Source organism: Equus asinus, chromosome 21, assembly GCF_041296235.1.
Source record: "Equus asinus isolate D_3611 breed Donkey chromosome 21, EquAss-T2T_v2, whole genome shotgun sequence".
Classification (NCBI taxonomy): Eukaryota; Metazoa; Chordata; class Mammalia; order Perissodactyla; family Equidae; genus Equus; species Equus asinus.
The window spans coordinates 54,828,375-55,399,216 of record NC_091810.1 but is presented as its reverse complement, the minus strand read 5'-3'; the positions used below and the strand labels follow the sequence as shown (position 1 = coordinate 55,399,216).

At 46.3% G+C, this 570,842-nt stretch overlaps 15 protein-coding genes and 3 long non-coding RNA genes across 62 annotated transcripts in view; 10 read left to right on the top strand and 8 right to left on the bottom strand.

The window, feature by feature from the left end:
• Nucleotides 1-9,254: 9,254 nt before the first annotated feature.
• Nucleotides 9,255-32,273, bottom strand: LYZL4 (lysozyme like 4). Its single transcript, XM_070493832.1, has 5 exons — nucleotides 32,220-32,273; nucleotides 19,870-20,104; nucleotides 19,610-19,759; nucleotides 16,049-16,127; nucleotides 9,255-10,211 (listed from the first exon to the last, which is right to left on the bottom strand). The coding sequence occupies exons 2-5, from the start codon at nucleotides 20,006-20,008 to the stop codon at nucleotides 10,142-10,144; spliced, it is 438 nt and encodes a 145-aa protein (XP_070349933.1). The 5' UTR covers nucleotides 20,009-20,104; nucleotides 32,220-32,273; the 3' UTR covers nucleotides 9,255-10,141.
• A 59,823-nt stretch (nucleotides 32,274-92,096) lies between these two features.
• On the top strand, nucleotides 92,097-125,443 carry VIPR1 (vasoactive intestinal peptide receptor 1). Of its 6 annotated transcripts, none has more exons than XM_014860120.3 (13): nucleotides 92,097-92,459; nucleotides 103,627-103,735; nucleotides 108,695-108,802; nucleotides 114,371-114,474; nucleotides 115,922-116,028; nucleotides 116,502-116,634; nucleotides 119,031-119,184; nucleotides 119,732-119,792; nucleotides 119,999-120,065; nucleotides 120,432-120,523; nucleotides 123,066-123,195; nucleotides 123,430-123,471; nucleotides 124,137-125,443. In XM_014860120.3, exons 2-13 carry the CDS (start codon nucleotides 103,675-103,677, stop codon nucleotides 124,326-124,328), a joined length of 1,251 nt encoding a protein of 416 aa, XP_014715606.2. In that variant the 5' UTR covers nucleotides 92,097-92,459; nucleotides 103,627-103,674; the 3' UTR covers nucleotides 124,329-125,443. The 6 variants fall into 6 exon arrangements, with proteins under 6 accessions (XP_014715606.2, XP_044610545.2, XP_014715604.2 ...); XM_014860118.3 differs by lacking the exon at nucleotides 92,097-92,459 and adding an exon at nucleotides 92,851-93,053; XM_014860119.3 differs by lacking the exon at nucleotides 92,097-92,459 and adding an exon at nucleotides 92,852-93,053 and having other exon boundaries at nucleotides 115,925-116,028.
• Nucleotides 125,444-136,332: 10,889 nt separating this feature from the next.
• SEC22C (SEC22 homolog C, vesicle trafficking protein) lies at nucleotides 136,333-166,388 on the bottom strand. Of its 4 annotated transcripts, XM_044754440.2 has the most exons (8): nucleotides 165,938-166,063; nucleotides 164,461-164,583; nucleotides 152,654-152,862; nucleotides 148,761-148,924; nucleotides 146,591-146,770; nucleotides 144,259-144,377; nucleotides 142,962-143,027; nucleotides 136,333-141,299 (listed from the first exon to the last, which is right to left on the bottom strand). In XM_044754440.2, exons 3-8 carry the CDS (start codon nucleotides 152,833-152,835, stop codon nucleotides 141,099-141,101), a joined length of 912 nt encoding a protein of 303 aa, XP_044610375.1. In that variant the 5' UTR covers nucleotides 152,836-152,862; nucleotides 164,461-164,583; nucleotides 165,938-166,063; the 3' UTR covers nucleotides 136,333-141,098. The 4 variants fall into 4 exon arrangements, with proteins under 4 accessions (XP_044610375.1, XP_070348411.1, XP_014715603.1 ...); XM_070492310.1 differs by lacking the exons at nucleotides 164,461-164,583; nucleotides 165,938-166,063 and adding an exon at nucleotides 166,273-166,388; XM_014860117.3 differs by lacking the exon at nucleotides 164,461-164,583 and having other exon boundaries at nucleotides 165,938-166,074.
• SS18L2 (SS18 like 2) lies at nucleotides 165,927-177,075 on the top strand. Of its 5 annotated transcripts, none has more exons than XM_070492312.1 (4): nucleotides 165,927-166,062; nucleotides 171,536-172,094; nucleotides 172,356-172,432; nucleotides 174,256-177,075. In XM_070492312.1, exons 2-4 carry the CDS (start codon nucleotides 172,026-172,028, stop codon nucleotides 174,341-174,343), a joined length of 234 nt encoding a protein of 77 aa, XP_070348413.1. In that variant the 5' UTR covers nucleotides 165,927-166,062; nucleotides 171,536-172,025; the 3' UTR covers nucleotides 174,344-177,075. The 5 variants fall into 5 exon arrangements, 4 of the variants coding, with proteins under 4 accessions (XP_070348413.1, XP_014715601.1, XP_044610378.1 ...); XM_014860115.3 differs by lacking the exon at nucleotides 165,927-166,062 and having other exon boundaries at nucleotides 171,754-172,094; nucleotides 174,256-174,367; nucleotides 174,584-177,075; XR_011496244.1 differs by lacking the exon at nucleotides 165,927-166,062 and having other exon boundaries at nucleotides 171,900-172,094; nucleotides 174,256-174,474; nucleotides 174,584-177,075.
• Nucleotides 177,076-186,540: 9,465 nt separating this feature from the next.
• On the top strand, nucleotides 186,541-239,029 carry NKTR (natural killer cell triggering receptor). Of its 8 annotated transcripts, XM_070492297.1 has the most exons (19): nucleotides 186,557-186,700; nucleotides 186,880-186,960; nucleotides 205,044-205,118; nucleotides 205,901-206,008; nucleotides 206,527-206,571; nucleotides 206,879-206,906; nucleotides 208,312-208,399; nucleotides 214,500-214,527; nucleotides 217,481-217,510; nucleotides 217,971-218,116; nucleotides 219,086-219,308; nucleotides 219,751-219,906; nucleotides 224,959-225,046; nucleotides 225,555-225,700; nucleotides 227,756-230,647; nucleotides 233,041-233,136; nucleotides 233,887-233,943; nucleotides 234,960-235,064; nucleotides 236,181-239,029. In XM_070492297.1, exons 11-19 carry the CDS (start codon nucleotides 219,295-219,297, stop codon nucleotides 236,266-236,268), a joined length of 3,642 nt encoding a protein of 1,213 aa, XP_070348398.1. In that variant the 5' UTR covers nucleotides 186,557-186,700; nucleotides 186,880-186,960; nucleotides 205,044-205,118; nucleotides 205,901-206,008; nucleotides 206,527-206,571; nucleotides 206,879-206,906; nucleotides 208,312-208,399; nucleotides 214,500-214,527; nucleotides 217,481-217,510; nucleotides 217,971-218,116; nucleotides 219,086-219,294; the 3' UTR covers nucleotides 236,269-239,029. The 8 variants fall into 8 exon arrangements, with proteins under 8 accessions (XP_014715585.1, XP_014715583.1, XP_070348396.1 ...); XM_070492296.1 differs by lacking the exon at nucleotides 214,500-214,527 and having other exon boundaries at nucleotides 186,564-186,700; XM_070492298.1 differs by lacking the exon at nucleotides 206,879-206,906 and having other exon boundaries at nucleotides 186,566-186,700.
• On the bottom strand, nucleotides 187,831-244,271 carry LOC139041320 (uncharacterized). The gene is made up of 4 exons (XR_011496245.1): nucleotides 243,897-244,271; nucleotides 200,225-200,303; nucleotides 189,255-189,322; nucleotides 187,831-188,329 (listed from the first exon to the last, which is right to left on the bottom strand). It is a non-coding gene; the product is annotated as an uncharacterized lncRNA (long non-coding RNA).
• ZBTB47 (zinc finger and BTB domain containing 47) lies at nucleotides 243,557-257,613 on the top strand. Of its 3 annotated transcripts, XM_070492300.1 has the most exons (7): nucleotides 244,442-244,578; nucleotides 247,933-247,996; nucleotides 248,190-249,752; nucleotides 251,403-251,550; nucleotides 252,909-253,024; nucleotides 253,662-253,806; nucleotides 254,137-257,613. In XM_070492300.1, the coding sequence occupies exons 3-7, from the start codon at nucleotides 248,271-248,273 to the stop codon at nucleotides 254,496-254,498; spliced, it is 2,253 nt and encodes a 750-aa protein (XP_070348401.1). In that variant the 5' UTR covers nucleotides 244,442-244,578; nucleotides 247,933-247,996; nucleotides 248,190-248,270; the 3' UTR covers nucleotides 254,499-257,613. The 3 variants fall into 3 exon arrangements, with proteins under 3 accessions (XP_014715589.2, XP_070348402.1, XP_070348401.1); XM_014860103.3 differs by lacking the exons at nucleotides 244,442-244,578; nucleotides 247,933-247,996 and adding an exon at nucleotides 243,557-243,902; XM_070492301.1 differs by lacking the exon at nucleotides 247,933-247,996 and having other exon boundaries at nucleotides 244,350-244,578.
• A 66-nt stretch (nucleotides 257,614-257,679) lies between these two features.
• On the top strand, nucleotides 257,680-280,244 carry KLHL40 (kelch like family member 40). Its single transcript, XM_044754373.2, has 8 exons — nucleotides 257,680-257,795; nucleotides 258,088-258,233; nucleotides 270,703-271,959; nucleotides 273,271-273,431; nucleotides 273,711-273,818; nucleotides 273,944-274,129; nucleotides 276,011-276,157; nucleotides 277,082-280,244. Exons 3-8 carry the CDS (start codon nucleotides 270,802-270,804, stop codon nucleotides 277,191-277,193), a joined length of 1,872 nt encoding a protein of 623 aa, XP_044610308.1. The 5' UTR covers nucleotides 257,680-257,795; nucleotides 258,088-258,233; nucleotides 270,703-270,801; the 3' UTR covers nucleotides 277,194-280,244.
• Nucleotides 277,965-296,884, bottom strand: HHATL (hedgehog acyltransferase like). 5 transcript variants are annotated; one of them, XM_070492308.1, is made up of 12 exons: nucleotides 296,863-296,884; nucleotides 285,408-285,526; nucleotides 284,950-285,017; nucleotides 284,290-284,403; nucleotides 283,965-284,159; nucleotides 283,390-283,599; nucleotides 282,765-282,936; nucleotides 282,154-282,298; nucleotides 282,014-282,049; nucleotides 278,841-279,042; nucleotides 278,298-278,439; nucleotides 277,965-278,100 (listed from the first exon to the last, which is right to left on the bottom strand). In XM_070492308.1, exons 2-12 carry the CDS (start codon nucleotides 285,511-285,513, stop codon nucleotides 277,976-277,978), a joined length of 1,515 nt encoding a protein of 504 aa, XP_070348409.1. In that variant the 5' UTR covers nucleotides 285,514-285,526; nucleotides 296,863-296,884; the 3' UTR covers nucleotides 277,965-277,975. The 5 variants fall into 5 exon arrangements, with proteins under 5 accessions (XP_070348409.1, XP_014715598.1, XP_070348407.1 ...); XM_014860112.3 differs by lacking the exon at nucleotides 296,863-296,884 and adding an exon at nucleotides 287,239-287,498; XM_070492306.1 differs by lacking the exon at nucleotides 296,863-296,884 and adding an exon at nucleotides 287,277-287,465.
• On the top strand, nucleotides 287,253-298,702 carry LOC139041321 (uncharacterized). Its single transcript, XR_011496246.1, has 3 exons — nucleotides 287,253-287,390; nucleotides 294,028-294,171; nucleotides 297,559-298,702. It is a non-coding gene; the product is annotated as an uncharacterized lncRNA (long non-coding RNA).
• On the bottom strand, nucleotides 288,612-341,501 carry CCDC13 (coiled-coil domain containing 13). 4 transcript variants are annotated; one of them, XM_070492302.1, is made up of 16 exons: nucleotides 341,364-341,501; nucleotides 329,460-329,686; nucleotides 327,430-327,578; nucleotides 323,689-323,831; nucleotides 321,991-322,080; nucleotides 317,991-318,107; nucleotides 316,667-316,771; nucleotides 314,533-314,694; nucleotides 311,896-312,072; nucleotides 310,143-310,349; nucleotides 307,820-307,959; nucleotides 307,221-307,304; nucleotides 304,795-304,917; nucleotides 296,863-297,017; nucleotides 294,166-294,280; nucleotides 288,612-293,556 (listed from the first exon to the last, which is right to left on the bottom strand). In XM_070492302.1, the coding sequence occupies exons 2-16, from the start codon at nucleotides 329,678-329,680 to the stop codon at nucleotides 293,397-293,399; spliced, it is 2,148 nt and encodes a 715-aa protein (XP_070348403.1). In that variant the 5' UTR covers nucleotides 329,681-329,686; nucleotides 341,364-341,501; the 3' UTR covers nucleotides 288,612-293,396. The 4 variants fall into 4 exon arrangements, with proteins under 4 accessions (XP_070348403.1, XP_070348406.1, XP_044610446.2 ...); XM_070492305.1 differs by lacking the exon at nucleotides 341,364-341,501 and adding an exon at nucleotides 341,146-341,357; XM_044754511.2 differs by lacking the exon at nucleotides 341,364-341,501 and adding an exon at nucleotides 341,163-341,300.
• An 11,426-nt stretch (nucleotides 341,502-352,927) lies between these two features.
• Nucleotides 352,928-361,059, bottom strand: HIGD1A (HIG1 hypoxia inducible domain family member 1A). 5 transcript variants are annotated; one of them, XM_070493580.1, is made up of 5 exons: nucleotides 360,912-361,050; nucleotides 355,460-355,574; nucleotides 354,676-354,810; nucleotides 353,876-353,968; nucleotides 352,928-353,776 (listed from the first exon to the last, which is right to left on the bottom strand). In XM_070493580.1, the coding sequence occupies exons 2-4, from the start codon at nucleotides 355,554-355,556 to the stop codon at nucleotides 353,919-353,921; spliced, it is 282 nt and encodes a 93-aa protein (XP_070349681.1). In that variant the 5' UTR covers nucleotides 355,557-355,574; nucleotides 360,912-361,050; the 3' UTR covers nucleotides 352,928-353,776; nucleotides 353,876-353,918. The 5 variants fall into 5 exon arrangements, with proteins under 5 accessions (XP_070349681.1, XP_014715580.1, XP_070349678.1 ...); XM_070493578.1 differs by having other exon boundaries at nucleotides 353,636-353,776; nucleotides 355,460-355,570; nucleotides 360,912-360,947; XM_014860094.3 differs by having other exon boundaries at nucleotides 352,928-353,968; nucleotides 360,912-361,059.
• Nucleotides 361,060-361,109: 50 nt separating this feature from the next.
• On the top strand, nucleotides 361,110-405,676 carry ACKR2 (atypical chemokine receptor 2). 5 transcript variants are annotated; one of them, XM_070493574.1, is made up of 3 exons: nucleotides 361,110-361,172; nucleotides 367,801-367,876; nucleotides 403,271-405,676. In XM_070493574.1, exon 3 carries the CDS (start codon nucleotides 403,294-403,296, stop codon nucleotides 404,446-404,448), a length of 1,155 nt encoding a protein of 384 aa, XP_070349675.1. In that variant the 5' UTR covers nucleotides 361,110-361,172; nucleotides 367,801-367,876; nucleotides 403,271-403,293; the 3' UTR covers nucleotides 404,449-405,676. The 5 variants fall into 5 exon arrangements, with proteins under 5 accessions (XP_070349675.1, XP_070349673.1, XP_070349672.1 ...); XM_070493572.1 differs by lacking the exons at nucleotides 361,110-361,172; nucleotides 367,801-367,876 and adding an exon at nucleotides 394,484-394,622; XM_070493571.1 differs by lacking the exons at nucleotides 361,110-361,172; nucleotides 367,801-367,876 and adding an exon at nucleotides 398,298-398,433.
• ZNF662 (zinc finger protein 662) lies at nucleotides 394,476-430,972 on the top strand. Of its 7 annotated transcripts, none has more exons than XM_070493567.1 (6): nucleotides 394,513-394,622; nucleotides 421,562-421,694; nucleotides 423,557-423,683; nucleotides 424,331-424,444; nucleotides 426,507-426,608; nucleotides 427,601-430,121. In XM_070493567.1, exons 1-6 carry the CDS (start codon nucleotides 394,513-394,515, stop codon nucleotides 428,626-428,628), a joined length of 1,614 nt encoding a protein of 537 aa, XP_070349668.1. In that variant the 3' UTR covers nucleotides 428,629-430,121. The 7 variants fall into 7 exon arrangements, with proteins under 7 accessions (XP_070349665.1, XP_070349668.1, XP_070349667.1 ...); XM_070493566.1 differs by having other exon boundaries at nucleotides 424,328-424,444; XM_070493570.1 differs by lacking the exon at nucleotides 394,513-394,622 and having other exon boundaries at nucleotides 421,607-422,244; nucleotides 427,601-430,123.
• On the bottom strand, nucleotides 408,701-411,890 carry CYP8B1 (cytochrome P450 family 8 subfamily B member 1). Its single transcript, XM_014860085.3, has one exon. The coding sequence runs from the start codon at nucleotides 411,727-411,729 to the stop codon at nucleotides 410,224-410,226; it is 1,506 nt and encodes a 501-aa protein (XP_014715571.1). The 5' UTR covers nucleotides 411,730-411,890; the 3' UTR covers nucleotides 408,701-410,223.
• Nucleotides 430,973-453,577: 22,605 nt separating the features above from the next.
• On the top strand, nucleotides 453,578-466,345 carry LOC123279540 (uncharacterized). Of its 2 annotated transcripts, none has more exons than XR_006517648.2 (3): nucleotides 453,578-459,566; nucleotides 461,801-461,884; nucleotides 462,597-466,345. It is a non-coding gene; the product is annotated as an uncharacterized lncRNA (long non-coding RNA). The 2 variants fall into 2 exon arrangements; XR_011496453.1 differs by having other exon boundaries at nucleotides 453,579-458,859; nucleotides 459,453-459,566; nucleotides 461,801-466,345.
• A 33,507-nt stretch (nucleotides 466,346-499,852) lies between these two features.
• Nucleotides 499,853-557,779, top strand: GASK1A (golgi associated kinase 1A). Of its 2 annotated transcripts, XM_044754570.2 has the most exons (6): nucleotides 499,853-500,346; nucleotides 540,612-541,907; nucleotides 554,694-554,816; nucleotides 556,643-556,746; nucleotides 557,273-557,520; nucleotides 557,730-557,779. In XM_044754570.2, exons 1-5 carry the CDS (start codon nucleotides 500,344-500,346, stop codon nucleotides 557,481-557,483), a joined length of 1,737 nt encoding a protein of 578 aa, XP_044610505.2. In that variant the 5' UTR covers nucleotides 499,853-500,343; the 3' UTR covers nucleotides 557,484-557,520; nucleotides 557,730-557,779. The 2 variants fall into 2 exon arrangements, with proteins under 2 accessions (XP_044610505.2, XP_014715565.3); XM_014860079.3 differs by having other exon boundaries at nucleotides 557,273-557,779.
• A 7,900-nt stretch (nucleotides 557,780-565,679) lies between these two features.
• The window catches only part of POMGNT2 (protein O-linked mannose N-acetylglucosaminyltransferase 2 (beta 1,4-)), a 21,937-nt gene continuing 16,774 nt past the window's right edge, over nucleotides 565,680-570,842 (bottom strand). The window contains exon 2 of the mRNA XM_014860075.3: nucleotides 565,680-567,995. Within this exon, the coding sequence (XP_014715561.1) occupies nucleotides 566,148-567,890 (1,743 nt within the window). The 5' untranslated portion in view covers nucleotides 567,891-567,995 and the 3' untranslated portion in view covers nucleotides 565,680-566,147. The remainder of the gene's footprint in view (nucleotides 567,996-570,842) is intronic.

Genomic DNA, 570,842 nt, shown 5'->3' with positions numbered 1-570,842 from the left:
TTTTTAATACATAAACTTTCAAGGACAACCAGAAGAGATAATTTGACAGCATTTTGGATGTGTGGTAACTGACATAGAGGACCCCGGAAAGCTCACCCTTCGGCCAGCTGTTTGAGCAAATGCAGCCTGAGCTGCCCCTCAGAGCCCTTGAGGCTCAGGAATGACTAGCACCAGTTGTGTCTGGGAGTGTGCATAGAGGAGGGGCTAAATGGCTCAAAGTCTGCCCAAGAATTAAGTTAGACCCCAACTCTCCTTTCCCACTCCACACGGCCAGGTGCCTGTCTCTCACTACTCTAGCAGAAAATTGTCATTCTGTTATCTAGAAAGGACAAAGTAAGAGTTTTCTGGACCAAGGACATCAGGCACAGTTTAGAGTGGAAGTCCCATATTGCAAACAGGAAGTTTCAAGACACATTTATATACTTGAAAGCTGAGACCCAGACCACTCATCAACCTTCTTGCCAAACTGGCTCCCAGAATGGGCCAGCCAAGCCTGTACACTCCAGGTAGGAGGCTATAGGAGCCTTTTTCTAGGGAATATGACCAGCCTAAGAGGGCATACTTAAAGACCTGACACCAGTGATGCCTGCAAGGAAACTGCCCAGCCAGACTACCCTATGATGAAGCCCACTGTCTCCAAGAACAATCACCCACAACCCAGGAGCTCCCCATCAGCTGCTTGCTGTCCCACTCTTAAATATAAACCAGCAAGCAGAGATCAATAGACATCTGAGAAAAGACTTTAAATAAAATAAATAACTAAAAAGAAAAAGAAATTTTAAGAGACAGTCCGCTGCAAGAAGAAACTAAGAACAAAAACCTATCATGAAAAGAAAACATATTGCATATTCAAAACAAGAACGGGGGCTGGAAAAAAGAAAGGAAGGAAGGAAGGGAGGAAGGGAGGGAGGGAAGAAAAGAAAGGAAGGAAAGAAGGAAGGAAGGAAGAAAAGGAGGGAAGGAAAGAAGGAAGGAAGGAAGGAAGAAAGGAAAGGATGTGTGGTAACTGACTTAGAGGAAGAAGGAAGCAAGGAAGAAGAAAGAAAGAAGGAAGGAAGGAAGGAAAGAAAGGAGTAAAGGAAGAAGGAAAGAAAGAGCAAGAGGGAGAAAGGAAAGAAGGGAAAGAAAGAGAAAAAAAGAGAAAGAGATAAGAGAAGAAAGGAAGAAGAAAGAACATTCAGAGAACAAATAAAGCCCTTAGAAGTTAAAAAGTATGAAAACAGAAATGAAAAATCAGTGGAAGGTCTGGAAGAAGAAGGTGACGAAATTTCCCAAAAAGTAGAGGAAAAAATCAAAGAGGAAGAAATGGAGAGAAAATATTAAATGAATGAATGACAAATACAAGATGCACAGCACCCAAATAATAGGATTCCAGAAAGAGAGAACAGAGAAATCAGAGAAGAAGTTGTTATCTGCACAGGACAATTGCCCAGAACTGAAGAACATAGGTCTCCAGATTGAAAATTCCCATTACATTGGACTTTAAGCACATTAAGACATGTCATTGTGAAATTCAGAATCTGGGGAGGGACTATCCTACAACCTTCCAGAAAGAAAAGACATGTCACATACAAAGAACCAGAATTAGAATGATTTCAGACTAACCAAGAACAATATAATCAACATTCTAAAGGAAAATTATTTTTGATCTAGAATTCTACACCCAACCAAAGTATCCGCCAAATGTCAGGGTGGAATAAAGATATTTTCAGACATGCAAGGTTTAAAAAAACTTTGAAAAAGTCCCATGTACCCTTTCTAAGAAAGCTTGTGAAGGATGTGCTCCAATAAAACAAGGGAGTAAACTGAGAAAGAAGAACGCATGCTTTTAGGAAACAAGAGATCTAATTCAGGAGAGAAGCAAAAGTGATGGAGGTGAAGGAAGATTCTAGAACAACAGGTATGCATAAGGCAAAAGACCAGTGAAGACTGAGGCAGTCAGAAGGCATCAGGAGAGAGATTTCTTTAAGAACACCAAACTAAAAGAAAACGTAAAGAATCTGAACATTCTGAGAGGAGAATTGGACAATTGGAGAAAAGATGGGACTGAATGAGTGATAAGTACGTAAGAAACTAAGCAAGCGAAAAAGCAAAAACAGACAATAATTCACTAAAGAGGAAAACATGTTGTTCAGGAGAGAGAATCATAGAGTATGCCCTGTGGCTCATCTGTGAAGAGCGTTTTCATAGCCATGGTGGAGACCAAATACTGCTAGAACCCAAATCACAGCTGGACTATAGCGGTAGGATGGGGGCCTTGGGGGGTCTGTGTGCACGGTGGGGATACAAGAGTGACAGAGAGCTGAATCTCCTTGTTTTATTGTAAGGCAACCCCCAACTTTACACAAACCAAGAAGTAGCTGAAGAGCATATTCTTCAGAGTAGGAGAGAGAAATACCAAAAGCATCAGCTGAAAAAGTTGAACATGCTTTTTCTAAGGAGAGGAAAGTGAGAGAAAGATGAGAGAGTGTTGATTTTCACAACAAAACGTATTTTGCTCTTCATTTTATGAGCTTATATAATGATGTAGAAATTAATAATTAAAAGTAACAAACTGCATTAACTTGAGTGTTTTCACTGCAATAAGTTCTTAGCAAATTGACCTAATTAGATCAGATCTCTCCGAGGATTTGTAATCTTTTGTTTCTTTTCAAGGAAATGAATCTCTCATGGAGGAAGAGCTAGAGTAATGAGCAACATGCCTGCTTCCGTGTTCTCCCCTGGGTTGTAGGCGCTGGGGATCTGGGAGGTACCTGTGCCAACAGGGCTCCAGATCCAGTCTAGGCTTCACCACAGAGCTACAGTCACAGAGATGTAGACGGCAGACGGAGGGTAACAGACATTCCCCTCCTTCATCTGAGACCGGTGCATGTGGAGACTCCACAGGCCAGAGTCCTCGCAGCAGCTACATCCCCCTGCGGTCACCTCACTCAAGGCTGCAGGCTTGCTGGGAAGTTGGCAGCAGTTCCTGCGAGTTTCACACATCCCGGCAGCAGCCACTTTCTGACTCCTCGCACCACGGCTGCAGCAGTAAACCTGCAAGTGGCTGACTTGTGCTCCTTTAGCTCTTCTAACAGTTTCGCCAGCAGCTAATTCCATGGAGCCTCTGGAAAGTCTTGATAAAGTACAGCATAGTGCCCTAAGGTTTGGAAGTAAAGCCGTGCCCTATTCCAGAAATAACTATTTTCCTTTTGAGAGGCAGTTCCTACCCGGCTACCAGGGCTGGCTGTAGCAGACCAAGGGCCTGCATGATCTGAACTGCTCATTTGAGAACTAGATGTTTTCTGATGGTCCAAGCCAACAGGTGGCTTTGTGTGTGCAGCAGCATGCACCATCCAATAAAAGTGATGGATAGAATATTGGACTCAATCAGGTCCAAAGGCACAAGTAAGTTGTGTAAGAGGTGCCTACAGTCCCTCTACCCCCTCAGTCATCACCTATGACTTCATGGGGAGTTCTTTACCACCAGCTGACAGGGGAAGAAAAACCTCAGACCTGGTTCATGGATGGATCTACACCAGGTGCTGCACCCACTGGATGTAGACTACGCCAGCATTATACAGAGGGAAATCCTCCCTGTGTGCAGACTTTAAGCAACACAGTGGGTTGTCTGTTTTGCCTGGAAAGAAAGATGGTCAGAGGTAGAAATCTATGCTGATTTATGGGGAGTGGCTAAGAGTTTGGTAAGGGATTTACAAGGAACAAGACTGGCAGACTGGCAACAAAGAAGTCTGGGGAAAAGATCTGCAGATGGATCTCTTGGAATGGGAACACAGTGTGAGGATATCTGTGTCCTGTGTGAATGCTCACTCCAGGGCACCCATGGCAGAGGAGGCTTCCAATAACCTGGCAGACAAGACGAGTTGTGAATGTCAGCAGTCTCCTTTCCTAACCACAACTGATGAGCAAAATAAAGGGCTATGGTAGCAGGGATGGAGTTCATGCATGTCCTCAACAACATGGATTTCTCTTCGCCAAGACTGAGCTGCTCAACCTACCAGTAGCAGAGACTATTGTTGATGCCCCGGATATAGCACCCTTCCCCAGAGGACCCAGTTAGCCACTTGGTGAATGGTTGATTACATTGGACCCCTATAATCATGGCAGGAGCAGCTATTTATATACTCACTGGAATATTTTCCTGCCCTGCCTGTAATGCTTCTGTCAGGTCCACTATCCGTAGGCTTACAAAATGCCTTATTCATTGTGGCAGTACCTGCATAGCATGAGTTAATACCAAATGGTCTAGATTTCACGTCTCTCTCTAAAGCAAATGACCCTTGGCCAATGGTATGGAGTGTATTAACGAAAGAAAGTGATGTCCTGTACCCTTGGGTCAATGAGCTCCTTTGGAACAAGATGAATCAGCCTGTCAGCATTATTTAGGAAAATAATTGGGCTGATAGTTTGCACCCAGTTTTGATGGCGGGGGGATTTGAACAGCTAAGGCTGATCACATAGCTAGAGCATGCTTACATGACCAACTCACCATAAGATACCCCCAGTATGAGCAGGCTTCCTGGTGCTGAGGTGCTCCACACACTTGGAGACAATGTCTAACCTGTGGGTCCCAGAAATTCAAGGACAAAGAAGTTTGTACCTGAGATTTCTGGGCCCCTTTCAATTCATATCCATTTTCTGCTGCTGCTGTACTGTATAGAGAATGTCTATTAGACAGTCAAGTGGAGAAGTAGAATTTGGATTTTTATATGTGAATTTGGACTTTGAGGGAAATATCGGGAAGGAAATATACATATTTGGAAGTCCTAAGCATACTGATGTTATTTAAAGCCCTGGAAGTAGATGAAAACAGAGAAGAGGCCTGAGGACAGAGCCTGGGTCCCTCTAACATTGACCAGGAAGAGGAAGAGACACCAACAAAGGAGGTGAAGAAGTAGTGACCAGTGAGATGGGAGAAGCACCAGGAATGTATGGTGCCTCAACAGAGGGCAGATTAAGTGTTTTAAGAAGGAAAGAAGGATCAAGAATGTCAAATGCTGCTGAGAGCAAGATGTGACCTGAGAATTGGTCATTGGATTTGGCAATATGGAGATCACTGGGAACCACAATAGACATGAATCCAATGAGTTGGATTAAAAAAAGAATGGAAGGTTAGGCAGAGAAGAGGGCCAACCGGACAATTCTTTTGAGGAATTTTTGAGGAAATGGCAGGAAATGAGAGGGCACAAGAGGGATTTTTTAAAATGGGAGATATTACAATATGTTTTTATGATGATGTAAGCAATTAAGTAGGGAAGAAAAAGTGATCGCGCGTTATCACTTGTCTCTTGTAAAGTCTGAGAGTAAGCAAGAGTGGATGGGATCCAGGACACAAGCAGAGAGGTCAGCCTTATCTGGGAACATCACCAGTTCATCCATAACCACAGAGGGAAGGAGGGGTGTGTGGGAGGGCAGATGTGGTGATGGGAGCCTGCAGATGGTCTTATCTGATGGCTTCTATTTCTCCAGTGAAAGAGGAAGCAATATCATCAATTAAGAGGGTGGTTGAGGGAGGAGGTGTTGCAGATTTATAGAGAGAGGAGAAAGTGTGAAATTGATTGGAAATGTAAAGGCCCACTTGATAATGGTTGTCAAGAATTTAAAGTGACATCAGTCAACATGGCGTTGTGGGTTTTTTTTCCTCTTCTCTAAATTGTACTTGGGTGCAAATGCAGAGTAGGTGGAGAGTTGGTTTAACTGGGGTTGAATAGCTGGGTGGGTATGTCGGAGAGAGGAAAGATGGGCAAGAGAGATGAGAATGCATGCACGACATCATGATGGCAGCTCTGGAATCTAAGCCAGGGTAAGAGAGAAGTGAGGACGTGGGGAAGGTGAGGGGCAGAGCAAGGGTGATAGAGCCAATCCTTAGAGATCCCAGTGGAGACAGAATTGTTGGAGTTAGAGAACTCTTAGAGGGAATGCCATGGAAAGATATAAGGTGGTGTTCAAAGAGTGAGGTGCTTAGAACTGAGATTTTGGAGGTGGTGATGTTGTTAGTAATGACAAGGCTAAGTTATGGCCATGGGAGTGGTAGGTGAAGTGAGATGGAGGACAAGATCTTTGCAGGCAATGACCTTGAGGAACTGAGAAGTAAGGATGCTAGTGGATTGTCCACATAAATACTGAGACCACTGAGAATGATGACTCCAGCAGTGGTGGAAAAACAGTGAGTCAGGAGCCCAAACCTTCAGTGAATGAAGGGCAGGGAGAAGAGAATGGAGGAGCAGCACTCACTTCAAAGGAGCTGGAGAAGTCTAGGGAGGAAGAGGAAGCAGCAATGAGGAGCAGCGGCTCCCTGGCTCACCCCTAGCCCCAGAAGTAATGTAGGATTTGAGATTCAAAACAAAAAGCAGGGGGCCAGCCTGATAGTGTAGTGGTTAAGTTCATGCACTCCACTTCGTTGGCCTGGGGTTTGCAGATTTGGATTCCGGGTGCAGACCTATGCACTGCTTATCAAGCCATGCTGTGGCAGTGACCCACATACAAAACAGAGGGAGACTGGCACAGATGTTAAGCTCAGCAAAAATCTTCCTCAAGCAAAAAGAAGAAGATTGGCAACAGATGTTAGCTCAGGGCCAATCTTCCTCACAAAAACAAAACAAAACCAGCCACCATTTAAGGGAAATTCTAGAAAGCAGTGTCTTGAGGATAAGATTCAACGTTTATACTCCAGTAACCGACTTGGCCAAGCTACCCTTCAGGAACACATGACACCAAACAGTGAGGGTCACACACATGCCCCATCCCAACCCTCTTGATAGCAGATCTTTAGCAGCCTCTTTACTGATAAAGTCAACAAGGTTCTGGGAAGCAGGTAAAGGGCCCAGGAGTCAGAAGACCCCATCACCTCACTGCCACCCCCTCAACACCACACTGTGTGGTCAACCCAGTCAGGGACATTCACTTTGGTCTACAGGTAGGAAAAATGAGGCTCAGAAAATTAGACGGCTCAACAATCAGTGGCAGAGCCAAGAATGATCCCTATGTCTTCTGACTCTTCCCAACCCATACGCTTTCTACTAACCAATTTCTCCCAACTTTCCCAAAGATCAGATTTATCCAGAGACACTTTTAAAAACGCAGACTCCTGGGCCCCATCCCTGGAGATGGGGACTCAGTAGCTATGGGGCATGGCCCAGGAATCAGCATGTTAACAGCCAACCCAGGTGAGTTTTATCGTGATAGAAGTTTGGAAATGTTGCAGGTCACCACACTGCCTTCTCTATTGACTTATTTTGCATAGTTGAGAAAGTTACTTCACCTCTTAGGGCCTTAATTTCCCAGCCTTTGAATTGGGCACTATGACAATGACCCATTGTCCTGCGCTAGTTGCCTAAAACATCTTCAATGCAAATTCTTAAAAAAAGCCAGAGACCCAATTTTCCAGCTAATAGGTGGAATAGAAAATTAACACCAATATAGTACCAGGGTTTGGAGGGGCGACTGTGTACAGGAGCTATAGGTTTCGGGGAGATACCTCTTCCCTCTCCATCACTTACCAGGCTGGAGTAAAGCCAAGTTTTTAGCCCCTCCAAGCCTCAGCTTCTCCACCTGTAATGTGGTTATAATTCACACCTACCTTGTAAGGTTTTGCAGGGTATGAAAATATTGTCTGTAAAGGCTCATGTGTAATATTTGTGAAATTGGAGTTAGTATGGTAGCTGCTGGTGATAGAAGTAATAATAACAGGAGTTGTTATTGAGATTTTTTAATCTAGTTTTGATCACTCTGTAAACCAGACAGGGAGATGTGGCTCCGGAATGAGTGCTAGATTGTGATGTGCATTACCAGTGGGACAGGAGCCAAGCTCGGAGCGATGCTGGGAAACCCTAGAGAGGCTTTCCAATCAATACACTAACATTTGCTTTGTCCTCAAGCCTCCCGCCCCTGTTGACACAAGTGGCCATTAGAGGACGATGATGAGCCGGGCGGAAGCAACGGGCTGGAAGGAGGCGGCAGTGCGCTGGATGTGGTACTTGAGGAGATAGTGTTTGAATCAATTGCAGGCTGTCATTAATGTCTGCATTAAGCTTGGGTTGAGGTCGGGTGTGTTGTCACGCTTGGGCTCACCCTCGGAAACAGTGTGGGGCTCCCAGCTCAATAAGAAAGTTGCGCTCAAGTTCTCAAAATCTTCTCGTTGCTCTCAACAGCAAGTGCGTCGCCAACTGCCTCTTCTCGAGAGAGCGGGGAAAGCCACATAAAACCAATTGATTAAACTGATCAGTCATTACTAAACTTGAGTCAAAGTTCTGCCCCTGAAATTCTGACTTAGAGCTCTTTCTTCCCCTTTCTGAAAGTAACCAAGATGCAAACAAAAAGGAGGGCTGGCTTGCTTTCGGTCCCACTGCCTTTAAGGGGGTCATGATTCACTTATGTCATTTCCTTTTTGTCTAAATTGAACAGAGTAACAAAGGATGGTTATACACATTATAGTTTGTCCACATAGGGGGATACTGTGCAGTTATTAAAAACAGTGCTGGGACCCCTATCATAGACCTGGAAATATGAGACCACAAAACATTAAATGAAAAAAGCAAGACACAAAACTGTATATACAGTGGCAGTCCATGTATGTAAGGAAAAAAATGTGCCGACACCCTGAGGTAGGGAAGGGCACACGTGAAAAGATTGACACTAACCATCCCTACGTCAGGGTTCTCTCAAGTGCGGCTACAGAGCAGTGATGAAAACTTCTGTTTCAGTGGGAGGGTGATGGGTTTTTAACTTCCTTCTTTATGACAATCTGTAAAAATAAAGTTTTCTTTATTAAATATGTGTTGTTTGTGTTATTTTAAAAGTGTAAAAGTGAAAAGAGAGGCAGCCACAAACGGCCACAATAGTATTCTTTGTAATTGTTTCTAAAATGGCAATATCTAAAAATCTGACAGTAGAGGAAAAGTGAAAATAAATATGGTGCATTCATACAACGAACACTGTCGCTAAAATTTCATTTTGAAGAATCTCTAACACCATGGTGAGGTAGATGCTATAGATGGGCTCTCTCGATGCCACTCCAGTGCTTTCCTCCGGTATAAGGGCTGAACAGTTAAGGACTGTATTCTCCAAACCCCGTCATAGCTTAGGTTCCCTCAGGTGACCTGGCTTCTGGCAGCAGAAACCTTGGCTGCTACTTCTGCTCCCATGTCTTGGGTGGGTGGGTCCTTGAAGCCCAGGCTGACATTTGCTGCTCCGTCCCATGCAAGGATTCTGTAAGCCACTAAGCTTTAGAAATAAACACCTTTCTACTTAAAATTGAAATATACAAGGAGGAAAGGTTTATTACTATGTTTTTTCTTTCTAAAAGGTGAGGTACAAAACTCTATCTACAGCATTATCACAGCAATGTTGAAAAAAAGAAAAAGCCCTACACAGAAAAAAGACCAAAAGGGAGTACAATGAAGGCATGATAGAGATTGTCTTTGGGCACTAAGATTATAGGAGGATTCTTCTTTTTTCCATTTCTGTATTTTTCACGATTTCTCTAGTGCAAGTATGCATTACTGATAATTTTTTAGAACTTAACTTTTTTTTTTTTGAGGAAAATTGGCGCTGAGCTAACATCTGCTCCCAATTCTCCTCTTTTTTGCTAAGGAAGATTGGCCCTGAGCTAACATCCATGCCCATCTTCCTCTATTTTACACGTGGGATGCCTGCCACAGCATGGCTTGACAAGCGGCACGTAGGTCCACACCCAGGATCCAAACCAGTGAACCCCTGGCTGCCAGAGCAGAGCACGTGAACTTAACCACTACGCCACTGGGCTGGCCCCCAGAACTTAACTTTTTATAAGAAAGTGCAACCGTCACTGAATCCTCTCTATAGAAGTGCAAAGAGGATTTTGTGGTCTCCTCACTTTCACCTGTGTGTCCCAGCATGAGACATAAATCATGATAATGGTAAATAATGGTTAACATAGTAACAACCACAGTGTATTAATATAAGTGGAGACTTTGACCCGGGCTGAATAATTAGCTGGTTTATTCTGCATCCTGCATCCGTGGATAAAGCAAACTTTTGTCCTTCTCCATCTGGAGCTGTCAAGCGGTGAGTTATGCAACAAGGTTGAGGGAAGGTAGCAAACAGAAAAGCATCTTCATGCAGAAGATGCACATGGTGAGGATTGCGAGGGCCGCCCCGGTGGCTACAGCTTGCATCCGTCCAACCACCGTGCCAGAGTGTCCGAGTTCTGACAGTTCAGGGACCAGGAGGGCCTGCGGAGGGGAAAGCCAGGGAGAGTGAACAGGAGGGAGAGCGAAGAGCGGGGACGCTGTCAGAGCTCGGGATCTCCAGGCCTCCGCAGCTCCCACTGGCCCATTTACACCCCCGGCCTGGTCCCCGGAGCATTTGAGCTTGCTACCCCTGCTGTGGGCACATTTCTGAAAGCTTTTGTGTACCTCGAGTATGTCTCTCTTGCTGTCTCCACCACATCCTAATATGATTGCTGGTGCTCCCTACGTGCTCATGCCCACAACCTCCCTCCCTCTTTCTATAAATCCACACTGTGAGATGGGGAAGCTGAACAGCAAACTGTGAAATCTTCCCCCAACGCTGCAAGGTCAGGATTTTTAACTTCTCTGAAGTGAGCATCAGAGAAGTTCTGTGACTTGCCCAGGGTCATATGGTGAGTACGTGGCAGACCCTAGATCTGAAATGGGAGCCCTCATCTCCTGGGCCAGAGCCTCCTTCAAATTTCTCCGCACCTGCTTCACCTTCCAAGATTCCCTCCGTCTCCCCAACCCCGCCTTGCTCAGCAGGACCGAGTTTCTCTAAGCTTTTCTCCTGGTGCCCCTAAAAGTGACCCTCCTATTCCCAGGCCCTATGCCAGCACCCAGGGCCCAGGTCCTCCTATCTCAACCTAGAAGCTGTTGGAGTCACCAGGCCCGCTGCAGGCCGTTAGAAATCCTGTTTAGTTAGTCCCATCCCTCAGCCGGGCAGGCCCCCAGGAGTCTTCACAGGTAGGGGTTCCCACAGCTGAAGAAGGGGGCTGTGGGCCCCTGGCCCCTCACGGCTATAAGGCAGCAGGGAAAACACACGCGTACATATTTTCAGAAATCGCAAGGATCTCCGCAGCCCTGGGCAGGCGTTGCAGAAGTGCGAGGGCATGCAGGGCCTTGGTTGTCTCCCTTCCTGTCTGCCCTGACTCTGCAAAGCCGCTTGATCTGAGCTTTGGGAAAGACGTGGCTGCTTACTAGCTTAATAAGAGCTCACTTCCCTGGGAATCCTGAGCAAGTCAGAAGGCCTTGATCAGCCGGCCTGGCATAGCCCTGCTCAGCGCTGTACTACAATAAAGATGAGTTTAGCTCATTAGTGCCTATGCTGGAGGGCCAGCCAAGCTTCCAAATTAACGGGAAAGTTGAGACTAGGTACGAAAGATATTTTGAACACTCAGAAGACAGTTAACATTAATAAGGCAACTCCCAGTTTAAAATGCAATGTATTAAATTAGTGAGGAAAATGGATTAATAAATAAGTAGTGTTGAGACCACTGACTAGACCTTTGAAAAATATAAAGCTGGATCCCTATCTCACTTTTTATACGAAAATAAATTATAAGAAGGCCAAAAATTTAGTAGAAAAACATGAAACCATGCAAATTCTATTTTCTAATTTATTTAACAGAAACTTACTATAGGGCTTATTTTGTGCCAGGCACTGTCCTAATACAGAGGAAAACATGGCTGATTTCTTTATAATCTTGGAGTATGAAAAGTCTTTAACAAGAGATTTCATAAAAACTCAGAACCACCAACAAAAGATTGAGGACTTTGATTCTGTGAACATGTAAAACTCCTGCATGATGAAAATACCATAAACGAAGTCAAAATACAAATAACAAACCTGGAAAAATAGTGCACATGGATATGATGGACAGAGGTCTACTAACCCTAGTTTATAAAGGACTCATATAAAATCAATAAAAACAAAAGAAAACATTATCATACCCATACAAAAATGGGCTAAGAATTTGAACAAGCAGTTCACAGAAAAATGGCCAACAAACCCATGAAAAGATGCTCAACTTTTTTATAGTTTAAAAATGCAAAATAAAACAGAATGGTATGGTTTCACAAGTCTCAATTTCCAAAAACCACACAAGTTTTAATGCTCCAGGCTAGTGAGCTGGGGCAATACAGGCCCCTCACGCACTGTAGTGCAGACACCCCTCCCTGAATGCCAATTTGGCGATCTCCCTCCAACTTTTAAATGCACTGAACGGTCCCAGCAAATCTTCTGCAAAGGATTTCCCTAAGGATACACTTGAAAGAAAGTACAAATTCTAAGAGCAAGATGCTCACTGTAGAACTGGTTGAAACAGCAGTGGCAACAAAAATGGAAAGAACTTAAATGTTCATCAACAGGGGACTGGCAGATAATCCCCTGCAGCGTCCACACAGCAGGGTACTAAGTAGTTGTCACAGTGATGGCAGAGACCTCTGGGTGGTAATGTGCCAGGAGTCACAAGCTCTATTAATAAGTGAAAAAAAAGCTAAGTGCATGTCAGTGTATACGTTGGGATTCCATGCGTGTTTTAAGATATTTGTGCCTATGTTTTTCTCTGATTTGTAAGACATAGTAACAGGAGCCTGCTGATAAGTTTTTTATTATTAATTTTAAAGTATGTATTATTTTTATTTTTATAAATGATAAATTAAAAAGTAAAAGTTTTAAAAATGGCTTCTGGCTAATGGCCCCAAATGCAGCCTTGGTCTTTTAATGAACATTCAAGAGACATCTGTTACATGCCAGGCATAGAGCTAGATGTTGGAGATACAGAGGTAAGAGAAACAGCCCAGAATCTCTGGCTGAACTTTGCTCCCAAAGACACAGAAAAAGATAAAAAAGCAACCACAAAAGCCTGGACCTCTGAGACGGACACATCTGCTGTTGCCAGATTCTGGACAAGATCTCCACTGCCTACACGGCCTGTGGGTTACAGTAAGGAATGCCACTCAGGCTTCCACTAGTGAAATGAGGCTACCTGTAGTCCTCCCCTCCCCCATTGACCAACCCTGCTCTGAAATCCTGAGTCTGTGCGCAAAAGAGAACTGGACAGCATCCTTTTGTTGCCTTCTACATGACCAGAGCACAGATATCCTGTGCAAACCATTCCCATCTCTTTGAGTTGCCTGGTGAAAGCTGAGGCTTGGAATAGCACAGATCCAGGATCAATTTCAGTGCTGCGGCCATGGGTAAGTTACTCTACCTCTCTATGCCTCAGTTTCCTCATTTTTAATGGATAAAAATACTCACTGCAGAGATATCTGTGAGGATTAAACGATGACATTTATATAAACCTACAAGGCCTACACACTAAAGCAGCCAAGAAATTGTAGCTATCATTAGAGGATTTCCTCTAAGATAGCTTCTGTTGTAAGATGCAAGAATGATTTATTAACAACTTTAGGGGGAGGACACATCAACTGCAAGATAAACCCTAATTCAGATATATTTAGATGTATAATCTGGAGCTGAGGAGATACGACATTGTTTCTAGATCTCACTGGAGACTACAATGCCCAGAATAAACCAGGCAGTCAATTATGAAATGTGGGATGGAGGAGAGGGTTGAAAGACAGGAGAAGGTGGAAATTGGTAGTGACACAGTGTCTACGGGATAATATAGGTCCACCATGATAAATGGTATAGACGGAGGTGGTAGCAATGCATGCTGGAAATGGAGGGTTTTCATGTACTCCACTGGTTCAGCCTATGAGAAAGAAACAGACACATATATCATAAAAATCTCCAAATTGGAAGTTGGGCCATGGGATGTACATTACATACCAATCTAAGCCAAGATGGATATCTGAGAAGGAGGTCTGACTATCACCCAAGTAACTGAGCAGAGACAAGAAGAAGTCACAAACCTATCTATTTGGCAAATACTGAATATAAGTAAGTCTGTCCTATTCAAGGAAGGGAAAAACTAACATGGGACCCATGGGAAAATATCACAAGAAGAAAAGAGGGCATTGTAGTGAAATTCAGAGGAATGTCCTTCTGAAGATAGCATATTGCAGGATCCAGAAATAAATTTGTTAAAAGTGGCATCCTCAGTAAGATGTAACCAGACACAATCTCTGGAGAAAGCCATGGAAGAGAAGAGAAACAAAAAAGACAACAGTTTGAATTTCAAAAGGAAGATGGATAGGCTAACACGGAAGTACAAAGAAACTAAAAACATAATAACCAAATTCAATACTGATTCATGATTAAAGAAAAAAAAAACAAGCTTTAACAAACTAGAAATGGAAAGGACTATGCTTAATCTGATTAAGAGTATCTCAGAAATCGTAAAGAAAACACCACACTTGATAAAATATTGAACTTCCTACCTGTGAGATTGGGAATAGAAAGGATGCCACTGTCATCCCTTCTATTCAATATTTACTGGTGATCTTAGCCAATGTGATAAGGCAAGAAAAAGAAAGGAAAGGCATTGTAGAGCCAAATGTGAAAGGTAAAACAATAAAGCCTTCAAAAAAATTAAGGAGAATATCCTCATGACCTAGGAATAGGCAAATGTTTCCTTAAAATAACCAAAAATAACCAGAAAGGGAAAGTAATGATAAATTAGACTAAATTAAGAGTAAGAACTTCTGTTTATCAACACTCCATTAAGAAGGTGAAAAGGTAACCCACAGAATGAAAGAAGATATTTGCAATCCTTGTTTCCAACAAAAAACCTCTATCAAGACTATGTAAATAACTCCTGACAAATTAATAAGAAAAAGACAGAAAACGCAATAGAAAAATTAGCAAAAGATTTTGAACAGGCACTTCACAAAAAAAGGATATCTAAATGGCCATGAAACATTTGAAAAGGTGTTTAGTCTCATTAGTCACCAGGGAAATGGAAAGGAAACCCACAATGCAATACCACTACACAGTCACAAGAATAAACTAAAAAACACCAAGCATTGGCAAGAATTTGGAGTAACTGAAACCCATAACTGCTGATGGGAGTGTAAGCTGACAAAATCTTTCTAGAAAACTGTTTGGCAGAATACACCAAATCTGAAAATATGCATATCCTATGACAAGCAATTTTATTCCTTGTATAATCAATGGAAAAATCCATTTATATGTTCACCAAAAGACAGGTATAGAATGTTCATGGCATCACTAAAAAAAGTGAAAACTACCCAAATGCCACCATCAAAAGAATGGATAAGTAATTATGATGTATCTATATGATGGATAGATAGATTACATTTACAGCAATGAGAATGGACAAATCACAACTGCACACAACCATGTGAACAAATATAATATGGAGTGAAAGAAGTCAAACACAGGCCCAACCACGTGTAAATTTTAAAGGCTTTCCTTTAAATGTCTGGTTAAAGAAGAAATCAGAGTTGCAGCTATTTTTGACAACAAATATATAACAATCAGTTGCTAAACCTAATATATAAAGAGTTCTTTCAAACCAACATGATGACCTGAATTAAAATAAATGGGCAAAGGACAGGGACGGTGAAAAACATCACAAAAGAATGTAAATATATAACAAACATAATGGGAAAACACCCTAATGTATATCATAAAATGTAAAAGAGGATAAGACAAATTTGTTATTCATCTTTCAAATGGCAAAGGTTTTGTAATTAGTGAGAGTGCAGTAAATAGGCATTTTATTAAACTATTATTAGTATAAACTTGTACAAGTCTGCTGGAGAGTCGTTTCACAATGTACGTCAAGAACCCTAAAAGTTTTCAAAAACCTTTGTAGGAATTAATATGAAAGAAATAATCAGAGATACACCCAGAGATTTATTTCAAAGATGCTCATCCTGGCATCCTGTATAATCCTAAACAAGATTTGAGAGGGGAAAAACATGTTCAACTTACGGCAATTTGCTGATAATTATTTCCTTCCTCCTGCAGCCTTGGGGTGCAGTGGTGTTCCACTGCTTAACTTGGTGGCTAGGAGCCTACTAGTTTGGGATTGCAGAGGTGCAGCAACCAAGATTAGGCCAAGATTAAGATTAAAGACAATGTATGAAAGTCATTAATACAGGCTATTTAAAGATGTACCACTCACCATGCTCTCATCCCTTCTTTTTCCTTTACAATTTTCTTGGCACATTCAATTGTCTTCTGTAAATTCGGATTCAGTAAAGCTGTGGAGAAAATAAAGTGGAATGATACCACACCACCACGTGGCAGATAGGTCAGAGTGACGTTAGAGAAGGTACACGGTGCTCACGTTGGAGAGGCTTCCATGTGATTCCAAGAATAAATCTACCCCTGGATTTTTCTCAGACAAGACTGGGAGGTGCAGGATGTGGTCATCTTTTACTAAATGTATTAATTTTTTTTTCTTGTAATTCTTATAATAATATTTTCATAAAAAAATATATATAGTGAATATTTTGCACTAGGCAACATAAGAGGCTGTGGAGATAGAACGACAGACACCGCTGCCCTCCAAGAGCCTGCAGGCTGGGAGGGGGTAGACAAAGATGGTCGACATTATAGTACAAAGGATACCTGGAGTGATGGGGAAGGCAGCTTGATGTGGGGGCACCTAATGCAGACTTGAAGGGTCAGGGAAGGGTTATTGGGCCAAGTGACATCTAAAAGAGGAGGTAAGGAAAGGGGGTTGAGGGAATCACGGCAGGAAAATTGTTCCAGGCAGAGGGCCCAGAGGTACCTCTGAAGAACCAACGTGTCTATGCATTCATCCTCCATTCCCACCTTGGAGGGTGGAAGCCAAGACCTCCCGCCTGACTACTGCAATCCCCTCCTTCTGCCTACACTGCAGTCTCCCGCCTTCCGTCATCTAGTCTGATCGCTTGCTTTTCCTTAAAACATTACTTCAGTGCCCCCTAATTGCCTGTGAAACAGAACCCCAAATCCTTGCCTTAGTCCAACTTGGCCCAACATGCCTTTCCACTTCTACAACCTCGCCTTCCACTGCTTTCCTCCACCACTGCACCATTCAAGACACATCAAGGGGCAGGAGGCAAAGACGGTGCCCACCCAATGGTGGGTGCTCCACCCCAGTACCCACAGCTTGAGGATCACATGCAGTTCCTCTGCCCAGACTTTGTTCAAGCTCGTCTCCCAACCTGGATCTGCTCATCCCAACAGTACAGTCCTTAAAAGTCTGTCACTGACCACCTAGCCCACTGAGCCCTCTCCCTTCTTCTGTGTAAAATGCCACTTTGATTCAGCACTTATCTGTTATACACACCCATACACACATAACCACATGCATACATGCACACCCATGTGTAATACATACATCCTAACCCCCAACTGCCTCGTAAATCCTCTGAATGAAAGAGAGTTGTATTCATCAAGCACTAGACGGCGTACGGTGCTCAGCCCCTTACATGCACCGTACGTAGCGCTCTACGAACGCATAAAAGCCTTACGGGCTAGGCACTATTATTATCTCCATTTCACAGATAAGAAAACTGAGGCTCAAATCACAGAACCAGTAGGAGGTGGAGCCAAGACTCTGACCTCAAAGCCTGTGCTCTTTCTACTCCCCACCCTGCCAGACAGGGAAAGCACCCGATTCCTCGGCACTGCCCCCGGCGCTTAGCACAGGGTAGCGCCTCCCGATGGTGCCTTGTGAGGTCTATGGGCTGGGCTTCCACATCCTCAGGGAAGACGGTTTCCCCTCTTTCTGGAATGTCCTCACTTTCGGGAGTTTCCAGCTCACCTCTTTCAGCTGACAAGGCAGCTCTCTGGGGCTCTTGGCTTTCTATGGAGGTCTCCAACACACCTCCTCACCTTGCTCAGGCCCAGTCTACATGGTGACCACAAACCTGTGCATCACGCTACAGTGAATCAGCAGGTGCCCCAGGGTCCTCATTGGCTTCCATCCTCACTCACCTATCTGGATTCTTGCGCCTCTTTTTAGCCTCAAGGGATTTCTCTTACTTTCTTGCCAGCTCACCCAGGTACTTTAAAAGATTTTTTTCTGTTTTATATTTTATCTAGTGGGCGGATTTTCCAGGATGTCTAGTCCACCATGTTTTCATTACAGCACCCAGTACCGCCACCTCTATTACAGATAACTGTATGTTTCTCCCATGGATTCTGGCTCTGTGTGTGTATTCACACACATATACCTATATATTTTTTAATATATACATACATATATATATATTTCTTCTTATGAGATATAAATTATAGGTTTACTGTGTTTCTCTTTTTGCTTTGGCTACCAGGAAGCTCAAGATGACACTGAAGGTTCCATCACAGTAATTAAGTCACCTTCTTAATGTGTATGTCTTCCCTAGACTGTGATTTTTGTAATTCACTATGGGTCCTCCACAGTGTTTCACATACATGACTCCATTTAATGCTGACAGCAACTATAAGAGGTAGGTAATGTCGTCCTCACTTCACAGACAAGGAAGCTCTAGGAAGTGACTTGCACAAGTGCATGTAGCACATCGTGGGAGCAGCTGGGATTCCCACGAAGTTCCTGCATGGCTCTTGCGCCTTTCCCTCTTACTTTGCAGTTCTGCTTCTCCTTGAATCTGGAAACTATCTTACTCCTCTCTGGAGCTCCAAGGCTGAGCATGGGACCCAACACAAGGCAGGTTCCTCCAGTACCACACTGTAAGGCTGTAAGCCTGTGCCATGACCTCTCCACTCTGCCTCCTAAAGACCCAGCTCAGAAGCCACCGGCTCTGGGACATTTCTCACCCATCACGGGGAGGGAAGTTACTCATTAGGAAGACCCTAGGATGCTGGCACCCTTAGAGCCTCATGCCGCACAGTGACAGCCTCAGGCATCAGGAGGAGCTCTGGCCGTGAAGCCTCATAGTTGCCCTGAGGCAGGAGTCACACTGCTTGGATTTGCTCCCAGTTCTACCACCTACCAGCTGTGTGGCCTTGGGCACGTACTTACTCTCTCTGGGCCTCAATTTCCACACTTATGGAATGGGGATAGTAACAGTGCGCACATCCTGGGGGTCATTGTGAAGATTAGACGAATTAATACCTGTGAAGAGCTTAGAAGAGTACCTGGCAGTTAGCAAGCACTCGAATGTCAACTCCAGGAGGCCTGGCACTTAGTGGGGGCTCAGTAAATGTTCACAGGATGAGTGAATCTTGGGCAACCACCTCCTCCTGACCACAGTGTTTGGGAGCCCCAAAAAGCAGCAGGGCAAGCTCCCCTTGGGACGGCCCACTCCTGTCTCCCCCCAGTGACCACTTCTGCCTGTCAAAGTGGCAGCATCTGTTCCCCTTAAAGAAGAGTGTGGTGGCCAAGTGTGGTAAAATCAGGCCCACTGTGCCCTCTGCTCTCACCCTTCAGGGTCGGATGGGCTCTGACTTCGGCCGCCGCCTCCTCGCCTCCTCTCAATATCCGGATGCCTTCTCTGCCCACCTGGACGTGGGTCTCCATCGCTCAATCCCAGGCCGCATGCCTGACTCCTCAGCTCTTTCTCCCTGATCCCCTGGCAGTGGGGCCTTCAGCCTCTCCAGGGCCCCACCTGGGACTCGGCTCAGCCCAGCCCCCCTGGCCCTCCTGCTCCCTGCTCCAAACTTGTAAACTCCGGCCTTCGGGAAGGCAGACCTCTGAGCTCAATGCTGCGGTCCCTGGTGCCCCGGTGCGCAATGGAGGGCGGGGACCTACCAGAGCAGGACACGTGGCAGCGGTTCTTGCCTCTGTCGCACCAGACATTGTTGCGGATCTGAAAGAGGCCGAAGCCGGTGTAGCCATCACGCGTGTTCTCATAGACAGCCATGGGGTTGAACTTGCTCTCAAAGTAAGCCAGGCACACCCCTAAGATGGAACAGGAGGTGTGTGGCTCAGAGAAGCCTGGAGTTGGGGATGCCTGGGCAGAGGACAGAAGGGAAGGAGGTGAGGAGAGGGGGCTGAGAGGGCATACTCACAGTTTTCAAGGCTGTAGCCCTCAAAATTACTCAGGCCTCCTTCATGGAGCTTCTTAGCCACCACACAGCGCCCCAAGACAGCAGTGCCACTTGGAACCACCAGGTACCCAATGAGGGACAGAACCACGAAAGCCTTCATCTTCTCCAGGCTCCTAGCAGCTCAGGGCGATAGCTGCCAGATGAGCGGGCAGAGTCACAGATAAGTCCTACCAGGATCACAGGGACACTGGTTTCTCTGAAGGACAAGAAGGGGACTGTGAGGGTAGGGGTGTGCAATTCAGTGCGTTCAGAAAAATGGGAGTCCTGCCTGGCTCAACCGTGGTGCTTCTTCCCATCCCAATTCTTGGTTCCGTGTCACTGCAAACCCAGACACTTGAGCCCTGCCTCCCCTCCTCCCCCTGACCTCCTGCTTCCCAGGGAGGCTGCTCTCCTGAGGGCCTCCTCCACCCACCCCCATCTCTTCCCTCCAGCAAAACACAGTGGCTTCTTCTTGGTCTTTTTCTCACTCATTTCTCTTTAGTAGTAGATACAGATGCTCAAATGCTCTCTTCCCCTTTATTGTGAAAGTAGAATTGTTCATTAAATACATTTCCGAAAACAGAAAAAGGGAAAGAAGAAAAAAGTCCATCATGGCCCACCCACTCAAGCGCAACCACTACTGCCGTCTTCAGTTACTTCCACCATTGCCTTTTCTCCTGGAATATACTCGGAATCGGGGTCTTACCCTTTACACAGTCTTGGCCCTAGATTCTCTACAAACCAAGCTCCACGGAGGTTTTCTCTTGCCGTCCACACAAGTGGACAAAGCCCAGTCCAGCCCAGGCCTGCCACTTATTAGCTGGTCGCAACAGCAGGCAAGTCACTTAGCCTCACAGTGTCTCTGACTTCTCATCTGTGAATGGGGGAGTAACTTGGGTGCTCAGAGAACTGACTGTTGAGTTTATCCTTCTCCATTTCTGCGGTCACCACCTAAACCAGCCTCATCACCATCACCTAAACCCACTTCATCACCCAACCTAAACCTGTCTCATCTCCATCACCTAAACCTACCCCATCATCACCTAAACCCACCTCATCACTGCAAGCTGAGTCGCAGCCCAGCCTTCTGGCCTCCACCCCTCCAGACCAGCTCCTCCAGGTAGCATTTTCTACCATGACTGAGAAATGCCCCCAAGGCATGTACAAAATCTCACTTTGAGAGTGCTCTTAGTTCCCTAGTCCTTCCACTAGCAAACCCATGCTTGGTTTTCTCAGCCCTCCATAATCTGGCCTTACCCTGCCCTCCTTCCATCAGGAGAAACTGATTCAGTCAACTCCAAATTCCTATATCCTTCCCTTTCTGTGCCTCTCTGCACCTCCCCACTCTACTCCCCCAGCGCCCGTGCTCCTGCTAATTCTTACCTCGGTGTCTTCACGAATGGTTCTTCCCAAGGCAAAGGGCCCTACCAGGGCTTCCCCACCCAAATGATGCTCCATCTTCAGGTCGCCATCCCAGGCACCACCTCTTTGAAGCCTGATGCAATCCTCCATCAACGTTCCCTCTCTGAGACCCTTTTGCCCTCAGAATCACTTCTAGGTCGCCTCGCCAGTGATTATCTTGTTTTGTGCTATGTCCCATCTCTCAGACTAGAATGTGCGATTACAAATTACAACACATCATCTTCCTGTCCCCTAGAGAGAAACCCCTAACACTGCATAAATATATATCGATTGGACAATTAATTGCACGCTCCTGTCTGTCATCATTCACGGGTGCAGGCATATCCTCCAGCCTATGTTCACCTACAAGAGGAGTTCTCAGCCTTGGCACTGGGGCTGGAACATTGTCTGTTCGGGGGTTCTCCTGTGCACTGGAGATGGTTTAGGAGTGCGCCTGGCCTCTAGATGCCAGTAACTCTGCCCTCTCAGTTGTGACAAACAAGTGTGTCCAGACATCACCAAATGTCTCCTGGGGGACAAAATTGCCCGCTGTTGAGAACCAATGACCTAAATGTCTAACTTGGGCAAATGTTAGAAAAAAATAAGTATATTCATGAATTAGAAGAATTACGCTTTCTAACATTTGTTTAAGCTCCCAGTGCATCATTAGTTACAGACATGACCAGTACACCTAATCCTTGTCGAGGAGAACGTAGCATGTAAGTGCTCAGATGGGGAGTTAGATTGCCTGGATCCAAGTCCCTGCTCTAGGGCCCAGCCTGGTGGTGTAGTCATTAAGTTCTCATGCTCCACTTCAGTGGCCCAGGGTTCGCGGGTTCAGATCCTGGGCACAGACATGCACACTGCTCATCAAGCAGTGTACATACAAGCGCCACATACAAAATAGAGGAAGATTGGCACAGATGTTAGCTCAGGGCCAGTCTTCCTCAAGCAAAAAGAGGAAATTTGCCAACAGATGTTAGCTCAGGGCCAATCTTCCTCACAAAAAAACCAAAAAACCCCTCTCAGTAGCTGGGCTGTTGGTGACCCCGTGAGAGATCTAAGACAGTTACCCAGCCTCTCTGTGCCTCTGTTTCCTCATCTATAATAGAACTTAAAATAGTACTCACCTAATTGTATTGATTTAAAAAGTAAATGAGTTAAATATGCAAAGCACTGGATCCCCTGTGGATTCTCGTTTTTCTGAGCTCTGGTTGCACTCCATGCCCCTAGCTTAATAACTGAATTCCAGTGCACATGAGAGAAGTCCATGTTTACATTTCCCAACAGAGCAAACAATGTTTTCAGGCAGTGTCTGTCTCCCAAAGGGCAGGCCCAATCTCACTCATAAAAGACACGCTCTCTCCTTTGCTCTTCCCAGCAGCCAGTTCATCAGGAGCTGCATCCCCTGTTCTTTCAAAATCCAGCCACGTCTCACCATCTCCTCTACCACCATCCTGGTCCAGATCACCATCATCTCTGGCTTCTGTAGAGGTTTCCTAACGTACTCCAATACTCCATACTCCTCTTATTCCCCTCGCCCCATTCTCCACACAGCAGCTAGAAAGGCCTTTTTAAAAACACACGTCCAGTCACATCACCACCTCCAATGAATTCCCCTTGCACTATAAATAAGATCCCACCTCCTGAACCTGGCCGACAAGACCCTTCCTGATCTAGCCCTTGAACACTTCTCCAGTCTGATTGCACACCTCTCTCCCTTGTGCACTTTCACATTGCCACAGTCACCTTGTACATTTCTTTTCTTCAAACGTGCCAATCTCATTCCCACCACAGGTCCTTTGTACCTGCTGTTCCTTCTGCTTGGAGCATGATTTCCCCAACCACCACATAGCTTGCTCTTTCTTGTCATGGACTCAGCTCAGAGGAGCTCACCACCTCAAATAGAATTCCCTGACCACTGCCCCATCACAGAAAGTGGTTTTTATTTTCTTCATACTATGTCAATTTCAGAAATCACCTTGTTTGTTTCCTTGTTCATGTGTCTACCTCCTATACCAGAGTATAAGTACCAGGAATGCAGAAACCTGGTCTGTTTTGTGCTCTGCTTTATCTCCAGTACTTAGAACAGGGCTTGGTGCACAGCAGGTGCTCAGTGACTCTGTTGAATGAATGAATGAAGAAAACCTACTTTTCCAACAGAACTGTCTTTGGATGAGCAAGAAGTGAACTTGCTGATGAGTGCCTCCTGCAGCTGGGTATCCTCACACTTGTCCTGGTTCCTGCCCACCGTATACCCACTTACTGTCCGCTAGTTCTGTGGGCCTTGGTGCCTCCTTGGGGGAGGGGAGGAGCAGCTACTGTGAGAGCTTCGAACACGTTGCAGGAAAGTTGCTCTATCTACACTCAGTTCCTTGGATCTTTCAGATGCCACTTCCTTGATAACCTATTGGCCTTCACCCAAGAGCTTCTAAACCATAAATCCTTCTCTATGACTTGCTCTTCTAGAATCTTTTCTATGACATCAATTGCTATGCGTCAGAATATTCTGAAACAAGGAGAGGACTGTCACTATCGCATTTGTATTAGTTTTCTATTGCTGCTGTAACAAGTTACCTCAAACTTAGCAGCATAAACACCACAAATTTATTATCTTAACGTTCTGTAGATCAGAAGTCCAACATGGGTCTCACCAGACTGAAAACAAGGTGTTGATGGGGCCGTGCTCCTTTCCGAGAGCTGTAGAGGAGGATCCGTTTCCTTGCTCATTCAGGTTGTTGGCCGAACAAAGTTCCTGTGGCTGTAGGACTGAGATCCCCGTTTCCTTGCTGGCTGTCAGCTAAGGCCATTCTCCATTGCTAGGGCTGAATGTCTTGGCTCTATCTCACGTCCTCTATCTTCAAAGCCGGCAAGGGTGGGTCAGAATCCTCTCTTTCTGTGACCCTCTTCTGCTTCTTCTTTCATTATTGTATCTCTCTGACTCACCTTCTGCCTCCTCTCCCATTTTTAAGAACACATGCGATCAGACTGGTTCACTCAGACAATCCAGGATAATCCCTCCATCTCAAGGTCCTTTACCTTAACCACATCTGCAAAGTCCCTCTGGCCTTGTCAATAACATATTCAGAGGTTCCAGGGGTAAGGGTATGGACTTCTGTGGGGGACCATTATCCTGCCTGCCACAGCATTCTCCTGGCTCCCACACAACTGCCTTCAGTGTAGAGCAGTGGGAGAGGTGCTTATTTTGCTCCTCTACTCACAGTGGGGCCGTGGTCAAGGACATCCTCTCTTGGAGCCTGAGCAACATCATTTGTGACAAGAGAGCATCAGATTGGGTTATCCTTAAGATCCCTTCTAGCTCCAAAACATTAAGAGATGTTGAGATGATTGAGGATGATGTTAGCCTTTTGAAAACTTTGAAGTCTTTCTGGCTAACTCAATTATGACTGGCAATGAGTTGATTAATTAAAAGTGATAAAGTGGAGAATCATAAAAGGAAAAGAAAACATCAGGCCACAAACACTGAAACTTAAACCCATAAATGTGCATTTTCTTAACGATCTTTAGTGATGGCCTTTTCTTAGAAATGAGTTATGAACTGGAGCACTAATGTTGTTGAGTAAGTCATACGGTGCTGTGCTCCATTTCTGGTTCCTGTAACATTAAAGCAAAGCAAGAACTTAAAGACACAGGCAAAGCAACGTCTTCTAGATTTCTCTGCTAGATTTGCAGGATTTTTCTAAACTTCCTTAGTTATATTGCTTTATCTCTTTAGCAAAATGTTTTCTAATAATTTGCCTTTATCAAGTCTTTCAAAGCGCTCAACTTGCTTTTGATTATTACCTTAAGCTAGAGTGATCAACTTGTCCCAGTTTGTCTAGGATGGTTGGCCACTCTGTCTTAAGCCTTATACTCACATTATTTACAGATTAGTACTGATGGTGCATCTCTACTTCCTTTTAACCCTTCAACTGAATTTGTAAAGGTCACCACTACTACTCATCACAATACAGCATTTTACAACTTTATGTACGTTTAAGTAACTTTTCAAAGATAATCCTGAATTCTTATTCTTCCCAACACACTTCCAGTCAAGAGGGACTATGTCTCTTCTCCTAGAATCAGGAGAGTGGATCAGAGGCCTTTTAGGGTAGGTCTGGTTATTAGCTGTCCTCTGTTCCCCACCCTCCACTGCTGTTTGTCCAGACTTCCATTCCTGTGCAGAGACTTCAGTGCATCTGCTGGAGTGCCATGGAAAGCCTCGCTTGCTCTCACGAGGCTGAGGTCCCTCAATTTGCCCCAGCCCCTGGTCCTAGTTGGACTTCTCCTGTGCCTTCCCCAGCAGATGGATCTGCACCTGCTCTGAAGACAACATCAGACAAGAAAATCTATAATTACATTTGTGTCTGTGTCAACATCTGCATCTCTATCTGTGCATGTCTGCAAAAAATGCCTGGAGACAAGCAAAGATGCTGCCCAGTCAACCCTGCCAACACTCAGAAACATCTGAGGTAGCAGTTGCCTTTGAAATGATCTTGTCTACCAGTTTTCAAATTTGTTTCTTGCCATGGAGCCACTGAGGAAAGCAATCTCATGCAGAAACCTCACTGCCTAGCTCACGTTCCTTGGCTTAGGATGATGCATCCAGTTCATCATGTTATTCACCCCTGAGCAAGGCAGAAATAGGACCAGGACCAGGACAGGAACTCAGGCTTCTGCGTCCCAGAGAAAGAGGGCTGGGAATACGCTTTTTGTCCTCCAGCCAAAGCCATCCCTCCCTAAAAGAACCTCAATAGTGTTTAGGCATTGGGAAGAGACTTGGATTGTAAAGAAGGTGAAATCTGCCCCTTGTCAATGGGTGGGTGTATGACCCAGTTCTGGACAGTGGGATGTAAGGGGAAGTGTGCTGGTGGGAGGGGCCTTCTGGGAATGATTTCTACTTCAGCAAGGAAGGAGAGTCCCCGTTCTAGGCTCCCCTGCTTCCTCTTTGAACTCAGCTGCACAAGGAATGATGTTTGGAGTTGCTGCTGCCATCTTTTGACGTGAAGGGACCCAGAGAATGGAACTGATACCAAATCAGAGCCTGACATCACTGATCTCTGAGTCGATATCAGCAGCTGCCGCCTCCAGACTTCTTCTTATGCAAGAAACATAAAGCTCGGGTGTGTGAGCCCCCTCAGTCACGCACTGTACTTGCTGCTGAAAGTGTCTCTAACTGATTCAGGGGATTTGTGTAAATCTGCCACACGTTTATTTTCAAATCCAAGCATTTTCAGCTGTGGTGTTGCTTGCCTAGTTTAAAAATATTCAACTTCATCTGAAACGGCTTCAGAAAGAAGACAGCCCCACTTCCGTGTACTCACTGAGTGCTTGTCTGCGGCAACGTGTGTCGCAGCCTTGAGAAAGGGGGAGGGAAGTGGAGGTGTTTTCTTTTACGGACGCTCTTCTTATTGCCAGTGTCAGGACAGAGCCTCCCTCGGCCACCCACAAGGCACTGAAACGGAGGGAGGAAGACATCAGGCTGTGCCGAGAGAAATGCTGAGCCGGGACCAGACGGGGGACCCCTCACAACCCACCAGCCCAGGCATGGTGGGAGGCAGCAACTGTTCCCAGCCCCAGGGACTCGTGGGTCCACACCACAAAGGGGATGAGAAAAACCAGCAGGAACCACCTCACGCCAAAGAGCCCTCTACAAAGAAGGAAGGCTGAAAGGCACGGAGTCGTCAGGTTGGTGAAAGGAAAGGACGTGGCCCCAGATGTGTGTGGTTGCGGTGGGGTGACCAACCATCCCCATTTGTCTGGGACTGAGGGGTTTCCATGGATGTGAGACTGTCAGTGTTCAAAGTGGGGAAGTCCTGGGTGTGCAGCCTCTAACGTAGTCACCTGAATACATGAGAGACACACAAGGTGGAGTCCCCACCTCCTCAGCCCTCCACCCCTACCACGGGGGAAGTAGGCAGCAGATCAGCCTGGCCTGTGGCTGGGGGATTCAGGCTGAGTTGTCCTCAGTCATTTCATAGGATCTGAGTAAACAGAAGGCAATGAATGAATGACTCTAACAAGGTAATTACTTATATTTATATGACAGTTCTGTTTCCAACACGATTATTTTTCCATTGACTAACATAAATTCCATCAATTGACAAACACTGCTGAATTTACTACCTGCCACTGCTGGGCCCCACAGGACAAAGGGCACCCATTGGAGACCATGAATCAAACAAATCACCTTCAAACGCATTTCATACTTGTACCTTTCCGCCTTGAAGGAATTGGCTTTCCACTGAAGAGTTGATGTGAGCACAGAAAAGATGAGTTACAATCCAGAAGCCTGTGCCCAGTGCCAAATAAGAGGGGCCCAGAGGAAGTGCTGTGGAGGCAGCACATGGTGTTGAGAGGGTGACAACCCTTCCTGTGGTCCAGGCTCTGGGGCCATGGCTTATATGGGTCATCTCTTTTATGCTCCCAATAGCCCTGAGAAGTGGGTACTCTTAGCACCCCATTTTACAGAAGGGAGACCTAATGCTTGTAGGATCTAAGTAACCTGCCCAAGATCACACCCATGGTAAGCAGTGGGTCCCATGTCTCTGTGACTCCAGAGGCCATCCTCTTAAACCCACTCTCTGTGCTGCTTTTGTGCTCCAAGGACAGAAGACCTGGGTGGGTCACGATGCTCCTTCTTAGCTGTGTGACCTAGAACAAGATACTTCACTCTCCAAATCTCAGGTTGTCTATGTGCAAAATGGAGATAGAAGTAGTGCTGACCTTGTCAGGTTATATGGAAAGTTCTAGTCCACAATAAACTCTCCATGAATGCCAAGGACCAGGGAGAGGAATATCCAGGAATACAGCAGAGGCAGTGTGAGTAGACCAGACAGGCAGTGAGGAGGAGCTAGAAGGCAGAGGCTGAGGGCTGAGGGAATCTGCCTGGTGCTTCTGAAGCCTGGGAGTCACATCCCAGACCAGGTAAGTCTGAACATCTGAGAGTGGAACCCGGGCAGCAGTATTTCTACAACTCCCCGTGTGACTCCTATGTGCAGCCAGGGTTGAAAGCCATTGACCTAGCCCTTTGCTCTTTGAAGTGTGGACCTTGAAGGAGCATTAGTAAAACTGAGAAGTTGTTAGAAATGCAGAATCTCAGGCCCCACCTCAAATCTGCTGAATCGGAACCTGCATTTCAACAAGATCCTTGGTGATTCATGTGCACATTAAAGTCTCAGCATCCTTAGGTGGCTCGTGGGTCATACAGATGGGAAATAACCAAAATGCCAAGCAGGCTTTGAACCTGATTAAAATCCAAAGTGCAAGTTGGAGGGGGAAATGAGGGGCGGCTATTTACAACACTCACTCGAGGATAACCTCATCTCTTGGCAAACGCAAAGGGCAAGGACGGGAGGTCTCTGTGTGTTTAAACGTCAATGAATCTGCGATGTGGACACTCAGGAAGTCGGGGATTCTGACAGCCACCCAATGTTTGCTCATCCGCCACTGTATCAGCCAGAGGACTAACATTATCTGCTGTCAACAACACACATGCGAGGCCCTGGCCTGGGATTAGCAGAAAAATATCAGCCTGCGGGAAGCCTTGGAATCATTATGGGGAGATAATTCCCAAAGGGGTTGTCCTCACCCAGAATGAGCAGCTCTCCATCCCTGGGCAAACAGGGGCTGCTGAGGCAGGCTCTGAGGAGAGCAAGGGGCTGCTGGGCCCCCAGCAGGGCCATGAGCTTGCCCTCTGTGACAGAACTTGGGGCAACCTCTCTTGGGGCCCCAGACATAGGACTTTCTTGGGAGGGGAAATGGGGTCTACAACTTCTAATACCTGAAGAAATGCTATAAACTAAATTCTGGTTAGTATTTACCATCTCTGGTAATCCCAGTGGGTTCACCATCATTTGATAAAAGGCAGCTAAAGAGCAGATTCTTCATCTTATATTGAAAGTACTCAAAAAGACAGTACAAATATGAAGTCTCAGTTTAAAAACAGCAATTCAGTCTGATTCAATGTCCACCACTATCTCAGAGTAGCCAACTTTTTGGGTTGGCCCTTGACAATCTAATCAAAGTTATAGACCCTCTCCCTGAAAAATGGACGTAAACACAGACTTGTACTTAGAACTTCAGGGAATTCACAGACCCCTGAATCACTTCCTTGAACCCATCTCAGAGTTTCCTAGATAAGACTAAAATGGAATTCTTCTGGTTTTGCTTCTCATCATTCATTCACACTTCTCCTGAAGTGCGCCACATCTATTTCTTTCAGTGTTTTACGTACTGTCAGCCTCTGGACCCAAGGTTGGAGCCCATGACCTGGGGCTGAACCCAGCAGTGTATCCCGTTCCCCTGGCTACAGTGATAGGTTCAGGGATAGACACATGGACCCACTCAGGACCAATGAGACTCAATAAAAATTAAAAGAAGGCCCGTTCCTCTTTCCTATTGGTGGGAAAGAGGAAGGCTATAGCCACAGCAGTAAGAAGCTGGCAGCTGCTATCTTGGGACCACAGGGGACAGTCTTTGTGAGAATGGACTCAACACAAAGTAAGCAGAGCCCAGAAATGAAGAAAGAAACCAGGTCCTGAACATAGCATTTGAACCCTGAAGTCCTGTCAGATCTAACCCTGGAGGGTTTAGCAAATGAATCCTGTGAGCCCATGCTTGAACCAGTTTGAGCCACATACAACAGAAAACACTCTGATGGATAATTTTTAATTCTTTGGATATTTTCATGGTTCTTCATGCAGCTACCAATTCAACAAATAATGTCACTACAACAAATGTTCCTTGTGACCTAATGTTGGCCTTCCAGTTTCAGTAGCTCTCTTCATTCCTCCAGTTAATCCTCAGCTTCCCCAGACTCCTTTACAAATACACCTCTTTTGATACAAAGTTCCTTCAATTACATGTACCAATGATGTTTATCACATACCACAGAATTGCAAATTGTGATATCATATTGATGTGGATTAAGGCTGCCCCAGGTAGAGAAGACCAAGGTGACCTGGCCTACATGCCGATCTATATGACCTGGTGGATTTTTATGGTGTGAATTAGGGCTGCCCCAGGGAGAGAAGCCCAGGGGATCCTCACCTACATGCCGATCTATATGACCAGATTCGTACCTAAAGTTATACGACCACACAATAACCAGACCCCATCTGCACTGAAATCATCTAATGACTTTTTACATCATCTTTTCTTTTTCCAGTGAAAATAAGTCACGTAACCATGCCTTATAAATTTAGCCCTAACCCTCAACTCAGAGCAGCAGCTCTTTACTGCCCATGAGTCCTGTCCCTATGCTATTCCGTACTATTCTCTAAATAAAAGAGCACTACTGCCAGACCTTGAGAGTCCAAGAAGTCTTTCTTCGACTCTTCGGCTCGCCGTCCCCGCATCAATATCATACTGCAATGTGAATTACATAAATCTGACTAAGCAGCCTAGCCTGAGGTCCAACCTTTGGCAAACTACTGAAGTATTCAGAAATCAAACAATTCGATGCTATCATTGTGATTAAATGCAACTTTAAGAAAGATTATTCTTAGGGCCCAAGAATACCCATGTCATTTTTTCAGACTACAGAATGTTGATTTCTAGCAAGCCAGAGTGGGCAGAGGCATCTGCCAGCCAGATCCTGGGTGTTAGTGAATTCCCTGCAGCCCAAGAATAGGCTGTGCCATGCAATAAACAGTTTGGTCTCTGCAGCCAGGCAGACCTCAGGTAAAATCCTGGCTCCTCCACTGACTAGCTCATGCCACCTCTGAGTCTCCAGTTCCCCATCTATAAAAATGGGTGTATTAACACGTCTTATGCAAAGCTACTAAGAGAATTTGAGGGTTCCACCCTCCCCCTGCAGAGGTGAGGTTCAACTCTTTGTCATCTACAAAGATAACTCCCAAAGTACTAGGGCACCTATTGATTGTTTTGAAAATCGATAAAAAGAAAGAATCGAGCACGCATCATGCTTCTCCTGTACACACTGTAACTCAGGGGAATGAAAAAGTTAAGAAGGAGTTCCCCTTTACAGAAGAATTTTACTTAATAACTGAAGAAGGGATGAAGGAATTAAAACATCACCAGTTTGCAGCCCCTAATAAACTAAGCGATTTGTGCACTGATGGTCAATGGCTGATCACATCTCAAAAATAGAGGGCTCCATACTGTGGGTGTCAACTGAAAGAAAACAGCACCACCCGCGAAGTGGTCTTGCCAGAAACGTTGAACTAGAATCTGGTCAAGCCTCTATCAAATCACCAATTTTCAATAAATACTGGAGACAGAGGGCCTTGTCACATGTTACCATGGAGATACAATCAACAAAATCCAGGCTAACAACCCAGTTTCTTCAATATATAAATTGCAAGAAATAAAAGACAGCGATTGAAGGGGAACCTACTGGTTAATAGACATATCAACCAGTTGGAGTGCATGGACCTTATCTGGATCTTGACTGAAATGAACCAACTCTAAAATAAATCTGAGGCAATCTGAGAAATCTGAATGCTGACTGCAGATAATAAGAAATTATTAACTTCAAGATGCAACAATGGTATTGGTGGTTGTCTTTTTAAAGAAAAATCTTTATCTTCTTTAGATAAACACTGAAAAATGTATGGGTAAATAACTAAAATTTCTGGAATTTGCACCAAAAAAATCTGGGAGTAGGGGGGAGGGGTATTGATATTGACCATTGTTGAACAGAGTCAACATGTGGTATATGTGGGTTCATGGTATTTATTCTCCCGATTTTGTATATGTTTGAAATATTCTATAATCAAAAGTTGAACAGTCTCCCAAGCACGGTGAGTAAGGTAGATTTTATGACTATTTGGGAACAGGATGGAGAGTTGGGTTGATAACAAAACTTATTTAACGGCTCCCTCCAGAGACCTTTGCCTTGCTTAAGTCTATGCCTCTCTTCTCCGTTTGCCATGTCTGTCCTCCCTCTACCCTCTCCCCAAACCTACCTCCTCACTCTCCCTCTGTGGCCCAGTGTATCCACTCCTCCTCTCAGCTTCTCTACCCTACTCAGCAAACCAGAGCCTTCTGTGCAGCCCAACGACAACCCCCTAGTGTTTCTCCCACTTGTCCTCAGGGGCCTGTACTCATCCTGCCACCGTATCAAAGGGCTGGCCCACAGTGGCTATTCAGTAAATGGTGGCTATTCTCCCTGAGGTCTAGTCCTGCAGCTGCAGAATCATCTGGGAGCTTTTTAAACACAAAGATCCCACTGCACATGCTTTCTCTCTCTCCTCCCCCTCACTCGTCTTCCCCCATCTGGAGCTCATGCACCCCCGCCAACTGCTGGAACGCAAGAGTGGTGAAACCCACCGCTCTGGAGAGCGAGAGAGCAGGACATTGCACGTGTGGTGATGTCTTATAGGTCAAGGATCAGAATAAACAACAGGGAATGTTCCTCTTTTCCAAAATATTTTTAATCCATTTCAAGTAAAGAACAAACACTTTCTCAGACTCTGTGGCAAAACAGCTCCCCGGAATTGCCCCCTACTGAACTTAAAGCATTTCACAGTTTTTTAGAGAATTCATTTGTGTTTAGCTTTTTCCTCATCTGTAAAATAGTGATAGTAATAGTACCTACTTCTTAGGCCTCCCTCGCTCCTCGCTCCTCAGTCTCTGTCTTCACGCCCACCGTCACTTTCCCCTGTAGCACTTATCAGTACCTAATGTGCTACGTATTTGTCTTGTATTTGATTCTGCTTTCCCTCAGAGCCGGCCCTAGAATGCAGTCTCCAGAGGGCAGTGAGTTTTCTCTGTGTTGCTCACTGTTGCATCTCCAGCACTCAGTACAGTGCCCAAGACATGACAGAAACTTGCAATTACCGAGTAACCGAGCGCCTGTCAACTTGGACTGCTGTGAGGATAAAATGGGTCAGCATGGGTACTGAGAAAAACATCTCCCCCAAGAGAAGCATTCAGTTAAGATTCACTGTTATTAATGTTACTTTGACCAATTAGCTTTCAAGGACTGGTCATTCCATGCACCAATTTCCAGTGACTTTGCCTTCAATCCCCCCTCGCTTGTTTTTCCCTGAAATGAACACCCCTGGTCCCTAATGAAGGTTTGAATGGTTCTCCACTGAAGGGGCTTGTGTGCCTATTCCAGAGCCAACTGGGTACTTTGTCCCTAGACATCATTCTCTTACACCACACAGGGGTTGAGGCCTCACCGCTCAGACCTCCTAGGGTTTCCCATATAGGTATTTCCAAGGCCTTTGGGACCTCATGGACCTCCCCGTTGAGTAGCTGCCCCTTTCCCCATCCATTTCTTCCATCTGATTAATCTCTTCCTGAACCCTTTCCCTTCTCCATTCCGTTCCACCAGTCCTCCCCACAGAAATATTCAGTTCTCATGACACTGAGCCCAAAACCACAGAAGTCAGCTCCAGAATGGAAAGGGCTCTAGTTAATGTCTTCTCCTTAATTTTCCGGTTCACTCCACTTCTCCTCTCTTCCTGTGAACGCTAGTAATTGATTCCCCCTCCACTGGGCTCCCATAGCCTAGTTGACACCTCTGTTTGGCAGCCCAGGAGATACTGTAATTGTTTGCGAGCTTCTGGAATCCAGACTGTGGTCCAGCCCTCTTTGTGGCCCCCACCAGGAGCACAAGGACTGCATGTTGAGCAAGTGAATGTATACTTACTGAACAGACGGGATGGTATTTGATGTCTTTTCTAAAGCCCATGTTGAGTAGCTCTGCACTGGACGCTTTGGGGCACTCAGCTGGTGCCATCTGTGATTTCCCCTGTTCCCAGCAACCAGCTTGGGCAGCGAAAAACCTTGCTATTTTGCTAAGGGAGAAATCCTGGAGAAATGAGACGCGGTCATGAGCTTCTCTTCGAAAATATATGGCAGAATGCAGTGACGCTGAGCATTTCTTCTGGATCCAATAGCTCTTACAGATAACTAACAGGAACGTAGGGAAAGTACAAATGACTGACACATGGAGAGAGCAACCACCATAAATCCCCAAGGGAAAGAACAAAAGTGAGAAAAGCTTGTTTAAAAAGACAGACATCAAACCTAGTGGGGAAGTGGGGGAGGAAGGACAGAAATCACAGTAACTTTTGGTTTTCTCAAAAAATTGATGGATCAACTGAAACAAATAGGAATAGGTTGAAATAACAGCCTTGTCAACTAGAACTCAAGTAGAAATAAGGAAGAGGGGTGAAAAAAAGAAAAGAAAGCATCTGAGACCCAAAAGATAAAATAAAAGGTATTTGATCCAGAAGAAGAGCACAAAAGATATTTTCCAATCAGTTGGAAGGATTCTGAATTTGGTGACATGGGAGGATGGGGGGATTTTCAGGCAGTCCCCAGCCATCTAAAATGCCTGGGGGCTGGGGATTACCCAGGAGGATTCTGATCAGAGCCTCCTGTGCTGCAGAGCAAGTTGCACGGGTCTTCTGGTAGATTCTTGGCTGTCCTCCTGGATGCTGTCAGCAAAGTCTCCACAGGGGGTGGTTCTCATCCTGGCCCCTTCACAGAACATTGCCCCTCACAACTGCCCTGTTGAGAAGCTCGGCCTGTGTCTAATTCAGCTCTTTCATTCTGAAGCCCAGGATCTTGCCGTTCTTTTCCAACCTTCTGTTCACTCACCTCCATATTGAGTCATAGGATGATGAATGGGAAGCTTTGGGGGGTAAGGGGTCCTTTAAAATTCATCTTCAGTGGACACACAGACCCCCTGAGAATCTTACCAAAATGCAGATTCTGGGTCATGATCTGGAGTGGGACCTGAAGGTCTTCATTCTTTCTCAAGCTCCCAGGAGATGCTGGTGGTGCCACTCCCCAGACCATGATTTTAAGAGCAAGACTTTGGACCTAACTCTCCAGGGCAGTCTCCACTAACCAAATCAAATACAATTTGAAATTCACTTTCTCAGTCCCACCAGTCAAGTTTCAAGTGCCCAAGAGTCACCGCATTCACAGAGCAGAGCGGAATATTCTCATCATCACAGAAAGTTCTACGGAGCGGCGCTGATAGACTAGTGGCCTCCTTAGGAAGAAATTCTTTCTCTTCCTTGGTGGATAGAGATCCCCAAAGTTTCTGCCGGTGGGACCTGCGAGTTTTCATTTCCATAGTATGTTGCTGACTGGGTTCAGCGGGTCCAACCTTCAGGCCCAGCTCACTTTCTGTCTTGGCTGCACACATGCAGCCACCCCCATTTTGAGGATGTAAAGGGGTCCAAGACATAGCATATTATTCAATTCCAAAAAGCCTCTAGCATAAGGTAAACATCTCACATGTCAGCACCAGCGTGGCAAAGGGCTCGTTCACTGCCCAAGGCCAAGGTTGTCAAGGGCTCTGCCCCTTCCCTTTTGGTTCATGGTTCTGGGAAAACCAAGAAATAGGAGTTCTTGTCTTAAAGGCCTCACTAGCCTTTACTGGGGAAAGTAAGAATAACCCCTGGCTTGCACGTGACATTTGGCAGTTTACAGGCAAACGCCTATGTGGGTCCTGGTTTTATGTTCTTGTCTGTGGGGAAGGAAGATGAGGGCCTTCCCTCTTTCTGAAAGACACATAGAAGACCATCAGTCTTATCGTATCAGAGTAACTCCTCAGATGGTCCTTGTTCTTGAAGTCATAGAATTCACATGTTAAGGGCACGAACCACACAAATTCAAGTGGGAAGAAATGCAATTTTCTTCATCATTTTTTGACTCATTAGATATTATATATATATTTTTTTTTTTTGAGGAAAATTGGCCCTGAGCTAACATCTGTTGCCAATCCTGATCTTTTTGCTGAGGAAAATTGGCCCTGAGCTAACATCTGTGCTCATCTTCCTATACTTTATATGTGGGATGCCGCCATAGCACAGCTTGATAAGCAGTGTGTAGGATCCAAACCAGTAAATTCAGGGCCGCCAAAGTGGAGCACACAAACTTAACCACTATGCCACTGGGCCCAGGGAAGGGGACAGGGCACAGAGCACATCTGTGGCAGATTACAGGTGGCTACAAATTCTTTGACATTTCTCCCCTTAAGAGGTAGGATTTACCTCCTGTTTTTTGTTTTTCTTTTTTTTTGCAGAGGAAGATTCGCCCTGAGCTTACATCCATGCCAATCTTCCTCTATTTTTTAGTATGTAGGCCACCAGAACAGCATGGCCGCTAACAGAGCGGTGTAGGTCCGCACCTGGGAACCGACCTTAGGCCGCTAAAGTGGAGCACGCTGAAGTTAACCATTAGGCCACTGGGGTTGGCCTGACGTCTACTCCTCTTGAATATGGGTGAGCTTTGTGACTGCTTTCAACAATAGAACACAGCAGAAGTAACACTGCCACCTTTTCTCTATTGCTGGGCCCAGGCCTTAAGAATCTAACAGTTTCCAGCCTCTTGAAACACTTTCTGGAAGCCCTGAGCCACCATGGAAGAAGCCCAACCTCCCTGAGTCCCCCTTACTGGAGAGGCCATGGAGGATGCCAGTCATCATCAGTCCTGGCTGAGCCCAGCCAGCCAGCCATGCAGCCATCTAAGTGAAGCCATCTTGGACCCTCCAGACCAGCCATCCACTAGCTGAATCCTACTGAGTGACCCCAGTTAGTACCACATGGAGCAGCAAAGTCACCCAGCTGAGCCCTGCCTGAGTTCCTAGCCCACAAAACTGAGATGTAACAAAATGCTTGCTGTTGTTTTAAGCTGCTGCTGCCCTTTCTCAGTGATGTCACTGACTCCTTTCTTCCTCTCCATCTCTATTTGGGCCCTGTCCAATGACTCTTTTCTGGTTGAGGGGCAAGGCTGTACAGAACAGGGAACTGGAACCTTTACTTTTGCTTGTCACCTAGAGCTTCAAATCACTCAGGCCTGAGTGCATCCTACTTCCTGCCAAAGGCCAGAAGCCTCAAAAGCCAGAAGCCCATCTTACCTACTTTCTGCCGTGTCTTCCATTCCCCGAGGCAAGGAATGATGAGGGCCTTGCTAGCGAAACAGGCAGTGGGGTGGGAGGGAAATATGAAATATAATATAATATGAATACGAAATATGAAATATAATATGAAATATTATACCACCACTCACAGAACTCTACTGACTTTAGTGATCGAGATCCGAACCGCTTCTCTCACAGACAAAGAAGCTAAGACGAGAAAATGAGGTGATCAGCGCAACACACAGGGCTGGATGGCAGGGCCGAAACTTTAGACCCAGGGACTCTGATTTCCAGCCCTATAGCCATTTACAAGTCTTCCAAAAATGTGAGTGTCCAGGCATACTTATTTTAAGCTGAATCATTCATCTTGAAAAAGGAATTGACTCTCATCCGTTGCTGGTGGAAATGTAAACTGGTACAATAACTTTAGACTGCCACTCCACAACTAGACACATACCTAAGAGAAATGAGTGCCCGTCCAAAAGAATGTACAAAAATGTTCCTAGCAAATTTATTCACAATAGCCAAAAAACAGGAGAATGGAGAAACAGACTATGGTATACTCATACAGTGGAATACTACTCCACAATAAAAAAGAACAAACACTGAGTATGCAGCAAGGTAAATGAACTTCACAAGCATTGTATGGAGCAAAAGAAACAAGACACAAAGGAGCACATACTGGATGACTCCAGTTATATGAAGTTCAAGGACGGGCAAAAGTAATCCATGGGGGTAGAAGTCAGGAGAGTGGTTACCTCTGGACTGGGAGGATGGACTGGTAAGACACACGAGGGAACGGTCTCACATGATGGAAATGCTGAGTGTCTCCGTGTGCACACGTGCAAGAATTCATTATGCTTAGGATTTTTACATTTTACTGTATGTAACTTATACCTCACTTAAACAAACACAACTTATATATGTATATGTGTACATATACACACACAACGTACACACTATATATACACATATATACTATATACGTATGCATTTTGCATATATACAATGTATATGAAGTCTGTATATAGTTTATAAATATATATTATATTTTACATACACATTACCATTTCCAAATCTAATTCAAGAAATTATTCTTTTGGCTACTTTTCTTTCATCTCCTGGCACAGTTGTGGGTTTTGTTTTGTTTTGTTTTATTAAAGATTGGCACCTGAGCTAACAACTGTTGCCAATCTTTTTTTTCTGCTTTTTCTCCCCAAATCCCCCCAGTCTATATAGCTGTATATTGTTTTTAGTTGTGGGTCCTTCTAGTTGTGGCATGGGGGATGCCGCTTCAGCATGGCCTGATGAGCAGTGCATTGTCCGCGCCCAGGGTCCGAACTGGTGAAACCCTGGGCTGCCCATGCAGAGCACGCAAACTTAACCACTCAGCCACGGGGCAGGCCCCTCCTGGCACAGTTTTGATTTTTGTTTTCCTCAAAATCAGTCTCCTTTTATTCTCTTTAAATTTTGATTTTTTAAATATGATTTTATTAATATGATTCCATTATTGGCCAAAATACATTTTAAGCTTTTCATCTTTTCTAAATAGCTGACTCCTCAGGGGTCGTATAGCTCTACTCTCAAACACCAGGGAACAAGCCCATTCTGCCCAGACGCACTACACACCTTCCTCCTTTCCAGATCTTGCTGCCTCCCTGGGATCCACCAAAAGCGAGAAAGGCCCTCTGCTCTCAGACTTCCGTGCCTTCCTTCACACATGCTGTTCCCTACACCTGGAAGAACCTTTCCTTTTTTATCTGTCTGACTTCTGTACATCCTTCAAAACCTAGCCCCCTTTCTTGGTATCCTCCCTTATCCTGTATCTGCTTTTCATGGCCTCTGTGACCACATTCTTCCTACTAAACTCTAATTGCCTGTTTTCACCTCCGTGCATTCCTCCAGCTCATGTCCAGGGACATATCTGCGTGGGCTTTGCATCCCCTTCCTAGCACAGTGCCCAGCCAACAGTGGGGATGCAATTTGTTAGGAGATGACCCCAAAATGGATGGATAAATCCTTAGGTTCAGTTGCAGCACAGCTGTTTTACAGGGTTTTCACAAATAAAAAATCTCCAACATTGCAAAAATTAATCTGGAGATTGAGGAAATGAAGTGTTCAAAAAATAAAAGTGCTGTGAAAGCAACTGTGTAAACGGGCAGCCTCTCTTTTCTATGGAAACTAATTGCCCCCAATGGGCCAACGGCAAATAACGAGCAATGAAGGATGCCAGAATTATTTATAAAGCCTTGGCTCCTGTGGCTTTGATAAATTTATCATGAAATGCCCTGCAGAACCTCAGCCCCAGTGGGAACCTATTGCTTCTGTGATCACAACTTGAGATGTGTTTAAGGTTCTGCCTTGGGCTGGGTTTCAGAAACATCAAACGCCTGAATTTTTTTTTTTTTTTTTTTTTTTGTGGCTAAGAGAAGTCGTAAAAGCTTTGGAAAACTAGAGAACTGACTATTTGGAAATATATCTTATCAGGGACTGCAAGTCTTTGAAACATTTCTTCCAAATCCCCACTCATTTTATCCTTCCTACAACTCCTGGGTAGAAAGACACAGGATGACATGCTTTTGTGAATTTAAATACAGACTTTCAACATAAAAATCAGGTGGACATTAGTGGTTCTTGAGGATAAACAGATAAAATCTCTGAGTAAAAACCTCATTTCCACCCAAGGTTCGTGATCCCAGAGATCTCTCCAACCCACATGCCCTCTGACACCTTGCCACCACCTCCAGCCCTCGGGGCTTTCCTTAAATGTACGAAGTATTTTTAGTAAATAAGTTGAGGAAGAGGTTGAAGGAGAAAAGTTCTACAGATTAGACAGAACCTTCCACGGACTTTGGAGTGAGGGACTTTGCAAACCTTAATAACACACGTAACATTCTCTCTGTCCTGTGCTCGCCTGAATGTGCACGTTAGTAAAAAAGGAAAGTGAGCTGGGTATGAGGAGAGAAGTCAGGCCTGTTCAACCTGAATATTTTGAGAAAAATAAAAGCAGTCAAATCCAAGAGCAGATATTAATTTGTGCCTGGCTTTGTCCCTGGGTGTGTGAAGAAGGACTCTGGAGAGATGGAGAGGTATCTTGATAGATGGAGAGCCATGCTGGGGAGGGAGCAGGGGAGTACAGGCTGTGACCATCTTCTGTCCACCCTCTGAAATAAGCAAGAAATGTAAAACTAGAAGAAGCTTGCTAGGAGCCAACCAGAGGTCAGAAATGCGGAACGATGTCTGCAACAAACATGCAGAGGAAACCAAATTGGAGAAGGGCACAGGTGGACCTGTAACCAACCTGCTCAGAAAGTACTGACCTCATGAGAAGAACATCGGGGAGATTCAGGGTGACATGAACCCCTCATTCCCCACCATTGGAAACAGAAGGGCTAGAAGCAGAACAAATTAAGAAGACAGGGACTCCTGGGTTCCCTTTGTTGGTTCTCAAACTTTAGGAGCATGACGTAGCTCTTTAAAATGCTGCTTCCCAGGTTCCATGCCAAAAGATGCTGATGCAGCAGATCTAGGAAGAGGCCCAGGAACCAGCATTTGTCAAGCACTGCGATGCCTCAACTACACTTTAAGAAACACTTCTTCAGCTAATACAATAGACCTGTCACCCACATGCCTGATTCAGTAATGCCTCACATCCTCCCCTCCATCACCACACACACACATGAAACAAAAAGAAAAATCCTTCACAAGACCTTCCTGAGCAGTGAAGATTTAGTTAAGATGTCACAAGGAATGTTCAGAAGGAGGTTACATTGCAGGACACACAGCATTTCATCCCAAACTTCCCCTCTGGACATCTCCTCCCCGGTCTTTCCTCTTAGGCACCAGCCATGCCCAATCTCTCTCTCCTGAACCTTCCTCAACAGCTCTAAGTTTCTCCTGGTCCCCTCTTTCCCTCAGATGCTGCGATGTTTTGCCAAATTTAACCCACCTCAGCTCTACCAACTGTGAATACTCATACTGTGCAAACAAGATGCCCTGCAGCTACAAGGATCCACACTCCACCCTTTAAAAGGCAGGTTACAGGTAACAGCCTTTTTCCAGTAGCCATAGCAAGGATGAGGCTCTTCTCTGGATGGGGCATCAATGGGGAAGAAGCCAGGCAGAACTGACAGGCAGCCATGCCAGGAGGCCCAAAGACACAGTGATTACGTGGGTGCAAGAACGCCAGTGGACCATCAGGAAAATGCAAATCGAAACCACATTGAGGGCCGGCCCGGTGGCACAGCAGTTAAGTTCGCACGTTCCACTTCTCGAAGGCACGGAGTTCGCCAGTTTGGATCCCGGGAGCGGATATGGCACCGCTTGGCACACCATGCTGTGGTAGGCGTCTCACGTATAAAGTAGAGGAAGATGGGCACGTATGTTAGCTCAGGGCTAGGCTTCCTCAGCAAAAAGAGGAGGACTGGCAGTAGTTAGCTCAGGGCTAATCTTCCTCAAAAAAAAAAAAAAACCCATAATGAGATGCTGCTTCATACTCACTAGGATGACTAGAATCAAAAAGTCAGATAGTAACAAGTGTTGACCAAAATGTAGAGAAATTGGACCCTTGTATTTGCTATCGACAAGAATGTAAAAAGGTACAACTACTTTGGAAAATAGTCTGGCAGTTCCTCAAAAAGCTAAACACAGAGTTATCGTATGACCCAGCAATTTCACTCCTGAGTATATATCCCGGAGAAAGAAACCGTATATCCACACAAAATCTTGTACATGAATGTTCATAGCAGCACAATTCAAAACAGCCAAAAAGTAGAAAACCCCAAATGTCCATCAAGTGGTGAATGGATAGACAAAATGTGGTATGTCCATATATACTGAATGGAATGCAACGAAATATTACTCAGCAACACAAAGGAAGGAAGTGCTGATACAGGCTACAGCATGGACCAAGCTTGAAAACAGCATGCTAAGTGAAAGAAGCAGTCACAAAAGGCCTCATGTTCTATGATTCCATTTATATGAAATGTCCAGAATAGACAAATCTGCAGAAGACGGAAAACATAGTTTTGTGACTGCCTAGGGCTGGGGGGATTTGGGGGGAAATGGGGAGTGATTTCTCATGGGCACAAGGTTTCTTTTTGGAATGAAGAAAATGTTTTAAATTGATTGTGGTGATATTTGAACAACTCTGTGACTATACTAAAAACCATTGAATTGTATATTTTAAATAAATGACTTATATCTGGATAAAGCTGTTATTTAACAAAAAGAGAGAGAGGCCAGTGGGCTACTCCACAGTCTTTGAGCCAAGCAGGCCTGTGTTGGACACCAGCTGCACCACTTATTGACCATGGGGCTTTGGGTAAGTTATTTAACCTCTCAAAGCCTCGATTTGCTTATCTGTAAAATAGGGACATAAATATGCACTATGTGGGCTTATTGTGACGGTTGAATAAGGCCATGTATATGAACAACTGCTTAATATGCTATTGGAACACAGAGCAGAGCCCACTCAATAAGCGGATGCTAATAGTAATATTAACAACGGTAATAAATGATGTGTCTCGCGGGGCCTCGGAAATTTTTCATTCATTCAGTGAATACATATCAAGGGCTACGGTGTATCTGACAATATTCAAGGCACAGGGGATACAGCAGTGAACAAGTCAGAATAAACTCTGCTTGTGTGGAGCTCATACTCTAGTGAGGGGAGAAATAATAGACAGACAGACAGACATGGCAATATTAGATAGGGACAGTTAGGCCTCCAGGCCTTCTCGGAGCAGCGCGCTTCCAGGTTTTGCCTATTGGCCTTTTAAAGGAGGTTTTCTTTTATCCTACAATCCTCAAGTGGGCAAAACTTCTGCTCGCTTTATTGCCAAGATGTTCTGAGCTCCATCTTGGGGCAGACACGGCATCTGCGGCATAAATGTTCTTTCCAAATTTGATCCTCATGACATGACTTAAAGCAGGCCATCTTCCCAAGCCGTACAAAGTCAAATTTCCCATCATTTTCCGTGAAGCCTATGCTTCCTAGCAAATGCAATTCCAACTAGTCATCAAGATTCATGCTGCTAATAGGACCTCATGTCTTTCTGATTCAGTTTGGATCTTTTGAAAATGCCTTGATTAAATTTGGCTCTTCCGAAAATGTCAGTGGCTTTGATTCAGGAAGTGTGAATTGTCAGCAAGTTTGCCAAGTGTAGGACGCCTCTCTGTCACATGTTCACTTTCTTCAGTGACTAAGGCCTGTGTCTCACACGAATGGGTACATTTTTAGCCTGACGGCTGAGGAAAAACACTTGTCAGAATTAAATTCCCATTTCCCTTTGTCTCACAGGCTCACTGTGCCGTGAAGGTAGCATCACGCCCAGGTTCCTTCAGTCTCCTGAACATGTTGGTGCGCAGACACCGTGCCCCGCTCATTCCAAGCTTGTTCCACAGCAGTGCTCGGTTAGGAGGACGTGAGGACCTTGCAGCAATATCTGCCAGGAGGTGTGCTTTGCTGCAATAAAGCACTTATCTGTTTTCAAAAGTCCCTGCAGCCTCCTGTGTCTTCTCGTCTCCATCCTGAGCACACAGCGGAGAGATGAGCTGGGATTCTCTCAAGCGATGCAGCTGGCATTGGCTGACAGAACAGACACAATGATGGTCCCCTCCGGGAAGCAGCACCAAGAGCTGATTGCTGTACTTTCTGCCAGATGACAGGGGAGGAAGGTGTGGATGGATCCGGTCCCCCCGTCCTTTAACAGCCTGATAACTGTAACAAGGACTGCCCCAGTGGCCACGGAAACAAAGAACAGGGTTCTTTTCTGCTTCTTTCCCAGCCCCAACAGCTACAACCCCCACAGGGAGGGGTTGGGAGAACCAGAGAGGCAAGACCTTGGCCTGGCTTTTAAAGGTCAAAAATCAACTTTGAGTTGTAAAAAACTGAAGGGCTCAGGGCTTGATATTTACAGATAATCTAGAAACTTTGTGGACCTGTGATAGGTCAGGGCCAGTTTTCCCTGCCCCACAGGAGAGGAAGTTCCCAGGACAGAGGAAGGCAGAGCCTCTGGGAAGTCACGCAGGCAGCAAGGGAGGTGGACACTGGGGGTTTCCCTGGAAACAGCCCTGCTCCTCCACTCACCCACCAGATGCTACCTGCAGGGGGATGTAGAATATGACAGAGACCTCAGACAGGTACGGGGGTCCCAGTGGAGAGGGTCCCAAGCCTAAAGTTGCCAGATAAAATACAATACTTGGGACATATTTATACTAACGAATCACTCACTGTTTGCCCAAAATTCAGATTTAACTAGGTGACTTGTATTTTTATTTGCTAAATCTGGCAGCCCTACTTGTGCCTCCCTTTGTTGGGGGAACCTAAAATGCCTCCTCACTGTGACTATGATGAGGAAGACCAAGGCAAGGAAGAGCCGCCAGGCACAGGGGGCCTGGGACAGCTGCGGCAAAGAAGAAAAATTCTTGCTGTTCATCCGGAGCCCCAGAGCCAGCCTCTGGGTAAGATTTCAGAAGTCGAGTGAGGAGGACACAGCTGCCACCTGCAGGGAGCATCCTCCTCAGAAGGCACCAGTGTGGATCGATGGTGTCACCCAGACCAGACTTCACACACGCGCACACACACACACACACACACACCATGTGCCTCTGCACAAAAACAATAAAAGCCCACACTTATGGAGCATTTGATGTGTCCCAGGGGCTGTTCACATAACTTTAAGCTTAACACTTTCTAAATGCATTATGCTTTCCTTTGTCAGCTCCTCTAATCCTTGCAACAACCCCACGAGGTGGGTGCTCTGATCTCCATTTGCCTGGAGAGGGAACAGAGAGGAAAAAGTCAGGTGAGTATCTCTAGTCACCTGACTGGCAGGCGGCAGAATGCAGGTGTGAGGCCGGCTGTTTGGGTCCAGAACCCACGCTCTTAACCTCCATGCTCTACAACCCACATCATTTGGGGTTGGGTGCCACTGCAAGTTACAGAAAACCCCAACTAGTAGTGGCTGAAACACACAGAACTTTATTTTATTGTGTTTAAAAAAAAAATTCCAGGAGTAGGCAGCCCAGGACTGGTGTGACAGCGCCAGAAAGCTCCTCCCAGACTTCCCTCTGCCATCGGTAGGTGACTTTCAAACTTGTGGTCCAAGAGGGCTGCTGGAACCTCAGTCATCACATCTGTGTTGTAAATAGCAGAAAGGAGGAAGGAGGAAAAAGAGTGGGCTCCCGTCCTTCCAAACTCTTCCAGGAAGTCACATATACCACCTCTTGGTCATGTGGACTCATCTTGCTGCAAGAGAAGCTGGCACAAGTAATCTCTTGGCTGGTTGGCAATATGTCCAGCTACAATTAGGAGTAAAGAGAGAAAACGACTGTTGAGAAGCAATAGCAGTCTCTGTTACACTACCTCTGAACCTTTAAAGTCCCTGGAACTATCGGCCTCTATAGGCCCTGCTGCTCAAATCTCCGCCTGGACTTGGCCAGCTCCATCACGGATGGAGCCAACAAAGCAGTTAGTACAGCATCCACGAAGAGCTGCCGAGGCTGGCAGCTGAGGTCTAGAAGGGTTCCCAGGGACTCTCCTCCATCCCCTCCACGCCCACTTTGAAGCAACCACTGTTCTGATTCCTATCACCATAGGTTAGGTTTGCGTTTTCTAGAACATCATATGAACGGAATCACAGAGCGTGGATCTGTTGTGCCTAGGTTCTTCCACCCAGCATTACGTCTGTGAGAATCGTCCCTGTGGTGTGTTTATCGGTAGTTCGTTCCTTCTTGCTGCTGTGTGGGGCTCCATTATGTGAATGTACCACAATTTGTTTATCCCTTCACCTGTTGAGGGACACCTGATCTGTCTCCAGTTTTGGGCTATTATCAATAAACCTCTTATGAATATTCTTGCACAAGGCTTTTTGTGGTTATTGCTTTTATTGCTCTTGGTTAAACACCTAGGAGTAAAACTATAGGACAGATAGACCTGAGTTTTGAACAGGTAGACATTTAACCTTTTACGTAAGTGCCAAGCAATTTTCCAAGTGGTTGTAGCGCTTTACACTCCCCCAGGCAACGTATGAGTGTTCCAGCTGCTCCCCATGGCGAGTTCCAGGGAGGAGCCCCAAGGCGGGCACGAGGTCCTCACCTGGACCTCAAGGCTTGGCAAGATCACCACGTGGAGCTCCAGCCTGGGAAGTGGTGACAGGGGTTCCTCTATAGGATAACCACAGCGAGACTTGGGCTGAGGAATTCCAGAGTCACAGGCCCTGCGAAGAGAGGGCAGCATGGATAAAGACATGCCTGAGATCACGGAGATGGTGAGCCATACGCAGAAGATGCTCAGGGGTCTCCTGCCATCCTTCACGTCAGCACTGGCCCACCCAGAATGCGAGGATACACCAGGACATATGAAGGGGGATTAGGAGATGCGTTTTAGACACTCAGATGGGCACCAAAAGAGAGTAATCTTTCCCGAAGAGAGCCAGCGATGCCTCTTTCAAAAAATCCCCACGTCCTCTCAGAAGTCAGGATGCGAGGACCCCTCTGATCCGGAGTAGAAGGAATTTGCAGAGGTGGGAGCCGTTTCTCTCAGGTGCAAAAGACATTAATGTCTTGTGAAAGACTCTCCTAAAAGAGTCTTAGGTCCACAGGTCATGAACTCTGTAAAACTGACAAGGATTTTGGGTGACCTGATCAAGAAGCATCTCTCTCTTTGTATTTGCTCTGATTTTACTGTCTTCCCACCACTTAGTCTCTGCCATGGGCTGTGGCCAGTGACAGTAACTTGGGAGGAGATTGTAACACGCATTCATGGTAGAGGTAGTTTGCCTAGTAGTTAGGTGAGAGGGGCTCTGAAGCTAGCCTAGCTGCGATCGAATCCTAGCTCTGCTGTGTGACATTGGACAAGCTACTGAACCTCTCTGTGCCTCAGTTTACCCAGCTGGAAAAGAGGATGATAATAACAAGTGCTTCACAGGCTTTTCTGAGGAGTAAACATGTTAATTTATGTAAAGATCTTAGAGCAGACTTGAAACATAAAAAGCTGTTGATAAATTATGATTCTGAAAGATTGGGGCTTTGCTTAAAAGCTGTTGCAGTGACACACCTAGTTCTGACTCTCAGGGCGGAAACTGAGGCACAAATCCAGCCCCTTGCCTAAGGCCTGGAGCCGCTAAGTGGCAGAGCAGTAATTCTCATTTTATCTGGGTGGCTCCAAAGCTGGGGTTCCATTCCTTACACCCCTTCTTTTTATTTACATCTCATAAACTGCCTGGGCTGAGCGGTGTTCTGAGGCCTGAGGAACATGGTACCACTGCCACCTGGTGGTAATGCTGCCACATGGCCCGTGGCTGGGGCTCTCACAGAAGACGACAGGACAGAGATGAAGAAGGTGTCCTCAGAACAGAGGAACACCCCAGGGCAGCCTGACCAAAGGAACATGATCAGTTCCCAAAGCTTTTCTGGAAACCTTGTCCCCAGAGGGCTCAGGATCTCGTGATTAGGATCTTTCCCTCTAGAAAAGGTACTTTGAGGTAAACACTCGCCAAGGTTTCCACGTGTTATCCATACATCAATGTGTTCATTGTTTACCAGGTTAGCCAGCTCTTGGGAAGGAGACAGAAGGGTCAAGGGGATGGGACACGGGACAGGTAAGTTTTGATGGGGAAGATGCAATTCAGAAAGGCTTGAAGCGTGGGCCTCACCCCAAGAGGTCAGATTTGGGTGGGGGCATCAAAGTGAAAGACCCCTTGATAATTCTGTCCCCATTTGGCTTTTCTTTGCTGACTCCCCAACTTGGGTGGAAGAATGTGGGTAAAAATCCTTGATGAGGGGTTCAAAGCCCTCTGTGTTCTGGATGCTGTGACGTGCCCAACTTCCACCCTCAAAACGTGAAATTGATGTGAGATACCAAACTCAGATTGATTGGGATGTCACAGAAAGGAAGTGTAGAGGGCAGCCCTAAACTGCATGTTATGGTGCCCTGGCCAGATCCCCTTTGCCAGGGTGGGTGCACCCATTCCCTGGGTGCTGTGTCAGCTGTTAACATTCCAAAGCTACCCCTTCTCTGGAAAATCACCTGCCACAGAGAGCCCACCTACTCACCCCCCAGCCAATAGGCACAGAGGTACAAAAGGCCAGAGTGGTTTTATACCGTCTTGGAAGAAAGAGCATACATCACATATGACAGGAATGTCCCTTTTACAATTGTCATGAGATTGCTTTGCCGGCACAGCAATTCACTGAACACACCAGGTCCATGGGCTCGAGGTGGGTAGTCACAAGGTGATCACAAGGTGAACATAGCAAGTCAGCAATTAATCTTTAGTTTTGGGAGAGATGCTTATCCTTAAGGAAGTGTCAATGTGGGGAAAGTTACATCCTTATCTTTAAGGGCATTGTTCTTGTCTTCGGGACATAGTGAATAGTTAAAGCAGATATACAATGCGTGCTCAACAGCCACATCCTGACCTTTTGTAAAAACAAGTTCAGGCCAAGTCAGTTTTCCACCAAATGTCTTCCTCAGATCCTCCAACATAGCCTATTGCTTGTCATTTACTTATCAAACCCTTGCTTGAAGCCTGCCCTGATGACCCACTCTGCAGCTCCTGCTGTGTGCCTCCGTCAGACCCGGAGCCCCTTGAATACTGCTTTGCACTTTTTGGTTTACAATTACAGAAGTTCTTTGAGTTTATATGGGAAACTCTCTTGGCCAATAGAACTAAAAAATGTGTGCTTCAATGGAAAGCTATGCATTATTTAGAGCATACCGGTTCCGGGTATCCAATCCTGATTTCATGGGAGCTAATTAGCAACTCTGTAAATTGCAGATAACTGATAGCAGCATAAAATCATTCTTGCATAGAGACATGTACATAAATTCTGTGCAGGGGAGGGATGACCCTCGCCTCTATGGAAAAACCAGTTTTGCATCCATTTGTACATTCGTTTCAATATTCCTAATCTATCTATAAATGTATCTTTTCTTTGGATTCTCCTTTGATCTGGTTGTGAAAGTTTTGCCAGTTTTCTCATTAATGAGCTAAATAAAATCTTTATTGTGTGTTCGTTTTTACATCTGTATCAGAGTCATGCTTTTACCAGTTTTTGAAAATTATCCTTAAATGGAACATTGGGGTCTCTGCTTTTAATTCTTCTGATAATTGAGACTGTGAACCGGGTGCTATGTGATGGATTTTACTTCCGTTGTCTCATCTGTATCGGAGATGTCATCAGTTTCATTCACTACTATATCCCTCAGCCCCTAGAAGAGTCCCCGGCATGCAGCAAGTGCTCAAAAAATTAATTGTAATTAAGTGAATAAATCTTAACAATGCCGGGCAAAACTGTTGTTGTCATCCCCATTTTAAACATGAGGAAGCTGAGGCACGCGGCTGAGAGATAACAGAGTGACAACTTGAATGGTTTAGGTCCTCAGATGAAACTGAGACAGAAAAGAAATCCCATTAAATTTCCTTTTACAGAGGATGGAAATTGTTCCAAGAGGAACTCGCAACAGATTTCTCCTTATTTCTCATTGGCCCAAATTGTGTCACATGTCCTTTTGTGAACCAATCACCAATGAGGAAATGAGATAACACTTAGACCATCAGGGCCACGCCTGGAGTTGGTGATGGGTCAAATCCATGGGGAGTGGGCTGAACAAAACACGTGGATTCACACCCAATAGTGTCCACATCAGCCACTCTTGCAGTCGCCTGTGCCCAGGTCCCACTGAGTTCACTAGCTTAGAATCGATTTTATTTTCATCTCATCAAATTAACTTTTTATTTTGTCATAATTTTTTATAAACATATCATTTACATCAATGAAATGCATGCATTTTAAATGTATAATTCAATGAGTTTTGATGCATGTATCCACCCATGCAACCACCACCAGTCAAGATATGGAACATTTCATCACCCCAGAAAGTGCCTCTGTGCAACTTTCCAGTCAATCCACACCCCCACCAAGAGGCAGTCACTGTTCCGATTTGTATCACTAAAGACCAGGTTTGCCTGTTCTAGAACTTCACACAAGTGAAATCATATAGTATGTACTTTTTAATGTCTGGATTCTTTTGCTCAATATAACTTTTCTGGGATTCGTCTATGTTTTTATCACTGGGCAGAAACCCATTCACACAATGGGAATATACCACAAATTGTTTATCCGTTTTTCACTTACAAATATTTGGATTGTTTCCAGGTTGGGGCTTATGAATAAAGATGCTAACAACATTCACATACAAGTCTTCTCAGAACCCATTTTTAAAGTATTTTCATGGCTGAAGGATCCCAGACCGTGGGTGAAATTAGTAATCTCAGCCCCATACACACAAGCAGCACTGGCCCACTGACCCATGAAAGACTCCGTTTCCACCCAGAGACCATTTCTGCCCAGGATCCCGGGCTGGCAGGCTGAGATTCCATCCCCGGTTAGGGATCTCAGACAAGACAGCTCCATCTCAGCTCTACACTGAGCTCCCTGACATACCCAGGGAGGGCCTCAGCTCCTTCCCCCCGCCAAACCACCCCCCACCCCCGGCAGCAGGGATTACACCCTCCAGTGCCTGAGGTGTGTATCTAGTTCACATCCACCCACCTCCTGGGGGATCACACAGCTCCAAATCCACCTCACCACTGTGGCCATGGGCATGAGGACCTGGAGATTTCTTTCTTTCTTTCTTCTTTTCTTTAAGCTCAACTGAAAAACCTCAGTCTGCTCAGTCATTCATTCATTAAATATTTATTAAGCACTTACTATGTGCCAAGAATAGATGATAGAGCAGTAAACAAAAAACAAAATAAAAACATAATAAACAAAAACCCAGTCCCGGTGTTCAGGATGGACTGGAAAGCTACCCTCAGTGGCGTGCAAGGAGGTAGATAATGTCTAGCGAAGAACACAATTCTCAGCCTCCTTGTAATCGTTTTTGGGGTCACATGACTAGTTCTAACCAATGAAATGTAAACAGTAGTGACACGTAACATTCCTGGGCTGAGGCAATGAAAATCCCACACACGAATCTCCAGTCTCTCCCTTCCCTTGGCCACCAGCTACCAGTCCCAGGTGCAGCAACTACAAAAGGTGGTGCCTCGGTTAGCCTCAGACCCTGAGCGACTCTGTAGCAGTCTCCCACCCTCCCCCTCCGACCACCAATATGTAACAGACTTGTGTTGTGTTAAATCACTGAGCTTTGGGGGATTTTTGTTATCACAGCATAACCCAGTTGATCCTGACCAATGCAAAAACTCAGCACCAGAAAGAAGTGCTGCTGTAACAAAAACCTAAGAAATGGCTTAATGGTCAGACAGTAGTTGGCATGGAAACTGACACACAAGGCTGGAAAGACAACATTCTAAGTTATGTAGGGACAAAACATTTGGGAGAACTATACCTTGCAATAATTTGGGAGGTAGATCACGTGACTAATAAACTTGCAGCTCCAGGGGAAGGTTGGAAAACACGGTAGGAATTTCTGGTGATATTGACCTCATTAGTAAGATAATACAGGAAAGAGAAGCACTTAGGAAATCATTTGCCATCAGAAATAAAACTGACTAGAGAGAATTCATAAATTTGGGCTTTCACATTACTGAAAAAGCCAACTGCTTGGAGATCCTAATTACTGGAGGATGAAATTGAAAAAGTCTCTGAAAACTCAGACTTTTGGCAAAGATCAAACCAAGAGTAGAGCTTTCCCAAAGAACTCTGACAGTCTCAAAGTATCCCTCTTCAGAGTGAGAAGGGACAGGGGAAGAAAGCAGAGAAATATGGTGAATCTGAGAACTAGATCTTGGGAAGATCTGCACTTATGGTTACAGAGACGTGGAATTGACTGCAGTCAAACAGACAATAAATCTACCAGGTTTTGAACTGCCAAAGAAATGATCCTGAGCTAAAAGAAACCTGTGATTCTTCAAGATTTAAACTGACACCCCCTCCCCTGCCAAATGCCTCAACTTTCCTTTGTGTAGCAGGAAGTGGGCTGAGAAATATATGCAGCCCCCAAAGAGAATATATTCCCAACTCCCACCTGAGATTTTCCAAGAATAATGGAGAAGAAAGAACCTCCTAATGAGCAGAACCAAGGCATGATCAAAGAGAATTCCTCACCCCTGCAGCTGGGACACTCACAATATCTACCCAGTGGAATTTCAGAATCGCTTTTGAGACACATTGGGAAATGATGGAAGAGCCTAGGCCGGAGATATAAATTTGGGAGTCACAGAAGCATGAGGCTGTAAGTCTGGAGAAGATTAACAAGAGTGAGTATAGATAGAGAAGAGAAGTGGTCCAAATACTGAGACCAGGGGCACGGTAAGGTTTAGAAGTCGGCAAGATGAGAAGGAACTAACAAAGGAGCCTGAGAAAGAGGATCCAAAGAGGTAGGTGAAAACCAAAAGAGCATAGAGGCTTAAAAACCAAATGAATTTAGTGTGCCAAAGAGTAACTTAGAGACATTTAGTCTGCACAGCTGAAAATGTATTCATATACGCGAGAGCGCAACCACATATAAATTGTCACTCTAAACAAAGGCAAAGACAGAATTTATAAAGCAAAACTCACTGAAAGAATGTGGAACGGAGCCTTGAATTTTGTCCTTGGATAGGATGGTTGGCTGCAGATGCTCAGGGAGGGCAGCGTGCCCTGGAGAAGGCTGACGGTCAGGGAAGGCAGTTTAGCGCCTTGTGGGCATGTGTAGAAGACATGCCTGCCTCTATCATGCTGGCCACTTTCTTTTGGCTGGTGTCTCCACCAAGGTAAGCACATAGTCTCTCCCTGTCCCTCATTACGACTTCCCAGTCTCTCATTGGCTCAACCAGAGCCCGCTGAGTAGCTGAGAAGACCACAAGAACCCCAGTTCCTTTTGGATGTGGTACCATCAGCTGGGGATAACAGCCATACACTAGTACCATTTAAGTGGCAGGAGATTAGACAGCAGAGTAAGGCAAGAAGGAGGATGTTTGCTATTACCATGGGAAAAAAGTAACATTCGCTTCAAGTTTAGTTTCCTTGTCAGCTTCCCCCTCACCAAGAGAGGACAAATCTCGCAGATCAGTTAGCCAACACAAGATAACCAAGTGTCCTTTTCTCTCAATTTATGGATTAACTACTTTACTTCCCCTTTAGTGATCACCTAGGAATTGTGAGCTGCATTGGCTATTGTACAAACTGCCTTTGGCTGGCTAGAGAATAGTCGAAGGAGGTTTCACTGTCAGGACTCCTTTCGCCAATGAATATATATAGTCTGTTGAGCCCCTGCAGCTTGAGTGATTCGTTTGTTGTTTGGGCTATAGTCAGGAATAAATGATGGATTTATGTTAGATTTAGAGAATCACATTAGTTTCTATAAACTTTTTCAATTTAAGAGACCTAATAGTCTAACTCACTGATCCTCTCTCGAGGGAGAGAAAGGTATACTAATTCATTTGCTCAGAGAAGTTTTCACATTGAAGAGAAAAGAGAGAGAGCAATGTTACGTATTTAAGATTAAGGCTTAAGATAAAGCTTAAGATGTGTGGGGAAGGGAGGGCAACCATGAAGTTCTAGACAAGCCAAATGCAATGAGCCTCCTTTTCTGCATTGCTTTTTCATCTGAGATTTGTACTTTTAAATACATATTTAGGCTTATTTAAACAGTTCTTATACAAAACAAGTAATCTTCCTTAGAAGTTGTGGTTGCCAGTCCTCTCCACCACCTGAAACCAATTTCAGTTCTTTAACTCTTTGTATACGTTATCTCCCTTTGACGGTAGGTGGCTGTAGGAATTAGGTATCCCAATGGTGCACACGAAGGAGAAATTCCTGTTTTAGAATCTCTAAAATTCTCTCCAGGAAAGAGAGGTGGCCCCAGATACCATAGGGCTATACTCACAACAGAGGAAGGGGGAGAATTCTTATTTACAGACAAAGAGACTGGAAGTCTCACTTTTGAAACATCAGTCAAAAGCAGCTATTGATACCTGTAAGCCAATTACCCTACTTGCCTCATTGGAGCTTCTGTAGATCTTCATACACAAACAGTGGCCCCACAGCCAGGGCCACATTCCAGGCCTTCAGGCTCCTAACTGAGAGATGAATGTCCCTTCAGTCCTGCCAGGCTCTCACCCAGGAGACACCTTTCAGCGCCCAGACCAGACGGTTTTAGACTCTCACCCTCCACGTACGAGTCCTGCCAGCCTTCTGCTGGCAGAAAATCATGACCTACAGGACTAAGATGTTTCCATTTCTAAAATTTGAAAGACAAAGACGTCTAACTATATTTAACAGACAAGCAAATGTCCATCAGATCTGAAAATGGTCTTGTGCTCTGAAAATAAGCACAACTTTTTGAGTCTCAGCCTAAACTCACCAGTAAGTTAAGCAGCACCACAAAGGAAAGGGAAGGAGACACCAAAGATCTCAAAGGTGCATTTGCTCTGATATTACTTGATCCAGGGCTGTTTTCCATTTCAGGATGTTTGCTTTGCACAAATTCTATTTGTTAGTGATGTGAGCTTATACAGCTGAATAGAAAGCAAATAATACAGAGGGCACTATCGACAGTTGGAAAATAAAGGATGAACTTGGCCCAAAGAAGAGTTTGGCCCTTTGCCTCTGGTTCCTGGAAGGTAACCTCTGAACTTTTGAAATGTCCTTCCCGACAAGAGTATCTTGTTTACCTAGAGGCAGATCATCTATGTTAACAATGTGATCTACGGCAGGAACCTTGAACTACATGGTCTCAGCTAGATCTCTGGAAGGGCCGGAGACGAAGGTCAGCACCCCACACAGTTAGTTATATCTATGTGACAAACCTCCAATAGAAACTCTGGACCCCAAGGCTCAGTGAGCTTCCCTGCTTGGCAATACTTTGTATATATTATCACACATTGTTGTTGGGAGAAGTAAGCGCTCTCCACATGATTCCACCTAGGAGAGGACAACTGCAGGCTTCATGCATGGTCTCTCCTGAATTTTGCCCTATGTACCTGTTCCATTGCTGATTTTAGTGTGTATTCTTTCACTGTAACAAACCATATCCATGAGTATAATGGCTTTGCCTAGTTCTGCACGTCCCTCTTGTGATTTATTGAACCTGAGCATGGTCTTGGAGAACCCCAAGCTGCAACAGATAGAAAGATAAATAGTTTAAAATGTACAAGTGCATGAGTGACTTCTCAACATCGTGGTTGAGACCAGTTAACAGTCTGATTAAATCAAAGTTTTGTAACCCAACAATAGATGAATGCCCCTGATGCAGAAGATATTATGATCCTGAAGACAAAGAGTCAAAAAATACAACAACAAAACACTTTGCTGCCACTAATGGAGAGAATAGAATGGCCATGTGCAAAACAGAATCAAAATACAACCAGATGTGGCCAAGAGCCATATTCAGTATTCAACAGCCAAAGTATTTGATTGCCAGACTTACCAGAGAAAACTTACCAGAGAAGCTAAAGAAGGATGAGCCAGGACTCATTGACTAAAAGCGATCTAGAAGGGCAATTTTCCTTTAAGAAGAATAATGGAGTTGTCAGAGAAGGTGGTTTTAATTTTCTATGGATTTTTTTCTTTGGGATATTAGCTGTGGAATGTTCTTGGATCTGACCTCAGATCTCAGCCTTAGTCATGGACTTGATCCTTGGAACTGGATCTGTCCAGAACCTTTGAAGTGGACCTTGGTATTGGACCTGATTGTGGACATGGACCTTGGATCTGGACTTTGGACCAGGACCTAGATATAGTCCTAAATCTTGGAACTGAAACATGAAACTTGACTCTGGTCTTCAGACGTGGAACTGGACCTTTGTACTTGGAACTGAGCCTGAATGTTTTACCTTGGCCTGGGATCAGGATTTGGCAAGGGCCTTGGACCTGATGTTATATCCAGTCCTTGGACCTGCATCTGGACCCAGATGTGAGCCTTAGAATAGAACTCTGAAACTAGGACCTCTACCCTGGTTGTGGACTATGAATTTCACACCTGGACTTCAGATTGAAACTCTGAACCTGAATCTTGAGTCTAAGAGTAAAATTCAGACTTTGACCTGGAAATTAAGCTATAGCCTTGTACCTGGATCTAGACTTGACCTTACCTGACCTATGCCTGTATCTAGACCTGGAAACTGGATTTGGACCAGACCTAGGACCTGGATCTTGAAACTAGATCTAGACCCATACTTTGGATCTTGAAATGACATTATGAAACTAAGACCTAGACCTTTGCCCTGGGCTTTGAATCTCAGACATGGACCTTGGATCATAGACCAAGGGTAAACTATGGACCTTTGACCTAGAAATTGGACTATGACAGCAGACCTGGACCTTGAATATGGATATAGATCTGACCTTGGAACTGGACCTAAAACCTCTAACCACCATGAAACTTGACTTGGAGCTTGGACCTAAACCGTGGACCTCAAGTTGTACTTGGATTAGACCTGGACTGAGGACTTGGTCCTTGAACCTGAGCCATGGATCTTGACCTGAGCCCTGGACATGGACTTGGATTTTATATATGGACCTTAGATCTTCACCTTAGACTGGTATTTGATCAAGTCTTTGGACCTGACCATGCACTTATACTTTGAAAACTGAAGCTTAAACCTGGATATGGATCTTTGACCTGGACCTTGGATCTTGCTTGAAACTTCACGTAGGATTTGATCTCATGCATGGAACTTTGTTCTGGACTTGGACCATGAAACTCAATTTTGGACGTTGGCATAGACTTTGGCATTGGACCTAGACATTGCACCTAGATCTCAGACCTAGATTTCAGACTTGAATATGGATTTTGGACTTGGATCTTGGACCTTGCTTTGAACTCACATTAGACCTGAACTTAGGCCAGGAACTTGAGCTTGAACCTTGGATATGGACCTGGATCATTGAATAGGGTATTTCCTAGGTTTAGGACTTTGGAAATGGAATTTGGACCTTGGACCTAGACTTCAGATATGGACCTTTCTATTGCTTTGTACAACACACCATAATGAATGTGGTAAGCATTATCTAACCAAAAATCTAAAAAACATGCATTTCTTTCAATTACACTGATGAATCCAGCAGCATTCGTGAAAGTGGGATAACAATTTGGAATTCTGAAAAGTTCCATTGTGAGTTAGAGTGAGTGAAAGTTCATCTGAGCAATATTTATGAAAAGAGCACATTACAACACACTGTTAGAAAAAATACTTTCTTATTGCAAGTTAGAGCCAATTAAGATAAATCAAATCAGTGTTTAGGAAGACAAATAGTTTTCCAAAATGTGTAAACAAGCTCAGTCTCATACATTGTTCCCAAGAGTTCTCACTGCAAGTTAAATTAAAATAAGTGTACTTGCACAAAGAGAAAGAAAACAAGCTCAGAACCAAACCTTAGTTCCAACATCAAAGTCCAGGTTCAAGGTCAAAGTCAAAGGTCTAGGTCCATGTCTAATTTCTATGTCTAAAGTCTGGCCCAATGCCCAAGGTAAAGCAAGATCCAAGATCCAGCTGCAAGGTCTAGGTATAGTACAAGATCCAAAGGTTGAAGTCCAGGTCTGAGATTAGAGTTCCTGATCCTGGGATTGAGGTCCAGGTCCAGTGCAGAAGTCCACACTGTAGGTCCCAGGGCCAAGGCCAGACACAGGGCCAAGGTATAAGACCAATGTCCAGTTCCAAGTCCAAGTTCCAGGTCTAAGGCAGGATCTAATGAACCAGACAAAGACTAGTCCAAAGATTAGGTCCAAGGTCCATGACAGAGATATAAGCCTGAGGTCAACATCTGAGGTTAGAGGTCCAGGTCCAAGGTCCATATTCAAGGTATAGGTTAACATCCAAATTCCAGCTCTACAATCATATCTACATAGTAAGGAAAGCACAGGGTTAATATTCAGGTCCAATATCCATGTCTAGATCAGAGGTCCAAGTTCCAGGTTTAATGTTGAGGAAGAGTTTGAGGTCAATGACATAGATTTAAGGTCGAAGTCTAAGTCTAAGTTCCATGTTCTGACCAAGAACCAGGCCTACATTCAGGTTCAAGGTCCCGAAAAAGCCCATATCCAAGGTCAAAGTCCAATTCCAGGTTTAAGGTCCAAGTCAAAGTCCAAGGTCCAGTTTATATTTCAAAATCTGAGGTCTGGGTCCAGGTCCAGGATACAAGACAGGTCCAGGGTCCAAGGTCAGGTTCTGATTCCTATCAGGGTCCAAGTCCAAGTCCAACATCCAGGTCAAGTTCCCAGGTTTAAAGTCCAGCTTGAATTCTAAGTCAAGGTCCAATATCCAGATCCATCCAGATCCATGGACAAGATTAAAATTCAAGCTCTTGGTTTAAGGTCCAGGTCCAAGTTCAAGTTCTAAGTGTGAGGTCCAGGTCCAAGTCCAAGTGCTTACAGCCACATTCAGGACTATGTCCAGGTTCTGGTCAAGGTCTTGTTCTAGGGTCCAGGACTGGATTTAGGTCTAAGATCCAAGGTTGACTTTAAAGGCCCAAGTCTAGTTCCAGGTTGAAGGTCCAGATCCAAATGCAAGTCCACTACAGTGATCTAAGATCTAGGTCCTGGTCTAAGGTCCAGATCCTGTCAAGATCCAAGCACCAAGTCATAGGTCCGTGTTCAAGTCTAATGTCCATGGTCAAGAATCTTGTCCAAGTTCAGGTCTGAGCTCCAACATCAGGGTCAAATGTCAAGGTCCAAGATTCAAGTCCAAAATTCAGGTCCATGACCAAGGACAAGATCCAAGATCAAGTCCTAGATTCTGAAAAAATACAAATCCAAGATTGAAATCTCATGTCTCATCTGAGCCCTAATCCATATCCAAGGTCCATGTCAAGATCTAAGATTCAGGATCCAGTTCAAAGTCTGAAGTCCAGGTACAAGGCTAAGATCCAAGGATCCAGATCTAGATCCTAGTCCAGGATCCAGGTTCAGGATCCTGGTTCAAGACCAAGATCTATGTATGAGGTCTAGGTCCATGGTTCAGGTACAAAATTCAGGTCCAGGTCTGAGTTACTGACCCAAGATCATGGTCCATTACAGAAGTCCAGAGTTCAGGTCCAATATCCACATCCATGTTCACAGTCCATGTCAAAGTTTAGAGGTCCAGGTCAAAGCTCCATTGTCCAGGTGCTGGTTCTCATCTAAGGTACAGGTCCTAGAACCAATTCTAAGGTACATTGTTTACATTTGAGGTTCAGGTCCAGGTTCAAGGCCTAGGTCCGAGGAACATGTCCAAGTCTGAGGTCCAGGAACAAAGTCATAATTCCATTACCACGTCCAGGAGCAAGGTCCAAAGTCTATATCCAAGGCTGATGTTAAAGTCAAAAGTTCTTGTCCAACATCCATATCCATCATCATGTCTAGGTTCAAGTCTGATATCCAGGTCTGAGGTCCAATTTCAACTATAGAGGTAAAGTCCAAGGACTGGTCCAAATTCCATACCCAGGCTCAAGGTACAAGGCCAAAGTCCATATCAGAGTTCATATCAGGGTTCAGATCAAAAGTCTGGGTCTAAGTTTTAGTTCCAAGTTTAGAGATGCTGATCCAAGACCCAAGCCCTCAACAAAGGAAAGGTCTAAATCCAGGCCCAAAGTCCATAAGAACCAGGTTGATGCCCAAGGTACAGATCCAGTTCTGAGGTCCAGGTTCAAGATCCAGATACCAAAACCTGCTTAGAGTCATCTTAATTTGGACTTGTTTCCACAAATACTGGTTGGATTTGTTTTAACCTGTTTTAACTTATAACAGAAACTTTTGAGAACATTGTGTGGCTTGGGCCTAGTTTTCACAAATGCTGCATGGATTTATCTTGCTTGTTCTAACTCAAAATAAGAGGTTCCTTTTTAGAGTAATGTGTGACTCTGAGCTTGTTTTCACGTATACTGCTGAGATTCATCAGTGTAGTTGAGAGGAATGTGTGTTTTTCCACTTTTGCTCAAGTAATGCTTATGTCCCTCACATATTATTTTACTAAGCAATAAATTACTTTGGAGAAGGGTGTCTGAGACTGAGCTTCTTTGCACTAATATTGTTTCATTTCAAAACAACCATGCAGTTTTCCATTTTCACCAATATGGAGTAGTCTCATTCTCCCTGGTCCTCCCTCTTACACCTAAAAATCCCTGGACATAAAACAGCAAACAAGCTTAAGAAAACTCTGAAAGGTGGAGAGAAGAGCACAGACTGCCCAGAGACCTCTGGACTTGAGAAACAACACTATGGTGAGCCCCCTGGATTTCCTCCTTGCCTCCCACTTATCATGGACGGGGTATTGCAGAAGCTCCCAACCCAGAACTATGAACAGACACAGAAATAAAAGCTCCAAGAAAAGCCTGTTCTCTGTAAGCAAAGGACTGAAAAAAGAGTGGTCTAACAACAGACAACTTTGGCAATATTTGCCCTACTCTAGCTAAACACCAATGGAAAAACCATCCCGTACCCCTGGCAATTTGAGCAGAGCCGTGTGGTGTGGGTGGGGGGAATTGATCTTCCACCCACTTTCTCACTCCATAGAAGTAAGTAGCACACTCTTATTTTTCTGCCAGTAGGTTGGTGAGTCTAATCAGGGAGCTAATATTCCATTCTCTGCCTGGCAGAAGCAGACAGTGCTCAGATTCCCCCCCAGAAAGTCCAGCAGTGAGCTCAGCCTTCACCCCAGGCAGGCATCAATGAAACCCAACAAGGCGCTGGAAGTTGGGTCTAGTCATCTCTCCACTTTCCCTCCATCTCAGATGTCAATGAGGCCCGGTTGCAAGCTGAACTGCCACCCACACCAAGCAGCAATGAGACTGGATGAGGCAGTGCAAAGCAGGGTTAGTCAGCACTCCTGCACCACCTTTCCAACTGCCATCAGGGTTCAGTGGGGCCTAAGCCTCCATACCCACTCAATGGCAATAAAGGAGTGTGGGTCAGCTCACTTCTTTCCCTCTCCCTGGTAGCAGTGAGGCCCAGTGGGGAGCTGAGCTTAAACCTTCACTCAGAGGCAACAGGACAGTGTGAGTTGATGCACTACTTTTGCTGAGAAAGTGTCAGCGGAGCTGAGGGGAAACTGAACTTCCACCCCATCTATCTGCAACAAGTCAGTGCCCCACTTCTGCCAGGATGGTGTTGTCCAGGCTCAGTAGAAAGCTCACCTAGCCCTTGTGCTACACCTCAACAGAGGGGCCGCAGCTTAGAAAAAGATTAAACAAGATCCAGAGTCTCATGGCACAATAACCAAAACACCCAGGATAAAACTGAAAATCAATCATCATACCAAGAAGGAAGAAAATCACAACAGGAAGGAGAAAACACGATATACGGATGCCAACATTGAGGAGAATCAGATATCGAAATTATCTGATGAACATTTTAAAGTAGCCATCATACAAAATGCTTCAACATGCAACTGTGAATTCTCTTGAAACAAAAGAAAATGCAAAAATCTCAGTAAAGGAATCAAAGTTATTTTTTTAAAGAGCCAAATGAGAATTTTAAAACTGAAAAATACAGTAAGTGGAAAAAATTGCTGGAGGGACTTAATAGTGGAGTGGGGATGAAAGAAAACAGAATCAGTGAAACTGAGGCCAGATCAATAGAATTCACTCAATCTTAACAAAAGAGAGAAGAGACCGGGGGCACAAAGTTACCTGTGGGACAATAACAAAAAACATAACATCATACTATTGGAGTCCCAGATGGAGAGAAGGGAGAGAGAAGGACTGAAAAAGTATTTGAATAAATAATGGCTGGAAATTTCCCAAATTTAGTAAAAGACATAAACCTACAGATTCAACATGCTCCAACTAGGATGAACCCAAATAAACCTATTCCAAGACACATCATAATTAAACTTCTGAAAGCTGAAGACAAAGAAAAAAATCTTAAAAGCAGCCAGAGAGAAATAATATTTACTTATGGAGGGCCACCAATTCAAATGGCAGCAGACTTCTCATTTGAAACTACAGAGACAATGTAGAAGTGGCACAACATTTCTCAAGTACCAAAAGAAAATTATACCTAGAGCGACCACTAAGAAAACTATACAAAGCAATGTACTCAAAAACGCTATCAATAAATCAAGATGGGATCCTAAAAAATGTTCATATAACCCATGAGAAGCTAAGAAAAGAAAAATAAAGGAATGAGAAATAGAGAAAACATATAATAAAATAGCAAATCACCAATTAATGTAAATATACCAAGAAAAAGAAAGATATTGGCAGAGTAGATTGAAAGATGATACAACAGTATGTTATCTACAAGAACTCACTTCAAACACAAAGACACAGGTAGGTTGAAAGTATAAGGGAAGAAAAAGATATACAATGCAAACATTGATCCAAAAAACAAAATCAGGAGTGGCTACATTAATGTCAGATAAGGTAGACTTCAAGGCAAAGAAAATCATGAAAGATAAGGAGGGACATTACACAATGATAAAAGGATCCATCCACCAGGAATACGTAACAATCCTAAACGTATACACACCAAATGACAGAGCCTCAAAAGACATGAAGGAAAACCTGAGAGAGCTGAAAAGAGAAATGGAAAAATCCACAAAGTTAGGAACTTCAGCAGCCCACTCCCAGCAACTGATAGAACTACTAGACGGAAAATCAGTAAGGATATAAAAGAACTGAACAACGCAAACTGCCAACAGAATCTAATTGGCCTATATAGAACACTTCACCTAACAACAGCAGAATATACATTATTTGTAAGTACTCATGGTACATTTACCAAGACAGACTATACCTTGCACCATAGAACAAACCTCAACAAATTTAAAAGAATTAAAATCATAACAAATATGATCTCTGATCATAACGGAATCAAGCTAGAAATCAATAGCAGAAAGATAACAGGAAAATCTCCAAACACTTAGAAAGTAAACAACACACTTCTAAATAATCCATGGGTCAAATAGAAAGTCTCAAGGGAAAGTTTTAAAATATATATATACAGAATTAAACTGAAAATGCAACATATCAAAATATGTAGGATTCAGCTAAAACAGAAATGGGAGGGAATTTATAATATTAAATGCTTATACTAGAAAAAGGAAAAAAGTCTTAAATCAATAATTTAAGCAGTCCTCTGAAGAAATTAAAAAAAGAAGAGCAAAATAAACCCAAAGTAAGTAAAAGGAAAGAAATGATAAAGATAGCAGAAATAAATTGAAAAAAGAAAAATAGGAAAAAATCAATGAAGCAAAAAGCCGGTTGTTTGAAAAAAAATTTTTAAGATAAACTTCTAACAAGACTGACAAAGATAAAAAGAGAAGATACAAAACATCAGTATCAGAAACGAAATACTAAAAGCAATTTTATGCTCATAAATTCAAGTACTTAGAAGAAATGGACCAATTCCTTGAAAAACACAAACTACCAAAACTCAACCAAGGTGAAATGGATAATCCAAATAGTCCTATAATCATTAAAGAAATAGGCTTTGTAATTTGAAAGCTCCTGAATAAGAAATATCCAGGTGTAGGTGGTTTCATTGGAGAACTCTATCAACTTTTTTTAATTAACACAAATTTTACACGATCTTTTCCAGAATACAGAAGAGGAGGGAGTACTTCCCAATTCATTTTATGAAGTGGTACTATGCTGATATAAAAACCAAAGACATCGCAAGAGAAGAAAACTACAGACCAATATCTCTCATGAGAACGAAAGTCCTCAACAAAATATTAGCAAACTGAATTCAGCAATGTACAAAAATAATTATGCACCAAGACCAAGTGTGATTTATTCCAAGTATGAAAAGTTGGTTCAACATTCAAAAATCAATCAGTGTAATCCACCACATCAATCAGCTAAGAAAAAAATACGCTTATAATAACTGATACAGAAAAAAAGTTTAACAAAATCCCACACCCGTTCGTGATAAAACTCTCAGAAAACTAGGAATAAAGGAGAACTTCCTCAACTTGATAAGAACATCTACAAAAAGCCTGTAACTAACATCGTGCTTAATGGTAAGAGACTAATGCTTTCCCTCTAAGGTCAGGAGCAAGATAAGGATGTCTGCCCTCACCAATGCTATTTAATACAGTACTGGAATTTCTAGCCACTGCAATAAGGGAAGAAAAAGAAATAAAAGCCTATAGATTGGAAAGGAAAAAATAAAACTGTCCCTATTTGCAATGACATGATTGTCTATGTAGAAAATCCCAAGCAATCTACAAAAAAAGAAAAAATTCTTTGATCTAATAAGTGAGTTAAGAAGGATCACAGGACATCAGATCAATAAAGGCATATCTCATTTTACTATGCTTTGCTTTATTGTGCTTCACAAATATTGCATTTTTTGCAAGACCCTCTACCAGCAAAAAGATTGCAACTCACTGAAGGCACAGATGATAGCTAGCATTTTTTAGCAATAAAATATTTTTAATTAAGGTATGTACATTGTCTTCTTAGACATAATGCTATTACACACTTAATAGACTACAATATAGTGTAAACAGAACTTTTATATGCACTGGGAAACCAAAAAATTCATGTGACTCACTTTATTGCAATATTTACTTTATTGCGGTGGTATGGAACTGAACCCACAGTATCTCCAAAGTATGCCCATAAACAAAATCAATTGCATTTCTATATCCTAACAATGAACATGTAGAAACTAAAATTAAAAATACAATACCATTTATAATCATTCCAAAGAAAACATAATACGTATGTATAGCTCTAACAGAACATGTGCAGAATGTATCCTGAAAATTTTAAAGTGCTGATGAAAGAAATTAAAGAAGACTTAAATAAATGAAGAGACATACTATGTTCAGAAACAGAAAATTCAACATATAAAGATAGCTTTAATGTAATTCCTACCAAAATTCCCAGTAAGTGTTTTGTAGACAAGTTTATTCTAAAATTTATGTAGAAAGACACAGGACCTAGGATAGCTAAAATAATTTTGAAAAACAAGAATAATGTGGGAGGAATCACTCTACCCAAGGGCAAGGCTTACTGCAGTAATCAAGACAGCGTGGTATTAGAGACGGAAGAGAATAGAGAATCCAGAAATAGACCCACACACATATGCCCAACTGATTTTTAAGAAAGTTGCAAAAGCAACTGGAGAAAGGAACACGCAAACTATTTCAACAAATGATGCTGGAGCAACTGGACATCCACAGGCAAAAAAGTGACTACAATTAAAAGTGATAACACCAAATGCAGAGAAACGGGATCACCCATACTTTTGGCAGGAATGTAAAATGTACAGCCACACTGGCAAACAGCTTGGCAGTTTCTTATGACCCTAAACATGCAACTACCAAAAGACCCGGCAATTGCAATGTTGGGCGTTTATCCTAGAGAAATGAAATTTTATGTTCACAGAAAGACTTGTATGCAAATGTTCAGACAGCTTTAATCATAGCTGCCCCAAACTGAAAACAACCCTAATATCCTTTGATGAATGAATAAACAAACAAACCGTGGTGTAAACATGCCTTCAAATACTGCTCAATAACGAAAAGGAATGAACTTTTGTTATACTCAACTACTTGAATAGATCTCCAGGGAATTATTCCAAGTAGCGGGGGGAAGGAAATTCCAAAAGGTCACGTACTGCTTGATTCCATTTATATAACGTTCTTGAAATGACAAAATTGTAGAAATGGAAAACGGATTCGTGGTTGCCAGGGACAGGGATCAGGAATGGGATAGGGAGAGGGAGAAACGTGGATGTAGCTATAAAAGGGCAACTGGAGAGATTGTTGTGGTGATGGAGCCGTTCTCTATCTTGACTGTATCAATGCCAATATCCTGACTGTGATATTGCACTAGAGTACTGCAAGATGTTACCTTTGAAGGAAACTGGGTAAAGGGTACACTGGATATCTCTGAATTATTTCTTACAACTGCCTGTGAATCCACATTATCTCAAAATAAAACATTCAATTAAAAATTATTTCAAATACCAAAAAAAAGCCGCTATGGAGTTTCATCTTAACTGGCTCTAACTCACGATGTTTTTAAAAAAAAAAAAAGCTCAGTTAACAATGTTTCTTAGCTTTTTTCGCCCAGATAAAGCTTACATTCATATCTGCATTTTAACAAACCATAAGCAGCCACTTTTGAGAAGAATTTCTAAGACTGAGCTCGTCCACTTATACTGCTTGTTTCCTCAAATACACTTTGATTCATCTTACTTTGTCTGTGTCACAAGTAGGTGGAGTTAGGAAGAAAATGTGTTTCTGAGTGTCTATCTTCACATTTATATCTAGTAATTCTAAAAAGCAATCATAAATTACTTTCGAGTAGGACATCTGAGCCTGAACTGCTTCCTTCTAATATTGCTTCTTTCCACAAATGCTACCTTGTCTACAAAACTGTCCAAATACTGTCTTTTCGAGCATTTTCTTCCCCAACTCTAGGGTCCGGTTTAGGATCATCCCCTGCATTTGTTTAGCGGTCATGTCTATTTAGTCTCCTTTAGAGTCCTCACTCTTTGTTTTTTTAACATTGACATTTTTGAAGAGCATGAGTCTACCGTTTTGTAGAATGTTCTTCTGTTTGGATTTGGCTGATTGTTTCCTCATGGTTCAGGTAATGCATTTATTGGCAGGAGTACTACATAAATGATATGTTACCGAATAGCACATCAGGAGGCAAATGATGTCCATTTGTCTCATTACTGGTGATGTTAACTCTGATCACTTGGCTAAGGCATATCTGCCAGATTTTCCACTTCAGAGGTATCTCTTTTCTCGTTGTCATTGTGGTTTGTGTTTGTGTGTGTGTTTGATAATCATGTCTCTTGATATTTGGAATATCCATGTCGTCTGTAGAAAGGCAAATATCTTCATATTTTTGCCTGTTAAAATGTCAATTCCAAAAGGTGAACCTTGGTGTGAACACTTTCTAGTTCTGGAAGCTGACATCCCCACTATTTTGCATGGTCGTCCTTTGAGCACCAGGAAGCTGTTTTCGCTCAGGGTTGAACACTGCGGAGGGTAAGTGCTGGAAGGACCAGCATCTCCAGTGCTGAAATCCATTTCATCCACCATGGTGGGATGAGGAGATGGGTGCTTTTCCGAGGGAATTTCCAGCAGAAAAAACACATCTTTCACCTGGGCACTCACTCCAGCCCCCGCAGCTGCAGCAGAGGGGGTGACAACTCAGGTGTTCCTGCGTATGCTATTTTTAATGGTCAAACAATCGATATAAAGTTTTTGTTTTGATGCACATGGACATATGTTGCTTTTGCTTTTTAGAAATAACTTTATATTTGAGATTAATTTGTGAGTGAAAATATTTCATAGGTCAACCAATAAAATATAATCAGTCTGTTGGTTAATATATAAATGATTTTTAAATAAGTCATCATTTAAAGCATCCCTTTTCACTCTCAAAAGTGTCCCAGTTTACTTAAATGTAAGACCTAAAATCACACAAGTCTTAGAAGAAAACATAGGAGAAGAGCTGCACAACATTGTATTAGGCAAAGATTTCTTGGATATGACACCAAAGGCATAGGCAACAAAAAGAAAAAACAGACAGATTAGACTTCACAAAAATTTTTAAATTTTATACATCAAAAGACACTATCCACAGAGTAAAAAGGTAACCCACAGAATGGGAGAAAATATTTGCAAATCATATATCTGATAAGGGATTAATATCCAGAATATATAGAGAACTCATAAAACTCAACCAAAAAAAAACCAATTCAAAAATGGACAAAGGATTTGAATAGATATTTTTCCACAGAAGATATACAAATGGCCAATAAACACATGAAAATATACTCAACATCGCTGATCATTAGGGAAATGCAAATCAAAATCACAATGAGATACCACCTCACACTGGTCAGTCAGAATGGCCACTATCAAAAAAACAGAAATAGCAAATGTTGGCAAGGATGTGGAGAAATTGGAACCCTTGTACACTGTTGGTGGAATGTAAAATGGGACAGCCACTATGGAAAACAGTATGGAGGTTGCTTAAAAAATTAAAAATAGAATTGCCATAGGATTCAGCAATTCCACTTCTGGGTATATATCCAAAAGAATTGACAGCAAGGCCTTGAAGAAATATTTGTACACCCATGTTCATAGCAGGGTTATTCATAATTGCTAAAACGTGGGAGCAACACAAGTGTCCATCAGTAGATGACTGGATAAGCAATATGTGGTATAGCCATACAAAGGAATATTATTCAGCCTTAAAAAGGAAGGAAATTCTGACATATGCTACAACATGGATGAACCTTGAGGATATTATGTTAAGTGCAATAAGCCAGTTATAAAAAATAAAAATACTGTATAGATATCACTTATATGAGTCACTTAGAGTAGCCAAAATCATAGAGACAGAAAGTAGAATAGTAGTTGCCAGGGGCAAAGTGGGCAGGGGTAATAGGGGAAGATTATTGTTTAATGGGTACAGAGTTTCAGTTTTGCAAGACAAAAAGAGTTATGGAGACGGATGAGTGATGATGATTGTACAATATTATGAATGCATTTACTACCACTGAACTGTACACTTACAAATGGTTAAGATGATAGATTTTATTTATCTGTATTTTATCACAATAAAAAAATGTTTTCAATTGTCCCAGTTTGGAAACTTTAGCCGACATGCCTGAGAATTCAATGCAAAATCAGACTTGAGATAACTGAGTTCAAACATTCAGGTGGAGATGGTAGGGATGGCTCCAGAGTAGCCTTCAGCACTGACTTCAGTCACCCTCCACACATCGGCCCTTCCTCCATACACTCAACATTAGAGCACTGAGCCCCAAACCAGCTACGCCCGGTTGATGAGCAAGGGGTTACCAGATATGCCCCAAACTGCCATAGGTCAAAGACTCAAGCCAACAAATAGCTGGAGGGATTTGGGTTCTTCTGAGCAGATCCATCACCGTCCTACTTCTCTCCTTCCCCCTCCCCTTTTCTCCTTCCCCCTCCCCTTTTCTCCTTCCCTTAAATGCCTTCATTTCACAAGCGAAGACGCTGAGGTGCAGAAGAGGCAGAGGCTGAACCAATGGCATTGACGAGATATACCAGAGAGCCAGGACTCAACGTATCCTTCCAGTTTCAGGAGAGTCCCTGCATTGGGATAGGAGGCAGGAATCTCAGCTCAGGATTCGCCTGCCCTGGCTTTTGCCAGGCTGCTCACTCCCACTGAAGGAGAGCCATTGTGGCCACCAGGAATGCAGTCAACACAGCACCATACCCGGCCCCCAGGGAGGGCTATGGCCTCTTGCAGCCTGCAGTGCACCACTCTGTGCTCTCAAACACTGGAAACCCTCCTTTTTAAGGACATCAGCTCCTTCTGTCACTTCACCTGCAGTTGGAGCCATAAATCGTTCCGTGACATGCTGAGTAGTGGTAATTTCATTGTTCTTTATATTTTTTTAATTCATGCTCACTAGTTATCTGACTCAGCCTCTAAGATGGGTGAGAAGTTTTATATTGGTCAGTGTCGGGTCAGATTCCCCAGAAGCAGAGCCTGAGCCAGGGTTTATGGAGGGAGGGACTCAGGAGAAGGGGGACGGGGAAGGAGCATGGAGCAGGGGAGGAGCTGAGCAAGGATGGTTTGGGAACTGGAAGCTCAGCCTGACCCCTTGCGAGCTCTGGAGCAAGAATTGCACCAGAGTCACTCCCACTGTGAGGCAAGAAGCCAGACCTCTTTTTGACCCCACTAGAGGTTGGTCTTGGGACCTGAACAGTCCCTGGGGATGGGAGGTATAACCCCCTGAGTGAGGTGGCTCCCATTGGAGGAAGGCAATTCTCCACAGAAGGGGGAAACTGTGAGCCATCATTTACAGCACCTGGGATGGGTGTTCCACCTGGTTAAGGGGAGCTGGGTGGGTACCACGTCATGCACTGCAGTTCATCCAAGGTCTCTGCCCCTTGGATCACCAAATCCCTGAGACCTCCAAGTCACATGGATGCAGGAAAAGTTTAACCCTGAGGGTGTTCACTTCTGGTCTTCACATATGCCCACTGGCCTCGCCGCCCAGGGCCAACCCATCACCTCAACCTCTTCTCAGACCCCAGGAATTCATCACTTTCCTGGGGTCTGGTCGCCAACACTTACCAAGACCCTCAAAGCAAAGTCTCTACCCTCTCTGTTTCTAGACAATTCAGTTTCCTCCTGTTTCCACAGAGGGCCTGTTAGAGGAGTCTGAAAGGCAGCTCAGCCCACCCTTCCCAGGCAGCCCTCCCCTACAGATTACAAAGGGGCTGCTGACTCCTCCCTGGCAGTAAGGAGCACTCAGACCTTGGAACGAGGCTCCTGGGAGGGTGGGTTTGCTTCTCATCCCTTCCGGATGGCTCTTTGACAGCAAAAAACAACAACTTATCCTGTGACACACCTAAATCACCTATGCTGCTTCCAGCCGGTTCCCTCTGGCTCCAAGGAGAAGCAGTTATGCAACTTTAGGCGTTGTGTGGCTATGTGGATGCCAGCACACCCACCCTTCCAGGTGGAATGTGTGCCCTTTGTCCAGTGCAGATACTCCAGGCCTCAGCCCATAGCTTGAGAGGAGGACAGGCCTGGTTACTGTCCAACATGTCACCGTGCTGTCTTACCACATGCTGAGGGGCCTGGCCACCTCCATAGAGAGGGTTTAGTCATCCTCCAAGGCAGTAAGATTCTGGGGGGCTCTAAACCCATCTATAGTTAAGCAGTAGCTCTCCATTAATCAGAACATTCAATTACTAAGAACTTCAGCAGCCAGCAGAGAAAGGCTTCCTGTGGGAGTCAGGGGCTGGTGGGTGTGTCCTAGGCCTCTATGTCTCTGCAGAGACCATCAGAAGCGGGAAAAGAACCCCAAGTTCTAGCCCAGCCCCATTCCGTGTACTGTGTAGCTTGGGGATCTTCTGTGTCCTCACTGGGTTTCAGCTTCCTTAGAGGTGAGCAGACAATCTCTTGGGCTGTCCATTTGGTGACTGCCTCTTGGCTCTAACAGATCTGTCATCTGTTGGCTCCCTGAGCATTCCCTGCTCTGTCCTCTGCCATCACAGAATGGTGGCCAGGAAGCTAAACCCTCCTCCCAACTGGCAGGTGGCTTCCTGGTGCCTGAAGCCCCCAGCCCTCCCCCAAGCAGAGATACCTTACAACTTCCAGAAGGTAACTGTGCTCCTCGGTTCTCTCAGCCACATCTCACTTCCCCAGGATAGTGCAAAAAGGCAACGTACACATAGAGGGTGTAAGGACCATGACATCACAGAGCAGGAGTGAGGGCAGGGGCTGTGGGGACACTCAGCCCTGATTCACTATGTGGCCTCCCCCAGAACGCTTCTCCTCCCTGGAGTCAATTTCCTCATCAATATAATGGACACATACAAGCACACACAGAGCTCAGGGCCTGGCCCAGTCTCCCCTTAACACCTATTCAGTTCTGCTCTCTGCCCCAGCAGATCACTGCTCTGCCCACACTCTCCTCATTCTCATGCCACAGAGAAAACGGAATTTCTGGAATTCTGAAAACGGAATAACGTCTTAAGGGGTGACGAGCAAGCCCAGAAACAGCCTCACCTAGGAAGGCCTGGTCCAGCTGGAATCGTGTACTCCTTTATCTGAGCCAAAAAGAGGAATGGGATTGAGGGACCCCTAAATAGCCTGCAATTCCCCTAGATAAGCAGAGAGATTTTGCTGAGTATGAAAAATAAACCCTGCTGTCAGCCGTCACCTCCAGCCCCCAGTGCAGTTAGCAGTCACCTTATTTCATGGAGAGAACCCGGAGTCTCAATAGCTTTAGACTCACAACTGTTTCTGAAAAGATCTAGGCTATTTCTGAAAACGTTGACTGGTTCTCATTCATCGACCTAAAAAAAGCCCAGCCCTTTTCTGGCGTGTCCTTAGAGCTCTATTCTCACGCCTAGCCTGAAACCACGCCCCAACCCTGACCCAGACTCAGCCCTGACCTTGTGGAGGCCCAAAAGAAATCTGAACCCATCAAGACAGAAGTGTTTGCACAAATAACGTGTGGTTATGATATTACATGTAACAATGGAACAAGTATCACATTAAACATGTGAGCCGAGAATTATGGGTGATGAAGGAGAACTTCTTGGAAGGAAAACTCGATGGGCTGGACTGTCTTAGTCATTTTGGTACCCCCAGAACCCAGCCCCAAGGCTCAGGAAACATTGAGAGGGAGGGAGCAATTTGGACCTTGAAATACAGAAAGAGAGCCTTCCAGACAAAAGCAGCAGCATGAGCAGAGATAGGCATCTGTGGTGGATAGGTGGTCCCCAGGATCCCCACCTCCTGGTGTTGACATCTTGTGTGATCCCCTCCCCTTGAGTGTGGGTGGGATCTGTGACTTGTCTCTAACCAGGAGAACACAGGAAGAGAGATGGGAGTGTGTGGTTATGTAATCTAAGATTGTAGTGCCCATCATGCTATTGTCCCTCTCCCTTCCTGGCTTTGAAGGAGCAAGCAGCCATGATGGGGAACCCCACACAGCAAGGAAGCCAGGCAGCATCTTAGGAATTGAGGAGAGCCTTTAGCTAGCAGCCTGCAAGGGCTTCCAGCAGCAAGCACAAAAATGAGGCTCTTAGTCCTACAGCCACAAGGAACTTAACTCTGTCAACGACTACGTGAGCTTGGAAGTAAATCCTTACCCACTTGAGGCTCAGATAAGACCACAGCCTTGGCCAACACCTTGATGCAGGTTTTATGAGACCCTGAAGTGATACCAACCCTGATATCAGTTTCCCCACATTAAACCCAGCATATATAGGGTTAAAACCAAAACACGCATTCCCTGCTTACTCTCTGGCTTCCTGGCTCCAAAATCCACTATCCTCCATGGAGACAGACACCGTCAAGGACAAGCACCTGGACTATCTCCTCCCGCAAAGAGATAGAGGCTGGTGGGAAAGCTGCTGACCAGCAAGGTCACGGGCTGCCTCCTCTCTGCAAGTGTCTCAAGGCCAAAGACAGGCTGGTGGGAAAGCTCCGACCAGCAAGGCCGTATGCTCCCCCTCCCCTACCTAAAACCCCAAATAAAAACCCTTCCTTTTAGCTTTTTGGGGAGTTTGGGATTTCAGTGTTAGCTGCCCTCTCTCCTTGCTCAGTGCTGTGCAAAAATAAAATTCCTACTTTCTTCCACCACCCCCGGTGTCAGAGATTGGCTTGCTGCACAATGGGTGGGTGAACTCACTTCAGGTTCGGTAACAGAAGTACAGCTCCTAGCTGAACTGTGCTCAGACTCCTGACCCACAGAAACTGTGAGATAACAAACGATCATTGTTTTAAGCTGCTAAGTTTGTAGTCATTTGTTACACAACAATAGATAACTAACAGAGGGCTGTACTGGGAAGTCTTGACAGGACTTTCGGTCATTGGGATGGTTGAGGGCAGCTGTCAGTGACAAAATATTGCACAACAGTGGGAGTGGGGGGTCGTGTGAAGCAGATGATACTGGCTACTGTTTACTGAGTACAAACTATAAGCACTATGCTAAAGGCTTACATGTGCTAACTCAATCCCCACAAACTCTAGGATGTGGAGACTAGTGTTACTTCCATTTCACAGATGAGGAAATTGAGGTTCAGAGAAGTTAAGCACCTTGCCCTAAGTCACACAGATGATAAGTGGTAGAGCTGGGACTCAAGCCAAGAAGCCTAACAGCATTGCCCCCATTTTAAAGTGCTTTGCCATGCCCCCTCAAGAGCAAGGGAGCTGGCATGTCAGTCTGAGGAACTGTGTTCTTCAGGCAGTGGGAGCCCTGGATGGTGGGGGACAGGGGAGTGGCACAATTCATTGTGTGTTTTGGAAAGCCGTCACCAACAGAGCAGTAGGGAGGGTGGGGAGCCAGGCTGTGGGGAGATGTAGGGGCTGGGGGAGTTTGTGGAGGATGGGGGAGTCAGGCACCCTGGGAATGGGCTAGGGAGTGAAGGACCAAGGGGTAGAGCAGAGATGCTGGTAAAAAGCCACCTAGGCCAGCAAGCATCTCTGTGGTCAGGGCTGGATGGAAGTGATCCAATCCAGCCCCAGAGCCTTCCTACCTCCCCACTCATGCTCTGCAGTCCTGTAGGCTGTTCTGCCTCCTGCCATGGTACACTGGGGCTGAGAGAGGCCAAGGCTCCAGTTCACAGCCCCCAGCCAGTCCCTCAGCACGGTCTTCCTTCCTCTTGCAAAGTTTCCTGGGAAGTGCACTTGAGGGTGAGTGTTACTGCCCAGCACACAGAGGCGAGGCAGGAATAGCCAAAGCCACTGGGGCACAGACTCCCCATCCCATGAGACTCAGGTTTGCCCTGGGTCCCATTGAGCCATCCCTGCAGCTTCCACAACCCCCACCAGAAATGAGACAAAACCGGGCATTGACAGGGATGAGCCAGACTTATGGTGAACACTGCAATTAGTTTTTTAATCTGGTGGTTTACAAACCTCTAAGACATCTGGGCAGCTGAGCCTCAAAGCAGCTGACCCCACACTAGCTAATGAGGGCAGTGGCTTCCAGCTGGAATGCCTGGCAGCTGGCACTTCTGAGTAGAGCTGCCCCAAAGCCAAGATGAGCACTGGTGGCTGGACCAACTCTCAGGGTGGCCTCCATAGGAGGAAATGCCCGAGGGCTCAGTGTTGTGCAGTTGGGACCCAGCCTGCCTGCCTGCTTAAGTCTCTCTCTTGTGCCTGGCGGTACCTACCTCCTCACAGTCCTGCTTTACCTGACTCTCCAGCCACGGCCCCACAGAAGGTTTCTGTCTCTCCTTCTGGGGACACTCTTGCTGTCCTCCACCAGCCTGCAAATCCCACTTGACTTTCACAGGCCAGCATCTCCATGACACTTTCCTGAATCCCATCAGAGATGCTTTCTCTTTCTCTAAGGCTCCCCAGGACTCTCCCCAGCGGCCCTGACAATGTTTTGTCTCACATACTGGTCCTATCTGCATATTCCCTTTCCTCCTGGACTGAGCTGCCCACTGCTGGGGCTGAGTCTGGTTCAGCTTTGCCCTCCCCTGGAAGCCATGGGGCTCCTGATGGCTTGATGTTGCAGCTCCCCTCTTGTCCCAGGGTCTAGATGCACACATGATGGCATTTCCCTTGACCTCATTGGCTCAACAGCAACCAGCCCAGGCAGGGAAAGAATCTCCAATTGAGGCCATGTGGCCTGAGAAAGCAACAGATCTTGATTAAGGCTCCCCATGGAACAGGGCTTCTTAGCCCTGGGTCAACTGACTCCCAAAGAACACAGGAATAGAGGCTTGATGTATTGGGGTGGGAGAAAATGACAGCTTTATTCCCATTAACTTTTAACTGAAGTTTAACATTTTCTTCTATTATGTAAGTAAGCGTCAAAACATAGTGGTATCAGCAGGAGCTGGGACTTTGTCACCAATAGAAATCCCAGATATTTTCATCTCACATTCGAATCGCTGGAGATGTCTCAAAATGTCATCCACTCTCATCGCTGCTTTTAAATCACCATAGTTATTCAGCCTGCCAGTAGATCTTGTTATTTGATATACAAATTAAGGAAGACATGTATCATTATGACACAAATTTGTTTTTAATATTTTGATGGCTGTATTTCAATTGATCGCCTTTGTAATCCTTTGTTTTATTTTTTAAGGATACAAAAACATCATCCTAACCAGAGTCCACAAGTTTCACCAGAAGGTCCATGACAGTGAAAAGGTTCAAATACCTGCTTTGGAGACACCCTCAGGGGAGAGGAAACCGGTGGCCTCCAGTCCGGAGGAATCCTCACTTAACCCTTGGAGAAGTGGGCCCGCAAGTCTTAGAAATGAGTGTTCTGGGGCAGAGGCTGGGCAGCCAGACTAGCAAAGGGCTTTATTCATCTCTTCTTCCTTCTACTTATTTTAACTTGTATGTATGGCTTCAACTTCTGGACATTTCCATTGTGCCCAGCGTGGAGCATAGCCAAAGGGGGTTCCTGTCAGGATAGAGTGGAAACTGACACACTGAGGGGCACCAGTCTGTAGCCCCTGGATTGGGGTTTTACGTGGTGGCCAGGAGCCCACAGGGCAGCCCTCAGTTTCCTAGACAGGGGTCTGGGAGTGATAGAGGCCAAGTTCCAGGGGCTTCCTGGTGATGGCCTGTGTTGGCTGTCACTCAGGGCTGGTGAGACAGGGCCGAGAAGTGAGCTCCAAGGCAGGAACTAGAGTGAGCCCACAGCACCTGCCCTGGGTAGTCAGTGACTGATAGGAGGCCTTCAAATTTCACAGCCTGGACCCCTGTCCTTAGGCTCTTTGGGTAGGGGGTAGGCAAAATTGGCAAGCTATGTCAGAGGTGCCAGAGTGGTTCCCAAATCTGTCCTCAACTTCTTCTACAGCATAGCAGCTGCTTTGGGGGTCCCTTCTCTGATTACAGCCACAGCTGTGGTGGACAGTTCCATGAAGGCTCTCAGCATCCCACTTCAAGGGCACATGGATCTGTCCCTTGGCCTGTCTCAAGGTTATCTCTAAAACCACAGAGCAGGGGGTGGGTTTGGGGTCGAGGGGTACAGTCAAGAAGTGCAGGGAAGTTCATTTCCTAGGGTGGGACCCATAGATAAGTGCCCTAGCTTCCCACCCCCAGGATGGACCACTCTGGGAGGCTTCTGAGGTGCTTGCTGAGTTGAGTTCCCATCTCCTAAAGCAGAGACCTCGATAGCAAGCTTCTTGCCCCCTTCCTCCAGCCCCATAGGATCACCTCGCAAATAAACTATCTGCACCCGAGTTCCTGCCTGTGATATTGTGATTTACAATAAGAAATACATATTTGGTCTTCATGCCCAGTTCCTGGCACAGAGCTCCTAAAACCCTCGTAATTTCCTAGGTGATAAGAACACTAGGAGCATCTTTTGTTCTAATATTTGGTCTTTGACTCCAGTTTCTAACACAGGGTACTAAATCCCTTGGAATTCTTGGGTGATTGGAGTGTCTTTTTTTCTAATGAGGCAACTCTGTCTGGGCTCCTGCATGGCTCCTAGATGGGGACTAGTCACCAGAAAGACCAAGCCACGATTAGAAGCTTGGAATTTTCACCTCCATCCCCTTTCTCTTGAGAAGGGAAAAGGGCTGAAAATGGAGCTAACGATCTATCATGCCCATGTGATGAAGCCTCCATAAAAATCCCAAAAGTATGGGGTTCAGACAGCTTCCAGGCTGGTGAACACGTTCTTGTACTGGGAGGGTGACGCACACCAACTCCACGGGGACAGAAGCTCCTGCACTCGGGACCCTCCCAGACCTCACTCTACATATCTCTTCATCTGGCTGTTCATCTGTATCCACTATCATGTCCTTTAATAAACTGGTAAGTGTAAGTGGGTGTTTCCCTGAGTTCTGTGAGCTGCTCTAGCAAATCAATTGAACGCAAGTTGGGGGGTACGGGAACCTCAGATTTATAGCAGGTCAGTCAGAAGCTCAGGTGACAACACGGACTTGGCAATTGATATCTGAAGTGAGGTGGGAGCAGTCTCATGGAACAGAGCCCTTAACTAAGGGAGCTGATGCTCTCACCAGGTAAACAGTGTCAGAATTGAGTTAAATTGAATTAAATTGTAGGACTTCCATCTGGTGTCACAGAATTGCTTGGTGGGGGAAAACCCCCCACACATTTAGTGACCAGAAGTGTTAGAAGTGAAGTGTTCTGGGAGAGTAGTAAAAGAGACACACAGGAGGTGAAGAATTGAGTTTTTCCCTGCTCAGGTGGGAAAGACTGGGTTTTCCTATTCACTGTCCCACGTCCTGCTTTCAGGGAGATCCAAACTAAGACATATAGTCATAGAATGTTTAAGCTGAGTACATGATTGTCCCTGAGAAAGGATACATTTCCAAGCTGTGTTTTAGCTCTGTGTGGCCATGTAACTACGTTTGGGCAAGTGGGATATGAAAAAACGTGACTTTGCAACTTCCAGGTCACTTTGTGACCAGGAAGGAATGTGCCCCCTCCTTCCTCTTCACCCTTTCTCACTGACCGGAAAGCAGAAGTGGTGCTGAGACAACGTGGGCTGTGTGGACAAGGATCTTCACTTCCTGGTATTCACACCATTGTGTAGCCTCCTCCCACATCAAATCAGGAGCAGGCTGTGTGACCAATAGAATGTGGCAAAAGTGACAGTGTGTGACTCCCAAGACTAGTCACAGAAGCATTACAGCTTCCATCTTGGTCTCTTGGATCCCTCCTGGCTGGGAAGCCAGCCACCATGCCATAAGGACACTCAGCAGTCCTGTGGAGCCATCTAGGTGGAGAGGAACTGAAGCCTCCTGCCAATAGGCCCTCATTTTCAAGTGGGTCACCTTGAAAATGGATCCTCCAGCCCCAGTCAAGCCTTCAGATGACTGCAGCCCTGGCTGATATCCAACTGCACACTTATGAGAGATCTCAAGCCAAAACTGTCCAACCAAGTTGCTCCCAAATTCCTGACCTGCAAAAACCATGAGCAATAACAATTTATTTAAGCCACTAAATTTAAGGGTAATTTGTTATGCAATATTAGATAATTGTTATGGGTTGAATTGTGTCCCCCAAAATTCATACGTTAAAGTCCTAACTGCCAATATCTCAGAATCTAACATTATTCAGAGATAGGGTCTTTACGGAAGTAATCAAGTTAAATGAGGTTGTTAGGGTAGGCCCTAAGCCAATATGATTGGTCTGCTTATAAAAAGGGGCCATTTGGAGACAGACATGCACAAGAGAGAACATGTGAGGGTGAAAGCAGAGATTGGAGTGATGCTTCTACCAGCCAAGGAATCCCAAAGATTGCCAGCAAACCACCAGAAGCTGGGTGAGAGGATGCAACAGATTCCCTCTCGCCATCTTGGAAGGAAGCAGTCCTCTGACACCTTGATCTCAGACTTCCAGCCTCCAGAACTGGGAGATGATAAATATTTATTGCTTAAGCCATCCTGTTTGCTGTACTTTGTTTCTGCAGCCCAAGCACACTAATACCATAACTGATACAGCTAACATCTGAAGGAGAGTAGAACAACAAGATAGACGGATCCTGGGCCCTTAACAGCACAGTGAGAGCCCCCATACTGACTCTGGTTCTATGTGCAAAAGAAAGAAACTTCTATCTTATTTAAGCCACCGTTCTTTTGGTCTCTGTCACATGCAGCCAAAACTATATCCTAACTAATACAGCATCTAAAACTTCCTCCCCAAGTGTCCTCTCCTGACAGCATTCACAGGGAAGTGATTTCCCCCAAAATGAATAAATGGAAATCTACATTATCAACCATGCGGTGAAGACTCCTTCCCTCCACGGACACTTACGTTTCTTTCATGTGGCAAGCAGGCAGGGCTAGGTCAGAGGAGATGCAGAAAGCCAGCTCCAAGTTCTCCTCGCTGTGAAAGAGCAACACATCCTGGAAGGATGAAGGGAGAGGCCTGGGGGACCACACGGACTATACTTGTTACAGGGATGGAGCAGAGCAACTTACTATAGAAAAAGAAAAAGCGCCAGATCCAAGAGAGAATCTACAGGTCGGGAGCAGAAGCCAACATGAAGATCCAAAGGAAATGCCTCTTTCTGTCACAGAGCTGAAACAAGCCACAGGCAATATCCCACTGCCTCACCCCGCCAAGGTGAACTCTTGCACTCCGCTCTCCCTGGACAATTTGGGGACTGCAGGGAGGGGAGCTGCAGTATTAGAACTTTTTCTGTTTCGTGTGACAGAAAGCCAGCACACATTGGCTTAAGCAAAGAAGGGATTTATATCTCAGAAACTGAAAAATCCATGGATAGACTGGCTTTAGGTGCAGCTAGATCCAGAGATCAAACAATGTCCTCAGAAATCTGTCACATCTCCACATCTCTTGGATCTGATTTCCTGTTGGCTCAAATCTCAAGCAGGCAAATATGGCCACAACAGCAACAGACATATTTTCCCAGTATAATAGCAGAATTCCCATAATTCCAGCAAAATTTCCAGGGCTGAGTCTCATTGGCTCAGCTTGGGGCATCAGCATGGCTCTCCTTGGCCAGGCCAGATAAGTACCCATGACTAGAGCCAGAGGGAAGGATGAGCTCCACTCAACCACTGAACCACAAAGACCAAGAGTAGGGGAGCTGTGGTTTCCATCCCAACAATCAAGGTAGTATTGCCAGAAGGGCACTGGATGACAGGTATGTTCTGCATGGATGTGTTCTTCACACTGACATCAAGAGGACTAAAGAAGTGACTCCACAGCTGAATGGCCAGCATGTGCCAGGCTAGAGCAGCCCTGCCATGCCAGTGCCTCCATGCGGAGGGGAGGCCAAGACCCCAACCCTCCTCTGGCTCAAGAGTAAGGGATCCTTGAGCCCAAGCTTTCCCATGAGTTGGCGCATCCCCTAGACCAAGGGTGGGACATTTCTTTAATGCGTATAGTTCTATACTTTCCTGAGACAGAACCCCTTCTCATGGTCTTCTGGTGGTGCCCCATTGCCCTCAAATGTGGCCTTGGCTCCAGCCTACAAGGCCTCTGCCCTCTACCCTGACTGTAGGTCAAACACACATACACACACACACATTTCTCCTCTACAACCAGTCCAGGACCTCCCCTCCATGCTCCTCCATTCCCTTCAGAGCATAGTTCCCACTGAGCCCTCCTCTGGTCTGCGTCACCCAGAGAAGCTAGCCCAGCCTGCAGCAAATTCATCCCTAAGGGGATTCTGGTCTCCCTAGTCAGCCTGGGGGCCCCCAGGGCAGGAGCCGGGCTTCCTCCTTGCTCCCTCTCACCACCTCACCAGCCCTCCCTCTGCAAGACAGAAGAAAGACAGGTCTACACATCTAATGGGGATAATCTCATATCTGGAGCCACCATGAGGCAAGAGAGCCAAGAGCCAACCCAGGGTGGCTTCCAGGGAGGCAATAGCAGGTGTCAGGATTCACTTGGGCTGCAGCAGAGACACTGAAGTTGTCAGGGCCTCTGCCACCATCTTTCTGGGCCCTGTCCCATCCCAGGCAAGAAGAGGCCTAGAGACAGGAGCAGCTGGCAAGTAACTCAGGCCTGGGTAGGATCCAGGACAGGGAGGAAGTGACAGAGGCTTGCGTAGCTGAGGCTATTTTTACCCAGACCTATGCAAACAGAGGCAGGGGCTCGTCCAGCCAGTTCTTCCCCTCCACTGGTGCCTGGCCTCAAAGTCTCTTGCCAGGTTGGCAGCACCCACTGGGTTGGGAGCCAGAGGGGAGGGATGGGTAGAGGAAGGGCAGAAGTGAGAATCACCCCCAGACGCCCCAGAGACTCCCAGCCTTGAGGCCCTGACTTCCCTCCAGAGGCTGTGGGCTCAGAGATTCGGAGCCTGCCTGCTGGGAGCCAGCCACACACGCTCACTCTCCATGTCAGGCAGTGTGGATTAGGGCTGGAATCAGGGCCAGGGATCAGCCTGGGGTCAGAAGTCAGGCTGGGCTGAGGCCTGGGATCAGAGTTAGGTATCACCCTGGGGACATGGGTCACTCTGAGCTGAGGCCTGTGATCAGGATCAAAAGTTAGTCTGGATTAAGACCCAAGATAAGGGTTATGGGTCAGACTGGGGTAAGGGTTCAGTCTAGGGTCAGGGGAACTCTGGAGAGAGGCCTGGGATCATGGTTAAGGATCAGCCTGTGTTCAAAGGTTAGACTTGGCCTAGAGTCAGAGATAGATCTAAGCAGGAAAAGCCTCCTGGAGGAACTCCCATTTCTCTTGCTTATCCAGCCATCACTGACACACTCTGGGCTTTTCATCCCCAGCAGAGGACCCCAGGAGTCTTCCCAGAAGGGGGAACTGACGTGGATTCAAGCCCTGAGGCATGACAAAGTCTCCCCTGAGAGATAAGTGGAGGAAGGCGTTCCTGGCAGAAGGAACAGCCCAGGCAAAGGCATGGAGCATGAAAGAGCACAGTGTTCTGCAAGGCAGAGCTAGGCTTGGGTGGGGGTGGGGAAGAGCCTCCAAGGCCGGGCTGAGAGGGGAGGAGAGGTTTCCCTCAGAGCCTGTGAGAGGGCGGCATTAAAAACCTGGGACAGAGGGAGGGCCGCATCAGCTCTGGGTTTTAGGAAGAATCATTCACTCGTTTGTTTGTTCATTCAATAAATACGAATAGAGGACTTACCATGAGCCCAGGACTTGAGATGTGCTGGAAACAAAACACCTAAAATCCCTGCCCTCACGGAGCTTCTGTTCCAGCAGGGAGAGACAGACAACAAATTTAATGGAGTGAATTCAGAAATAATCAAAGGGCATGGAAACTGAGAAGGCAGTAAGTGCAGCGCAGAGGGGTTGGGGTGGGGGGATGTAGACAGGGTGCGGAGGTTCAGGAGTTGGAGAGGAGGGAGCAGTTTGCAGTATTAAGTAGAGGAGTCAGCATGGAGGAGAGGTCAGGAGCCGTGGGGATCCCTGTTCAAGAGTATTCCAAGCAGAGGGAACAGCCAGTACAAAGACCTAAAGCAAGAAGGGGCTAGGAATGAATTCTTGGAATAGCGGGGAGGCCAGTGTGGCTGGAGGCAAGAGTGGGAGAAGTCAAGAGGAGAGGGGAAGGGGAGGTGATGGGGGACTCGCTCAGAGTCTGGAGGCACTTTGCACTAAGGAGCCACAGGATCTCACTTATGTTTTAAAATAATCAATCTTAGAGAAAGAGGTTAAATAACACAGGGACACAATCAGCAAACTCCAACTGTGGGAAGCTAGTGCGCAGGACCAACCCAGTTACTTCAAAAGAGAACGTGCAAGGAAAAGAGATCCCTGGGCAGAGAGATGGAAGGGCTCTATATTAAACTGTAATGTGTGAACATTATTTAAACAAATAATTAGTAAAAAAAATAAAAGCATTTATAAGGCAAAGAATGAAAATTAAATAATAACCAAATAGTTAATGCTATTAAGGAATTTGGCAGGGTTAGGTGTAAAAATGGTATTGTGTGATGATGGTATTGTGGTCATTTTTTTTTTTTTTTTTTGAGTCTTTATCCTTTAGCGATACATACTGAGATCTTTACAGATAAAATGATAGATCTGTGATTGGATTCAAAATGATCATGGTTGGGATGTGGTCACAGAGGAAACAAATTAAGTGATGATGGATACATGGGAGTTCATTGTATTATTTTCTCCATTTTGTATATTTTGAAGCTCTTCTTAATAAATTAAAAAGCAAGAGATTGGAAATTGCTGAGATTGGAGAGTGAGGGACCAGGGAGAAGCCAGAGATGATGAGGAAGCTACTACGGTGAGCAGGTGAACAGGTAAGGGATGAGATGAAGGTAACCTGAGACAGGAAGAGGGGGGGTTGCGGACGCACAGGCATGGGCTTTCAAGAGAAGACTTCCCTTTGCAAGACTTCCCCCTTGCTCCAGCATTGGGTTTCTTCCTCGTCCCCTCCCCCTCCTGCCTTGCTCATTCCTTTCCTCCCTCCCAAATTTCCTTCCTCTCCCATCCTCCTCACCCTCCCTTCCTTCCTCATCCCTCCTCCTTCATCTCTCCTTCTTCCCTTCCCCTTCCTCATCTCTCCTCCTCCGGCCTCTCTTCTCCAGCTAGCATCCTCCTGGCCTGGTTCCCAGGCCTGCACTGGTGATCCCACCTGGCTGGTTGTTCTCCGCACCTGGGTTGCCTGGCAGCTCCAGTTTGATTTCTCTGGTCACCACCTACCAACCCCTAGCCTCATAGGCCTGCTTTCTCTTGCTGAGGGTGACCCCCTCTAAGCTTCCTCCAAAGGAGGAAAAAGGGTGTTGCAGGAGCTACCCCACCCGCCCCCTCAGAGCAGGCACCACCTCAGCCTAAGGCAGCTCTGGGCCAGCCTGTGAGAAGTGAGAGTGGGGCCGTGTGGTGGCAGGTAGGGGCCCAAGGTGGCAATGAGAGCGAGAGATGGTCTTGGCTGTTCTTCTCCCTGGAAATGATTCCTTTCTTGGGTGGATGATCTCTCTCACCACAGAAGAGGGAGGGTTGAAGCTAGGAGGGAAGTAGAAGTGTCTTGGGGCCACTTTGTCCAGACCTTTGTTTTCCAGTGTCAGGCCTGGGAGCTGACCCTGCAGAGGGAGGAGAAGGGAGGACTTCCTTGGCATTCCCTGAGACTGCCTTCCTGGAGCAGCACTAGGCTCCCTGCCTGCTCCCACCTGCTCCCCACCTCACAAAGGGATTATAGTGTACACCTGGACACGAGGCCCCCCGCCCACCAAGATTCTCAGGCCCCAAAGCCTTAGCACTGTGCAGGCTGGGCTAATGGGGGCTTGGCACCAACCAATATGGCCCAGTGACCAAGGGGAGGATAGAAGGAAACGGCTCCCTAACACTTGCCCATCACAAACCGCCCAGAAACCCAAGAAAGGCTGAAGTTGTATTTTCTGCCAATCTGGTGTAATGAGGTGTAAAGTCAATATTAATTTTAATTCTAGAAGGTAAAGACAAGCCTCATTTCTTGGACCTGAGAATTTGTGGACTGAGATTCCCACCAAGGGAAAGGGAAGCCTTGGAAGAGAACTGAGGGCTCTGGCCCCAGTGAGGCCCAAGGCTGGCTGTGCCAGACCCCAGAGTGCAGACCACGGTCCCTGCCCAGTGGCGGTGCACCAGCCCACTTCGCAGGGTATAGGCTGCCATCAGGGTCTGTGCCACTCTCATGAGGGCCTCGGGACCCTGAAACAGCTTGCCTCCATAGGGAGTGTGGACACAGTCCCAGGGAGATGAGAGGGCAGAGCCTGGGGCTGGGGCTCTGATAGCAATCACAGTACTAAAATGATAATAAGAAGCATTTGAGGAGTATGGCTGGCTGTATGCCTGTGGGCACAGTCAGGCTGTAAGGAGCCCAGAGGCCTCTTTGCTAGACATCTGTGGCTGGGGTAGGGGACAGAAAAAGGATCAGAGATAGGCTGTTCCAGTGTAGCCCACGTCTCTTGCTATCTGCCCAACTTCAAGCCACAAGCCCCGCCCCAGTCATGGAGCCAACCCTTCAGTCTGGAAAGTCACACTGTGGCCACTGCAAAGGCCCTGGGTCAGATCTTAGGTCCTGCTGATAGGGAAAAGGAAGTCATTTGGATGCTGTCGCCCCTGCCCTGCAAAGACCAGCCTAATGGCTGTGCCTGGCATTTCCCAGGCCTGGGCTGTACTCCACCTTCTCCGTCCTTGGCAGCCCAGACTTTGGGCCCCTCCTCTTCTGGGAACACCTGGTTTATCAAGAGCAGCCTCCGTGTTACCAACCAGGGTCCCCTCCTCCATTCTCAATTCCCATCTGGCAGGTGAGACCTACCTCTGCAGACACACCTCCTGGGCCCAAGTGCCCTCATCCCACCAGGCAATGGCTGGCAGCACCCTATCTGAGGTACATCAGCTGATAACAGACCTGTCCCACCCCTTCTGCACGGCAGCAGCCATGGTTTGTCTCCCTTGCTCCCTTGTCTCAATTTTTGCTTCTAGGTTTATGCATGAAAATGAATTAAACATTAAATGTTAAATTCTGTATTAAATTGATTCATATAATTATTTACTAATATCCATTAAATTATAAAAATGGAATTACGATTTTCCCTAATGTGCTATCCTTGCCTTGTTTTATTATCAACATTATGAGACTGCATAGAATATCTTGGAAAACAGTCTATTGTCATTGCTGCTCTCCAGCAGTTTGATTACACAGGGATCATCTGTTCCTTAAAGATTATACAATTCTCCTGTAAAACTCTCTGGGCCTGGTATCTTTTTTTAGGGGTAAATATAATAATTTATATATCTCTGGAAAAGCATCCATTTCACCTAGATCTTCAAATATTTTGGCATAAAGATAGGACTCTCTTACCGTTTTTAATATTCTCTACCCCTGGAACTATGTCCTTTTTCTTATATGTTTCCACTTTAATTCTTGATCAGGCTTGCTAAACCTTTGTCTATTTACTGTTCAAGGGGCAAATTTATTTCATTCATTAATTCAATATTTTATTTCTATTTATTATTTTCTGTTTTTTTATTTACTAATTCCTTCCTTCTTTCTTTAGATTTATTTTTTTTCTTTTCTAGTATATTTGTTGTTAGCTTATTTCCCATCTTTCTTGTCCATAATATATGTAATTAAGGCTGAAAGTTTTCATCTAATTACTCTAATGTTTATATCTCTCAGGTTTTAATATTTATTTAATATTCATTTCTAAATAATTTATAACTTCAATTGTGATGTCTTTAATACCAGAGTTACTTAGAAGGGTGATTTTTGGTGGATTTTTTTATTATTATTAATTGTATATGTGCATGTGAAATATTTACATATATAGGAGAAAAGAAAAAGAAAATCAAACTCAATCTATCAGCCACCTAATTTTATTAGACCTTAACATAATACCATATTTGCTGCAGATGTTCAGTGCAATTGAGGACTCCCTGTGTACCCCTCCAGCAGGTGGCAGAATTCTAAAACGGCACCCAAGATTCCTGGCCCCTTGTGGGCACAGCCTGTTAACAACCCCCTTGAGTGTGGTGAGCCTAACCTAATCAGATGAGCCCTTTTTGAAAGAGGATCTATAGTTCAGAGACAGAAGAAGTCAAAGAAGTTCAAAGCTACAGCAGATGGTCTCTGGATGGCCTGGTAAAAAAGCAAATGTCCATGCTGTGAACTGCCTTTGGAGAGGTTCATGTGGCTAGAACCTGAGGAGAGCCTCTAGGAACTGAGAGTGACCTCCTCAGCCACCTGCCAGCAAAAAAATAGGGGCTTCAGTCCTACAGCTGCAAAGAATTGAATCCTGCCAACAATTTGAGTCAACTTGGAGGAGACTACAGCCCTGGCCACAGCAGAGGACCCGGCTAACCTATATCTAGACTTCTGACCTACAGAAAATGTGAAATAATGAATGGATATTGTTTTAAGGTGCTAAATTCATGGTAATTTGTTACAGCAGCAATAGAAAGCTAACACTGTTCCCTTATTCCATTCCCCTCCCTCTTTCTGCAGAGATAAAACATGACTTGGGTGTTTCTCCTTCCTGGACATTTTTTAGATTTTTGCTACATATTTATGTATCCATAAAAGGTACATAGTGTTGTTTGCAGGTTTTAAGTTCTATATAAGTAACACTGTACTGTATATGTTATTCTGCAACCTACTTTGGGTGCTCAACACCATACTTGGAGGCACACAGCCCTGCTGGGAGATGGAGCTCCAGCTCATTTGTTTTGATGGCTGAATGGAATTTCTGAAGGAAGCGTCCTCCACTGTGACTGTAGATTTGACAATTCCGCCTTTTTTTCTGTGTTCTTTTTATATGTCTTGAGGCTATATCATTAAATGCATGGATGTTTGGGATTATTATATCTTCTCAATAGACTGAATGTTCTGATAATATGAACTATTCCTCTTAAGTTTCCCATCTTAAATTCTCCTTCATTCACATTGACTATAATGGTTAATATTTGTAATTATTCCCAATATCTGATTTTATGTTTCTACTTATTATATATTCTTGTCTCTAATCCCCCAATACATACAATCTTTTGTTGGATTGGTGAAGTTTTCTTTAGTCTTATTTTCCTTCTTCTAGTTGTTTGGGAGTTACGTAGAGACTTGCATTATTTTCAGTTGAAAGCCTTAAATTTTTCATATACACACTAATCCCTGATGGGATTGATTATGTTACTTAAACCCCCTGTCTATTTTGTCCCACCAACATTATCTTCCTTTTCCAGAATCTCTGCCCAAAGTCAGTTACACACCTTACACACCGATTCACAGAATCTCTGGAAATGGATTCCAGAGAATGGAATTCCCCCCAGGGCTGGAAGTGGGGGAGGGGAGCTTTCAAACTTAGGCCTCCTGTAGGGTTAGTCTGAGCTCTCCCTGGGATGAGAAGGACTCCACAACCCCCAAGGGAGTTCACTGCTCTAAGAGACAGCCTGGTGCTGTCTGAGATCCTAGGCACCCTCTCTGAGACTCAACCTCTTTCTGCCCTTAGTTATCTGGAACCTTGTTGCTGACTCCACCTCCTCCCAATACACATTGGCCAAACCCTGCTCTCAGTCCCCAGCTGGGAGCAGATGTGTCTGTACTGCCTCACACCCATACACAAGGAGACACTCACCTGCCCTTATACATGGACCCATACACACTCATGCACACACACACACACACACAGATGCTGCAGTAAGCACTTGACCGAGAGACTGTGGCTGCTGTTGGAGCATAAATAGGGAGGAAAAGTCCTCCCCTCTAGAGTTTGCAGGCTCGCTGAACCACGACCCCCATGCCAAGCTGCACAATGACAGACTTCTGACCCCCTGGACCAAACAGAGTCCTGGGATTTTGAGGAAAGGAGTTCCTGCTTGAGTCCTCCCTCTCTGTGCCCAGAATAGGCTCTCCCCAAGGGTAGGACCCAAGTGTCCTCTTCCTCTGTCTCCTGGAGCAGGATGTCTCCCACTCCCTTCATTTTCCATGCCTCAGTTTCCCCTCTGTGGTAGCCACAGATATGCATCACTTGGATTTCCCCTCAATAAAGAACGTGCCATTCCGCTGTGAGGAATGCAGTCCTCTAACAGCTTCTAGCGGTAGTGCCTTCAGGATCCACCACAGCATCAGAGCTGAGGCCCTGCTTTTCCCAGACAGCCCTCAGCCACTCACTGAGCACAGCCCAGTGATGAAGGTGCCATCTTTCTTCTGGAGCTCATTGCCAGGTTGGCAGAGGCTCTGTCAGAGCTGTATCACAGTCTGAGTTTCTCCCTGCCAGATCCTGCTTTCTCTTCCTTTATCTTTCACAGGGTCCCCCTGCCATCCAAAAAACTTCCACAGTCCTAACTCCATCTTAGCATCTGCTCACTGGAGGACCTGAGCTGACACACCTAGAGTTGGCACTGTCCCCTCCTCCACTCTCTCCCTCCTGAGCTCTAAGGGCCAAGGGATAGTGAAGCCATTTCAGAACGCAACTCTAGGCTTCACTTTCCCATCTGTCAAGTCAGGACAATTCTCCATCACCTGCACTCCTACGAATTTTGTTTTCCTCATAGGTGCAGCTGTAGCAACACCAGAAGATCCCCCCAGTACCCCGCTGAAGCAGTGTGAGGTCCCCCTGGAGGGCAGCCCATGTCTAAGTCACTGTGACATCCCCAGTGCCATCACAGGGCCAGGCCAGTGTAGGTGGTGATACATGAGGGACGAAGGAATGATATTCACTGTGTGCCATTACAGAGGGACAAAGGGAACGTTTCTTCTTTAGATGCCTGCCTGAGCCTCTCCTGGCCTCCACCAAACCACAGCTTACAGTTAAGATGCATCTTCTCACAGGAAGAACTGGTCCTGAAGAAGGGATGGCCTGGGGAGGTGGTGAGCACTTCACATGCGTGGAGCTGCCCGCCCTACTCGATGGATAAAGACCTAAGTTGTAGGTCCCTTCAACTCAGAAGCCCAGAGAGGGCAAAACTTGCCTTCATCCACACAGCAATGTGGATGACTCTGGAAGGGGAATCCTGGAGCAGTGACTCTTCAGGCCAGATCCCTGCCTGGCCCCCACCATGCAGGCCAAGACTACACTGTGGTCCCCAGGTGTCCTACCCACTCCACCACAGAGCCTTGCCACCACTGAGTTCCTGAGCTGGGAGCCTTGAAGCAGTGAGTACATGACACAGGGAGGCAGGTGAAGGACTGGAGACAGGGGCGGCACCTGCTCAGGGATGAGGCAGGCAGCCAGGAAGCTAGGCAGGCTCCAAATGAGTAACTGCAGATTCTTTCCTGCTGTGCCTGTCGTCACGGGGGATAGCAAGTGACTCTGCCTCTCTCTCTCTTTCCCCCCACTTTCTGCACCCCTGTGATTCCCAGCATCTGGGAGGGAGGTGACGCTTAGGCCAGAGACTGAGGACAGGCTCCAGGGATCCAGGAAGGGAGACTTCAGGACAGAATACGCCAAGGAGGAATCCACACAAGAGGACATGGGGAACAGAGAGCAGGGGGTGGCTGTGGCCCCCTCCCCAAGCCTGGAGTGGTGAGGCAAAGGCTGACTCCAGAGGAACTGAGCCTTTGGACAGGGTGGGGTCTGGGGAACAGAGATCTAGGTCACTGCTTCCCACCCCCTCAGGTAGCCTGCCCCCCTACACCTTCTGCTTCTGATATCCCTCCCCCACCCCAGACGGCTTCCCAGATCATCAGACAGGTCAAAGGATGGCTTCCTTATCAGATCCCAGAGGACTCCCCAGGAGTGGGCCCACAAGTGACCCCCCCCCCACCCCCGGTTCCTCAGAATACAAGACTGGACATGCAGGAACAATTAGTTGAAACATGATCAAATTTAACCTTGGTTGAATTTTTTAGGTTTTTGTTTGTTTTTGCTATTTTCTTTTTTCTGTTCCTTCTTTCACTTCTGAATATGTTTTGTGCCTTTTGATAGCTAAGGAAGGGTGGGTCCCCCAGGAGAATAATTCTGAAAGAACAAAGCAATTTTCATTTTAAAGAATCTGCAGGGAAACTATTCTCCCTTAGTCACCCACTTCCTTCCTGGGAGCCTGGGGACTGCAAGGGCATCAAGAATCCCTGCCAGTCACTCTCACTGCCCCCAGCATGCCCATGCAGCCATGGAGCTAAGAAGGGGGTTTCTTGTGGACCGCTCTCCAGAACAAGAGAAGAGGCAGCACATCCCCAGCTGGGAGCCTTAAGATTCCCTCCTCCCCTTCCCATTGGCCACCTGCTGAGCCTGGCCCCAGGGTCACGTGGCAAAGTGGGGTCTGGCTCCCTTTTATTCCCCAATCCTCACCCCCCTCAATGCACTCTCAAGTACCCAAGATTCCTATCATCAGAGCTAGCAGAACTTCAACAGGCCGGGAGGACAAGCATTAATGGTGAGATTTCAGCTTCTGCAGCTGACTAGGTAGTGGGGGGGCGGGGGGGGGAGAACGGGCAAGGGTTTATGAGAGCCAAAGCCCATGGGTTTGCCATTCACATTTAGGATTCAGGACACTGTACCAGCAGAGGTGACTCCCCAGAATGAGGACATGATTCCACTGCCCTGCTGGAGAACTGAGAAGAGGTATTGTCAGGGTCACAAGGGGAGGCAAGGGCCCCTGGCTCCTGAGCCTAACTTGGCCCCCAGAAGTGGGGATGGCTGAGAAAATGGTTGGTGATTCTTCAAACACTTCCTCCACTGAGGGATTGGGTCCAAATCCCAGAATGGCCAGAGCAGAGGCATTGCCACAGTTTGCATATCTAGAAAAGAGCCTATGTCCAGGTTCACTGATTATATCTGGAAGGAGGTGGAAATTGTGGGGAGTACGATAGCTGGTGTCTTGTCTACCTCTGTGCTCCAGTGCACAGCACAGAGCCCGGCACACAGCAAGTTATTAACAAATGTGTGAGGAAGGAACGGAGAGACAACAGCGGGATAGGAAGGAGGAGGGAAGGACTGAAGGGGGGAAGGAAAAGGAGGAGGGAAGAAGAGTAGGAAGGAAATGTCAGCACCCCAAATAAGCCGAAATGGAGGGAGGCTGGGCCCTCATCCCTTCGTGGCTTTTCCCGGACTCTCCATAATCCCACTCCACTCCAGAAGGTCAGCAGCCTGAGTTTCCCCTCGCGATAGGGCAGGAAGCCTGGGTGAGTCCGCAGGGAACTCTGATGCACCTGCTGGTCAGCCAGTGTCTGGAGTTGGACCTCCTTCCAACAGCTGCACATCCCGCTAGGCGCCCGGGGACGCGCAGCCCTCTCCGCCTTTCCGCTGAACACGGCCCTCCCCCATCCGCCTATCACATTCACCCACCACCATCCTATCCCCGCCGCCACCACCGACACTCGTCTCAATTGCACGGTCTCAAGCCCCCGGAAAGAGGGCAAGGCAACCACCTGCGCTTGGTCCGCAAGAAGACGCGCTGCTGCGGTGCGGCGCCGATGAACAGCCGCCTCATTCTAGAGACCAATAAACTGAGCCCTGAGGACGCGCGGTGGAGGCAGGCTTGCCCGATGTCACCCAGCGGCCGACCCGCCAGCCAAAGGTTGTAAGCGAGACACCAAAGGCAGGCGGCCCGGGTCCAGCCTTTCTCTGGACCTCAATTTTCCGGGCTGCAAAATAGGCAAGGCGGGAGGAGGAGGAAGTCTCCGGTTCCTTTTAGGTCGGATGCGCAGACTGGGCCCGCGCGCAGAGAACACTCCTTGCCTACCCGCGTGGGGGCGCTGGAACCTCGGTCCAGCCTCCCTCGGGAGGTGCCCAGGCCGAGACGAGCGAGGGTGCGGACGCGCCATCCTTTCCTCAGCACTACCCCCCAGGTCGTGAAGGACCGGGGAGCCCAGCCGGCGCAGAGTGCGCCCTGCCAGGTCGCCAGAGCTCAGGGGAGGCACGAGGAACCTAGAGTCGGGCCTCGCTCGCGCCCTTGCTTCCCCTCGCTCGACCTCTCTGGCCTCGAGGGACGAGTTGGGGCGATTGAAAATGGATCAGATAACGCGCCCCGACTACTCCGGGTCGCCTACAGCCCAGGACCCTGCGCGAGCTGCAGCCCGCAGCCTGGGGGATAAGAAGTGACATTTCGTGTCTCGTAGTCCGGCCCGCCCGCACCAGCCCTCTGAAGCGCAAAAGTAGGAAATGGGGAGCCTGGCGGGGAGGTCTCCTGCAGGCGGTGGCTCTGAAGGTGGACGTGAAGAGCGCCCTGGGGTGGGGCTGAGGGGGCGTGCGGGAGCGGGGGATCGCAGCCAAGCGCTTGTAAACGTTGCGAGCCCAGCAGGGAAGGATGGGGCGTACTGGGGTCTCGAGACTCCGGGGGATGCGGTCCTAGGGGGCGAAGGCCAGGCAATGCCCAGCGACTGAGGACTGACGTGTGGGATTGGCAGAGGGAGCGCAGGGACCCCCCCCCCACCCTGGGGCGCCCCCAGCCCCGCCCCACACCTGCTCGGCGGCCCCGCCTCTGTCGATCCATTGGCTAGGCCCGCCGCCCATCAGACGAGCCCCCGGGGCCCGCCCCAAGCGGCGCCTCTTAGTGCCGGGGCCACCGCGGCAGTGCCACTCAGCCAGGATCCCCGCCGTCGACTGCGCGGTGCGCTGCCCGTCCGCCCTTTACAGGCGCGGGGCCGCCCGCCGCGGGCTCGGGGCGGACTATGCGCTCACCGAGTCCGCCGCCGGCCCGCTGGCTCTGCGTGTTGGCCAGCGCCCTCGCCTGCGCCCTTGGCCCCACGGTGAGTGTCCGCCGGGCCACCCAGCGTCCCGGCAGCTGGAGGTGGTGTGGGGACGGCGGGAACCCGGCCGTCTGTGCGCACGTCTGTGTGAGGGGAGTAAGGGGCGCGGAGCACCCTGTCTCGGCTCCCGGCTCCACCTTAGACCGGATCTAGACCCGAGGGGTGGGGTCTCGGTCGCGCCTAGTCCCTCCCAGCGCAGCGCGGAGCCCGCTCCGCTGGGCGATTTTGGACACCGGTGGAGGGGCGGCGGGAAAGCGGGCTCCAAACTTGCCTTTCGTGTAGTGGCTGCTGGTGTGCGTGGCGTGGGGACTGTGGTCGGATGAAATGGAAGGTCTAGCAGACAGTGGATGGGAGGGAGGCTGTGGGGGTCGTCGTTGTGTGCTGGGGTCGTCGTTGTATGCTGTGCCCGTCTGCAGGTGTCTGTGGGGCCTTGTGTGTTACGTGTAAGAGTGACGTCTCAGCAGCAGACCCAGCGCTGGGGACCCCGGGACCTGGGTTGGAATCAGGCAGACCCTTCCTGTGCCCTTTCACTGAGCAGAGCTGAAATGTAGGGAGCCCAAAGTGGAATGTGGTGGGCCGTGAGGGGTTGGGGATGGCGCTTATAAGGGCCAGACATGCGCATGGGGAAAGCTGAATAGGGAGCAAACAGCCAAAAAGCAGCGACCTCCTTCTTCCTCCCACTTCTGCTTCATCCTCGCATGGGTATGTGTATGCCCCTGACGCATGTGTGCTAGCATGCCCCATGTGTGGGTGTGCCCAGGTGTGTGTCTGTGGCTGCTTCACCTGGGCTGCCGGGCAGATCTTGGTTGAGGCAGGAGACAGATGGATCATCTCCCTCTAAGATTAGAGAAGGCCTCAAGACTCACTAAGTCTACCCAAGCCCATTTTATAGATGGGCAAAGTGAGTCCCAAAGACACCAGAGCCACACCTGTCCCCCACCAGTCAGACCTGGGCTGAGGTTGATTTTCTCTCTACCCCTACTCTAGGACTTGAGGAATCTGGGGTTGCTGCTGGTGGGTGGGTGGAGTATATTGATGATTTAGTCTCTTCTATCCCATGATTACCTCTCTTACCATCACCTCCACCTGGCCAGGAATCTCTGTGTTTCTGTCTGGCTAATGTCTTGCACACCCTGGGGATGGGGAGCTCGTTGCCTACCCTGAAAGCAGACCTTTTGATAATTGGCAGGAGCTCCCCCTCCTCCCACTGATAGCCATGAGACCCCCCTCCTGAGCACTCAGAGCTTCACTGAGTTCTGGCCCTGAGGCCACAGCTCTGGCACCACTTACAGCTCCTCAGTCACGAGCCTTCAGGCCTCACCAACTACCCTTGGGCTCTCCCAACCCTAGGTCCCAACCCCTCAGATTCTCCTTGGATGAGCCAGTGACCTTGGGACCACTACTGCCACCCCAACCCCCCTCCCTGGAGGCTCCCCAGCCCAGGAGCAGAGTGGTTTCAGGGGGGCCTCCTCACGTGCTAAGTCACATCTGCCCCCTACCTCCTGAGGCCTGGCTTCTCCAAAGCCTCCCCTACCCTGTCCTCCCACATCTTATTCATTCAATTCCCAGCTCCAGCTCCTCCTCCAGACAGCCTTTTCTGATTGCTCCAGCCCCTCAGCCCTCCCCCTTCTGACCCTACCCTTCAACCCCACTCACTTCCCAGCCTGGGCTCTTCTGACCATCCCATGGAATCAAGGGCTGAGATCTGTCACCCTTATGTCCCTCAAAGCCCAGTGCTGGGCTGGGCCCACAGAAGCAGGAGACTCACCCAGGCCTGGGTGAGGGCAGGCTAAGATGAGGCCCCCATTTCCCTCTCTCGTTCTCTCTCTTCCCCACCAGCCACCATTTGCTCCCACAGTGAATGGACACCAGGCAATCCTGCTCCAGCCGGACTCAGGGGGGTGGGGGGTGCCTGATGTTATCAGAGTCATAAAATGGCAGCTGCAAAGTTCAGTTTGAAGGCCCAAGGCCTTATCACTGCAGTTTATGGTGCCCTGACCTCAGCCTGGGAAGGGGAAATCTCTGAACAGGGAAGCAAAAAAAGGAAAGAAAACCTCCAGTGTCTCAGAAGAGGAAGTCTGCCCAAGGCCACCTGTCAGGCCTTCTACTGCCCCTACCCCCTGGACAGCGGGCACAGGGGCCACTCATTGGTAGCGGGACTGCTCTGGGCAATGCCCAACCCCTGGGTGGAGGGAGGGGTGTCACAGGGGAGGAGCAGACCCGGGCTCTGCCCTAGAAAGATTCTCAGGCTCGTTGGAGGAGAGCAGAGCCAGTGACTCAACAGCCCATGTCGCTGTGGGGCACAGCCCCCCAAGACTGGGGCAAGAGTCGCAGAGAGGAGCAGTCAGGGAAGGCTCCCTGAAGGAGGCTGGACAATGCCCTGAAGAGTTCTGCCAAATGGGCCAACTTTCCACCTGAGACCATAGACACCATCTGTTGGCAGGACGAATGGGCCTGATCCCTAAAGGAGGAGGAAGCCCCCAGCTGCCCCCAGAGGCTGGGACGGCTTAGGGCTTGGGTAAGGCTTGGCTCCTCTGACTCCTCTCTGAGACGGGCTGCTGGCCACCTGCTCCTGAAGGCCTCACTTTGCTGTAGGCGCCCCGCCCTTGCCATCTGCCTTCAGCCTCTCCAGAGGCTGTCCACAGCTGCCCAGGCCACCCTGTGGGCTGGGGGCAATACAGCTGCACCGGGGTCAGACCTCCTTCCCTGGTGAAGAGACAGCCTCAGTTAGGCCTGCCCAGGGCTCCCAGGGGCCTGTGCTAGAAGGACTAGCTCCCAGAGGTTTCCACCCTCCCTTCCTGGTGCCCTGAGTCTCACCCATCCCTGACTTTTCTGGAGTTTTCTTGAGAAGCCTGAGCTGGGGGACTCCGTGGCAGTGGCCAGTTGACCTTGAGAACATGTTTAATCTCCGTGGAAGGGCCTGAGTTTCCTCATCACAGAAGGGAGGGAGAGAACCCTTGTCCCAACGTGCAGGAGAAATGGGAAGAGAGGGCTGGCTGGAGGCCAGCTCCACCCCCTGACTGGGCGTAATCTTCCCCCTCAGCCTCACAACTCTGCGAAACAGGCTTGGTCTTCCAGTCAGGACATCTACGAGACGGGAAGGAGGTGAAAGTGTTGTGTGAACTATGTGACAGGTCATTCCTTCCTCTTGATCCCCAGCTTGGGAGCCCTGTGGACCCTTATTCAGCCCTCTCTTGTCCCCAACTGCCCAGGGGTCCCCAGGGCAGGCAGGCATCCTGGGGATGGGGCAGTGTCTTCATGAGGTGGCCAGACAATTTGAAGGGTGAGGCTCCAGACGCAGGTCGGTGACGGGCCTCTGCACACAATGGGCAGCCTCAGTGGCAGTCCAACCTGGGCCCAGCCTGCCACTTGCTTGGGCCCCTCACTGTGGCCCCTCTGGCTATGGATGCGGGAATGGGGCCAGGACACTAAGGCGAAGCCCCATCCCTTTCTCCCTCCCGTTCTGCTCAACCTCCCAGACTCTGCCCTCCGGTGTGACTTCCCAACACAGAGCAGTTCTCACTGCACCCAGGAAAATAACCAGGATGTGCAAACTCTCGTGCCTTAGGCACATTTCAGGAGAAGAAAAAGAAACACAGTTTAATCTGTCCACCACATTGTGAGGTTTTTATTTTTTACTTTTATTTTGAAAATTTTTTCAAACATATAAAAAAAGTAGCGAATAGTAAAACAAACATGGAAATACCCATTTCTAGGAGTAACATCAGCAAAATGGCAGTATAGGAATTTCTCATACTCATTCTTTCCCAATTGCTAGGTTTGAGGGTTATTAACCTTAACAATTAATATTTGCATCGGTTGCTTTTATGGCTAAAGTATTTTAAAATAAATTATAGACATCATGACCTTTTACACCAAGCTATTTTAAGATTCATCTCTAACACCAAAGGACATTTTCCTTTATAACTATGATACCATCATCACAATTAGCAGGGGTTCCTTAATGTCTAATATTCAGATATCTCCAAGCAGCATTTAGTCAAGCACCACAAGATGAGTGGTGATATTATCAGGACTTTTGGTCTTATTGCAAGGAGCTTTCCTGCCTGTGTTGTGATGGGACAGCACAGCTGTGGGAGAAGAGAGCAGGGGCCTCGAGCAGGGTGAGTAAGCCTCGTGCTGAGCTTCACAGGACACGGCCCAGTCTGTACATGCACCTCCTCCCATGTGGCTCGTGATGTGAGGTCCATATCTCTCAGGAAGTACCTCACACTATCTTAAAAGCAAGTACTTCCTATACATCCGGTCATCAGAGGAGAGGAAGAGGTCACCAACCGACCCTTGTGTATCAAGGACTCACAGCTTTGTAGCTCCTTGTGCTGGTGTCCAACCCTCTGCCAGTGACCCCGACACCAACACCACCCACAGACACCGTGTGTGTAAACTGAGTCCTCTTCCACTCGGGGTGCCCATGGTGACTTTCGAGGGACAGAGGATTGAAACCTGAGTCCCTGCTGCCCCTGCTTTGCTGACCGTCCCCACGGTGATCCTCCACAAAGAAATCCTGAAAGCCTTCGTGACCCTAAGTAAACCTTCCAAGAAGGGCGCTTAGTGGCATCAGGCTTAAGCCCAGGCTGACCATCGTTGCTTGCCTTCTCCTAATAAGAGCCCTTGCCTGGGTACCACCCTGAGCTGTGGAAAGTTCTTTCTTACCCTAAGCCCAAACCTGCATTTCTAGGTCTTCCCCTTTTTCCCCCTCCACACACCAGCTCTTATTCTACCCTCCTACTACCCAGAGCTCAGCCTTCCCCAAGGGGAGGTGTGGTTGGCAAAATTTGGATTTGCAGAGAGGGGAGGTTTCACACTATTGGCAAAAGGATGTAAAAATACAGGAGAAGGAAGAGAAATCAGACAACAGTAGGGGGTGAGAGGAACTGCCAGACTCGAGACCTCTCTTCTGGTGGGCACCGCTGCCGCTTGTCCGGGGGTAGGACCTTCAGGCTGCCCGGGTCTATGCAGGGCATTAAGGCTGTGTCTCTGCTGAGGTCTGGCATGGACGGCAATGAGCCTGGCCTGAGGGGCTGGGCCGGGGCTTTGGCAATTACTGCTAACTCTTGTTGGCAGTCCCTTAGTGTCCTTTACATATGGCCCTCGACACAACCCTGGAAGTAGGTGGTGCTGTCATTGTCCCCATTTTACAGATGAGGTGGGGTCACTTGCCCAAGGTCACCAGTCAGGAAGTGGCAGACAATCTGATTCCGGAACCTGTGGACTTAAGTAGCCTCTGCCGTCTCACTAAGAGGAGCTGCGTCTTCCAAGGGGGCTATGGCACGCCACATGCCGCCCTGGGACTTTGGAGATAGCTCTTAATTAGTAAAATCTGAAGCAACAGCTCAGGGAATTGTCACTCCTAAATTGTACATCTCTGTAGTTCCTACACTGATCAAGCTATTACACGTCGTTGTCACCTGGCAGGCTCCCACATGCCCCTGCCCCATGAGATGAGGTCTGATTTCAACTTCTCTAGTGCCCTCTGCAGAGCTGGGAGCATGTTTCTCTTCTTTTCCGTGACTTCTGGATCCCATGAGCTACCCTACCTCCCTATGCCTCCACCCCTCCCCCTGCCCTTTTCTCCTCCTGCTCCTTCTCACCTCCCCCCTCTGCCCTGGACTACATGATCCATCTCCTTACCAATTCAAAGACAAAAGCCAAAATGAAGGGGGCAGCTGGGAAGCTGGGTTGTGGTCCTGTGTGACTTTTATCACGCTGCTTTCTCTCTGGATCCTGTTTCCCCCTGTGTCTTTTAGTTGCCCTGTTTTTGTTTTTTGGGGGAGCAGGGGGGATGCTTAAATAAACCATGGACTATGAGATGGTAATGAAGGGAATGGTAAGTGGGACCACTCCTGAGCTGCCTGTCCTCTATCCCCATTCCCTAGCCTCCTCCAGCCATCCAGGGCAGGAAAAAAGAGCCCTCCCTTGACAAACCTCAGAAGCATAAATCATTCACAGTGGCTCCCAGTGCTCAGTAATCTGCAGACAGGAAGTACTTTCTCCTGTCTCACCTAATCCAGCCTGCTGCACTTTAGACCCCTCTCAGAGACAAGCTGCTCCTTAGAGGGACTCACGCTCCCCCACCGCGCTGCTTCTGTCTCCCTCCGCTCCTCCTGCCATAGTTCTCTGGCCCCCATTGAGGCTGGGGGTTCTGATTTGAGGCCCAGAGCTGTGGTCTCAAACTTCTCTTGAGGGGGTGGCATATGGCCCACAACACCTGAGCCGGGCCCACCTTGCCTTTCAGAGCCTCTAGCATCTAGGAGCTGTAACTCTCAGCATCTTCCCCCTTCCCCCCACAACCCTAGCCTTTGCCCCAGACCTTGGGAGCCGCACGTGGAGAGGAGAACACAGGGCTCTTCCCAGCCCCTCAGTAGAGACAGAGAGGAGGGGGCCGAGCTGAGCAGGTGGAATTAACAAGACTTGGTTAATCCCTGCCCCAACCAGAGACCCAGGATTCTCCTGCCAACTCTCAGCCAGTCACCTCCCACGTCCAGCCAACACCATGGCAAGGGACACAGAGGACCAGGACTGAAGGGATGCTCTTGCCAGGTCCCTTCTTCCAGGCTCAGGAACTCCTGACTGAAAGCTCACTTGGGGCTCAGCCCAGCACAAGAATTGGTGAGGGTTTGGGAGAAAACCCTGTTTTCTTTTCTCCATGTGGGGCATCAGGAGACAAGTTCGGAGACGCAGGCAGTGGTCAGATTAGGAAGGGCCTTGAATGCTGGTTTTGAAGTATGGCTTTCATTCCTAGGCCATGGGGACCATCAGAGATTTGAAGAAAGAGAATGAGGATAGGGCTACACACCTTACAAAGATCCCTCAGGTTGCAGGTAGTGGGGCGGAAAGCTACTGTACCAGTCCAGGCAGGAACTGATGAGGCCTGGCCCCTGACTACATCTCCCAGCCTGTCTCCTGATGCCTCCAGGGATCTTTGCTGCAGCCACACCAGGCTTCTTGCAACCTTGAATGTATTAGGCATTTTCATGCCTCCATGAAACACACCGCTCCTACTTTCTGGAATGCTCTTACTCCACCTCTAGTTGCCAAACTCTTACACATCCCCAAAGGCCCACCTCTATTACCATTCTCTATGAAGCACACACCCCAGCTATATCCTACCCTGGGACCCTTCCCTGGATCATTAGACTCAGCTATATCTGGCTGGGAATTTTCCAACTTTGTGTCTCTGGAGTCCAGAGAGATAACGAGGATGTTTAGAATGGAGAAATAAGTGGAAGAGGAAGTCCAAAGTCTGTCTGAATTCCTCAGTGATAAGGGCTAGAGGGAGCTGCCCTGGTCCCATCCCCCAGAGGGCAATGGTTGACCTGATGGCCCAAGGCAAGGCTGTGGAGAGGGACTGATGCAGTCCAGACTTCTGGTCAGAGACTTAGGTCCCTTCTGGGAATGTGCTTTTCTGGGTGACTGCAGGTCCCACTTTGGGTCTCTATTCCCTCCCCTCTCCAGATGGGGCCCAGCACTCAACTCAATTGTGGTGAAGACAGAGCTCATCTTCCAGACCACCCTCACTCTATTCAGAGATGCTCCAGCCTCCCGCATTACCCAGAGGGCTCCTGCCCATCCTCTGCAAACTGCCTATCAGAAAAGGCTTTGTGGCTGTGCTGCTAGAGGAGCAAAGATGTCTAGAGAGGTTGACCCAACACCCTTCCATCCTCAGACAGTGGCACGCAGAAGCTGCCAGGAACCCTATGATGCTCTTGTTGATTAGAAATGAGATATCTCTTGGCATACAGCATGGCCACAGCCCTGGCTTAAGAGGACCCAGCAAGTGAGGGGATCTATTGTCCTGTTCTCAGAGCACAAGTATGAACTCTTTTAGTTAGAGAGACAGAAAACTCAACTGGCTCAAGCCACAAAGAAAAGTATTGACTCATGTTGCTGGAAGCAGAGCTGGTTTCAGGCATGGCTGCATTCAGGGGCTCAGATAATGTCAAGACAAGCCAGTTTTTCTCCATCTCTCTATTCTGCCTTTGGCTGTGTGGCCTTCATCGTTGTCTTCCACTTGGCAGCAAGACAGGTGGCAGTAGCTCCAGCCCTTGCATACCTTGAGGTTTCCAGTCCATTGGGGAAGAACAAATCTACTTGCCTAATTGCTTAATCCTAAATCCCCAGAATGAGCCTCTGAGCTCTGAGTCACCTGACTTGGGCCATGTGCCAGACACTATGGCCAGGAATGCTCTTACTGGCTCAAGTCTGGTCACATATTGATCCCCTGGAAGAGGGTTCATCAGAAGGCCATGAACCAGGAGTGGGGAAGGAGGTGGTTTCCCAGATAGAGAGGAAGACATGTCACCAGAGGAAGGTAAAGCATAGCAGAAGGCAGCAACAACACATGTCCACTACCATCCATCCTACTTTCATGAAGTGGGGTGAGAAGAGATGAGAAGAGCCAGGAGAGCCAGGCAAGGCTGGAAGGGGCCGGAAAGCAGAATGAGCTCTGTTGCTGGAGGACAATGGGGCTGAGGAGGTACTTTGGAGAGAAGCATGCTCCAAATAAGCAAGATAGGCCATTGGCAGGGCATAAGCTGGGGTGACCAGTCCCCAGGTTCCTCTTTCAGAGGCCACCTCTGAGATCCTCCTGGCCACCCCTCTTTCCATTCCTGAGCCAGGCTCAGATCCCTTAAGACAGGGCATCTTGAGTGTTTCAGTCTGGATAACCTTAACAAGCAAGAGGGAAGCATGTGACCCCAAAGAGAGACCACAGCACTACATTTCCTTTAAGTCTCACATCCTTTCTTCTAAACAGTTACATAGATAACTGCATCCTGCTCCATGATAGATCCATGTTACTTTCAATATGCTGAGTTTTAAATAACTTACCAGCTAATGTCTTTACCCAAATTGGCTGGTAAGGTTTATGGTCCAAGATGGAACCCATGTTCACTGTGTGGCTTCCAGGCCTGTGGCATGTGGGTGAGTGAGGTCTGGGTGCTGGGGAGCCTGAAAGACACACTGGACGAGGAGGCCTTCCCTTGAACCTGGGCTAGGTCAGCTGTGATGCTTAGCTGCAGATGGGAATGTTGGACTATGGGGACCTCTGTGACAATGAGCCTCCACCAAAACCTTCAACAAAGGATGAGAGAGATGTTGAGATGGAAGAGACTCAGCTGTGTGGCCTCTTGGGCACTGAATTGTCCAGCTTCAGCTTGGACTCCCCTCCCTCTACAGCAGTGGAGAGCTCACTGGCACTTCAAGGGGGTTGACTCACTTACAACACTGGCCAAAATCACACCCTTAGTGACTGCAGGCCAGATGGGGACCCCCTTAAAGGACCTCCACTTATGCTCTCCCCACAGCCCCATTGCAAGAACCTTTGAGTCAGCGGAGGAGGTGGTTGAGGCCCATTTTGCCTATGGGGGAAACTGAGGCTCAGAGAGGCAAGGACCTTGTCCCAGGGTGGGAAGGACAAGTTGGAAGGGACACTGAGATTCTGTGACGCAGGAGCAGTCTTGCTGGACTCTCCACCATGACCGTGACATTCTCTTTCCTAGGCAGAGATGAGGAAATGATGTGGGGTTGCCAGGAGCAGCAGCCACTTTCCTAAAGCTAAAGAGACAGGCAGAAGCTGCCACCAGCCCAGTGGTTCCTCCATGGAGACTTCATCAGTCCTTCCCCACCCAGTGGCTTCCAAGATCTGTTTTTTTCTGGCTGTTCCTGGGCAGCCATCACCCCTACCCACATGTCAGCCCCAGTGCCAACATCCCCCTGGCACACAGGTCTGGCCCCATCCCTGATCCCTGGCCAGGGTGAAAGGGGAGAAACCGGGGCTTTCCCATCCTCTCTCATCACCTTCCAGAGGCACAGGGGGACTGGTGGGATCACGAGCCACTCTAGAGGGGCTTCTACCTCCTTACACTTCCCCTGCTCATTACAGCCGATATAGCTTGAATTATTCAAACGCTAAGAAGGAGGCAGGTGAGGTCTAGGCAAGGGGAGCCAAAGTCCCCTTCCCAGCTAGTGACCCAGGGGACTGAGCACAGGCTGCTAGAATGGAGACAGAGGCTGGAAGATGCAGCCAGACTCAGGGATTCCTCCCAAGCCTGGCCCCAGGAACTGGAGGCCAGGGTCCAACTCCCATGATGTGGTTGCACAGCTGGGCCCCACCTATCCTGGAGACTGAGGCAGGAACAGACGGCTCCCAACCCTCCCATCAAGCTGGAGAATGGCAGAGTCCAGTGGGCCAACTCTGGGCTCTAAGGAGAGGCCCCCTCACCTCTGTCCAGGGTCATACCACCCACAAAGAGATAAAGTTGTTACAGACTCAGCACTTCTGGGGGAGCCCCCAAGAAGCTGTGACAGGGTCCTCAAGGCAGACCAAGCTTTGGGGGATAATGGACAAGTTTTGGGTCAGATCCAAGTCAGGGTCAAGCTCCAATCGGAGCTAGGATTGGGATTCAGTCTGGGGCTGGGGTTGGGATTCAGTCTGGAAGTTGGATCAGTCCAGGGGCCGGGGCAAGCAAGGGCCCCATGCTCCTGGAGCCTGTGGATGAGATGTGAACCATGGAGAAGGCTAACGGGTCCCCTCCTTGTCTCTGTCCCCCAGGGCAGCTGGGCAGCTGGGCTGCAGCGGGAGGAGTGTGACTATCTGCAGATGATCGAGGTGCAGCACAAGCAGTGCCTGGAGGAGGCCCAGCTGGAGAATGAAACAGCAGGTGAGGCCCCCGGGGGGAAGAGAGGTGCTGCAGACCCCCAGGGAGCCCCATTTTTCCTCACATCATGAGATCAGACCCAGGCCACATTCATTCCACATTTCTTGGCTGGGGATAGCGCTAAGGAACTGCTGGCTGGTGAGGAGAGGATGCTGGGAGAAGGTGGGGAGCCAGATGGAAGAAAGAAGGAGCTAACAGGCCTCCACATTCCCATCACCCACCCCAGGTCTGGGGAGCTCCCAGCTGTTAGCTGAGGAGAACATACTAAACTGGGGTTGTGAAAAGTGAGTGGAGCCAACTCTGTCTTTGGGGATCCCTACCCTTCTTCTCCAGGAAGAGTGGACACGATGTCCATGGCTGCCAGCCCACCCAAGATGGGAGACCCAAAGCACTACATGGTGAGGGCCTGTGACAGTGAGGGCCCCTGGCCCAGTCCAAAGAAGGGTTGGGGTAGCTTACTGGTGGGAGCACTTCTGGATCAGATTCCTCAGCCCCTGACTCAGTTGTAGCTGAGGTGGGGAGAACTGACCCCAGCACACCACACTCCAGGAATAGGCCATTGTAGTGTGTTAGCATCTCAGAGGGAGAGTAGAGGACACTCGGTGAAGTATGTGACCCCCATAGGGACCACATGGAAGCTCAAAGCCATCATGACTGTCTAGATCGAGAAGGGGCACCAGGCTAGTCTGCATGGGTCTGGAATACTCACCACAGGAGGGGGAAACTGAGGCCTAGCTCCTTCCTCCCAACCCTGGGTTCTGCCTGTCATCACAACACCCAGAAGTGACACTACACACACTGGCCCCTAGGCACACACACTGACTTCTCCATCCCAACCTGCCCTCAGCAGGCCAGATGAACCATCAGCTCATCATCCTGCTGATTAGACAAGTCAAGGTCAGACTCAGAGGCTGAGCATATGGGGGCCCAGCTCATCCTCTGAGGGTCTGAGGGAGCTCCGGCGTGGCAGTGTGAAGGATGGTGCCAGGGGCCCCCTTAGGTGACCTGGCCGGGCCATCAGATCAGACGACAGCACCCTCTCCTCTTCACTCCCCGACCTCGTGTGCCCGCACCTGGCTCAGCAGCCCTGGGGTGAGAATGGGAGGACTTACAGAGGGCTTCCTTCCAAAGGCGCCACTTGAGCAGACTCGGAAGGGTGGGGAGGGTTTGGAGAAGCGGAGAGGCTGGGAGGGTGGGAGGCCCCGAGGCAGACTGTGCTATGGTGAGCGGGAGTGGGGGGGGGGGGGGGGAGGGATGGGGCTAGAGGCGCACTGAGAGGGAGGGGGAGGGCTGGAGGCAGTGAGGTGGCTGTGCCTGCTCTGGGCCTCCCTCCCAGCTCACCTCCCTGAGGCCGAGCTTACAGTTGTGTAACAGCCTCACTCAGGAGCAAGGAGCATCTTTACGTCCTCCTGGCTCCCCAGTCCCCCGCCACCTCCCTGAGGCAGACAGTTACATAACCCCTATCAGGTCCCTCCTTCTTGGCTCTGGTGCCCAGGCGCTCTGCCTCCTGCACCACGAGTGAGCATGTGTAGCCTCACAGATGGGCCTCACCAGCCCCAGCTCTCAAGGAGGGACGGCCCCCTGTCTCCTGGGGTCCTGAGACTGAGGCCTGGGTCCAGGGGTGGCCAAACCTGCCTGCTGTTCATATGCCCCACCTCAGCCCACCAGGGCAGGGAGGCAGGGCCAGGCTGCAGATAGGCCTTGGCAGGCCCTAATGGCAGGATCGTGGGCAGCCCAGAGAGGCCCAGACCCCAGACTCTAGACCCCACTGCAGCACCTCCCAGGCCCCGAGGGCAGGCCACCTCGTGATCCTGATGAGGTCATTACTGGCACAGGATACCTGTCAGGTGCCAACACCCTGTCACCAGGCAGCCGGCCTGGGATCCAGAGGAGGGCAGGTATGGGTCTGTGGACTGTGACCTTGTGTGGGGCTCTGTGCATGTTCACACACATCCAGGTGTGTGTTCCTGGCCCATGTCTGTCTAGGGCTATGTCTGTGCATCTGGGGTCTCTAACTCCGTGTCTGACTCTGAGTGTCTTTGTGTATCAGAAGCATGTGTCTGTGTAAGTCTGGACATGCCTGGAGGTGTCTGCCTGCTGTGTCTCTGCGCGTTGGTTTGTATGTGCGTGTATCTATGAGTGTGAATCTCTGTGGTATGCCCAGTCATGTCTACGCGTGTATGTCTGTGAGTTGTGTGCAGCTCTCTGTACCTGTGTTTGCTTGTGTCTGGCCTTTCCATGTCTGAGTAAGCCTATATGTATGTGTGTTTGCATGTGTGTCTGTGGTTCTGTGTGCCTGGGAGTGCTTATCAGTGTGTATGTCTCTCTGTGCACACATGCCTATAAAATGACACAGCAGAGGCCCCGCCCTGCCTCGCCATTCCCCATCCCAGGCTCTAGGTTGGACTTTCTTTCCTGTTGAGGTGGCAGCCCCCCATGGGCACACACAGCCAGCCTGGGCCCTGTGTCTCTGTGGGCCTGGTGACACATGTGGTGAGACCTGTGGGGTCTCCGTGGGCTGGGCACACAGAGAATACTCCCGGGGCCCAGCCCAGGACAACAGACCTTCCAGATGACTAGCATTTTCTTGGCTGTCACCCGCTTTACGGCTTCCTAACCCTGCTGCCTCCTGCAGGAAGCTCCCCTGACCACCTGGCCCTCCTGGCCCCTCCTCCCTGGCTCCCCTGCCCTGCTCACCAGCTTGTGCCCCAGCACCAGTTCTCAGCCCAGCCCAGCCCTAGCGGTGCTGAGATTCCTTGAGGCCAAGTGTGGCCTCCCCAAAGGCAAGGCCTAGTCTTTCTCTTGTCTGTGCCACCTCTGGTGAAGCAGAACTCAGGGCCAAACACCCAATGCTGAAGTCACTCCCCAACTTGTGCTGCAGTTAGAGAGCCAGAGAGCTCAAAGTCTGGTGAGGACCCAGACACAATAGCTGGACTACAAAACAGGGTGTGCCCAGTGCTGTCAGAGAGGGGTAAACAAAGTCCAGCAGAGCCAAATTCCCAGAGAAACAGCATCAGGCCCAGACTCCAGCATCAAGGAGTACGAAAGATTTGCTGGAAAGGGAGCATGTGAACAGGCTGCACCCCTCGCCAGCAATGTGTCCTTGGGCTCATTATCTAATCGCTCTATGCCTCAGTTTCTCATCTGTAAAATGGGAGGGTTAAAGAAGTTGTTTATTTAAAGAGAGTCGAACAGAGCCTACCACATACAAAGGTTATGTAAGTGTTCTCTGATATTATTAACAGGGTCTCCAATGGCTAACAGGAATTGACTGTCCTGAAGGGCCTCTACCTGGCCTCCAGAGAGGCTGGCACAGGAATGGAGGAGGGGAGGGACTGGGAGCCAGAGTGAGGCCACCAAAGCCTCAGGACAGGGTGGGGCAGAAGCCTTGGGGTCCCTGAGGAAGGGAGGCTGTGCTCTCTGACCAGACCCTGGGGATCCAGTTGTTCTCAGCCTTCCACTGCAGGTGCCACCTGGCTGCTGCAGCCCCATAAGGTACCCCTCCCTGCAGCTGGCCCACTTCAGCACTCAGAGTCCGCGGGCTCTTCCCCAAATGGGGCCATCCTTTCACCTGTTCTTCCCAGGCCCCCCTCTTGGGAACTCAAGAACCTTCGGACCTGGGCTGGGCTGGGCTTGGCCCAGATGCCGTTGACTTTGGCTCAGGGGTTGGGTTTCCTGAGCAAATCTGTGGGACTGGCAGGGTTGCAAAGAGACAATTAAACTTCCCTCAGGGAAGGGGATCTGGAGGAGTCCCAGTCACTCGGGGACACCCAGCCCATGAACAGGCAAAACCATGGCGTTTGCATTTGCCTATTAAAGCAGACCCCTAGAGACCCCATTATTCCCCCTTCACCAGTCAGGCCCTCAAGACTAATAAGTACACAGTGGAGAACAGAGCCTGCAAGACAAAGTTTTCTCTGAACTGCCCCCTGACCACCACTCCCATCACAATTCACAATTCGACTGAGTTGGGGGCCTCTGGGTTGCTTTGTGAGTTTTGAGAAGACTCCTCAAGAACTAGCTGAACCCCAATATACCCATCACCCCACCATACCCAACACTTCCTTTTTATAACAAATATTTCCTAATGCTTCCTTTACCATGATAAAAAGAGATTCAGGATACACACATTCATTTTTTTTTTAAATGCTGTTCTAGTTGTAAGAGAAAAAAAGGAAAGTAACTTATAATAAAATGCTCTGTATATATTTAGGCACAATTACTCTCAAAGATAAGAAGACATAGTCTGAAGGTTGTACCTATAAATATAAACCCTGGGAAGGTGAGAGCTATAAAGGTAGATTGATATACACCGTGGTTTCATCACTGACTCAGGTGTCACGAGCAGCATTGCTGTAGGTAAAGTGATTTTCCAAAACATTCAACAACTCTTAGTAAAGTTCAGAACACAACAAGCCCAGCCTTCTCTCCCCGTACTCAGTAGTTGCATTCCTGGGAAACTGTGTATGTTAAACCTGTGCAATTAGGGCCTTGTGTTTATCTGTAAAACAGAGTAAGAGTCTAGGCTCTGGTCATTACAAAAAGTTTCCACCTACACACATACCCAGTGGCTCATTCGAAAGCCTTGCAATTCATCATTGTGCAGGACCATGCAGCCTGTCTGCCTGGCATCCCTGTGCCTGCCCATCAAATGCAGGGTGAGGCCCCCAATCCTTGCAACAGACAAACCCCTCCCCCAACTGTTTGACACCCCCTCAGGAGTGCTCTGTCCCTCACTAAGGACCATGGAGCTGTAGTCATGCTTCCCACTCCCCCCTCCCTGTCGGGACAGGCCCTGCACAGCCAGGCTGGGTAGTTGGTGCCCGCCCCCCAGACTGGAGACTCCTGGAAGTGGGGTCCTGGAGGAAAAGGAAATGAGTGGGTGCCTGTGGGCTCAAGCCCCAAGGCTGGAGGCATCTGGTAGCCATGCTGACCCATTTGTCTTCTGCCTTCACCCCACAGGCTGCAGCAAGATGTGGGACAACCTCACCTGCTGGCCGGCCACCCCTCGGGGCCAGGTGGTCGTCTTGGCCTGCCCCCCCATCTTTAGGCTCTTCTCCTCCACTCAAGGTAAGAGCTCTGGGTTGAAGCAAGGGACGTGGGTGGCCCAAGTGGTGCCGGCTGGAGTGGGAACTCACCTCTCAAGAAAGTGAGACGACAAAGGAAAGTGGTCAAAGGGGCTGGAGCAATCAAGGAGGCCTCCTGGAAGAGGATGCACTGGCACGAGGTCTTTGAAGCACTCATGGGATTTGACCAGCTCTTCACATTAAGATAAGCAAGTGGGAAGGGCTCACTAAATATTTGCTCAGCAATTGATAACTGATTGACTGACAGACATTTGATTAAATTATGGCTCCCGTGTTCCCATTGTCTTGGGCTGGTCATGATTCAGTCTTTCGCTGTCTGGAGCTGATGGCCTTTCTGGCTCCGTGAAACCACTGCACAGCTTTGCTTATGTAAACACCTTATCGTGTTCTGCCTAAACGAATGTTCACATGGAAGGCAGAAAACAGGGAGCCTCTTTAGGAAGTGGGCTTTCTCGCTACTGAGTCAAGAGGCTCGCAGTGTAATTTATGCAGCCATTCTTTCATTCCATGAATGTTCATTACACACCTACTAGTACGACAGGCACTGAGCCAGACAAACCCACGGTCGGGCACGGGATAGAACAGCCATGCTGTCTGCCCTCACAGAGCTACCATTCTAGTTGGAGAGACGTTTAGCAAGAAAACAGACACACATATAAATGGTAAGCAGGGCAGGGAGGGAGAAGATGTGGGGGTGACGTAAGGCAAGTGCTTAGGGATGTTCTCTCTGAGGAGACCTGGGGGTGGGAAAGAGCCACCACGGACAGATCCTGGGTGGGCGGATCATTGAGAGAGAATCTCCTGCCCCTGGGATGAGAACTAAGGAAACTCAAAGGAGGTCAGTGAGGCTGAAGCAGAGAGAGCTCAGGAGGGAGGAGACAGGTGGGCGGAGGCCAGACCCTGCAGGCCTTGATGGCTGACTGGGGACTGGGCTTTTCCTAAATTCGCTGAGAAGCCCCTGGGGCTTTAAGCAGAGGACTGACATAGTCCACTTTAGGTTTTTCACTGATAACTGGTTTCTGTGAGAAGAAAGGATTGTAGGAGTGCAAATGGGAAGACCCAACCACACAGCAGGTGAGAGATGATGGTGATTTGAACTTGGGAGAGAGCATGGCAGAGGAGAGAAGGGGGAGACTTGCCTGTGGAGGTCATGGCGGAGCCCAAGGGGGAGGGAGGGATCACACATGCCCCCCCCCCAGGTCTAGGTTTGATGAGCTGGGGAAAAGAGAAAGCTGGATGGGGTGGGGAGGACCTAGGGAGGAGCAGGCTGGGGTGGGGAAGATAGAGGGAGGAGCAGGCTGGGGTGGGGAGGATTGAGGGAGGAGCAGGCTGGGGTGGGGAAGATGGAGAGGGGAGCAGGCTGGAGTGGGGAGGACTGAGGGAGGAGCAGGCTGGAGTGGGAGGGACTGAGGGAACAGCAGGACCTAGATAAGGATTCAGAGGGCAAGTAGAAAGACTCTTGGGTATCAGTCCAGGTGGCTTTTTCTTCTCTGGACCTCAGTTTCCCTGTTTGTAAAGTGGGCACAGGAGGTGGACCAAATGGTGTCTTTGGGATAGGCCAGTTTTGCCCCCAGTGCTCGATATTGCAACCTCAGCAGTGAAGGAGAGACCTCTATGCCCTCCCCGTGGGATCTGGGAGCAGTCACAGGCCGGCGCCCACCTAGCCCAGCCCTCCTCCAGGGGAACCCAGCACCTGAGCGGGCAGGAGATGAGTTCCTCTAGCAGGTCTCATAGTGCATCCCGTCAGCAGAGGCTGGCAACCAGCCTTCTCTCGGATCCCTGGAAGCGCCTGCTAATTGCATTCCTCCCTGACACTCTGCTAATTGCATTCCTCCTGACGGCTCTTCCTTCTGGCCCTGCTGGAATTGTCAAGGCAGCTCCTTCACTTGAGAGCCTGGACTCCAGCCCACCATCTGGCTAACCCTGAGGCTGCCAGCCTCAATGGGCCCCACATGGTGCCTTTGTACAGATGAGAAAAGGCAGCCCTTCCTCAAGTGGAGTTGACCTCTCACCAGAACCCACCTAGTGGCCAGCTGAATATGAAGTAAATATCAGCCCCTATCGTCCATCAGCCAGCCACCCTTGTGCCGTGAACAACCTGCATGGCAATACTTGACAGCCCTAGTTTCTGAAAATGATGGAGACAAATAGGAGACTGGGTTAGGGGCGCACAATGTAAGAGAAAGAGGATGTGTTTTCTTGGGCAACTAGATGAAGAAAGTGTGAGCAACTGGCCTTAAATTTCAAAGAGGGAAATTTGCAAGTAAAGCAGTGCAGGGTAGGGGTGATGCCAATGCCAACTCCTTGAGTAACAGGACTGGGGAAAGGAGTGTCCCCCCGGAAGGGTTGGAAGGGACCTAGGGGGACAGCTGAAGAACCTTTGTAGAAGATAAAGATTGTGGAGAGTTGGAAGTTATCTACCCAGACAGAGGACTGCTTATCAAGGTGCCAAAATGTTTGTGGGGCCCAGTCCTTTAACTCCTGGTCTGCGTGTCTTTCATCTGTGGTGTTTTTACCTTCAAATATCTGAAGAGACTTTTTTCAGAATAAAAAATAGGATAGCTATTTTGGTTGAGAAAACTCAACGTACAGTCTATGTTAACTGTGTCTATGGGGTCTATGGGACACCTCCCCCACCCCACACCCCACCACCTGCATCGCGGAGCCATAAGTAAGGAAGTCTTGATGCCAGCCTAAGACGTTGGCCCTGGCTGGCTGGGACGGGGAGCCATTGACAGGATTTCAGGAGGAGGGCACCATGGCCACATCTAGGTTTTAGAACAATCCCTCCCGCTATCTCAGGGTGGGGAGTGGCTTGGAGGGGGCGGGAAAGCAAGGAGACCCATCAGGAGGTTCCTACCTAGTTCAGGGGAGATGAGGTGGTGGTGGAGAGGAAAGAGAGGCTGGGACAGGACTGGCAACTGATGAGGGAGAGGAGAGAGGAGTAGGGGAGAAAATGGTACCCTGATTTCTGCCTCCAGTCTCCGAGTGGTGCTTTTCACATGGAGAACCGAGGGAGGAGTGGTGGGCCTTGACTTCTTTCTGAGACATGGTGAGCGGGAGGAGACTGGCAGAACAGGGCATCCCTCCTCACATGGGGTTAAAGTGCCCTGCCCCTCCCTCCCAGTCCCCCTCTACACACATAAGGTCTGCCAGTTCCTGGGCCCAGACTGGGGAGAGGCTCTTGGCTGCTTCTTAGGGTCCCATGGTGACTGCCTTTGAGATCTCCTCAAGAACGGTTCCCTTCCAGGGTGGCCAGGGCTCCAGGGGACAAGATGCCCCTTCAGCCACTGCTGGGAGCCCAGAAAGATCCGGGCTGACCTACATCTGCATCCCAGGCCTGCTACTTCCTTGCTGTGTGACCATGGGCAAGTCACTCAACCTCTCTCAGCCTTGACATCCCCATCTTTTAGTGGGACTAAAGTAACTCCTGATCACTAGCCTTAACGCATTAATGTTTGCTCCCTCCTGCTCCCACAGAAGGCATGTGATGCTGCTGGATCACTCAGGTTCACTAGCTTAATTCATGATGATACCAGGTACCCGCTGTGTCATGGGCATAACCTCAGGGAGCCTTGGTCTCTCTGGCAAGTGGGGAGCCCAAAGCCTGAGGTGTTAGTGTCCTAGCTTCAAGGCTAGCTGATCTGGCCTTGTCCCCTTTTCTAATTTGCCCCAGCCTGGTGGGGGCAGTCCCCACAAGAATCAGATCCTGGGAGGGGACAGGGCGCCAGGGCCCACAGTGAGCTCCTTAGATCTTAGGCTGAGGCGGGCCTGCAGTTTGATAAGGGGCTCCTTGAAGCCTCGAGGTCCACCCGCCCCCAGCCACATTGGGGGAAAGCTAAGGGGCTGAGCGGGGGCTGCGTGAGGGCTTTTCTCCCGTCCTGGGAACCCCTTGCAGCAGTGTGGTTGAGAGGCCTGTGCAGGAAAGGCCCAGTGTCCCTTCCTGAGCAAAGTCCCTCCTGCCCTCCTCCAGGACCTTACAGTGGAAAGAGACCCAGCCCCAGCTGCTCCTTCCTGGCTGTCCCCCACCACCCCCCAGCTGTCCCTCAGTTCCCCATCCATAAAACAGTGATAAGAACCCTTTCAAAGGGTGGCCAGGAGGATTTAGAGATACTGAGTGTGGGATCACTTGGTACTTTCTGAGCACGTGGCAAAGTTTGGAAGTATTAAACACACATGCACTGTGACCCTCCGTGAGTTCACAGGGCAGCCTGACTCCTCCTACAGCTCTGCACCTGGACACCCAAAACAAATCACCTCAGTGCAGGTGAGAGCAAGCTTACCTGGGAACACTCTGGGGACCACACCTGCTCTACCCTGTCCTCTCTGTGTGGCCTTGGGCAAATGACCAACCTCTTGGAGCCTCACTTCTCAACTGTGAAATGGGATTACCTTCCTCGATGGATAGTTGAGGGAACTCAATAAGATACTGCGCCTGAAGCGCTCCGTACAGCATTGACATGTGAAAAGTTCTCAAAACTTGCTGTTGTGATGAAGCCAATGATGGTGATGATGGTGATGATAGCGATGATGCTGGTGGTGATGATGGTGATGCCGGTGGTGATGGTGCTGGTGGTGATGGTGCTGGTGAGAAAGGAGCTAGAGGGCAAGGATGTTGGGATCCATCTCCTTGGATGGGGGTCTTCTCTGGCTCACCCATTTTCTCTTAAACTCCCCCCTCCCTCTCAGGGAAGAGGACACCTCCCCAGGGCTGGCGAGTGGGGACCCTCGGAGGTACCCCTCACGTCACATGGCCCTTTAGTGGTCCTGTCCCTTTGCTGGAGCTTTGGGCCTCCAAGGACAGTGAAGAGTGACATGCCCTGGAGCCCTAGCCTCAATGTGGTTCAGCCCCCAGATCCTGCAATGCTGTGCTGCCTGATTCCCCTTGCACGTGCCTTTGCCTGGGCAGGTTCCCCTTCCAGGAGCTCCCTGCTTCTCTCCATTGATGAGGATTGTGCCCTCATCAGGTGTCCTCCAACCCCCACTCACCTCCTGCCTCACCTTTGGTCCCTCTCCAGCAGCACATCTGAGCCCCACTGGGTGTGGAAGGCAACCCAAGCCTGTAGGCCCAGGCAGGCTGACTGAGGAGGACTGGGCAGGCCTGGGCCCTCACCCCAGCCAGAGGGATGCTGTCTGTACCTGCATAACAAAGAGACCATCTGCCACACCAGTTCTGGTGGCCCTGTGACAGGGTCAGCATTTAGCTCATGGCAAGGGCCAAGGATCATTCGGTGCCAAGGATCCAGGCTGTCTGTGACAAGGATCACTTTCTGTTGTATCTGGGGCCAGGTTCAAACATGACAAGGGACAGGGCTGTGCCCAGAAATGTCTGCTCTGACTGTCATCTGTGTCAGAGGGTCCCCTGGCAGCCCTAGAGGGGCTTCCCCCTGCCCCAGGTTCCCCCATGATGCCCTGGGTGTTTAGGTCAGGGCAGCGGGAGCCTGATACAGCAGGGGATGATGGGAGTAGGGCTGAGCCCCATGCCTACTCCACGGACCTGCCCTGCTCCCAGCCTCAACTTCTCTCCTCTCCACCCCTGCCCTCCACCCAGGCAACGTGAGCCGCAGCTGCACCAGTGAGGGCTGGACGCACCTGGAGCCTGGCCCCTACAACATTGCCTGTGGCTTGGATGACAAGACATCAGGTTTGGACGAGGTGGGCCTCAGTGCATGTCCCCCTTGACCTGCTAGGCTCCTTCCACTCGCTCTCACTCAGGGCTGAGGTTGCCATCTGTGTGGGAATCAGGACTCCTGGGGTCTACCCTCCCCTAGCCTCCTCCCTCTCCAGGCCTGCATTTCTCAGGCTCATCTCCTGGCTTCCTGTGACAGGGTACAGAAGGGAGCTATCATGAGGATGCTCACAGCAGAAAAGCTAAAGCAGCAGCCCCTGGCCAGGCCACCGCACTGCCTGGTGGGAGCCCTGCTCCAGCCCTGGAGATGGCACGGCTGGCAGATATTATCCCCTGTGTCGCATGCAGAGGGAAACTGAGGTGCAGATCTTGGAAGGAACCAGCTGCAGATAGCCAACAGCCAGTCAGGGACAAGGATAGGGACAGGAAAAGGACCTGTCCACAGTCCCAGGACAAGGATCTACCCTGAAGCAGGTGAAGTATAGGTGGTCACTGTAAGGATGTGAGGCCAGGAGCCAGGTTGGGATATTGATGGGGAAGCAGGAGTATAATTGGAGTCCTCGGCTGGAGCCCCTCTCTGCTTTGGTGTGCGAATGCATGTGTGCGTGTGTCTGTCTGTCTGTCTGGATGACTTCTGTCCCACCCTCAGACACCCCTCTCAGACAGGTCTTTCACTCCTCTCAAGAGGGCAGCAATTGCCTCAGAGGCCTTCACAGCCCACCAGATCCTCAGGCTGGATCTAAATCCCTTAAATCCCACTTAACCACTTGCCTTCTCTGCAGTGTGGCATGGGAGGTGGAGAGGAAGGAGGGGCCTGCCCAGGGACGGTTGCTCTGAGTGTGTGTTCATGGGGAAAGCATCGGGAGGTGGCCAGCAGGAAGCTCTTGGGTTCCAGCTTTGTCCTGCCTCCCCAGAAAGGCCAGATTGCCCTCATCCTGCTGACAAGAGCCCCAAATGGGAAATTATCCCACAGTGACTTCTTTCCCATTCTCCATTCCCTGTGTGCCCGTGAAGACATGGCGAGGGGGCCTCATGACAAGAGGGCCTCATGTTGGGGTTTGAAGGGCAAACAGTCTTGGTCCCCTAGGATGCTGAGCCCAGAGTCGGCACAGAAGGGGTGCCAGACACATGCGTGAAGAATGGACAAATGGACGAATAAAACTTGTGAGGTCTTCACTCATTCCCTCACTGACATTTCCCTCATGAAGGAGCAGAGAGAAGGGGTTGAATTCAATCCCCTCCTCCACCTTGGGAAGCAGTCCTGTCCTGTATGAGGAAACTGGGTCAAGGGGTCAAGGGGTCTGGGGACTGAAGGGGGCTGCTTAGCTGCTCTTGGGAGCCCTGGGCCTCAGCTTCCTCATCTGCCAAGGCAGGGATGGAAGGCAGGGTATGTAGGGCATCCCGCTCCTGCCAGCACCCCCTCGGTGAGCCCACCTCATCCCCCGCCCAAGATCCTTACCCACCTCCCTCTAGCAGCAGCAGACAGTGTTCTACAGTTCCGTGAAGACTGGCTACACCATCGGCTACAGCCTGTCCCTCGCTGCCCTTCTGGTCGCCACAGCCATCTTGAGCCTGTTCAGGTGAGGTCCAGCCCTAGCAACAGGCCTCAAAGCAGACCTGGCCAGGTCCCTCCAATGCTCGAGCCCAGCCTGGCCCAGCACGCTCTGCCTCCCTCCTCTGTTGCTCCCTGGGCGGCACACAGCCCCTGCCCCAGCCCCCCTGCCAAGCCAGCCTCCCTTAGAGACAGCAGGCTGCTCAAAGTGTCCCACCTGTTGCAGCCTAGGCCCCCACAGGATAGCCCTGCACCTAGGGATAAGGCACCAGAGGGTGGGGCCTGTGCTCTGGAATGAGGCACCTGGAGGCTGAGGCTCTCAGAGGCCAGGCTGCACACGGGGATGGGATACCTGGGGGCAGGAACCCCCTTAGGGGCAGGGCCTGCACTCTGAAGCCACATGCTCCCCCTGCCCTACCCTTTCTCAGAGCACTGGACAGTGTTGGTTGGGGTGGGGGTGGGAGGCCCCTTCCACCTCCCAGATCTGGCCGCCTCACACAGGAAGCTCCACTGCACGCGGAACTACATCCACATGCACCTCTTCATATCCTTCATCCTGAGGGCTGCCGCCGTCTTCATCAAAGACTTGGCCCTCTTCCATGGCGGAGAGACGGATCACTGCTCTGAGGGCTCGGTGAGGACCCCGCCCAGGCCCACCTCCCTCCGTCTCTCCTTCATCTTCTCTTACCTGAATCTCCTTCTCCCCCCTCTCTCCACGCTTTCTCTTTCCCCTTCCTCTCCTCTCTCTGTCTCTCTGTCTCTCTCTCTCTCCTTTTCTCTCTCTCTCTCTCTCCTAGGATGGCCAAACCCCATCCGACCCCATCTGGCAGCTCCTTGAATCCCACTCCCCTCCCAGCAACAGGAGATGGTGCTCAGCCACCTGGGAGTTCACAGACCTGCTCCTGCCAATGAGAAATGCCTCTCCTTGGTAGGAAATGGGACACTTCATGGCCAGAGACCACAGCCCCCATCCCACCTTTCTTGCTAATTTCCCGTGTGACCTTTGGGAACTCCCTGCCTCAGTTTCCCCATCTGTGCAAGGACTTCCAAGCTTCCTTCCAACTCTACCCTCTGCCATCTGCATACCCAGGCTTGGCTCACCTTGTCACCCTTCCTACTCTCCCCTCTTCCCATCTGGAGCCAGTCCAAACACACACAGCCCTCCTCTTCTGTTCTTACCCTGCCCTTGGTCAGTTCTGGGCCTCCTTAGGGAAGGGTGGCTAAGACAGTAGTTAAAGAATTCATTGCCTGGCACTAAGCGGTTCCTCTCCAGCTGATTCTGAGCTCAGGGCCCCCTCCCTGAGTTCCTCTTGAGCTAGGACAGAAAGCTCGAGACCAGCCCTGGCTCCTACCCATTCCAGTGACTCATTGCTTCATGAGTGACCACAGAGGCAGTGCATTATTTCAGGGGTCAGCAGTACCTTCTCCCCAAAGAGTGAACCTATAGTGGTGGAATCTCAGGCATCTTGACAAGCGGGAGGGAAAACCCAGAGGAGCCACTCTGGCCATTCCCAGAGGTCCTCAGAGGATCCAGCCTGGGAGCTGGGGCTGAGTCAGACCTGTGCGTGTAAGCCGCAGAGCCTGGGGAGCAGCCTGCAGCCTCTAGCACGCTTGTTAAAGATAACGATGGAGATTCATTAGTAGCTCTGTGAAGCTTTCCTAAGGCAAGGAGAAGCACAGATAATTGTCCTGTTACAGAGCTGAGTTATTCTTGTTGTAAAGCAAATGGGGGAGGGTAGGGGAAACAGGCACACCTGCAGCTAGAGGGTCTGACGGGGGACCTGAGGAAGGACTTCCCAGCCATAGGGAGAGGAGGATAGGCTACTCTCCGAGGATGTCTCAAAGTCAAGGGCACAGGAAGGAAGGGTGGAAATACCTGTGTTCTGGGTACAGGGAGGAGTGGAAGCTAGGGCTTCCTGGAGGAGGGTGACTTTAAGCTCTGCTCACAAGTATCTGGGTTTGATCTGAAATGGGAGAGGACAGAGGGCCCAAATGACGTAATCATGCCAGGGGGCCCACCCAGAGCCCCTGATTGCCCTACTCAGGGGTCTCCCTGACTCCTCCCTTGTCTTCCCCTGCCTGGGGAACCCATTATCCCACTAGCTCCTCTGGCCCCCAGGACGAATAGCCATCTCTTCCCTCTCCTTTTTTCCTAATTTCTACTTCCCCCTCCTCTTCCCTCTTCTCAGTGCCCATCTCTCCTCAACACTTCCGTCTGGGCCACACTCCACAGTCCACAGCCCACATCCCCACACATTCAAGGGACTCTTGCAAACACTAGCAAGAATTCTCCCTCATACCTCTTCCAGCTGCCTTCAATCCTAATTGGAATAAGATGAATGGGGAGAGGGGGTTAAGTGGATGGGTAGGTAGATGGATGGCTGAGTAAACAGGTGCATGGATAGCTGAGCAGGCAGAAGGATAGATGGATAAAGTGAGAAAAATTGGATAGATGATGGATAGAGGCGTGGGTGGGTAGATAGGTGGAAGGATGGATGAGCAGACTGATGGACAGATGGATAGAGGAATGGATGGATAGATGGCTAGGTGTGTGGGTTGGTAGTGGATGTCTAGAAGGTGGATAGGTAGATGAATGGAGAGATAGATAGGTGAGTGTGTGGATGGATTGATAGATAGAAGAAGAATAGATGACGGATGGTAGATGGATGCATGGGTGAGTTGGTAGTGGATGTCTAGGGAGTAGGTGGGTAAATAAATGGATAAATGGATAGGTGGGTAGGTGGATGATCAGATGGGTAGGTGGGTGGATAGATATATAGATAGGAAAATGAAGAGATGGTAAATTGATGGATGAATAATTAAAATTGCAAGCTTATTCCAAAGCATCAGATGACCTAAAATCAGGGAAAATGGGAAAGCCACTGAGTACATTTTTAAGGGGATAATGCAAAAATAACAGAGATTACGTTGTCTGTACCACAACCTTGTTTGTTGTCCCAGACAGAGATGTGGGCAGGCAGGGACCCCTGCTAACCCCAGTGAGCCCCCTCTCTGCTCGTCCTCCTGCAGGTGGGCTGTAAGGCAGCCGTGGTCTTATTCCAGTACTGTGTCATGGCCAACTTCTTCTGGCTGCTGGTGGAGGGCCTCTACCTGCACACCCTGCTTGCCGTCTCCTTCTTCTCCGAGCGGAAGTACTTCTGGGGGTACATACTCATCGGCTGGGGTATGGTACCAGGGAGGGCTGCCAGGCTGGGGTTAGAGGGGGCAAGGCCTGGGGAGCTCACTAGGGGCGGGTGCCACCCCAGCCTGCAGTCTTAGGTCTTGCTGGGCTGCAGGTCCTGCCTATAAGGCTCTCGGCCAAGGGTTGATAAAAGCTGCCCAAATGTCTGACCCCAGGGCAGGTGCCCTCAGGCTGCAGCTGCACCTAGGGCTTATCTGGTGCGACAGACAGGTTCTACGAACATCCTTCCATTTCCCCTTCAGCCCTTGAAATGCTGCTAATCTATGAAGTACCTCTGCCGAAATTAGAAAAAGACTCTCCCTTTAGGTGGACACAGGCCCTCAGGCATGCAGTTTCAGCCCCTCAGTGGAGCATCTTTCCACAATGAACAACCTATGCAACCATAGGTGGCAGCACTGAAAACCCACCCTTTTCTCTCTCCCTCCCCGTCTCTGGTTCCTTCTCCTCAATCTCTCCCTCATGCCTGCCATGGCATCTATCCCTGCCTCCCGTGCCCTCTCCTTTCTTTCTCTCTCTTTGGCCCTGACAGGAGTGCCTAGCACATTCATCATGGTGTGGACCATCATCAGGATCCATTTTGAGGATTATGGGTGAGCTGTCACCCCGCCCTCTCCTCCTGGCTGTCATCACTTGGGGCAGATCCCCTGGGTGGAATGAGGGGGACCTGGGAGCAACAGACTCCGGGCCTGTGATCTCTAAAGGGTTTGAGGGCAGAGCCGGGGACAACTGGGAGGACTGCTGACTCCCTCTGGCTGAGGACAACCTCTCTCATTCTCCCCCACCATACCCTGCCCAGATGCTGGGACACCATCAACTCCTCATTGTGGTGGATCATAAAGGCCCCCATCCTCACCTCCATCTTGGTAAGGCCTCCTCCCACCACTCAGAGATGGGGAAACTGAGGCCCAGATAGGGTAGACAACTTACCTTAGGTGCCACAAGAAATTTGTGTCTAGGTCAGAACTGAAAGCTAGGCTTCCAGTGCAGGATCATCCCCATCCCTTCCTCCACCAGTTCTTCCTCTAGAATAGAGAAAACAGAGTGAGAGGCCTAGTCCTCAGGGATGTGAAGTAGAGTTCCCAGATGACCTGCCCAAAGGGGAACAGCTAAGGGAAAGGTAAGCTGAAAGGGCAGCAGGTCCCTGGGGATGAAGGCAGGCCATCAGCCCAGGGGGCTGGACACCCCTGCCTCCCCTCTCTGACCACTTGACCTTGACCCCCACCCACCAGGTGAACTTCATCCTATTTATTCGCATCATCCGAATCCTGGTTCAGAAACTGCGGACCCCAGATGTTGGGAAGAATGACAGCAGCCCATACTCGTGAGTGTGGGCCCAGTACACTGGCCCTCCCAGTATCCCCATCCCCAGTCCTCAAATCACCCCACATCCCCTTGAAGTCCCCCTCCAGAGTCACCAAAAAGCCACCTTGCTCTTGCCTACCTCAAGCCCAATGGCTGGGCTCAGGCCATGAGTGTCCCCTGCCCCAGCCCCACCTGCACCAGGCTCATGAGCCCCATATCTGTTTCTCCTGCAGTCACTCACCTAGCAGATGATCTGCCCCACGTATGTATCTGCTGCTAAGCCAGATTGCTCGAGAAGACAGTAGATAACCTGTATCTTGTGTACACCATGTGCCTGGCATAGAAAAAGGGCACAATAAATGCACAGTAAATGAATGCCCTGGGGCAGCCCCCAGTCTGCCAATAAGACAGCCATATTCAGGGCTCAGTACGCCCCAGTAATAATAACATCTGCAGTTTCTATGCCAGGCATATGCTAAAGGGTTTCCATGTGTCATCTCATTTCATCCACACAGTCCCCACAAAATTGTCCCTGTTTTACAGATGAGGAAACTGACACGCACCCCTCCTCCTCAAGGGTTTGGGAGCACATTGCCATGGCAGGGGGAGGGCACAGCATCCATGGGACAGTGGTTATGAGGTCTGTTCCCTGTGGGAGGATTGGAGAAACAGGCAGGTTTTCATGAGAACAACAAAGGTTGAAGACAGAACTAGAGAAACCTGAAAAGGGTGGCTGTGAGGTCAGTAGGGGTCTGCATGCCCACCGAAGGGAACAGGAGAGTGATTATCAGTGCTGCGCAGACAAGACAAGCCTGGGGCATCCCACAAGGGTCTTCTAGTCCTGGGATTCTAGAATGTTCTTCCTGACCTGGCTTCTCTCTGGGGAGTCTTTGCTGTGATTCTAAGATTCCTGGCTAGAATGTCACGAGCTGCTGGATTTAGGATTCTATTCTGGAATCCTGTGATTCTCTCTGATGAAACTAAGACTCACGTTCCTGGGATGACAGCATTCTCTCCTGCTGGGTGTGTAGGTGGAGCTTCCCTTCCAGTTTGAGACGGGAAGGCCCTGCGGGGGTCTGCAGTCTGCCAAGGGGCAGCAAGCACATCAGGCCTGCGCACCCTGATTCTCCATTTTGCCTGTGGGGCCTTCTTTCCTCCAATGTACAACTGCTCAAAAGGGCTTGAATCTGAGGCAAAGAGAGCTGGTCATCGCCAGGTCCACGTGGGTGAGATGGAAACTGAACAGCTGTCAGCAGGCAGAAGGGGTGGGGGGAGTAGGAGACGGAGCTCCCTGCGGAGGGGCTGTCAGCTCCCACTCTCCACCTCCCCATAAGCCTTCAATTTAAAGAAAGCCTCCATCTGTCAGCCTTGGGCGCGTGGGACGGGTTTGCAGCCAAGGAGAGGTGGGCAGTGCTCAGGATTTTGGCATGGCTGGGAACCAGGTCCAGGAAAGAGTGGGAGGGGCAAGGTCAGCTTCTCTGACCTGTTTGCTGTGGGACTTTAGGTTCAGGCCTAGGCTCCCCTGGGCTCACTGCCAAGGCAGGAGAGATAGAGGCAGAGGCCCACCCCCCCCCCACCCCCCACGCCCACCCCTCAGACTTCTCCCAGCCAGGGAACCATGGGCTCACACTGCCTGGATCAGCTATAAATAAGGTCAGGTGGCTGGGAGGCCTGAACCAGGATAAGCCTTGTTCCATGGGAGAAGGGTGAGTCCTTTCAAGTGAATGTGGGCCCTGCCAAGCACACAAGGCTGGTGAAGGAGGAGCTGGTCCTTCAGGTTGTGCTGGGAGTGTGTGTAGTGCTGTGGGGAAGCAGGGGGAGAGGGGTGCAATCCCAGAAAAGGTGACAACTCCTGGAGAAGTGGACACAGCAGAGATGCCAAAGCCAGAGGGCTATACTACTAGTTGACCCTGGGTCATCCTTGGTGACCAGGCACAAACTTGAGCACCCACCATCCTCCCCAGTGGCCTTGGGCATATGTGGTCAGCACCCCAATTACAAAGACTTCCTTCCCAAAAGCCCTCATTCCTAGTGGAGAATTGGTCTCTCATAGATATACTGCACTTTATAGCGCCCAAAGCACTTCTGAGTTTACAGTGGGCCCCGTTTCTGTAATTTGACCATGTTGAGCATACATTTACCCCATTGTAAAGATTTGGGAAACTGAGACCAGGAGAAGGAGAGCTAGGATCTCCTATAGCCCACGAACATCTCCCCATTAGCTGCCGCAGAGCCTGAAATACCCCTATTATGCATGACCCTCAGGGTTCAGCACTGGCCCTCCTTTATACTCTCTCCTCCAGAAGGGTGAGAATACAGGGCTTCTTTCTCCCTCATGCTGCCCTCCACGCTAGGAGGGCTGGGGGACGTGAGGGCATAGGCACTGCAGATATGGAACAGGAACAGATGTGGACCTAATATTACGGGAGCCAACAGTCCATCCTCACACATCCTGGTTGTTTTCCCCATCTTCTGTGCCCCAGCTGCCTCTACACCAGACCCTATCGAGTCCACATGTGTGGACACACACACCCACTGCTTCCTCCCATCCCCGCCCCCAGGAGGCTGGCCAAGTCCACCCTTCTGCTGATCCCCTTGTTTGGAGTGCACTACATCATGTTCGCCTTCTTCCCCGACAACTTTAAGGCTGAAGTGAAAATGGTCTTTGAGCTCGTCATGGGGTCTTTCCAGGTATGAGCTGTTGACTTAAGGCTGCATTCTTCTCTGGGTTTTAAGGGAATTCAGCCTGGGGCCTTGGTCTCTTGCCACTGGATTCCAATTTTTTATTGTAATAAATATTGATTAGGCACCTACTGTGTGCTTTGCCCTTTGTTTAACCAGGGGAACACTGGGGCCAGGGGTGGGGCAGGGCTGGGGGCTCCCTGGGTCTGTCTTCCTCATCTCTCCTACCCCCTTCTTCCCCAGGGTTTTGTGGTGGCCATCCTCTACTGCTTCCTCAATGGCGAGGTAAGCCCCTCTCAGACCTTGGGGACCAGGGGAACAGAAACACTGATGAGTTATGTGCAGAGCAAGGACGGGTTAAACCTTGCTACTCCAAGTGTGGTCCTCAGACTAGCAAATCTGGTGGCACCCAGGACATTTTTTTAAATGCTGATTTCTGGGCCCATCCCAGACCTACTGACTTAGGATCTGCATTTTAAGAACCGCCCCCCCCCCCAGGAGATTCATGTGCATCTCAGAGTTTGAGAAGTGGCTATGTTAGTGGCTGTGTGTAGAGTGAGTGGGGATGGGTGGGGGCGGCAGGTGAAGGCTGAGTTACCGTGCCGCCCTGGTTACAGAGCACAGAAATCCACTTGGATGAGCTCAAGTGAGCTGGAGGGCACGGATCAGAAGAATGGGGACACAGCCACCCAAGCAGCACCCCTCTCCCTCCCTGGACTGCATTCTCTGATCCTCTCTGCCTCCCACCTTTCCGTGCTCCAAGGCTTAGATTTGACCCTGGCCCCTACAGGGTCACGACTGTGTACTGCCCAAGGTAGCATCCGCATCTCTCAATTTAGACTCCCCAAGAGGATATGACTGGCTGGCTCAGCACCCTAAATCGAGAGCAGCCCAATCAGCAGTGGAGGAGGCTTCGTGGGGGCGGGCCTGACCACTTTCCCTTCTTCCAGGTGCAGGCGGAGCTGCGGCGGAAGTGGCGGCGCTGGCACCTGCAGGGAGTCTTGGGCTCGGACCCCAAATACCGCCACCCGTCAGCAGGCAGCAACGGGGCCACCTGCAGCACGCAGGTCTCCATGCTGACCCGCGTCAGCCCGGGCGCGCGCCGCTCGTCCAGCTTCCAGGCCGAAGTCTCCCTGGTGTGACCGCTACGCGCCAGGGGCCCAGGGCGGCCCCTCCCGCCGGCACACATCCACCCCGGGCGGCACCGGGGGCGGAGGCCTGCCCGGGCGAGGCCAGCCCCAGCCCTGGGCTCGGAGGCTGCCCCGGCCCCAGGTCACTGTCCAGACGCCCCTGGAGAACGCTATCTTTGCGCCTGCCTGGGGAAAGGAGGGTACATAGATCGCTGGTTCTCTGCAAGTTGGAGCGCTCGGAGCTCTCACCCTGGAAGATGTGGGGTGGAGCTCAGTCATCAGACTCCTCCCCAAAAGGCCCCCTCCGCCAATCGAGGGCAAGAAGTCAGCTGACTCCGCCCCCTGGTAGCTCTCTTGACCCAGCTGAGGATGGCAACCGCCGATCCCCAAACAATGCATGTGGGAACATGGTGTGATCTGAGGGGACAAAGGTCTTGCCCAGAGAAGTCACCCGCCGCCGCCACCTCGACAGTGCCTGAAGTACCATCATTGCTGTCAAGTTTCTTTGGGTTAAGCATTGCCATTCAGGCATCTCTCCGAAGATACTGTCCCCTCCCCCAGTGTCCTAGCTGCCAGCTCCTCAAGGTGGATGAGTCTCTCTGCCTCAGGCAGATGCGATTGTGATAGGGAGTTTTAGTTTGGAGAGCACAGCTATTTTCAGGTAGAATGGTCCCAGGATGGCCAGAACAATTCAAGGAGGCTGCTACCAGCCCTAACCATCCCTATGGGCTGTGGGAGCTGCCCTTGGCTGCCCACCTGTGTGCCAACTATTAGAGCCAGGCTCAGAGATGTGCCCCTTATTCCTCACATCAACCCAGAAGGTGGGAACTACTGTCCCTATTTCACAGATCAGGAAACTGAGTCTCCAAGAGAGCAGATACCATGCCGTGTCCAGGATTTGAACTCAGGTCTGGCTGATGAGAAAGTGAAAGCTCAGACTCTTAACTGCTGCCTTTTATATGTTATAACAAGCTCGATCCTCTCAGTTGTTTGTACCGCTGCTGATATTACAGAAGTCCAGCCTTACTCACAGTTTCACTTTCTGCCGTTTCAGTTATCCTTGGTCAACCACTACCTGAAAATATTAAAGGGAAAATCCCATAAATAAATAATCTCTAAGTTTTAAACTGCCTGCTGTTCTGAGTAGTGTGATGAAATCTCACGCCCTCCCCCTCTGTCCTGCCTGGCACGCTATGTCACAATGCCTACGTCATTCACCTCACTTCATCTCATCATGTAGGCATTTTATCACCTCACATCATCATCATCAGAAGAAGGATGGGTGGACTACAACAGGATATTTTAAGAGAGAGAGACCACGTTCACATAACTTTTTTACAGTATATTGTTATAATTGTTCTATTTTATTATTAGTCATTGTTGTTAATCTCTTAGTGTGCCTAATTTATAAATTAAACTTTATCAGAGGTATGTACTTATAGGAAAAAACGTAGTATAGTTAGGGTTCGGTACTATCCGTGGTTTCAGGCATTCCCTGGGGGTCTTGGGACGTATGCTCCATGGATAAAGAGGAACTACTGTATTACCACCATCCCTGCAACCCCATTCCCACCCGGCCCTCCGTGGAGTGTGGCTGAGAAGTCCTCTGGCCCATGTACCATCTGGACAAGAGCCTGGTTGCTGTAGCGTCCTGCACCTGCCCTGCACCCCTGTGGCCACATGGCTTCCAGCCCACGCCCCAGCCAGAACATCCCCCAGGACTGCAAACAGCCTTGGACAACAATGAGTGTTGGGTTGGACTGGCTTGGTTTCCCTGGTGGTTGATGTTCCATGTGGCCTAAAATGGAGACCAGCTTCCAACTTGTGGCCGTCTCCCCCCCAGTTTGGAGGAGGGGTGGTCTAAACATCACCAAAGCCAGATGCCACCACCCCTCTGGTTTTGGAGGGGAATCCTACATTTCCATGTGAAGAGCACACAGTTCTAAGGGCCTTCAACTCACATGTCATTGAGTGGTATCCTCTCTCTTCTGAGTGTGATGACGTTATACCAGGTCCTCATTGTGTCCCTGCACTCCCTAAATCCAGCCAAAAGGAGACAGTTCTATTCTTGGATCAATATAAAACAGCTGCTAGAGCTGCCTGCGGTCCCAGAAATGGTTAAGTATGAGTGTTTCACAGGCCACAGTCATTCCTACAGACAAGGAGCGCATGGGGTATGAGATGACTGTGTTGCCATTGCCCAGGGTTCAGTTAGGAGGAGGCAGATAGAGGACAGAATAAATGTCACCAAAACAAGTGAGTTGCCAGATCCAATATGACTAATAGAAAGGTTGAGACACAGAGGTGGTAGGGTGCAGTAGGGGATGTCACTCAGCAGGCAATGTCTCCAAAGCGGTTGCCTGAGCTGGCCTCCATGACTTACACTTCCCACAAACTTGCAAGGAGGTTGTCTTGCTGCAGGAGCAGGAGAGGGATGCCAGGCTGATAAAAAGGCCAGAATAGGCTGGCAAATCGAATCTGCCTACAAGGCTCCTTCAAAGCCTTGTCCTACTCAGTACCATCCCAGGACCCATCACCCAATGAATGACAGCTCTAACCCAGCAGCCTGTAGAGGCCTGAGTCAGGAGTGGTGATTCCAGGATAAGAGTGACTGTTAACCTAGGTCGGGGCAGCCCCAGGCAAACACCCTTCAGTCAGTGGTCCAGCATACCAAGGAGAGGCAGACTCTCTCTGTCTAGATTCACACTCCATGCCTGCCCTGTGCATGGTCAGCTGTTAGACAGAAAGGGAGGCAGCTGTGACTTCAGACACTCCTGGCTTGCTGGCAAGAGCATTCTCAGCACGCTCCCTTCCTACCCCCTGCCCAAGCTAACAATGGTGACCACCAATGATGCGCTCATGGTGGAGAGCTGGGCTGGGGCATCTGGGCACCTTGAACTTATTTCATTCTTCCCCGAAGTCTAGTAAACCTACTACTCCAACACATGGAGGATGAGAGATAGGGAAAAGGCTGGTTTCCCTCCTCCCTTTCCCTACTCGGTGCCTCCCTGAACTGGTTCCAGAGACCTGGTCCACGAGTAAGGTCCAGAAGACTTCAGGAAGGTCCAGAAAATCCAGCCCTAGACTTTTCCAATTTTGATTCAGATATTCTCGGAGATCATGAGTAGGTCCCTGTCTCTCTCTGGGCCTCAGTTTCTCTACCTGAACAATAGGGGATGGTGGTAGATGGCTTAGTTTAGCTCTTGGCTAAGGTGTGAGTGGCTAATGAGGAGGGGGCTGCCCAGAGCCTTCTGCCACCTGCTCTTGTCCTCTGGGCTCAGGAGGAGGATAGCAACTGGAGGGGGAGCCCCAAGTAATCTGGGGGCCAAGGGATGCACAGAGATGGAGGCTGTGCAGAGAACAAGGTCAGAGAACTGAGGAATGAGCCCAGTCTGGTAGAAGAGCGGGCGAGGAGGCAGGGTAACAGAAATGGGAGGAGCCAATAACTCCTAGAAGCCAGGTGTTTGCAGAGGAAAGGGCAGCATGCTGCTTTCCAGATCAGGGGACCCATGGGCTACCTGAATGGTGTGAAGGCTTGGAGGGACCCCCATACCAAGCTGGACCTGACCCATCCACCACAGTGCCTGAAATCCCACTGTTAGTGAGTCACGGCTTTGGGGTAAGAAGAGAGCCCTGGGGAGAGGATCAGAGCTATCAGTCAGCAGGGTGGAAAGTGAATGGAACACAGAGAGAGAACCAAGACATGGGCAAGAAAAGGGAGGACATAGATGGGGACCTGCTCTGAGAAGTGGCAGGAGATGAAAAGCCCTGTGGTGGGCATTCAGGAATGGGGAGAAGCTGAAACACTACCTCGGGCCAGCAGAGGCCAGGGGCAGACATCTCAGGCTGCCCAGGGAGTTGGGGTGGAATAGGAGTGACCACAAGCAGAATTTCTCCTGCACCCCACTTCCCTCCGGCTCCCAAGTCCCTATCCTGCACCTTAGGGCCCTTGTCTGGCCAGACCAGCTTATCTCTATCGCCACCTGGTGGGCATCTCAAGGACTTCACCAAGGTTGGCCTTAGGGCCCCAAGGAGGCTCTTTCCCAGGAGGCTAAGTGACACTGAAGGCAGGCTTCTCTCCTCAGCTCCATTTCAGAGCAAGATACAAAATGAAGGAGGTGGTGAGGCCACAGGACTGGTGACCCCAGGCATCCTGGGATTAAGACTCAGACCCAGGCCCCTGATCTCTGCGGCTCATAATGATGCTTGCCCTGGACCCAGCTGAGACCCAAGGTAGAGCTAGCCCTCTGGTTGGCCACAAGCTAGGCCATGCCCCTCAGCTGAGCCCTGACCCCAGTCTCTGAGGGCAAAGCCCACTTAACTCAGGTGGGCACTTCCTGGAAAGACAAGGGCAATGAGCCCTCTACCATCCTGGCACAGAGGACCACCATCAAGTCAATGGCAGAGGCCACCATGTGGATGATTCCTACCACTCCAGGGCACAGGCTGCCCAAGAAGGGCAACCAATCTTCCAGCAGAATGGATAGGGGACAGATGCAAGTGAGGAGACATTGGGTAGTCTCTGAAGACTAGCTAGGGGTCTACCGGGCACAAGGGAGTGTAATGGGTACCAGGGACACCTGAATCCAGGTAAGCAGATGCCTGGGGCCCTTTCCAGCAGGAAACCAGGAAAGGTTTCTTAAATGAGGCCAAGGGGATGAGGGTGGGTTTGGGGCAGGCCACTCTGGCTGCTGAGAAGGGCCCCAGGGGCAGGCCTAGGAAAAGCTGCCAGTCCATCATCCAGGTAGGGAGGAGGAGGAGAGGGCTTGGGGAGATGATGACCTGGTTTGGGACATGCTGAATGTAATGTTTGCGGGACATCTGGGGAGAAGCCCAAGGCTATTGAAATCAAGATCTCAAGTAACAAGGCCAGGGCCCAGGCAGAGGGTAGGGAGACCAGGGCAGCCCCTGCTGGGGAGGAGTGCACAGGAAGTCTGTATCTCCAGGCACCTCCATCTGGTGTACTGTGCCAGAGTCAGGCAAGGAGTCAGTGTCAGCTCCTCCATTCCCACCACTCACCCAGGGCCTGTTTTAATGAGCAATGACCCTGCCTCCCCCCAACTCCCCGCATGTGGGAACAGGAACTGCTCTTATCTCTCCTGGGGAAGGGGGCTGGAGCCACAGCTGGCAGTCATTAAACACCCTGATTAGGCCAGGGATGGCTGAGATATTAATAGCTGTGAGTCGATGGCCCTGGAGACACAGCCTCCCAGGAAGAGGGACAGTAACCTCAGCAGGCCATGAGGATGAGGAGGACGGGTCAGGAGGCCATCCTGGCAATGCCCCAGCCCCCATGCAGGACAGAGGGGTAAGCAAAGTCTAGAGAAGGGAAGGGACTTGCTTGGGATCACCAGAAAATCATTGGTAGAGCTCGGCCTTGAACCCAGTTCTCAAAATCTTGGAGCCCTGTTTCATTATATGGATGGCCATGGGTGAGATTCACTGGGCGTGCCCTGTGTGGAAACAAGTAGAGCAGACCTAGTTGGTGAAACTGATTGTGTAGTCTCTTTATTTAAAAATCTTGATTTTTTAAAAATTATGTATTTTTGCATTCATTTCTATTTTTTCAAATATTGCTTTAAAATATTATTTAACCTGATTCCTGAATTTTTTGCCACCTCCTTAAATTTTGCACCCAAGGTAAGTACCTCACTTGCTTCATCCTAGTCCCAGCGCAGCTCCCAGAGGTCCCAGGACCCCTGAGTCCCAGCGTATTGGCCTGAAAAAACCTTTGAAGAGCTCTGAACCAGCCTCTATGTGGCTCAGAGGGAAAGAGTCCTGCCAGAATGATGCCTACTAGAAGCAGGCAGCTCCAAGACTAATGCAGCAGCTCCACAACGTCATCATAAACACAGGTATTTTCTATCTGTCCACTCTACCATCCTCAGTATGTTGACTTTCATCTGCAAACTTACCCCCTCGTGATTGCAAGACAGCCGTCACCGCCCCAAGCATCATGTTCTCACAGAAGCCTGTCCACTGGCAGGGAGAAGAATGTTTCCTGTGTGTGTCTTTTTGTCAGGGAAAATAAGCTATCCCAGAACCCACCTGCACACTCCCTTCAGGCTCCTTGGCGGGACTAGGTCTCATACCCAAGCCCTGGCTGCAAGAGAGACCAGGCTTCCAGAAGGAAAGCTGATCTGATAAGGAAGAAGAGGGGATGGAGGTTGAGAAGGCAACCAACAGAGTCTATCAGTCTCTTTTTGGATGTGTATTTGGGTAAATGTGTGGTCTTTCAGATTCCATCCACCTGAGCCTGGTGGTGTAGTTTGTGGTAGAGGTGAGGAAGCCAAATCAGTCATGGTTCAGTGCAGGAAATGGAAAACGCTCTAGGTATTTTGTGCAGAAAGAGATCTAATGGGGAAATTACATGTAGAAAGATTTGGAAGAACGGAAGCTAGGGCACACTTCTGTCCTTTATGGTCATACCACCCAAGCTGCCACCTTGCAGGAAATTATTGCCAGTGTCCTACTTGCACGTCCATTTAGCTGGGGACAGCAAAGTGGAAGGAACACAGTGTCCTGCTGCTGCAAAAACTCGTGTCTGCCAGATCCCAGCCGTCAGCCACAGCACTGCAGGAAGAATGGCCTCCTCCTCCCTTCTGCCTTCCAGGTCTCGGCTGCAGTGCTTCCCTCTGGCAGAGCCAAAGTTTTGTCCAGATCCTTAGCAGCAAGGGGTGCTGGGAAAGGTAATCTTTAGCCTTCCAGCCCCTGCAACACAGGGGACTATGGAAGGGGCCAGAGAGGGATGCCGAGTGCCAATAGACAATTTCTAGCACAGAGGCTCAAGTGACCCTGTAACCCGAATCCCAGAAAGCAGAAACCCTAAAGCCTGAGACAAGGGCCCGTGACCAGGAAACAGGAATGGGGAACAGATAAGCGTGAAACAAGGAAGTGGGAAAAGGTGGGTTATTGGGCTGGTCACTGCTGTGCTAACAGGGACTCCTTTCCACTGGGCCCCTCTGCGGAGCAGGCAGAACACCCTTCAGAACCGTCCCCCTGAGGGACAGGAGAGCATTAACCGCTGGCTCCCACCAACTATTGCTCAAGGTCTGCCCATGTCAACACCCTCATACTTCCACATTTGGCATGCATGAGTGTCAAGCTGGTTCTTGCAGGTGTCCCACACCACGGCTTCAGAGGAACTCTGGGGCAGAATGTGACAGCTGTGTGGTACAGCTGAGGTGAAGAACTATCCGGTTATTCCTGTAGGAGCTGGCAAATGTAGGTTAGTAGGATATGAGGCAGAGAGTCCCATACGGGTGGCCTCCTGATGGCAGAGAAAAGGAGCCTCACACAAAGGTCCCTGTGCTGCCCTCTGCACTAGGGTCTTTGTAGACACTCACTGGTCCCTGCGGCTGAAGTCCGTGGCTGGGATACTCCTAACCTGTTCTCTTGGTGAGACCTCAGGGCCTGCCCTGGAAGATCCAGCCCCAACTCGGCTCACTCTGTCCGCTCAGACCTCTCGGGTCTCGCCACGCCTCCATCCAGTCTTGGGGTGTGAGCTGCCCTCACCATGGCCTCTGCAGTGGCCTCACCTTACCACTGACCACAGCAGCGCCATGACAGGCCCACTAGTTCCAACTCAGCCACCTTCCTCATGCCCTGTGGAGCATGCAGGAACTTTTGCATCCCTTCCAGGCCACTGGGAGCTGAGGGATGCTTGGTGGTGCTCACTCAGACTTTCTTGTCATCAAATCCATAGCTCCACCATTTTTACCCAGCAGGACCACCGAAGGGGTACAGGCTGCCTGGGAGCCTGTCTTCCAAATGTAGAATGGGACACACACCCCCTCTATTTTCAGCATTCAGTTATTTTCCCCTAAAGATTTCATCCCAGAGGATGAGACCAGGACACACGTCTGGCAGATTCTCCCCCTTCTCCTTCCCGCCACTCACCAGCTGTGGGTGGGCTTTCCTCCCTTGCCTCCATCCTCCCTGCCTTCTGCCTGGGAGTGTACTCACCTGCCCCCACCCTCAAGGGCATAATGGTGGAGTGACTTTAAAGAAATGCAGTTTCAGGGGTTAGGGGATGACAATTCTATTGGTTTAACATTTTCAAATCGTTAACATCATTCTATCCATTCAGCAAACGGTTACTGAGCACATCCTGTGTGCACAGTTCTAGGACACAGCAGTGACCGAGGCAGAAGCCCTACCCTCAGGCAGCTGACCCTCTAATGGAGGAGTCAGATAACAAACGAGAGAAATTATAGAAAAGGAAAGCAGGATGAGGGGCTAGAGTAAGGGGGTGCTCTGTTAGTTGGGGTGGTCAGAAGAGGCCTCCCCAAAGGGGTGACAGTGGAGCCGGAGTAGGTCATTCCCTGTTCCCGATAATCAGAGGATTTTAAACAATACACGTCAGAGCTGGGGCCCAGAGACCTTGAGGTCCAGGTCAAAACACTCAGCCCCCTGCCTCTGCAGCAGCATCCTGGACAGTGTGTGAGAAGAATCACATCCTGGGGATTTGGGGCCTCAGTGCTGTCCGAATGTCCCTGGGTGGGGGCTCAGGGGCTCGTGGGCTCAGGTGACTGGGAGGGGATGCCTCCCCAGACACAGTGAGGCTGGTTTCTTGGGCCTTCCCCTGCAGCAGTGACCCGGGACCATAGACTGCATCTGGTCATGGGGACCAAGAGGTCCCCCCACCCCAGCTCAGTGTCCTCAGTGCCGAGTGACAGAGAACAGGCAGCTCTTGAAAAGACTAATATTTACTCTTCAAATGGGAGCTGGCACAAGCTGTTTCCTGCGATTGGAGTCTGGCTTGCCCTGTGGGACGGACACAACAGGAGGCACTCTGGGAGATAGGCAGATGTCCCCGCGGACATCAGCACGCAGGACAAGACAATGTCTTAGAGACAGGGACAGCGAGTTCCAAGGTCCCATCCAACACATCTCATCTCTGCTTGTACACCTTCACGGTGAGCACTCACTACCTCCCCGAGCCCTGTTGGCCAGCTCTGTGAGAAAGTTCATCCCCATGTTGGCCCTGTGTTCCCTGCCCCTGGCCTTTGCTCTGATCCCTGGGGCCTCAGAAAATGTGCCTAAAACAAGCCCTCTGGGCAATGGTGGTCCTGGTCACCTTTGACCCTCCCGCCCCCATCCCCTGTGGTTTCACTTCCCCAGGCTCACACTGTCACCTCTGGGGCCAGAACAGCCTATTTCTGGGGTGGGAGGAAGGCCTTGCCTTGGCAGCACCTCTGTCCCCCCACAGCTGTGTTCCTTGTCCCTGTGAGAGCCCGTCAGCTGAATGCCTCATGTGGGAAAGAGTCTCCGCCAGGAAACTACTGGTCAGAGCCTGAATCTGGGAAGGAGAGAGTCCCGGGTGGCCAGAGCCAGCTCCCACCCACCTGCTTTCCCCATGGAGTTTCCTCCTCTCTGCTTTCTCCCCCTCCCCCTCCGGCATGGGTTCCAGAAGCCCTCCATGGCCATTTCAGCCCCTTGCCTCAGCATCAGTGCCCAACCCTCTCGCCCACTGGGGAAGCCCTGGAGGCTCAGACACTCTGGCAGCATGGGGGGCTTTAGAGGCCCCCAGAGGGAGACCTTCTCAGCCTCGCTGAGTCCAGTCAGGGCTGGGCACACCCGGGCCAGATCTCCAGGGGCAATGCAGGGCCCCTGGTTCTCCCAGGGCGCTCAGACCTGACTGCTAACTCCGGCAAATCCTCTTTTTTTTTAATTCCTTATGATCTCTATACCTAACTCCCATGCTCCTGGCCCCTTGCAGGCAACCATTCAAATGTATTTAACACGTATCTTCTTTTTAATATATTGTTACAAAATAGTTTATCATTTTGTGTGCATATATTTCTAATCATATAAATTGTTATTTTTCACTCAGTTCTATGGAAGATCCATCCATGCTGCTACATTACATGTAAATCTGGAACTTCTGCCTGCTGCATGGTGCTCCATGCGAGCCTGCAGACTCTATCCACGACAGACACACAGATTGCTTTCTGCCAACACAAATAATGCTTCAGTAAACACTTATCTTCATACATGTCACCTTAAGCAGCTGTGTAAGAATTTCCCAGGGACATAGAACCAGGAGTCAAGCGTCCGCATCATGAGGTGTGTACACCCTAAATTTGGGTAGGTCGCTGTGTTAGTTTGCTGGGGCCACCCTAACAAAGTACCGCAGACTGGGTGGATGAAAGAAGAGAAATTTATTTTCTCACATTTCTGGAGGCTGGAAGTCAGAGATCAAGGTGTCGGCAGAGTTGGTTTCTTCCGAAGCCTCTCTCCTCGGCTTGCAGACGACCACTTCCCTGTGCTTTCCCAGTCTTCTCTCTCTACATGTCTGTGTCCTAATCCCTTCTTATAAGGACATCAGCTATATTGGACTGAGCCCACCCATATGACCTCGTTTTACCTCTTTAGGGACCCCATCTCCAAATGTAGTCACATTCTGAGATACTGGGGGTTAGGACTTCAACATATGGATTTGGGGAGGACACACTTCAGCTCATAACATAGCCTTGCTCTTCAGACTGGCTGTACACAAAGTCCTATATGCCCACACTCCCTCCACCACTAGGTGCCATCTAGCTTTCTAAGTTTTGCCAAACTAATAGGCATAACGTAATATTTTAGTGTTGTTTTAATACGTATTTCTCTAGATTTTAAACATCTTCACATGCTTATTAGCTTTGGGGGTTTTCTTTTCTGCAAACTGCTCATTTTTCTATTGAGGTTGTGGTCTTTCTTGCTGATTTACAGGAACTGCTTGTACATTAATCCTTCATTGGTTTCAGACATTGTAATATCTTCTCCCAGTCTTTTACCTTTGCCCATGAAATCTTTACTTGTGTGTAATCGAATTCATCAATCACTTTGCCTTAAGGTTGTGCCAGTGACATTTTTATTTAAGAAGCACTTTTCTATCCCAGGATACAAAGATACGCTCCTTCATGTTCTTTGATGAACTTTATAGGTTTTGCCTTGCATATCCGATGCAGTGACGTCTTATAGCTGATTTAGCAGAGCCAGGTAGCATCTTCCCAGCAGATGCAGTCTCTTTCTCTCTGAGCCTCATTGTGACCTCCACTGGCACTGCTCAGGGATGCTTGGCAGCTGTCAGGCAGCACTTCTGCTACCTGGCCCCATCAAGGGGTAGAGCTCAAGAAAAAGGAAAGTGATTCATCAGCCTGAGCTGGCATCCAGCCCTCCTGGCACAGAAAGGGCACCCCTCATGGGCCAAGATCCCCCTTTATTCTTTGTGGGTGCTGCCAAGTGGTAGCACCTAGTTCCCAGTCCAGTGGACAGAGGTCTAGGCTACATTGTCACTGGCTCCATAGGACAGGCCTCAAGGTCCCCACCTGAGCAACAAGAGGTTTGAACCACATGACATCTAAAGGCTCTTGCCAACTCCCAAATCCCAGAACTCAACAACTCAGGTGTTTATTTTGGAGGTCTTTGCCCTCCTCCAAAAGATTTTCACTCAGGACAGATGGTGGAGAGAAGCTTGGAGCGTGCACTCCTCAACGTGCTTAGAGTGTGGTCAGGAGAGGCTGGTGCATTTGTTTCCTTTCTGGGAATTTTATCAGCTGCTACAGGAACCATCTCGACAAAAGGGCGCAGTCCCCTGGGCTGGGAACCTGACAATGTGGCTGGCAGCTGCGCCTCCTGGTGGCCATTGCATGACAGCGCTGGTCCTAGGAGACGAAAACTTCCTCACCCTGAGTATAGACAGGAGCCCAGAGCAGGGAAAGTGCCTGCCTAGGGGCATACAGCCTGGCTAGGGGTAGAAGCTGCACAGAAGGCAGCCCTCCCAGACCCCAAGATGGCGCTGCAACTGCTATTTTGGTTTTTCCAAGGTCTTTCCTGGACCCCTGATTGCATTCCAGTGTCTGGGGATTAGTGCTGAAGACTATTGGAGCCCTGTTGACCTTTTTGGACAAGGGGACCTGAATTTCAATCCACCCACACCCCCTACTCCATTATGCCAGGCCCATATTACACCATCTAGGAAAATGGACCCATAACAGAGAATTTTCACACAAATACAAACACACAAGTTAATAAGCACCTTAGATTTATTCTCCTCACACTGCTGAAGCCACCTCATTCAATTTATATATACATAGTATATAAATGGCTATACAACATTCTTTACATACATTAACACAAGTTTAGGCTTTACTACTGTGTGAAAGTTTATTAAAATGTACCCATCATTTACTCAAAATAGATCTTTGTTATTACATGAAACAGTAAGACGCTTGTATAACACAGACAGCAAGCATTCAGAATGAATACATGAGGGAAATGGTTTTGCCCTGGCTAAAGCAGCCTCAATCTTTTATGCTCTTAGCAGAAAAGTCCATTAAACAAAATAGAATCCTGTGGATCGAGTCATATGAATAATTCATTAAATATCACTTCTGAAGCAACCCCTGAATGTTACAAGGGTTAAAGAAGGTCATATGTACCAAGCATAGGTTAGAGGAACAGAATGGATTTGGTTTTACCCTAAATAAAAGGCGCCTGTGGGTAACTGCTCTGCCATGGGTACACACAGGCAGATGTTTCCATATCCGGCCATTCCCAGATTTTACTGACAAGCCCTTTTCCACACGTTCCCTGCCAAAGACGTTTCCCCAGCAACAGAAGTTTGACATCACTGCTCCCAGATGGGAGAATCAGAGCTCTCCTCATTTAGGTCAGGGAGGCACTGCGAGGTTTGGTCCAACCAGCAAAACGGGCCTTGCCGGTCCTGGAGGACCCAACACCAACGGTACCAGGGGCTCTGTGCCGGGAAGGCAGGAGGCAGGTCCAGGGGAAGAAGGGAGGCCACTATCTTTCTGGGGTGAAAGAATGAGGCCATTTACGCTGCAGCATCGTAAAATGCCCTCTTTTGTAAAGGCCAGATGACATGGCTGTGCTGTGCTGCCTGAAGCATACAGAAAACCCTCCACAGACTGGGTGAACTCCAAGCCTTTCTCCTCCTGCACATGAACACGGGATTCATCCAGTATTCCCCTCCAATTCCACTCTTATCCTCACGACAGCATGCCAGGGGAGCAGGTTGATGTCATCACCATTTCGCAGATGACAACACTGGTGCTGACGGGCAGTGACTTGTTCACTGTGGCGCAGGACCAAGAGGAAGAGCCGAGGCGATCTCCAGGCCTTCTGGCCAGCTGACCGCTGCGCTCCCTCCCTTGCCTCACCTCCCAAGCGTGCATCCACTCTCTTCCTCCACCATTACTAACACACCGTGCACAGGTAGAGCGTGCCTGTACCTGGGCAGGAGTCCATGTAGGAATATTTGGACTGTGAGCAATGTCAGAGCAGGGGTTTGCCACGTACATCTGGTCACCATAAACACTGCCATCCCTGCCGGTCCTCACCTGCGCTGCACCGTGCAAGCAGCAGGTTGTCCTAGGGCTACCTGTCCTGCATGTTACAAGGAGCGGTCGACTCCTTGAGGGAACAGCAAACGGCAGCCCTGGATGAAGATGTAGCATGCAGCCCCCACAGGCCCAGGGGCAGCTGCTGTCTTCCAGCAGACAGAGCGCCCCCAGCCCTGCTCCCCACCTATCCCCTGCTTCCCACACCCCAAACAGCCAGCCTTACTGGCTGTTGTCTTCGATTCTGAGCAGTGCCAACCACCGAAGTGCTACTCCCCCGCTCTGAGCCCCGACCCCCAGGTGTGTGCTGAAGCTCCTAGGGGTTGCACAGGGGAGGGGATGGGCCTCAGTGCAAGCTGCTCCCTCTCTGAAGCTCCTGTATCCATCCTATCGATTACAATTAAAGGGGCTTTCCCATCCCTCTAGAGATCCCCAACTTCAGCCTCTGTCCTCAGGACTAGAGTGTGTGGGGCAGAGTTGGAAAGAGGCAGGGGAGACCTGGAGAACGGAGGCACCTAGGAAAAGAACCATGAGCTCAAGGTGAGGTCGATAGAAATGATGATTAAATGTCTTAACTTCAGCTCTCCTCCCAACACCCTTTTCCTCACTCCTTAAAGAACTTTAGAATGTTGGGTCTTGATTCACAGATAACAGGGATGCAAGACTGAAAAACAAAACTGGGAGCCTGTGGTCACATTCCTCCCACTGCGGGCAGTGAGGCCTCTAGTACCAAGAGGGAATATCACCCCAAATATACCCCAAGTGTCTCCACCAAAGAAAAAAACCCAGAAATGATCCTCGTCACAGTAAGGCTAGCCTGGGGGAAAGAAAATCAGTCTCTGTGTTTCCTTCACTAGCATACTTGGAGAAGGCAAAACCCTGCACTGAGCCCCATTCCCGCCCGGATGCAGTAGATGGGACATAACACACTCTGAGGCTCAAGATCTTGAAGCATCTGATACCAGAAGGCACTTTTAAGGTTTTGTTGTCAATGTTATTTCATCTATTCCTGTGATCTGTCCCTGTGAGTTCGGTTGGGCAGGTAATATTTAACCACTGGGAAACACAGGATCTAGAACAGCCCTGAGTCCATGGTGGGGTGAGGATAACTCCTGCAGTGAGCAGCCAGCTTTCTGGCGTCAAGGATGACACAGGGCGCTACAACACACCGGGCCTGAACCAAGTCAAGCCTGAGCCTGGGATTTCCCTTGGATGAAATCTCCAGAACTTCTTTCCTATCATTAGTATCTTCCTCCAGTGAGCAGAGGCTTCTTTTAGCTGGATTTCAGTTAAACAATATTTATGTGGACCTTATTCGGTACTGTTTGTCTAGAACATCTTTTTCCTTTTGTTTGCAAAAGCAAATCTCAAATCCATGGAGATGTTAATTGATTAAGACCACATTTAACCAGGTGTGGATAACATCTCCACCAGTGCAGGAAGCATTCACCAGGAGGGACTTCTCTTCAAGAATTGTTCTCTACTACTCACCGACTGCAGACCCCAGGCTCAGATCCCCAGAGCATCTGGGGTACAGGGCTACACAGCAACGCCAATAACACATGGGCTCGAAAAGAAAACAATACATCTGTAAGCTGTTCTTACCAACTTTTAAAGCCTTTTTTTTTTTTGTGCTTCTAACATAACAGGATTTCTCTCCCGTTCTTGGCTTCCCAAGGTATTTTACCATCTCTTCAAACTTATCTCCCAGAAAGCGTGAAAATTCACCTGCCGGGTGTGCAGAAAATTATGCAGATGCAAAACTGATGGAGAGACAATTTGAAGTTTACATCTGAGGATACTGCCAATATAACTTTCATATCCACATATTTTGTTTGATTAAAAATAGAAAATTCTATTATAAGAAAATAAAATTACCATGGCAACATTTTCCCAGCACAGTTCCCAGTCACATCGATTTGTTTTTTTTAAAGTGTTACCAAGGTGGCTCAGGCACAACACACAGCCAGGAATCACCAAGTACAACTGAGTCCCCAAAACATTCTTGCTTTCCCCATTATTCAATAACTCTTGCAATGACTTTCAACTTTTAACAACTATCAAAACAGGATTTTTTTAATTTACCAAGACCACATAATTCAACCCAAAGTATTCTATGCAATTGTGGTTGAGCTATTCAGACTCCAGACTTCTATTAAGAACACTGCAAAGGGGCAAACTCCTCCAATGGCTTCCTGAATGGTACAGGACAACCCAGGCTGAAATTTTGGGACACCAAGGGATCTTATTCTTATTCAGATCCACATTTTGGAAAACTATGATTAGTCAATATTTTGACAATGAGAGAAAGAAAAGTAACTTTCCAGAGCAGAGGGTTAATTATATTTTTATAAAGCTTTAAAAAAGTTAATAGCTATTTAACTCTTGTTCATAACAAATGAGGCCCTTGCTCTAATTAAGATGACCGAGAAAGGTGTAGAGGAGTAATTAATTTGTGAGGTCTTCTGGGAACGAGTACACAGGGTCAGGTATTCATCATCATTAAAATGACAGGCACTCAGCTGCCACATACAGGCTGATGACAGGAGCTTCTCCCACCTGCGTCTGCAAAGTGCCACTGTGTGAATCCCTGTGATTCACCTACTCCAGTTAGTGGCCCACTGCAAGGAATTCTAAAATCCTCATGTCTGCTTATGCTTCTAAGCTTATGATCCAGTAGCATTGATTACTCAATTAATTTCTTAAATATTCAGATATACCCTGCAAATAAATACAAACATTTCTGTACCCACACAGTCCCACCACCATAAAAGGTTATATGTAAATTAAATAAACTCAGCTTTCTTAACCATTTTCTCAGCTTAAGTTTGTCCTTATCCTAAATGAAGCTAAGTTCAATTTATATCCAAAATATATTTGAATATTCTAAAGGTATCATATTGGACCTAAGTTATCAAAAAATGTAAACAAAATTTATCTAGTATTTATGAACCATATTTTTAAATTTTTAATTCATCCTGTGTTGACCTTCTAAAAAAAAACTAACCAAGTCACATTTAGACTGAAAAGCTGATCTGGATTTTAAAGTGGTTCCTCAGACACAACTGCCAATGACTAAAGCTAGTGCTATTGAACCTAGTGGTTTATTGCATCATTCACCCTAAAAGACCAAAATAATTCCATTCTGGTTTTCCAGTAACGCTCCTTCCAAATGAGGCCCCAGATTCTGCCAACCTAAGTAAACGAGCTGAATTGGAGACTCTGCAGTGACGCTCAGCATAAAACCAGGACTGGATACCAAGAAACCTCATGCCTTCAGCTGCACCTGTTCAAAATCCCCAGTTCTCATTAATCAGTTCTTTTGGTTCAAAGGAACTTCAAGGATGGAAACTTGAGGTCAAGTTGAGAAGTAAACAGGGAAGCACAGATGACCCTCAGAAGAAAATCACAGGATCCATTCATGTCACGACGTTCACACTCCACAGTCAGACTGCTTCTCCTGAAGCTGCCTTGTCAGTATCTGATAGGAAGACAGAAAAGCCACTCCTATGTGGAAAAGGATTTGCCAGAGGTTCCTCAGCCCATGCAGGTACATATTGCCCAGGCAAATAAAGAGCAGCATCAGCACCACCTTCACAGTCCTCGCTGGACTGTAGAACAGGTACAAATAACACTGAAACGACAGCATAAGAGGAAGTCCAATCAGAGATAACAAAATGGCCACAACGTCAGATGCAATGCTCACTTCTTGCACCTGCCCTGCCCAGTGTCATTTCACACACATTAGCTTATTAAACTGAATTCATTACAATGAAGCTTGGATTCACTGGATAAGTTGCTATTAATCATTGGATGAGAGTAGAGATTTGGAAACGTGGAAGAGATGTCACAGGAGGAATTAGAACATGGCACTCTTGAAAGAATTTAAGAAATATACAGAAATGCCCAGGCTGAGGACTGTAGAGAAACAAGAGATGCGGATAAGGGGCAGATAGCCAGGCCAGGATACCCTAACCAGATTGCCTGGCCTCCAAATGTCTTTTTTCCCTTAAGGGGAGTCATGACAGGTGAGGAAGATGGTGAGAGAAGCTGTGCTTTTACTATTTTAGTTTTTCTTGAGTTACCACTACATAGGGGACCACTATTCCCTAGACATCCTCCTTATTCTGTCTTCAAAAGCATCTGAGATGGGAAAAGCTCTCACAGCAGAGAGCGTGGTACAGCAGGGAGGGTGGTACACAGAAAAGAGGCTGTTCTTGTTCTGCGAAAGGTGGAAATAGCTTCTTGGTTCAATAGTAAAAAAAAAAAAAAGCACATTCTCAAAACACAGAGCAATCCAACAAAGGCTCCAGCTACAGGGGAAGGAGAGTGCTCCTCACTGAAAGAGCTATCCATCCGAGAAAGAAGGCAGTTGACGGGACAAAGGTGAAACTGCAGGATCCCTGCAGCCCTGAAACATAGGCTCCAGGAAACGCCCACTGGCAACACCCAAGGTTTTGGAGATTTGTTTTCTAAAAAATGAGTGCATTTTCAATCTTGCATTGAAAATTTCTTTTGCACGATTATGTAATTCTTAAAAATAGACCATTCGAGAATGTATGTGGAAAAGAGAGGAAGTGCCCTAAGAACAGAAATTTTAATTAAAAAAAAGAAGCTTAAGCATGCAGAGAAAGTACTAAAATCCTAGCCCACGTGGAGGATGAAGAAAGAGAATTAGCGTCAGGTTTTTACTAGAATTAACCCTGCCCATAGGGAATTCAAAAGCTCTTTTTTACTCTATCCTTTAAGTATGCAGCTTATTTGAAAATAACTAAATAATAATCAATGCCCTCTAGTTAATGTTATAATTTTTGTTTCATTTCCTGAGGACAGATTTGAGTCAGTTTTAATTACCATTTAAAAAAAAATGTTTTTTACCTAGTCCTGCATTTTAAAAGACACATATCCCGAGACGGTACTTCTGCAGAAGGACATTTCCGTACCTGGACTGCCCTGACAATAAGCACGAGGCAAGACCCTGCTCACACCAATCCTCATAGCATGTCATACCCCGCTTTTTGGGAGTCAAGTCCGAATTCCTGGTTTCTGTTCTGCCGTTGTTCAAAGCCCTGTGGCCTGGGGGCAAGTGGCTTTCCTTTACTGAGCCCAAAGTTCTTTCTGTGTAAAACGAGAGGATGCAGCAGGACAAGTCTAGGGACCTCCCACTAAGGGCTTGGTATTGTCCACGCTTTGAACCAAAGCGTTGGTTCAAAAATAAGATCTAGAAACTTGTCAATAGAAGCAGAACAAAATAAGGCCATGGGTTTAAGCTACTCATCAAAATAGGAACACCCACCTGAAAAATGCAGGCTATAAAAGGAATAAAAAAAGCCAGAATATTTCCAATTTCCTCGTGGGCAACCTAAAACAAACATGAGGAAAACAAGAAAAGGAATACTTAGATGAAAACACCATGACATGAAGCACTTGATTCCTCATTCAGTCTGGTTTGGTCAGCAGTACACAATCCCTGGCTGAGTGAGACACAAGTCCCTGTTTATGTACCAGATCAGGGGTGGAGACAACCGTTTTCAATGGCCTGGACATGCCATGTGCACTCCTCTCCCTGTGTATCCATGCTAAGCCCTCAACCTGGAATGCCCCCACCAACCCGGCCACTTCTCAAAATTCTACTCAGCAGTCAACACTAAGCTTTCCTTAATTCCTCCCACCTCCAGGTACGGCTACCTCCTTAGGGATGTCACCACACTCCGCTTTCTGCTCCCAAAGCAGGGACTATGTCTTAACCATCTTGTTGGCCAGGCACCTGTTCCAGTGCATAGAGACACTTGGTAAGTATCTGGTTCTGAGAAATCCTAAACAACAAGAGTGGGAACCACACCACACAGTGGCCACAGACAGGCTGTGGTAACAAGTGGTCACCCTCTTACAGCACAGGCCTGCTGCCATTCTCCAAACAGGCCAGTCTATGTTAGTCTCCTGAGATTCAACAGCAGCCATGCTTCAGACTGTAGCCATCACACACACGGGGGTGAGCATTATGGCTCTATTTTTAAAAATAACATCCATCTGTTTATGCTCATAATGGTTCTACACTTGTTAAAAGTGTTTGAAATACTTAAAAACTAAAATATTTAAAAAGCATTGAAATAATTGCTTTGAGATGAGCAGGCTGGTAAATCAACTTCCTAGTGATACAACTTTTTGACAAAGACACAGGGAAAGTGGCATCTGCATGATATAAATCAGACCATGAGACAACTTTCCCAGGGAAAAAAACAGCCTGAACCTTCAAGTCTGAGAATCTAATTTTTGCCCTGGGTGAACAATCCAGTCCCTGGAGGGACTCCTGGGGTCCCAAGGGTCGTGGGTGGTCTGACGTCCTTGCAGCAACTTGTCTGTTTCTCACCAATATCCCAGCTGGCCCCTCTGGCTTCTTAGGACAACAGATATAAAAGACCAAGTTTTATATTTGTTCAACTTACTACAAAGAATAAAATTAGAAATAAAAATTTTATTTAAATTTTTTAAATTTTAGAGCTTTAGTGCATAATAACCTTATAAACAAAATATATTCCCATCAGTTTCTTCTATCATGTGTCCTTCCACTTAAACTGTAAAGAAAAGGTCACCTGTAAAGAATGTTCTGCGAGGTGAATTCCACGAATGAGATTCAGAGCAGCACACATGATGTTGAGAACAAGGGAGAGGACACCCAGGGCCGTCACAGGTTCCATTCGGAAATTAGGAGCTTCACAATGAAAATAACAAACACAAGGGTCTAATGAAAATCATTTCTATATGAAATAAAAATAAACAAAGACATTAACTAGATCTCCACTAATGAGAGGTTCATTATGCTAAACACACAATTTTAAGCATATTAATTTAAAAAGCAGCTGTAGTTAGAGGAGAAAAGGGCAAAAAATGAAGGACAGGATGGATCTGGGAATCCAAGGGAGAGGCACGCCTCTGAGCAAGCACAGGTTTTTCAAGTGCTTAATTTCCTTTCTGTTTAAAGTCGGGGTTCTCAGTCAGGAGTGATAGGGCCCCTCCACGGATATTTGGCAATGTCTAGAGATATTTTGGGCTGCTACAACTGGGACAGGGTGCTCCTGGCTTCTAGTGGGTAGAGCCCATGAATGCTTCTAAAAATCCTACAATGCACAAGACAGGTCCCACAACAAAGAATTATCCAGTACAAAATGTCAATGGGACTTAGGCTGAAAAATCATGAGTTAAAGCAATTTATAGCTTTATTTGTAAATTGGTTGTCAAATTCTGAAAGTACTTCTATTATACACCTCAACCTTCAGCTTGTAAAACGCTCCACTCTTTCTCTGACAAGGACAATATTAAGTATCACGTGTGCTTCTAGAGTAATTCACAGTAAATGCAATTTTTTAAGTTATAAAATAACTGAGAAGAGGAGGGAAACATTGATTATTTAAGCTGCAAGCCGTTTCTGGGACTCTCATTAGAACAAATGATCATTCTCTCTTTAAAGATAACTACTGAAATTGATTCTGGTTCACACAATTAAATGGTAATACTACCCATTCTTTTGCTATGCTCTTTTTAAATCATCCTCTCCTGTCCTTACATTTCACATACACACACATGCGCACACACAAATATCTAGCTGCAACCCAACTGAAGCCTACTGTTAGTGTGTTAGTGTTTCCACCGAGTAATTCAAAGCTCCTGTTAGAACAGAACATGCTACCTGTAAAGATTCTAGCCTCAGGACAATAGGGTGAGTCAAACCACAGTAAAATGTCCTAGAAAGATAGGCAAGTTGACACTTTCTGGATTTGCTTCTCTCGTCTAAGAGGTTAAAACACAAAACATATATTAAAAAGTTACCCCATCTTCAGATATGGCAAAGGAGAAGCTTGTAGTTCAACTACCCAGTCTTCCTTCCACAAAAATTAAACTCATTCCCAATATAAATTACAAAATTTATTGAGTGGCATGGGAGCCAATCCAGGAATTTATTGGTTGAAACAGATTAAATCAAAACACAAAGTTTAAGCCAAAAACTTGAACATTTTTAATACATCACTTTTAAAATTCAAGCAATGAGTTTAGTATAAAAGTTAAAATAATTAGACTGTTATAGTGTAGACAGCTCTGTCTTTCAGAAAAGGTTTCAGCTCTGACACCACTACAGAATTCTTAGAATGTAAATATCCACTTCAATTAAAAATTGATTTAATTGTGTGTAATTGCAAACAAGGAACGCAAAAAGTCACGCTTCATTACGTGCTAGGCATTGAGTGGCTAATGGTGTTAATGCAAGACTAAGTCACGGAAGGCAGGGCACTGTGATCATGTTCATTAACACCTCATTCTTCAGATAACGACTCCACAGGATAAGGAAATCCACAGGGATAGAGGGATGTCCCCAGGTCTCACGAGAACCAAACAGTGAGAGCACTAGAAGCCCTGGCTCTGGCCCCTGCCCATTTTCATCCTCATAGCCCTCCCCTCCATCCATCAAGGAGGGCAAGGGTTTCTCAACAAACGGAGATATGCAATGTTTCACTGTGATAAGATGAGGTAAGGATTCATTGTCAAAGGAAAAAAAATTATATTAGAGATTTATAGGAGGTAGAGAGAGAGAATATATAATCTGTACAGTTCAATAAATTACTGCCAGCAAAAGAGAATGAAATCTCCTTTACAACATTTAAACTTGTAGACTTCACCGTGGTTAAGAAAACAACCCGCTAAGGGACTCTTCTCCTGAATGTCATCTCCCCTCAGATCAACTCACAATAGTCAAGTTTTTTCTAACTGCCACCTGGAAACAAGATCAGTCCATATTTTTCCCCACATACTTTATACACCCCTTCTAACCACCTTCCTTCCTAGTAAACACCTTCCTAGTAAAAAAAATCAGTGTCCATTTGAAATATGTAACATCACCTCATCAACGTCAGAGAACAGCAGGCCACGTACCAGGCTCCAAGTGCATCTGTGTGTGACCATTCATCACTCCATTTGCCACATCTGTGTCCTCCAGAGTGAGAACCACCGGAGGCTGGAAGTCGAGCTCCTCCTGAATTTTTTGTAAGCTGCTCTCCATCTGAGTGGAATTTACGTAGTTAAAATGCCACTTCGCTTTCTGAATGATGCTGTCTGCAAAAAGAGAGCAAACCAAGGCGAGCATTTTCATCACAAAGGATGTGATAATATGTACAAAATGAAGTTTACGTTTCTAAGCAAGCTAATAAGTCAACCAGATTCTGAAGAGTGTCAAGACATACACAGAAGTCAAATAATTACTACATATCGTTACTAGTCTCATCAATCTCTTCAAAACAGGATAATTAAAATGTGATAGCCTGTCTACAGAGAAGGCAAGGATGCCTTCCAGAACCTCAGTGAGGAGGGAGTCAGGGGACAGGGGCTTGAGCCTTAGCTCAGCCACTACTGATAATACCATCCTGGACAACTCACAGAATATTTATAAGCTTGAAAAATAGGGATATTTATTCTTGACCTGATTATCTTAAGAAAAGGTGTGTGAGAAAAAATTACAAATGAATGTGAATATGTTGTACAAACTAGGATTATACATTTGAAAGGTACTGGTTTTACTTCTTTCATTTGTTAGTATTAATTCATTATCAAGTTCTAATAAGCGTGTGAAGTGACGTTTCATACATATCGGCAAAGCAAAATCCCGTATAATTCTAACATCAGTGCGCTTTTACTCATATTCTACGCGCAGTCAATCATGAGCAAACTCAATGCTAGGGAAGGCTCTCCTGTCAGATCAGGCACACCGCCTTACAAGGAAGGAACACGCAGAGAGGAGGGCAGAGACGAACACAGGCCCACCAGCTGCAAATCACGGACAGCCCAGGGAGGCACAGCTGTGATCTGCTGGGGACACCATGCCCTCTTTGTAGGAAAAAGTGCGGCTGAGAGCAGCAGTTGGACAAGGGCCTCCCAGGGAGACTCAGGGGCAGAACTCAGATACACACAACTCTCTCTGTCAGGTCTACCAGGCTGCGGCCTGCATACCAGGGAGATCCCAAGCACCTTTGACTGACATCAAAAGAGGGTGCTGGCCCATCTCTGATGAGCTGGTCAGTAGACCACACAAGGGAATGTGAGGGCTGCGGCAGGAATTGCCAGAAAGCATAAGCGGCAACACTTCCAGGGGCTGGCCCTGCACCTGACCTTTAGCACCAAATGCTGCCAGCCCCTTGTTCAAGAGCATCACAGAGACAGTGGCTATTTACATAGAGACCACCGAGCGTCCCAGCTCCCACCTCTACTCCCGTTCTCCCAAGAGCTCGAAATGACTTGAATCACGCCTGACTAAAACAGTGCATTCACTATAATTATCATGCTGGGCCAAAGCCCCCAAGCCTCTACAAGCCCTCTCTGGCAGCTTCTAGAAAAGCATCCTCTTCCAGAGCAGCACTTTGCAAACCTCTGAATGAAGGACCAGCTTTTTCTTATTTCCAAACTGTTGCTGACTGATACAGTAAACAAATGTACAATGTGATACAGCACAATAAACAATACTGCAGGAATGTCAAATTACCAGGAGAACTTCTCATCACTTCTCACTTTCTGTACTTACCTCCTGATGGAGGAACAAGCTCGCATACCACCCTGTGAGTAGCACTGCTCTAGAGCAGGGGTCGGCAAAATTTTCTTCAAGTGCCAGAGAGTAAATATTTCAGGCTGACAGGCCCCATATGGTCTCTGTCACAACCACTCAGCTCTGCTGGTGAAGAGCACAAGCAGCCACACAACTCGTGAAAGAATCAGCATGGCTGTGTTCCACTTTATTTACAAAAACAGGCGGCAGGCCCTTGGGCCACAGTTTGCTAACCCCTGCTTGAGGGCTGCGGTGAAGGATCTACAAAGGCTTCACCGTTCCTCCACCCTCCCTCAGCTCTGGAGAGGTGAAAAGCCAGAGGGTGAAACCTCGAAGCTTTCCAGACCACTTCAATTGCTGTGAAATCTCATGGTACAAGGCTGTTCCCCGGTGACATGTTATTGCACCTCCAATGGTCTTCCCTGATGGTCAAAGCCAAATCTAAACTGTAAATTCTACACATACAATGACCGTAAAAGAGAACAATAAATACAAAAGAGGGTTACAAACCAAATTCAAGAAAGGCGTATGGCCTGGAGGCCAGGCCGATACAGGTGATGTCATAGGAAGCTGTGAATTCCCACCACAAGGTCTCCAGAAAGCAGAAGGCCATGGCTGCTGGACACTGGCGGGAACAGATAGCCATGCAGGCCACATCCCCCAAGGAAGAAAAACTGAAACAAAAGGGTGACATCTACATTACCAGGGAACAAACCTGTCTATTCCCATCCCACACCCAGACACACCTCGCCTCACCTCTGTACCTGCTTGGCCTTGAACAGTCCTGGAGCTGTTTGTTGCATATATATTGTCTCTTCGGCTAGACCTACCTGGGACTGTGCATTTCTTATACTTGCTCTAAAATGTATAGCAGTATTTGCCACTAACAGTGTGTGATCACTCTTACTTATTCATGCATGAGGGATGCATGTTCCATTAGGGGGAAGCAGCCTCAAGCTTCTCTGCATCTATTGAGGAAAACGTTTTTCTTCTTTAATCTACATCAATATATTTTCTAACGTTAAATCATCCTGGCATCCCGAAATAAAACCTCCTTGGTTGTGAGTTTCTATATATTCATGTACATGCGACTGCTGGATTTAGTTTGCTAATGTTTTATTTAGTACTTTTGTGGCTATGCAAAGGAAGACTGGCCTATAACTTTCCTTTCTTGTACTGTCTTCATCCGGTTGTGGTAGTTACTGGTTGAGTAGTTACGGTAGTAACCGTAGTTACTCTGGTCTCATAAAATAAATGCAGGGTTTTCTTCTTTTTCTGCTCCTTTTCAGACTATCATGCTATCATTTTAAGTCCTGGGCACTTTTGTTCTCCTGTCTGTGGTGTCTACTGACTCCCACTCATTGTGGAGTATCTCCTCTAGTGTTTTGTCATTTTTTTGCTGAGAGCTCACCACTGTGGAGCTTCTTTTTTTCTCAGTAAGAATCCCTGAAGGCCTGAGTTGTGGCACACTTCTTCCAGAGTGGTCCTGCATCTGCTTTGGCCAGCTACTCCAGGAGTGTCATCAGTCTGGAACCAATACTGATACCTGAACAGTGGCTTGGGAATTCCTAGACTATAGGGAGTACAAACCCAAACTCCAACCCTACACGAGGCACAGGGGCAGGGTGTCAATTTCTTAGATAAGATTTTATTTTTCCTTCCCATCCAAAGTCAAGTAGAGATGAGTTACCCCTCTATTCGTGGACAGACTATTTCTCACCTATCATCATTCCACTAGGGGTGAGGCCTGACAAGAATCCTTCCTTTATATGGGTCTTGTTCCGACACCTCACCCTACCTAAGTCCAAAGGCCTCTCCCTTCAAGCCCTGGGTTTACTATGATTGATGACCCAGGAGCGTCAGTGTCGGCTCACACACTTACCACCTGATATTCTGTTCCCCCTTCATTTCTGGCACCTTGCAATTTCTTTCTTTCAAGCTCAGCAACACATTTCAAATCATTTTTTATATATTTACCCATATTTCTGGGTGTTTCTGGCAAGAGGGTTTTTAGGTTATATTGATCTACCATCTTTTTGTAATTAGAAGTTTCTATATAAAAACTTTTACAATTTTTTTAAAAGGGCAAATAAAATAAAATAATGACTTCCTCCTTATATAAGGAATTTCCCAGAAGGCTCCAAAGGATGGGCCTCCTCTAGGATGGGGGTGTTTCTATTTGAAAGAGGATCCCTATTTGTGGCTTGAACTGTGTCCTCTAGAAAGATCTCCCAGTACCTGTGAATATGACCTTGTTTGGAAACCGTCTTTGCAGATGTAATTGAGAAAAAGTGAGGTCAGAATGGATCAGGGTGGGCCTTCATCCATGACTGATGTGAAATTTGGTCACAGAGACAGAGAGAAAAAGGCCATGGAACCAAGGAGCAGAGACTGGAGTAATGCTTCTACAAGCCGTGGAATGACAAGGACTGTCGGCACCCACCAGAAGGTAGTAGAGAGGCACGGGAAGGATCCTTCCTCAGAGCCCCAGAGGGAGCATGGCCCTACAACACCTTGACTTCAGACTTCTGGCCTTCAGAAATGGGAGAGAAAAAACTTCTGCTGTTTTAGGGCAGTCTGTGGTAATTTGCTATGGGAGCCCTAGAAAAATAATTCAACAACTTAATGATAAGGTGAGCTATGGTACTGATCACCTGTAAGAAAAAAAAGCCTCAGTTTCCTCTGTGAAAATAATGGTGAATATTTAATTCAAAATACAAATGAGTAGAACATTTTATATTCCACTTTTCAAAAAAAATACTGAAGCACCCCGACTTTCATTTGAAGTCACAGACTTTTTCTTTCTTTACAGAGAAAAGATTCCCTATTTGAGGCACAGCACACGGTTTGCATAGAGGTTTAGATAATCACAGCATACAAGCAGGGGTCATCATGGAAGGTGGTTTCAAGCACCCAGAAAAAGGAGTGGCAGGTTGGGCAGATGCAACTCAGTTTCCGCTCCTGAGCACAAACAGCCCACACCACAGGGTGACAGCTCCATGTGCCTGCCATCTGGCACCCCCTTCAGGCCATGTTCCTTCTTGCCTGACAACCACACCGAGTTGTGGAGTCAGGCCCGGACTTGTCCTTTTGTTTTTCTGATTCTGAGACTGAATTCCCCTGAAACGACCCCACCTTATCAGGTCAACTAAAAATTTACTGTTCAAGGGGGAGGAAAAGGGACTGGGTAAGTGAAGGCCTAATTACCAGAACGCAATGATATAAAATCTCTAACAAGCCATTGTGATATTTCAAAACCTGCCTTGCCCCTGATCCCTCCATAGCATGGCTTCTTGCTCTAGGCCCTAGAAGAAGAAACAATAGAACACAGGAGGAGCGGACGTGGTGCCTGGTTGCCTGCATTCAAATCCTGGCTCTACCACTTGCTAACAGTACAACCTTGGGTAAGTCGCTTAACCTCAGCTTGCTCTTCTGTATAACAGGTAGGACACTATTATCTACGTCCTAAGCCACAAAAAGCACTTAGAATAGTACCTGCCATACAGCAACACTCAGTAATATTAGCTATTCTTACTGTGATTATTGTAACCACTTGATGCCTACTTCCGTTTTCCCCACTGTCTTACATTCAGTTAAATATTCCTCTTGTTCCCTCATTAGACCTTAAGTTCCTTGAGAAGAGGGACCTACTTGTGCTCATTTTTTACTCCTTTGCTCCTGTCACATAACAAAAATTTTTTTAAAAAGTGAAAAAATTTAAAAAGCAAAAACTAAAGGCAAGAACTATGTCTTTTTTTAATTTTCTTAGCTTTCTCACTCTCATTCTTTTGCTTCCCCCAAATTTCAATCTAGCATCTTCTCCCTCCTCACCTTTTTTCCACCTCTGCATTTAATGCAAAAAACACTACCAAACTAAAGGCAAGAAAATTGGTAGAACCAGGGTCTGCCAATGCTCACAGGCACAGCACTAACAGAAAGGCAGGGGCTGGAGCAGCAATGCTTGAGGCCCCATGAATTCTACCTTCGCAAATACCCACAACCTCAGACTTCTGAGATCAGATCTGCCTTTTTGTTTGTTTTGGCTTTGTTTGTTTGTGAGGAAGATTAGCCCTGAGCTAACATCTGCCACCAATTCTCCTCTTTTTGCTGAGGAAGACTGGCCCTGAGCTAAAGTCCGTGCCCACCCTCCTCTACTTTATATGTGTGACACCTGCCACAGCATGGCTGGGTAAGCAGTGCATAGGTCTGCACCCAGGATCTGAACCAGCGAACCTCGGCCCACCAAAGGGGAACGTGTGAACTTAACCACTGTACCACTGGGCCAGCCGTAGGTCAGATCTGCTTTTAACACACAGTGTGATCAGCATAATGCTACCTCAATATATAGCTAAAAGTAACCCAAATTTAGCCAATGTTCTGGCAAAGTGAACATGCTTGCTTACTGTATATTGAAGTCACGTCCTTCTGCAGAACCTCGGCCTGGATACTGAGCCAGTCGCAAGGCTAAAGTCTTGAGCCGTCTCCTGCATTCCAGAAAATCTTGGGTGTGGTAAAAGTCAGTGGACGCTGAGAGAGGCAGTCCATCCCTTACCCTTACCACACAGGCAAAAAGGATCATGGACATGGTCCGCAAGAGAAGTCATGAGGACACCTGAGGAAAGCAAGGTCACCTTGTTACTGAGGGCCTGATGATGGTGCCAGAGACACCCTTGCCCTCAAAACGTCCATTCTGGGTTGTTTCACCCTCAACCTCACTATAATTGCAAATGTTGTTTTTACTATTATTTCCCTGCCCTCTACTGCCATGTCACTCCCAATTCTCTTCCCTTTATTATCCTCTCTAACTCTCTCTTCTTCATTCATAATCCTTCTTTTCCTTCTCTCTGATGAATCTCTCACTTTTCAAAATTAAACCAACTGGGATGAGATAGAAAGGAATAGAGAAGTAAGGAAGTAGGACCAGAAGGCCTCAGGAGCAACAGCAATGACAGTTGGTAGCAGGATACAGGTAGCAAGATGGGCAAAAAAAGGGACAGGAAGCGCCTGACACTGAAGCAGGAAGGAAGGGGTCCAGTGACCTGTGCATTTCAGGTCACCCAAGGAGGTAGGTGCTGAGCAGTTTAGTCGCCATATCCTCACCTGCAGTAGAGAGATTCTGAGCACCTAACCTAAAGCTGGTGGCAAGGACAGCAGAAGGCTAAAATGGAACTGAGATATTTTAGTACGTCCTCCTGAATTGCTACAAATGCTTGATACAGAGCCAGTCTTCAAAATGATGACTGAGCTTCTACAGATGGCCAAAGGAAGTCATTTAGCAAATTATATTACAGTAAGATACTAAATATTTGGCCATGATATGTAAGCACTATTAAGAAACAAAAGGAAACAGATTCTGAGCCTTCCTGGTGCCTTTGGCAAATTAGAACAAGGTGCTTCTGAGGGTAGAAATGGCCCTGGACCAGTTCTGGTGGCAGAGCCTGGCTGGGTTTTAGCCGCATCTGTTAACTCTGCAGGTGTTTGTACAAGCATAACCTACACATCTGCATGTGGCAGCCCTGCAACCAGGGATGAGTGAGGCGGCTCTTACAGCTTCAGTGGATCCTCCCATGTGCCCACACACCCTGTTTCACAGATCCTGTCTGTCAGGTCTTCCGTTTGAGAGGATGTTAACAGGGATGTACACTGGTGGACTCTTCTTCCAAAGAAGTCTAGGGATATAACCCTATTAGGTATCTCAGTTCCTGTGGGTGGTCGGAAAGGGGAGCCCCCAGGATGCACACCATGCTCTTCACCTCTGTGCCTCTGTGTATTCTTCACCTAGGTCTGGATTCTTCTGATATCCCCATATCCAAATCCACATCAAAGACTGTCTTAAACTCACCCTTTCCATGAAACCTTCCCCCTTCTCTAAATTCCCAGAGAACCTACCTCTTTGTTCTCTATTTTACTGATTTATCATTTCACAACCTAAGTGTAAGTTCTAAGAATAAAGACCATCTCTGGAATGGATGAATGGATGAATGTTTATTCCCATTTTACACATGTAGAAATTGTAGTAGTATAAAAACCCAGAGAAGGCAAAAAGAAAAATTAGTCTACCAGCCAACAGACCCTATACAGTCCATTTGTTCCAACTCCCCACATTTTCCATTACGGAGCAAAAATGTGAAAAGCCCCAGGAAAGATACATCCACACACAAAACTGCTAAGCTCCCAGCACCATTGGCAGGGCCAGGCCAACTGCCAGAAGGCCTTGTGGACTGTATATACCCCAGCTGATTGGCCAATGCTGAGACCTCTAGCACCAAAAAAAGCATCAGAGGATAGGTATATGGAGGGTAGCTGCATTATCTTATATACTTTCATGAATGTTTGAAATATTTAACTTAGAAATAATTTTTTTTTTAACTATAGGGCACAAAGCCCTGATAAAGATAAGGGAAGACTACAAGATCAACTTGATACCAGGGCTTACAGTCTAAACAAGAACTTCAACTTCCATGCTATCTTGATAACAGTGTTATTATCAGTGAAGGAAGTTATAGCCATCTGCAATGCACATAGAGAAGTTTTTAAGAACACTGGTAATAAAGGTGTTTCTAAGAAGGCCACTTGAGGGGCTGGCCCCGTGGCCGAGTGGTTAAGTTCGCGAGCTCCGCTGCAGGCGGCCCAGTGTCTCGTTGGTTCGAATCCTGGGCACGGACATGGCACTGTTCATCAAACCACGCTGAGGCAGCATCCCACATGCCACAACTAGAAGGACCCACAACAAAGAATATACAATTATGTACCAGGGGGCTTTGGGGAGAAAAAGGAAAAAAATAAAATCTTTAAAAAAAGAAAAAATTATAAGAAGGCCACTTGATAAAAAAAAAAAAAAAAAAAGAACTTCAACAAGAGCCCTAAGCCGAGATATAAAGACACTGAGCCCCCCCACGTCCCATCCCCCCACAAAAAACAACGAATCAATGAGATACCAAGAGAGTTAGAGACAGGACAGAAACACTCCCAAGGCAAAATAAGAAAGATACTTTTTAGAGGCCTGAGTAAATTGTACGCTCTTCTAAGGGAAAGCAATATGCCTTTATTCCAGTCAACTCCCAAATACCCTCTCTAGTGCTGTCTTTATAGAGCATCTCCTATGTGCCAGGCACCATATTTAACCAGTAAAAACGGAAAAACTGAGCTTTCCAAGTGACAGAATCATAAGAACCAGTTCTACCACTCTCTAAAGGACCCAAAAATTCCCTCCAGGCTGTCTATTTCATCCCTTTTACCCTTTTAGTGATCAAACCTGCTTCTCCTCAAACAATAACATGCAAGATAAAAACTGTTTTTCAGTTTTATCAAGTTCCTAACACTGCAAACCAGTGAACCCACATCCATTTTTTAAAATATTTAAAACTGTTTACAGTGCTTAAATGAAGGTGACACTGTGATATTAACTGTTACTTGTATGTGAGTATATGTGAGTAGGTCAGTGTACAGATGGTAACTGCCCCAGGGGTGGCGGTATTTTACAAGCTGCTGTGGAAGAGTCCAAGAACAGACACAATGCCTGCAAGATTTTTTTCCTTTGTGAAAATGCACTTTGTATTCCAAAAGATGAAAAAAAACTGATACAAATAGGGAGAGGATCATCTTTGTGTTCTTCACAGTGCCTGGTAAGGGCTTTGAATACTGGAGGGATCTGATGTTGGTGAATTCAGGTTATGGGCTATAATGAAACAATCTGTACTCGAATAAGAAATCTGACCACTGCTCAGAGAAGAATGAACTGGGGACTTCTGCTTCTGAAAGTTGGAAAACCAACTCCCACTAAATACAACTAAAACCCATGGACATTATAATTAAAACATAACGAGATTCCAAAAGGTGGAAAGAAGAAGGCAGACTGGCTAGAGACCTTGGGACCTGAAGAATGACACAGCTGTGGGTTCACTTGGTTTTCTTTTTCCCTCATATATCCCAGTCTTGGTGCTGGAGAAGCTGGAAATCCAGAAACACCAATGGGAGTAAACTGAAAAAAAAAAGCCCCCAAAACAACAACAAAGAGGCTGCTCTCTTGAGTCAAAGAACCAGGAAAGCTGCAGCCTAGCAAAACAGAAAACTTTTAGAAAAAACATTCTACTCCAGGCAAACACCACAGAAAATACTACAACCATCATATAGCTACAAGCAAAGGCCAAATGAAGAGCCTAGACTTCTACTCTTGCCTGGTGGTAATGAGGTGGTACCCCAGCTCCCCACCCTGCCAGGGTAGTGTCAGAGAAGACCAACTAGGAAGCTACAGGCAGCAATGAGCCAACCTCTCCCACTGTGTCACTGGAGAGACAGGATTCCCATTCCTGCCCAGCAACAATGAACAGCCCTCTCCCTTCAGGGAGTCAAAAGAAACCAAATGGAGAACGTGGACTTTTACTCCCATCTGGCAGTAATGAGATAGCACCCTCACTTCTCCTGCTAGCACAGTGTCAACAAAGGCCAACTAAAACAGAAGACTTAAATAAGATCTAGAGTCTCATAACATAAGGCCCAAAATGTCCAGGCTTCAAGAGAAAATCACTGGTCATATTAAGAACCAGGAAAATCTCAACATGAATAAGAAGAGACAATCAACTGACGCCAATATCAAGATGACACAGATGATAGAATTATCTGACAGACTTTAAAGCAGGCATCACAAAAATGTTTCAATGAGCAATTATAAACACACTTGAAACAAATGAAAAGTAAAAAGTCTCAGCAAAGAAAGAGAAGATATAAAGAACCAAATGGAAGTTTTAGAATTAAAAAAATACAATAACTGAAGTAAAACTCAACAAATGAGCTCAACAGTAAAATGGAGGGGACAGAAAAATGAATCAATGAACATGAAGACAGATCACAGAAATTACCTAATTTGAACAATCAGAGAAACTAGATTGAGAAATATCATACAGAGCCTCAGGGATTGTGGCTAATAACAAATGCTCTAACATTCATGTCACTGGAGTCCTGGAGGAGAGAAGAAAGTGGGCAGGACTGAAAAAGTATTCAAAGAAACAATGTCTGAAAAATTGGCAAATTTGGCAAAAGACATAAGCCAACAGATTCAAAAAGAAGAATAAATACCAGAAAGGATAAACCCAAAGAAATCCATGCCAACAGACATAGTAGTCAAACTTAAGAAAACTAAAGACAGAAAAAGTCTTGAAAGCAGCAAGAAACAATACCTTACCTACAGGGAGAAAACAATTCGAATGACAGCAAATTTCTCATAGAAACCACAGAGACCAAAAGGAAGCACATTTTTCAAGTGCTAAAAGAAAAGAACTGCCAACCCAGAATTCTGTACTTTCAGCAAAAATATCCTTCAAGAATGTAGGGAAAATGAAAACATACTCAGATGAAGGAACACTAAAAGAATCTGTTGCCAGCACATCTGCTCTAAGAGAATGCTAAAGGAAGTTCTCTAAACAGAAAGGAAATGATAAAAGAAGGAATCTTGGAATATCAGGAAAGAAGATAAAAACAACAGAAAGAGTAAAAACATGGGAAAATACAATAGATCATCCTTCTCCTCATGAGTTTTCTAAGTTATATTTGATGATTGAAGCAATAATTATAACATGTCTGATGTGGTTCTTGATGTACGTAAAGAAAATATTTAAGACAATTATAAAAGGGAAGTAAAGTTTCTATGCTTCACTTGAAATGGTAAAATGCCGACACCAGGAGACTATGATAAGTGACACACACACAATTATACGTATACATATATGTATACACCTATATACTAGAGCAACCACAAAAAAAGATATACAAAGAGACACACTTAAAAACACTATACATAAATAAAAATGGAATTCTAAAAAATGTTTGAATTACAGGAAAGCAGGAAAAATAAAACATAATAAAAAACAATAAACAGAAAACACAAAATAAAAGAGCAGACTTAAGCCCTAATATATCAATGATTACATTAAACGTAAATGGTCTAAACATACAATCAAAGACAGAGATTGACAGAGTGGATAAAAGATATGACCCAATTATATACTTTCTATAAGAAATTCACTTCAAATTTAACAATGTAGGTAGGGTGAAAGTAAATGAATAGAAAAAACATACCATGGAAATATTAGTCAAAATAAAGAGTGAGTTGTATTAATATCAGATAAAACAGACTTCAGAGCAAAGAAAATTTCCAAGGATAGAGCAGAACATCACACAATGACAAAAAAAATTAAATCTACAAAGAAGACATAAAACTCAATGTATATGCACCAAACAATGGAGATGCAAAATATGTAAAGCAAAACCGATAAAGTGATAGGAGAAATAGACAAATCCACAGTTAGAGTTGAAGACTTCAACATCCCTCTCTCAACAATTGATAGAACTAGAGAGAAAATCAGCAAAGATATAGAGGATCTCAATAACACTACCAACCAAAGTATGTAATCAACACTTATAGAATACTCTGTCCAACAACAGAATTTCTTTCAAGCACCCACAGAATATATAGCAAGACAGACGATATCTTGGAGCATAAAACAAACCTCAACAAATTTAAAAGAATTCATACAGAGTGTGTTCTGTGACCACAATGTAATCAAACTAGAAATTAATAATAGGTAATGAAAATCTCCAGAAACTGAACAACATACTTTAAAATAATCCATGGGTCAAAAGTGGAAATTAAAAAAATACACTGAGGGGCTGGCCCCGTGGCTGAGTGGTTAAGTTCGCGCACTCCGCAGCAGGCGGCCCAGTGTTTCGTTGGTTCAAATCCTGGGCGCGGACATGGCACTGCTCATCAGACCATGCTGAGGCAGCGTCCCACATGCCACAACTAGAAGAACCCACAACGAAGAATACACAACTATGTACCAGGGGGCTTTGGGAGAAAAAGGAAAAAATAAAATCTTTAAAAAAAAAAAAAATACACTGAACTGAATGAAAAGGAAAATGTATCAAAACTTGTGGGAAACAGTTAAAGCAGTACTAGTACTGAGAGAAACTTATAGCATTAAACGCTAACATTAGAAAAGAAGAAAACTCTGAAAACAATAATTTAAGCTCACATGTCAAGAAACTAGAAAAAGAAGAGGAAAAAAAGCAGGAAGGAGGAAGGAAATAATAGAGTAGAAATGAATTAAATTGAAAACAGAAAAGCAATAGAGAAAATCAATGAAATAAAATGTTGGTCTTTTGAAAAGATCAATAAAATTGACAAAACTCTATCAAAACATACAAAGAAAAAACAAGAGACAAATTACCGATATCAAGACTCAAACAAGGGATATCACTACAGACAATACAGACATCAAAACAACCCTAAGGGAGGGACCAGCCCCGTGGCCAAGTGGTTAAAGTTCCATGTGCTCTGTGTCAGCAGCCCAGGTTCAGAGGTTCAGATCCTGGGCACGGATCTACTCCAATCATCAAGCCATGCTGTGGAGGCATCCCACATACAAAAGAGAGGAAGACTGACACAGATATTAGCTCAGGGCTAATCTTCCTCAACCAAAAAAGAGGAAGATTGGCAATGGATGTTAGCTCAGGACAAATCTTCCTCCCCAAAAAAAAAGAATAAGGGAATACTACCAACAACTCTACACATATAAATCTGACAAAGTCAATGAAATGGATCAATTCCTCAAAAAGCAAAATTACAATTCACCCTGTATGAAACAAGTAATTTAAACAATCCTATAACTACATTTCCTATTAGGAAAATTTCACTTGTAATTTTAAAACTTCTGAAAAGGAAATCTCTAGGCTCTGATGATTTCACTGGCAAATTCTACTAAACATTTATTTTTTTTTTTTTTAAGATTGGCACCTAGGCTAACAACTGTTGCCAATCTTCCTTTTTTTTTTTTTTTTTTTTAAGGATTGGCACCTGGGCTAATAACTGTTGCCAATCTTTTTTTTTTTTCCTGTTTTATTTCCCAAACCCCCCTGATACATAGTTGTATATCTTAGTTGCAGGTCCTTCTAGTTGTGGGATGTGGGACGCCGCCTCAACGTGGCCTGACGAGCGGTGCCATGTCTGCACCCAGGATCCGAACCCTGGGCCGCCACAGCGGAGCACACAAACTTAACCACTTGGCCATGGAGCCGGCCCCTCTACTAAACATTTAAAAAAGAATTAACACTAATTCTGTACAATCTCTTCCAAAGAACAGAAGAGGAGGAAACAACCAATTCATTTTATGAAGCTATTATTACCCTGATATCAAAATCAGATAAAGACGGCAGAAAAACAGAAAACTAGAAACCAATACTCCTCAAGAACTTACATGCAAAAATCCTTAACAAAATATTAGCAACTAGAATTAAGCAACATAATAAAAAGAATTAGACACTATAGCAAAGAAGGATTTATTCCAGGATACAAGGCTGGCTTAATATTCTAAAATCAATCAATATAATCCATCATCTTAACAGGCTAAAAAAGAAAAGTCACATAATGGTATCAATTAATACAAAAAATGCATTTGACAAAATTCAACACCCCCTGATGATAAAACTCTCAGCAAAATAGGAATAGAGGAGAACTTCCTCAAGTTGATAAAGAGCATCTACAAAAAGCCTACAGCTAACATCATGCTTAATGGTGAAAGACTGAATGCTTTCCCTCTAAAATCAGGAACAAGGATGTCTGCTCTGACCACTACTATTAAACACAGTACTGGAAATTCCACCCAGTGCAACAAAGCAAGAAACAGAAATAAAAGGCATATAAATAGAAAAGGAAGAAACAAAACCACTCCTATTTGCAGATGACATAATTGTCTACATGGAAAACTCCAAGGAGTCTACAAAAACAAAAAACAAAAAAACCCTCCAATGGCTAATGAATTCAACAAGGTTGCAGGATATAATACCAACTTTCAAAACTCAATTGTATTTCTATATACAGGTTTTCCTCACTATCCAAAAGTTGAGGGTTCCATGAAACCTTTTGTAAGCCAAAATGGCATAAAGCAAAGGGCATCTTCTGCTTTCCAAAAGTTCACATTAAGCCACTTTGCTTTTACAAAAGACCTACATTAGCACCTGTATTCGATAATTAAAAGAAATCCAAAGATGATTTTTGCTTTTATGAAAAAAGCCATTACCACACTAATATAGGTCTTTCATAAAAGTAAAGTGGCATAACTCAAACTTTCAGAAAGTGGAGGATACCTGTACGAGCAATGAACATGTAGAAACCAAAATTAAAATACCATCTACAATCATTCCAAAAAATTATATCAACAAAGCTAGAATTCTTTTAAATAAAATACTTAGTTATATACCTAACAAAACATGTACAGGACTTGTATGCTGAAAACTATAAAATATTACTGAAAGAAATCAAAAAAGTCCTAAATAAATGAGGAGACAGACCACGTTCACGGATTGGAAGACTCAACATAGCAAAGGCGTCAATTGTCCCCCAAACTGATTTACAGGTTTAATTCAATTCCTGTAAAAATATCAGCAAGGTTCTTTGTAGATATAGATAAAATTAATCTAAAATTTATATAGAAAGGCATAGAAACTAAAAGAGCTAAAACAATTCTGAAAAAGAATAACGTGGAAGGAACCACATTACCCTATTTCAAGACTTATCATACAGCTACAATAATCAAGACTGTGTGGTATTGGCAGAGGAACAGACAAATAGATCAATGGAACAGAATAGAGAGCCCAGCAATAGACCTACACAAGTACAGCCAAATGATTTTTGACAATGGTGCAAAAACAATTCAATGGAGGATGGAGGAAAATAGTCTTTTCAAGAAATGGAGCTGGAGCAATGAATATCCATAGGCAAAAAAAAAAAAAAAAAAAACCCTTGGCCTAAACCTCACACCTTACATAAAAATCAACTCAAAGTATATCATAAATTTAATATACAAAGTAAAACTATAAAAGTGAAGAAACCGTAGAAGAAAATCTTTAGGACTTGGGGAAGAGTTCTTAGGCATGACACCAAAAGCACAACCCATAAAAGAAAAACGAGTAAATAGGATTTCATCAAAATTAAAAACTTTTACTCTGCAAAAGTCCATGTGAAGAGGATGAAAAGACAAACTAAAGACTGGGAGAAAATATTCGTAAACCACATGTGTGATAAGGGACTCTAGAATTTAAAAAAACTATCAAAACTCAACAGCAAAAAAAACAATCCAGCTAGAAAACGGGCAAAGTACGTGAACAGACATTTCACCAAAGAGGATACACAGATGGCAAATGAGCACACAAAACGATGTTCAGCACCACTGAGTGTTAAGGGAAATGCAACTTAACATTACAATGAGATAATACTACACACCTATCAGAACACCTAAAATTTTAAAAAGTAACAATACCAAATGATGGCAAGCATGCAGAGGAACTGGATCTCTCATACATTACTGGTGGGACTATAAAATGGTACAGTCACTCTGGAAAACAGTTTGGCAGTTTCTTTTAAAACTAAACATGCAATTACCATATGATCTTTCAATCACATTCCTGGACATTTATCCCAGAGAGATGAAAATTTATGTCTACATAAAAGCGTGTGTACAATTGTGCATAGCAGCTTTATTTGTAAGAGCCAAAAACTGGAAACAACCAAAATGTCCTACAAATAGTGAATGCTCAATCAAAACATAGTACATTAATACCATGGAATACTACTCAGCAGTAAAAATGAACTACTGAAACACAGAACAACTGGATGGATCTCAAGCGCATTGTGTTGAGTGAAAAAAGCCAATCTCCAAAGGTCACGTACTATATGAATCCTTTTATAGAACATTCTCAAAATGACAAAATTAGAGATGGAGAACTGATTAGTGGTTGCAAAAGGTTAGGGATAGCGGGGAGGAGGGGAATGGGTGTGACTATAAAGGGATAGCAAGAAGTCTTTGTGGTGATGGAATAAGCCTGTATCTTGATTGCGGTGGTAGCTATAGGAATCTACTCATTTCATAAAATGACAAGTAACTATACACATGTTATACCAATGTTAATTTCTTACAATTGATATTGTACTATAGTTATGTAAGATGTAACCAACAGGGGAAACTAGGTGAAGGGTATACAGGACCTCTCTGTACTATCTTTGCACACCCTGCAACTACAATTATTTTAAAATTCAAGCTGAAAAAAAGTATTAACTTAAGGTCTTTATATCACTTACTTAAATTATGCTCACACTTGCTTCTTATGTTTAAATGTCATTTTTAAATATCTCCACTAGTAGAACAATAATCTTTTCTGCTAATTAACCGTGGTTCTGATGATTTATGCATGAATGTTGAGGGCGATGTTTTATAGTGAGCAGCTCCATAACACATGACATTTCCAAACTGTAAAGTACTATATAATCTCAGGATTCATTAAAATAAAAGCTGCTTGCAGATAACTAGTATTCAGTTTAAAACAGGAAAGCTGTGGTATAAATCTGGAATATCATGCATCAATTATTAAAAAAATGTATTACCAATTACATAGGGAGCCCTCGGAGGGCTCACACAGAGACACATCTGTCTTCTAGGTCTTACCAGCTCCTTCTAAAGGGCAGTAGACCTTGGAACCTGGCACCATGCCTGGCACATAAAGGAAGCCCTTAATAAAATCTGCCAAGTAAATGAATGAATGACCTAAGGGCTGCCTTAGTTTTGTTCACTAAAACAAGAAATGTGGGTTTGCAGATATTGCCATATGCTAATCTCTATTTTGAACACTTTTTCACAAAAAATCTCTCCTTGGAGAGAAAAAGAGAAAGAAGTTTATATAGATGGAATTTCTTAAAAGCACAAACAGAAGTAGCAATCAAACATACAGCATCCAAGTTACTACTAGGTTTTACAAAAACTCTATTTTAATCTGCCTCCCCTATTTCCTAAATCCTCTTCTCAGCTCTATTTATAAACTGCTCATGTCATAGATTATCCCTATTCTACCAGCAAACACTTTGTGTCTAGGTGGAGGCCACCCTTGTTCCCACTGGTTTTTTCTCTCCTCTTTACCCTTAACCCTCTCCCAAATCCCTACCACATACACTACCCCTCCTCCTTCTGAAAGAGAGAGAGAAAGGGGGAAAGAAAAACAGCATTAAATGACCAGCCTTGCAAAATGTTAATTTATATAAGCAAAACAAGTTTCATTTGGCACACAAATATTGAAACACAAGTGTTCACCATAAGGCATATTGCCCATTCCTCAAATACACAGTACAGAAGACAAAATTGAGTTATGTCACCCTTATTGAATTCACCTTCAGCCATAGGACTTGAAAACTGGTTATGTAATTTGTAAGTCACGCAGGCTCCTTTGTTCCATGTTGCTTGGGGATGAAGTGGGGAGGAGGATGAAGATCAACTCTGTTACTTCTTAGGAGCTAAGAAGAGTAGGAGACTGAACTTGATAGCAACTAATATTATATGGCAGGCACTGTGCTAGGAACTTTTCCACTGATAATGTTATTTAATGCTCATAACTATCTATAAGGTCGGCATAATCCACACTCCACAGGTGGGAAAACTGTAGCTCCAAGGCTCAAGTGGTAGAGCCAGGATTCAAACCCAAACTTCCTTACCTGAAATATTCAAAAGCCTATGATCTTTCCACTACACTCCGCTTCTCTAAATCCAATCTTTGCGATTACAGCTACTCTATTTCCCTCAAACAAATCTTTCTCTTAGAGCACTAACACTCAAAACTAACCAGAGACCTGTCAACAGAAAGAGCCAAGCCTTAGACTTAAGCTTGTTACAAGCGCTTCTTACTCACTGTATTACTTTGAATAAGTCAGTTTTCCTCTCTGACCATCAATCACATTTTGGATGCAGTTGATCTCTGAGGCTCCTTCCAGGAATAAAAAACTTTGCTACTCCAACATGTCCTCTGTGTTGTAAAGACAAACACTTAGAGGTATAACAACATCGTCTATAAAGTATTTTCCAGAGCAAACTCTATTATGTCAATTTAATTCTATTTAGCAATATTAAACCACTTTCAATTACCTAGATTTTCATTTTACTCAAACTATCCTTATCAACATTAATTCCTTGCTTCATAAAATTTAATGAAGATTTACCCTATCTGTCGGTCTGAGCTTTATTTTTCCTCTGACCATGTCACAAATCTCACCAATTACTCTCCACCACTGGAAATATGCTTTTATGGCTTTGATTTCTACAAACCCAGTTTTTCACGGAGGGCTTTATCCTTCCGGTTCTAGAAGTCTAGATGTAAGCCTATAACGGACACAAATGTACATCACCTCTTACGCCTGATGTTCAGAAAAGCTAGTCCAGTGCACCCTGCATGTGGTAAACCAAGTCTTATAATATCTGCATGCTAAGGGAAGTTTACTATTAAAATTAAACAATACTCTAACGTTAGCTTCGTGGATAATTAAGGAAACAATCGCCCCCCTCTCTCTTTTGGACACACCCCGACTCCTCCCACTGGGGGCAGAGCTCGACTCGCGTCTGTCAACTGAGGGTTCCCGCAGGCGCGCGCCTCGGGCCGTCAGTCCCGGAGTCTGCAGAGTAGCCGGCGTAAGAAAGGGAAACAGACGACTCCAGGAAGCCCCACAAAGCCCGTGAGGCTAAACCGGGCCTGAGGGCGGGGCGGGGCGAGGCGGGCCCGGGGCCGCCTCCATCTCCAGGCCCGCCCTGCGCTACACCGAACCCCGCCTGCGCTCAGCTAGCGGGCCGTGGCGCCCGCCTCCGCCCGCCAGCCCTCACCTCGCCCCGAACGCAGCCTCTGGGAGTCAGCGTCCTCCTGCCGCGCCGCCGCGCCCCCCGCAGCCTCCTCCGCAACCTTAGCCCACCGGGTGGACCGGCCCCAGTAGCCGGCGGCCCAGGCGCAGGTAGGCGACGGTGCGCATGCGCAATTCGTGAACTTCCATTCGCTGCTGCTAAGCGACAGCCGCAGAACCGGCCAATCCTGGAGCGCCTCCACCTCCCGTTCCTGACGGAGTCGTGAATGAAATGGTTCTTAAAGGGCTGCGACCCAAAAGTAGAGGGGGCGTGGTTGGGGCGCGCAGGTTCCAGCTTCTTTCCCATCTCCCAGCTCTCACCCGCGTGGGTTTGCAGTCCAAGCCTGAAATTTCCACGTCCGGAGATGCGAGGAGGCTTCGTAGTCTAAGCTCGTGTCCTGCTGGGATAGTGGATAGCACTGACAAGCGGAGGCGGGGAGGTTCCGCGGGACGGCGCGACACGCCCGGGGCGTGGATCCAGCTGTCTGCTCGTTTAGGCGTGAGATCTGAGATAGGCAAACCAAAGAGCAGAGCCTCCTGCCACCCTGGATGAGGTGCCAAAGTCCGACTCCAGCGGGACACACTCCAGCCTAGAGGCGGAAGCCCTCGCAGATGGATGGCCGGCTGAAGGGAGATTGGGGAACAGAGTTTGTCCCTTTATCCATTCAACAAACTTTGAGCACCTGCTCTGTGCCAGACACAATGCCAGGCACTAGGGACACAGCGAGGAACCCCTGACACTAAGAACTATGTTAAGAGAGGAGGGCAGAGTGAGAGCACACATCAAACAATTTCACAACACATATTTAAATACCAACTGAGATACGTGCTCTTCAGAGAGGAGCAAGGTTTTTGAGAGAATTTACAGGAGATTCTGGCCTGGACTCGCGGTCCAAGGAGGCTGCCCTGAGAACATGACACTGGCTGAGCGGTAGCTAACTAGGCAAAGGCAAGAAGAGTCTTTCGAACAGAGAGAACAGTATGCATAAAGAACTGTATGTAGAAGACAGCGGGTCTCCTTTGAGGGGTGAAAAGAAGCTCAGAGAGGGGGATGGGGAGTTAGTGTTTAATAGGCACAGAATTTCAGTTGGGGAAGATGAAAAAGTTGTGCAAATGGATGGTGGTGATGGTTGCACAACAATGTAAATGTCCTAACTGTCACAGAACTATACATTTTAAAATGGGGCCGGGCGCAGTGGCATAGTGGTTAAGTTCCAGCACTCCACTTCAGCGGCCTGGGTTCCCAGGTCCGGACCTAGCACCGCTAGTCAAACCATGCTGTGGCAGTGTCCCACATAAAAGAGAGGAAGATTGGCACAGATGTGAGCTCAGCCACAATCTTCCTCAAGCAAAAAGAGGAAGATTGGCAACAGATGTTAGCTCGGGGCCAATCTTCCTCACAAAAACAAAAACAAAAAAACAAAAAAATGAAATAAAGTGTACAGTTGAATATATATTTTTTAAATGGTTAAAATGGTAAATTTCATGTTATGTATATTTTGCCATAAAAAAAGGAAAGAAAGAAGAGAAACTCAGTGTTTAGAGAGTAAAGGAGTAAAGTGAGAGCCACTAGAGAGACTAGAAGAGGTAAAACCATGTAGGATCTTGCAGCTATGGTAGAAAGTTTAGGATAGTAGAAAAATGATGAAATTTGCATTTTGTAAAAATCTCTTTGGCTGCTGAAGTTAAGATCAAAATGGAGAAGGCTCATGAAGTTGTGGTGGGCCCAGCTGGGAAGCCAGTGCAGTGGTCTAGGGAAAAGAAGATGGAGCTGGCGTTTACTGAAGTGCTGGTGAAGAGGCAGAGAACTGGGCAGTCTGCAGAGAAATGTAGGAACAAAATCAACAAGCCTCGGTGATGAATTGAATGTGAAAGAGGGACAAAATAGCTTCAAGGATGATGCCATTGTTCAGCCTTGAGTGAAAGGAGGGATTCATAGGTATGGAGAACACTGGAAGAGGATTTGATTTTGCAGAGAAGATAGATCACTAGGTCCATCTTAGACAACGTGAATTTGAGGCACCTTTGAGACTTCTGGTTGGGATGTCGGCGTACACAGTTGAATGTACGGGTTGAAGTTCAATGTAGAGGTCCGGGCTGGACATAGACTTTTGAAAGTCATCACCACATGGGTGAAAACTGAAGCAGGACTTATATAGACAGAGAAAAATTACAAAATGAAAATGGAAGAGAGTTATGATAGAGTCCAAAATGGCCTCCAGGGATCCCCACATCCTGGTATTCACACCCTTGTGTAGTCCTCTCCCACAATTGAGTCAGGGTTGGCCTGTGTGACAAGTGATCATGAGGCTAGGTCATCAAAGGCACAAAGGAGAAAAATCATGAGATTTGGTTGGTAAAAGAGGTTGAAACCCCTGCAGTATGTACCAGGAAAGAGGCTAGAATGCCCTCTCAAAAGTGCCTTCACACAGGTGAATGAAGACCTGTCCTTCACTCCACAGGTCACGAAATACAAGGTTTTGGCCTAGATGGAGAGAAAAAATTGGAGCTAGACCCACAAAAACTTAGAGCTTTCACACGTGAGCCCTCGCGCTCTCAGAACCTGCAGTGTGAGTGCTTTAGAATAGGGCCTTGCACCCTCTGATGGTGCAGTTGGTGTGGCTCAGGCACCACAGTGGATTGGGAAACTGGTGAGATGTGGAAGCTGAAGTCCTAGCCCTCTTCTCCAGTTTTTGGTCATTTTGGCTCCAAGCTCCAGAGGCTTTCTCTTCTAGGCCTCTTCATCCCTTCCAGGGTCACACCCTAGACTGCTGCATCACCACAGAAGAGCTCCACCTCTGAAGTTGGCAATGCAGATATCTGAGCTCTGACCTGTCCTTCAGCTGTTCTCTGAATTCCTCCCACTGTTCTCTGGCCTGCAGAAGCCTCCAGTCCACTTGTCCTACCCGGTCTTCATTTCCTTCCCCATCAGCTGAAAGTCCAGAGTCCATCACTTCCATCCCATTCTTCTCAATATGCTTACCTCTATTGTGCAGTTATCCTTCTGTCACACCTGCCTGGCAGCACTCCAACACTGGAGAAATCCAACCTCTGCCTTCTCTGAATCTGCTCCTGGGCTGTAAGTGCTGCTGGACAAAATCTCATGACCACACAGATCAGTACTATATATGTACGTTGCCAGCCTCAACCAGGTTCTCCACACTGCCCAGCAGTCCTGTGTTTGCCAGGTCAGCTCTCTCTCCAATTCTCCCCAACACTAACTTCAAAATCTCCTGCATGTTCCCCAGATCTTCCACTCTTCAGCCCTGCCCCTTTCTCTCCCATGCCTCCTTCAACCAGGAAAGAGCAGCCATTAAAGTGATGTCCCTCAGCTCCTGCCAACGTCTCTCCCTCCAACTACCAACTTCTTTCGCTTTTCCCCTTTACAGCCAAACTTCTTGGAAAAACTGGCCTACATTTGAAGACTCCATTGCTTCATCTTTCCCTGAATTTCTCAGTCTCCTGCAATTCTGACTTCTGCCTCACCACATCACTGAAATTTCCCTCATTAAGGACATTAAAGATCTAGTCTCCGGGCTGGCCCTGTGGCCAAGTGGTTAAGTTCGCGCACGCACTTTCGGCAGCCTAGGGTTGTGCTGGCCCGGATCCCGGGCGCAGACATGGTGCCACTCATCAAACCATGCTGAGGCAACATCCCACACAGCACAACTAGAAGGACCTACAACTAGAATATACAACTATGTACTAGGGGGCTTTGGGGAGAAAGAAAAGAAAAAAAACCCCAGAAGATTGGCAATAGATGTTAGCTCAGGTGCCAATGTTTAAAAAAAAAAAAAAAGATCTAGTCTTTATCTTGCTTGACCTTTCAACAGCGTGTGTCGTTGCTGTCTTATCTTGCTGTCTCAGTCCCTCTTTTTTCTTAAGCTACATGACCCCTTCACTCTCCTGGATTTCCTCTTATATTTCTGGTCTCTTTCTCCCCTCGTTCTCCTTTGTAGCTTCTTTTCCTCTGCCATGAGGGAAACCAACACACTCTCCTTGAGCAGTCTTACCCACTGCATGGTTCCAGTCATTTTCTATAAGTGATGCTTCTCAAAGCTTATACTGCCAGCCCAGCTGTTGGTCCTGAGTTCCAGACCCAAATAGCCAGTCACAAGCTTCAACATCTCCATTTGACATCACCTCAAACTGCACAAGTCTACAGCTGAATTTATCACTCTCACTTCCAGTCCAGCTTCTTTGCTGCTGTTCCCTACCTCCATAAATGGCATCACCAGTCTCTCGGTTGCTCAAGCCAGAACCCTGGAAGTCACCCCTCATTCCTTCTTCTCCCTCTCCCTCTCCCCCATGAAGTCATTAAGGCCTGTCAAGCCTACTCCTAATGTCTTTCAAATGCACACACTTCTTTGTTCATTGTTCCCACCATTTCTGGCCTGCACCCCTGCAGCAGCCCTCCCACTGATCTTTTTACTTCTCATCTGGCTTCCCTACATGCCTTTCACCATATTACAGCCAGGAAAACTCTATAATGCATCTCTGACTTTATCACACTTCTGCCTAAAATCATCCATTGCTCCCATTGCCCCTGGGAGAGAGTCCAGACTCCGAGCATCTGCCACCTGCTTTACCTCCACTTCCTCTTCACACTGAGACATTTTTCTCTCCTGGAGGGCTTTCTCTGTATGCTGGACCAGGTTGACCCCCTGCACCTGCTCCACCTTAATACCATCTCATGTTATTGTCATTTGTCTAAACAGGAATAGGACTGAGGAGGACTAAGCAAGCCCTGCACCCTGCTCCTAATGGTGCCTCCTCTGCTCACTCTGTTTTCTGCAGAACCTCTGTGGGCTTTTCCTGGGGAGGGACCCTGGTATAGGGTTAAAGTACAGGTTTGGGGAACAGGAAGCCCCAAGTCCTGGCCCAGCTCAGGCATGTTGCCCCACTTCGCTTACTGGGTTTACCCCTCTGTGAAATGGGATGAAAGCTGTCTCCTCACAGAGTTAAATAAGAGGATTGTGGAGGGAGACCCCAGCAAAGCAAATGTGCCTGCTCTGGATCAGGGCAACTGCTCAGGGAAATGAAGCTCTAGGAGGCAGAATTGCCCCCAGACCCCTTTTGAGGAGTTAAGGCTTCCAAGATCTCCCTCCTAAATGAAGTGGCTGCTGCTCACTCTTGTGCTGCAGGGAAAACCAGCCTGTGCCCATATCCAACATGGATGGGCTGGAGCAGAGAGAAGACAACTACTTCAGAGTTTTAGTAACCAGCAGTAACTTTGTGGCCCAGGAGGTTAGGCCCAGCTTCCTCCTTGTATCTTGTGGCTAACTCCCTCTAGTGCACAGGCAGTATGGAGTAGTGGTTAAGAGCAAGGGTTCTAAAGCCAAACTGCCTGTGTTCAGATAGTGGCTTTGCCCTCAATAGCGATGAGACCTTGGGCATGTTACTTAACCTCTGTTTTCTCATCTGTAAAGTGGAGAAAATAATAGTACTTTTTAGTGTTGAAAAATAAGTATTATTATTACTACTAATAAGTATTATTATTGTCCAAATTAAAAATAGTTATATATGCAAGTTTCTCCCTCAGCAAAGAGTAGAGCTGACACCAGTGTTTTCATTGGCCCTGCAGGATTTGGCTTGGCGGGAGGCAACGTCCAGGGTCAAGCTCCAGACGCAGGCCTGGAGACACCAGAGTGATGTTGAAAGAGGAGTGTACTTGGAAACAGATATCTGGGTTCCAGCCACGATTCCCACGTGACCCCAGGCAAGGTGCTCCTGCAGATAGAGCGCACAGAGCCTAAGAGGCGAGGCGGTGACGTCGGGCCCCGCCCCCCAGGTTAACTTCCCAGACAGCGCAAACGCAAAGGATGGGCAAACAGCTCCTGAGCCGCAGGCGCGGGGGCCCGAGGAGGACGCTCTTGCGCGCCCAATCGCAAGTGACGTTCCTCCTGTTCCCCGCCCTCCAGGCGGAAGGACCCAATCAACGTTGAGAGCGTAGGCCCCCACCTATCGTGGGGTCCTGCTGCGGCCCCATTGCTTTGGCAGCTGCTGGTTGGCTTCGGTCTGGATGCGCGGGGGTCACCGGGGTCCGAGGCAGGGTTCCAATCTGGCTTCAAGGGATGTCGGTGGCCTTTGTACCGGACTGGCTGAGAGGCAAGGCGGAAGTCAATCAGGAGACCATCCAGCGGGTGAGCGCTAACGCAGACAGAGACAAAGAGTTCCTTAAACTGAGATCCCCAAGGGCTACGGGTGCGGGGAGCTGCTTGGAGTGAGCGGCATCCGCGCTGAGTCTTGGGGTGTGCTTAAGCTGTTGACTTGCAGGGGTTTGGAGTGAGATGGGGACGAAATCAACAAAGCCGGAGGGCTGGACAGTCCAGCAGTGGGGGGAGGGTCAGTGCAGCCCGCTGTCCCCATGTCGCCCTGCACTGACCCTTTCTATGATCTTTCAGCTCCTGGAGGAGAATGACCAGCTGATCCGCTGTATCGTGGAGTATCAGAATAAGGGCCGGGCGAATGAGTGTGTCCAGTAAGTCCCCCCCTCCTCCCCCGACTTTTGAGTGAAGAAGCCAGTGAGGTGATAAAGCAGCTGTTCTGAACTTGGAGTCTTGGGTGATTATCGCCGATGGGGCTCAGAGAGGTTACTTAGCTGCCCAAGACCATACGGACAGGACATTGTGAAGCCTGGAGTCAGACGCAGCTCCCTCCTCAAAACTTGAATTATGTTTATTGCAAAGCTTTCTTTACGTGAAGCCATGTCAGCCTATGACAACAGGGATAGGGAGGGGAGCACACGGAAAACTAGTCTCAGGAGATGAGAGCAGTGGCTGCTTGCTCATCATGGATCCCTGGCTCATCCTTTTTCTGTTAAGGGAGGGGGTCAGACCATTTGCCTGCTAAGTTCCCTCCCATTTCTAACTTGGAGTCAGTCTATAACACACACAAAGACCAATAAAAGATTTCCAAGTTGAGCCAAAGGTGAATCTTGCATACTAATTTAATGTGCCCTCTTGCCATATACCAAAATGAGAGGAAATGGTCTGTCTCTTTTCTAAATGAAGTCCAAGAGTTATGCCACATTTATTATAGAAATGTTTATTATTTCATTTTTACTGAAGACATGTTTAAGAAAGCCATGCTTTTCACACTCCCTAAAAAAATCACCCACAATCTTTCATTGAATAGGTCAGTGGAATAGTAGAGATAGCCATCTCTGGCTAAGTCTCTACATTTGACTCTGGCATTTGATAATTTACTTATTACAGTTTATATTCAACAGTTTCTCATTTTCCTATATGGAAAATAGTTGCAAAACATTCCATTTGGTTTAGTGCTTCTCAACCTCTGGATAAGAAAGTTACCAAAATCTCCTAGTGGGCTTTTTCAGTCACACAGGCCTATGCTTCCTGCCCCCTGTCTGATTTGTCTTCCTGAGTGGGGAGCTGTACCCTGTGATTGAGAATCGCTACAACAATTCTGGAAATGTCTCATCCCCTCTTTAAGTTTGTTCAACAGGTATTTTATAAGGACTACTGAGTACTAGGCACTGTGTCAGCTACTGGGGAATCAGTATCAAAACAGCTCTGCTCTCATGGAGCTTACATTCTAGACTCTAGAATCTAGAGGGGGAAATCATATAATCAGGCAGATACCAATATGTGATTCAAATAAGAATAAAGCAGGATAAGGGGGGGCACTATTTTATACAGCGTATCTGATGTGACATTTCAGAAAACAGCTGAACTGAGGGAGCCAGCTATGCAGATATGTGAAGCAGAGGGAGCACCAGGGGGAAAGTTCCCAGGCTGAAGCCTGATGGAGATCTTCAAGTCACTGTAAGGAGGCCAGTGTGGCCAGAACTCAGTGAGCAAAGGGAAAGTGGTAGGAGATGAGATCAGAGAGGTAGCTAGAGGCCCTGATCATGGAGGGCCTTGCAGGCCCTGAGAAGGGCTCAGCTTTACCCAGAATGAAATGGGAGCCTTTGGAGGGTTTTAAACAGAGCTATGGCATGATCTTGACTTAGTACAGTGATCACTCAGGCTGCTATGTGCGGAATAGAGTAGGGGTGCAAAGGCAGAGCAGGGACACCAGTTAGGAGACTGATCCAGTACAAGAGTCAAAGCAAGAAGTGTTAGTGGCTTGGCCTAGAGAGGTGGCTGTGGAAGTGATAGGTGAGAACAAGTAAGATTCTGGATAAATTTTCCTTGAATGTGTTAAACAAGAAGGTTGATAACAGTGAGTCATTCAATCAGTGGATGAGCCATTCCACTAGAGTGGGTAAATTCTTTTCCGGTTTTTTGTTCATGTTCAGTAAAATTAAGCCTCTAATTTTTGCCTGTTTTTCACCCATAGGTACCAGCATGTATTACATAGAAACCTCATTTATTTGGCCACCATCGCAGATGCCAACCCAACCAGTGCTTCAAAAACAATGGAATAATCTTCCAGTTGACTGTTGTGAGAAGTAATTGAATGTAATCCATTTCCTATGAAACGGAGACAGGATCTTTACCAAGTGAACTGCTTAAAACATGAATGAAACCTCTATGGCTCTTTTTAAAATGTGAAAATGTGAAGAAAGCTACTAAATTAACTTTATTCTCAATGTAAATATTTATTTTAATAATTAAGCAGATTCCCATAATTAAGTTGACTCCAGGTGTCCTCTTTCCTGAAACAGGCATGTCTGGATAACAAAGACATCATGAGCTCTTCAAGTCTACCTTTTTACTTTCAACCTGAAGAGGAAACTGAGCAGATGTTGGGCAATTGGCAGGAATTGGCAAGACTCCCGACTGAGACCCTGCCAAATGGATATGCTGCTCCCTCCTACCAGTTTATAGCCATGGACTCCCTGACTGCTCTTTTCAGGTTGCTTTGAAATAAAGCTTGCCTTTGCACAAGAGAATGATAGTGAGGTATAGAAATTTTCATGTAGTAATTATTCCATTTGGTTTTCCAGAAAAACTGTAAGGACTTAAAAATATATGTAACAATACCATTATCATTGCTAACAAAATTAATAGTAATTCTTAATTATTATCTAATATCATCTAATAATAGCTGATGTTATGGGGAAGAAAAGTATCTTTTCCTTCAATCCTTTTAACGTTCTCAGCTGGGGCTCTATAACAAGACATTAACAAAAGAAAAGCGTGCAAATTTATTTAATATAAGTTTTATGACATGGAGGCTTTCAAAGAAACAGTTAAACCTGAGTGTTTTTATACTAGGCTTGATGAAGAGTGGAAAATTGTGGGAAAATGTGATAGGACAAAAGGCTATGAGCTAGGTGTAGTAAACTGGGGGAAACTGTTCCTTCCAATTCCCAGCGTCCCTCGGTCTTCAGAGATGAGCATGCTCCTTTCCTTTGGTATAGGAATGGCAGCTCTAATATGAGGGTCCTATGACCAGCTTCATGGGAGAGTCCTTCCAGCATCGGCCATTTCTCAGATTCCTTCAGCTTAAAATATTCAATTTGCCATATTTTGGGGTAGCATATCCTAAACCCTGTCAATGTTCAGTTTCCTTCACTTATCACAGAATGTGTTTGTTGATTTGTCTGAATCAGGTTCAAAACAAGATTCACACGCTGCATTTTGTTGATGTCCCTTAAGTCTCTCCAAAAATACTTAACAGGCCGGCTTGGTGGTGCAGCAGTTAAGTTCATGCACTCTGCTTTGGCGGCCCGGAGTTTGCCGGTTCAGACTCCAGGCCTGGACCTGTGTACTGCTGATCAAGCCATGCTTTGGCAGGAAGATGGACACGGATGTTAGCTCAGGGTCAGTCTTCCTCAGCAAAAACAGGAGGATTGGCAGCAGATGTTACCTCAGGGCTAATCTTCCTCAAAAAAAATAAATAACAGTTCCCCCTCTTTTTTTCTTTGCCATTTGTTGAAAAACTTAGATCATTTGCCCTAAAATTTCTCACGTTCTGCATTCGCCTAGTTGTATCCCTGTGGTGTCATTAAATATGTCCCACTCTTGCCCATTTTTCCTGTAAACTGGTAGATCGAGAGGCTCATTCATACTCAGGTTCTATTATTTTTGGTGTGAATACATCATAGACAGTGATAAGTACTTGCTTTGCATCGCATCAGGAAGTGACCCGTTTGACTTCTCAAGTTCCCAATAACCTTTCACTTAAATTATGATCTACCCAGCTTTGATCTATGATTTCATTAGGAATCGCATACTGGTGATTTTCTATTTTATCATTCTTTCTGCCTTTATTAGCTTTGTTCTGTAAAGAACTTTCCCTCTGTGAGACTTATCTGTAAATTGAGGCAAAGAGATTCCTGTAAGTGAACCCAAAATTAGACCCTCACGTTCTTGGCTGCTTCTGTTGGAGTCAAGGGTTGTGATCCAGGGAGGCTGTAATGTGTAAATGGTGAAGAAAGACCTTATTTTGAATCCTAGATCTATCACAACCTCCGAAAGCTCTGTTTTCTCACTTCTAAAATGGGGAAAATGGAAGTGGTATTTGCCTCCTGAGGTTGTCAGATTGAGATAATGCGGTTGAGAGCTGGGTAAATAGTCAAGTGTGTTAGCTCTGATGTGTTATCTGAAGTTTCTGGCCCTTTCTAGGCCTTCCCAATTCTGGGAAGGAGCTAGTTTTTTGCTCCCTCACCCATTCTGCCATCCTTAGGATTCTAGCCCATTATTGGTCCCTCTCTCCTCCACTGTTCATGGGGTTGGTGCCCATACCATGTGCCATGTGGGCTGCTCATGGAGCTATTCCAGTCAGCAAATAGGGTGGATGCTATGGAATGTTTTTAGTTTTGAATTAGTTGCTAACATTTAAAGATAAAAAGATTTCCCATTAGAAATGCAAGTCAAAACTACAGTAAGATATCACCTTACACCCGTTAGAATGGCTAAAATAACCAAAACAAAAAATAACATGTTGGAGAGGTTGTGGAGAAAAAGGGACCCTCAAACACTGCTGGTGGGAATGCAAACTGGTGCAGCCACTATGGAAAACAGTATGGAGATTTCTCAAAAAATTAACAATAGGAATACCATATGACCCAGCCATCCCACTACTGGGTATCTATCCAAAGAACTTGAAATCAGCAATTCAGAGACCCATGCATCCCTATGTTCATTGCAGCATTATTCACAATAGCCCAGATGTCGAAGCAACCTAAGTGCCCACTGACTGATGATTGGATAAAGAAGATATGGTGTGTGTATATATATATATATACAATGGAATACTACTCAGCCACAAAAAGGATAAAATCGTCCCATGACAACAACATGGATGGACCTTCAGGTATTATTTTAAGCAAAATAAGCCAGATAGAGAAAGACAATCTCTGTATGACTCCACTCATATATGGAAGATAAACACATGGACAAAGAGAACAGATTAGTGGTTACCAGGGAAAAAGGGGGAGTAAGGGGTGGGCACAAAGGGTGAAGTGGTGCATCTATAATATGACTGACAAATAATGTACAACTGAAATTTCACAAGGTTGTAAACTGTCATAACCTCAATAAAAATAAAATAGGAAAAAAAGATTTCTCATTAAATCCTGGATTTCTGGCAATGCTAGGCTTACAGATCCACATGGCAACCATCAGCTGGAGTGGGCTGGCAGCTGCTTCTCTTTACTAGGCAGCTTGACTTGTTTACACAGGGCCTGGCACTGGCCGGAATGTGCACGCTGGCTGATGTTCCAATTTGGGCCTCCCCAAAAGCAGAGACTGAGACAAGGCCCTGGGTGCAGGAGATTTATTTAGGACATGGTCTCAAGAAGCAGGAGTAAGGCAGGGAGGAGAGTGAGACAGGGATGAGGAAAAGCCACTAAAAGGGTGTGTTACTGAGGTCACTGCTATAGGCAATAGGGGCTCAGTTCTGCAGGGACATCTGAGAAACATGCAGAATGATCCGGAAGTGTCCACATGAGAGACACTAGTTGGGATGGTCTGCAGCAGAGTTAGCTCCCCTACACTAACAAGGAGCCTTTGTGGGCCCCTAGACATCGGAGCAGGCAGGAGGAAGTAGAAGGCTGCAGGGCAGCCCCTGTGGTGGGCTTCTGCCAGCACCAAGTGAGTCTTGCCTTGTCAGAACTGTCTGCTATTGGCTGCAGCCCATATTAGAGGTGGGCAAGGGTCTGTGACAGAGCAGCAGAGGCTCCAGTGCCGGGGAGTACGGGCTCTGCACCAGCCAGTGTGGCCTACAGCAGTTAAATCCAGCCTCCTGCATGGCAGGGGAGCAGCCTTGAGGACAAAGCCCAGCTCTCCTCCAGAGGGAAGGGGTCTGTGACCTGCAGTGTTCCCCTCCCTTTGTTTCTTGGAAGGATATTTCCACATGCAGGGGACTGAATGAGGGCAAATCAGAAGCCACTGAGAACAGCTGAGGCTACTTTAGCCACAGTTTACCCTACACTCCAAAGGTCCCGTATCTGGGGAGACACTGGAGAAGCTGGCGCAGGCCAGCCAGCTGTCATCGTATGTACCCCAGCCCATCTCTACCTGTCTGCTTCAGAGACAGCCTGAAGCATAAGCATCTGCCATTCCTCTTGAAGGATCTAGAACTCAATATAGTTGTAAAGATGATTTAAAAAGGCAAAGACCAAACCTGACCAGACTTTATTAGCCACTCTCTCTTCTGAGGACCTCCTGCTTCAAGAACTAAACCTTCACTCAGCCTGTCAGCCCTTTTCCAACTCTCAGGGTCAAGCTCATCTCCCAACAGCCTACACAGTGTCTGAGCCTGTTCTCTTGGGGGTCCAAGCATGCTTCTCAGGATTTGCAACTGTGGTGACTTCTGTCGTTATCACTCTTTCCTGGGAGAGGATATGGCAGCTAAAACAGCAGATAACTTTAGATAAGATTTATTTCACAAAATGTTATTTTTCCAATTCCTCCTGAGGCTTCTTGACACCCCAGTGTAACCTCTGGGGACTTCAAGTAACAATATGGCTAGGGAGGAAATGTTCAGTGGGATCTCATGTGCCCATGAACCTTTGCAATAAACTTCCATTACTGAAGATGATCTGAGTATATTTCTTAAGCCGGCTACATAGTATCTTCATTTTATTGTTACTCCAACACTAACATATATATTGTTTTGATTCATTTCCATTTTAATAAAAGCAATTTTAAGAAGTTAGTTAATCTGTCACTTCTGTTCCCAATTAAAATCCCACAGATTCCTCTGGAATCTAGATGTTCTCTTCACTCACTAGGACCTTCTCTTTTCTTCCTAAATGTTTAATAAGAGTCTAGGATCCAAGGGCAGGTTGTTTGCATTTCTGCTTGTGATTAATTCACTCATTCACTCAAAAAATATTGATCAACTATTGTGCTGAAGGTACTGCAGTGAGGAAACCAGATAATGTCCCTGCTCTCATGGAACCTTTATCCTTGTATAAAGAAGACGATACAGTATAAATAATCTGTATTTATGGGGGAGACACACAAAAGGAATATACATAATTAAGGAAAGCTCCACATGGCAATAAGTGCTCTGCAGAGAATTACAACAGGGTAATGTGCTGGAGAGTGTTTGGGTGGCTACTTTAAATTGTGGACTCAGGGACGAGCTGAGCAGGTAACACTGCAGCTCAGATATGAATGACAAGGAACCTGACATGTGACCATCAGGGCAGGCAGGCAGGCAGAAATAAGACCCTTCATTCTAACTGTTTTTTCCTCTCTTGGGTCCACTTATAGAGCAGTATTCACGTATGTGCTCATCAATTCAATTATAACGAGTCCTCATTTGACTAGGCCTTCAGAGGAAAGAAGAGGAGGAAGGGCACTGGGCCCTGCTTTCAGGGATCTCCCAATAACCCTGGCAAGATAAAAGAGACCCACACCCAGGCATGGTCTGGGGCACCATGCAGGACAAGAGATGCCTGAGAAATTCTCCAGATGTTGAGGCTGCAGGGATTCCATGTAGAAATTATCAAGCACTTCTTACATGTCAGAGAGAGCCTATACTTTTCAATTCTTGAATACATCTTTGTCTGCAAACAAAAAATTGCCAGTTGTAGCAGAAGCAATCAGCATCCCACTCTCATTTCTTGAACTTTACTCCAACTTCACTGAACTTTATTCCTTTAATTGTGCTCCAATTGCTTCCCAAACGTCCATATCTGTATCTCTATTCCTGAGGACTTTTCCTAAAACTGGAAGGCACTTTGCCCAGGTGTAGCAGGCCAGAAGAATCTGGGGACTATCACCCCCGGGAGCAGCTCTCAACTAATGACTCTCAGGAAATGGAGTATTAATATCCCAGCTCCCTCACCCCTCCATGGGGATAATTCTGAGATGTTTCTTCTGTACTGGTTGCCAGAGTTCCTCAGCAGGATTCAGCTCTAGTCACCTGCTGTGATAGCTAGCTCAATAGCCCACACTTTACTGGCTACCTTCCTTGTTTCACTTCCCCACTCCCTGAATGGAGTTTCCTGGAATCATTTTCCAAGTAAGCAACTTGCATTCAAAACATTGTCTCAGAATCTTCTGAGGGAAACCACCAAGATACCAGTTGTCTAATGCCTTGCCCTTGGTGGGTAGACCCAGAAGGACTTGCTCAGCAAATGTAGCTGCCAAAAGCACCAGGGCAGATGAAAAATTTTTACTAAAACTCAATCTACTTGCAAAAACTAGTGTCTAGAAAAAGTGTCAGAGCCACAGACTCAAAGCAGAATTTAGAGGATGAAATGAGTAGACAAACAGGATCAACATAAAATGAGTAAGGAACCTGATGAGAAGTGTTTGTTATAGTGGATTTTTCATTTGAATGTGATGGAATCCAAGCTTCTGCCTAAAGAGAGTGAAGCAGCAGACATTTGTGAAAACACAGCTATCCTTTAAAACAAGTCAGTGGCAAAAAAACCACTTCCCTAAAAGGTCAAAAGATGGCTGTGGTATCCACAATTAAGGTGACTTCCTAGTTCGCAGCCATTGCCTCAGTGGCCATCTCTGTGCTGCTACACCCCCATGCCTTTCTCCTGGTTACTGGCTGACCCTAAGCTGATCAATCATGATATCTGCCCACTGTCATGGCCATCAAGACTGATCCAGGGATGGGCACATGAACGTCATCAAGCCAATCAGAATCTTTCCCCAGGATTTTTCTCACTGGTGCTAGCTGGAAAAATGCTTTCGCCTCAAATTGCCCAGGCTATAAGGATGTATGCTGGAAGCCACCATGGCCATGTCCCCTGCCCCCCATGGAGAAAGCCCACCTGATTTTGAGTAATGTCATGATGATGTCATTCTATCAAAATACACATTTTTCTATACTCCATGAAATAATCTACTCCTTGTTTTCCACAAAAAAAAAAAACAAAAAACCCTTAGAATTTCAAGAAATTTGTTTTCAAATTCTCAATATAGATAGATTTTGTTACCAAATTCTGGTAATATTTCTGTTTCTGTCTTGTGGGTCCCAAGATTACTCCAGGTTTGATGATTGGCTAAGAGGACTCACAGCTATGATTTATTATAGCAAAAGAATACAAAGCAAAATCAGGAAAGAGAAAAGGCACGTGGGGTGAAGCCCAGGTGAATCCAGGTTCAAGCTTCCCTTTCCCAGTGGCGTCATACAGGACAAGCTTACTTCCTCCAGGGATGAATTGTGACAACAATGTGAGAAATGTTGTCTACCAGGGAAGTTCATTAGAGACTCAGAGCCCAAAGTTTTATTAGGGGCTGGTCAGTATGCATCCTCTGCCCTAGCACATACCAAAATTTCAGATTCCCAAAAAGAAAGCAGGTGCTCAACATAAATCATATTATTTGCACAAGTAGTTTAGCCATAGCAAGGCATTTTTATCATTTAATGAAAGTTTTCTAGAAGTATAGGAAACTGATTATCATTCAAGTTCCCAGATTCCACCCAAAGGCCTACCTTAGAAGCAGGCCTTTCTGAAGATAGTCTCAGGCCTATTATACTAATTCTTTTCTGCACAATTTCCCATTTAAGATCAATAATATCCTTGTATTTAAAAAAATAGTATAAGTAAATAAGGTAGAATTGTATATATATCTTCTCATTGGGTTCCTTTTTTCTCCTTTCTTTTACCTCTTTTCTCTCTTCCCTAAGTTATAAAAAATGTAAAATCTACATTGTGTCTGTGTGTGTTGGGGGGGCAGGGTTTGGAGCAGGGATCCCTGCCTGAGGCTGAATTGTGTATTACAGAGGATATACTGAAGGAGCTGAGAGGCAATAAATTGACAACCAATACACCATACATTGGGATAATCGCATGCCTTTTCTTTAATCTGTTAATATGGTGAATTATAGGACTAGATTTTCTAAAGTTAAACCATCTTTGCATTCTTGAGTTAAAGCCAATTAGTTCATGAGCATTTTGGGGTTTAAATAATGCTAAACTCCATTCCTTAATATTTTATTTGGATCTTTAAATCCGTTTATAATGGAATTGGTCTCTTTCTTTCCCTGTCTTTGTCTTGTCTTGGCATCACTAGATAAATTAGGTAGCTCACTCTTTCTTCTTCTATTTTCTGATTTTTTTTTTTTTGGTTGAGGAAGATTGGTCCTGAGCTAACATCTGTTGCCAATCTTCCTCTTTTTGCTTGAGGAAGACTGGCCCTGAACTAACATCTGTGCCAGTCTTCCTCTATTTTGAATATGGGATGCTGCCACAGCATGGCTTGATGAGCGGTGTGTAGGTCAATGCCTGGGATCCAAACCTTCAAACCTCAGGCTGCTAAAGTGGAGCATACGATATTAACCACTACACCACTGGGCTGGCCCCTATTTTCTGAAATATTTTGATTGAGAAAAGGATTACTGATCCTTGAGGGTTTGGTAAAATTTACCTATGAAACAATTTGGACCTTTTGTTATTTTGGAAAGGAAGACTATGTTCTTAATGGTTTTATTATGAATAATTTCAAAGATATTTAAAGGTAGAGGACATAGCTCAAAAATCTCCATATCTCCCTATCATCTAGATGCAACAACTAACATGACTTTGCCACATTTGTTTTACTCATTATCAATTTAAAATTTTATTTTCTTTCATAAAATATTTTAAAGCAAATTCCAGGCAGACATCATGTGTTTTCATCCCTACATACTTCAGTATGCATCTCTAAAAAACCAAGGATACTTTCTTACATAACCAAAATTTCCTTATCACATCTAACAAAATTAAATATATTTCCTTGGTGTCATCCAATATCTAGACTATAATCAAATTTCCCATTTGGCTGTGTCACAATGTCTTTCACAAATGTTTGGAGGGCAATTAGGGATTACTAATTCAATTTCTTCAATGGTTACTCGTTTATTCAGGCCTTCTATCTCTTTTGAGTCAATTTTGGTAATTTCTATTTTCTAGGAAATTATCTATTTTATCTAAGTTTCCCCAGTAGCACTTCTGATTAGTTTTGCCAGAGTCCTACCCACTGAAGTTCCAACTGTTGGTGTGATCCCACTCTAAAAGGCTGAACATTCAGAATCATTACCTGAAATTTCATACTACCGGGGTTCTTCTTCATAGTAATCAAGACCAAATTAAGCTTGAGTTTGTAAAGTGCTTGGATATCAATTTTCTACCATTCTTGAGGACAAAGGAGGAGGTATCAGTCCTTTAGGTGTACGCTAGGCCCAGCAGTTGTTTTACTTTAACCACAGACCAAATAGCGTACCTTATCTTCAAATCATCTGAAATATAATTTCAACTCACAGGACAGAATAAAAGAATTTTGAGCAAGGAGGAAACTTAGGTCTTTCATCCTGCTGATTTCACAGATAAAGGATTTGAACTCTAGAGATCAGTGATTTGCCCAGGCCACATAACTAGCGGCAGGAAGGAGACTTTGGAGTGTCAAGATAAGAATGAACCTCCAGAGATTTCAGTACACCCCAAATTAAGTATTTCATTCCTGAGCTCTAAAGCCTACTTACATGGAAGCCAGCTGCTCCAAACCACAGCAGTTACAGAGTTGGGCAATGCTCCCATCCTTTCCTTTCACAAATCTTTGTAGGAAAGTTAGCTTTACCAATGCATTTCATCTCCAAATAGGCATGCACATTTCATCTTTTTTGAGAATAACTGGTTAACTGTAACACTGTAAGAAAAATCAGACCCAGCATCACTAGCTTCTCCATTCAGCCTAGGTTACAAATGGGAAACCCGAGAGGCTGTTGCTCTGATAGAGATACTGTACGATCAAGGAGGTAGAACTCGCAACCTCTGACAGGGATAGCACTTCTGTGATGGCGTGGAAGTGCCAAAGCTCTGACTGCCCTTTATACAGGCAGCACAGGCGCAGAAACAGTTTAGAAAGTACCTAAGTAACCCTGATTTTGAAATTTACTATAAAGCTACAGTAATCAAAACAGTGTGCCACTTCACACCCATTAGATTGGCAATTATTAAAAAAATGGAAAATAACAAGTGCTGGCAAGAATGTGGTGAAACTGGAACCCTGATGGACTGCTAGTGGGAATGTAAAATAGAGCAGTCACTATGGGAAACAGTGTAACAGTTCCTCAAAAATTAAAAATAGAATTAATTGGCTTATGACCCAGTAATTCTACTTCCTGGGTATATACCCAAAAGAACTGGAAGCAGGATCTCGAAAATGTATTTGTACATCCATCTTCATAGCAGCATTATTCACAATAGCCAAAAGGTGGAAACAACCCAAGTGTCCATTGACTGATGAATGTATAAATAAAATTGGTATATACATACAATTAAATATTATTCAGCCTTAAAAAAAGAAGGAAATCTTGCAATATATGACCACATGGATGAACCCTGAGGACCTTATGCCAAGTGAAATAAGCCACTCACAGAAGGACACATACTGCATGATTGCACTTAAAAGGTATCTAAAATTGTCAAACTCATAGAAGCGCAGAATAAAACGGTGGTTTCCGGGGGATAGGGGAGGAGGAAAGGTGGAGTTGCTAATCAATGGGTATAAAACTTCATTTATGCAAGATGAATAAATTCTAGAAATCTGCTGTAAACATTGTGACTACAGATAACAATACCAGGGGCCGGCCCTGTGGCCCAGTGGTTAAGTTCACGGGCTGTGCTTTGGCAGCCCAAGGTTCCCCAGTTCGGATCCCAAGCACAGCCTACACACCACTCATCAAGCCATGTTGTGGCAGTGTCCCACAAAGAACTAGAATAATTTACAACTATCTACTAGGGCTTTGGGGAGGAAAAAAAAAGAAGACTGGCAACAGATGTTAGCTCAGGGCCAATCTTCCTCAAGCAAAAAGCATACTTTAATAAAAAAGGCAATACCATATTGTACACTTAAAAATCTGTTAAGAGGGTAGATCTCATGTTAAGTGTTCTTACCACAATAAAGTAAAACTAAAAAAAAACGAAAGTAGAGAGTGGTTGCCAGAAGCTGGGTAGAGGAGAGAATGGGGAGTTATTGTTTAATGGATACAGTTTCAGTTTCGCAAGATGAAAAATGTTGTGTGGATAGATGGTGGTGATCATTGCGCAAGAATGTGAATGTACTTAATACCTGTGAAATGTACACTTAAATGATAATTTTATGTAATGTATATTTTACAATTTTAAGAAAATAACTAAAAGCAAACAGTGCGGCCCTGGCGTAAAGAGAAATACATAGATCAATGTAACAAAACGGACTCCAGAAATAGAACCACACATGTGTGGTCACAAAGCCAAAGTAATTCAATGGATAAAGACAGCCTTTTCAGCAAATGGTGGTGGAGCTACTGTATATCACTATAGGAAAAAAAAAAAAAGAACCTCAACCTCTACCTGACACCATAAGGGAAATTTCTAACAGATTGTAGACTTACACATAAAACGTAAGACTATAAAACTTCTAGCAGAACACACAGGAAGAAATCTTCACGAGCTTGGGGGTAGGCAGAGATGTCCTAGCACAGAAAAAGCACAAACCATAAAAGAAAAAACTGATCAAATGATTTCACCAAAATTAACGACTGCTTTGCATAAGCTACTGTCAAAACCATAAAAAGACAAGGCCCAGACTGGGAGAAGATATTTGCAGTTATGTACATCTAACAAAAGACTTGCACTCAAAACATACACATATCATCTCTTTAACAAAACATTGGTATCCAAAATTCTTGCACTCAATAAAACGAAGAACGCGATTAAAAAATAGGCAAAGTTCTTCCAGTGACTCTTCACAAAAGATGTAGAATGGCCATGAACAGAAACAGAACAGAACGGAAACAGTGACGCTGGCGCCAAAGAGGGAACGAACCCACACCTCAGCCCAAAAGGCCTTTGAAGTGAGACAACCAGTCTAACAGGAGGATAGCGTCATAACTGCTCCTTGCGAAAAAGAAAACAAGCCAAAAGATCGATCGGTTTACTAAGCCTCAACACTTATCCTCAAAACTCTCTCGCATCTGTCGACAACAAGAAGCCTGGCGATATCAGGAAATACGTGGCCACTCACGGCTACTGAGAAGGGACGAGAGCAACTAGAGAGCGCAGGCGCGCCAAGGCTCTAAGATGGAGCGACTGACTCCAGCGGTAAACGGGGAAAGGGGCGGGGCCAAAAAGGACAGGCGTAGGTATAGGAGCGCCAGGCCTGAGGCTCCTCCAGAGCTACCAGACACGCCCACGTGGCGCGCCCACTTCGGTTAACCACCCCCTTCGAGGCTGTGATCTCGCGGTATTTGTCCCAACTCTCGCGGGGTTTAGCGTGGCACTGGGAGGCCAGGCCTGCGGGAGCCGGGTGGTGGTCCGTTAGTGGCGTTGGGCTCCGGCCCCGGCGGTTGCGCTTTCTGTTTAGCTCACCGGGAGCTACTCAGGCTGGAGGCCAGCCAGGTGAAGAGCTCGCTCGCATGTGTGCGCGCGCTACACGGGAGCCGGGAGACTCGGGGCGGGGGGTGGGGGGGCCCCTGTCTCGGCCTCCCGCCCTGTCGCGACAGGCCGGCTCGAGGCGACCGTGGCACGGGCTCCGCCCCAGCCCCCGCCCTGATCGCTTTCCTCCCCCTCTCTCCCAGCTCTTGCCGCCGCCTCGGTCGCGATGGGGGCGCAGGACCGGCCGCAGTGCCACTTCGACATCGAGATCAACCGGGAACCGGGTGAGCCGGAGGCTGGGGAGCCCTGCCGGGGCCTGGGCTGGCCTTGGGGAAGGGGAGGGGTTCTACCCTCGTCACCCCTCCCCCAAGCCTTTTTGGGAGCGAGTGGGCACAGTCAGCGCTCCCTTTTCTCCTGAGCGAAAGTCTGGAGAGGAGGGTGGCCCGGGCACACCACTCCCACCCTCCTGGGAACGGGCCTCGCCCTCCCAAATCCCAAATCCCAAGGCCACTGCACCCCCAGACTGAGTGTTCGTACCATGCCTGGCCCCAAGAAAAGTGCAGTCCTTTCGGACTTTTTCTCTCTCAGTGTCTCTAGGGGGCAAACACTCCCAATTCCGATTTCTGGCATCTTGCTCTGTACTGTGAGGTTTGGACGCGTACATTCTCTATTTCCTAATCCTTGTATATCATTAATAGGTTAACTCCAGTTCTGTTTTTCCTTAAGTATCTTTAGCCAGAATTTCTTGATTCGTGGGAAAATGACTTAGCGAAAGTCTTGTGTGATAAACCAAAGCATTCTGTACCAACGGCCTTGCAGCATGTGTGCGCTTAGCGTTGTTTTGTTTTTAGGGAATCCAGCCATTCTTAAGGGTATTTTGTTGAAAATAAAATATTTTCTCCTAAAAGGTAGTTGCTTTATTCTGAATAGCAGTGCGTGCAGGGTTCCAAACTGTTTTCATGACTTTTTAAAATATCTGTGCCAGAAGTTTTAATTGGAGCATATATGCAGTCTTTGTGCAGATTCTTATTGAGAGCCTGCTACTGTTCTAGACTCCGGGGATATAGCAAAGAGTAAAACAAAGGCCTCTCTTGTAGTTTATATTCTACTGGGGAGAGACAGACAATAAACCAGGAAAAAAAAATACTGTGGCTTGTAGTAGGGATACTATTTTAATAGGTTGGTCAGAAAACACCGTTTTGAGAAGATGACATTTAAGCGGATATCTGAAGGAAATGAGGAGGTGAGGTCTGGTTCCTGGTAGAGGGAATAGTTAATAAAAAGGTCCTGAGGGAGGAGTGTAGTTGTGTGTTTGAGGAACAGCAGGAAGCCCAGGCTGGCTGGAATAGAGGGAAGAGAGTAGCAGGAAATGGCTCTGGGCTTTAGTCAAAGGACTTTGACTCAGTGAGATAAGATATTGAAGGATTTTTTTTTTTAAGATTTTTTTATTTTTTTCCTTTTTCTCCCCAAAGCCCCCCAGTACATAGCTATATATTCTTAGTTCTGGGTCCTTCTAGTTGTGGCATGTGGGACGCTGCCTCAGCGTGGCTCAGTGAGTGGTGCCATGTCCGCATCCAGGATTTGAACTGCTGACACACTGGGCCGCCTGCAGCGGAGCGCGCAAACTTAACCACTCGGCCATGGGGCTGGCCCCTGAAAGATTTTGAGTAAAAGAATGATGTGATTTTAGAAATTTTGTTGCGTTCTCTCTTTTTAATATTTTGACCCTTAATGGATCTTAATCCTTATTCTGTAGTGAATCCATGCTTATAGTGAAAACAGGGCTTATGTTATTTTAAGAATTAAAAATAGCAGACTCCTGAAAAGTAGAAGTAAACCAAACACAGGTTCTGTAGTCATGTGAAGTGCTGCTTTCCTGGTACATGTTTATATTCTAGATTTGCAGATAATCTTTGTTGTGAGAAATCTCCAGAATATGTTTGGTAAATGTTGAATAAACTTCAGTCCCCAACATCTAAGGTAATTTGTTGTAATACCATTCTGACAGAAATGATTAGCACTCTTGAGACAGTAAATCATATATAAAACAAGGAATGATTACATTGTTCTAGGTTGAACCACTTGATAATTGGCAATTTTATATGGTTCAGTCTCATATATAATACTTCTCTAGCACTTTTTCAGTATATTATCTAAGTAGATAACTTGGTTTTTACACAACTTTTTTTTTCCCTCTGAGGAGGATCCACCCGAGCTAACATCTGTTGCATCTTCCTCTATGTTGTATGTGGGCCACCGCCACAGCATGGCCACTGACATACAAGTGGTGTAGGTCCGCGACCGGAAACCAAACCCAGGCGGCCAAAGTGGAGTGCTCCAAAGTTAACCACTAGACCACCAGGCTGGGCCAATTTTTATACAACTTTTAAGGATCACTTCAGTTGTTTGAAGTGAGGTGTCTTGCTTTGTAGGATTTGACCATTAGTATGTATGTCATTGACTGCTTATTCAAGTAATACTCTTGACTTCTTATATAGTTAGTAATTCACTTGATGTAAATACAAAGTAATATCTTTGATTTACCTTGATAAGCAGAGATCCTTTAAGAGTGACTCACCTGGAGAGATCAAGATGTATTGATAACAATTTAGTTGAATACAGCACAGTATGTATTCTGTTCCATTCCTGTCGGTGGAAATTTGTATATTTTATAGCAAACAAGTTAACTAGAATTATAAAGCCACCAAATGAATGCACATATATATTAAAAGAGGAAAAGTCTTTAAATTGTATATGAGTTTTTCTCTATGAATCCAATAAGATGGTTCCTATTTGAAATAATTCCATGACTGTTCCTTAGAATTTTTTTTCAGAAGATTTTTAACTAAGATTTTAATTTCTTTGATGGTTATAGAACTATTCATGTTGTTATTTCTCGTTGAATGAGTTTTGATAGTTTGTGGCTTTTAAGAAATTGGTCCATTTTATCTAAGTTGTCAAATTTATGTGCATAGAATTGTTCAACATTGTCTCTTAATGTACTGTATGTGGGATCTGTGGTGATACCTCCTTCGTTCCTAGTGTATAAATAAATAGTAATTTATGCCTTTTGTCTTGTCTCCTTGGTGAGTTTGGCTAGAGATTTATCAATCTTATCATTTCAAAGAACCAGATTTTTATTTCATTGATTTTTTTTCCCCTATTGTGTTCTGTTTTCAGTTTCTTTGATTTCTGCTCTTGTCTTTATTTCCTTTCTAATGCTTGCTTTGGCTTTATTTTGCTCTTCTTTTTCTAGTTTCGTTTCGTTTTGTTTCTTTTTTTTTTGCTGGGGTTAATTTACCCTGAGCTAACATCTGTGATAGTCTTCCTCTGTTTTGTATTTGGGTCACCACCACAGCATGGCGCCACTGAGTGGTTCATGTCTGTGGCCAGGAACCAAACCCAGGCTCCTGAAGTGGAGCACACCAAGCTTAACCACTAGGCCACAGGCCTCCTTCTTCTAGTTTCTTAAAGTAGAAACTTGGATTATTGACTTGAGACCTCTCTTTTCTAATATAAGCATTTAATACTATAAATTTCTCTCTTTATGAAAGACCCCACAAGTTTTTGGGTCTGTTAGATCTACTTGGCCAACAGATTTGTTCATTTCTTCTGTATCCTGGCTGATTTTCTGGCTACTTGTTCTACTGATTATCATGAGAGGAGAGTTGAAGTCTTCAACTATAATTGTGGATTTGTTTATTTCTCCTTTCAGTTCTATCAGTTTTTGTTGCATTTACTTTGAGGCTCTTTTGTTAGGTGGATACGTTTATGTACTGACCTTTTTTATTCCTGGTAATTTTCTCGCTCCAAAGTTTTCTTTGTCTCATATGAATACAGCTACTTCAACTTTCTTTTTATTATTGTTTACATGATATGTCGTTTTCTATCCTTTTACTTTTAATCTACTTACATTATTATATTTAAAGTGAGCTCCTTGTAGATAGCAAATAGATGGGTCTTTTGATCCATTCTCACAATCTCTATATTTTAATCAGTATATTTAGATAATTTATGGTTAATATAATTATTGTTATGTTTGGATTTGTCTATTTAATTTTGTTTTTGTTTTTTCTCTTTTTATTCTGTTCTCTTTTCTTGCCTTCTGGATTATTTGAACATTTTTTAGTATTCCATTTAAATTTTTCTCTTGAGTTTTTGATGATATCTCTATATAGTTTTTTTAGTGGTTACTTTAGAGATTACAGTATATATACTTGGCTTTTCACAACGTACTTAGAATAAATATTTTACCACTTCGAGTGAAATGTTGAAACCATCCCGCCGTATAACACCCCTTTACCTCTCACTGTATGTTGTATTTGTCATATGTATTACATCTACAAACTTTGAAAACTTTTGCTTTCAAACGTCACACATACTTTAAAGAGCTTAAGAAGAGAAAAAAATACTCTTATATTTACCATTTCAGTTGCTGTTTGTTCATTCTTGAAGTTCCAGGTTCCCTCTGGTATCATTTCCCTTGCACCTGAAGAATTTGCTTTAAGCATTTCTTTTACAGATGATCTTCTGACAGCAAATTCTCTTTGTTTTCCTTCACCTGAGAATTTTATTTTGCCTTTATTCTTAAAAGATATTTTCACTAGGTATAGAATTCTGGGTTGACAGTTATTTTCTTTTAGCACTTGAAAAATGTTTCACTGCCTTCTGGTCTGTATGGTTTCTGATAAGAATCCGTAGTCATTCGAATTGTTGTTCTCTCATAATATGTTCTTGTCTGGCTGTTTTCAAGGTTTTTACTTTTGATTTCAGCAGTTTAATTGTGATGTGTCTGGGTGTGAATTTCTTTGTGTTTATTCTCTCTGGGGTTTGCTGATTCTCTTAAATCTGTGTCTGTCTTGCCAAATTTAGGAAGTTTTCAGCCGTTATTTCTTCAGATATGTTTTCTGTCCAACACTCTTTTTCTTCTCTTTCTGGAACTTTGATGATATGAATATTAGACCTTTAGGTATTACCCCCACGGGTACCTGGGGGTCTGTTCATTTTTTTTTCCCTCAATCTTTTTTTCTCTTTGTTTTTCAGATTGGATAACTTTTATTAATTGGTCTTCAAGTTCACTGACTTTTTTTTCCTCTCATCTCCATTCTGCTTTTGAGCCCACTCAGTGAATTTTTAATTTCAGTTATTGCATTTTTCTGTTTTAAAGTTTCCTTTTGGTTTTGCTTGAGGCTTTCTATTTTTCCATTCTTTTTTAGGAAGATCAGCCCTGAGCTAACATCTGCTGCCAATCCTCCTCCTTTTGCTGAGGAAGACTGGCCCTGAGCTAACATCCATGCCCATCTTCCTCTACTTTATATGTGGGACACGTACCACAGCATGGCTTGCCAAGCGGTGCCGTGTCTGCACCCAGGATCCGACCTCGCAAACCCTGGGCCACCAAAGCAGAATGTGCGCACTTAACTGCTGAGCCATTGGGGCCGCCCCTCCATTCATTTTAAGAATGTTTGTCCTTACTTAGTGGAGTATGGTTGTAATAACTGCTTTAAAGTCTTTAATAATTCCAACATCTGTATCATGAAGTTGCTTTCTTTGATTGTCTTTTCCCTTACGAGATATGAGATTTTCCTGATTTTTTAAATGTCAGTAAATGTTGAATTACATCTTGGACATTTGTATATTTTGTTATATGACCCTAGGTCTAGTTTAAATCCTGTGGAGAATGTTGACTTTTGTTGTTGTTGTTGATGATATTATTATAGCATGCAGTCAGCTGGCTTAGGTTCAGCCTGCAAGTTCCTACGCACCTTCTGTTTAGGATCAGATTCACATATACATAGTTCATGGATGAGCCCAGGAGGTCATATACAACTTTATGAGATTATTTTCCTGAGCTCCCTCTTCTTTGAAATCTCCCCAACACATTCTGGCCCTTAGGGCCTCCATTTTTTGGTCATCTGGCTTAAAAGCCAGGGTTTTACTATCCCTGCTCTGCCAAGTACTTCCCATGACTGTGTTATCTGTCTGTGAGGCTAACTAGCAAGAGGATCGAGAGTGAAAAAGCATCAAGGATTCTTCCTATTTTCTTGGAACCACAGTTTGTCTAGTCAAAGAGAAGGGTTCCCATCCCTTGGAGTTTTATGTGCTTGCCCAGTCACCAGTGCTCTCACTGCCACCCCACTGTGGAATTGCCTAGGAGCTGGGACAGGAGAGAATGGAAAAAACAGACCAAAAAAAAATGAGATTTTCCCCTTTCATTCTGATCTGTAGGGGTCTCTTTTGCTGCTCCCAAAAGTAAAATAGAGGACTTCTCTTACAACACTTTCTCTCTGTACCCAGTGTGCAGTTCCAGGTTTCAGGTTGATTTGATTCCAGGCCAAGAGATATGGGAGGGAAAACAAAAACAAAATTCATAACAGGACTACATAGAGGAATATAGCCCCTTTCCCTCCATTTTAAGTAGAACATTACTTATTTTGTATTTGTCAAAGGCTTAAAGTTGGTTTTTGAAAGTGGTATCCAGGGTATTTCTTCACAGGAATGCTTGCCTTTGGAATTTTTCTTTACGTGGACCTGAGAGCAGTGTCATAAAACCCTAGCAGTTTATCAAAATAGATAAAAATGGGGATATAGTTGAAATCAATGTTTTTACTTTACTGCGTAAGATTCACTTGGATCCACGAAACTGAACTGAAAATGTATCCTGAGTCAGCCCTGATGGGCCTGCTGGTTAAAGATCAGTGTTCTCACTGCTTTGGCAGCCTGGGTTTGGTTCCCAGTGGCAGAACCAAACCACTTGGCTGTCAGTAGCCATGCTGTGGTGGAGGCTCACATAGAAGAACTAGAAGGATTTACAACTAGAATATACAACTTTGTACTGGGGCTTTAGGGAGGGGGGATAAAAAAAAGAATGTGTTCTTATTAAATATCATAAATGTATTTGGAAGTGTTACCAAGAAATTAGTTTTAAATAAAGAGGTAGTCAAATGTTTGAGTACTGCTTGTGACATTGGGCAAGCCAGTTGACGTCTTTGTAAAATGGAAATACTACGCAGTTTTGTCCTAATGTGGTTCTGAAGATAGCAGTATGGCATTCAAAATTACCTGTTAAACCTTAGACTCAAACTCAAGATAGCTTATGTTTAGACAGAGTGAGGCACATGGGATCTGATTTGTATTGAAGGAAGAGGAGAAATGCATCCCTCATCTCAAGCTCACCCTGGGTCATAAACTCATGAATAGAATAACTGGATGCAGTGGTCTGCACTGTTTAAATGATTTCTCCCCTTTTTATATACTCATAAATTAAATAGGACTCCAGTGTAATAATGCCTACCTAATAAGGTTGTTGGGAAGAGTAATTAAATAATACAACCATTTGTTTTACAGATTGTGTTTTTGTAACATGAATTTATTCTAATGGGATGGATTAATTAAAGAGCACAATTTTAATTAGGCAGACTACTGTTTGTGTTAATAACACAGTCAGATAACAAGATGGAGAAGTAGTGGTGTGGGAGGGAAGGGCATTTGAGCAGCACTGATGTTTTGAGTTGTTCTTGTCTGTCCTAACAGTAATTTGAAAGAACGTAGAAAGGATTATGTTAATGAGAGTGCTGAGAAGAGAGGCCAAAGTGAGGTGTGATCAATTGTGGGATTTCCTCAATGATGTTTAAGTTTTGTAATTTACACTTATAGTTAAAAGCATGCCTTTATTATTGATACTCCTAAAGAAAAAATCATTCCTACTGCAACCTGAAATTCCCTTTTCCCCCAACTCTCATTTTCCCATGGAAACAGTTGTTTTTATTTGTGATTTTTTTTTTCTTTTGGTGAAGAAGATTCACCCTGAGCCAACATCCATTGCCAATCTTCCTCTTTTTTTTGCTTGAGGAAGATTAGTCCTGAGCTAACGTGTGTGCCAGTCTTCCTCTATTTTGTATGTGGGATGCCTTCACAGCATGGCTGATAAGCAGAGTGGGTCGATGGCCAGGGTACGAACCCACAAACCCAGGCCGCCAAAGCAGAGTGCACGGAACTTTAACCGCTTGACCATGGGGCAGGACCCTATATGTGATTTTTGATAATGCAATGTTTCTTAAAGTTCTGTCATGTTATTGCAGAGCCGACAAAGCACCTAATACAGTACCTGACACACTTTTTTTGAAAAGTCGTTTTGATTATTGCATGTGCATGAACATGAGCATGGGCACTGAGTTAAGTGGGGGGCTTTCATATTAAGGTATTGTGCAGACAGAGCTTTGTAGATTAAGCCGTTTTGTTCACACTTTAGAAAAAAGGCTTGTTTCAGGTTTTTGTAATCAACAAAGTTTGGGATTTTTTCCCGCCTTTTTTCCTTCATTTTTTAGAAACTAGGCCTGGAGAATCCCAGTAACAACGGGCCTGATTGGATGGTCTTGAAGACATTTGGGTTTTTGTGGGGACCTTGAGGAGGGAAAGTTCACTTCTTAGCACCTTCCTTTCTCTCCTCTTTCTCTGCCTCAAAACACCAAGTGAAGTATACAAAGATTTTTCTTCTTTTCTACTTTAACAATAAGGTGGCTCTTCCTTGTCTAACTCCCATCTCCTACCCTGGCTTGAGTCCCTGTGCTTTTCTGTTATTTTTCTACCTTTGTTGGTATTCATCTGTCAGTGTTGTTGCAAAGGGAATTCTGACCTTGGTGGTATGAACTAGCTGTCCAGTATGATTCCTTACAGTTCTGATTTGTACATCATGTACTTGGGATCTTTGGCTCTGGAGAGTCTTAAAGCTTTCCAGAGTGTATGTGCTTCAGCCTGATTCTTGGTAGAACATAGCACTTACACAGGTGGTCACAGGTTTATCAAACACTTATCTTACTAGGAATAAAAGCAGATAGGAACTAAAAAGATTTCTTTAGATAGGGAGAAAAGGCTCAGGGTGGAAAGGGCCAGACTTGGGTGATTGGCAAAGTTATCTAAAACTGAGGAATGCTTTCAAGATTATCTCAAAAATTACATTCAAAACCCCTAGTTTTGAATTCCTTACTGTGTAGGCCTTCCTACAGGTAGTCCCTGATTTTAGTCACATTGTGTTCCAAGAGACTGTCTTAAGTAGGTTACCATATAGTGAAGTACTGAATTCCTGCTTCTCATCTTTACACTTGAGCAAACCATTGAAGCCTGTTTTCTAATTAGGTAATGTGTAAGTAGAGGGGTAAAAAGAGTAGATTCTCTGTACTTAGGTTGGGTACTCAATATAAAGGGAAAAAGGCAAGAGTTTTGTCCCTAAATTAAGCTACAGGAAGGGATCCTCGTAAGTACTGTAGTTAATGTAAAGACTGCCATTTTTATCACAGAACTGCAGTGATACTAGCAGTTTGGAAATGGTCCAAACAGACAAACCAGGAGTAGTATGAACTGCTACCCCTGCTCTGTCTCTGCCTCCCTTGTCTTGCATGGCTGTAGTCACTGCCAGAAAAACTTGGTGCTTTTTTAGAAATCTGATGCCAGGAGAAGGAGGAGATGGTAAAAGGCAGGAGTAGCTATAGGGTAGCAAGCTTCTGCCCCCAAATAATCATGTTTCCCATAGAGCCTGAAAGTTTCTACTTCACTGTTACATACTAATCTGAAGTTGATAAGATTAATTTGGGCTAATAAGTGTCCTTTTTTTAGGAATGCTCTCACCTTTGGGAAAGTTCATTTTCGTACATGACCTAAACTCATGCAGCAAGATGGCTTTCTTAATTGCTTGATGAGAGAGCCACCTGGGAGTTGTGTTTGGGGCAAGGGAAAGTCAGTAACATTAGAATCTGGGAAGGCAGCAAGTATATTGCAAAAAGCACTGAATGAGGACTTGAAGACTGGGCTCTGGTTCTGGCTCTGCTCATTTCTGCATAGGTTGCCTTTGATAAGTTCCATTATTAATAGCTGAGTGTACTTGAAACCAGAGTCATAATCTTGGCTATGATAATAACACCATATGTTGGCAAGGTGTCTTAGTCCATATAACATTGTGATGTCAGATTTAAACCTATTTAACAGACGAGAAGGCTCAGGGCGGGTAATTGATTAGTCCAAGGTCACATAGCTAGTAATTGTCAAAGCCAGAGCTCTAGCCTAGGATTTCTCTCTTATGCATTATACGATGGCTGCTGTGCAAATCCTACGGTTTAGTATTGTAAAGTTCCTTGGAGAGTAAGTAGGTCAGGTTTGAGGGGAGTGCTGAGTAGGGCAGCATTAGGATACTTGATGGCCAGAGAGTAGAGCACCTAAGATAGGTAAGCGGATAGATAATAGCAGTAGAGAATTCTTAAACAAAAAACCAAAAACTTATTTTTCAAATGTGTCTTCCACTATCGTTGTGTACAGGAGGGAATGAAAAACTCCTCTATTACTTTTTCCTCCCTAGAATTTAGGCTAATACTATTAGTTATTTGCTTAATTACATCGGTATTGTGGATCAGGCAGGCTTTTTTGGCTGTCCTCAGAAGTTGATCACGATTTATAACATTGTTTCTGTTAGAAAATGCTTTCCAAATTCCAGACCACCAATTTAAAGATTTTTTACACATGTAAGATTTAAGATGGAGACTGCCACTGATTATGAATGACACATTTAGAGAAAGAAAGGAATATATCACAATCAGTAAAGTTAATTTGCAAGTTCTAAGCTGTGTGACCTGAACTCTTGCTGCATCTCTTTGGCTCATTTTAAGCTGAAAAGGGCTTCGTTGTTTTTTCTGTTAGTAAAAATAGTACATGCTCGTTTTAAAAATTCCACTCAAATTTTTTAAAAAGTAAACCTGCTTTAAAATCCTGTCATGCAGAGATAATCATAACTAACCTTTTCTGAACATCTTACCTGAATTTTATGTACAAGAATATACACATTTTTTAAAAATATCATGTGCTACATCCTTTTTTGTGGCTTGCCTTTTTCTCTTAAACAGCATGTTCTGAACCTTTTTCCATTTCAGTAAGTTAAGCTTTATATAATCACTGTTAGTGTCTATAGTTTACCATCATATAAAAGTATCTATATTAGTTAGAATATATGATAGTGTTGGTTGCTAATAACATAAAGCTGAATAACGTGATGTGCACATAGTTTCAAAGTATCATCCCACAGATTATTAATTCTCAAAGGGGGAAAGTAATTTTACAATTGAGAGAGTTGGCTAATACTTTAGCATCACCAGTAATGGGTCAAACTGATATGAGATACAAAAAAAAGGGATAGAGATGGGGACTGTTTTAGATTGAAAGAGACCAAGGCCTGACAGCCAAAGTAATTTATAATCCTTGATTAGATTCCTGGATTTAAAAAATAGATTTAAAGGGCATTGTCGAGACAGTAGGGTAAATTTGAGTATGGACTATGTATTAGGCTATATTATTCATCACTATTAACATTTCTTGGGTGTGACAATGGTATTGGGGTTAAGTAGAGGAATATCCTTGTTCTTTAATAGTTTATACTGAAATAATTAGGGTGAAGCGTCACAGTGTCTTTGACTTTCTCTTTGTTCCAGAAAAAAATTGTGTGTGTAGAGAGGGAAGGATAAAGTTAATATGGGAAAACATCTCTATAGATTTAAAAATTTCAAAGTAAGTTCATGGGGTGGAGGGAATTGCGTGTTCATTCAGATAAACCTTCAGGATCATTTTGTCATGTTCTTCTAGTACTTTTAGGGGGTAGCATTTAAATGAATATAGGTTACTTTAGGGAAAATTTGACACATTTGCAATTTTGAGACTTCCTGTTTAAGAACAAGGTATGTCTCCCCTTTTATTCAGGTTACCTTTATGCCTTTCAGAGTTGTAGTTTTTTTTTATAGGTCCTGCACTCTTGGGGCTAAGTAGCTAAAATGTTTTTGTTGTTGTTGAGAATGTGAGTTTTATTCTGTTACTTTTTCTACTGGTTCTTGTTGATGGTAAGACAAATATCAACAGTTTCACTGTCTCCGTTTCTAGGTGTACAGTTATGTCTTTCAAATAATGATAAATTTGTTCTTTTTATTGATACACATACCTCTCATAGGGTTCTTCTGTGTACTGCATGGGCTACAGTTTCCAGGACAGCATTAAACAATAGCAATACTAACAAGCACTTTTGACTTGTTCCTTACTTTGATGGACTTACTGAACTCTTTCTCAGGCTTTGGTTTCAATTTAATTTGCTTCATAAAATTTGTTAAGCTTTTCATCTGTTGCTGTGCCCTGAAACAGTTGAGATGATAATTATACTTTAATGTTACTCAAACATTAGAAGTAATTTACCCATATCTGAAGAGTTATTTAACACCATTCTTTTGGATAGTTACTTAACATTTTCGTTTCTTTCTTGAGTTTGTTTTTCAGTCTGCATCAGCCTGGAGTTGTAGTCCATACTTATAATTCCTTTTCCTAAGTTTTGGTATTCCTCTTTTATTTTTCCCCCAGAAGAGCTAGCTTTGGGATTTATTTATCAAGTCTAACATCTTTTTGGTTTCTTACTTATTGATTTCTGCTTTTACTTTTATTAAAACCTTTTTTGTATTTTCCTTAGGTTTGTTTATTGCTTTTTTATCTTCCTGAGTTGAGTGATTAATTTGTGTTATTCATTAATGAAAATATTGAGGGCTGTCTACATTGATAGGGACAAAGAAGTATTCAGCACTTTTTTGCCTTGTGAGACCTGGCAGCCTTAAGATCTGGCCTCATTCCCTGACATCCTGGTTCCTACAGCTCTTTGATTCTCTCATCTACACCCCAGTATCCTTGTCAACTAACTACATGAGCCGATAAATAAATTCTCTTCTGAGTTTTTGCTTGTACTGTCTGCAGGACACTTTTATCTGGGTGTTGATTGACATATCGTGAAAAAAACTTTATGTACCTAAAGAATTATACACCTGTTTTGGTCTTCTCTTACCTTATCCTATATCGTATTTATGTGTTTTTGCTATTTCCTTTCTTTGGTTTTATATCTTTTTACTGTGGGTTGTTCTACCAGTAATTTGAAAGACGTTTAATATATTTTTACTTCTACTGGTGATTACATATTTAAGTATGCCTAAACCCGTATTTCCTCTTTTATCTACGTCAGCAAAGTCTACCTGTTGAATCCTACTATGAAATATGAGAAAATGTGCTTTCTATCACTAAGTCAACCCCCTCTTGTTGGTTTTTATTAATACAGTATGTACTGTGATTTCCTACGGCCTCCCTCCAGTTTAAATTAGTTTTACACTGTGGAAATGAAAAGCTCTTGATAATATATTTATTAAGTTAATAAAGCATCATGTGCATAATATGCTACCTTTTTTATTTAACCAAGGAATTGCTCATTTTATTTTAAAATTGAGATATAATTGACATATTAGTTTCAGGTGTATAGGATAATGGTTTGATATATATATGTTGTGAAATGGTCACCACAATAAGTCTTATTAACATCCATCACCATACAGGTACAAATTTTTTTTCTTGTGATGAGAACTTTGGAGATCTACTCTCTTAGCAACCATGCTACCGCCTCAAAAAAAGAAAAAGAAGAATATATCGATATTTGCTTATGTGTACAAAAAGAAAGTGGAAAATACACGTGAAATTAATGAAAGTAATTACCTGTTGACAGAGGTGGCAACAAGACTTCTTACTCTTTAGTTTTTTCCAGTGTTTGGTTTTTGAATCATGAAAACATTACCTATTAAAAAGAAAAAGAAGATTTTTAGAAAGTATCTAAAAATAGCAAAAAGAATTCACCATTATCTATTTTGTTTCCCAATAACTATAACATTTATATTTTATTTTATAACCATAATTACCACAGTTATTTAGATTTAATTCTGTGTTGTAATGGATTCAGTGCTCAATGCCACTCTTTTCTCTCTTTTTTTGAGGAAGATTAACCCTGAGCTAATATCCATTGCCACTCTTCCTCTTTTTGCTGAGAAAGATTGGCCCTGAGCTAATGTCTGTGCCCATCTTCCTCTACTTTATATGTGGGATGCCTGCCACAGCATGGCTTGATAAGTGGTGTGTAGGTCTGCGCCCAGGATCCGAACCAGCGAACCCCATGCTGCTGAAGCAGTGTGTGCAAACTTGACTGCTGTGCCACCAGGCCTGCCCCAGTGCCACTCTTTTCTTACTAGCTTTTTCTCATTAATCCTTTGAGTCATATCTTAGGGTCATATTTCAAATAGAGTTTTCAAGATAAAGTCTAATTATTATATTTCCTTTGCTAGGTTTAGAGTTTTTTGTTCACACCATATTAGTCCCTTTAAGATGGTAGACGGTGTTGTGTTATCTCCAGTTTCTAATGTGAGGTGTCTGAAGCCAGCCTAATTTCTTTTTCTTTGTGGGTGACATTATTCTACTACCTGTATGATAAAAGGATTCTTTTCCTTTATATCTCTGAAAATAAATAGCTTTTATTAGGCTATGTCTTGATGTTTTTCCACTTGTAATAACTTTTCCTGGTATGTAATGAATACTTCTGATATCTATATTTAGATATTCCTTCATTTGTATTTCATTAATCACTATCTTGGAATAATTCTGTTTCAAGTGTTTTTATTGTTGTTATTCAAATATTGAGCACTTTTCCTGTACCAGGTACTGTACAGATGAATGAGGATAGAGTGGTGAGTAAATCAGACACAGTCCATATCTGTCTGCCCTTCCATCAGTCAGGCCTAGGGGTGGATATAAGTGCGCTTGGTTCATACCACTGATGGTTTATCACATTATGCAGCAATTTGTATCTGTCCTTCCCAGCTAAGATATAAGCTCCCCAAAATGGCACTGTATCTTACATACTGTTGGACAACCTGACGCATGAGGAAGATCTCAGTAAATAATGTTTGAGTAAATGGCCTGATTTTGTTGAAATGCTGCACCCGTCCCTTAATTTTCTCCTAGATTTTGCTCTCTGTCTACCCAGTGTGATCTCTTTCTATCTTTGCTCTTTTCTTCATCCCTTTCTTGTAATTGTAAATGAGATTTTCTTTGCCTTCTGTACTGTGACTCCCACAATATTTTTTCAACCAGTGCTCACTTTTCCAACTACCATATCTTTTATGTCCATGATATATGTCTCCTTTTTTACCACTGCACCTGCAATTCCAGCACAGATGTCTCTGAGAACAAGGAACAATAGTATTACTGAAAGGTGACGTTCAATTTTATCCAGATTCAATGTACTTGCTGATTTTATTCCTGCCACCTAGTGGCCAATTGGGATTACAACATGACATGGGCATGTCTTGGCTTTTCCTGTCTGTAGCTAACATTTAAAATGTGTTGATATTACCTGATTAATCTCAGTATCGATCCCCTGTCTTAGTTATTTTTAAGGATCTGCATGTTGGTATACTGGAGTTAAGTTCAGAAGCCATTCTTGCTCTGTCATTTTTGTCTTTAGCCATGTATTTTTTACTCTAAGAACATCATACTAATGCTTATACGAACCAGTTTCAGATTTTAGTCTTACCATTATAGAACAGTGTATTTATTGGAATAGCAGTAATTCCTTGGAATAAATCTTAGTATATATAAAAGATAGTATTACTGATGGTAATGACTGACTCTGAGAGATTACTAAATCCCACTAAAATATAAGTAGTGTTGAGTAACAAATATTTCTGAGATCTTATTCATTCATTCAGGAGCAGCATTAGTTTTCAAAGAGAGATCAGCAGAGTTTGTTAACTCATTACAGGAGACAGTAAACCTCAGGCATTTAGTATTGGGAAATGGTATTACTGTTACACTCATTTTTTTCATCAGTTTCGGAGCCAGAGGATCTTCTTTTCTGCAAAGTCACTCCCAGTCTTTTCCTTATGTAACTGTAGTTTACATTTTTCTTTTCAATAGATTTTATGATCATAGTTTATGTGTGCCATCACTGAAAATAACCGGACTACTGAACCACACTGACTTATTTTTTTCTTTGAAGACTGTATCTTCAGAATATTTTTTAAATTTTTCTTAAAAAGTATCTTTTCTATAAAATAATGCAATTCAATTGAAAGACATTTATGAAAACCTATTATTTGTCTTGCTGATGAGCTTTATTAGTTCAAGTTAATATTTACTGGTCTGCATAGTGTTCAGTTTAAGTATTCTCGATTCAATCTGGTGGGATTTAATACCAGTATACCTCTTTGTAGGAAATCATAGTCATTTTGTTTATTCGGATAGAAAACTTTGACTTTGCTTTTTGTTTTTAATCTCTTCAAATTGCACATATACAGACATTTTAAATTAAGAAAGCAGTCTCAGGGGCCGGCCCCATGGCCGAGTGGTCAAGTTCATGTGCTCCACTTCAGCAGCCCAGGGTTTCACTGGCTCAAATCCTGGGCGTGGACACGGCACCACTCGTCAAGCCATGCTGGGGCGGCATCCCACATGCCACAACTAGAAAAACCCACAACTAAAAATACACAACTATGTACTGGGGAGCTTTGGGAGAAAAAGGAAAAAAAAAATTAAATTTTAAAAAAATTTTAAAAAAGATTGAGAGGTCAATAGAAATTTTTTTCTTCATCAAGTTAGAGGATAAGATACTAGATGTGAGCATTTTTAAAAAAAATAATTGTGGTTAGCTATCTCTCTCTGAATATTAGACCCAGAAATGTAGTAATCATATTTGACTGTGTTCAAATGTGTTGTACCACTAGAGGGTTCATAACTCCTAATTATCTGTAAAGGAGAAACTAAAAACATTGGAAACTTACACCAGTTTTCATTTGGAGGCATTAAAGGTTTTGAAAAAATGCTTGATGTTGAAGTTACTATAGTCCTAAAAGAAAAGTCTGAGTTTTGACTGCTTTGATTATATCTTTTATCCTGAAAAGTAACCATCTTACAGGGATTCCAAAGTAAATATGTTCTAGTCTACAAAGCTAGATGATTTTGAACTTGATACCCACCTAACCAGCCATTTCCCAGGGATTTATAAGAACCGATGAAAATACTTTGATCATACTAGTAAAATATTTCCGTGTAAATACAAAGAGTGGTATTTAATATTACTGATAATAATGATTTTTAAAAATTCTGAAATGACTTTAGATACATTGCTATTTTCCTTTTTGCCTTCTTTCCTTATCTTTTTATTCATTCCCTTAGATATCAAAATCAGCAAGAAGGTTTTGAAATTGTTTTAAAATCTGGCTCCATTAAAGCTATAGGCAGAGTGTTGACACAAGAAAATCTTCTTATATGATGCCATTATCCCACTTTTTATCCTTTAAGGATGTCTATTATGCAGTAGCTTTGTTTTGTCCTCAAAGGAACTGATATGGCCAGGAGTAAATTAAAATCTTAGTGATACAGAGTAAATCAAGTCATTTTGTGTCTGTACTGAAAATCACTTACTCTTGGTCCACAGTTAATTGTGATTTATTCTCCAAGGCCCTTTGAAAATAAAAATGTTCATAACGGAAGAGATTTTGTAGAATAAGGGGAAAGGGGCTCAGGAAAGTAATTATAAATCAGAATCCTATTTCTTATTTCATAGAGCCCCTTTCAGGAGGTCTGCAAAGTCAAAACTATTTTTATAATATGAGTTGTCTTTTGCACTCTCATTTGCAAGTCGAGTTTTCCAGAGATTACATGATATGTAATGATGTCACTGCTCTGACAGCTGATGGAACGTGTGCTTGTGTATTCTTGTTTTAAAAATTTGTTTTAGTTTATAATATGATATATAGAAGTAGATATAACCCACATTTTTAAAGGTCAGTAATTTTTAAGAGTTTATTGGAGTCCTGAGACCAAAAAATTTGTGAAGGACTTGTCTATGGCATAGTTAAATCAAATTTGCATTGCTGCTTCTCCTTTCCTGTTTGTTATGTAGGTGGTGGTGGTTTTCAGGAACCATAACCTGTCTCTTTCTGCTCTCTCAGGGAATAGAATGTGAGTTTTAGTTGTAGGTGGCAGTTCAGGAAGTTGGCTGTAAACGGTTCTTGCATAAAGGTAGAAAGCTGAATACAGAAGATAAAAGAACTTTCTTCTAACAGTACTGGCCAGAATGACTGTTTTATGATATGACGTGCTCTCATCACTGGAGAGGTTCAAGCATAGATTAGGCAACTATTATCAAGAGTATTTTTAAAGAAGATTAATAGTTCAGGTAGGGGTCTGTACTAAAAGGGGTCTAATAACATATGGCCCCTTTAAAAGACACTTAAAATCCTACAGTTTTAGGGCTGAAACCACTTTGGCTGCATCTGAATTCTAACACTAACAAATAGAGTAGAGTTCTTGTTAGTTGGCATTGCCCAGTTAAATTCTTTCCTGTTAAATCTTTTAAAAAATTAAAATGAATTACAAAAATAGACCTTTCAATTTGTTAATTCTGTTTATTTTATTCCTTCCCATATAAGATGTGGTATATTTAATTAACTTGCTTACCTTTTTTTCATGTGTTTTATTTCAGTTGGTCGTATTATGTTTCAGCTCTTCTCAGACATATGTCCAAAAACATGCAAAAACTTCCTTTGCCTATGCTCAGGTAAATGAATTATTAAATTATTTCTAATGAGAAGTCATGTCATAACTTATAGTTTTACTTTGCTTAACAGACTAGGTATTTTCCTTAAAAAGTAATGGGCTGATATGAAATCAGGGAAGCATTTCTTAAGAGGAAGAGAGGAGAGAGAACTGATCTCAAAAGTGAAAAAGAAAGTATGACTGTATGTAGTGAAATCTCTTCTGTACATTGTAGTTTATAAAATAATAGCATATTCAAAATTGGTTTGTTTTGGTATAATTTTACAAATTTCAGTACTTTGTACCAGATTTAGTATTCCAGCTTTCACAGGAAATTTAGGGTTAGAAAATAGCAGGGCAAAACATAATGAAGTTGTTCTTTGTTATATATAATTGGATTTATATTTTTCAAAAGTAGAAAAAACGGGGAGGAAAAACATCTACAATGTTACTTTCAAAATAGGAATAGCAAGTTGAATTTTTAAAGTCCTTACTTGGATACATGTACATACATATCCAGTCTTTGCACCAACTCCTTGATTACATTCTCTTACTGGAGTAATAACCATTTCTAATCTTTCTTTTCTCTGGTAGTGTGTAAAGTCTGTACCATACAATTTAACATTTATATGCTACTTTGTGGTGTTTATTTTGGTTTGTCTGTGTGTTAAATTGCCACACTATCTATTTCTTGTATCTCTTACGGTTCCCAGCACACAGGAGGGATTGACAAAGGACTAATTGAATAATACTTTCCTTGGAAGGATATGTTTGTAGCTAAACTTCATTTCTTTTTTTTTCTAGGGGAGAAAGGCCTTGGGAAAACAACTGGGAAGAAGTTATGTTATAAAGGTTCTACATTCCATCGTGTGGTTAAAAACTTTATGATTCAGGGTGGGGACTTCAGTGAAGGTAGAGCTAAAAGTTGTGCTCCTAGTAACTCCATCTATCAGTTTCTAAAGTATCTTATTATTACTTTTAATTGTAAATACTTTGTCACTTATAGTATGATGTAAATATTAGGAGATCAGTGAATAGTTCTAGGATGAGTGAATATTGTAGACCAAGAATGTATGAAAAGCAAAATACTAAGGCATTTTATTTTGTTTTTGTGCAGTTTTAGTAATATTATAATTACTTGCTCAATTTCCTTACAATGAATGCCAAACTATCCAATTTTTTCTATTCTTCTAGAATTTTGTTGGTGTGATTACTGTTTGAAATAAACGGGTTATGGAGATAACTTTTTTAATAGTATTTATTGTAATAAGATTGGACTTGTAGTTTAAAGACAAGGTTGAGAATTCTTAGAATTTTGATTATCTGCAGCAATTAAAACATGTTAGCAAATTGAAACCATAAAAAGTAATTTATATATATTAGTATATTTTTCATTGTCATTATAATTTCATGTAGCTCATTATTTGCAGGTAATGGAAAAGGTGGAGAATCAATTTATGGTGGATATTTTAAAGGTAAGACTTAATATTTTATAGTCTTTTGTTTCAGTTCTGATATTAAAGCAGGTCTGATCATGTACTTTTAATGAGAAGAGGTTTACTTATAGTTCACTTTTTGCATGAAACTAATGCTGCATGAAAATACTTTATTTGCATGAACTTGGGGATAAATTATATTGTAAGATATAACTTTTAATTGACAAGATTAATTAAGGCTAACTTTATGGTTAAACATGACTTTCAGCATGGAGGTTAGGCAACTATATACATGAAAACTCCTATCTTCCTGCCTAAAACTGTCAACATATTCTTTTGTTTATAGAGAATGTGGTCTTTTGCAAAATGAAAAGGTAAGAGAACGAAGCTCAGTAACACAAACTCCAATTCTGTTCCCTTGCACCCTTCCTAATAAATTTATGGACAGTCTGGGTCAGGTTGTGGCTGGATTTCTTAATTTTCTTGAAGACTTGGAAAATTCTGTATACTATTTCATATATGAATCTGTATCTTTTTTCTTTTCCCAATGGGTTGTTAGTTCCACATCAGGGAAAAGAATCTAGCTGTTTTTTTTTTTCCTAAACCAAGCAATTTCTTTCGTAGAAAAAGTTGGTATTTTCTCAAAGGTTTGTATGTTTTCTTTTGTATACTAGAACTATATGATTGTGTTTTATTCCTACAGTAGTAACATTTGTATAATCTAACTATTGCACTTGCCCCAAAAAGCCTTAGAAAAGTCAGTTGCAGAGATTTATAATGGGAACCAATATTACTAGGTTTTAATGCTATGATAGCTTCAGTGTTATAATAGTCTTTTATATTTCTTTTGGGGGAAAATGGATTACTACTCTTTTTCAGAAGCCTGTTCCCAAGGTAATCATTTTTTTAAAGTTTTCTATGTTTTTGTTTGTTCTAAAGAAAGGTTTGTTTGTATGAATGTTAAAAGGAAATTGAAATTAGTTTTCAGTATATTTCTGCTGGAATTAAAAGCATCTCTAAGTGATCTTTATGACAGAGTTTTTTCATTGAACTAGAAGGAAACAGCTCTTTAGCTGGTTCTGTTATCATGTAGCAATTGGAAACTTATGCTGTAGGCCACTTTAATGTGGTTGTTCCCTGTGGCTGATACTTGTGTATCTTAAAATTGTATTGTGCCATTTAAGTTTTTGTTTCTACAGGACTTTCTTTCTTAGATAATTTTCGATCCTATTGATTAGAAGGAATCCACATACTTAATTTAATTTAGGCATGTCCTTAACTTAATTTATGTAATATTTTGGATTTTGCTCTCATAGCCTAGCTTTAATTCTGTTGAGTAATAAATTTACCGTATATAAAATGAGAGGATTATTAAACTTCTCCATGTATAGTGCTTTAGGCAGGATAATAGGAAATTTGAAGGAAATGAGCTTTACTATAGAGATTTCTCTAAAATTTCTTTACGTGTTTTCCCTGAAAGCTAATAATTTAAATACAATTTAGCCGAAGTATGTTACTACTAAAAGTGACTGTTCTAAGGCTGTTTGTATGAAGTATTAAATATATGTTCTTTTCTTCAAGGCTTTAAGTAGTATTTTTTGGTCATTTTATGCTTTTGCTCCTTGAGTAGTTAAAAATTTTTTTCTAAATATTCAGTCAAGTATCTGTACTGACCAGAAGAGGAATTTCATCCTTTGCTTTCTGTTTATTACTGTGAACATTACACTTTAAAAGTGACTTATAATTGGAGACTGACAAATTTGTGTTTTCTTCAAACAGATGAAAACTTTATTCTCAAACATGACAGAGCGTTCCTTTTGTCAATGGCAAATCGAGGGAAACATACCAATGGTTCCCAGTTTTTCATGTGAGTAGGCATAATTCAGAGATGAGCTTTTCTTAAACAGAGAAGCGCTGTTCATGAGAAAGATGGTATAGTTAAACCAAGTTTAATGCTGGAATTCTGTCAACTTGGGTTTTATTATTAATTGCTAATGTTATAGTAACTGGTAAGCTCTTAACAACCACCTCAGCATTCAACATATATCCTGGATTTGAAGAATAGTACTTAAAAGATGTAACTTGAAGATGTACATGATTTTCAAAATATGTTGTCATTTTCAGGAAAGAAATTGGCTTTGACTCTTAACAAATTTGGGGGCTCAGTTTACCAAAGCTAGATTGAAACATAAACTATTGATGAACATTTAAAAATTGTTCATAGGCTAGGACTAGATGTACCCTTGGCATGGAAAGCAGTTCGTTTGAGTAAACCATTGTGTGGTTGCTTTTTCTTTTACTGTTTCTCTTTGAGCCAATTTGAGAGAGGGACCATTGTTTTCTGATATTGTGTAGAGATAAGTGATTTGCTGCTGAGCAGCATTGTGAAAATAACTCAAACCTTGTGAGGTCTCTATGCATAATTGAGTTAACCCAATATTGCTGTCATTTCAACCAAAATTTATGAGATTATCACTGAGGAAACTTCAGAATGCTAATTTGCTTTTTAAAAAACATACTCCTTCACAATGTACATGCATGCACAACCAATACCATACTTATTTCTCATCTGTAAGAGCTTTGGCATACTTTTAGTTACATTCTTATCTAAAGTTACTTCAAAACCTATTTTTATTATAATCCTATTATATGAAATATGAAAGATAATTGGTTAGCATGAAGTTTAATGCTTTTGACTGGAAGTAAATCTCCATAGTTGTGCTATGTATGTTGGAGAAATATTTTATTCGTGGTTTACCAGAAAAAGTCAGTCATCTTTCTGAATGGATGAGTATGAATGGCGCTTCCCTGTCTTTAAAGGAGTAAATTATTCATATACAATAAATCTCACATTTTAAGTTTTTCTGAAAAAATAGATTTCCAACATGATCTGATAAAGTTCAGATAAGGGACATTCTGTTCCTAAGAATGTCCTAAAAATGGAAAGCTGCTAGATGATGATAATGCTTGGAGTTGTGCAGGAAAAAAAGAAGACCTAAAAACAGTTGTTCCTATATCTTGTTTTGATTCCGTAGAGTATTAGTTACTCCACTTCTTTACTAGAGTATTTTTCTGTTCTTAACTTTCTAAAAGGCCAAAAAAAAGTAGTGGGAAATATTTTGAAAGTCTTCTTTTATAGTAATTTAATATAGAAGCTGTTTACTCTTTGATTGAGGTTTTCCATTTCCATTTTTAAGCTTATCTGAACTGTGAACATGATAAACTAATGATTCCTTGGTCAAGAAGCTATCATTTGAGGGCTCTAAAGTTTCTTTTAGATTTCCTTTTTTATGTCAGTACATTTAAAGTTTGATTTATCAGGTAGCAGCAGCTTCTTCCCATTGTACCTGATTATCTTGTTTATAAAATGTTAGAGTTAAAACCAGTGCACCTACGTATATTAATTAAAATCTAATGTATGAGATTCTCCCTTCAAAAAATTTAAAGAGTATCTTGTTTGTATGTTATTTAGTACTTGCTTAACTCTTTTCCAGGAATGTTTACTATCAAAAAAAATTAAGGTTATTGCTGTTTCCTACATAGCTTAATTTTACGTTGGACTACTATTTTTGACGAGAAGTGCCAAAAGAAAATTTTAACATCAGTGAATTAGGATTAAAATTTTTAAATGTGTTTTCTTAATTAACTAACTGTAGATGGCACTAAAATCACTGTGAACATGTGATTGAAAGAAAGTTTTCTTCGTTTAGTTTGAAATTTACATCTGGAAATAAGTTTGGAGTTAAAAGCAGTCTTGAAAGTAATTGAGCATTTTTGCACACACAAATCCTTGTCTCTTTTTTTTAAAGAAGTTTTTGTGTATGTGCTTTTTTTTGCTGGCTAGAAGTACCAGTTATCCGTGGGTTGCAGGATAAACTAATGTTCACCTTTCTAAACAAAATATTTCCTTGCTTTTATGGAAAGGATAGGTAAAATGCAGATGGTGGCCCATAAAAGAAAAATCTTTGAAAATCTATGTCTTGCAAGCCCGAATATTTTGGAGCTGGAAGTAGTAAAAAAAAAAACGTATAATGTTCTATCAAGTTGTGTATATGATGGTAGATAATCACTGTAAAAGTTGAGGTTAATGGGGTCGATGGTTGCAGAGCTATCTGATGGCTTCCCAACGGTGGCTCCTGCATTTTACCCTCTTACCGCAGCTATTCTTACGGCACCTTGAGCAGCAGTACTGCAATCTGAAAAAGAAAGGATGCTGTAAGAGTGGATGGTAAAATGCCAAGAACCGCCTTTGTAGTTCCAGTTTTATAGGCTTAATAAGGACTTTTCATATATCCTTGTAAAATTGTATTTTTAGTTTATGTTATAAATATTTTACTTTGTAATTCCTAGGAAGTAAATTTGGTGCTATTAGTGTGGGTATTTGCAAAATGTTCCTCAAGGATTCTTGTGATTTGTGCAACAACTATTGTCTTCATCACTTATGCATTTAAAACCTCCCCTTTCTGAGACATACATCATTTTTATTAAATATAATTTTGCATGTATTGCTTTCTTTGGGTAGAACCATTATGTATATGATGAAAATCAGATTTTCTTCTATAAAGCTATTTGTAATTTTTCCAATAACTGCTTATATCTACTACTGTATTAGTCATATGATTTTGCTTTTGTGGGCCTAAATGGAAGAAAACTGATTCTTTTTGGAATAGTACTGTTCAGGAAACATGAAAGAAATGATGTATGTGGTACTATTGATATGAATCACTGAGGATATAATGGTGTGTCCATGTTGAGGTATTTTCGAAGGAATTCAAAGACCTAGGACCAAAGTAGTAACTAAGTTAACTTGATATTTAGTTAGTTTGTCCTTTTTAATTTGATTTATTTTTAAAGCCAAAGACTAGGAAGAAATAACAATAAAAGCTATAGAATTATAAAGTCTCAGAGTAGAAAAGGGTTTAGAGATCATCTAGTCCAACCTTTTTGTTCTGTAGATAATGCTAAATAAGGAAGAAAACCCATATAAAGACCAGGTTACAGAAATTTTGTTCATAATCTAGAAGAAATTGATAGCTTAAAAGAGAATGCTGTGCACTGTAAGCTACATAATTTTATTGACCACTCTGCTCTGAATTTATTTTAGTTAGGTATTAGAAGCATCAGGCCTTGCTGACAAATAAAATGACATGCAGGGAAACATTTTTCTTTTCCTTTGACTGTTAGTATTAACAGTTTATAAATTCTGGCTCTAGATTTTATTCTATTTACATACATTCTTCAAAACATAAGCTATTGCATGAAGTAGTCATTAAAAAGATGAGTTAGGTGCTTTATAGCTTTGTATTTACTCTCCTCGGTAAAAGCACTTGGTTCTAGTTTTATTTACTATGTACCTTGTGTTAGTTTTGTCTCCTTTTCTATTTATAAAGTATCTACCCCACTTTCAAAGATAAAGTAAACATTTTGGTGTGAAAATGTGGATATAAAAGGAAGAAAATGTTTCATAGATTGATCTGTTTCTGAATATGTGGAATGATATATATGCAAACCTTCTCTTGCCTAAAGAGAATAGTTGTACCTGCCTGGTTTTCACCAGTCTGAAAGGTGCTGCAGAGAAGCTCTGGCCTCGTCTTGCTAAACCAGGGGCAGCAGCAGCACTCTTCCTCAGCCACTGTTAGAACACTGGTGTGGCAGGTGCGCTTGTCCCCGTCCACTGAACCTGTGCAGGCTTTATCTCATAGCCATGGAGGAGGAAGACTGCAGAGCTCTGGAGTACAGTCTCTGTCAATGGCCACTGTTACTGGTCGTGATGATTATAAAAAAATAATAAAAGATAATGCAGAAAAGTCAAACTTTAAGCAAAAAGTATTTGTTACATTTTAATAGTCATAAATAGGACTATAGGAGGAAAACCTAGGAAGTTCTAGGATATGCTCTATGTCATTTAAGAATCAGGCTTGTCAGTGGCTACTCACCTGAATAGGAGAGAAGTGCTATTTCAGCACTTCTTCATGTGTCTTCATGTGACTTCAGTGTCATTTCAGAGTAGCAGAGCAAGGGGAGTTGAGGGCTGGTTTAGTTTTAAGAGGTTTATAAAGCTGTCTTGTCATTTTGGGTAGCAAAGGTAGATTTGGGTAGAAAAATTCATATTCATGAATTTTTATGAGAAGAAATGCTAGTAAGAGTTAATAACCTGAGAAGTCTAGCTTTTTCCTTTCTTTTTTGGGGTAATACCTTCATAAGTTAATTTCAAAAGATGTGCATGAAACTTAATCATTAGTGAAGTTCTCTGAATATCAAATATCATCCCTAACATTGTCTTAATATTACTTAGTGTTTATGTGACACACGTATTAGCAAGCTGGAAGGAATTTTGTATCTAGTATTGTTTGATGTGTATTTTTAACATCAGTGCTGAATTTCCGAAAACTCTTCTATTTTGGTGACTTTTGAAATGCATAGGTAGAGTGCTATAATGTGGCTTGGTTAGTTTCCATTTTCCTCACACCAGCTTTATCACTGTGTACAATTTGATGCCTCTTCCAAGTGTGATATTTTCAGGAGTTGAGGGAAAAAATTGCATGTTAAAGGCTACATTAGACAGGAGAAATAGGTTATCTTTATTTCCTTCTCCCGTACTACTTTACACCTAGAGTCACTTTTTACAACATTCATTGACAACACTACTTTATTTGAAACCTGTTCTTTTTTGATAGTAATTCGTGTATCAATGCTTTATAAGAAATTAAAGCTTATTTTTAAATATTTCAAGATTTAATATGTCCAAAATCGCTATAAAGAATTTCCTTCATTATATATAATATGGTTTTTGGTCTGAGGAGTAATAAATATGTTTAAAGTTTAATAGAGTTAAAATTGGTCAGACAGTGTATATTTGAAAAATATTTCTTTTATAATGGGGAAAATCAGATTAGACAGGAAAAGAAAGTACTATGGCCAAGATTTGACAGCACACTCTTTTAAGACTTCCATCTTTTTATCCTTTATTCTTTGAGAAGATCCTTAAAATTCTAGTTATGCTGCTGTAGTCTTTTATTATTATTATTATTATTATTATTATTTTAAATGACTTAACAGGCGCTGACCCCGTGGCCGAATGGTTAAATTTGCGTACTCACTTCCGTGGCCTGGGGTTTTGCCGGTTCGGATCCTGGGTGCCGACATGGCACAGCTCATCAGGCCATCCTGAGGCGGCGTCCCACATAGCACAACCAGAGGCACTCACAACTATGTACCTGGGGGCTTTGGGGAGAAGAGGAAAACAATTCAAAAAAAAAAGATTGGCAACAGTTGTTAGCTCAGGTGCCAATCTTTAAAGAGTAAAAAAATAAATAAAAAGTAAATGACTTAGCAACTATAAAAGTGTATGTAATGGCAACGAACAGAAACTACAGTCCAAACATTTGCTCATTAACTCCTGATAGTGGTCTGTTGTGTTGTGTGACTGAAAAAAGCTTTCAAATGTAGAAACGCGAAGGGTCTATTTGAAGTGAATTAGTAAAAAAAAGTTCCCTGAAATTTTGTTTGTTTTGAATTCTCTTAACTCAGTTCTTTCCATGGAAATTTTTGCTTTCCACTAGTAGTAACTGCTCCTGGGCATTCAGATTTTTATATTTATGTATGTACGCAAGATATATTATTCTCTTATTGAGAAAGATGTTAGTTGACTTAGCTAGTTTCTAGAATTTGTGAAGTGAAATGTAATGTTTTGTTAATAGCTGTTATTCACACTCTAATGTTACAATATTAAGGATCTGAGCAGATTCCCACTTTAACCACAAAGCTTTTCTTAAACATAATTCATCTCTACATACATCTTATGTGAAAGAAAATTTAGAGCCCTCCATTTTAAAAAGCTTTCTTGCTTTGCATAAAACTTGAAAATATTTAATTTCAAAGTTATATTGATATTAAAACATAGATTCAGTCTTGTCTTAAAAGTGTATTACAATTTATTTCTTGCCATTTTTGTGTAAAATTTACAGAAAGAGTGTTACACCGTGCGCTCCAAAGGTAATGTCTCATTACTCTAAGGCTCTCTTTTTCTTTCTTTGCCTTTATCTCTTTAATCCTGTTGTTATGTGCATTGAACCATTTTAAGAAAAAACTTTCTGCTTGATCTATGGCAGCAATACGTGTAAAAGAAGTGTGTTTTATTATCCCTGGTTAATCCTGAGAAGTATATTTTAATTTCAGGGGCTTGTTCCCACACATCTTCGGGGGAGGGGGTGGTATATTGTGTATAATATAATGGTTTAGATCTCATTTCAGTACAGAACTATTGATTTCTGTATAAGGCCAAAAGCTTCTTTGATAATGGCTATAAATGTAGATTGCTTTTTGGAGTGACAGTGACACTTTTGATTTCTAGAATTTACAAGGTTTAAATGAACCCTTGTGCATATATTTTTAAAGTAAATTCAGGGGTGGGGGAAACTGGAAAATTTTATAATTTGAAATTTTTTTGTGGTTGTTTCTCCTTTAGGTATGTTTTATAAGTATGTATAAACTTACACATTTATGATAGTCTCTGGCTTTCTTAAGGTCTTAACTTACTGAGCATATGTCACCACTGCATGGGTCTTTACAACTGAAAGATCCATACAGTTGGTGGGCTGAGGTCTCTTTGTCCATTGTAGCAGAGTTGAATAACTTGGACTGAGCATCTCATTTCCCTCTGCCCTTTTGTAACCCCTTTTGGCAGTGTCCTCTGTTTATCCATGTCTGGTGTCAGCCCAGTGCCAGTAAGCCTGCCTTACATTGGAATATCTACTCCTGGAATGTAGGCTGAAAACCCCAGAGGGCTTATTTTGTTGAGATACTTGCAGTATTCCTAATATGTTGTCTAACCCAATTGTTGAGATACTTTCAGTATTCCTAATATGTTGTCTAACCCAATTAAAATATAAATTTGCATTTCTGCATCCTGAATTGCAGATGCGAGCAATGGACTTATTTATTTACACCAGTTTAAGCACAGTGGGCCAGCTGAAATTCGTCCTTGAAAGAGTAGTTCTTTTCTTCATTTGTTTTCTTCACTACTGCAATAAAGGACCAAGTTTGTTTGTCTTCAGTTTTTATTTGAATTAAAAAGAAAACTTGAATCTTTCATAAAGGTAGCTATTCCGTCCTCAGATTGAGGCTTAGGTAGTTTGTTGCTGCCTCCCTGCACTTAGCTAGAATGTTTTAATCTCACCAGTTGCTCCAAGGTTTGCCGTAAGGTGGTTTTTACAGCACTGTTAGCCAAGGTGGCAAATTCAGTTGGGCTCCGTGTGTTTTAGAAAAACCTGTAGGCTTTTCCCCAATATCAGAAGATGTGAGAGTTGTGAGAGAAAGGATCAAGGAAGGAAGAGGAATATCTAGTCAATAAATCTTTCATTGTTTTCACTGCTACACGTTTGAGACTGATTCCTTACATTGTAGAAGAGCATTTTTACCTTTAAAAATTTTTACCTCTTTACATCTTTCATACAGTGGCATCTCTGTCTAGCATATGTAATGATTTCTTCCTATCTGTTATGTGCTTTGGTAAAGTTTTATAATTATAGGAAGCACATTTCTATCTTAAAGTTATCATCCAACGTAGTTTCTAGATGTTAGTTTAATGATTTAAGTGTTACCGCCTCACCAATTTGCTAGATTTTTTTCTTCTTTTTTTCTTTTGCCTGTTTTTATTCATTTTTACTATTACATAATTACCACTTCTCAATCTTCTAAGGGAAATTTGAGACTAGTGGTTTTAAAACTCAAGATACCCTTTAAAATTCTGGAAGTTCTTAAGTTGACATTTAATGTTTTTAAATTAAATTCTCTAGTACTCTTACATAACTGAATATTCTTAATGTAAGCATAAGTGTTAGGATTCCTTGTAGAATAATGATTTTTAGCATTGTTGTGAAGGTTAAAATTGTGTCTTGTTGACTTACATGTCTTTGAATTGCCTTACAATGAAGATAAAATATAAAACTTTATATGGGAGCTTCTAGTACAATTGACTGCTTTCACATGGCCTGATATCCAGGGAACTTTCTTCAAATATCTATTTCTCATTCTTATAAACTAAGATGTTTGTGATATACACTTCTGAGTTATCTGCTTTTGAATTTTTTTGCATTGCAATTCACATAATGTGAAGATCTGTGAAAATGATATGAGAAAACCAGCTTGGGTTCAAAATATCTTAACCAGATGTACCCCTTAGGCTTCCCAAGAGTGACTATCTGCCAGTTTGTGACTGTAGAAGAAGCTAGTTGGGTGTTTTCTGAGCCATGGAAATTTAAAGTGTCTATAATGTTACCCATCATTATTTACTTTGCTGTCAGAAGTGTTGGCAGATTGAAGGTTTGCTCCCTATTACATTTTCAGAGTTGCTGTGAGTGGCAGAGCTTCACGTTAGGTAAGGAAGAGGGGCTCAAAGATCTGCCTGCCTAAAAGATGCACACTGACTCAGTATGAGGAATAAGAAATAGAAGAACTCATACAAGTGTGTGGGGCAAGTGTTGATCACACTTTTCTTTCTTTAGGGCAAATGATAGGTGCTTTTTTATTCTTGTTTAATTATCTTGATAAATTTTGAATTTGTTTTTGGTTTTGTTGTTTTAGACTTGAGAATAACTTTAGTTCTAATGTATATATAAATATATATATAAATATATTTATATTTCAAATATATTTGAATATTTTAAACCTATTTCAGATGTATGTTTACATATATAGTCTTCATATTAGAGAAATAGATGTGATTTTGTAATTCATTATACTCTTGAGGGTTTTTTTAAAATCAATAAAATGGCTATGCTTGCTTTGTTTTTAAGGTTTTTAAGTTTATATGTATATCATGTTTAACTTTTTCCCCTTTTTATCTTTACCTTTTTGTTCTCTACATGCTGTGCTTTAATCCCTTCTGCTCTGTTTACCTGAACACCTGGTTTTTGCCATCTTCTTTGTATCGATGTTTATTACACAGTACCACAAAACCTGCTCCGCACCTGGATGGGTAAGAGTTATGTTCTTAATACCTTAAGGAGGTGATTGGGTGGCCAGTCCAAGACAGATTGGACCATGAGTGAACCCTCTTGATCTCTGGGTTAATCTCTCACAGCCAAGGGGTCTTTACCTGGGCTTATGGATGGACTTCTCAGCTGTGCTTTGTTGAGTGACCCTGTAATGACAGTTTCTGAGTATTAAGTGCAATCTGACTGTTATCAGACTCTTTACCATAAAATAGTTAAGAACCTTTGTTTTAAAGGCAGAAACTAAGGCCCAGTTTGAGTAATTGTTTTTTTCTTTTATGAAGCAGATTTCAAGTTCCAATTCCCTTCTAGTTGCTTCATACATCAAATACTTTGCTTTTATTTTCAGGTCTGTGGACATGTCATTTATAACAGTTGTCTTGATTATTGCTTATGGCTTAATTATCATCAAACCAATTCTTTCTTGAATTTGTATTATGACAGGGTCCATGTTGTCTTTGGACTAGTTATTTCCGGTTTTGAAGTAATTGAACAAATTGAAAATCTGAAAACTGATGCTGCAAGTAGGCCTTATGCAGATGTGCGAGTTATTGACTGTGGGGTGCTTGCCACTAAATCAACAAAAGATGGTAAGAGTTTTTTGCGGGTAGGAGGAGCTAGGATACAGCTAATGCATGTTGAAGATTATAACTTAAAGATCCCTTCTGGATTTCAGTAGTGGAATAAACTCGTGCAAGTACTATAACAATAGCCCTGATGCCTCTATATCATACCCTATATCCAGTCCATCAGCAATTCTTATCAAATCTTAACTCTTCTTTTTACTTCCCCGGCTATCAGCCTGGTCCAAACCACCATTCTCTCTTATCTAGATTATTGCAATAGCCACGTAACTGTTTACTTTGCCTCTGTCCTCGCTCCTCTATCATCTTTTCTCAGCAGCAGTAGTGGCCTAACTGGTCTTCGTGCTTGCAGACTTGGCCCTCTACGGTCTGTCCCTAACAGCAACCAGAGTGATCCTCTCCAAGGGCTTCTCAGTCAGACAAAGCTAAAGTCTTCACGGTGGTCTGAAAGGCAGTCTGGCTCTCTGACCTCTTCTCCCTTGTTCGTCTCCTGCCCAGCCAGGTTGACCTTTACTGAGACATGCCAAGCTCAGGGACTCAGGGACTTTGTGCTGGCTGTTCCCTCTGTCTGGAACACTCTTCATTCAGATCCCTGCCTGACCCCCTCCCTCACCTCCTTCAGGTTTCTGCTCAAACGTTATTTTAAATTACTCCCAACTCTCCCTATTCCCTTTACCCTGCCTTTTTTTTCCCCCCTGTTTTAGCACTTATTGTTTGTCAAATTATATAAGCAGTTACTTACTTATTTTCTTATTTGACCCAGCTAGAATATGGACTTCATGAGGGCAAGGGCTTTGTTGCCTTACAATCTCACCAGCAAGTTGTATTACCAACTTGGAAAAAAGTTTATTTAAATTTTATTTTTAGTTTGCTATCTATAAAGTGTGTTTTATGATACTCAATAATCACGTTTTTTACTCTGAAAAGTAGGCACTGAAATCCAGTACTAATATTTTTGTTAATATTTCTTAAAAGTTTTTGAGAAAAAAAGGAAGAAACCAGTTCATTCAGAAGACTCGGATTCCTCTTCCAATTCCTCTTCCTCTTCTGAATCATCTTCAGAAAGTGAAATTGAACATGAGAGAAGCAGAAGAAGGAAACGTAAGAGGAGGCCAAAAGTTAAACATTCTAAAAAGAGACGAAAGGAAGCAAGCAGTTCAGAGGAGCCAAGGAATAAACATACAATGAGCCCGAAAGGGTAAGTGTGAAACACCAGGGTAGTCTTACCTAAAAAACAAACACACACTCTGGAATGGGGAAAGAATATATAATTCTGTAGACTTAGCGTTATTACCTCTTGTTGAAAAGGATAAGCATTTTTTGGACTTTAAATTGAAATTGGCAATTTAGGGGTAGCACAGACATATCATATCAAAGATTTATGTGTTTGCAGGTGAGACTAATCCCTGGAACTCTTAAAAGAAAAAAGGATCATTTGACAATTTTCATATCAGAATTTTTGTACTGTGACTTTTTCACTGGGTTGATGTTTTATGTTCTCTTGGTGAAAATTAAAAAAAAAGGAACCTCACTTTTGAGTGAGATTTGTAAGTTACCAGTAGTTTTGCTATTATTTTAATATTATTATGAAATGCCAACATTATACATCTTAATTGGTGACTTGGTTTATTCTCCCCAAGTCACTCCGAGAGGAGTGATACCAATGAAAAAAGGGCAGTTGATTCAAATGCTAAGAGGGAAAAGCCTGTGGTTCGCCCAGAAGAGATTCCTCCAGTGCCTGAGAACCGATTTTTACTGAGAAGAGATATGCCTCTTGTCGCGGTGGAACCTGAACCGTAAGTAGGATGGTTAACCTAGATATTTTCATTTCTCTGATTAATGATTCTATCAGTTCATTGCAGTTCCACGCTCATTTATTGAGCGTGACCCGTAGTCAAAGCACTTTGAAAGATACTGTGAGAGATACCAGATTAAGGAATGACATGTGCCCCACCTTTCAGAATTCACATTCTAGTAGTAGGGTAAGGGGGTTGGGCAAGTTGGTCAGGAGAGAAGTTCATATTGGAGGTCTTGAAAGATTTTGTTACTAATCTTATTTCTTGGCTTTTCATTACATGTGAGATTTCGTTTGTCAGAATGGAAAATGACTTGAACTTTTTGGATCCAATTGAGTGATAAAACATGTTCCAATTTGAATAGTGCAAAATGAATTCCATGGTGATTGGGGAAAAATTTAGTGTCATAAATATGTTACTGTTGTTAACTTGCCCAGTGATAACTTCTCTTGCATTGAAAAGCTAAATGTGTAGTTTTAGATTTGGTCTCAACAAAAAGAAATGTCATGTGAACAGAAATGCCATGATGTAGTTGGTGTGACTGATAAGTTCCCTCGGAAGAGTTAGATTGCAGTATCAGAAATTGCAGATGTCCCTGTTCACAGTCAGTTCTCTACATAAGGTTATCATTTAGTTCATTAAATAGTTTTAAAGCCCAGTATTGTCTCATTGTAAAAGCTGTTAGGAAATGGGATGTATCTTTGAATTAATAGCTTAACATGCTGATATTTTCATTTTTAAAAATTGTGGCTTGTGAATAAATCTTATTGGGCCCTTTCTTAACACCCCAAGTTCATTAATCAAATCCATTTGGCTTTTAGAAGGTGGGAAACTTGAAAGGTCAATTTCAGTGTCATAGAACAAGGGCCAGCAAACTATAGTCTATGGGACAAATTCAGCCTATTGCCTGTTTGTGTACAGCCCATGAGCTAAAAATGGTTTTTCCGTTTTTAAATGTTTGTGAAAAAAATCAACAATACATGTCAGTACTACCCTAAGTGAGCTATAGATTAAATGCAATCCCTGTCAAATTCCAAAAGAAGAATAATATTTTGTGACATGTGAAAATTATATGAAATTCTGATTTCAATGTCTGTAAATAAAGTTTTACTGGAACACAGTCATATCCATTTGTTTGCTATTTTCTTGGGCTGTTTCTGTCCTACGATAGCACAATCAAGTAGTTGCAACAGAGTTTATATGTGGTGCTCTCATTGCATTACACTGCTGCTCGGTGCACTGCACGCCACAGTGATGCTGTTACAGCTCTCCAGTATTTAAAGTGGTATACATATGACCCATCTATGTGAAAAAATATTTTCAAAGATGAAATATGTAAAATCTCATTACTGATCAACATTACCAGATGAACAGTATTAACATCTGTTCTGATAAGGAACCACTAACTATGAACCCTAATTAAGTGAAATGTTATCCCCACAAAAAAGAATTCCACTCCTCTGTATTACAAAAAATGATACTCAGTTATTACATTTTGAATTTTGTTGATAAAACATTTGTGAAAATTGGTTTTCTTTCTTAAATAAGTACCTACATAATAGCCTTAATTTTCTTCTTGGCCCACAAATCCTAAAATACTTACTCTCACACTCTTTACATAAAAAGATTGCCAGCCTTTGTTATCTGGTATTGTTAAAGTAGTTTATGTCACTGTCTTGTATTTGTGATTGAATACTGCTGATAAGTTTGTTTGGTCATCACTCTTCTTGGTCAAATAACATCTTTGGAAGTTATTTTATGCATAATTATTTTAAATCATAATTGGCTGGTAGTTTGTCATACAAAGATAACAGATCAATCTATTTAATTAGGATCTTTGAGATTAAATGATCAGTTGTTGGAAGCTAGAATTAAGTGTGCTTCAAGAACTCAGTATATGCAAGGATAAGATCTGCCAGCCATAGTGAGCTTGCCACCTTACTGATTTATGAGCGGTTATGATTAATGAGCAGTTAGGCTCCTTATTGCTTATAATTTGCTTAGCAGAGGCTAGGTTCCACACTTGCTCTACTTGATTTGTTCTCAGCCTCAGCTGTACTTTAGAATAATTTTCTTTTTAATTGAGGTTCATAATAGTTTACATCATTGTGAAATTTCAGTTGTACGTTATTTCTTGTCTGTCACCACATAAGTGCTCCCCTTCACCCCCTGTGCACTTTAGAATAATTTCAGAAGCTTTTGAATATGCCAGTTTCTGGGCCATACAGCGAATCAAATCAGAATGTTACAGGTAGGAGAGGAGGGTGACAGTGTTGGGTCAGTATCTGGAAGGTTCCCAGGTGAACATTAATCCTTGCTGAATACCTGTAGTTGAGTCGTTTGGTGTTAAGTGCTTTTTCCTTCATGAGAAAAGTGGAATTAACAGTTATCTACCAAGAGTACCTACTTACCTCATTGTGAGAATCAAGTGATGTCATGAATATGAAATGACTGAAAAAACTATGATATACCTTAAGTTAAGATTTTATTATAGTAACTTTGTATATTTATCTGGAGCCAGGTTCCTGGAGCTTTAGAAAACCCTAAATAATGGTTGTAAGAGTCAAGTTTCATTTCTTTCTGTGACCTTGGGCAAGATTTTTAATCTCTTAGTCTTAAAATTCTTTATCTTTTTTTTTTTTAAGATTTTATTTTTCCTTTTTCTCCCCAAAGCCCCCCTGTACATAGTTGTATATTTTTAGTTATGGGTCCTTCTAGTTGTGGCATGTGGGACGCCACCTCAGCATGGCTTGATGAACAGTGCCATGTCCGTGCCCAGGATCTGAACTGGCGAAACCCCAGGCCACCGAAACGGAGCGCGCCAACTTAACCACTCGACCACAGGGCTGGCCCCTATCTTTAAAATGGAGATGATAGTAGTACCTACCTCGTAGTGTTGTTATGAGAATTAAATGAGCTAATGCCTTTAAAATGCTTATTAACAACCAGCAATGAATAATCTGAAAAAGAAATTAAGAAAGCAGTTTCATTTAAAATAACATCTAAAAGCATAAAGTACTTAGGAATAAATTTAATCAAGGAGGCAAAAGACTTGTACAATGAAAACTACAAAATGTTGCTGAAAGAAATTAAAGAAGACCTAAGTGAAAGACATTTCATGTTCATAGATTAGAAGACTTAATATTGTTAAGATGTCAGTACTACTCGAGCTATGGATTAAATGCAATCCCTATCAAATTCCAATAGCCTTTTTGCAGAAATGGAAAAGTCAATATCCAAATTCACATGGAATTTCAAAGGACCCTGAATAGCCAAAACAATCTTGAAAAATAAGGGCAAAGTTGGAGAACTCATACTTCCTGATTTCAAAATTTACTACAAAGCTACAGTCATCAAAATAGTGTAGTACTGGCATAAGGATAGACATATAGACCAATGGAATAGAATTGAGAGTCCAGAAATAAACCCAGACATCTGTGGCCAATTGATTTTAGACAAGGGTACAAAGTCCATTCAGTGGAGAAAGAACGGTCTCTTCAATAAATGTTGCCTGGACAACTGGATTTTCACGTGCAAAGGAATGGGGCTGGGCCCCTATCTTACATCATACACAGAAATTAACTCAAAATGGGTCAACAACCTAAATATAAGAGCTAAAACCATAAAACTCTTAGAAGAAAACAAAAGGGCAGATCTTCCTGAGCTTGGATTTGGCAATGGATTCTTATTTTTGATGCCAAAAGCACAAGCAACAACAACAAAAAGACAACTCAGTTAAAAAATGGGCAAAGCACTTGAATGGACATTTCTCCAAGGAAGATATCCAAATAGCCAATAAGCACATGAAAAGATGCTTATCATTAGTCGATAGGGAAATGCAAATCAAACCCCCAATGAGATACCACTTTTCACTATTAGGATGGGTATGATTTAAAAGAAAAAAACTAGTGTCAGTGAGGATATGGAGAAATTAGCATCCTCATAAACTGCTGGTAGGAGTCTAAAATGATGCAGCCACTGTGGAAAACAGTTTAATGATTCCTCAAAAAGTTAACCATAGATTTACCATGTAACCCAGCAATTCCACTCCTAGGTATATATCCAAAAGAATTGAAAATAGAGACTCAAACAGATACTTGTAAGCCAGTGTTCTTTGCACCATTATTCACAATAGCAAAAAGGTGGAAACAACCCAAGTGTCCACCAACAGATGAATAGATAAACAAAATATGGTATATACATATAATGGAATGTTACTTAGCCATAAATTAGAGTTACCAGAAGCTGAGGGAATGGGGGAGTAGTGGAGAGATGTTGCTTCATGGGTAGAGTTTTGGTTTGGGGTCATGAAAAAGTTTTGGTAAGACTAGTGATGGTTGCACAACATTGTGAATGTAATTAATGCCACTGAATTGTACACTTAAAAATGGTTAAAATGGCCAATTTTTTGTTGTGTATATTTTACCCAATGAAAAAAGTATGTAAAAAATGCTTATTAATGTAATGCCTGACACATAGTAAGTACTCAATAAAAGGTAGTCATTAGTTAGTAATAACGGAAAACAAACTGAGGTATGAAAAGACTTCTCATGCATGAAGGACTTGAACTGCCACAAAAACTGTACTCTTAGAATTACGCATAAGATAAGGCAGCACATTCAGAGCATTGAAGGAGGGGCAGCTTATAGTAAAGTGGGGAGACACACAGCTATTAAAAATATAAAATTAAATTAAAAAAGCAAAATTAAGCATCAGAGTCAGGAATACCTCAGGATTCCCTTAGAACATCATTGTTTTGAGAAGTGACATCTAAAAATGGATTTTGTTTAAAAGTAGTAAAAAGTGTGCTTAAAAATATAGATACTAGTATCATGTATTTCTACCAAATTGGGTTACTTCTTTTTTTTTGTTTTTAAAGCTTTGGCTTTTAAAGTGTTGCTTCAAAAATTAGGTTATATGGAATGCCTTATTCTGGAAAGTCTTCAATCTAAATGAAGTGTTTTTGTATTATAAGAACCTAAATTCTGCATTTATACATTGAGAAAACTGCCCCATAATTGCTTATTTTTAATTTTCAATCTTCTTTTCCAGGAAGATTCCTGATGTTACACCCATTGTAAGTGATCAGAAACCATCTGTATCAAAGTCTGGACGGAAGATTAAAGGAAGGGGCACAATTGTATGTGTGTTACGACTTTTCTTTTTTCAAATTACTTATCTAAGCAGTAAAATATTTTTACCTATAGGCAAAATCCTAACTTTAATTTTAGGTATAATCCAAAATCTGTTCAACAAGCTAGTTGTATTCTCTATAGTTATAGGAAGGTACTGCTATTAGATCAAAGTTTACTGCTGTGTTTGAATGGGTTTAAGTATGAAATGCACACGTGAAACAATCAGTGAGTATGTTGAGAAATCTTAGTATGTTGAATAGTCTAGGTTCATGAGTGAACCATTAGGACTTCAAAGAGGAAATTCTTATGTGTGATTACAGGTGAATCTCAGCCTTTCCCATTTTTTTAAAAAAGTCTCTTATGTTTGACATAACTTCATATTATTTTTAGTACTTTAATCATTATTGCCTTAGAGTGAGGTCTTAGATTAGGTCTTATACCTAACTCTGTCCTATAGCAGGCTATAATTGAGAGATATTTTTAAAATAGTTTTTCCTATCTTTGTTTTTAAAGCGCTATCACACACCTCCAAGATCCAGACCCTGTTCTGAATCAGATGACGATGATAGCAGTGAAACTCCTCCTCACTGGAAAGAGGAAATGCAGAGGTTGAGAGCATACAGACCACCCAGTGGAGAAAAGTGGAGCAAAGGAGATAAGTAAGAGCTTTGGGCATGAGCACAGTTCTATGCCTGCCATATTTTAAGTGTTAAGGGGATAGAGACTTAGTTTTGGACTTTCATTAAAGATTTACATTTAAAATTAGACTGTGACCAAAGAGAATACATTTGGGAACACTTGGCAAAAGTAGTGCTGTTACGTAAGAGGGCTGATTGGCTTTGGGGTGCTTTTATATCAAAATTGTATTTTCCCTCAAGAGACTATAAACCTGCTGAAGCTCTTAAAGATTTCTTGTTCAATTTTAGAAATAATAAGGACTTAAAAATTATATAGAAGTTTCTTTCCTAGCCAGATCTCTTAGTCTCTGATGAATGAATTGTTAGATAGGAAAATCTGTACCCACTGTGTGCATTATTAACTTCTGACCCTAGGAACTGTTGCTTCTTCAGAAGTGTACCCATATCTTACTCTCAGTGACACCTCACAGTGGAATATGTATTTTAGAAATGGGGCTGGCCCCAGATTACCTAGTGAAAAATAGACCAATGGGACCTTGTCTAATTGTTCATGGTAGAAGTCTCTTTTCCGCTGTGGGCATCCAGCAGAATGGTTTGAAATTGGAAGAGGGAGGAAAAGGTGTGCATCTGCTGTCTAGAACTGGTTTAGACAGTGGTACTGAGAACTTAATTTTGAGCGCTGATATTACCACTGAGACTGTGAAGCCCACATCTATTTTCTTTTTTTTTTGGTTAAGATTTTATTTTTCCTTTTTCTCCGTAAAGCCCCCCAGTACATAGTTGTATATTTTTAGTTGTGGGTCCTTCTAGTTGTGGCATGTGGGACGCCTCCTCAGCATGACTTGATGAGTGGTGCCATGTCCGCGCCCAGGATCCGAACCGGCGAAACCCTGGGCCGCCGAAGTGGAGTGCTCGAACTTAACCACTTGGCCGTGGGGCTGGCCCCCTGCATCTCTTTTCATGTACTTTTTCCTCAGTTTCTGTAGTAAGTAGTTTAGTAGTTAGTAGTTTAGGGTAAAGTCTTGATCACCTCTGTGAGGCTGAAATAAAACAATTATGCTAGCTTCTTAAGAAGAAGAGGCCTCTCTTAAAGTTCAGGCAGCCGTCCTGTATCTGCAGAGAATCAACAAGATCATTTGTGAACTTGATTTGATTCTCCCTCAAAAATTGTTCCTGGAGGCAGAGGGTTATGCGTGGATCATAGCCAGGAACTTGGTATGTCAGCAGTGCTCTTGTGATTAGTTGGTTTGGTTTTCAAAACTATTTTCCTATCAAATTTGAAATTCTTTGCTTTGCACAAACTCCTTTTGTAAGTGAATCTGTTAGTAATTGTCAGTGTGTCTCTCTGAAATTATACGGTCAAGACCAGTCCTATCACTCTTTGATTTATCCTTCCTACATGTGCTTAAAGTATTGATGGAGTCAGTACTTCTTGTTAACTAGGTTTTTGTCAATGCATTTGTATTGACAACAGATGTGTTTTATTTATTTAGTAAGGAAGATTGGCCCTAAACTAACACCTATGCCAATCTTCCTCTTTTTGCTTGAGGAGGAAGATTGTCCCTGAGCTAACATCTGTGCCAATATTCCTCTGTGCCAGTCTTCCTCTGTTTTATATGTGGGATGCCACCACAGCGTGGTTTGATGAGCAGTGTGTAGGTCTGCACCCAGGATCTGAACCCGCAAACCCAGGGCTGATGAAGTGGAGCACGCACACTTAACCACTACGCCACCGGGTCACCATCTATGTTTTAATTTTTTTTTTTTTTTTTTTGAGGAAGATTAGCTCTGAGCTAACTGCTGCCAAGCCGCCTCTTTTTGCTGAGGAAAACGCCCTGAGCTAACATCCGTGCCCATCTTCCTCTACTTTATGTGTGGGATGCCTACCACAGCGTGGCTTGCCAAGCGGTACCATGTCTGCACCCAGGATCCGAACTGGCAAACCCTGGGCCGCCAAAGCGGAATTGCACACTTAACCACTGCGCTACTGGGCCAGCCCTGACTGCGTTTTAATTTTAAAGGATATAGAAAACATGCTTGTAGATAACTGCATGCATATTGTGTCCTTTTCTATAGGTTAAGTGACCCCTGTTCAAGCCGATGGGATGAAAGAAGCTTGTCCCAGAGATCCAGATCATGGTCCTATAATGGATATTATTCAGATCTTAGTACAGCAAGACACTCTGATGGTCACCATAAAAAACGCAGAAAAGAGAAAAAGGTTAAGCATAAAAAGAAAGCTAAAAAGCAGAAACATTGCAGAAGACACAAACAGACTAAGAAGAGAAGGATTATTGTACCGTCTGACATAGAATCCTCAAAATCTTCCACCCGAAGAATGAAATTTTCTTGTGATAGAGAAAGGAGATCTCGTTCTTCCTCAGTATCATCTCATCATTCATCAAAGAGGGACTGGTCTAAATCTGATAAGGATGATCAGAGCTCTTCAACCCCCTCCAGCAGAGACTCGTACAGATCAAAATCTCATTCACAGTCTTATTCTAGAGGAAGCTCAAGATCAAGGACTCCATCAAAATCTTCATCACATTCTAGAAGTAGATCAAAGTCCAGATCTAGTTCCAAGTTGGGGCACCAAAGGACAGCATCAAAATCACCAAGAAGAACAGCCTCTCAGTTAAGTGAAAATAAACCAGTGAAAGCAGAACCTTTAAGAGCAACAGTGCCACAAAATGAAAATGTTGTAGTACAACCAGTGGTGACAGAAAATATTCCTGTAATACCACTGAGTGACAGTCCCCCTCCTTCAAGGTGGAAGCCTGGACAGAAGCCCTGGAAGCCCTCTTATGAGCGAATTCAGGAAATGAAAGCTAAAACAACTCATTTGCTGCCCATCCAAAGCACTTATAGTTTAGCAAATATTAAAGAGACTGGTAGTTCATCATCCTACCATAAAAGAGAAAAAAATTCAGAAAGTGATCGGAGTGCCTATTCAAAATACAGTGATAGAAGTTCAGAAAGTTCACCCCGGTCAAGGAGCAGATCTTCTAGGAGTAGATCTTATTCTAGATCATACACAAGGTCACGAAGTCCAGCTAGCTCACATTCAAGGTCCAGGTCTCCGTCATCTAGATCTCATTCACGAAATAAATATAGCGATCACTCACAGTGCAGTAGGTCATCTTCATACTCTTCTCTTAGCACTGATGATGGAAGACGAGCCAAGAGAAAATTTAGATCCAGTGGGAAGAAAAATCCTTCAAATAAAAGGCACAGCAGCAGCTCTGAAAAGACACTTCGCAATAAATACGTCAAAGGCAGAAGCAAGTCTTCGTGTCAGAGAAAGTATAGCGAAAGTAGATCATCTTTAGGTTATTCCTCAGACAGCGAGCAGTCAAGTGTTCAGGTTACACAGTCAGCCCAGGAAAAAGAGAAGCAAGTCCAAATGGAAATGAATAATAAACAAGAGAAAAACAGAGATGAAGAGAAATCCAAACCTGAACGGGAATGCCCTCGTTCAAAAAAAAGAACTTTGAAAGAGAATCTTTCAGAACACTTTAGAAATGGCAGTAGGCCCAAAAGGAAGAATTATGCTGGGAGTAAATGGGACTCTGAGTCAAATTCCGAACAAGATGTAACTAAAAACAGTAAAAATAATTCCCGGCCATCTTCTGATAAGGAAGAAGGTGAGGCCACATCAGATTCGGAATCTGAGTGTGATGAAATCCACATCAGAGCCAAACCCACAACAAAGTCTTCAGCAAATACTTCATTGCCTGATGCTCATGGTGCTTGGAAATCTAGCAAACAGCGGTCATCGACCTCTGATTCTGAGGGGTCCTATTCCAATGCAGAAAACACTAGAGGAAAGCCACGGAAACACAAACGTGGGTCAAAGGAAAATATTAAAAGGGAACACACTAAAAAAGTGAAAGAGAAATTGAAAGGGAAAAAAGACAAAAAGCACAAGCTTCCAAAACGAAAACAAGCGTTTCACTGGCAGCCTCCACTAGAATTTGGTGAAGACGAGGAGGAGGAAATTAATGAAAAGCAAGTTACTCAGGAGGCAAAAGAGAAAAAACAAGTGTCTGAAAACAGTGAGACCACAAAGGAAAATATTCCCAGAACTGAGATGTCCTGTGAAGATGGCACCCTTTCAGGTAAACATAATATAGGAACAATTTCATCAGATATTGATCAGCCTACTAAAGATGACAGTAAACTCAGCATTTCTCCCACAGCTTTAAATACTGAGGAAAATGTAGCCAGTCCTCCCCCAAACATTCAGCATATTGAAGAAAGAGTCCCAAGTGGAGTGGAGGACGTGCTTCAGACAGATGACAACATGGAGATTTGCACACCTGATAGGAGTTCCCCGGCAAAGGTAGAGGGGGCCTCCCCTCTAGGAAATTCAAGGCTGGACAGCCCGGATGTGAACATTGTTCTAAAGCAGGATATGCAAACAGAGCCTCCTGAGGCAGAGGTGGTAAAACAGGAAAGCAGCACATCTGAGGGCAAAATCATGGGGGAAGTGGGGAGACAGGACGGCAGCTCTGCTAGTTCAGCCAGTGCTGTAGAAAGCACTGTTGTGAAGAAGGAGGTGGCTGAGAAGAGCCACATCAGCCCAATGGATAATAAATGGAAGCCCCTACAAGGTGTGGGGAACCTGGCTGCACCAACTGCTGTCACATCCAGTGCTGTGGAAGTTAAGGCATTGAGCGCTGTGCCTGAAATGAAACCACAGGGCTTGAGAATAGAAATTAAAAGCAAAAATAAAGTTCGGCCTGGGTCGCTCTTTGATGAAGTAAGAAAGACAGCACGCTTAAACCGGAGGCCACGAAATCAGGAGAGTTCAAGTGATGAGCAGACACCTAGTCGGGATGGTGATAGCCAGTCCAGGAGTCCAAGTAGATCTCGAAGTAAATCTGAAACCAAATCAAGACACAGAACAAGATCTGTCTCCTACAGTCACTCAAGAAGTCGATCACGGAGTTCCACATCATCTTATCGGTGAGCAACATCTCTTTCCTTGCTCTTTATCAGGGAGAGTCTGCTACTCTTTAGCTTGGAAGAACATCACAATTAGGGACAAGATCATTATTTCCAAATACCTGGAAGGGAATGAAGAGAAGGCTTGGTGCTGTGTGACTCAGAGAGCAGATTGAGGACTTAGGGAGTGGAGATTTTAGGGGAACGAATTTGAGTTCAGTGTAAAAATCTTACCATCAATTAAGGTGCTCTGGCAATAAAAATGAGTTGCCATGATAAGTGGCAAGTTCATCTTTAAAGTTGTGAGGCTGCTCTCTCGCCTGTTTGTGATGCCTTAGAAGAGAGTCCTGAATTTACAGAATATATAGGATTTAGAGATCGTTAATCTAATCCTCCATTTCACACAAGTGGAATGTGAGGGCCAGAGAGGCCAAGTTACCTGCCCAGGACATGCATCTAGTAGATTTTGCTTCAAAGGGGAAATGATAAAAACAGTCATTTTTAGATTTATTTTTTTTGGTTCAAGTTGCATCTAACTTTTGTCATCAACATAGACTGGATAGTGCAGAGAACGAGAATTTTTAAAAACTAAAAGAATTGGTGATGGTGATGGGAAGTTAATAAGTAATTTGTATTATTTTCTTTTCCTTGTAACTATTTCATGGTTTTACCTCTTAATTACTCATATCTCTTATTATCTTGTGCTTGATTTTCATCACTTGAACTTAAAATACACTAAGAATCCTTTGAGTGTTTTTTTCCTTTCTAGTTATTTATCAGTCTTTTTCTTCCCTTACTCACCCAGATTTCTTTAACAGTAAGAACCAACACTTGCCATCTGTAATAACTGTCTCCCATTTACTCCTCAGTTGCTTGCAGTCTATCTTCTGTGCCTTCCCTCCCCCATCTCACTACATTGACTAAGGTTTTCAGTGACTTCCACATGGCCAGTGCCAGGGCATGTTTTCAGTCCTTCTGGAAGCCCTCTTCCGGCTCTCCTCATCCCTCTCAGACCATTCAGTACTTCTTTTGTGGTCTCCTCTTCCTGCTCCTGCCCTGACTCCCAACAGGCCCAGAGAGCTGGTGAGTCCTGGCCTTTTCTCTCCAGGTTCATATTCCCAGATGCACTTGCCTGTTGAGCTACTCTGGCCTCCTGTGTGCTCATCATCTGCCTTACCCTTTACATTCAGACGGTTCTGAGCTGTTGGTGTTGCTGGCCACTCTCATTTACCTTTCTACCGCTGCCTTTGCAGTGCATGCTGTTTTGTTCTGCAAAGGCAGACAGGCATAGAAAGGCTAAGGAATTTGCTGTTAGGCAGCTAATGGGAGTAGGCTGAGATAGCTAAACTTTGCCTCCCTGTTTTGTTTACCTGCCTGGGCCCGACTTCCTACTAGGCTGTGAACTCGTTGAAGCCAGGGACTGTTTCCTGCTCATCTGTCAGTCACCTCACAGAGTCTGCCCTGTAATTGTTTGTTGAGTAAGTGATTAGAATCTTACTAGAACATAATGTGTTCATTCTCTTGCAGATAAACTGGAAGCAGATCATGTCTTCCAAAACATAAGTACATACTGAATAAAACCTATGAAGATACTACCTAAGTAGCCTATACATAGGGGTATTGTTCTGTTCCTGAATGACAGGTATAAAGTAGGGGGAGAGGGGTGGGGAGCCAAGTGAATGCCAGGGTCAGGATTGCATTACTTAAGTTTCTTGTTTGTATTATTAAATGTTAAATAGATAGGAAAAAATAAATGATTAAGTGGAAAAAAATAATAAAAAATGTCTCTAGCTTCAAAAATAGAGCTTTGGCATACCTGATGTACCCCTGCCTAGTGCCACCCTACTTTCTCTGTTCTCTCCTAGAGTTAACATTATTCTAAACTTCTGCTATAGTTTTGTTTTTCTTTATAGTTTTACCACAAATGTTTCTGCCCATATACAATATTGTTTTTGCATGTTTTTTAACAAAATCCTTTTATATATATTTATATAGATAGATGTTCTGTATTTGCCTTTTTCACTGAACATTATGTTCCAAAGAGATATCTGTTGATACATGTAACTGGAGTTCATTCGTTTTCCTACTTGAGGATATTTCAGTATATATCTGTGCATCATTTGTTTTTAACCCATTCTTCTGTTAATGGAGATTTGGATTATTTCCTCTTCAGGCATTACAGATAGGGCTCCTATGATCATACCTGTAGCAGCCTTTTCTGGTTTTTCTTTATTTCATTCTGTTCGATTTAAACCCTCCTTAGCTGTCACTGTCATACTCTCCATGTGGAGTTTGTGAGAGACCTTTCTAAGACCTTTCCTCTTGTTGTATTTTCCCCGTCCTGTCCTAGTAGTGAGTAATCTTAACAGCATGGTGAGTTAATATAATTCTCTTTTTTCCGCTTTTAATTGTAGATCAAGAAGCTACTCTAGAAGTCGGAGCAGAGGATGGTACAGCAGAGGCCGCACCAGGAGCCGGAGTAGTTCCTATCGCAGTTACAAAAGTCACAGGTGAGTTTGTGAATCCCACCCTCCTGTGTGGTCTCCATCCTGTCTGCTTTTTAAGACTTGCACAAGCAGAGTAGGGTAGCTGTTAAGAAGAATCCTATCCTTGCTGAATACCCTGCAGGCCTATTTTCTCATGTAGTTCTTTCCTTTGGAGAGCCACCGATTTCTTACTGGCTTTCTCAGGATGGGATCTTATCAGAGTGAGGAAAGAGAAATGATAGGAATATTTAAGAGAGGCCCTGACCACCACCTCCACGTCCCCTTCACCCCCAGTACATCTTTCTTACCCTGAGTTCACATCTGCAGTCACCTCTTGACTTGGGGTAGAGATTGGGAGAGGAGGATTGTTAAAAGGGGACCAAAGGAAGAAGCGTGTGTGGGGTGGCCCCAGGTTTCTAGTTCTCCCACCTTCTTTGACTCCTCTTTCACCTCTCAAGGTATTTTCTGCTGCTGCAGCTTCACTTTACTTATAAGTGTCCGACCTGTGCAGGCCTTCCCCTCCCCACCCAGTCAGAGCCTCCCCAGTGCCTCTCTATGTGCATCTCATAGAAGGATTGCATGAAACTTAATCTTTCTCACAAAATCCAACATGCTTTAAAAGAAAAAATCCAACATATTTTGATATGAAAACGAAATAAATATAGCTGCTGGATTTCATTGTGTCTTCTCCTTGATGAGCAAATAAATGTCTAGATTTTTGATATAGCCTGTCCTGATCCACAAGATGATGGTCCTTCATGTGATTACTATTAGGACATCCAGCAGGAGCAGATCCAGGAGCAGCTCATATGATCCCCACAGTCGGTCCAGGTATGGACAGGGATTGGGTGACCACCTCGGGGACCGAATTGAAAGACCTTCTTATATAAAACCCTTAATTCCCCTTTAACAAATGTTGTATGGAAAAACTCAGCACATGTATTTGTCTTATGAAATCATTCCCTTTCTAAATTAGGCCTTTTTGACAGTTTTTATCTGTTGGCCCATTGAACTCTAGTATCAAAAGTGACAATTGATGTCAAATTGTAATGGCAGGTGTTTATTGAATGTAATTGCCTAATAAGATCCACCAGATTCTAATCAAACTAACTCAGTATTAATTTTGTGATATTTTTTAATGCAGAAAAGAAATTAACATTTTTCTATTTAATATGGTAAGTCTGATTTGGGGCAATTGTGAAATGTTTCCAGTATTTGTTCTGCAAATGTGTCCTCACACTGTCATATAATGCCCATGTTCTAAGAGAACACTCTTAAGATCCTAAAAAGAAACGGGGGCTGGCCAGGTGGTGCAGCAGTTAAGTTCACACCTTTCTCTTCTCGGCCGCCCAGGGTTGGCCGGTTCAGATTCCGGGTGTGGACATGGCACCGCTTGGCAAAAGCCATGCTATGGTAGGCATCCCACATATAAAGCAGAGGAAGATGGGCATGGATGTTAGCTCAGGGCCAGTCTTCCTCAGCAAAACGAGGAGGATTGGCAGTAGTTAGCTCAGGGCTAATCTTCCTCAAAGAAAAAAAAAAGCGGGGGAGGGGTGCGGCCTGGTGGCGCAGCGGTTAAATGCGCACATTCTGCTTCGGCAACCCAGGGTTCGCCGGTTCAGATCCTGGGTGTGGACATGGCACCGCTTGGCAAGCCACGCTGTGGTAGGCGTCCTACATATAAAGTAGAGGAAGATGGGCACGTATGTTAGCTCAGGGCCCGTCTTCTTCAGCAAAAAGAGGAAGATTGGCAGATGTTAGCTCAGGGCTAATCTTCCTTAAAAAAAAAAAGGGATTATATGAGTTATTTGAATGGGAAAATTTAGCGTTTGTTGTTGCTGTTAAAGCAGGTCCTACACTTACGATAGCTACTATAGCAGGAGTCGGAGTCGAAGTAGAAGCCAGAGGAGTGACAGTTACCACCGAGGCAGAAGTTACAACAGGCGGTCCAGGTGGGTCTCCTTGGTGCACTGCAAGTTACTGTGGGCACTTGGTGTACGAGGTGATAGACTGCTAGTAGAAGAGAAAGCATAGTCTTCTAAGGACAGAAATACTTCTTTCTCTTCTTGAATTTCAGCAACCCACAGGCAGCTACTTAAAGTGGCCTTTGATTAAGGATTGCTGGGTAATGTTTGTTAGTTATTGTTAATGTTTGAATCTAAAATGGATTTTTAAATATTCACATATCCTTGGACAAACATTTCTTTTGGAAGGAGTAAAGAGAGAGGCCAAAGAAGTGGGCTCTCCAACTACCAGCTCCAGCTCGGGCTTTTCTGTCTTTTCTCCTTGAATGTGCTGGAACCTTTCCTTCTGCCTGGAGACACAAATGCTGACTCCACCATCTCCCCTCCTGCCTTTTGAAATGGCCAATTCCCACCTACCCTACAAATCTCTACTGCCCCTAGGAAGCCCTTCCTGACTGCCAACCCTGAGATATGCCCTGCCCGCCCCCCCCCCCCCCCCCGTGTGTCTTATTTGTCCTGCCCACTATTTTATACTATTCTTTAGCCCCAAGGAGCTACACTTGGTCTGCTGTGTGTGGGGGTCCCTAGGATCTGGCAGAGTGATTGGCTCTCAGTGAATGTTTGTCAAAATAACTGAATGGTGACCGTAACCAGGTCGTCTTGACTCAGTATCCCTGTGGTTCTGACCATGCCCCGCCCCACCCTCACCCCTCATTGGGCCTCCATTTTGATTTCCTTATCTTTAATGAAACTCTCTTCATGCACCTTTTTTACCTTACTTCCTCAGTCCAATTAAATATTGATGTTCATTTTGGGTAACATGGAAAATTATTCTACTCATTTACATGAGTAGACTTCAAGTAATTTCCCAAGATGTCATTTTTGTTTATTTTATCTTAACCTTGATATTACTACCATCTGTCATTTAAAACATGTTTAAGAAGTCCACAATGTTGCCAGTCATTACCCCATTTGTCCACCCACTGTGCTATGCCACATCAGTATTGCTTTCAAGCCACTCACATCAAAAAAGAAGCTGCAAAAGGAATTCAGAGTGTTGACAGTTAAAAAGTGTTCCTATGTTTGTTTTGTTTTGTTATGCAGGAGTTGTAGATCTTACGGCTCTGACAGTGAAAGTGACCGAAGTTACTCTCATCACCGGAGTCCTAGTGAAAGCAGCAGATATAGTTGAAAATGTCCCCCTTTTTTGATACAAATTATATCTTATTTGTAAATATCTGGTAACTTAAAAGTTTAAGAACTTAATGGCAGTCTATTGTTCTATTTCAATATTAGAGATGAATTTCAAAAATGGACACTTAATTGTTACTTATTCACTTACCTGTGTGCAGAATTTAAAATACAGATATGTCTCCTAAAAATATTTTATGCCACATTTTACAGTAGCCAACTATGGAAATGAATTTCATTTTCTTGAATCAAGAAATCATGAAATTTAAGTATAATTTGCAATATTATTTTAGACTGTTTCTCTCCATCTCATGTATTCCTTAGAATACAGATTCTTTTTGCCCATTTTTCAGGTTTTAGCATATATGCTCCCGAGACAGAACTGTGAAGGAGAACTGTTAAAGGTGGCCAAATATTTATACAACAATTACAGAGTCTTATACATATGTGCTCTTAAAAACAAACCACCCAGAATTGATACTGATGGTAGCCAGGAGTAGAGGCAGTGGCTCTGGGGTTCTTAACTCATTCCTTACTTTGTTGTCTCAGAGGATCAGGCAAGTGGTCATCATACAGCCCACTGTCTGTATCACTTCAGCAGTGGGTGAGGTTAAGAGTAATAAATCAGCCTTAACTATAAATACCTGCACTGTCTCTAAGGCCCTAATATTTTATGTGCTTTTTAATCAATACTATCAAAAGTTTAGACTGTAAAAAACAATTCTATTCCAGTTCATGCTTTGGTGCTTGGTACCTTTTGGTGCCTCTAAGCATTGTTCTTATATACTATATATTTGAATTTCATTAAGAGAGATGAATTTTGTTTTTTAAATTCACTGACACCAAACATGGTTCCTTCTGAGCTGTATTCACTGGATATTTGGAAGGCTTCAAGCACAGGTGTGGGCTGGGTGGTCCCCTGGAGCAGGCAGGATCGGCATAGGGGGTTGTGTGGCCCCTCAAGTCCACTGCACATAACTGATGTGTGTGCCTCTGGAAGAGTGGATCGATGGGTGGCCTTCAGAAGTAACACCAACGCCTAACCACCACCATCCTGGAGATGTTTGCAGGGCTTTACTGTTAATCTTTCAAGTAAGGGATCTCCCACAGCAGCAGTTAACTGTTGTACGCACCAGCACGTTTTCCTGTTTCCGCTGTGACCCACACTGACTCAGTGAAGCCTCGCCTGACATGAGTAAACCTAGGACGACAGACGGGGATGAGGGTGCACGGCACTACATAGATTACACATTTTCAGTTTTGGGTGGTTCCTCCAAAAATGATTTGACCTGTGAAAACTGATAGGATTTTTATTTAATCTTTAGTTTGAGGTTTTTTTTCCCCAAGTGTACTTAATCACCTTAGTGCCAGTTTCATTGAGTTTTGCAGAAGAAATTCCTATTGGATATTTGATGTAGAACTCTCTGCCATTCTAACCCAGGCCTTGCCTGGGGTACTTGGGAAGTGGGAAGGAGCCCTCAGTTGGAGGGACCTGACAGCCCCTGATGGATGGAGGGGTGACCTTGGATGTATTAAAACCACCGCCCATGAAAGGTTCATAAACAGGGTTAAGTGGTCAGTTGTTTGCCAAATTGATAGGCAAGAGTACATTAGAAAACAGGACCTACGTCAAACAAACGTGCTTGCTAGTGAATATGAAACAGTGTGTGATTCACATGAAGGGTTTTCAAAAGTTGCCTGCAAAGGAGAATCTTGCTCTAATAGTACTCAGTGGAAAAAACTGCATTCAGAACCCAAACAGAAACTGCCAAATCTAACTAGGTTAAGAAAATTACCCTTGGGCAACATATTAGTTTTCTATCGCTGTGTAACAAATTACCCCAAACTTAGCACCTTAAAACAACACCCATTTCTTAGCTCACAGTTCTGTAGCTCGTGAGTCTGGCACAGTCTGGCTGGATTCTGCTCAGGGTCTCAGAAGGCTGAAGTCAAGGGTCAGCAGGGCAGCATTCCTGTATGGAGATTCTGGGGAAGGTTCTGCTTCCAGGTTCATTCCGGCTGTTGGCAGGATCCAGTTCCTCGCTGGCTGTCAGCCAGGGGCCTCGCCCTCAGCTCATTAAAGCTGCTCACATTCCTTCTGTGTGCTCCCCTCCATCTTTGAACCAGCAGTGGCTCCTCGAGTCCTCCTCATGCTTCAAATCTCTCTGCCTTCCTCCTCTGTTTTAAAGTTCATGTGATTAAATCAAGCCCACTGAGATGACAGTCTCCCTATATGAAAGTCAGCTGTGCCATAGAACATAACATAATCACAGGAGGTATAGTCACAGGTTCCTGGGATCGGGGCCTGGTGGAGGGGAGGGTTCTGCCCACCATAGGCAAGAACTGCCCAGTGTGGCTGTGGGTGGAATTTTATCCTGGAAAGGTGGGCCCTAGAAGCCTCATTTATCCATGGAAAAGAACAGACCTCAGCTGCAGCATTTGACTTGTGTGTTTACTAAATGAACTACAGAAAATAGTTTTTCTTCCTAAAGGGGATTGTTCTGTATTTTAAGTTATTTTTTAATAAAATTGAATTATGTTGTGAATTGTGCTTCTTAATAGAAAATGCATTATTGGACTGTTTTTGTAACATCCTGTTTACTGCAAATGAAACATCATATAGCTGGTATTGTTCAAAAACTGTAGAAAATACTTTTGTACATATTGGCAATGTCTAATTTGTATACACTTCATTTAAATTTCCCTAAAACTTGAAAAGGGGACCTTGTAGAAATTAAAATATATTCTTAGTTTAAGTCTGAGTCTGTGCATGTTTCACCTTTCTTTACTCCTCCAGACTTCAAATGGCATTTCTGAAATGCAAACAAAACCTTGAGCCTCTCTGCTGGCCTGGCCAGTGAGGAGACTTCGCCTCTGTGGCTCATCTTTGTCTTCTAGTTGAGTATTCGTGGCAGGGCACGAGGTGGAGGTGGACAGACCTCAGGCAGAGATGCTCACCTACCCAGAGAAGCAGTGATGGCTCTGGGTCTTCCTCCCGCTGTCCTCCGGCTGGGGTGACCTGCATCTAGATGTCTTTGCTGAGGAAGGACTATGTCCCATCCCATCTGTGAGTTGCTGCCTAGGGACAGCACATTTACCTGCAAAACCCCCTCCACACTTTGCTCCCCAACAGCGGTTCACCAGGCAGGTGCAGAGCACTCACTCGGGAAGAAAACATTCATGCTGATATTTTTAGCACCCACGTGAGAATTTGCAGGGCAAGTACAAGTAACTTTTTTCTCCTCAGAAATCAAATTTGTATTTTCTTAATGAATACAACGTAATCTCTCACTTAGAGAGATTGTGGAGATTCCGTTTTCAAAATTGAGTTAACAGTAGATCCCAGGTCAGGCAATTCCTGAAAATAGGCAAATCTGGATGCATTGCTTTAAAATTTAAAGATAATTGCAGAGTGTTTGCTGTAGGGAAATCCCCAAGTGAAGTTTCTTTAGGGTCTTATTTTTTGATGAGCTCCATTTTTTATTCACATCCTGATAGTGATAATCTTGATCAGCTTGGCAGTGTTGGGGGGAAACCTGTCAAGAGCTTTGCTCCTGACTCTTCTGAATTAGCTGGCCATCAGGTAGGAAGTAAGAATTGGAGGAAAATGCCCCTCCCGTGAGTGACTATGCACGCTGACCAGGCATCCCTATTTGGAAGGGAAAGGAGGCTCTCCTCGGGGGAGAATGGGAAGCCTTGCCCACTAGTGATGCAAACTGTGTGGCCAGGTGAGGGACCTGGAAGCCATGCCTCACAAGTTGGGCAAGCCTGGGCTCAGATGGCTGGTTTTTAGGAGAGGGAAGAACTCTGCTGCTGCCCACAGTAGAAGGTGAACGCTGGAATCCCATGAGGGACTGGTGACAGAGTAAGCTGGGAAGAGTGCCGAGAGCACTCCCGCTAGGCAGGGAGAAGTCCTTTGATGCCATAAAGATGGCAGTCTCAGGAGTCAAGAGGTCTGGGTGTCCTGGAGGACAGCCTGCCTGCCTTAGGACAGACCCTGGGCCGCTCCAACCAGTGCCTGGTGTATGCGAGGCAAGGAGAGCCTGCGCAGCACTCACAGGGGCAGGAGGCTGTAGTGGTCTGTTTCCTTTAAAGGTTTCAGTAGAAGCTAGACGCAGTGCTCCCTTGCCCCTGCTTCCTGTTCTGCCTGTGAATCAGAAGGCTGGGGGGGTGGGGTGCTATGCCAAGCTTGGGGCCAAGCACTTCTGCCTCTTGGAGACCCCACACCCCCCCATTCACCACCTATAGCCCATCAAGCTCCAGCTCCACAGACTGAGCTGTGTCACTGCCCGCAGGACTCAGGCCATCCTGGAGAGAGTTACCTCTCCAACAGGCCTAGGGTTCTGAGGACATCAGGGTAAAGAAAGAGTGACCTGAGGGACAGACAACTGCCTTCTGCCCCTGGAGGCCAGACCCTGGGCCTTGGACTGCTCATCTGTAATCTGAGGCTAACAGTCCTTAGTCCCTCTCAGCTCAAGCCCTGACATGGGGTGCCACAAACTATAACCAGACATGAGAACCAGGGGCGCTCATTCCCCTTCCCGCCCAGGGACCAGCCTGGAGGTAAGTTGGCCTCCCCAGGGCCCACAGGGAATAGGGCTTCGGGCTGGCATTTCCCATTCCCAGGTCACCCAGGGCCTCCTGCAACTAAAATCTCTGCCACCAGGCCAGGTTCCCAGAGAAAGGCTGCGAAGGATCCCACTGGCTTCAATGCCTATGGCCTAATTTGATTTTATTTTGAAGAAATAAAGGGCTTCTATGAGCAACTATTCTATGGCACAGTCCCTAAGGGTTTTGGGCCAGAGCCAGACTGCCTGGGTTCAAGTTCTCTGCCACTTCCTAGTTGAATAATTTTAGATAAATTGCTTGACCTTTATAATTCACCTTCTTATCTGAAAAAGGGATACTAAGGACTCCGGATACTAAGAAGTGAGGATTACATGCTTAGAACAAAGCATACATCAGTGGTTCAGGGACAGTGTCCCCTGGGCTTGCCTCCAGGAGAGTAGGAGGCCCACAGGTTTCACGTGGAGGGCTAGGCTCCCTTCAACCAACAGGGTGGGAGAGGATCCTGGCAGCTGTGAGGGAGGCCTTGAATCCAAGGCCTGATGTTCATGCTGCGGGAGGGAGCTGGGCAACCTGCTGGTTTGAATTAGGCCTCCACCCCACAGCAGCTGTAGCCTATTAGTGCCAAGCTCAGTGGAGGCAGAACAGAGAAGCAACCTCCCCCACCCCCACCCCCTGCGATCTAAGCTCCCCCACCCTGCAGGGCCCTGGGTCAGCACCTAGTGCGTAGCTTGAACTTCCCTGCCACCTCTCTGGCCCCATGCTGTGGTGTTCCCTTTTATTTCCTGTCACTGCCCACTCTGCTCTCCTTCCCCCAGCTCAGCTACTACATAGCTCCATGCCCCACAACTGCATACGCATACACCCCTGGCCTGGGCTGTTCTTCCAGGTTCAGTAGGGGTGAGTCTGGTTTCCTCAACCAAGCCTGGGGACTGCCCTAGCACAGTGTGGGTCTGTTCCTCCTCCCTGACATGGGAGAGACACTTGGGGCTAGATGTTTCAGGAAGTGGTGAGAAAACCCGTGAGCTGGCCTCTAGAGGCAGGGGCATGGCTTTGCTGACCTTGCCAGCACCCTGCCTCAAGTGTCTGAAGAATCTTCGAGCTCTGCCCTGTCTCCACAAACTCCTGGCTCACCCCTGGGGCATGCGATTCTAGCCTGGGCTCCCCTTCCCCAATAACCCAGTCCCACCCCTCCCCCTCCAGAAAGCCTGCCTTGACCAGCCCTGAGGTGAAGCTCCCACAGCACGGCCCTCTCCAAGGCCAAAAGAGCAATTCTGTCTCTTGCCACCCGGCCACTCCCACCTGACAATCTGGACTCCAGTACATCAAATCGCCTCTAGTTCCCTGCAGATGCTAAACTGTCTCCTCCCTCCTGGCCTCTGCAGTCGTTCTTCTCTGACCGGAGTGCCCCTGCTCTCCCTCTCTGCTCTAGTGAATGCTAACACAATTTTCAGACTTTCCCTGGGGCTTCCCCAGTAGATGGGCTGTAAGCCAGAGAAGCAAGAAGGGAAGAGCTGGGGTCTTCAGGGAGACTGAGCACCTCCCCTCACCGTTCCCTCCCTTGTCACCCAACCTCCAGCCCCTCCTTTGGCTTGACTGCCAAAGGCCAATCCCAAAGGGGCCAGCAGCCCTACCTTAGTCATGCTGGCCACACCCCCTGCCAAGCTTTAGCTGGGAAGTGGGCCCAGAAGTGTCCCTGCAGTCCTCTCTGCCAGGTTCCTCCCAGCCTCCCCTTTTCCCTTCTCCTGATGCTGATGCCTGGCTGATTGATTTGTCCTGCTCTGGACCTCACTGTCCATATCCAACCAATGGGTACACAATTCCTCTCTTGCCACCTCCCAGACCAGTGCAAGGATCCACTGCGTCAGATGAGGAAGTGGGTTGGGACAGAGGAAGAGGCGGAAGGCAGCCCTGAGGTGACCACTCTGGCCTGGCCTCACCCTGAGGCCTCTGGCAGCTGAGCCAGTGTCTATGCACCCACCATGGCCACAGAAGCGCAGGATGTCTGCAGTGGCCACCTCTAGGGGCATGTCCTCATCTCCGCTCCTTCCTTTCTTCCAGCCTCCCTTTCCTCCAGGGTCTCTCCTCACCCTCCATCTGGCCATGTGCATTCTTCCTCTTCCTCTTGGCACTCTTTGCTCATCCCCATCTTTGCCCCTGAGACATGTTCTCCCTGGCTCTGGGATAGCCTTGTCTTAAGGGCGACCCCATCCTGCCATCTTACAGGACAGACCATCAGATTATATGATGGTGCCAGCCTGGGATCTGGGCCTCTGCTCCATTTCCTCCCTGACACCCAGAACCAAGTCACTCTGCACAGGCCCAGTGTCCTTGCCCACTGATGAGTAGGGTGGCATACCCAGCCTGGGCTGGTGTGTAAGCATGACTGCACGTATGTAGGGAGGGGTGGGGGTACTGTGTGGGACTGCCGGGATGGGGGCCATGTGAGAGGGACCAAAGATGGGGCAGGAGTCAGCTAGGGGTGGGCTGGGGGTGGGGGCACAGAAAGGCATCTGAATGATGACAGGGGCCACATGAGAGGCCCACAGATGCTCCCTCTCCACATTGGTGGCCCAGCCACCACCTGAGCCCTGCCAGGCCCAGCACCCTGTGGTCCCCACCCTGCTGCCTGCTCAGCCTGGCAGCGCTCCTTTGCAGCCTCTTGCCAGCACAGCCAGCCCCCTGCCCCCACTGGTGTCCATGCCAGAGCAGCATTCCGCAGGCGTGGCTGCATCTCCCCAGCAGAGACTGAGCGCGGGAGCTGCTCAGAAGCGGTCAGCTCACCCGGCTCGGCTGAGGGACACAGTAGGGCCCGAGCCTCTGGACCCCACTCCTCTAGTCTCGCCTTCTCCTGGCCCTAGACCAGTCGCCTTAAAGGATCTGATCACTGCAGCTGTGGTCCGGTTCTCGCATCTCCTGCCCTTGGGCGGCCCTGTGCAGCCAGGGGAGGCCACCAGGTATGGGTCGACCAGAACCAAGTCCTGGAGGCACAGAGCAAAATGCGCCCTGGGGCGCCCTGTGGTAGGGGTGCGGAGCCGGACTAGTCGGAGATCGCGGACTCACCCTCAGGTAAGAGCAGCCCAGGCCAGAGGGTGGGGGCGGTGAGCGCGGCTAGGGTACGGGGTTCGGTCCCTCAGCGTGGGTCGCTCAGGGGAGCAGGTGGGAGCTTTTTCTGCAGCCGGTTTGGGGGCGGGCGCGCCCAGCTTCCCGATTTCAAGGCCGCACTCTATTCCGACTCCGCCTCTGTGGCGCAGCTGGAGGGCAGCGAGGTTAGACTCCTGGACGAACTTCCCGGCGGAAAGGGGGCTCAGCGCTGGAGAGTGAGGCCGGAGTCCCTCCGCTAGGATGGGAGCAGTGGGGCCTGCCTGGGAGCCCCGGGGGTCCGAGGTAGAGCGGGCTGCACCCGGACGGCGCACACCACGCGTGTCCGCGCCCCCCGCCGGTACGCAGGGCGGCCTGGCCCTTTAAGCGGCCAGACGGCGGCCCCAGCTGACGCGCGGGCTCCAATCGGCGCCCCGCGCCCCCCGCCCGCCGCGCCCGAGGCTCTGGGGCCGCAGCTGCTCGGCGGCTGGACTCGCCGCGGCCCTCGCCTCCGCCCGCCCGGCCGCGCCCCCGGGGCCATGGTCGCCGGGCCCTGCGCGGGGGCGGCCCCCAGCGCGGCGCTTCATGGAGCGGCCCCGGCCCGGCCGCCGGGGGCAGCGCGATCCCGCGGGGCCCTGTGAGCCCCCAGCGCCACGGCACCATGGTACGCAAGGCCCTGCCTGTCCCCCCGCTTATCCGCCCACCTGCTCGCTCTGTCCTCCCAGCGCACGGCCCGCCGCCTCGGGGTGGCGGGATCTTCCCTCTCGCCGGCTCTCCTCGGCCCCTTCTCCTGGGTCCCCGCAGGCCGGGAATGCGGCGCGGTGGCGCGGCCCTGGCGGAGAGGGGGTTAAATTCCTGGGGTGGGGGCCCGGGCAAGAGAGGCTGAGCTCTTGCTAAGAACAGGCGGAGGGGGGCGCTTCCCTGAGCCCCGGACGGCGCCGCCCGCGGACTGGGGGATGGGGGGGGGAGGGGGGAGGTCGGATTCCCGCCTGGGCCTTGGGCCACGTGGGCGCTGGAGCCGCCCTGCCTGGGGATTCGGGGCGCCTGGGCCAACTAGGGGGACACCCGCAGCTCCTATCCAAACTCCTGTGTGACCTTGGGCCAGTCCCCCGCCCTCTCTGGGCCTGTTACCCGGTGAAGGGAGGGGGCATGAGCGCAGCGGAGGCTGACATAGACACCCCTTCCCCAAAAGGAGGAGCCTGGAACTCATGAGCCTGTGCCCCCTTTGCTCAGTCTGGGCCCCCTACTGCTGCCCAGCAATGGAAAGATTGGCCTGGGGGTAGGGGGGTGTAGATGAAGGCCCAGCTTTCATCCCCGGGCCTCCAGGGAGACGCCGGGGCAGGATAGGGATGCCGTGGGCTTCGTGGGCTTCGTGGCTCTGTGTAGTGAGGTCAGGTACCCTTCAGGTGTAGAAGGCTCTGACCTGGTGCGCAGCCCCAGCAGGTGTCCCCCCCACCAACCTGGCCTGTGGGGAGGCTTTGAGGGCATGCAACTCCCTGGCAACAGGAGTGCATGACCACTCCCCTGCATCATAGCCAGGCTGGCCTGGCCTGGCCTGGCCTTGGGGGTGGGGGGTAGGGTGTGTGGCGTGTGGCGTGTGGTTGCAGCTGGCACAGTGGGGGGGGGGGGGGGGGGGCGTCTGCAGCTCCAGGGAGCAGGCACATCTGGCTGGGGAGGTGGCCACAGCTGGTGGGCCCTGTGTGGGAGGTGCCAGGCTAGGGGGCAGCTGCAGCCTGCTGAGAGGCTGCCAGTTATGGCCTCGGGCAGCATCTGTGTGCCCTCTCAAGAAAGCCCAGTCAGGGGGCCTGGTCATGAGGTTCTTGTCAAGAGCCAAGGATGGTGCTGGCTTGGCTGGGGTACTGCCTGGGGAGTAGAGTCTTTGGGGCAGCACCAGCCTGCAGGCCAACCCCGCCTCCCCTGCTAAGGCCAGAGGGCCCTGGCCAGGCCTCACCTGGGCCCTGGGACCAGATGTGCACGTGGGAGGGTTGGGGGCACTGCCCCTTCCCCATGGCAGGCAGGCAGTGTAGGGCCTTCTGTGAAGGAGGAGCAGGGTGGTCTGGGGCCCTGTGGCCTGGGATGGGCTCCCCCAAACAGGTCTAGCTTGTCAGCTGACAAGCCCTTGTCCAAGCCACCTCCCCTGTCACTGTCCGGCCCCTGGAGGCCCTAAGGAGCCTGTTACAACCCAAGTTGCACCTTGACCCCTCACTACCCTGCAGGAGGCAGTAGCTCTGGGGCGGAGGCTGCAGGTCGCGGGGGTAGTGGTGGGGTTTGAAGAAGCGCAGCTGGCACCCTGCGTGGGAGGGTCCCCAGATGCCTCTTCCTGCTTTTCGAGTCAGTAAAGGCCAAGAAATCCATCCACGTGGTGTCCAGTCCCGCAGGGAAGGGGTGGCCTTAGCAGACTGGGAGCCCAGGAGCTACTCCCTGTGGGACCCCCCCCCCATTCCGAGCCTCAGTTTCCCCATCTGTGCAGTAGGATTTGGTCCCAGAAGATGAATCAGAATGAGTCAGAGGAGGGAGATGGGAGTGGCTTGGCATCATATCCCCATTAGATGGGCTGGGCCTGAATGGGCCAGCAGTCCTGAGACAGAGGGGCCGATGGGTGACTTCTTCTTGGCTGGGGGCAATGAAGGCGTAGTGGGAGGACTCAAAGAAGATGGTGTCTCTGGCCAAGGGCCTGGCCAGACTGGGATCTGAGAGAGCATGGGGTGGGTGCTGCCTGGGCTGCTGGGTGTGGAGGGTGGTTGTCCTTGGTGGCTCCTTGAGGGCCAGGGCAGATTCTCATTCAGGTGACTGAGAAGTTGGATGTAGACACCCTGACTCCCCATGCCCCGTCTAGGCCCACCCACTGCCGCCCCACCAATGGAAGGACTGGCGAGGAGGAGGTGGGCTTTGGATGGATGGGACTAGGCTTTCATTCCAGGGCCTCCAGGGAGGTGTTTGGGGGAGGAGAGCTGATGGCTTTGTGGCAGTGGGGCAAGGTACCCCTCAAATGTAGGATGGTCTAGCCTGGCTGGACAGGGCCTGAGGAGGGCCAGAACCTAGAACCTGTGGGGTTGGTCCAGCCAGGCAGTTAGTCGGCAGATATTAATTGAACATCGCTGTGCACTGGACCCATGCAAGGGACCGGGCAGCCTGCCTATCTGTGCTGCCCACCTCTTGGAGAGGCCACTGTGGTGGAGCCAGGAATGATTAAGCTGGTCCCTATTCTGCACAATTCGCAAGTGCTAGATGTGGTCCAAGGGCTGATAATCTGACCATGAGACTTCAAGGGCCCCCCTGAGGCTCCAGAGGCCCCACATCATGTGGCCTCCAAGATGACCAGGACCATGCCTGATCTAGGTTCTGGGAGCCTAGGGTAAAAGGGGTCTGGGGCAGGCCTTGGGGGCCTCCTGCCTCCCAGCCTGGCAGAGAGAGAACACAGCTGTATCCTCCCGCCCCCACAGAACCCCTGTGTGATGGGCAGCTGCTGGTGGCCAGGCCTGAGGCCACAGGCAGCGGCCTGGCCCAAGCTCTGGCTGAGTAACGCGGGGTTGGCTGGGGTTCGCCAGCCTCCTCCAGCAGGGCAAGCAGGACCAGGCGGGGAGAATTGACAGGCCCTGGGCCTGGATTTCTTCACAGAACTTTCTCTCTCTGCAGCGCTCAGGCCCAGGCCTTGAAGACCACTTCTGGCGAGGTGCGGGGTTCCCTCAGGTGCTGCCCCCAGGGGTGCAGTGGCCAGAGGCCAAGCAGTGAGCCTGAGTTCTGTTCTTGAGGAGTCTGGGGTTAGGCAGGTTGGCTTTATTTGTGTGCGTGAGTACATGCATGTGTGTGGGGGAGAGAATCCGTGGGGCTTGGGAAATGCTGAAGGAGTGCTGGGTCCCTGCAGGGGTGCCACCTAGTCCCTGGTTTTAGCCCTGAAAGTCCCACGTCCTGGGAAACCCCTCGGTCTCTGGCACACCAGGACGGTTGGTCACCCTCGTCCCTTTTCCTTTCCTTCTCTTCCCCTTCCCTTCCTGGGATGACTTTTCCTGTTCCACAGGGAAGAGCTGGAGGCCCAGAAAAGTTGACCGACTAACCCAGGAGCTGATCTTCCTTCTCAGAAGGTCGCCATTGGAGTTTGAGCTCTGAGGGGCAGCTGACTCGGGCTCGAATCCCGGTTCCCCCATTGTCCTTCCTGGAGCTTCGGCTCCTTTTCTGTAACGTGGAGCCAGGAGTGATGGGTGGGCTGCCTCCCGGATGGCAGGTGCTGCCGGGGCCCCAGGGGCCTTGCCCTGACCTGTGCCCTCCGCCCCGCAGTTGCTGGTTGAGAAGACGACCGACTCACCGGCGGCCGAGTTCTCGCTGGTGGAGGACGTGGCGCTGCACTTCGCCTGCTTGATGGGCCGCCTGAACGAGCAGCGCCTCTTCCAGCCTGACCTCTGCGACGTGGACCTGGTCCTGGTGCCCCAGCGCAGCGTCTTCCCGGCACACAAGGGCGTGCTGGCTGCCTACAGCCAGTTCTTCCACTCCCTCTTCACCCAGAACAAGCAGCTGCAGCGTGTGGAGCTGTCCCTGGAGGCGCTGGCTCCTGGCGGCCTGCAGCAGATCCTCAACTTCATCTACACATCCAAGCTGCTGGTCAACGCGGCCAACGTGCACGAGGTGCTCAGTGCCGCCTCGTTGCTGCAGATGGCTGACATCGCCGCATCCTGCCAGGAGCTGCTGGACGCCCGCTCCCTTGGCCCACCGGGCCCTGGCGCTGTGGCCCTGGCCCAGCCAGCTGCCAGCTGCACCCCGGCCGCACCGCCCTACTACTGCGACATCAAGCAGGAGGCCGACGCCCCGGGCCTGCCCAAGATCTATGCCCGAGAGGGCCCTGACCCCTACTCGGTGCGCGTCGAGGACGGGGCAGGGGCCGAGGGTGGCACAGCACCTGCTGCCATCGGGCCAGCTCAGCCCTTCTTCAAGGAGGAGAAGGAGGGTGGTGTTGAGGAGGCGGGGGGGCCCCCAGCGAGCTTGTGCAAGCTGGAGGGTGGGGAGGAGTTGGAGGAAGAGCTTGGGGGTTCTGGCACCTACAGCCGTCGGGAGCAGTCCCAGATCATCGTGGAGGTGAACCTCAACAACCAGACGCTGCACGTGTCTACGGGGCCTGAGGGGAAGCCGGGTGCTGCCACAGGCCCTACCACCATGGTGCTGGGCCAGGAGGATGGGCTGCAAAGACACTCAGAGGACGAGGAGGAGGAGGAAGAGGAGGAGGAGGAGGAGGAGGAAGAGGAGGGTGGTGGCAGTGGAGGGGAAGAGGAAGAGGAGGAGGAGGAGGAAGAGGAGGGTGGCAGTCAGGGAGAGGAGGAAGATGAGGAGGAGGAAGGGCACAGCGAGCAGGAGGAGGAGGAGGAGGACGAAGAGGAAGGGCACAGTGAGCAGGATCAAGAGAGCTCAGAGGAGGAGGAGGAGGGGGAGGAAGGAGAGACGGGGGGCAGGCAGGGGCCAGCAGGGCGGCGCAGCAGCCGGGCAGCCCCCCCTCCCCACAGTCGCATGGCCACACGGTCCCGAGAGAATGCTCAGCGCCGGGGCCCCCCTGAGCCTGAGGAGGCCGGGCGGCGGGGTGGGAAGCGGCCGAAGCCACCCCCAGGAGTGACCCCTGCACCAGCCCGAGGGCCACAGGCCACGGACGGGCTGGGGGCCAAGGTGAAGCTGGAGGAGAAGCAGCACCACCCGTGCCAGAAGTGCCCGCGTGTTTTCAACAACCGCTGGTACCTGGAAAAACACATGAATGTGACCCACAGCCGCATGCAGATCTGCGACCAGTGCGGCAAGCGCTTCCTGCTGGAGAGCGAGCTGCTGCTGCACCGGCAGACAGACTGCGAGCGCAACATCCAGGTGGGCCGCAGGGCAGGTGAGGGCAGGATGGGGCAGAGGCCAGCTGTGGCCACTCAGCCATCCAGGCTGACCCAGGCTAGAACTGGGCCCTGGGCGCCCAGTGTCCTGCTGCCTACATTGCCCAGGCAGTCTGGGGAGACCAGACCTAGCCCCCAGACAGTGAGACCAGCCCAGGCCCAGGCTGAACCAAAAGGGCAGGACTCAGCTTCTCAGGGTGGTGAGAGCTCGGGGGATAACGTCAAGGAGAGCTTCCTGGAGGAGGCAGACAGAGCTGGGCTTTGGCACGTGCAGAGATGTGCAGATAGGATTGGAACAAACAGTACCCTTGGCCAAAACGGCAAAAGGGATCATGGACTTGGGAGGATGAGAAGAGTTGTCGGAGCCACATGAAGCTAGGGGAGAGCTAGCTCTGAGGGATGAGTCAGTGTTTTAGTAAATCCTTAGTGCTACCAGAAATTCAGCAGGGCTGCCGTGAATAGTTTCACAGATTGTGCACTGCACAAAAGCACAGATGAAAGGAGAAGGCATTTGCCCAGAGGGGGCGTCATTTTCCACTTGCCACAAAGGCTGACTAGAGCAAGGGGGTACCGGCAGGAGGAAGCCCCTGCCCTCAGCTCTTTGGAGATGTCAGCTGGCCTGGGCCTGAGGGAGAGCAGGGGCTGCTGGGGCCAAGTGGGGTGGCTGGGCTGGCTGCCTGAGTCTGGGCAGCCTGGCCTCTTGGTGCAGGCAGCGCAGGGCCAACCAGGCTGGTTTTTACCCTTCCTGGCAGAGGCAGTGGTGGGGGCAGCAGGTAGGCGGGTGCTAATTGCCGAAACTAATTGCTAATTGCAGTGCCCTGTGGAGAACATCTTCCCTGGGGGTTCCCTGGTCTCCTGCCCCACCCTCATGAACCTGTTTGTTGGCACTTGCCTGCCTGCTGGGTTGCCCTTTGACCCTCCACCTGCCGCTCACCTGAGTCTCCCTCCTGAGGGGGAAGATGCTTGTGCCCCTTCTGACCTGGGCACCCTGACCCACTTTCTGCGAGTGTCCTGCAGGGATGGGCAGGAAAAGGGCCCAGGGGAAGAGGAGGAGGGGAGTAGGAGCCCCCAAGGTTCCCACCGCCCTGCATTACCTGATGGGACCTGGTAGCCCCTGCAGTCCCCCCAAGCCGGTGTTTTGGGACCTGTCTCCTTGGGAATCTCCATCTTTGGTGATAGGGCATGGGTCCCAGCAGGGGGAGGCAGCAGAGATAGTGCCCCAACTCTGTCAAGACCTGTTGTCTGAGAGGGGCTTCTCTATGAACTGTGGATGGCCTCTGCACCCGCTATGGCCCTTCGGTTCTGGGTCTCCCCTCTGTAGAGAGATGACTTGTCAAAATGAGCACAGAGGAGGGCTTCCTGGAAGAGGTGACCCCTGACCCTAGTTGAATTCAAGGATGCATGAAGGCCCCAGGCTGTAGCTCTGGGTGGGTGGGTGGGTAGGTGGGTAAGTGTTTAGGGAGTTACCATCCCCAACTTCCAAGACATCAGATCGGCTGCTCCATCAAAGGCTCTCTCTCCAGCATAATTCAGATGATGGGGAAACTGAGGCCCAGAGAGGTCCTAGGTCCTTGTCCTAGGTCACATGGTTCCTGACTCAAGATCGAGGGCCTAAAGTCCTCTCACCCCACAGTGTGTGACGTGTGGCAAAGCTTTTAAGAAGCTCTGGTCCCTCCATGAGCACAACAAGATCGTGCACGGCTACGCGGAAAAAAAGTTCTCGTGTGAGATCTGCGAGAAGAAGTTCTACACCATGGCCCACGTGCGCAAGCACATGGTCGGTAAGTCTAGGCCGGTGGGGAAGGCACTGAGGACAGAGCTAGGCTGGCTGCTGGGTATACTGGGAAGGACTTTCCATCCAAGGGCAGTGTGAGCAGCTAAGAAGGCCCCTCCCAGCTGGGAGGCCTGGGGAGGCTGGTTGCAGTGATGGATGTGGCCTGGACAGGCTCTGGGGCCAGGGCTGCCATGTTCAGTTGGGCAGGTTGCACGTTGCACAAGGGCTCCTGGTTAAGACAGCAGGTGGGGACCAGAATCCAGCTGACACACTGCTAACCAGGCTGTGCATCCTGGCATGGGGTTGTGTCCACCAGGAAAAGGAGCACCTTTTCCTAAATTACACGAAGTGCCATATGGGCTGGCACAGGCCCTGTCCCAGTTTGAGGACAGCTGTGCCTCTGATTCTTTCTCACCTGGCCCTCACAGGGCTTCAGGCTTCTCTGAATGCAACCCTCCCCCCAGGGGTTCCACCTGGACACAGTAAGGAGGCCCCCCAAGTGTGTGTTGGGCCACCCTGCTACCTTGGGCATGGCTGTCCCTCCCCTGTAGTGGGTCTGGCTGGGAGTCTTGTGTCCAGGCAGCCCTCCCTTCCTTGCCTGCTTGGGGCCTGGGGCTCAAGGGAGGGATGGCCAAAGTGGGCAGTGGGCCCCTAGCCAGGCCTTGCCCCCTTTCTCCAGCAGACAGTGCTAGGGGCCTCCAGCGTGAACTGACTGGGAGCTGAGAAGCTGGGGTCTAGCTCTCAGCCAGGAGCATGTGGGTGACCCAGGATTGGGTCCTTCCCAGGCTTGGATTCCTAGCTCTGAGCTCTGAGGGGCCCTCCCTGTCTCCAGTTGCATCCTCCCAGATCTTCTTGAAGAGTTTGTTGGTCCTCAGCTATCTGTGGGCTCGGGCGAGCGCAGCTCACTCCCTCTGGACTGCTCAGGGCCCGAGGCTGGGGCCTGTATGAGTGTCAACCCCTGTCACGCCAGCCTCTGTTGAGGCTCAGCACCACTCCCAGCCTTTCTTTATAGGATGGGACGCTGAGGCCCACAGAGGCTGTGCAGGGAGTCGCACGGGGCCAGGATTTGAGCTGAGGCCAGTCCCACTTGGAATCCTTCGATCTTTCTCTGAAGCTTTAGGGGTGAGGCGGCCTTGGCTGTTTCCCTTGGCCAGAGGCTAAGGAACCATGAGCGCCTCCACTGTTGTCTGAGCCAGACTTCAGAGCAGACCAGGAGACTAGCCTGCAGGGGAGAGGCTGAGAGGTAGGCCCCAGAGTAGGTGGTGCCCCCAGAGGCTGTCCAGGATGTGGGGTCTGCTCAGGCAAGGATCTCCTGGGAGAGATCCTCATGGTTGAGATGTGACGACCATGGTGCCCTCCCCGTAGCCCACACCAAGGACATGCCCTTCACCTGCGAGACCTGCGGGAAGTCCTTCAAACGCAGCATGTCTCTCAAGGTGCACTCACTGCAGCACTCTGGGGAGAAGCCGTTCAGATGCGAGGTGAGTGCCCTCGACCTGCCTGGGGCCACCTGGATGCGGGACAGGGATGGGGGCAGCAGCTCTTAAAAACCAGGGGATTGAGGGGAGTAGAGTACAAGGTTCAGAAAGAGAAGCGCCCACCCTGATGTCTGTGGCCTCTGCCTCCCACTCCATCCTTACCTGGTCACCCACCAGGCCTGCCCCCGACCCCACCCCTAACCCAACCCCACACGTTCAGGGTGGGAAGCCTGCATGGGCTTGAACCAAGGGGCAAGCTTTCTGAGAAAGTTGAGAAGAGCATCTCCAGCAGAGAGATCAGAGATGGAGCTGCAGTGGGCATGAGGGGGGCATTCCGACAAGGAGGAGGGATGGGGGGCCCTCGGCTTTAAGCATGAGGCCTCCCTCCACTTTGTGGTCTTTCCCAGCTTCCTGACCCCCATTCCCGCCTGGGCCCTTCATGCCCACGGCCTCTCCTGTTCTGCCCATGCATTGCCTCACCCCAAGAGCACCTTGGCCGCCCTTGCATCCACACCTCCTTGCCCAGGAGCCCCTCCCAGGGCGTGTCCTTCCTGGGCCCTGCGGTCACAGGCAAGCACATCCCCCTCTGAAGGCTGCTCCCTGCTCTGTCCCTGGGCCTTACCTCCCACCCTACCCTTAGAACTGCAATGAGCGCTTCCAGTACAAGTACCAGCTGCGGTCCCACATGAGCATCCATATTGGCCACAAGCAGTTCATGTGCCAGTGGTGTGGCAAGGACTTCAACATGAAGCAGTACTTCGATGAGCACATGAAGACGCACACAGGTACGGCTCCGCACTCCCCTCATCCCCGCCCCCAGAGGGGCTCCATGCTGGGCTTGGGACCCCTGCTCAGCCCTGGGCAGGATGCCTGGGATGGCCCTGGTCACACCCCTTCTCAACTCTGGACCTCAGTTTACCCTTCTCTATGAGGCTCAGCGCGGTCCTCCCCGCCTCCCAGGGTAGGGTGAGGCTGGTACAAAATGGCTCAGGACGGGGAGGATCCCAGTGCCAGGGCTAAGCCCCTCTATGGTTCCATGGGCACAGGGAGGCTCGCCCAGGGTTAGGGTGTGGCAGCCCTCTCAGTGACTCCCTGCTGCCACGGCCAACCCCCAGGGGAGAAGCCGTACATCTGCGAGATCTGTGGCAAGAGCTTCACCAGCCGGCCCAACATGAAGCGGCACCGGCGCACGCACACGGGGGAGAAGCCGTACCCCTGCGACGTCTGTGGCCAGCGCTTCCGCTTCTCCAACATGCTCAAGGCCCACAAGGAGAAATGCTTCCGCGTCAGCCACCCCCTGGCCGGCGACGGCGCCCCCTCTGCCCCAGGCCTGTCCCCGACGCAGCCTTCGGCCCCCGCGCTGCCCCTGCTCCCGGGGCTGCCGCAGACCCTGCCGCCGCCGCCGCACCTGCCGCCGCCGCCGCCGCTCTTCCCCACCCCTGCCGACGCCGGCGGGAGGCTGAACGCCAGCGACTGATCGCCCGCCTGCCCGCGGGACCTGGAGCCCAGGGCCGACTCCGGGAGCCACCCTGTGCCCGCCCTCCTCCTTGTAGGTCGGCAGCGGCCCTGGCCTGGCACCGCCGCCCCCCATGCCACGGGTGGCTGGACACACTCTGCTTGAGGCCCCTGACCCTGGGGGGTGTGCAGGCTGACGGCCCCCCAGAGCTGGTGGAGGACACCTCACTCCCAAGTGCCCCCCTTTCAGAGACTCCTTGAAGCCTTTACTTTTTTTGTTTAGAAGTGAAGGAAAAAGGAAAGAGAGGAAAGTATTGGCAGCACCTCCTCCAGGTGAGGGGGCTGCTGGAGATGGCAGGTACAGTGGGGAGGGGGGGCTGGGCAGCAGTGTGACTGGTCACTCTGCTGAGGCCTGAGCTGGAGGGGGTTGGCCAGGCCGAGCCTGCATCACCTTCAGCTGCTCATCCCCACTGCCTCTGTGCCCCCATCGCCCCCCCCATCCCGGAGGGTTTGGGGAGTTGAGGTGCCAGAATGGAAGTTGGAGGAGTTGTGGACCCAGTCTGAGGGTGTGGACACCAAGGCAGGGGCTTGCGACTGGATGCCATGAGCGTGTTGGGTGGGGAGGGGTGAGGTGGTGAAGTGCAGGCCTGGCTCTGCACCATGTGGAGTGGGGCGGGCAGGGGCTGGACCCCAGGCATTTGCTTTCTCCACCCACAGCCCTGCCAGCAGGCACAGGGATTCCTGACCTGCATCAGGCAACACCAAGGCCCTGAGTCCTGGAGAGGATGTCCCCAAGGAGCCTCTGGGCCAGGGTGTTGTGGGCTAGGCCCTGGGTGGGCAGACGGGCTGGCTCCCGAAGCACCAGCTCCCAGGACTGCAGTCAAGGAGCCCCTGCCAATGGGTAGACCCCAGGGGCAGGGCCCTCAGGAGGAGGCTTGGTAAATGTTTTAAGGTTTCAAGGTGCTATCAGTGGGGCAGAGGGCAGGGCTCCTGTTCACAGAGCACCCCGTCCCTCACCAGCTGCCCTGGCCGTATCTCCTACACTGGAGATGTGTGTGTCTGTGTCCGTCTCTGCTCCCCGAAGGCAGCACTAGGCCTCATCTCTCACTAGGCCTGGCCACAACCCACCCCCCGCTGCTGTCCAGTGTCCTTGACCCTCCTGGGCCTCTGCGCTGGTGGGCGGGGCGCCTGCAGCAGTGTCGGTGAGAGGAGCCTGCACGTTTAGGCAGGGGGTGTGGGGGTGCTGGGGGAGCCCCAGCCTGTGCCTGGTGCTTGCCCCCATGAGGCAGCACTAATAGGACACCCTTTTTTGTTGTCATTTAACATCTTTAGTCCTGCCTTTAAAATGGGGAAGAAGGTTCCATAAGCTACATGTTTCCTAGTTAAGCTCTTTCCTATTGTGTTTATACGGTTTTGTTTGTTATACTCTTTGCACCTTAACCCCCCACGACTACCCCCTGCACACCACCTTCCCAGCATGGCTGGAGTGGGAAGAGGCCTGAGCCCAAGGGGGACAGTGGGGAGGACTGGGCCCCATCAGCCCAAGGGCTGAGGGGGTCGGAACCCCTCTGACCTCCTTGTGAGACCCATGGCGCTGGGGCAGGGGGCTGGGGACATTTTAATCATCAATAAACGAAGCACTTTATTCTGTACAGATGTGGGCAGGCCCAAGGAGCCCGAGTGTTTTGAGGATCTGTAATCCAAGCCACACAGCCCTGGTTGTTCTCTGGGCTCTGAAGGGCCCAGATGAGTTTGGGGCTGCAGCAGGAGCAGCAAAAGCCAGAGCCTGTAGAACACGCCCCCCCCCCCCCCCCCCCCCCGCCAGGCACCCGTGCTGTCCCATGGGGAGAGAAGGTGGGCGCTCTGCGAGAGGGGAAGGCTCCCTGCTCTGCAGCTCCCCCACCCCAAGGTGGGGGCCAGGGGGAGGGTGGTGTCCAGCCTCTTATGGGGTCAGGGCTGGGACTCCCATGCTCCTGCTTTACTGCAGCTCTTAACCTCCTGCGGCCCTTGATCTCTGGGCTTCCATGACGTCCTCAGGGTCCTCCCCTCCCCGTTTCCTCCTCTCCCTTGCTGTTTCTAACCTCTGGTCCCAGTGCCTGGTAGCTCTTCAGAGCTGGCTCACATTTTCCAAAAAAAAGTTGATCTTCCCCAATGGGCTGTAGGCCAGAACCCCCGTGGGTTCCCCAATGCCTGTCATTTACACCCGAGTCTCCCATGGGGTTAGTGGCTTTGTCATCTGCTAGCCCCACTGTGCGAGCCTGGGGGTCCCTGACCAGGCCGGGCCCCTGGTCTGTCAGGCCAGACTTTGATGAGCAGAGGCCAGAGATGGGTGTGGGGGGCTGGTGATGAAACCCTGTCCCAGCCCTTAAGTGTCCTCTTCTTATATACTTGCCCTCTGAGGGCGGGAGAGGAGTCCAGACAGCAGTCTGGGCACTGGTCAAATGGTCTTATAGCTGTAGGTGGGCATGGCCAGGCCCTCTCCTGGGAGGCCCACGTCCGAGTGGGAACAGGAGCCCTGTGTCCTTGGTGCTAATGCTCTCTTCCTCTTGGGCCAGTGTTGGTGGGAGCTCCTTTCTGGCCAGACCACAGGGGTCTGAAGCAATAATGGAACCTCAGCAGTGCCAGTATGGGGAGGGGTTCTTGTTTTACCAGCTTTTACATTTAATTTCTAAAACAAATTAGTAAGCACCTGGATCCTGGAGTGAGGGGACGGCCATCATCCCCACCTCCCGGGGCTGGTGGAGGTGGCGGGGAGGGGGTGCGGGACCATCACTTCCCTCTGGAGGTGCATGCAGGGGTGTCCTCTGTCCCGCTGGATTCCTCAGTCCTTTTGGTCAAACCTCAAGTCAGACCATCTGGGGATGAGTGACCGGAGAGATGAGGTGGGCCTCAAGCCCCATGGCCACAGTTCTGGGAGCCGGGGCTGAGTCAGAGCCTGAGCCTCTGCCCCTGGCACCTGCTGCTACAGCCGTCACAGTGCCCCTCACAGGGGGCTCAGCAGTGGCAGGACGGCTGTGCCCAGGTGTGTGGACCCTTGATGTCTGGTCATGTGTGGCCACCCCACAGCCACAGAGTGCGTGGGGGACAGCAGGAGGGCAAGTGAGAAGGGTAAGGGGAATAAAGTCGGTACAACTGTCCCTTGGCCCGCCTCTTCTTTACACGCTGCCCTGACCATTGGCCGGAAAGACTGGACCAGAGCAAGGGCAATGTGGAACCCCACAGCTTGGCTGTGCACCGCATGGACATCTGTGCCTTGGAGCATCTGCAGACCCCATCGCCCTCCCTTAAGGGTGGCCTGGGCTTCCGGAAACATCCAGAGGTAGGAGCTGAGGCAAGAGCAGAGGTGTACCCCCAAACTGGTGCTGAGTCTTGGGCAGAATGCAGAAAGGGCTTGAAAGAGGAGAGGTCCTTGGGCTGCTGAGGTTGAGGCAGTGCCCACAGGAGGCCAGGGCTCCTGCAGGTGTGGCTTTCCACAGGCACCTGGACAATAGCCACAGAACAGCAGGGACCAGCGTCTCCCATTCCTGCGTTCTGCACGGGGCGGGGGGGGGGGGGGGGGGGTGGGTCGTGGTGCTGTGATGAGCTATAAGCACTCATCCCTCCCTCGGCAGGCAGGGGAGGTCTGAAGGAGCCAGATATCAGAGATGCTGACTGAGCACCTGAGAGGGCAAAAGCTCAGATGGAAGACAGGTAGCGGCCTCCAAGGAGGGAGCAGGTGGCTCGCCCTGGAACCTCTGAGAATTATTTCACTGTGCAGGTAACATATGGTGCACTGGTTCTGTGCTGGTGGAACTCTAGGCCCTGGGGATATATGGTGGACGAGGCCCCTGTGTTTGTGGCACTTAGCCCTAGGTACATGGGGAGGGGTCTGAGTGGGAGAGGAGGCTGGTGGGGGGATTTGTTAACCAGCCAGAGAGGAGGTGCAGGTTCCTAGGATGTGGAAATGCCTTTCCACACAGTCCCACTTGTTAGACAAGAACAGGGGCTCACTCAGGTGACCCTAAAATAAGGGCTGGCTGACAGACCTGAGGGCCTGGCTGCTCCCCTGGTCTCTTGTGGGAATTCTGCTTCTCTGTTTCTGCTCTCTTCCCTTTTGCTACCCATCTGTTTGCGTGACACCTCTCTACACATCCTTTTCCTTCAGCCCCACCCCACCTCCCTCAGTCTCGAAGCGTTTCCAACTTCACACTCCAGACAGTCTTGGGCACGTGTCATGCTAGGCTGTGAGGCAGAGGGCACTGGGTGGCTGTGGGCCCTGGGTGGTGGGCACCATGGTTGGCATCTCTGGAACACTCACTCTCCCCAATTTTGCCCTTTGGGACCAAACAGCGCACTGACACCTCACGTCCTGGAGTACGGGTCAGAGCGGCACCCGCCTCCTGGAGAAAGCTGGGCTTCCTTCCTTCTGACGCACAGGAGGGGCCAGTGAGATGAGCAGGTGATGCCCCCTTGGTTTGGTGATGCCCTTGGGCTTACCCCCTGATTATGTGACTTTCTAGAGCTGTGACTGGTGAATAAGTCAGGAGAGGCTGTGTTCCACTGTAGTAACAAACAAGCACAAACCTTAGTAGCTCAACACCCAGTAGGTCTGTGCAAAGCTCCAGGGCAGCCATTCTCCATGTGTGGCTCACCATTACAGGCTGCTCTGACCTTCTGGCATCTCTATATTGACAAAGATTCTCTCATTGACCCAGCAGGTTTGGACAGCCTTTTTCTGATTGTAAGTCCCATCAGCCCAAAGTAGAAAACATAACTTGCTTTCCCAGCCTCCCTTACAGCCAGGGAATAAACAGGTGACCCAGATCTGCCAATTAGACACACCCATGCAAGGCTGGTTCAGAGGCGAGGAAAGCAAGGAAGCAGGCGCTACATAGACTCCAGTACTTTATGAAGGTGGCGGAGGGGGTGATTAGCTTTAGGGGGCAGTAGAGACAGAGCTTCTAGTATGCAGCCGTCAGCATCATTAGTTCCCATCTGGGGCAGCAGCCATACCTCCCCTGGGGCAAGTCCTACAGGATGGTTTGGGTTTGTTCCCAAGTGAATAAGCCCAGAGCCTGAGTCCCTGGGTTTCCTGGAGATTTAATTAACACCTTTTCATTAAATTGTTTTCTGCTTAAATTAGCTAGAGGGGGCTCTGTTGTTTGCAACAATAGCCGTGGTTCTCCATCCACTGCCAGGCTCTCCTGAATGCTGCTGCGTACCCAGCTCTGCTGAGTGGAGGGGACACAGAGGAGTCGAACGTGGGAAGTGGCATCATTCAGTAGCTTCGGAATCAGACAGACGGGTTCAAATCCTAGTTCTAACACTTTCTGGCCACGTACAAGCTGCTTTACTTCTCCAAGCCTAACAAGTTAACTCTGAGTTAACAATCTATCCCTTCACTGCCCAAAGCAACATGCACCTTCTTCCATTCAACAAGAACAACAAAATGCTCTTGACAGTCGCCCTCATCCACATAAAAGTGTGTTGTCCTCTTCCTAGAGGGGCCAACGTCATTTCTCCTTACTGACTGCGTCTAGCCCCAAATCAGGATCTGCAGTGATAGCCACTCTCTTCCTGTTCGGTTGTGATCCCGTTTTGGTGTTCAGACACATAAAGACTGTATTGTAAATGTAACCGACATCAACCGGAGGCTTTACAAAATAGAAGGGGAATCGGAGGTGGAGGAAACTAGTTAGAATTTATGTATGTATCTTACCCAGCAAGGAAGAAGACAGGAAGATGCTCCCATCCCTGTTCAGCCACCAGTCATGAGGTCAAGATGGTGCTGATGACTTCTTCCTGCTCTCCCCTTTGACAGTCCCCTGCCCTCAGCCAGCACCCCAGAAGGTCATGGGAACTCTCCTGGAGGGTGCCTCACGCCTGCAGTCTTGAAAGATAGGAGCGCCTGATGGTCCTATGGTATGGGGTTGCTCTTGCTGCCCACTTCTTTTTTCAATATTTTTATTGAGGTGGAATTTACATGACATAAAATTAACCATTTCAAAGTAAACATTAATGACATTAAACATTAAAGTGAACTTTAGTGACCTTTGGTGCTTTTGCAAAGTTGTATAACGCCACCTCTATCTAGTGCCAAAACATTTTCATCACCCCAAAAGGAAACCTCATAACCGTCAAGCAGTGGCTCCCCATTCCCCCTCCTGCTGGCCCCTGGCAACCATGGATCTGTGTTCTGTCTCTACGGATTTACCTGTTCTGGATATACGTATCAATGGAATCACACAAAATGTGGCCTTTTGTGTCTGGCTTCTCTCTCATTGCATAATGTTTTCGAGGTTTATCCACTTTGTAGCAAGTATCATTATTTCAGTCCTTTTTATGGCTGAATAATATATTCTATAGTCTTTTATCTCTCAATTTGGGGCAACAGGAATCACCCAAGAGGATCCCTGGGTTGGTGTGGGAGTTTTCTCATCCTTTGAGCTGGATACTTGCTGAGCCCTTTCAATCTGGGAGACACTCTTGAATTATAGCTTTAAACAGTTCCTTCCCTAAGTTTTTCTCTGTCTTCTCTTAAGCAACTCTCCCTTAAGCTTATTTAGATATTGGACTTCTGGGCTGGCTCTCTAATTCTCTTACCTAATCTCTCATATTCTTCATCGTTTTTTGTTCTACTTTCTGGGAGATTTCTTCAAATTTATCTTCCAACTCTTCTATCGAATATTAGAATCTGCCTTTATACTTCTTAACTTCCAAAAGCTCTTCTTTGTTCTCTGGGAGTTGCTTTTTCATAGTACTTATTTTTTTATAATGTAAGTATCTTATCCTTCTGATGATATTATTAATACCAATGTTTGAATTTTTTCTGCTTCCTGCTCTTTTTGTTGGTTGGTTTGTTTCCTCTAGTTTCCTTTTATTTTTTCTTCTGTATTTTATGTTAGAGACTTTCCTTAAATGTTGGGTAATCTTTGATCTTTTTTAATTGAAAACTCTATTGAGATAATTATAGATTCACATGCAGTTGTAAGAAATAACACAGAGAGATCTCCTATACATTTTACACAGTTTCCCCCAATGGTAACATTTTGCAAAACTACTACAATACCACAACCCGGATATCGACATTGACACAATCCATCAGTCTTATCCAGATTTCCCCAATTTTGCTTGTCCTAATTTGTGTATGTATTTAGTTCTATAGAATTTTAGCACATGTGTAGATTTATGTATACACCGTCAAGACACAACTGTTTCATCCTCACAAGGATTCCTCTCTTGCCCTTTTATAACTATACACAACTCTGCCCCCCACCACCCACTCTGTCCCTATAACCACTGTCAGCCACCAACCTGTTCTCCATTTATAAAATGCTGTCATTTCACAATGTTATATAAATGGAATCATATGGAGTGGGATCTTTGGGGACTGACTTTTTTCACTCAGCCTAATTCCCCAGAGCTTGATCCAAGTTCCTGTGTGTGTGTGTTAACAGTTCATTCTTTTTCATTGCTGAGCAGTGTTCCATGGTTTGTCTGTACTGCATTCATCCATGGAAGGAGAACAAGGCTGTTTCCAGTTTTTCGTTAGTATAAATACAGCTTCTATAAATATTCATGTACAGGTTTTGTATGAACATAAATTTTTAACTCCTTGGGGGTAAATGCCCAAGAAGGCAACTGCTGAATTGTGTAATAGTCATGTGTTTAGTTATATAAGAAACCACCAAAGTGTTTTCTACAGAGCCTGTATCATTTCATATTCCCACTAGCGATGGATGAGTGATCCAGTTTCTCTGCACCCTCACTAGCATTTTGGTGTTGTCACTATTTTTCATTTTAGCTACTCTGGTAGGTGTGTAGTAATTTCTTATTGTGGTTTTAATTTGTAGCTCCCCGATGACTGATAACCTCCCTTTTCAGGAGGTTATTTGCATTTGTATGTCATCTTTGATGAAATATCAGTTCAGGTCTTTTACCTATTTTCTAATTGGAATGTTTGGTTTTTTTCTGTTGAGTTTTTAGACTTCTTTGTGTGTCTAGATATTGCCAATATCTTCTCCCAGTCTGCAGCTGGTCTTGTGTTCTCTTCACACAGGCTTTTGCATGTGAAGATCAAAGTTTTTTATTTTGATGAGGACTAATTTATCAAAATTTCCTTTTATGTATTATGCTTTTGGTGTTGAGTCAAAGAATTCTTTCCTTAGCCCTAAATTCCAAAGATATTCTCCTGGGTATTTTTCTCCTGAAAGTTTTATAGTTTTGTTTTACATTTTTTAAAAAGATGCTCATTTACTTTATTCTCTAAGAGTCAAGTCCAGTCATGGGACTGTCAAGGCTCTGTGTGTGTGTGCTTTTTAAAAATTGTGGTAAAATACACATAACATAAAAGTTGCCATCGTAACCGTGTTTAAGTGCACAGTTCAGTGGCATCAAGTGCATTCACATTGTTGTGCAGCCATCACCACCCGCCATCCATAGAACTCTTTTCATCTTGCAAAACCGAAACTCTGTACCCATTCAACAATAACTCCCCACTCCTCTTTGCCCACCAGTCTACTTTCTGTCTCTATGAATTTGACTATTCTAGGTACCTCATCTAAGTGCAATCATACAATATTTGTCCTTTTGTGACTGGCTTATTTCACTTAACACAATGTCTTCAAGCTTCATCTATATTGTAGCATACGTCAGAATTTCCTTCCTTTTAAAGGCTGAATAATATTCTATTGTATGCATATATATGTATATTCCACATTTTATTTATCCATTCATCTGTCGATGGACATCTGGGTTGCTTCTACCTTTTGGCTGTTGTAAATGAAGTTGCTGTGAACATGGGTGTACAAATATCTCTTTGAGACTCTGCTTTCAATTCCTTTGGGTATAAATCAGAAGTGGATTACTGGATCACATGATAACTCTATTTTTAATTTTTTGATGAACTGTCATACTGTTTTTTCTTAGTGTCTGCGCCATTTTACATTCCCATCAACAGTGCATGAGGATTCCAATTTCCCCGCATCCTCGCCAACACCTGTTATTTTCTGGTGTTTTGATAGTAGCCATTCATTTGATAGTAGAGGTGGTGTCTTGTGGTTTTGGTTTGCATTACCCTAAAGATCAGTGATGTTGAGCATCTTTTCACGTGCTTATTGGCCATTTGTATATTTTCTTTGGAAAAATATCTGTTCAAGTCCTATGCCCATTTTTTAACTGGGTTGTTTGGTATTTTGTTGTTGTTGAATTTTAGGAGTTCTTTATATAATTTGGATACTAACCCCTTATCAGATATATGATTTGCAAATATTTTCTTCTATTCCATGGGTTGCCCTTTTTGTCAGTTATGTCCTTTTATGTACATAGGTTTTAAATTTTGATGTATTCCAATCTATTTTTTCTTTTGTTACCTGTGCTTTTGGTGTCATATCCTAAAATGGTATTAAGTTTTAAATTTCAGTTTCTACATGCTCATTGTCAGTAGATGGAGATGCAGTTGATTTTCGTGTATTGATCTTATACCCTCCAACTTGCCGAGCTCATTTATTAGTTCCTGGAGGTTTTTTGTAGATTCCCTGGGATTATTTCCCGTTCATTCCTGAAAGATAGTTTCATCAGATACAGAATTTGCCACTGACAGTCCTTTCGACTCTTGAAAAATGTTGTACCACTACATTTTGGCCTCTGTGGCTTCTGATGAGAAACCCACCATCATTTTATTTGGTGTTCCCCTGTAGGTAATGTATTGTTTCTCTCTGGCTGCTTTCAAGACCTTTTTCTGTGTCTTTCGTTTTTAGAAGTTTGATTATGATGTGCTTTGGATGGATTTCTTTGGGTTTATCCTGTTTGGGATTTACTCAGCTTCTTGAATTTTCAGGTTTGTGTCTTTCACCAAATTTTGAGGGTTTTCAGCCATTATTACTTCAGTCACTCTTTCAACCCCACTTTCTTTCTCATCTCCTCTGGGACTGTAAAGATACAAATGCTGGATCTTTTGTTATTGTCTCATGGACCCAAGATGCCATTCATTTTTTTTCACTCTACTATCTCTCTGTTACTCAGATGGGGTATATTCTATTAATCTGTCCTCAAGTACACTGATTTTATCCTCTGCTATCTCCCTTCTCCTACTGAGGCCATCCAGCAAGCTTTTATTTCTCTTATTGTATTTTTTAGTTCTATAATTTCCATTTGGTTCTTCTGTATAACTTCTATTTCTTTGTTGAGATTTTCTATTTTTAAAAGTTGTTTCAAGAGAGTTGGTAATTGATGGCTGAAGCATTTTTATGATGGCTGCTTTAAAATCCTTACCAGATAATTCCAACATCTGATTCATTTCATTGTTGGCATCAGTTAATTCTTTCTACATTCAAGTTGTGATTTTTCTGGTTATTATTATGATGGGTGATTATTTTTTTATTGTATCCTGGATATTTTGGCTATTATGTTAGAAGACTCTGGGTTCTACTTGGTTCTTCTTCTGTAACAGGCAGTTGCCCTGTTTAGGTTTAGCACACAGCTGCTGGCTTACTTTTGTGGGCTGAGGTTCCAATGACAATTTAATTTTCAGAGGCTTTGCTCTGAGGTGTTGTTTTTCATCTGGTTGGTTTTTCTGGTGCTGCTGGGGCTCCCACCTGTTTCTGCTGCTGCTGCTGCCTGAGAGAGCAGAGGGGTTACCCAAGCCAGGCTGCCCAGTGTCTCTCGGCAGGGGAGGAGGGTCTCAGGCCAGTGCTTCCCCCAGCTGCTTGTTGTTAGTGGGCTCCTGATTAATCCCCCTTGCTTGTAGTGCTGGGTTCGCCTGGTGCTGTGGGAGGGACTCTTGTTCAGTTTGCAAGAGGAATGAGCTTACTTGAGCTATCTTCTGTTGCTATGTTGGGGTCGGGAAACACCAGGCCTGGGGCTTCTTTGGTTGGGTGGGCGTGTGTAAGACACCCTGCTGCTGAGTTGTTCATTCATTCTTAGAATCCCAAACCAACTCGTCATTCCTTTACCACCTTGCAGAGATATGCTTTGATTGTCTCTTGCATTATTTCCATGGTTTATAGTTGTACTTAACAGGGAGGAACAGGGAGAAACAAGTCCCATGTTGACTAGACCAGAAATCATCTTTTCAATCATTTTTTAAAAGTGGAGCACCAAAAAGCCCATTGGAAACTCAGCATGCATGAAGGGACTTGTTAATTGCAGGGCTTCACCGGACAATGATCTGACTGGGTTATTTCTTTGAGGTCCCTCTTTTTTCCTCCTGGGCTGTCAGATGCCCCAATTTCAATTCCCAGTTTGGAGGGCACAGTTGGTCTTCCAGCCTTCTGGGAGCTGAGTAGGAGCAGGGGCTCTCTATCTCTCCATTTAGGATATGGACTTGATCTTAATCCCCCAGTTTTCACATGCTACTGCCACCTTCAGCTCTGCCGGCTGTCCCTCCATCAAGGGTCCTCTGCTTTATCTTCAGAAACTAAGCCTTAGGCTTCCACCCAGATGGGGCGGTGTTCTTTGTGTCTAACTGCTTTTTAAAGAATCTTACAACCAATCCTCCAAATTTCAGCCTTCCCTTGTAGCTTCAAAGGTATCTTTGGTGGTTCCAATTCTGGATCTTTCCTGGGGATTCGGAGGGATATAAGAGTTGTATCTGGGTTTCCCGTTGCTGACTTAGGGTTTAGCTTTCTCAAGTTATGTCCCTGTGGAGTAATGTTGTATGCTATGTCTCTTCGAGATGTTTTTTGCTTTTGATCCCTCTACTTTAATTGTAGTGAGGTTTCAGGGGGAAGTAAAGTACATGTGTGCATTTAATCTGCCATTGTTACCTGGAAGGCTTGCCTCACTTCTCTTTCTATAAAATGAGATCTTGGGTCAGAAGCAGTGTTGAGTAGGGTTCCATGAACATGAACATGGCATTAAGTCCATGGGTGGAGGGGTTAGCAGAAATGTGGCAGGCCGGGGAGGTGAATGCAGGTTCAGAATGCTTATCAGTAGGACTTTAGTAGGGTACCCATCTATTTCAATCTTAGGAAATTCACAATCCATTAGCACCCCCAGAGATCCTGTACATCAGACCATCTGATTGCCACCCACTCCAGTCCTGCTGCCTGTTACAGTAACCACGCCCATCTTGCCTTTGGCACTTATGAGCCATGGCTTGGCCTCTGCCACCTCTCAGATCCCATCATCCTTCCTGGAATCAGGGAGGAGGTTTCAAAGGGAGCGGCTCCCACTCACATCCTTGGCCACCATGGCACATGTCAAAGTTGCCAGCACTCCTCACCAACACATTCTTCCATGTGAGGTGACAGTGTCCTCTAAGCCCTCTCAGCAAACAAAGGTGAGGCTGGATGACAGTGACACACAAAGTAAACCCACTCCAACATTCCTACTGCCCTAAGTCTTTGGATTCCTTCCTCTATGTTAAATGAAGGCGTTTCTGGCATCTCGACTTCTTGCAGCACAGGCCACCTTTAATACAGAAGTCAGTCAGGAAGCAAGCCGACCATCAGAAACACTCTCAGCTGCTCAAGCCCACCCTCGCGCACCTGTGGTGTGGAGCAGTCCTGGAATGAATTTCCCTGTCACACAGTCTTCTTAGCAGCAGACCACAGAATCCTCACGGGCTGGTTTGGAATTAGACAGATCATGGGATCTCCAGGAGAGCCCAAGAGTCAGGGTCGTGGGCCACACAGCCTGGACAAGGGCCAAACCACAGCCAGTGGGGACAGATCCTGCAGCTCGTACAGTGGACAGTGGGGAGTGGACTCCAGACATTCTAACGGTGCTTTCTGTCAGCCAGATTCACCAAAACATGGATTCTGCGTGCTCCTGCTTCCTCTTCTGAATTGAAATTTGGGAGGGGTGCATGTTGATGGGTGAAACGCAGTCACATGTCTGCGTCCCCAGGGAAGCTGGGAAAATAAGTTCTGATTTCTATCTCAGAGAAGCATTACTGATCTGGAAACTGCCCCGAACATAGGAAGACTAATTAGGAGATGTGGGGAGGCCACCAGGTGTGCCACAAATGTCTGCCATGTATGGACAGAGAGCATAGCTACTCAAGCAAATGCTCAACAGCCGACTGACAGCCTGGAACCTACATCTGGGTGGGGCCTGCTCATGTGAGGAGGGTTGCAGACTTTGTTGTGTTTCTTGGCACATTTGAAAGGGGTGTTCTCTGACCTTGGCAAAATCAGTGTAAGTTTTCTCAAAAATTTCACTTGTCATTTCTCTTAAATAACCCCTGTGATGTGCTAAGATTCCTAATGAAGGCAGAACATGAGTAGACAACCTGGATGAAGCTCAAAATAATTATCTGAGTGAATGAAGTCAGGCCAAAAAGATGAGAACATACTGTATGATTCCACTCATATAAAACTTTAGAAAATGCAAATGAATTACAGTGACAGAAAGCAGATTAGTGATGGTTTAGGCTGGGGGAAGACATGAGGGAGGGACTTAAAATCAGCACAAGGAAACTTTTGGGGGTGACGGACACATTCTCTATCTTGATTGTGGTGGTGGTTTCCTGGGTGTGTATACATACATCAAAACATCAAACTGTACACTTTAAACATGCACAGCTTATTGTATGTCATTAATGCCTCAACAAAGCTGTTTTAAAAAAACATGATAAGGCTGATCCCTATTTGCTGGCTATCTAAATTTCAGTTTCTGTAAAATGGGGAAAATAATAGCTACCTCATAACCTTGGTGTGAAGATTAAATGAGTAAAAGTTAAAAGGATAAAGTGAGATGACAAATTCCCTTTGATTCAACTAAAAGCCACTGAGTCCTGCTTTTCCCCCTCTCTCCTACACCCACGTCCAATCCCTGGGCACCACCCTGGATGATTCACAGGGACGGGGCGGGGGCGCAGAGATGACACAGGATTGACATGACTTGATAGTTGTTGAATGGGGTGATGGGTACATGGGAGGTCAGTATATTATCTCTCTACTTCTATATAAGTTTGCATTTTTCATGATTATAATTAAAAAATAAGTAGTGACTCCCCATTTCACTGAGGAGAAAAACCGAACTCCATATGCTGGCCCCCATGGCCCTACATGATTCCCCCATCCTTACCTCTCTGCCCTATCTCCTCCTACTCACCTCCTCGTTCACTGATCCAGCCCCGCTGGCCTCCTGGCTGTTCTGGAACATGCCAGGCACTCTCCTGCCTCAGGGCCTTTGCTCAGGCAGTGCCCTTGCCTGGGATCCTCCTCTCCCATGAATTGTACCTGCTCAGATGGAGTCCTTTCACTGATTCCATCCTGACTGTCCCATTTAAAACTGTTACCACCTCCACCTGTCACTTCCCATACCCCCTTCCCTGCCACTTGTCACCACAGCAGTTACCATCATCTGACATCCCGTATCACTATTTACTTGTTGCTCCCTTCCCCCCACATGTCAGCTCCATTAAGACCAGAATTCTTGTCTAATGTGTTCACTGCTGAACCCTCAGCACTGACAGCAGTGCACAGTAGGTTCTCGATGAATGAATGAGCCGCATATAAATATTCTCGTGGAATGCCTGGTCGGGAGTGAGCACTAGGGGATTCATCATAATCTAAAAATACATCACTGAGTCATTTGATAAATATAAGTTAATTGTTCAGTGAGGACCTTCTGTCCTGGTCATTGGAAAAGGAGACGACGATAACCGGACATTTTTTGCTAGTTTGTGGGAAGCGTCAAGGTAGGAAGGGATCCCCACAGTCTTTGGAGGTGCACAGATCTGCTTTGAATCTGGGCTCGGCCACTTGCCAGCTGTGTGACTTGGCCAAGTTTCTGAGCCTCTCAGAGCTTGGTCTCCTCAGTGAAGGGGCTTGTCGGAAATGCCCTGCAGTGCAGGGCTGGGTTGGAAGCCCACCCTTGCCCTCCTTGTCCGTTCCAAAAGATGGGCAGGACCATCTCCTTGGCCTTCTCAGGTGCTGTGCCCTCTGGCACCTGCTGATGGGGTGAACAAGCATTGATCAAATGCACTGCTCAGGAAGGACAGCCAGGGACATTGCTGAGATCACACAAGGGGAGGTGACTCAGTCCTGGCCCAGCCTGAGGTCCCCTCTCCAATCCCCCGACCCCCTAACCCTGAGGTTATAAGCAAGTGACTCAGAGGAATGATGGGAGAACGCCCCATAACAGTTCACACCAGTGTCCTGGGTTCTAAATTTAACCCACAGCTGCAGCCTCTGGCACTTTGGAAACAAGTTGATCTTGGTGGCTGAGGCTGATGTGTGCGTGGAGTGGGGGGAGGGTGCTCAGGAGTCGAGAGCAGGGTGGGCATCAGGACTGGCTGTCCTGGGCCTCTACCCTGACCCCTTAGATGTTAGACAGTGTGCAGGGGCCCCAAGGCCAGGCAGGCTCAGGTCAATCCTAGTATGGACCAAGAACAATGATCACAGACAGCTAAGTCCTGGAATATTAAACTCAGAGTGTTAATTTTTGAACACTAGAATCCAGAATGTCACTCCCCCAGAATGTTAAAACCCTGGGGCTTTAAAGACCTAGAATAGTCAAATCCTAGGAAATTAATTTCCTAGCGTGTCTGACTCCTCACCATGTTAAAACCCTGTGACAGCGTACTCCCAGGAATGCAGACCCCCAGTGCTTCCGAACCTCAGCAGAACTGACCTGAGGCCCTCGGAGTCTAACTCCTCCACTCCTCATTGTGTAGGAAGGAAAAGTGAGGCTCCACAGAGAGATCTGACCTGCCCAAAGCCCCACAGGAAAGGGGTGGTCTTGTTTACCTAAGGTGCTTTCTTACAGAGTCCAAGGAGGGTCTCAGAGCTTGGATAGAAAGGGGGGAAGTTCTTCCCATTTTAAAGATGGGGTAACAAGGTCCCCAGTGAGTGAATGCCAGGCTCAAGTTCACTGAGCAGGAAACCCTAGCACACTGTATCCAGGGAGGGCTGGACTGAGATATACCCCAGGGAGGAAGATCCAGGCACCCTGACAGAAAGGCCCAGAAGTCATGAAGGAGGGGAGACCGGGAAGAGGGGCTCCAATGCATCCCCCACCCTGGACTGAGGGGCAGAGCTTGGGTCATCCCCTCCCCTGAGGGGCATTGCCCAACTAAGGAATGCAGTCAAGGCCTCACTGTGCTCCATTTAGAAATGAGGCAGAGGTGGCCCTCATCTTTCCGGGACGGCCCAGACACCCCACCCCGTCCCATGAACCTCCAGGGGCTGAGTTAAGGCTGCTCGGGGACGGGGGCCTCTACCCAGCTGTCCCCTCTGCGTCATGTGCAGGAGGCCAGGCAGCTCGCCTTACAGGGCCCGGTCCTCCTCTATATATAGCCCCGTGAAGACAGCTGCGCAGACAGCAACCCAACAGCAAAGCAGGAGAGGACCGAGAGGAGGCCCCTGGCACCGTCGCTGCACCCTAGGCCACCCGCCATGGCGCTGGGCTTGGAGCAGGCAGAGGAGCAGCGCCTGTACCAGCAGACGCTCCTGCAGGACGGGCTCAAGGACATGCTGGACCACGGCAAGTTCCTCGACTGTGTGGTGCGGGTAGGTGAGCGCGAGTTCCCGTGCCACCGCCTGGTGCTGGCCGCCTGCAGCCCCTACTTCCGGGCGCGCTTCCTGGCCGAGCCAGAGCGCGCAGGCGAGCTGCGCCTGGAGGAGGTGTCCCCGGACGTGGTGGCCCAGGTGCTGCACTACCTGTACACGTCGGAGATCGCGCTGGACGAGGCGAGCGTGCAGGATCTGTTCGCCGCGGCGCACCGCTTCCAGATCCCGTCTATCTTCACCATCTGCGTGTCCTTCCTGCAGAAGCGCCTGTGTCTCTCCAACTGCCTGGCTGTCTTCCGCCTCGGCCTCCTGCTCGACTGCGCGCGCCTAGCGGTGGCCGCCCGTGACTTCATCTGCGCGCGCTTCTCGCTCGTGGCGCGCGACGCCGACTTCCTCGGGCTCTCGGCCGACGAGCTCATCGCCATCATCTCCAGCGACGGTCTCAACGTGGAGAAGGAAGAGGCCGTGTTCGAGGCGGTGATGCGGTGGGCGAGCAGCGGCGACGCGGAGGCGCAGGCCGAGCGCCAGCGCGCACTGCCCACCGTCTTCGAGAGCGTGCGCTTCCGTCTGCTGCCGCGTGCCTTCCTGGAGAGCCGCGTGGAGCGCCACCCTCTCGTGCGCGCCCAGCCCGAGCTGCTGCGCAAGGTGCAGATGGTGAAGGACGCACACGAGGGCCGCCTCACCGTGCTGCGCAAGAAGAAGAAGAAGGGAAAGGAGGCAGCCGGGCCCAAGGCGGCTGACAAGGGCACAGCTGATGCCAAGGCAGAGGAAGACGAGGAGGAGGCCGAGCGTGTGCTACCAGGGATCCTCAATGACACTCTGCGCTTTGGCATGTTCCTGCAGGACCTCATCTTCATGATCAGTGAGGAGGGGGCCGTGGCCTATGATCCGGCAGCCAACGAGTGCTACTGTGCTTCCCTCTCCACACAGATCCCTAAGAACCACGTCAGCCTGGTGACTAAGGAAAACCAGGTCTTCGTGGCAGGGGGCCTCTTCTACAACGAGGACAACAAAGAGGACCCCATGAGTGCTTACTTCTTGCAGGTGCTTGGCCAGCCCTGGGAGGGGGCAGCCAGTGCTGAGTTTGAGTGCCTTGGGGCCCAGTGCTGTGTTTACTTGTTAAGGAAAGCCATTGGGTCTAGGGTGAGGTGTAGACCAGGGAAGCTGACTGATAGCCGCTTGCCTGAAGGTTGAAGAGAGTTATAGGCAGTGAATGCGCTGCATAACTTTGGTGTCTCTTCAGGGGGACGTTAGCCCCAGGATCGTCTGACCTGTTGGAGGCCCTAGCCCTGCATAGGGCTTGGGGTCAGGCACAGTGAGAAGGAGGAGCAAGCTCAGTGTAGGGGTCCTGGGCGAGGCCTTTGCATGAGGCCAGAAATGTGGAACAGAGTACCCCAAACAAAGGGACCACCCTGCCTAGTCTTCCCATTGTACAGATGAGGAAACTGAGGCCCAGTAGAGTAGGATGTCCAGTCCAAGTTGTAATGTGACTGTGGGATCTCAGAGGCAGAAATGGCTTCCTGGTGACTGGCTACATAGGCTTGAGCCTTGCCAGTTGGGTGGAGTTTGGAGACATGAAGGGGAGGGTGTTGGTGTTTTTGGCTGGAGAATGGTGAGCAAGGGACAGAGACAGGAATGAGCTAGTGAGTGGTGAGGCCTGACCAGGTGTGAGAGGAGTGTGGGGCAGCTTGGTGCCAGGGTTAAGCTGGGGTGGGGGGCGGGGGGTACAACTCCACCAGTTACCAGCCAGGGCACATCGTGGGCACACTGTTTATTCTCTCTGGGCCTCCATTTGTAAACGGGAATATTATTCTTCCTGCTTGATAAGGTTGTTTGAAGGTTAAATGATGGTTACAGTGTTCCTCAGCGCAGTGTTCAGCCCTCAGAAAACTTTCCAAGAGGATGAGCCACTAGTGCCCTTATTATAAGACTGTGGAGGTGGACAGGGCCGCAGACTTACACCATCGATTTTAAGGGGTGAGCGGCAGGGCTGTATTTGGAAGTTTCCTGTGTAGTGGGATGAGGTGCAGGACAGAGGGCAGCAGGCCTCAGTTCGGGAGTTGTATTGGGGCGGGACCAAGGCTGCAGCTGGACTTGCCTTTCAGACGCCCCTTCTCTGCTCTGAGCGCGGTGCCCCATCACGGTGCTATAATGGTGGTCTCCGGGCACCTCCCTCCGGGGACCCTTGGCTGTCCTCAGCCTGGTGGGAGGAGGGGCATTGTCTCCCGGGACCATCTCCAGGCGGTGCTAGCCCTACCTGGAGGCCTGGACTCCTCTGTGACCCCGGCGGCCGGAGGGGTCGGGGCTGGGGCTGGGTTGTGGGGGGCAGCTGCTGATTGGACGCCCGGCCCGCAGTTTGACCACCTGGACTCGGAGTGGCTGGGGATGCCACCGCTGCCCTCGCCGCGCTGCCTCTTCGGCCTGGGCGAGGCTCTCAACGCCATCTACGTGGTCGGCGGCCGAGAGCTCAAGGACGGCGAGAGCAGCCTAGACTCGGTCCTCTGCTACGACCGGCAGTGAGCGCGGGCCGGGGGCGGGACCGGGAGCCTGGAGGCGGGGACTTGGCCGGGACAGCCGGCGCCGCGAGAGTCAGAGGCCGCGGACTGCGGCGGAGGCGGGCGGGGTGGGGGCGGGACGGTTGACAGGTGCGGTGGGAGCCAGGAACTGAGAGGTCTGGGGAGTCCGGTGATGTATCGGTGCACCTCGACTATGTGTTGGGTGGGTGGGTGAATGCAGACATAGAGACTGAGCACGCGCCCGAGCTGGGCGCTTCGCTCTGCTGTCCTCCCTTCCAGGTCGTTCAAATGGGGCGAATCTGACCCGCTGCCTTATGCCGTGTATGGCCACGCGGTCCTCTCCCATATGGATCTTGTCTACGTCATTGGAGGCAAAGGCAGAGACAGGTGAGGCTTGGGCCTTGAGTGAGTGCAGCAGCAGGGTTGTAGGTTAGAGCGGGAGGGACTGGGCCAAGGGAGAGGTGGCTCTGCTCCAGCTTGCTCCCACTCATTCACTGCCCCCCACCCCACAGGAAGTGCCTGAATAAGATGTGCGTTTATGACCCTAAGAAGTTCGAGTGGAAGGAGCTGGCACCCATGCAGACTGCCCGCTCTCTCTTTGGGGCCACCATCCATGACGGTCGCATTTTTGTCGCTGCTGGGGTCACAGACACAGGGTTGACCAGTTCAGCCGAAGTGTACAGCATTGCAGACAACAAGTATGGCCACTTGCTTCCCTTCCTCTCTCCCTTCCCCAGGCAGGACAGCCAGGGACCAAGGGCCCCACCCTAATCACCTGCCTGTGTGGCTTTGGGCCTACTGTGAGCCCTCTGTGCCTGCCCTGTCAGGAACTGAAGCCCGTCTTGGTCTTGGCCTGGTCAAGGTCTCTGCTGTTGAGCGTGGACATCAGCACAGAAATAGCCCCTCTCCTCTGATCAGCAGTGAGGTGGGCTTCCCCCACAAGGTGAGGCAAGGGTGTGGCCAGGCTGGTCTGCAGGAGAGAGCTCCCTGGAGTGGGGCAGGAGATGCCAGCTTCCTCATTCAGAGACTCATACCAGGCACTGGGCTGGTGCTAGGGATGCAGTGGTGAACAAGATAGAAGCTCCCTAACCGTGGGAGGTCAGGAAAGAGAACACTGAGCTAGTGGACCAGTTGAACTCAACCAGCAAAAGGGGTGGTGGGAGAAGGAGGCCCCAGGCAAAGGAAAGCTGGTGCCGAGGCAGTTAGGAGAAAAAAGACAGAGCCCACTGGAGGAAAAGGCATTGTTCAGGTTGGATGGAGTGTGGTGGGCGAAGGGAGGTGGGGATGGGGGTACTGGGGCTGGAGAAGCTGCCAGCAGGGTTGAGGGACTTTATCCTTAGGGCAATGAAATGCCTCTGACTGGTTTTAAGCTTCCATCTGTGTTTTACTAAGACACTTCATGACAGTTGATGTGGAGAACAGATTAGGGATTTCCTAGGAGGCAGGGATGCAGCTGTATAGCAAGAGGTGATGGTGGGGTGGAGATGAGGGTACAGCGGGGATGGGGCAGAGGGGATGCAGTGGAGAAAGACATGCCAGGGCTTCTCATGTGCACACAAATCTCCTGGGGATCATGTTAAAATGATGATTCTGGTTCTCAGGTCTGGGTAGGGACCTAAGAGTGTATTTCTAACAAACCCCCAGGTGACGCTGATGCGGCTGGTCCATTGTCCACAATTTGAGTAGCAAGAGTTTAGGAGATAAATAGGATTTGCCAATTGATTGGATGTTGGGGGTAAAAGGGAGAAGTGGATGCTTCTGAGTGAGGGTGGAGGGTCATTTTTTGGAGAACTATTGGAGTTGGATAGGAAAAGTGAGGGTCCAGTTAGGACATATGGATTTGAGGTGCCTGGGGGTATCCAGGAGGAGCCCACCACGGCAGAGAGAGGGCTGCACTGGAGGGAGAAGTCTGGGGGTCAACAGTACACAGAGGGACAAGCTCCTTCAGGAGAGAGGGTGTAAGTAGGAGAAGGCGAGCCCCAAGCCCTGAGGGTTGGTGGGAGCAGATGCATCATCCAGGAAGGAATCTGAGGAGGTGAGGCCAGGGAGGTGGGACGTGAAGAAAGTCACGTCAGCAGAGGTGTGTGCCGTGAGCCCTGGATTTCAAAGCTCTGCACACCTGGGATCAGTTCTGGAGGGCGGGGTTGCAGGGCCAACTTCAAGAGCCGGGATAGGGGAGTGAAGACACCTTGAGAGTAGTTAGGCTGTGAAGGAGAGCAGAGGACGGGGCAGGAACACAAGGGGCTGGGGATTCACCGGCATTGAGCTGGCAAGTGGGAGTTAGTTCGGGAGCAAAGGAGGGACATGGGGGAGATCCATGGTGGATTTCATTGGGCAGCTTGGATGGAATGACAGGGGAAAATGGAGGGGAATGGGAGGGGCAAGAGAATGGGGAAGCAGAGACCAGTGGGCGTTCCTGAGAGGGTCAGGAAACAGTAGCCTGTGCCGAGAGCGTGGGTGCCTGGGGTTCGGACTTCCAGGGGGTGCAGCTGAAGCTGTGGGTGCTGAGGTGGGACAGTCACCGGGCTCACTGAGGCCCCCAGGTGAGGCACCTCCTCATGCCCCCTCCTCTCTGCTAGGTGGGCACCCTTTGAGGCCTTCCCCCAGGAGCGCAGCTCGCTCAGCCTGGTCAGCCTGGCAGGCACCCTCTATGCCATCGGCGGCTTTGCCACACTGGAGACTGAGTCTGGGGAGCTGGTTCCCACGGAGCTCAATGACATCTGGAGGTGAGCCCAACCCCAGGGAGGTGAGGGGGAATCATGAGTGAGGCTGACGGCCCCCAGCACTGTGGCCAGGCACTGAGGTGCCTGGTAAGCTCACCCAGGGGCAGAGTTGACCTAGGACTTCCAGGGAGTCCTGTGGGGCAGGGACGGCAGACATGCCTTGCTCAGCCCCCAGAGAGAGAACTGGAGGGCTCTCTCTGGTTTGGTTGAGAAAGTCTAGGTTTGCACATATGGCACCATGCCCCACTGTGGGGCATCAACATTGTCACAGTCAGGAGCTGACCCCAAGCTTAGGGCACAGACCTATGGAAACAGGTCCCAGGGAGTAGAGGGGGGCCTTGAAGAGGCAGCCAGGCCTTTCCTCTCCCCTCCCTCCTGGATGCCTGTTCTGGATGGGAGAGCTAGGCCAAGATTGAGAAGTAGCTGGAGCCCAGCTTCTCAGAGCCATTGCTTTCCATGGCCGTTCCTTCCTGGGGGTGGAGGGAAGAGGTTTCGGCCACCTGGGGCACCTTCAGAGCCTTCAGTTATCCACTCCACTGCAGGCAGCCTCAGAGAGCATGCCACAGGGAGAGTGGGAGTCCAGGGGACTTCTTGGAGTGCTGAGTACAGAAATTCTCAAGAGGAGGGGGTTTGGGAGATGTAGGCCTTCCTGGAGGGAGGTGGACTCCAAGGAGGGTGGGATTCCTTGAGAGGTGGCCCTTCCTGGAATGTGGGGTGGGTGTTCTTTGGGGGTGGGCCTTGTGGGAGGCCCACTTTCCCGGATCATGGGTATTCTCCAGGAGCAGACCTTCTCAGAGATGGGCCTGTGGCTGGGGGGTATGCCCCAAGGTGGGCGTATAGTACCCAGCCACCCCTCCCTGCTGGGTCCCACTCTGGTCTCTGCTGACCAAGCTCCTCATCCCTGTCCCCACTCCCTCCCACCCCCAGATATAATGAGGATGAGAAGAAGTGGGAGGGCGTCCTGCGGGAGATTGCCTACGCCGCTGGTGCCACCTTCCTACCTGTGCGGCTCAACGTGCTGCGCCTGACCAAGATGTGACCAGCCCTGGGAGCATGAACTAAGCACCTCTCCCATCCTGCAGCCCACACAGGCCTGGGCTTCTGGGGGCTCCAGGGAGGAGGCTGGGTGAGGCCAGAGCCCACCTGGATCCTGACTGGTACCCAAGGGGCTGCTTCAGCCAGGAAAAGAAAAGAACTGCCCAGTCCTAGCCTTTTGGGCAGAGATGAGAAACTTTAGGCCTCTCTGGTGTCTCCAGATCCCCTGGTCTTCTTGGTTCACGAGCCAGAACCACAGTAAGGTGTCCCAGGCCATGTTCTGGTCCAGCCGCAAGCTGGCTGTGTGTGCCAGTAAAGTTCCCACAGGACTCAGTCTCCTCGCCTGTCGGATGGGGAGTGTCCCCATCAAGAACACCCTGCAGCATGGATAAGTCTCCTTCTGTAAGAAGAATAAAATGCCTTCGGAGCAAGTGGCTCTGGGTCTGGAATCAGGTGCTCCAAGAGTCAGTGACCAGGTGGTTTAGAGATTTGGGGCTTCAATGCTCAGGTGTTGGGTTGCCAAGGTTGGTGGTCTCTGCCCTCCATGTGGGTGTCTCCTCCACACTCTTTGTGTGCCAAGAGCTTGACGCCCCTCCCTGAGGCCCAGAACCTCCAGCTCCTCATCCAGCATGGACAAGGAGCCAGGAGACTACTGGGGGAAAGGTCAGGGAACAGCCAAACTGTGGTAGAAAAGTCTTTTATTCTATCAGTCAGGCCCCATCTGGCCTGGCCTGGGCCTGGGCCCAGGAATAGCTGAGCAGAGCCCGTCTCCCCTCCCCCTCCCACCTACTCCAGCTTCTCTTTGTCCTGCTTCTGCTCCTCCTCCAGCACCAGGGTTCGCTCTCGCTCCTTCACCAGCTGGACACCACAGTAGGTGACAAACAGGACAGCCAGCGTGGTCTGGGGAAACCCTGTGTGGGAACGAGGTCATCAGTGCCTGGGAGCAGCATCCCCTCAGTGACTCTTCTCTTCCCATGCCTCTCCCCACTTAACTGGCCCTCCCTGTTGAGTCCCTGGGGAATTGGGGTAGGTGAGGGCATTTTAGAAGGTCACAGTCCTCAAGGTTGATGCCTGGCACATTCTGTATCCCCACACCCCTGTCCCTCACCTGTGAGTAGCAGGCGCCGGGCGACCAGGTCTGTGAACTCGAGGCTGTTCAGACTTACTAGGTTGTACATGATGATGGCCCAGAAGTTCATGGCCCCAAAGACAGCCCGGACCCTGCGGGATGTCTGCTCCGACAGGGAGGCCTGCCGGGTCCAGGAAAACATTGACAGTGAGGCAAGAGGCCCAGGGGAAAGAAGATGTGGTTGTTCAGAGGCCCTGCCCACATGGCCATCCAGGTCCTGGAGATACGCCTGTGTCTCTGAGAGTCCCAGGTCAGCTCTCCCTCATTGTTAAAGATGGGGAAACTGAGGTCTGGAGAGAGGGCAGGGCTTGACCAATACAGCCAGGCCTGGGTGCCCCACACCACACAGAAGTTAGGGAGGGCCATTTACCCACAGTGGGAGCCACTGCCCTGACAACCAGGAGGGTAGTGGTGAGAAAGTTCTGGACTGGGGGCCAAGTGTGGCTGGAAGACTCCAGAGAGCAGTAGTGCCACCCTATCTAGTGACCCAGCCAACCCCAGTGCCAGACCTTCCCTGCTCACCTCAATTTGTGCTAGGGGCCCAAATTTTGCCAGTTTCTGCACCCAGAGCTCAAAGTTGAGGCCAAAGCAGTTAAGGAATGACCACAGGTAGACGATACCACAAGGCCCGAGCCACAGAGTGGTGATGGAAAAGGTGGCCACAGTGGCCCCCAGCTCTGGGATCACCTCGGAGTGCTCCCCTCCAATGTGGTCATACACGTACCTGCGGGAAAGGCAGGAGAAGGGGCCGGTGGCAGTGTGGGAAAGGGCAGGAGGGAGATGGGCAAAGGATACACAACAGGGGCGGCCCTCCACAACGCCATCATCCTGGGCACATTCAACATTGCTGACCTCAGGTGGCTGCTCCTCCTCTACCCAGTGTCAAAATGTGGAGGGCTCAGCCTCGAGCTTCATATCTTCTCTAGCTTTGTTCATTCAATCCTCAAGTCATCTCATCCAGACCCAAGATTTTGAATACTGTCTCTATGCTGGTGAGCCCCAAGTCTGTGACTTTAGCCTACTCTCTCCTGAATCATATATTCAACTGTTACCAGACATCTCACTTGAATGACTGATGCCACCATCCCTGCCCAAACCTGCTCCATCCCCATCTCAGTTAATGACACTACCGTCCATTCAGTTGCAGGCCAGAAGCCTTGGCGCCACCTTGGACTCCCAATTCCCCTCTCCACCCACATCCAAGCCAGCAAATTCGATGGGCTCCACTCAGTCCTGACCACTGCTCACCACCTCCACTACCACCACCCTGGTCCAGGTGCTCATCTCCTCTCACACAGATTATTGCAAGAGCCTTTTAAGTTGGCTTCCTGCTTCTGCCTTTGCCCCGCTACCATCTTTTCTCTGCACAGCAGCTAGTGGCATCTTCTAAGAGTGTAACTCGGATCCCAACACTTCCACAATTAAACCCTGCCCCAATAGCTTCCTGATACAATTAGAATAAACTCAACCTCCTTACTATGGCTAGAAGATCCCACATCGTCTGGTTTCTGCCTCCATCTCTGACCTCATCACCCACCATTCTTGCCCTCGCATACACACAACTGGCTCCTGCTCAAGGCCTTTGCACGTGTTCCCTCTACCTGGAATTCTCCTCCCCAGATTTCCTTATCACTCAAGTCTCAGTTAAATATCACCTCACAGAGGCCTGCCCAGACCCCAAGTACAGAAGCTTCTATCCTGTGTCCAGCTTCTATCCCATTGCCCTGTTTTATTTTCTTCATAATGCTTACCACCGTCTAAAATTATCTTATGGATGTGTTTACCTGTTTATAGTCTGTTTCTCCCCACTAGACTGTAAGTTCCATGAGTTCAGGGGCTTTGCCGTGTTCACTGTTGTATCGCCAGTGTCTAGAACAGTGCCTGGCACACAGTAGGTGCTCAATAAATACTTGTTAAATAAATTCAGTGGAAGACTCATTGGCCTCTCTATCACCTGACATCCTCATTTCCAATGGGTTCTTCTCCACTCCACCTCAGCCACCCACTCACCACCATGGCCACATCCCAACTTTGTCACCACTTAAAATTTCCCTCCTTTCTAATTACCATTCTTCACCCAGCCCCTCCTGACCTGGCCCTCCAGCTCCAGTTCTTCAATCTCACTGACACCCGCCCTCCTCATCTTGTGATCCCTCCTATCTTCGCCACACTCCTTAACAGGCTTATATTCAATGAGTCATCATTATAAATAACCTAAAACACCCTATCCCTCACTTCTTCCTTCTCACTCATCTGGGAGAGCCTAGTCACCCACTTTTTCCTCACCTACACCCAAGAAGCTAAGCCCTAATGGGGAAAATCTCACACCTTCACCTATTAGAGTCCATAAATCCACTACCTCCAACCCCACCTGGTCTCTAACGCCAAGGTTTCTCTAGTCAGCTTCTTCTGTCTGCTCTGCAGTGGCTACTCCCCTTGCCAAGTATGCGTGAGTGTGGGGGGATCTAGGCAGGAGGGAAGGAGGCACACAGATGCTGCCTCTCTCCATGTCCCCAACCCTGCATCTCTCAGCTGATGACCCTGCCTCCTACTTCACGGAGAAAACTGAGCCTTCAGGTGGAATCCCTCACCTTTCCACACTAACCTGCCATCCTTCTGCATCCACACTTACTTCTCTTTCTTTTCCCTGTCCTGAAGCCAAGCCTCTGCCTGGCACTAGTTCCATCTCCTCCTCCCTCCTCAGGGCCCTCACTCCATTAATCACCCTCCTATCATGCCTTACCAACCTCTTCCTCTCTATTGAATAATTCCCCTCAGCAGTCAAGCATGTCCTATTATTTCTCATCTTTAAAACACCCCACTTCTCCCTTCAGCCACTCCTCTGTCTTCCCTCAGTACCAGGAGTTGTCCACACAGGAACTCCCCTGTGGTTCCTCACTTCCTTCACTCTTCGCCTGCCCCAGCCCCTCCACTGAAGGGCTGGACACCTCCATGCCACCAACACTAACGCTCAGTCTCTAGCTTCCTTGACCCAACAGCATCTGACCCAGTTGCCCTCACCAGGTCTAGATGGTCTTCTCTTAGTGTCCGGGGTATTAACGGTCTTGACTTTTCTCCTGTTCCTCTGACCACGCCTTTCAGTACCTTCTGCCAGCTCTTCCTTCTCCCTTCAACCTGAGCCCTTGCAGGCCCCAGCTATCCCTTCTCTCCTTACTCTACTCTTTCTCGTTGGGACTTATCCATTCCCAAGGCCTAAAGACCACCCAGCCACACACAATGCTCAGACTTCCATCAGTCCTCAGACTTCTCTGAACCACAGACCCTCAGACCCGGCCACCTTCCTGAACCTCCACAAGGATGTCTCCCAGGTTCCAAGCAGACATTTCTCAAACTGAACCCCTCTCTGGAAACCGCCTCTCCATCCTCCCAGGCTGTAGATAGAAATCTGGGAATCATCTCCTACTCTTCCCTGATACCCCCCAATCCAGGGCCAAGTCCCGTCCAGGCTGCCTGCTGTGTGTCTCGACTCTGACCATTTCTCTCACCTCAAGGCCCCCACCCAAGTCCAAACCTCTCTGTCTCTCATCTGGACCTCTGTGATGAGCTGCTCATTCCCCTCCTTACTTCCTCTGGCCCAGGGGTGATCTTTTAAAACATGGACCAATCTCGGCAATGCCCTGTTCAGATACTTGGCAGGATGGCTGTGACCATCCTCCCACCCCACCCCAACTCACTTGCAAAGCCAGTCGTTGATGCCTCGGTCAAAGTGCCTGTGGGAGGAGAGCAGATTGGTGTGAAACAGCCAGGAGCAGAGCTCCGGGGCCATGGGGGAGAGGCTAAGGGAATGGGCATGTCCCCCGTACCCCGCACTCACGTTTCCGCGAAGACGTAGAGCGCTGTGATGCACTTGGGAGGCTGGGGCGGGTCCAAGTGGTCCAGGCGCGCCACGGTGTTCACGACGCCGAAGAGGACGGCCGCCTTCACCCAGTCGTACACCAGGTTTGAGTAGGCTAGGCCAGCTGGGGACAGGGTACCATCACTGCCTGGGGGGCGTCGCGCCGGCCTCCCCTCCCCGGACTCCCACAATCGGGGGAGGCGCTGAGCTGTGCCCTCCGCTACGGAAGCTCTCGGCAAGTCCTGGAGGAGGTCCATGCGCCAGGACCGCCTCTACGGAGACCCCGCCCCCCGCTTTCTGGGACCCTCCCGCCCTCCCCAGGGAGACCCCACCCCGGTGGTGGAGATCCGCCCCAGGCCCCAGGGAGGTGGGGAGGACTCTCGGATACCGCTAGGCCTCACAAGACAAACCTAACTCGGAGTCCCACGCATTTCAAAGATTAAATCCCCGCTCCCAGACCCTGGGATGGGTGCTGTGCCCCCTCAGGGCGTCAGCTGCCCCAGCTGTGATGCCGTAGGGGAGCAGAGGGTCCGTCTTTCTGGAGCGGCAGCCCAGCCCCTGTCCCTGCCCTGGGCCGGGCGCGCACCCACCAAGGGCGCTATCCGGGAGGCGGCTGGCGAACTTGAGGTCACTGGGGATGGTGAGGATGTAGAAGAAGTGAAAGAAGATGTCCACTGCCATGATGGCCACCACGCTGAGGCCTGCCTGGGCCCGGATGCGCCACAGCTCACCCTCGCACCTCACTGGCTCCACCTGGCTCACCTGGGGGAGGCCAAGTGTCTGAGAGGGAGGCAAGCCCTGCCGGAGGAGCTCTGTCTGAATGGGAAGTCGTCAGCTGCCTGGGGGTCTGAGGATGCAGGGAAACGCCGCTTCATCCTGACAGCCCTGCCCAAGGATGGAGACACAGGCCACTCTGGTGTCTCAAGACGGTTCACAGCCTTCCAGGGGAGCCCAGTCCTGTCTTGGGAGGCCCATTTGAGTGGCAGGAGAGTCCTGTCTGAAGGAGGAGACAAGTCTGCATCCTGTGATTCCTGTCTGAAGGGGAAATGTGTCCGGACCCTGGGGTCTGAGGAGGCAGGGGGTCATGGCTTCATCCTGGAGTCATGCCTGAGGATGCAGACACACCCTGCCCTGGGAGTCCTATCTGAGAAGGGAACTCCTGTCTGAAGAGGGAGACCCAGCCCTGCTCTGGGAATCCACAAGATGTCCCCTCACCTGGGCGTGGAAGCGATCAAAGGTCATGATGGGCCCGAAGAAGAAGAAAGGCAGGTAGAAGTTGTACTTGAGCAGGTCGGCTAGGGAGTAGCGGCGATCAGGGTGGGCACAGCTCTCCAGCGCAAAGCTGGTACAACGTAGCACTGTGAAACCGCTGCCCCCTTGAAACAGCACCTCTTGAAGATCAAAAGTGCCTGTTACAAACCCGTTCTGGATGGGAGAGAACAGGCCGCCAGCTCACCAGGTGCCCCTCATCTCTGGGAAGCCCACCCAGCTGCCACAGGGGCCCAGCCTGGTCCTGCCCCTTTCTCTCTCCTAGAGTCAGTCAGCATTGGCCATTGAGGGCCAACCCATGGTAAGTGCTGGGACAGAGCCGGGAATGAGCGGGACAGGTCCCTGCTGCGGGGGAGGTGACCACTTTGTGGGTAGGGCATACTCCACGGTCACAGGCTTGGAGAAGGTGGGAGAGTGAAGGAAGTACTTGGGGAGACTTAGGGGGCAAGGACTCTGGGTGAGGTGAGAGGTTTGAGGTCCTATCCCTGCACCCTCCACCCCTGCCCTGCCCCAGTGCACACCTGCCAGGAGATTAGGGGGTCCAGCTTGAAAGAGGCAAGGCTGGCCAGGCCGAGGCTGAGACAGAGCCAGGGCTGGCCCAAGAGTGAGGCCACATAGAGGCCCACACAATGGCCAAGCAGCAGCAGCAGGTACCAAGGGCCCATGGTGCCCATCACGGCCAGGGCCCCATACACAGCATACATCCAGGAGCGGAGCTGTGGACAGGGAGAAGGCTGCATTTACCTTTCCATGCAAATGCAAGTGGACCCCAGGATGGATTCCCCAAAATCTCTGTAGCAAGGAGGAGCTGGCAGGGGGAGGCGGGGTGACTCAAGTCTAGCTCACCTGGGGGGCAACCATCGTGCAGAGTTTAGCAAACAGCACATGTCCGGAGAGGGCGAAGACGATGACATTGCGGAAGGAGGTGAACCACATCACCCACTCGAAGTCAGCCACGTCCTGGGGCAGGCCCAGGCAGGTTAAGGTGGGCAGGGGCTAGGATGGGCTGGCACTTGGGCTGGTCAGAATCCCAGCACCTTCCCCGCCCCCATATTCTTCTTATGCATTGGAGGAGAGAAGTGGCTGGAGGTCCCTGGCTTCCTCACTGAGGGAAGTACCAGGTAGGTCGGTAGAGAGGATGAGGGACATCATGTGGGCTGCCGTGTTCTCAGAGCTCCCCCTCTGCTCAGCACATTGCCTGACATTCCACCATTTTTGCATTATTCCTGGGAGGGATGGTGCTGGAAGCCCCTGCTGAAGCACGTTTTCATTTATTTCCTAAATGAGCAGGGTCTGGGACAGGCTTGATGTGGCCCCAGGAGGCTACAGGAAGGGCCAGTAGAGAAACTGAAGGAGCTGAACCTAAAGCCAAAAACCCTCCCCACTGTGAGCCCTTTGTTATGGGGGAACATCTGGAATAGGGGAGAGTAGGGAAGGGTTTGGGATAGGAGAGCTGTGCTAGGGGTCATGGACCCCAGTCAGGGACCTGGGGTGTGGGGGACCTACCATCTTCCGGCCAATGTACTCCCAGCCGGGTTGCACAGACTCCCGGAAGGCCTTCCTGTGGGCCCCATCTGAGAACAGAGTGTGGCCTCAGGGTAGGGGGAGCCCTTCACATCACCCCCCTACATCTTCCCCTACAGCAAGGCTGACCCCCACCCTGCGGGGAGGAGAGTCAGTCTGTGTCTCTCTCTACCTCTGCTTCTCACTGTGTGTCTTGGGCCAGGTCCTTGACTGTATCCCTGAGTGCTGAGTGTGGCTCTCTGTGGCTCTGTGTCCACGTCCCTGTCAGTGCCTCTGCATCTATGTCTCCCTGTTTCTGCATCTGGCTCAGCCCACCCCCACAGGGCCTAGGGAATAGCCTGGGTCTGGAGCCGCTAAATTTCTGGCCTTGCTGGTTTGAACCCTGTGGTCCACAGGGGAAGATGGGTCCCAACTCCACTGCCCCAGGGCCCAGCTGTTACCTTGTGAAGCCTCGAGGAGGCCCCGGCCAGCATAGGCCAGGGCCCCACTCAGCACCAGGGAGTATAGGCCCAGCTCCGCTGCAGGTAACGCTGTCTTGATGCCCATAGCCTGGATGGGGCTGGGGGAGACAGATTGGGTGAGGGCACTGCTGCCCCCGAGCTCTGCCTAGTCCCACTTCACGGTCCCCTACTAAGGTGGTGAGGACCCCCTTCTGAAGAGAGACTTTCTCTCTTGCCATCATTTCCCCTCCCTCCTGTCCCCTACTCCTCCCAGGCCCCGAACATCTGGTGCTCCATCCTATTTGCTGCTCTAGCTCCTGACTTTGCCACTGAAGGCTCTTGAAAACATAATCTTCACTCAGCCTGCCTTCCTCAACTTCATTTACTCCTCCATGCCTTTTGGGGGGACTGGTCCCCACCCTCTGCTCAAACTGCTCCTGCCAATACCTCTGATGAGCTTCATGTGGAGAAACCCTATCTGCATCACCTGAATCACGTTTTTGGCCCTCAGGGTCCCCACCCCCCTCAGTAAGCCTCCCTCAACTCCTGACCAAGCCCCACACCCTCCATGCCCCCTTCCTTGATTTCCACACCCCTCCTGAGCTGTCTTTACCTCCAGTGACTTCCCTAGGTCCTGCCCCCAGCACCAAGCCTATCCCTCTCATTCAGCCTCTAGTTTCTCACTGGCCCCAACCAGTCTCTGAGCCCCAGCCTGCCACATCCCTGGTCCCTGCCTGTGTCCGTGGCCACACCGGCCCACTCTCTTAGTGCTCTGTGTATTCAGGCCCTGGATGCTGGCCGGAGACTGTGCTATTTGAGGAGGTGCCCTGGGGTAGCGGGTTGGGGCCAGGCAGGGCCCAGTGGGCACCAGGGAAGGTGCTGGATGCTGTCCAAGGTGCTGATCTGTATCAGGCTCAGGGTGAGCCTAGCCACTCCTCCTGCCAGGGCCTAGCTCATCCCCAGAAGTCCTGCTGGGCCATCCATGGGACCTCAGCTAACACCTATGCCCTTCCTGTCCTGCTCCAGCCTGGCCTGGGGCCTTCCCAAGGGCCCCATGGGTGCAGACTCTGGGCCCAAATTAAAGAGAGAAACATGTCCAGGTACCCTCTTGGGCTGGGCTGGGACGAGTAGTGGCTGGCATGGCCCTGTCTCCCACCCTAGATCCTCTCCTAGATCCCCTCACCAGCCCTACAACCAGATGTCCCGGTCCTCCACAGTCAACATTCTCCCCACTGCACAGATGGAGGGATCATGGACCAGAGAGGTTCAGGGACACGTCAAGGTCACACAGTGATCCTGCGACAGGATCAGGTGTTCTCTGTGAGCCCCTCTGAAGTCTCAGATAAGAGAAGAGCGTCCGCTGCCCCTGCCCAAGTCAGGGGGCTGTGGGGCCTGACTAATGCACTGTGGGCCTAAGGGCTGAGGCACCTCCTCATCGGCCGGGTGGGGGTAGGGAGGCCCTGAGGATCGGGTTAATGGAGCAGGAGCTTGAAACCGGAGCACAGTGAAGAGCCCGCGAAATAGCTTTGTCAGCTGCCTCCCACTCGCCACTTTCCAATTTTAGCTCCCCATGGCCGGTGCAGGGTGTCCCCAGTGAGGCCTCAGTGAACAGGGCCAGGGCTGGCCCCCCGCCTGGGACCTCTCCTGATAGACCCCCAGACCTGGGCCAGCCTGTGGGCACAGGGGTGCCCCCTGCCCCCTGGTCCTGCTTGCCTCAGGTACACCTGGAGTAAATCTCACTTTAGGGCCTGAGGTCTGGAATGAGAGACCTAGGGTGGGCTCCACGGGTCTCAAAGACCCCAGACTGGCTGCATCCCCAGCTGGCACTGACCTTGAAGAGGCTGTGAGGGACCCTGGCACACTGCCCACCTCAGGGCTCCGAGGTCCTGCGTCCGACCTTGCGTTCGTCCGACGAGCTGGGCTCTGGGGCCACGGTGGGTTGTGTCCAGCCCTGGGGTCCCCACCCCCTCGAGGCTTTGAGTGGTAAGTGGTGACAGCAGGAGGAGGGGGAGGAGGAGGGCAGGGAGGAGGTGGCCTTCCTGGAGTGGAGCTGAGCAAAGTGGAGCAGAGCCGAGCGCTGCAGAGCTGCTGGCCACAGGGAGCCGCAGGGAGGATCGTGGGGGGGTGGGGGGGGCGGGGAAGGGGTAGCCTGTGGCATAGACTCAGACAGGGACACCTGGGCCTCACTTCAGCCAGCCTCCCCTGGTCCGTAGAGCCTGTGGCTTCATCTCACTCCTGGCCAGGACTCCCCTCTTCCAGGAAGCCTTCCGGGTAGTCCCCACTGGCCTCTCCAGGCTTGTGAGCCTTGCGTCTGCTGCACAGACGCACACTCATACACACTCACACACATCACACACTTTCATGCTCGGTTATATGAACTCCAGCCCTCACCTTTACATGTGAACTCCTGAGGGCTGTCCCAGGGCAGACCATCTAGCTCCCTGCCCTGCTTCATTTCATCATGCTGGGAGTCCTGGCTGGCCTATTGGTGCCCGGGGGACGACTAACTTGCCTAGTGGGATTGTAACTTTTATTACACTATATTGTTATAATTGTTCTATTTTATTACTAGTCACTGTTAATCTCTTACTGTGCCTAGTTTACAAATTAAACTTTATCACAGGTATGTATGTATGTATAGGAAAAAACAGTATTTACAGGGTTTGGTACTATCTGTGGTTTCAGGCATCCCCTGGGGGTCTCCCCTGCAGGTAAGGGGGGACGACTGTTTATACTAATAAAAGATACCATAGAGCTTTGCAAACTCAGCATATGATTTTATTTTCTTCCCTATTAAGTCAAGAACTTTCACCTTTTCATTTAAAGGAAGCACTTTATAGCTTCTCTTTGTCATATCCGAATTGCCAGCATCATGACTCTTGTACTTTGGGGCCATTATTAAGCAAAATAAGGGAACACAAGCACTGTGATACCACCACAGTGGATCTGATAACTGAGATGGTTACTAAGTGACTACCGAGCAGGTAGTGTATACGGCATGGATATGCTGGACAAAAGGCTGATTCACATCCTGGGCAGGTGGAGCGGCACGGCGTGAGATTTCATCGTGCTACTCAGAATGATGGGCAATTGAAAACTTACGAATTGTTTATTTCTGGAATTTTCCAGTTAGTATTTTCAGACCATGGTTGACTGTGGAAAATCTCAGAAAGCGAAATCATAGATAAGAGGGGACTACTGTAGAATGGTTAACTCTTTAATGTCACCACAATACAGAGGGAAGGTTTTACCATTATCCCCAATTGATAGAAAAGGAAACTGACGCACAGGGAGGTTAAGTAGTTGGGTCAGCCCCATAAGCTGATCGCCCTGCAGGGGCGAGAACTCAGCCCACCCACACCTGGTGCAGGCCGACACGAGCCTGGGCCGGCCATCCAGTTGGCGCCCTCCTGAAGAGAATGGCCCAGGGAAGCAGAAGGGGTGCTTTGGTTCCATGGTTAAGAGCACAGGTTCAGCCAACTGACTTGAGCCTGAGCTCTGCCTCGCTGGTGTGATTCACTTCTCTGAGCCTCAGACCCTCATTTCTAAATGGGCACACTGCCAGCCCTAACCTCTTTGGGTTCTTGGGGGGATTCGACGACTCACTCCATGACAAGGACCTTGCTCACTGAATTGCTCATAGAGAGGCTGTTAGAGAGGCAGAGACAACCTCACTCCAGAGGCCCAGAGAGGCAGGACTCACACACAGCAGGAAGAGATGTTCCCCGGGTGACCCCCATGCAGCAGGGGCTGTAGGGAGCTTGCCCCGTGGGGATGGCAGGAGGGGTGAGGGCTAGGGAGGCCCTTGGACCAAGGGCTGGGCAGCCCAAGGGCAGCTCCACTTTGTGTGCGGGGTGGGGCACCCGGCGTGGCCAGCCCACAAAACGAAGGGCAGGATGCTGACTGGGCTAAGACCAGTACAAGGGCCACTGGGAAAGATGCGTCAGGTAGGGGGGTCAATTCTCTCAAGTCTCAGAGTCCCTTTTCATCTCTCAGGTTTTTTTGGTTGCTCAAAGTAAAAACGTGGGGAAAGTATCCTGTGTGTGTATAATTGTGTTTTGTGTTGGTTGTGTGTGGGGTCTCTGTGTATATGTTTTGTGTTGTATGTTGTTTATGGTATGTGTATGCTGCATGCATTACATTTACACGTGTTGTATATATGTGTGTGTGATGTGTGTATTGTGTTTGTGTGCATATGCAAGGACTGCAGGTGTGACAGTGTGTATGGAGAGCAGGTGGGCAGGCAGAGACTTCCTTGTGGGGTGGCTGTGGGCTCACTGGGGAGGAGAGGCTGGTTCTGGCCACCACTTGTGTGGGCCCAGAGGAGGACCCTCGCTGCAGGCCACCCTGCCCTGGGCTCCTGGGGGCATGGGAGGGGCCCAATGGCAATAGATTGTGTTTGGGGCTCAAATCAGCCTGAACCAGGCTGCAGCCATGCCCAGCTCAAGTGTGGTGCCCCAAAGGCTCCCACAGGGACAATGGCCAAGCCACACCCATGGCTCAACCAGGTCTCACCTGTCAGTGCTGGAATCTGAGCGCTCAGGCCTGCAGCACCCGCCTGGGGTGCAGCCAGGGGAGCCTTCCTGTGAGGCCTCTCCACCACCCAGCCTCTCGTCCTTGCCCCTCTGCCCTCCAGGCCCTGTCTCCCCCTCCCAACACCACCACCTTGTGGCTCTGGACAGGGACCTCGGTGTTCTCTGTGAAAGGCAAGGCCAGATTACCTGCTGCCCACCTGCCTGAGGGCTGGGGAGGTCATCCTCAGGGGCCCAGGGACAGGTAGTGCTGTTCAGGAGAGGCCATGGGCACCAACCTGGGCAGCCAGGCTGCCCCACTCCCTGCCTAGCCCACCTGGGCTAGATCCTTCAGGGCCCCAGTCCTTGGCCCCTTTGACAACCTCTCATTCCCTTAAAAGTCCTGCTCCCAGGCTCTCCTGGGCCTTCCCCTTCTACCTTCCCCCTCCCACACCTCAGGGAGATAGGAAGGACAGCCCCTCCCCACCCAGACCTGGGCAATGAGCCTGGGAGCCACAGCAGGGAAGGTGGGAGGCTCTGAGGTGCCACATTCTGTCTCTGCATCCCCCCACCACCCAGTATTCTCCCACCCCATCATGGCCCTCTTTTTCCCATGCCTCTCTGACTGGACCAGCAGCTCCCTGAAAGCAGCAGTGAGTCCGATTCACCTCCGGGCCCCCTCACAGGCCTGAAGAGGCTGATGTGCAGGCGGCACTCACTGACTGCCAGGTGACAGCTGGCTGAGGGGATGGTGGCCTGTGAGCCTGTCTCCCCAGCTGGCCTGGGGCTTCCTGGAAATCAGGGACTGTGTCTGGCTCACCCAGCACCCCCGTGCCTGGGGCAGAGGAGCTGTTCACAAATATTTGTTAAACCAATAGAGGTAATACTAAAGGCTATCATTTATTGAGTGCTTACTATGTGCCAGCCACTGCTCTAGCACTTGGCACTTAACACAGTGACTCCTGAAGAGGGATTCTGATGGGGAATGGAGCAGACCTGGTCTGACTAAGCGGGGCCTGCTGAGGGCAGGTCCCAGCAGCTGGGACAGGGAGCCCTGGCACACAGCTCCACAGCAAAGCTCTCAAGGTTGCCCGTAGAATCTGTAAATTGAAACAGTTGTCTTCATACCCATAGTTGGCCTAAGCAAGGACTGAGTGCCCAGACTGACCTCTGCAAGATGCCAGCTAATCAGTTTACCCAAAAGTGTGCAAATAAGATTTCCCATGCCTGACTGCGGTCTTCCTTCCCTCCCGCTCTTATTTAAACCCTGTTTTTATCGTAGAATGAAATCAATCTTCCCTTGTACAGAAGTAAACAGCAAGCGAATAATCAGCTAAATGTCTTTGAGTTATTCTTTGTCACCTACAACAGCCCTTGAGGGAGGGTTCCATTATTGTCCCCATTTTACAGATGAGGACATGGAGGCTCAGGGAGGTTAAGTAACGTGCACAAGGTCACACAGTTGGTGAGTGGGGAAGGAGATGTGCCCCAGGCACCCCCCGGTTCAGACCCCGTGACCTGATGCCCTTCCCTTTCTCAGACCCAGCCCTGAGCCAGGAAGGGAAGCAAAACCACCCTTAAGTGGTCGGGGTGTGGGTCATGCCACCCTGCACTTCCTGAGGTGTCCCCTGCCGCTTGGTCCATCCCCGAGGAAGGACGGCTGGTCCTGTACCCGTTTCTCCATCCCAGGGACTCTACTGAGGGCTGGAGCCTGCACCCCACATACTCAGATCACCCCCTGGGGCCCCCAGTGCCTGCAGGAGAAGGTGCTGACTCTGTTTGCCACTCCTGTCACACACTGTCCCCTCCCAGCACAGGCCCTCTCACTCTCTCGGGCTCTGCTTGGCCATTTCCCTTCACAAGGGATCAGAGACTCCTTCCTGGGGACCCTCAGGACACCATCAGAATCACTACTTCGTCCTGATGGTTGTCGCTACACCTTGCGGGGGGATCTCTAGACCTGTCGCCCCATGCAGGGTCGGGGGCTCCCTGAATGGGGGTCCAGCATGGAGTCCCTCCACAGCCCAATCCCTGAGGAAGGGCTTGAGCAGACAGGGTCCAGAAGGCCCAGGTGGCTTCCTCCGGGGAAGGGGTGTTTTCACAGCATGTGCATTGCATTTGTGAGTCACTGCACAAGGGACACAAGTGACTGGCCTTCATGTGTGGGAATGTGCGTCTACATCCACCCACGTGCACACGTGCGCACCTGCCTGAGCGTGTGGAGTCTGCACTGTCTGCGGGTGCATGTGTGTACGTGTATGGTTGCATGCTCCTGAGTCGAGGTATTCGTGTGCAACTGCGTTTTTGTGTGGGACTGTGCACGCACAAGTGTGGCCAGGTGTTTGGGGTTGGGGTGTTTAGCTGAGTGACTCTTCTCGGAGCCACCCCTCCCCCGGGCAGAAACTGCAATCAAGAGGGGTGACACTGCGACAGTCACAGACGCGCCTGGGGGCTCTCCAGCAGCCCTCTTCCCTCACCCCTGGGCTGCGGTGAGGGAAGTGCACTGTGCTTTGCCTGGACTCATGGCCTCGAAATCACGCTGCCCAAAGCTGCAGCCTACCCCCACCCCTGCCCTCCACCAGCAGCACTCACCAGCTGCCACTTTTTGGAAGCAAAAGGAGGTGCCTCTTGGAGCAGCTAGCTGGGGTCAGAGCTGCCCAGCCGTGAGGTGGGCATGCCGGCCCTGGGTAATCTGCTCAACTGGAGGACCCTGGCTTTTGGCGTCAGGCAGGCTAGGGTTAAATATTAGCCCCACATCTTTCTGTGAGCCTCAGTTTCTCCATCTGTAAGATAGGGTGACAATCCCCTGGCTTGCTAGAGGACTAGATGGGGTCAGCTTTCCACAGCAGATGCTCACTCACTGGGAGCTGTGGTGATTATGAAAATAATCATTATTATTACAAGTCTGAGGGTCTGTATGTAAGGAAGGGCCTAGAGGAGTGGGCCAACAAGGTGGCTGGGAGTGAGGTGCCTCCAAGTCTGCGGAGGGTGGGGATGGCCACAGACGGAGCCAGGGAGTGGGGAGGGGATGTAGGGATGCTCTGCTGAGGGAGGTGGGGTGGGGTGCCCTGGGGCATGCTCCCAGCCTGGAACACGGAGGGCTCTCCTGTGCATGTGGAGCCATGTGGGCATGCAGCAGCCCCCAGCTAGTCCCCAGGACAAGGGTGATGAGCACCTGCTCAAGGGACTGCATCTGTCCGTTCACAGCTGGCTTGCTGTTCCAGAGCTCTTGCTGAAGCCGAGCGGGCTGCTGGGCCCTCCCCTGCCATCGCCAGGCCTGCCCAGGCTCTCCTCTAGGGCTCCAGCAGGGCTTCTCCTTTGCCCTGCTGGCCTGAGATGCTGGCTTTGGTCACCTTTGGAGATCCTCTTCTGGGAGAAGGGGCTGAGCTGGTGGCTGGAGTCCTCAGACAGAGCCTCGTCCTCTCAAGGCCTGAGGCGGTCCTGTCTGGTCTGGCCAGGCTGACACTGGGCCGCCATCCTAGCGCTTGTCTGCCTTCTGCTGCCGCAGGGCCTGCAGGAAGACCCCTTTCACCTGGCCCAGGGTCTCATGGTACATATGGAAGTCCTCCTCTTTTCCCCGCAGGGCACTGCCCAGGGCAGCCTTCAGCATTTCATTCTCCTCTACTTGGATGGCCAGCCTGGACCACAAGGAGAGAGGGTTCAGTGCAGCCCAAGCTGGCACGTGTGTGTGTGTGTGTGTGTGTGTGTGTGTGTGTGTGTGTGTGTGTGTACATGTGTACAAAGGGCCCTGGGAATGGGGCTGCCAGCATGGCTGCTCTTCAGGCTCAGGGTTCTGTCTAACCTGTCCCCTCCTCCCACAGATCCTTGGGGGAATACTGTGTGGTATTCCTCTCTGGGCCCACCCACACCCCTGGGTCTGGCACCCAGTAGCTCCCCCAAATGCTGGCTGCCCCAAGGATGAGTACTAATTTGTAGAAGTTCCCCTTCCATCCTTTCCCATCACCACATTTGACCTTGAAAGGCTTAACTGAGTGAGAAAAGTGGATTCAGCAACCCATGCTTAATAAAACTTCTCTGGGACTTTGGGGTCATCAGGGTCATCATGGCTGGGTCTCTCTGCCCTCTGATGGACTGTCCCTGAATTGCAGGCCTAGAACCCAGCACCCAGCAGGACCAGCCTTCTGGGCAAACAGAAGTCAAAAGGGGAGGGATATGATCCTTCTGCTCATCGAGGCAACTCCACCCAGACAAGGCCACCCTTTCAGGAAGATGGAGCAGGGGAGCACCTGGTGGTAAGCTCCTCCAGCTGGGACTCCATGGGCACACTGGAGAGCTGGGCGAAGGCTGGGTCCTTCCTCTCGCTCCCGTTCGGGTTGTGCCTGGTGTTAGAGGCAGGCAGACCTGTGGGGCAGTAGCAGCCGCTTTCTATGATGAGGCCACGGCCCTGTGTTACTCTCCTTCTCCTCCCCCGACTGCCCCCTTCCTGCTTTCCCACTTGTTGAAACATTATACCTCCTTCAAGGTGCAGGACAAGGGCTGGCGCCCTCCAGAAGCCCTCCCCGATTCCTGCTGTGCATCCCCCCAGACCCTGGCTTGGCCTCTGATACAGCCCTAACTGCTTGCTTTGTACCAAGGTGGTTCCTTTCATTACTGTCTCCATCTTTGCACTTTACAAGTTTCTGGAAGACAGCTGGGCCTGAGGTCTAGCCTGCAAATTGTGCCCTGATTTAGGCTGTTGCTGCATCTGATGCCTTCACACCACTGGGTGCCCCCCTCCAGTCTCCATCCTGGCCAGCAGCTCCATACATACATACTGGGGATCCAGGGGGGCTAGGTCAGGGGTCACATAATGCTCAGAAAAATAAATCAAAGCCCAACTGGTAGGAGCCTTGGGCAGGATCACAGCATTAGAAAACCTCTGTGCTGACACCTCAGAGGAGGTGTAGGTCTCAGAGGTGCTGCGGCCCAGGGGAAAGCATCTGCCATCAACAGAGCTGGCTTTCACCCCCTGCTGTGTGGCCTCAGGCAAACCATCAACCTCTGTGAGCTGGTTTCATCACCTGTAAAATGAGGATAATAGTTCTTGCCTCTAGAGCTCTCTGAAGCCTGAGTAAGTTCACATTGGGCCCTCAAGACCTTGTGTGACTGGATCACCTCCTCAGCACCCAGTGACTTCTCTGGCCTCATCTTGTATTCCCCCTGCTCACCATGCCCCAACCTCACTGCCTCCTTGCTGTTCCTCCAAGCCTTTAGCCAAGCTCCCACCGCGGTGCCTCTGCACTTGCTCTTCCCTCAGGTATCTGTGTGCCACATCCCCTCACCCTTCCACCATCTCTGCTCAGATGTCAACTGGTCAGTGAGGTCAACTCATCATTGAGGTCTTCACTGGCCGTCCCGGAGAAAACAGCTGCCCTCTCACCTCCTGTCCACTTCCTCTGCTTCAAGCCACAGCACCTGCCTCCATCTAACCCAGCACGTCTTCTAAGGGTTTATTTGTTTATGGTCCATCTTCCCTACTGGAGTGGAACTGCCATGAAGGGCCAAATTCCAGAATCAGATCCCCTCATTTTGCAGATTGGGAGTTGTGGTATGCTCCCCAGAGGGGCAGGGCTCTGCCCATGTCACAGGCCAGCAGGTGGCAGAGGCCACATGGACACTTTCTCTCAGGCAGTTGCCTCTCACTGTCCAGGCAAAACCCAAGTGGATTTTCCTTAGCCCTCCCTGGTTGGGAGCCTGGCCACCTGCAGGAGGTGAGCCCAAGGCCTGGGGACACCACATTCCTAGGGGACCTACTCCTGAGGGCCCAGGAAGGTCAGCAGGGCTAAGCCCCAGGGTGCTTCCTCAGCCTCAACTCCCAGAAGCTCCTGGGCCTTGAATCTTGGGCCCTGCTGTTGGGAGAAGGGACAGAGGCACAACTCCCCCTTTGTACTCCATCTGGCATGTCCTTCTGAAATATCTGATCTCATCTGGGCCAGGAACAAAGGTCTGAGTGTCCTTGGCTGGGGGAGGGAGGGGGAGTACTGGGGTATTGAGAGGCAGGACAGTGGGGGCAGCATCTCCACTCCAGAGCCTGGAGGGGGTTGGGATGGGGACATCAGAGGGAGGCAGGCCCTAGCCCCTTGACACTGAAGAGTCTTCCTCCCTGGGAGTCAGCTACCCCAAATATGGCTTCTGGCTCTGGATCCTGCACCCCTAGTTTGCCCAAGCCCCACAAGATGCTGATGCTGCTGGTCTGGAGACCACACCTTGAGAATCAGTTAGAGCAACAGATGTTTTAGTTTACGGCAACTAAACCTTCCTCTGCAGCTGGGTGTGGTCATGTGACTAGAACTGGCCAATGGGATGAAAGCAGAAAAGACAGAGCAACCTTAGGGTCATGCCCTAAAAGGCAAGGAGCAAGTTGTCTCCTTCCCTTCTCCCCTCCCTGCTGCTGGTGGGAAGCTGCGGCGGCCAACTTAGACCATGAGATGGAAGCTGTGTGTTAGGGACAATGGAACACAAGACAGGAGCCTGGGTCCCCACACCTGTGGAAAGGCCACCTCATCCCTGCTTATGCTTGACTGAAGCAGGAGGCAGAAAGTGATTCCTCTCCTGGCGAGCCACCGCTGCTCTGGCCTCCCTAGCAGAGCAACTTTTCCCCTTTGAACAAAGTCAGCTCAGGACAGAGGGTGGAGGGCTGGGGTGGGGGCAGCAGTGAAGGTGGTGGCTGAGGGCATTCAGCACAAGGCACTGCCACCTTACACTAAGGGCTTGCAGGTGGGCTGGGCCAGGGCCACATGGGCCAATAGTGCTGTGGGGCCCCTAGTTCCGATAGGAGGCCAGGGGGAGAGGACACGCAGCAGCAGGGGCAGGCAGAGCTCCGCCCTGATGGAGACCTCTGCTTGCCACATTCTCCTTGATAGGGCTGAACAGTGGGGCCAACTGGATCCTCCCTTAGCAGCAAGCCAGCCCCCTGCCACTGGGACCCCTGGTCTAGCCCCTACCTGTTTTGCTCCTGGGGGCTGCTTTCTGAGAGGCTGACGTCCTCTCAGGCTCCAGGCGCATCTTCTCCAGATGCTGCTCCAGCACCACGGTGCGTTGCCGCTCCTCCTGCAGCTTCCTCTCTGACTCCAGGAGCTTGCTGTTGCTCTCCTCCACCCTGGTGATTAGAGAGGAGGGGTTGCCATACTCTTTGGCAGGCCGGGGCAGTCCCCGCCCCACCCGCTCAGGCTCTCAGAGAGGTGGCACATCTTACACTGGTGGTGGTGGGACTCGTTTATTTTTATTGCAGTAACATAGGAACATGCATTAAAGAGTCATATAGTTCTCTCCAAGGTTTAAAATGAAAAAATCAGCAGCCCCTCCTCATTCCCAATTCCTACTCTTGAAAAGTAACACTTATAACACTTTGAGCTGTTTCTTTGACTATTTATTTACTGCCATATTTCTACAAATGATTATGCTGCTATTTTTTTAAGGTGTAAATATAATTTTGGACTTCATGTTATAAAATACGAGAATTTAGTTTTATTTTAGTATTCTCCCCTTACCAACAGAATCATCTCTCTACCTCCCAACATAGTTCTATTACCATTTTTTGGCTGGATTAATATTAGGTGGTATATTAGTTTTCCACTGCTGTTGTAACAAATTACTACAAACTTAGCAGCTTAAAATAACACACATTTATTATCTCACAGTTCTGTGAATTAGAAGTTCCACAGGCCCCGCTGGATTCTGTGCTCCAGGTTCCGCAAGTCACAATCAAGGCGATGGCTGACCTGGGCTCTTACCTGCAGGCTCTGGGGGAGACTCCAATTCCAGGCTCATTCAGGTTGTTGGGAGAATTCAATTTCAATTGAAGGACTGAGGTCCCTGTTTCTTGCTGGCTGTTGGCTGGGTAGTTTTTATCTTTTAGAGGCCACTTGGCCCCCTCCATCTTCAGTAAGCCAGAGACACTTATCATGCTTTGAATCTCTCAGCCTTCCTCTGCGGCCTCTCTCTGACTGACCCCAGCTGGTGAAATTTCTCTGCTTTTAAGGGCTCAAGTGATTAGACTGGGCCCACCTGGTAATCCAGGATAATCTTCCTATTTTAGGGTCCATAATGATAATTACATCTACAAAGTCCCATTTGCCATATAACATAAAGTATTCGCAGGCACAATAGCAGTGAGCGAAGGGAATGGGGGACAATCCTGTCTACCACAGGAGGTTACATTAGAAATGCAATGATTACATTTTCATTCTTCATTGTTTGCTTTTCTTGGAGTTAGTGATTGCTTTCTGGTTATTATTATTATTTTCTATATGCCTGTCATGAACTTGTGGGCCTTGAAGATCTTGTGATTTGGTTCTTTCACTTGAAGGATGTGTTTAATCTCTCTGGGGCTGGGCTAAGGTCCTTCCTGTCGCTAGGTATGGCATTCCAGACCTTTGTGATACCAAGGGCTCAGGTAAAGGCCAGGACTCCCTGAGATGTAACCCAAGCAGAGGGTTATATACACACATGCAAATCAGAGTGGCAACCTGGAAATTTACAGTGTTGGAGGAAGTGGTCTCTCCACCTCGGGGAAGAGTCAAGAAGGAACAGAAGGGTGCCAATTTTGAACAGTACACAACTCACACAAAACTGTATACAGCTACAATACAACTTGTTCAAGCGTGTTCCTTGAAACTTTATTTGCAAAAGCAAAAAACTAAAACAATGTACATTTCCATCAGCAAGGGAAAGACAAAATAAGTGGTAACATATTCATACCATGGAATATGATAGAATGTGATACAGTTGTGCTGTTCAACACAGTGGCCGCCAGCCTCATGTCCACACATAGCTATTTAAATTAAAATTAACAAAAATTAAATAAAATAAAAAATTCAGTTCCTCAGTCATACCAGCCACATTTCCAGTGCTTGAAAGCCACATGTGGCTAATGGCTGCTGCACTGGAAGTGCAGATACAGAACATCTCCATCATCACAGTTCTACTGGACAGCACTGCTCTACAGTGAAAAAGAACGAGGTAGAGCTACGTATACAAATATGGATGGATCTCTAAGTCATGGGACTGGTGAAAACCAGCAAGTGCCACAAGAATACATAGAATACCATTTTTGTTAATAAATGGCAAATAAATCATAGTGGATTAACACAATAAAATACCAACCATAAAAAGAATATGTATTGACCTGAAGAGAATGTCTGTGATATATTGGTAAGTGAAATAAGTAGCAGGAGATTATGCATAATATATGATCTAATTTAAAAATTTATAACAAATTAAAAATGTAAAAACAAATAAATACTAATGCTAATGTCATTCAGCCGATGAACTGAAAACAGGAATAGGCAGCAGTTATGGACTAGCTGTCTGTGGGGGAGGGGCTTTCATTTTCTGGTTACATATTTCAGCAACGTTTGCATTCCATTTGTGATAGGGATATAAGAAAAGAAACTAACATCATATAAAATGCTAAAGCACTTTATGAATTCCAACAAAATTTAGGAAGAAACAAACTTGATTTCTCTCCTTCTCCCCGAAAATGTGCCTTCCCCATCTTGATAAATGTTACCATCACTCATGCAGTTGCTTGGCCAAAAACCCTGAGAGCCACTCTTGCCTCCTCTTTCTTCCTTGCTGCTTTCAGCTTCCAATTCATCAGCAGGCCCTACAGCTTTCCCTCTAAACACACACCAAACCAGCTCCCTCTCACCCCTTCACCTCTGGCCTGGTCTGGCGCTGTTCCTCCCCCTGCCTCCATGGATTTCAGTTTCTCCTCAAGACCAACAGATCCACTGGGATTCCAATTATGCTCTTTGACCAGTCTTTATTCTCACTGATTTTTTTCTTCTTCCATCATTAACTGGGCTAATTCAGCTAGATCCTTGTGTGTCAACGGCTATGAGTGTGAGTCTAACAGCTCTCCAACACCATGTGCATCAACCTCATGAAATTCCAAATATTTTGATAGATTTGCCTTTTTACTTTGCAATTGATTTTCACTTTATTTCAAGAGTTTGACCAAATTGGCCCAATGGCAACGTGAAGTGAAGAATATTAAGCAGTCAAGTCATTAGTGAATGTTCTAATGTTAAAAACTGCTTTCATGGGGACTGTAACTGTTGGGATGCTGATAAAGAATACTCGGATAAGGAGGTCCCCTTGCCCAGGAATTAATTTAATGCAAATGATACAAGATATTTATGAAGACAAACACACATATTATACATTACATACATAATACTATGTACATAATTTGTAAAGAGCTCTTTACAGACGTAAAGAAAAAATACAAACAGCTCTCTAAAAAATGTGCAATAGTATGAATAGGTAGTTAGAAAAGAACAAGTAAAAGGCTATAAACATGTGAAAAATATGCTTATCCCCACTTTTGGTTATAGCAAAGCAGACCAAAAATAGCAATGAATATTAGTGTTCCTTTATTAGTTTTGCAAAAATGTTAAAGATTGATAAAACTTAGTATAGGTGAGGGTATGGGGAAATGGTTGATAGTTCACGTTATTGGTGGGAATGTAAATTGAGTCTTTTTAAAGCGGCAATTTGCCATTAGTTGTGGACATTTTAAATGTGCATATTCTTTGATTCAGTAATTTTACTTTTAGAAATTTATGATACCGATATACTCCCACAAAAATGTCAAGATGTTTAGTGTGAGTCCATCTTTTAATAATACATGTGTGCATATATGTGTATATACATATATACAAAAATATATATGTGTATGTATTTTTGGATGTGCAAAGAAAACGTTTTTGGAAGTTCTAACAGTTCTTTTCTATGAGGAATGGGGAATTGGGGGTTGGAATAAGAGGGTTTTTACAATAAGTAAGTATACATTTGTAATAGAAAAAGTAATTAAACTTCTGATAGCATAAGGCAGGGCTTTAATGTCAATGTGAGGGCAGAAGACATAAACCTGGGCTCCTACAGAGTGCCTGTTTGTACTAAGAGGACTGAGACAATATCCATCCATAAGCCAGGGAAGTGGTGAGGAAGTCTGTAGTCTACCCAGGCCTTAAGTAGGGGGAAAAAGCACCAACTATGAGAAAGTTGAAACACAAGGTCAGCACTCGTGTGTTCAGGAAATCTGAAACCAATAAATTAGCATAAAGTGCTGATCAGAAACCACCGAAACCCCAAAGCCCCACAGAAACAAAAGCAGAACCATTCTGTTGGAGCACTTTCATAACCTAAGAACTCCCACAAGGAAAAAACACTGAAGCTCACAAACAACACAAAAATACAAACCACATAGGGAAATAATTCATCATGAGAAGGAGTTAACAGTCATTACTTAGAATCCTAAGTAATGAAGATGATAGGGCAACTTTAAAGGGACTAAGTAAGCTTAAAATTATTAAAAAGTGAAAGGCAAGAAATCTCAATGAAAGAACAAATGCTATAAGAAAGAGAACAGGACGTTTTACACAAAAAAGAATGGCTAGAAATAAAAAAAAAAACAGTTATTAAAATAGATTTCATGGAAAATGAAGTGCAACTAAAGAGATTTAGTGAGCCAGAAGACAGATTTGAAGAAACCACCCAGTAATCAGCTCAAAATATTAAGAAGTTTTAAGAGTTGTGGAGGAAAGAATAAGAAGGTCTCATATATGTTGACTAGGAGTTTTAGATGAAAAGAATAGAGACAATGGGGGAGAGGCAACATATGGAGAGAAGTCCTTGGCAATATGTAAATTGAAGTCCTTGGATTAAAAAAGCAAGTAATTCCTAAATAGGAGAAATAAAATAAAATAAAATACCTAGACACATCCCAGTGAAACTTCAAAATATCAAAGACAGAGAATATCTGAAAAAGCATCCAGAGAGAAAGGACATATCTACAAAGGAACGACAATCAAACTGACAGCAGATTTCTTTTTAGCAACCATGGATGATCAAAGACAATGGACCATCACAGCCTCCAAATCAGAGAAGAAAGTCCCATCTATCTAGAACTCTATGCCCAATTAAATTCTCATTCAAGAGAAAAGCATCATGGAGACATTTAAAAATAGACCCAGAGGGTTTACCATTCACTTGGCCTCACTGAACTAAAGGATGCACTTCAGTAAGACGGAAACTGAACCCAGAAGGAAGATTGAGAAGCAAGAAACAACAGTGAGGGAAGATATTTTTTAAACATGCAGGCAAAAGTAAGTGAATATTGACTATATTTTAAAAAGATGATCTTGGAGGGTTAATTTTAGAGGGTTTAAAAAAAGAATGTGGAAGAGAAATATTAGAAAACAGTAACGTGAAAGACACAAATAAGAAAATCAGAGTCCAAACATTCTAAACTTATTCTATTGCTCAAAGTGATAATTAAGAAACCCACTGACTTTAGACTTGCTGGGTTTTACATTAAAAGATAAGGGTAACCTCTAAAAGAATAGATAGAGATAGAATGTATCACTTCCAAACTTGTACGGAAGAGAGGGAAACAAAATTTGATCAATCCAATATAAGGGAGAACAATGGAGAGAAAAAGAGCAAAGAAAAATCATAGCAAACAGAAAATAAGAATTGAGACGATCAAACTACTTCTAAATATTACAAAAATGAAAATGGATAAAACTTTACTGTTCAAATACAAATTCTCAGATTGAATTTAAAAACAAAGCTAGCTATAGGCTTTTTAAAAAGAGACATATTTAGTGACTTCTGTCATGGAAGACTAACCAGACTAGTCCCTCCTATTGTAAACAATTAGAAAATGGATAAAATATAAGAAATATGTTGTTCTCAGATACTGAACAACAGGACACTGACATTGGACAATGGACACAGGACTTGAGAGAAGGGAAACAAATGCCATGAGCTCTACCATCACCTTCAGCCCGGGGACCCTGACTGCACTGTGAGGGGCGAGAGGGATCCTAAGCGGAGTGCAGGAGTCCCACCAGGATAAGGATGGAGATTGGGGAATTGGGGGTGGGGCTGAGGTAGCTGGAATTGGTAGGGCAGGGTATGAGATAAGGGGAATCTACACCTAGAAAGACCTCCCCCTGTGCAAGGCTGGGACAGACTCTTCGGAGAAAGAAAGGAGTAGATATTGAGGATCTCTGAGAAAGGGAGGGCGTGTACTTAGGGGTGAGAAATCCAAATAGGTTTGGGGGGATCTGAGTGCAGAGCCCAGGCAGCCAGCAATGTCCCAGAGTAGACTTGGCTAATGGGCCTCACAAGCTCCCAGACACCTCAAAATGACACAGAGCAGCAGAATGAACCCCAAAAGGTCAAGGGTACCAGCTGAGGGAGAATCTCACGCGTGTGACTCTGAGAGGGAGTGCCTCCTTAAAGCCTGTGCCCCAGCTGCCTTGCTTGCCTCACCCACATCCCAGCTCTGAGTGGAGAGGCCCTGGAAGATGCGGTTCCACAGGGAGAGAGAGGCCCCGTAAGCAGAACTGAGGCATCCCTGTTGAGCTTCCAGCTGAACAGGGCCATGGGAGGGATCCTAGCTGGCATTATGTGAAAAAGAATGACCTAGGCCACTTACAGAATCATGGGAAAGAATAAACCACTGTGTTTGAAGCCACTACATTTGGGGTGGTTTGTTATGTGGCAATAGATAACTGAGTTACTTGATAACTCCAAACTCAGGTGTAACTCAAGGGAAATGGGAGAAAAAGCCTGAATTGAGTATGTTTCTTCGATTTAAAAGACTAGAGGCTTGTACTATCCATCACATTTCAATTATAGAAAAAGAATTAATGTCACTTTTCTCACATACCTGGGGACATCTGAAATGCAGATCCATCCTCTCTATGTACTACGTGAAAGGACAACAATTAGAGCTGATCACTTCTCACTGCTTAGGTGGCTGCCACCCAGTGACCACTTCCCAGCACCCCTAACTCCTTCTCTGGTAACTATACTCCATTTTTCCATTTTGCAAACTGCCTTCCTCCACTCTGTGAGCACTGGAGGTACTTGCAGTCAGGGTGTCTGGCCTGTGTCTGGGGATGGACATGTGAGAAACCCAGGCCAGCTACACTTTCTCTCCCAGACCTGCTAGCACAAGAACTGAAAGCCATTGGGCCTGTGTCATTCCAGTGGCCCAGGAGAGACCATCCGAGGGTTCCTGCTACCAAGATTCCTGGATTCCCTTGGGTTTCTCTCCTGCCCTGCACCTTGGAGTCTTCCAGCACCTTCCAAAAATCTGCCTTTCTCTTAACTCAGCCAGAAATGGTTTCTGTCGTCTGTCATCAAATAGCCTTGACTGACATGTGATATGGCCTGTTAGGGCAGAAACTCCATGGCGTCCTTTATAATTTTCAGTGTGGAGGTCACATGGTTGGGCCCAGGCACCTGCAATTCTTGCCAAGAGGATCACTTGAATGAGGAGCACTGATTTATCTGAATGGAAATCTGTCAGCAACCCCTTGGAGAAAACCATACCTCCTGGTCCACTGCCTGGGGACACACATTTCCCTCTCTCTCCCCAGAGAAGTCTCAGCTCCCCATCTATCAGTGGCTCTCGTCCTCTTTCTATTTCCAGATGTCAGTCTAGCCTGTGTCTTCTTCCCACCAAACCCTCCAACGGCGCCAAGTATGGTACCACGCTTGTCATAGGTTCTAATTATTGGTGGGTTGATGTGACTGATGTAACTATGCCAGAGTCTCTCCTCTGAGACTCCTACTTCATGGCCACAGGCATGCAACAGTCTGGGTGTATGTAGGACAGGGCAAACCACAAGTGTGATGACAGGTCCCCAAGGTTGTTGGGCACTGGGGTGAGCATATGAGTTGTGGTTGGGAATGCTATGGACCAACACTGTGAGAGCCAAACTCTCTAATAAGGTGGATCCACACATGGATGAGGCCTGGCCCCTGTCCAGGAGGGATGCCCTTGTGCCAGGCTGTCCACCACCCAGCCCATGTAGGCCCAGGAGAGTGAGTCCCTGGGTGACATGTGTTACCGTTTCTGCAGGACAGTGACAAACTCGGTGAGCCGGTCGCGCTCCACCTCAGCAGCCTGCCAGAGGGCCTTGAACTCTGTCACCTGTGCCTGCCAGCCTTTTTGTTCTGGGGAGTCCGAGAACCTGGGGACCAGGATGGGGGATAGAGGTCATTTAAGGTGTTACCTGAAGACATACATACTCCTGTGATGGTGGGAGGGACTGGAAGGCATTCAGGGGTCCTCAGAGATAGCCAGAGAGACGGAAGTCAACCTAGTCCCTCCTGGTCTTCCTCCTCTGGCTTCTTCTCAGCCCACCATTCCTGGCCCTGCTGAAGGCTAGATCTCATGCAGCTGGCTCCAAAGCCAGACCCCACCGGGGCTGGAGTTGCATCAGCACCTCTGGCCCTCCAATCCCTGTAGGGGCCTGGAATTATCTAGCTGCTATGGAAGTTGGCTCTTGTGGACCTGGGGTGCCCTGGGTACCTGTGTGACCTGGGGCATGGCCACCCTGCCCAATGCCAGGTGGGCCCAGCCTCTGTCTCCCTGCCAGCCTGCGCTAGCCCTCTTGCATCTTCTGACTTGGCCCCAAGCCCAGCCCACTTTCCTGGAGCCTGGACACTTGGCTTTGTGACTTGGTCAGTTTTCTCCAGCCCTGATCCCACCAATCACTGCCTCCCTCCTCACCACTGGGTCTGCCTACCAGCCCCTTACCTGCTGGCTGGGGTCAGGACAAAGGTGAGCTCTTCTCCCTACCCCAACACCCCAGAGCCCACATGTGAGTCCTAAGCTGCTCTCTGCTTGCCCTCACCTTTCCCAGTGAGACCCTGGTGACCCCGGGCTTGCTCTTCCAGTATCACAGGACATAGGGAGTGCTGGGCTGGGGCAGGCGCTCCCAGAGGCTGACTTGTTCTGTGGTCTTGGGCAGGTCTCTTCCCCTCTCTGGGCCCCAGTCCTCCCTCTAAACAGTGAGGGAGTTGGCTGAGATGGGCTCTGAGGACTGCAGACTCCTCCATGTTCTGACTCCTAAATATACTCTAAGGCTTTGCTACTCAAAGTGTGGTCTCTGAATCAGTGGCTGTGGCATTACCTGGGAGCTTGTTAGAAATGCAGGATCCCAGTCTCCAGCCCAGGCCCGCTGAATCAGAACCTGCATCTAACCTGGCAGCTCCCCAGCTGTGTTTGTGTGCAGTTCGGAAAACCCTACTCTCGTCACCTCTATGATCTCACACGGTAGGGAGGAGCAGCAGGAGAAAGGAGCTGATCCCCTTGCCCTGCCCTACTCCCAGGTACCCTATCTGAGTCACCACACTGGCCCTGAAAGACACACTCTCTGGGGTCACTCCTGCCCCATGAACTCCTGTCCCGTCGCTGAGGGAGGGGACTGTAAGCTCCATAAGGGCAGGGCGCACACACGGTTGGGTCCAGTAAATTTCTGTGTGTTGTGGAAGAAACAAGCTTGGGAACCAGCAGTGTGGGCAGCCCAGGAGCCCACTGGCTCCTGCATCCCTGTGAGTACAAAGGCCACAGCACACAGGCCTGGAAGGGACCTTGAGGGGTCATCTTGTTCATCCTCCTGCTCCTACTACTGTGACTAAAACCTCAGAGAGACAGAGCCTGCCCATTCTCCCCGTGGTGTGAGAAGTGTGGCACATGCCCCTGAGGCTCAGAGTTGGCCCACTCTCCCCCAAGTGACCTTGTGACCCCAGGCTGATGAGTGGGAAGATGCAGGGTTGGCATTGGCCCATGGTCCCTGTGCTGCCAAATGTCAGGCCAGAAGCGTCTCAGGCACTTCTTGGGAAATAGCAACCAAGAGAGGATCAATTTGCCTGAGTCCCACAGCAAGTCAAACGTGGGACAAGGGCCACTCAGAGGCCTTGACCAGAACCTGAGCTGACCTGCCTGAGGGGTGGAGGTGGGGTTGACAGCAGGAGCATGGCTCCAGGGGACAGTGGGCAGGGCTCAGGACAGAACTCAGAGGCAGGACAAAGCCACCCTTTGTCTGTGAGCTGGCAGCAAGAACAAAGGGCCCATTTAAGCCCTAAGGCTTGATTCTATCAACAAAGAGGGGGCTAGAGAGTGGAGTGGATATCAGTGGCTTAAAGTGGGAACCCATATGACATGAAATTCTCCCCCTAGAGACTAATTCTCATGGGCAAGAGAAAGCAAGGGAAGGTGCTGGGCTCGAGGCCCTGGAAGGTTCATGTTAACTCTGTGGTAGAAGGAAGAATATTAGACTGCCAATTAGAGACCAAGACTCTAGTTCTGAAGCCACTTACTCTATCATCTTGGACAAGGCACCAAACCCTCTATGTCCTTATGTAACTTTGGAAGAGTTCCTGGACTTGGCCTGGCCTTGGTTTCCCTTCCTTTCAATGGGATGGCAATGGTAGCTGAGCCATTAAGGATGAGAAGGGCTGTGAGGGCCCAGGGGTCCTGGGTTCGTACCTGGGTGAGGCCCCATGAGGACTGGGCAGGGAAGGCCACGTGAGAGCAGATTCCACCAGTGTGTGGCCCAGGCTGGTCACGGAGCTGTGCCAAGGCAGAAGGGGCTCATCACCACGGGAAGGCAGGCTGGGCCTCACCTCTGCAAGCGCCCAGCTGGGAGGAGAGCAGGGGCCAGCAGGGGTCTGAGGAGCCCGAAGAGGTGGCCACTGCTGGCCCTGGTAGCAGCCCTGTGGATTTGCTGCCCTTCTTTCCAGAACTCTCGCTTGCTCAAAACAAGACAGAACCAAGAGACATCAAAGCCTTGCACAATCCAACAGAGGTCTGACAATCCCAGAAGCAGGTATTTTGAGGCGAGCTCAGAGAGGATTTTACAGGGAGCTGCAACCAGCTGCACTTGAAGAAATAATATCTGGGCCTAATTGGCTCCTTCATGCAGATGCAGGGCTAACGGAACAGGAGAGACCCATGTATTGGATGGAAAACACCACAGTCATCTTAAAACTGCACCCGTGGCTTCCCCACAGAGGCAGCAGGAAGCAGCCTTCCTTCTGAGTAGCTAATATTCACTTTCCAACCCCTCCATCCCATCATTTTCTTACCGAGAAGATCCAAGCCTGCCAACGTGATCGCCTGCTGATGCCGGGGACTTGGTCAGGCCCGGGTCCTCCGGGAATTTGGTGGAGGCGGGGCTGACCTCGGGCCCCCTGGACCCCTCGCCTACTTCTCTATTCCGAAGATACTGCAGGGAAGAGACCTGGGGTCGATTCTCAGGGCTTTGGCTCCGATGCCTGGAGAGGCAGGAGGGCACCTTGGCTCAATTCAGAGCTTTTAGGGGATATGAAAGAGGCTTCTTTTCAGGAGTGAAAAGCGAGGCCTGTTTGGTGAAGGCACTCTTTGCATGATAATGACATCTAATAATGCCTCTCTTCAGAAAGGGAGCTCCATGGCGTGAGGTGGTGACTGGGCCGGAAGCTGGTCTACATTCGGTAGGAAGAGAAGTGTGTGGCCTATGATTTGGGGCAGATCAGAGACTGATGTCTTCAAGTGGGCCCACCTCTCCGGGCAGCCCCACCCACATGTGGATGAATGCCAGGTGTGACTGGAGGCCACCTGCCTTTGACAGCTGGAGATACCTGGACCTTCCAGACACCCAGAGCCAGAGAGGCTAGCAGGGCCTCAGCAAGGGCCGGCAGCCTTGTGGGGAGCCTGGGTTGCTCAGGCTCCCTTCCCTCCCTGCACCCCACCTCTTCTGGATAGCTGGTGAGGCTGGGCTGAAGAATGAACATTGGAGAACCCCCAGCAGGAGGCCAGGCTACCATCAAGGGGTAGACAGCCCCAGTCTGGCATGTCCCCCAGCCCCACCCATTCTGAGAAGACTCGCAGTGTGTGCCAACTTGTCTGGTGGGTAGTGCTTGGCTCCCAACTGGGTGGTGACCTCTCAGGTAAGGATCAGTCAGTCCTCTTTTGTGTGCCTGGAGCCAGGACAGTGGTGAGGTGAAGACACTGGAATGTTCCTGTGTGTCCCTTCAGACTTCACTCCCCAGAGAGCCTGGGATGACAAGCAGGGTGAGGACTGCAAGGTGATGCCCCCACTCATTACCCCACATACTCTGTCCCCGGTCTCCCTCAGCCTCAGGGCTTCAGCATTCTCTACCACAGTCAATCCTGTGGCCGCAGGCTGCCCTGGCCCCTGGAGACAGACGGCTACAGGACAAACTGCCAAGACTAGCCAACACCAGCCTGGGGCTGCGGCAGAGGGGCTCCTGGGTGCCCATGCCTCTGACTGGACCATGGAGCCCTGGGAATAAAGGACAGGGCTGCTGAGTGACACAACTTTGGCTATACCAGTCAGCCTGGCTGTGAGGCTCCTCTGTCACTGGGAAACCTGTGCGAATGTCAAGGAATCCTTCTCCAGACGCCAGCAACTCCCCTCACCCTCAGCACCATGACCACCACAGGAAGGAGCCACACGGGGCCCATGGTGCCTGACTTCTAGCAGACCAGGCTGTGCCCTCAAGGCACTGCCAAGGCAAAATATCTTCAGGTGCTCACTCATTAGACAAGCATTTATTGACCATCTACTGTGTGCTTGGTCCTGTGCCAGGCACTGAGGTACCATGTCTGTGCCCCCTCAAGGGGAGTGTGGGAGAGAAAACAGGAAAATGATCACATAATGTGACAACAGTTTGGCTTGGGATGCACAGGGAGTTAGGAGAGTACTCAGGAGGGGCAGGTAACACAAAATGGGGAGGCCCTACAGCTTCCTGGAGGAGCTTATGACTAGGTAAGACCTAGAGGCTGAGGGGCAGCCGGCCAGGCAGAGGCAGTGGGGAGGAAAGGGAAGGCATGTGCTTCAGGCACACGCACAGGCCTGGAGTGGGGAAAAGGCAGGGTCATGGGATGAACGAAATGGCATCCATGTGGCCAGAGTGTGGGGGAAAGGAAGAGGTGGAGAGAAGGTGCAGGAAGCACGGCTGCAAGAGATAGTCACATGGTGCCCTGTGAGCTGGATAAAGTGTGGCTTCTCTTCCGCCATCCTGTTGCCTGGAATGTGAGTGTAAAGGCTGGCACTGTAGCCACCATCTTAGATCATGAGGATGAGGTCCACAGCTGGGGAGGGAGAAGATGAGCTGGAAGGATCCTGGACCCTTGAGGACTGGGCGAGGCCAAGGGTGATGGGGAGCCACAGATAGGTTTTCTGCAGAGCAGAGAGAAAATCAGGCTAGTACCTTAGAGAGGAATGGTATGCACAGAATAGGGAGTCAGACGGAAGCAGGGAGCCAAAGTCGACCAAGTAGGACGTAGTATAGTCTGAGTGAAGGCAGGTAGAGAGAAGTGGAAGTGGCTGAGATTTCTCTGGGTGGTGTATGGACTTGCCGGGACCTGGAAATGGATGCTGGGCTGAGACAGTGGTCTACTCACCCGCACGCTGAGTTGCCTGATCTCCAGCTCCAGCTGCTGCACCTTGGCCTCCCGCTCAGCCACCATGGCCTGCAGCTGGGCGACGAGGCTACTGCTCTGCTGTGCCTCGTTGTTGAGCTGCTGGTCTAGGTGGTGCTGGGATGCTCGTGTCTTTTCCTCCTGCAGACTCAAGCTGCCCAGAATCTCCTGTAGCTGCTTCAGCTGGTCCTGGGGGGCCAAGCAGGAGCGCAGGTGAGGGTCAGCCATGGCCCCCGGGTAAGGAAGGACAAGGGAAGACCGCATCCCCCCACCCCCAGCAACCCACCCCTTCCCTGCTCCTGCAGGAACCTAACAGTGGGAAAATAGTGTTCCCTTGAGAGGCAGGAGGACCGCCTTCTTGCCTGCCCACAGTGGAGTTCAACCAGGCAGGTGGGGACCATGCCCTTTTCCTATCCTCAACTTCCTTCCCCCTGATATCACGGCCAAGAAGGATATCCAAGGGGCTTTCAGGACAACAGAGAGCAGCTCAGATGGTGCCCCTCAGCCAGTGGGACAGATATGTGGGTAAAGAAACCCCATCCCACTCTGCTGGGAGACAGCCCTGAAGGCAGTTCCTGGACCCCTGGCTAGGGATGGTTCAGCACCTGACTGAGACCCTATCCCCTGGAGATGCCCTCCAGGAGACTCCTGGGGGTGGAGGCTTCCTGCCTGGGGGCCAGGAAGGACGATGTCAGTGACTGGGAACAGGTAGGGGCTGTCCTCACCACACAGTGGAAGAAAGGGAGGCCCAGAGAGCCCAAGGCACACTGCTGGTGAGTGGCAGGCCTGGAGCAGGTTTGCAGCTCTCTTCGTGCCATCTTCAGTGACAAAGAATGGTGGCATACAGGGACCTCAGAGGACAACCAGCCCCACATCTTATTTAAAAACTGGGAGCTGAGGCTTAGAGAGGATAAATTAGACCTGGGTCACACAGTGAGGCATCAACACAGGCAGGCCCAGATTTCAAGTCTTCTGTGCCCCACCCACCACCCTGCCTGGTGCAATTATTATGGACTAAGGGGCGCCTAAGCCAGCATCAGGTCCCCCATGCACCCCCGTCAAGCCAGGTGTGAATACCCCAGGGGCCTGTGGGCACAACTTGGAATTCAGAGACCAAAGCTCTGGGGCACCTCAGGCCCCAGAGAGAAAGGGCCAGGCTAGGGGCAGGAAGGCAGAGTGGCTTTGCTAATCAAAGGTTTTACAGTCAGAGCAACCTGGTTGGAACTCAGTTGTACCGTCTGGGATGATTTACCTAACCAGTGGGGGTCTTAGCTTCCCCATCTGTGAAATGGGTTATCATATATGACCCTAGGGGTTATCTTGGTGACTAACCATTATACACCACACCCCAAGTGCCCAGAAGGGGAAGGGATCGATGCCATCACACTGACAAGGATTTGTACTGGGGCCTCAGTTGTCCCTTCCATTCCTTGATGAAAAATAGACAGTGTAATCCCATCTCGTTGCCCCTCACCCATTTCTTTCTCCTTTGGGGTCCACAGGCCCAGTGGCTTGTGCCTAGCATCAGCTTCACACAGCAGGACTTATGTACGCCCTCAGGTAGCCTAGGAGCTGCTCCTGTCCCTGGGGTGGGCCTTTGGGACTAGGGCCCATCTGAAGGCAATGAGCTTCTGGGTTATGCAGTAGCATTTTGTAGAAAGTGAGAGCTCACTGTGGGTGGGGTTGGGTCACAGGCTTCTGGGTGGGGTGGGGGGCCTGAGCGGCTGGGCCGTACCATGAGGGCGTCGATGAGCTCATCATCATGCCTGCCCTTCTCCACGAGGGTCCCCATTTGACTCTTGAGGGTCTTCACTTCGCTTGACAGCACCTTGTTCCGGGACCTCATGCCCTCAAACTTTTTTTTCAGCTCTTCAAGCTCTCTCTGGAGGGCATCCCGCTCACCCACAAGTTTCTGTAATCAGACAGTACAGTCATAGGCAGCAGGGCTGAGTGGGACCTCGGCCACATCTAGTCCCTCGCTCCCACTCACTGTTGAGACCCAGAGACGGGAAGGGACTTGCTCACCCCACCAAGAGCTAGAACAAGAAGGGAGGCTCCAGCTGCCACTCTATCCCTCACTTCCTCCAGCACGGCACCCCAGACTGCACCTCACTTCGGTCAGCTAGAAACCAGAAGCTCACACACTGCACATGGCTTTGGAGTCACTCATTCATTCATTCCTTCTCAAATATTTCCTGAGGGCCTACTATGTGCTTAGCATTGTTATAAGTGCTGGGGATACAGCTGAGAACAAAACAGACAGAGTCCTTGTCCCCAAGGAGCTGACAGCCTAGTAGGGGAGATGGATAATGCCAGATGGTGACAAATGCTAATTGAAAAGTGGGAGAAGGGACTGGGGGGACCGTGGTATCGTCAGGGAAGGCATGGCAGGAAAAGGTGACATGTGAGCAGAGACTGAAGGAAAAGAGGGTAAGAGCAAAGGCCCTTGGTGGAACATGCATGCCTGGAGTGCAGTGCACGATGGGGCAGGTCAGGAGCAGGTAATGGGGGCAGAGGCCAGATTAGGTAAACCCTCAGAGCCAAGACTGAGACACTGCAAGGGTTTCGGGCAGTGACTGACATAATCTGATTTGGTCTTAAGGGTTAATTATCACTGGAAAAGTGTTTTCAGATCCTTGATGAAGTGAGTTATAGAAATAAAAAAGAGTAAAACATGATGAATCTACAGGACTACAGCTCTTTGACAGGAGACAGCCATTGTTCACCTGTTGCTCTGCTGTCTACACACTCCAGGCTCTAGTGGGTGCCTGGCAGACAAAATACACACAGGAGATCACTTCCTACTACCCACATTGTGGGTCAAGGATGGTCCAACAATTCTAACATATTCTGTTCTGGGTTAATGTGTAAATCTGAGCCAGGTGCACCTCAAACCCAAGATTTTCAAATTTCAATTCCCCATCTCCCTTGAACCCACTCCTTGTCTCCTCTACCCACCTGCTACACTCACTTAAAGTCCTTCATAATTCTTCCTACTCTTCTCTCTGCCATGTCTGGTCACTGAGTCCTATAAAGTCAACACTCAATGTCCCAGGCATCCACCCTTCTGCTATAGTCGTACTATAGTTCTGCTATAGTCTTGGTGCAGGTCCTTGGTCATGTCTCAAGTGGATTATTGCTTCTGCCTCCCATGCCTCCTCTGACACATCCCCCCATGCCTGACCATGTGATCTTTCCAAACTGCACGCCACCATGTCCCTCCACAACTTAAAACCCTGTGGTGGTTCTCCAATGCTTTTAAGATAAAAGCTCAAATCCCTGACCAGCATGCAAGATGCAGAAGGACCTGGCCCTGCCCACTCCTCCAGTCTTACTGTTCCCCTCCTTACACCTGATGGTCCAGGTTACTGGCAGGTACAATGTGGCAGTGGTCACAACGTACCTAGTAGAGGGCCCAGTCCCGAATTGGGACTCACAATAGAAGTCTCCCAGTGAAAAGGTAAGCCCTCATTGTTAGGAAGCCCATTGCCAGGGCCACTGAAGTGCCCATTTGGCCTGCCAGCACCTCCTCCCCGTTCTTCCTCTGCTTTCTTTGTGGAAGCCCCTACTTTCCACTCTTAAGCCAAGTTCAGAGAGGCTGACTAATCCCCTAGACACTCAGGGGCAGATATCTGAAGCTTGGCCATCAAAGCATCCTGTACCCTTAGCCACAGCGATTAGCTCAGGGATGGGCACGTGGCCTAAACCAGCCAATGATACTCAATTCTGAGACTTTGTTGGAACTACTGGGAAAGAGAAGCCCTTTGTGGGGGCTGGGTTGGAGGATAGAAGCTGGGACTACCAGAGGTCCCTTTGGAAGAGTGTGAAGCCAAACGAAGAGAAAGTGGCACTGAGACCAAGTCCCTAAATCCCACTGTTCCTGAGGCCATGCCACCTCTACACTCTTCATCTACATGGGCCAATAAATCCTCTTTGTCGCATAAACCTGGTAGAGTTTGTCTTCTGACACTCCTAAGTCAGCCAGCGAGATGCAGCCCGTGGTGCTGATACCAGCCTGCCCAACTCTTTCAGCAGCCTGGAGCTCTCCTCCTTTAAGGCCCATCCGACCCTATCACACCTCTGGGGCCATGATCTTCTCCTTCTCCTCTTACAAATGAAATTTCAGATCCAACATCTCCAAAACAGCCAGGACAGGATGGGGAGGGGGGCACCCAACAGTCATGACATGGGCTCTGGGTGAGGACTCAGCCAGGCAGCTCAAGCTGGATCAACAGGACGTGAGGAACATGCACAGCAGTGACCCCAACCCCAGGTGTCTCCTGGCTGTCAGGGTGCCTCAGACTCCTTGCAGGGGTGGTCATGATCTCCGGCTCGCACATGCCCCCTGACCTCCTCCCCAGGCATGCTTTACCTCCCAGCTTTCCTGTTTTTCCCTTTCCAAGTTGCGGATCCTGAGCAGGTTTTTCTCCTGTGCCGACGGCTTCCTTGGGTCTGGATAGACAGATCTCTCGTCGCTGGCTATTCCCACAGACCGGCTCTGGGTCTGTCCCACTTGTTTCTCAAGCTCTCGAACCTGAGGGTGGTAAAACTCGTCGTTCCACAATGGGTCTGCAGTCAGACTCGACTACTCAGAGGGGCCACCCTGAGGTGTGACAGGAGACCGCACTAGACAGAGAACACCCCAGTTCCAGATGGACGTGGAAACCTCACATGAGAGGCTTCCTCGGGAGGACACAGTTTCCTGGCCAGTTGGAGGAGATGTTGCAGAGGGAGGGGAGGGTGTGGAAGCTGAGAGACCAGCTCAAAACCTCACTGGCTGTGTGACTGTGCACAAATTACTTAACTTCTCTTAATCTCAGGTCCTTCCTCTGTGAAATGGGCCTAAGGGTACACTTGGTATCGTGTCGTTATGAGGATTCAGTGTCCTGAACTTGTCTGAGCCTGGGAACCCCCAAGACACTTCTTGGAATGACAAATCTTGGGGCCCACTCCAGACCAACAAGTCAGAGCTCCAGGGGAGGACCTGGGGATCTGCATTTTAAACAAGTGCTATGGGTAATTTTTAGGATTAGGTAACTTTGAGAAACCCCAAGATGGCTCAGGTAAAGTCCTCAGCACGGAGCCCAGCACTCACAGGCTCTCAGCAAGGGGCAGGGAGAGGTCATCCCACAGAACGATGGCTTTATCACAGGGGTTGAAGTGCATAACTCCTAGGGCCCTTCTATCTCTGGTTTCCATGTTGACACAACATAAGGATGGAACAAAGTTGGGTAAACCTGAGCTGGGGCAAAATTCACCAGGGTCACTGGTAAAGGGCAGCAGTATGGCTCTGAAGGCACATATTAGCGCCCTCGTGTGGCACTGTGTGGTAATTCCATTGACGCATTCAAGAACATGGTATTACTTTTAATCATTTACTTACACAACTTAACAAGAACAAGGATAACTAACGTGTTGAGTGCTGATGACGGCCAGGCACTGTGCTGGGTGCCTTACATGTGTTATTTCATTTAACCCACAACAATCCCTCAAGGAAGGTATTGTCTCCATTTTATAGGTGAGGAGGCTGAGGCACAGCGAGATGAAGTGATTGGCCCAAGGTCACCAAACTTGTAGACCAGTGCTGGAGGCCGGACTCAGACTCAGGTCTCTTGAACCCCAAGGCTACACACTGGTTGTTAATTACAGTTTTTTGGAGACTTTCCCCACCTCATGTTGACTTTAAGGATTCCACAGGGGACCCTGAAGAAAAAAGCCCCCACAAACCGTGAACCTGAAGTCCCGGGGGATGAAGGTGATGCGCTTGGAAAACAGTAGGAAGTTACACACCTACTCGTGTATTTCTTGGTTTGAAGGCAAAAAAAAAGGAAAATAAGCACAGCTAACCTTTGGAGAGCGTTTCCTCTGTGCCAGGCATTGAGTGTTGAGCATTTTACACATATTGACTCATTCAATCCTCCCAAGAACCCTGTCGGGTGGGTACTATCATTATCCACAGTATACAGATGAGGAAACTGAGGCACAGAGAGATGAAGTAACTTGCCCAAGGCCACCCAGCTGGTGAGTGGAGAGTTGGGATTTGAATCCAAGCAGTCTGACTCTGGAGCCCCTGTTCCTAGCCTCTAGGGACGCTCCAAAATATTTAGAACATAAAAAGGGAGACAAGGCTAAGTTTTTATTGGGTAACTAAAACTTTCAAAAGTCTACAAGCACCCAGACAAACCTGGAAAAAGCCTAGAAGAGTCACGCAAATTTACATGAACTAGGGAAAATATAAGCCTAGAGTAAATCAAATCAAAGTCTTTGGCATTTACTAAACGCCAGTGCCTGGCACGTGGTAAGTATTATATAAATGCTTGTTCGTTAAATAACAAATTAAAATCAGGCTTGTTGGGAAGAATGTAAAACAACAGCTCTGCAAGCGCGCCCTGCAGGACCTAAAGGCCTTTTTTGGGTTCTGTGTCTCTAATGTGCATCACTGTGGGTCTTTCTGGAGCATTTCAAGCCCTCTATTAGGGGCAGGAGAAGTCTGATGACTCACTCACCTTGCTCTGCAAAACGAGGATTTGTTGAGCCCGACCCCTCCAGGTCCCTGGTGAGGACAGGAGCTGCTGGACGTTCACATCTTCCCCAACCTCGTTGGCCAAAACCTGAAACAGGTGGGCCCTTCAGTGTGGCCAGGAGAGAGGGCCCCAACAGAGCCCTAATGTTGTTGCATATGCAGAAGCAGTGCTGGGTGCGTGGGGCTCCCAGAGGGCCCAGTCTCCACCTACACAACCTCCCTCCCACCCCCAAGGCCAGTTGACCATGCTCCAAGAGCAGCTCTCCCTGGGCAAGCAATAAACCCATCATCCCTAGCACTTTTTGGTGATGCTTAGAGCAGACAAGGCACTGCTGACATGCCCAGATGGGGCCCCTTGCTCTCGATATATTCTGGGATGAGCAAACCACAAAGTTGACCGAAACCTGCTTCTTTAACTTGTTCACCTGTCACTGAGATCATTCTAGATGGCTACAGAGAGTACATTGCCACAGGGCCTTGCCCTCTGTGAAAAGCCACTGACAAGGAGCCCTGTCTGAGTGCGGCAAGGAGGAGGGCCAGAGAATGTTGATTGGGGATGTTTGGTTCCAGGAGGGTCCAACTCTGTGGCTGCTGAAGGGCAGTGTTCAAGGCCCCACCTCGAGGCTTTGAAGAGGAAACGAAATGTTCCAGCTTGTGCCCTGGGCCCCTCTGAAGCTGCCACAGAAACCCAATCTAGTGTACCCAGTCTCCGGCACTCGTTTCCACAATAGAACTCTGTTTTGGAAATCTTGGCCCATGTGAGTGGTTCCAGCAGGGAAGACAAATGCCAGAGAATTCACTATATAAATAAAAATAAATAACGAACCAGTTGGGCCTGCATCCCAAGTCTGAGTATTTTCTTTTGAAAGGGGCCTTTAATACACAAACAATCTATTCATTTTCTAATATTACAGACAGCAGAGGGCAGGAGGCAGGTCTTGGCAGGGTCCCAAGTCCAAGGTGGCTTATTAAGGAGAGACCCAGGATCTACTGGGGCACACGTAGCACAAGGAAGGTTTAAAGGACTCTCTCTGGGTGGACAGCACTGTCCTCCTCGGCCCAGGCCTGGGCAGGCACCACAAGGCCATATATGCAAGGCCCCTCAGGCGGCCAGCAGTCCCACTCACCAATGTTCTGTATCAAGGGATGGTAGAAGGAAGTTACTGGATCTGAAGCCTGACCCAGAGCAAGCAGCGTGATACTCGCATGGCCAAGCACTGGCTGCTCCTGAATGGAACTCATTGTCTCGGCCATGCTCTTCCCAATGCCAGTCATACAAGAAGACCTGACCCCTGGCTCTAAAATACCTTCTGGGCCATCCGGAGCTCTTGCTTCACAGACTGGATCTGGTTGCGGAGGTCACTCATCTTCAGGTTTGTGGCTGCCAGCCTGTCCTGCAAGACCTTCACCTCTGGGGTCTCCGGCTGGTTGGGAAGGACAGGAGGAAGAGCAGTCACTTGTTGCCTAAATAGTAACAATAACCATACCCCCATTTATCCAGGTGTGCACCAGGCACTGCGCTAAGTGCTCAACAGGGAGCAATTCACTTAATCCTCAGACACCCCTGTATGGTGGGTTCTACTGTCAGCACCCTAGAGACACAAAGCAGAGGCTGGTGGATGGTAAGTCCCCTCTGCTTGGGGTACCTGGTTGGGAAAGATGGGGCATGGATGTGAATCCTGGCAGCCCAACTCTGGGAGCTGAATCCCTTGCTCCGAGTGTTGCACGTACACTTGGAGGCATGCAGTGGCCACAGAGAGGGAGCACCTGGAGAAGTCCTGCAGGCTTCTCACTGCCCAGACCCTTCCTGGGTGTGCACTTTCTCTGCTGTGCTCCAGAGCTGGCATCAAAGCTAAACCATCTTCACTCAGAATAAAGAGGGAACTTGTTCATTCACAGACGGCAACTCCAGCTTGGCAGGAGGACCACGATCATCCTAACTTGGGGTCTCCCTGTCCCAGGACCATCAGCCTGGGCCTGGGGCTCCCTTTCCTGGCAATGAGTTCACTGAACAGAAGTAAGGACCCATTTTAATCCCCAAACATTCCATTTCTGTGGCTTGAAGAACTGCAGCAACCATGAATACTCTGCCTGCTGGAACTCTTAGCAACGTCTTTTAATTTTTTTTAGATAATGTTTGATTTAAACTATTTGGATGTAAGTTTTTCTCAAAGGTGCTGTCTCTTTCTCTGTCTTCAATAGAAGTTCCTAAGGCTCACAGAATTTTGGCATTAGAGGGACTCCAAAGTCAGCCCATTCAGACCCCCTCCATAAGTGATGAAAATGAGGTCCAGAGAGGGGAAGTCAATTGCCCTCAGGCACACAGATGGTTGAGGGGGTGACATAAGTGGGATCAGAAGCCTCGTCCTTCCCCTGCACTAGCTGATTCTATCAATTTAAGCTGTTGCTGATGCCCAGGCACCATGGCAGCAGGAAAGTTGGCTGGTGGGCTGTGACCCTCTGCTTCTGCCCCAACTGGCCAGGTGGGCTGGACTTCTGGGAAACAGGGTGGGTGCTGCAGTGGCTTTCTGATCTTTCCCCAGCAAGCACAAACAAAACTTCCCGTGAATGCTGTTGTGAAAGACAGGTCCAAGTAGACTGGGTCTGGGAGGTTCCACGGACCTCAGAGGTTGTGGACAGCCCCACTGAAAACCACTGGTCAAGGAAACCAGACCCAGACACACGGTCCAGAAAGCCTGGCCTCATCTGGTTTCCTCATCTACGGAATGGGTATAAACATACTTCCCTGTCCTGCTTCCTCACAGCACCACCATGAGGCCAAAGAGAACAACAAATGCCAACAGAATTGGTAAACTAGGAACTTAGATGAAACACAAATGTATCTTTTTAAACATTCTTTTGTGTGTGTCCTTTCCCCACTCTGGCTGCTTGCTATCCCTTCTCACTGCTCTTGGGCACATGTCTCCCCCAGACCCCCCACCGCCAATGTGTTGCTTGGCATCTGCCCTGGGTTGGGAAGCAACACCTGCTGCATGTCAGATCTTCGGTGCCAAGAGCCCCGCTGGCCTTGACGGGGGGTGGTGTGGGAGCTGTGGGAATATATGAGCTTCCCATGTGCCTACAGTACCCCTGCCTGGAGCATTGAAAGAGCACAGGTTGGACCTGGGTCTGGAACCCAGGCAACGACACCACTCTCCAAGCCTTGTTTCCTCATCTGTAAAGTGTAGGGGGGTATGTAATATCAGCCTCTGGGTGCTTGTGAGTGTTGTAGGATAATGCATACAAAGGGTGCTGTCTGGGGCAGATTCTGACAGAGGACGATGCCAGGGGCTAAGCCTGGCTTGGGTGGGCAGCTGGCAAAGGGGTCTGAGGGCCAGATGCATGAGCAGCCACCACCCACTCTGCTCTGCCTGGCCCCACTGTGCCCATCTGGGGCAGCTGGGCCAACCTTACCTCCCTGTCACTTCAGAGCTGCTTCTGCCCAGAGTGAAATTCCACAGGCCTTGTGGGGGACTTGGGTATGGGCATAACCCTCCCCCACCCCGGGCTATTTTCTTTGAGAGAATAACTGAAACGCAGTCCATGGGGAGCAGACAATGCCTTGTGGAGCCCTATGCTGAGGGGAGGTAGGGCCTTCAGCTCCACTCTGGAATGTGCTTTGGCGCTCTGGAGTCGGAATGTGGGGTAGCCTGCAGGCCTCTGGAGAGTGGCTTGGCTTGGGCCGCCCTGAACAGTCTAAGGAGGGGGACATTGCTTTTGTTCTCTCTCTGATCAGAAGATGCCCCAGAAAACACACAGTTCTCATGAAGTGAGACTTGCAGCCCATTGCCCACTCTTCATCAGAAACCTCCCAGGCTCCACGCAGCCACAGAATCAAGCTGAAGCTCCTGCTCCTGCTGCCATTCAAGTCCTTCCTCGTAGGTGACCCCACCCCAGCTTTGTTTGGCTTATGTTCCCCTTTCCCCACCGCAGGCCCTGGGCTGCAGCCCAATGTTATCCAGAGGACACCCAGCTAGCAAAGGGAATAGGAGTAGGAATATTGAGTGTTCCCGGCCTCTAGCCTTGGCTTGCACTGTTCCTGCTGCAAGGCCCTCCCTCATCCTCCTCCTCCAGCCAGGCCCAGCTCAGGAAGGCCTCCTCCACCCCACCTCCTAGCTGCCTCAGATGGAGGGTGCGCTCCCTCTGTGAACTCAGAGCCTGGGGGCTCTCTGCTCACCTCCCCTCTTGGACACCCCTGGGGACACAGGCCCTGTCTTTGATTCCCTGTGTCACAGGACTCAGAATAAGCCTCTCAGGATGAACAGGTAACTGAACAAGCAGTTTCCCACCCAAGGCAGCTCTAGTGAAGGACATGGAGGTACTCAATGCTCTGGATGAACAAGGGGCAGCTTAGCAGGGACCTCAGAACCAGGAAATGCCCTGAGGAACACTCAGTCTAGCCCCTGCTGTGGGCGGAGTCCCTCTACTGTCTCCCCAGGTTCACACAAGACCAGCCTTCAGGAGACATATTCACCCCTGGGACGCAAGGGGCCCATCACTGTACACTGCGGACTGAATTCTCAAGACAGGCATGAAGCAGCTTGATCCTGACGTGAAGGCAACAGGGGAGGTGGGGCTGGAAAAGGAGCACTGAACGGGGAGTCCTGAGGCTTGACTCCCTGTTTCACCAACTGGTCTGGCTCCCCAAGAAAACCCCTGGGGAGGCCTCCCGGGATGTTCTCTGGGATATTTATTGTCTGGCTTGGGCTCCATGCCACTCCCTTATAGCCCACTGGGTCAGACTGCCGTCCTTTCATGGAGCTGCAATTCTCATCTCCTGGGTTTCATGGACTGCTCACTGGCTTAGTAAAACGGAATCTTGGGAACAAGCCCCCACTCCCAATAGTCACTTTTACTCTAGATTTGGAGTTCCACAAAGGGAAGATTTCTCACAATAGGAACTGCCCCCTCAAAACCAGGGCTCCACGGGGCAGTAGTGAGCTCCTTGTCCCTGGGTTAAGGTAGCAGCTGGATGTCTCCCCAGCAAGGATGCTGTAAAGGAGATCCTTTACAGTTGGGCTGAAAGAGGGAGGCCTTTTGGACCAGGCCTTCTCTCCTGAGCTCGCTCTCTGGGGACTGGATCAGAGTTAGAGCCTCACTGGCCTCTACTGGGGCATTACTGACTTCAGGCCATAGACTTGGTTACTGTTCCCTGACGGCTGCTCTGAGGATGCTGTAATGGTGGCACTGGCTCAGCAGTGGGGTGGAGGTGGACCCTGGACAGAGGCACCTACACTCCCAAGGAAGCGGGGAGGCCCAGGCTGATGGCTGCCTCACAGACTCCCCAGCACAGAAGAGAACTCATACCAAGGCTCTGTCTCCCATCTGGGCCCTCGGCGGCTTGGCTCCTGCATCAGTGGCCCCCTTGGCTGGTAGCCTGGCCAGGGCCGTCTGCAGCTGGAAAAGCAAACCTCGCACTTAATATTGAATTCTGCTCAGCAATTGCAGCGCCTGAGTAAAGTGCTCTGCTCCCACCACTGAGTGTGGTTCCAGCCTCAGTGGTTTACCTTTCAGCTCAACTTCAGGATCATTAATGATGAAAGAACTCTCCTCTACAAACTGCTCTGTGATGGGAGAAGCTTTCATTGATTGTCTGCCCCACTCCTCAATCGTACAGTAGAGAGCCCTAGGATTCACTAGCAGCTTAATAAATAATAATACTGCAGCCATGGTCTGTATCCTGGAGTTCTAACAATAGTCCCGGGGGCAGAGAGCAAAGGAATTATGGACTTCACGTTACAGACGAGGAGACAGGGTCAGAGAAGCCTGCCATATAGACTCATGGCCTGGTGGCCAAGACTGCCACCTTATACAGACAGTCAATCTACCCTTTATTGGTTTCCCAATTGTTCTTCAGACAAAGACCACACCCTGTCTGACAAGGCTGGGCATGACCCACCCTCCCACCTCTCTGACCTCATCTTGCTCCACTCTCGTCCACACTGGTCTGCTTTCAGGCCTTCTTCCCCACTCAGGGCCTTTGCATCTGCTGGACCCTCTGCATGGAGGCCCCTGCCCCACCTCTCTGAATCTGGCCCCTTCTCATCCTCCAGGGACCCACCGTGCATGCTCCCCTCCCTAAGATGCCCTCTGTGTTGGTCTGTCCCCCAGGGGGGCAAGGACCATGCCTATTTTGCTCCCCACAGTCTCCCCAGGGCCTGGCACAGAGCCTGAGCTGGTTCTCAAAAAATACACTATAGAATAAAGAAGCTCTAAATCAATGCCAAGTATAATGCCTGAGGAGGATTGTGGAAAGCAACAGAATTGGGTTTAAAATCTGGCACCACCACACACTGTGTGACTTGAGAAAGCCTCTTAACCTCTTCCAGCATCGGCTCCTTAGCCATATAAGGAGAAGCTCCGTAGGTTTTCTCTAGCACATGGAGTCCATTCCAGCTCCTAAGGGACCATGAACTGCTCAGGCTGTGCCCTTGCTCGACTGGAGGGGTTTGCGACTAGCTGTGGGAGGGCGGGGCAGCAGAAAGAAGAAGATGGACAAAAGTGAGACCAACTGGTGGAATGCTCCTGGCTCTGCCTTCAAATGAGCAAAGATCGCTGCTCATTTATTTAACAAACGTTTATCTAGTGGGATTACCACATGCTAGGCACTGTTCTAAGCATTTTATGATGTTAAGTCATTTAATCCTCAGAAAACCTTAGGGTGAGTGCCATTATTATTGCCATACGACAGATGGAGGAAAATGAGGCACAGAGGTTTATAACTTGCTCAAAGTCACCAAGCAAGTCAGTGATGGAGCTGAGATCCACACCCAGTAGTTAGGCTCCAGGTCTGTGTCCTAAGCACTATGTCGGGCCGCCTCTCCATGACCTGTGTCCCCCTTGCTTCCCAACACACTTTCCCCTCTCAGGATGTGACAAAGACTGAGGAACCCATCGCAAACGCTGACCCACAAGCCCTTCAGAAGGACCCCAAGCATCTAAGTGTGGCTCCCTCTCTGGAGGAGCGGCCCAGGGTCCCTCACTGAGAGAGGCAAGGCCCCTCACTTCCCGCTCCAGCTCCTGGATGCGATTGCTGAGCTGCTTCACTCTGGTTTTTGCACCCTCTGACTCTGCCATCAGCACCCGGTTCTTTTTGGATAGCTCGACGATTCTGGTGGCAATCACATCCCCAGCCACACCTGCTGTCCCTAAAATGAAGAAAAACAGTGAGGTCAATTAAAAACACAGGCTTACAAATCAAACTCATGCCGCACCACCAATAGTGCTGGGGTTTTAAAAGCCAAAGCTGATTGGTGTGAAGACTCATGAAAGGGCAGAGGGTCAGAAGAGTCACCACAGACCTACATATCCTGAAACCTAACTCCAGTGAGTGGAAAGGCAGCCACTTGGAGATTCACTATGTTCTAGGGAAATGATAAAATCGGGAAGCAGAGTTTTACTTCTATGGGAGGTAAGTTTATTGCTCCACTCCACACCCTATGCCCTCTAACTTTCCTGTGCCCTCCAGTGAGTAGGGTGCACCCATTCAACCCTCTGTGACAGTCTGACGCTGGGCTCAGCCAATGATTTGCTTTGGCCAATGGGATATTAACAGGTAAGGCGCGGTAGAGGCTTTAAAAGCACTAGTATAGTTAAACTCTTTCTTTTCGTTTATGCCGTCTCCATAAAATGAACATACCCAGGCCAGCTGGCTGGTTCCAGGAAGAGGAAGAGAGACAGGTGGAACAAAGCTGAACCACCTTAGCCCAGCCTGGCCTAGATCAGCTGATCCCCAATTAACCCCCAGATGTTTGAGCTATATAAATGCTTACTGCTGAATGCTGCTGAGATTATGTGGTTCTTTCTTAGACAGAATTTTGTGGTAACACCCAACCAATACAGATGCATACATTCATTTAGTAAATATTTATTGAGTTTCTACCAAGTGTTGGACACTCTTGGCGTTAGGGATTCAATGGTGCATAAAAAGACTTAAGGGGTTTACATCCTAGCATGGGAGACGGATAATAAAAAACAAATAAATACGTATTCTAACATCTGGGAGGAATAAGTGCCATAAAATAAACTGAAGCTGGACAAGGGGATGAGAGGGCTGGGGGTGATGCTATTTTAGATGAAGGGGTCAGGAAAGGCCTCTCTGAGGAGGTAACGTGTGAACAGAGACTGGGATAAATGAAGTGAGGGATCAAGCCATGAAGAAGACTATTCTCAACTAGGAAGAGTTTTCTAAGCAGAGGAAATAGAAGTGCAAAGGTCTGGAGGCAGGAATGAGTTTGGAGCATCTGAGGAAGTAGCTGGAAGGCAGTCGGCAAGGGCAGGAGACTGTAGAAGAGGTGGCTGGAGGGATGCAAATCAGAGATGTACAGAAGGCAGGCAGGGGGAGCTAGCCCCACTTGGCCACTGACTGACTGGGGAGCCTTGCAGTCTCCTGCCCTCTCTGGAGGAGTTTCCCCATCTGTGCAACGGCAGGCTTGGTCAGATGGTCTGCAAGTTCCCTAAAGGCTGACACTCCAGCAGTGGGTAACTTGTGGAGACACCTTCTTAGGCCTACTTTTTTTTTTTCCTTAGGCCTACTTTTCAACATGACTGTGATGCACCTCAGAACAAGACTGAAAGTGACAACTGGTGGAAAATAAACAAAAGTACTTGATGGTTTTCAAATCGTTTCAGCCCAGGCTTGCTGCTGCGGGCCAGGGCCAGGTGGTGAGTAGGGCAAGTAGGAGTAGCTACCCTCAGCAACCTCATGTCTGCTCAAGAGGATGACACGTCAGGAGAAAGGGCTCAAAACACGGGGGAGGAAGCCAGACTAGAAGTACAAATGGTCCAGGGGTGAGTTCTCTGGGTTGTGTTTTCTTCCCAGGGCTTTAAAGCAGTACAAATCCTGGAACCAGACATCAGCAAGGGGTCTAAGAGAAGCCCTGGCTCATCCAGAGGGCAGGAAGCAGGGCTCAGAGAGAACTGGAAACTCTGGGTTTTTTTTCCTATTCTCTCCCAACCCTGTCTCCAGGGAAGCCCCACTCTTGAAGCTGCACCCCATGATAATGGGGGCATCAGTGAATGGGCAAGCAAAGAAATGCTAAATATCTGGATCAATACAGTAGACTATTTCTGTCTCCTTAAGTCCTTTAAAATATGTAGAATGGTTGACAGCAAATGTGATAACATTGTCTGATGGGACTTTCAATACATACAGATGTAACACATATGAAAGCTGTAATATAAGGCGGAGAGGAAAGTGGCCTATATGGTGGTATAGTTTCTTTATCCCACTTGAAGTGGTAAAATATTAATTCTAAGTAGACTGTGAAAAGTTAAGTATGTGTTTTGTAATCACTAGAGCTAACATTAAAAAATTATACAAAGAAATATAGTTAAAAAAAAAACACTAAAGAAATCACTAAATATCCAGCCAAAGGAAAACCAATCTATCAGCTGTCAGCAGCCTGTGACTTGTGGCCTGGTTTAAAAACACGAACCGGGCCAGTCAGACTTTTCTCTTCAAAATGCCAAGCTAGAAATCAGAAACGGTGCCTTCAGAGTGAGGACTGGATTTCAGGGGTCTTGACGGAAAGTCAGGGCTGGCAGTCAGGTGAGGCCTGAGCAAGCTGGCAGAGACAGCCAAAGACAGGGAATACGGAGTGGGCTGGAGAAGAGGGAGTGGTCCCGGGCCCTGGCAGGTCTTCTGGGGTGGGAAGGCCTCTCCTGCTCTCCCCAAGTCCAGCAGCTTCTCCACAGCCTTGCAAAAGCGCAAGCTGCCCCTTTGCATCTGAACCCTGAGGCAGGCTGTCCGTGTTTCTAGTCCTCACAACACAAAGCCTTCTCTTCAATGTGTTTTCATTTTAGACAGAAACAGCCAAAGAATGGAGGAAGGAGGAACAGGCCACCAAGGGGCTGTAGGATGCCAACTTCCCCTGCTTTTTAACTCAGCACTGCTCCTCTGGCTGTGTCCACCCCTAAAGGCATTGACTCTCAAAGGCAGGGAGGAACATTCTGGCAGATGCTGAGTAAGGCCTGTTGTTCTCTGTGATGGTGACACCGACTTTCTGGTTTATTAGTCAGTCACCTGGGAGTTGCTCAATGGGCATACATGGAGCAGATGACAATCAAGGCCAAAGTCCTCACCAGATCTGCAGGGCCGAGGTCTGGCTCATAACCACAGAGCCAATGTCCAGCCCACACCCACAGGGCTAAGGTCATCCCCAGACCAACAAAGCCAAGGTCCCCACCAGACCCATAAGGTCAAAGTCTCTACCAACAGAGCCAAGATCCAGCCCAGACTTGAAGGGCCAAGGTCCACCCTAGACCCTGCTGGGTCCCAGGAAATCCCCCTGGAACAGCTAACTTCCCTGTCTTGTCCGCCTTTCTGGAGCAGCAACAGCAAATGCTGTAGAGTAAAAGCCTGCTTCTACTGGGGCTTTTTCACGTCCGTGATGCAACATCTGAGCCAGAGCACCCACATAAAATGGACCCTGCTGGCCCACCGAACAGGCAGTGAGCAACACAGAGAACCCTCGTCATGAGACCCCTGGGTCACCAATTGTGCCCGGAATGCCTGCCCTGCTGTCCCTGCTGTTCCCGTGCTCCCATGTCCTGGCATACTGGCCTCCTTGGTCTGCTCTCTTCCCCTCTTCTGTCTCATTTCCATGACCACAGCTGACCGTTGGCACTCTCTCTTGGGCACCTGCCCTCTGGAACCTGCTATTTGCCCTGATGGGTAGGTCCATGGCATCCAGGCAGCCCACCTGGATTTCAGGGCAGGGACTGTCGCCACAATGGTGGAGCTACCTGTGAAGGCAAATCTGTCCTCTTCTATTTTCTTCTTGAGGTGTTGGATTTCAAAGTCCCTTTCCTTCAGCAGCTTATACAATCGCCCGTTCTCATCCACTGTTTCTCTGAGCTGCTCTCGAAGCTGTTCAATCTCATCTTCAAGCACCCTACAAAGCAAAGGCAGAATTACTGCTTTTTCACAGGGACCAATGGGAGGGGTCAGGCCTCCACTGCCTGGGTTTATTGACCATGATTGGGCACTAAGTGGTGATAAGAACTGGTGTGTACAACGTAGGAATGAGAAATTCAGGGAACCTCAATGAGCAGATTTTAACTCACTGTTCTCAAAACTGAGTGATTAAGCACATACACACACACACACTCTCTCTCTCTCTCTCTCTCTCTCTCTCTCTCTCAAGTGAAAGGAGAAAGAAGGTTTGAACAACATGGCTTACTATGGATTCAACAGAGAGATGTATCAAACCCCTCACTCTGAGAATTCACATGCCTTTCCAGCATCTGTGGAACACATATAAAAATGTATTATATTATAAGCTACAAAGGCAATCTTAGGAAATTCCACATAATGGACATTATACAGACCATTTTCTTTAATGACAATTGACTAAAATTAGAAATCAAGACTAAAAAGATAGCAAAATAAAATAAAAAACAAAACCCAAAACCCATCATCTGCTTGGAACTAAAAAAACCCACATTCATAAATTATTTATGGATTAAGAAGAAATCATAATATGTATAACGAGGCATTTAGAACAGATTGACTGCAGAAGCAACATATAGCAAAACTTGTGAAATGCACCTAAATTGATACATAGAAGGAAATTTATAGTCTTAATTGCATATGGATATTAGAAGAGCGAAGAGGAATGGTCTAAGCCTTTAGGTGAGGCTGGATCTCTAGGTTCCAGGTAAACCTGACAGAAAATCAGAACAGGTGGTGGTTTTGCATGTTACAAGTGGCCTTGCAAGGCTCTTTTCAGAATTTTAAAACACGAGAAACACGTGACTGATGCGTCTGTAGTCCCTTCTACTGTTATCATGGAACAGGCTCCGTAGAGACAGGTGCTCGGGAAGCAAATAACTTACAGAAGTTCTAGGTAACAGCAATTATTAGGTAACAGCTGTTATTATCGTTGTTGTTGTTCTACCAACGTCTCAAGTCTCCACCAATTCAAATTTCTCTGATGTGGGGAAAGATCATTTGGAAATAGTTCTGGGGTTAACTTACAGCTAATATTTAGGAGTCATAGGAATTTTTTTTCAATTATTGAGAAATCTATTTTTTTCCCAATAGCATTTTCAGTAGAACATTTTGAAAACTGAGAAACCATAAAAAGTAGAATCTAAAGATGGAGAAAACAGATTTTGGGCAAAACCAGAAGCAGAGAGAGAGCTCAACAACTGTTGTGATTTTTTAGTAAAATGACCAGCGGAGAATTTTGTATCAATACAGACTCCTGCTTCCAATAACCAGTATAAATCAATATGCATCTGTGCACCATTGTCAAATTCAAGCAAAATGAGAAGATTCTGGACTCCTTTCGATCTTTTTGTAGGAGGTTGTAAAGAGCAAGGAACGCACCAAGAGCTTCTTTAGGATAGGTATATTTATGTGTCATCATGTGTCAGGTAAGGGGGACGCACAGGAGAATGATCCTGGATGAGATTTGGAGCAATGAGCGCCTGTGAATGCACAGAGTCAGTCACCCAGTGCCTCGGAAACCCAAAAACGGTCTTCATGAAAGAGAGACTGCATAGGCAAGTTGAAGTGAATAAACTATACACCCCGATGAGTTTCAAAATGTCAGTTTGACTTTAAACGGTTTTTAAACATATTTCGTAACACATTACGTCCACAGGAGCGCAGGTCTTCCAGCAGATGCAAGTCTTCAATAACAACCTCTCTTTCTCAACTTAGAAACACACATCTAGTCACCCTGATTGTCTAGCTGTCTGCGGTCATTTCTCCCCCACCCTCCCTTCCTCCCTGCAGTGCTCCAGGGAGAGTTCAAACTGGTATTTACCTCAGCTCGAAGCTGTTTTTCGAGTTTTGCTCCCTGGCTTGGAGGAGGCTGAGGCCATCGGAGATCTCCAAGGACTCTTTTTGGTCATCAGCTTTGCTTTTGAGGCTCAGTTCCTTTTCCTTCCGTTTCTCCATCTGCTTCTGTAACCTTCTGTGCTGCATCTCCTGCATGGCCTTGAACTGGAGCCGCAAGGTGTCCTGCGAGCCTTCATCCGCTGCCATCTTGCCCTAGGAGTAGGAAAAGCAGCCTGAGCTGAAGCAAATTCCACGAAGCACACATTTCCCAAGGGTGCTCAGCACACAGTCAGCCCCCTCTAAAGTCCCCAACTCTGGCATTTCCTGCTTAGCTTTGCCTATGTGTCCATGTGGAAGCTCGGAGGCCCCACCCTCACCGCAAATCCCCTGAAAGCCAAAGCTGAGGTGAGCATCCTCCCCAAGCCCTGAACGTGCCACCACATTGCAAATGGCATCAGAATAATCCCTATCACTCAGATGCCACACTTGACTCCTTCCTGTCCCTAAGACAGTGGCTCTCAACTCTGGCTGGACATCAGCATCTCCTAGGAGCTCCTACAATCCTAACAAAGCTTGGGCATATCCCTGGACCAATAAAATCCCAGTGTTTAGAATGGGGCCCAGACATCATTACCTTTATAAATTGAGGTATAATTTAAAGTTGAGGTATAATTTACATACAGTAAAGTGCATAAATCCTGAGGGTACAGCTCATTAAATCTTTACATAGGTACACACTCCTGTGGTGACCACTCAGATCAAGGTATAGGGCACTTCCTATCCCTAAGCAGGCTATCTTGTGTCCCCTCCCGTCAATCATCCCCCAAGTTAACCACTATTCTGACCCCTGCCATGGAAGATGAGTTTTTATTCAGCTCTATTGAAGTATAATTTACATATAATAAAATACACCAATTTTATGTGTGCAAATAAGTTTTGACAAATACACACACCTATGTAAACCACCACCACCACCGTGATAGAACATTTCCATCACATCAAAAAAAGTTCCTTTGTGAGGTCTCCCTGCCAGTCCCAATCCCAGGCAAACTTGGATACACTTTTGTTCACCACAGTTTTTCCTTTTCTAGAATTTCATATAACAGAATCATATAGTCTTTTGTGCCTAGCTTTTCTTGCTTAGCACTACCTTTCAGAAATTCACCCCTGCTGTTGCACGTGTCATTAGTTCATCTCTCTTTATTGCTGGGTAGCATTCCGTTGTACAGATACACCACAGTTTGTTCACACATTCACCTGTTGTTGGACACCTGAGCCATTTCCATTTCCGGCTATTATGAATAAAGCTGTTAGGAACATTCACATACAAGAAAGCCTTTGTGTGAACGTATGTTTTTATTAGTCTTGGGTAAATACCTAGAAGTGGACATGCTGGGTTATATGGTAAATTTATGCTAAACTTTATAAGAAATTGAATTTTTCCTTAGAGTGACTATACCATTTTACTTTCCCACCAGCAGTGTATGAGAGTTCCAGTTGCTCCACATCCTTGCCAACACCTAGTACGGTCAGTCTAAATTTTAGTGTTTCTAGTGGGTATGTAGTGGTATCTCAATGTGGTTTTAATTTGAATTTCCCTAATGACAAACTCTATTGAGTATATTTTCATGTGCTTACTGGCCATTTGTGTATTCTTTTGTGATGTGTCTATTCATATCTTTTGCCTATTTTTTATTTGTGCTGTCTTCTTGAGTAGTGAGACTTACTTATACATTCTGGATGTTTTGTCTATTTTTGAACTTGACATAAACAGAATAATAGAGCACAAACATTGGAATTTGTGTGTGTGTGCTTTTTCTCCACAAATCTTCCCAGTACATAGTTGTATATTCTAGTTGTGGGTCCCTCTAGTTGTGGCATGTGAAATGCTGCCTCAGCATGGCCTGACAAGTGGTGTCATGTCTGTGCCCAGGATCCGAACCGGTGAAACCCGGGGCCGCCTAAGCGGAGCGTGCGAACTTAACCACTCGGCCAAGGGGCTGGCTCCCCAACATTGGAATTTTTAAATGCCCCCCCCCACCTGATTTTAAAGCGTAGCTAGTGTTAGGAAAACTCAAGTCACATCATCCACCCATGATCCAATTAGTCATAAATCTTGTTGATTCTCCATAAATGTCTTCAAATCTGTCCCCATATTTCATCCCCACTGATACCTCTCTCATTATCACACTCATGGCCACCTCAAGGCACTTGCACATGCTGTTCTGTCTCCCTGGAATGCTCTTCCCCCAACCACTATGCTCTCTTCTCTCAAATGTCATCTTATCAGAGAGGCCTTCTTCACCAGCCTATTGTAGAAAGCATCCCTACCCTCACTCCCCATGCCCCTTACCTGTTTCAGATTTCTCCTGACACATTCCATATCTGTTTATCTGTTGATAGCCTCTCCCCCTCCCTGCCAGCCCCACAATGACAGGCACTCTGTGATGTTCACTGCTGTATTCTCAGTGCTTGTATCAGAGCCAGGTGTATAGCAGGCATGAAATGAGTATTTGGTGAACGAATGACCGATGGTTCTGTCCCCAGGACTGCTCAAACTGGCCCCTACTGCCCTCGCTGCCCCTCTCCCTCTTCCCACCCCACTTACAGTCTGGCCTGCATTCACTTTCTCCAAAGCACAGCTCTGAGCCTGACATGTCCCTGGGCTAAAGAGCTTCCGTAGGTGCCCACTAGTCACAAAACCAAGTCCAAAGGCATTAAAGGCTTTGGGGGATTTGACCTCATGTTGTCCCCTTCACAATGCTGGGTTCTAGTGTCGCCTTGGTCCTCTGTCCCCCCTGCCCACAGGCTTAGATCTTGCTGGTTCCCTCAGGCCCAGCATGAACACCATGTCCTTTCCTGATCCTCCAGGAAGAACATGCTCCCTGCCCCAACACCCTCAACTGCTCCATCTACATCTTCCCATTGTACTTATCTCCACCCTTTCCACAGGGGTGGTCCTAATGTGCCCAATGTGCCTTTTCCTTTTGCTGATTTTAGTCTGTACCCTTTCACTGTAATAAACTGTAACTGTGAGCATAACAGCTTTTCTGAGTTCTGTGAGTGCTTCTATCAAACCATTGAAATTAAGGGTGGTCTTGGGGACCCTTGGACTATAGGAATCCCAGGACTCCTCTGCTAAATGGGCAACAGCCATAGCCAAGTACCACGGGGTGTCTCAAAAGATGGGATACCCAGGGATATAATGTAAGTTAACAATCGGACTCCATTCTTTAAATTTAGGCAAATCAGACTCTTCCTGTAAAGGGCCAGATAGTAAGTATTTTAGGTTTTGTGGGCCATATGGTTTCTGTTGCAACTACTGTGCTCTGCCACTGTAGCAGAAAGTAGCTGTAGATAATATGTAAATGAGTGGGTGTGGCTGTTCCAATAAAACTTTATAACAAAAACAGGCAATGAGCTGAATTTGGACTGTGGGCTCTTAGTTTGCCCACCTGATTTAGAGGAATTTCACCTGAAAAGGTGTCTAGAGATTAAAGAAAACCTATTGAGCCTATTACTTGAAAATGTAACTAAATACAGTTTATTAACTAATACAGTTAACCAATACAGTATAAAAATGAGTTTATCTTGTGATTTCCTATTTTTGTAGATTAAAAGAAGGTGCAACCAAATACTTCATTTTCCAAATTTGGTCACCTTGGAGAGAAAAGGAAGAGCTATTAATACTCTTTCCGGGTCGACAGTGTAAAGCAGTGGTTCCTGCTCCTGCTGCACAACTGGAAACACTGGGGAGCTTTAAAGATACTGATGCCTGGGTCCCACGCCCAGGGATTCTGATGTCATTAGTCAGGGTGCACCCTGGGTGTTGGATGCTGCTGGTGGGCTGCCATACGAGTAGCCTGGTCTGAGCTGAGACAGCACCTGGGGTTCAGGGTGAACTTGGCTCTGTTCTAGCTGTGTGAGTCTAAAAAGTTTCCAGACCTCTCTGGGCCTCAGTCCCCTCTTCAGTAAGCAGATGATGATATGGAGGCCACAGATGTGCTGTGTGGGGCAAATCCAAAGGAGGCTGTGAAAACGCTCAGTTAGTTATGCATTGGTAGGAACAAAATGTTATTATTTTCTCTTCTCCTGGCATTCTCTCCTGAGAACTCCCTTCCTCCTCCTCTTACCCTGCATCCAGATGCTTCCTGTCCCTCACAGCGATGCTTGTGACCTGCCAGCACAAAGCCTTCCCAGGCTGCTGGGCCCACAGTGATCAAGCCCCCCAGCACCAGCCCTCACAGCCACTGCCTCACATCACAAGGCCACCTCCTCTGCACCTCATCTCCTGCCTGCTCCCGAGGTCGGGTGGCACGGCTCACCATCTTATTCCCCCAGTGCCCCCCATCTCTCTGGCTACCTGCTGCCACTCTAGCTCCCTGAATCTTGTTTTTCTCCCTCTAATTCATACTGTATACCATCATCTGGGACCAATCTAAAACCAGATCTAAGTGGCTCCTGCCTCTGCAAGACCCTGCCAGGACTCACAGAGGGCACTCTGACTGGCCCAAGGGCTGCGTCCATCCCACAGACATTTTTGATTCTCACCCAATGCTACGTTAGGATTTGAATTTGTTCCCAACATTCAAAGATCTGTAGATTTCAATTAAATCCAGACTTCCAGCTTCTTTTATAAAAGTTTACCGATCTCGCAATGCTGGGGCCATCGTCCCACATGGACAGCAGCCACTGGGCAGAGGGAGTTCCCTCTGGGCAGGGTATGTTCTTTCCACACAGCCACCGTCCCTACCACTCTCAGATGCTGCAGCTGGCACATCAGCTGCCTGTCATCATTGCATGTAAATGTTGTTTCTCTTACACCTGCTGGATTCACCCACTTTCATTTCCCATCGGCTACAAATGCTTGGGTTCGTGACCCCTGCTAAGGCTCAAGCCTGGAGGCGTTTCAAAGGCTTGCTTCAGCCACTCTACCTGCCCAGGATGCCTTCGAGCCTAGGCTCCGTCCCATTGCCCTTCTCCTTCCCAGGAACTCCCATTTAGCCTTCAGGATTCACCTCAGGGCACTTGTGGACTCCTAGAATCCCCCAGGTGTCCCTTGATCACTAAACTTCCCTCAATGCATTATAATTATCTATACTTCTAATCCTTCCTTTTACTAAGAGGCCTCTTAAGGGCAGGGGTCTAATATCTTATTCATTTTTTAATTCTCAGTATCTTGCCCTGAAGAGGATTTCAACTAATATTTGTAGAATTGTCATTGAATGAATGTAGCAGGCGCTCAAGGATGAGGGAAACAATGAATGAATGAGTAAATGAACAAACACAGTAACTTGTAGAGGCTTTTTCCTTTTCTATTCCCAACATGCACTTGAAGTCACTGGGGAAGAGGCACTTCTTGAATGTACCCTGTGCCCTGGGCAAATTACTTAATCTCTCTGTGTTTCAGTTTCACTATCTGTAAAGTGGGATGATAACCATTACATGCATCACAGGGTGGTTGTGAGGATTAAATGAGAGAAGGCATGGAAAGCATGTAATACAGTGCCTGGCACATAAGCGCTCTTGAGAGTTTAACTTTCGTCTTTCTTATCGTATGAAATGGGGTGTCCTCAGCCTAATCAAGCCTCTGGGAGACAGACAGCATGCCTGCACTGACAGGACACGTTCGCGGTCCAACTCAGGCCCCAGGGCATTAGCACCTGCTCTGTGGTATGCATGCAGCCAGGGGAGATTTGGATTTAACTGATCTGGGCTGCAGCCTGGGCATCTGTCAATGTTTAAAGCTTCCCAGGGGAGTCTAATGATGAGCTGGGACTCAGAAGGAGGAGTGGTAAGTGCTCTGAGAGGCTGGTTGGAGAGATCCGCAGGAGAGGCACGCACCTAAATCAGCCTGAAGTGAGTGCTGAAGAAAGTGACCTGGGGTGGGAAAGAGAGGGTGCCTGAGTGGGGGGCAGAGGGCTTTCCTGCTAAGAGAAGAGCATTTGCAGAGAGAATGTGCTGAGTGTGGGGAACGGAGAAAGGTTCAGGATGGCCAGAGGGCAGGGCAGAGGTTTGGGAAGGGACTGGAAAGAGGGTCTTATTTGGCCCAGGTAAGGGGTCTAGACTTAACCTGAGGGTGTTGGGGATGGTCAGATGGTGCAGACAGGATCACACTTGCATTTTGTGAAGCTGGAGGCAACAGGCCTAGCAGGGAGGATGTTTCCAGGAAGGAGTGTGGTACCAAATCAAGACTGTGGCAATATGGATGGAGAAGGGGGAACAGGAATTGGTGCCAAATGGAAGGGATCGGAAGCAAATGTGCAGAGAAAGAGCAGAGGGGGAGTCTAAGGGCTTTGAGTTTGAGTGACAGGGGAGATGGTGGGTCCAGGCAGAAGAGCAGTTTTCCAGGCTACAGGCAAGCCTGGTGCTGGGCACTGTTGGGTTTGAAACTCCTGAGCCTTCCACATGGAGATGCTGGGTGCGCAGCTGGTGAGGTGAATCTGGGGTTGAGGAGAGCAGCTTGGACTGGAGTCTCCAGGTGGCTGAGACCTGGGGTATGGACAAAGTAGTGTGGGGAGAGGGTGAGAAGGAAGCTTGGTAGGAGATGGGAGAGAGAGAAGGGGAAGATGAAGGATGAAGAGACAGTGGGAGCTGTTAGAAGTGAGTAGATGTCACTGGGTAGAGATAGAGACTGATGTCTGGGCAAAGGGGAGGCAGGATGGGGTTGATTAGGGCAGAAGCCATGGAGGCAGAAAGCTGTGGTTAGGGGCAGTGGGAGGGCAGATGCTGGGGACCTTCTGAGATGGGCCCTAGATCACATTCTTCCTTGTGTTCCTAAACAGTTTAATTGCAAGTCAAGGTAAACTCTTGACCAAGGACAACGTGGATCTCAGTAGGGGATTCTGATTCCCAGGAGCCAGAAAGAAAATCTTTTGCTCTATAAAAGCACATAACAATAACACTAAAGCTAAATTTTTCAAAATGCCCCTTGGCCCTGCCTGATTCCTGACTACTTCATGACAATGTGGTTAGTGTACATTAGAAACAAGAGCAAAGACGTGCTTCTCGTTTTTATATTGGGTGGTCCAAATAAATGACTGGAAGACTTTCTGTAACCTCCCACCCACCCTGAAGGTAGAAACTGTCATGTTTATCTCTGAATCTTGTCTCTGCAGTACAAGCCAGCATGGGTGCGTAGTGGGTGATAAATTAACATTTTTGCCATGAATGAATAAGGGAATCACAGCGATAATTTTGGCCCTAGAGCAAAGAGCACTAAAGACACTCAACTTGAATTCATTTGCTCATGTAGGACATGGGTCAAAGAATCACTCAGCAAATATTTATTGGCACTGCACAGAGAACTATGGACAGAGCTCCATCCGCATGCAGCTTATAGTCTGGTGGGGGAAACAGATAGTGATCAAATGATCACATAAATAAACATAAAATGACAACTGTGATGCTCTGAAGGAAAGATATATGGTGCTTAGAGCCTCTATCAGGGAATTTGACATAGTCTGGGGAGTCCAGGAGAGCATCCCTAAGGAAGTGAGCTGAGACCTGAAGTACAGCTAGGAGTTAACTAGAGGAAGAACATTTTGGGCTGAGGGACAGCATGTGCAAAGGCCATGTGGCAACATGAAGAATGGCAGGGACTCTAAGGATCAGTGCCCCCCATCCCTCCTGCACATCTGATCCATCAGGAAATTCTCTTGGTCTACCTTCAAAATATATCCAGAATCTGAACACTTCTCACCTCCCCCTCTTCAATCATTCTAGACCAAGAATCATCCTCTCCTTCTTGGGTCATTACTATGGCCTCCTAACTCACGTCCCTGCATCTGCCCTTATCCCTAACCCCACAGGCTACCCTCAACACATCAGCCAGAGGAACCCATGAATATAGAAGTCAGACCATGCCTACTGCAGCATAAAAACGGGGCTCAGTATAATTTGGTTCTCTCCCAATCCATCTTTCATTATCAAGAATGCAGCAAACTCACAGCCTTTACACTGGCTATTCTCTCTGCTGGAATATTCTTCCCTAGGTATTTATATGACGCCTTCCCTGACCTTGCACAGGTGTCTACACGAAGGGCATCTTCTCAGTGAGACGTTCCTTGACTGTCCTGTTTACTACTGCAGCCCCTTCCCCTGAGTCCACCCTCTGAACTCTCTCTCCCCTGCCCAGGTTAATTTTTATCCATCACACTTTTAACCACCTGACATACAGCAATATATTACCCATTTATTATCTGATTTCTCCCAATAGTATGTGAGCTACCCGAGAGCACACAGTTTAACCTATTTTGTTCATGGCTATATCACAGACCTGTAACAGTACTTGGCACACAGTAGATGCTCAGTAAATATTTCTGAAACAAATGAATGAATTCAGCCTTCCTTAGTCCATCCAACCACCCTTGGTAGCCAGCTGCTGTATCTGTGAACAGGCTATTCACAAGTAATTGTAACAAATGCTTAAACAAGCATAATCTCTTAAAATCTCTCTCAATAACATTGTGCCTTCTATCTGTGGTGCTCTGAGGCAGGATCAGGGTCCTGTTACTTGCTCTGGATTTAAGTAGTAGAAGCTGAGGTGCAAAGAGTTTCACAGTTAAGGCTGAGCAGAACTTTCGACACGTAAAGAGCTTAGAAGTTGTCACTCCCATCCTCAAAACAAGAAAAAAGCTGAATGAACCAAACCAAAAATCAACAACTGGAAACCGAGAGAACTTAGTCCACAGAGAGTTGAGGTCACAGGGCAATCTGCTCCCCTGAAAACTGGAGGGCCAGGTGAAGACAGAGAATCACAGGTCACTGGGAGCAGAAGCCTGCAGCTGGAGCCAGCATCAGTAGGAACGCTTTAAACTGCGACTGATGAATTGTTGGAGGATTAGAGTTGACTGGCTTGAGAGTTTAAAACTTCAAGGGGTCCAGGCTTAGGGGGACCCTCATACATTCATGAATTTTACCTTCAGGAGCCCTCCTAGATTCTCACTGTGAAAATCAGAGGAAAATCCCCTCCTGCTTCTGGCAGTGAGAGAGGAAAAGTAACCATTATAGATTAGAAAGGAAGAAATAAAACTGTCTGTTCTCAGATGACATAATTGTCTATGTAGAAAATCACAAAGAATCAACAACAAAAAACCCCTGGAACCAATAAGCAATTATAGCAAGGTTGCAAGAGACAAGGTTAATACACAACAGTCAATTATTTTCCTATATACCAGCAAGAAGCAATTGGAAATTGAAATTTAAACGTAACACCATTTGCATTCCCATAAAAAATGGAAAAACTTAGGTATATATCTAACAATATATGTATAAGATCTATGTGAGGAAAACCATAAAACTCTGATGAAAGAAATCAAAGAAGAACTAAGTAAATAGATAGTCTATGTACATGGATAGGAAGATTCAATATTGTTAAGGTGTCAGTTCTTCCCAACTTGATCTATAGATTCAACACAATCCCCATGAAAATCTCAGAAAGTTACTTTGTGTTTACTGACAAATTGATTCTAAAGTTTATATGAAAAGGCATAAGACCAACAATAGCCAACACAATATGGAAGGAGAAGAACAAAGTCGGAAGACTGATGCTATCAGATTTTAAAACAAACTATAAAACTACAGTAATCAAGACAGTATGATATTGGTGAAAGAACAGACAAATAGATCAAGGGAACAGAATAAAGAGCCCAGAAATAGACCCACACAAACAGAGTCCACTGATTTTTGGCAAAGAAGGCAATCCACTGAAGAAAGGACAGTGTTTTCAACAAATGATGCAGGAACAACAGGACAGTGACATGCAAAAAAATGAATCTAAACACAAACCTTACACCTTTCACAAAAATTAGCTCAAAACAGATCATAGGCCTAAACATAAAATGCAAAACTATAAAACTTCAAGAAGATAATATAGGAGAAAATCTAGATGAACTTGGGTTTTGCAATGAGTTTTTAGACACAACACTGAAAGCATGATCCATGAAAGAAAATATTGATGTTAGACTTCATTAAAATGAAAAATTTCCGCTCTGTAAAAGACACTGTTAAGAGAAGGAAAAGACAAGCCACAGACCAGAAGAACACAGGTCTGCAAAACAGATGTCTGTACCCAAAATATATAAAGAAATTGTAAAACTTTATATGAAAACAACCCAACTAAAAAGTGAGCAAAAGATCTAAACACACACCTCACCAAAGAAGATACACAGATGGCAAATAAGCACATGAAAAGATGTCCAACATCATCTGTCATCACAGAAATGCAAATTAAAACAATAATGAGATACCACTACACACCTATTAGAATGGCTAAAATCCCAAACACCGGCAACACCAAATGCTAGCAAGGATGTAAAGCAACAGGAACTCTCACCCATTGCTGGTGGGAATGCAAAATGATGCAGCCACTTTGGAAGACAGCTTGGTGGTTTCTTTCAAAGCTAAACAGTCTTACCAAATGATCCAGCAATCATCTCGAAAACTTAGGTCTACACAAAAACCTGTAAGCGAATTTTTATAGCAGTTTTATTCATAATTACCAAAAAGCAGAAGCAACCAAGATGTCCTCCAATAGGTGAAGAGATAAACTGGTACACCCATACAAGGGAATATTACTCAGCAATGAAAATAAATGACCTATCAAGCCACGAAAAGACATGAAGGAAACTTAAATGCATGTTGCTAAGTGAAGAAACCAGTCTGAAAAGGCTGTATACCATATGATTCCAACTCTCTGACATTCTGGAAAAGGCAAAACTATAGAGAAGTAAAAAGATCAGTGGCTACCAGGGGTTGGGGAGAGGGAAGGAGGGATGAGCAGCGGAGCACAGGGGGCTTTTAGGGCAGTGAAACTATTCTGTATGATTCTTTAATGGTGGATACATGACGTTATGCATTCAGCAAAACCCACAGAAATATACAATATAGGATTATCAACGCTAACAAATACACCACATCAATGCAAGATGTTAATAATAGGGGAAAAGTGGGAAGAGTATATGGAAACTCTGTATTTTCTGTTCAGAGATCCTGTAAATCTAAAACTGCTCTAAGAAATAAAAGCAGCAAGGAAGGACTCTAAGCTCAGGAAGGAGACACTAGAGCCGTGGGACAGGGAGAGTGGCACCCACCCACCACGCCACTTCCTGTGGCAAAGCCAAGATCCTAAAGGCAGTTGAGTGCATCTGGCACAGGGACCAGTGAGGAAAGGCCCCTTCCAGGCATGAGCCTCCCTTGACCCCACCAGCCTGCCACTTTCTCTCTTTCTTTCTGTCTTCTTCTATTTTTAATTTTATTTCTACTATGTTCTCATGGAGAATTCCCAGCAACAGCCTGGGGTTCTGGGGGTGGAGAGCAGACGGCCCAAGATGCCTAGTTGGGCGCCCTGTACACTGCAGGACAAGACTCACCGACTACCCGCCAGGCCAGCACCCATGCAGGGAGGGGTTTGGGTTGGGGGTGGGGTGGAGATGACTGGTTCGCCGAGCAGGAGTCCAGCTCAGAGGGGGACTCCCTCCTGCGAGTCTCCGGTTCTGTAGGGGCTGGCCCTGGGGCGGGAGCATGGGGGAAGCGGATGCCACCAGGTCCCGTAGCTCCGCAGCAGAGGCCAGAAGAGGGCGCTGGTCAGGCGGACCCGAGTTGGAGTTCTGACTATGCCCACTACCAACTCTGTGACTAGGGCAGGTGACCCACCCTGGCTCTTCACTAACCGCTTTATCATGCTGACCATTAAGTGTCTGCCTGGAGAGTGGAGGAGGCGCTGCGTGAAGATTCACAGAAGGGAGGGAGTCCTCGCCCCGCGCCCGGCGCAGGGAGCGGCCGACTAGCGGCAGCGCGCTCGGACGAACGCGTGCGCTCCGGCTCCGCTCCAGGCCCCCGGCGGCTGCGGGCGCCCCCGGCTCCGGCCCGGGCCGTTCCCCGCACTTACAGGAGTCACTCTGCTCCTCCCTTCTAGGGCCGCCGCAGCCCCGTCGCCTCTTCGGGACGCCTTCTTGCACTGCCCTGGCAACCGTCACCAGGGAAACCAGCAATGCCGCCCGAGGGACGTCATCATGCCTCTACGGAGGCCGAGAGGGCCCCGGGAGTTCGGAAAGTGACAGTGGCGCAGATGGTCCAGGTCGAGGCAGTAGGGAAATAGGCGCGGTGGGCTAGAAGGACAAGGCGTCCTGTGCCTGAGACCTTTTTTTTTTTTGAGGAAGATTAGCCCTGAGCTAACATTTGCCAGCAATCCTCAATCCCTCTCTTTTTGCTGAGGAAGACTGACCCTGAACGTCTGTTGCCCATCTTCGTCTACTTTTTAGATGTAAAATGCCTACCACAGCATGGCTTGACAAGCGGGTGCGTAGGTGCGCACCCGGGATCCCAACCAGCGAACCCAGGCCACCAAAGTGGAATTGCGCACTTAACCACTGAGCAACAGGGCCGGCCCCTGCCTGAGACTTTTAAGTTGCCCCAGTGGTCCGCTTTGGGAACACGTTTTAAATGTTTTGTGGACCAAACGTTCTGCACAGAGATGCACATTCCGCATTCCTGCAGGGGAGTTGAAAAGTGGATGATCCCACCAGGAAATTTCACGTAGCCATTTGGAATGTCTTTGAAAAATATAAAACAATGTGGGGGAAATGTTATGTCGTGATGGTGAGGGAAAAAGGCAGGACACAAAATAGTAGTTCTAAATAAATAAAGTTGTGTTGTTTTAAACTACGCACAGAATCAATACTGGGAGGAATGCACAGAAGTATTAACAGAAAAAGTGGTTGTATTTGGGTGATGGAATTGCAGTGCTGTTTTTATTTTTGCACTTTAGAAGAAGATGTTAAATATAATGAACATGGCTTGTTTTCATGATAGAAAACATTTGTGTGTTTTTTTAGACAGGCACTTCCCAATTTAAGTCACTACTATATTCAGGGCTATATTGGGGTAGGAGGCAAATTTCTAGGAAAGGAGATCCAGGGAAGTTTCCCAAATATTTATCCAGGCCTCTATAATTTGAAAATTTCCAGATATCTCATCGTTGATTTTCTTTCTTTTTTTCCTTGTAAGGCATTCACCCCATAGACATGCATGAAGGTGCAGCACCAGAACTGATGTCACAACCAGGATATTGATGTTGACACAATCCACCTATCTTAATGAAACTGGCAAAGAGTTAGCTATTGATGATAGTAGCTAGGAACTAAAGGTTTCTTTCCTTTTTGCAATTACTGATTATAGCTTTTAGCTGTTTAACTCACCCATTGTTAACTGTGCTGCTTAGGCAATATGCTCTCTGACTCCCACTAGGTTCCCGTAGATGATATCTCCCTGGAGCCTGGGTCTCCATGGTGATGGGTGTTTGAGCTGTTTTTTGGGAATTAGAACCCCTTTGTCTACTCCAGGCTGGTTGAGACCACCAACTCATCAATTGGGCCCGCACAGGTGTCTGATAAGTGACATTTAGACGTTAAGAGGCTAAAAACTCCACCCTCGGATCATGCTAACACCGCCATTTTGTGAACATGGGTCTTATGAAGAGACATGAAGTCTGACTATGCTTGGGCAGATCATCACTTACCTCACCTCCAGTCACCTAGCTCCACATTTCAGACCACCTTGCAGTCTGTCCCGTAAATATCCCTGAGTCTCTATTTCAGGGAAGTGGATTTGAGATTCATGCTCTCACTTCCTGGCATGGCTGCCTTGTGATTAAACCCTCTCTCTGCTACAATCTCATCGTTTTGGTGTTTTGCTTTCCGGGCGGCAGGCAAAAATGAACCTGGTTCAGTAACATTATTCAGATTTCCCCAATTTTACTTGTATTCGTTTTTGTGTATGTATTTAGTTCTAGGCAATGTTGTCATATGTGTAAGTTTGGGTATCCACCACCATAGTCAAGATACCAAACACTTAAATCACCGCAAAGATCTTTCTTGTCGGGCTTTGATAACCACGCCCACTTCCCTCTTGGTGCCCCTCCCCCAAGTTCCTAATCCCTAATGACCACTAACCTGTTCTCCATTTCTAAAATTTTGTCATTTCAAAAATGTTATATAAATGGAATAATATAGTATGTAACCTTTTGTGATTGACTTTTTACTCAGAATAACTCTCTGGAGATTCATCCAAGTTGTTGTATGTATCAATAATTTCTTCCTTTTTATTGCTGAGTAGTTTTCCATGGTATGAATGTACCACAGCTGGATTAACCATTCACCCACTGAAGGGCTTCTGGGCTATTTCCAGTTTGGGGCTCTTATGAATAAAGCTGATATGAATATTCAGGGACAGGTTTTTGTATGAACCTAAGTTTTCATTTTTTTGAGATAAATGCCAGCTGTATGGTAATCAAATGATTAGTTTTTATAAGAAACCACAAACCCATTTGGTAGAGTGACTATACAATGTAACATTCCCACCAGCAATGTGTGAGTGATCCAGTTTCTCCACATCCTTGCCGGTGTTTGATGTTGTGACCGCTTTTTATTTCAGCTTTTCTGATAGGTGTGTAGTCACAGCTCATTGTGGTTCTAATGTGCATGATGGATAATGATATTGAACATTTTTCTCATGTGCCTATTTGCCATCTGTATTTCCTCTTTACTAAGTGTCTGTTCATGTCTTTTTCCCAGTTTCTAACTCTTGGATATGTGGTTTAGAAATGTTTTGTCCCAGTCTGTAGCTTGTCTTTTAATTCTCTTCAGACGGGCTTTCACAGAACAAAAGTTTTTCATTTTGATTAGGTCTAATTTATCAATTTCTTTCTTTTATGGTGTAGGGAAGGAAAAACTATTCTTCTACCCTCGAGGTCCTTCTGGCTGGTCCAAGAAATTGACATGATGATATTGAACCTGAAGTGAGTTTGCTCACCTGTTGCCCAGCAAGCCAATTTCTGCCACTGGGTGTAGTGGAAGAAAGTACGAATTTTATTATTGCACAGTGCTGAGCAAGGAGAAAGGGCAGCTAATGCTGAAATCCCAAACTCTCTGAAAAGCTAAAAGTCAGGGTTTTTATTTGGGGTTTTAGGTAGGGGAAGGGGAGCATATGGCCTTGCTGGTTGGAGCTTTTCCACCAGCCTGTGTTTGGCCTTGAGACTGCTTGCAGGAAGGAGGAGGAGATAACAAATCTAGGTGGTTGTCCTTGACCATTTGTCTCCATGGTGGATAGTGGATTCTGGAGCCAGGAAGTGAGGGAGTAAGCAGGGAATGAGTGCTTTGGTTTTAACCCCATAAATGCTGGACTTAATGGGAAATTGATGTCAGGGCTGGTATCAATGAGATAGAATAACAGGAGAAAGTCAAACAAAGTTTAACAACACATATATGTGGGAGAAACCCGGGAAATCTGAGTAACTTGCCAAAATGGCAGAAGCCACTACCTTAAATACCATCTTCAGCTAAAGACAAAGGGAGGATGTTGAGGGTAGTGATTTGGGACTTCAAAGGGGAGGAAGGCAATTTACATGGAGATGTGAAGGCAAATGTTTGGTAAAAGAATGTTTGCTGGGCCATCTATAGACAATGTGACTGGAGAAAGAGAACTTTGATAAGAATGGGTTTAGCAAGGTTCCTCCCTGGCTACCATAGCCAGAGTTATCTATGGTGATAGCTCCTTCCTGGGATAAGTCTTCTATCTCAAATTCTTTTAGGCAGTTAGGGGAAAGGTCAAAATTTCTTTCTGAGTTTTTTTTGTTATTAGAAATAATATTCAAGCCTGGGGCTGGCCCAGTGGTGTAGTGGTTAAGTTTGCACGCTCTCCTTTGGCGGCCTGGGGTTTGCAGGTTTGGATCCCCAGGGCAGACCTAGCCCCAGTCGTCAAACCATGCTGTGGTGGCATCCCACATAAAATAGAGGAAGACTGGCACAGATGTTAGCTCAGGGCCAATCTTCCTCACACACACACACACACACACACGCACAAATCAAGCCAAAGAGATACATTTTGGGGTGGTGAAATCTGATCCCTCAGAATGGATCATGCTCTTGGTGTCAAGTCTAGGGACTCCTTGCCTAGTTCTAGATCCTAAAGATTTTTCTCTGCGATTTTCTAAAAATGTTAAGAGTTTTATGTTCATGATTTATTTTGACATAACTTTTATATAAGGTGTGAGTTTAGGTCAAGGTTTTTTTCTTTTGGTCTGTGGATGTCCAGTTGCTCCAGCACCATTTGTCAAAAGGTTCCCTTCCTCCACTGAATGACTTTTTTTTTTTTTTTAAGATTGGCACTTGAGCTAACAACTGTTCCCAACCTTCTTTCCCTGCTTTTTCTCCCCAAATCCCCCCAGTACACAGTTGTATATTTTAGTTGTGAGTCCTTCTAGTTGTGGCATGTGGGATGCCGCCTCAGTGTGGCCTGATGAGCGGTGCCATGTCCACACACACCCCGGATCTGAACTGGGGAAACCCTAGGCTGTGGAAGTGGAGCACACGAACTTAACCACCCAGCCATGGGGCCGGCCCCTGAATGACTTTTGAACGTTTGTCAAAAATCAGTTGAGCAAACTCAACAACAACAAAAAAACAAACCACCCAATTCAAAAATGGGCAAAAGACTGGAATAGTCATTCCTGCAAAGAAGATAGGCAAGTGGCCAATAAGCACACGAAAAGATGCTCAACGTCACTAGCCATTAAAGGAATTCAAAACCACAACGAGACCACTCCATATCCAATAGGATGGCTATTATCAAAAAAAAGTAAAATAGCAAAGGTCGGCCAGGATGTGGAAAAATTGGAACGCTTATGCATTGCTGGTGGGAATGTAAAATGGTGCAGCTACTGTAGAAAAGTTTGGCAGTTCCTCAAAAAAATTAAACATAGAATTACCATATGATCTAGCAATTTCACTTCTAGGTATATGCCCAAAATATGAAAGCAGGGAGCCAAACAGATACTTACACACCAATGTTCATAGCAGCATTATTATTACAATAGCCAAAAGGTGGAAACAACCCAAGTGTCAATCAGCAGATGAATGGATAAACAAAATGTGGTATATCCATACAATAGAAGATTATTTGGCCATAAAAGGGAATGAAATCCTGATACATGCTGTAGCATGGATGAACCGCGAAAACATTATGCTAAGTGAAATAAGCCAGAGACAAAAGGACAAATATTGTATGATTCCACTTACATTAGGTACCTAGAATAGGCAAATTCATCAAGACAGGAACAGAACAGAGGTTGCCAGGGGATAGGGGAAGGGGGAAATGGTGAGTTATTGTTAAAGGGTATGAAATTTCTGTTTAGAATGATAAAAAGGTACTGGAGGCAGATGGTGGTAATGGTTGCACAGCATTTTAAGTGTACTTGATGCCACTGAATTGTACACTTACAAATGGTTAAAATGGTAAATTTTATGTATATTTTACAATAAAATTTTAAAAAAATCAGCTGAGGGCCTGCCCGGTGGTGCAGCTGTTAAGCGCACATGATCCGCTTCAGCAGCCCGGGGTTTGCTGGTTCAGATCCTGGGTGTGGACACGACACTGCTTGGCAAGCCATGCTGTGGTAGGCATCCCACATATAAAATGGAGGAAGATCGGCATGGATGTTAGCTCAGGGCAGTCTTCCTCAGCAAAAACAGGAGGATTGGCAGCAGATGTTAGCTCAGGGTTAATCTTCCTCAAAAAAAAAAAAAAAAAAAAATCAGTTGAGCATATTTGTGTGGGTCTAACTGCTCTTTTTTTCTTATTTATTTATTTAATTTTTCCTTCTCCCCAAAGCCCCCCTAGTACAACTTATTTTTAGTTGTGGGTCCTTCTAGTTGTGGCATGTGGGACGCCACCTCAGCATGGCCTGATGAGCAGTGCCATGTCCATGCCCAGGATCCGAACCAGCGAAACCCTGGGCCGCCAAAGCAGAGCATGCGAACTTAACCACTCAGCCACGGGGCTGGGCCCTGCTCTTTTTTCTAATCACTAAAATAGGTCCTTCCCACAGTTCAACGTTGCTCCAACTTTAAAGTGGGACTTTTATCCATGCTTGTAATAACTGTTTAAAGATGATAAGGTCATCAAATAGATTTCCCCTCGCTGATATTACATTACCTCTCCCATAAATAAGTAAATATAAGATAAGCAGTTAGTGATCCTACTCTTAGAAGCAAGTGATCCTACCCTATAAGAAGCAAAATTGAATTGAATAAACTCTGTCAGAAGTAAGAAAACCTGGCTTTTAACTCTCTGACATTGGTCAAGTCACTGGGGGGAGCAGAATTTACTACCTCAAGATGTGTCTCTTTGGCAGGAGGATTCTTTTGGGCTCCGTTACTTTTAAGACACTGCAGACAAGGGAGAAGTTCTGAAAACCAAGTAGAAGTTACCCTTTGTAAGAGACGTTTACATTCATGAGGGAAATCTCCATTTGTATAAGTGTCTCCCTCTCTGTACCAGGAAGAGGGGGATGACGCTATCTCTAGGAACTCTTATCAATGCAGAAGCCCAGGACTTAAATCTGCATAATAACCTTCCTCTTGTTTACTGTGCTTTTTCTGGTAGATCTCCTATAACTGACACCCCCCACCCCCAACATCCTCCTTTGTCTTTAGGTGAAGATGATATTTAACTCAGCCATTCTGATGAGTTACTCAGCTTTCCTGGGTTTCTCCATGTATATATGTTATTAAACTTTGTTTGATTTTCACCTGTTATTCTGTCTCATGTCAATTTAATTCCTAGGCCAGCCAGAAGGACCTAGAAGGTAGAGAAATTGTCTTCCTCCCCTACATCACAAACCTCACCTTTCTTCTTAAAATAGCAATAGTACCCTTATTACTATGATATTCAAATAGGTCATGAAAATGCTTTGTAAACTGAAGTGCTCTTCAGTTGTCATACATTATTACAGATTTAGCTGTTTTGCTTCAAAATGGCAGTGAGCTTTGCTGCAGCTTAAAAGCAAGGCTCCATTTGGCTCTTCCTATTTCAGAGCTCTCTACTTAAGGACGTGAGCTTTGCAGGTCCACAATCTAATTTGGTCATTATACCAGGAGTGTCTCTTGGGGCTAGACTTACATCAGTCATGGTATTAAGTGACTGACAGGTAAACCAGAACACTGAGTCACTTTCTGGTTTACACTAGGGGATTTTGATCCATATCCAGAGCTCCTCCCTTCCCAGAATCAGCTGCCCAAGAAGCCAAGAGTCATCAGAAAGATATTGTGAGCATGGATTTAGAGCAAATAGAGACAAACTGCGTTGAGATATTTTTGACCCAAGATTAAGCCTTATTAAATTTTCCACTTCACAATCAAGAGTCCCCACATAGATAAAAATTGTTCATTTTCTCCAGGTTCAAGTTCCTTCTTGATGGAAAGTGCTGGATGCACATTGCCAGTTTTGCCTCTTCATCTTGCCATGGATTTGGGCTTTCTTTGTTGTCCACCAGCCTCTCGTAGACTCCCCCACTACACTTTTGTGTTTTAGCTTAACAACCTTTTGGCTACAGTCAAGTCTTATTTTATCCATGGAGCTATTTTGTCTAAGATGTTTGTATATATGGTGATCTCATTCATCATATTTACTTTATTAGAAAACACAATGTTCTGCCAAGATTCATCAGTCCTTAGTTCCAAGGGACCTCTCGGATGGATGAGATCTACACTGGCTCTCCTCCAAGCCCTCAGCACAATGGATTGGTAATATATTTTATATTTTCCCCCAAAATTTCTCAGTTTCACTCTCGGCTCATATCATGGTCTTTCAAAATACTTGGATGAAAGTCACCGGGTCTCAGTGATAACTGATTTCTCCCCTATTGATCAGGTCCCCTGCCTTGTGTACTTACTAGTTTTCAATTTATTGCCTCCAGAGTAAGACAATTTGTGGGAATCTCCTCAGCTTCCTTCTTACAAAGGCCAAAACAAATACTGACTGAGGATTTTTATATATGAAAAAATCTGAGGATAAAGCAGCTATGGTGTATTGGAAAAAAAGTATTGAACTTGGGACCCAGATGGGGAGTGAGACTGTGTGTGTGTGTGTGTGTGTGTGTGTGGTGGAAATTAAGGAAATGGAAAAACAAGTATTTCTTGAACAGACGTGACTTCACATACCTGCCTTCCCTTCCATCATGCAGTCTCTCCACGTGACCAAGGGTCTCAAGTTCTGGGTGTGTCCCAGCTCCACTGCTTTTCAATTGTATGGCCTTGAGTAAATTACAGCTTTCCTTATTGAAAAAGCCAGGATAATATGTACCTCAGAGTTTTTGTGAGAAACTAATGGAAAAGAATATTAAAGCAGGGGCCAGCCTGGTGGCATAGCAGTTAAGTTCGCACGCTGTGCTTCAGTGGCCCAGGGTTTGCAGGTTCGAATCCTGGGCACAGACCTATACACCACTCAACAAGCCATGCTGTGGAGGCATCCCACATACAAAATAGAGGAAGATGGGCAGCAGATGTTAGCTCAGGGCCAACCTTCCTCACTAAAAAAATAAAAATACAAAAAAATAAAGCATTTTATATACAGCAAAGCACTACACAAAAGTAAAGTATTATAACAGAGCACGCATTGTGTGCTTTAAACTCAAATATGGCAAGATTTGACAAAAAGGTAAAGCTCAGTGTGGCCTAGAAGCATTCAGAACAGCTTTACCAAAAGTGGAATTTGGGTTGAGTCTGTAAGGAGTGCACTGAATTGACTGGGAGTGGGGAGGGGGGACGTTCAGGAAAAGAATAGAGCATGACCAAAGGTGTTGGGGGTAATGGCAAGCCCAGGGTTTGGCATTAGTGCACCGCTGGAGCTAGGTGGCAGAACAGGAGGTAAAGGGCCTAGGTTTAAAGTGTTGGCAGCAAGGAGAGGAAAAGGACAAATCTGAGTAATGAGACTCTGCTTATGGAAAACTGGCAGGACTTGGTGACCAGTTTAATAGAGACAAATCAACAGAAGGAAGGAAAGACACTTGTAAGAGTTTGAACCTAGGGTGTGACAGTGGGAGGAGGGGGGCGTCAGACAGAAACGGGTGAGCTAGAAAGCAGCACTAGTTAAGTCGCTGCGTGTTCGGTTTCCTTTCTCAAGCTTCTCCATTCTATTTGAAGAGCTTTCAAACAGGATCAAGTATATAAACAATGGTTGGCAGTTCCACTGTTTGACACATGAGAACTTTAAAATACCTTATGTTCATTCATTCAGTTTTGTCCTGGCTAGGTCTGTCGTGACAGGCTGTAGATTTTCATGGGGATAGAGCCTAAGTTTCCTGAGCAGCATGTCCTCATCTGTGAGGCAAAAGACACCACCCACACGAGCAATCCTCTGCTACCAAATTCCGTCTCGGTGATACAGAAAGGGAGCATACTTAGGGGATTTAGGTTTAAGTGTGGAGTTAAATTCCAATTCTCACCACTAGATGTCACTGCTGTTCGTTAACTAGAAACATGTATGCAACCTTTTTTCTAAGGACAGCAGGATTCTGAATGTAAAAGAACAAAACCTACTTATTCTGATTATTTCAACAACACTTATTGAACACCTATATGAGCCTAGCACTAGTGCCAGGTGCTTTGGATGAAAGCCAGCCCAGATAGGCTTAGTGGTTAAAGTTCAGCGCTCACCGCTTCAGCGGTCCAGGTTCACTTCCTGGTTGCGGAACCACATCACCCGTCTGTCAGTTACCGTGCTGTGGTGGCAGTTCACATAGAAAAACTAGAACAACTTCAACTAGGATATACAACCAGGTACTGGGACTTTGGGGAGGTAGGGGGAAAAAAAGAAGACTGGCAACAGATGTTAGCTCAGGGCAAATCTTCCCCTTCCAAAAAGAAAAAAAAAAGATCACCATGCCCTCAGACTAGTGGAGGAGAGAGGCATGGAAAAAATCATACACCAATGTTCCAATATGCAACATTAAGCCAAAGAATCTCTCAGTGAAAAATCAACAAATCATCTCTTTAAAGTACAACATTGCTTCCTCGGGATACCTTCTCTGACTCCAGTCCTGGGTTAGGTTCCACAGCCAGATGTTCCTGCTGCCTCCCATACCTAGTATTCATCATGCTTTTTGTAATCACTTACTTAATGCCACTCTTCCCTGCTGGACTGTAAGCTGAGAGAGCAGGGCCCATGCACCTCCGGTGCTCCTGCATTCCCAAGCTTAACACAGTAAGATCGGTAACAGCAATCACTTATTAAGTTTATTAATGCGTCAGGTGTGAACCCTTTACATTCACTCTTGCATTTAATCTTCCCAACAACCCTACATCATTGATATTGACCCCGTTTTACAGATGAGAAAACCATGGCTATTTGGCTAGTGGGTGGCAAAACCGTGAACCCAGGTCTGATTCAATAAAAAATAGTATCACATCCACTTGAGTCACTTTTAAGAACTTCCATAATCTGATACTAGCCTATTTATCCTAATTTAGTATTCTCTTCTTCAGGCAAGCAACTCCACTCATTTTCTTTTTTTTTTTTGAGGAAGATTAGCTCTGAGCTAACTGCTGCCAATCCTCCTTTTTTCTGAGGAAGACTGGCCCTGAGCTAATATCTGTGCCCATCTTCCTCTAATTTATATGTGGGACGCCTACCACAGCATAGTTTGCCAAGTGGTGCCATGTCCACACCCAGGATCTGAACCTGCGAACCCTGGGCCACCAAAGCAGAACGTGCGCACTTAACTGTTGCAACACCGGGCCGGCCCCTCCACACATTTTCTTGATCACAGAATGCTCACTATGATTTTAACACTTCACTCTTGTTCTTCTCTTTATTCTCTGGCATTTGTCTACATGAATTTCTCTCAAATTAGTATTTATTTAAACAAAATCAATAATGTACTTATCCATTACAGTGACAATTTTCTGAAACTTGTTCCCAAATTTGTTCTTCTCCAGAAGACATCCTTCATGAAACAATTGTCTGGAATGCCTACAAGCACCTCCTATGTCTATTGGAAGCTGAAGAGAGTTCCCAGTAATATTTTATCATTTTTAAAGTACTTTCTCATAGACCCATATAATGATTTACAAGCCAGATAGGACCACAGACATTACCTAGTCTAATCTCATTTCATAGCTAGGAAAGACTGAGAAAACCCTGATTTGGTCCAGGTTATACAGTCAGTGATGAGTCAAGGCCTCTTGTCTAATTTTATTAATTTGTGATCACCAGCATTAATTTCACAATGCCAACATTTCAAGTCTCTAATACACGTTGGCATCTACCACTTGACTGCCCAGGTTCCAGTCCCAAACCTATAACCTTCTCTAGCTATGTGACCTTGGGTTAGTTGAACTGGTCACACCTCAGTCTCCTCCTCTGTGAAATGAGGATTATAGCTCCTACCTCTCAGAGTTCTTAAGAAACTTAAATCACATTATACATGAAAAGTGCTTAGGGCAGTGTGTGGCACACAGTAAATGCTCAATAAATGTTAGACATTATTCCTATTTGGTAAATATTCTTTAACTGTGGTTCCTACGAAAGGTACAAAACGTTCTGTCTTTTCTTAGAACTTAATTTTTGTGCTGCTTTGAAGAACGATGTGTTTTTCCAAATTGAAATGAATACGAGACATTTGGTGTGTTCACTTACTTTAATAACACTACATTTACCATGTTATCACCATGGAATGTAAATTCAGGTTAGACAAGAGAATTTTACAACTGCAATAAAGCATTCTGTAATACACCAAAATCTGTGTATAATATCTGACCAAACCAGCTGCTCATAAATTAATCACTTCCCATTATAGGTAATTTGTTGAGTTTAACATTTATGATCCTTACAGAGAAAATAAATATACTGCACACATTTAAAAAGTGTTTTTCATTTACTTTTGCATTAGCAGTGAAAATACATATTTCTATTTCAAGGTGAGATTCAAAAATTTTTCTACTATAACAGCAGCAAAAATATAATTCTGCATTACAAAAGAGCTAAACTGGGATCCATAATTAAGTTACTCTTACGTTTACAAGTTTGATTCTGAAATAAATAGTACTTCTAAGTAGCTGTTATCAGCTTTTTAGGTTTGGTTTAAATACACACACAGTGTCCATTGTGGGGAGGCTTACAATGTTACATTCCATGCACTGTTCTAAAAGGGGTCTTCTTCAAGGGCCAACTAGCCCTAAAGACCAAAGCACTCAATCAGTCCACAAGGCAGGCAGAAAAGTTAACTGGGGTAAAGAGGATTCCTACATAACATCAAAAGCATGTGATATTCTGCAGCAACTGGGAGTACTCCAGGATTGGTGTGTTGTCTTCTTCAGAACTAATTTCATCAGAAGGGTTGAAGGTGGACATTTTACCACTATCAAGTGTATTTAAAAGTGACATGTTTCTTTTGTGCTAATTTGACTCCCCTGAATGACCTAGTTAGTGAACTAGTCATTAGTAATTTGGTCACCAGGCAAATCAAACCTGCAAGAAAGGAAGCCAATATTCAAATTACCATGTTATTGTCTACCCAAATGATTTATTTTCAACATAAACATATAACCTCAATATGAGATGTCTAACTAAAGCAAGCACCACCAACAAGACCAAGACAGCATCTCTTCTTCTAAGGTTTCGGTTTTGCCCAGAATTCCTGATACATGTGATAGCCCATACCTAAAGAAAAAGAATGCTAGTTAACATTTAAACTTTCTCCAATATTAAGAAAATAAAAACAGTTCATAAAATAGCTAAAAGTAACACCTTTGCTGGCATGCAATATTTACAAGGGGAACAGACCCCATGCTACTTACACTCTTGCCTTCTTAAACATTTAAATTTCTAAAATTCTTTTTACGTAGTTTCTCAAGTAGTTCCAGGTTACTATGACTAGCTCAGACTATTAAAATATCTGCTTTAAAGAACAATCAATATTTATCTGGCAACTTTAAAAGGAGTTACTCTTACTACATAATACCAGATAAAGACAACGAATTATAAAAGCCAATAAAAGCATGTAATACCTACATTTAAAAAATCATTTCCAGTTTCAAATACTGAATAAAATCGCAATCATGTCTCTCTCAGATAATGGCTCTCACTAACAACCCCACTGCATGTTCAGACTCTTCAACGAAATTATAAACTCAGTGATAGACAGAATTGTCTTTTTCCTTTAAAGCCTTAGTAAGATATATCATAGGCAGTAAAACTATATCACTACTTGAGCTATTTTTATTAATTCCATTTTTACATGAAAATGAATAAGTGATATTTGCAAACTGCTTCAAAATCAGCCAGAAGTATCTATTTTGTTTTATTTACAAAGTAATCAATTCATTAATGGGGAACCACAAATTTTAAAATTTCTTATAGGAACCTACCAAGAGTCATTGCTCCCACAACAAAGCCTTGGGCTGCCACGCGCATGTGGATCAGGTGAACGGACATTTTAGTATTTCCCCTGCTCTTCAATTTATATAATCCATATGCAACAATTGCTGCAAACCCTGCCATTCCTGTGAAACAAAAAGTCACAAGTATGTCAGATGCATGGGGGTAGGGAACCAAGATGATTAACCATCAACCAACGTACTTGATACTATTTTTATAAGGATGCTTTATAAGACCAATAATTAGCGAGCATACAAACTGCGTTTTTAATCCAACCTCCCTACTCCTGAACCAAAATCTATGATTGGTAGCAAACAGTAGCAGATCCAGAAAGTTAAGATCATCTTCAAAATGTGGGCTCGTGGAGCCAGTAGATAAAGCCCTTTAGGAGCGCCAGGGGAACTCTTCCTCTCAGTCCTACTTCCTTCCCCAAAGGGAATCAGTTAATACAGCAGAGACTGTAATGAACCATAACTGTGCGTGTAACAGCTTTTAGGAGTCTTGTGAGTCCTTCTAGCATATCATTGAGACTAAAGGTGGCCCTGGGGTCCCCCAACACATTCACTGAAATGAGTCAATAAAACAGTAAGTCTGAATACATACGGAAGAATTTTTACAATGAGACATATCATGCCAATCTCAGCATATTTCAACAACATATGAAAAAATAGTTGGAAATAAATGCTTTCAGGATGTGCTTGATGAACGATTTGACCAGACTTCTATTATGTTAAAGCTTACAACAGATTATTAGAATGCCAAAGTCAAACTTACCAACGGGGACAAAGGGTGCCTCTTTAGCTTTTCGGATAAGTTTAGATCCCTGATCTTCATCATATGAAGAAAGAGATACATCTGTGTTGGTCGACATACTGAGTGAAGAATCTTCCTGAAAGAGAATTTCCATGAAGCTCTGCAATTAAAAGTCATCTAGTAACATTAAATAACTGGATGTACTTAAAACAATCCTAGTTTCCAAAAAACCTGGTATAAGTTATTCATGAACTTCAAAAAATATTTTTAGAAATTACCTATTTTTTTAATCCATAGCCATCTCTAGGGAGAGCTGTATGTATTTATTCCCCCTACTGTTTTGATGTCTTTCCCATACAACCAATTCCTTTTTAGTACCACATTGTTAATAATGGTGAAATTTTCTTAAAATTGAAAGTACTTTTGTCAATGAAAATAGTAGCTAGTAATTTTCTGGCTACCTTCAGCCTTAATCAACTTCAACTTGACAACTTTAAATTACTCAAACCAAACTGATACTCCTTATTGCCTCTTCAGTATCGTGTTAAAAATCCTACTAAGCACTTTCACGTGTAGTTAAGCGTAGTCTTTATTGCTTTCAACTGCAACTGACTGATTTATTCCCATGGCTACCTGGCTTCAGGTCTTACCTCTGAACAGTTTCCAACTGATTACACTAATCTCTATTATTGATGATGGCAGTTTTGGGGGAAAAGATTAGTTATTCTGAACAGACAAAATTTCTACTTAGCTTGTTATTTACAACTTTTAAGGACAAAGCTTTATTTTAAATACTGTTGCTAGAAATGCTTCCTTTTAAACATAATTTATGTTCAATTGAATATAACAGCTTTTTAGTTTTTTTTCTGACTTAGGGTTATCATTTTTAAGATCACTGCAGCAAAAAACTGAACCACGCTCAGGGTCTTCTTAATGAATGAGTATCTCCTAAGCTTCAGATCTGCCTTCCTTTACATACCGTATATTCCCTGGGCTTCCCTCTTAAAATTCTTTACTTCTTTTATAATATTATTCCTTTAAGTGGTACCAAAACAGGCAAGATACTAGACAGATTATATGAATAAGGTGGCAGGAAAAAAAGATTCATTTCCATTATTACAGGCACCAAAAGCTCCATTCCCTCTTTTCAGTCACCTTCCTGTACGCAGAAAACTAACAGGTGTTTCATCACAATGAGGTAACAACAAACTCAATTTCATCTTAGTCACAGTAACTACACATAACACTTCTTCACGGAGCTGATTTGAACTGCCTGTAAACTTCACCCATAGATAAAATAAGGGAGTCATGGTATGTAAGTACACAAGCCTCTGATTAGTGTCAATTACAATAACCTCAAAAGTCAACTGCCCATCTCACCACTCATATAAAATCTTATCTTCACTTCTGGGTTTTTCATATGCATCATACTCCCTTCGATAATGATGGCTCTCATTCAACACTTTGCTATTCAAGGGGTGTTAGTAGCAGTAAAGGCCCTCAAAGAAAATCCAACTCTAGAGGTAGGGTTTAGCGCTTAGTTTGAAAGGTGAAATCATCCCTTCAGGGCCCCATCCCCATTGGGAAGAGTCCAATTCTGTCATCTGACGGAGAAGAAAACCTTAATCCAGAGGACTTGTGCAGTATCACACAGCTAGACAGGAGAGAACCCAGATTAGAACTAGACTTTCTCTTCCTTTCTTTGTGCTCCATTACCTGCTAACTGAATAAACCCCCACTTAGGAGCTTTACTATATACAAGGTTCAACAAGCTCAAGGTTCAGGACACTCACTATATACTTAAAGAGATAAACACTGAAATAATTAAGGGTTCAAAAATTAGATGTTTTAAACAAATGAGACATGACAGTGTGATTACTTGCCAATAGCATAACAGAGTCAATGAGAATCGAATTTAGAGTGTTACGTCTTTTAGCTCACATGGATTTGGCAAGTTTCAGAGAAATGTCTGAGATTGGCCTTCAAGAAATTACATAAATGGACTACATGGAAAGATTCAACAGTGTATTTATTTTAGGCTATTATGTTTATTAGTTGCCTTCATAATAATCAAACTTCTCAAAGGCATAACTGTTTTATCACAAATCCTCCTTCCACTTCCCTCGCCAACTCCACATTCTAATCACATTAAACGTCTTATAGATGCTCTCTATACCTCCAAGCCTTTGCACAAGCTGATTTCTCTGCCTAACACTTTTCCTCCCTTTCCATCTCCTTTCAGATACTCTTTCCTGGCTAACTCCTCCCATTTTTCAGGTTCTTATCTTAATTGCCTTCCTCTGGAAAGTCTTCTTTGACTCTCTAAGTTTATGACAAATGTTGGTTACGTAGTTCCATAGGACCCCATGCTTTCTGTATAACTCTTTCTCATAAACGCTTGTTTAACTGTTTTTGTTAGACTCCTTCAAGCCAGGAGGCAACACCTGCCCTGCTTGTATTTATCTCCATCGCCTGGCATGATGCTTTGCATGTAGTAAGTACACCAAATGTTTTTTGAATAAATTTAAAAGTAATATTTTTCAGCAATTAAAATTATTGTCAGGTGATTTATTTAGAAATATTTAGGGGCTGGCCCCGTGGCCGAGTGGTTAAGTTCACGCGCTCCGCTGCAGGCGGCCCAGTGTTTCGTTGGTTTGAATCCTGGGCGCGGACATGGCACTGCTCATTAAACCACGCTGATGCAGCATCCCACATGCCACAACTAGAAGGACCCACAACAAAGAATATACAGCTATGTACCGGGGGGGCTTTGGGGAGAAAAAGGAAAAAATAAAATCTTTAAAAAGAAATATTTAATGAAAACAATAATAATTGCACACATTTGTAGAGTTTAATCAGTCAGTAATAAAAATGTCAAACTATGTACCTAAGTGCTTACTTCTTTAATTATCATATTGTATCTATGAAAGAAATAACCTGAGTAGGTCTTTGTTTCTTGCAACCACACATGAGACAAATCTATTATACACCACAATCCACTTTTAAACACTAGCACTTTCTTTTGCAGCCATGAAAGCATGTTTTCTTCCTTTGCCTTAGTTATTCCCAAACTGTGAAGTAATTTGGGAATTGTCTTTAAAAGCAAGAAAATTTGTAATTTTTCCTCTAATCTCTCACATCTGGATCACTATAATTGACCCACAGGTCAACGGAGCAAAAGTTTTTTCCCCCTCTCCTTTCAGGAGGCAGGGAGATGGCTGTCTCTTTTTTGTATATAAAAGAACAAAAGAATATCCATTGATCTTCATTCCTTACCTATGACACAGACTGAAGTTTGTATGGGTAGCACATTTGATCCGGCTTTCAGAAAGTAGTCCCTGGGATAGGAATCAGGGTGTGGGGGAACCATGTGATCATTATGTGCTTTAAGTGACTAATGACAGTCTATCTCTGCTCCAGAACACTTTGTGTGCACATTTCAGGATAAAATTAATAAAGAGAAATATTAAAAATCCAACATTTACATCAGAGTTGTTATTTTATAGTTCAAATTATATTTTTATACCATTTTATAAATTATGGTAGATATTGTAACACTCCCTGAAGATAAGATTTTGACAATTCTCTTCCTAATTACCACCTGGAAGTTTCTCAAGTATTCATGATTTACAGTCCCCTAAATTGAAAACGGTTAATTTTTAAAGTATCAGAGTCAATAACCACAAATCATATAATTTGAGAATAAGAACCCAGATGATTAATCCATACCAACAACCTTATTTCACAGACGGAAAAAGGATCATGAAGGGTTATATGAATTGCTCAACACCATGACTACATCTCTAGCAGGGGAGGATTAGAACTCAGCTCATTTGATACACACAGTCCAGGGTTCTTTTGATTGACAATATACTGCCAAATCATCAATCTTATGATGCTGGTATATATTTAATCTGAAAATATTAAAATCCCTTCCTTGACAGAAGACATCTTTCTTTGAATTGTAAAAAACAGGTAATGCCTAAAATTAAATGGAACTTTCTTCCCCAGTGACTTAGCTCATCTAACAGTTTCAACTGTAATTTGAAAAGACTTTTTTTCATTAGAACCACTTCTAGATTTTCCTTTATTATCACTTCCTCATCCACCCAGAGCAACTGATTCAGATCTGTCAGAAAGTTGAACAGGTGCAAAAAGAGGCACCAACAACCAGCTATTCAAAGCCAGTTTGGAAAACACGAATTATTCTGTAGACCTAGTAAGACACTACTGAAGACTTTTCCGAAAACGTGGGAACCCAGAAGAGGCATAAGCGAAGATGAGCTGCTCACCATCAGGTGATGTCAAGACTGAAGGATCTTCACAGGCTGTCATTTTGGTTACAGAAACTACTATCTAACAACAGTGGTTTCAAATTTTGCTTTTGCATCAGTCACCTGTCAGCTTGTTTAAAATGGCTGCAAAGGCCCCACCCTGAAGATTCTGATTCAAATGGTCTGGGGGAGGGGAGAAGGAATCTATATTTTAAGAAGCCCCTTCAAGCGATTCTAGTGCACAAGGAAGTAAGAAAATCCCCGGTATACAGGACTCAAACACGTTCATCATCCTGGGGCCTGGTACCACTTCACTCTGTCAGAACCTTCCACCCAAACCGGTCATACTTGAAAGTGCCTGGTTACTTCCGGAAGCACAGATCCCCTCGGTAGAGCTTCCCCTGAAGAAGAGCTGCCTCCCACATCAGTAATACACAAGGGAAAGGCGAATTACACTGCCGAATCATCGCGGCTGCTCCCAATCCTAAACCCAGGCTATGTTTTGTAACCTCTAACTGGCTGACTTAATTTTCCGGGAGAAATTTAAAATCCATCACAGATGCTTTATACAGGGCCCCTGAATCCTTCTTACCTTCCTAGGGGTAAAGGAAAGTCGCCAAGCGTGGGAGGAAACACGGGGTCGGGGAGAAGAGGGAGACCACTGGAAGGTCGTGTGGTTTTACGCCCTCCCCTCAACCTTTCGATCTCCCCCCCCCTCTCTTCTCGTGACCTTGTCAGGCCTCCACGGCCGGAGCGCTCGCCTTCCCAATCCTGCATCACCCACGGCTCGGCCCCACTCTCAAGGAGGCTCCACGCTCCGGGTACCACCCGTGTCTCGGGCTCCCGGAAGTCGCCCCAGCGCCCTCACAGGCCTCTCATTACAGCCCCACCCGCAAGTCTTCCCTCTCAGCAACAATTCACTCCACTTTCGCCTCTTCTCCTCGTTGGCGCCGTAACCCCTCACCCCACCTGGCATCAGGCCTCGTCTTTGGACCCCCAACTTCCTCTGATCCACAAGGACGGACCTGCGCCCCGCCAACTATACCTCGCCCCCTTCATCCCAGGCATCGCCTCCACTCCCAACCCAGCGGCCCCTAACACTGTCAAAGCGCTCTCGGCCCAGCCAAGCGCAGCCCCAGTTCTTCCGGCCCCGCAGCCGGGCGTCGCCGGTTCGCAGTAACCCCTCACGCTTCGCTTACCTAGAACACAGGATCGCTCACCCTCCAACCGGTTTCTGACCCCCGCCTTCGTGCGCTGCCGGCCGGCTTCTGCCCGTCCCGCCCACAGCCGGCCCCAGCCAATCAGAAGCCAGCGGCTGGCACGCAAGGGTCGGCGCCGGCCGCGTGTGTGCGTGCGCGTACGCGGTGGGTGGGGCAGCTCGGTGCGAGTCCCGGATTGGCTGGGAGGACGCACGCGGGCCGCTCCGCGTAACCAACTCTCGCGTTGGGGTGGTGTCAGAGGTGAGAGCTCCGCTTCCAGGGTTCGCGGAGGACGCTCTGGGTCCTCTGACCTTGGCCCCTGGCTCAGCGTGCTATAGGTGTCTTCCGCCCTCTTAATCTGGGGCAGCGGCGGCAAGCTCCGCGAACGCCGTGTCCCGAGTGCGGGCTGGGCGGGGCCGGAGATGAAGGCCTTCGACCGCGGCCAGTCCTTGGATGGCTGTGGGTGAGGTGGGAGCACGTTCCTGCCTTCAGGGGCGCCCACGGCGGTGGGGCGACGGTGCGCTCGGTCCATCGCGCTTCCCTGGCGGCTGTCCGTCTCGGACGTGCTCTCTCGGCCTCCGTGGAGCCCTTCTTGGAGCTTACTCTTTAGCGGAGGCGGCCATTCGCTGCAGGCGCCGGGTGGCTGGAGCCGTGATCTCACCCCGACTGGAGAGGTTTCTCTGAAGAAAGACGTGTCAGAGGCCCCTTTGTGACAGTGAACTTCCGGGGACAGAGACCCTCATTTGAGTAGATAATCAGTAACTTCCTGGTGAATTGGTGCAAATCATCAACGACTGTCCCGTGGGGAATGTAACTGTGAATAGATTAGAATCTCTTAATATAGCCACAAGACGAGGCCGGTTGTCCGGTGCTCTATCATATAGGTGGGAACTGAGGGCCGTGGGCTCAGGATTTTGAGAATCTTTTGTCTCACAATTAAGACGTGTAGGAAACATTCATGGTCCGTTTGATAAGTTAAAAACCCCATACCTTGATGATGTGGTATGTTTTCACCTCCTTGAAGGTACGCATTTTGTCTGTTGGTGCTGGTATCTCCTTGAACACTGTCTTTGGGCCCAGTCACGTTAAGTGAAGAAAAGACAGGACCGATGCGATAACTGGAGGGTTTCAAGGATGAGTAGGGATAATCAGGGACTCGTTTAAGATAATTAAAACGATGAAAGAGCCTGGCAGACTTGAATATGAAGGTAAACCAGAAGTTATTAAGTCGTTCGATTCTGGAAATACAGAGGCTAACAGCAGCAGTGACCACAGCATATTCGTTCCTGAAGGGGGTTTATACAGATCAAAATAATGTTAGCTAATTTGCTGATTTCCAGAGAGTGAGAATTGGGGTCTGGCAGAGCTGGGTGCTAGGCCAGGTTGGCCAGATACTAGCCATGAACTTGGGCTGTTCCTCTCAAAACTTCACTTTCCTTATTTGTAAAATGGGGATAACAGTAGTGATGGTTAATGAGGAAATACATGTAGAGTGTTAGCCATAGCTTTAAAAATTCCTGTGCCATGCGTTGTGCAGAAAGAGGCAGACCCTGCCCTATTTGTTTGAGAAATGATCTCTTTCTATTCATTATGTAGAAACCAAAATCTTGGTAAATGATGATGATAAATACCTGAAACAATCAGATAATGCAGAGGATTTTTTAATGGAGATTATTCTGCTGTATTTTATTCTATATCATATTACAAGAAACAACAATGACAGCTGACAAGCTGTTACGTCTTTCATAACACAGACGTAACTGGTAACAACATGTATTATTCCATTCTCCTTACTCTGTGTCATTTCAAAGTATAACTGATGCAGAAAACTTTTTAAAGGTTATTTGGGTTCTCGTCTATCAAATTAACCCACCTGTAGTTTGTAGAAAGAAAGGCAGCACAGGAAGTACCTGTGCGCTTTGCTAATTTCCCCTCTTTAGAGAGCCTCTGTAACTTCGCGTGTTCCAAGTAGCTATCTACACATGATCAAATCTACTGTAGGGAAAATGGGGTTCTAAACTCAGATGCCTGTCTAGGCCGAGGCACAGCTTAAAGCTGCATTACCTTGGGGGGTTTTGTTGTTGTTGTTGTTGTTTTAAGATTTTTCCTTTTTCTCCCCAAAGCCCCCCAGTACATAGTTGTATATTTTAGTTGTGGGTCCCTCTAGTTGTGGCATGTGGGGTGCTGCCTCAAATGGCCTGATGAGTGGTGCCATGTCCGCGCCCAGGATCTGAACCGGGGAAGCACGAGAACTTAACCACTCGGCCACGGGGCAGCCCCAGCGTTACCTTGTTTTTGACATCCTTCTTAAAAATATTGTGTGATCTATGTGGAATTTTGTCTAAAGCAAATGTTAAGCCTTTTGAGAAAATTGAAAATATCTATGAATATTTTAAAACCAGAGTCCGAAGTCACCTTCAGCAATTACTGGACATGTTTATTGTCCTGGGCACTGTTATGGACTCAGAAGTTAAAGAGTCAGCCCCTTCCTCAAAATAATTTATAATCTGATGAGGTAAAGGAACAGGTATAGAAAAACATTAAGACAGTCTATGATAAATGCTTTGAATGGAAATTCAGGTAGATATCATAGTGAGTGAGCAGTTTCAAAGAAGTCTTCTTGAGACTGGGGCTTGAGTGAGAGGGTTTTGAAGGATGACTAGCATGTAAATAAATTGAGAGAATATTCCAGAAAGAGGAAACAGTGGGCAGAGGAATAGCGGTAGACTATGAAATTGTAGCTGTGGCATAGAGGACAGTGAGTGAGGAAAAGGCAAAAATCTGTGACTTAAAGCAGAGTCAGAGAATAATGGAAAGTAGGCTTAAGCTACACTAGGGAGGACTTTAAATGCTAATTAAAGAACTTGGGCAGTATTCTCTTAGGTGGCCCTTGAAGGTTTTGGAGCAGGATGTTGACAAGAGCAGAAAGCATTGGAAATACTTGGTAGTGAAGTAGAATGGATTAGAAAGGGAATATCAACATTACTCAGCCAGAAAATTAAAAGTTATTCAGTATGTAGTTCGTTATACTTTGTATTGAGGCCATATCCTTGGCCTTAAGGGTGTGGAAGGCTGCTACATGTGGTAGTGTCATCCCTCTGTCACCTAGACAAGAACCGCTACTTTCAAGTAGCAATAGTCTTCACAGACCTGTCCCCAGGAAGAATTGGCTAGGGCCCAGACCATCATAAAATTCCATGTTAGAGGCCTGCCATGAAGGGACCCTCATAGTATGTTACAGCTCTGTACCTTTAACACTTTGCGAAGTTGTGGAATCATACTTAAACTGTTTGTTTTAAACAAAAACTTTCCATTAATAACATGTTTTAAAGTTTTATTTAAAACTTGCCTGAAAGGTAGCAGCTTTTAAGCAAACAGAAGATTCTTTCTTGGCAAAAAGTAATTGGGCCCCTCCCTGGACTGCTCCTTCAAGTCCATCAGGTGTTGCATAAGAAATGCTATCTTTTTTTTTCCCGGAAGGAGCAGCTGGTAATCATATCAGACCACCTTGTTCTCCTCAGGTTTAAGACAGTTTTTCTTTTTCACAATTTCTATGTTTCAGAACATTAAGTCTTAAGGTACCTAGTCCATCCCTCTGCCCTTTAAGAGGAATAGTTCTAAAATGCAATCTCAAGACTCTCCAAAGGGGGAAAAGTCAGAATTACTTTTTAAATTTTGTGAGCTGCAGTACCATAGTGTTTAAGACCATGAGCTGGAGTTTGCTTTGCTGCTTACTAGCTACATGATACTGAGTAAGTTACTTAATCATTCTGTGCCTCAGTTTCTTTATTTGTACAGTAATAGGACCTACCTAACAGGGCTCTTGAGAGGATTAAATGACATGTAAGACCCCAGCATTGCCTGGCACATAGTAAGTGTTATATATATTAATTGTTATGATATTTCTGGGGTTTTTGGTGAATTCTTGTAGGTCCTACTTAGCTAACCTATAAACACAATTGATAGTTTCACGTGTGTGTGTGTGTTGCATTTTTAAAAGTCTTTTGGTTACAGAGGATTTGCATAAAAATCATAAATATAAGATGCTCACAACCAGTACTTCAGCAGAGAAGAAGCAAGGAGCTATCAGGCACCTTTCACCTCTTTAGTTTACACTGTCTCCTACTTTTATATCATTGGCTTCAACTACGTAAAATATTTTTCCCTTTAGTAGCCAATGTGGCAGTAAGATTTGTGTGTTTATGTACTGAACAAAAATATTATACTTTAAATATTTTAGTCTTGAATTAATTTTTCCACTGTTGTGCTTAGTATTATTTGTTATTGTTGTTCAGGGCAGCAACATTCTTCTTTTTTAATTTTTCTTCTTGAGGAACATTTGCCCTGAGCTAACATCTGTGCCATTCTTCCTCTATTTTGTATGTGGGTTGCCGCCACAGCATTGCTGAGTGGTATATGTTTGCACCCAGGATCCAAACCTGCGAACCCAGGCTGCTGAAGCAGAGCGCACTGAACTTAACCGCTATGCCATGGGTCCAGCCCCCAGCAGCATTCTTCTTAACAAGTAGCAAGGGGAAACAAATGTGGTGGAGTGGAAAGGGGAGTGGCCTAGGGCCCCAGAGTTGCTACCGTGCACAAAGTCAAAAAGACATGGATTTGAAGTCTGACTTGAATGCTTATTAGGGTTATGACCTAGAACAAGTTATTTAGCCACTTGGGACCTCAACTTTTTCATCAGCAGAATGGAGATATTACTAAGTACCTTATAGGGTTGCTTTGTGTATCTAAATAACCTTATGTAAGATAACAAGAACAGTGCTTGGGACATAGTAGACACTCAGTATGTATTATTTCCCCTCTCCAAACCAGTCCCCTTCCTGTTCCTGCACTATTTCCTAAGCAGTAACCAGCAGTGCAACCACAAACAAAACACTTTTCTTCTCTAGACCTCTAAGTTTCCTGAACCCTGCTCTAAGTCATCCTTTCATTTATCTTTGCTCAGCCTCACCTTCCACTCTCCTGATATCCCCACTAACCCTTTTCACTGAGAGCACTGAGAAGTTCTCAATGAGCATAGAGACCTTCCTCCCCTCTAGCCCCCACCTCTAGACTTGCTTTCATCCACATCAGTCCATTTCTTCTGGTCTTGGGTATCCTTCTCCTGTTGAACACTAGTCAACCCCTTTGCTCTGGACTCCATCATTTCTTGCTACTTAATCTATTTGCTGTTTGCTGTCTCACCTGTGATTTTGCGCTCTCTCTCTGGCTACAGGCTTCTCATACTCAAGACTCTTCTACTTATTAAAAAAATCCCTTCCTAGCTTCTGCATCCTTCCTCTAGTTATTGCTCTATGTTTCTCTCTCCCTGGCCTAGCAGAAAAGAAGTGTACATATTATCTCCACATCTTCCCCCCTATTCATTCAATCCACAGGTTTCTATTCCATTTACACTACTGAAATGACAATAGTGAAATACGTAATTCAATGGACATAATTCACTCTCAGCCCATATCTTACTTGACTCCTCTGATTTTTGACACCTTGAATCTTTCCTTGACATGTTTCTTTTGGCTCTCCTTCCTACCTGGCCATTCTTTCTTAGTTACTGTCACTGAATTCGCTTCCTCTGTCCCTTAAATGTTGGTGTTTTCCAAGATTCTGAGCTCACTCTCTTTCCTTGTTTCTTCCTTCCTCTTGGGGGAATCTCATGTACCCTTGTAGTTTTTTACTCTCGTATGTATACTGATGTTCTCTTCTCTCTCTGCCTTACTTCTTGCCTGAGCTCCAGAACTAAATATTCAGTTGTGTGTTGGACATTTCCACCTCAGTATTCCACAGATTCCACACATGTCCATCAGTAAACTAAATTAATCATTGCTGTCCTCTCCTCCCCGCTCTGGATACCCCCCTCCCTATAAGCCTGCACTTTCTCCTAAATTCCCTGACTTGGTTGGTGGAACTGCTCTCCATCCCATTAACCAATCAGGAAACCTGGGTAAATAGCTAACACGGCTCCCTCCTTTCTCCACATCCAGCCAGGAACATCTGAGCAGAGAACTTAATGACGCGGAGCCAGCCCTATGAAGCTGTAGGGGAAGGTCTGTGGCAGAGATGAGAGTGTGCCTACTCTCTCATGGCCCAGATCTGCCTGATTCCTCATGCAGTGATGCTGAGAATGTTATTTGCATAGGAAGGCACTTAAACAGATCAAATAAGGCAATACATTTGCATCATTTTAGGCTTGACACAAGACTGTGTTCACTGACAGTATTTTCAAACAAAAAGCTCTGAGGGTGTCACTGAAAAATGGATCTTGGGTTCAACACAGCTCCTCAAATTCCTTTTTTGTTTTTTCTCTTAGTTCTTGGGGCAGGGGAGATTGGCATGTGGAGAGGTGGGCACAGAACTTCCCTAGCTTAGCTGAAGCCCTCCTACTTCTTTGCCTTGTTTTGAAGACATCTGGATTTGGGATTAACACCACAACCAGCTCTTCTTAAAAATTTATATAATTTTATATCCCATATATTTTGTTATTAAATAATGTCTTTACTAGAGGTGAAATAGGTAGCATTTGGTCTTTTAATATTCAGTTTTATGTGGTTTCTATCCTGATTTTAAAAATTAGAACACTTGTAATCTTATATAATCTATATAACTAAAACAATTGGCTTATTTTTATAATCTGAATTTGTACAGGAATGGGACTGATTACACAAAAACAGAATTGATTACTGGAAGCAAAAGCTGTCTGTTTACCACAGGTGAACAGCTCTTCCCACTAGAAAGGATAAACATGAGTTTCTACCTGGGCTCCCTAGCTGCTTCCTGGCACATGATATGATGTCGAATACCATGGTTGCATGAACATTGGATTACAAGCCCCCTGGTAGCAGAACCTCTGTTACATGGATCTTTATATCGCCCACAGTGTCTGGTGGTGTCTTGCACACAGGAGGCCTCCAGTAAATGCTGGTTGAATGACTCAAGCTTGTGTCTCTGCAGAGGTGAGTTATCTCAGTTCAGTGACACCGGCTACAATTCAGCTCCTGGGGCTGCAGTAGCTGGGCTGGGGCTGTGGGTTCCTGTGGCTTAATTGTCTTCATCACCCATCATTTACACAGTCTCTCTTCAGAACCCTCCTCTCTTCTCCCCTACTGCCTTGAATACTGATTGCCTCTATGCTTTCCCCCACTCTCTCTCTCCCAACAATGATTTAGGGCTATTTTTACAGTTGCTAATTCTCTGAGAATGAGGTACCTCTTCTGGGAGGCACTGCCATACTCAATGGCATTGCAAATAGGTTTTTATTGACTGATCTTGAGGCTCTCCAAGTCATTTTGCCCTCAGGCTGATTGCGAGGCACCATCTGTTTGTCTTGATGGATTAATAGATTGAGAGTTCATAAATGTAGCTGGCATTTAAATTAGATGCAAATCACGGTAAGGACAGGATAATGGTCTCCTTTTGCCAGAGATGGACAACATTTATTTTTATAGCTCTGCAAGAAAAATGGACTGTGCAAACAGACACTTCACCCAAATTGGTGGCCCTGAGTTACTCTCTCTATACTGATGCTTTTGCTCAGGGTCAGGAACTTGCCTGTCCTGTTTCAGGGAAGACTGGAAAAGAAAGATTATCTGCCTGACCCAAGTTCACTCAGTGAATCAGCAGTCAAGTGCTAGCCATCAAAGTGCATCTTCCCACTTTGCTTTGTGAGGATCAGAAGAGTTTTTCAAAGATGGTGAATATTAAAATAATTATTTAAAAAAGTGAGCTAATAACTTTGGCCTGTTGCCAAGAGCGATATGGCTGATCAGAGGGAAATTACCGGCAGTGAGACAGCTAAGTGTTAAGTGTACTAAATAGATTGTGATTTCTCTGGAAACTGGGTGGGCCGTTGCTTAAGGGCAGTTCACCATAGTTTTAAATGACCTCTTACCACTTCTGGCTAATTTGCTCACACACTTAGCTGGGATCTGGAATCCTTGTGATCCATGGGCTATAGTGAGTAAGTTGTCCCTGGCCTCTCCCTCGCCTGCAAATATCTGACACCAGAAGCAAGTGGAACCACGTGCAGCTACCAAAATGTCCTGCTGTACAACCAGCACATGCTCAGTGCCTACCATTCTCTAGGCACACTGCTATGCACTTGACATACTCAAATGTCTCTGATCATTAAAACAGCTCTATCAAGTAAATATTATTATCCCCATTTTACACATCAGGTAATTGAGGTTTAGCATGGTTAAGGAACTTACTTGCATTTCCATAAGAGGCAGAGACAGGATTTGAACCCAGTCCTGTTTAGCTCATGCTCTTTCTGGAATGTCCCATTGCCTCTCTATGCTTTCTTTTCCCTGCCTGTGCCTGTTTACTCTCTTACCTTCTGTTTCCCCTGTCAGAATCTATCAATCACAACTTTTGTTTTGAAATATGTGTATATATATTCACAAACACATGCACTTTATCATATATCTATTTATATTTATAGATAGATGTTATACTTATAAATAGATAAATAAAATGAGGAACGATATACCCCTCAAATGTCAATGATGATTTTATCTTATTAGTAGAATAATTTGTGATTTTCATTTTTTCTTTCTGTTTTTCTGTATTTATCAAACTAAAATTTATCTTATTGCAATCAGAAAAAATTTTAAATCTTTCACATCCTTTCAAGTTTGTGTGCCACTACCTTTGTGAATAAAATGTTTCCTGATCTTCAAGCTGATGCTACCTCTTCCTCTTTTGAAATACACTCCCTTTCCCCAGCACCTTGTATTTTCTTGGGTTGTATCTAGCATTTTTCTTTGTATTCTATGTATCCTCGGTTCCCCAGGGCCCACAAACTCAGAGGGCCCAGCTGTCAGGGAGGCACAGCTCACAATAAAAATGGTAACAATAGTTGTTACTCCAGTCTGCCCCCATCATGAAAGCTAGGATTTTTCTGGTGTATCCACTATACCCCAGAGTTAAGTCTCTTCCTATTCCTGTGGTCTTGGCTGCATCTCCTCCACATTGCTGTTCCCTTAACATGAGTCAACCATCAGGCTCACTCTGGTGTTTGTGCATGATGCTGTCCCCTCTCCTATCACTTGGTACTAAGCTAAGCCCTGTTATTCCACCAGGCCCCACACAGTCCAGGCTATGCCTCCACTCTTCTTCACTTAGCTAAAGTAGGAGAAGGATTATCTTCTCCTCCCCATGTTGTACTTTTTAAAGTTATCACTTCCCCTTGTTTTCTTAATCTCTGTTAAAATCTATTGTGTGACTACTCTTATGTATGAGTTTTTCTGTTTCTTATAGCATCCTCTCTGCTGTTCTTTTGCCTAGAGGATCTTGAATTAAACTGAGTTAGAATCAGAGTAATCTGGTTCAGTCCTTCCCTCTCCTCAGTCAAGATCCCCAGAAAGAAGGGTACATAACTGCTCTCTCTCTCTTGTCTGGGAGATCAAGGTGTGATTTCCTTCTATAACTTACTCAAGTGTCTCTCTCCTGGGCAGCCTGTTAGCCTTCATCTCACCAGTCACTCTCTTTCCAGGGAGGCCTGGAAACTGGAAGCTTGCAGCCTCCTCTGACGTGCCCAATGCTTGGGTAGACAAGCAGAACCAACCCTCTTTGTGCTATCAGTCCACTTGTCCTCTCCTAAGCTTCTCCATTAGCTTCTAAGACCCCTAGAAAGGAGCTGAGCACCATTCAGTTTTGTACACTGAAGCAACTAGCAGAACTAGTTGCATAGGATGGCAAGAACTCCATAAACTTTTGCAGACTAAATTACTAAAATCTATTTAATTTTCTGCTCTGCTTTTCTTCTTCAACATTATTGCAGTGAACAATCAAATAAATGTAATTAATCCCAGTTTGTTCTGTACTAGGTCTATCACGCTGATTCTGATTCCATGACTTATCTGAGTTTTAAAACATTGAGATATAATCCACACACCATAAAATTCACCTTTTTAAAGTGTACAATTCAGTGGTTTTTAATATATTCACAGAGTTGTACAACCATTGCTACTCTAATTTCAGAACAGCATTTTCATCATCCCAAATATGGGTGACAGCCATTAACTATCACTCCCTATTGCCCCCCCAACCCTCACCAGCAACCACTAATCTATTTTCTTTCTCTATGGATTTGCCTGTTCTGTACATTTCATAAAAATAGAATCATATAATATATAAACTTTTGTATCTGGTTTCTTTCACTTAGCACAATGTTTTCAAGGTTCATCCATGTTGTAGCATGTATGGGTGTTCCATTCCTTTTTAATGGCTAAGTAATATTCCTCTGTAAGGATATACCAAATTTTGTTTATCCATTCATCAATTGATGGACATTTCAATTATTACTACTTTTGGACTATTATGAATAAAGTTATTGGGAACACTCATGTACATCTTTTTTCAGGGGACATATGATTTCAATTTTCTTGGGTATATACCTAGATGGATCATATAGTAACTCTATGTTTAACTTTTTCATGAACTGCCAAATTGTTTTCAAACTAGCGGTGCCATTTTACATTCCCAGCAGCAATGTATGAGGGTTCCAGTTTCTCAACATCTTCACCAACATGTGTTATTGTTCATCTTTCTGATTATAGCTATCCCATTGGGTGTGTCGTGGTATCTCATTGTGGTTTTGATTTGCATTTATTTCCCTGAAGGCCAATAATGTTGAGTATCTTTTCATGTGCTCATCAGGCATTTAATATTTCTTTGGAAAAATATCTATCCAGTTTATTGCATTTTTTTTCATGATAAGGTGTTGAAGATTTTCAGATCCTTTTTCTGTATCTACTAAGATGATCATGTGGTTTTTGTCCTTTATTCTAGTAATATGGTGTATTACATTGGTTGATTTTTGGATATTGAACCAACCTTGCATTCTTGGGGAAAAATCCCCAATTGATCATGGTATATAATCCTTTTTGTAGGTTGTGGATTTGGTTTGCTAGCATTTTGGTGAATTTATTTGTGTCTGTTTGACCATATCCACAAGGGATATTGATCCACAATTTTCCTGAAATGCCTTTGTTGGGTTTTGGTATTAGAGTAATGATGGCCTCATAGAATGAGTTGGGAAGTGGTCATCTTCTGTTTTTTGGTAGATTTTGAGAGGTTTGGTGGTAGTTCTTCTTCAAGTGTTTGGGGAATTCACCAATGAATTCACTGGGCTTTTTGTGGGAAGTTTTTTGATTACTGATTTAATCTTTTTACTTCTTTTGTCTATCCAGATTTTCTGTTTCCTTCTAAGACAGTTTTGGAGGTTTGTGTCCTTCTAGAAATTTCATCTAAATTATCCAATTTGGTGGCATACGGTTGTTCATAGTAGTCCCTTAAAATCCTTATTTCCTTCTCATAATCCTTTTTATGATCCCTCTTTTATTCTTTTAGTAATTTTAGTAATTTGAGTCTTCACCCTTTTTTTCCTAGTCAGTCTAGCTAACAGCCTGTCAATTTTATTGATATTTTCAAAGAACAACTCTTGTTTTTTTAAATCTTCTTTATTGTATTTCTATTCTCTCTTTCATTTATTTCTGTTCAAAAATTTATTTTGTCTTCCTCTTGCTTTGGGTTTAGTTTGCTCTACTTTTTCTAGGGTCTTAAGGTGGAAGCTTAATTCATTTATTTGAGATCTTTTTTTCTTCTTTAACATAGGCATTCACAGCTATACATTTCCTTCTGAGCATTTCTTTCACTGTGTCCTGTAAGTTTTGTTTTGTTTGAATTCATCTCAAAGTATTTCGTAGTTTCCCTTTTGATTTCTTCTTTGACCCATTGGTTACTTAGGAGTGTGTTCTTTAATTTCCACATAATTGTGAATTCTCCAAATTTCCTTCTGTTATTGATTTAATTTAATTTCATTGTGGTCAGAGAACATACTTTGTATGATTTCAGTTCTTTTACATTTTATTGAGACTTGTTTTATGGCGTAACGTATGGTCTGTCCTGGAGAATGCTCAGTGTGCACTTGAGAAGAAAGTGTGTTCTGCTGTCATTGAATGGAGTGTTCTGTTATTCTGAGTTTTTAGGTATTCAGTTTTCACCTGGTAAAAGACTATTCATCCTTTGAGCCCCAGGTCCAAAGGGTTTCATCTGTCAAGTCTTTCTTAGTCTATCTCACCAACTAAAATGTACAATTTCCTTGTTTGAATTTCTGTCACCCATAACTGTGATATATGGGTATGCCAACATCCATAATTGTGTTATAGCCTTCATTATAAGTCAGTCTTTCTAAACTCTGATGTTATGGGTTTCTTTTATGCAGGGACCATGTCTTGACTATATCTCCATATCCCTGAAACCTTACTTCTAGTAGTAATTTTAAAGCATGCCGTTGAAAGGATGAAAGAATTTGGTGGTTATTGAACACGTCTTAAACGTTGAGCCCTAGGCTATATACTGTAGAGACTAGAGCAGGAGAAGAAAGGCAGGACACTTTGCTTCTGGGGAACCTGTAGCTTAGTTAAGAAGACAATATATCCACATAAGAAACCTTTAACCCAGGATCTGAGCAAGTGCCATGATGAGGGTTCTAGGAATTTGGGCTTGTTCACTTTATCTCTCTCTCCATGCATGGGAAAGAGACTCGTAGAATTGTGAGGTTGGAACAACCCTCAGGACTCCTGATTTCCAGCTGTCAGTCCCTGTAGAATCCTCTGGCAGCTGGGCATCTAGCCTCCCCTTGGACACTGTCACCCGCAGGGAGAGGCCCCAACACTCCCTTCTCAGGACTTGATGATGGCTGTTTGCCAACTTCAGGCAGTGAGGGAAAATCAAATTGCTTTTTAGCTACCATACACCCTTCAACCTTCACCATAAAAGAAACTATAAGCCTGAAAGAATGTGAAAGTCAACAAGGAAAGGAGAGGGCTCTAGTCATAAGCTTTAATTTCATTGAGATAGGTCAAAGGATACTTATATTACATTTTGATGTCAGGTAAGGAAAGTCAGATCAAGTTCGTCCTGAGAGAGTCACTTCTAGGGGAACCAAAATGAATTATTTTCTGAGACTTATTATTCTCCTAGAGCCCACCTGTATGTGAATGTTTTGGGAAAATCTGAGAGTATGAGATTTGGAGAGGTAAATTCATCCCACATTTCAGTTAAACATTTTATTCTGTCTAATTCAGGATAAAGACAGATGATTTCTGGGGCTAATTAGGGTATTCCTGGAGGTTTCTTGTCAGGAATGCAGTATGGTGAACGTTTTCAAGCCAGAATGTAAACTCTTTTCTCTAGTAATCTCTGAAAATAGCATTATAGTAGAAAATAAAATTATATTATGAAGTGCAGTACCTGCAATTTTGGTGATGCACATTAAATAAAACAGGAAGATAATACAAGGGCTGGATCACAGTTGTGTATAATAGTGGACTAAAGGAGTAGTATCTTTATCACAGTCATCATGGTCACATTTATTGACAGCCAGTCAGAACGCTGCTGGGCAGAACACTCCTGGGAGAGGGGAACATCAAGACATCTGATATTGGAGAATTAGAGAAGGGACAGAGCAGGTCTGCTTGTGGATAACAGACTTGAGCAGGGTGGAAGAATGGATGAGCCTTGGAATGAGGAAAAGAGAGAAGAGAGAAGAGATGAGGGTCAGCCAGAGGGCCACAGAGGTTGGAATATATAAGATACACTATTTGCTCAATGCAAAGTACCCAGAAGGCTGCAAACCTGGGCTTTGGTAGAGTCAAGGCACAGGAAAATTGCTGTCCTTGTGTCCACATAGGTGTGTCAGGATTCTTGCAGCTTTCCAACAAGAAGATTAGCTCACGAGGTGCAAATAAATCATCCAGTTGACTATTTATGTTCTAGGCAGTAGCCCCTATCAAGTTGATGACTAAGGCAATCCATCAATGACTTATCAGATGTTCTCTTCCCAAGAAGGTCAGGGGAGAAAATGGGAGTGGTGGGCTAGGAATGATGGGCAATTCTGGGTGGGCCAGAGTGAGTCACCTTCCCCAGTGCTAATACCAGATCAGGCCAAGGGCCTTTGCCTCCACTGCTCATTCTCTTCACTTTTCCCCCAAATCCTGGCTCTATCAGCTCTCTCATCCTTTGACTTTTATGATAGGGCACTGGAGTTGGAACAGTTCTAACTTTATAGATGGGGACCATGAAGCCGGAAGGGATAAGGGACTTGCCCATATTTGTACAGCACGCTCATTTCAAAGTTGGGACTAGGAGAAGGGCCTCTTGACTACCAGCCCCTTGTACTCTGTCTTCCACCATGTGACTTTCGTCTTTGAGTCTTTTCTCCATTATGCCAACTAAGAGGCAAAAGGGACATAGAATGGGACATGGTGGAAACTTGAAGGGGTTGTTGCACAATTGTGGAGTGCCCCAGCAAACATATGGAGGAGCAGGGGGAGGTTGGGGGCAGAAACTCATCTTCCATGACTCTATTCTCAAGAGAAAATCCATTTTCAGGTCACATTTTCTAAAACTTAAACTTACAAATTCTGTGACTCTTTCATAGATGTCTAATGTTTTACTAAACAAATACTGGGACCTCTTTTCAAATTTTTGTTTTCAGTACCCCATTTTAAATAGCTTTTTTAGGGGCCAGCCCCATGGTCAAGTGGTTAAGTTCATGCGCTCCACTTCGGCGGACCAGAGTTTTGCTGGTTCAGATCCTGGGCGCGGACGTGGCACCGCTCATCAAGCCATGCTGAAGCAGCATCCCACATGTCACAACTAGAAGGACCCACAACTAAAAATATGCAACTATGTACCGGGAGGGCTTTGGGGAGAAAAAGGAAAAAAAATTAAATAATAAAAAAACAAGCTTTTTTAAAGTTTGTTAACTTACAACAAGGTCTGTATTTCTCTCCCCTGATGAATGTGATGAGGTCTCATCTTTCCTGCTTGAATGTCCCAAGACCTCTCCTCCTCCAATGACCACAAGGCAGTCATGGAGGGGGTCTTAGGTTGTATTTATGTATCAAAGGAAATGTGTAATTTCCATGTGTAAAGAATTGGAGGTGCTGGTCTCTGAGCTCTGGCTGATGAGCATTCCCCTCTTTCCTTCTGCAATGCAGTCTCTCCAAGTGACAAAATCTTGCTTTTAGTTTTTGTCTGTAATCCCTTTCCCCAATAATTTGGCATAGTCAACAGGATATGGAGCAACACAGACTGCAAGAAGAGCAGAGGTGTAATGCAGGACAAAAGTGCCCACCTTGTGAGAGCCCTTAATGTCTTACTTTGTGTCCACCTTCCTTGTTTTCCCCTCCTGGTGATGCTGTATCTAAGTTCTGTCCTGTGCTGATTTTCTTTTCAGAAAGGCTTTGTTGCTTCAGGCAAGAATCATAAACTAAACCTGTTAGTCTATCTGTTTGCTGTCTGTCTGGTCTTTGTTGTAGCCCTCTGCTCTCAGACCTCTCAAAATCAGGTGTACTTTCTTTCCCTCTGGCCAGATCAGTGTTCTGTGGATGCTCCTGTCTGGGTTAGAAAGAGAACTCCAATCTCCCCCGAGTCAGTTAATTTTGGTCCCTCTTCTGTATAATTTGGTGTACCAGAGATAACCCAAAACTTCCGAGATTGATCCTGGGACCATAATTTCCTGAAATTGTTAAGGCAAAATAGTAAAGTAAAATAGGAAACTCCCATCATGGCCAGATTGAGTCAGAGATCTGTGAGAAAATGAGGCTGAAAAAGTAAAAGGCTCTGGCCAGACCCTGTGACCCAGTGGTTAAAATTCTGCATGCTCAGCTTCAGCAGCCCAGGTTCATGTGTTTGGATCTTGGGCTCAGACCTACTCCACTCATCAGCCATGCTGTGGCAGTGGCCCACATACAAAACAGAGGAAGGTTGGCACAGATGTTAGCTCAGGGCTAATCTTCCCCAAGCAGAAAAAAAGAAGAGGAGGATTGGCAATGGATGTTAGCTCAGGGCAAATCTTCAGCAAAAAAAAAAAAAAAAAGCAAAAGGCTAAATCTTTAATTGCCACCCAGGAGAAGCTGCAAAACCTCATTAAGGATATTGGTAAGATTCTTTTCTGGGAAGTCTATTATGTACCTGTAAAAAGCCCCTGATAGCAAAAGATCAAGCCCTCCTACCTTTAGCGAAGGTATGCCAATTGTCACTTAATGCCTCCTTATTCCAAATCCACCCTTTGTTGCTTTGCTTGTGATGTTAGAACATTTCTTTCTTGCCAGCAGGCTCATTGTTAAATTTTATCAGTAGGGGGTGCTGGAGGGCAAATTTCATCCACATGAGCAGGTGGTTTCCTGCCCTCTAGCTTCTGCCTACTAATACCACTGTTGTAGGGGTATCCTGCTTGCCAGTCATGGCCCATAGTTTCCTGCCTGCTGGTGTCAACTGCTGACCGTGTACCAGCTCTAGCGCAGGGAACCCAGTGAACTTCTCTGCCATCAAGTGGCTGCAATCATACCCTCTCCAGTGAGGTCTGTGTCCCAAACTTAGGGAGGGGCTCCCTCCCCTGCCAAGTTAGTTCCTTTAAGTACTCTCCCTCTGCCTTAGGTTATTCTTTGGAGTGCTCTTTTATTCCCTCATAATAGTTAGTTTTCTTTAAATAGTTAATAATTCTTTATATTAAACTTTCCCTGTTCAAATTACTGTGGTTACTGTCCCCTGACTATCCTCTCATGGGCCAAGATGCTGAAAATGCAGTTACTAGTAAACAAAACAATACCCTATTAGGTCTAGGCTTTGATAAATTCAAAATCAACTGAACATGTGAAAATACATGCATCCTAATATTGTTAGAAATTATGCAAAATGAGTCAGAACTAGCTTATTCAGCCAGAAACCATATCTATAAATTTCGTACTTAGAATTGGTATTAAATTATTGTGTGGCTTAATGGTAGTGAATGAAACTTACAGAACTTTGGAGATGAGATTTCTGGAATAAGAGAGGAGATTCTCCCTTTTCCTCTAATAGCGTTGGCACCAAGAACAGTGTAATGGCAGAAAGCCTTCATCTTTTAAGACTTTGGGACCATTAACTGTTGGAAATCCAGTGCCATCAAATTGGAAAAAACTGCATCAGTCCATTTATCAGATTAAGGAACCTCGTCGCCACACACAAAATGCACCGCTATGAGTGACTTTAGACCAGTACTGTCCAATGGACATAGGTGGTGAGCCACAAATGTAATTTAAAAATTTTCTAGTAGTCATATTAAAAGAGTAAAGAGAAACAGGTGAAATTAATTTTAATAATATATTGGGGCCCTAATATAGAAAAGGCTGCCTGCATACTAGCAGGTTGCTATCCTGTCCTGTCTGTTTATACCCTGCACCAAGATGGGGGACCTGTGGTCCCTGAGTCCCTCCTTCCTCTCTTTGCCCATCAGAGCTGGCATTTTAGGGCTCAGTTGGGTGAAGGAGCATAATATAGTAAAAAATGCTAGGCATACACCTGGGTTTTCCAATTTATTGTTTTTTCATTGTGTGCACTGCCCTTTTTCTGCCACTGGTAATGCAGGGAAGCACTCTGTAAGAGGATTTGAGCGTCAGGAGCTGTCCACTGGGTCTGAGTTCTTATGTTTATATTCTGCGTGGCCTGAGGCGACCCCTACTGGAGGGCAGATGCTACCACAGTCTGAAGAACTGCTGCAAAACTCTCCTCCCTAGGAAAAGATAGACTCATTTCTAAACTCAGACTAATGTTCTCATTTTTCCAACGTGATAAATTACAAACCACACATCCTCTCCAACCTCCGAAGCTCTGGTGAGATAGAAGCAAAACTATGGCACTAAGCAAAACTAAATAAAACTTTGCAACGAGCAGGTTTTACATGGCCCGAGGCCCTTCCAAGGATAAAGATGAACTCTAACCCTGCACTTCTACAGTCCACCAGATCATGGGACTCAGGCCATATCAACATCATTACATAGCTGGTATTTTATTATTGTCATCCCAACTCTGAGAGCTTTCTTACTTGTCTGTTGCTTCCTTATTGTCAAGTACTCACTTACGTCCTGGGTTCCTTTGCAACCCAAGCCACCCTAGACTTCATACAGCATATATGGTCCAGCAAGATACAGGGTCTATGACAAGGAGTTTCAACAAAGAACCCAGTTGGAAAGAGCCCTATGACCTTGACCATCTCCATGACTCTGTGGGGCTCTAGACCAACCTGAAGGACACAAGAGTGACAAGCTACAACTACATGAAAACTGATAGCAAACGAGGTAAATCTGGATACAATTCATAGCAACCACCAAAGCCCAGTGGCAGCTTTAACCTAGAGAGAAAAGGGGGTTACTGTGTCATTCGAGATGGACTGAGTGCAGACCACAAAGAAGTTTTGTAGTACTGTGTGGAGATGCCAGATAAATAACCTCAGATCTGGTATGTGAAATGGGAGACTGCTGGGCTGATACTATAGGATTCTTAAGTCCTCACCTTGCTTACCACTGCAGTTTACTACTACATATCAGAAAGGTCTTTCTTCCCAGTCGCTTTCCACCATCGATCTCTCCTTCACATGTCTTTTGCAGTGGTGACCCATGATCACCCAATAGTTGGTGCACCACAGACTTTAGCATGATCTCTGAAGTTCTCTGGTTGCTGCAGATTACACCTTTAGGGCACGGTGTGCTAGACACTATAAAAACTTCTCCCACGTAAGGACTACCTAAGACATGGGTCCTCCCTGACATAGCTTGTGTGTGGGTCAGCTGCTTTGGAATACAGAGATCTCCTCACCTTTAGGAACATTTGTTTTTTTGTCCTTTTTCTAGCTCTAATCCTTGGAACTGGGATTTTTTAACTTGAGAGGCCCATTGTAATACCTGTGGGGATTCTAGAACAAGGCCCAATGCAACTTGGGATGCCACTGTGGCTCCACAAATTGAGGAGTTGTCTCTTGCCTCTGTAAAGGAAGAATAAAATAGCTCATGAACTTTATGGCTCAAGGTAGATAGAAAGAGATCCATAAAATTAAAGAAGGATCCCATGTTGTTCACTCCATAAGAGAGGAATAATCCTTCAGTTGGTTCAGGTAGGTCCTGGACAATTATTAAAAGTTATTAATTACAAATTATTACAAATTAATGTGATTGAAAGATGAGCTCTCTAGCATTTGTTATGCTACTTAGGGTTTGCTTGTCATGTTACATTAAACAAGCCTCCCTCCCAGTTCTTAACTTTGTGAAAGGCCAAGCAAATGAGCCTCTGAGGAGCAGAGAAACAAGGCCAAGACTATGTAAAGTTATTTTTGGCCTGAAAGGGCATATTTTCAGCCTACTAAATGTATATGTAGATGGCACATCTATCAAAGAGAGGATACAGAGAGGAAAGCAGCTCCTGCCATCCCCAGGACTTCATGTCATTTATTCTAAAAGATAAACTGAATTAGCAGAAATCCTTAACTTAAGGTGGGGACTTAAGAATCCTATACACAGAAACTCTGACCCTTCTTATATATCTTCAGCATTTTACTGGACATAAACTATGACCTCCTTCAAAAGGAACATTATCACACTCCCTTTTTAAATAGCCTTCTGAAGTTTGCTAATATAGGTTCATCAATCATAGGCTAAAAGTAAAACGTATACTTATAAAATTTCTAGAAAACAACATGGGAGAAAATCTTTGTGATTTTAGGATAAGCAAAGATTTCTTAGATAAGACACAAAAAAGAACAGTTCATAAAAGAAAAAAATTGTTTGGACCAAAATTAAGAACTTCTGCTCTTCAAAAGACACTGTTAAGACAATAAAAACACAAGTCACAGACTAGGAGAAAATATTTGCAAATCATATCCCTGATAAAAGACTTGTACCCAAGATATATAAAGAGCCCTCTATATTCAATAGTAAGATAACAGCCCAATTTTTAAAAAAATGGGCAAAATATTTGAAGAAAACCCTTCACCAAAGAAGATATATGGATGGCTAGTGAGCATATGAAAATGTGTTCAATATCACTAGTTCTTAAGGAAATGCATGTTAAAACCACAATGAAATACTACTTCACACTCAGTGGAATGGCTAAAAGTAAAGAACGGACCATACTAAGTACAAGTAGGAGGACATGGAGCAATTGGAACTCTCATATTTTGCTGTGAAATTGCAAACTGGTACAACCACTTTTGGAGAATAGTTTACCTGGCTCTTACACAGTTAAACTACACTTCTAATACAACCCAGCCATTCCCAGTATTTACCCAAGTGAAATGAAAACCTATATTCACACAAAAACCTGCACATGAATGTTTATAGCAATTTTATTTGTAATCACAAAAATCTAGAAACAAACCAAATGTCCCTCAGCTGTGGAGTAGATAAACAAACTGGTACGTCCATCAATGTTGTTGGCGGGAATGTAATTGGTACGATCACTTTGAAAAACTGTTTGCCGGTATTTACCAGAGTCAGAAATATACCCCAGCAATTGAACTCCTAGAAACATACCCAATAGAAATGCATAATATTTGCCAAAAGGCTTAAACAAGAGTATTCATAGCAGTACTACTTGTAATAACTCTGTGTTAAGAGTCTGACTCCATTTTTGATGTTTGACTACTGACAGCCTTCAAGCCCCATGACTCTCTTTTTCCTTCTTGCCCCACACCTGGACATGCTGGTAAGAAAACCCAGGTGCTCCCTTCCTTGGCATGGGTGGGAAGTTCAAACCACACAAACTCTAGCCTATGGGGGAGGGTGTCTTCATCCTGGACCCCTTTCCACCCAACCACTACAAAAACTAGAGCCACTGGCCCCTTCTGCTCAAGCCAAACAGACTGGCTTGAGTGTGGGCCCTGCTTTCCTCAGTATATGAGTAATAAATCTTTCAAATCCTCTTGGTGAGTATATCGTATTATGTCTGCGGCTTTGAACCAATTTTGGATGAGTGGAGGTATGGATACCGCCCTCCTTGGAGCAACTACAAGCAAACCCCAAACTGGAAACTATTCAAATGCCAAGTCAACAGATAAATGGAAAAATTATTTTGCATTATTGCATATTCACCAAATGGAACCTATAGGACAATGAAAATGAATGAACTGCAACTGCACATAATCTCACAAATAATGTTGAATGAAAGAAAGCAAACATAAAGGAATATATTCCATATGACCGCATTTAAATAAAGTTTAAAAACAGAGAAGCTAACCTATATTACAAGTCAGGATAGTCACCTGTATTAGAGTAGTAGATTACTGGAAAGGAGCACAAAGGGGGCACTTTTCTGTATGTCAGGCTCAATTTAGGGGGGTTGTGGGGGGGCAGAGGTGAGGTCCCAGCTCTGAGTGAAGAGTTCTGGCTCTACCCCTGATTGGGCTGATGGATGAAGAGCGGGAACCAGCCCCACACAGTGGACAAATGTGGAAATGCATGTCGGTGCTTAAAAGAGGGAGATGACTGGCCTCTCCTGGGAGCCCCATAGTGTCATCCAATATGGGGAGCGGGGTGCAGATACGGGGCTCAGAAATGGGCTGGAGTATCCAAGGAGAGTCTGAAGTCAGCCTTTCTGTCCTGCTACAGAGAGTTGGGCTTAGCCAGGCTGGGGGCTACAAATGACTTCCCTGGCAGGAGAGGTAGGAAGCCGAGGGAAAAGTGGACCCTACCCCAGATGAGGGCTCTACTACCTCCAGGGTTTGTCCTCACCAGGCAGTCTAGGTTGGGTTTAGACATCACCTTTACTCAGGTGCTAGATGCTAATCCAGTAAGATAGGTAGTATCATTCTACAGGTGAGGGAACTGAGGCCCAGGTAATTTGGCTTGTAAATGGTGGAATTAAGGTTTGAACTCAGATCTGTCTGGCTCCAAACCTGACTCTTAACCATGATTCTCTATGTAGTGTCTTAGCCTTTTTTGTGCCATGGCTCATCCTGGCATTCTGGTGAGGCCTATTAGCCCATCTCAGAATGATGTTTTAAAATGCATAAAATAAAATACATAAGATTACTGATCCTATTGAAATTGCTAAGAAGTGCCAAACCTGTTTAAAATACAAATACCAAGAGATTTTTTCAATGTGGCATGGTATGTGCTGTATATGTGTTTCTTTAAATAAATTCGTAAATACAAGATCTGGCAGTGGGTCTGAACACAACCAAAATTTCCAGGAACTGATGAGTGTATATTTTGAGATGTCTGCTACAACAGTAATGTGAAATGAAACTGATGACAACATCATGGATCACATTCCATTGGAAGGAAATGCTGAATTTCCATCAGAGGTCCGTGAAAATAAGGATGTAATCTTGTTCCCATCTAACTGCACCAACCTACATACTAGGTGTGGGTCCATTTGGGATCTGTGGACCCCAGGTTAAGACCCCTCGAGTCTGTTGCCTCCAACTTATCTCCTCTTCCCTCTGACTATTCCCAGGGCTTCATTGGAAACCAGCCTGTGAGCTGATAACTCACAAAGAGCACTGGGTGTTTGTTTAAACAACAAGAGGAAAGATTGCAGAGCCCAAGAGACACTTACTGAAGGCCTCTGATGCTTCAGACAGGCTGTTGGACCCAGAGATACACAGAAGAACAAGATGCAGCCTTCCCTTCAAGAAGCCCCTAGCCTGGTAGAGGCAGTGTCTCTAGGTAGTTTATGATTAACCTCCACATGATTTGAACAGGCAAGAAGTGAGTGCTCTAGGAACAGAAGAGCAATCCTATTGGTCAGACAGTCCAGGAAGGTGTTCTGTAAGAGGCAACACCAGGGCTAAGATGGGGGATGGGCAGCTTCAGAGGGGGGCAGTATAAGGTACTAGTTAGGCACACAGGCCCTGTCGACAGATGGCCTGGTTTCAAAACCTGGTTCCATCACTTCCCAGCTATGGGCAAATCTACCTGATCTCTCCATACCTCAGTTTCCTCATCTGTAAAATGGGGTGATCCTAACACTGTTGGGTTGGTGTGAAGATTAAATGAATTTAAATGCTGTTAGCCATTGCACAACCAAAGGACCTACAGCTAGAGTTCACAACTATGTACTGAGGGGCTTTGGGGAGAAGAAGAAAAAAAATGCTGCTAGCCATGATGATGGTACTGATTATCATTGGAGAGGTAGACAGACAGTAGGATGAAGCCTTTCTAGGAGTTAGAGACAGCTCAAGCTATGCAGAGGCTGGATCATTTTCTTGTGAAAGGAACAGGGCAGGGAGGGCCACTGGCTCAGTGATTTAAGGTGGAACACGGAAAGCATGTTTTATTTTCATAATTATGTTTTTGTTTTATTTTGCATTAGGGAATAACATCAAAACCTTGATTTCACCAATAGTACTCCATAAGATAGGGCTAGAGTGACTACGTATTTAAGTTTTAAAAAGTGGTGAGTTGATTTAGAGAGAATATTCAGACAATAATACATAGTACAGGTGGTATGTGGATGTGGCAAAAAAATGTGAAAGTGGTTGCAATTCCTGATTTGAATCACTGGATTAAGAGATAGGAACCATCTTCACTTTATGGGATTTTAGAGGTTCCTGGTTCAGTCCCTGAATGGGACACAGAGGCTGTTGCAAATACACAGCATTTAGGAAAAGCCCAGAAATACTGTCTGCACCCTTTCATTTCTGGGTACACTAAAGGGTAGTATTTCAAACTGTAGGTCACCACCCAGAAGTGGGTTGTAAAATCAGTTAAGGGTCATGTCCAGTGTCCAAAATGTGAAACAATAGAATAGAAAATATCAAAGCATATTGTGGGTAGTTAGGGTAATTGTTTTGTGAAACTTGAGCAATGGGCCACCAGGTAAAATGTAAAATGCGTTTCCTACTGTGGGTTATAGGCAAAAGTGTCTGCTCAGGTGGAAACAGGCCTGGCTTCTAGTCTAAGTTCTGCTCCTGCCCTGCTGTCTAGTGAGGTGGTCCCCTTACCCTCTGCGCCACGGAGGCAGATTAATTTTGCTGGGTGGCTAACTGAGATGTTAAATTGCTGTGTTTATGCTTGGGATTCTGATTTAGCCAAAGTTTTCTTGAGCCTATTTATATGCCCAGAGCCCTCTATGTCTGAGGGATTGAGTTCTGTAGGAGGGAGGGCTGGGATCAGGCCAAATAGGCCTCTGAGGCTTTTCATAGTCACTTTCCTGATCTCATCCAAATGTTCCTTTCTCTAGATTTGCGGCCCACACCCAGGGCTTCTGCTTCCAAACATTCCATCACATTTCCAGTTACAGCATTTTTTAATCTCTCATAGTTTCCTCGTTTTGTGGCCACACTTCCCACTGTGATATGTAACATCTGGCTGAGTACGTACTCATCCTGAGGTAGCTTCTGTGTTGTTCCACCCCACCTCTCCTGGGACTCACTGTCCTGTCCTGTTGAGCCAGAGGAGGCAGAGTAGTCCTGTGTAGATCTCAGGGGTTCACCGCCCTGGATTTGGTTCGGCAGTTTCCTCCCATTGACTCTCGCCAGGGATGGCTGAGTGATGATTCGAGGGGACAGTCCTTGTAGATAACTGTCTTAGCAGACCCTGAGACAAGGACTTGAGTATAAATTTTAGTTTTAGCTATATGAAATTGCCTTTTTTATAAGTCAAATAAGGTCAACTATTGGCAATGTCTTGTGGTTCAAGCAGTAGTTTATTTGGGAGATGAAGGTGACACAGACAGGAGAGTGGGGCAGTAAGGCAGAGGAGGGGGGCCTCCAGTAAAGTTATCGAGTGTGTTATCAAACCAGTCACCCCGGTGGGTAGCTGGAGCTTAATCCCATTGGAGGAACTCAGGGAGACAGTATAGAACCAGCCTCAGAGCTACTCCACCCAAGGGGCAAGGGAGGTGGGGTATGTATACACCTACTCAGATCAGTCATTGTTTGAGGGCTCTTAAGGGGGCAGAGAGCATCGTTTCCCTGGGACTTCCGGCGTGCTGCACTAGTTGGCAGAGGCAAACAGGCTTTCTTAGCCCGTGCAAGTCTTCAGACAAAACAGTGTGTGTATTGCCACTTGGAAGTCGGCCAGCGTGTACTGAGTAGGGGAGGGTGAGTATATAGGAGGGCCACCAACAGCGCCTGCTGCCAAAGCTATGACCATAGATTCTGAAAGTGCCGTTAGCATGTAGCTGGCCGTAAACAAGTATACAAGAAAATATGACCCTATTTTTCTAGAACTACTTATTTTCTATTTTGAGACCCTAATCCACAGGATATTGGAAAATACATCTCAGTCACTGTGAGAATTACCCCTTTTCCAGAATTGCATCAGTTCCAAGAGATTTGGTCAGTGCCAAGGCCCAGACAACTATTGTGCCACCTGGTTCTTGGTAGCATCTGTCCATGTAGACCTCAACTTAAATGTCGTTTCCTGCCTCCCTTGGTCACCAGCTCCATACATCCACACTCAGTATGGTCCCCCCGCACCTTCAGGCTCAGCAGTTCATTGAATATCTCATTTTGTTGCTTCTAGGGCTAGGCATGGGATGGGGCTGTCTGTGGCCTTACCTACCTTGGACTTACCGTGTGCCATGTCCCTCTACCCCTAGGCCTAAAGACCACAGGACTCTGGCCAGGAGGCTGAGCACAGGGTCTCTCTAACGTCTAGATTAACCTGCTTCCCTCAGGCCTCTTATCTCCTCAGCCTAGGAATAATTTTTTAGTTTAATATAAGATAGAGAGAGAACCTTAATTTCCTCAAACTCCTGTATTCAAAGGACAAGGAAAAATTTTCGGACCTTTTCTGAGATCTGGCTGTTTGAGTGGAGGGAAGGTCAATACAGGGAAACATCAAATAACATTTCAAAAATGCCCCACCCCTCCCTACCCCTCCCACAGATGCTTCATTTACTACTTTTTGCCCTTTGTGTTCATTTTAGCTTGTGTATAGAGGAGGGAAAGTTGCCATTTTAAACAGGCAGGGGTCCTTGATTTGGGGGTTCATAATATAATTCAGGGAATCCTGGATTTGGATAGCAAGAAAATTTACATATTTATTTTCAGTAACTTCTAATGAAATTAACATCTCCTTCAATTATGAGTGTAGGCAGCAAAACATAGTAATATTAGGAAGATCTTGCCACAGGTATCCTAAAATATCATTTATACTCATTACTGTCATGGTAGTTATAAGATCCGTCACTAGATCTTTTTAAATGTACTAATAATGAAATGCATATATTCTATATTGTAAGTGTGTCTTTAAAATATTTGAGATGTTTAACTTTTTATTTTAGAGTAAAATTATCTTAGGATAATTGTAGACATTCATTTGCAAGAAATAATACAGAGAGATCCTATATACCTTTGTTCCCTCAACGGTGACATCTTGTAAAACTATAGTACACTATCGCAAAAGGAAATTGACATTGATACAATCCATGGACCTTATTCACATTTCATCAGTTTCATGTGCACTCATTTGTGTGCATGTGAGTGTATTTAGTTCTATGCAATTTTATCACATATGTAGATTTTTGTGACCACCAGAACAGTTCCATCACCACAAGGACCCCTCCTGCTATTCTTTTATGGCCAGATACTTGCTTCCCTCTCCTTTCCCTAAGCCCTGGCATCCACTAATCTGTTCTTCATCTTTATCATTTTGTCATTTCAACAATTTTGTGTAATGGAATCTATACCCTTTTGAGGTTTACATTCTTTCAAAAGTATGTAAGCTTTTCAGATTGGCTTGTTTTCATTCTGTATAATTGCCTTGAGACCTATCCAAATTGTACAGATAACAGTTTGTTCTTTTTTGTTTTTGCTTTTGTTTTTAAAGGTTTTATTTTTCCTTTTTCTCCCAAAGCCCCCCAGTACAAAGTTCTGTATTTTTAGTTGTGGGTCCTTCTAGTTGTAGCACGTGGGACGCCGCCTCAGCGTGGCTTAATGAGCGGTGCCATGTCCACGCCCAGGATTTGAACTGGCAAAACCCTGGGCCGCCGAAGCAGAGTGCGTGAGGTTAACCACTCAGCCACTGGTCCAGCCCCCCCTCCTTTTTGTTTTTGAGTAGTGTTCCATGGTAGGCATGCACTCAACTTGTTTAACCATTTTCCTGCTGAAAATGGATTCGTTTGGATTGATTCCAGTCTGAGATGTAATTGGTTTTTAACATATTTTATGTTTTTGAAAGCATTATTCTGAGAGGGAGTCCAAGGCTTTGCCAGACTGTTCATTGGCACAAAAATGTGGTTCTATGGGGGAGGAGTATGTATCTCCACATTATTCCCTTCCATCCATAGGGACTGAGTGGGAATGGGGACAGGGAAGGGAGGCATTTCAGAGCCTCTGCCAGGTCTTCTGTGAGGTAGCATGAGACCTGAGGCAGATGGTCTCTGTCATCTCAGCGACATCACTGAGCTGATCTTCACTGTAATGAGGGGAGTGCGTCTGTGGGGAAGGAAGTCAGAGGATGAGGAGGGGCCTGGGAAGAAAGAGAGGGGCCCAGGCACATGGTAACTTGAAACCCATTGGTTGCCCCAAACCTAAGGAAAATCTGCCTGCTCATAAATGAGTCACGTGCGTGATTTTTAGGAAACAAAGTAGAGTAACAGGGCTGAGTCCCACACCTGCATCTGCAGGGGCAGGGAACAGCTGTGGAAGGTGAGCTGTGAGTGGGATGAAGAATTCAAGGAAGCAAAGACTCAGAGCTGGAAGTCTGGAAGTGACTGTGACAACATAATCTGCTGGGAATTTTAGTAGGCATACTTCTCTGCTAGAGGCAAGCCCGTTTCGTTCTATTTCAAAAGACAGTGTGACCTCAGCTGACACTTAATCTCACCTCTTGAGAATTTTCTTATTTTAGTTGGAGACGTCGGGGCTCACATTGTGATGACCACTTAGCATCCCATCCCTCAAGAACAGCCCCCTAACTGGCAAGTTTCAGGTGGAGTTTGTGCTATCTCCTGCTTGTTATGCCCAACTCTATGTGGTACTGTGTGGCCTGAGAGGAGTCTGGTGGCCAGGTGCCAAGGAATTCAGGTAGCTAAGAAGCCATTTAGGGGGAAGAGCCTAGAGCAAGTTCAGGGGTGCACATAATCTGCCGGGGGAGACCGTAAGTTGTCAAAAGTAAGCCAGCCGCCACTGTACAACTGCTAAAGAATGAATGGGTCTGGGCGTTGAGCTCAAAGGCTGCTCACCTCACAAGAAGGGCAACAGCCAGAGAGTACATGCCTCCTGATGGATGAACAGCACCACCTGGGAAGTATCAAGCCAGATCAAACCTCCAACTTCCAATTTACGGGAAATACAGAGGGCAGAGAAGCGTGTTAAGTAACACCAGGAGGATGCAACCAGCACAGTCCAGACTGTGGGAAACTTTATATACCAGATCAACAACCAGTTTCTTCCATAAATAAGTTGTGAGGAAAAGCAAAAAGGTGGAGGGGAGAGGGAACCTATAGATTTAAAAAGACTTAAAATATATATCAACCCCTTACAGTGTGTGGACCTTATTTGGATCCTGATTTGAATAGACAAACTGTAAAGGGAAAAATTTATAAGGCCAGTGACTGGATAGTTGATAATATTAAGGAATTAGTGTTAACTTTTTTAGGTGTGACAATGGTCAAAGTCCTTATCTTTTAAAGGCACATACTCACATATTTACGGATTTCATTATAACGATGGCTGGTATTTGCTTCAAAATAATACAGGAAAGGGTAAATGGATAGGAGTGTAAGTGAAAAAGATTGGCCACTAGTTGATGATTATTGAAGTTGGATGATGGATGCATGAGTTCATTATACTATTCTGGCACTTTTTTGGGATATATGTTTGAAAATTTCCATAATAAACAACCTAATAAAACTATAAACTTATCGGTGAGGAGGGGAAAACACCTGGACTTGAAAGAGAGGTGCAGTCAACCAACAGGGTGGGTGTCAAGGGTGGGAGTAGGGGAGTCAGGCCACCTGGGCCTGGGACAGGCACTTGGGGAGGGCCTCCTGAATGGACAGATGGGGTGAAAAGGTGAAGATGTGGTTGGGCAAGGCCTCCAGTTCTCAATTGTTGCTTAGTAGTCAGCTTCTTCAGTTTCCAGAGACCTGAAAGTGTTTAAAAGAAAATAATTCCAGAGGAATAAAATTGGCTACAGAAAGCTCAGCCTGTCCCATGCCTCCTGCCCACTTCCTGTGAGCTGTGAACACCACTTTCTAAGCCCTACGTGATGTTGTTGGAAGCCCTACACTTATTTTCCTGGAACCCAAGGATACACCCAGCTGCTGCTATTTGCCATCCCTGACCTTGGGCTGGCTGGGCATCCTGGTTTCCAGGCATGTGCTTCCAGAATCACAGACAGCAGTCCTTGGGGGCAAAGTTCCAAAGCCAACAATGGGGTGTCACAGCAGATGGAGTATGGGTATCATTGAGTCCAGCCCTCTACAACCGCTCTACAGATAGGGAAACTGAGTCCCAGAGAAGCCCCAGGGAGTGGAATCTTTGTGTACAAAAAGCACCGGGACCAAAGTCTTAGGTAAGAGTACTCTTAGGTAATAGTATGTAATTTGGGGAAGGCTTTCTACATAGAAGCATGTGGTCACCCAATAAACTTTCATTGAGTGTCTACTGCATGTCAAGCACTGGCTGGGCTATGCTGTGAAGGATCATCAGATGAGTAAGAAATAATTTCTGTCCCGGAATAGCTAGCTAGATCTGAGTTGGAGGGGCTGGGGAGGAGGAAGAAGCAAGCAAACAGAATATTCACATACATTGTGGGCAAGAGAGTACTAGGGTGGCTCCTATCAACTGTGTGCTTCTAGGCAAATGAGCTTTCCAGGTTGCCTTGGCAACTCTGTCTACAAAGTAGGTGTAATCACCTCAGCTTGGCCAAACCCACAGAGAAGACATCTGGAGAACCGCTATGTTAACTCTAACATGTAATATGTGGCTGAAGATATTTTGATAAATGAATAAATGTGTTGATTTAAAAAAAAAAATACATTTGTACCAAGGCAAGAGACTGGTAAATGGTGAAAAAGTTACACATTTCCCTCTCCTGCTTAGCTGAGATCAGCCCGCTCCCAAGGCCCTGAGCACAGGACGCAGGGCAGATGTACAAAAGGAGGGACAACACATGTCTGTGGTGGCTGGAGGGTGCCAGCTGGTGGGGGTGGTGCAGAAAGAGGAAATGGAAGAGGTGAGATGAGCAACGTTTCCTTCCTGTTGTGCCATCAATGGATCATGATAGGAAGAAGTTGGTCTGGGATTCCGGCACAACATCTAATCAAAGTGAGTAAACATGGGTGCTAACAGAATTATGTTGGAGGGCAAGTTTGTGTTTTAGGAATTCCAACACTGAGATCTAGAGATGCACCAATTGACCCTCTCATAGGCTCAGCCCAGAATGGGGTGAACTTTGCTCAAGAAAGACAAAGAAATGAAGAGAAAGAGAATGAGAGAGGATAAGGCAGGGCCAAACCAGGGCTCCTTCATCAAAAACCCAGTTTCGTCAAGTACTGGCTGGGCTACATCAGCAAATCAACTGGCCAGCTCTCAAGCTCCTGCTCTGTGTAGTAGTGCCAGATCTTCTGTGTACAGATGAACAAGGCCTCTGACGGTGAGGAATTTGCAGTCTGATAGGGAGACAGATTTGCCTCTGAGCAATAATTCTCCTGCAGACTCGGGAAGCTTAGGGCAGGGTATCAGGGAGGTTTGGAGAGGTTTGGGGAGGCTTCTCATGGGAGACAGGCCTGGAGCTAGGTTATGAAGGTCAGGAAGGATCAGGGTGCAGGCAAGAGGGTCCCAGATTCACACCCAGTGCTTGGCTGAAGACAGAAGCAGGTGTTTTGAAAATGTGGTGTCCTTTTTCACTGTGATAGTAGATGTGTCCCAAGTGTTAAAAATGTGTGTTAGGAGTCATGTCAGAATAGTAAAGATTTTAAGGTCTCTGCTCTGAAGTTGAAGTGGCATTGTATCCTGGGGGAGAGGCCCTGTGCATCTTGGCTGCCTGGCTACAGAGGCTGGGTCCACTCCCCTCGCAGGGCAAACAATCCTTGTGCATCTTAAAGAGAGCAAAGAAGATGAGTTCACAGCCTTCTCCCTCCAGCTTACTTGGACATGGTGAAGGCCCCCTTCTCCTTGACTAGTTTCTCTTGCTGCAATGCACTGCTGTCTCTGCTTTTGCTGCCCTTGGGGCTGGTGGATAACAGCTGGTAACTCTCCCTTGGGTGGCACTTCCACTGCATGAAAGAAGCTGGGCAAGTGATGCCTGACTATCTGCCACTGGGGCTTCCAGCAACTACCCCTGCAGCAGGGCAGAGAAGGGGGAGTCAAGAAGGAAAAACTCAGGGCGTGAGGTTGGCTGGTATTGCTCAATCCTGGGTCAGGATTGGGGTGGAGCTGTGGAGCCAGGATGACTGACTGGAGAGCAGTGGAATCACCTGGGCCTTCCTGGAACTCCCTGCCCCTGGAGCCATGACTGGCTTTGCGTGACTGGAACCCTGGACTGTTCCAGGAAAAGGCCAAGCTCTTACTGGGAAGATGCCTCAGTGAAGTTAGGCACGGAGACCTGGCCGCCCATGCAAGGGCTCTGAGTTCACCCCGCAACCTGCCCTGCACCCCAGGCAGCAGGTGTTTGGTGTGCTGTGACTGGAAAGTCAGCGCAACAGGAAACAAATGGATTGAGATATTTCAAAAGAGGATAACTTGAACAGCAAAATAAATAATGATAATAATGGAATAAAATTAATACCCATGAGTCCAGACTGATATAAATAAATAAAGAGAAGGGCTAACTCAGTAAAATTCCAATTAATTTAGAAAGAATGATGGAAATAGAAAATCACCATTTGGGAAACACCACAGTAATAACTATTGACAAAAAAATCAATGGATGCTTAAACTGATGGGCAAAAGTGTGATAAGAAACAGGATATTTGTATAGTTTCAAAGTACCTCCCCATAAGATGCTTATTAATTACAAAGGAATAAATAGTAATTTCACAGTGGAAAAACCTGGCAGATATCACCTTACCAAGAGATCAAAGTTAACATGGCCAGTAATAAGACATATTGAAGTCATGTACCTTTGGTATGATGCCCTGAGAAGGGCACAGCATCACTTCTGTGGTGTTCCTGCCCGAAGTGCCTAACCTCAATCTAATCATGAAGAGGCATCAAACTGAAATTTAGGGACTTTCTACAGTTCTCTTCAAAACTGTCGAGGTCATGAAAGACAAAGCAAGACTGAGGAACTGTCCCAGAACACAGAGGCTCAGGAGGCACAACAACCAAATGCAGTGTGGGATTCTGCTTTAGATCCTGGACCAGAGGAACAGCACCAGTGGGACAATTAATTGGTGACACTTGAATACGGTCTGTAGATAATAGTATTGTGTCAATGTTAATTTCCTGGTTTAGATCGTTGTATTGTGGTTCTATAAGATGTTAACATTAGAGGAAGCTGGCTGACAGGTATACAGAAATTCTGTGCACTCGTTTTGCAAGTCTAAAAATTATTTTAAAATAAAAAAGTTTAAAAGAGGGGGCGGGATGAGGAAGGAGCCCAGGTTCTAGAACTTAGCTGTTCCCTAGGAACCAGGACTCTGCGGCTTTTGTGGGCAGCTCCCTGGGCCTTATTCTCCCTATTGGTAGCTGGCATTTGTCCTGGACAGACTTGGAAACCCCCACAATTGGAAGGTCCCCTTATCCCCTCCCCCATCACAGTCTTGGCATCCACTCTGGGTGGCCTGTGGACCCCAGGGAAAGGCCAATGTCAAGTCCATGTCCACCTTTCTGGGGACATTGAGTTCTCATCTCGCCTCTCTGAGGGAGGTACCACCCCCACCTCCAATACAGATCTGAAAACTAAGGCTCAGAGAGAGGAAGCCACCGTCTCTAGGTCATACAGCGGGTACACACAGAGCCAGATTCAAGCCCAGCTCTGTGTGACCTTATGCTAGTGCCTGTGACCACCTGGCATTATTCCATTACTGCTTAATTCAAGTAGAGGCAGCAGGCATTCACCAAGCACTTGCTGTGTGCCAGGCTGGCTGAGACATTGATCCTGGACCACAGGTGCTGTCCTGGCAAAGAGGAACCCTCATACTGCTAAGCGCATGGCAGGCAGTGCATCACACACACATATTCGTTCATTCAGTCTCTGTTCTTGCCTGGTCCTGGCTCAGGCTGGTGGGTCGGATATGCCCCTTGCCCTGGGAGCTCCAGACCCAGTAGGGGAGCAGACAAGTAAGTAAGCAGACAAGGCAGCTAGCTGTACAATGATACATGCTGTGATGGGGGTGGCAGGGGCAGAAGAGGGGGTGAAGAGGGAAGATGGTTTGGAAAGTCTGGGAGATGAGAATATTGCCTGACCATGGGTGATGCAGACACTGCACTACTTGGAGGGATTATGGTCAGAGAAGTAGAGTTGGGGGAGGACGCAAGTGGGATCCTGCTGGGGGGGTGTCCAGGATCAATGAAGCTGGAGTTTGGGAAGGCTGCCTTGGTAGGAGACAGGGGAAACAAAGGCCTGGAGGTCTGGACTGGGGCTGTTAGTGTGCCCGGCCCAGCTTCTGGGGAATCGTTCCAGAGAGGTGTGGTTGGGACACATGATTTCCAAAGTCATTAGGTTGTGGTTGGAGGGGATGCTCCTTCATGGGTGGGGACGGGGGTGGGGGGGTGAGGGGTCATTTGAGCTTGACTCATTTTCAGTGAAGGAAACAGATTGTGGATGTGCAGCCAAGGTGGGGCCGGGGCAGACGCAAAGGGGTGCTTCGTTCCAGCCTTAAAGCAGGATGTGTGCAGCCTGCTCTCCAGAGAGGGGAAGAGCTTATGAAGAAGAATCACGCCCTCTGCACTTCCCTGAGGAAGAAGGACCCAGGCGCTGCTGCTCTCCTCCTGGGTGCAGAGTGGATACCTCCAGGCAACTGGGTCTGGCTCTGGTAGGTTATGGCCATTCTTAGAGTGGGGTGGGCCCTGCCCAGGGGCCACAGGGAAAGTCTGAATCCAGTGGGCTGAAGAGTGGGCACAGGTGTGGGAGAGGGAGGTGCTAAGAGGGCCAGTCTGGAGCTTTCTCTCTAAGGCAGCTGTTGGAGCAATTGCCCCAGCAGCTAGGGAGTGAGCTGTCTGCTGGCTCCTTCCCCACTTGACCCAGGCTCTGAGAATCTGCCTCATGGATTCTGGAAATCCCTGAGAGTGGGTATCAGGCATGGCTGGGTGGTCTCAGTTTCTCCAGGTGTACTATGACAGGGACAGGTGAGATGTCTTTAAGGGCCTCTCTCCCAGGGTTGAGGTTCCCCAGTTCTGTGGTCTTCTTTTGCAAACATCCACACTCTCTCCTTGTGTCCCCCCAAACTCTCTTGTTACCCCTCCAAGTTCTCAGCCCCCTCCTTCTGCTTCAAACAGTCCCAGTATTCCCTCTCATCCATCCCAGCCTGAGCCAAGTGTCATTTTAGGGCCTGGAAGGGAACCAATAGTTATGTGCCAGGTACTCATTTAATTATAAAAACTGCACGAAGGAGGCATTTTATAGGTGAGAACAACTAAGGCTCAGAGAGGTTAAGTAATTTTTCCAGAGTTACTCAGCTTTTAAGAAGTGGACCAATCTATTCTGTCTATTCTTCCATGCTACACAATGCTGAATGTACCACCCTCCCCAGGGGTAGTGGGGGTGGTAGTTGTGTTTCATTTTGAACCCAGCATAATGCTGAAATACGAATGCAAGGAGTTCTAGGGGTGAAATTTCAGGCAACAGTGAGAGAGGCAAAGAAGAAAAAAGCAAAAATGACTCAGGAAAGATGGGCAAATCATACCTTCATCTATGGCAGCAACTTCTTGAAGAGTCGGGCTCTAAAATTGCTTAGTCTTTATTAACTGAAAAGAAGCTTTGGGAGGAGGGATTGCTGTGTGATTTTATCAATGTCATGAACATCCCCAATTCCCGATAAGAGCCAGGAAACATTGAGTGATGTGGGGTCCCAGGGAGCATGGGGAGCGGGTGGACCTCACGTATCCCAGGGAGCAGGAGGCAGCATGTCTATCAGGAGACTCCGAGGGGACCCTGCCTGCTGGGACTGGACGAGGCCACTCTCCTCCAGCCAGGCTTGTGATTCCACAAATCCAGGGGGGGTTAGTGCAGCAGACGGCGCTCTGGGCATGAAAACAGACAAGATACACCAGAAGGCTCCCAAGGATTATTTGAGGGAGGGGTGTTGGGTTATGGGGAATTTTTTAGCCTCTTTTCTATTTTTTCTTGTATTTCCACGTTTTACATTGAGCCTATATTACTTGTGTAATCAGGAAAAATACATATTAAAAAAATGAGAGGGAGAGAGTGTGTGTGTGATGGCCCAGGACTCAGTGATCAGGGTTTTGGGTCAGCTCTGCTTGGCTTGTGGTGTGGCCCTGGGCTTCCTGTGTAACCAGGGAGGTGACAACTGCTGCTACTTCACCAGGGAGCCAGGAGGACTTGCAAGGACCAGCATGTAAAAGAGTGTCTGAAATTTGGAGCCCCATGTAAATGTCGGAGCTGGCTACTGTTGTTTTCATTGTGTTTTATATGTCACAATGAATCCAAATGCGATGCTCCCCACGGTGGACCAAGCAGAGGGCAGCTGTCCCTCCTGTGAGTCTGAGGGAATGGCTCACAGCGGCAGAGCTCCCAGTGTGTGATCCTGGCTCTGGCTCTGGAGCTGACTGCAGGGACTTGATTTCTGATCCTGCAGGACACTTGCTATGTGTTCTTTTTTTTTTTTTAAAGATTTTATTTTTTCCTTTTTCTCCCCAAAGCCCCCCGGTACATAGTTGTGTATTCTTCGTTGTGGGTTCCTCTAGTTGTGGCATGTGGGACGCTGCCTCAGCGTGGTCTGACGAGCAGTGCCATGTCCGCGCCCAGGATTCGAACCGACGAAACACTGGGCCGCCTGCAGCGGAGCGCGCGAACGTAACCACTCGGCCACGGGGCCAGCCCCACTTGCTATGTGTTCTTGGGCACATTATTCTCCCTCTCGCAGCCTCAGTTCCTCATTTGTAAAATAGAAATAACAATAGTGCTTGTCTCATAAGGTTGTTGTGAACCGTAAGTACATTAGTACATTTGAAACTTGACCAAAGGGGACCACAACTGGCTTGTTATTTCCTTTGAGAGGCAATGTAACAGTTGTTTAGGAGAATGGCCTCTTGGGTTTCAGTTCCTGGCTCTACCACTCACTTGCTCTGTGACCTTGGCCCAGTTCCCTAACCTCTCTGTGCCTCAGTGTCCTCAGTGTAAAATGGGGCTAATAGTATCGAACTTCTATAAGGTAAATGTGAAGATTAAATAAGTTAAAATATGTAAAGCTCCTTGCCCCAGCACCCAGCACATCATCAGGGAGGGCTCCATGGTCTTAGCTGTTATAATGATTGCACTAGATTCAATCCGCACAAAATCCTTTGCTGTAAGTATTACTTATTTTGTGGATGAGAAAACAGACTCGTGGAAGTCAAGGGCTCTAGGGTGAAAGCCCTGACTTTGTCTTGGAGCTGACAGGGCCTGAAAGTTTAAGCCCAAGGACATCCCAAACTGAGCAGTGAAGCCGAGACCTGGCTCTGCCCCCTGAGTTGGTCATTCATGAGTTCTCTCCCTGCGTGCCATGGTCGTGGCACTAGACTTCTTTCCTCATGTCTTCCTTGTGTGGCTCTCAGTTCCTTTTCCTGTTTCCATTCATGCACCACCAGCCCCCCACCCCCGTCAGCCTTCCATTCAGGCTTCCTGAGTGATGGTAGCCTGTCTGCACTTCTCCATCTCTAGTCCCCATCCTTCACAGGTATCTTTTAATAAGCTGGCCCAGACTCTGGGCCTGGGTTCAAATCCCAGATCTGCTACTTACCAGCTGTGTGGCCTTCAGCAAGTTTCCTAGTCTCTCTGTGACTCAGTTTCCTCATATGTAAAATAGAGATAATAATAGTACCTGCCTCAGAGTGTTATTGCAAGGATGAAATGAATTAATGCATGTAAAATTCTGAGAACAGAGCTTGGCCCACAGTAACTGCTATGTAAGTGGTGGGTATTATTATTTTTGTAGTTATTATACACAGTAGAGTTTAATACCTGGTGTTTTTCCAAACCCAGGAGGAAGAAAATAGAGAGATCCCAACACTGTTACAGTTCCCCTAAAGGCAAGTTTTCTGCCACATTTGCCCCAACACCAGAGCACTTTCTGCAGCTGGACACTGTGGTCAGAGTGTGAGTTACTTCACAATTCCTTTGTCAACTTTTCCAGCCACAGCTGGGTCAGGAATGCAGGATGGGAATGCCAGTTATAGGCAGAGGGAGGCCACTCCCAAGCAGAGCCAGGGTGGACTCCAGGCTTTGGGACTCCATCTCCACCCCAGTCCTCCCACAGCAGTCAGGGGAGCCTCCTGAGGGAGGGAGCTGGGGGTGGCCACAGGGCACATTCCATGACACTGGTCCAGGGAGCCTCTGCCAGCTGGAGGCAGCACTGGACCATTGCTCAAGTGGGAACAGTGGGGACTCCGGGCCGGTCATGCTTGATGGTCACAGGCTCCCAAGGCCGCGGGGGCAGAGCTGGCAAAGGCTGAGGAAACAACCCACAGAAGGAGGGGTCTTGGTTCAGCTGTGTCCAGGGCATAGTGGGGGAGGCAGATAACCTGTCAAGGGAGAAATGAAGCAAGAGAAGGGAGGGAGAGAAGTGACTGTGCTGATTAATTCCACGATCATTTGTTGAATGCCTCTCAGATGCCAGCCCTGTGCTGGTGAGTTCCAACCCCTGGGAATCCCCAGTCTAGCACAGGAGGCAAGTGATCCTCAAAAGTGACTACTTTCAGGAAGTGGCTACTAAGGCCGAGAAGAGACCTTCTGTGAGTGACTGAGGGGCTGGGGCACAGGTTGCACCAGGTCAGTGGGCTGGGCAGGCTTCTGGGAGGGGAGGATTTAGGTTGCATTTTAAAGGATATGATTTCCAGATTGTAAGGAAGCCAGTAACATTATTGTTCATTAGAAGTGATCTCAAATGTTATTCTTGGTCTTATATTCTGAAAGCTGGTGTGGCCTCTTAGGGTCACATTTGATCTTGTTTATTTGTTCACTGGTCTCAGCTGTGCTGTGGGCAGCACACTCAGCATGGGAGGGAGCCTGCATGTGACCCTGCCCTCAAAGGCTCTTGGCTGGGGAGGAGGGCAGCTGTGGGATTGACGTGGAAGATGGAAGAGGGAAGGTGGTGGGAGATAGCGAGACAGGCAGGGTTTGGTCAAGGTCCACAGGATCCTGATCAGGTATGCTGGCAAAGGTTTAACAACCAGCACTCAGTGATGGGGCGGAGAGGGGAGGAACATGCAGGAGAGAAGGGGAGCTCCAATTGGTAGAATTTACCTTGGTGTAAATATTCCCACCATGACCAATTTCCAGCTACCAAATTAACATCACTGAATGCAGAATTAGTTAATTCATGACCATTTGTTGAATGCCTCCCAGATGTTGCATAACTGGCTCTCACAAGCCTGTAGGAGCCAGCTACAGCACATTGCTCACTTTGAATCCTCTCTGCTATTTGTTGCTGAGACCAGAAGTCCTACTATCAGAGGCTCATCCTTCAAATTCAAGTTTGGTCCATGTTGAAAGGGGGATCTGGGGGAAAAAGGTCACCAGTTCTACCTTTTGTTGTTAGGGCCATCCAATCCTGGGTCCATGATTTGCTGATGTGAAGCCATGGGCAACTGGGCTTCAACTCTCCAAGCCTCAGTTTCCTCATCTGGAAAACGGGGATCATAATCGTACTGCTTCCCAGAACTGTGGTGAGGATTAAATGAGAAAATTACATGTGAGCTCACAGAAGGAGCTCAACTAACATGACTGCCTCCCTGACTAGATGGACGTAGCAATATCCTCTCTCTGATGCCTCAATGGCGACTTCTCTGAGAGGCCTTGGGAGGTGAGCCCTGGATCCTCAGGAGGAGACATTACTCACTAGCCAGAGGTTCTTGCTAAGTCAAGCTGGAGCCAGCCCAGGTCAGCAGCCTCAGGAAGGCACCAAGAGGATGATGTTATTTCCCCAGAGATAAGCTGTGGTTTGCCTCTGTGCCCTTGGCTGCATCGTAGGGGAAGCTCAGCTGACCGTGGCCTTGCTGTCCCTCCTCCTCAGAGCCTCCCTCTGTGACCTCTGTATATTTCTCTGGGTTCCCCAGAGGTTCCACTGCAGAGCTTCATCTGGGTTGCCTTACTACCTGCTAATCTGTACTAGGAAGTAAATAACTGATACTCCCATTCATTCCTCTCAAGGTGTTGCTGGATAGGCCAAATGAATTCACGCAATAAGGAAAAGTAGTGAAGACAGAAAAGGAAAAACAGACTAGGCTAGAGGGACAGTTAGGGATGGGGTAACAGAGACCTGAAGGGCAGTCAGGAACACGAGGTGATGACTCAGTGCAGCCACTGACTACTCACTGCACGCTTTGCACGAGTTGTTCCTCTTCTTTGGGTCTCAGTTTCCGTACCTGCAAGAAGGAGGTGGACACAATGCACTCTCACTCCCTCAGTCTGAGGTTCTGAGGGCAAAAGGGTCACAGGAAGTGTATTACCTATTGCCACGGTATCCAATTACCACAAATTCGGTGGCTTAAAACAACATAAATTTATTATCTTAAAGTTCTAGAGGTCAGAAATCTAAAATGAGTCAGCAGGGCTGCATTCCTTCTGGAGGCCCAGGGGAGAGAATCTGTTCCTTGCCTCTTTTAGCTTCTAGAGGCTGGCTGCATTCATTGTCTTGTAGCTGCATCACTCTGATCTCTGTATCCATTGCCACCGTCTTCTTCTCTGATTTGGACACTCCTGCGTTCCTCTTCAGGACCCTTGTGATTACATTGGGCCCACCTAAATAATCCCCATCTCAAGATCTTTAACTTAATCACATCTGCAAAGTCTCTTTTGATATATAAGGCAACATATTCACAGGTTTCAGGGACTAGGATGTGGATACCTTGGGGAGCTATTATTCTGCCAACCATAGGGAGGCTGCGTTTTGCAAGGAGGCTCAATAAAGTTTTTGGGGCATTGACAGTGGAATCTACAGAGGCTAGACCAGCTGATGAAGGCAATATCCTGGGCAACCAAGACAAGACTTCCTGAGCCCAAATTACACCTTCCTCTAGTGGCCCCTTTGGTAACTGCTGGATGGGGCAGAAGAAAGGTGGAAGATGAGATGGGACAGGGGACAAGACACTGCTCCTGGACTCTGAAGCCCCAGGATTCAGATGCAGCTCATCCAGTGACTTCCTATATGATTGTGGAAAAGTTGCTTTGCTCCTGGGTTAGTGGCGCTGACATTTCCTTCCTGGTTTGCCTTACAAGACTACCAAGGTGGATATGAAGGTGCCTGGCCAATTGTCATGTGCACATGGGGTGCTGATTGCTGTTGTCCTTGGTATTATTGGTAAAAGTGATGGGAGGGGCTGGTGGCCCCAGAAGTCAAGAGGACCTGGAAAGATTCCCAGAGTAAAGGTCAGGAGGCCAGAGGCCCCAAGAGGGAAGGGAATAGAGTGTTTCAGGTGGAGGGGGCCTTACAAAGGTGGCCTGGTCCAACCATGAAACATGTTGACCCTGACCTCTGGCTTTGATCAAAGCAATCATCAGACTTGGTTGTTTGTTAAAGCAAAAGTCAGGGACTTTGAGAACCCAGGTCAGGATCAAGGTCTGTTTAATTAGTGGCAACTCCTGATTAATAATCCCTAATCAGGCCCAAGTGCAGAAGAGCATGCCCTCCTTCCAACCCCAGCAGCTCATAGACTCCCAACACCAGACATGTACTGGGGGTGTCCTTACTGCTACCCAGGAAAGGGAGGAGCTCAGGGACAGGAGACTCCAGATGCACAGGAAGGAAATAGAGGACCAAGACAGGAAGGCACAGGGTCAAGTTCCTGAGGCCAGTCAAGATAAAGGCAGTCAGATAAAGCTGCCCAGGCTGAGCTCCTGGGGGGGAACAGGGCATGCGTATGATTTTCTCCAACATCTGGCCCAGATGCCATGTGACAGGAGCCCAAGGGTAGGGCAGAAGCTCAAGGAGTAGGAGGACTCCAGGGCTCCCCTGGGAGGAGTTCTGCCTCAGTAGCTTTGGATATTTCCATCAGCTGTGAGGTCACAGTGTCACGGATACTAGAAGCGTCAGCTAAAGGCCTCAGTCAACATTTCTTTCAAAATTCTACCTGGAAAAAGATAGAACTTTTACCAGGAAGGACTGGAGAAAATGTTTGCAATATATATGCAAAAAGCTAAAATCCTTACTATTTAAATCCTCTTATAAAATGAGAATCCCACCCCTTAAAACAATAAATCATTTACAGAGGAAATATAAACTGGTATTGAACATATTAAAAAGTTCAATCTCACTTGAATCAAAAAATAAAAAGTAAAATGCAGAGCTACAAGGTGGAGGTGATTTGTATTTCTCAGTTTGTGGCTCGTTGTCCTCACCAGCCTACAGGCCCCACTCTGGTGGCTGTGCATGCTTGCCTGCTTGAGCCACGTGTTCTTTTTTATCTCCTTCCTCTCTTCTCCCCAAACCCTCTTCCCCACTGGGGAACAATCTTATGTCTCTCTCCTTCTGGAACACAGAACAGGATTGAGCATAATCCTTGGTTCATGACAGACTCTATCACTGGTTCATGTGAGGCTCTCTTTTAAAAATTATTTTTAATAATACAGTTAAAACCTGGGAAACCACTGCCCCAGAGGGAACTTGACCATAGACAGTGACCTGCCCCCATCCCATGCCGCTGGCTTCTCCTGCCCAGGCAGCTACTGTCTTGAATCCTGTGCCTGTCATTCTCTTGCTTTCCCTTTCATCTCTTTGAACTCCTTCAGAGTATATATATTTCATTTTTCTTAATTTTATTAAAAGAGTGCCACTTGTATATATGTATTTTTATGGGACTTGGAGATAGTGGACATATTCAAAAGGCAGTAAGGAGGTAAAGACTCACAGGGTATGGTGAAGGGGGTGAGGAGGGCATCTGGGTGTCTCCCACGTTTCAGCCTTATGTGACTGAGCCGTTAATCATTCCATTCAATTAGATGGAACAGGAAAGGAGAAGATAGTAGGAAGATGATGGACTCAGTTTTGGGCAAAGCAATAACGTAAGCTAACATTTATCAAGTGCCTACTCAGTTCTGGGCACTCTTCGTAGAGCTTGAAGTGCTCCATGTGAATTATCACATTTGAGCCTCATAAGAACCCCACGAAGTTGGCGCTGTTATTATTATTATTTTAAAGATGGGGAAACTGAGGGATGGAAAGATTTACTAGATTCTGAGTCTATCAACATGATGGATCACACCTTTCTGCTGCAAACCTAGAAATACTGGATAAAATATTCTTAAAATAGTAAATATTTATAAATGAAAATATTGACATAAAACTAAATATTTATAAATGAAATACTGTAAAAATAACAGAAGCAAGGGAAATCCTCAGGTGATAGAAGTAAAGAAAGCTTAAAGCCAGTCTCTTGGACATCCTAGAGCAGTAGCAAAAGTGGGTTTGGAGAGAGTAGGGATGCCTGGTTTCATCTTATTTCTCTCACGCTACTCTCTGGTCTACAGAGCTCCAGGACTGTCCTCCCAATATGGCTGCCACCGCCTCCCCTCTGCAACTCACCACTGAAGTCACTAGTTCTGAGAACAGCAGCTCCTTCTATGACTACGAGTACTACCTGGAGGATGTGGCCTTCATGCTCTGCAGGAAAGATGAGGTGGTGTCCTTTGGCAAAGTCTTCCTGCCAGTCTTCTACAGCCTGATCTTTGTGCTGGGCCTGGGCGGGAACCTGCTTCTTCTAGTGATCTTGCTCTGGTATGTGCCTCGCAGGCGGATGACTGAGGTCTATCTGCTAAATCTAGCCATCTCCAACCTCTTATTTGTGGTGACACTGCCCTTCTGGGGCATCTCCGTGGCCTGGCATTGGGTCTTTGGGAGTTTCTTGTGCAAGATGGTGAGCACCCTTTATACCATTAACTTCTACAGTGGCATCTTCTTCATTAGCTGCATGAGCCTGGGCAAGTACCTGGAGATCGTCCATGCTCAACCTCACCTCAGGCTGAGGACCCGGGCCAGGAGCCTACTCCTTGCTGCCATAGTATGGGCTGTGGCCTTGGCCATCTCCATCCCTGACATGGTCTTTGTGCAGACACATGAATACCCCACGGGTGTGTGGAGCTGCCATGCTGATTTTGGAGGGCATGGGACCATTTGGAAGCTCTTCCTCCGCTTCCAGCAGAACCTCCTGGGATTTCTCCTTCCCCTCCTTGCCATGATCTTCTTCTACTCCCGCATTGGCTCTGTCCTGATCAGGCTGAGGCCCCCAGGCCAGGGCCGGGCTCTGAGGATAGCCATAGCCCTGGTGGTGGCCTTCTTTGTGCTATGGTTCCCATACAACCTCACCTTGTTTCTGCACTCACTGCTGGACCTGAAAGTCTTTGGGGACTGCGAGGTCAGCCAACACCTGGACTATGCACTGCAGGTGACAGAGAGCATCGCCTTCCTTCACTGCTGCTTTACCCCCATCCTCTATGCCTTCTCCAGCCGTCGCTTCCGCCAGTACCTGAAGGCTTTCCTGGCCGCAGTGCTCAGACGGCAACAGACACCTCGCCCTGCCCAGGCCCCACCGTCCAGCTGTTCTGAGAGTACCAGGCTCACTCCCCAAGGAGAAATGACCAGCATGAATGACCTTGGGGAAAGGCAAGCTGAAGACTCCCCCAACACGGGGGACATGGGGAAAAATTAAGCCTGGGTGGCCATACCACAGTCTGGTGACAGCACATGGGACCCAGCTCAGTTGGGCATCCACCAAAAGTCCTCTCTCCGAGGGCCTGAGTGACCATGTTGCTAAACCCAGTGGTCAGTTCTCAGTTCTCAGACATCAGCAGCATTTTCTCACCCCCACCTTCTTCCTCCACTTTCTTCATTACCTTCCAGGACACCATATTATCTTGTCTGAATTGCTGCAATAGTTTCCCAAGTGATCTTTGCACTTCCTATCGTCATGCTCCCCTATCATCTAATCTGCACCCAGCAGCCAGAGTGATCATGACATCCTCAGGCATCACGCCCATGTCTTTCAGAGTAGCCGAAGGCCCGCCACCTACCAGTCTGCCCCCTTCCCTGTAGCTCAGTGGGGAAATACTGTTGCTATATTGTTTAATATTGCAGCCTTGATGGTGGCTGTAGGTCTGGCAGTCAGGAGGGGCTGGAGGTACTCCGCCTAGGAGCGTGGGAGCCTGCAGGTAGGAGGCAGAGTGAACATGTGTTTCTGGGGGTTCAGGAGGATACGCCTCCCTCTGCCTCCCATATCCCCTCTCAGGAGCCTTCAGGGCTCCCTGGGACCTGTACAGTCAAGTCCAAAATCTTTGTCCAACTTCAAGGCTGGAGCTTTCACAAGTAGAATCCCGTACACCATTCTACCCTTCTCCTCCTCCATTCCCGTTTTCATTTCCTGGACGCCAGGCACCCCTTGATGTTTCCCACACATTCCCACCTCTGTGCTTTTATGCTTGCCGACTCCCTCATGTCACAGGGATCATTTTCCAACCAGGTATCCCTTCACCCTTGTCTTGTAACTGAATCCCACTTGCTCTGGGAAACCACTTCTGAGTCACTTTTCCCTGTGCTTAGGCTGGAGGTCAGGTAGAGCATGGGACTTGGGCAGCATGGGACCGGTTCCCTGGCACAGTGATTCATTTGGGGTGGGGACATGACTCAGGCAGAGCTTGTGAAATGTAATGTCACTAGAACTTACTAGAACAGAGGCATGAAACTGAAGCCGAGAGGATGTGAGGTCTGGAGCTGCTCCTCCATCAACTCGAATTCAGGTGACGTGATAGCACAGTGAGTGAGCAGACACTGGGGGCGGTGTTTGAGCCCCAGAATCTAAGGCACAGCTGAAGCTCATGCCAATCCTGGACTTGGCAGTTATACAAATCAATAAAGTCCTTTCCAATTTGGGGTGGCAGTGTTTCGTTACTTGCAATCTAAGGATTCCTGACTTATATGCCCTGCCTGGGTGCTTTTCTCTTCACGTCTCCAGTGGTTGGCATCCTCCCTGCCCGCTGGCACATCCACTGAGAAGCCTTTCTTCAGGGAGCCCCTGGTCCACAGTGACTTCTCTCTTTCCTGAGCTTCTAAAGCATTCGTTGCTTTCCTCCTCCTTCCAGAACCACCTGGCACAATCTGCCCGGATCTTGCCATGTCTGTCCTGCAAAACCCAGCACAGATCCTGGCAGACAGTAGTGCTCAGAAGGAAACTTTTAGGTAGATGGAATGGAGGACCGGAGAACACGTGGCTGGGCGAATGTAAGCTCCAGGAGAGCAGGGACGTTGCTGTGTGTAAAATCTGCATCCCTCGTGCTTAAGTAAGAGCTCAGACTGTAGTAGGTACTCACTAAGTATTTTTTTGAATGAACAAATGGATGGATAGAGAATTGAGCAGGTGCTCAGTATTCTGCCTGCTCCTTCTTGTCTTCCCCTGAGCTTCAATGGATGGTCCAGTCACAGCACGTGTGTCATGAGCCAGGCTGTCCGTGGATGTTGCCTGAGTTGACCTTGCTGATTTTTCTCTCTGTCTCTGCCACCCCCACCATCTCTTTCAGTTCTAGTGCCTTTAGTTCTCTCTCCATAAGGTCCCAGACTCCCCACTATATGGAAGGACTCTGAGCTCCCTTGGTCCCCTGGGAAATGAAGCTCTGGATCTGAAGATGGTGATTTGTTTGAGGATGTCGGGCACAGGGTTCTATTTTAGGGCTCCTGAAATCTTGCCCCACAAGGGACCTCAGTCTTCCCACATGGCAACCAGACTGGTGAGGTACAGCCTGAGCTGTGTCAACAGGGTCTAGGTCCCTGACTTGGTCCCAGGCCAGAGTCCCTGACTTTGTGCCCATGAAGCTCAGATGGGATGGGGCAAGGTATGCCAGGCAAGGGACACCTAACAGGGCTTCTCACCAGCACTGGCAGATTTGTGTGTGTGTGTGTGTGTGTGCGTATGTCTGTGTTGCTGTGTGGGCTGTGTGTAGTAAGTGACTGTGTGTGTGAATCTGACATGAATGTGTCACTGAGTCCACGTCGCTCTGGGTATGTGCCCACGGGTTTTTTATATGTTCCTATGAGTCTTTCTCTAGCTATGTAAGTGGAGGTGTGTGGTATCTGCAAACAACAGGTATATAAGAAGTGCCATGAAGCCTGTGCCCAAAGGGGAGGAGAAGGGCTGGCCACAGGCCACCCACTGGTTCCTCTCACTGTCTTGGTTGCCAGGTAGTGCAGCCGACCATAACGTGGGCTCTGACTGCAGCACTGTTTGCGAGAAGGCATGCTGGCACTGCTCAAGGAGTCAGTTGGAGATGGGCTTTCACAGCCCGGGACAGGACAGAGCCCTCTCCATCCCCACCTTATTTTCCAGCCTGGACCTTGGTCCCTCCTACTGCTCTCTGTCTGCCCAAAGGCCTGCCTAGCTCCCTGCCTGCACTGCCCAAGCCTCCCCCAGGGCTCTCAGGAAAGTCCCCAGGATTCTCTTGGCCTTCAGGCTCTGAGGCAGGGTGGCCTCTTACCCCACTGACCAGGGAGAAAGGCAGGCATGGCTCTGCCTGGGACCAGGGCTGCCCACCCTCCACCCTGTGAAGTGTGGTGTGAGCATTCACAACAGTTACTGCCTATGAAAACAACATCTCTTTTCTTTCCCTCGTGCCTGCAGTTCCACCATTGGCATGCCATGCTTGATCTTGCTTTTCTATAAGATATCCTCAGAGAGAAAACACAGAGTGGGCTTTTCTCTGAGGGAGAAAAAATTTGGTACAGAAATGAGGAATTGCGTCAGGACAGACAGTGCCTAGCTGTATCCTTGGGGGTCTCTGTCTTCCTCCTGCCTTGAGGCCTCTGCCAGGGAAGGAAGTGTGGCTCTTGTAGAGGGTGTCTTTAGCAGTCCCCATGCCAGGGACATGGAACTACATGTGATATGGGCCCCTCCCCTGCTGGCACGTGGGCAGTGGCCTCTAGGTGCACAGTCTGATCGGGGGGGCTCACTGGTGGACATCCCTGACTGTGGATGGTACACTTATATTCACCTCACCTGCATACCCTCAAATGGACCACAGGATCCATGAAGTTCCTGGGAGATCTGCACAAGGTCGCTCTCAGCTGAGACCTCTTGGGCCTGACTTAGTGCACGTGGGTCCTCAGCTCTGCCCCAGCCTGTCCACAGGCCAGGCTCCTGGTCCATATTCCTTTGGATGTGGGGAAAGGAAGCATGTAGCACCTCGGTCTGGGCAGAGCCAAGGAGGTGTGTGAAGGCCCTGCATCTCTGCTTCTATCCCCACACCTCCTCTGGCACAGGGCCTAGCTCTGTGGGGAAGTTGTTGGTAAGTTCCTTATGGATGACTCCTGGCCTCCCAGCCCCCTTCTCCCTCTCCTGTGCTCCCCACACGACCCTTCTTGTGCTCCTGCCCCCTTGTGGAATAGGATGGGATATCTTGGCTTCGCCTAGTCAGTCAGATCTCTATCAGGCTCCAGGCAGATGTCATCGTCTTGGGGTAGCTAGACTCAGAGAAAGGCAGGCTCTGGCCCAGAGTCACATAGTTAGTAGGGACAGACCCCTACCCGCAGCCCAGGCCCCTGCCCCCTCTGGTAGTCTATTATCCTGGCAAAACTCAAGGCAGAACAGGCAACCTCAAGAGAAAGGAAGAGGCCGGTCAGAGATGTGGGATAGGAGTAGCAGAGAGAAACCCCACCGGGTGGTTCTTGCAGGGGATCCATATTGCCCAGGCCTCCCTTCTCCAGGACCCTATACCAGCTCCTACAGTCACTTTCCCTATGTCCCAGCCCCTGCTAGGGCCCTGCCAGCAGCACCCTCTCCCCCTCTCCCAGCCCTGGTAAGCATGCCTGGCAACAGGGATTGTCTCCATTTCATACGCTGGAAAGCTGAGTAAGGGCAGGGAGGGGAAGAAAATGATTTGAGACCACAAAGCAAATTAGATGAGACTGGAAGTCAGGTTTCTATAATTTAATCTACATCTATGGAATTGAGGGTCAGAGGTGAAGGAATAAGGAATCAAGCCCTATGGGCTCCTGTATGGAGCAGACGGCAGCAGGAGGAAACCAGGACACAGCAACGACACATAACAGATGTTGGCGGAAGTGAACTGCCCTGTATTGAAAATTTGGGGACCAGCTGTGGCAAAACTTAAATGTCAGGTGTGTGGAGGTGATGGGGAGCCAGTAAAGTGACAATCAGAGGCACTTTTGGAAAAGGATCTCTGGCAGCAGGGGGAACTGATATGGAGAGAAATGCTGAGTTCTGAGCTATAGGAATGGCAGTGGGGTGGGGACGGGGGGACATGTTTCAGAGGCACCACAGAGGGTTAAGCTGACATAGCTGGGGCCTGGTTATATGAGGGTGAGAGACAGGGAGGAGGAGAGGGTGTCTCCACGGTATCTGCCTTGGGGGATGGGAGGAGTGGTGATGTCCTGAGGAGAGAGAGGCAGGGAAATCAGGAGAAGGGGGTGGTTCAGGGCAGAGGTGGGGGAACAGATGCTGCTGCTGAGTTCTGCATGGGCCCAAACTGAGTCAGAGATGCTGTGAGACCCCCATGAGGAAATTGGGGGTCTGGAGTTAGGAGACAGCTCTGGGCTTAGCAATAGTTATGGAAACCAAGAGAGGGGTTGAGATCAGCCGGAGGTGGGGTGCAGAGGGGAGATGAAGGCACTGAGGAGAGACCTTGAACAACTCCTACACGAAGGGCAGCATTTCTCTAGACCTACTCTATTCAATATGCTAGCCACGAGCCACACATGGCAACTGAGCACTTAGAATGTGGCTAGTCTGAATTGAGACATCCTGCAAGGGTAAAAAGTACATACCGGATTTTGAAGACAATACAAAAAAAATATGTAAAGACATTTCATTAATATTTTTGTATTGATTACATGTTGAAATGTTAATATTTTGGATATATTGGAGTAAGTAAAATACTTATTAAAATGAATTTCACCTGTTTGTTTTTACTTTTTAAAAAACATGTCAACTATGAAATTAAAAATTACACCTAGGGCTTGTCTCATATTGCTATTGGATGAGACTGTTCTAGAACCTGAATTCTGCAGGATGTGGAATAGTTGTTGAGGAAAAAAATAAGGTGGGATGGGAGGGTGGAGGCTAACATTTGCAAGATGCTGCGTTTCTCACAGTAACCAGTTTCTGTACCACAGGACTTGTCAAGGCATGCGTTATCTCCCTAACTGAGTTGCCCACAGATATTTCCCTTCCCCTCGACTTCCTAGGAGAGAAGAGTTCCACAGAACCCACTGTGAGAGATGGTGTTTTAAAGAGAGAATAATAGGCCTGTGACATGACTAGAAGGAGGCCAGAGAGCAAGGAGGGCAACCAGGACAGAGGTGGGGGTGCCACAGAACCAGAAGGACGGGTGGTCAGTGGGGGTCTGGGGCTTCAGAGGGACAAGAGGAGGTGGAGACCCCAAGGGAGCCCCTCTGGCCACGCTTGCAGCCACCCTGGCAGAGCTCACTCAGTAGGCTGCAGGCGGTAGCGGAAGCGCACGTCGTGGCTGGGCTGTGTGGTGCCAAAGCCCCAACGCTTGGGGTCCACAGGTGGCACAGGTGTATCAGGGTCCACCAGCTCCAGGTCAAAGTGTGTGACCATGAGAAGAATAAAAAGCTTCATTTCACTGAGGGCCAAAAACCTCCCAGGGCAGATAGAGACGCCTGAGCCCCACGGCATGGTATAGTGGTGGATCTTCTTGCCTGCCTTGTAGAAGTCCACTTTTCTGCTGCCATTGGGGTTGAGGAAGCGATCATACTTGAAAGCAGTGGGGTCGGGGTGGATGTCAGGGTCCATGTGCACTGAGAGGTAAGGGAAGAGGGCCACGATGTCTCCACTGCGGAGCCGGTACTCCTGCCCACTGGCCATCTTCAGGGTATGGTCACCGTGTACCACCCTGAGAAGGGTGGGTGCAGCCCCCAGCCGTAGCGTCTCCTCCATCACACTGTCCAGCACTGGGGTGTGGTGCAGGGCACTGACCTTGAAGTTGAAAGACTGCCTGGCCTCCAGCCTGGCCTCCCCCAGGACCCGTGTGGCCTCCTTCCTCACAGCTCGCATGGCTTCTGGGTGCTTCAGGAGGAACAGGAGGGCCCAGAAAGAGGTAGGACCTGTGTTCCCCTGGGAGGCCCAGAGCATCATGAAGTTGAACTTGTCCTGCATGGCCGGAGCCACTTCCTGCTCTCTCAGAAACTGAAGCATGTAGGATATCCAGTTGCTTATGCCATCCTTCTCCAGGTTGTGTTTCACAGAGAGTGTCTTATGAAAGAGACGCTGGAGCCGGCCCACTTCTAGCCACTCCCGGGGCCACAGCAGAGAGTAAACAAACCTGGGGAATAGGCAGTCAAACTTGCGGAAATGGATGAATAACTCCTCTGCCTGTAGCAGGTCTTGCTCCTTGTCTTTTGTGTAGCCAAACAAGCTCAGGTAGCCAGCCTTGAACAAGATGTCGTAGCAGAAGTGAAAGAGGCCATCCTCACGCCAGCAACTGGCATCTGGACTCCGGCCCGTGGGCCCCAGTATAACCAAAGACAGGCTGTCCAGCATGACTTTGTTGAGATCCTCCAAGCCATCCCCCATGAGGTGCTTGGTGCTGGCTGAGTGTATCATCCGGTGGTCTCCCTGCACTGAGTGGTATCCAAATACCTTTAGCACCAATTTTTCCGCATACTCCACAAAGTCCAATTTTCTCTGCGCATCCTTGAGGATAGGGCCAAAGGAGAGGGGGTCCATGACAAAGGTGAAGTACTGGCCCCCAAGCTGCACCGTGAACACATCCCCGTGCTTGGCCCGCATGTGCTTCAGGAATTCAAACATATTCTTCCGGAAGGCCACAGCATGGCCCAGCCATGGTATGGAGCCCTTGTCCAGAGGGGGCTCCTGGGGCCTGCGTTGCCGAAGCAGCCCCAGCACGCACAGGTACCCCACAATGGCCACCAGCAGAACTCCCAGCACTGGAACCCAGAGCACCATGGCTGTGCTCTTCCAGGTTGAGCTCTGGATACACTGTTCTCTGGGTGCCAGAGAGGTTTTGAGAGGCCTTGAAAGATTGGGGATGGAAAGCTCTTTTCACCTGGATCTTGCCCTGGCCTGCAAGTTATAGTAAATAACGCTGGTGAGTCAGTACCTGGGAGCAAAATGTTCCCCTGGATTTCACACTTGCTAGAGCCTGGTCACGTGGAAAGAGGAGGTGGGACCAGGAAGAAGCCCAGAGGAAGCCTCTAGAAACATTGCACCCCCCTCACCAGCTTCAGGGTTTGTTCTAACCTTTTTAGACTCAGCTCCAGCATCTTCTCTACAAAGCCTTCCTTGACCCTCATGACTTACTGACCATTCACATGGCCATTTATTTACTCATGCATTCATTTATTCATTAATTTGCTAGCTCATTCAGCAGAAAGGGACCAAGCACTTACTAGGTTTCACATCCACCCCTTCCTTGTCATTAAAAGACCCACAAGCCTTCTAGACTGAGGACCTTTCAAGCAGAGGCCCAGATTTCAGTCTCTGAGCCTCTCGCCTGGGGCCCTGCCACTGGCCCAACTGGATCGCCCAGTTCTCTAGCAAGAAGGACAGACTGGGAATCTTGGAATTATGAGATGTCAGAGATGATAGGGACTTCAAACCAATTGCTTTATTTCATGATAAGAATCTAGGCTTAGAGTGTAGTGGGCACTTTCTCTGAAAGCTGCCCTGGCTTGGGTGAGGTGAGCTGACACTTTACTGGGGGCCTTCTGTGAGGTGTCAGGCCAGGTCCCTGTCAGCAGGCCCAGGAAGGAGAAAGCTGTGCCATTGACTCTAAGGCTTTGATCAAGCAGCCTAGCCCATTTTTGAAATAGTTGAGGTTCAGACTCAATTCAACCAGTTCCCATAACATCCAAGTTACTGTTTAACTTCGAAATAACCAGCAAACAGGGACTTTGTCTCCTCAGACAACCATAGGATTGCCACACGCCCTCTTGAGTGAACTCCTTTTTGCCTTGTGCAGCTCCTCTGCTTGGGGAGCTGGAAACATCCACACTCTGCCTCCATGAAGTCCTCTCTGATTGCTCAGGGCAACCAGAGCAAGTGCTCAGCACCGTCAACTCTCCCTAGTCTTAGAATCCACAGTAAGAAACAGTCTGTGGATCACCTCTGACAAGATGAACATTGTCCCCCAGTGTTTAATGGATGGAAGCACCATCTTACATTCCTTCTCACCTTCATTCATTCCCTCACACCCACTCATCCATTCATTCCCTCCTTCCTTGGAACAGCCGCATCTATCCATTCAACAGATATTTACTAGGCACTTAACTTCCAGAAATTTGCTATGACTGTGAATGAGATAGACACAGTCCCTGCCCTCTTGGAATTTATGGTCTAAGGAGGGGAAAAAGATAGTGCAGAGAGCATACAAAACAGAAGAACTCATGCTAAGGACGCAGCAAAAGAAAATGGAGTTATGGGTATAACTGACAAAGCCTTAAAGGAACACCTATGGAATGCCCAAAACCACTAAAACCACAGACACACCCAGAGATAATCAGACAGCACAACTGCAGACCTGGGTAAGATGTGAAAGCAGCATAAAACAGAGAGAGGAAGGAACACTGATGCCAGCGAGCCATCCCAGAGAGAGGACAACATGCTGCTGGTCCCCTTGCTGGTTCCCATGCTTCTCCCTGTCCTCTTCAGCTGGACCACGCCAAGGTCTTTGTGGACTTTTGTTTGTAACCCCTTGTATATTGAATGCTGTGTTTGCTGTTAATTAATACGTTTGTATGATACTCATATGGTTTAATGCGTGATGTTTGATTGAGTCTCTGTAAAGGAACGCTGGGCTGTTACTGCCCTTCCTGGACCTCAGTCGCTTGCGGCAAGATCCTCTCAATTTACTCTAAGAAATTCTTGCATTGTGGAAAGACACAAAATTGAGCGGACAATCCCTTATTAACCACTCATTACAGATAGTAAATCACTGACGGAAGAAGTACGTAATTAGAATTGTGTTAAGTGCTGCAAAGCAGAAGAGCAGAATAGGAAAGGGGTTGGGGAGTTAGGAAGGCCACACTGATGAGCTGGTAATTAATTAAGTGGAGGCGTGGAGGACAAGGCCAGGTCAATGCATGTTCTGTGTGGTGGTGGTGATGGAGGTCGGGGGAGGGACGGTGGGGGACGTGGCAGGGGCCAATGTGGCTCGAGAGCTCAGAGGAGGGAGCAGAGTCTCCAGCAGGAGGCCGGCTTGGCAGGCAGAGTGCGTATTCGGGCCTTGACCCATCGTGCTGCCCTGAACCCCTCTCACTCCGGCCGGTCCAGCCACCCATGCGTCTGGGTCCAGCCCGCCGGAGCCACTGAGGGGCGGCCTGATGGACCGGCAGTGATTACTGGCTCTCCTGGGCGGACTGGTCTGTCCCAGGGAAATCGGCCCACGCAGCTGCCCTCCCAGCCCTCCGTAGAGGCCAAGTGCAGGCAATCCAGAGCCAGCGCTGCAGTCAGCCTTCCCTACTTGGGCCGCAGCTCGGCGAGAGCGTGGCGGCGAAGCTACCACGGAAGGCAGGCTGGCCTGAAAGAACCAACGATACGTAGAGGCGGCCTCCAGGCGTGCTAGAGCGGGCGCCGTCCCGAAGGCCGGAAAGGCGATGACGCACTTCCGGCCCTGCAGCCTGCGCTCCGGCGTCTCTAGGTAGGCGCTGCGAGTGGCTGTGCGTGTGGAAGCGCTTATTGTTCGTTGGTCAGCCGGGCTTCGAGCCGAGGCGCGGTGTGTCAGTAGTTCGCCTGCAGAGCCATCAGTAAGGGAGTGGGGCTGGGGCTGGGGTTGGGACCTGCGGAGGGGGCTGCGTCCTTTCTTCCTAGCGCGCTCGTTTCCAGCGCGTGCACTGAGCGGAGCCACCACTTGGGCCCGCCCTCCTGCAAGGCATCTCATAAGCCCAGCAGGAGCGTCGCTTCGGTTATCCTGTAACATTTTTTGTGCTCCTTTCTTGCTCACCTTATTTTCACATTCCATGGTGGACAGGTGAATGGGTTGAGTTCTCTAGACAGGGCTCAGTCGGGTCTGTCGTTCCGTCCGGTCTCATGTTTTCTCATTCCATACGTGGCCCAGACTTTTGAGCAACTGTGCACCTACTGGAAGGTTCTGTTTAACTTGCTGTGGTTCCTATATTGGGGTTCTCGTCTGGGGGTTCTCTAGTCCGGATGCACTGGCAATCCCCTGAGTCTTGTTTGCCCTTTGTTCCGGTTACAGATGATGCTGATTTCTCCCCCCGCCGCTGCCACTTCCTGCCCACCTCCTCACCCACGAAAGTCGACAGCAGTACCGTTGAAATGGGGATGCAGGGGAGAAATTACTTCACTCTGCCTTTAGATCAGATAATGGTTTCATTTAGCTTAGGGCTGGTCTTATTTATGACTCCTTTTCCTTCCTAATTTTCAAGACTCCTTTTTTTCAGGGAGAGAAGTAAACCCCTCAGTGGCGGCTGGGTTCTTGACAGCTTGGCCCCAGGTTGATTATCTTACACTTAGTCTGCATCACATATACCAGGTGACAGCGAAGCCAGTGTAGGACTTAAAGGGCAACCTGGGTTCATGTCTCAACTCTGTAACCAACTCATGACACGACCCAGGACATTTCATTTCACCTCTCTGAGCCTTGCTATTCTTCTGCGTCAAGAGGAGGCTGAACTTGAGGTACTTGCCAGCAATGAGATGCCATTTTAAAGGTATTGGGCTGTGCATTCACCAAGAGACTAAGAGATATGAGAGTGTATAGTGGAAGAGGATGGAGGGATAGGATGGGAATTAGAATGATTGATATTGAGCACCTGTCCTGTTCATGGCTCTATGCTAGTCATCCCCATTGCAACCGTGGCTATCACTATACTGTTCTGAGAATTTACCATGAGCCAAGTATTATACTAAATGCTTTGTTTGTATTAGGCCATCTAATCCTCATATCAACCTCCTATCAGGGATCCCTAAGACCACCCTCACGTTCAGAGATTCTCTAGAAGAACTCTCAGGGACTCAGCATACAGTGGTACTCATGGCTAAGATTTATTACAGTGGTAAACTAAGGATACATAGCTGGATCAAAGGGAAAAAGACTCACATGGAGTCTGAGGCTCCCTAATGCTTTCTTCTTGAAAGAAGAAATCACAAGAGAAATTAGAAAATACCTTGAGATGAATGAACATGGGGACCTACTTACTAAAACCTTCATATAGTGAAAGCAATGCTAAGAGGGAAAATGCTAGCTGTAAATGCTTACGTTAAAAAAGATCTCAAATCAATAACCTAACTTTACATCTTAAGAAACTAGAAAAGAAGGGGGCTGGTTCCGTGGCCGAGTGGTTAACTTTGCTTGCTCTGCTTTGGCGGCCCAGGATTTCACTGGTTCAGATCCTGGGTGCGGACATGGCATTGCTCGTCAGGCCATGCTGAAGTGGTATCCCATGTGGTACAAACAGAGACACTTACAGCTAGAATACACAATTATGTACTCAGAAGCTTTGGGGAGAAGAATAAAAAAAGAAAAAGATTGGCAACAGTTGTTAGCTTAGGTGCCAATCTTAAAAAAAAAAAAGAAACTAGAAAAGAAGAGCAAGCCCAAGTCAAAGCTAGCAGAAGGAAGGAAATAATAAAGATTAGAACAGAGATACATGAAATAGAGAATAGAAAAACAATAGAGAAAATCAGTGAAACCAGAAGTTGGTTATTTGAAAAGTTCAACTAAATTGACAAACCTTTAGCTAGAGTGACTAAGAAGAAAGTAGAGAAGATGCAAATAAGTAAAATCAGAAATGAAAATGGGGACATTACTACCAACCTTACAGAGATAGGAATGATTATAAGAGAACACTATGAGCAATTGTACTTCAACGAATTAGATAACCTAGAAGAAATGGACAAATTCCTTGAAACACAAGTTACCTAAACTGACTTGTGAAGAAATAGAAAATCTCAGAAGACCTATAACAAGTAAAGAGATTAAAGCACTAATTAAAAACTTGCCAACAAAGAAAAGTTCTAAGCCAGATGGCTTCATTGGTGAATTTACCAAACATTTAAAGGAAAAGTAACACCAATCCTTCTCAAACTTTTGCAAAAGATTAAAGAAGAGGGAACACTTTGTAAGTCATTCTGTGGGGCCAGTAGTACTGTGATACCAAAGGCAAGTGAAGGCATTATATGAAAGAAAATTTCAGACCTTATGAATATAGATGCAAAAATCCTCAACACAATATTAGAAAATCAAATCCAATAGCACGTTAAAAGGATGATTCACCATAACCAAGTGGGATTTATATCAGCAATTCAAGGTTAGTTGAACTTAAGAAAATCGATTTGATACATCACATTATTAGAACGAAGAGGAAAAAACCCTACCTGATCATTTCAGTTGATGCAGAAAATACATTTGACAAAATTGAACACAGTTTCATAATAAAATCTCTCAGAAAACTAGAAATAGAGGGAAAATTCCTCAATACGATAAAGGGTATTTATGGGAAACCTGCAGCTAAGATCATACTCAATGGTGAAAGACAACTTTCCCTCTAACATCAGGAAGGCCCCAAAACAAGGATGCCCACTTTTCACTGCTGCTGTTCAGCATTGTACTGGAAATTCTATTAGCTATTAGGCAAGAAAAAGAAAGAAACAGCATTCACATTGGAAAGGAAGAGGGAAAACTGTCTCTATTCACAGATGACATGATCCCATATATAGAACCCCCCCCCCCCCCAAAATCCACAAGAACTACTAGAGTTAATAAATTCAGCAAAGTTGCAGGGTACAAGATCAATATAAAAAGCAGTTATGTTTCAGGGCTGGCTCGGTGGCACAGCAGTTAAGTGTGCACGTTCCACTTTGGCGGCCCCGGGTTTGCTGGTTTGGATCCCGGGTGCAGACATGGCACCGCTTGGTAAGCCGTGCTGTGGTAGGCGTCCCACATATAAAGTAGAGGAAGATGGGCATGGATGTTAGCTCAGGGCCAGCCTTCCTCAGCAAAAAGAGGAGGATTGGCAGCAGTTAGCTCACAGCTTATCTTCCTCAAAAAAAGAAAAAACTTATGTTTCAATATATCAGCAGTGAGCAATCCAAAAAGGAAATTAATACAATTCCATTTACAATAGCATCTAAAAGAATTAAATATTTAGGAATAAACCTACCCAAGTTGGTGAAAGACCTGTATGCTGAAAATACAAAACATTGCTGAAAGAAATTAGACTTACATAAATGGAAAGACATTCCATGTTCATGGATAGGAAGACATAACATTGTTAAGGTGTCAATACTACCCAAAGTGATCTATAGATTCAACACGATCCCTATCAAAATCCCAACAGCTTTTTTCACAGAAATGGAAAAGCTGATCTTTAAATTCATGTGGAATTTCAAGGAGCCCTGAATAGCCAAAACAGTCTTGAAAAAGAATAAAGTTGGAGGACTCACTCCTCCTGCCTTTAAAATTTACTGCAAAGCTACATTAAATAAAACATCATGGTATTGGCATAAAGACAGACATATAAACCAATGGAATAGAATAGAGAGCCCAGAAATAAACCCTATCATATACGGTCAGTTGATTTTTGATAAGGATGCCAAGACCATTCAAGGAGGAAAGGACACCATTTCAACAAATGACGCTGGAGAAACTGGACATCACATGCAAAAGAAGGAAATTACCGGGGCCGGCCCAGTGGTGCAGCGGTTAAGTTCGCATGTTCCGCTTCTCGGTGGCCCAGGGTTTGCCGGTTCAGATCCCGGGTGTGGACATGGCACCACTTGGCACGCCATGCTGTGGTAGGCATCCCACATATAAAAGTAGAGGAAGATGGTCACAATGTTAGCTCAGGGCCAGGCTTCCTCAGCAAAAAGAGGAGGACTGGCAGTAGTTAGCTCAGGGCTAATCTTCCTCAAAAAAAAAAAAAAAATGAAATTACCTTACAGTGCATACAAAAATTAACTCAAAATGTGTTAAGAGCTAAAACTGTAAGACTGTTAGAAGAAAACATTGAGGAAAATCTTTAAGACACTGGATTTGGCAACAATCTCATGGATATGACACCAAAAGTACAGGCAACAAAAGAAAAAATAGATAAACTGGATTTCATTAAAATTAGCTGTACAAACCCCCAACAGGATAAAGTGAAATAAATTCAAGTCCAGGCACATTGTAGTCAAACTTCAAAAATCTAAAGACAAGGAAAATGTTTGAAAGTAGCTAGAGAGAAGCAACATACTACCTATAGAAAAACAATTCGAATGAAAGTGGATTTCTTATCAGAAACCAGGGAAGTGGCACAAAATTTTTTAAGTGATGAAAGGAAAGAACTGTCAAAACCAAAATTCTATCCCAGTGAAAATACCCTTCAAGAATGAAGGTAAAATCAGGATGTTCTCAGATGAAGGAAAATGAAGAGAATTGTCACTAGCATATCTACCTGAAAATGATGGCTAAAACAAGTTCTGTAAACAAGAAGGAAACAATAAAAGAAGGAATCTTGGAACATCAAGATGGAAGGAAGAATGCAGGAGCCTGAAAATGTGATTGGACTGCCAGTCACACAGTTGAGTAGCAAAAAGAACTCTGGAGCACATAACTGTGGGTACTGGACTTGGTCAGTCCTAGCAAATAGGCTGTATAGACCCCTACCTTCCTGTTGAGAGTCCTGCTGGGCATGGACTGCAGTAGACACCTTTTCAGGGTGTGGCACTGCCATCCCCATCCACACAGCAGATGTCGGCAATATTACTCAAGGGCTCTTAGATGGCCTATGTTACATGTCTGGATTCCCCACATACACCCAGTCAGACACTAGTGCTACTTTTATAGCTAAAAATGCCAACAGTGGACAGTTACCTGGGACATTCGCTGGACCTTTCATGCCCTGTATCATCACCAAGAAGCAGGTGCTATTAGAAGGGAGAGTGAACTCAAAGAAAAACTGAAAAAAATAATTGGAAAACCAAGCTTCAGCTCTCAGTGTTGTACAACTTAAGATAGTCTATTTGGGCTCTTAATTTTACAACTACCTAAAAGGGTACCACCCATTTAAATGTAATATCTAATTATGAGGTTCAGGAGTGGGAGAAGGCCCGAACTGGCTGTAGGAAACCCAAAACACATAATTAACCCTTCTCACTCTATCTTTTTCCTCCAATGCCTATCTCAGGAAAACTGGACTACCAGAAGTTGCAGGTAGGAAAGAAGAGCCAGGGCCTAGAAGACTGAAACCTAACATAGGGCTTTTTTTTTTTCTTGCCTCTCAGCTATGTTTGCTGGATTTGAGGAATTATAGATAATGATTATAATGATCATGAATTATGAGATGACAACTCCTAAGGTGCTCTTGTCATGGCTCACATGTCAGAGGGTAGGAGATGTTCTAGGATGTCATAAGTTATATAAGAAAGGAATTTCTGAGCTAACTAGGGATGAGTCTAAGCAAATGGTGTGGGTAAGACATGAGAGCCACAAGAGACCTTCCTTCTGGTGGGCCATGACTTAGTAATTGGGCATCTGAAGCCTCCTTGTTCTGAGCTAAAACTCCCGTAATTGTTTTGTCACGACATTTTGTCCCTAAAAAAATCATGGGAGCATTTGCTGTATGCTCAGTCTTCCTAGTGATCTTTCCCAGGGTAAGAGTCACTGCTACCTTCTCAGTGCTCAAAGGCTGTCAGCAAGTATCCATTTACAAGCTTCTCTAGTATCTTCTTAGAAACTAACCAACCAACCAACCTATGAGCTTCTCTGAGGTCTCCTTTGCTCTGTGATTTTTCACAGGTATTGTATCTGTAAGCTTTCAGTACCTGGGGAGCTGTAAGGCATCTGAGCCTGTAGACTTGAATCCCTGTGAAACACACATCTTCCTACCTTGTTCACCCCATGAAACTGAATGTACAAACGGACAATGGCCAGACCATATAGAAAAATAGAATTCAGACCCACAATCTACAACAACCAGTCCAGGAAGCCAACCCATTATCTGCAGTAACCAGTCCAAGAAGTCAAAAACACTGTCTGTAGCAACCAGTCCAGGAAGCCAAAATAATCCCTGTAGCAGTCAGCCCTAAACACCCAGAATTTGATTAATATGCTCCCCCAACCAATCACATAAGGGCTTTGCTTCTCGCCAACCCCCTATGCCAACAATCTCTAATCAGAGCATACCTGAAGCGTTCCCTTTTTCCCACCTTAAAGCTTTCCCACTTCTCTGCCTGACTTAGAGTCTCTGCCAAATGCAAGTGATGCTGGTTGACTCCCTTGCTGTAGCAAGCTCTGAATAAATAGACTTTGCTTGTTCTCATGTGGATGGTCTTCCTTTATTTCTGCCACTTTGTTTAAAAGTTTAACTTTCTGACATGCTGTGTGGTATTAGGTAAGCCCTTTCCTCTCTTTGGGCCTTACTTCAACTGAAAAATTGGTTCACTATTTATTCATTCATTCATTCTTTTATTCAACAAATGTTCCTTGGCACTTAAAGAAATTGGGCCCTAAGAGCTGCTAGACATTGGGCGGATGTTAGAGGCACAAAGATGGACATGCCAAGTACGTAATCTGCTCTCTGAGAATGAAGAACCTAGTAAAGGGAGGCGGATAGATGAACAGACATAGTCAAGTGTGCAGCCTTACATCAGCATCCATCCTACAAGAGTGCTGAAAGGTGAAGCAGGACGGTCAGTGGGAAGAAGAGGGCCAGGAAAGGATTCCCAGAGGAAGCCTCCTCCGCGGCCGTCGGCTCCCCTCCATCCCTGCAGCGGCGCGCCGGGGCAGTCGGTATCCCTGGGAGAGCTGGACCACTCTCCCCTCCTTCCTTTGCAGGGCGAGAAGGGAGGACCACAGAGATGCGGCGCCCTCCACCGTCCTAGAGAAGCCGGAGTGGCACGACTGCTGCAGCTTCCACCTCTCCAGTGCGGGGCTCTGGCCCGCGCGGAACGTGACGACCTGGCGTGGGGTTGGCTAGGCTGGCGGGGCGTGGAGTGTGGGTCTTGCGTGGGTCGCTCCTGGGCGCGGGGCGGTTATGTCAGGGCCACCCTGGTCCGGAGCGTCCCTCCCCAACACCGGACAGCCTCGGGTAGGGCCCGGCGCGCGCTCTCTTCCCCGGAGGGTGGCCCGGGCCCTGGCGACCGCGGCCCTGGCGAGCAGAGCCCGCTTCGGCCCTGCACTCGAGCTGCTGCCAGGACAGCCCGCGCCGGCCCGGGCGCGCCCGGTGAGTGCGGGGCCGGCGCCACGAAGCTGGCTCGGCTCTGCCTCGGGCTCTAGGCCCAGATGAGGGGCGGAGAGTGGGCAGTGTGGCGACTGGGAAATCGGGGTACAGCCCAGACTGGAGGGCCCGGAGGAGCAGGCGAGGGACAGAGTGGATTCGACAGCCCTCAGACTTGCGCCGGCAGGGGAAGCACATGTGAGCCAGGTGCTGGGGCGGAGGTGTTCACAGAGCGCTGTGCGCAGCGACGAATGTCCAGAATTTCCATGGCACTGGCTTTACAGAGCTGGTTATGTTTGAGGTGGGTCTTGAGATGAACATGAGTTTGCAGGCGGAAGAGGGAGAGATTGGATCTTAAGGCAGGGGGAGTTGCAGGTGCCAGGACACAGATCGGGGCAAGGAAGGGGTTTGGGTTCGTAACAGGATAGTGACAGGATAGGGGATGAGGGTGGGGTGCAGGAGATGATCCTTGGCAGGTAAGCTGGGTCCCTGAGTAGTGAAGGCATTGTCTGTGGTGCAGAGGATTTGGACATTTTTAGGTGGGCAAAGGTGAGCCCACCAAAAACTTTGAGCGCTAGAATGCTGGGTAGGTTACTGTGGGAGCTTTATAGAGCAAGGCCTGATGTGAAATGGACCAGAATCAGCCCCTCCATAGTATGGAGACTGAGATCCTGAATGAGGCAGTGGCTGGGAATTATAGGTCTTGACAGCTCCAAGTTAGCACTGTTTGTGTTTCTCAAGGAAGCGGTGGGAGAGAAAGGAAAGAAGGGCCGCAGGAGCTTGGGCTCCCAGAGATATAGAAAAAGGGGACCTTGAGACTGGGATGTGGGTAAGAAAGAGCAGGGTGGGGTGTTATAGAGAGTATGCTGGGGTCTGGGAGTACGGGGAGGAAAGTCAGAATTTGCATCTGCCCTTTTGATACAGGCTCCAGAGCAACCTGAGCGTTCTGAGGTGCCCTTAGCTGCCTCTTCGACTGGTGGCGGTGACTGGGAGGGAGAGAAGAGAAAGGGTCCTACACAGGGGCAGCAGGGGAGGCAGGAGTGAGGCTAGAAGGCAATGTGATGCAGTAGGTAAGAGCCAGAGTCAAACAGGCCTGAGTTCTGTCTTGGTTCTGTGACTTTGGGGGCAGTTCCTCTCTGAGCCCTGGTTTCCTCTTCAATAGAATGGATCTAATGCCCTCCTTGTGTTTGCTGTGAGGCACACACAAAGTAATATGGGTAGAGTGCTTGCACAGGCTCCACAAATGGTAGTTGCTCCTGTTATGAAGGGTTGATGACCTCTGAAAGAGGACACATTGTGGAGAAAGGATGGCACCTAGAGCACAAAGAGTTGTTTTGGGTGTAGGAGTGAAAAGGGAAAACTTGCGGAGACTCATGAAAAAGATGAGAGGATGTCTGCTGTAAAGTAAAGATGAAGAGACCTGAGAAACTTGCTGGCTGATCCCTTATGTCTTTGTAGGTAGGGGGCAAAAATCTGCTGAAAGCTTCCTTAGACATTCAGAATCCAGAAACTGAACAGGCGTGCCCTTCAGTACCTCTTAGTTCCTCGTCTCCCCTTCTTCCAGGCCCTGGTCCTGGGATTGTCCTAGGGTATTTAAACACATGTTGTTTCAGGAGTCAGTGACCTTCGAGGACGTAGCCGTCTACTTCTCTGAGAATGAATGGACCGGCCTGGCCCCTGCTCAGAGGTCCCTGTACAGGGATGTGATGCTGGAGAATTATGGGGCCGTGTCTTCCCTGGGTAAGGGTCTTTCCCTTTACACTCTGCCTCTGCCCTTCAGAGTTTCCTGGCTCCTTCTCCCTCAAAGGCTCAGGAGTCTTTGATAACCTTCAGCTGAGTGGCAACCTCAGGCTCCTGGATTCTTACTGACCCAACCTTAGCAGTTGCTGGGAAGTGAAAAGTCCTAGTATCAATTCAGGCCTCATAGAGGACTTGCTTGTCCCAGGGTGAGAGCTTCCCACCTCCTAACCCATGTGCAGTGGGAAGAAAGCAGATTCCTAGTGACCCATCGAGCCCCCAGTTCCCCATCCCCTCAGTTTGGGAGACCCGGCCCAACACTGAGCATCCTCATACTGATGTCTGGACTTGGGAGCTCTAAGAGAGGGAGAGAACAAGAAAGCTCAATTCCTCAATGAGTGAACTCATCCATTTGCTCACTCAGCTGTTACTGAGCACCTTTTACTCTGTCTACTTCCTGAACTCTGTAAGCCTCCTGGCCCCTCTCCCCTGGGTCTCCGGTCCCTTTCCCTGGACTTCCTTTCCTGCTTTCCCTGGTAATTTCCCTTCTTTCTCCTCCTGCCCCTGAAGACACAGGCCTGGGAGGAGCCCTGGGATTGTTCTTTGTCACCCCACTCACCTGCCTGTCCCATTTCCTTCCCCTCAAGCAGCATTTCCATTTCCCAAACCGGCTCTGATTTCCCAGCTGGAGCGAGGGGAAGCACCCTGGTGCTCGGCTCCTCAGGGAGTTCTGGATGGAGAGGGCCCAAGGGGCATCTCCTCAGGTGAGTGAGGACAGGTGCCAGTCATCTGACCAGTTCCCTTGTCGTGATCTTTAAATTGTAATAGGTGTCTCTTCTCTTAACCTAGGGTTGTAGACACCAGTAGGATTCCCTTTTTTCCACTGTGTTCTCCTGTGTTCCATCTTTTTAAGTCGTTGTTTTGTTCATCCTGGCTCCTCTGTGTGCCATCTTCATTCACCTGTTTTGCCTCTTCCCCATCTCCTCTGTCTTATCCTGGCCGCTATTTATCTTTACTCCTTGACTTTTCTGTTCACTCTCTGATCTGAGGTGGCCTTTCTATTTTCCAAGCCTGCTTATAGTCTTCCAGCAGAAGATTCTTACTGCCCTTTGGGGTGTCATGGCTGGCTTCATCATTAGAAATCAAGAAGTCTCAATAACCCTGAGCCAAATAGTTCCTGTTCTTTAGGGATTTCTGGTGGGGAAAGCCCTGACAAGGCCAACACAGGGCTTTCCAGCTCCTAATTTCCTAGTGAAAACTGTGTCCCATTATTGCCTCCTTGGTCCTTTCTATCTTCTTCCCACAGGGGCTCTTCTGTGGGCACAGTGAGACTTGAGCTGTGCCCTCAACTTCCTCGTTCTCATAGTTCCTTTCTGTGTCTTGCAGCCTTTCCGTATTAGGATACTCTTGATTGCAATTAACAACTCGATTCAAACTAGCTTAAACAATAAAGATGAATTTTTGTTTTGTGTAATTGGGAAGTCCATAGGTAGAGTGGGCTGCAGGTACAGTTTTATCAGAATTCCAATCTCTACTCTTCTCTGTCTCCTTGTATGTTGGCTTTCTCTACGGTCTAGCTCCTTTCATGGTTGTAAGGTGATTGGTAGTTGTAACCAGGACTCTGCTTCTTCATACCTAGGGATAGAAACAGAGTGGGCCTTCCTCAGGCTTTAACTATTGCGGATCAAAGTCCCAAGTATTGCTCTAATGCACCCTCTTAAGTCTTATGCCAGCTCTAAATCAGTCACCGTGGCCAGGGAAGTATTGTGCACTGATTGACTTTGCAAGAACTGCTGATCCCTAAACCAGTCCCTCATGTAGAGTGGAATGGGATAACCTGATTGGCTTAGACCCATGGGGGCCTACAGTAGGAGTTGGAACTGGGATCACTCTCCACCAAAGGGCATAGCTGCTCTGCATTGGGGCAGGGATAGAAAGGAGGTAGGGAGACAACTACAGCATCCTTTACATTCTCTTAGGATCTCAGTGCTTACTCTCCCCAACACCCAAGGGAATTTCCCATCTTTGCTTTAGACAGAAAGCTAATAGCCAAGTTATTCCTGGAGTAAAACCCTAACTCCCTGACCTGCAGCAGACCATCTTGGAGCACGTGTCCCTACTCAACATCCACTTTTGTCTTAGAGAAGGGAATTCTCAGGGGACACACAGTCCTTGCCTTTAGCAACATAAGAGGTCATCGTTTGGAAGTTGTAGAATTGATCTGTTTCTTAGGAGGCTTCAAATGGAAGTCACAAAGAGACAGATCTTACCTAAGCCTGGAGAGTTTATTAGTGGACCTTTGTGAATAGAGATGTCTATCATGAGAGTAAGAAGTGACTTCTGGAAATGGCTGAGTGAGGCTATGAGGCCATTTCTTATGGATGCCATAGAGAGAACCATCGTGGGTTGTTTGTGGAAAGACAGGGCGAAAGGTAGGTAGGAAGGAAGGAAATTAAGAGATTGTGGTTTCCCAACATAGCCTCAGGAACAGCTCTTTGCGATTCCATCCTATCCTGATTCCTTTCTGTGTGAACTGGCTTTTACCTGCTAGGGGCAGGTGCAGAAGGAACTGTAGTCTTTCCTGTTTCTTGACATTTTTAAATGAGTGATATGTTTTTGTATTTTGGGGAGCTGATAGAATCGCAACTTCCCTGTGCCTCTATTTCCTATCCTTTATATTCTTATCCCCTTCAAGTTTCAGGTCATCTGTGTTACCAGTCTTGCCACCCCCCTCCATTCTCCCCTACCACTTCCATCTCTGCTCCTTTCCTAATGGGCCCCACTCCAGCAACTGAGCCAGCCTTATTTATGTCTTGACCCTGGCAGGATATCCGTTTCTAAAGCCTGCTGGGGTCTCCCATCTTGAGCAGGTGGAAGAGCCATTGAACCTGAAACTGCAAGGAGAGGGTCCAAGCCTAATTTGTACTGGTAAGTGAGAGGGAAATGAGCACTTTTCTTACGGTCACATATTTTCCCCTATTTCCTTCGTAAAATGCTAAACTTCCATTTTACTGTCTGTGTTCTAAATAACAAACCTTCTAAACATCCCCAAATCAACCAGTTAATCAAGAGCAAACTTAAACTCTAAGCTTCTAGTTTTCGTTTGGACAAACTCAATTAATTAAATTTGGGTGGGTCTTGGGTCTTAGGCTCAAACTGAAAAGATGGCCTACCTTTCTGGCTGCTATTGTCAACTGATATTTTAAAAGTAAATGCTATATTTTACTCATGTGTCAGTTGCTAGGGATCAAAAAATGGGTAATATATGCCCTTATCCTGGAAGAGCTCACAGTCTAATGGGACATTATACATAAATGTATGATTACAGCAAAATGTGATGCAACACAGGTGTGAATAAGACACTATGGGAACAAAGAGAGGGTAGTTTGCCTAACTCTACCTAAAGTAGTTTGGGGAAAGACTTTTCCTGGTGGACCTGGTGAGGGGATTGAATGAGAAGACTCTTTCCTTTTAGTGTTGAAAAGTGTGAGGAAGATTCTTCTTGCTGCTCCCCTGCGTGTGACAAACTCAGGTTCTCCAGGTATCCCACAAAGTGTTCTTTATTTCTGAACAGGTCTTCTGCTCTGAATCCTGGCCTGTTCCTCTCATGTTATAAACTGGACTACCTAGAAGGAATTCCATCTCCCTTAGATTCAATTCAACTGTTTCCTGAGAGTACCCCCCCGGCTTGGTCTGGTGCTGGGAATCACAACTCTCAGGGACTTGCTGTCTAGTTTCTTCCTTTTGCTTTTGGTTGCTTCCTGTGCGTTAGCCCTGTTTTGCCATTTTCAGCTAGGACAGGAGCACTTAGACACAGGGGTGTTACTTCGAGAGAAATGGACATATTAATACCACTTGTTGACCTTAGTCACTCTGTCATGGGTAATGATGACACTTGCAGCTCTGATTTCTTCTTTCAGAGGGTGTGTTGAAGATTGAGAAGGAAGATTTTATTCTGAAGGAGGAAACTTTTGAGGAGGCACAGGAGCACATGGTGCTATCAAGTGGATCCCACTGGTGTGGCTCCAAGAAATTCTGGTTTGGAAAGACCTGGGAAGAGGAGAAAAGCAGATTAGGGAGATGGCCTGACTACCCCAGTGGAGGAAGTGTGGAGAACACTACAAATGATATTATAGAAGTCATTGTCAAAGATGAGATGATCTCAGTGGAAGAGTGTTCAGAGAATACTGATGTTAATACTCACCTTGTTATACATCAGAAAATTCTAAGTGAGCAGGTATTCTATACATGTGAAGAATGTGGCAAGTGTTTTGATCAAAATGAAGACTTTGATGAACATCAGAGAATTCATAATGGAGAGAAGGTCTATGGATGTAAGGAATGTGGGAAGACTTTCAGTTTTAGATCACATTGCATTGCACATCAGAGAATTCACAGTGGGGTGAAACCCTATGTGTGTCAAGAATGTGCTAAAGCCTTCGTTTGGAAGTCAAATCTCATTCGGCACCAGAGAATACATACTGGAGAGAAACCCTTTGAATGTAAGGAATGTGGGAAGGGCTTTAGTCAGAACACAAGCCTTACACAACATCAGCGAATCCACACTGGGGAGAAACCATATACATGTAAGGAATGTGGGAAAAGCTTTACTCGGAACCCAGCCCTTCTTCGACATCAGAGAATCCACACGGGGGAGAAACCTTATGAATGTAAAGACTGTGGGAAAGGCTTCATGTGGAACTCAGATCTTGCTCAGCACCAGAGGGTCCACACTGGGGAGAAGCCTCATGAATGTACTGACTGTGGGAAAAGCTTCATTTGCAAGGCACACCTTATCCGACATCAGAGAATCCATACTGGGGAAAGACCCTATAAATGTAATGACTGTGGGAAGGCCTTCAGTCAGAATTCTGTTTTGATTAAGCACCAGAGGCGCCATTCTAGAGAGAAACCCTATAATTGTCAGACTTCTCACCTTGAACATTAGAGAATGCATAAGGGTGACACTTGTTTATAGTTCTTATGCTACAGGAACCCCAGAGACAAAATGAGATGACTGTCCACAATTTTCTGTACCTCAAATAGACAGTATTTTCTTGCCCCTTCTCCTGAACAGATACCCTGTACTCTAGCAAGACTGGTTCCCTAGTTCAACCATGTTTATACTAGGCAACATTTAGTTGAGCAGCTACTCTGTGTCAGGTACTGTGCTAACCACTTGACATACATTCTTTAATTTTTCTTAATCATATTAAGGTAGGTACTCTTATCCCCATTTTACAAATGAGAAATCTAAGGTTGGAAGGGTTATAAAACTCATTCAAGTTTGCTCAGCTAGTCAGTTATAGATTGGAACCAGGCCTATCTGACTCCAGATCCTACTGTTCTTTATTTGCGCACGTTTCTGCTTCTACCCATTTTTAGTTGCTCAAGTTTCCCTAGCCAAAAGTTTCCCTTCCTTATCTAAGACCCAGTTCCTTCAACTAGCAGGCCTCTCCTCCTTTTCTACTTGTAATCAGTACCACCCAACTTGGTATTTAATTATGTGCTATCTTATATTTTTCTAATTGTCTTATGTCTGTTAGTCCAACTAAATGGCTCCATCTGAATGGCTCTTTGAGGACCCAACACTGCATTTCTTTCATGTTTTTCAAATGTTGAAAATTATTTATTTTTGATTAGATATAACATGCTTATGATAAAAACATTGAAATAGTTCAAAAAGGTGTTCAGTGAAAAGTAAATATCCTTGTCACTCCTGTCTTCTGCTCTTCCTGCTCAGAGACAATCATTGTTACTAGTTGTATATCTTTCTGGATATATTCTTTCTATACATAAACAAGTATTTATTAATGCTGCTTTCATAAGTCTACCTCACTGAAAACTGTTATTTGATGTAGATGATGTTACAGTTATGTTGTCAACTCCAGGACCTCTTCTTCCTCAGAAGTTGTGGTCCTCCTGAGATCACCAAGGTAACTTAAGGAAAGCAGTGGAGGGTAATCTGGGTTGTGCAATCTTAAGACCTGATTGCATATGTGTTATAACATAGTACTTTGAGACTGGGAAAATGTAAAGCAAGTGGGAGACGTTTTCATAAAAATTTGAGTAACTCCACCCCCTTTCGTTGTACCACTATCCTAAATCCTCTCCCAGTCTACCCCCTTCTCATCACCATAATAGCCCAAATCCAAAGTAAGCTGTGGGGCCATCACCAGGGAAGGGAGACATGGTCACTCTCTGATAATGGTTAATGCTTTGTTAGGTAGACTCAGCCAGTTAGTGGTGGAAATATAATCCAGTATTTTGGCATCAGAGTCACAGATGCCCTCCCTAGGTCCAGGATCAAAGATAAAACAAACGTTAGTAACACAGGTTCTACACAGTGAGGAAGGAGAAAGTGAAGAATTCCAAAATTAACTAACTCAACGTGAAATAAGGAGTCTATAAAATAAAATGTTAAGGAGCTGGCCTGGTGGCATAGTGGTCAAGTTCGCGTGTTCTTCTTTGGTGGCCTGGGGTTCGCTGGTTTGGATCCTGGGCACAGGCCTACACACTGCTCATCAAGCCATGCTGTGGTGGTGTCCCACATACAAAATAGAGGAAGATTGGCACAGATGTTAGCTCAGCAACAATCTTCCTGAAGCAAAAAGAGGAAGATTGGCAACAGATGTTAGCTTAGGGCCAATGATTCTCACCAGAAACATATATGTATATTTAAAAGAGGATACAGGATGTTAATACCAATTCTGAAGAAATGCAGGATATTAGATAATGGTATGAAGCATCATAAAGGGTTAGAAAACCAAAGGCCCTATTCAGAGGAGAATGCTGGCCAAAACAGATCTGAAACATCCATTCCAGACTCTTCACCTTTAGAGCCATTTTCAGACTGCAGTTTGCCTCATTGCTATTTAGGCATCCCACTTTATAAGCTCCCAGCCAGTTAATATTTATTGTTGACAAAGCAGCAAAGAGGAGAAGCCAGAGGCCTGCTTGGACCAAACTTCTGCTTCCTGGAAATTACAAACATGTTAATAACTCTAGAGTCCCTGATGGCTGAAGCCTAAGGCCATGTAATAAGCAGAACTTCGCCTAGCATAGTTCAGCTAGGGTAACCTCTAATAAGCAGCAAAAATTTTGTTTTGTACTGCATGGAACCAGGAAATGGAAATGAGTGATGTGAACAAGTATTTGGGGGAAGTTGTTTATTAAGCAAATATTACTGAGCACCTGGCTGCATGCAAAGTGCTATGCAAGTGCCGTGTAAACAGTGATAAGTCAGACTTGCTCCCTGCTTTCCTGGAACATTAATCTAGTGAGAGAGACCAACCAAAAAAATCAAGTAAACAAAATTATTAAAAATTGCCAAGTGCTATGAAGGGACTAAACAAGGTACAGAGAGAATGATGGTGAGGGACCCTCTCCCTATATAGATGGCCAGGGAAGGCCTATCCTAAGAAGTAACATTAAAGGTAAGACTCATAGAATGAGAAAGAGCCGCTTGGATCAAGAACGGGAAGAACAGGCAGAGGGAACAGCTCTGCAGACTCCTTGTGTGAAGAGTTTGGCATGTTCAAGAAACTGAATGGTTTTAGCTATAGCATTATGATCAAGGGTATGTGTGGCACAAGTTGGGTTTGTAGGATAGGTGGGCCAGATCATTCAATTCCATCCTAAGCGAAAAGAAGCCATTAAATGGAAGCCATGTCAATGGAGGAATGACATGTTTGATTCATATTTTAAGATGATCCCTCTGGCTGCAAGTAGAAATGGTTTCTAAAGGGACAAAAGCTAAAGGAGAGATCATGTTGGAAACTGCTACAGTCCAGGTTGGAGATGATGGCAGCCTGGAGAGTATGGTGGTAATGGAAATGGAGAGAAGGTGGATTTAAGATATATTTTGGGAATAAAATCAGTGACCTGCTAATGGATTGGATACAAGGAGTGATCAACAGGGAAGAACAGGGATGGCTTTCTGGTTTCTGGTACGAGCAGCTGAGTTATTGGTACTATTTACTGGAATGAATAAGACTGGAATGGGAATAGATTTGAGGAGGGAGAAATCTAGAGCTCTGTTTTGGATTAACATTTGAGATATGTGTGAGATATGCATGTAGACATTTTAAGTAACTGGTTGAATATACGGGCTGGAGCTCTAGGTTAGTCATATCTGGAGCTGTATATTTGGGAGTCATCAAACAAGCAGAGGGTATTTAAAGCCATGGGCAGAAATGAATGAAATCCTCTAGACTATCTATTACAGTAGCCACTAGCCACATGTGGGTATTTAAATTAAATTAAAAATTTAGTTCCTTAGTTGCTGGCCAGATTTCAAGCACACAATAACTGTATGGGGCAGTTGTCCATCATCTTGGGTAGTATAGACATAGAACATTTTCATTATTGTAGAAAGTTCTGTTGGACAGTACTGCCCTCAGAGAGAGTATAGTAAAATATGAGGACCCGCGATGGAGTCCTATGGAATGCCAATTCAGTATTTAGGGAGTTGGACAGAGGGAATGGCCAGGAAGAGATGCTGAGAAGAGTGGTCAGTGAGGGGTTGGCAATGTTACCAGTGGACACATTACACAGGCAGCAGTTGAAATAGGGTTGAAGCTTGGACCAGGACTACAAGGAAGCGATCATTAAAATCCTAAATATTCATAAGCTCCCAGAGTGAGGATGATGTATATACTAGAAGGTCAGTATCTTAAAATGGGAGAGAGAGAGAATGAATAGGAGTAAGAACCCATGGAAATGGAATGATGAAAGAGAGGAAATAGTATGGACTTACAGAGGAGCATCATGGAAATTAGTCTACTCTAGGAACTCTTTCCCTCAAAGATGAAAATGTTTGTAGACAGAGTGGCGGAATGGCAAGACAAATTTTAGAAGTATCACACTGAGAAAAATTATGGCAAAAGATAGGTATTTCAGGAGGATTATAAAGAAGCATGTGGAAATGGATGGACCCTACCAAGAGAGTTCCTAACTCGTCTATTCCTTACCAGAGGCCCAGAGACAGGCATTTGGAAGCCCTGAGCCCGTTTCAAAGTCTCTATAGTCTGTGATGAAGAAATTGCAACATGGAAGACCTTCCAATTTGTAATGATACTTTCCACATATCTCAAAGTCAGAAGAGGAATAAAATTAATACTCGATTTCTATATTTTGGAGAAATATAAAAGGTAGAAATTCAGCATACTTTCTGACAAATTGCATTTAACTATATTAAAATAAAGAATTGATTATGGTAAAATTTTGTCTGTGAAATTTTCGAAAGCAGCATTGGAAAGTGAGGAAATATAAAAATAGTGTATAGAGTCCTTCACATATTGAAAATTAGCTAGGCTACCCAGAATCTCTTGGGGAAATGAATAATTAAATCTCTCCTGCTTTGCAACCCAGAACCAGCTACGGAGTTGCCTGCTTTAGAAGCAACTCAGTTGTAAATCAGCGTCTGCAATTCTGATCATGTCTTTGTGACTTTCAGTCAGAGCTCTGTAATGTTCACCTCTTGTTTGGTTCCCAGCACCCATTTCCCTTCTCCTTGGGAACAGCAACCCAAATATTCTTTGGGAAAACATCCTTTCTCAGCCACCTAGCTTGGCTCCACCCCCAACTTCATAAGTAGATCCTTTTTGGCCTAGGTCCTTCAACTCATCCTATCCCCTTGGCCACAGAGCCAATGACGTATGAGGAGATATTTACCGGGCCTTCTGGAAGAGAGAGGCTTTTCTTCTTTGAGAGGGACCAAAGGAGATATTCTCTGTTCTCCTTTGTATGGCATGTATATGTAGGAAGACGTGAGGTCTGGAACTGTAGCAACAATTTTTTGATTATAAGGAGAGAGTCTGGAGCTTCCTGGCATTACCATGTGGAGCCCGAGGATAAAACCATGACCAAAGAAGACAGTGGTGAAGCAGAGAGAAACTGGGTCCTTGGTGACATCATTTGAGCCACTAGACCAAGCCTTACCTGAAATAGTCCTACCTCTGGACTTTTCAGCTATGTAAGCCAATAAACATCTTTTGTTAAACTAGTTAGATTTGAGTTTTCTGTCATTTATAACTTAGTCATACCAATAGAGGCTTATATTTGAGAGCACTGTGTTTTCGTACAGCACCTTAATGTCACATTTTTTCTTGCTTAGTAGTCCCACCAGATCCTCATTTGTATCTCATCTCAGTTGCTTAGAGCTTGAGTGTCTAAATAGGTGCCTCTCATGCCCTAAACTTGATTTCACGAATACCACCGGACTGATGTTTTGTCAGACCATAGCATACCTTCCAAACTTGATGAAAATATACTGTCAGTTCCAGATTCTAGTGGATAACTTCCTATCTCTTTGAAGTCTCTTCCAGGCTCCCCTACCCTACCTAGGTGAATTTTGGGTTTGCCGTGTCACCCACATTTTAAGTGAGATAATTATGGAATAACCAGGCATTGATTTATATCTGCTAGAGGCTTTGTTTTATTGAACAATGTTCCAATGCTTGTTGAGAAGGACAAAGTCCAGACCTACAGAAGATTCCCTGAAGTTGAAAGTCACTTCTCAGCCCAGTGATTGAGATGTAAATTATAGGGTGAAAGTTACTTTCTTACTTTATCAAAAAGAGAAAACAATAAGAATCAGCTTTGACCATTTTTTCCACAAAAGAAGGACCATATTTGTCTAGTGTGAGTGATACAGGTTTTGGGGTTATGCAGCTGCATGTTTTCAGCCTTCACCCCCATTTCCAGCATACCTAGTCCAAGTTGGACTCAAGTGTGCTTGGCATGAATGAGGCTTGAGACCCAATACCGTCTGATTTCCTCTATGTTGTACCCACTAAAGTTGACAAAAAGTCACTCATTCATTTTCAAGTATATAACAAATAGAAACTTTATTCTGTGGATAACATAAAAAGCAATGAGAAAGAATTGGTGTGAGAGAAGAAGCCGACAAGTAAATTTGTTTATCAATCAACTGGTGTCTCAGGTAGTATCCTATAGCGATTTCTTTTCCCCTCAGATGAGTTCCCTGCTCACCAGGAGTGCCTTGTGGAGAGGCTGACATGGGCTTTTGACTGGCCCCCTTCTCTCTGAGAAAATATTAATTCTGAATGGATGGGATCTAACCATCAGGCCCCAATACATTTTATTATTTTCCTGGGAGGCTCAAAGGATACTCAAGCAAATGGAGCTAAGCTCCCCTGATTGTCTGCCCCAGGGATGACAGATCAGATTCCCTGATGTTCCTTTGAAAAATGCAAGGGTGTGTGAAGAGGAAACAAGAAAAGGAGGGGAGTGGTATTCGTGGGAAACTGGTGGCAAATAACACTAAAAACAAACAAACCAGGATGTATAAAGTGAAACTATTCTGAAAAGGTAACAGACGTACTGGAGGTAAGCCACAAATGATGCTAATATGGAAACTGAAAATCGACTCAGGTCATACACTAGAGGTGGGCATGATCCGTCCATAGAGCCTTGATGCCAGCTTGACCTGCAGATGGGCTGGAGGCTGGTGCCCTGTGAGGTGGGAGTTGTTCTGAAAGACCAGTTGCAGTTCTTGACGGCTACTCTATTTCCTCTCTGTTCACTCAGCCCATAGCAATTGGCTGCTACTCCTGTCAAATTCCTTGAGCTGTGGTTTCTTTGGCTTCATCCTCTACAGCATGTATCCCTATTGATAATTTGGAATGTCCTTGAAAGTGTCCTCTTGACTCTTGGGACATCACTTTCTCCTGATGTTCCTGACCTGTTAGTTCCTGCCTCCTTTGAGTTTCCTTCACTTCTGTCCACCCTTTAAAGATAAATAGTCCTCCTAAATATCCAATCTTGTCCCTCCTCTAACTCTGTACAGTGTCACTAGGTGACAAGATTATTCTCCCATTTGGATTAAACTACATCTAGGTGCCATCTGTACAAAAATGCATTTATTATTCTTACCCACAGGTACACATTAACCTCTGTTTTCTCCATCACCCATCCAGTCCTCCAAGCCAGGAACCTCATGGAAACTTCAGCTTCTCTCTATCCTGCACCCTTGTAAGCAGTCTGACCAGGTTTTAGTGATTCCATTTCACAAATGCAGCAAGTCTGTCACTTCCTTTCCACCTCCTCTGCTCTACTTCACTTGGTTATCATCTTAGAGTTTTGTGATAGCTACTGTCTTTTCAATCCCCTCTGTCATTCGAAGGTGAAGAATTTTTTTTTCCCTGAGGAAGATTCAACCTAAGCTAACATCTGTTGCCAGTATTCCTCTGTTTTGTGTGTGGGTCACCACCACAGCATGACCACTGACAGACGAGTGGTGTAGGTCTGTGCCCAGGAACTGAACTGGGGCTGCCAAAGTGGAGCATGCTGAACTTAACCACTAGGCCACCAGGGCTGGCCTAAGAAAACATTTTTTTTTAAATGAGAATCTAATTATTTAATGATTAACTAGGAAAATCTTTTAATGATTCTCTATTGCCTATAAAACAAAATCCAAATTCCTTGGGTGAATATTCAAAACTGTAGTACTGATTTGTTTTAATCTATGGTTTTACTCTATCTCCCTTTGATCTCCCACTTAGGTCTCAACTACAACCTCACTTTTCTGCTTCTAATTCTCAACCATGTCTTGCTCTTTCAAGAAATGAGTGACTGCATCTATATAGGTCAGTGGTTGTCGACTGAAGGTGATTTTACTGCACTCTCCCAGAGGACGTTTGGCAATGTTTAGAGACTTTTTGTTGTTGTTAAAATTGGGGAATGGGGTGCTACTAGTATCTAGTGGGTAGAGGCCAGGGATGCTGCTAAATATACTACAACACACAGGGCAGTCCCCCACAGCAAAGAATTATCTGATGCCAAATGCCAATAGTGCTGCTGTTAAGAAAATCTTGTATAGGTCAACCACATCTGGAAGTGTGTTGATCATTTCTTTGAGTCTTTAGAAACTTGCTACAAAGGAGGAACAAGTTTCAGCATGAAGAGAACACTAGAATGGAAACATAAATTTATGAAGAGGAAGACTTTTTGTTCATAGTGGTTGAGCAAATCAGTTGCGAAATCAGTTGTACTCTGCCAACCTGCAAAGCTAATTTTCTCCTCTTGGTCAAAGTTAGTGCAAGAAATAGAAATGAAGATATTCAGGGGCTGGCCCAGTGTCACAGCAGTTAAGTTCACACATTCTGCTTCAGCGACCCGGGATTCACCAGTTTAGATCCTGGGTGGGAACGTGGCACCACTTGGCAAGCCATGCTGTGGTAGGCGTCCCACATATAAAGTACAGGAAGATGGGCACAGATGTTACCTCAGGGCCAGTCTTCCTCAGCAAAAGGAGGAGGATTGGTGGAAGATGTTAGCTCAGGGCTAATCTTCCTCAAAAAAAGAAAGAAAGAAAGAAAGAAATAGAACAGAGGATATTCAAAAGGAGCCAGGTAACACCCTCTGCTGAACAGAGGTGAGACTGCCCTTGTCCTAAAGTGCAGTTAAGGTGGGATCTGGAGAGGTATGAGACTCTCCCTCTTCTCACCAGTTTAATTTTTCAAGTTTCTCTGGAGCCAATGCTAAAACAGAAATGCTTTAATGGAGGCCTAAGAGGATAGGGAAAACCCCCAGTCCTGTAGCTTAAAGACTAAAACTACGAGGTCAGAAGGCCAAAACAAGGATCTTAGCAAGATCTCTGGTGGTACTGTGTAGCTGAGAGATGCCCCTTCCATTCCCTGCAATCAGTAGTAAGTGAGGTAGTGGTCTTGATTGGTTTCTCCTCTGGCATCCACTCTCCCCCTCCTCCTTTTAATTGGTACCCACATTTCACAGCCATATAGGGTGGACTTAACTACACTACCAGTTACCAGGGTGGCTTACATACTGACTGCCTTACATCAATTGGAATGATCTCATTTCCTTTGCTACATTTATCGATTCAGTAGTGGGGCATGTGATCTATGTTGATCCAGAGTGGAGCTCAGGACTTTTAAACGTAGTTTAAGGGGGAGATAGCCTTTCTTTACTCTCAGATTTAAATTGAGAAGCATATATCTATGGCCACCACTAGCCTATTTAGTGCCTTTGTGCAAATGAGAAAGAAGGCATCCCTGTGGAGAGATAGAAGAATTAGGAAATACACCCTCTCTGGGCAGATAAATTAGAGAAAGGTGCCTAATCTGGGTGGAGAGGTTTGAAATAGGCACTCCTCTGGACAGAGGCAGCCCCATAGGTTCAGGTTTGTAGTTTCTGTGCTAAGAAAAGGTGGCTCTTCCTATGGGCAGGGGCAACCTTGCACCAGGATGCAGTTTGTCAAACAGAATGGTCTGGATTTCAGCCCCTACTTTCTTCTTGGAAAAACTGCACAATGGTATGTGGAAGCCCTGCATATAGCTCCAAAAGTAAGAGGTGACCAGCCTTCTTGTCACCATGAGGGCAAAAAGGAAAAGAGCAGAGTCAAGAGAGTTGCAGAGAAATGGAGCTGTAACACTAATGGCACTAATGATAGCATAAACTGTTGGATGACACTACACTTGAAGCCTGAACTATCTATGGAGTTTTCAGTTAAATGAACCAATAAATTCTCTTTATACCCATAATTCAGATTTTTCTATTGTAAGTGAAAGCATTCTATTTGATGCTGTCAACTAGGATTTAGAAGTCCTCAATATCATGCCAAAAGGATGTGATTTGTTAAGTCAGAACAGCCCCCCCCTTCCCCAACAAGTATCCTTTCTCATGTTCCTTTTAGATGTGGGGTTAGAGAGCCGTGAAAAGGGAAATTTCTCCAATAGGAAGAATCTGGGACAGTCACTTTGACTTACCAAGAACTCACTCCACTGCCAGGGGAGTGATTCAGTGAGATGCATTGCTCTATCCCTGTTGAATAATGTATAATATGTATTTAGGATTAGGGACCACTAATATTGCTTTCTCTTTTCTAAATGGGAGATTTTATTTTGGTTATTCCATTTTTACCCCACATCTCTGATGTGTTGGGGGAAGGTAAGGGTGTGGTTAAATGTATCATTATCTCATAGGTTGGAGGATCACAGGAATATCTTTGAGACATAAAATAGATAAATGCATATCACTCATCTTGGTCATGGATCCAGATCCAAGAATGAGTATGACTCTAGGTTGTCTTTTTGGAGGGGTAGTATGTGTTCTGTGTTGCAAGGAATAATTGCAGTAAGCTAGGTGGCAGATATTATTGGATTGTATGTATAATAAGAAAGATTTGTACATTTTCTGGATACCAAAGGGGTGGACTCTAGTGGACACTTGTTTTTATCTGCCCACTCTTTCTCCTGTCTTCTGTTACTGCATTCCTCTTCCCTTTGGGAGAACCAGTTCCCTCACCTGTCCAAACATGTGACTCTGGTGATGTAGGACAGTTATAGTATCCCAATCTTCTGACTAGAGAGGTTAGTATATGACCCAGGTGAAGGTAATTATTCCTAGTCCCATGACCTGAAAGAATGGTCCAGGGATGGGCACATGACCAAGCTGGGCCAATCAGAATTCTTCTCTGATACTTTGCTAGGTGAAGCTGTCAGGCAAAATCTCTTGCACGTTGGGCTACATTACTCAAAGGATGGAGATCCAGGGTGGTCTGAGTCGTGCTCTTGGTCATACGGAGAAAGCATTTGCATAAGAAGGGAATAAATCCAAGAGGAAGGAGAGATCAAGGTATTGTGGGAAGAAGCAGCAGAAATTAAGTTGAGAGGCTGTTAAGGGGGTCAAACCTCCAAGCCTTGTTGCCCAGTGGGGTGCAAACTGCTATGAATTTTGAAATACAAGCCTTTGGTGTTTGTGTGACAAACACTTTCATTTCTCTTCCATCTAGGAATGGTGTGACTGGGCCATACAGTAGGTGTATGTTTAGCTTTTTAAGAAACTGCCAAAGTGTTTTCCAAAAATGGTTATGCCACTTTTCATTCCCACCAACAGTGTATGAGAGTCTTAGTTGCTCCACATCCTCATCAACACTTGGTGGAGTCAGTAGTTTGTAATTTAAGCTGTTGTAACAAGTGTGTATTGTTATTTCATTATGGTTTTAATTTGCATTTGCCTAATGAGTAATGATGTAGAGGATATTTTCATTTGCTTATTAGTCATTGGTCATAGTATCCTTTTTGGTGGATTGTTTATTCAAATCTCTTGCTCATTTTAAAAACTGGCTTGTTTTCTTATTGAATTTTGAGAGTTCTTTATATGTTCTGGATACAAGTTCAAAATATATGTAATGTTAATATATTTTCTCCCAGCCTCTGACATGCTTTGTCATTTGTATACCGGTGTCTTTTAAAGAGCAAAAGTTTTAAATTTTAATGAAGTCCAATTTATTAATTCTTTTTAAATTTATAGTTCGTGTTTTTTTGTGTACCGTTTAAGAAATGTTTGCCAAATACAAGGTTATTAAGATTTTCTTCTGTGTTTTCTTCTACATGTTTTATGGTGTTAGTTCTTATATTTAAGTCTATAATCCATTTCAAGTTAACTTTTGTATATAGAGTGAAGAGGGGTCAAGATTAATAGTTTTGGATGTAGCTATCCGATTTTTCCAGCACGGTTTGTTGCTATAGCTTCATAATAACTCTTGAAATCAGGTGGTATAAGTCTTCCAATATTATTATTTTTTTCAAGGTTGTTTTGGATTTTCTTATTCCTTCACATTTCCATATGAATTTTAGAATCAATTTGTCAGTTTCTACAAAAACACCTGCTGGCATTTTGGTTGAATCTATAGGTAAAATCAGCAGTAATTGACATCTTAAAAATATTGACGATTCTGATCCATGAACATGGTATATCTGTTTGTTTTAATTTTGTAGTTTTTGTGTATGGGTCTTGTGCATTTTTTGTCAAATTTCTCTCTAAATATATCATACATTTAAAAGCCAATGTAAATAATATTTGTTTTTAATTTTCAGTTTCCTCTTTGCTAGCACATAAAAATAAAATTGATTTTTAAATATTGATCAATATCCTGAAATATTGCTAATCGCCCAGGCAAGTCCATCAGCCCCATTCAAATTTCCCTGTCATGACCATGATTTCTCTTCTCGGCTCTGAGACAAATCAGCTGGGTAAGAAACTGGACCTGACTGGGAGGGGAACAGGCTCAGCCTCCAAGAGGAGGCATATGTGGGCTCTGCTGCTCACTGGTCTAGTTGGGCTCCACCCCTTCGCCTAGTATCCAGTGGAATAAATAGCCCCACCTCTTGGTCTTGTCTTAGTCTGCCATCTCCTTTCCAGAGAGGTCAGTTGGAGGAACGAGCTGGTTTGGGCACCTTGGTTCAGAATCTGGAGACTGGGAGGAAGACAGGAGCGTCCAGCGCTGCCAGGTTTGTCTCATGAGATCTAAAGGAGGAATCACTGAGGTGTGGGGTCTTTCAAGGATCCTAAGAGAGAACCCGAGGGAGGTTATGGGTTGGCAGATCAGTGTGACAGCTCACTTGTGGCGCAATGTTCTGTTTTGATTTTTTTTTTTTAACTCGAGGGTGCTGTTTGAGTATTGATCCTTGGTGACCACAACCTATGTTGGCCGAAAAGCTGTGGGGGCCGAACAGAGCCCACAGTGAGCGGGTGTGGTTTAGCTCGGGAAGGACAGGAGGGGCCCGGTTCAGAGCCAGGTCCAGAGCCAGAGTCTGGTGGTCACTTTGGTCGCCATGAGAGGAGGCTCGGCCAGGCGTGGAGCGCCGGCCAGACTTCCATTCCTACCACTTCCAGCTTTCCCGCTACCCTCATTTATTCTTGTGTGAGGCAACATGACAGGGACCAATACCGCAAGCCCCACAAGGATATTACCACCTGCCTTCTGGGCCAGTCTGGTGGCAGTGGACGCATCCCTTGGCCCCTGCCTCCTTGCTTGCTTCTGGGCTCCAGTAACTCCCAGCCCTTCACTGTTAGGATGCTCAACCCCAGCATCCCCCTTTCTTTTGAGGTGGCCATAAAAAATATCTTGTAAACACTTAATTGGCTAGGCATGGCTTTTAGCCCAGACTAGAAGCTTTTAGTTGTCCATTTAGCAGCCAAAGTATCTAGTACTTTGCAATTTGGGGTTTTTACTCCAAGATGGAACTTACTGAGTCCACCAAGTGGAAGTCTTAATTAAAGAGTTGGATTCCTAGGATTTGGATTGGCATGATGGAATTTCTTTGACCTAAGGTCTGGTGATAGGTCGCTTCCTTCATGCACACTTAAAATGTATATTTAACATAAGCCTATAGCTTTCTTTCCAATTATTGAAACGATGGTAAAGAATTCTTATTTTTCATATCTATCTGTTCACTCTTTTCACTGCATCCTCTTTTACCCTGTGTCAAAACGTTAAAATTCTGAGGATTCAGACTTGACTGGGTTTTACAATTAGTCTCTGTTAGTGAAGTGACTTGGGTCTGCAACAGACTTGTTATTTAGGACTTATCTCAATGTTTAAGCTTTTTCCATGGCTGGTGTCAGATTCTAGAGTGTTTTGGGTTATTTAGGGGAAACTCTAGGTTTATAATATTCCAGAAAACTTACCTTGGGCTTTAGTATGTTTAAAGCGTATGGTTTTCAACGGCTCAATCATTTGATCTGACCTTCTTCTGAAGGCCTCTTGTTTGAAGTCTCAATCTCTATGAAATATCTACTGTATGGGACAAATAGGTACAAAGATCCAGCAGCATCTTGATTTAAGAGAAATAGAACACCCATGTTCAAGGATTACCTATTTACTTTGCGTGCAAGGAATCACTACTTGTGTTCATATTCGATAGAAGCCTTCTGTGAAATTAGATTTACCATGTGAGGGTTTGCATTGTGTTTTCTTTTATGTCCTTCAATTCATGCTTTTAACTACTCTTTGTCCTAATTAGAGTCTCTGCCCACAAAAGTGTGTCTAGCATCACCTGACAACTTTTCCTGTGACCCACATGCCTCGCTTCCCTTACCTTCCTGAAAGACTTTCAAGTCAGAATGCCGTGGACTGGGGAAAACTGAAGAGCTGAGAGTGGGTTCTGGGGCTTTGTCTTGTCTGCTCGTGCATGATGTGTGAGCAGAGGGAGGAGAACTGGGTGTGGCGATAGCAACCATTTTGTCTCAAACCAAACCGTTTAAAATGTAAAGCTCTCCCGGTGCATACAGTCTTATGCTGGCTGGGAATCTCTGCTCTAACCAAGGACAGCTGTTGTGTTGCAGGAATTGTCTTTAATGAGTGTAATCTGCAGAATCAATCCACTGAAGGGCAAAATCCTGGCTTTCCAGTGATGAACTAGGTAGCTGACACAGAGGGGGATTGGGAAGTAGTTTACTATTATAATACTGTAATATTTGGGACATGCCTTATAACTCGGTATGTAACTTTAACATCACTATTTTTTTTTAACTTACTTTCTCCTTACCCTTGCCATAGCTATAAAATTAATGAAGCATCTTAAAATCAATCTATATATCTTAGGAAAAAGTAGTATTAGAGAGTTATCAAAATCTTATTGGTAAACTATCTCCAAATTTTGTTTTGGTTTAGTTCCTTTGAATCATTGACTTTTGAAGTTGTCTAGTCCAACCATCTTATTTCTATACAGGAAAAAGTCAGATGTTGAGAGTTAAGGACTTTTTTAAGGTCTTTCAGTGTTTGCATGCATATGTAATAAGCATTTTCCTATCTCAGGTGTGTAGATTCTGGGGAACTTTATCCACAGTCTGGGGCTCCAATTTTATTCTTGTCTTATAAATCCTCTGTCCATCGACTCCCCCTATTTCCTTTTCTGGCTGCTTTCCTGTGATCCTGTGATTATGGATCTGGGTCCATGGAACCTACAGTTTTCTCAGGCTCCCCCCTGGAATGATCTCTCCTTTGTCTCAGCATTCTGGATGTGCCTTTATCTTGCTTTTATGAGCAGAGAATCATTCCACCAATATAAACAATGTTAAATGTTAAAATAGAACCTGGGATAGAGGTTCTATAGGAGAGTTGTCAGCAATTCAGTCTTGCTGATGTATCTTTCTCTGCCTTAAGCTCCTGAGAATCATACTTTCATCCACAAGAGGGATTAAAGAAGCTAGAAGATGACAGGTTGTATCCCTTATAGCTAGGTGTCAGGTGAGCTTTGGTTCCTTTGACCTTCTGTCCACTGAAATTTTGAAATAAGTCATTGCAGGTACTTCATTGAAACTGTGTCTGAAGGTGAAGAGGCATCCATCTGTATTCACCAGCAGAGTGACTCTGAGAGGTCTCAGATAAGATAGGATAGATACAAAGAAGAGGTACACCTGGCAGGAGTGGACAGGATGAAGCCTGGTTGCTGGGTAGTGGCAGCAAGAATTACCCTTAGGATGTGGAAGTACGTGATGGGCAGGCATAAACTGGTTATATGGAAACCCATTCTGTTATTCTCTTATTAACCAACATTTTAATATGTTGGCATAACATCAAAAATGTGGGAGTATTCTAACCAACATTTATAGATTTTGTAATTGGTGATTTTGGTATCACAGGGCCAAACTAACAGCCAAAATTGTTTACATCTCCCCTGCGGTCTGGCTTTCATGGGTGTGCAAAAATCATGTTACAAACCCACAACCACAGCCCCCAACATTTGTGTTTTGCTTCCTGCCCAGCAGGAGAATGTCCCCACCAACAACTGTCCATCGCTATAGTAATAAAGGCTTTTACCTGTGCTTTCCGCTCACTCCTTCTGCCTCCTGACTGACCCTGGTGCTTCCCCGTGTGGCCCTGCATGGTGTAGCATGCCCCCTCCTTTCAGGGACTGTGAGTGATAAATTCTTCCTTCAAAGGCAGTTGTCTTTCTGTCTGTCACCTTATCATACCTGATTTAGAAAAATCCTGGGTACATTTTTGACACAGGATGAACCCTACAATGTATAAATTTTTATGTCATGTATTGGTAAATGCCACGAAGGACAATAAAACAGGGGAGGGATATAGAAAGGGATAGAGTGACCAGGGACAGACTCTGATGAGGGGACATTTGAACAAGAGACCAGAGTAAAATAAGGAGCAAAATATGCTGATATTTAGGAGCATCGCATTTCAGACAGAGGGAATAGCAAATATGAAGGGCCTGAGGGAGGAGGGAACACGCTTGGAGTGTATAAATAGGGAGACAATGAGGCAGCAATATTTAGGAGCTGGATGGGTTCAGACTATGGGAGGTGGACTGAATTGTGTCCCCCTAAAATTTATAGTTGAAGCCCCAACCCCCAGTGCCTCCTAATGTGACTATATTTGGAGACAGGGTCTTTGAGGATATAATTAAGTTAAACTGAGGTTGTTGGGGTGGGCCCTAATCCAGTCTGACTGGTATCTTTGTAAGACGAGGAGATTAGGACACAGACGCCAGGGGTGCACGTGCATAGAGGGCCGGCCATGTGAAGGGGCAGCAAGAGGGTGGCATCTGCAAGCCAAAGAGAGAGGCCCCAGAAGAAACCACCTGCCAGCACCTTATCCTCGACTTCCAGGCTCCAGAACTGTAAGAAAATAAATTTCTGTTAAGCTACCAAGTCTATGGTATTTTGTTACGGCCTAGAGCTAAGGTGTGATGGCAAAACGTTGTTACTGCACCGTTACCATCAGTTGGTCAGTATAGGTGGCAAGATTGATTTGTGTTGTCCTGGCCCAATGTTGTTTTCTTTAATTTTGCAAATTACTTATGTTTCCAGATAATTTGCTTCCTGATGATATTAGTGAGCTTACATGTTGTTCACATACCCCTCACCTGTGATATCCAAGTTATTTAATTTTTTGCTTGATATTTTATTGATTAATAGGTGTCTCACTTAATTTTATCCTAATTCTTTTTCTTTCTTCTTAATTGTCAATCTCCTTACTAATGCATTCAGTATACCTCCTTCCCACCCCACTAGCCCGCCCAACACAATATCCTTTTGACTTTTCCATTCCTTTTTGGTCATCGCAGGCCTCTCCCAATATCAGATTTCCGTTATCAACGTTACCCTTTCGGACCAACCATAATTATCTTGTCTCCTTTGCGTCTTTGGCCCTAAGACCAGATATAGCCCCGTTCCTTTTTGGGTCCCAGGACTTTTCCTTGTCTTTCTTCACTCCCTATACTCTGTGAAACCAATCCGTAAACATTCAAAAACTGTGTATTTACAGGATACAGTTGTATCCTTGATGATCCCGTTTCCTCTCTGACATTGCTAAGAGGTGACAGCTGCATTATATTTCCTCAGGCTGTGAAATCAGGGCTGAATTGAGCTTTTGGCCTCAAAACAAGACATTTCTGAGAAAAGTAAATCCCATGCCGTGGCTTCAGAGGAACATCTAAGAGACCTTCCCCAGGGACCTAGTTTTCAATTCACCTATGAATCTGAAAGCAAGATTGAGAGGCATTCAGGAAATCTCATAAGGGATGGAATGAATAAAAATAAGAGAGATTCAGCAAAGAAGGGAGTAAATAATGAGAAACCTCCTACAGAAAATAGATGCTGTCCCTATAAGAAATCAGAAAAAAAATGTAGGTGTCAGTTCTTATCATGTAACACATTTGCAATTTCCAGGTGAAGAGCTGTCCTATAAGTGTGATGTGTGTGACAGACATTTCAATTGCAGTTCAGAGTTTTTTAACACCTAGAACCCACACTGGAGAAAAGCCCTGTGAGTGTAAGGAATGTGGCAAAACCTTTAGCTTCAACTCAGCAGCAGCAAGTCCACGCTGGAGAGAAACCTTTCAGATGCAAGGACTGCAGCAAGGCCTTTAGTCAGAAAATTACTTTTATTCGACATCAGAGGACATACACTGGAGAAAAACCCTATGCATGTAAAAAATGTGGTAAAGCTTTTAGTCTGAACTCACAGCTCGTTTACCACCAAGCACTGCACACCAGAGAAATACCCTGCCTTTATAAGAAGTGTGGAAAAGTTTTCACTTGGAACTCACGTCTCCTCCAGCACCAGAAAATTCATTCTGGAGAGAAAGCTTATCAATGTTAAGGCTGCAGCAAGACCTTCGAGCAGAAAGTCAGCTTACCTCAACATCAATGGATTCACCCTTAAGTGAAACCCCATGAGTGCAAAGAGTGTGGGAAAGGCTTCCACAGAGTTCAGGATTGAAGCAGCACCAGAGGCTCCATGTTAGAGCAAAAAAATCTATGAATATAAGGAATATGGGAAGATCTTCATTTGGAACTCAAATTTTATTCGCCATTGGAGAATTCATCCTGGAGAGAAAATTTTCAATGTAATTGTTGATCTATGTGTCCTCCAAGTGCAAGTTAGCAGGCTCTCCCCTTCTTGGCCTGACTATCACAATCCAGCTGTACCTCCTGCCCCCTCCCCAGGGTGCTCACTCTGCGCCAGCCAGCCCTCTCTGCTCACTGTCTGCAGTAAGTACCGTTTCAGTTTCTACCTCGGAGCCTTTGCTTTTCCTGCTCCCGCTTCTCTTCCCCTTTGTTTGATCCTCTCTAGCCTTAAGACCTTTGGAAGCTACCACTTTGATGCTACCTCTCTCACTATAGCCTCCTTTGTCTCTGTGTTCTCTCTCTCTCTTTTTTTGTGAGGAAGATTGGTCCTGAGCTAACATCTGTTGCCAATCTTCCTCTATTTTGTGTGGGACACTGCCACAGTGTGGCTTGACAAGTGGTGCTAGGTGCGTGCCTGGGATCCGAACCTGTGACCCCTAGACCACTAAAGCAGAGCACATGAACTTAACTACTACACCACTGGACCGGCCCCTTCGTCTTTGTTTTCTTAAAGACAGCCTTATTCTGTTTACAATTAACTCATGTGCTGGGTATTTTGTTATTGTTTTTGTTGTTTTGTGTTTTTATTCTTTGTTTTCCCTCTGATTAACTCAATATTATTTCCAACTCTGCACTTGTAAGCTTCTCCAGAGCAGGATAAGTCAGGAAGGTGGAATGTCCCCAGAGGAGATGAATGTATGGAATGACCAGTCGAGGCTTGTATCAGTCTGCATTTAATCAGGAGACAGAAACCAACAGTGATCTAAGCAGGGGACATTTAATATAAAGAATTCTTAAGCTATGATGGAAGAATAGCCTCTAAGATGTAAGAGAACTCTGTGTGGTACCCCAGGGCTAATGGAGAGTAGCTGAAGAACACACTTGAATGGAGGCCTCTCCCAAGGATGGGGTTCAGACCTTGTTGGAGAAGGTGTAGTTGTGGCCCACTGGATGGCAGAGAAATGTGCTGATGTGCTCAGGCCAGAGCTGGTTTATAGTTGCTGGGCAAGCGGGAAACAACCCTCTGGGACACAGGCAATCCCTAGCCGGTAAACAGGTACCCAGAGAGCATCACTGTGGGCCTTGTATTCACACTGGGAGAGTCACCAGAGACAACCCTGGGCTGGAGGTGTTTATTGGAGATTGGCATGCTTATTAAGGAGTGCGTGGATAGGATTTAGTGCATTAGAGGTAGTTATGATCACCAGGCAAATAAGTAAAGGAGAAGATGGCCAGCTAGACTCCCTAAAATTTATATTAATAAGTTTTTTATTTAAAGATTTTTAAAATTTTTTTCCTTTTTCTCCCCAAAGCCCCCCAGTACATAGTTGTATATTCTTAGTTGTGAGTCCTTCTAGTTGTGGCACGTGGGACGCCGCCTCAGTGTGGCCTGATGAGCAGTGCCATGTCTGCGCCCAGGATTCGAACCAACGAAACACTGGGCCGCCTGCAGCAGAGTGCGCCAACTTAACCACTCAGCCCCGGGGCTGGCCCCTATTAATAAGTTTTTTAAAGGAAAATATTTGCCATTGTTGTGTGTCGTTAGATGAGTGTTTACCTTTCAGGTTTATTTGTGTATGACGTGTGGCTTAGCCTTCAGAGATTTTTCACGTAGTATGAATTTTCTGAGATATCAATGTGAAAAGTTATCACAGTATTGCGCAAGCAAATTATAAAGGCCAAACGTACCTAAAATCTCACTCCCAAGAGATCATACTTTCATTTTTGTATGTCCACTTTTAGTTTTTGTCTCATATACATATAATATACATATAATCATATACATATAATCTTAATTATGACAAAATATTAATTTTTTTAAAGACTATTATCTTAGGCAACTCCCTTCGCCCCCGTTCTGTATGATTCTCATGATTAGTGCTTGTCAGTGAGTAGATGTATCCTTATTATCGATTCCCTTCATCAAATGGTAAATTAATTAAGGACAGTGCCTTTGTCTTAAATAGTCTTTCTTCTTTTGTTTTAAATTCAAGGCATCCATCACAGTGTCCGGCACACTATAGGCAGTAACTTCTTGTTATTTGAAATTATTTGATGGACATTTAGGACAATTCTTGTTGTTAGCTGTTAATATTGCTATAATCACTTTGGTGATTATAGCTCTTTTTCTTCTTTTGAATTCTTTCCTTGGGATAAAGGAGTGTCAGAATGAGAATACAAACCCAGGGGTATGAACGTTTTTGTTTTTGAAACAGGTCACCAAATGGCCTTTATGGAAGTTTGTACCAATTTATTCTGTTCCCAGCAATGTAGCGAGTTTGCATTTGCTTGCAACCAGCAGTGGATATTATAACTTTTTTAGAGATTGTTAATTTAATAAGTGCAAAATGGAACTGCAATTGTTTTTTACATTTCTTTAATATAAATTGTGTTTGAATATTTTTTCATGTTAGATTACCAATTCTACTTCTTATCGTGTCAGTAGTCAATATCATGTGACTTTTTAACCTGCCGAGTTTTGAGTATTTTTAAAAAGAATGTAAGATCTTTCAGAAGATAAATGTCATCCACATAGGAAATCAGAGAAAAATATTGACATCGATGGGGCTGTCTCTCCTTGGAAATGTCTTTCCTTAGATTTTAGGTAAGTTATTTCCCCTGAGATTTCAGCTGTCTGATGTGTTCAAGGAAAAATTTCAGATTATCTAGCTATTTTTTGTTGTATGAGTGGGGCCATTCTCTTCAGTTTTCTACATCTTGAGACAAGGTGGATTTCTTGGTTTTTTATTTTTCAAAGTGGACCACACTTAATTTTTAAAAAATCGCTTAACAACTGTTTGTGGATATTCAGTAGCAACCAATGCAATGTGATGATTTTTGAGAAAGGAGGCACATAGCATGAATCTTACACTCACCCATACTTTCTCCCTGGGAATATTGACCTAGTTGTGGCACAGAGAGTTAGAGCCTTTCTCAGTGTGTGGAGGAGGTGGAGATCAGACCGTCTGTATGTTTTTTTACATATTGTATTAATATTGAGAAATGTGTAGAAAGAGCACCAAATAGTGGAGTGTGTGACATTACTGGTTGGGTGACCCCAGAGCCGTTTTCAGGGCTACCATGTATGGTTGTGATAATTGTGCCTTGACATGGGTAACTGGCCTAAGAGGCAAGTGGGGAATTGGAATCCTGCCCTTGTTCCATTTGCCATGTCCTGAACCTGTGAGATTGTGTCTGTTTAGGAGCTACTCTTTCACAACAGGCCCCAAAGTGCCATATGGGCTATTCTGGCCATTCCTTGTACCTTTCTCTATTGTCTTCTTACACTATAGAGTGTGGAAAAGCTAAGTATTCACTTTTCCAGTCTATCTTGCATCTTATCTTGCAATGGTGGTGGTATTGACTGTTGCTCATCTCCTAGTCTCCATTCTCTTCTACTTCCATAGAAATTGCTAAATTTCCCAGTACCACCACTGGACCAAGGAAAACAGGGTCCCGCCCCAGGGCATGCAGGGAGTCCTATATTTTGATTTCCTTCCTCTACATTTTTATTTTTTGCGGAAGATCAGTCCTGAGCTAACATCTGCTGCCGATCCTCCTCTTTTTGCTGAGGAAGACCGGCCCTGAGCTAACATCCATGCCCATCTTCCTCTACTTTATATGGAACGCCTACCTTTTATGTGGGACGCCTACCACAGCATGGTGTGCCAAGCGGTACCATGTCTGCACCTGGGATCCTCGCTGGTGAATCCTGGGCCGCTGAAGTGGAACATGCAAACCTAACCACTGCACCACCGGGCCGGCCCCTCTCTGCATTTTTAAGTCATCTACTGTTGCCTAGGAGTGGCTGGGTCCAATAGTGCTGTCAAATGGGTGGTTCCAAGAATAGATTGTGACCTCTGTGGGCCCTGGGCTCCGTTTCTCCCTTTTGGGGCAGTCTCTGATCTTTCACTCAGTGTGAGGAGTTGACCAGGTGTCCTGAGGAGCTCCAGAATGCACACCAATAGGGTTGTCCCAGGGCCTTGTGGCTGCGCCTCAGTTCTAGAACATTGGCCAGCATGTTTTTTCTTTCATAGGATCACACGAGACTGGGCTATCAGAATGATGCCGACAGTGATTTTGGGTGCTGATAGTGACTCATTCATGTCACGCACAGGTTGAATTCAGGGCTCTGGGCCACTCTGGGTCCACTGCCAACCCTTGGGTGTGAGCTGCGTTTGTGGGTCCTTGTGTCAGCTCTTGTTCATCTGTGTCCCTACTGCCATGCTGCCTATGGTCTACAACACCCAAGCACAATGGAGGTAGCAGCAAATGTCCTTTATTTTGTGCATTCCCCAGTGTTGGCATCCAAGGTGGTCACTCTACCTCCTCCGCAGGCTCTGGCACAATATGTCGGGCAGTTCTCTGGGGGTAGCTACGCCTGTCTCCTCTGAGGTCTTTCAACAGGCTTTCCAATAGATGTCTTCTCTTCCCTCTGATTGATGTAGTGATGCCATGCAGTCTGGGTTAGGCTTAAGCTGTGCTGGATGGGGATGGCTTGGGTTAATTGAACTGCTTTTCTCACTCTGCCCATGAGCTCATTGCTTATCCTCCCCACTGGTGGTGGTGTATGGAAGGGAGAGGTGTGATCAACATTGAAAAACATCACATTCTAGAAATGCAGTGATTATAGCGGTTACTGTGGTCTGAATGTTTGTGTCCCTCTCAAAATTCATATGTTGAAATCCTAATCCTGATGTGATGGCATTAGGAGGGGGGGCCTTTGGGAGGTGCTTGGGTCATGAGGGTGGAGCTCTCATGAACGGGATTAGTGTTCTTATAAAAGAGATCCCACAGAGCTCCTTAGCCCCCTTCCACCATGTGAGGACACAGCAAGAAGGCACCGTCTGTGAACCAGGAAGAGGGCCCTCACCAGAATGTGACCATGCTGGCACCTTGATCTTGGACTTCCAGCCTCCAGAACTGTGAGAAATAAATTTCTGTTGTTTATAAGCTACCCAGTCATTGGTATTTTTTTACAGCAGCCCCAATGGACTAAGACAGCAGTTCAAGAGAAGTCAAGGTTGTAAAATGTGTGATTCAATGATCATGCTATAACATTCCAAATGATAAATTTAACACAACCAGAAAACTTATTACAATTCACATTTTCCTGCGTATTCTGTGTAAGACTTGTATTTGCAGTCATTGTAACAAACTTTAAGAATGTTATTGGAAGCCAGTATTCATGGGTGTCATGATGATGCATTATCATTAGTAATGATGTAACCACTATTAAATAAGTGGTACTAGAGAGCTGAAGAGGCAAGAAGATCTATAGTGTTTCAATACTGTGGTGAGTTTGAGGATTTCAGGGCTGATCAAGAAAAAGACAAGGCCACGAGATGGCACTATTGTACAACAAACTTTATTGGGCAGCCCCTGCACTGGTATGAGAGGGAAAGTCCCTTAGAGAAAGAACTCACCCAGCAGGGGAAGAAGGCAAGGGAATTCCTGGGGGAGAGAGGAATTAGAAAGGGGGCTTAGAGGTCTAGGCAGTGTCGCTCAGCAGCAAGGTGGGAGTCTCCGCGTAAGAGAGCTTTGAAGGGCAGCAGTGGTTTGGGGTCTTTTATGGCCACAGCGTTTGTCTTACCTATGGCCAGCAGACATTAGGTGCAGTTTCATGGGTTATACAAAGCAGGCAAGCTCTAAGTGATTAAAAATATGCTCATATGGGTTATATTTAAAGCAACTGGATGTGTAAGAATTTGTAAAATGTATAAACATGGTATTTAAATATGTGCAGCCTTAAAGCTTGCTATAAATTCCTTATGTTTATAGCTTATTGCCCAATTACAACTGAATATTCAAATTCAATGATATTCAAATTGCATTAATTTTATGTTAGGGACAGTGATGTTTTGGTGAAACTAAATTGCTGTTCTAAAATGAATATTATACTAACTACTGTGGTATAGGTTCTTTTGATTTTGCCTTGGGACGCCTACCCAACCATATAGCTTGTGATGACTCAGTTTTTTCTGAGGAGGGAATGAGATCCTAACCCCTGCTCTCTCATATTTAGAGGTCTTTTGGGGGTGATCGGAGGAGCTCCTATAAAGGTCCCAGGTTATGCAGACCACTGAGGACTTGAGATAAAATTATCTTGAAAAGATGTGACCTAGGACACATAAGGGCCTCGTGGATCCTAGAGAAGTGTTGGCCTCAGTAGGATATGGCTGAGGGCTGGATGCTTCTCTGGACCCAGCTTTCTTGGCAATGTGGGAAACAGTGGTTAAGGATGATTGTGCGATAAAAAGTTGTAAACTTTGAGTCCCATGTGGGGCATCACAGCGGTCCGGGAAGGATCCAGACAAATGAGGACATCCAGCGGTGGTGGACAAGTGATGTTCGCGGAACAAGTCAGGACAGTCTGAGAAAGGTATGCAGGACTGTGTGTAGGCTTCTACCTGAGGACTGGACTCACTTCTTCCTGCTCCTGACCCTTTCTCACTCATTCAGGGTGGCTGTCTCTACGCAGGACCAAAAAGCACCACCTTTTTGACATCCCGAGTGTCTTCTGGTTATACAATAAGATTGCTTCTCTATTCCTGACTTTCATCCATTCAGCAACTGTTTTGGAGGCTCCTCGGTGCTGAGATTCCCACCCCGTCCAGGCCAGCCCCTCAGCCCTTTTCAGGTCTCCCGCCAGGTCCCTGATTGCTCTTCTAGGCCCTGAAGGGAGGGACCCACTGCTAAACGGGAACTCCACTGGACAGGGGCTGGACCTGTCCGGTCTCCAAGGAAAAGGATGACCTCCGCGGGCTCCGCTGCTCATTGGCCCGGATGGGCCCCGCCACTTCACCAAATACCCAATGAAATGGATGCCCCGTTTCTTGCTCCCGCCTTAGGCTCCGCCTCCTTTCGACTCAGAAACCAGTGGCTCGGGGGAAGACAGGGACCTCATCTCGCCCCCTGTCTCTTTTCCTCGGCCTTATCTCGCGGGAACTAGAAAGGAGGGACCACCGAGTTGTGGGGTCCTCCAAGATTACTAGAGAGAAGCTCAGGGAAGGTATGGGTTGGTAAGTCAGTGTGATGACGTACTTCCGGCGCAGCCAGTATTGTTTTTTAGGCGTGAGGCTTTGGCTTGTGAGGACTGGCGAAGCGTCAGCCAAGTTTGTGTTCTGTGGCGAGCCGCAGAGGCCGGCTAGAGACCACGGTGAGCAGGTCTGGCTTAGCCTGAGAAAGACGGGAAGGCCCCCCGGGAGACGGGCGCGGCTACTGCTGCTTTTGGGGTCCTCATCCCAACTCCCGGGCTCCCCTCGATCGCGTCGAGAGGAGGCGCTGGCAGGCCCAGGACGCTGGCCGCAGCTTCTTGCACCCTGGTTTCTCGTCCCCAGGACAACCTAGTGCCTATTCAGATTCGAGTACTGACACAAATTCAAGTGTTGACACCGAGGTCCTCAACAACTTTTAACTTTCTGCGCTCCGGCACTTGCTATCAAGAGAGAACACGCCCCTCGGTCACTCCATCCCCCTTTTACCCCGGCTGCGACGACCCCAGTCCTCCCCTTGGCCTGTGTACCATTAACGCTTTTTCTCCCTTTTCAGGTGGCCTCAGGAAATCGGTCTGTGATCGCTATTCACTTCACTCTCCTGGCCTGGTGTAGACCCAATCTGGAAGCTTATTCCTATCCGTAGAGCGATCAAAGTTTTGAGAGTACTAAAATGGTTGTTTATTTCCCGCAGGATGGAGGCTTCTTAGTCCACAAATTGGAGAACGTGGAGTCCTGGATTTGGATTGGCCTATGTGAATGTTTAATCTAAGAATCTCCTGATGAGTCATACCCATCAAGCACCTTATATGTGTCCAGTGTTTAGCATATAATTTCCTATGCACAGTATTGGAGATAGGGAGAGATTGGTTGGACCTAGTTCTCTACACGTCCTTTGTTTCACTCTTCTCATTCCGTTCTCTTAACTTTTACTCACTGTCATCACGTAATTGTTAAGGTTCGTAATCAATCAGGTTAAACCTTTGGTCCCAGCCATTAGTGGAGTGTGTTGGGTTGTAATTTGTTCTCCATCCAGACTTGTTACTTCTGCTTCACCCCCAGAGCTGTGCTTTTCCCCGTAGGAAAGTAGGCAGGGGTGATTGTGTTTTGTAGGGTGGCCTCTGTTCCCGTTCTCCTTCCAGATGAGTTGCTTTTCACAGATTGTCAGTTGTGCAGATCAGACCTTTTTACTTAAGTCCGTTTAGTATGTCAATATTATTAAGTATCCACTTTAAAGGACATTTATGATGAAGATATGATGACAGTATGATTTAAGAGAATTAGAGTACACAACTACAAGGGGTACCTCTTTACTCAGTATGAATCACTGCTTTTGTTACTCTTGGACAGAAACTGTCTATGAATTTAGCAACATTACTTGTGTAGGTTTGCGTTGTGTTTTTTTTTTAAAGTCCTTCTGTTTACACTTGTAACTACTCTTTTTCCTTATTGGAATCCCTGTAACTGCCAAGATGTGGTTTTTAGCTTCTGACAGCTCTGTTTCCCTGACAGCCTCAGCTTCCTCTACCAAACTGGATGGCTTTCTGGATTCACTAAGGAGGGTTAATGGAGGAAAGGGCAGTGTACTGACTATATGAAGTCTTTTGTCGGATGCTCTTGCAGTACCCTGAGACTTAACAGCAAACTGCTGATATGGAGTTGAATTGGAAGTTGTGGGTTTTTTTGTTTTTTTTTTTTTTTAAAGATTGGCACCTAAGCTAACAAATGTTGTCAATCTTTTTTTTTTTTTTCTGCTTTTTCTCCCCAAATCCCCCCAGTACATAGTTGTATATTTTAGTTGTAGGTGCCTCTAGTTGCGGTATGTGGGATGCTGCCTCAGTGTGGCCTGATGAGCGGTGCCATGTCCACGCCCAGGATCTGAACCAGTGAAACCCTGGGCCACCAAAGCAGAGTGTGCGAACTTAACCACTCGGCCACGAGGCTGGCTGGCCTCTAGAAGTTGGGTTTTTGTTTTGTTTTGTTGTTTTTTGAGGAAGATTAGCCCTGAGCTAACTGCTGCCAGTCCTCCTCTTTTTGCTGAGGAAGACTGGCCCTGAGCTAACATCCATGTCCATCTTCCTCTACTTTATATGTGGGACACCTACCACCGCATGGCGTGCCAAGCAGTGCCATGTCCACACCCAGGATCCGAACCGGCGAACCCCTGGCTGCCAAAGCAGAACGTGTGCACTTAACTGCTGTGCCACTGGGCCGGCTCCTGGAAGTTGTTTTTAGGGTCTACAAGTATGTGCACTTTTGTGCTTATTAACTATCTCGGATCTAACTGATGACAGTGCTTTGTGTTTCAGGTGTTGCCTTTAATGCATAAACTTTGCTGATTCACTCTGCTGAATGAGCTAGTTAACTGACTTAGAAAGGGAGTTGGAACTAGTTTAGAAATGAAATTGCTTTGCTTCCCCTATACTATAATATTTAGAACTTGGAGTATTTGAGACATGTCATAAATTTGATGGATAGTTTAATATGATACTGTTTTTCATCTCACCACCTGTGCCCAACACTGTTATAAAATTGAGTGAACATCTTATAATCAATCTGTGTATTTAGAGGGAAAAATATTGGTAGGGAGACATCAAGATATTCTTAATAAGCTATTTTCAAATTGTTTTGACTTTTATTACTTGCATAATGGAACTGTCCTATCCTAATATCTTTGGTAATATAAAAGAGAAAACAGACGCTGAGGTGCTACAGTGTTTGATGGATTTCTCGTACACAACTCATTCCTACCTGTCTTGTGTGGATTCCAGGGATGTTAACAGGAGCACCGGCTTTCTTTTCAGCCCATAACATTCTATGCACCAGCTTTCTTTTCTGTTCTCTTTCCTATGTCTTCTCTGGATTACCGAAGATTATAGTTTTGTCAGTCCACCTTCTCATCTGTTTGCTGAACTAGTCAGCTGAACACTGTACATAGGAAACTATATGCTAAATATATTCTTGAGATGATTTCTGTTTCTTTTTTGCATTTCCTTCTATGCCTGTTACCTCACCTCTGTGAGATGAGAATTGAAACTGACCCAAGGCAATAACTGATGAGTAGTAGTTCATATAGCCTCAAAACAGGATGAGCCAGATGTTGTGTGCAGGAGTTATGGTCAGTAGAGTCATTATCACTAATGCTTCTTTCTTTCCCTTCAGCTCCTGAGACTTTTACCTTTCTCCAAGATGGGAATAAAAGAGGTCAGATGATGACAGCAGTGTACTTAGCAGCCAGGCCCCAGCTGAGCTTGGTTTCCTCTGCCTCTGCACATATGCATGTGTGCATATACATATATGTGCATATATAAAAGTATACGTGCATATGTAGATATATATTTGTATAAATTGTATATTCATATAGAAACATTTATAAATATGCATATATAAAAATATATGTTTACTTTATCATTGAGGTATAACATTTACAACACAAATCTGAACTGTATAGCTCACTTTTTAGAGACATATACACCTGTATGCCCATCACACATGTTAAGACATAAAACATTATCAGTACCTCAGAAGGCTCCCTTGTGCGCCATCCCAAGCAGTCCACCCCAAAGTTGACCTCTATCACCATAGATTAGTTTTATTTGTTCTTGAACTTGATATAAATGGAATCATTCAATATGTACTCTTTTGTGTCTGCCTTCTTTTGCTCAACATTATGTCTGTGAACTTCGCCCATGTTGGTGCACACAGCAGTAGTTTGTTCTTTTTCATTGCTGCATAGTTTTCTGTTATATGATTAGGCCACATTTTATTCAGTCTACTGTGGATGGGCGTTTTGATTATTTCCAGTTTTTGACTACTATGAATAGGAATGTAGTGAAGATTCTTGTATATGCCTTTTGGTGGACATGTGCTCATTTCTCTTGGGTATATCTTTAGGAGTCAGATTGCTAGGTCATAGGGTATATATTTGCTGCCAAACAATTTCCCAACCATTGGAAATAATTGTTCCAGTTTATACTTTTACCAGCAGTATATGAGAGTTCCAGTTGCTCCACATCCTTGCCAACATTTGTTGTCATTCATTCTTGATATCTCATTGGGATTTTTAAATTTCCTTTTCCCCAATAATGATGTGGAGCACCATTTCATATGTTTATTGGTTACATGGATATCCTCTTATGTGAAGTCCCATTCAGATAGTTTCCCCATTTTTTTTTATTACATTGTGTGTTGCTTTTTCTACAAATTGTAGTTCTTTATTATGGATATGAGTCCTTTGTCAGATATGTGTATTTTGAAATATCTTCTCCCAGTCTGTGGCTTGCTTTTTCACTCTCTTAATGATGTCCTTTGATAAACAGATTTTTCTCTAGCCAACCCCAAGTAAGCAGTATTTTCCTATGCCTCTCTAACCTCGCTACCTCTCCATGGGGGTGAGGAGTCATTAACAAATTCGAGAGGTTTGTGCCTGGAGCAGTTAGTGGGCAAGGAGATAAGAATGAGGGAAGAACTGGGATGAAAGCAGAACTAGGAAATGGCAGTAACAGGAGCAGCCTAAATAATCACGCAAATATATTACAAAGTGGGAGGGGCTTAGAGCTAAGGTGGCAGCCGTATCCAGTTATATGTTCATTCTCTTTTATATATATGCTTTCATGCTCAGGCCCAAGCCCAGCTCCTATACTGCAGTCTATTTGGAGGTCATATATGTTTGGAAGCTCAGAGTGGAGATGTACTTGGTTCTCACTGGGCAAGTATGCTGAACTCTGACTGGCTATTTGCCTTTAGTTTGTGTCCTCTTCCTCCACACCTTGCAAATTTCACACAAGAACCTCTCAGGCACATGAGAGACCCATTACTAAATATGAATCATTGTAGGTGTCCTTCCCAGCCTCTCACTGACAGTTTTGACCATCATCAGAGTCTTGAGGCCTGGGAGAGCGGGAACTCATCGTTTCAGGAATCAGTGACTTTTGAGGACGTGGCTGTGTACTGCACTGAGAAGGAATGGACCAGCCTGCTGCCTGCTCAGAGGGCCTTGTACAGGGATGTGATGCTGGAGAACCATAGGGCTGTGGCCTTCCTAGGTAAGGCCTCTCTGTTGCTGGTCTCTGCCTGGGCCCTCAGAGGTTAAAGGGCTCTCTTATAACTATTAGCTGGCCCAAATGGCAGTGTCAGGAGTTGCCAGGTTTGGAGAGCCCTGGCATCTATTTGACTTCCAAGAAGGCTTCCCTTCTTTTTCCATCATAAAAGCTCCCCTCTCTCCCTTCCTGCCTTAGTGGTGATTCTCTGGGTACAGCAGGGCTTGAACTATATCTTGATGCCCTTACGCTAGTACTGAACCTCCAGATTATCTAGAGAGAGCTCAGCCCCTTGGTCTCCCTGTGGGAGTTGCTCCTCGGAGCTCTGTGTCTGTTTCCCCACAGTGGTAATTTCCCATCCTCTAAGATATTCTATTCCTCTTTAAGTAGAAATTTGCCTCCCAGAGTGTTTCAAGCTTCCTTGAGAGCACTGTCCTAAGGCTTCTTCCCAGGACCCCTCCTTGTACCTCTTTAGAGTACCTCTTGCTCAGTCCATCCAGGAGTCACTCCTTAGCTCTGGCTCTTCTTGTAGCCACAGGCTGAGATTGACCCCTGTGACTCTGCTCATCATTGTGTTGTGTCTTCTTCCCTTCAAGCAGCATCACTCACTTCCAAACCAGCTCTGATCTCTTAACTGGAGCAAGGGAAAGAGCCCTGTTTTACTCAGTCACAGGGAACCCTAAGCAGAAGGAGCAGGAGAGCAGGCCGTACAGGTGAGTGTACCAACCTAACCACTGGGCCAACGGGGCTGGCCCTCTCATATCCTTTTTTTAAACAGCTTTATTGAGGTATAATTCACAAACTAAACAATTCACATTTAAAGTGTACAGTTCACTGGTATTTAATATATTCACAGAGTTGTGCAAGCATTGCCACAGTCTACTTTTAGAACATTTTTGTCACACAAAAAGAAACCCCATATCCGTTAGCCGTCACTCTTCATCCTGCCTTCTCCCACACTATCAGTTTTAGGCAAACACTTATTTACTTTCTGTTTCTATAGATTTGCCTATTGTGGATATTTGGTATTAATGTTATCATGCAATATGTGGTCTTTTGCAACTACCTTTCATTTAACGTGAATATACCTCAAAGAAAGTGATATTTTTAGTAGGCCGTTGGAGGCCTTGCCTCCTCTCCTCTCCTGTGTTCTCACGTCATATCGTGCTTCAGGGGGAAAGCTGTTAGCACTGCATTTCAAAGGCAGAGTTCTTAAGAGCACAGACCTGGGAGCCAGAGTGCTGGTTATTAGCTATGTGACTTTGTTTCAGTTTTCTCATCTATAAAATGGGGACAGTAATGGTATCTCCCTCCTCTGTCCATTAAGTCAGTAATCCACGTACTGGCACATAGTGCCTGCTCAGTACTTATTAGCTATTGCTGTTGCTCATGTTAATTCCCAGCCTGTTCTGTCTGCTTTCCTTGTAAATGGGCTTCACTTCTTCTCATCTTCTGTCTCCCTGGTTTGTCCTCAGCCCCTGGTGGGGTTTCTGTTTTCCAGACCTGCTGATGCTTTCAGCTAGAGCAAGGGCAAGAGGCTTGGGGCTTGGGGCTTAAGGGTCGTTGGATCAGAGATGCTGTGAGGGGCATCCGAGGTGGTGAGTGCTGGGACGCTGGTTACTTGCCTCCTCCTACCACACGCAGTCTTTGCTGTGAGAGAACTTCTATTATCATATTTCTGTGAGACTTGTCACAGGAGAAAGGATCCTCTAGGAACTCACAGATTGATCATCAATTCAGTGGGATTACACCTTGTTGTCTCTTTATGTTGTCAGTTGTTCTTGGTGAAGTAAATCAGTCCATTCTCGTTTTTAAATGGTGGTATGTATACATCTCACCTGAGACCTTGTTAAAATGCTTAACAAAGGCTCAGCTCTATCCAGTCTGTAGCCCAGGAATCTGCATGTTTAACAGAGCATTCTAAGGGATTCTGATGCAGATGAATATGACCACATTTTGGGAAATACCGACCTGTAGTCGGTCTGGCATGGCAAAGACTTGCATTATGATTCATGGGCTATTTGGGGTGGTGGCTTAGATCCATGTTCTCCTAATCCAGTACTATGTTCTCTAACTATTTTATGTATATTACTTATATTTCCCCAATAAGTTACAAGCTTCCTCATAGCAGGAATAATCTCATTTATCCCATAATATTTTATACAAAGTTACTTGATATTTTTTGTTTTTCCACTTGATTGATTAATGAGATTCTCTCCTAACTTTATTCCTCCCGATTCTTTCTCCATTCCTTCCCTGCCCTCTCTAAACCCTCTATTTCACTTTCCCTTCACTTTCTGTTCTTAGGCGTTTTACACTATCACTCATTCATTTAGTACCCACAACTTTCCCTTATTGACTTCCTGTCCTCTTAGCCACCTTTTCATCTTGAACTCTTTTTGGACCCCTAAACCCTTATAAAATTTTCTCTTCCCTCTTAGGATTCAGAACTTTTCCTTGCCTTGTCTCATTCCTTATGTGCTCTACAGGCATTTTATCAACATATGAAAGCCATGTACTAATAGGATGTGTTAATCACACTTGATGATTAATTCAGGCAAACTATGGCCTGTAGGCAAAATCTGTCCTGCCGCCTCTCTTTTCTCGTATGGCCCATGAGAGAAGAATGGTTGAATTTTTTTAGTGGATGGAAGAAGTCAAAAGAAGAATACTATTTTGTAATATATGAAAATTTTATGAAACTCAAATTTCAGTGTCTATAAATAACAACGTTTTTATGGGAACATAGTCACATTTGTTCCTTTACATATTGTCTGTGCTACTTTCACGCTACAACAGTAGAGTTACAATAGAGACCATATGGCCTAAAGAGCCTAAACTATTTGCCAGATAGCCCTTTACAGAAAAAGTTTGGTAATGCCTCATCCAGTTCCCTCTGGCATTGCTGAGAGGTGGTATTTTCATGAATTTCTTCTTCTCTTATTAGGTGGAAAAACCTGGGCTGAGAAAGAGTGTTTGACTTCAAAGCAAATAATTTCTGATAAACACAAATCCTATGGCATGGGATCAGGTGAATATCTGAGGGAGGGAGCTGATTTTCAAGATACCTGTGAGTCAGAAGGCAAGTTAGATAGGCATAGAGGAGATTGCGTAAGGCATAGAATGAATAAAAGTGAGAGAAATTCTGTGAAGGAGATAGTTAATAATGAGAAACTTGCTATAGCAAACAGAAGCCATCCACAAAAGAAATCAGAAAAAAATGTTAGTGTGTGTTCTCAGCGTGAAACACATCTGCAAGTTCCAGGTGTACAGATTTCCTGTAAATCTGATGTGTGGGACAAATATTGCAGTCGTAATTCAGACTTTTTCCAGCATCGGAGAAACCACACTGGAGAAAGGCCATATCAACATAGGGAGTGTGTCAGTCTTTAGCCTTAGTTCCACTTTTGTTCATCACCAAAGGATCCACAATGGAAAGCAACCCTATGTGTGCAAGGAGTGTGGCAAGGCATTCGGGGGCAACTCCCATTACACAGCCCACTGATGAATTCACACTGGAGAGAAGCCCTATCAGTGTAAGGAGTGTGGTAAAGCCTTTAGCTTCAACTCCAGTTTTATACGTCACTGAAGGATCCACACTGTGGAGCCACCTTACACATGCAAAGAGTGTGGCAAGGCTTTTAGGGCCAGCTCCCACTGCACTAAACACCAACGAATCCACACTGGGTAGAGGCTCCATGAGTGTAAGGAGTGTAGCAAAACCTTTGTTTTCAAATCCACAGTTTCATCATCGGAGAGTGCATATGGTGGGGAGAGACCGTTTAAATGCAAGGACTGTGCTAAGACCTTTGGTGAGAAAAATACCTTTTTTCGGCATCAGAGAATTCATACAGGTGAGAAACCGTACTTATGTAAGAAGTGTGGCAAAGCTTTCCGTGTGAACTCACAGCTCATTCACCACCAATTGCTACATACTGGAGAGAGACCCTACCGATGTAGAGTGTGGGAAAAGCTTCACTCGGAACTCAAACCTTGTCCAGCATCAGAAAATTCACTCTGGGAAGAAAGCCTATCAGTATAAAGAATGTGGAAGGCCTTCAGGCAGAAAGGCAATTTAAATCAACGTCAGCAAATCCACTCTTGCAAGACAGATTTCCAAGAAAGCTCAAGATTGGAGCAGCACCAGAGACTCCATGATAGAGAAGGACACTGAGAACGTAAGGATTGTGGGAAAATCTTTATTCAGAATGCAAGTTTGTTCACCATCAGAGTATTCACTCAGGAAACAAACTTTTAAATGAAATTGTTGGTTCATGTATCTCCCAAGTGCAGGTTATTCGGCTCCCTCCCTACTTGGCCTGGCCACACCAATCCTGCCCTTCACCTCACCTCTCCCCAGAGGGCTCCCTCTGCTCCAGCCAGTACTTTCTCCCTGCTCTCTGCATCACACACTCTCTCACTTCCTACCTCACAGCGGTTGCTCTTTCATCTTCCTCAGATGCCCTCCCCTCTTCTCTCTCCTTTTCTTTGATCTTTCCTGGACTTAAATAGGCCCTTTGAAGTTTGCAACTTTGATACTGCCTTTTGCACGGTCTTACATACACCCTCCTCCACCTTGAATTGTTACCTTTTCTAGATGACCACATTATACTTGCTACTCAGTTATATGCTGGGGGTTTTTTCCTCCTGTAGTAGACTCAGATTTTTATTTTTAACTGTTGTAGCCAACTTGTCACTTCTCAAGGACAGGAGTCCCGTGACTAGATGAAAAAAGTCAGGAAATTTGGATATATTTCCATTGTAAGTGAATGTGTAGCATGACCATTTGAATGTCAATACAGGAATGGTAGAAATGAGCAATTTCACTCAGCCCAGGAAGGGAGAGATTTTTATAGAAACTGACGATATTGCTGTAAGAAATGGACCTTGTAGGAGGCTATAAACTAGTAGTAAGTGGGAACTGTTCCTTGGCTGTGCTTCTTCAAGGGGTGATTTCATCAGGACTGCCCTGTACAACTGGGTATTAGCCACTGGACTCATTTGCCATTTCACAGAAGACTGATCTATTAAACAAAAAGTCAATTTGTTATTTTTCCATATGGTACGTATTTTCTGGGTCCAAAGGATTATTTGCTGTCTAGTTTCCATCTATCTGTCTCTCTCTCTTTGTAAGTAGGTAGCATCAACAACTCTGCCTGCCATTGGCAGCCTTGAGTATCCTTGTGGAGTATAGTGCATAACAGGCAAAGGGGAGGTGGGAGGGCAGGTATGGAGGATGTCCGGAACAAACTGCTGGCGTGGCCTGCCCTTTCCTACTGAGACCCATAAGATGTTTTGATGCCTCCTTTATGTGAGCAGCACATCTTTTATGGAGAACAGGGCTGTCCAGGAAGTCCTCTTCTTAACAATAATAGAAATAACCATAGTTCCACTACCATTAATTGAGCACTTACCATGGACCATGCGCTATGTTATGGACTTTACATGCTTTATTTCAATCCTATAATAGGTCTGAGGGGTAAGGGGTTATTATTGTCACCATCTTTCAGATGAATACATTGGGGTTTATTGAGAGGTCAGAATTCAAACCCAGGGAGTATGACTCCAGGACTCACACATGTGATCATGGTTGCCCCACTTCCTTTATTCATCTACCCCTGTTGGGACTTTGTGTCCCAAGCCAGGATCTTTGAAGTCAGGCATCCCAAGTGTCTCTTCCCTACCCGCCCTGCACCACTGAAACACCTCCCACAATCCGGCTCCCACAAATGAAGCCTGTGGAAGGGCCAGTCACAGCCTCTGTCTACCTTCCCACACTCAGGACTGGTAGCAGCTGCAGATCTTGCTCCAGGGGCTTTCTGGTGAGGAATCAGACACTTACAGAAAATAATGGGAGTAAGAGAGGGGTTGGGGAAAGCAGCTGCAGCCTTGAGCACAGCCTGGGGATGCGAAAGAAGGTTAGAGAGAACCGTGTTGGTTGGAAACAGATGGTACGTAAATGAATGCATTTGGGAGGATCTGATTGTGTATATAGCAGAACCAACTGTTGAGAGAGTCAAATGTGCCGAGGAGTTGATAACCACTTGGACTTGCTAAAAATTGAATTAATTTTAAGCAACACACTAGTATCTCAGTTTCATTTGATTATGAGACTGGTACTAAGTAGCCTACATAATTCAGTTTGTTTATGTATTGAATATTTTCACAGGACAATGAAAAAGTTATCTCACTCTTGTACAAATAAATTATGACTATTTTAAGTAAAATTTAAAGAAAAATGTACCTCCCAATTCCACTGCCCCAGTAGATCCCCATTTTTATTTCTCTGTGTTCATTGTTATCCCTTGTCCGTACGTGTATATATAATTGAACCATAACAGATAAAATCTTATGGCTTTGCCTTTCTTCCATTTTTCTTGTCTTAAGCATTTTCCCTCTTTCCCAGTTCTGTATAGTCTGCATAATTACTGTTTGTCACTGAGTGGATGTACCCTTCTTTAATTTCCCTCATCAAGTTGTGAAGTTTTTGGGGGTAGAGACTAAGTCTCAATCATTTTTTCCCCTCTAGCATCCATCCAGTAGGTGGTATTTCATTTTTATTGAAGTTCATTGATGGGCATTAGAAAATTTCTATTTTTGAGCTCTTGTAAATGATGTTACTGTCAACAATGCCATAAATATAGTTTTCCCCCCTTATTTTGAATCATTTCCTTGGAATAAATTCCTAGGATTGAGATTAACCAAACCCCAGGGTATAATCATTTTTATGTTTTAAAAGCATGCTGCCATATTGCCTTCTTAAAAGATTGTACTGATTTACTTTGCTACCAGAAATGTATGATACAGTATTTGATTTCAATCTTATCAGCAGTAGATATTATAACTTAAACGATATTTTTAATTTAATTGGTATAAAATACTACTTGTTTGCTTCTATTTATATTTCTTTACTATAATTATTAAAGTTGAATGTTTTTCTATGTTAGTTTGCTAATTGTAAATCCTATGTGAAAAATTTGTCTTTTGTATCATGTGCCTTTTAATCCACTGAGTTTTTAATGTTTTGCTTAAGAATTTGAGATTTTAATGCAGTATATAAACACTCATTGTGTCGACCTCCAGAGAAGTGATACTTACTCATATCTGCTTTATGCTATATTTAAAAACTGTAGTTCAATTTAAAAGCACCTAACCCGCTAGAGTTTATTTTGAAATGCCTAAAGTTACTCCCATTTCAGCAGATAAATATTCTTAGTCCCATTGATTTACGATGGCCCCACAATTGTATGTTTAAATTCTAACATATAATAGGTTTGATTTCCAGGCTTTCTGTTGTGCTCCATTAATCAATTAATCATCAAATCTTTTTTTCCTCCCCAGCAGTATGTCACACTATTCGTTATTGATTTTTTGCAGACTAATTTCTGATTTCCTTTCATTGAGTCTGTTTCAATTATATTTGTTTCAAAAGTCTGTGTATGTTTCTGAATGTTTAAAATATATCATATTTGAAAAATAAAGGATAATAATAAATACCGTGTAACCATCACGTAAATTTTTTTAAAATGCTAATCTTGAGTGCACCCATTCTTTTTCCACACGTATTTTTCATGATTATATGGAAGCCATCACATCTTAACATTTAAAAAGTGAGAGGGAAGATTGTGTAACAGGATGACTGTGAACTATTATTGCAAAGCTCCCTTTCTCCCTATCCCGCTGGCTGACTTCTCCTTCAACTCACTTCTTGGTGAAACCAGGAGTTGAGGTGTTTGATTACTGTGGATATAGACCTCCACTGTGAATAGAACACAAAGTTCCTGACTCACAATTATGAAGATTAAAGAACAGCTTGCCAGTTGTGAGGCCAAAATAATTGGGGAAAATTTGTGACTCAGAAAAACTAGTTTCTCACCTCTTCCAAACAGAAGTAAGTTTATATAGAGGGTTTTGAGAAAATGATCCCTACTACCTCTACCATTCCCTGAGTGATTCAGGGAAGAAGTGGGGTTGGAGGCAAGAGAATCCTGTGAGGTACTTCTGTTTCTCATCTCTGAAGTTTGCTGATCATGAGCATCAAAATCAACAGGTACCTTCTATGCTGTTACCAGGATGTGGGGCAGAGTGGCAGGAAAGACCATCTCCTTTCCCTGCCATGACTCAGCCATGACTTAGTGTTTCTGTTGAGTAGAGTTTGGCATGGGTGTTCCCAGTAGGCATGAAGTAGGCTATGGAAATGGGAGCCCAAAGTGGTTTGGCAGACCTAGAGACTTCCCTTTGGCAAGAGGAATCCATCAGTAGAGATGGCAGGGTAGACTGTTTAGTGAGGACAAGTGGCTATGCCTCATTTGGATTTCCTAATCCAAGAGGCTGCTCAGACCTAATTGGGCACCTGTATCTAGTGTGCCACCCCATGATAGACTCAGCATTGGAGGCCATCCATGCCAAGAGAACCAACTGCCCGACCAGCAACTGGAAGAGAGGAGAAGCCCTGAAATGGAGACTCTGAGCTGGAGACTTATTGAGATAATACCTGAAACACTGTCTTGACAGGACCATGTTACTGGATTGGACTTTAATAAAGTCTTTGCTCCAGGTAGATTGAGATAGAAAAGTCTGTGCAATTATAATAAAAATGGAAGTTTACTTTTTTACTGAGTTTTGTAGCTCAGTGGGAACTGACAGAGCCTATCTTGTTAACATTGCTAGAAAGTCAGTTAGGTCCTTCTAAACTTGACGGCATCCCCAAAGTTGCAGCCAATTGGATGTTGTAGGACCAGTTAAAATTTTGTTTAAATTTTATATTTTAAATATCATTCAAAATATTTTAACTTAAGGTGGTGACTTGAACACCAACATCCAACTCTCTAACTCTCCTTCCTTGTGACCTGAACCTAACCTGAAAAGAATAAAAAGAGAAGAGAACAAATCTCATCTCAACCTGCTATCTTATTGACTCAACTCTTGGGGAGTTTTCTTCAGGCTGATATAGTAGGATCTGGATTGAAGTAGCGTCCTGAGGGATGACTCAAAACCTTTTCTGAGAAAATTTTTTTGTCATTGTCATTTTGGCAGCAAGTGGAGGAGGTATGAGCAAGGTTTTACTAATGTCCCTGGGTTTGGAGGAGCTAGGTAGGGCATGCTGAGTTAGTGGAGGGAGAAAATGAGAATGTCAGTATCTGTTGCAAAAGTCCAGTAGTGATAGAAGCTCTATTAGATAAAGCCAAAGATCTTCTCTCTGACTTGTAGGAATAAGACAAGGAAGGAAAGTATACATAACATGGCCATATTACAGGGCTTCTGAGTCAAGGAGAAAACTAATAAAGTCAGTACCTGGTGGATGGGTATCACTCAATGCAGGCGAAACCTACAGGTTGCCCCTCAGTTACTGAATTCTGACGGATCTCTGAATTGAAATGTTGACTGTATCAACTAGTCCTAGAGCTTAATATCTGAGGGGAGGACCGCTCAGATGGGCAATGAGGGGTCAAGAGAACCTTGTACACTATATTGTGTGATTGTTCACCAAAGATTCACTTATTCTCATTCCCACTCCTTTGAAGTCAGGCTTGGCCATGAGACTTGTTTTGACCAATGAAAAATGAATAACAATGAAGGGCAAGACTTCTGGAATAGATAAGTGAGGACCTTAGCAAACACCCTCCCATAAAAACAAAACTGAAAAAATGTTATTGGTTACTTCGGGATGCTAGAAATTGACTAAGGAAGACATCAAATTGGCAAATGTTTATTCAAGAAAACCTATCAAACCTCGGTAAGAACAGTGGGAGTTGGTGGTGTTTTAGCTTGGGGCTATTCCCACTCCCCAAGTCCAGCTCTATGGCTGGTAATTCTATGGAGCAAGCCATGAGGACTGACTGAAGAGCTTCCTGCTGCTGGGGAGGAGCATGGGAAAATGCATGCCCTGGGCTGTTGAGAACAATAATGGGATAGTTTGGGAACAATAGCAAACAATCTAGACAGGCCAACATTGCAGCTAGCTGGAAGTTGTGATACTGGTTGGGGCAGGCAATAGACCCGCAAGAAATGTAGCAGGGAGTTCCAGGGAACAAGACAGCCATAGTGGGCCTGAATAAGCTTAATAAAGCTTTGAGTAAGGTTAAACTTTTTATCCATAGTGTCTGGAATGCCATGAACTTATGCAAGACTGTGCGCACACCCAAGAGAGACCTGAGAGGGCCTCAGCTATCCATTTATCTCTGACTATATGTGAGACCTTAAGCATACAGGAAGTAAAAGCCAGGACAGACTTGTAAACTGCCTGAAATTGGAATACATTTCAAAACTCAAACACAGATCTATTAGCAAAAGGTGGAAACCTTACTGGCTCAAGGTGTTTAAGTACAACTTCTGACTAACCACTGGCTGATCACCAAACTATGTTGAACCAGGGGTAATCTCTAGGAAGCTAGTCTTAAAAATAGAAGAATTGAGAAAAACCAAAAACTGAGCATAGACATCAGCAAATGCACACTGAAGGGGAGACCGACTATAGAATAAGTCTAGGCAAGTCACCAAACAAAAAAATCCCAACACAATAACCTGGCGTGTGTGTGAAAAGATCAGAATCCAGAATTGCTAGAATGTATTATTTTAAATGTCAAGTTTTCAATAAATAGTTATGAAACATGCAAAACAGAACAGGAAAGTGTGACTACATGAGGGAGAAAAAGCAGTCAGTAAAAACTGTTTCTGAGGGGCTCCAGATGTTGGATTTAGCAGACAAAGACACCACAGGATCTATTATAAGTAGCTCAAAGACCTTAAGTAAATCATATTTAAAAAATTAAAGTATGACAATGATTCACTAAATAGGGAATATCAATAAATAGATAGAAATTATGAAAAGAACCAAACAGAAATTCTGGAATTGAAAGTGCAGTAACTGAAATGAAAAACTCATTAGAGGGGCTCCACAGAATATCTGAGCTGGCAGAAGTATTAGTGAACTTGAAGGTAGATCAGTAGAGATGATCCAATATCAAGAATAGAAAAAAGAATAAAGAAAAATGAACAGAGTCTCGAGACTTGTGGGACACTATCAGGCATACCAAAGTATACATAATGGGAGTACCAGAAGAAGAGAGAGAAGGCAGAAAAAAATACTTGAAGAAATAATGGCTGAAACTTTCCCAAATTTGATTTTTAAAAAACCTTATGCATTCATGAAGCTCTACAAACTCTGAGCTTGATAAACACAAAAAAGAAAGCTCCCCACCTAGACACATCTTGGTTTAACTGGTGAAAGCTAAAACAAAGAGAAAATCTTGAAAACATCAAAAGAAAAAAGACTCATCATGTATAAGGAAGCACAGTAAGATGACAGTTGACTTCTCGTCAGAAACAATGGAGGCCAAAGGCAGTGGAATGACATATTCAAAGTACTGAAAGAAAAAGAACTGTCAATCAAAAATTGTGTATCCACACAGATGGACAATAAACACATGAAAAGATGTTCAACATCACTAATCAGCAGGGAAATGCAAAATTAAAACTACACTAAGATGCCACCTTACACTAGTTAAAATGGCTATAATCACTAAGACTAAAAATAACAAATGTTGGAGAGGATGTGGAGTGAAGGGAATACTCATACACTGCTGATGGGAATGCAAACTCGTGCAGCCACTATGGAAAACAGTATGGAGATTCCTCAAAAAACTAAAAATAGAACTACCATATGATCCAGCTATCCCACTACTGGGTATCTACCCAAACAACTTGAAATCAATAATCCAAAGTAACATATGTACCCCTATGTTCATTGCAGCACTATTCACAATAGCCAGGACATGGAAACAATCCAAGTGCCCATCAACCAATGACTGGATAAAGAAGATGTGGTATATTATATATACAATAGAATACTAGTCAACCATAAAGAAAGACAAAATCATTCCATTTGCACCAATATGGATGGACCTGGAGGGAAGCATGCTTAGTGAAATAAGCCAGACTGAGAAAGACAAACGCCATATGATTTTTCTCATATGTGGAATATAAACAAACACATGGACAAAGAAAACAGTTCAGTGGTTACCAAGGGAAGGAGGGTGGGGGGTGGGCACAGGGGGTGAATGGGAGCACTTATGTGGTGACAGAAAGAAATAATGTACAACTGAAATTTCACAATGATGTAAACTCTTATTAACTCAATAAAAAAAATCATTACCTATCAAAAAGAATTGTGTATCCAGAGAAACTATCATTTTAAAATGAAGGCAAAATAAAAATATTCCCAGATAAAGACGAGGGAATCATTGCTAGCAGACTCATTTGATGAGAAACACTAAAGGAAGACTTTCAGGCTGAAAGGAAATGACACTAGATGGTAACACAAATACACGTGAAGAAATAAAGACCACCAATAAGGGGAATTATGTAAGTAAATATAAGCGACTGTTTAAGTATATATTTTTCTCTATCTTCTTAACTGATTTAAAAGACAGTCACATAAGACAATAATTATAAAATTGTATATTTGAGTTTGTAGTATATAATATGGGAATGGAGCAACCTTCGAGTAAAATATTTGATGTTTACTGGAGTTAAGTTAGTATTAATCTGAAGTACATTGATTGATTGATTGATTGATTGATTATTGAGGAAGATTCGTCCTGAGCTAACATCTGTGCCATTCATCCTCTATTTTCTGTGTTGGTTGCCACCTCAGCATGGCCACCAATGAGTGGTGTAGGTCCATGCCCCGAACCCAACCCGGGCCACTGAAGTGGAGTGCACTGAACTTAAACACTAGGCCATGGAGCCAGCCCTCATAGCTTTTTGGGGGGTTTTGTTTTATTTATTTATTTATTTTTAATTTTTTTTTTTTTTGAGGAAGGTTAGCCTTGAGCTAACATCTGCTGCCAATCCTCCTCTTTTTTGCTGAGGAAGACTGGCCCTGAGCTAACATCTGTGCCCAACTTCCTCTACTTTATATGTGGGATGCCTGCCACAGCATGGCTTGACAAGCAGTGTGTAGGTCTACACCCGGGATCTGAACCAGCGAACTCTGGGCTGCCAAAGTGGAACGTGCAAACTTAATCGCTGCACCACCAGGTAGGCCCATAGGCCCCCATAGTTTTAAATTGGGATGTATATTTTAATTCCCAGAACAACCACTAAGAAAATAACAACAAAGTGAAAAATTCAAAGGAATTATTGGTACACTAGAAAACATCTATAAGAAGACAGTAAATGAGCAGAAAAATAAAAAAGATATGAGACCTAGCAAGCAAGTACCAAAATGGCATTTGTAAAAACAACCATATCTATAATTATTTTGAATATAGATAGATTAAACACTCCAATAAAGAGGCAGAGATTGACAGCCCAGATTAAAGGAAAGATCCAACTATATGTTGTTTACAAGTGTCATGCTTTAGATTAAAAAACAAATAGGTTGAAAGTAAAAGGATGGCAAAAGATAAAAACAATAACTATGAGAGAGCTGGAGTGGCTATATTAATATCAGACAAAATAGACTTAAGACAACACATGTTAATAGAGACAATGAGGGACATTTTATAATGATTAAAAGGCCAATTTGGTAGGAAGCTTTAGCAATTATAAAGATATATGTACCTAACAAGAGCCCAAGAATAGATGAAGCAAAACGGATAAGGAATTTTATCAATGTCAGGTGAAATTCATGATGGCTTATTGGATCCTGTTCATGGAGAAATATTCAGAATTGAAGGGGAGAAAGGTAATTCAACAATATTAGTTGAAGATTTCCATACTCTAATGTCAATATTGGATAGAACAACTAGACAGAAAATCAGCAAGGATGTGGAAGACTTCAAGGATATTGAAGACCTTGACCTAACAGACACTTCTAGAACATTCCACTTAATAACAGCAGAATGCATATTCTTTTCAAATGCACATAGAACATTCTCCAGGAAAATCTTAGGCTGGACTATAGAACTACACTAGTCCTGAATATAAGTGTAAAATGATTGAGTCATACAAAGTATGTTCTCTGACTACAATGGAATTAAATTAGGAATCAACAACAGAAGTAACTTTCAGAAATTCACAAATATTTGGAAAATAAACAGCACAGTTCTAAATAACTCATTTGTCAAAGGAGAAATCACAAAGGAAATAAAAATATTTGCACTCAAGAACAAAAACAACATATCAAAGCTTATAGAATGCAACTAAAGCAGTGTTTAGATGAAAACGTATGACTTTAAATGTCATAAAGATGTCAAATTAATAACTTAGGTTTCCACATTAAGAAACTAGGAGAAGGGGATAAAACTAAGTCCAAAGAAGCAGAAAGAAGGAAAGAATAAAGATGAGAATAGAAATCAATGAAATAGAAAAACAATAAAATCAATGAAACCAAAACTTGGTTATTTGAAAAGATGATAAAATTGACAAAACTTTAGCCAGACTGAGAAAAAAAGAAAACACAAATTAGCAAAATCATGAATGAAATAGGAGACATCACTACTGATCTTACAGAAATTAAAAGCATTGTAAGGGAATACTATGAACAATTTTATGCCAACAAATGAAACAAATTGGATGAAATGGAAAAAATTGGAGAGAGGGAGAAATTACCAAAACTGAGTCAAGAAGAAATAGGAGAGGCTGGCCCTGTGGCCAAGTGGTTAAGTTTGCGCACTCAGCTTCGGCAGCCCAGGGTTTCACCGGTTTGGATCCTCAGTGCAGACATGGCACCACTCATCAAGCCATGCTGAGGTGGCATCCCACATAGCAGAGCCAGAAAGACCTACAACTAGAATATACAACTATGTACTGGAGGGCTTTGGGGAGAAGCAGCAAAAAAAAAAAGAAGAAGAAGAAGAAGAAGAAGAAGAAGATTGGCAACAGATGTTAGCTCAGGTGCCAGTCTTTAAAAAAAAAAAAAAAAGAAATAGGAAATCTGAATAGTTTTATAACAGGTAAATTAAGTTAATAATTTAAAAGTCTTCCCACAAACAAAGGCTCAGGCCCAGATGGCTTACTAGTGAATTCTACCCAAATATTTAAAAAGGAAACAATACCAATACAAACTCTAGTAGAAAACAGAGGATGAGGGAATACTTACCTCTTTATTCTATGTGAGCAGTATTACCCTACTAATAACGTCAGACAAAGGCATCACATGAAAAGAAAAACTACATACCAATATTCCTCATGAATATAGATACAAAAATTCTCAGCAAAAATATTAGGAAAACAAACCCAGCAACATATATAAAGGATTATGCTCCATGACCAAATGGGATTTATCTGAGGAATGCAAGATTGGTTTAACATCCAAAAATCCATGTAATACACTATATTAATGGGATAAAGGACAATAGCCACATTGTCCTCTCTATAGATACAGAAAAATTATTTGACAAAAATCCGAGATGTATTCCTAATAAGAACTTGCAACAAACGAGGAATAGAAGGGAACTTCCTCAACCTGATAAAGGACATCTATCAAAAGCTTACAGCCAACATCATACTTAATGGTGAAAGACTGAATGGTTTCTCCCTACGTGTCAGAACAAGACAAGGATGTCTGCTCTTGCCACTTCTACTCAATATTATCCTGGAGTTATAGCCAATGCTATCAGGCAAGGGAAAAAAAGGCATCCCCTGCTGGAAAGGAGTAGTAAAACTCTTAATTCACAGCTATATGATCCTGCATGAAGAAAGGAATCCACACACAAAAAAGCCACAACTATTTAAACTAATAAATGAGTTTACCAAAGTCACAGGATAAGAGATCAATATATAAAAATCCATTTTATTTCTCTATATTAGCAATGAACAATCTGAAAACAAAAGAAAAAATTCCATTTACATTAGCATCAAAAAGAGTGAAATACTTAGGGATAAATTTAACAAAGGAAGTATAAGACTCGTACACTGAAAACTGCACAACATTGCTGAGAGAAATTAAAGGTATTCATGTATTAGAAGACCCAGTATTGTTAAGATGGCTATTTTCCCCAAGTGCTCTGTAGATTCCACACAATCTTTGTAAAAATGCCAGCTGGCTTTTTTGCAGAAATTGACAATGTGATCCTAAAATTTATATGGAAAAGCAAATGACCCAGAATAGACAAAACAATTTTGAAAAACAAGAACAAATTTGGAGGATCTCCTGACTTCAAAATGTACTATAAAGCAATCAAGTGGTATTGGCATAAGGATAGATATATAGATCACTGGAAGAGGATTGATCTTAGGTTTATGGTGAATTGATTTTTTTTTTTTGAGGAAGATTAGCCCTGAGCTAACATCTGCTGCCAATCCTCCTCTTTTTGCTGAGGAAGACTGACCCTGAGCTAACATCCGTGCCCATCTTCCTCTGCTTTATATGTGGGATGCCTACCACAGCATGGCTTGCCAAATGGTGCCATGTCCGCACCCGGGGTCTGAACTGGTGAACTCCAGGCCGCCAAAGTGGAACGTGCGCACTTAACTGCTGCACCACAGGGTGGGCCCCTATGGTGAAATGATTTTTAACAAATCCAAAGTATTTCAATGGGGGAATGGATAGTCTTTGCAGCAAATGGTGCTGGGATACAAGGATATCCACATACAAAAGATGAATTTAGACCCAACGTTACATCATACACAAAAATTAACTCAAAACTGATCATAGATCTAGATGTAAGAGTTAAATGATAAAACATTTTGAAGAAAACATTGGGAAAAATCTGTGTGGCTTTGGGTTAGGCAAAGAGTTCTTAGATATGACACTGAAAGCACGATCCACAAGAGAAAACATAAATAGCATTTAATCAAAAGACAGTATTTAGAAAAATGAACAGACAAGCCACAGACTGGAAGAAAATATCTGTAAATCATACATCTGATAAAGTACTTTGTGTCCTCAATATGTAAAGAAATCTTAAGACTCAATAAGAAGATAAACAACCAATTTAAAAATTGGCAAAAGATTTGAGTAGACATTTCACCAAAAAAGATATAAGAATGGCTAATAAGCACATGCCTGACCCTGGAGTCTTTAATAAAACAGATGTACTAACTGAGACAGAGAGGTTAAATAGCTTGTCTAAGGTCATGCAGATTATGAGCTGTTGGGGGATTTGAACCCAGGGAGTCTGACACCAAGATGGTGGATCCTGGGTCTTTTTCTCTTGACAGACTAGACTCCCAATCTATACTAGTGCTCAGGATTCAGAAAGTATGTATTTTACTCAAAATATAACATGATTCAAAAACAATTTTGAACCATCAATACAACCTGGTTGAGACATTGTTCTGATTGATAAATATGACTTCCTTTGGTCAGATTTTAGGGAAAACAAGTCAAATATGAGGCAGGATAACAGCCTTTGGATGAAAGGGGCTAGTGAGAAGCTGATTCTACTCTGGTGGAACTGTGGGAGGGAGCACTATAGAATATGAGTCCTAGTTGTAAATTAGGGCACCTACAGCTGGGGTTACACCCTTCCTGTTAGGATGGCAGGGTGAAACCTAGTCTTTCTCCTGCCTCTCTCTCTCTCGGATGGGAGGAATGCAGACCTGAAAACCCAGCTACAGTCCAAGAAAAGCCAATCTGCCGAAAGCCACATCCATCCCTAGGAGAAACGTTTCTGGGCTGTACAGAGCCTTCCAACTTGGAAGCAGGGTGAGAGGGAGGCTAGGCAATAGAAGCCATTTATATTTTTAAGTTTTGTCCAAGTCCTCATCACTCTTTTCCTTTTTATTTTTTATTTCTTTATTTTTGTGAGGAAGATTGGCCCTGAGCTAACATCTGTGCCAATCTTCCTCTATTTTATATGTGGGATGCTGCCACAGCATGGCTTGATGAGCGGCTTGTAGGTCTGCGCCTGGGATGCAAACTCACGAACCCCATGCTGCTGAAGCAGAGTGTGCAAACCTAAACACTACACCACTGGGTGGCCCCTCTTTTCCATTTTAAGTTGTCCACCATTAATTTGGTTGATCTATATGGGTGAGATACGTAGAATGAAAAGAGGTTGTCTAGAAATTCTCAAGATAGCCCATACATGGTTTTCTTCTACAGGGGCTCAAGCATGGTGTCATTACAAAAATGGCATTGGAACTGAGCCTCAAAAAAATGGCTAGGGCATGTGTAAACCAGAGGAAAGCATTTTCAAAGCCAAAGGAAATAGTGCAGAAGCTGACTAAAACTTATGAAATAAGGTTGGCAGGGCAAGTTGGGTCTTTATCGTAAAGTTCCTTGACTGCCAAACTAAGTACACTAGGATTGCTTCTTTAAAAAAAAGTTGATAAACTCTTTTTTGGGGGGAGATAAAAGTGCATAATACATAGTCCCCAGGTAAGAAAAAGAATTTTTCCAGCCCTCTGCCTGCCCCTTCCTAATTATAACCCTTTCCCTCTCTCCAAATGGTCCTAATTTTCATGAAAATCACTTCTTTGATTTTCTTTGTATTTTATACAAGTGTGTTTATCTAAACATCTTAGTTTAGTTTGCCTCTTTTAAAATTTTACACAAATAAAATCATACAATATTTATCTTGTGGGCTTTTTTCCCTGCTCAACATTATGTTTTTAGGGTTCATTCATGCTGTGTTATCAGGTGTATTTTATTCTTTTTTATTTCCATTTACACTCATACCAGCAGTTTATAAGCATTTGTGTTGTTCCACACCCTTTCCAAAACTTAGTATTACCAGCTTTGTTAATTTTAGACAATTCAGTGGGTGTGTAGTGGTATCTCATTAGGGTTTTAATTTGCATTTATCTAATATAAATTTTTCTTAAATTAAAAAAGTTTTTATTGTAAAATACATATAACATTGAATTTACCATTTTAACTATTTTTAAGTGTACAATTCCGTGGCACTGAGTAAAATTCACAATATTATGTAACCATCACCACTATCTATTTCCAAAACTGTTACACTACCCCAAACAGAAGCTTTGTACCCATTAAGCAATAACTCCCCATTTCCTCCTCTTCCCGATCCCTGGTAACCTATATTCCACTTTGCGTCTCTGTGAATCTGCCCATTCTAAATAGCTCACATAAGTGGAATACATACAATGCAAAACTGCTCCTTTTATACTTGGCTTATTTCACTTAGCATAATGCTTTCAAGTTTCATCCGTGTTGTAGTTATATATCAGAATTTCATTCTTTTTTATGGCTGAATAATATTCCTTTGCATATATATGCCACATTTTATATATCCATCCATTGTTTGTTGATAGCCAGTCGGGTTGTTTCTACCTTTTAGCTGTTGTGAATAAGACTGCTATGAACCTTGGCATACAACTATACTTTTGAATCCCTGTTTTCAGTTCTTTGGAGTATATTCCTAGGAGTAGATTTGCTATGTCGTATGGTAATTTCTACGTTTAACTTTTTGAGGAACTGCCAAACTGCTTTCCACAGCAGCTGCACTGTTTTACATCCCCACCAGCAATGTAAAAGGATTCTGATTTCCCCACATCCTGGCCAGCATTTATTTCCCACTTTTTGGTAATGGCCATCCTGGTAGGTGTGAGGTGATACCTCATAGTGGTTTTGCTTTACATTTCCCTAATGACTAAAAACACTGAGTATCAATTTATGTGTTTATTGGCCATTTGTATATTTTCTTTGGAGAATTGTCTCAAGTCTGACACCCATTTTTTAACTGTATTGTTTTTTAATGTTCCTACTTTCTTTTTTTGATTTTAGAAATTTGAGTCTCTTTTTTCCCAGGCTTTTGCTATATCCCATAAGTTTTGGTGTGCTGTGTTTTCATTTTCATTTGTCTCAAGATATTTTCTAATTTTCCTTGTGATTTCTTCTTTGGTCCATTTATTGTTTAACTGTGTATTGTTTAATTTTCACATATTTGTGAATTTTCCAGTTTTCCTTCTGTTTTTGATTTCTAGTTTCATTCTATTGTGATCAGAAAAGATTCTTTGTATGATTTCAGTCTTTTTCAATTTATTAAGACTTGTTTTGTGCCCTAACATATGGTCTATACCAGACAGTGTTCCATGTGTACTTGAGAAGAATATATATTCATCTGTTGTTAGGTGGAGTGTTCTGTCCATGTCAGGTAGGTCTAATTTATTTCTCCTGTTCACGTCCTCTATTTCCTTATTGATCTTCTGTCTGTTTGTTCTATCCATTATTAAAAGTGGGATAGTGAAGTACTCAACTGTTATTGTAGAACCCTCTATATCTCTCTTCAATTCTGTCAATTTTTGCTTTATATATTTGGGGACAGTGTTGTGATGGATGTATATGTTTATACTTGTTATATCTTCATGATGGATTGAACCTTTTATCAATATTTAATGTCCTTCTTTGTCTCTTGTAGTCTTTTTTTGACTTAAAGTCTCTTTTGTCTGGCAATAATATAGCCACTCTAGCTCTCTTTTGGTTAGTACTGCGTGGAATGTCTTTTTACCTCATTTTATTTTCAACCTATACATGTCTTTAGATCTAAAGTGTCTCTACAAGAGACAGCATGGAGCTAGATCATTTTTTTTTAACACATTCTTCCAATATCTGCCTTTTAATAGGAAAGGTCAACCCATTTACACTTCAAGCAATTACCAGTAAGGAAGGATTTACTTCTGCTATTTAGCTATTTGTTTTCTATATGTCATATATTTTTTGTTTCTCAATTCCTCCATTACTGCCTTTTTTTTATATTAAGTTGATTTTTTGCCATATACAATTTTGATTCCCTTTTCTCCTTTCTTATATACATATTTTAGTTATTCTCCTAATGGTTACCTTCTGGGTTACAGTTAACATCTTAAACTTCTAACAACTTAGTTTGGATAATACCAACTCAGTTTCAATCGTATGCAAGAGTTCCGCTCCTATACTGCTCCATCTTTCCCCCTTTACGTTGTTGTTGTCACAGATTACATCTTTATATATTGTGTCCATTAACATAAAGTTATAATTATTGTTTTATGTAATTTCCTTTTAAATATGTAGGAAACAAGAATTACAAAAGTACAATAATACTGGCTTTCATATTTACTTATGTAGTTATCTACCAGTGGTCTTTATTTCTTCTGTGGCTTTGAGTTACTGTATAGTGTCCTTTCATTTCAGCCTGTAGACTCCACTTAGCATTTCTTGTAGGGCAGGTCTACTGGTAACAACCTCCCTCACTGTTTGTTTATCTGGAAATGTCTTAATTTCTCCTTCATTCTTGAAGGATAGTTTTGCCAGATACAGAATTCTTGGTTGAGAGATTTTTTTTTTCTTTTGGGACTTTAAACGTATCATCCCACTGCCTTTTGGCCTCCATTATTTCTGATGAGAAATCAGTTGTTAACTTTATTGAGGATTTCTTGTGTGTGATGAGTCACTTTTGTCTTGCTGCTTCCAAAATTCTCTCTTTGAGTTTGGGTTTCAACAATTTGACTATAATGTGTTTGACCATAGATCTCATTGACTTTCTCCTGCTTAGAGTTCCTTGAGATTCTTGGATATGTATAACCATGTCTTTCATCAGATTTGGGAAGTTTTCAGCAATTATTTCTTCAAATGTTTTTTCTGCCTCTTTCTCTCTCCTCCTTCTGGGACTCTTGTGATGCATATTTGGTACACTTGATGGTACCCCAAGGATCCCTCGGGCTCTATTTTTCTTTATTCTTTTTTCTTTCTGTTCCTCAGACTGGGTAATTTCAATTGCCTTATCTTCAAGTTCTTTGATCCTTTTTTCTGCCTGCTTAAATTGTCTGTTGAACCCCTCTACCAAATTTTTCACTTCAGTTATTGTGCATTTCAGCTTCAGAATTTCTGTTTGGTTCCTTTTTCTCTTTGTTTATATTCTCATTTTGTTTATGCATCATTTTCCTGATTTCCTTTGTTTTTTCTCCATAGTTTCTTTAGGTTATTGAGTATATTTAAAAGAATTGGTTTGATATCTTTGACTAGTTATTCCAATGTCTGTGATTTCTCAGTGATAGTTTCTGTCAAGTTCTTTTTGTCCTGAGAAAGCACCGTATTTTCCTGTTTCTTTGCATGCTTTGTAATTTTTTTTTGTTGAGAAGTAGACATTCTGAGTATTAACTCCAGAATGGTAACTCTGGAAATCTGATTCTCCTAATAGTCAAATTGTTAATTTTTGCTTGTTGAGGGCTGCAGTCATCTTGTTTGTGACTTTTCCAAACTGATTTGCAAAATGTGTATTTCTTGTCGTGTGCGGTCACTGACATTTCTGTCCCATTATCTGCAGTCACCAATGACTGAAAAATAGCAATCTCTCCTTTTATCGAGCACCACCCTGGTTGTTATAGGTGTCTGATGATGTTTAAGAGTTCCAAATCAATTGATTCCAATTGCTCTTTCCAATGGCTACTTCAGTGGAGAAACCAACCCCTAGAGCTCCCTACACCACCATTTTGCACAATGTCACTCTTTCTCAATAACATTTTATAATTTTATAAATTATAGCATCTTAATTGTGTAGCATCTTGAAGAACTTTTGATGGATTTATTACTAGATACTTGGCATTTTTGGTGGTCTTATAAATTATGATGTGGTAGGCAGAATAATGGCCCCTGAAATATGTCCACACCCTAATCCCCAGAATCTGTGACCACGTTACCTTATATATGTTACACAGCAAAAGAGGCTCTGCAGATGTGACTAAGCTAAGGACCTGGAGATGGGGAAGTTATCCTGGATGATCCATGTGGGCCCAGTCTAATCACATAAGACCTTAAAAGTGGAGAACCTTTGGCTGTGGTCAGAGGGAGATGTGACTGTGGAAGAAGGATCAAAGAGATACAATGTCATTGGCTTTGAAGATGGAGGAAGGGGACTATAAGCTGAGGAATGCAGAAGGCCTCCAGAAGCTGGAAAAGATGAGGAAATATATTCTTCTCTGGAGGCTCTAAAGAGGAATACAGACATGACGACACTTTGATTTTAGCTGGATGAGAACTGTATCAGATTTCTGACTTACAGATAATAAATTTGTGCTGTTTTTAAGCCACTGAGTTTGTGATAATTTGTTATGGCAGTGATAGAAAACTATTACAGGTGTCTCTTAAATAACTTAATTTGATAATGTCAGTTATGTAGAAATATAATTGATATTTTTATTTTGAGTTTATATCCATCCACCTTGCTAAACTACTAATTCTAATAATTTATGTGTTGCTTACTTTTGATTTATATCATCTATAAGTAATCACAGTTTTGTTTCTGTCTTTCAAATGCTCATACTTTTTTCCTTGCCTTATTACACTAGCTAGAACCTCTGGTACCATGTTGAATAGTAGTGATGATAGTTGGCATTCTTTTTTTTTTTTTTAAAGATTTAATTTTTTTCCTTTTTCTCCCCAAAGCCCCCTGGTACACAGTTGTATATTCTTAGTTGTGGGTCCTTCTAGTTGTGGCATGTGGGATGCCGCCTCAGTGTGGCTTGATGAGCGGTGCCATGTCCGCACTCAGGATTCAAACCGACGAAACACTGGGCCGCCTGCAGTGGAGCACGCGAACTTAACCACTCGGCCACAGGGCTGGCCCCAATAGTGGGCATTCTTGCCTCATTCCCAATTTCAATAATTTCATTATTGAGTATGATCTTTACTCTAAATTTTTGTAGATAGTCTTTGTAAGATGGAGACCCTTTGTTTCTAATTTTAGTAAGTTTTTTTCTTATATATAATTAAGAAATAGAAAAATGTTGAATTTTATCAAATAAGTCTATTGAGATGATCATATGATTTTTACCTTTTAATGTGTTAATGTGGCCAATTAAATTGATTGATCTATGTTAAATCAATCTTGCAAGCCTGAAATAAACTCACTTTTGTCATGATATATTAGCTTCCTTTCCTCTTTTTTACATATTGCTATATTTGATTTACTAGTATTTATATAGGATTTGGCATCCATGTTTGTGAATGAAATTGGATTGTAAATTTTTCTCTTATACTGACCTCATCAGGTTTTGCTATCAAGGTTGTGATAGCCTCATAAAATGAGTTGGCATATACTTTTTTATTCTGTTCTCTGGAAGACTTTATGTAAGATTGACATTGTTTGTTGCATATTTATTTGGTAGAACCCTTATTGAGAGCATCTGGGCCTGGAGACGTCTTTGTAGGAAAGTTTCAATTATTCAGCCTATTTAATAGGACTATTTCAGATTTCCTTTTCTCTTGTTTTCATTTTGGTAAGTTGTATTTTTCTCAAAAATGTCCCTTTTCCTGTTAAAATTTCAAATTTACTGGCACAAAGTTATTCATAATATCCTCTCATTTTCTTTTTAATGATTGCATAATCTGTAGTGATATCCTTTTCATTTACGACATAGGTTACTTGTGACTTTTCATCTTTCTTTATTGGTATCATTAGAAATTTAACAATTTTATTAGTCTTTTCACAGGATTAACTTTTTGCTTTCATGCTCTTTGTTGTTTGTTTATTTTCTGTCTCATTAATATTGACTCTCATCTTTACTATTTTCTTCCTTATACACTTTGTTATTGCTCTTCTTTTTTTGACTGCTTGTGCTAGTGCTTAACTCATTAGTTTTTCACTCTTTTATGTTTTAATATATAAATGTATGCTGTAAGATTCCCAGTATGCACTACTTTATCTGCATCTTCAAATTTTATTATCTTCATTTTTATTCAAATCAAAATATTTTCTAATTTATATTGTGATATATTTTTTGACCCACTAATTATTTAAAAGTATATTGCTTAATTTCCAAACACATGAGGATTTTCTAGTTGTCTTCTGTTACTGATTTCTAATTTGGTTGAACAGTTGTCAAAGAATATACTCTATGTGATTTCAGCCCTTTGAAATATGTTGAGACTGCACAATGGATGCTCGATATGGGTAAATATTCCATACTTTAAAAGAATATCTATTTTGTTACTGTTGAATGCAGTATTCTATATACTGTAGATCCATTAGGCCAACTTTGTTTTTGTATTCTTCCAATCTTTTATACCTTGACCAATATTTTCTGTTTGTTTTGCCAGTTATTGAGAGGTACATTTTAAAATCTCATACTGTGCTTCTGGATTTGTCCATTTTTCCTGTTTGCTTAGTAAATTTGAGGCTGTATTTCCAGGTGTGTATAGGGCCTGATGGGTCTGGGCAGGGCAGGCATGATTAACATGTAGGTGGGTGGGTGGGAAGACAGTGGTCAGTGGTCCTGAAATATTGTGCTCCAGGTGCTTTTTCTTTCTCTTAACCTATGCAGGGAGACCTCCTATTGACTCTTGCAGGGATTCTGAGACTGGGAAGGGGAAAGCTACAAGTGGGGGGAAAGTAGAGAGAGAAGAGAGAGAAACAGAGGTGGGATTAGGAAGGCATAGCTACCAAAGGATTGCCAGGGAAGAAGAAAAGAGGCTGTTGTTTTGACAATGTTTTCAAGCATTCCCAGTTGCCAAGAAAGAAATTATTACCTGTTTTGGGAAAATGTTGAGGGCTTTTTCCTATCACTTCCTGCCAGGTCTCCAAATGTTACCCTCATGCAGATGGGTCTTTTGTGTCCTTCAAATCCAACCAAAAGCATAGCTTCCTGCTCTGCAAAGTCCAGAGATGACCCTGATCCAACCCCATACACATCATCCTGTTCCCTTTGATTAGAATGCCTCCGCTTTCCCCATTGCCCACTTGAAGAACTCCTACTGCATCCTCAACCCTCAGCTGGCTCAGCAGTCCTGGAAGCCTTAGCTCACCTTTGCAGGCAGGTTTAATTCTTCCTGCTCCAGGTGTCAAGAGAAGCCTGCTCACTCCTTTCTGATAGCTCTGATCTAGCTCTATTCATTTCCACACTCTCTCTCACCTGGAGATCCTTGTGGGCAGAGGACCATGTTCTAGTCATCTTTGTCACCCTAGCCCCTTACACAGTTCTTGATACATAGGAGTTACTTAATAAATGTTGAATGAAGAAGTGAGTGAGTGGAATGATTTTTGCAATCAGTAGATACAGTGTATATTGGACAATTCATTCACTTCAATGTTAGTTCACTCAGCAAACCTTTGTTTAGCTCATTCTCTGTGCCTAGCATCATGATAGGTGCCAAGATTATACCTGTGAATAAGTTAGTTATGGCATCTGTCCTTACATTGCTCAGGAAAACTCACAAGAAGATAGGCAGCCATGTATGGTGGAAAGTAAGGACTCTGGCAAGAAATACTTTCATGAATCTCACCCACGTGGAAAGATCAGCTGGCTGTAAATAGGAGTGGGGTGGGGCTTGCTCAGGTTAAGGTCTGTAAAATGCCTATGGCAAGAGGTTGTTGAATTAGAGCCTGTTATGAAGTTAGGAGGCCCTAAAGGCACAGTGGGCACATAACCATGATCTTCTTGGTAAGAAACAGATTGTGGGATCAACTGTACTGATTTCCTTGAATTTCTCTTAGTTCTGTCTCCACCCTGGTGAAGCCAGGACATTATACAGTAGCTAGGAAAAACCCAAGGCTGAATCATGGTGTAGAACAGCTCCCATATGGAATGTTGGCCACACGGTGGTGCTATTTACTTCTTCAAATCCTCATTATTTAAATCATCTCTGTTGTACCTTCTTTCTGGCCTGGATGTGTCAATCCTCCCTGTGAGCCTTGAAGCTCCGTGCTTTTCCTCCTCTTGATTCCTTCTGAGGGGACTGCTGTCCATGACTGGTGAGAGCAATTCAGGATACCCATTGCTACGAGTTCTCAGAATTCATCTTCAGATCTTAAATGATGTGGTCAGCTCAACAAGTGTCCCCTGACTTTGAGAAGTGATTGGCATTAGGAAGCATGTTGAGCTGATGCTACCCTTCATTCATTCTCTAGACTGCTGCTTGGATACAGGAACAAGGTAAGAGGATCACTGTAGCTTTATCGAGGGCTCTATGAGCAAGGCCTCGGTGAGGGTGGAAGAGAAGAGAGCTCTCATGCAACGAGCACCTAGAGGTGCTAAGCTCCTTATATTCACTGTATATTTAAACCTGTCTAACAAACTTCACGAGGTAGGCATTATCTTCATTTTATAGAAGAAGAAACAGGCTGGATGGGTGCATTATTTGTCCAAGGTTATGCAGCCCAAAGTGGCGAAATTCAACTTTAAATCCAGGTCAGACTATCTCCATAGCCCCAAGTTCTCTTTCTTCATATGATTTGTAAAATGGAGCCCCCTCCCTTGTAGCATTTATAACTTACTTAGGGAGACAGAATTCCTAAAAGTCTATTTAATAAAAAAAGGTGACAGCAACTTAAAATTGATGGATGAGAGCTATTTTTATTTTTAAAGATTGGCACCTGAGCTAACAACTGTGGCCAATCCGTTTTTTTTTTTCTGCTTTATCTCCCCAAATCCCCCCTGTACACAGTTGTATATCTTAGTTGCAGGTCCTTCCAGTTGTGGCATGTGGGACACCGCCTCAACGTAGCCTGGCGAGCGGTGCCATGTCCGTGCCCAGGATCTGAACCAGCGAAACCCTGGGTCGCTGCAGCAGAGCGCTCGAACTTAACCACCTGGCCACGGGGCCAGCCCCGAGAGCTATTTTTATTGATATAGAATTGGTCACAATATATTGCTGAGTGAGAAAAAGCAAGCTTGAGAATAGCAAGGAAGTTTTCAGTGGAGGCAAATAGTGAGAGGAATTGTGCCCACCACCCAGATCAGGACAGCACAGAAGGCTTCCTCCTGTTTCCTACCAGTTGACTTCCTCCCAAGGGTTAACCGTTATAATGAATTCTATTACTCTGGGTTAGAGTCATCTATTCTACAGACAAATAAAATCACCTAGTATGTACTCTTGACTGTTTGGATGCTTCCATCACATTGGTCTGTGAGATTTATCCATGTTGTGTGTAGCACAGGCTCTTTAGAATTACTGAGTACTAGTCCATTGACTGAATATACCACTGGTTCATGGATATTTGGGTGGTTTCAGATTCGGGGCTGTTGTGGTTTTAATTTACTTTTCCCTAATGACTAATGATGCTGAGTACCATTTTCATTGGCCTTTGGATATTCTTTTTGTGTAGGGAGTAGGGTTGGGGTGAGGCCTCCCAGTGCACCTGTGGGACATACACGGTTTGACCTTCTCACTGGCACCAAAGGAGGGAGCCCATGGGGTTTCTTATAGGCCTGTCCAGGTGGGGGCAATAGGAGAAGAGGGAGGCATGGGGCTTGACAGCTGTCCGCAAACGAACATCAATAATGGAGTTATACTCTTTATCACAATGTCTCTAAGATCTGTAGTGGTGAGGACACAGTAAATCTTAATATTCAGTGAAATAGTCAATACTTACCTCATTGCCTGCACTTGGAACAGAAGATAAAGTATGAACATGAGATACTGATGACCTTAACTCTTCGGGCTGCTCCAGGGAATGAGCCTTTAAATGTGATATGTCCTGCTTGGCTGCGCTGTGACTGTTTTACGAGTGAGAACTAGTGTTAGAATTCCACAAAAAAATACAGTGATTGACACTGTTCATTTATCCACGGGAGTTGACTAAACATGGATCCTTGACTACTCCCATAATAGTAAGCTTAAAGAATATGTCTTATGTAAATTATTTCCTCTCAATTCTCACAAAGACTGTGGAATAGAGAGGGAAGATTTCATTTCATATTTGCTTTTATAAGAAATGTAGGCTTATAAATGTTTAATGGTTTGCCCACAGTTACTGCTTTCTGGAGTTTCAACGATTTTGAAACACAATGTCAGAAATGTATTTAAAGCATTTTAATAATGATTTAATTATTTTAAAATTAAAACAGACACGTGTGTATATAAAGGATTGAGATGAAAAAATTGCATGCTAGCTGTGAGGTGGCTTAAGGCCTTATCCCCAGGCATGTGCCTTCGGTCTAAATTTTCTCTGGTCTTCCATTAGGGAAAGCATTTAAGGACTACTGAATAACAGATGCAACTCTTAATAAAACAAAGTCCTAATGTTCCAGGAGCAAGAGAAGTCCCCTGGAGACAGTGAAGGATGGTGGGACAGGCAGACCCTATCTCATCCCAAGGATAGTAGGACAGGCAGACCCTATCTCATCCCAAGGATAGCAGGACAGGCAGACCCTATCTCATCCCCCCTGTGATTTCTTGTTTTCCCTTTGAGTTACCTAATTCTCTCCTTTTTGCCAGTGGGTCTGACCCTTAGTTTACTTAGATATGGTTCCTCTGTACCAAAGGCAAGGGAAAAAATCCATTTCCCACTTTCCCGAAGTCCATAAGTGGTGGGGCCTAGATTTTGAGCCTTAGTTTCTCCATCTATAAAATGGAGACTAAAATAGCTACTTCATGGGGCTATTGTAAATACTTTTAAAAAATTAAATGTATGTGAAAAGACCTTGCACTATACCTGGTCATTGTGGATGCTCAGTAAGTGTAGTTAATTGCTAGATGAATCATCCTTTCTGGAAGTGGATATAACTTATATAGACCCTGAACTTCCTTTAGGCAAGGGTGACTAACTCCCCAGTTTGCTCAGTACTGCCCCAGTTTTAACACTGAAAATTCAGCATCCCAGGAAGCCCCTCCCTAGGACACAAAAAGCCCAAGTTTTTGGTGATGCGTGCAGAACACTAGGGGAAAATATGGAACCTGAAAAATAGAAGCTGAAAGCAGCATTGTTTTTAGTGTCAAACGGATATGGCATAGATTATCTGCCTTCTGTAGTTGCCACTGCTTTTGTTCCCCCCTGACTATTGATGTTGGCAACCATGATTTGTGGTTCACAAAAATGGGACGTGCATTGTAGCATCATCCAAATGATGTGACTTAGGTGTCCAACTTGTGTGTTGTAAACATGAGCGTTAACAGTCTATTTTTTATTTTGCCTGTGGATTAATTACTGGATTTTGTACTTAGTTGGTACTAGTTTAATTCTGACATTGTGAATGTCATGACCATGTTTTCTAAGAGTTCAGATAGTGAAAACAAGAATGATTATCCTACCAATGCCAGCATGACCCAGAGATCACTGAAAAAGAAGGCTAAATGACTTATTTTAATGATAGATGGAGGAACATATAAACTAGATTAGGGTGGTGAATAACCAAAGCAGAGCACACTGTATGCTGTGGAGAAAAGAATTAGGGATTGGGCATGGTGGAGGGGGAGATGTGAAAAATACATACAAAGACTGAATCTTACAAGTCTAAGATGAGATGGGAAAATACCTCAAATCAATCAAAAGGGGTTTTTTTTTGGTCTCATTCTTGTCTTCCCCAAAAGACACCAACGCTCAGTGGAAAATAGAGGCCACTAAATTAGCTCTCAGTGAACCACGTGAACAAACATGCATTATTGCATCATTTCCTTGACAGCTCGATGAAACTGAGTAAAGGTATATTTCCCGATTCAGGGGTTACAATAAAATGTCCTGTGGCGAAAAACTTTTGATAAGAGATGTGCTGGCCTCTTACAGGGTAGAGCTGATTCTGTCAGATCTCACCAACAATCCCACTTTCTACTGTATAACAAGTGAGGCATCAAACTATGGCAACAAAAAAATGTTGCCTCTAGCCATTAGGTACTTTGATTTGAAAAATGGAGTTTCAAATCATCTTGACTTCTATTAAGATCTTAATAAAGCCATAGAACATAAAACAAAAGATTATTGATAGCTTATCCAAACACAAACCAGACTTTGCTCATCAATCTGTATTTTCAGCAGACAGTGCAAATGTAAATTTTGGCAAATTCCATCCTGTCTATAAACTACTTATCAAAGGAAAAGAAAAGACCTTACCTGCGCAATGATCTGTGTGCTTTGTACACAGCGTTGCCAGAAATGAATGTGATTTGCTTACCTGTGATATTGAGGCTTTTATAATGAAAATTTTGGTCTCTTTTCAACTTCCTCAAAAGCTGCAGAAGCACTTAGTGAGATTTTTGACTTTACAGAAATGGAAAGCGCCTCCTTAGACACGTGCCTATAAGATGGCTATCATTGCTGCCAGTCATAGAAAAGACAATAAAATGCTGGCCTGCCATAAAATCATATTTTCAAAGTATGGGACAAGAAGGATATCTGTTTAGTCTGCTTGGGCTACTATATCAAAATACCATAGAATGGCTGTCTTAAAAAACAGAAATTTATTTTCTCACAATTCTGGAGAATTGAAGTCAAAGATCAAGGTGCCAGCAGAGGCGTTGAGTGGTCAGGGCTCTCTCTCTCTGGTTTCAGACAGCTGCCTTCTCACTGTGTGTTCACATGGCCTCTGTGTGTGTGCAGAGGGAGAAAGTGAACTCCCTGGTATCTCTTCTTTTTTGGGGGGGGCAGGGATGGGTGTGTGTGTTCCTAATTTTTTTTATTGAGTTCATAATAGTTTAGATCATTGTGAAATTTCAGTTGTACATTATTTCTTGTCTGTCACCACAGAAGTGCTCCCCTTCACTCCCTGTGCCCACCCCCTATCCTCCTTCCCACTGAACTGTCTTCTTTGTCTGTGAGTTTGTTCATATTCCACATATGAGTGAAATCATCTGGTGTTTGTCTTTGTCAGTCTGGCTTATTTCGCTTAGCATAATTCCCCCCAGGTCTATCCATGTTGTTGCAGAAGGGATGATTTTGTCTTTTTTTATGGCTGAGTAATATTCCATTATATATATGTACCACATCTTCTTTATCCAATCATGGGTCAATGGACGCTTGGATTGTTTCCATGTCTTGGCTGTTGTAAATAGTGCTGCAATGAACATAGGGGTTCATTTGTTACTTTGGATTATTGATTTCAAGTTGTTTGGATAGATACCCAGTAGTGGGATAGCTGGGTCATATGGTATTTCTATTTTTAATTTTTTGAGAAATCTCCATCTGTTTTCCATAGTCTCTGCACCAGTTTGCATTCCCACCAGCAGTGTATGAGGGTTCTTTTTTCTCCACACCCTCTCCAACATTTGTTATTTTTAGTCTTAGTGATTATAGCCATTTTAACAGGCATAAGGTGGCATCTTATTGTAGTTTTGATTTGCATTTCCCTGCTGATTAGTGATGTTTGAACATCTTTTCATGTGTTTATTGGCAATCTGTATATCTTCTTTGGAAAAATGTCTATTCATATCCTCTGCACATTTTTTGATCAGCCTGTTTTTTTTTATTGTTCAGTTGGGTGAGATCCTTATATATTATGGAGGTTAACCTCTTGTCAGATATATGATTTGCAAATATTTTCTCCCAATTGGTGGGTTGTCTCTCTGGTGTCTCTTCTTATAAAGACACTAATGCTGTTGGATCAAGGTCCCACCTGACCTCATTTAACTTTAATTACTTCCTTAGGGGCTCCATCTCCAAATACAGCCACACTGGGGGTTGGAGCTTCAACATATGAATATTGGGGGGTTACAAACATTCAGTTCATAATAATGTCCTTCTTTAATTTGGAAATACATTGAGGATAAGAATGGAGAAAATGATTACAGTAAAACAATTTATATACTGTTTCTCAAAAACTGTTTGATCATCTTTGAAAAGTCTACAAGGAACCTGAAGAAGGATGAACTGAATACCCCTGAGTCATTTGATGTCCTGTGTGGTTTACAACAAAAACTTGTACAGCAAAAAATGACTTGATCTTTGGAAGTAAGACTATTTTAAAACTTCAAAAATTGTCACCAGAAAAGAGCAATCAGATTAAACAGAACTTTCTCAATTTTTTTATTAAAAATTGTAACTTATTTAAAATTTAATTTCACAACTTCAAATTACTTCAGTGCTTTAACACCATTTTCCCCGAGAAAGAGAGGTTTAACATGATATCCAACATGCTTCAGGGTGTTTAAAAATGATGGACATTTCAGACAGAGATAGTCCATCTGATGAGTTTATAGATGCAAAAGTACCTGATTGATTGACAAACAGCTGGCCTACCAAAACAAACCTGTAAATACAAAGTGGGTGGACAGTTTTGGGGAGCTGGAAACTAATTCCTACAAGTCTATAAGCCAGCTGTTGCAGGTTTATAAGATAAACCCAGTAAACAAAATCCTAAGTATTCCATGCTCACATAGCTTTTGTTGAGAAGATATTTATTCTGACATCATTACATTGGACTGACACTAGGAATCAATGAAACATCACTTGATAAGAGCTGAGCTACAGGTCAAAGAGATGTTTACGTCTGACTATAAAGTTGTCTCTCTTATCCACTGGGATACATTCCAAGACCCCCAGTGGTTGCCTGAAACCACGGATAGTACCAAACCGTATATATGCTATGTTTTTCCCATACATACATACCTTTGGTAAAGTTTAATTTATAAATTAGGCACAACAATAACTAATTATAGAACAATTATAACAGTATACTGTAAAAAAAGTTATATGAATGTGGTCTCTGTCCTTCTAAAAATATCTTATTGTACTGTGCTCACCCTTTTTCTTGTGATGGTATGAGATGATACAATGCCTACGTGATGAGGTGAAGTGAGGTGAATGATGTAGACATCGTGACATAGCATTAGGCTACTACTGACCTTCTGACGATACATCAGAAGGAGGGTCACTGAGCCTTGATGATGTCAATAGTTGGCTGTCAGGAGCAGACAAATGTCAATAATTGGGGATCCAGCAAAGGGATGATTCATGTCCTGGATGGGATGGAGTGGGATGGCATGAGATTTCATCACGCTACTCAGAAGGTGTGGAATTTAAAACTTATGAATTGTTTATTTCTGGAATTTTCCATTTGATATTTTCAGACCACAGTTGACTGCAAATAACTGAAACCTTGGAAAGCAAAACCACGGATAAAGGAGGACTACGGCATTCAGTTTTACCATTGCGTAAAAGAAAAGATGAGCTAAAGTCTGCAGGCAGTTCAGAGAAGTACCATTGGGAAAGGAAACAGGAAGAGTAAAAATATCTTACTGTATCATGGGACAGAAAGAAACATTGTTATTTTTAAATTAAATATAGGTAATATCTGTTTAATTAGTCCTATTTTATTTATGTTCTTTTTTCAAAAAAGTCTTACATTTATGTAGCTTAAGAATATATAATACTGGGGCCAGCTGCATAGCTGAGTGGTTAAAGTTCCAGGTGCTCCGCTTCTGTGGCTGGAGTTTGCAGGTTCGGATCCCGGGCATGGACCTACTCCACTCATCAGCCATGCTGTGGAGGCATCCCACGTACAAAGTAGAGGAGGATTGGCATAGATGTTACCTCAGGGCTAATCTTCCTCAGGCAAAAAAAAAAAAAAAAGAATATGCAATAATATAGTCTATATAAATATCTAATAAAAAGTTTAAATAAATTGGTATATCAGAGGAGAGAAACACTGTAAAAATATTATATTTTCCTCACACATATTTTTAATTACTACTAATTACTATTGCTAACTAGTCCTATTATTGTTTTGTTTAAATAATAGCATTTATGAAACAAAAGTAAATAATACAGAATAGTACATAATTTTTAAAAAACACCTATTTCTGTAATTAACACATACATGCATAATAATTTGTTATATATTATATTACTATGGGATTTGGAGGGTATAATATGGCCTTTTCTGGCCTGGGAACCCTTTTGTCCTGGATTGACTCTCTAAGATCTTGGACATCCTATCCGTATCACTCAACTTTTGCTACAATGATGCTGTGTAACAAACCTCTCCAGACTCAGTGGCTTCCAACTACAAGCATTTATTCTTATGCTATGGGCTGGCCCAGGCTTGGCTCCAAGCAGTGAGTTGGGCTTAGGTCTGTCGCACATGTCTCATTCTAGGCTCAGACTGGAGGGCAGTGGCTACCCAGGGCTTGTTCTTTACATGGTGAACCACCAGAATGAAAGCCCAGCAATACCGCCCAGTATAGATAAGGCCTCTGTTTGCTCACATTCTGGAGGTCAAAGAGAGTCCATGGCCAAGCCCAACCACAGTGGAGCAAAGATGCATGCTTGCTCACAGAGGGGAAGGGAAGTGAATGATATTTGCTGTACAATAATCTAAATGACCCCCTTAAGAGCTTTTTGTGGGCCCCACCCAATGCCTTCCATTTGCTTCTTATTGGCTTTCCTTTTGTGCAAGGGAGGTTGTGAAATACATGATTTTTTTGGCTGAGTACACTGCTGCCAGTGCTGCTGCCCCCTAAAATATGAGGGTTCATTAGTGAAGAAAAAAGAATGTAAACTGGATGTTAGCATTCTCTGCTACAAAGGAAGTTTCTTTCTCGTTCATTCATTCATGGATTTAACAATTGTTTTTGAAAGTTTACCATGAGATGGGCTCTGTTCTGGATGATGTAATTTACATGAACATGTTACATGGTTGCAGGAACCCAAGGATGTGGGCTGGCCATGGATGGTGGACCCTATTTGTCAGATGAGGAACCTGAAGCCAGTGGGAGAGAAGTTGCTTTACTGAGTACCCAGGCTTTTTGAGTGGTAGGTTCAGCCTTGAACCCCAGTCTTCTGTCTTATTCTTCTATTCAAAAGCATTTACTGTGTAGCTACCTGGTGCTAGGTGTATGAGGCAGAAGGCAGAGCTCCTCTAGGGAGTTCAAGGTCAGTGAGAGAGACTAACAAGAACATCTCTGCAACAGAGTAACTGCAGGGAACCTGCTGTGCTGGATCTACAGGACAGAAAGGATTCAGTGGTCAGAGTGAAGGGATGGGCCTGGAAGTATGTCAGGTTGGAAATAAGAGTACGGCAAGAAAAGGCTTTGAGATGGAGGGAACTGCACTTAAGAAGGTTAGAAATGTATAAGAAGCCAGAAGAGGTAATCAGAAGTCAAACCTCGAAGGACCTTGAAAGCTATGCTGAGGAATTTGCATTGAATCCTGAGAATTATGGGAAATAGACCAGTGGCAGGTCCACATTTACATTTTGGCAGTGATGTGCAGGGTGAATTGAAGGGAGCAAAAGTAGAGCGTGGGAGACTAGTTCAGGGGTCCCTCCAAGAGCACTGTGAGTGAGACAACAGTTTGAGCCAAAGAAGTGGCAGTGAGATGGATAGAAGGAGAGAGATTCCAGAATCACTCGAATGGCCATTCGGACATGGCAGCCAAGGAGGAGGAACTGCTTAGCCCAGCAGTTCTCAACCCTGGGTGTGCCTTAGAATTAAGTATGGCGCTTGCAAAGCATACAGATTCTCAAGCCTTGGAAATTTTGATTCAGTAAGTCTGGGATGGAGCCAGACATGGAACCACATTAAAGAGTAGGCCAGTTGGGCAGCTGCCTGGGGTACCAATTTATAAGGAGCCCTAAAACATTGTTAGAGCAAATTGGAAATCTGACTCCTTTGGCCGGGTGAAGGTGAGGATAGACTCACTCCTGATGAAGTAGGAAGCGCCCTCTGGTGGAAATAATAAAGTGTTCCTTATTAGCACCAACCTGTTGCAACCAAATATTTCCTGCCTGCAAGGCCCACTGTGTAACCAGAGGCCCTACCAGCAACCAGGAGCAGCCAACCGCCAAGCAGCCAACGTTCTGGGAGAAAGTGGTACATGAAGTGCTGTTTCCTAGAAAGGAGAGATTTACGATTATCTAAATGGAAAAGTCTTTAATATAGCTTCCCAAAAGTTGTCTGGTTCAGAAAAAAAAAATCACAAGATAAAACTGAAGGGGGATGGGTTGTGTAGTCTTAAATACAGTGGTTGGGGAAATCTTCACTGAGGAGGTGACACTTGGGCAAAGACCTGAAGGAGGCGAGGGAGCAAACCATGGGGAAATCTAGGGCATTTTAGTCAGAGGGAACAGTAAGTGCAAAGATCCTGAGGTGGCATACTGCCTGGAGCATGCAAGAAACAATGAAGAGGAGAGTGTGTCCTGGAGCACAGTGAGTGAGAGAGAGAGAGTGCAGGTGAGGATGTGAGAGAAGCAGTGAGGACCAAAGTGTGGGTAGACCCCTGGGAGACTCGGGATTCTGCTCAGAGGGAGAAGTGAAGCCTCTGGTTGGTTTTAAGCAGAGGAGTGACAAAATCTGATTTATGATTCTTCTCAAGCAACTCTTCTCAAAAGTAATTTTATTCATGTAAATAGAGTGGATTAACTTATGCTACAGTAGCAATCCTCAAATCTTAATGGCTTAACACGTAAATTCAGTCCTCATTCATTCTCGTATCCAATGAGGGCTCCTGGAGGCGCTGCTTGTCTGCTCACCCAGAGACCCAGGCTGATGGAGGCTCCATCTCGACACAAGCTTTTCAGCCACTGTGTAAAAGAAGGAACGTGGCCAGTCGTGCCCTGGCTCTTATAGCGTCCACCCAGAAGTGATGTCACTTCCACTTACATCTCATTGACCAAAGCTAGTAAGATGACCAAATCTAACTTCAAATTGAAGGTGTATATCCTAACCACTGTCTCAGAGAGGGGGAGCTAGATGTTGGTGAACCATTCTAGTGACTACCATTATTCAGCTCCTTAGAAATACAGCTTTACAAAATCTCCATTTCAGCAGAGAGCTCCGCATAACTAAGAGCTTCCATTGGTGTGTGTGTGTGTGTGTGTGTGTGTGTGTGTGTGTTTGAAGGGGGTGGAGTTTAAAGGAGTTCCTGTTCTTCTAGAAGAAAAGAATACATAGACACAAAGGTATAAACCTTCATCTCTTGCAAAACCAAGTTTGGCTCAAAACTTTAAAATGATACTTTTTTTTCACTCTCATCAAGTGTTCAAAGCCCACAGGGCTGAGTCTGATTCATGGCTCAGCCTCAAGGTAACAGGGGCTGCCTGTACTCCCAGCAGCTCTGGAGGAAAGCACGGTCCCCAAGCACAGGCCTTAGGCCTAGGAAGTCCACCTGAGGCGGGGGAGAAGAAGGTAGAGGTCTGCTTCTTTGCAGCTTCTGTATCTTCTGCTATTGGCTTTTTATTGCACGGATGTGTTCCCTGGTGATCTCACCCATCAGACTGGGCCCTGGTTTCAGAATGAGAGGTGAGCGGCCCAAACATTGTATATGGGGCTCTCCCACGGTGTGGAAACGAAATACTGCAAATTCTCCCTCTGCCATGTTAATCTCACCCCTTCAAATTCTGTTTTGTTGTTGTATGTTTTATAATAGGTAGATAACGCCTGAATAACTTGTAAATATGTGATGCATATATTGGAGGATATACTCGAAAATTTATTGCTGCTGAGATGAATAATCAAAAAAGTTTGGAGCCTGCTGATATAGATTGAGTTCTTTGAGGCTAGAGACAGTATGTGTTAATTTTTGTTTCAAGCAGCTTTTTATTGAAGTTTAACATACACACACAAAGGTGCACACATCGTAAGTATTACAGCTCGATGAATTTTCATGTGTAATTGGTACTGAAATCAGTAGCCAGACTAAGAAACAAAATATTAGGAGCACCACAAAAGGCCCCCTCACATCTCCTTCCCAGTCATAACCTTGACCCCTGGTAACCACTCACCTGACTTCTATCCGCAGAAATTGGCCTTGCCTGTCTCTGTCCTTCACGTAAACGGAATCAGACGTAGGCCGATTTTTGCGGCTGGCTTCTTTCCCTCCACAGTGTTTGAGTGTTGTTGTAGTTCATGAATTCCCATTGCTGTAAAACACTCCATTGTGTGAATATACCACAATTTACTTATTGTTTCTGCTGTTGACGGAGATTTTGGTTGTTTCCAGTTTGGGACCCCTGCGAATAATGCCACCATGAACTTTCTTGTACATGGCTTTTGGTGCACATGCATAGGCATTTCTGTTGGGCACAGGTCTAGGATTTTCTGGGTCACAGGGCATGTATACATTTAGCTTTAGTAGATAGCCAAACAACTTTCTAACGTGGTGGTACCACTAACTCATTCTTGACATTAAGACCAAACACAGGGTGCATGGCAAATATTCCCCGGATGAATGCATGGAGAGTGAAGAAGCAGGGGGACAGGGAACAAAAAAGAGCATGTCAAAGATTGTCAGCATTGTAGACATACTGAGTCACAGACTCACAGCCACAGTCAGGGAAGTAAACTGTCACATCTAAGATAATATGGACCAGTGGTCTGAATTACAGTATTTCAGAGCTTGAAGGAATCACTGTCAACTAGGAGTCAGTAGAGAAAGAGAAGCTGATTTTCCCAGGCAGGATCTTGTGAGGGGCAGGTGGAGTCACTGCAGATCCTGGGTGCATCCTCAGCTCGGCAGTCCAGAACTCAATTCCATCTGCTTACCCAGCTGCGGTCATTCCTGGAGTACTGACTGCTTGCACTCCGTCTGGGTTGTAAAAGTGGCAGTTGTTTGTTTACAACGGAGTTCCTACACCCCCCATGTGGGCACCTCCTTAGCTGAGCAGAGTATTAGGTGAACAAAATGCTGCTGAGCTTGGGAGTCTAGCTTCAGACTGTAGCCTCCTGTTCTTGTATGACACGGCACTTGGCTGGGCCAGGTCCTGGAGCAGATTTTCCCAAGTGTGTCCCATGAGTCCTCAGCTGATTCCTCTGAAAAAGAGTTCTGCATTCAGTAAACCTGGGAAAAACTGGGGGCTCTCCTCCTGTCTCAAAAAACCTCAGTGCATATTAGCATGATAGGCTCTGACAAGTCCTACTGCAAAAATAAAAATCTGTATAACTGTGCTCAGTGTTCTCAAACTTAACCAACAGAATCCCTGCCCTTTAAATTCTTTTTGCATATAACAGAACACAAAAAACTCTTTGCAAACATTAATCTAAAAAAAATCTCTGTTCCACTCTCTGGTACAGTATTTTTCAAACTGCACTCATTAGTAGATATCAGTGAAATAAAGTTACTGATTTGAGACCGCCATTAAAAATAATTAAAATGGAATAGAATAGAAAATGTCACAGTGCACCACAGTAATAACATTTTATAAAACTTTGTTTTGGTCACATTTATACACATATATTTGCGTAAGGGGTTACAACATAGAATGTACAGCTTATGTGGGTCGTAGTCAGAAGCGGAGACTTGAAAGACCACATTGTCTCCCCTGACATCTGGACAAAACACTGAACACTTTGTGCTGTCCCACCCCTCTGCCCTCACCATTCTTGATCTAGCGCTCAGATCTTTCGTCCTCCTGGTCCTCCCGATGCACAGACAAACTGCAGTTTTCAGCACTGCATCCCGCCTCTCGTGTCTGGCTCATCATTTTCTTCCTTTTCCTCTCGTGCTCTGGCACATGGACTTTGGTTTGCTAAACTACTTACTATCTGGCCTCAGGAAAGTCACTTCAACTCCCTAATCCTCAGTTTCCTCATTTGTAAAATGATGATAATAAATTTTCTCCCTTAGGATTGTTTGTGATGATGAAATGAATACATTCCCTTGGATCTGTCTCCCACCCCCAAACACACACACACACACACACACACACACACACACAGTTTAAGGAGACTCTTTGCGTCTTTGCTCCCCTTAAGAAGCACTGTCATCAGTGACAACCCCAAAGCATTTCGCAGCAAGGGATTCCTGGCAAGTTGCCAGTTTCCGTGCATCTAATAATGATTTTTGTTAGTTTCAGTCTTGGAAGGTAATATTTCAGCTTCATTCCCAGACTTTCTCAGGGCACCCCACTGCTGACTCTGCCCCACCTCCTCCTTCTTGCCTACAGGCTCTTAAGAATCCAGAGATCCAAACATTGGGCCACTTAGTGACACAGGTCTCAAAGAGGTCCAGGCACAGGCTGAAGGCCACTCAGCTGTTAACAAAGGGGCCAGCCCCCAATTCCAGGGCGATGGACTTCAAGCCCCGTCCTCTCTCCAACAAGGAGCAGGCAGACCCTTAGGTCCTGCCCCGACCGTAGGTGGCCCATGGGACACAAGGCACTGTCTATGCATCCATAGCAGATGGGTCAGTATCAATCACTTACTCCAGAGATTTTAAACACTGATTAGTTCTCAAGGAGAGAAACTGCCCATTTTTAGTGACCTTAAGTGGTCAAGGGATTCTCCTTCCATATTTCCTTCTAAACTTCCTTTGGGGATTGAGCCCAAACAACGGTAGGAGGTGCGAGCAAAAAAACCCTTGTCTTTTAGAGGCTTTGCAGGGGAGAGCGAGGTTTTGGAGACCCTCAGCACGTCCCTCCCGGATCGCCGCGAGCTCACAGAGCGCCCGCACACCTTGGAGGCGAGGTCGGGGCGAAGCGCTCAGGCTCTGCGCGGCGCCCCTCGCCGCCCTGCCGCGGCTCGTGACCCGCCGAGCGGGACAGTTTCTTCCTAGCACCTGGGCCGCTGCTCCAGGCGGCTGCAGCTGCCTGAGCCCGGGGCAGGGCTTTTATTGTGAAAGGAGCTCTCCCCTCCCGCTCTTTCGGGGAAGTGGGGAGGGTGGGCCGGGACGCGCGGCAGGGACTTTTGCAGAGTTTGCAAAGTCCCTAGCTGATCGCCGAGCCTCGCGGCTGCGGAGGACTCCCGCAGGACTGCAGATCCGCGCAGACCCGCAGATCCCGCGTGCATTCGCCCAGACCTCCTCTAACAGCCCCACCCGCAGAGCATCCCGGCGCGCCTCTCACGCCCTGGAGTCGTCGTGGGGCCACTTGGCCGTTGGGAAGCTGTGGACTTTCAGTCCGGGAAACTCGCGCCCAGGGAAGCCTGGAGAGCCACGGCGCCAGGGGCGGCCCGGGGAAGGCAGGATGAGCTGGCGAGCTGGTTGAGCACGCCGAGGAGCTGGTCCAGTCACCGCCAGAGACATGGTAGGAATCGCGGGCGGGTGGGCTAGGCACCCAGACAGGTGGCGGCGGGCAGCGCGCACCCGCCCTGAGCGCGCGGAGCCTGTGCGGTCTCCCGGGGAGGAATTGTTCCCCAAAGGGTGCGTGGGGGCGGCGGCGGCTTTCATTTCTGCACCTAAGATGCGGGCAGTCGGCTTTGCTGCTCCCCTTGGCGAGGAGGACCGGACTAACGGGGCTTTCATTAAGGACCCGCAACACCCTGGCTGAACCGTAACCCAGTCGCCGCACGGCACAAACATCCATTCCGCAGGGCAGGGAAAGGAGAGGATTCCGTGGGGCACCCAAGGGAGCCTCTGATGGGTGAGACGCCCTTGAGGTCTCTTTATTCCTCTGAAAAATGCATGTGACTTTTGTATTATCTTCTATAGCTTAGCTATGTTTAAAATTAAAAAGTAGTGCCTTATATTTATTACCATAGAATTAAGATGGCCTTGGTGAGGTTCTCAGCGCCCCACCTCCCTCCACCTCCTGGGACCTCAGGGCAGGTGTGGGAACACTGGTCAGCCTGGGGTGTCATTCATGAAACCGGGGACCTAGTGAACATTGCCCTTTTCCATTGGTAAAGCTCAAGGACACCAACAAGCAGAAAAGATAGACCCTTTGACCATAGCATCCAGGCAGGTTAGCTAACGCACATGTGACCTCAGGAAAGGGGATTCCCCTGGGACTGGCTGCTGCTGAGCTCCGCTTCCAGGTAGTAGCTACCTGTAGCCCCCACCTCCATCCACTTCTGCAGTTCGCTGTCCTCCCCTGGCGAGTGTCAGCCACTAGGATGAGTTTGAACTGTGAAGGAACCCACAGGGCCTCTCCTGTTTGCTTCTATGGACGCTCCCCCGACACCCCCCCTCAAGCTCACAGAGGGCTGACTGGAGCTCATTGGAGAAACTTCTCAGGGAATTTAGCTGTGGGCCTGGAGTTTAGAAGGGCACCTAGAGATTCTCCTTTAAGATAGAGGGTCCCTGGGAGAAGTGTTCCCTGTGTGCGAGGGTGTTCTGGCAGCCTCCGGGGAGAGGCAGAGGCTGAGGGCTGTTCAACAGGAGCTCGGGGCTGAGGGACTGGTACCTATGAGGCTGTGTGCGTGTGTGTGTTTCATTTTCCCTCCACATAGCACTCGCTCCCCAATCCTCCTAGGTTTTTTCTCAAAGCTGCTAAAGTAAAAGAAATAATGGAATCTTAAGGCTGGAAAAGGAGATTGATCGGAGGTATAGGAAGTGAAACTCAAAAGTGTGGAGATTTTTACTAGAAAATTCCCTGTTCGGGGGCCAAGAGAAAGTAGGGGCCCCAGGCCATCCGCTCGGAGGGCCATCACCACTGTGCAGGAGTCTGCTGGCTTTCGAGGCGCCCGTGGCAGAGCCTCTCAGGCCTTCTGCAGTGGAGGCAGAGTGCACGGAGAGAGAAGGCATCTGGCTTCTGCGCTGGCAGCAGAAGGGCACGATGATATGTTTGCTCCACTGCCAGCACGGGCTTCCTGTTCCTGTGAGCCAGCAGTTCCCTGGCTTCTCATCTTCAGTTCTGGGGTTGTGTTTGGAAAAGGACTTGAGTCAGGGTCTCACTGTGTCAGGGTCTACTTGCCAGAGAGAGGGGCCCAATGGGTGACCCCTGACAGCAAAATGGCCTTGGAGATCTGAAAGTTTCCTTTGTTTCTCCCTCTGAATGAAGGGTCCTGTGGTCCAGAGGCCTGGGGGCCCAAGGGGCAGCCTGGCACTGGCTGGGACCAGCGTAGGAGGGGTAAGGGACGCAGGAATCCTTTGGGAAGCCATAGTTTCCTCTTCTGTAAAATAGAGATTGAACTAGATGTTCTCCAAGGTGTCCTTTAGCTCCCAAAATGGATGATGTGTGAATCATTCTGAGGTTGGACCCCAACCCTGGTGTTGACCTCTTCTTGGCATGGACAACCAAGAGCGTGTGAGGAAGAAGTGGTTCTGAGCCCCGGGTCTGACTGCTCCCAGACCAAATCCAGGGTGGAACCCAAACAAGGGATTTTTTTTAAGCCTCCCTGTGTGATCCCAGTGTGCACCCAGGACTGAACACCGCAGGGCTAGAAGGGAACAGGAGCTGCGCTCACCCAGGCGTGCCTGCGTCTGCAGAAGTTCACTCCTGGAGACAGTCCTAAATAGAAGGCGTTGGTGGACTTCATCTGGGAGATGATACATGTGATACGCCCCTCCTGCAGGATCCTTCTATAGAAAACCCTCTTTTAATTCATTAAAACTGAGATGTGGACTTCTCCAGCTTGTTTGAGTATGGAATCCGTTATCCAATAATTCTTTAACACCATCCTGTTACTGATCCAGGGTACATAAGATAGGAAAGCATGGGTTAGAAATGTAAAGTGAAAAGCCTGGAATCCTTAAATGTCTTTTTGCAAAAGTAAACACTGAGCTGCAGGACCCGTGAGGGCATTTTGGATCATCCTGAAGGGGATGTGGGTTTCTGCTGGGGCTTGCTGTGTGCATTTCCAAAGCCAAGATTGGAACTTTGGGCACCTTTCCTTCCAATAATGGTGGGAGACTTGACGTAAGCCAAAGACTCTGAACTTGGATGAAAAATATTGATAGAAGAAGTTAAGACTATTACTGCCAACTTAAAAAAAAGTTTTCTTCCTGATTCTTGGGGGTTAAATATATATGTATTTATCAATATATAATATATGTATGACAGCCATACTGCCCACTTCTACGGGTGACCACAGTTGCCGTTTTGGTGTATTTCCTACTCTCTTTGCCTGTTGTTTTAAATAGTTGAGAGTCCACCAAATATGCAGTTTTGTAGTCTGATTTGTTGTACTTCACTTTTTATCAAAGCATGTTTCCATGCTAAAAAAACTGCATAACTATACTTTTAATACTCCGTACCAGGATTTTGATAATCATCTCCGTGCCTGTGGACTTCAGGTCCTTTCCACTTTGGGACTGTTTTCATTGGCACATGGGCAGCTCCGATTATCCATGGAAATGGGGATCTGAGTGCCTGGCTAAGTGGAATCAGACAAGCTCGCAGGAACAAATTGCTTCGGCCTCTTCAGCGAAGATTGCACTACAGCCACCCCCGAGGGCACAGAGCGTGGGTGGGGGGAGTTTCCTCTTGTCTGTCTTTACTCTGTGCTGTGGGCATGTCATCAGGTAGGGGGCCGTGTAGGGTCGGGGGTCCCAGGAGAGCCCCCACATGGCTCAGTTCTCCTCGGAAGAACCAAGAGCTACCGTCCCTGGTTAAGACTCGCGGAGGGGGAATCTTCAGGTGCAGGAGCTGAGGCCAGAGAAGGGATGTGATTTTCCCAGGGTCACTTAGAGCTGGGCTAGAGCTCAGGTCTCCTAGTCCTCTGTCCCTCTTGCCCACGCAGGTCCCATCAGACACTGTGGCCTCTTCATATTCTTGAGGCATTTGGTGCAGTTTGGAGTGGTGGAGAAAAGGCACAGGGTTTGGAATCAGAAAGAGGTTTGTGCCAGACTCGCCTGCTGTGTAATTGAGTAAACACTCCAGTACTCTGGCCCACAGGCCCCTCTTCTGTAAAATGGGGCAGTTATATGGGTTCTTATGAGAGGCAAATGGAATCATGAAGGGGAACACGCTTGGTGCCCCAAAGGTGCTATAAGAATGGGCATTTTATAGAGGACCCACAAAAATAGATTTTCTTTTTGTCAGGACCTGAAACAAACGGTAAGGAAGTCGCTGATGCATTTCAGTGCCCCTGGGACTCCTCTCCAAGTGTGGACTGAGTGTAGGCAGCTTCTATCCTAAAACAGTCTTCTTGCTCCTTTAAATCTCTCTTCTCACCAGGCAGGAAATACCCAGCCTGCGGGGGATGTTTGCCCCGTCTGTGTGCCCTGCGCCTCCTTGCTGAGTGAGGGCTGGAGGAGAAGCCAGCCCCCACTCAGCTGTAGGCCCCTGAGTGTCTAGTGCGGAGTGCCCAGTGGATGCTGCTGCTTGAGGTCTGAGTGAGTCCCGCAGGTTCTCAGGCTTGGCTGGAGAAGAGGTTAAACTGGTTTTGGAATCAGAACTGGGAACCATGACATCCAGTCTTTGGAGGCTGCGAGGAATTTGATACCCTCTCTCTTGTGGGCGCTCCCTTGACCTGCAGCTCCTGCTGCGTACATGAGCCAGGCTCTGCACAGGGCTGGCCGGGAAAGCATAGGGCTTTAAACAATCTACTGGTCCCAACCAGACCAGGCAGGGGCTGGTTCAAAGAACGGTAGGTTGGGAGTGGGGGGGGAATAGGCCTCACAAACAAATGAGTTCCTTAGCAGTTTCAGGGATCGGTGAGAGAAATGTGCTTAAGATGGGCCTCGAAGATGCTTACAACTCCCTGGGAAGAGGCCTGGGAGTCCCAGCCCTCCCTTGCTACCCAGGGTACCAATGTAGAAACAGAGCACCTCAGGTTTCCTTGAGGCCCGGGTGCTATGAGCAACCGGGCTGTCTTCGCTTGAGTCGTTTTCTGATCTGACTGCCAAAGTGTTTCCTTCGGGGGTGTTTGGGGTGTAATCCCTGGATCGTCTGGATGTGCCTACATGAGCCTGTGTCTGAAGGACCGCCTGATTTGAGAGTGAGGATGGAGCAATGGTTTGTGGGTGATCCCCAGGCTACCCTTCTCTGTCCCCCTCGACCCCCTACCAACACACAGACACAGACACATATTCTTAGAACTGGCCTGTGGCCTGGGGTCTGTGGTCTGGCCATATTCCCAAGGACCCGGCCTAGGGTTCCAAAACTGCTGAGTGGAAGCTGGAAAGTGCTTTACGATGGCAGCTGGTAGGTTCAGGGGTGAAGGGGTAAGAGTGAAAGGGAAGGAGAGAAGGCTGTGGAGGGCGAGGGGACAGTAGGGGCCTCACGCTGGTCTCCAGGCCCTGACTCCTTCTGAACGAATGCATGTCTCCTCTGGGCAGGGCCTGAGTTTACTCCTGGGGCTCTGGAATTCTTGAGTGGCACACCTAAAAGGCATGAAAGGGGAATTCACAATCTATGAATGAGTGTGTCTTAGTGCTCCCTCTCTCTTCCTGCTGCCTTGCTATTCATTCATTCATCCATCCATTCATTTGTTCATTCATTCATTCAGAAAATACCTGCTTTAAGCCAGACGTTGTGCTAAGACAGAAGACTGACAACTAATAACACAGACCCTTCCCCTGGGGTGTAGGCTGTCTGGTGACGCTGCCTGTGTTGTGCGCCTGTGGGTGTGTGTGTGGGGCAGAGCAGGTGGTGGGCTCACGGGAGAGGGAATCACAAAGAAATGTTTCTGTCCTGTGATCTGAATGCGCTGATGAGGCTGCAGAGAAAGGGGCTGCTCACGCCGGATGCCCCCCAGCCTGAGGAGTGAGGGGCCTTGGGGGAGGCTCCACGACAGGATTTTGTCAAGTGAAGAAAAGAGAAGCCACTACATATCTATTAGAAGAGCTAAAAAACAAAACACCTTGACAGTATCAAGAGCTGGCGAGGGTGCAGAGCAGCTGGGACGCTCCTAGGCTAAAGGTGGAAATGCACAGCGAGGCAGCCACACTGGAAACTGGGGTGCCACTTTCTTATAAAGTTAAACATACACTTACCATGGAATCCAGCAATCTATTCCTATGCGTTTACCCAAGAGGAGTGAAAACATATGTCTAACGAAAACTTGGATCCAAATGTTTATATATAGATGTGTTTATAAATATAATGTTATATCCAAAGCTTTATTCATAATTGCCCCAAACCGGAAACAGCCCAAATGTCCCTCAACTGTAGATTGGATAAACAAACTGCTCCAGCCATACCATGGACCCAGCAGCAAGGAGAACAAACCATGGGTACACGCAACAACAGGGGTGGATCTCAAAGGCATTATGCAGCGGGGAAGAAATCAGTCTCAGAAGGTTATGTTCTGCGCCATTCCATTTATATGACGCCCTGGAAAAGGTGAAACCGCAGAGATAGAGAACGGACAATGGTTGCCAGGGGTGAGGGATGGAGAGTCTGTGGCTGCAAAAGGGAGATATGAGGAAGGTTTGGAGCGATGGAGCTGTTGTCTGGCTGTGGTGGTGCTTCTATACATGTGCTAAAACCCGTAGAACTGGACACAGAAATTTTAGTTTTACTGTATGTAGATTAAAAATATAATATAACAAGAAGAGGGAGAGGCAGTCTGGTGGAAGGAACAGCATGTGCAAAGCCCTGGAAGCAAAAGTGAGCTGTCACAAGTTGGCTGGGAGGGGGTTGAGGGGAACCTCCTGGAAATGGGGCTGGAGGCGGCCTGGCTGTTGGACGTGAGTGGTCTCCCCGCGCAGCTGGGGATGTGTGTTGTAATCCTGAGGGTGGAGGCGCAGTGGAAGGGCTTTTGAGCTTGGAGAGGTGGGATCGTGTTTGTGCTTTAGGAGAAGCTTGGAGGGAGGGGAGACGGCAGGGAGTGGATTGGAGTGGGAGCGTCTGGGATGATTGCAGTCCCCGTGCGCAGGATGCAGGAATGGGCCCTGCGGCCGGCCAGAGGGAGCAGTGGAAGGGATATATTTGGGCAGGAAAACCTCCAGTCCATGGTGACCTCAGATGGAGCCTGAGGGCAGGACAAGAGTGACTTCAGTTTCTTGTTCAGGCGTCTGGGAATACACGCCTCTGTCTGCCTTCCTCCTCTCTCTTTATCTTCATTTTTATTTATCTTATGGTGTCCTTTAACTAGTCACACTTAGAAATGATCTTGATATAGAAGTCACTTATTTAAAAATTATAATCATTTTAATTCCATAAACTAGATTATTATCTTATATTCTTTTTTTTTTTGCTTGAGGAAGATTAACCCTGAGCTAACATCCGCATCAATATTCCTCCACTTTGTATGTGGGATGCCACCACAGCATGGCTGATGAGTGGAGTAGGTCCACGCCCGGCATCCAAACCCACGATCCCGGGCCACCAAAGTGGAGCACGTGGAACTTTAACCACTATGCCAGGGGGCCAGCCCCCTATGTTATATTTTTAAGAGCCAGGGTGAAGTGTTGGAAATTTCTCCCTTAACCTTCCAAATTGGTTTTGCCATTGTAATCATGAAAATAGGATGGAGATAATTGCAGTAATGAATGAGTACAGCGTTATTTATGTCACCTTAGCTGCCTCGCCTGCAGTCTCTGGTGCCCTCTGCCAGCCACTGCAACCACACGGATTCCCTTCCTTCTGGCCCCCAGACCCCCCCTGAGGGTGGGCCCTGCTGGAGGGTGGGCAGGGGCTGCGGCTGCTCCGTCTCTCCTAGCCCACCTTCCTTGCCTGCCATGGACTTGGACTCAGGTTTCTGCTAAGTGGCCACAGGAAGGGGCTGTGTCATATGCTGTTTACTTGTGGGCAGTTTGTTTGGCTTTTGAGGGTGCTTGCTTGCAGTGATCAAACAGCCTATTCCAGAACCATCTGGAGAATTAAAATCCTTCCATCTTGGCTCGGGCAGCAGGTTCATGGTTCCATGTTTAGGAGCCAAGTGAGGTAGAGATTTTTCCAGAAACACCATCAGCCAAAAAACTGATCAAAGACAGCAGAGGGGATATGGCTAGAAGAAAGGGAGAGGAAAAAAAGAAGAGCAGAGCCAGAGATGTCTGGATGCAGGATGAGGAGACTGAGGCTCAGAGACAAAAAGGACCGACCTGGGGGAGGTCCTCTCACCTCTCGGGCAGCCGTGCTGGAGCAGGCAGGTGCTCCTCGCAGCCTGTGAGCATGCCACTGGGGGGCTCTGGGCCCCGGGGCTGCACTGGGCACGGTGTCCTGGGCTGAGTTTCAGCAGTCCGTCACCCTCCGGCAGACCAGTGATGTTTTCCACTGGCCTGGCTAGTGAGGGTTGACTGTCACTGCCTCTCTGTGCTACACGTGCTCAGGTGTCACCCCTGTGCTCCTGCTGGGGGAGCATCATCAGCAGAACAAACTCAGCCCTCCAGCAGCCGGCCTTGCCTCTGTCTAGACTGGCTTAGCACCAGAGCTACCAGGTGACTTCCAGTGCCCGGGACACCAGGGAATTCTCAAGACCTTCTGTCTCTTACATTTCCTGGAAGGAGATCATCCCTGTGAATCTATTCCTTCATCCCAAATTCCCTTCATAACCACACACAAGCACCTTACACCTCCCTCAGTGATCTCTCCAATCTAACTAAGTACTTGGTGGGCAGTGTCGTCTGTAGTCATCTTCCCATCTGGACCGTAAACTGAGGACAGAGGCTGTGCCTTTCTTCCTCCTTCTGGCAACGATTTACAAAGTTGGTTTTGTACTTTTAAATGCTTGGTGCTATGTTTGAGGTGGGGAAGGAAGACCCAAATATAGTCAAGCCTGCAATATCAGAGGGTCATAATTTCAAAAACTATGGGATCCATATCCCCCTTTGTCCTTTTTCCCGAAGGAGATGAATGGACTCCCGCCCCAAGGATAGTGATAACCAGCCATGTGGGAGGAAGGGGACAGGCATTCCAGGCTCTAGCTGTGCCCAGGCCAGGCTGGGGGCTTTGGGTCATGCTGTCTGGGATGCCTGGGCCCGGTGGAGGCGGCGGCTACAGCCAGTATAAGGGCTGGAGGCTGGAATGGCCAGTGAATGGGCCATTTGGATGTCCATCCATGTGCTGAGAGGAGGCTGGGCAGGACACACAGGCCTCTCTCTCTGGGACAGAGTGGCTCTGTTGTCTGTCCACACAGAGGCTCAGTGTGTACCTCCCAAGGAACCTGGACCCCGGCACAGGGACTGGCCACTGGCAGAGGTGGCCTCCTGGACAGCAGGACCTCTCCCTCCCGGCCTCCCCACACACCTGGCCGCTGCCTGCAGGCCCCAGTCCGAGTCAGCTCTTACCGTCAGTCGCCGAGTTCTGTCTCACTCCCTCCCCCAGCTCTCCCCACTTCTCCCAGCTCTGTCGGCTCTTGAGATCCTGTTGCAACTACAAAGATGCTATTGTATTGCTTTCTTTCAGAACACTCCTCTTGAAACTCTAGTTAAGATCCCCTCATTTCCCTTTGGGGAGGGGGTGCAGATGGCTGACTGAGCAATGCCACCCTGTTTAGTCACCTCGCTGCGAGTCAGGCAAGGCTCCTGGCTCCTCGTTCACACTCACTCGTCTCCCTGGCAGTGGCCCAGGGTGAATGGGTTTAAACGGTAATTGTCGCAATACCTGACTTGGTACGGTTTTAAAGCATGAAGCGTTCAGAGAATGAGTTGTAATCAGAGCTGAATTCAAGCCCTGCTCACCACCTCAGGAAAGTCAGTGAAGCTTTCCTCTCAGCCTCAGTTTCCCCATGAAGATAACACTGCCCCCTTGCGGGGTTGTGTGTTCAATGCTATGATGAGCATAGAGCACCTCCTACAATAGTCGTCAGCACGTGGTATGTGCTTAGTTAACGGGAGCTGGGATTACATGGTGCCTAGACCACAGACAGGACTGGAGAGGCGGCAAGGGGGTGCCTCTAGGGCGTTAGCAGGACCCTTCAGTGCATGGAGGGGAGCAGGAGTTGGGGGGTAGCCTTGGAGCCTGGCTCCCATGCAGAAGGGGTCCTGGAGTGGGGAATATTTGCTATTAAGGGGCTGCCTTTATACCAGCTATGTGGATCCATGTCTACAGTGGTGAACTAGAGAAAGATGGAATCAAATGGAGGGGGCAGGGGGACCGAGTTCAGGGGTTCTTGACCTGCGTCCATGCCTAGAATCCCAGGGAGCCCTAAACCTCGTTGAAGAAAAGTTACATCTTTATTTTTACTCGTCTCCTACTGAAATCCAGTGTTTCTTCAATAATGAATATAGCCACTAACCACAGTAGTGTTAGCAGGACCTGTGACTTTGTTACCAAGAGGAATCACAGATATCTTCTATCATGAGTGGAAGCAGATACTTTGAAATATAGTCTTCACTCCTCACTGCTTTGGAAGCGCATTTGTTATTAGATTTGCTGATAGATCTTGTTATTTAATGTGTTAATAAAGAAGCACATGTGTTATTATATCACAAATTTAGTTTTTAGAATATTTTGATAACTGTATTTCAGTATAATTGGTTGCCTTTGTAATGCTATGTCCTTTATTTTATCCATTTAAAAAAAGGCATCCTGAGAAGGAGCCACGGCTTCACCAGGCGGCCAGAGTAGTCTTGGCAGGTTCAGAACCTCTGCTTCTGTGTAGATATTCATCTCTGTGATCTGATCTGGGGGCAGGCCAAAAGCCCCCTTTGCCTAAAAGTGTCTTTCCTCAGCTTCTACTCCCGGGTCATTAAAAATTATCTTCACGGGGGCCGGCGCCGTGGCCAAGTGGTTCAGTTCACGCACTCTGCTTTGGTGGCCCAGGGTTTCACTGATTGGGATCCCGGGCGCAGACATGGCACCGCTCATCAGGCCATGCTGAGGTGGTGTCCCACATAGCACAACCAGAGGCACTCACAACTAGAACATACAACTAAGTACTGGAGGGCTTTGGGGAGAAGAATGAAAAAAAAAAAAAGGAAAGAGGATTGGTAACAGTTGTTAGCTCAGGTGCCAATCTTCAAAAAAAAAATTATCTTCAACAAACTTCTAGTGTGTGCTAGACACTGTGCTGGGTGTTGGAAGATAATTCCCCCTGATAATAATAACAAATATATTTGCACTGGGTGTAGCCTTTGTATTTTTTTATTATCTCATCGAATCCTTAATCCTTCCAGTGTTAAGGCTGGAATTAGTAGACCCATTTTAGAGATCAATAAAAAAGAGCAATTTAGAGATCAGTGATTCTGAGTAATGGCCGAGTCACGCAGCTCATCAATATGAGGGACTTCAAGTGGGCTCTCCAACCACAAATGTGATGTTCTTTCCACTCAATCAACTTGAAAATTCTCACACTTAGACGTAGCCCTTTTATTTTGATAGCTAGGCTTTGGAAGTTTTCTGTTAAAAGTAAACATCCTTGGAAATGAGTTTCTTTTGTAGAGCATTGCCCTGAGGCTCTGTCCTGGGAGCTGTTGTTTAGACGCTGGAGATGGATGGGCCAGCGGCTGGAGCAGGAAGCCCTAGAAGTGGGCTAGTTCTGGATTTGGCGAGCCCTGGGGAGATGACAACCTTGGGGGGCATGAGGGCAGGGGACACAGGTGGTGGGGGGTGTTGGGGCCAAGTTTGGGGGGATTGGGAAGGCCATTGCTGGGGGAAGAAGCTCCAACAGGGAGGGCCAGCTCTGAAGCCTGACTTGACTCTCCTTACATATTTCGCTTGCGGGGCCTCCAAAACATGTGGGGCTGAGTCCCAGCCATCAAAGTGGCATCTCCATGAGGGGCTGAGGGAGTCTTGTTTCCGGAAGCCTCTGATGAGAGTGCCTGGCACTGGGCCGAGAGGGCACGTGATGGACAACCAGAGCATTTTCTTTGTATCGTGAAAACAGAGACTGCTCCTTTTCTCTGACTCTGAGAAGGTCCCTGTGACACCGCTGGGCATTTCCCATTGTCTCTTGTCCTTCGCTGTGGCTTTCCCCCTCATTAGATGGTGAACCCTGGAAGGCCGCAGCACCCCTGCAGTGCCCAGGGCAGCGTGGGTGCAGAGGATGTGCTCAACAAGGGTTTGCACTGGGTGTTAGCCTCCCGCATCTTTATTTAAATCTCTCCAGAGTTGTCCAACAGAACTTTCTGAGATGATGGAAATGTTCTTTTCTGTGCTGTCCACCATGGTGGTCGTTACTCACAGGGGGCTAGAGCAGTTGAAATGAGGCTGATACAACCAGGAACGGGAATTTTAAATTTTAATTAATTTAAATGTAAACAGTCACATGTGGTTAGCGACTCTCATTTTGGACAGCGCAGCTCTGCACTGAGAAGTATAAACTGAAGTGCTGATGGAGCCCAGGCCGCTGGCATAAGTGAGAGAATTGGGCTGGGTATAATGAAGAGGAAATCATTCTATGTTTTGTTTTCTCAAGTTTTATTGAGCTGTGGTCAATGAAGTGTTTGTGTTCTATGCAAAACAATAAAACAAGTAAGATTCCAAAGGCAACTGTCCTTCTTTCTAGGAGTTGAGAGGCAGTAGGGAGTGGTGGGGCCTGTGGTGAACAGGAGGGAGCATGTCATTGAAAGGGAGCCATACTCTACTCCAGCCATGTGAGAACATGGGCCCAAACTGTGGCTAAAACTTCCCCTTTTTCAAGGGAAGCTGGAAACCTGGATTTTTATGTGAAACATTGTGGTTTCAAACATTGGCTAAAATTTATTTAGAACATTTCAGCCAAACAAAACACACCTGCAGGCCAGATTCAGCCCGTGGATCCCAGTTTACAAACTTTCCTCTAGGCCTCATCCTGAAGAAGTCCATGTGACCCGCTATGACTGGGATGGATTTAGGCAAAGAGAGTGGTAGATTCTTCCCTAGGTGTCCCTAATTGGCTTATCCTCCCCTGTTGGCACGAGTTTGGTCAGAAGAAGGGAGAAGTGTGTCTGGAGGACACAGACCCACTGCCTGCTCCTCTCTGGAGCTGTGTCCTGGCCTCTGAGCAGTCATAGGGTAGAAATCTCTGGAAGGCTGGAACTGAAAGGCCCAGAGAGAAACTTGCTTTATTTTTTCAGCAGCAATCCCCACTCCCTCCCCGCCCCAACCCCACTCCAGGCCCGAGAGCAAAATGTATGGCTAGTAATATGAAGGCAGCCAATAATTCCAACAAATGACAGGGTCTCTAAAATTCCATCTGGCCTGTGGTGTTCCCACACGGGTGCTCTTGTGAGCTGGAACAACATGGTAATTCAGTCATGGATACGGAGAGGGCTCCTGGGGCCAGCAGGGCTTGCAAAAGCCCCAACGTATAATCAATGTAGAGACTGGAGCAGAGCAACCAGCCAACAGGGAGAGGGAGATAAGGGACACCAGGTAACCCCCTCCCACCTGGGGAGCAGGCAGAGGGCTCACACGTCCACCTATTGGGCATGTTTCTCAACGGAGGTCCAGGAGCCCTACCATGGAGGTGATCCCCTGGGTGTTGCTGGAAAATTATGATCATAGGACTAGGAACAATACTCACACTGACTGAACTTATCTATAGGCAGACTCTGTTTTGGATGCTTTACCTACAACAGCTCATACAATGCTCCTGGAACCCAGTGGAATGATTTTGTTTTTATGAGTGACAAGTCACATTCTTCTCCCACCGGAATGCTACCATCATAAGGGGAGTGACTTTTGTCTGTATTGTTCACAATGTATCTCTTCTTCCTGGAGCAGTGCTTGACTCAGGAATATCTGATCAATAAACTAATGGGTGGACCACCCCGCGGGAGAGGTAGTATTCTTATCACCATTGTACAGATGCGCAAATTGAGGCCCAAGTTCACACGGCAAGGACACAGTGGAGCTGGACTCAACATCAAGGCAGTGTGGCTCTGAGCCCGTGTGCTCTTCATGGGCTGGTGGTGGTAGGCAAGCCTGCCTCCCCTTGAGCCCACCGATGAAGCTTGTCAAATAGCTTGGGGACTGGGGAAAGGTCATGAAGAGCAGATTTGTCCTGGGGGCTGATCCTGTGGTCAGGGACTGAGTGGGGCCCCCAGGACTCATTGGATATGGGTGCTCAGTCCCTTGCTCAGCCTTTGCCTGTGGGCTTTGGGCCATCCACACTGAACCTGAGGACTTGCGGCCTCCATGGAAAATGTGCACAAACCTGGAGAGGCTGTTTGTCTTTCTGATGACAAGTAGGTCCGTCTGTCCCAGGAGCAGAGACTTGGCAGCTGCACGTGCTGAGGATCCCGTGCAGAAGTGCACTTTCCCTGCTGCCTTCGTGTGCTGAGCAGTGAGTCAGAGCTGAGCTTGGAACTTGGGCTGGAATACTGTGCCCTCTGCGGTGAGGCTGAGGGGCAACCTCATGAGCCAGTGCGCCCTGCTTGGGGCAGGAGACACAGAAGTTTCCTTCCTGTCCACGCTGCGCCCTCTGCAACCCACCTTGGGGGATACCTGCAACTCCCTTTAGGAGTCACAGGAAGGTGTGTGATTGTGTCTAGGGATAAGTGAGAGGGTCTGGGATCAAATTGCTGGTACGAGCGCGGGCAGACCTCAGCACATCCTGCTGGTCACACTTCTGCCCTCTGCTCTCTGCTCTTAGCCTGACTGTTCCATTTTTCAAGTGGGAGGTATGAAGTGTGCAGGCTGCTGTTTTCCTGAGACAGAGAGATCTGGGATCCAGAGATGGGGAGAATCTTCAGATTGGAAAACAATATTTTCCCCCAAATATTCCTCCTGTGGGCTTCTCATCCATAGGCAGCTCTGCCCCTCACTGTGCAGATCCTTTCCCCCACCCCACACCCCCCGCAGGGGCTGTACCTCCTGTGGCGCTGCAGGGAGGGACCGTCCTCCGCCTCTGCCTCCATCGCCTCCTCCTCCTAACCGACATTTGTGGAGCATCTACCTTGAATCTGGAATCACTGTAAGCATTTGACGGTTATTTAATTGGCATTACTGCCCCATAAGGTTGAGTCTTAGGTTGGCTTCCCCCAGAAGCCAACCTTGAGACAAGGATTCCAGTGCAAGTAGTTTATTTGAAAGATGTGACCATCAGACAGCAGCGGTGGGTGGGGGAGTGAGACGGGGAAGGCAGCTGATGCAGGGCGCGTGGATGAGCAGGCTCCCACTGTGGCAAGGAGGGCTCAGTCCTGCTGGGGACTTCTGGGGACTGTGCAGAACACGCCTCAGAATTGTCCTCCCTGAGGGGTGAAGAAGATAGAGGCTTTCCCCACCAATTCCTATCTGTCATGGATGGAGGGCTGGTGCTGGGTGTTAACTTCCCAGCGGGCAGGCTCCTGCATCTAAAGGAAGCCTGAAGCTTGTCAGATAGCTTGGGGACTGGGGAAAGGTCATGATGAGCAGATTTGTCCTGGGGGCTGGTCCTGTGGGCAGGGACTGAGTGGGCCCCCCAGGACTGTTTGCATGTGGGTGCAGGCCAGGAGACCGAGGTGCCTGTGGGAGGCGATGTGGGCGGGGCACAAACAGCACTTGCTGTAGGCAGGTGTGTCTGTTTCCCTCAATTTACAGGTAGGGAAATTGAGGCACATTCCACATTGGTGGGTCTCTACCAGGTTCTCTTTTTAAGGGAAGAAAACTGAAGAGAAGACAAGAGAGAAAGAAAAGATGAGTCGTTGTGCCTCTTAAGGGTAAATATCATTTCGTGAAACTTTTATTTGAGTTATACACACATATCTTGGGTCACAATGTCAAACGTATTCCAGTGTATGCTGTCAAAAAGAAAGTCTGAAGGCCAGTGGGTAGGTGATGTAGCAGTGGCAGTTAGGCCCAGTAGAAAACAAAGAGGGTAAGTCACTTGTCCAAGGTCACACAGCAAGTAGGTGGTGTTGCTGGGATTTGAGCCCAGACAGTCTGACTCCAGAGCATCTGTGCTGAACGGCTGTGTTGTCGTTGACCACTTCTGAAGTCCTTCAAGTGGGCCTGGTCAACGCCTCGTTGTTCCTCTGTAGGGAGCATCCTGGCTGTGAGCACAAACTCACAAACTACAGGAACTCACAAACTGTTCCTGTAGAAGGAACAGCTGGAAGAACTCAAAATGTAAGGAGTCTCCACCCAAGAGTTGGTTGGATGAAGAACCAGCTGTTGTGGAATATCCTGGGGACCTCAACCCAGAATGAAGAGAGGCTGAAGGAGAAGAGGTGGGATGAGAGTGGGGAGAGTGCGGGGCCGGCGAGGTGGGCCTGCTCAGAACCGGGCCTCTCTAAGGAGGTAATGACTGGAGCATGGCGGCTAGGGATTGGACCTGTAGCCAGCTCCTCAGCCCAGTTTGTCCTTTGTTGTAGTTCACCCGTAGTGAGCTAATAATAATGGCAGCTACTGTCTTTCGAACAGTTGCTATGTCCCTGCCACTTCTTTATGAGTTTTATACAAATTAACTCGTTAAACACTTGCATCAATCCTAGGAGGTCGGTGCCAGTATTTCTACCACTGTAGAAACATTAAGAGCTAGGACACCGGCCCTGGGTGTCTTCCTCCAGCAAGGGCTGAGTGCTGGTCTCTGCCCTCTGCCTCCTGGGTGATGGGCATGGCCCCTGGGAGCCCTCCTCCTGATGGCTCTTTGTTTCCACTGGTTCCCTACCCTCTCCCCATGACCTTTGTGCTAACCTAGGGTTTGCTGGTGCGAATTCACCTGCTATCACCTCTCTGGTCATGACTGGCACTGACTTGGTCTCTGTGGCTATTGGTGACACCCAGATTTGGATGGGAGACCTTCCAGTCAGTGTCAGCTTTCTTAGGATGCACAGGTTTGGGACAGCCTCTTTGGTTTCTTCGCAGGTTCTGACTATCACAACATCACTTAACCCATTGACTTTCAAAACTTTCTTTTACCAATATGCTTAGGAATATGTTTTACATTATGACTCAGTATGTATGTGTCTGTGTGTATAACTGAAATACAAGTTTTGTGAAATGATGCTTATCCTTATGAGGTACAATGACTCATGTTTTCTTTCTCTTTTCTTCCTTTCCCTTCCCTTAAAAAAATGTTGATAGTGACCCAGATACTACTAATGGGTTTCAATCCACAGGGTGACAATCTGATTGAACTCCTCCCTCAATTTAATAGAGTCATCCCCCTTCTTGAACTTGGTTCAAGTTCCTGGGAATGAAGTCAGTTTGGAAGGCAATGTGCCTGGTGTTGCATTTTCAAATCACCGTGCCACCTTGCCAACATATACTCCATGTTCTGGGCCGAGCTGGTGCACACTGGTGCTTCTTCATGGGCCAGTGCCCTCCACACCCAGCAAACCCCTGGTGAAGCTGCTCAGGAACCTCTATCCTGGACCAGTTGTTAGCCCTAAGATCACTTTCCTGCTGTTCCTCCTGGATTGGAGTGCAGGGGGAGGTTGTCTATTGGGTCTTCTGTGGCTGCCTTCCCCTATTGCCCACCCTGACACAGACACCCAGATTCTCGAGGTAGGCATGCGAGACATGGCCCTTTTGGAACCCTTGCTGCTCAGGGACTCCTGTAGTAGGAAGACATCTTAAAGGAGGCCACAAGGCCAATCTCTGCAACAGCCGTGGTAGGGGCTGTATTAGTTTCCTCTTGCAGCTGTAACAAATTACCTTGAACTTGGTGGCTTAAAACAACACAAATGAAGGAATCTGGAATATCTTCTCTCAAGACAGCAGCCACGGCTACAAGTCCATGTATTTCCGCATAATTCCATCTTGCATGTCAGAGGGTGAACATTGGTCTGACTCTTTGCATCTCTTTTGTAACATTCTTCTGTAACACTCCCAGGTAGATGGATAAGGTGAGGCACAGGTTCTCAGGAAAGGAAACAGGAAAAGCACGTTACTGATCTGTAAAAACTGTCCTTCTTACACGAGTTGTTGCAGAGGGCTGCTTTCATGAGGTTAACTGTGTAATCATCCATCAAGTGGCTGAGCTTATGACAATTGAGTTTTAGTTGTATTTGGGGACAGGATGGGGCATGGAGGACACTGAAGACTAATTTCTCTTACTTGCTAGTTTCACCTTTGGGGTCTTGCTCTTGACCTATTTCCTGAACTGAATTTTACATTTTCTTGAAGACAGGGGAAATTTCATTCTTTCAGACACCCGTGCACTGGTAGGTACCCATAGATGCCTGTCACAGGAGGCAGATGGAGTTCAGCCCACATTTTCTGTCAAGAGAGCTCTCTCCTTGGCTCTTCTTCCTCGTTCCACCTCTGCCCCTCCCCTGTCCGCCAGATACAGTGTCCCAGATGCCCCAGTGTTGGGAACGCCCAGCACCAGGTCTTCGCCTCAGTAGAACTTTGTCTAACCGGGCCTCTGGCATTGCGGGCCAGTCCAGAAAGCCTGCCCTGGGTCAGGTGCCATAAGAAATTCCACTTCATGACACAGGGGAGAGGATCGTAACCCTTCTAGCTCCTCTTCTTGGTGGAACCTGGTGATACATAATCCAGGATAAGGGATCATTCCTTCTAACCCTGGATGCAACTTAATTCAAACAGCATGTGGTCACATCCAGCCTGAAATGGGTTTGGCCCAGCCAGACCAGGGCAGGAGGCCAGAACAGAGGAAAAGGAGCCAGCTGTTTTGAAATAGTGGTCTGTGCTCAGCGGGCTCATGCAGCCCTTAGCAAGTGTGTGATGAGGACGCAGTGCTTGCTTATTTATTCATGAGCACAAAGTTGCAGAGAGGGGAAATGGCGATTGACTTTATCCCTTTTGAAAGAGGAGAACTGAGCCTCAAGGGGTTGGGGGTGGGGGCCATGCTACTGACTTGCAGAAACACCTAATGTTGCCAGGAGCCTGAATGAGAAATTAGAGGAGGTGAGGAAGATAAGGATGAAGGTGAGGACAGGTGGGCCTCGGGGGCATAATTAGAGTGTGGCCTTGGGGACCTCTAGGGCAACAATTCTTTTTAAAATTTATGTGACCCATGAGAGGGCAGTCAAGCTTGCTTTGGAGAAAGCATTTATGAGGGCTGGGGAGGCTTCCTGCCAGTTGGATCCCTGGCTCGCTTCTCCTACCCTGCAGGCTCCAGGGATCCGGCTGCTGCCTCCCTCCTCAGCCTCCCTTTCTCCCACCTGATCTTGTGTCTCCACAAGGCTTCCTCCTGCTCGTGAGGCAGCTCCCTGGCCTCCTTTTCTAGGGGCACACACAGCCTCCTTTCTTTTTGGATTCTTCTTATTACTAGAAACTACACAACATAGAAACTTTGCTGTTTAGAAATCTGGTATTAATCGTCGCTAGTCTCCTTGCCGTGTGAGTGGAGCTGGGCAGATCTGCATTCAAACCTCCTCTTCCAGAATCCCTCGTTAGATGGTCCAGCGTGTTTCTCAAGACTGATGCTCTCAGAGGCTGGGTATGCTGCTGCAGTTTCCCAACTCTGTGGGTTTAGTTTGTTGAGACAAAAGACTCAGCGTCTGTTCCAAGGTTGGAGGCAAAACTGATGTGTATCAATTTCTTTCTTAAGGGATTTTCAAGAGTAGTTTTGATCGAGATTTCATTTTTTGCCTAATTAGCCGTATTGGAATCTCACTCTCCCGTAGGTTGGAACTTGGCTGCACTGTAATTTTTACGCTTGCCTTTGTGTTGGTGTTTCCAGTTGGACTGGTTCAAGTGATCTGGTGCTGTTTATCCTTCAATACAGCATTTCTTAAACACCCTGTGGGCTCCTGGGGTTCCAAGGATCTGTGCCTCCGTTTAGAGCTGTGCTATTCAGTACGCTAGCCACCAGCCGCAGAGTATTGAAGTGTGGCTAGTCTCAACCGAGATGGGCTGTGTGTGTGAAATACACATTGGATTTCAAAGACTTATTACAAAAAATGTAAAATATCTCGTTCATATTTTTATATTGATAATATGTTGAAATGATAATATTTTGGATATATTTGGTTAAATAAAAAATATTGAACTCAATTTCTCCTGGTTTTTTGCCCTTTTTAAAATGTGGTTACTAGAAAATTTCAAATTTCGTATGTGGTTAGCATTGTATTTCTTTTAGTGCTGAGTTAGGTAAACACTGTCACAGCAGAACCTGATTCTTGAGGTCTTTCATTCTTGAAAGTCAAGCTCGACAATTTCCACATTCCTTGTTTCCTGACCTTTTTCTCTGATTTTCATCTCTGAACACTGGAGACTACAAGTGTTCATTAGACTCTGATTTTCTTTTCACTGTAACTGGACTCCCTTTGATTCATATTTCTGAGAAGAGTCTCTAGGCTATTGACCTCAATCTTGGGGATTTTCCTGACTTACGTAAGAAAATATTTACTTTATCTGGTCCCATAACCCCTTCAAATGATCTCTAGGACTCTGTGGGTAAGTATGCATTCAAAAAAAAAAATAATAGATGAACACAATCGAGAAGAGAGCAGCTTGCTTCTAGATCAAGGGTCTTCACAGTGGGGCTCGCTCACCTCAGCGGTACGCTGGATAATCCACTGGGTGATGGTATGAAAATACTAGGGCTTCTGTTTACATTTATTTTACTTAACCCTTTTATGATTTTTTAAAATTTCTTTCTCACTTTTTATAGTGAACATATTCATGTAGCACTACCTGCTTATAATATGTAAATATTGGGAAAAATAATTTGTGAATATTGGAGGGATATGCTGAAAATTTTTACCAATAAGGGTATGTCATCAAAAGTTTTGAGACTACTGGTCCAAAGAAGGTGATTTTCTCCCCTAGCGTTAATTGAAGTCCACCACTGTGTCAGTTACTCTTTTGAATATATGCCGTTCATTCATTCATTCACTCATTCATTATTTATTGAGGATCTACTGGGTGGCAGTTGCTTTGGTGACGTTTACTTGCCATCTGGATTCCGAAACTGTTGTTTTTCCCCCTGCCTAATGGCTGGAAGAAGTTTCAGCAGGCTTCAGGCATTTGCGGGTGGAAGACTGAGTGAGCACAGCCTTTTGTCTTGGATTTGCCAAGGCTTGGATAAGCCTTTTAGTACTTAGCATGTCTTCACTGAGGAGAGATGTCTGGGTGAGGCCATGGGAACAAAGCCGGATGATTTCAGGTGCGAGCTGTTCAGTTGGCTGAGGAGAGATGCACAGCTGAGTCTCTGGATATCTTAGATGTATTACTTGCCTTCACTTCCCCCAGGTGCGTAGGTTAACCTGTCCGATGTTTTATTAATTAATTAAGACAAAACATAAACCAGCCAAAGAGTGATCATCACACAAGAGCCCACAGCCACCCACCCTCTTCTTGAGAGAAGTTAATTGGATAACTCAACCAGAGCCTCCCTGGGTTTCTTCCTCCTCATCTGTAAAAACGGGGAGTGGAAAACCAGAGCAGCCCTTCTCAAGCTGTTTCCAGTTGTGACCATGACTTATTAACTTCCTTCTGTGGAAGATGAGGATTTGGGTCTTTTCCCACCTCCAACACACACACACACCATTCTCATCCATCCATCCTCCCAATATAATTAGATAATTTTGGTTAGATCAGTGTTTACATAATTATGACCACGTGAAAGCTATTCACAGCTGTATTAGTTTCCTATTGCTACTGTAACAAGTTGCCACAAACTTGGTGGCTTAAACAATGTAGACTTATTCTGTTGTGGTTCTGGAGGCCAGAAGTCCGCCATGAGTCTTACACGGCTAGAATCAAGGTGTTGGCAGACCCGGTGCCTTATGGAGGCCCCAGGGAAGAATTGGTTGCCTTGCCTTTTCTGTCTTTTCAAGGCCACATGTATTCCTTGACTTGTGGCCTCTTCCTTTATCTTTTTTTTTTTTTTCAAGATTGGCACTTGAGCTAACATCTGTTGCCAATCTTCTTTTTCTTTCTTCTTCTCCCCAAAGGCCGTCCCCCCACCCCAATATATAGTTGTATATTCTAGTTGTGAGTGCCTCTGGTTGTATATGGGATGCCACCTCAGCATGGCCTGATGAGCGGTGCCATGTCCGTGCCCAGGATCCAAACCAGCGAAACCCTGGGCTGCTGAAGCGGAGCACGCGAACTTAACCACTCAGCCATGAGTCCGGCTCCTCTCTTCCTTCATCTTTAAAGCATCTTCTCTCTCATTGACCCTGCTTCAGTCATCACCTGGCCTTTTTCTTCTCTGGTCAAATCTCTCCACTTCCCTCTTAAAAGGATACTTGTGATTACATTGGGCCCACTTGGGTAATCTAAAATAATCTCTCCATCTCAAGCTCCTTAATTTAATTACACCTTCTAAACCCCTTTTACCATGTATGGTAATTTATTCACATGTTCTAGACCTTAGGACACGGATATCCTTGGGGAGCTATTTTAGCCTACCATAATGGCTGAGCAGTGTATTACATTATGATCACTTTTCCTTTCCTGTGCAACTTGTTGATTCTTTGCAGTTAATAATTGCCTTTTTCTTTTGCTTAGTTTTTCATATTTTTATCACCAAATCAACTTCCCCTTAGTAGACTCAAACACATACCAATTTCATCTTCATGGGAGCCTGCCCGCCTCAAGCCTTTTGACCTGCTCCCTTCTGAGCCGGTTGCTGCCCTGGTTTGCTTCCAGCTGTTCCTTGGGGTCTCCATTCACCAACATCTGGAGGTCCCCTTTCCTCTCTTTTGTGTTGGATCTCTGTTTTCTGCATCCCAGGTCTTCTGCTTTCTCAGTTTACCCCTTGGTTTTGGTGGAGTAACTTATCCAATAGGTTATCATAAATGATACATGAGGAGTAAACCATTTTGAAATATTATATGTCTGAAACTGCCTTTATTTTACCATCACACTGGATCAATGGTTTGGCTGAGTTTCTGTCAGATTTTGAAGGATTTGCTTAATTGTGCTCTAGCCTCTGGTGTTGAAGTAAAGAAGTCTAAAGCCATTCTGATTGTTGATTACTTTGTATAAACCCTGTTTTTCCCCCTTCTTTCTGTCTGGAAACTTGTGGGATATTTTCCCCGGTGTTCTGAAATTTCACAATGATGGGTCTCTATTTGTCTTCACCCGGCTTCCCAGGAGCTGAGCCTGCGGCAGAAGGCTCATGTGTTATTAAGTTGTTAGAGAGCGCTGTCTCAGGGAACACCCAGAGAGAGGCAGGGAAGCGGGGGAGATGAGATGAGGATGCATTATCAAGCTGGCTGCTGCTAAGTGTAATTGCAGGATCTTACGGACCCAGCCAAGGAGCGGCATAAACTGAATTCATGATCACTTGGATTTATCCACTCAGTCCAGACTCCCAGTGATCAAAGGTTTGCTCCACTCGACATAAATTGCCCTATACTTCTGGGTTTTGTTCTCCTCGGTGTCACACCCCTGCTAGTCATGGAGGAGCAGGTGAGAGGTGCAGCACCTGTCAGGATGTGCTGATAGGTGACATAAGAACCCCAAGTAGCCACTACTGTGGCAACCCTGGTTTTTAATGGTGGCAGCAATGAATTGTCTCCATGACTATGGGGACAGGTCATACTGTTGCTAGGGTTGATCTCATCAAAATGCAAGTGGATGAATGTGTGTGGGGGGTGCGGCGGGGGGTGGGGAGCGGCAAATCATTGAAATCAATACAGTTCAAGTCCTGTTTTTAGCTACTGTGTTGGACACGTGGGGGACCCTTGCAATATTTCAATGTTTAGTATGTAAATGCTCCCTTAAAACTTCGGTTTCAGTATAGTCTCCCTGCCCTCAATTGTGCCAAATGCTTCCCAGGATATAGATTCTCTGGCTTTCTCTCTCCATAGAATAAACCCATCTCTAGCTGGGTGCAGGAAGGACAGTCACCTGGCTCAGCAGTATGGAATGAGATATCTGGGTGTCCAGCTTCTTAAACAGACTTCCAACCAGTCCGCCTGGTTTTGATACACCTTCTCCCCCACCTCTGGAGGTACCTGCTGGCACCAATTCTGGGTGTGTTGGGGCTTCTGTGGTGCGCATCACGTTGACTCCTGCCCTTCTGCCTTCCAGTTGAGAGTTCAGCTCTCACAGATCTGCTAAGGCCATTATGTCTTCTTCACCTGCTTTCCAGCTTCCTGAATTTTGCTTCCAGTTGCCTCCTCTTCCATTCTTTTTGTCCTTATGCATTTGTCTCTTAAAAATCAGGGCACTTTACTGTCATTTTAGTGATGTTTCAGGAGGGAAGAGAAGAAATAGTGTGTGTTTCATCCACCATTTTAGCTGAACAACAGCAGGATTACTTTTCTAAATCAAACTGTCTGGCTCCAAGCCATCCCTCACCCAGGTGAGCCAGCATCAGTCAGATAGCCCAGCTCAATTCGCCTCTAAAAACCTTGGCTTTTGAAAGCAAAGGCTTTTTATTCTCTCCCGGGGCAGGAAGAGGCCAGCTCTGCAGGTTTGCTCGCTTGCTCAAGAAGGGGGACAGGGAGGGGAAGCAACTCTTGTTCTTTGAGGGTTTAATAAAACAGGGACAAAACTCCAGCTACTACACTGATGGAGTTAGCCAGACTCTGCCGCTTAGCTGTGAGGTGTGAGAAGTGATGTAAGCTCCCTGTGCCTCAAGGCCTGATGTGAGTGATGATGCTTCCCTTGTGGGGAGGTGGCAGGGAGTAGATGAGCCGTTGTGGGTCAAGCGCCTGGTACAGCAGATGCTCCATATGCTGGCTACAGTTATTGTCATGGAGCTTCCTGGAGGGAGGACCTCTGTGCCTCCAGGTTGGTTCCATCTGTGTCCCTAGACATGGCTGCCCAGTCCTCGTCAGCCCCAGGCCTCCTGCTGGAAGGGGCTCTACTCCCCGTGTTGTCCTGAGATGCCCCATGAGCCTTCCCACTGCAGGGTCCCCTTAATTCCCATTCAGCCCACACACTGCCCATCTCATAAACTCACTGAAGGTGAAAATTCAATCTTTAATTTTTCCATCTCAGATTCCAAGGGTGGCTTTGTTCTAACCTCCCCAGGGCCAGTCTTCAAGGCCTGCGTTTAAGGGCTGACAACCCAGCCCTCCTGCCAGAAGCTTGGCTCCAGGAGCATTTAACGCTTTCCAGGCTCTGCAGCCAAGGTGTGGAAGTCTGCTGCAATGGCAATGGCCTTGTAGAGCCAGGGGTCACAGGCTGCTCTTTGGTCACTTGAGCAAGTGGTGGCTCCCAGGAGGTGTCTTTGCATCAGTCCCTGAGACCTCCTCATGCCTCTTCCTGTCACCCGTGGTTTACCAGTCCTCAGAACGCTCAACCTTAACCACTAGCGGCCGTTCACAGATGGAGAAAGTGAGGCACGAGTAGTAAAGGAAAGAGGTGCTGGAGTTAGCAGGGACCTCAGGAATGTAATAGTCCTGTGATTAAATAATAGTACTCAGCAGTCGCTATAAAAATATATGCAATGCCCTGTTCTTAGCACTTTACATGTATTAAAACTCATCGAATCCTCCCCACAACTCTTTGAGGTCGGAACCATTGTCGTACCCGTTTGCCAGATGAGGAAACTGATGTTAAGTGACATGCTCGTTAGTGGCGGAGCTGGGGTTTGCACCTTGATGGTCCAGCTCCTGTGTATCCTCCGGTGTGTCCTTCAGGATTCTGCCTTTCTGCAGTGAGTGTTTGGGAAGTATTTGTCAAGGGATGACAAGACCTCTCACCTCCTGTGTCTCAGTTAGTGCCAGCTCACGTAGTGAAGAGACAGACCCGGGTATTTCTCAGCTCTTCCAAGGGCTTCTGCTGGCATGGGTTTCCCCGTCAGCTGGAAGTGCTGGAAATGCCTGTGCACGAGCACCCGAGGGCCTGAGCTAATTCTTCTCTCCTGCGTCCCCAGGTCCCCAGGCCCGGACTGGCTCCTATGTTCTGGGAAGGGCTTGGTCTCTGGAGGTTGGAGACCTGAGATGAAATCCCAGCTCTTCTCTTTAGTTGGCTTGTCACCTTGAGCAAATGACAAGGTCTTTCTGAGCTTTGAGTTCCTCCTCTGTAAAACAGCATGGTGAGAATTCCTTCCTCCTTGTCAGGGCGGTTGTGAGAATGTCTGGAGGTAACATCCTTCAAGCCAGAGTCGTGAAAATCACCAAGACGTCATGAGACTGTGGTGGAGTCCTCGAAGAGTCACCCAGCTCTGCTCCCTGGCTTTCCAAACTCTGCCAACTCCACCCCTTCAGGCTTGGGAAGTTAGACAGCCTGGCTGAGGCAAGGCCAGTTTTGTCGGAAGCTTTGGGGTCGCAGAACTGGTGTGGGGCGAACAATTGTATCATTCACCTTGTTACAGTGAGACAGTGAGTTGCTTGAGGGCAGAGCTAAGCTGTCCACACACTGGTGCCCCTGTTTTTTGCCCAGTGCCTGGCTGAGAGGGGGTGCTCAGAATAAAAGGATATACCAGTGATGCAGCAGAATTTGTCTGGGGAGCAACACCTTTCCATGCCTCAGCACTACACTGTTCCTTTGGATGAGGCTGCCTGCCTCCTGGCCCAGGGTGCCTTGAGTCCCAACACTGAGGGTCTCAGAAGTGCCTGACGCCACATGGCTTTCCCAGCATCCTCCATTCCATGGCGCTAACCAGTCACGTTTCGGGTTCCAGGACGTTGTAGATAACAGCTCAGTTGGCAAGAACAGAAACCACTGCAGTGAACAAGGGACGCTGAAAAGGCAAACCACGCTCAGGTGCCACCCAGCCAGAGCCCTCTTCCTGCCAGGCGGTATCCTCAAGTAGAACTCTGATGCTCACAAGGGCCCCTTCCTGAGGCTTTCTCAAATCCCCAAATTTGAAAACACCTTATGGCATTTTATGTTCTAGACAAAATGCAGCAAAGTGAGCTGAGTGAGTTAAAATTTCAATTTCTATTACTGTTCTTGGAAAATAATTTTTATTTTGGCTGAAGCCTTTGCTGAAACAATTTCTTGAATTGCTTTTCTTATTTTCATGAGGGTGTGGAGAATTCATTTGGCTCATAGGTATCTGCCATCTCTACACGCTAATACTCTTTTCATTACTTTTTTTTTTTTTGAGGAAGACTGGCCCTGAGCTAACATCTGTGCCCATCTTCCTCTACTTTATACATGGGACGCCTACCACAGCATGGCTTGCCATGCGGTGCCACGTCTGCATCCGGGATCTGAACTGGCAAACCCCGGGCTGCCAAAGTGGAACTTAACCACTGCCACCAGGCCGCCCCCTCATTATTGTTTTTAAGGCTTGTATTTTCTGGGGTTCTTCTCCCTGTTTCTTTTCTCCCCCTGGACTGAGAGCCATCACTTTCTAAGACTCCGTTTGGTCTTCGTTTCTATCCCCAGCACTGGCTGTTGCCTTTGGCCAACAAGGAGGTTTCCATCACATCACAAGGTCAGTGTGTCTCTGAAGTTATGCTGTAGAAGCCAAGTGGCAGGACCTGGGTGGACAGCCTTGGACTCATTCGCTTGGGGTAAATGAGATTCAAATCTGAGCCTCAGGAGAACTTCAAATTACCCCCTGCCATGGGCTTTCAGCCCCCCTCCCTACCGTAAATCCCCCCAGGCCGAATCTCTGTGGTGTCTTTACAGGTTCAAAATGCTTTGCTCCAAATCTGCCAAGGAGAGCATTTGCTTGGGCAGGTTAAGGAAGGGTGAGGAGGACATGAAAGGAGATTTTCGTTTTCAAGAAGGACTTTTCTCTGAGCTCAAGTACCCACTGTATGGACCGCCATTTACAAGACTGAGCTGGCTTCTTGGACATAGCACCCCTTGAACTGCTGCAAGTCAAGACTGCGTGAAGCCACGGGAGGTTGTCGAAAGAGGCAGCGATAACCGCACAGAATCCCAGCTTCCTTTCCCAGGGTTAGCCCCTCCCCAAACTCACCTCTGCCTCCCAAGGCTCTGGAGCCTTCTCATCATTCTGTGGTGGAGTGAAAAGTACATGGGCTTTGGGAAAAATTCAAATCCTGCCTTGGCACTGATCAGCTGTGTGACCTTCAGCAAGGTGCTTCTCTAAATCTTAATTCCTGTCACTGTAAAGTCATCATATTAGTGCAAACTTCACTGGGTTTTGAGAGTGCCTGACGCGTGGTATGTGCTCAGTAAGTGGCTATTGTCAGTAGGATCTGCTGTATTCACCTCTTAGGTCAGATTATTCTGTTTCCTGGTGACATACTTGAGCTGAAGGGAACTTGGGCACCATCTGGTTCTGGAAGGAGCAGGAAGCATAGAACCTGCCTTGTTTTGAGATCAAGCCCTGGACCTAATTTGAGGATAACAGATTATTAGAAGGCTGCTTCTGATCCTACCCCTCAAATAGGCCCAGATTTGAGTGGGTCAAAAGGTGGCTTTTTCTTCTTGATATTCTTCTATTTAATAAAGTAGGACATGAGACACAATAAGGTTTTTTTCATTTTGAAAGAAAAATAAATGTAACCCCAAAACACTTTTATTTTCCCTCAATTTGCCCCAGTGCAGAAAGGCCGGTGTCTACCCTGGATCTCATTCAAGCCTCATTTTCCAGATGAACTGACCAGTCCCCAAAAGGCAAACCTCTTCTGAGAGCAGGGCCCACCCCTGAGGCCCAGCGAGTATTTCAGGATCAGGGCTGGAGCAGGGTCTCGGGTGGCAGCCCCTTCCCGGGGTGGCACAGCGATTAGGTCGCTGGCTCTGGAGCAGCCTGCCTGGGTCCAGGCCCTGCGGCTGCCCCTTTGCTGGCTGCTCTGTGAGCTTTGGGTCCCCCCCACCCCATTCTCTAGGCCTTTTTTCCCTCACCTGTAAAATGGGATAATACTACTAACACCGACCTCCTAAGACTGGCATGCGGATTCACTGAGTTAATAGAAGCGAAGTTCTTTTCTAACAGTCCCAGGCACATAGGGAACAGTGAATAAACATTAGCTATCATTCCTTTCATTGTTTTTTCCTCTTTTTCCTGGAAATTGGTGGGGCCAGAAATTACAAGGGTAAGAGTTCTTTCTTGCCTTGAAGTTGCTGATGTGGAAGGAAAATCACAACTCTGATGGAGCTGAGCAAGGTGGCCTGGCCGGGTGGTGGCTGAGGAGACAGGCAGCCTGGAATTCTGCCCACAGTGGGACAAACAGCTCCAGCCTCCCAGGACCCAGCAGATCCCACTGGGAGAGGGACGCTCTGTGCCTGGAGGAGGTCCTAACGAGCTGTGCTTGTCGCCTTTGGCCCCCAGAGGTCTGTGCCAGCTCAGCCCGTCCTGCCTGGGGCCTGACTCTGGGTTCAGCCAAGGGAAGCAGAGTTTGACCAGGTCTAGCCTGCAGCATTACTCACACGACTGGGACATGTGGTTTTAATCCAGCCCTCTGAAAATGTGTGTATGTATTCTTGCTTACCCCAGCCATGGTTTTGTTATGAAAAATTTTTAACTGATCTTTAAAAAATGGAACAGAGACTTCAAATTCCAAAATCTTTGTCAGTCTCACTCAAGAGTCTGAGTGGCGATGAGTCAGTGGTCAACCAGTGGGGGCTGTTTAAAAGAGGGCAGAGGTCACAGGGCAGAACGGTCACACCTTTAGCGATGACTCCAGAACCAGAGCCAAACTCAATTTTCATTACACACACACACACACACGTATACACACATCAGCACGTGGCTCCCTCTGCCCCTTCTCCCAGACAGAAAACTTTCACCGAGAAACACTTGACAAGTGCTTTGTAATTCCTTCTGTTTGGATGGGGAGAGGAACGCTGTGACCTCCACCTTCTCTCCATCTTCCCTCCCAGCGTGTTATCCCATCATCCACGGCAGTTTGGTGGAGGACCAGGTTTTTGTCATCTTTTTTGACATCTGGGAGTTGGAAAAAGACGGCTTTGCCTCTGTTCCTGCCAGTTGGTCCCTGTGCAGCAGCCAATGGGAATCCTAGTTGTGAAGCATGGGGATGTCAGGGTTCGGAGCAGGGCATTCTGGGAGGTGGTCTTGGGAAGGGAGAGCTAGTGCCAAAAAGTGAGGCAAAATCCTGACTGGATGTTCCCAAAGTAGAAGAGCCTTCCTTTCCCTGTGACCCTTTAGAAATGAGAAAAAGTCTCCTGCTGGCTGTTCTAGTACAAACTGTAATCAAGTCCTTTCCTCCAACTGTCCTTGTTTCTCAAACTGTCTCTGTGCAAAGGCGACCAGCTTGTGTTGGAATTTTTAAAAAAGTCTTTCTCAGAAGACCTCTCTGGTTCCCATTTGACAGAAGGTCCCTCCATGTCATCTTCCCATTCTATGGGGAAGCTGGTTAATGGGATATGTCTGTGACCAGGTTGCCCCATCATCATCATCACAGCCTGAGTTCCATGAAGCGACAGCCCTATGCCCTTACTAGTCAAGGGAAGGGCACTACCCTTAATTACTAAACTGCCTAACTCTTATCTGACCAAGGGTACACAGAGAGCCCAACAGAAATCACCCAAGGATCTGTACTAGTTGGCTTTTTCTGTGATAATGCTGCATAACAAACAACCTCACAATCTCGGTGGCTTACAGTGGATAGGCTGGACCCAGCAGTGGGGCTGGGTTGGCTCCAGGCTGGAGGTTGGGTTCAGGTCTGCTCCAGGCGCCTCACTCGGGGGTTGCTCCTCTCATGGAGGACAAGTTTGCAAGGAGGCAAGTCAGACCACACAAGTACATTTAAAGCCCCTAGTAGGACCTGGCATGTGTTATGTCCACTCACATTCCATTGGCAAAAGCAAGACGTGGCCAAGGTCAAGGACGATGGGTGGGGAAGTGTACTCCATCTTCTGTGAAACCATGGCAAGGCGAGGAGAAGGAAGAATTGTGAACAAATAATACCATCAATGACACTGTCTTCCACCCTGTGTGCAGGCAATGACAGGGATTTTGGTGGTGGCTCCTGTCCCCAGCCCAGCACAGCCCCCAGCTTCTTAGTGGGCTCTTTTGATCGCTGTTTTCCTGGCTTCCCTTCCCACAGTTGCTAGGGAGCCCAAACGTCGTTCTTGTCAGAGTCTCAGTCTTTTCCTTTTAGCCCCTTCACGCATTTCCCTCCTGGCTCCCACTCTTTCTCTCCTCCCCTTCCTGCATGCCTTGGAGCCAAACAATTCCTTCCTCTTCCATCCTGGATATCTTTAGATGGAGGCCTCTGCAGGACAAGACCTTTCTCACTGTCAAGGTGGCCTCCTCCTGGCTTACACTTGTGGTTTTATAATGAAAGGGTTTCTCTTTCTGCCTCTCCCTTGAGTTGTGCTCCCAAATATCTCCATTTTTTCACTCTGACATTACGATGTCCTAAAACCCAGGAAAGAGGGTGCGTATTTTTCAAATCCCAGAAAGGGAGAGGGTGTTCAGGAAGTGGAGGCAGAAAAATCCTGATCCCACCACTCGTTTAAATGTACTAAACCATGTAGTGGGCCCTTTACGTACTTCAGCTCCTATCTTTCCCATGCCAATCCTTGGAGGGAGGAATTATCTCGTTCTCCCCCATTTTATAACTGAGGAAATGGCGCAGAGAGGTTGTATAACTAGCCCGTTGTAACACAGCTCAGAAGGGCAGAAGGCAGTCTAGAACTCAGCTGTGTCTTCCCCAAAGCCCATGCCATGTGCTTTTCTGGCTACCCTCCTTTCCTCTCCTCTTCCGCTGCAGCTGTGGGTGGATGTGACTGTCGGGCCAGCGGGCATCTTCTCTGAGGAATTAAGGGGGAGTCTGGGTGAAAAGGTGGGAGTGGGGATTTGAGGACGGAAGAGACACAGCAGCTGTAGAACCAGACAGTGACGGTCACGCCACTCCTCTTTCCCTCTGGTCACCATCACGGCGGGGCAGAAGAGACTGTGTGTGTTTTGGGTGGTGAGAATTGGGAAGGTGGCGGGTTCAGCTGGCAAGTGTGCAGCGATGGGGTCAGTTAGGTTCCATCAGCGAACTTTCTAGTACCTCATGCATCATTTCTCTTTCTTCTTTCTCGAATGTACTCTTTACTATTCAGCTGAATATTTCTCTTCAGAGGATGTTTTTTTCAGTTTGATCAAAGCTGCTTTTCTTTCCCCGAAGCTTTACTTGGGTGGCCCTGCAGGCACATCTGCTCATGGCCGTTTTGAACCGTTGGTCTCTGCAGTGCTGCACAATTGCCAACTTTCCCCAGGTTGTCTGAAGCTAAGCAAGGTCGAGAGACGGATCAAAACAGTCTGTCTTCTCGAAACATTTTAAAAAGATGATTTATGTTTCCCTAGTGGTATCCAAAACTTGGAGAATACAGATTATGAATCCAACTTGAAAACATATTTTTTCTTTTCAGAAGGAAAAAAACCCCAAGCAGACCTCTTTGTCTATGGCCATTTCTCCTCTCTAGAAATCCCTACGGTTTTTCCTAGAGCTGCGTGTAGTGGATGTTCAGTATGGCTTTGTCTCTCCTAATAAAAATTGGAAATGATCTGAATATCCTTCCTGTAGAGGAACGGGTAAAGAGATTATGGCAATTCCCACTGTGAACTATTATGCAGCAGTTGACTAACTCTATATAGACAGATATGGAAAGAGCCTCAGGATGTATTGTTATGTTAACCAAAGCAAGTTGTGGAATAGTCCTTTATGCTAAAAAGAATGACCACGTGTAGTAGACTGAAAAATGGTCCCCCCAAAGATATCCATCTCCTGATCCCTGGACCCTGTGAAGGTTACCTTATTTGGAAAAAGGGTCTTTGCATATCTGACTAAGGTAAGGATCTTGAGATGGGAGGCATGGCCTGGATTATCCAAGTGGGCCCTAAATGTCATCACATACTCCTTATGAGAGGGAGGCAAAGAGAGATTTGATACACACAGAAGAGGAGGAGGCAATGTGACCACAAATTGGTGTGATGCAGCCACAAGCCAAGGAGTGCTAGCTGCCTCCAGAGGGAGCGTAACTCTGCTGACGCCTTGATTTGGGCTCAGTGAAATGGATGTTGAACACATTTCTGTTGTTTAAGCCACTGAGCCTGTGGTGATTTGCTATGGCAGTCACAGGAAACTAACTAATACACCATGACATGTGTATGTATGTCATCATGCAAGGAAAATAAACAGGTCTGGGGAGATGTACACCCCAACTGTTGACTGTGGCTCTCTCTGGGGAGGGGAAGAATAATGTTCACATTTTGCTTGGTTTTCTTAGTATTATTTGGGCTTTTCACAGTGCTTATCTATGTATGTATTACGTCTATGTATGCGTTAAGTAGTACTAAAGACCAAATTAAAAATATATCTATTTAGGACAAAAATTTAGAATCTCACTTCAAAAGTATCATCAGATAAAGGCATGTTAGGAAGTGACAAGGATGATCTATTTTGTGGAAAAGAGGCTCAGTCCCACTGGGGACCCTATGGGACCATATAGAATGCCTCTCAGAATTATCCCTCCAAAGGATGGAGGCTGGGCGTTTGTCCACTAACTTTCGTCCCCTTTGGCTGAGGGTTGTCAGCAAAGGTGTTAGTTTCCCCTGCGCCTCCCTGCAGAGCAGGCAGGAAAGCAGACAGTGGTTCCGGGGCTTGAGGTGGGAAGCTGGCAGCGCGCAGTGGGATTGTCCACTGTGAAGGCAACTGGAATCAGTCACAGGATACAAAAAGCATCTTCTATGGAGGGGGACTCCTGGAGCCCCAAGTAGGGAAGCACCCCAGAGACTGCAGGAGCCCTTCTTGCTATCACACTTACAGACCTATAGGCCAGGGAATGCTGTTTCCACCTCCCTCATAACCCTCTGATCTGAGGGCTCATTTCCTGTGTCCCAGGCACTGTGATAGTCTCAAGATACAATGGCAAGTGAGCCAGTGTCACCTTGTGGATCAACTCCATTGGGCGAGACAGACATTAAATGATCAAATACAGTGCAGACAGAAAGGGTTGTGCTCAGGGAGGAAGAGCATGTTATGCGAGCACATACCCAGGACATCCAACCCATTGAGGGGCCTCCATGGAAGGCTTCCCGGGGGAGGTGGTGTCTAAGCTGAGACCTAAAAAATGAGAACAGGGAGGAGGCGAATGTTTCAGATGGAGGGAAGGGCATGTGTAAAGGATGGAGATAGAGAGGGTCTGGACTTTCCAAGAACTGAAAGAAGTTCAGTATGGCTCAAGCACTTGAAGTATTTAGACATTTTCTTTCTTTTTTTTTAAGATTGGCACCTGAGCTAACATCTGTTGCCAATCTTTTTTTTTTTTCTTCTTCTTCTCCCCGAAGCCCCCCAGTACATAGCTGTATACTCTAGTTGTAGGTCCTTCTGGTTGTGCTATGTGGGACGCCACCTCAGCATGGCTTGATGAGCACTGCTAGGTCCGTGCCCAGGATCCGAACCGGTGAAACCCTGGGCTGCCAAAGCAGAGTACGTGAACTCAACCACTTGACCTTGGGGCCGGCCCTTAGACATTTTCTAAAGAGGCTTCAAAGGGTATGAGCCAGTGTGTGGAGAGTGGGTTGCAGAGGAGCAGGACCAATTAGGTGTCCTGGTACAGAGGATGGTGCCTGACTGGGCTCAGGTAGGCACAGAGGGTCCAATGAGAAATGAACTGATTCAAGAGATGTTTAGGAGGAAAAATCTGCAAGACTTGGATGTATGGGGCAGAGGAAAGGGTGGAATGAAGATCAGGCCCAGTTTTCTGGCTTGGGTATCGGAGTGGATGGTGCTACGTTTTAGCATATCAGAAACAGAAGGAGGGGCACATTTGGAGGAGGGGATGGTGAGTAAATTATAAAGTGGAGAACTTCTAGTGGGCCTAGCAGTCCCCTCTCCTCTCTCCGACTCCTAGAAATCTAACTGTGATAGGTGGGCCACCTCACTTCCTGCTCCACGACACTCTTCTAGGGGCTTCCAGGGTAGACTCTTGGGGGTCCTGAGTGGTCAGTACACCTGGAGGCTGCACTCAATTCACACAAAGCTGCTGAATAGATCTTGGAGAAATGTACAGAGGGAGCAAAACTCTTGGAATTCCCAGGGCTGTTTGGCTGCTGTGGCTCCTGACCACAGAAGTTGGAAAAGCTCAGTTATTCTGTGGGCTGGCCTCGTCTCTGCATTCTGTAAGGGCATGCTCCTTTCTTCTTAAAAATGTGCCACTGTGGGCTGCTACTATGACCGTGGCTGCATAAACTCTGCATTCTCGCTTCCCCTGAAAACCATCTGAAAGTGACAAAGAGAATGGAAGACAAAATACAAATTCCTTTTTCAGCTAAATCAAGAGACACACACCAAAATGCCTGAGAGCAGAATAAGAAACAGTCCATTTCATGCAGAAGCAGTGTTGGGAGAAATCAGAAAGAGTGGAGGAGAGAGCCCAGTGGTGGCAAAATGTCCATCTCTTCTTGTCTGCAAAAGAGGATGTGGAAATGGACGTGAGTTTAGTGGCCCAGAGGCCCAAGATGGTGAGAAAAGCAGAGGGGCCTGTGATGGATGAAGACCTTGCTCACAAACCAGGTTTGCAGGAAGGAGCCTGGCTGTGTGGCAGGTGAGAAGACAGCATCTGCATCATGAAAACCTGCTGACTTCAGATTCCACTCAGGCTCCTCTACAGGAACCTCTTTCAATTGACTGGTCCAACTCATACAATAAAAAGAGTTTGGCATCCAGACAGAGACACAGTAAGAGAAAAGGAGACAAGGAGCTGCCGAGTTGATGAACAGCCAGTCACCAGAAAATGTCACCCTGAAACAGGTGAAAATTTTGAGCAAGCATTTCACAATGAATTTTTAAAACAATGAAAATATACCTTCTATGAAGGAACAAAAGAGAAATGCAAGAATTCAAGGAAAAACGGTATAATAGCAGGAATAAATGAAATGAAAGATATAAGAATAAGTAGAAATGAACAGAAATAAGGTAGAAAGTAGAAAGTATACAAGGGGGAATAAATATTGGGTAAAACAATAAGCGAAATAGTGTATAGAACTAAAAGAAGTGAATGAAATGAAATGAAAATAGAAAGGATTAGAGGGAAGATGAAAGATATATAAGACAGACAAAGGAGATCCAACATACACATAATTGAAGAGCTTAAAGAAGAAAATAAAAATAAAATAGTGGAATGGAAAAAATTTAATATTTTGTCCAGGAAAACTTTGATGAAATAAAATATTTGTCTGCCTTTTATAATAGGGCATATCGCATGCCAAGAAAAATTGACCCAGAACAGTCAACACTGAGATTTATTCTAGCAACATTAGTAGACTTCAAAGGAAAAGCAAGATCATGTCACACCTTTAGGATGGCTATTTATCAAAAAGACAAGAGATAGCAAGTGCTGGTGAGAGTGTAGAGAAAAGGGAACCCTGGTGCACTGTCGGGGGGAATGTAAATTGGTGCAGCCACTATGGAAAACAGTATGGAGGTTCCTTGAAAAATTAAAAATAGAACTACCATATGATCCAGCAATCCTATTTCTGGGTACATATCTGAAGGAAATGAAGTCAGTATCCTGAAGAGATATCTGCACTCCCATGTACATTGGAGTATTATTCACAATAGCCAAGATATGGAGAAAACCTAAGTGTCCTTTGATGGATGCATGGATACAAAAATGCATCTATATACAATGCAATATTATTCAGCCATAAAAAAGAAGGAAATCTTGCCATTTGTGACAACATGGATGAACCTGGAGGGCACTGTGCTAAGTGAAATAAGCCAGAGAGAGAAAGACAAACACCGTATGGTATCGTTTATATGTAGAATCTAAAAAACAAAGTCAAACTCATAGAAACAGAGAGTAAAAAGGTGGTTGCCAGGGGCTGGGAGGTGGGGAAATGGGGAGATGTTGGTCAGTACAAACTTTCAGTTATAAGGTGAATAAGTTCTGAGGATCTAATAATGTACAGCATAGTGACTATAATTGATAATATTGTCTTGTATACTTGACATTTGTAAAGAGTAGATCTTAAGCATTCTCAATGTGTGCAAACAAGGTAACTATGTGAGGTGATGGCTGTGTTAATTAACTTGACTGTGGTAATCATTTCACAACGTACACATATATCAAGTCATCACACTGAATACTTTAAATGTATATAATTTTATTTGTCAATTATGCCTCCAATAAAGCTGGAAAAAAATGGGGTGGGGGGAAGAAAAAGAAAGAATCCTTAAGGCAGCAAGGCAGGGTAAGAGGCCAGTTTAATCTTCAATGTGTGCACAGCATCACTCAGTGCTGGAGAACAGTGGAGCAGGACCCACGGCTATTGTGAGAAAGAAGCGGTGACACAGTGTTTCAAGCCGAGCCAAACTTTCCTGCAGGCATGAATGCTATAGAAACATAGTTTTTAACATGCAAGAACTCAAAGAATATTGTTCCCATGAGCACTTCTTGAGAAAATTATGGCGTTTTAACTTCAGTCAAGCAAAAAATAATGGAAAGCTAGGGTAAAGAGGTTAGGAGTATGCAAAGAATATATTTAACTGAAGAACTAAGACCTGAGCAAATGTGAATGTTGTAGTAATGGAATAGATTGTATGAGTTTTATATTCTAACAATGTAGAAAGGGCCCAAATATAAAAATTTGGAAGGGGAATGAGGGACAAGGTGGGAGAAAGAGTAAACATGCTCTTCATGAATACTAGCTGGGGACCAAAGGATATCATTTACAGCTGACAGACACAGTAGAAATGTAAGCATATGTAAGTGCACAAAGGCAAACATAAAAATGATAATGCTAGCGATTAGAATGGAATGGCAGAGGAAGGGGAGGATGGGGAGGAGGACGTGGGCGAATGTTCTGGCTGCTCTTCATAGGGAGTAGGAGCTACTATTGAAAGAACGTGGCAGCGAAGGGCACATGATCATAAAGACAATCATAAGGACCCATCAAAATTTCCTAAGTATTGCAAGAAATATACACCACAAAACAAAGTGAAGGTAACGGAAAACAGAGGGCAAGATTTCAAAATTATAAATACAGAAAATATACCATAGAATATTATGGCAGAATAAAAGACTAAACGAGGATGGCAAATGGGCTAAACCCACCTCGTGAAAGAAGAACACAGCTGTTTGGGTGGAAGTGTGAGTGTGTGTAAGTGTGTGGGCATTTGTGTGTTATGTGTGCGTACGTGTGTATGCATGCTTATGTGTGTGTATCTATGTGTTTCAGTGTGTATATGTGTGTGCGTGTGTACATAGGTAGGTGTTATATATGCATGCATGGACCTGAGTGTATGTGTATGTATTTGTGTATGTGTTTCAGTGTGTGTGTGTGTGTGTGAGAGAGAGAGGCTAACCCTCTGCCCTGTGGTAGACCACAAAGGAACGCCCTGGGCAGGTTTGAAAACCATGTTCTAGCACACCTCCAGTAAGCAGGAGAGACATTCCAGATAAAGTCCAGATTTGAGGAGTCCAGGTTGTCTAGGGGATCCCACAATTTATGAGGAAAATATTCTCCAGGCTTGGTCACCTTGCCCTGTGGCCCCAGAAGCCTCAGCTGGAGTAGGGGTAAATTCAAAAGCTGCCCTCATCTGATCTTCCCACTGCTTATTCAGCTCACTGGTCCCCACCTCGTCCCACCCAGAGCAGGGTGTCCAGGCTAGGGGCTGCATGGCCCTGGGACACAGATCCACCTGCTGGCTCACAGCAGCACAGGCATCTTGGAGTCAGGCGAGAATCAGCTGGGAAGCAGATGGCAATCTTCCCCAATGCTTCCTCCCCCAGGAGCCGGGGGACTGTCATCTTAGGTGGTGCCTCCAGCCATGGCTGCAGGTCTTAGAACCAGGTGGACAGAGGGTGTTTCTTAGCCTTGGAGTTCATGTTGCCCTGGTGTTGACGCATCCTACTGGGTTTTGGGCGTGTCAGCCCACAGCTGTGAGGGAACCTTGGTTATTGCGGTCCCACTGCTCAGGGCTAGGAGGGTGATTGGGCCTCCTGGGGGTGACAGGGCAGCAGCAGAAAAGCTCACTCATTTCAGCCCCTCTTCTCCAAGAGCCTCCCTCAAGGGCTCAAATTGTCTTATGGGGTGGCGGTGGTCGTGGTGTGGGGTTCCTCTGGTCCAGCTTGGCTTTGCTGTGGATGCTCATCATGAGCAGTTGGGGCAGGGGAGGCCCAGAAGAGCCCACTGATAGCTCAATCCACCTCCAACTGTCCACCAAGAGCTGGAATCACTGGATATTGGGGCAAATCAGGAGGCATTGAAGATCATTCATCCAACGCCTTGTGGATGAGGATGCTGGTCCCAAGAGTGAGGTCACCCAGAGACTGCTGCCTGCTGACTCCCCGGCCAGTGCTCTTTCCACCACCATGCACCAGCACAAAGAGGGCTCAAGGGACTTGAGTGAGCCAGGCCCGGAGGTGCTAAGAGGGCGAGGATGGACAGGGGGGCCAGGACGGAGGAAGAGCCAGTGTGGAGGGACTGGAGGCAGGAGGGAGCATGGGAAGTTTTTAGGGCTGTGCTGTAACTGGGTTTTCCCACTTCCTTTTGATTCTCATATGATGCTCACTGTGCTGAGAAGAGAAATGTGTTTGGTTCCTGCAGAAACTGCCACTGGCCCAGAAAGAGGCTGAAGGCACAGACCGATGAGAGGATGCGTGAGGGGTCCGTTCCTCCAGGCCACATGGTTGGAGGGAGGGGAGGGCCGATGGGGACTGAAGGAGGGAGGAGAGGCTGTTCATCACCGAGGGAAGGGAACCCAACGGTTGTCTTAATTGGCCCTGTTGGTCTCTCGCACAGGATCAGCCTTGGTCCACAGCTCCAGCGCGGAGCCTCTCCAGAGGGAGAGTGGGTTCTGCACGGAGACTGCAGAGTCTCACAGGCTCCGGGCAGGAGCTGCAGCTGTCCCTGGACCAGGCTCAGAACCAGAACCAGGAGCTTTAGGAAGCTGGGCAAAGCGCTCCCTCCTGTTTGGGTTTCTGGTTTGTCTGCTGCTGTTTCTTCTCTTTCCATGTAAAATGGCCTTCAGTAGAATATGGCCACTGTTGTAATCTTTAGCGGGGCAGCCATGCACCCCTGCTGTCTAGGTCATGGGCAGAAAAGCGAACCTTGCTGACTTGCTACAAGCCTATGTTCCCAGGGAGGGTGGGGGCTGAGGAGCCATTTGGCCCAGCGTGGGTCAGGGTCCAGGATGGCCCTGTCAGCTCTGGTCAGCGGTCAGGGATCAGAGTACCTGGACAGATGTGGCTCCTGAGATGTTGTGGGGGATGGAGATGGCTCTTCAGTCTCACAGTTTCAGGGACTCCAACATACAGTGGCTCAAACATCTCTTGGCAACTCTGCTCCCATTTCGTCATACAGGCTCCCAAGCTCCTTCTTCTGGTGGCTCCATGGTGCCTGAGCATCAGAATTACCCGGAGAAGGTGTTAAAACACAGGTCACTGGGCCCCTGTTTCTGGTTGAATACTGGGGTGGTGCCTGAGAATTTTCCTTTCTGATGAGTTCTGAGGTGATGCTGATGCTGCTGGTCTAGAAACCATGTGTTGAAAAATGACTGCCCTGGGGTGTGTGCTTAACGACATGTGCAGAGCTGGTGCTGCCACATTCCTGTCCCAAGAGAGAAAGGCCAGGGTAGCCAACTTCCTTTTGAGCAAGCGGGGCAGGCAAAAGTGGCTCACTTGTACCATGGGCAAGACATGCGGCCACACCTGGCTGCAAGGGAGGCTGGGCAAAGTCATCTGTAGCTGGGCAGCTGTGGGCCCTGGAAAAGGGAAGGGCATGTTTGTGGGAGACAACGAGAGGTCTGCCAGAGTGGGCCTTGGGAATCACATGGACATGAAAAGAAAGGGCCAGCACTAGTGGTGGGGGACAGATGTGGAAAGAGACTCCTGTTGTGCTTGGTGATCACTGTCATAACGGCGGTTTGTTCCGGGGGAGAAGCCCAAGCCCACCTGCAGGCATCAGCCAAGGCTGCCCCAGAGGGCGGAGCAAGCCAAGCTTTGTAGCGGGAGACAGTTGGCTGTGCTTGCGCATTCCTCTCTTGAAGGCAGCTGGGTGTTGCTCCACCTAGGCTGTGTTCTCTTCCCTCTTCAGCCATCAGATATGGCTCTTTGTTCACCGTCCCTAGTGTTTTGTGGGTTGAGACTGATGTTTTCCCAGGTCTCAAATTTTCTTTTTCTATCCCGTCCCCCAGGCGTCTTGGCTCTGGAGAAAGCTGCGTGGCAAGAGGCGGCTGGTGATGGCGTTCTGCCTCTTGATGACTCTATCTGTGGTGGCTGTTACCCGCTTCCCCCCACAGCATCCAGCTGCTGGCCTGGGCCCTGGTCCCGTGGAGCCCCGCGGAGAAACCGGCACCCCCGCCCCCCACAGCCGGCAGGCTCTGAGCTCCAGCTGGAGGCAGCGGGCAAGAAACCTGGGGTTCTGGAGAGGCTGGGCCTTGCCCAGGACTTCTGTCCTGGTGTGTGCTGAGGAGCAAGGCCACAGAGGGAGAGTGGACAAAAGCACGCAGTCCCTGGGAGGGGACAGCGGGCATCCAGGGAGGGTCAGGAGAGACATTACTTTGGCATCTCTGGGAGATTTGAGACTCAGTACCCGGCGTCTCGTGCTCCTGAGGGAAGATGAGGTCAGAGGTCCAGGAGCCAAAGACCTCGGCACAGCCTGGCACAATGGTCCCATCCAGAAGGCACAGAATGAGACAGGCACCCTGGATGCCCTCCTCACAGGGCGTGACACGGCAGCTGTAAGGACTCTGAGAACTACTGCTGGACTGACCCCCCCACCCCATCCAGTGGAAGGCAGGGATCTGCCAGAAGCTGGCAATAGAGGCTTGACTGGTGGGCAACAAGTACAGGATCCTGCCCCAGCTGCAGGGGCTCGTCAGTGGCCTGGCTCTGTTGGGGAGCTGCAAGGATCTGTCTGGTGTGATGCTGAGACCCCTGGGTTGTTGAGCGACTCAAGGACCAGAGGGCAGGTTCCCCCATGGCTCACAGAGCATGATGTGCAGACCCTCCGGCTGTTGGCCCAAGGGGAGGTGGTGGGCAAAACCAGGGTCCCCGGCCACGGGCAGGTCCTGCAGGTCGGCTTCTCCACTGAGGGCGCCCTACAGGACATGTCTCCTGGGCTCAGCCGACTCTGCTCCCAGGGGCTCTGTGGCCTGATCAAGAGGCCAGGGGACCTGCCCGAGGTCCTGTCCTTCCACGTGGACCGAGTGCTGGGGCTGCGCCGGAGCCTGCCTGCTGTGGCCCGGAGCTTCCACAGCCCCCTGCTGCCCTACCGCTACACGGACGGTGGCGCGAGGCCACTCATCTGGTGGGCGCCCGATGTGCAGCACCTGGGTGACCCAGAGGATGACCAGAACTCTCTGGCCTTGGGCTGGCTGCAGTACCAGGCCCTGCTGGCACATGGCTGCAGCCGGCCAGGCCAGGCCCCGTGCCCGGGCATCCACCGCGCTGAGTGGGCTCGCCTGGCGCTCTTCGACTTCCTGCTGCAGGTAGGTGGGGCCAGCCGGGTGGGGCGAGAGCATCGGAGGTGGGGCTTCGGGGGCATCGGGGCACTGGAATTGCCCACCTGAGGATGGATGGTGACTCTCCCCACAGTCTTTGTCTTTTGACCACCAAGTGACGGTTTTTGTTATTTTTCTGCCTCTGTGTTTATTCCCATGGTGTGCTAGAACCATCTCGTCTGGGCTCACAAGAGCTGATTGCTAACATTTTCAGGAATTTTGTGACACGACTGTGAAACACAGGCATTATTAAAAATTAAATTATACAAACTAACATACAATACATTAAATACTCAGAACAATGTAGCTGTTCCAGGGACTGTGAGCTGGATGTCAGCCATGGAGACGTGTGTGGAAACATGGCCAGAAACACCAAAAAAGGAATAAAGCTCAGAACGTGTACCTGATGCACACTGAGCCAGCCCCCACTTACCGTGGTCCTTCCAGCTCCTCCAGTCTACGGCTCCAGGGCTGCTTTGTGCAAAGGGGAGCCTGGAGTCTGGTGATCAGCATGGGCTTTAACATCACACAGACCTGGGTTTGAACCCCCCTGCCCCCAGGCCACTTCCCACTCTGTGACACTGAGCAGGTTACTTTGCTTCTCTGTGCTTCACTTTTCTCACAGCTAAAACGGGACTGGGTATCCTGACCTCATGCCCCTGGGCCTGACCATTTTAGCTTGTAGCAGCTCCCAGTTGCCAGCACCTGCGTCTGCAGGCTTGCTGGATGCTGGGGAATGAACGCCCTCCAGATAGTGTGACCAGCCATCCAGGATGGGACGGAGGGGTCTTCCAGACCACAGGACTTGCAGTCCTGGGCCAACCGGGGAGGCTGGTCATGCTGCCTCCAGGAGCAGCCTCCAGTAACTGACGGCGCTGGTGGTTCAGAGCCCTGGCTCCCTGGCTGGGGTGGCTCTGCAGTGCATATTCTGTGTGTCTCTCAGAGTTCCCCACTGGGACTGAGGCCCCGCTACCCACAGTGGCCACTGCTGGCCTTCCCTGTCTCAATTCCCTGCTCCCGGCTTGTGCTTTTTGGCTAGCTCACAAACTGCTTTCATATGAATCCTTGTCTCGAGGTCTGTCTCTGGGGCAGCCTTGCTTATCAGATGATACCACCGACCTTGTGTGGTTTCTGCACACGAGGTCATTCGTGTAATGCACTTAATGCAGTGCCTGGCGGGTGGCACTTGTTCAGTAATAAGCAGGCACTGTCCCCAACACATTACAGGAATTAGCTCATCCAATCCTCAGAGCGACCTTACAAGCGAGATACTACATTTATCCCTATTAGAAAGTTGAGAAATTGAGGCCCAGGGAGGTTAGGTTACCTGCCCAAGGTCATGGCTGGTGAAACCGAGACGCAGCCTGTGACTCCAGAGTGCACCTTCTTAATCACAGAGTTGCTATTCAGCTGACTACGAGGGAGGGCAGGAAAGGGGGACGCTTGCAGGGCTGCCCTGCCCCTCCTGGCAAAGTCCCGGTCCAGCTGGTGTGCGTGCAGCAGCTTTCTGCTCCACACAGAGCCCCTCTGTCCATCTCCCGGGGCCGCCCTGTGGGACCCTCCCTCCGCTGCCAAGCCCTCTGTGGGGACGGAAGTCTCAGCAGCCAGAGCCCACACAGGCTGGGTGTGTGGTCAGAGGTGACTCGGCTGGCCTCGTGCCACCTCTTCCCTGGTTTGCTGAACACCAGTCAAGTCAAACACCCCTGTCTGGCTGACGCCGCCTTCCTAGAAACCATTGGCAAGTCAGGGAGAGGCGGGGCTGTAGGTCTCCCACAGGAACCCGAGGTGCCTTCTGACCGGGTGATGGGTACAAACTCCACATGCAGTCCACTCTGCGGTATGCTTGCTCGTTTTTGATTTTATCCAATATAAACGCTTTTTTTGGTGTGTTTGTGTATCACAACATACCATTTACCCAGATGCAAAATACACACGCAGTGCACACAGACACAGTCCTTACACCCCCACAAATCATACCCTATGCTTCGCAAATCCCACAGAACGCTCTGTATCAGTTAGTGACTGCTGGAATAATGCTGTGTGACAAACCTCTTCAAAGTCGATGGCTTAAAACACCAGCTCTTTACTTCTTGCTCCAGGGTCTGTAGTCAGCTAGGCTCAACTGAGCTTGGCTTCAGGCTGTGGGCTGGGTTCAGGTCTGCTCCTCACTTCTCATCCTGGAGCCCAGGCTGAAGGGGCAGCACTATCTGGGGCACACTCTTCTCATGGGGAATGGAAGAAGCCCAAATGCTCAACCAAACCATAAAAGCACATTGAAGTCCTCTGCCGATGTCACTGCTGCTAATACCGCACTGGCCAAAGCAAGTCAATGGCCAAGCCCAACGTCAGGGGAGGAAAGTGCTCTCTGCCCAGAGTAGAACTGGGAGAGGAGCAAATATCTGCTGGACAATAATCAAGTCAGTTACACACACCCCAAACACACACATTACACACTTATACATGAACCTTATATGCCCACGTGTCATAGCCACACACACTTGCACACCATTCACATGCTCACATACATTCCATATGGTGCCTAGACACTGCTGTGGGCAACTGGGCTCCATCCTGCTGAGACCTTTGGGAGAGTGTGTAGAAAATGTGTCAGAGCTGTCTCACCTGAGGGCCAAGGAGGCTGGGCTGTTTACCCACTAACTCCCAACTGTCATTGGTTGAGGCTGCTCCAGAGAGTGTTGACTTCCTGTCACTTCTAGCCTGGCCCATGTGCTGGCCAGCCACGCATGCTCCTTCAGCCAGAAAGGGGCTATGGCGGAGAGCTGCAGGCACTTGTAGAAAGCCATGGGTGTGTACAGGAATAGTGAGTGTCAAGGGGCAATGGGTGGGATACCAACAGCATCTGCTACTCATAATGAATGATAAGTCAAAAACAAGTTTCACAGGCCAATGTGACCAGCATGGTGCTCTCAATTAATAAGCTGATTTCTCCAAGAAAGATAAAGTACCAATAGTGAGTGGGTGCCCTCACCCCACCCTGGGCTGTGTCATAGGGAGAAGTTAGACCAAGAGAGAGCCCATTACTTCTGAATGGATCGGTGAGAAGCTGGTTCTACTCAGATGGACAAAATGGGTGGGAGAGGGGGTATGTGTGCTTGCGGTGGGGAAGGGGGCTCCCAAACGCTACTCTGCTTAATGTCAGGGGCCACTTGCAACCAGAGCTGTATTCAGTCTGGTAAAAGGTAAAACGTTCTCCTCTTGGGACAATGACGATGGTACAACCAAGCCGTGGTGGAGAAGAGCTCATGATCATCGCCTCCACTGTAGGCCAAATCCAAGCTGAGGGGGGTTGAGCCTGGACCGCAGAGGGCCTTCTACCCAGAGGCCGGGGTATGAGAAGGAAGCGCTGGGGGGTCAGGCACATCTCTCTTTTTTCCTTTAGAGGGGTTTCTGTCTCTTACGTCCTGCTTCCGAGCAGAGGGCGTGACTAGCTGGACTGGGTGGGTGAGCCATGAATTCAGACAGACCGGGAGCTGGTAATGTTCGCTCACAGGAGGCACTCTGCAACTTCGGCTTATGAAGGGCCTTCACGTCCCCGAAAGTCAGGACCCCAGAAAGCCTCAGCTGCCACCATTCTGGTCCAGGTCACCGTCTTTCTTACCTGGACTAACACAACAGCCCCCTGACTTGTCTCCCTGCCTCCATTTACGCCCATCCAATCCAGTCTCCTTACAGAAGCTGGAGGGGTTGTCTTGCTTTGGGTTCCCAGGGCCAGGAATCCAGTAGGGGCAGTTTATCGGGGAGGGCATCCCGGGAAACACCTGCGGCAAAGTGGGAAGTGAGATGGAGAGCAGACAGCCGATAAAGGGCATGTTATCAAACGGGTCCCTGCTCTGGGTGACTGGGGCTGGAAAATTCTGAGAAAAGGTATAAAATACATGTTCAGAGTTAGCCCACCAAGAGGTGAGGGACGGGAGGGATTCATAGCCCACTCTCCCATCATCTTTGGTTGCGGGCTGCTCCAGGAGGTGATAATTCCCTGGCGTTTGGAGAAAGCCCCCAGGGAAAGCCATCCAGCTGCTGGGGAGTTGGAGGGAGAGCTGTGAAGTTCAGACACACTGGTCAGGCACAGAGAGCACACCTCTTTACAATCATAAGTCAGATCGCATCACACTCCCCGTTAAAATGAGGCAACGCCCTCGCAGAGCCCTCAGCCTCAGGTTCTTCAAGGACCCGCGTGATGCATACCTTTCTGCTGTCTCCAGCCCCGTCTCTTGGCACCTGGCCTTGGTCCCTTTCCAAACACGCCCAGCTCCTTCCGGGGCAGCCTCTTTGCTTCTGAGGCCCCCTCCTCAGGCCTCAGCTCTCCTGACTTCCCATCCTCCTCCACTTTAGCCTCTTTGTCTTTCGTGGCACCCTGCCTATGCCCTTTCTCATTCCCAGCACAGTATGTAAATATTTTATTTATCTGTTCACATATTTACCATGTGTCTCTCTGTTTTGTTCACCACCACACCCCCAGCATCGAGCACAGAGCCAAGCTCTTGGTCTGGTCCTAGATAAGCCTCGTTAAATGAAGGGGTGAATGAACGAATGAAAAATGAATGAACTTCCGGGTCTCTGTATTCCATCTAGGTGCTGCTGTGCTCTGCTTCCTCAAACACAACTTCTTCCTCTAGACTGAAAAGAGTCGCAGGGCTTTCTGCGTTTCTTGTAGGGCCCAGTAGTGAATCACAGAGGTAGACAACAACACGACCATCGAGCCCTTGCCTTCTGACAGGTAACTCACTTAAGTGTCCAGAACAGATGACAACGCCTGACGCCATCCCGTGTCCTCGACATCGGGCACTGTTCCAGCACTCTGCATATGGGACTGCACAACAGCCGAGGAGGCAGACAGTGTTCCCAGCTCCATTCTACAGATGAGGAAACTGAGGTTTGGAGGGGCTGAGGGACTTGCCCCGGGCACAGCCTTCGGTGTTGGAGCTGGCACCCGATCCAGTGCAGTGTGGCCACAGAGCACGTGCTCTTGCCCTCTCTGCTGCACTTAACAAAATCATTTCTCCAGTCTCTTCTGGTGAGACTGGCCCAGTTCCTCCTGGGGAGCCCATTTCAGTCATCTGCGATCCCGTGCGCATTCCTTAGTTTGAGTCCAGATCTAGGGCGTCGGTTGCAGTGTATCTCCTCGGGCTTGGTCTGCGGGGAGCTCAGGTGTTTTATGAGTTGGATGGAGAGGTGCCCAGATCCATGAACACTGCCGACCTCTCGGGCTCCAAAGCAGAGTCATGGGATAGAAGAGCAGCGACCACTTAGGAAGTGCCTACACCTGTCTGGCCATGTCTGCTACAACCACACACATGAACTCATTTAAATCCCACAGCAGATCAAGAGACGGGTGCTGTGCCCTCCTCATTTCACAGGTGGTGCAGCTGGCAGTGGGGGAGTGAAACCACCTGCCTGGACAAGGGGGTTCAAAGGGTGACATTGAGCATCTTTTCATATGTTTAAAAGCAGGACCTCGATTAAGGGGAGGTGTGATGGGCAGAATTATAAGATGGTCCCCAGACCCCCCCCCCCACCGTGCCCCACCACTATTAACCCCTCCCCCTGAGTGTGGGCAAGACCTGTGGATATGATGGAATATCCCTCCAGTGATTAGGTTACCAGTCGGTCAACGTTGAGTTAATCAAAAGTGAGACTTTCCTGGGTGGGCCTGACCTAATCAGGCAAGTCTTTCCAAGAAGATGCATTTCAAGATCTAAGAAGATGAGAGATTTTCCTGCTGGCCTCAAGGAAGAAGGTAAACAGCTATGCTATGAACTGCCTACGGGAAGGGGAGGACCCTGAGATCCCCAGGGACCTAGGCTTAGAACTTCGAGGAATGGTTTCTGCCAACAACCTGAATGAGCTTAGGAGAAGACCCTGAGCTACAAATAAGGTGTGGTGCTGGCCAACACCTTGAGTTCAGCCTCGTGAGACTGATGAGAGAAGCCAGCAAAAATGTGATGGACTCCTGACTCACAGAAACTGCGAGATAGTAAATGTGTTCTTTTATGCAGCAATAGAAAACACGTTTATGAGGCAAGGGAGGCCCCAGCGTGTAAACATTTTAGGGGGGCGTTCGCTCTCAGTGCCGACCCTGGACTGCACGACGCTCTCCTTCAGTTTCTTCTGCCACACTCTGGTCCTGCCCCGTCTAGATTTTAACTGCCTTTTTAAAGAAAACTGTCAGTTCATACTCTTTACGCATTTTCTGTTGCATAGTTGGTCTTTTCCTTAATGATTTTAAGAGCTTTTTATAGATTAAGGATATTAGCCTTTTGTTTTCATTGTATGGTAATACTTCCCTCAGGTTCAATTGTCATGAAGCTTCGTTTATAGTCTTTCTGCAGTACAGAAATTTAAAACAATTTTATGTTGTTAAAATTATCAAGCTTTTCTTTTCTGACTTCTAGGTGAGTGTATCACGTTTTAAAAGGCCATCTTCACTTCAGGGTTATTTAAAAAATTCTTCTCTGTGTTTTCATATACCTTTGATCCATCTGGAAGTTATTTTGGAATAAGAGATAAGGTGCAAAACCGTGATTTTTTTTTTCCAATGGCACCATTTGTTGAATAATTAATCTTTCCCCCAATCTGAAGTGCTTTACTGTGTAGCCAGTTTCCATATGTGTGTAGGTCTATTTCTGGACTCCTTTCTGTTCCAGTAAAGGGTTTGTCTATTTACATGCCAGAATTACACTGTTTTAATTACTGCACTTTATATTTTATGTTAATAACTAGTAGGGCTTGGTCTTTCTCATTGCTCTTTTTTAGAATTTTCCTGATATTCTTGCATACTATTCTCATGTGAAATTTAGAGTCAGCTTGTAACTTCCTTCTCCTTCCCAAATCCTTTTGGGATTTTATTGAATCAAATTAAATTTGTGTGGACTAATATAAAGAGAGTTTACATCCTAAAATACAGTCATTCTAGCCAAGAATAGGATGCATCTCTCCATTTATTCATGCTCCTCAGAAGCATCTTGATATTATCTTCAGCTGGAGCTTCACTTTCATGTTGGGTTATTCCTGGATATTTCACCCTCTTTCAGCCATTAAAAATGAGATCTTTCCGGGGCCAGCCCAGTGGCACAGTGGTTAAGTTTACACGTTTCGGTTTGGTGGCCCAGGGTGCACCGATCTGGATCCCGGGTGCGGACATGGCACTGCTTGGCAAGCCATGCTGTGGTAGGCGTCCCACATATAAAGTACAGGAAGGGCATGGATGTTAGCTCAGGGCCAGTCTTCCTCAGCAAAAAGAGGAGGATTGGCAGCAGATGTTAGCTCAGGGCTGGTCTTCCTCAAAAAACAAAAAAGGGATCTTTCCTTCTGTTATATGTTTTGGGTGGTAGTTCTTAGTCTGTGCGAAGCCTATTATTTCTGTGTATTCGTTTGGTTACCCGCCACCGACTAACTTCGTATTGCTTCTAACAGTTGCTCGGTTTATCCTTGGGTGTTCCAGGTATACCATCATTTCATCTGTAATGAACACACTTGGTTTTCTCATTGCCCCTTCCTTCTTTCTCCTACCTCATTACATTGCTGGTGCCTCCAGAGCCGTGGGAAATATTAATGACATGACAGATGTGACTCGATTCTACAGACTTGGGACAATTTCTAGCCTTGCCGTTGTCATGACAAATAATCCATAATCAACCTATAAATCAAAATTAGGGTGAGTTTATTATATGAGGCAGGTCTGAGACTATAGCCCAGGGGCTTCCTTCCCCAAGGAAGGAAGGGCACCAAAGAAGTGGGGTGTACAGAGTGGTTGTACACTGTCTTGGAACACAGAGCACAGATCACACATGACAGGAATGTCCCTCTTACAACAGTCATGAGCTTGCTTTGCTGGCATAGCAGGTCAGAGGTCACAAGGTGAACACAGTAGGTTGGTAATTAATCCTTAGTTTCTAGGAAGAGATGCTTATCCTTAAAGAAATGCTGAGATGGGGAGAAGCCATATCCCTATCTTGAAGGGCATCATCCTTGTCTTTGGGACATTGTAAATGTTTAAAGCAGATGTACAATGCATGCTCAGCGGGCCCTGTCAGGCATTCCCGGAAAAACAAGGTCAGGCTGAATTAGTTTTAAACCAAATGGCTTCCTCATACACTTCAATATGTCCTATTACTTTTCATTTATTCATCCTTGTTAAATGTCATGCTGGCTTTTGACTGAAGATGTGATGAAGAACTATTTATTATTGTCTGTTTATTAAGAGTTTTGATTGTCAGGAATAGATGTGAAATGTTATCGAATGTCTTTGGAGTATCCGTGGAGGGGGTCACAACATCCGCCCTCTAATGTGTTAACGTGGGGCCTTTCCGTGCAAGGTGTTCTCACGGTGACTCATCCTGGTTTTCTTGGTTGGAACCTGCTTTGCTGCCGGGGGTTCATCTTTTATTGGCCGATGGTTTTCCAGTTGATGTTTGAAGCTCAGGATGTTCTACAGATGTCTTTAGATGAGACCTAGTTCTTCTCCATCCGTCTCCTCGAAGCCCATCAGCCGTCTATTCGACTGGCATCCTAAGCTGGTGCTGAGACTTCTGGCCTCGAGGCAGACGAGGCATCCAGACGGTCCTCCCTGGAGCCTCCGGGAAGACTGCGCTCTGTCGGGACACGTGGGGAGAACGGCAGGGGGAGAGCTCAGAGGAGAGTGAGAGTCAGTGCTGAGTCACCCCCTCCTTCCCCACACTCTGACCTCCCACAGCCTCCTGAATTCTTTCCCAGCTAGTGGGTCAGTGGGGGACCAGTGCCCTCCTTGGAGAGAGAAGCTGCCACCCCGCGGTGGTCTGGCCCCCGGGCAGTGAGCCTGCCCAGCCAAGAGCCACCTTTCTACCCAGAAGGACCCAGACCTGACACTGCTCCCAGGTTGGGGATGGGTCCCTGCCCTGGGGGCACAGGTCACCAGCGACAGTAGGTGGCTCTCCTGGAATCCACCAGACCCAGATCAGGCACCGGCTGAGGAACCTGTCTTGGTCCAGGTGCCTGGTTGGCTAGTTAGAGTGCCTGTGCTGGGCTCTCCCCACAGCTGGGTCTGGTGTCCCTCCTTGGCAGACTGCAGAGTCTTGTCCCACCCAGCTGTCCTGTTTGGTGGTCACAGAGTGGGTGTCCCTCTGAAGCCTTCTGGGGATGGCATCCTGGGCGGGAGGCAGGGCGTGATGGGCAGGCTTTCAGTGACCACAGTCCTCTTGTGAAGCCCCCACTAGATCCTCCATGCTGTCATCCAGCCACGACTTCACTCATTATTCTTTCACTCAGACACTTCAACTCAGTCTCTGGTTGTGCTAAACACGTGCTGGGTGCGGGGGATCAGACTGAGCCCCGTCTTCCTCTTTGCTGTCAAGGTGCTCGCAATCTCTGATGCCAGAAAACTCGTGCCTGCCATACAGTCCGGTTCAGTGGTCAGAGCCAGACTGCCCGGGTTTGAGTCTAGGCGCCACCACTTCCTCTCTGTGGACCTCGGGCACAGGGCCCATCTTCTGAGACTCAGTTTACTCGTCATGGAAATGGGGATAATAACAATATCTGCCTCTGGGCTTCTGGGAGGGGTTTAATGCTGGGAGGGGTGATAGGCAAAGCACTCTGAGTGGTTCCTCGCAGAGTAAGGGCTTCACACTGCTTAAGAAAAATTTTAAAAAAACTGCATTTCCCATGCTGATTGTGCAACATTGTTCGGTTGGCCAGAAAAACCCAAACTGCAAAGGTTTATCATTTTTTCTTGATAACTCCTCATTTTTTCTAAAAGGGGAAAGAGAATCAAATCCTGAAGGAATGTGGGAATGACACTTAATCCTGGTCTCTTTTGGCTGCTCATCTGTTTGAACTGAATTTCTCTTCAGTGGAAAAAAATCACCCGACAGCGTGGCGAAACAGTCAGGCTGGCAGCTGGGCCCGGTCGGCCTTTCCTTTAAACGTTCAAATGCATGTGGAGTTTGGGGAGCCAGGAGCATTCTGTGGGCTGGTGGGCCTTGTAGCTTCCTCTGGAAATAAACACTGCTGCAAGTGGGAATCTGCACAGAATGGCCTGGAGCCGGGGTCCGGGAGGGCTGGCGGGAGGAAGGGGGCTTGGCTAGCTGTGTATCAGGCATGGAGCAAAATCCAGAGCAGTTACTATATTTCAAGCTTGCTAGAACGGCTCTGCCAGTTGAAGAGAACTCAGCAAGGGAGCGTCTGTCTCACAGATATGTCCCGGCTCCAAAAACTAGGCCTGCACGTGGAAGAGAGTGGCTACACTGTTGTAGCTCTTACTTTATTCCAGACTATGGTTCTCTGGCCTGTAGTGCTGGGGGAGGCCAGGATTCTTGGGGGGAAACCCCTGAGATTCCTCAGGTCTTTGGGTCTGTCCCTCCCCAGGCCAGAGACAACTGAGGGCTGTCCACAACAGCCACCCCCTGCTTTACTCGTGTCAACACCCTCTGTGGCCCTCAGCATAGTCCCATGGGAGTATCACCACCCCCGTTTTGCTGATGAGAGAATGGAGGCATAGTGAGGTTAGATAACTTCCTCAGATCACATACCTAGGACAGAGTAGGGCCACGAGTCAGCCCCAGACCCACAAACATGGCCCCCGTGCAGGCCATATTCCCCTCTCCACTTGTTTTTGTATGGCCCACGAGCTAAGAATGGTTTTAGCATTTTTAAATGGTTGAAAAGGATCAAAAGAATAATAATATTTTGTGGCATCTAAAAATTATGTAAAATTCAAATTTCAGTGTACATAAATAAAGTTTTCTGGGCACAGAGCCATGCCCACTTGTTTGCGTATCTATAATAGGTACAATACGCACTGCAGAGGCAGAGTTGGGGAGTTTGACAGAGCCTCTACAGACCCCATAAGCCTAAAATGTTTACTGTCTGGTCCTTTATAGAAAAAGTTTGCTGACCTCTGCACTAAAACACCGTGTGGGCAGCCTCTGGAGTGGCTCCTGCAGGGATGACATGTTTTGGAAAGCACGGAGGAGGACCTCTCTTGCTAAGTTCAGGGACGATATGGAGAAGTATGGAGGTGCGATAGCAGCTTCAGGTGGATTAAAGACCAGCTGGTGGGCCAGGAGATCTCTGACGGCAAGCTGCAGGGCTGTCTTCAGCCCTGTTCCAGCCAACACTTTCATTAGTAGCCTGAGTGAGGACATCCGGGCTGTGTGGACCCAGCTGGTTGCTCTGTGTTCTTCTGCGCGGAGACCTGATGTAATTCACCTTCCATCCACTCCTGGGTTCAGGGATCAGCGCATCACCATCTTCCATTGACAGCTGCTGGTCCAGGGATGAGTGTGTGTCCTGATTTGGTCCAATGAGGCTGAAGGGATGGACTTCTGTTCCATGGTTGCTGGGGGAGAGATTTGTTTTCTTTCTCTCCTTCTCTCTGGACATGAACAAGGGAGCACGTACTCACAGTGGCCACCTAAAGGCTTCCTGAGACAAAAGTGGGATCTTGTCAACGTTGTGGGTGGTAAAGTGGAGAGCAGAAAGAAACCCGAGTCCTTACCATGACAAGAAGGAGCTGCTAGATCTCCCCAGCCTGCCCTATCTTGAGACTGCCCGCCATAGATGATCTTCATTCTCCTTATGGTTAAAGCCATGTGTTTGGTTTTTCTGTGACTTGTGGTTCTTGTTATCCAAAGTCCAGGAGGCCAAAGAGGTGACAGTCACCTCAGGGGTCCTGTTAATGGGCTCACTGCATGAACGGGGCTGTGGTGGTTTGCCACTCTGGCCAGGCTGGACCAGTCCTCGGGGCTCTGTGCACTGGCCTCTGGCTCGACTTGCTTTTCTTAGTAGTGCCAGAGGATATCCTTGGTCCACCGCCTCTGAAAACACTACCTAATACGGCCTCACCGAAATGCCCTCAGCCTGTTTGGGCGATTTTCTAGGCCCAAGGTATCACTTGTCCATGCTGAACTGTTGTAAAACAGAAAACATAATGTTTCGGGACAGTAGTCGGGACTGTTCACATTGTCTCATTTCTGGATGTCTGGTTTTCTGAGGTTGATTGGTGAATAGCACTACAGTTATTTCCTTGTTTGCGTTGAAGGAAATCAACTGTGTATTTCTTCAGAACATGTGAGAGTTTTCCGACAGGGGCATATGGAAACAGACCAAGACCTTTTATTGGCCAACGCTGAGCTGGGGCGTAGTGGACCGAGAGGTGGCTTTGATGAGGCTGCATCCTGGAGGTGATAGATTGTGTCCCATCTCTGTTTGTGGAGAGGGATTGGGTGCAGGTGGGCAAAAGAAGACAGGATGGTGGTGCTGGCTAAAGCTGAACCAGGTCAGTGGCTCAAGCTGGCTGAGCAGTGACCACAGAAAGATGAGCATGGACCACCCAAATACCACCTTTGCCTGCTGCTGCCTCAGTGGTTGTCATGACGATGGTGGGCTGAGTCTTCTGGGTTCCTCCCCTTCCTCCTCCATAGTGTTGAAAGCTCTTTTCCAACCTTAGTTAGCAAGGCTGAGACCAAATTAATTGATGAGTAATTAATCATGATGAGTAATGATGGAGACCTCATTTGACCTCTGTAACTGGCTCATCCTTCCTGATCTTCAGGGAGCAAACAGGCGTGAGCAAACAGCTCCTGGTGTGCAGGGCAAGCTGGCAGAGGAGCAGAGCAGAAGCCCTGTTACTAGCTGGAGGCCAGCAATAGAGCTGACCAGCGCCAAGAGCCACTGAGGAGTGCCCCCAGTGTGTGACCCAGGGGTCAGGCGGCCTGAGTGCTAGGCCTCGTGGAGGCAGGCACTGTGCCGCACCCCCTCAAAGGATGGGTGTCCCCACAGGTCCATGACCGCCTGGATCGCTACTGCTGTGGCTTCGAGCCGGAGCCCTCAGACCCCTGTGTAGAAGAGAGGCTCCGAGAGAAATGCCAGAACCCGGGTGAGCTGCGACTGGTCCACATCCTGGTACGTCCCCTTGTCGCCCCAGACTCGAGTCTTCCTGTGTCCCTCAGAAGATGGTGTTCGCAAGTTTCAGCGACCATGTGATGCTGGGGTTTCCCAATCCTGCTCTTTTTACCAGCAGGACGCTTTGCTTGAATAATGTTTCCAGGAAGCCACAAAATATAAAACTGACAAAAGTGGAGCTTTGAGAATGTGGTTGAAGTGGGTGTGGGCTGGGGGCCGGAACCATTTCCCCGACTCCACTGCCCCTGAGAGACTCTTGGGAACCCCTAGGGTTCCTGGGAGCAGAGTGTGTCTGGTCAAACCTCCTCGTTGTGCCAGTAAATGCAAAATGTGACCTGGAGTGGGGTGGGGAGTTTCCAAGGCCACCTGGCTGGTTGTGGCAGTGACAGGACTCTCACCCGGGACCCTGATGGCTCACAGGCTGGTGCTGATCAGAGAGATATTGTGCTGCCTCCTGTTAAGACCAGAGCCCAGTGTGGGAAGTGACGCGCTGAAGCCATCGGAGAGGGGCTGGCGTGGCAGAACAGCCACTTCTCCCGCAGAAGGAGCAAGGTGCCACCTGGGGAAGGGCTTCTCTATCTTCTCCCCCAGTGAGACCTAGTGTCTTCACTGCCTCACTTTGGCCAGTTGCTTTTGGAGGGTAGCTGTCAGCATGGGGTCCAGTGTCAGGCACGCCACACCAGCCCAGGGGCCAGGCTGCCGCCTGGAGCTGCCGGGTGGTGGGAATTCTCCCTCCCCTGCCCCAAGAGCCATCTCTCCTCTTCCCCGGCAAAAGGCAAATATCCCTGGGAGAGGTAAGGCTTTTATATCTGTCATTCACTGTTGGTGGGCAGCCATTTCAGAGCTCCTTTAGGGCAGCAGTTTTTGGAGGGAGGAGTCACCAGGCTTCAAGAAATAGATGGTCCCTGAGTGTGGAGACGGGTGAAGAGGGAGCAGAGGCAGAGGGAAAGGGAAGCTGGGGTCCTGGAGACAATACTTCATAATCTAAGCCTAGATTGCTAGAGAGGATTATGGGAAATTACCATGGAATCTGGGAGGATGTGTAGGAATGAGACGTGTGCATGAGAGAGGGGGTAGGGAGCCAGAAGAGACGGCCTCCCATTCCCCAGCACACTGTAGTTTTAAGGTGCTAAAGAATTTCCTGTTGCTGATTTTAGTTTTGAAGAGGTTTAGGAGATGCTAAACTCTCCTGTGGGGATAGAGTATGGTCAGTGCTACCTGAGGATGAAGGGCGTCATTGTCTGTTCTCAGGGATGCTCAGGGGAGCGCCCAGGTACGCAGGCACAGGTGGCACAGAGGGGGTGAGCGTGTGCGTACGTGTGTGAGCATCCACGTATGCGCTACATCCTGAAGCCGCAGCCCTGACGGGTGGGCTACCTCTGCCCCTGCTGATTTCCACTCATGCTCCTCAGCCCTTTGGCTACCAGGACAGGAATCAGTCCCTGTGCCTTGCAGTTTCGCAGGATGGCGCTGTGGCATGGCACTATGGGTCCAGGTTTGAACCAGCCCAGCTACTAGCTGTGTGATCTTGTGCAAATTACTCAACTTCTTTGTGCCTCCGTTTCTGTAAAATGGGGCTAATACCAATGGCCACCTCGTAAGGTTGCTGGGAGGTTTCCCTGAGATGCTGCCTGCAAGCACTGAGCACAGTGCCGCAGTACAGTCAGCTTACTGCTCAGCGCGTGGGGGCCCCATCTGGGCACATAGCAGGGCAAACTGTGGGATTGACAGCTCAGGGCCCCCAAGCCCTTTAGCCCTGACAGAGTCCACGGGCACCACCTGGCCTGCCCCCTTACCCACCTCTGTCTCTGTCCTTCTTCCTTGAGGTCCGGAGCAGCGACCCATCTCATCTGGTTTACATCGATAATGCTGGCAACCTTCAGCACCCTGAGGACAAGCTGAACTTTCGGCTGCTGGAGGGCATAGATGGGTGAGAGTCCAGAGGACCGGGTGGAGGTTCATGGGACTGGGGCTTCATGGCCCTGCTGCAGCCTATAGGATGTCGAACCATGGCTCCCGAGAAGTCCACAGTCCAGCAGACAAAAGCTGTTGGATCTCAGCTTCAGGAGCGGGTGCGGAAAGCTGAGAGGCGACTCAGCCAGCAGGCCCTTCACCTCCCAGATGGAGTGCCCCCCCCCAAATTCAGAGCGCCTCCTGGCCCCGCACAACACCGGCTGCCCTTCCCTTTCACCCGGGAAAGCACAGTTGATTCACCCAGCTTCCTTATGGGATGGGACCCATCTGAAGGCTTTATCTCTCTGCTTTCACAGCAGAGCCAGTCAAAGGGTTCCCTGATAACTAGTCAGCAGGCATGGCCCTGGGGACTTCGCAGGCTGACTTTGCCAGGCTCCCCAGCTGTGAAAGTGCTGGCCACTTGGCTTCGCCTTTCACAGAAACTCTCTGAGATCACTTTTGCTTTTCCTTTCTGCTATGGGGCTCGGGGGACCTTCCTCCAGGTTTCCTGAGTCTGCCGTGAAGGTTCTCGCATCAGGATGTCTACAAAATATGCTGATCAAGTCACTGCGGATGGACCCGGTGTTCTGGGAAAGCCAAGGCGGGAGCCAGGGGCTGAAGCAGGTTCTCCAGACCCTGGAGCGGCGAGGACAGGTCCTGCTGGAACACATCCGGAAGCACAACCTGACACTCTTCAGGGACGAGGACCTGTGATTCCCCACACTGCCCAAGCAGGGCTCTCGCCTCACTGGTGGGTGCCTCACAACACGACCTCAGTGGATGAATGCCCATCCTGATGGCCACGACTTTTTGGGTTCACTCATCATGATGACAAATGGGAAAAGCCAGAAATCAGAAGGGCACCCTGGATGTCATGGGCTGTGTCACCTGCTTGGGATGGTGGAGATGGTTGTGGGTGTTGGCTTTTCAATCTCACTGCATTCCTTTCTGCCTTCTTAGGTCTGGCTGTTTACTCCCTTGCAGCAATAAATGCATTCAAGAATGTTCTATGAACCGCCTCTAGATACTGTGAAGCTGTACATCCCACGTGTCTATGCAGAGCTGGACAACTGTGTGTGTGTGTGCATGTGTGTGCACGAGTGTGTGTGTAGAGGTGTGTAGGTGTAAGTGGCATGTGCACACGTCCGCACACATACGTGAGAGGAGCCTTTAATAAAGGATCTTCATAGAATTGTACTTGTGCCCAGAACTGCTCTCGCTGAAAGTAGACTCACGTCTAAGAAACGAACCACTAAGTGTTTTGTCTTTATAGGCTTTAAATGTTCAATTCTTAGTTATGTGTTTGGTTTAAGAATTATAAAAGTAATGCATGCTCACTAAAAATAAATTCATGAATAAGAGAAGCATATAAGATAAAAAGTGCAAATCCCAGAAGCTCCCTAGAGATGTTTTATTCACACTCATACTACATGCAAATTAAAAAATAATAAAAGTAGAGTCATCTATGTTTGCCAACTCACTGCTTTAACTTTATATTAACCATATTATGTATCAGCCGTCTGGGTTGACCCAGTTCTTATTGATGACTGCATGGGACTCCAAGGCAGGGATGTGTCATATTTTATTTAGCTGTTCCCATTATGATGAATCTTAGGTGGCTCCAACCCATCACCAATTATAAACAATGCTGCCATGAACATCTTTGCATGGTGTGCAAGTATTTCTGCTAACTAGATTCCTGTAGGTGGATTTCTGCATCAGAGAGTATGGGCTCTCTTTATTTTGAGAGAAACTGCCAGATTGCTCTCCAAAATAATGGTGTCAATTTCCACCCCACTAACAGGAAGGGGCTGACTGTCTTCCCACCACCACACCGGCACTTGCTATTCTCAAACTTTTTGTTTTTATCCATCTGATAGGGAAACCTATTTTTAAAACTGCATTTCCTTAACTACTAATGAGGTTATCTTTCCAGTTATTTACTAGTCCTTCATATTTTATTTCCTGTGAGTTGCCTTTTTCTTTTGAGATGTTTGTTCTTTCCTTGTTAATTTGTTAGAGATCTTTGAATCTAATTAGTGTAATCAATTTTTTCTCTGTTTGATATGTTATAAATATTTTCTTCCAGTCTGTCATTTGTCTCTTGACTTTGTGAGTCTTTTGCCAAGTGGAAAACTTTATTTTCCATGTAGTCAAGTCTGTTTATCTTTCCCTTTAAGTCTTTTGAGTTTCTTGCCTTCTTAGAAAGGCTGTCACTATTTCAAGATTATTGAAATAACCCCCTATGTTTTATTCTAGTATTTATATAGTATTTCTTTTACATTCACTCTAAATCTATATAAAATTTACATTTGAGAATGGTGTGAAGAAGGGATCTAATTCAAGTTTTATTTTTCCCCCAAATAGACAGTCGGTTGTTCCAAAATCATTATTCAAGTCTTTTCTTTCTCTATTGATCTGAAAGTATACTATTACAATATGCTAAATTCCCATATATTATACAGAGGTCCATTTGTGAACTCTGTTCTGTTCTAGTGATATTTTTTTCAGTTCCTGCATCAATATGATACTGTTTAAAGTTATTTTATTATTTTCCTGTATGGTAGGGCAAGTTCCCATCTTTTTATTCTATTCTATTTTTTATTTGCTCATTTTGTACCTTTGTCTTTAATATGGTGTCAATCTGTGAAGCATACCACCCCACTCCCTCATGTGTAGATTCGTTAACCACCACGGCAATCAAGATACAGACCTGTTCCAGTGCCACAAAGACCTCCCTCCCGCTGCCCCTATATAGCCACCTCCACCCTTTTTACTCTCTCCCGTCCCTAATCCAATTGGTGGTTTGACTGGAATTGTATGGACTTGGTAGATAGTAGGAATGTGACTCATTTGCAGTACTGAGGGCTCTCATTTAGGGAAATGCTTTATCAATCCATTTATTCTTTTATAACTTCCAGTAACATTTTAAAGTTTTCTTCAACAAATAAACTCATTTTAAAGATATTTTATAATTTTTACTGCTATTGGTGAGTTATTTTTCTTGATTAGGTTTTTTCTAGATAGATTTTTAAATGCATATCTTAGAATTTTTAAGTAGGAAATCATATTTTCATATAATGATAATATTACATTTTTATTTCACAAATGTGCGTGTCTGTATGGACACCTTTCAGTTATTTTCGTTGTCTTATTATTTGGTTGGGATCTCTGGAGGAAGGTTGAATACTAGCAAGCATCCTCATCTTATTCTTGACTTTAACAGGAACACTTCTAGAGTTTCACCATTGAGTATGACTAGTGTAAAGAGATAGTTTCTGATAAATATCTTTCATTAAGTTAAGGAAATTTCTGTTACTCTTAGCTTACTGAAAGAACTGTTTTAAAATCAAGAATGGGGATTGAATTTTATTAACTGCCTTTTCAATGTCTATTGGACATACAGTTTTCCTCCTTTATTTTCTAATGCTGAATCATCTTTACATTCCCAGAATAAACCTATTTGGCTGAAATATATTAATCTTTTAGAAACTCCAGGATTAATTTGCTGAGATTTTACTTAGAATTTTGGATATATACTCATATATAGTCTAAGATTTTTCTTTTTTGTGCACTCCATGACCATCTTATGATTAAAGTTAAGCAGGCCTCATGAAATGGATTCAGGACTTTTTCATCTTTTTAATGCTCTGGAATGATTTAAATAGGAATGTATTTAAATAGGATGTGCAAAATGTATTTAAATAGGAATGATTTAAAAAGGAATGTATTTCTCAAAGGTTTGATAGCACTCTCCCATAAAACTATTTGGGCCCTGTGCCTTTCTCCAGATCTCTCACAACCTTTTCAAGGAGCTTCCAGCCTAGTGTGGGAGAGGGCAGCTGGACCCATAATCAACCATCCTGCCTCGCATGGGAATGCAGAAGTGTCCTGGGCAAGATTTAGGCCCTTGGAAGAGGGAGTTTGGCTTCAGATGGTTCAGGTATTTCTCTGAAGATCATCAGTATGTTCGTCTTCTTTTGACTTCTTATCTTTTCTCCTCTTTCTCCCTTTTTTCTGAGTTCATTTCAAGGACACGCTTATCAAGTGATGCTGCCCCTCCGGGCTCAACCAGTGTCCATTTAACAGCCCCTGCTCTACATTCTGCCTGGTCTGCCCCTTCCCTCCCTCCTGCCTGGTGGACCTACACTCAGGTCCCACTCGAATGGGAGTGAGACACTTGTCAGACTAGAAAATGTTCAGGGTAGAGGAATATAGAAACATTTCATTGCCAGAGCAGAGTTAGGGCTTTCACACCAGGATGAGACTCATTCTATCTCTGTGACTTAACCTGCTTCTTTGAAAACATAGAGCTAATACTGTCTCACTGCTGAGAGACTGAATCTACAAATGGACAACGACCAGACCATCTATGACAACAGACCTCTGACCCACAACCTCAGCAGCAGCCAGCCTAGGGACTCAAACCACAACGTCTGCAACAGTCAGCCCAGAATGGTCAGGACTTGGTGAATAACTGCCAGCTTCACTATTTTTTGTCCCCACTTTCAACTCAGGATCAACCAGAGAAAGCCAAAATTGCTCCCCTAACCAGTCACATAGGGCACCATCCCCACTTCTAGTTAGCCCGCCTCCAGCTCCCCCATGTCCACAGCCTCCAATCAGGGCATGACTGAAGCCTTCCCTTTTTCTCATTATAAAGCTTTCCCCCTCCTCTGCCTGCCTTGGAATCTCTGTTGAAGGCAAGTGATGGTGCTGACTCCCTTGCTGCAGCAAGCTCTGAATAAACGTCCTCTATTTGGGTGATCCCAGTTGGGTGGTCTTTATTTTCACCCCGTGTGGCTATGAGGCCTAAACAAAATGGAGTGTAGTCTAGGTGAAGGCAGCTGGGCCAGGGCCCTCCAGGAACACAGCCTGAGTCCTGCCCCAGAGTAAGCTGCCTTAACACTGAAATCGGTCTGGGGGCTGCTTGGAAAAGAGGGGAAGTCTGCCCAGTGGGTGGGTGGGCTGGGAGGGGTGTGCTTGTGTGTGACTCTTAGTGTCTGAAGACACCAAGGCAGACTCTTCCTGTCAGTGAGCAAGGCCTCAAGCTTCCAGCGAGCACTTTTGTGTCCTGATGTGCACAGGTCTGCGCACGCAGAAAGAGGGATGCATGGGCAGACACCATGTGGCCCTCCCAGCCTGCCCAGTGCGCGTCAACCACCCGTGGCACGGTGGGACAGGGCCCAGCTCTCCCTGTGTAGCCCACCCATCTCCAGGTGCTCCCCTCAACACTGGCCTCTTCCTGCCTTTGGTGGGAGGAAATGGGGGGCGGTTGGGGCTCGACCCTGGATTTCTGTGGACTCAGGCGGAGCTGGACTTAAAGGCTGCCCCTCACACATCCCTCGGCTACTCCTCAGCTGAGAACAAGCCCCAGATGGGGGCACAGGCCTCTCAATGCCCTGTTCTTCAACAGGTGTCCTTTGAGTCCCTACCTTCCGCCTCAGAACTACTTTAGGAAAATAACTTCAGCAAGAGAGAGGACTGGACTTGAATGCAGGAGCTCTGGGTTCAGGTCTGGGCTTGGCCACTTAGTTGATAACACCTGACAAGTGTGTACTGAACAGCCACTATAATAAGCACTAAGGTTTTTTGAGTGATGACTATGTGCAAGGCACTGTAACAGTGGTTGACATGGATCAAAGCATTTAGCCTCACCACTCGATGGGTAGCTGTGATTATTATTCTCTCCATTTTACAGATGAGGCACAGAGGGGTTAAGTGACTTGCCCAAGGTCACCCAGCTTGTAGGTGGAAGGGTCAGAATTCCAACCCAGGCAGGAACTGTGCTAGCAAGTCTTGAGCCCAGGACCACCACTTACAGGCACTCCCACCGCCCTCCCCAGCCGCTCTGACAGCTCCTCTTCCTCTAATACCTTTGGATTCAGAGCTGATGATGAGGCAAGGCCAGTTCCCCGGAATGTGGAGCAGCAAAAGGCAACTCCGTCCAAGCACATTCCCATGCATTTGGCTCCCTGCCCTTGCTCTTTGCTTGTTACAATCTGCTCAGTCTATGAACTGTGTCTTTCTTGCAAACTTGAAACTTCATCCACTTTTTATCCTTTTCAAAAAACACTTAGCCTCCGTGTGTGCTGGTGCCGCTTGCTCTATGCCTCCCCCAGCCGTGACCTCCGAACCATGTGCCAAGTGAAGCAAACAGCCGGGGATGGTGAATCAGGATGTTCCACTGAAACTTCGAGGCTGCAAGGCCAGAAGCTGCGATGGGTCTGCAGCGTGGGGTCTGCTCAGCTGCAGGCAAATCAGCCTTAGGAAGGAAGCCGCCCGAGGGGCTCTGCTGAGGCCATCATGATCGCTGGGCACCATGCCGCCCGACTGGCCTGACCCCTCTGCTGCTCAGGCCAAAAGGGCTGTTGCGAGGGAAATGACAGCATTTCCAAGAGGGAGAGGCTGATGATAGTAATAGGTGCACAACCCTCTAGATGCAATTCCAACAACCCCCAAAGCTCTGAAAATCAAAAGCTTTTTCATATGTTCGATGCCCAAACTCACATCCCACTCAGTGTGAACACTCATACACTGCACTGCAGAAATACTGACGTGTCTGGTTATCGGGTGTAACCTCAGACCCTGCTGAGAACACTGCATGACACCTGGTACGTGCACCATATTACCTTTCTATATCTGCAAAATTCAGAATTCAGAATTGTGTCTGGCGCCCAGGGTTTGGGTATGGGATTCTGGACCTGTGATAACATATTACAAGTCGGGCATGGTGCTAAGGGCTTACACAGATGATTTCCTGAATGCCTTACGACAGTCCCAGCTATATGATCCTCACCCTACAGATGAAGAACCTCAGCTGGGGAGGGAGTGACTTGCCTGAATCTACACAGACGGAGGGAGCAGAGTCTGCCCGTGGACCTGGGGGAGCACCGCCTGGCATGAACTGACCATGTATGGTGGCCTCCACTGTGCCATGAGCTTTACATATGTTTCCTTATCGCAAACCTACACAACTCCACAAGGTAGGCATTATTGCTCCCATTGACAGAAATGAAACCAAGGATCAGAGAGGTTACAGCGCTTGCCCAAGGTCACAGAGCAGGTAACTGGTGGAGCTGGAATCTAAACTCAGGCTGGTTTGACTCCAGAGCCCCTGCTCCCAACCACTATAGCACCCTTCCTTCCTTCCTACATTCATTCATTCACTCATTCAATAAATCTCATTGAGCAAATTTCCCACAGAGAACGCAGAATGTGGAAGGAGCGAGAGGTCATGTGCTGTGGTGGCCACATGTTCCAGATGTTTGGAGAGAGACGCAGTTCTACACATCCTGTCTGGTGGTCAGCACACGTCCTGGCATTCTGTTTGGTAAGTGACGGCCCCGTAATGGAGGATATACACGTGCTAAGCAGCACTGTGGGCAACAGGGGGTCAGAGGAAGCCTCTGCCTGGGTAGCGGGGGTCACAGGAAATGTGGGAAGGGTCTCTGGGAACATCAGGGCTGGTTTCCCCTGGGCCTGGGCTCTGGGTGAGTGAGTGGTCCCCACCTGAACCCCTGAGGCTTGCCCGTCAGCTCAGGTCAGACACTCCCTGCAGCCCCCACTCCTGGACCACTCGCGGGTAAGGGCTGGCTCTCCAGGTTTTTGGCTCTGCCAGTCGCCCTTTCCCTAGACACTGGCCTTTCTTCCCCTTGAAGCTGCTCCTACTCTGCCCCAAGGCCTCTTCAATGTGGGGGTGGCCCAAGGGGCAGGAAGAGGATGAGTTCTTAGAATCACTGAGGGAGGGACAGCATGGAGTTCTTCCTCTGGCCCTCTCCTCCCCGTCTCTGCAGGGCCTGCCCCTCCTTCTCTACCCTGGATCAGCACCGGTGCTGCCTGAGGCCTCTCCTGACCCAGCTGGGGTTCTGGTTAGCACTGCTCATGGGATGCTCATTTGGGGGTCCGGGGTCCGGTGGGGCTTTCGGGTATGGGGGCTGGAGGCTTTGTGATTGGGGAGTGGGAGCCGGGGCTCTCAGCCAGTGACTAGGATGCTTTGCCCTTTGGCTCAAGAACTGACCCGCCTGCGGCACCTCTCTTAGAACTGAGCTGCAGCCCTGGACTCCCCTCCTTGACTCCCCTCCTTCACAGGAGTCAGACGTGCATCAGGGTCTCCCTGTGAAGAAAAGGCTAAAACTCCTTCTCCTTCTCTAAGGACAAACTTGACCTGGGGTTAATGTTCTAGCTCTGTTTCCATGGAAGTCAGATAAAGGTTGAATGTTACCTGTGATATTCAGCAAAACTGCTAGTGGTAAAAATGGCCTCTGATAAACTACATCTGGACCAGAAGGTCTATGAATGAACGAAAATATCTGGTCTGACATCATAGCTGTTGGCTTCCCTGAGTGCGATAACTCTTGAGGGACCCTGGGAACATGGTTGTGGGTTGTTTAAAAGATAGTGGCTCCTACGGGGCTTCTAAGCTGAAGAGGCCCACAACTGCCACTGTGGGTGTCATCCCCTCACCCCTGAGCAGTCCCTTGAGGGAGAAGGTGAGAGAACGGCCCCTGGACTGGTGCGAGGACTCCTCCTGTGGAAAGAACTGCTCGAGGTGGCCCTGCTGGCAGGCTGAGCATCCTGTTCTACGTCCTTCTCAGTGAATCTGGCACCAGGTGTGGCCTGCCGTGTCTCGTGCGTCTGAATGTCTAGGTGAGCTAAGCAGCAGCCCTGGCAGAGGCTGCTCTTCCTCACCACAGCTCTCTCCCACCCACTTCCAGGCTTTACCCCACTTCACTGGAAACAGGGTATTCATCCAGCAGTGAAGGGGAAGCCCAGCCGGCCTGCCCTGCTTCACCGTCCTCGACGCTCTCCCATCGCCACATCTCCCTGGTTGACAATCAGGAACAAAGGGCATCTGGCTATTGACTACCAGACCCCCTTCCTACCAGCCAATAAAAGCTGTGACCGAGATGTTTATAATTATTTAATGAATGTTCCAAACATACCCTTCGCTGGGCTACAGGTGAATTTCATGGTGATGGAAGCTGATGAACCACCTACCCAAACAGTCACATGATCACTGGCAGTTTCCAGAAACTTAGATGTCAACCAGAAAGACTCAGTGGGGAACAGCATGATCACTCAGCCAAAGAGGTTCTTTGGGATTCTTACTCTCCTTCTTCCTTCTCCTCCTCCTCCTCCCCCTAAGGACTTTCCCCAGGGGTATGGACGCTCAGGAAGGCAGAAGGGGGTGGGGGGTCCCGTCGCACCAGTGCAAAGAGGAGCGCTGCGAACCCCACACCTCAGAAGCAGTAGGATGACACAGAGGCACAGACCTGGGGCAGGCCTGCTCAATAAATAAATAATTCCTAAAGCCACCACAGGGGGCCAACAGGCCCAGGGACGCTGAACTGGAGGAGCCAGCCTCCCAAAGCCTCGCTACGTGTTACACACCAGCACATCTGCAAAGGGTCCCAGGAGTGTCTTGTTGAAGATGCAGCGCACCCACACCAGGTAGGTGGTGAAGGGCTTGATGTTCTCAGTGAAGGTGTGGTTCTGCAGGGCCAGCATGTAAGGCACGTAGGTGTTCTCCCCCTGCTCCTGCAGCCACACCTCGTACTTCACCTCCCTCACCTTCAGGTACTTGAGGTTCCACGGGATCTGCCAGGAGACGGTGAGGCGGGCCTCGGAGGCGCCCTGCACCGCCGCCTGGCACCGCGCCTCCCGCACCTTCCCTGGGTAGAGGCCGACTGTCCACTTCTGCTTGCGCGGCCCTGGCCGGCCCTTCACCACACGCTGTATGCTTTGGATGAGGGACGGGATGTCCACCTTGGTGTCCTGGTAGATTCGGAAGAGCCATTCAGGGTTCCGGCAACAGAGATGCTGCGGGACCTCACGGCTTTGTAGGATACGGGCCTGCTCTGCCTGGTCTAGGTGGGTGATGCCCCCCTGGTCCCAGGGCCGCTCAGGGTGTGTGACTGTATTCTCTGGCATCATGTTCCGCCAGGCTACATACTGGAGGTCCATGCCGGGCAGCATGGCCAGTGTCTTATAGGGGGTGTAGTGGTCAGGATTGACGGCATATGGAAAAAGCTCAACTACAGTTGCCCCACGGGGCAAGAAGAGGGCAGTGACCAGCTGGGCCCCATGCATGCTGACCAGCATGGAGGCATTGCTGACCAGCCGCACGACATCTGCAAAGGCATAGTCCTCCAGGGACACTGTCACTGTCTTCATCTGGAACTCCTGGGCCAGTGCCAGCAGCAGCTCTGCCTCATTCAGGATGAGTCTGTTCTGGGTGCGGCTGAAGACGAGAATGTACTCCTCGCCTAGGGGGGCCCCTGTGTGGCTCACATTCAGCTTTTCTGTCATGAACCGTGCAAACTGCCGGATCTCATTGCCTGAGACAAGGATATTGGCCTTCGGGCCCTGGGGCTGGACAAAGCCATACTGGTACCAGGTGGTGATCTTGGAGAGGCCCACAAAAGCATGGGAGAAGCACAGCAACCGGCCCAGGGTCTTTAGCTGTGCCCGGACGAGTGGCTGCTTGGGGCTGAGAAGCTTGTAGAGGTCGAAGTGCGCACCCTCACCCCAGCCCTCCATGAAGAAGAGCCTGGCCTCTTGCGCCAGGCCAGGGAACTGCCGCAGGGTATAGAAGAGAGGCAGCAGGTCGTCATGGAAGACGTGCATGAGGTTGTCAGGGTTGAAGCGGTTGGCGATGAGGGCCACGTCGGGCACAAACACTGGCTTGGGCATGAAGCGCAGGGCGGCAGCCGGCAGCTCCACGAAGTTGAAGTACTGCGTGTTGTGGTCCTCCACGGTGGACAGGTCGAGCAGGGCTGGCTGGAAGCGCCGGGAGCCCAGGTTGGGCAGCATGACAGAGGTGTTGCCGTGGAAGAAGATGAACTCCTCGGCCTCGTTGGAGTAGCAGAGCCATTTAAAGCGGCAGATGCGGTCAGTGTGTGTGCGGCCCGTGCATACCATGTGTGTGCCGCCCTCCATCAGGATCTGCAGAGCCTTTGGATAGTCGATCCTCAGCGCTGGGGCTGGCTCTGGGGCCTGTCGGCTGAGGGCCAGCTCCTCCTCCAGAGTGGCTGCATGCTCGCGCAGCCTCACGTGCTTCCACAGGACCGCCGCCAGCACCGACACCAGGAGGGCGTTGAACACTGCTGACAGGTGCATCCTAACGCCTCTGTGGGGCCCTAGTGAGATGAGGGCCCCTGGGAAGTGCCACAGGCCTGGTGGGCTTTACCCATCCCTGCAGGCACCCTGAGGACTGGCCAAAGCCTGCAGGAGGAGAGAAGGAAAAGAAAAAGGTGTTGGCATAGTTTCGAGTCATCTCAAGCTCCCACACGGGCCAGGCACTGTGCTAGCTCCGTATGTACGCCTGCTGCAGCACTGGATCCAGGCACTATCCTGCACATCGTAGGTGTGGTAGAGGAGACTGTTGTTCAAAAGTAGGCACTCTTCCCTCCCTCACTGCTTCCATGGCGGAGTATACATCCCTGCACCTTGACTTTGGGCTTGGATACATAACTTGCTCTGGCCAATGAGATGTTAGCCAACAGAACATAATCAGACTGGCCCTGCCCTTTTTATACTTACGACATTGCCATGAGAAGAAGTGTTCAGCCTAACTCACTGGTCCCAGGAGGAGTGAGATGTGCGTGGAGCCACGCCCAGTCTAGCTCTGCTGACCCCCAGATCTATGAGTGAGCCCAGTCAGGACCATCGGAACCACCAGTCGAACCCAGCCAAGATGGACAAACACAGAGACATCTGAGCTGAGTAAGTGCTTATTATTGTGTATCACTGAAATTCTGGGGCTGTTTCTTACAAGGCACTGCTGCCACAAAAGCTAGTCAATGGAGATACCTGTGATGAGAGGCCACAGGGAAATTCTCCTTTAGAGGCCTGACATTCCTGGTACCGCCAAAGGTAAGGACAAATGGGACTGAAGGCCTGTGAGTGCTGTTCCCAGGCTGCACACCAAGAACCCAGTGTGCCCCTTCTCGGGACACACGGCACATATGCATGGGGGAGATGAGGGAACATCTGCTCTTGCTTAAAGCTCCAGTTTGGAAACCATGTCTGCTGGCTTTTTGATTCCCATGAAAGGATGGGTAGAAAGTTACCCCCTCAGTGGTCCAGTAAGAGAATTGTGTTCAAATGTCACCAGTGACAAATATTTCCTATACTGATGCAAAAATCCCCAAGGTTAAAGTCCCTGCCCCACATACACACCTACAGAGAGGGCTGGTCGGGCCACGGACACTTGCTCCCATTTTTCCGCATTGCCGGGAAGGGTATCCCATCCGCTCTGAGGCCCAGGACTGTCCAGACGTTGAAGAGTCCCACCCTCAGCCCTCAAAGGAGCAGCCGGGGAACAGCCGGCGCCACCAGGCCCTGCACCAGGGACGGATCGATCTGTCCCTTTATTCCCTTGGAGCAAGCTTTTGACTCCCGGTGTCCTGCAACCTCCATCTCCCTGCGAGCAAAAGAATCACAGTGCAATCTTGCCCAGAAAGAGACGGTGTCTCAGGCAAGTTCCCTCAGAAGCACAGTCAGAGACAAGGGTTTGAGTCAAAATCGTTTGAGAAATTATCCAAAGAAATACTTGTAGGAGAGTGAGGAAGTGGGATGGAGAAGAGTGAAGCCAATACAGGGCCCATGAATGAGCAGGCCGCCACTTCAGGGAAGCTGGGCTATTTGCTACCAACTCCTGTCCAGCGGTTAGTTGAAGGCCACTCCTGGGGGCACAATCTCTTCCAGCCTACCCTCATCCACATATGCATATTATATAATCTCTGCCAAATTTCAGGAAGCACTACCCTGACCAGGTGTAATGCCCTCCAGTGTTTTCTCTTCTGGTCCATTCTATTCTTTTCTAAGTTTGTTAAAAAAAAGGCGGGGGGGGGGGGGGGGGCAGAGTGTGGTTATCTCAACTGATTTAACAACCTACTAATAGGGTTGGCAATTTGCTGTTTAAAAAATACTGGTCTAGACCAGAGGTTCTCAAACCTGGCTCGTTACTGGAATCCCCAGGGGGCACTTGCTAAAAACCCATATTCCCAGGCACTGATCCTGGAGTTCTGCTTCAGGAGGTCTGGGGTGTAGCTCAGGCATATGCATCTTCTGTTCTTCTGTTTCATTTTCCTGTCTCGTGGATTATCTGAATTCCACTTTGGTTTATCTATGGTGTATTTGAGTGTCTCTCCTGGTATAGACTTCCCAGTGGTTGCTCTAGGCATCACGTTATACACATGCAACTGCCTGCAGCCTACTGCTGTTGGCATTTTACCTTTCGAGTAAGTAAAGGGACCTTGCGTCCATTTAGTTACTTTATCCTCCTCCCTTTTTAATATAATTATCTTAAATATTTCCTCTATATACACTGAGACCCACACCACACAATGTTATGATTTTGCTTCAACTGTCCACTGTAATTTCCTCGAGAGGAAAAGGACAGTCTGGTATATTTACCCGTATTTTCACTCCTCTTGTCCTTCCTTCATCCCCCATGTTCCAGGTTTCCTTCTGTTATCATTTCCTTTCTTTGAAGAACTTCCTTCAGTCATTCATTCTCTTAGGGAAGACCTGCTGGCAACAAATTCTTAGTTTTCCTTCATGTGAAAATGTCTTGATTTCACCTTCATTCCTAAAGGATAGATCACTGGGCACAGAACTTTGGGGTGATGGTTCTTTTCTTTCAGCGATTTAAAATGTAGGTTGTGCCACTTCCTTTGGCCCCCGTGGCTTTGATGGGAAATCTGCTGGATGTGACCTGCTGCTCCCCAGGTGACACTTCCTTCCCCTCCTGTGGCTCTTCAGGTTTTCCTTTGTCTTCAGTTTTCAGAAGTTTGATTATGAAGTGAGTTTCTTTGCGTTTATCCTGTTTGGGTTTCACTGAATCTTGACAGTAGGTTTATGCCTTTTACCCAATTTGGGAAATTTTCAGCCATTATTTATTTGAACACTTTTTCAGCCTCACACTGCTCTCCTAGGACTCGAATTACACTAATGCTAGATATTTTTAAAACTTTATTGTTTACAGGTCTCTGAGGCTCTGTTCAATTCTTTTCCCAGTCTCTTTTCTCTGCTGCTGTTTAGATTGGATAATTTCTATTGTTTTGT

Bases quoted from the DNA above. Each gene is read 5' to 3' on its own strand.
- LYZL4 (XM_070493832.1), bottom strand. From the start codon at position 20,008: ATGAAGGCTTTCGTGGTTCTGTCCCTCATTGGGTACCTGGTGGTTCCA. The intron at 16,128-19,609 runs GTAGGTCCCCGC...TTTTCTCCACAG, and splicing joins CTGCCACGTGTCCTGCTCTG to CTTTACTGAATCCGAATTTA. The intron at 10,212-16,048 runs GTGAGTGGTACA...TCCCCTCCGCAG, and splicing joins AAAGAAGGGATGAGAGCATG to GCCCTCCTGGTCCCTGAACT.
- VIPR1 (XM_014860118.3), top strand. From the start codon at position 92,976: ATGCGCTCACCGAGTCCGCCGCCGGCCCGCTGGCTCTGCGTGTTGGCC. The intron at 114,475-115,921 runs GTGGGCCTCAGT...ACCTCCCTCTAG, and splicing joins AGACATCAGGTTTGGACGAG to CAGCAGCAGACAGTGTTCTA. The intron at 120,524-123,065 runs GTGAGTGTGGGC...CCCCGCCCCCAG, and splicing joins AATGACAGCAGCCCATACTC to GAGGCTGGCCAAGTCCACCC.
- SEC22C (XM_070492310.1), bottom strand. From the start codon at position 152,835: ATGTCCATGATCCTTTTTGCCTGTGTGGTAAGGGTAAGGGATGGACTG. The intron at 146,771-148,760 runs GTTTGTAACCCT...CTCTTTTTGCAG, and splicing joins ATACGCCTTTCTTGAATTTG to ACAGCATCATTCAGAAAGCG. The intron at 141,300-142,961 runs GTGGGTGTTCCT...CTGTCGTTTCAG, and splicing joins TTATAGCCTGCATTTTTCAG to TGTTATTTGTACCTGTTCTA.
- SS18L2 (XM_070492312.1), top strand. From the start codon at position 172,026: ATGTCGGTGGCCTTTGTACCGGACTGGCTGAGAGGCAAGGCGGAAGTC. The intron at 172,095-172,355 runs GTGAGCGCTAAC...ATGATCTTTCAG, and splicing joins ATCAGGAGACCATCCAGCGG to CTCCTGGAGGAGAATGACCA. The intron at 172,433-174,255 runs GTAAGTCCCCCC...TTTCACCCATAG, and splicing joins CGGGCGAATGAGTGTGTCCA to GTACCAGCATGTATTACATA.
- NKTR (XM_014860097.3), top strand. From the start codon at position 186,903: ATGGGGGCGCAGGACCGGCCGCAGTGCCACTTCGACATCGAGATCAAC. The intron at 205,119-205,900 runs GTAAATGAATTA...TTTTTTTTCTAG, and splicing joins CTTCCTTTGCCTATGCTCAG to GGGAGAAAGGCCTTGGGAAA. The intron at 218,117-219,085 runs GTAAGAGTTTTT...ATTTCTTAAAAG, and splicing joins CACTAAATCAACAAAAGATG to TTTTTGAGAAAAAAAGGAAG.
- ZBTB47 (XM_070492301.1), top strand. The intron at 249,753-251,402 runs GTGGGCCGCAGG...CTCACCCCACAG, and splicing joins ACTGCGAGCGCAACATCCAG to TGTGTGACGTGTGGCAAAGC. The intron at 251,551-252,908 runs GTAAGTCTAGGC...CCCTCCCCGTAG, and splicing joins CGTGCGCAAGCACATGGTCG to CCCACACCAAGGACATGCCC.
- KLHL40 (XM_044754373.2), top strand. From the start codon at position 270,802: ATGGCGCTGGGCTTGGAGCAGGCAGAGGAGCAGCGCCTGTACCAGCAG. The intron at 271,960-273,270 runs GTGCTTGGCCAG...CCCGGCCCGCAG, and splicing joins TGAGTGCTTACTTCTTGCAG to TTTGACCACCTGGACTCGGA. The intron at 273,819-273,943 runs GTGAGGCTTGGG...CCCACCCCACAG, and splicing joins GGAGGCAAAGGCAGAGACAG to GAAGTGCCTGAATAAGATGT.
- HHATL (XM_070492308.1), bottom strand. From the start codon at position 285,513: ATGGGCATCAAGACAGCGTTACCTGCAGCGGAGCTGGGCCTATACTCC. The intron at 285,018-285,407 runs GTAACAGCTGGG...CTCTGTTCTCAG, and splicing joins CCTCCTCGAGGCTTCACAAG to ATGGGGCCCACAGGAAGGCC. The intron at 284,160-284,289 runs GTGAGCTAGACT...CCCTGTCCACAG, and splicing joins GCACGATGGTTGCCCCCCAG to CTCCGCTCCTGGATGTATGC.
- CCDC13 (XM_044754511.2), bottom strand. The intron at 327,579-329,459 runs GTAAATACCAGT...TTTGCTTTGTAG, and splicing joins AAAAACAGCTTCGAGCTGAG to GGTGCTTGAAGATGAGATTG. The intron at 312,073-314,532 runs GTAAAGCATGCC...GTCTGATTACAG, and splicing joins AAAAACAGGAAAGCTGGGAG to AAACTTGTGGGTGAGCGGGA.
- HIGD1A (XM_014860094.3), bottom strand. From the start codon at position 355,556: ATGTCGACCAACACAGATGTATCTCTTTCTTCATATGATGAAGATCAG. The intron at 354,811-355,459 runs GTAAGTTTGACT...TTTGTTTCACAG, and splicing joins GGCACCCTTTGTCCCCGTTG to GAATGGCAGGGTTTGCAGCA. The intron at 353,969-354,675 runs GTAGGTTCCTAT...CTTTTTCTTTAG, and splicing joins TGTGGGAGCAATGACTCTTG to GTATGGGCTATCACATGTAT.
- ZNF662 (XM_070493564.1), top strand. From the start codon at position 394,476: ATGTGTGCAGCCTGCTCTCCAGAGAGGGGAAGAGCTTATGAAGAAGAA. The intron at 421,950-426,506 runs GTGAGTGCGGGG...TGACCCTGGCAG, and splicing joins CGCCGGCCCGGGCGCGCCCG to GATATCCGTTTCTAAAGCCT. The intron at 426,609-427,600 runs GTAAGTGAGAGG...TTCTTCTTTCAG, and splicing joins TCCAAGCCTAATTTGTACTG to AGGGTGTGTTGAAGATTGAG.
- ACKR2 (XM_070493571.1), top strand. From the start codon at position 398,406: ATGCCTCTCAGATGCCAGCCCTGTGCTG. The intron at 398,434-403,270 runs GTGAGTTCCAAC...TCTGGTCTACAG, and splicing joins CAGATGCCAGCCCTGTGCTG to AGCTCCAGGACTGTCCTCCC.
- CYP8B1 (XM_014860085.3), bottom strand. From the start codon at position 411,729: ATGGTGCTCTGGGTTCCAGTGCTGGGAGTTCTGCTGGTGGCCATTGTG.
- GASK1A (XM_044754570.2), top strand. The intron at 554,817-556,642 runs GTACGTCCCCTT...TTCTTCCTTGAG, and splicing joins TGCGACTGGTCCACATCCTG to GTCCGGAGCAGCGACCCATC. The intron at 556,747-557,272 runs GTGAGAGTCCAG...ACCTTCCTCCAG, and splicing joins CTGCTGGAGGGCATAGATGG to GTTTCCTGAGTCTGCCGTGA.